At 44.3% G+C, this 509,936-nt stretch overlaps 6 protein-coding genes, 3 long non-coding RNA genes, 1 other non-coding gene and 2 pseudogenes across 73 annotated transcripts; 8 read left to right on the forward strand and 4 right to left on the reverse strand.

Annotated features, from left to right (window-relative positions):
- Positions 1-3,892: 3,892 nt before the first annotated feature.
- Positions 3,893-6,577, reverse strand: Ccrl2 (chemokine (C-C motif) receptor-like 2). 3 transcript variants are annotated; one of them, NM_001302376.1, is made up of 3 exons: positions 6,440-6,577; positions 5,825-5,941; positions 3,893-5,498 (listed from the first exon to the last, which is right to left on the reverse strand). In NM_001302376.1, the coding sequence occupies exon 3, from the start codon at positions 5,485-5,487 to the stop codon at positions 4,405-4,407; it is 1,083 nt and encodes a 360-aa protein (NP_001289305.1). In that variant the 5' UTR covers positions 5,488-5,498; positions 5,825-5,941; positions 6,440-6,577; the 3' UTR covers positions 3,893-4,404. The 3 variants fall into 3 exon arrangements, with proteins under 3 accessions (NP_001289305.1, NP_001289306.1, NP_059494.2); NM_001302377.1 differs by lacking the exon at positions 6,440-6,577 and adding an exon at positions 6,264-6,303; NM_017466.5 differs by lacking the exon at positions 6,440-6,577 and having other exon boundaries at positions 5,825-6,329.
- On the reverse strand, positions 20,208-20,616 carry Rp31-ps19 (ribosomal protein L31, pseudogene 19; annotated as a pseudogene).
- On the forward strand, positions 24,453-24,515 carry Gm26409. Its single transcript, XR_003948444.1, has one exon. It is a non-coding gene; the product is annotated as a U7 small nuclear RNA (small nuclear RNA).
- Positions 24,516-66,604: 42,089 nt separating this feature from the next.
- Positions 66,605-174,727, forward strand: Lrrfip2 (leucine rich repeat (in FLII) interacting protein 2). Of its 43 annotated transcripts, none has more exons than XM_011243000.3 (30): positions 66,605-67,448; positions 68,699-68,770; positions 90,249-90,391; positions 110,362-110,448; positions 111,907-111,960; positions 116,108-116,164; positions 116,259-116,303; positions 119,315-119,383; positions 122,140-122,181; positions 124,836-124,901; positions 126,301-126,375; positions 128,106-128,156; positions 128,236-128,280; positions 128,932-128,979; positions 129,275-129,331; positions 131,878-131,955; positions 133,249-133,338; positions 137,821-137,865; positions 139,227-139,343; positions 142,106-142,177; positions 148,724-148,894; positions 154,814-154,906; positions 156,856-156,948; positions 162,872-162,973; positions 163,200-163,332; positions 164,988-165,037; positions 168,741-168,861; positions 171,217-171,296; positions 172,325-172,429; positions 173,009-174,726. In XM_011243000.3, exons 3-30 carry the CDS (start codon positions 90,302-90,304, stop codon positions 173,117-173,119), a joined length of 2,247 nt encoding a protein of 748 aa, XP_011241302.1. In that variant the 5' UTR covers positions 66,605-67,448; positions 68,699-68,770; positions 90,249-90,301; the 3' UTR covers positions 173,120-174,726. The 43 variants fall into 43 exon arrangements, with proteins under 43 accessions (XP_011241302.1, XP_011241303.1, XP_011241306.1 ...); XM_011243001.3 differs by having other exon boundaries at positions 131,878-131,946; XM_011243004.3 differs by lacking the exon at positions 142,106-142,177.
- LOC115487194 lies at positions 165,044-168,680 on the forward strand. The gene is made up of 2 exons (XR_003948252.1): positions 165,044-165,172; positions 165,227-168,680. It is a non-coding gene; the product is annotated as an uncharacterized LOC115487194 (long non-coding RNA).
- A 2,559-nt stretch (positions 174,728-177,286) lies between the features above and the next one.
- On the reverse strand, positions 177,287-220,845 carry Mlh1 (mutL homolog 1). 10 transcript variants are annotated; one of them, XM_006511948.3, is made up of 20 exons: positions 220,468-220,655; positions 217,277-217,362; positions 213,926-214,024; positions 210,538-210,611; positions 207,548-207,620; positions 206,459-206,550; positions 205,942-206,072; positions 205,152-205,194; positions 204,687-204,775; positions 201,923-202,035; positions 198,279-198,372; positions 196,309-196,462; positions 190,284-190,666; positions 188,782-188,930; positions 184,966-185,074; positions 182,382-182,445; positions 179,960-180,124; positions 179,302-179,394; positions 178,899-179,012; positions 177,298-177,685 (listed from the first exon to the last, which is right to left on the reverse strand). In XM_006511948.3, exons 10-20 carry the CDS (start codon positions 201,987-201,989, stop codon positions 177,518-177,520), a joined length of 1,560 nt encoding a protein of 519 aa, XP_006512011.1. In that variant the 5' UTR covers positions 201,990-202,035; positions 204,687-204,775; positions 205,152-205,194; positions 205,942-206,072; positions 206,459-206,550; positions 207,548-207,620; positions 210,538-210,611; positions 213,926-214,024; positions 217,277-217,362; positions 220,468-220,655; the 3' UTR covers positions 177,298-177,517. The 10 variants fall into 10 exon arrangements, 6 of the variants coding, with proteins under 6 accessions (NP_001311451.1, NP_081086.2, XP_006512011.1 ...); XM_030244079.1 differs by lacking the exon at positions 205,942-206,072 and adding an exon at positions 216,799-217,004 and having other exon boundaries at positions 217,277-217,367; positions 220,468-220,605; XM_011242935.2 differs by lacking the exon at positions 205,942-206,072 and adding an exon at positions 216,799-217,004 and having other exon boundaries at positions 220,468-220,555.
- Gm51692 lies at positions 183,216-184,970 on the forward strand. The gene is made up of 3 exons (XR_003948253.1): positions 183,216-183,253; positions 184,080-184,176; positions 184,876-184,970. It is a non-coding gene; the product is annotated as a predicted gene, 51692 (long non-coding RNA).
- A 58-nt stretch (positions 220,846-220,903) lies between the features above and the next one.
- Positions 220,904-228,152, forward strand: Epm2aip1 (EPM2A (laforin) interacting protein 1). Its single transcript, NM_175266.4, has one exon. The coding sequence runs from the start codon at positions 221,020-221,022 to the stop codon at positions 222,838-222,840; it is 1,821 nt and encodes a 606-aa protein (NP_780475.1). The 5' UTR covers positions 220,904-221,019; the 3' UTR covers positions 222,841-228,152.
- Positions 228,153-260,341: 32,189 nt separating this feature from the next.
- Trank1 (tetratricopeptide repeat and ankyrin repeat containing 1) lies at positions 260,342-344,834 on the forward strand. Of its 11 annotated transcripts, none has more exons than XM_006512160.4 (23): positions 260,342-261,310; positions 282,757-282,883; positions 292,154-292,304; positions 293,889-293,915; positions 294,454-294,572; positions 296,525-296,611; positions 296,847-296,985; positions 298,335-298,466; positions 301,133-301,303; positions 311,317-311,571; positions 313,004-313,180; positions 313,734-316,607; positions 322,005-322,204; positions 322,467-322,604; positions 326,837-326,980; positions 327,869-328,025; positions 332,133-332,221; positions 335,430-335,533; positions 335,631-335,763; positions 338,217-338,362; positions 339,006-342,055; positions 342,817-342,915; positions 343,317-344,834. In XM_006512160.4, the coding sequence occupies exons 1-23, from the start codon at positions 260,901-260,903 to the stop codon at positions 343,415-343,417; spliced, it is 9,030 nt and encodes a 3,009-aa protein (XP_006512223.1). In that variant the 5' UTR covers positions 260,342-260,900; the 3' UTR covers positions 343,418-344,834. The 11 variants fall into 11 exon arrangements, 8 of the variants coding, with proteins under 8 accessions (XP_006512223.1, XP_017168921.1, XP_006512224.1 ...); XM_017313432.2 differs by having other exon boundaries at positions 296,850-296,985; XM_006512161.4 differs by having other exon boundaries at positions 296,528-296,611.
- A 5,868-nt stretch (positions 344,835-350,702) lies between these two features.
- Gm51693 lies at positions 350,703-355,501 on the forward strand. The gene is made up of 2 exons (XR_003948254.1): positions 350,703-351,480; positions 351,593-355,501. It is a non-coding gene; the product is annotated as a predicted gene, 51693 (long non-coding RNA).
- A 32,638-nt stretch (positions 355,502-388,139) lies between these two features.
- On the forward strand, positions 388,140-438,670 carry Dclk3 (doublecortin-like kinase 3). The gene is made up of 5 exons (NM_172928.5): positions 388,140-388,411; positions 416,537-418,374; positions 431,677-431,809; positions 433,976-434,143; positions 437,584-438,670. Exons 1-5 carry the CDS (start codon positions 388,324-388,326, stop codon positions 437,727-437,729), a joined length of 2,373 nt encoding a protein of 790 aa, NP_766516.2. The 5' UTR covers positions 388,140-388,323; the 3' UTR covers positions 437,730-438,670.
- On the reverse strand, positions 482,720-483,567 carry Gm6167 (predicted gene 6167; annotated as a pseudogene).

Raw genomic sequence — 509,936 nt, forward strand, 5'->3', positions numbered from 1 at the left:
TTGACATGCTCAACCCAAAACCTCATATGAGGACCCACAAAGACAAAAAAGGACATTTGTTCTCTTTGTTCTTCCCAACCAACGTGGCCACATTAAACAATTCTCTCTCTCTCTCTCTCTCTCTCTCTCTCTCTCTCTCTCTCTCTCCCTCTCTCTCTCTCTTTCTCTCTCTCTCCTGCTTTTGACCATTACTTGTTTGTTTAATTGACTTTTTGTTAGGGGTTTATCAGGGCCCAGGCTCTGATCCAAATAAATCTGAGAACACCGTGACCACCCCCACCCAAGTCTATATTTGGGTCCTGGCATGAGGTTCAAGTTTGAATAGAGGGCAAGAGCTCTGTATAACTGAGAGACCTAGCCAAGGTGCGGTCCCATGTGGAACATTGTCTCCAGTCTAGTCTGTCCTGAAAGGTGGTCTAACAAGTGCTCAGAACTGTGTGAAATCTCTTCCCAGAAGACAAGATGCCCACCCAGCTCCCCTTCTCTATCATGAGATTCCTGGGGAAAATCCAACTCCTTTCGTTGTTTCAATAGTCTGATATCTGAGGGCTAGAGAACCATATCTTCATCCCTGCTGGGATGTCTACACCCTTTCCTGAGAATGTGTGGTCCCTTTCCTAGGCAGTGTGGTCTAGAGAGCTGGAAGGGTGGATTTCAGTGCCCAGACACAAGATCTGTCTTTGTATGGCTGCCATGGTAAGACTGAAGGCTGATGGCTGGCCCAAGCCTCAGCCTCACCTACCACAATATTCTACAGTGACAGGCCTTCTCACAGACAAGACCAATCAAAAGTTTCTTCCACTGGCAAATAACTTGCAAGCAAAAGAGAAGCACTATATTTTTAACTACACTAGTCATTTTTCTGTTTGTTAGTTTTTTTTAATTATAGTATTTGTGGGAAATAGAAAAGCTAGTGCTATTTTTAATTTTGTTACAGTTTTATTAGTGTGTGTACCCAAGCATAAATATAGAAGTCAGAGGACGGCTTGGAGTTGGCTCTCTCCTTCCACTCTGTGGATCCAGGGGCCCAAATAGGGTCACCAGCCCGACGGTAAGCACCCTCACCTTCTGAGCCATCTCACTTGGCCTCAAGTTTGTTTATGCTTAAGGAACAGTCTACTTAGTCTAACGCAGAAGAAAGGCCTTGCAGATTCGGGTTTTGAGTACATCATACCATACCCACTCTTGATTCTCAGCATCTCTCTTCCTTACAGCTCCCATTAGGATTTCCAGATCTTTCCACTTTCTGAACTTTCATTCTGGAAATTCTGACAAGGCCGTCCTTTGAGTTCATCCCTATCGCTAAGTATCAGGGAGCGATGTGATCCCCTCGGAGACTTCTGTTTGACATGGAACAGAAGTGGTTGGAGAGGAAAGACCTTAAGTCTGTGATGAGATGATAGTCCTGAAATCCCCGACCCTCTTGCATGCCTGCTGAGACACTCTCTTCCTGAGTCTGTCTGTCTGTCTGTCTTGCAACTGTGCTCCTTGTAGTGTGCTGTCCCTACTCTCCTCCTTAGTCAGTGGTAGAGATGGGAGGTCTTCCCTTGTGCTTCGCGGAAACTCTGAGTATCTGATGGAAACCTGAGCAGCAGAGGACCCCAGGCTGTCTCAGAGACAGCCTGCACTAAGACATCAGAGGGCCCCCAGAGGCTTTTAAAGGCAGCCATACTGGAGTACAGTTGATGCAGAATAGACGACAGTGTTAGTGCAAACACTTCCATCCAGATAATGAACACGTCCACCAGCCTCCTCATTGTCCTTGTGCCTTTTCTAATGAATCCCATATGCTTCCTATCTAAGCATCCGAAATAACCACAGCTTCAGCCACCAAGGATTAGATTGTGCTTTCTAAAATTTTATCCAAATAAAAACAAAACTTAACACATTGGAAATTGGAATATATAACTGAGCAGAAGCCATCTTCTGCTCCGCCTTTTAAGACTTCATGCATAAAGCCACATGATTCCGCAGTCTACGGCTCTTTCTCCATTCATCTGTTGAGGAACCGGTGGATCAACGGCAGCTTACAGCCGTATAAATACAGCTTCCGTGAAAGTCTGTGAATAAGTGTGTGCAGGGTTGTTTCCTACTTCAATTTTCTTTGGTACGCATTTAGAAGTGGAATGACTGGTAACTATATATTTAGCTTTTAAAGAAACTTTCATCTTGGGGCGATAGTGGCACATGCCTTTGATCCCAGCACTCAGGAGGCAAAGGCAGGCATATCTCTGAATTCAAAGTCAGCCTGGTCTAGAGAGTGAGTTCCAGGACAGCCAGGGCTAACAGAGAAACTCTGTCTTGAAAAACAAAGAAAAAAATCTCTTTCTGAACTGGTTGTGTCATTTTATATTCCCACCAGCAATACACAAGAATTCCAATTTTAGTTTCTTGGAGACATTTAAAATGTGTGTGTGTGTGTGCATGAGTGTGTATGCATATGTGTATGTATGCATGTGTGCACATGTGTGTGAGTGTGTGCATGTGTGCACATATCTGTGTGCTTTCGTGTGTGTATGTGTGTTTGTGTGTATGTGTGCATGTGTGTGCATGTGTTTGCATGAGTGTGTGTGCATGCATGTATGTGCATGTGTGTGTGTATGAATGTGTGCATATCTGTGTGTGTTTGTGTGTGCTTGTGTGTGCATGTATATGTGTGTACATATGCATGTGTGTGTATGTTTCCACACAAGCAAAAGCACATGTGTGGAAGTCAGAGGACAACTTTCAAAGCCAGTTCTCTCCTCCCACCTTCATGTAGGTTCTGGGTACTGACTCAGCTCACCAGGCTTACACAACAAAGGTCGCCACACGCTGAGCCACCTCGCTGCCTGGCCTTCATTTCTTTTCCTTCTGCTATGATGGTGACTGACATTAACCTATGCCATGGGAGAACCCTTTGCCCTGGGATCCTTGGGAGGATGCTCTAGTTACACTCTTTGCCTCCCCATCTTGCCCAACTTAGTAGCCTCATTGTAGCTGTAAAAGAAGATCTGTGGCCACAAGCCCTCGGCCCCGGTGGAGTGAGGAGTCCAGCTCTGAACACTAACACAGGAAGAGGGGACACTCATAGATCTCTGTACTCTGAGACCTGTATCCCTGGGCAAAGAGCTGGCCTATCTGCTGACCGGCAGGTGCCCCCTCCACCCCCAGTGTAACTCAGCTTCTAAAGGAAGTGGGAACTTATTTGTAGTCGAAGGCTAACAAGGCCTGAGGGATGTGTTATATTTCAAAGGTCACAGCGCTCCTTCACTCCAACATTTCTAAATAGACTTTTACATCTGCTCTTGTTAACTTTCCTAAGACACAGAGCCTTCATAATACAGACTCTGAAACCTCGGAGGACTCAAGGGCTGGAAGAATCAGACAAACCTGAGTATAGTGAGTAGTCAAGAGAGCCCAGCAGGTTCCACCAGACCTTGCCATTGGCTTGCACCGCTACCACGCAGCCAGCACCTCTCAGGGCCTGCAGGAACATGAGCCAACACTTGCTTCTAACTTAGAATTTGGTCAATTTGGGCTTAGGGTTTTTTTTTTTTTTTTTAAAGACAGGGTCTAATGGATCCAGGTGACCTTGAACTAACTCTACAGCCAAGAATGACCTTGAACTTCTCATCTTTCTGTGTCCACCTCTTGAGTTGAGCTGATATTGAGATGGGCATCACCAGGTGTTAGCACTCAGGAAACAGAGGCAGGCACATCTCTGAGTTCAAGGCTAGCCTCGACTACAAAGAGAGTTCTTGGACAGCCAGGGCTACACAGAGAAACCCTGCCTCCCAAAACAAAACAAAATGGGCATGATCATACTAGGTAGATGCCATGCTATAGATCAAAGCTGGGCTTGGGGGGCTAATGTTCTACCAACAAAACTATAATCCCAACCTTCAAGATGTGCTTTAAAAATATATATATTTATTGCATGTATTTTGATGAACAACAACAACAACAAAAAAAAAAGAATTGAGGTTGGGGGAAGTCAGGTTATACTTGCATTTGTGAGATGCCTCCTGCCTCCGCCTCCTAGAGTGCTGGGATGACAGACATGCCACCACTGCTAGCTGACAGTTACTGAAAGGCTGGCACGCTTGGATAACTCACAGACTCTGGGGCCAGTGATCTCTGAGTTTACACATCAGTTTTGCCACTTTATAGTTATGTAACTTTGGACAACTACCGAGCTTCAGTTTATGGAATGCACACCGCCCACGCCCACACTGCGGACAAACGCTAAAGAGGAAGAGTGGAATTCACCTTTATAAATAACTTAACCGTGTGCCAGAGACAAATTCAACGCTTAGTAGTAAATGTTCATTAACCAGCCCCCTTTCCTCTTATATTCTATTTTTATACAAACATATAAAAATGGCATAAAACAATGTGAAGAGACAAGGTTGAGTGTTTATATTATATTATATCCTGCCTTTGATGCAAATTGCTGTACAGTTCAATGGGCCTGCCATGACCTTCCCTTGGAGGCGCTTGCTGATAGCCTCCACTACTTTGATAGGGGATATCATTGCACCGTGGGAACAGGCTGCGAAGGTATCTCATAAAGGCCTTCCGGTCAAGAAGCAAATAGAGCAGCGGGTTGACGCAGCAGTGGGTGGTCGCTACCAGCTGTGTGACCTGAACACTTGCGTCCAGGTGGTAGCTGCTCTTCTCATCCTGCAGGGACAAGTGTTCCTGGAAAGCAGACAGGAAAAGCACAGTGTTGTAAGGCGCCCACATCAAAAGGAACACGCCCGTTATGACAAGAGCCGGCTTGTGGAGGTCGTACTGTCTCTCCCTGAAGCTCTGCCTTCTCCTCAGTTGCCTGCAGCAGATTATAAAAACCAGCAGAGGAAAAGCAAGTACCAAGATGATCATTTTTGACGTCAGAACGTACTTCCAGAGCGGCGCTTCGATTGGCAAGAAGTGAGGTTTGCCAAAGGCACACTTGTGTTTCTGTCTTTCCATCCGAGGCTCATAAAACACAGACTCGGGCAAAGAGAGCGCAGTAGCCATGGCCCATGCCAGGATGCACGCAACAATACCACAAGACACTGTCGTGAAGATGGAGGCCAGTCGCCCTTGGGAAAACACCCTGTATCCTTGCACAAGGAGGAGGATGTTGGAAAACACCTCGCTGTATAAGCCCGAGGAGTGGAGTCCGACAAGAACTTTACAGGTCCCATTGCCAGGGCTTTCCCCGTGTGCTGCAGTATGGGCCCAGAACGGCAGGGGAAGCAGGAAACACAGGTTTGAAAGTGCCAGGTTTAGGAAGTAGATGTTCCCCAGATTCTTGAGTCCTTTGTATTTCACCAAGATAAACACCGCCAGCACGTTGTCCAAGAGACCCACCGCAAACACCGCGCAGCAGAACTGCAGCACCTGCTGGGGGGAGAGGAACTCGGGGGCCGGAACTTGGTCCGGCCCACTGTTGTCCAGGTAGTCGTCTAAGATTAGGACATCATATTCATCGTCCGGGGCCACTGTGTAGTTATCCATCGGAGGCTGTCCTGTGGGGAAACCAGAGGTCATGATTCCCCTCCATCCGACAGCCAAAGACTGAAAGTAACTATGCCCCCACCCCCCACCCCAGCGTGGGCGGCCGTACTCAAATCTCCTCATTAAGCACCCAGGGACCACGCTGCTAATGTGACAGAAACTGCCTGGTACAGAAAGAGTCAGGGACGTTAAAGCCACTTAAGTTCTTTGGTTGAAACGAGACTCTACGTGGGAGATAGGATCTAAGAAAACAAAGAGTTAAAAACAACCAGAGACTGGCTTAAGCTTCAGAAGTTGGTGCCCGCCTACTTCCCAGATGTTTAAAACAGTTTCTTACCTTGCTCACCGGACAAAACAGCGTCGTTTGAGGCAGGTTGCTTGATATTTTTTCTCTCAAGGGATATAAACAGATGTTTGCAAAAGTGAAACTGCGCTGGTCAAGCACGAGGACAAGCTGGCGAGATAAAGATAACCGTTTGACTGAGTTCCCAAGGGTGGGGAAGGGTGCAGCCCCATGATCTACCATCCAGGGGGCTGTGGGAACAGTGGGGTCAGAGAAACACCACTTCCTTCTGAACAGACTGGTCATGACCCGGAGAAGCCAGAGAAGGCACTGTTTATTCCTCTGAGGCTCTCCCGTCCAGACACAGCTTTCACGGGCCAGCTGGAATCAAGTTCTGAAAGCCTCTCTCAGGAGCTTCTGTCAGCCGCAGAGAAATTGAGAAGTTGTTTTCATCTCTCCCTCTCCCGGTATCCCAAGTTTGACTTCTCTGTACCTCTTAGCCAGCTGTCCTCCAGGCTGCCTCGGATAAGGACACTAACCCACGCCTGCTTCCAGTGATAATCAGAGTGTGATGTCAGAAGCCGAGACGCACCACCCCACCCCCTGGCTTCTGACATAAGTTCCCTGAGTAGATAACAGTTTCCAGAGTACAAACGTGTCCATACTCACCAGAGAACATGGAAGCAAGTGGTATCAGTCGGGAAGGAGGTTGGGGACAGAGCTGGACAGAAAAGGAGCGCTGCTAAATGCAAGTCTGGTGTGAGCATTCCTACGTCAGAAAGCAAAGAGTGTTGCAAGCAGCTGGAAGGAAGCAGTTGATGCTGGGACACTTGATGTAGCTGACCCCGCTCAGGGGAAGCCCCGGGGGAAAGTCCTGTGTGAGGACGTGTGGGACACGGTCAGGTGGACTGTGAGGAGGGGAGACTTGGTTTCCAATGGAGAATGGGGATGAAGAAAGGAATTGGACAGTTGCCTGGTCTTGGAGTGGAAGGGAGTGGGCGGGAGGAGAAGGATGCTGGTTAAAGATGGGTATTTCAAGAAGAAGAAGAAGAACTTCAAAGAGTTGGGGGGGAGGGGCGGGAAGCATGTGTAAACTGCCCTCAGGCCCACGACTCTGTGTAGCTATGGCTGACCTAATCTGGGGACTAGGTGATGTCTGTGATTTAGGCACATCCTTTGCATTATCAGCATGTGAAACGGAAAGTGTAACTATAAAAACAGAAATAGGTAATGAAGAGACCAATAAGAAAACAGAAAGAAAAGAGCCCAGATAAACATGAGTGAACATTAAGCCCCGAGCATCCTGGAAGCTAGGACAGAAAATGAAACTCACCCTGGAGCAGGGAGAACCCAGAACGGAGGCACTTCCTAATAAGGTCTCTCCTCCCCCAGTAGGGGGTATCTATGCATGAGTGGGAATCTCCAGGTCCCAGGATGCCCTGTCTACCCGTGGACATGGCTACAGTCCAGGGTCCCCTGAGCTGTCAGCCTCCTGAGATCTCTCCCTTCTGCAGCTAGATGTCCCGGAGCCACACCATGACACCTGGCCTGTGAGTAAGGGAAGTGGTTCATAGTTCAGTCCTAGACAGGAGGCAGACTCACAAGCATTCACAGTGCTCATTAGATGCGTAAGGGGTGGAGGTGGTAGTCGGTCCCCTATATGCTTTCTGTGCTTTGTGTTACACCCTGATGGTAAACTAAAATCTCTCCAGGAAAAGGACAGGTCTGTAAATTCAAGATCGCTCCGACTTCTCTCGTCGTGTGGCCCTAACTTCCAGTATTGCTTGATTTTGGTCTGATTCCCAGCATTTGCCTGTCCACATTCAGGCCATAGGATTATTTTTTTTCCAAATTAGCATACAAAAGAAAGTATTTCATTATGGCATATTCATGCATATGTGCCACTATTCGTTGTTCTTATTCATCCCTAACCCTTTCCCTGCCCCTTCTTGTTGGTCATCTTTCTACCCCATGACTGTTTCTCCTTCTGCTTTCATGTCACATGTATCCCATCATAACTTTTCTCTTGTTCTTTGCCTAAGATCCCTTCCTCCCCCATCATGGCCTCCTTTCTCATCTTATCAGTCTCTCTCTCTCTCTCTCTCTCTCTCTCTCTCCCTCTCTCTCTGAGACACACACATATATACTCACACACATGCACACACATATATACATGTGCACACATATGCATGCACACACATGTGCACATACATGTGCATTCACATGTACATACACATGTGTGCATACACACGCACAGATACACATTTAGGTCTAGATTCCACCTAAAAGAGAAAATAGGCAATATGTGTCCTTCTGGGTTTGGCTTACTTCACTTTACATCATGATTTTCAGTTTCAGTTTCCTGCACATGTAATAGTTTTGATTTTCCTTTACTGCTGAAAGTACCTCTGAGGTCTGACATCATAGAGTTGCTTGAGCATCTATGCAGGAGTGGTGCAGCCGGGTTTCATGGGAGTTCTGTTTTTAGTTTTGTTGTTGTTGTTTGTCCATTTTTGAGGAACTTCCACTCTGATGTTCATTTCTATTTTTTAACTTTTTGCCACTATTGGGGATTGAGCCTAGAACCACATGCACACTGGTCAAGTGATCTGTCCCTGAGTGACCGTTGTCACACTGATTTCCGTCATGGCTAGACCAGCGTACATTACCACTAGGAGTAAAAGGTTCCTCTTTCCTCACATCCTCACCCGTCTTCGTTGTTTTCTTTAAGGCTATGGGAAAGAAGAAAGTACACCTCTGACCCAGAGGTCTGCGGGAAGCTTTGTCATCTGTGAGCACACGGAGCACTGTCTTATCAGCTTTCCATCAGAGTGACACGGTATTTGAGGCAATTAACTTTTAAAAGGAGAACAAGCCTCTCCCGAAAGCCTCAGTCTGTGGTCACTCAGCCCTTTGCCTCTGGGATTGTGATGAGGCAGTGCACTGTGTGGGAGCTCATGGCTCAGAAAGCTATTCCCTTAATGTTAGCTGTGAAGTGAAGGGGGGGGGGCTGGGATCCTAATATTCCCTTCAAGTACAATCTCCAGTCACCCCAATTCCTTCTGCTACCACACTTCTACCTTTTAACGGTCCTATTACCTCTCAAAGTACCCAGACTGAGGACTTTTTGCACACGAGTCTTGAGGTGGCCTTTACTGAAACCACAGCATTTATCCTTGTAAAAGCCAAGTGCCTTCTATAGCTGATTTGAGGCTCACAAGCCTTAGCGTTGAAGGTCTGAGTTCCTCCTAGTCATTGTAACTCAACCTGCTATCGGTCTGAGATGCCATCCCATGTACTTTCCTACATGTGATCACTCATTCACTCAACAAACATTTCTATGGTACCTAGCATGTGCCCATCCCTACACTAGATGAAGGACAGAAAACCAGTGAGTGAAAGAGGCAAAAATCCTGACCCTCGGAGAGTTCCTAGTCAACAGATTAAAAACAAAATAGATTGTAGTGGCTATTCCTGGTTGTAAACTTGACTATATCTGGAGTGAAATACAGTCCAGAATTGGAAGGCTCACCTGTGATCCTAATCTGGAGGCTGGGAGATACAAGTTTCTAACCATGAGCATCTTGAGGCATAGTGGTCATGAATCCCAGAAGATTAAGACAGGGAACTCTCTGAGTTCAAGGTCATCTGGGACAAAGCAAGTCCCGGACCAGGCATGGTGGCACACACCTGTAATCTGAGCCACACCTTCTGTTGGAAAACTACATAAGGACATTGGAAGAAAGAAGATTCGCTCTCTTTTCTTAGCCTGCTTGCCTCGTGGGACTGAGCAATTACTAGATCCTTGGGCTTCCGTCCACAGCTGCTGCTGTCCATTGTTGGGGAGTTGGACATCAACAAGTTCCCTTACTATATAGAGTCTACCCATAAGTTCGATGACTCTAGAGAGCCCTGACTAATACATAGATCAAGTGCATTGATAGTTGGTAGTCAAGGGGTCTTCAGGGCAAAGTAAACGGAGGAAGACTAGAATGGTTAGGAGATTCATAGTGAGAGACAGCCAAGGTGAGGATGGGCAGGGAAGCTGCAAAGGACTGGTCCCATAAACAACACTCATTGTGTTATGTTTCCTGTTACAATGTTCTTACTGCAGAGGAAGCAATGTTTTCACCAAAGATGCAGAGATACTCCTCCCAGTCTATTGACTGTCTCTTCAAACATGTATTATATGTTTATATACGTAATATACATTACATATTTATATATAGCATATATTTATATGTTCATGTTTATTTACATGTTATTATCAATGTATTATAATATTTATTAAGTGTCAACCATTTATTTTCTATTAATTATTTAACTAATTATTAATTGCTATGAGATTTATGTATCAATACTTTAATTATATGTTATTAATAATATAAACTATAATTAATTACATAAATCTATAATTAATACATAACCACTAAAGTTAACTATTTAGTTGATTTAATTAATAAAGTATGGATTGCTTTATTAATAATTTATTATTAATTATTAATATAATTGACAATATAATATTAATTATATGTATGTGATTGTGTACTATATTAATTTTAGATATAGTTACATGTAAATAATATAATAATATATGATATAATTATTTAAAAATATATTTATATACATAAAGGTCTCCCACTGTGAAACCCTGTCTGACCTGGAACTTGCTTGCTAGATGAACCAGGCTGGCCCTGAATTCACAGAGACCTGCCTGCCTCTGCTTATGATGGGATTGAAGATATGTGCCACCATTCCTGGCTTAACTCAGTTTAAAAAGCAAAGGATACAGTGTGCCAGCCACCTTCGGAGAAGGACCCTGGACATCTTCCAAGTCTCCTTTTTTGGATGTTCCATGTTAGCCTGGAGGCGATGGCTGCTCCCTGCACTGCCTTTCCTGTGTTCTGTGTCTCTCTCCTTGCTCTAGTCATAGCCCATCCTCTGGGATGGTAATTTTTATATACAATGTCTCTTGCTCCAGTAGCTGCTGTGGTTTCTGACTGACACTTTGTATTCAGTTTGATGACAGGATGGAGGATACTAGGGAGATGATGCCAGAGGGTCTCAGTTTTCAGGGACTTTTTTTTTTTAGATTTATTTATTATTATTCATTAGTACACTGTAGCTGTCTTCAGATGCACCAGAAGAGGGTGTCAGATCTCATTATGGGTGGTTGTGAGTCACCATGTGGTTGCTGGGATTTGAACTCAGGACCTTCGAAAGAGCAGTCGGTGCTCTTAACCACTGAGCCATCTCGCCAGCCCGGGACTTATCTTGAAATTGAGAAATAGGCATTAGTTTCTTAAGAATACTGTAATTTGCCAGGCGTGGTGGCACACGCCTTTAATCCCAGCACTCAGGAGGTAGAGGCAGGCAGATTTCTGAGTTCGAGGCCAGCCTGGTCTACAAAGTGAGTTCCAGGACAGCCAGGGCTACACAGAGAAACCCTGTCTCAAAAAACAAAACAAAAAAAGAATACTGTAATTTAATATATTCCTTTCAAATATCTATTTTCTCATATTTATCAATCTATCATTATCTATATTATCTTATCTATATTATCTATTACCTACACATCTTTTAGATATTAATCATTCATCTATCTATCACCTATCTATGTAACTATATTTTTCTCTCTACTTAGCTATTCATTACTATGCAGCACACTGGAAGAGCAAACAGTCATGATTTGTCATTTTCAGGGTCATTTCTTTGTGCCCCAGAGATGGGACAAGATAAGGGAAGGCATTGAAAGTCGAGGTGGCTCGTGGCATTTTGTCTATTGTCACTTTCTGTGAAAAAGAGCACTGAAATCAAGAGTCAGTCTCCGGATTGGATTCCTAGGAACCAGAGCTTTGAGAGGCAGAAGTGTGCACAGAAAACTTGCGGTGCAAGGCCTCCCAGCAGACCTCTCTGTAAGGGATAGAATTAGGCAGCACCGGGAAGAAGAGGCAATGGCTACAACGTGGTGACCCTCAGCTGGTCCTACATGAGGCGTGGAGCTGGGATGGCTCTTAAGAGCTACCCTGGACTTTGGTGACCAGACCAGGTTCCTGACATTCCCCATTGTCTTCAGTTGTCCCCTGGGAGATGGCACTGTCCGGAGGACAGACTGAGGGAACCAGGCACAATGATCCTGTAGAAGGGCATCTGGGAAGACACCACGGCATCCTCTGTGACCTTGAGGGTCTCCAGGCTTTCTAAAAATTGTGTTTACCCAAGATGACAAGAAATGGAAATGAAGATTTCCAAACCCAGAATGTCGTAAGTCCAGGGAACCCACGCCAGGGCACAAGCACATTAAAAGAAGAAGTCATGTGTCTTGTGAGGCCCCGCTGCTCATGTTGCCCCTGATCATTGGGTTCGCTGCTGTCATCAAGTGCAAAGAAAGGTCAGAGAGAAACTGAGAAGCCCTCCTAACCCCTCCCCTCCATCTCCCCCTTCTTAGTCCCTAGGAATTTAGTCACTCTCCAGTTTTCACAGGGCTGGGCTGGGTGGGTCAGACACAGGCCCAATATTAACCATATCTCACATGAATAAGAAATTATCAAAAGCAATATAGGGATCAGGGGAGATGGCTTAGTCAGTTCCCAGATCTCATGTCAAAAAGATAAAGGCATCATAGCCCAAACAGATAGATCCCTGGTTCTCCCTGCCCAGCCAACCAAGCTGAAACAAGAAATTCTGGGTCAATCCTGTCTCAAAAAGTGAGGAAAGTGTCTTGAGGAACTACACACAGGATTGACCTCTGACTTCCACTTGTACTGACAAACCTGTAAAAAATGCATACAGGGACATGCACGCACAAAAGCATTTGCAGTTAAAATATTTCTTTAGGAGCTGGGAATATAGTTTAGTGACAAAGTACTTGTCTAGAATGCATGAGGCTAAAGATTCTATTCCCAGCAAAATACACACACACACACACACACAGAGAGAGAGAGAGGGAGAGGGAGAGGGAGAGGGAGAGGGAGAGGGAGAGGGAGAGGGAGAGGGAGAGGGAGAGGGAGAGGGAGAGGGAGAGGGAGAGGGAGAGAGAGAGAGAGAGAGAGAGAGAGAGAGAGAATCCGTTTAATAGAATGTGACCCATTTAGTTATGTAGGGCAAGGGTTCAGTGGAGCCTTCTCTGCAGCTTGGGTGGCTGTCTTGGGTCCTGCCCAGGCCCCTGTGAGCCAAGCTGGGCACTGTGAAGATCTTGCTTTCTTCTTGTCAGCCTCTTCCAGGGTCAGGCCCAGAAGCTCCCCAGAGGCTATACTGCCTCTCTGGTCCCAGGACCAACAGCTTCAAAGGACTCGATTTGAGCCAGCTCCAAACTGCCCAGAATTCACAACCTGTGTTCTCCATCTTGTCTCAAATGACTCAGCCACAACCTCTAGGAAGAATGTTGGGAAGGGGCTCTTATCCCAGGGAGCCAAGACCTCCAAGCCACAAGGTTGGTCCCGGGCCTTCCCGGGAGCGCTGGACTTGGGGACTGACGTGGTACTTTAGGGGAAAAAGGAAAATCTTCAGGTCAGGATCAAGCAAGGACAAACCAGGCAGGGGTCAAGAGGTCAGCCTTTCTGACTGCATCCTGTTTTGTCTACTTTTATCTTATTTCACATCTCAGCAGCACTTGACACTGCTGGCGCTTCTGACTCCTCCTGGAATCTCTCCTCCATGTAGTGTGTGTGTGTGTGTGTGTGTGTGTGTGTGTGCGCGCGCGTTGTCGAGTATTCATATGGAGGCCAGAGGACAACCTTGGGTGATGATCTTTGCAAGCTGTCACCTTTTTCTTTTTGAGACATGGTTTCTCATTGGCCTAGAGCTTGTCACGTGGGCTAGGCTGGCTGGCCATTAAGCCCCAACTTCCCAGCACTGAGATTATAAGCGTTTGCCAAAAACACGACTGGGTTCTGGGGATCAAACTCAAGTCCTCGTGTGTGCAAGACGAGCACTTTACCCACTGGGCTCCATCTTCAGCCTCTTTCCTTGTTCTTTTGCTACCTACCTGCATGGCTCTGGGTTCTGTGTGCATCATTTTTTCTACTGCTACTGGTGCCTACTGCCAGGTGTAGACCGATATTCTGACGAACTTACTACCAGCTTCCCCCGGTATTGCCTGCATGTCTCTCAGGACTCCTAACTCAGTCAGTGTTGAAAGTTGAAGCCCTTGTCCTGTACCTTAAAATCAGTGTTCTTCATTTCACGAGGTTGGGAGCCCAGCCTTGGCCTCCCACCTTTCCTTAAGTCCACACCCAGGTAGTTATTTGTGCTCTGGAAGCAGCACTGCCCACACCTCCATCTCGACCTCTGTCTTCAACTTGCCTATGCCAACACAGACCTCAGACACAGTGCCAAACTGTGTTAGGACCTCTTCCTACCCTACAAGTGTCCAAGGCCCTGTCACCTATCCTCTGCATCCCAGCCTTCAGTCCCAGCTTCTACTTTCTTTCCACGCAAGAAGCCACTAGGGGCCAGTGACAAGGCCCAGTGGGTAAAGGTGTCTGCCATTAAGGCTGATGGCTGGAGTTTGACCCCAGGATTCAGTGAGTGGGAAGAAAGAACTGACTCCTGAAGGTTGTCCTCTGACCCCACACGTGGGCCATGGCAAGGGCACAAACACCCCCAAATCAGTACTTTAAATTGCAATAAACAAAAAGAGGCCACTCACCATTCCCTGAAGTTGCCATCTCCACACACTGCTGTTTTCCTGTGGGAATGGAAGTTTCTAGAAAGATGCTATACCTTCAAAGAAACATTCTGTAAGACCTACTTAACTGGTTGGAACTTCAATAATTATGGAGAGTTTAGAGTGTTGCAGGCCCAGAGCCTAATGAAAATTTACCTTGAACTAACTAGCTCCCTAAATAGATATTCCTTGTCTACTTCAGGGAAGATCCTGACATTCTGTGAGTAACAGAACAAAAGCCTTTGGAATGTATCAATTTAACGAAACCACTACTTCCACCAACCACAAGGCTAAGGATCATCAGATAGTACCTGAGGCCTATAGCTGAGTTTTCATTGCTTTTCTCGTAATCCACCAATGTGCTTAAAGGTGCTTGATCTATAATTTTCTTTATTCTGTTACTATAAAAACTTCATGAGGACTGGAGAGATGGCTCAGTGGTTAAGAGCACTGGCTGCTCTTCCAGAGGACCCTGGTTCAAGTCCCAGATTCCACATGGTAGCTCACAACTAACTGTAACTCCGGTTCCAGAGGATCCAACACTCTCACACAGACATATATGATGCACTTAATGTACACAAGTGTACACTTTAAAAAGCCAAAAACTGATCCAAAACACCAACAAAACCCAAAACCATCATGAAATACTCCCACGTTGGAATGTGGAATGTGAGATGTATTAATTACTGTTCTGCTGCTGTGATAAAACCTCATGTCCAAGGCAACTTAAAAAAGGAAGAGTTTATCTTGGCTCCTAGTTCCAGGCAGATGAGTCTATTACTGGCAGGGAGCCATAGCAGGTGCAGCACCAGGAGCAGGAAGGTAGAGATCACGTCTTCAACCACAAACATGAAAAAGAAGGAGAGAGTAGAAGTGAATCAAGGCTGTCTTCTCTCAAAGCCAGCTCCTAGTAATTTTCTCTCAGCATGGCTGCATCTCCCAATCTCCTTGAACAGCATCACTACTGGGACCAAGTGTTCAGGTGCCTGGACCTAGGGGACATTACCACTAGATGGGGTAACCTGTGCTAAACTGGCTTGCTTCTCCCCGCAGGGTGCCTGAGCCCGTTGCACAGCAGACTGGACTGGAGGGAGAGAAGCTTAGCCAGGCTGGGTGGATTAGGCAGGGTCTTGGTCTTCATGAATACAGTAGAAATAACCTTCCCCAGGGACGGTTTTCAGTGAAACAGTTCTCTTTATTGAGGATGGGGGGAGGATGACAAGGGCTGTACCAACCTTGGGGAATGGGTAGGGTTTTCTGGGTGAATGTACATCATTGGCTGGTGCCGGGGTGCTGGGGATGCTTCGTTTGTAGGAAGAGGTATTCCAGGTGCTTGCTGGGCATGTCCTTTTTTTTTTTTTTTGATGTAAAAGCATGAGGTAGTTTAATGACAGAGCTCCAGGCCGACACGTATCTCCCGCAGGAGACAGAGGTGTTGACCACATGGTGGAGCCAAAATGGAGGAGCTCTGGTTCGAAACATATCTCACACAGGAGACAGTGGTTTCGACCCCGAGGCTTGGAAGCTAGGGACTTTTATAGAAAAGGGGTGGGGCTGGGGGAGGAATTGGCGCGGTTTCACATGATTGGTCCATTTAAACATCAACAGACTGTCAGAAGGACGGGAGATAGGGAGGCACTAGGACAGTCAGGACATGTGACAACGGGCCTGCCCAGGCATGTCCTGGCCTGTTCTGCTATGTTCTCAGCCCCAGGTTTCAAAGCTCACAAACAACTCTTTGGGCTATTTGACATAAATTACATGAATCACATGGGCATGTCCTTATAAGGAGAGAGGATGTTTAACCTGTTGCCTGGCCACCAGGCTATGTGACTATGTCAAGGGGGCCAGAGGTGGGGGTCATAAGGCTACGTGTACGCTGGGACATGCAGGTCCAGAGCAGGGAGGAAGCAGTCGCAGGATGAGGTTTCAGAGGTTGGGACATATCTCAACCTCCTCACTCTTTCTCCCAGTCACACACAGCCTTCTGGCCCCACAAACCTGAGCCTGTGTTCCCAGGCCATGGTCACTCATATTTGACGCTAGAATAAACTACTTTTATCCACATTGAGCTGAGAGTTGAGTTTTTATGTCAACACTACGTACCATTCCCAATGAAACTCCCTGTAATTTCTGTAGTGAGAGAGACCACACCCCTCAGACAATAATCTGAAATAGACTAGTACTAAGGTGATCTAAGGACACATCGGCTCTTAGAGGACAGATGACACTTGGCTTTTAGGTCCACTCTTGTCACTGATGAGGCCTGAGAGAGAGAGAGAGAGGCATTCTGACCCCCCTGGTGGGGCTCATGGTGGCGTGAAGCTGTCAGTAGATACACATTGCTGGGGTGACACACATGTATAGTTGAGAACAGTGTTTGGAGAGTTTAAGTACCCTGGGGCCATACAAAGAATCTGAAATATCCCTCGAGTCTGGAGTCAGCTGCAAAAACCTGAACCAGTTCACCTTCATGAAACTAATGAGTTGAAGTCACTATAGTAAGGTTCCCAATCATGGCCATGTAGACATCCTGTGTTGAATAAATTCTTACTACAAAATGTGATAGTTAATTTTAATCTTCGACTTGTTGATTAGATTAAGAGAGAGAGGCACCTGGTAGATTAATCAATCACACATTGGAAAGCATTTCAAGAGGGTTAACAAAAAGGGGGCACCCCGGCTGTAGGCAGTACCATCCCCTAGCTACTGTCCTTGATAGAATAAAAGGGTAAAAAGCAGAAAAGCAACCAAGTCAGGGATGCTTTCTCTCTCTGCTCTCTGGCTACCGTTGTGTAAGCCACCCTGATTGACCTCCTCATCCTGGCTTCTGAAACCATCAACTGAGATGTTTCCTCCCGTAAGTTGTTTTGCTGAGGTATTTTGTTAGAGTGACTGGAAGCTCCAGAGATTTCTATGTACACTACAGAGTGTTGAATTGTATCTCTGGCCTTCACCTACAAGTTGCCACCCCCCCCCACCCCCCGTGACAACCAAAATATCCCCAGATATGACTGGATGTCCCACTGGGCCATTATCATCTCCTCGTGGAGAACTGCTATGTTAGAAACTGTGGGTTCAATTGAACATGCTTGCGAGGATAAAGGGGATCCTCTGTTTCTGAAGCAAAGAACAAGGAGTGGGTTGTATGAGTCAGAGTTTTGTTTGTGTTGATAATACCATGAGATGTCAGAAGAACCATTCTTGGGTTCGAGTTCTCTGTGAGACAGATCTGTTCCCTAAAGGCTGAAGTGTCGTTATGTTTTGGCAGAGCTAGTCTGAGCTATAAAAAAAAGCTGATTTGGTAAGCTCAGCACTGTGTGTGTGTGTGTGTTTGTGTGTGTGTGTGTGTGTGTGTGTGTGTGTGCTTGCATACACACACAGGAACTTGTGACTTGTTACTGTCAAACGCAGACATAGTTGCTTTTCAATATGTCTTTCCTGAATGGATAATTTTGAAAGCAAATCCCTAACAATACTGCATAGAAGAAGAAAGGCTAAACCTAGATGTCATTGGCACAAGAGTGAGCTTGATTTATTTAAAAGAACTTTGGTTTCTGCTAAACTGTGGGGGTGGCCGCCTCTGCATAAGTGGGGGGAGGGGGGGCTGTGAAGCTCCAAAAGCAACTCCTGCAGGACTTAGTTGAAGACTGCCCGAGAGACCAAAGATTGCTGATGCAGACAATGCCAACCAATTGGGAACTGCTGCTTGGAAGATATGGGACCAATGGGATGTGGGTGGAGAGTATGAAGGGCTAACCCTCCACCCCCATGAATTATTAAACAAGCTTTCCACAGCATTCATATGAGCTTGCTGCAGCGTTCTCACCTGCTCCTGGTGTCTGTGCCATTGATTCCATGCCACCTCATCTCCAACCCCCAAGGACAAGTAGGGTCTGGCATCAGGCGGTTCAGGGCACAGGCATCATCTGCAGCCCAGCATGGGGCTTGAACCCTGAGCCCAAATCTAAGAGTCTAATCTAAGGCATAGAAGAAATTGCTGAACAAAGGCCATCATCCCCTCTCTCCTTTGGGCAACACAGCAAATACATTAACGAAAAGGAGTAAGGAACTTTTGAGTTAATCTTTGTCAGGAGTCTCAGGGAGAAATGGCTTTTCTGCTCCCACTGACTCAGAACAGCACACAAAGCACAAATCGTGTATCATTCTGTATCCACGTGCTGTTCCCAACACACTGGGGCCTGGGTTCCTTTAACACCTTCCTGGTTTTAGTGCATGCTCTTAGACCTGGTACAGAGATGGGGGGGTGGGGAGAGGAAGGAGCAGGAGGAGGAGGAGGAAGAGGAGAGGGGGAGGGGGAGGGAGAGGGAGAGGGAGAGGGAGAGGGAGAGGGAGAGGGAGAGGGAGAGGGAGAGGGAGAGGGAGAGGGAGAGGGAGAGGGAGAGGGAGAAGGAGAAGGAGAAGGAGAAGGAGAAGGAGAAGAAGAAGAAGAAGAAGAAGAAGAAGAAGAAGAAGAAGAAGAAGAAGAAGAAGAAAGGCCAAAAGAAAGCCAGAGAGAACATCTGTGACATTGATCCAATTCCACAGTAGCTGTCTCACAGCTCAGCCATCAAATGGTCACAAGGCCAGATGTCCTGAATTTGCAACCTAAGGTCTGAGAGGCTTATTGTTCTTAGATTCTGTTGTTCATTTAGCTTAATTGGGTAACCAGCCCAGAGCCTCCAGGTCTCAATGTCCCTTGTAAAGGGTCATTTAAGAAAAAGGGTCAATATCCCCAGCACGCTTGCCTGGACTGCTTAAACCAGTGTGGACCATAGCTTCGTGATGCCTTACCTTTCAGCATTTCCCCTTGTGCAATGCTCCCACACAGATGAAGGATGGTCACGTCTGAAAAGGATGCCATTAGGATCTCTGAAAGTGAGAGTCCAGGTCTACTCTGCAAAGCCATGATGCAATCATAAGCTTTCCATTCCAAGCTAAAAAGATAAATAAAATACAGCAATTTAAAAAGTGTAGCTTCTGAATACATTGCGGAGGGGACCCCCCCCCCCCATGAAGGAATCATGTGGCCGGAAGAGGGGTACCACACAAGGCTGTGTTTCAGAACACTACAAGAGGGCATACTCTTCAAAGACACACAGACGGAGACTGAGGCTGGTGAAAGCAAAGAAATCCATCTGATACGAGCCAGAGCTGGTTCATAAAACCTATTGGTTCTAAGAAAACATTTGTTTACCTTGATTTTTATGTGTACAGATGTTTTTTGCCTGTCTGTACATAGTGCACCAGATGCACGCAGTACCCGTAGAGGCCAGAAGAGGGCATCTTGCCCCTGGTATTGGAGTCACAGAGTTGTGAGCCTCTGTGTGCATGCTAGGAACAGAAGAACCCCACCCAGATTCTCTGAAGGGTCACAGGTGCTCTTAATCAATGCTCCATCTCTCCAGCCCTAGGGTTCATTTTCCTCCCCCTGCCCCCAACTCTAGCCCTCCCGCACATGGTATTGGGTTTGCTCAGCTCAGCCAGCAGGTTACACTTGCCAGAAACACAGGAAGTCCTCCACTTCCCTCCAGACTGGGGAACGAGGAACAGGCTGGCTGTGGATGCACCAGCTTCTGCAAAGAGATGACAAGAGACACCTTTTCTAACTTCAGTGATCAGGGAGTTCCTGGGTAGCCTGAAATCAGCCATCGTGGGAATATTTATACATCAGAGACTGGCAACTGTAACGAGCTGGGATTCTTCATCCTCCGCACAAACTGATATGGCTGCGTTTTAATTTTTTTTAATTTTTTATTTTTATTTTTTGCAGTTCTGCAACTTTATTTGACATGAGCAGGTTAGTTCTCATCCACATTGACCGTCTGTAGATTTTTGAACGCGGTAACAGGCACATAAGTTACCAATGTGCAGAGCTTGTTTGGTGAATCTTAATCCTCGTTACGTTTTCTGGACAAACGTACTCAGATGTGATATGGAACATTCCTATTTCCTTGGCCCAGATGGCTTTATTGAGCCTGGTGTCAATGCGCACATCTGGAGTCCCCATTTCCTTCATGGCAAACTTCCGAATTTCTTCGAGTGCCGGAGTAGCATGCTTCCGGAAGCCCACTCCATGGATGCGCTTGTGAATGTTGATGGTGTATTCTCGGGTCACTGCCTCGTTGATGGCAGAACGGCACTTCTTCTCGCCACCCTTCTCTTTGGGAGCCAATCTGCGGGGCCCACGTTGGAAAGGAAGGACGCGAGGGATTGTCCTGACGTGGCTGTGAAACCACAACCAGCACACCGCTGGGCATCGTAACCATTTAGTAGCACCAACTGGGAAACTGAGGTCTGGGTTTCGCTACGGTGGGGATTATCATTTATCGTCTCCAAGCCTCCTGCTGAACTGTGAGGCTCCTTATGAGCTACACAGAGGTAGGGTAAGGAGGTTCCTTTAAGAGCTGACTAGGTCTTCACTCTCCAGAATGGATTCACTGAAGCCAGGCACCATGGGATGCATCTGTAACACTAGCACTTGTGAGTCTGAGGGTGAAAATTTTGGAGTTTGAGGCCAGCCCGGGCTACACAGCAAGTTCAAGGCTGTCCTAGGCTTAAAAAAAAAAAAAAGTTATTCTGCCATTAGTGGATTTGTGAGCTAATGAATTATCTTAAGAGTGTGTGTACACCTTAAGAAGCACTTGAGCTAGGTCACCTGCATACTCTGCATTAATTTTTTTCAAGCATGTCCCCACACCATTTCATTTCCATTTTTTTTTTTTTTTTTGTTACGCTCTTCGTCTCAAATCTGACTCCGATAAGCCACATAAAACGTATTGCCCTCAACTTCTTGCCAACTACACTTCCTTTGCAACGAGTAATAAACTCACTCAACAGACACACACTCGGGGCATTCCACCGGGGTGATTATGTTGTCCCAAGAGCCTAGGAACAGGAAAAGCAGAGGTGGAGAAAATAAATCCACATTTATGGTAGAAGGCAGACAGTGGAATCAACCTGCCACCTGGTGGCTGACTGGTCTCTCAGAGAACTGTTCTCAGAGGAATGGACATATTACCCACTTGGCATTGGACGCTCCTGACTTCCTGCCTTGGTCTTGGGGAGTCCGAGTTGGTAAGCTTCTACACAGCCTCTGTAATGCAGCCATTATGGGCCTCTCTGCTCACAAGTCCATCAGGCAGACGCTGGGCGGCTGGGGAATGAGGCTGACTGGTAGCTGTGAGTGACATTTTGTACTGAGTGTTGAGACCACCTCTGTAGGAGACGTTCTTTGCCTGCATAAGTGAACATTCACAGGGAGACAATAGTCTTCTCTTCCCGCTCCTTGAGGTCCAGCCCCCTGCTGTCATGAAACCCTGCTGCTAAGGTCGAAGTCTGACGTTACTGGAAAGCCCTGAGCTTGATGCACAATGGCAAACTCCCCTGTGTCACTGGGGTTTCCTCCTCGCTACCTGAGGAACATCTCAGCCTGAGATTCCTGGAGCGCCTCCCTGTGTTAATGAGGCATCTCAATACCTTATGATCTTTGACCACCCTGGTTATTCTCACCCGCTTCCCCCAAACTACATAACCTTTAGTTCATCCTGAATAAAGTATATACAAGCCCTCGCCGGATGGAGGTGTGTATACAAGCTAAGATTGTCTCAGAGAACTATTTCATTGAGGATCATTGGAGAAGGCCTTCACCTAAGAGAACCGTGACACTAAGATCCTAGGAGAAGTAGCCCCCTCTACCCCACTCCCAGCTGGACTGGATTCCTACAGACCTCCACCTGTTCCCAACTCTGCTGCATCCTTCCAGCCTGATGGGCAGCCATGTCTAGACACTCTGAGAGGGAAGAAGCAGAGGATGTTGAACCACACCCTGCCCCCTTCATTGTTATTCATTTTCAGATCCTGATCCCTGATCATCCAGAAAAAAACGAGTCTCTGGGGATTTAAGTTTCCCGCCAGCTCTTGATGTAGATAGATCAAGCTGCAGTGAAATCCACTCACCCGGCTTCTGCCCCAGGACAAGCTGGCTTTCATCGCTGTCCCACAGAGTCACCCTGAGTGGAATTAGCTGTGGCAGTAGAGCTGGTTACTTCCATTGTATGGAGCAGACTCATCAGTTAAGCCATATCAAGTGTTTTCTTCCTTAGCCAACTGGCCCAGGGGGATTTGGAGATAGATAGGACAAAATACAGTGTAAACATGTATAAAATTCACAGAGTAGATTTTAAATAATTTTTAATGTCACATGTTGAAATCTAATCTTAATGTGATGGTGTAGGAAATTGGAACCTTTGGAGGCAATCATGGTGCCTTGGAAATGGTATTAGCACCCTTACAAAAGCTGGAGAGCTGCTGTGTGCCTTTCATCATACAAGGCCCCAGCCAGGAAAAAACTGTCTATGAACTAAGAAGAGGACCCTCATCACAGAGACATTCTGCTGGGACTTTGGTCTTGGACTTTAATCTTCAGAACTGTGAGAAATAAGCTTATGTTTCCCACAGGCCACTGAATTTATGGGGCTTTGTTGTAGAAGACCAGGAGCCTAAGATGTGGACTCTGTGGCAAGCCATGCCTAAGTTCTAAATGAACAGAATCACTTAGTATATGTCTCATAGGAAGAATACAAAGAATCAATAGGAAAAGACCTAATATATCATCCCTGGAGATATATATATATATATATATATATATATATATGTCACTGATAAAATGCCACTACCAAAAGGAACTTAAGAAAAGCTTCCATTTGGTTTGTGTCTACAGAGGGAGAGAGTCCTCTTGTTGGCATAGCAACAACAAGAACAGGAAGCTAGATGATCACATTTTCAACCTCACACAGGATACAAAGAGAGCAAGAATAGGAAGTGGGACAGAGCTATAAAATCTCAAGGCTTTTCCCAGTGATCCACTTCTTCCAGCAAGGCAGCATCTCCTGAAGTTTCCATAACCTCCCCCAAACAGTGTTCAAATAATATATTGATGTAATTATACAAATATGTGATATATATTTATATTAGACTGTAATAAGTATATAATATATTATATATATAAATTGCCAGGTTTGGCATAGCCATGGAAGGGACAGTATGACTCAGTTTCCACCTCTGAGCAGAGTCAGTAGGACATGGGTCTCCACAAGTGCGGACAGTTGCTGTAGGCATAAGGCTTCTTTGCATAATAATGTACATATTTTCCATGTTCCTGGGAACATTCTCCCTGCCAGGGCTAATGACTCCAGGATAATTAGAAAAAGTACAAGTCCAGAAAGCAAGAATGTGTCTAATGTTCCTCAGCAAAATGGTAATGCTGTGACCTTCAGGACAGTCCTTAAGGCTGTGGGAAAGCACTCTGAAAACATGAGTTCAAGAATATATAAATAAGGTTTCTCAACTATTCAAAACATAAAGATGCAATATGAATTATATGAGAAGCTTCATGGAACTGCACTAATGAGTCAGTAAAGGAACAGGGAAAGAACAAGGCTCATGGTGCAAGTAATACAGGAGCACCAGGCAGTGAGGGAGTGGTGAGCTCAGGGTAGGATCCCACCCAGAGAAGCTTATTGTTTGTGTTTACAAAGGCAGGCAGACTTCTGAGTTCAAGTCAGCCTGGCACAGGGCAAATGTAGGTCCAGGCATGGTGGGAGTGGTGATCTCAGGATGTAGTTCCACCCAGATATGCTTATTGTTTGTATTTACAAAGGCAGTCAGACTTCTGCAATCAAGGTCTGTCTACAGAACAAGTTCCAGGATAGCCAAGCTTAGGCAGTGAAAGAGTTGGAAAACAGAAAGCTAACTTTCTCACATATAAATAGTCTCTATGTCTAGATTTGACAACCAACAGTGCTGTGTCCAGCAAACAAACCGCCTAGGACTTGCTATGTTACCAATGCACTTGCTGTATTTTTCTAAGAATCAAGGGGCTAAGATCATAAAATGCTGATTCATGTGATAATAAGAAGAGAATGGGAGTAAATGGTTGAATTGATATGCAAATAAAAGATATTTGGTGATAAAAGACTGGCCTTTGGTCTGCAAGAGGTGAGCTATCTAGAGAACTAACACAGAACTTTTAGAATCTTGTCTAGAAGATTTTCTGAATTTGGTCAGAAAACCCATGAGCTGTCAAGAGAGCTATCTTGAGCAGAACACAGAGCTTGCACCCCATCACTGACATTGACATTATATACACACACACACACATATATATATATAATATTATATACAAATATATTTAGATAGAGCATGATGTATATATAATATATTCTTATACATAAGGAAAGTAAACTATTGCATGGAAACCTGTTGAGAAGACAGGAGGGGTGGCTCAGCAGTTCAGAGGAGGAGCTCTTGTTGTTGAGGATTTAAGTTTGTTTCCCAACACCTATACACATGTCAGGCAGCTAGCTCTCTGCTGCCTGTAACTTCAGCTCCAGGGAGACCTGAATTCTCTGCTCTACAGGGACACCTGCACTCTGTAACACACACACACACACACACACACGCACGCACGCACGCACGCACGCACGCACGCGCAAGTAAATAAAAATAAATCTTTAAAATTTATTATGGGAACAACTTTTGTAATTCATAGAGAGAGTTCAGAAAATTTCTATAAACGATAAACAGGCTGGGAATTAATGAACTAAGTACATGTCTCACAAGTTGGACAACAGCAGTCAAGTAATTGCAAAGAGATTTGGAAAGCAGAGGTCAGAGAAGTGTGATGGTTCAAGGAATAGATATCAAATATTTTCAAATACAAGTAGATGATAATACAAACAGAAGGGAGTCTTTTCTTCTATGATTAAAGTTGAAAATGATTTGGTGAAGCTGTGAAGAATTCAATCAAAGAAGAAGACACAAATCACTCGTGTCATGAATCAAAATGTTTCTGACGTTTTTGCAGACATAAAATATCTAAAAATGGATCATGAGTCTGTTTCAAGAGTTGTGCAAATAATTTGATAGGAAATGAGAAAGGTCTTAGAAATGTCTAATGAAACATTAGATTTAAGAGGAAACAGAGGGTCTGGGGCCTCAAGGGGTCTTTCATAGATGAGGACCTGGGTTTCCTCCCTGGAGTAGCATGAGAAAGAAGTGGGGGGAGGGGAAGAAAGGGGAGAGGAGGGGGTGAGGAAAATTATTGATTTATCAAAAGACATAAACTTGGTAGGAAAAAATCTTCTCACAGAGATAACTGGTTCCTGGAGGTTTGCTGGTGCGAAATCCCAAGCCTGCACAGATTCTCCAGAGAACACATGACACTTTGGTATATGGATTCTCACACAATGACCTTTATGAAACTCAACAAGGGAATCATGAAGGAAAAAATGATTACAGTTCCAGTTCGCTCAGAACCACAGAAGCAAGCACTCTGGATGTTAACACAGTAGAGTCAGCTCTTGTGCTGCATCGTGGATAATGGACAGGGATAGCTTGTACACCCCTAGAACTGAAGACTGGCTTTTATCACTATCCTGATTCCTAGTCTTTTCCTTCATGGTGAGAACAATTAAGATCTGTCCTCTAAGCTGAGCGTGGTGGCACACACCTTTAACCATAATACTCAGGAGGCAGAGGCAGGTGAGTCTCTGTGAGTTTGAAGCCATCTGGTCTACAGAGCAAGTTCCAAGACAGTCAGAGCTACATAATGAGACCCTCTCCAGAAAAGAGAAGAGAAGAGAAGAGAAGGGAAGAGGAGAGGAGAGGAGAGGAGAGGAGAGGAGAGGAGAGGAGAGGAGAGGAGAGGAGAGGAGAGGAGAGGAGAGAAGAGAAGAGAAGAGAAGAGAAGAGAAGAGAAGAGAAGAGAAGAGAAGAGAAGAGAAGAGAAGAGAAGAGAAGAGAAGAGAAGAGAATCAGGGGCCTGGAGAAATGGCTCAGTGGTTAAGAGCTCCGACTACTCTTCCAGAGGTCCTGATTTCAATTCCCAGTAACCACATGGCAGCTCACAGCCATCTGTGATAGGATCTGATGCCTTCTTCTGGTGTGTCTGAAGACAGCTACAATGTACTCATATGAATAAGATAACTAAATCTTGAGAGAGAGAAAGAGAGAGAGAGTAAAAGAAAAGAAACAAATATCTCTTCTCTTAGCAAATTTCAAGTACATGATATAGTGTGATCAGCTTTAGTTAACAAGCTCCAGGTGAGTTCACACCATGTTGGTGAAGTGTTTATGAGCCTGTGGAGGTTTGGATGGGATGCCCCCATAGGCTAGGGCATTTTGACATTGGTTCCCTGTTGGTGGCTGTTTGGGGAAGGTCATTGGGAAGTATAGCCTTGCTAGAGTAAGTACTGGGGTGAGAATCGGAGAGTTCATAGACCAGCCCCACTTTTAGTTTGCCTTGTGTTTGTTTTTGAAGATGCGATCCAGTGATCCATCAGCTTCCTACTCCTACTCATGGGAACACTGAAGTTGTGTTTTAAGTTTAAATTACTGTGCTTAGGAGGTCTATAAACAAAAATGCCTCTAACCTGTAAGCCCCACTTACTGAAGGACAGATAACTTCCTGGAATACTGGGGGCTATTGAGCACGTAAGATAGCAAGCCACGTGTTTTCACTTCTGTAACAAAAGTTGGTTGCTGAAGCTGCAGAGGACGTGCTTGATCACGCTCGCCCCCTCCTGGATGAAGACAGGAAGTACATGACCTTATGGATTTTTGTCTTTATAAGCACCAGACTAACATAATATGTGGCCACTCTCTGGTGATTTGCCAGTGTCCATTGTCCTGTCCAGTATTTAATAAAACTTGCTTCAAATTTGCCTCAAAAATTGTGGTAGTGGTCTTATTCTTGCCTGGTGGGGTTAACACTACAGTATCTGCTGGTTGCTGCCATACCTCTCTGCCATGATAGAGTCTTGTCCCTCTGGGACTGTAAGCTAAAATAAACTTTCTTCTATTAGTTTCTTTGGCTCATGGTGTTTACTGCAGCAATGGAAAAGTAGGAGATTTAGTTCATCTAGCTAGTTCTTGTAAACAGAGAGTAACAGTGTGTGCCCCTGTGATTCCATTTTTGAAATAAATCATACAATTGTAAACTATGCATTTTAATCCTAAAACATTTCCTATCGGTCTTGCTACCCCCATAGTGTAGGTATATTCTGAATGTCCTAGGATAACCAGTTGATAGGGCATCTTAAGTCCTGCCTCCTGTCTCAAACGTCACTCTGTGAGCTGAGACGTTCACATCTGAGAGCCACTGAAATGTTGTCAGGTTGATATCTAGGATCCTACAAGACAGGACAGCTTGAGTGCTGTTGCATAGGCATTTTCAGATTGAACTTCTGAGCGTCGTTCCAAACTTCAAGGAGACTCATTCAATTTTGCTCAACCCACTCTCTCGTGTTTTATTCATTCCCCTATAATACAGTTTCTTTATTCATCTTCCTGTGAATCAAGATGATCACAGTAATGAAGCCCAGGCTGTCAGGGTTGGGAGCAAATGCCCTTACACTGGTACTCATGTGTGTGTGTGTATGTGTGTGTGTGTATGAGAGGGGGGTGGGCACAAGTATTCCAGCTGGCTTTGAACTCACTCTGTAGCCAAGAACGACCTGGAACTTTGATTCTCCTACCTCTACCTCCCAGGTGCTAGAAACACAGGTGTGCACCCATCATGGCTGCTTGTGGTGCTGAGGGTAGGACCCAAGGCTTTCTGCCTGCTAGGTAACCATTCTATCACGTGAGCTGCATCCCATCTAGCTTTCTTCACATTCCCACGCACATCCTTGACGGAGACTTTTCCGATTCATAACGGCTCGTGGAGGCTCTCCATATTGTGTTCCTCTCACATATTTTAGGTCATTACTTACTTTAGGGTTAGTTATAATTTGAAATATTTTCATTTCTACCCTCGATGATTAGTGATCAGGTTTAGAACTATGTTCAAACTTCAAGAAGCCCCTGTTAAAAATTCTAAGGGATTCCTCTGTAAGGTCTTTTGCCTTGAAGTTGTAGGAGAAGGGCCTTTTCCTTCTGGGATGTTGGTGGACTAGGAAGGTCAGCTGGGTGCCTTCTCTGCCTCTCTGAGCTAGCAGGCTTTCAACCACCGCATCTGGCTCCTGAGTCTTCATTGGTAAAATCAAATGGTTGCAATTTAAAAACAACAACAACAACAACAACAGTTTCACATGGTGCCAAGAGCAGAAGTACAAGATATCTTCAAAGCAGGGTCCTTTCCTCTTCTGGAACCTCAGCTTATGTCGCTGTGAGGGAAGAGAGCTGAATCAGGAGCAGAGAGGAGCCGTGGGCATCTAGTCTGCTGGGATGAGGAGTGTGAAGTTGTGTGGGACAGAGGAAGAGGCATCGTCACGGCCGGTGTGCAGGGCTGTCGGTGCAGACGATGCCCTGGAATTCTGAGACTTGGTGCATCTGGGCTCAGCTCGTTCCTGGGGTGGAGCCCTCATTTGGATTCTGTATGAAGTTTTGTGTGAGAAAACTCTGATAATTAAGGTCGAAGACCACCGTGACTGGATAGATAGCCTTTGGGCTGGGCACAACATTTGATGCCCTAAGCCCTCAGCCCGTCCTGGATGTTCCTACCCTCCGTCCTCCAGAACGTTATAAGCCTTGAATCACCCTAAGTAAAGTTGATCTGCCTCCTGATAGCTGGTCTCCATGTGGTCATTCACCGTATACACTCACGGGGCTTCCTAACCCCTGCTTGTCATCTCTGCTCCCACTGTCCATTGTCTGTTTCAGCCAACAATCCATGAGAGGGAGAGACATACACAGATGTCGAATCATCAGCCTGGAAATAGTTGACCCATATTTGTCCTCCCCATCCAAGAAACAACAGGATGAAGGAACAATACCAGGAGAAGACAAAAACACCTCCTTAAAATGTTGTGTATGTGAGTGTACAGCACAATATAGGAGGAACTTTCTAGATTCTGAAGACCAATATCAAGCTCTGACCCTCCCTGCCCTCTGGGATCATCGGCTGATATTGATCCATGAGGGCAAAAGGATCAGGGGTGACAGCCATGGAGTTCAGAAGCCCCATCAGTATGAACGAAAATGATGACTCGCCAGGATCAGCTTGGGGGAGACAGATCAACTTTTCTTGGGATGAATCAAGGATTATGTAGTTTGGGGGAAGGAGGTAGGAATATCCAGGGTGGGAAAAGGTCATTGGCTGAAAGCCAAGACACTGGGATGCCTCATTAGCATATGGGGAGATATGCTCTAGGGAGGTGTGGTAAGGTATAGGGGAAGGGGGTGTCTCAGTGGGCCCGTGCCAAGGCATCCCTTCCCTCCAAGGGACCAGCCACACAGCGGTATAGTATAAAATAGAATTTATTCAGGGCATGGAGAGGGGAGTTAAGAGGGTAGTAGAGGCAGAGAGAGGCAGAGAGAGAAAGTAGAGAAGTAGAGGAGTAGAGGCCGGCCATGAGCACGTGGAGAGAGAGGAGGAAGGGAAGAGGGAGCAAGAGACAGCAAGAGGGCAAGAGCAAGAGAGCAGCCCCTAATAGTGGGTCAGGCCTACCTGACTGTTGCCAGGTAACTGTGGGGTGGAGTTTAGGCCGGATGCTAACAGGCAGGCTTCCCTTCCTCTTTTTATGAAGGGAAGAAAGGAGCTGAGGGGGCTAAATGTTTAAACCCACACTAGAGGAAACCCCTCCCAAGCAGGGTTGAGGGAACATCTCCGGAGCTGAGGGAACTCAGAGCTTAGAGTAGGCCTTGTTCTCACTTCCTCGTGTACTTGAGCCGTGATGCACAGTGGCTCTGCTTCTACGTGAGCATCTGCGGAAACCAGCCTTGACCTCAGGGTGGAACACTGAGAACTGCTATGTGCTAGGTTTATGGCAGCTTGACACAAGCTAGGGCCATCGGGGAGGAAGGAGCCCCCGGTGAGGAAATGCCTCCATGAGGTCCAGCTGTAAGGCATCTTCTCAATTAGTGATCAATAGGAGAGGGCCCAGCTCATGGTGGGTGGGACCATCCCTGGGCTGGTGGTCTTGAGTTCTATAAGAAAGCAGGCTGAGCAAGCCATGGGAAGTGTCTTATTCAGGGGTTCTATTCCTGCACAAAACATCATGACCAAAAAGCAAGTTGGAGAAGAAAGGGTTTATTTAGCTTACACTTCCACATTGCTGTTCATCACCAAAGGATGTCAGAACTGGAACACAAACAGGTCAGGAAGCAGGAGCTGGTGCAGAGGCCGTGGAAGGATGTGACTTACTGGCTTGCTTCCCTTGGCTTGCTCAGCTTGCTTTCTTATAGAACCCAGGACTACCAGCCTAGGGATGGCACCACTCACAAGGGGCCCTCCTCCCGTGATCACTAATTGAGAAAATGCCTTACAGCTGGATCTCGTGGAGGCATTTCCTGAAGGGGAACTCCTTCCTCTGTGATAACTCCAGCTGTGTCAAGTTGCCACAGAACTAGCCAGTACAGGAAGCAAGCCAGGAAACAGCACCCTTCCATAGTCTCTTTATCAGTTCTTGCCTCTGGGTTCCTGCCCTGTTTGAGTTCCTGTCCTGACTTCTTCCAATGATGGACTATGATCTGGAAGTGTAAGCCAAATAAATATTCTCCCCCCTAACTGGCTCTTTGGTCTTGGTGTTTTGCTTCAGCAATAGAAACCCTAACTAAGTCACCCAAGGAGGTCACGTGGCTAGACTTGGAGAAGCACATAATTACGGACTTCTGAGGGCTGGCTACTGACGTCATAGGCCAAGAGCACTGGGGATATGTCTGTGAACTGTGGGTACCAGGAGATAGTCAGTACTGCTGCTGGCCGCAGCACAGGACAGTGCTTGTCTGTCTGCAAGACAGAAAGACTAAGCAGGGTGACATTGAGGCAGCTCTAGCGCATGGCTGTGGAAAGATGGAAAAGCAAGCTCTAAGAATCCATTGGGCCCAGGTGAACCTGAGCACCAGGCAACAAAGCATCAGCCAGCAAACATCAGCCAGCTGTCCTCGTTCCCTCCCCGAGGCTAAGGGCAGTAAAGGAAGAATGAGGCCAGGCTGTGGCCATGATGCTTCTAAGAACACTAGGCTGGCTTCCCAAGACCTCTCTTATCTGCTGCCCTGCCTCAGAGAAGGAAGGGGGCTTAATGTGCCTGCCTCGCCTCAGCCCTTACTGACTTGCCTGGACTCTAGACACTTCTGCGTGTCTGGACAGCAAGCCTCAGCTGAGGGGTGAAAATTACTTTATTTTTAGAGTCAGATTACACAGAGTTATTGTCAGAGGTCAGGAAGTGGTGCCAGCTCAGAAATGCCCCCATTTTCCCTTTGGGGTACTCCCAGCGGTTCACACTGATATCTCAGGACTTCCCCTGCCCTTGTTAGGGGATGATGAAGTTGGGTCCTTTCCTCAAGCCCTCCTAAGTCCCTCAGTGAGGATGGGCTTGTGTCCTGTCACCAAGTGTTCACAAAAGAGTGGAAATAAACACCATGATCATTTACTGACATTTCTTCAGGAGGAGGTTGTCGGAGTCCCTGTTCTGTTGCTGTGAAGACTCAAGACTCAAGACTGCCATGACTCAGGCAGAAGCGTTTAATTGGAGGTTTGCTTATAGCTTCTGAGGGTGAGTCTGACCGTCATGACACACATGTCAGCACACAGGCACGCATGGCAATGGAGCAGCAGAGCTTATATATTTTGTTAGCAAGATGGAGGCAGAGAGAGAGCAAGAGAGCGAGAGCATGAGGCTGGACCTGGTGTGGCTTTTGAAACCTCAGTCTATCCCAGTGACATACATCTTCCAAGAAGGCCACACCTCCTAATCCTTCTAAATAGTTCACCAACTGGGTACCAAACATTCAAATATATGAGCCTATGGGGGGCCTTTCTCATCAAACCACCACAGAGGTCTTTTCATACTGAGAGACAGTTGAAGGGAGCTAGCAAACAGCCATAGTGCATGGCAGAGTAACCAGAAAGAAGAGTGGACCTTAGTCTAAAGATGGCAGTTTTGTTCTTAGGTTTCTTCTTCTTCTTCTTCTTCTTCTTCTTCTTCTTCTTCTTCTTCTTCTTCTTCTTCTCCTCCTCCTCCTCCTCCTCCTCTTCCTCCTCTTCCTCCTCCTCCTCCTTCTCCTTCTCCTCCTCCTCCTTCTTTCTCCTCCTCCTCCTTGCCCTCCTCTTCCCCCTCCTTCATCATCCTCCCCCTCCTTCCTCCTCCTCCCCCCTCCCCCTCCTTCCTCCTCCTTCTTCCTCCTTCCTCCTCCTCCTCTCCTCTTCCTCCTTCTCCTCTCCTCTTCCTCCTCCATCTTCTCCCTTCTTCTCCTCCTCCCCCTTCCCTTCTTCCTCCTCTTCCCCCTTCCCCTCCTTCTCCTCCTTCCTTCTTCCTCTTCCCCCTTCCACTTCTTTTCCCTCCTCTACATCCTCCTTCTTCAAAATTCAAGTGAAGTCTTACTTGTGTGACATATACAAATTTTCATCTTGTCAACAGAGTATCTGTTGACAGATCATCATTTTTACTGGAAATACTTCACTTCCCTTATTTTATTTTTCCATGTCCTTGGTAGCAAAAATTTAATCTGGTTGCACCACTTGACTTGTGTTTGAGTCTAAGTTTATGGCATGGTAATAATAGCATGAACTCTTCAGATGCTCTGCTTTAAAACAGCAGCCCATGGGTCTAGGAAGATGGATCAGACAGGAAAGTGTTCACTGTTCAAACATGAGGACCTGAGTTTGGGGTCCCAGAACCCATGTGAGAAGCTGGGCATAGCAGTAGTTCCAGCACTGGGGGGCCTGCTGGCTGGCTCTGTCAAACCAAATAAGTGAGACCCAGATTCAGGGAAAGGCACTTTCTCAAAAACTAAGGTTGGAGGGGCAGGGGCTGGAGAGAGGGCTCCGTTGTTGTTAACAGGGCCTGCTGCTCTTCCTAAGGGCCAGAGTTCAGCTCACAGCACTCACATCCAATGAAGTCACAGTTGCCTGTATCTCCAGCTCCAGGGGACTTAGTGCTGTTTTCTGGCTTCCATGGGTTACACACACACACGCACATGCACGCACACACACACACACACACACACACACACACGCACGCACATACAGGCACACACAGGCACACACACACTTAAAGTAAAATGAACCTTGTAAAAGAATGAAATTGAGGCCAGCCAGATGGTTCAGCAGGTAAGGGTGTCCTAAGTTTGATCCCTGGTACCCACACAATAAATGGAGAGAACAAATTCCCAGATGTTGTCTTCTGACCTCCGCATGTTCACCTACACAAATGGTTAAATACTAAAAAAAAAAAAAAAAAAAAAAAAGAGAGGTAAAAGAGGAAGATAGTGCATGCATATATACAAATACATATATATCATCTCACACGCTAGTATATAATAAGAGAGACAGAGAGAGAGAGAAAAGAGACGGGGGGGGGTGGGGGAGACAAACACTATCCCACCAAACTCAGACATTGGATTGAGTCTGGGCAACGTGAACCGAGAAATGGAAACTATTTTAATCCATATATCTGAAGAGTTCAGGGCATAACAAAAGCTTTTCCAGAAGTGTGTTTATATGTTTTATTATCAGAAACAAAATGAGAGATTTTATAAAATTTGCAACAAAATTGTTCCAAGGTATAATAAGACACAAATAAAACTGTAAAGTCTATTACTGAGGGAGGTTGGTACCCATGGAGGGGGAAGCTCTTTTCTGAGGAGAGGAGAGGAGAGGAGAGGAGAGGAGAGGAGAGGAGAGGAAAAGGAGAATGGGGGAGGGTGGGACTGGATGGGGGGCTTCAATTAAGATGTAAAGTGAATTTAAAAAATTTTGGGGAGCTGGAGAGATGGCTCAGCAGCTAAGAACACTGACTGATCTTCCAGAGGTCCTGAGTTCAATTCCCACCATCTGATGGTAATGGGATCTGATGCCCTTTTCTGGTGTGTCTGAAGATAATGACAGTGTACTCACATACCATAAATAAACCTTTAAAATTTTTTTTTCTTTAAAATGAAACGTGTATTGCTTTAGGACTGCGGGATGGCTAAGCAGATAAGAGTTTTTGTCAGCTGACTTTGCAATCCTGAAAACCTGAGTTCTAAGGCAGAGATCAGCCCAGCTTCCTGAAGAGGCTCAGATCACCTGAGCTACTGGGAAAAGACATTCTCCAACCTGCTGAGCTGCCTGCGGGCTGTGCAGTGAGTTGCAGGTTCCCAGCTTCGGTGAGCTGACATGGTGAGCTGACACCCATGCTGGGTGGACTTTGGTGATGCAGCTGTCTTTCAGTCAGTTTTGCTCCTGTGAGTGACCCTTCACCCACATTCCTTTCCTGTAAGTGATCTCAAGAAAGCTCACTCACCAGGTTAGACTTCAATGATGCCCGTAACTCTGTTTTTTAGTTCCCTATCTGGGGTGAGTAGACACTTGTTCATGCCTCCGAAGGAATAGTGACACACAACAGGTAAATTCTCAGGAAATCACTTAGAGAAACTTATTAGCATAGAGATTTCAGAATGGCTGATTCAAGGCTGGGCCCTAAGAGATAGCAGTTGGAAGAGGGGGGCGGTTTTTAATCATTCCTCATTTACTCTGCCTGAGAATGCTCGAGAAATGCTGTGCAACTGCAAACTTGATTTGCCTCCAGTCCTTTCATCCCCGCAGAAGGTGTGCAGTGGCCATGTCTCTTTGCACCCAACAAACTCAGAGAAGTTACGGAGAGTGCCCATCACTTGTACTTCACGAATGTTATAAAAATGGTTTTCAGCTCCACTTGCTGAGCCCACGGTTGTTAGATCCTGTTCATAAAAAAGAAATGAGCATGATAAGGGCTTGCTTCCTGCTGAGTAAGGCACCGAAAAAGAATCTGTGACGATGTGAATACAAACTTTATGGAAAATTGCAACTCACCATTTTTTTTTTTAATGCAGCAAAAGACGGCAGGGAAGATTCTGGCATCTGGAAAGGAGCCTTCTGGACTTGAAGTAGAGTCGATACACTCACTCTTCCCATCAACTCACATCAGCCACGAGTACTAGAAAGGCAGGCGCAGGCAGGCGCAGACATTACATCATCAGCTTGTTGCTGGAGAAACCAAACAGCGATGGGTTGTGGGTTTTGTTTTTTTGTTTTTTTTTTAATTGACCTGACTCATCTGATCCACATGACAGCTGCCAGCTTAACTTCTTCAATGAGCTTGAAAAACATCTCAAGTCAGTAAGTAAGCAAATTACAGTTCCATCTTAGTGGGTCCAGAATTAGTTACTTTGTGTATGTATATGTTTGTGGGGGTACCCATATGGGGGCACATGTATGCAAATGTGTATGAACACTTCAGGCGTTGTTCCTCAGGAAGCTGTACCGCCCTCATTGAAATGGGGTTTCTTGTTAACCTGGAGCTCAGCAAGTAGGCTAGTAGCTGTCCACCCAGTCCTAGGAATCATCCTATCTCTACTCAGGTTCTGGGAATATAAAAATACACCATCACTCCTATCTATATCTATATCTATATCTATATCTACATCTACATCTACATCTACATCTACATCTACATCTACATCTACATCTACATCTACATCTACATCTACATCTATCTGTATGTATTTGTTTTCCTTGCTTGTATGTGTATGGCCTACATTCCTGCAGTGCCTGAGAAGGCATTGGATCCCCTGGAACTGGAGTTACAGGTGATTACAAGCTGCTGTGTGGGTACGGAGAAGTGTACCCAGGTCCACTGCAAGAGCATCGAGTGCCAGCTGTCTTCTTAACCTCACTTCTGGCTTTTTTATGTGGGTGTGGGGGAATCAAATTCAAGTTTATAAGGCAAGCACTTCACTGACCGAGCTATCTCCCCAGACACCCAAATAGATGTTTCTGTTTTCATCTTCATTCTGATGTTTCTGTTTCAGTTTTCTCTTTTGTTAAGGGAAACCAAGGCTGGAACAAATTACCTCACAGGTTGGAAGAAGACCAACACAGAAACTACCTTGCAGGATGAGAGTTCTGTTTATAATTGAAACAGTTTGCTTGGTGCTAAAATCTAGCTAAGAGATAAGTCGGAGTGTCCTGTGTGAAGTCCCTGATAATTAAGGTCTCTATTTGCAATCAAGAGTAAGTTCCTGGTCAGATGCAGCCTGCTTGTCACCCCCACTCACTGATGTGTATCTATGCCTTTGTAACTGCTTGTAACCCCATTCACTTGATACATATCCTTGCCTTTGTTCTTCCTCTTTCATTGTATCCATTTAACAATGAATAATTGGCAACCCTCTCACCCCCTGTGAACACCTTATCTCCCCTATAAAAAGAACTTCAAGAAGCTAGGGGCGGCTGCTCCCCCCCCCCTCATTTAGGGAGACAGCCAGCTGGCCAGCCTAGAATGCATTCAAATACAGCTTGCTTTAATTTCGACAATTGTGGAGTTGAGAATCCCAGGATTAACAGTTATTCTGCACTCTGGGTCACCTCTTTAATATGTTGCTGGAGTCTAAGTCCTTGCTTCAGAAACTGTATTTGAAGAAAACAGTTGAGATGAAAAGAAAGGTCTTTCCTCCTCCTCCTCCTCCTCCTCCTCCTCCTCCTCCTTTTCTTAGTTTTATTCTGAGACAGACCAGGTAGCTCAGGTTGGCCTCAAACTTATGAAATAGCCAAGGATAACCTTGAATTTCTGGTCCTCGTGCCTTGACTTTGAAAGTGCTGGGATTACAAGTGTGCTCTACTTTGCTGTGAGATCTCAAGAAAAAGCTGAAATAGTCGTGCCATGACCTGGAGAGAAGGTTTTCATTGTAGATAAGAGAGAACAGATATCTGAAAGAGTCCAGATAAAAGAGAGAAAGAAAAACACTGGACACGGCCAGTGTGGAGATTCAGACCTAGGACAAATAGCTGAGGTCATATTTAACATACCAAAGCAGACCTGGCTTCCAAGTTCTCCCAGCATGCCTCAGTCCCTACCTGTTGCAGGGTATAGCTGGTATACTCCCCAGCTGGGCTTCCCCTCCCCCAGAATCTTTTTCCTATATAATCCAGACATTTTGTTCTCTCTCTGACATCGTGTTTTCTCTCTCTCTCTCTCTCTCTCTCTCTCTCTCTCTCTCTCTCTCTCTCGCTCGCTCCCCCCCACCCCCCGTGACTTCCCTGGCTTTGTTCCTTGGAACCAGTGAACTTACCCAAGAGTACTTCCCCCCCCCCAAAAAAAAAAAAACCTTGCCTTTATATCCTGAAATTTTGCTTAAACTGAATTAGCTCACGACGGAGAATAAGTTAATCATCTGGTGCTGTAACTCCGGGGGCGGGGGGGGGGGGGGGATTAAGTTCAAAGACATTTGACCTGAGGCTTCCCCACTCCCCACTGTGTGGCTCCAGGCTATAGGCAGGATGCTGCACCGGTTGAGCCTTCTGGTTCTGGCAAAGCCTGGGAGAGTGGGTGCCACCAGACCTAAAACCAAAAACTTTATCCAAATTGGTGTGAATCCCAACATCCAGGGCTGGAGAAGTGGGAATGGCAGAGAACAGCAAGAAAGAAAGAGATGAGAGAGCAGGGTGGAGAGGTGGGGGAGGGGTTGCAGGGGGAGAGGGAGAATGGAGAACAAATGGGTGTCTGGGGGGAAGGGAGCCTGTGAACTGCATGGGCCTGAGAGTGAATGTAATGGAGGAGGAGATGTTCTCGGATGTGACCTGGATATTTGCCTGCGCTTTGAGGTGTGTATCTAGCACGTATGAAGAGGAGCTGAAGGAGCCTGGAGGCCAGGATGGGCTTTGACATGCAATAACAGGTATATGACAACGGAGAGCCATCTGTCCCTTCTGCCAGAGGCAAGGGAAATGACTCCTTTGGGAGACAGGAACTGGCTCACAAGTTCCTGGAGGAATGCTGGCTTTTATCCAATTGCTCGAAATCCTATAGTCCTGCTTGAGCTGAGCCATGACTGTCATTTCTGGACATATGCTCATCCTGAGTGTTGTGTTTTATAAAAAAGAAAAAGAAGCCAGGGATATGTTTGGTAGAGGCTTGGTATGGTAGAGGCCTCGGCGGGGCCCATGCTGACAGCCACACAATGAGTATAGTAGAGAATAGAGTTTATTTAGGGCATGGGAGGGGGCAGTAGGAACGAGAGAGAGAGAGAGAGAGAGAGAGAGAGAGAGAGAGAGAGAGAGAGAGAGAGAATAGAGTAGAGGTCAGCCATGAACACATGGAGAGAGAGAGGGGAATGGGGAGAGAAGGGACAGAGGGGGAAGAGGGGAAGAGGGGAAGAGAGCAAGAGAAGAGTCACGCCCCACTGGCTGCTGCCAGGTAACTGTAGGGCGGGGCCTGGAAGAAATGCTAATACTGAGATGTACCAGAACCTAGCACTTTGTATGAGCTTGGGAAGCAGACAACCACCTTAGCTGCATCCCAGCACGCTGCGTTAACAATTCCCAGGAGACTGTGTGCAGAGTACACACAGCACAACCAACATCGTTGGAAAGTGACTTGAGGTCAAGCACCCAGTTTGAGGTCAAGAATGGATCAGGAATGTTCCCTATGTATCAGAGGAAGCGAATTCCATATCCACTGCTCTTCAGCTCTGGGTCCTCCGCTTGGTTTCTTACTGCCTTAGTTACTCTGTGAGGATGCCATGCAGGTGGTCCCCACCTACTGAGTCTGGCAGATAAGAGAAGACTGTCATTCTTAAAGTTCTATGGTTCTTTCTAGGGACAGAAAAAAAAAGTCTCCTTCAGGGTCTAGAGTTGATGCATGCAATTGGTTTCTACAGTTCTGGAGTCTGTGGGTCTTCCAAGAGGTTGAGGGTGTTAGCTGTGGAATGGCTAGGTGATCCCACACCTCACGACATGTGCTGAAAATTGCTGCTTACCAAAGAGCTGGTGTCAGTTCAAAGGAAACTCCAGTTCCCCAAACTTTGAAAGGCAATCAAGCTAATCAGAAATGAGCTCAACCTGGACTAGGATGATTTCAGGTGGTCAGATAAAAGCCAGCAGTCCTCGGGAACTTGTGAAACTGGTTCCCATCTCTTAAAGGAATACTTTTACTTAGCTCTTGGCCAAAGGGACCTCTGGCTCTCCGTGGTATCCATTAACATATCAAAGCCCATGTGCCCTCTGGGCTCCCTCAATATCACAAGCACCTGTTAGACATTTCAAAATTAAGGCTAGCATCCTTGCCCTTCTCTCCTCCCCTGACTCCCTCCAGCTCATTAACTGCTCCCTCCTCTTTATAAACCTGTTACCTGTTATTGATTGATTGATTGATACATTGCTGTTTTGCCAGCATGTAGGAGGGCGTCAGATCCCCTGGAACCAGAGTTACAGACACTTGTGAGCTGCTATGTGGGTGCTGGGATTGAATCCTGGTCCTCTGGAGCAGTCAGTGCTATTCTTGATATACTCTCTCTGCTTTTTTTTTTTTTTTTTTTTTTTCGAGACAGGGTTTCTCTGTATAGCCCTGGCTGTCCTGGAACTCACTCTGTAGACCAGGCTGGCCTCGAACTCAGAAATCCACCTGCCTCTGTCTCCCAAGTGCTGGGATTAAAGGCATGCGCCACCACTGCCCTGCTCTCTGCTCTTTTCCTGCGTCTCGCATGATGTTTTTTCTATTATCTCTCCCTTGCTATTCTTACAGATGGTGATAAACCAGTCTGCTGGCTATGTTCAGACTACTTCTTTCTCTCTCTGCTCTGGTCTCTTCCAGATGCCCTGGTTGTTTTCCTCTCATATCTACAACAAACTCCTTCCCCTTAATCCTACTGTGGAGTGGTCATTGTCAATTTATACAGTTGGTGGGTCACACACATCTCTGTGGACACATGAAGTGATTTTTTAGATTGTTCTCCGTATTTCTGTTGGAAATAGTTAACAGAATCAAGAGACTAGTCAACAGAAAGTGGTTTTTAATATGCAATTCTGCAGAAAGGGCTGCCAGCTTAAAGAAACACTGAAAATGGCGAATGTACCGATTTGGCCCAAGACAGTGGTTTTAAGTATCCACTCCAACTCCACTGTGAGAAATGTTTGTCCTCCCCCTGCCCCTGCCCCTGCCCCAGCCTGGGACTTATCTCCTTCTCAAATTCCCCATCCTATTGATTTGGGACAAAGCCTTTATCTAATAAATCATTTAGTACTTGAGACTGTATCATTCTCTGATCATGGGCTTAGTCCTATAATAGACTCCTTTAACTTTCCAATTCTCATACTTCTGAGACTAGCAGGGACAGCCACCAGCCTGGGGGCTGCGGGGAGAGGGTACCTAGTGCCTCCTCCTTGCTTGTGCCTCTTACTAATGCTAAACATGCCCCATCCAGAAAATGTACTATAGCAATTCATTTCTTACATTTCCTAATTATGACCTGCCTTTCGTTGTTACCCTTTGAGGGAGAATTCGCCAATCCTGGACAAGGCCGGGGGGAAGCAGTGTTTGGTTCTTCTGGTGATGGAGGCTGGGGTAGAGAAGGCTTTGCTGGAGCACCTCAGTCAGGGTTGGGGAGTATGATGTCGCCCATCCATGCCTGGGAGCACAGCAGCTAACAGAAAGAAAGGAAAAGCACTCTGCTGCCTGCCTCCCTGAGGTATGACTGGAAATGATGCTGTAGCCAAGTCCCTGGGAGCCTCTGGGAGCCTGAGTGAGGACAATATCAGATAGTCCCTCTTCCTGGCTGGCCAAGGCCATCTCAGGGCTACAGTGCTCCCATCCCTGAGGTTTTGTATCAGGGTTTCTGCATCAGGATTCTAGGCTTTCAATTCACCCCAGACTTACTATTTCTTTGGAAGTGTGGCTGACTCTGAGCCCTGACCTTAGGCCTGCTCCTGACCACTTTCTGTCCCTCTGTTCTGAAGGGACAGAGCAGAGAGCTCCTTGCTGTGTAATAAGAGACGGGAGTCAAATGAACTACACAACAAACCACCCCGTGACTACAGACAGGAACACTGAAAGTCACCACAGAGAGACTGCCGTTCAGTCTCCAGAGGACAGTGCAAGCATGTGTGAGCCCCAGTCAGCAGCACGAGAATGGAAGCCATCTTGCTCTTGGTGCCGCAGAATCATTTCTGCTGATGAAACACTTGTCTCGGGAGCAGTTGTCTATTACATTTATTTATTATCATAGGGAGGGGGCTGTCATGTGAGTCTCAGTTTGCTTGTGGAGCTTAGAGGACAACCCGCAGATGTCAGTTCTCTTCTTCCATCCTATGGGGCCTGGACTTGAACCCTCATCGTCAAGTCTGGCAGTAAGTGCTTTTACCCACTGAGCCATCTTGCCCGCCCCTGGGAGCAATTTTTATGAGGGAAACATCTTGAGATTTAGATTAGCCTAAATCGAGTCTGAAGTTAGGCTCTTACTCCTAAGAAGGGTGGGTGGGATTAAATGGTCCCATCGGAATTCAGGTCCGGGCTTTTTGTGTTCCGGGCTGACACTGCGATGGGATACAAACCTTTTCTGGGCACCCATCCAGACATGCTATGGGTGTTGACATAACATTCTTGAGATGGGCTGTATCTTCTTACTTAGCAAGGCGACCCCTTCCTCTCACCAAAGACTGGCTCACTAGAAAACAAAAGACAGAAGCCTTACATTCAAATGGGCCAACGCAGTGGTACCATTCATGCCCCGAGGGATCTGCCTGTGGCTGGCCTCTGTCCCAGACAATCTCCTCACTTAGTTCTGCGCCTGCGCTGTCCTGCTCGCTTGACGCCTTGTCTCAGCCGCTGGATGCTGGAATCAGAGCATTAAAAGAAAGATCAGGAGCTTCGTTATTTAGGGAAGAAAAGGGATTTGAATGAAGCACAAGAAGCAGGTGCCTTGTAACAATGTTTTAAACAGAATTTAAAAGCCAGGAAAAAAAGGAGGGTAAACTAAGCAGAACTTGGCTTAGTATCAGAAGGAAGTTTCTAATAATCGGAGTTGTACACCATAGATAATATGATCTTACAAGTAACTGGTTACTTGGTGCCACACCTAATTCTTGCAGTAAGGATGCAAACCTACACTAGTTATTCACTTAACCAAAGGCAACACTGTACCTGTTGTTTCTCCAGCTGGCCACAAGGTGGCGGCAGCAGAGAAGTCCCAGGCAGGTAACCAACGAGAAACCTGGTTCCAAAGCTTACTCCGATCTTTAGTTGTCATAATAGGTGCTGTGTTTACTAACACAAATCTTTATAGGTTTTCAATCATCAAACCTACTGAAAAGTAAAAATAAATAAATAAATCACCAAAAAGCATATTTTTTTACTAGTAAAAAGGGAGGGATCGGAGGAGGTGGTTCAGTTGGTAAAGCTCTTTCAAGGCAAGCATAGGATGTGTGTTTGGAACCCCAGACTCCACACGCAGCTCAGCTGAGTGCAGAGGTGTGTGCCTGTGATTCCAGCCCTGGAGATGTGGAGACAGAAGGGACTGTGACATCTGAGAAACAAAAGGCCCATGTCATGGCTGTCAGCGCTGCCGCATTCCTGACCACAGAAGTTGAGAGGTTACACTTTTTGTTTTGAGCTATTAAGTTTTGGGGTACTTTGTTACACAGCGACAGTCTATGAAGCGCCCCAAAATACCAGCCTCCCTGGCCATATTTACACTCCATTTACTACACTCATGTCAAAGCCGCTTGCCCTGGCCCTTTCTACCCAGAATCTTCTGCCCAGATAGCCCGTGCTTGAATATCTTCTCTTCAAGTTGTTTCTTTTCTTCCACCAAATGGGACCCGGGGATGGGACTCAGGTTTTCAGCTTGGTGACAAACACTTCTCCCCTCTGAGCCATCTCACCAACCCCGACACTTCTGAATCTCATTTCCCATTCCCTGGTAACTTTCTTTCCCTGGTAACTTTCTTATAACTGACCAGAGCAAACAGGGGTCCTAAAAAAATTCAACTCCCAACAACCACATGAAGGCTCTCAACCATCTGTACAGCTACAGTGTACTCATATACATAAAATAAATAAATAAATCATTTTTTAAAAAAAGACTCCTCAGTTGAGAAAATGCATCCATATCACTGGTCTGTAGGCCAGTGTATGAGGCAATTTCTTGATTCATGATTGATGTTGGGAGGGGCCAGCCCACTCTAGGTGGTGGCATCCCTGGGAAGGTGGCCCTAAATTGTATTTAAAAAGCAAGATAAGGCAGCCGGGAGGAGCAAGCCAGCCAGAGAGCATTTCTCCATGGTTTCTGCTTCAATATCTGTCTTGAGTTCCTGCCTTGATTTCCCTCAGTGAGGGACTGTGTGACCTCAGATATGTCAGCCAAATAAACTCTCTCTTCTCCCAGTTGCTTTTGGTCATGGTGTTTATATCAGCAATAGAAAGGAAGCTAAGACAATCTCTTAGGCTGGTTCTACATACATTCTAAGAGTTTCCCTCAAATTCTCCTGTGCCTGGAGTGAGCGTTTCCCTAGTCCCTGAACACCGAAGTTTCCTTCAGATGCCATACGGCCTGAAGGTGACCAGGTAGCCCAGGGTACTGCTGAACATGAAGGAAAACATCCCGGATTTGAGACAGGGGAAGTAAAAGTGGGGTGACTGGCCACTTCCTGGTTCTGTAATCCTGGGCAAGTCACCCCTCCTAATTGTGGTTCCATTTCCTGTAGTGAAATTAATGTTTACCTCGCCTACCCTGCAGGAATGCGGTGGAAAGCAAGACCTTCCTTAAAACCTCATACCTCAGTGACCTAGGACAAGACTGACTTGCTGTGTTGTGACACCCCCAAGTCTGTGTCCACATTTGTCAACTGGGAGTGAAATATCTGCCACAGGGATGATATGTTCTAGAGGCCATAAGAGCTCCTAGAAGAAGGAAAAAAAATATGTGAGAATGTTCCAGAAGGGTGAACTGTATCCACAGAGGTGAAGGAGTGGGGCATGAAGGCTAAAGGCTGGGAAACCCAGACTTTGAGAGACTCAGTCACTTCCGGAAGCCCTAGCAGACCCTCTGTAGCCTGGGATTTTAACTCCTGGACCAGCAGGTTTTCATCACCCTGTCATCTTCTCTGTACCTCTTTTTTTAACTGACTCCTTCTCCACTCTCCCCATCCTCCATCCCCTCTCCCCACGCCTGCCAGAAGCAATTAGGCATGAAGAGCTACACTTCAGTGTCCCAATCATAATTTTTAAGGACTCTCTTCAATAGCTTCCTGTCTTGACTGTTTGTTTTGGGAAGAGGGAGAGGTTGTTATAGAAACCTTCTATGCCTCTCATTCTCAACTGTGAATCTGCAGTCATCTATACCTCTACAAAAAACGCTTTGCTGCCCATAACAGCTAGCCAGCAGCAGCATGGACCTCAGTATGGTCCCCAGTGGCAGCATGGACCATACTTACCTCTTTTTTAGATGTGTGCCTGTATGTGTGTGTATGTGTGCCTGTGTGTATTCATGTGTATGCCTGTGTTTGTGTGTGCTTGTGTGTGTGTGTGTTCATGTGTGTGCATGTGAATACAGAGGCCAGAGACAACTTTGGGCATGGTTCATCAGGTGCCACTCCCTGTCCCACCTTTTTTGAGACAAGGTCTCTCAATGGCCTGGAATTCATCAAGTAAGCTAGGCTGGCAGGCTGGCCAGCAAGTCCTGCCTCTGACTGCCCAGCGCTGAGATTACAAGGGAACACTGTCATGCCTGGCTTTTTAGAAATGTGGGTTTGGGGGATGTAAGTCAGGCCCACAAGCTTGTGTGGCGAGCACTTTATTACACAAGCCTGTCATCAGTCACACGCTGACTTCCTGAGAGTGATGAGTGGAGTCACATGATCAGGTCCATTTCCTCAGCTCCTTGGGACGCTCATGGGCTATCCCAAGCATGGCACCTGCATCCAGTTCCCAAGGATCCCATTGGGACCGGAGGCCACCTCAGGCTCCTGTGCCGGCTCTGCCACTCCCGGGGTGCCCTACCTCTTCCTAGCTCTTCGATTCAGACCACCATCTCCCTCTTAACAATGGCAGGAGTTTAGGCCTCTAATCTTCACTTGTAGAGTTTAACTGGCTTTGTTTGAGGTTTATTAGAGTGTAATTGTAGGCTAGGCCCTGGGGGCACTTCTGAACCTTTGTGTCTTGGTTGTGCCCGCAGGTGCATACAGGGCTGGTCTGTGGCTTTGAATCTGCAGTTTAGTGGGTTAAAAGCCCTAACCCTAACCTGATAATTGGTAAATAATTGTTTGGGCTGAAATGCTACAGTCTGATGGAAATAATAACAGTAACTATCCTTCATTGTTTATTGGGTGCTGGTCACTATGTTAAGTGGAGTCAGGGACAACTACATAAGGGCAAGGAAGTTGATCAGATTCAGGCAGTGACGTAGCCAAGTTAAACATAAGAAAACTAAGCAGACTCTCTATCCTCTGAAATCACTGCGTTCTCAAATCCTCCTCCGCCACGCCTCTTTCGGGTTCTCAGTTCCTCACTGTAGGTGCATCCTGCCCCCCAGCATGGGCGGTGGTAGAACTTCCCTTGGGCGAAACAACAGAAGACGGTGGTAGAATCACCACTAGGAGCAAGAGTTCATCCGGCTTGAACGATGTCACCCTTCCTCTAAGATCCACTATCCAGTGATTTGACTTTTTTATTTTTTAACTTCCAAGATAGGACTTCTCTGTGTAGCCTTGGCTATTCTGTTCCAATAACCAGACTGGCCTCGAACCACCTGCCTCTGCCTCCTGCCTCCTGAGTGCTGAGGTTAAAGGTGTGTGTCACCACCACCTGGCCCGTGATCTGACTTTTGAACACCTCTCCTGACTTGCCCACAACCTGCCCTTCTGCTCTCCTGACATGTATGCAAATGGATCACACACGTGCACGTGTGCATGCAAATAGATACAGCCAAATGGTGAAGAAAAACACATTTTTAGAGAGAGGAGAGCACACAGAGGTACTACAGGCTTGGAAACAGAAAGATTGAAGAGGATGACATCCAGAGGAAGGAATGTTGCTCTCCCAGCCTCCAAGGTGGGGCGTGAGGGTGGGGTGTGGGGGTGTTGGGCTTGGGAGTGGGGGTGGGGGTTGGGGATCAGGAAGGCCACAGGGAAATATGGCCCTGGGTATCAAATTAACAACCCAGCTTTGCAAGGATTAGAAGCTGGGATGTTCCCAGCAGCACTTGCAGGGACGGAGGCTGTCCATGTCAGGATTCGATTGATGCTAGCCCAGTACAGCAGTGGATCTCATTTCCAAAGTCTCGGTAGGTCAGGCCTGTATTACACATCACATTAGTTAAGGTTACATGGCTTTCAGGCACAATATACAGACTTGGGCCAACTCAAATAAAAGGAAAGAGGTAAAAAGAAAGGATGATTATTAGAAAGCTCCCAGGGTCTTTTATAAAACGAGTGGGATAGGTGAACAACCACAGGTCAGGAAGGAAACCACGAGTTGTTGGTCACATTGTCATCAGTGTGATGCTGCTTTCCACGTGCCGGGGCTCTTTGGCTCTGGGACAGGGCGTTCTTAAGGAGCCTGTGACTTAGCTCAGCTTCCCAGGAGCAGAGAGAGTCTGGTGCAGGTGATTAAGAGTGATCTCAAGGGCAAGTCGAGAGGGAGCAAGGGAAATGGGCTGGAGCTGGAGACAGCCATGCAAGCCTAGCCCCATCATGTTCATCTGTGAGATCTGCAGGGAGTGGCTGGACAAGAGTTACTGCCCAGCACAGAGGAACAAAACAAAGAAAGCTGTGCCTCACATCCACCTCACAGCCACTGGCTGGGGGCTGCCACAGTGCGGGGGGGCATCTTTTCAAGCATTTGGAGACATGGTAATTTGGTAGAAGGGGCAGTCATGGCTCTTATCAGCCACTATTCACAGTAGCAGCTGAAATCCTGGGCTCCATCCCTAACCCTACCCCAACACGCAAAGTCTTCTGGAGTTTTCATTCGGAGTTCACCAATGTGTAGGTAATTTGGAGAAACTGAAATTTTTTTATTTTATTTATCCTTCCAGATCTAATGTTTATTGATGCTTTAAAAAAAAAAATGCTACCAGTAAGCTGGGGAGATAGTTCAGTCAGTAACATGCTTGTCACGCAAGAATGAAGACCTAAGTGTGATTCCCCAGATCCCATGTTGAAGAAAGTGAAAAGGAAGAGGAGGAAGAGGAGAAAGAGGAGAAAGAGGAGGAGGAGGAAGAGAAGGGGGAGGAAGAAGAGGAGGAGGAGAAAGATGAGGGGAAGGTAGAGGAGGAGGAGGAAGAGGAAAAAGAAGAAGAGGAGTAGGGGGAGGAGAAGGAGGAGGAGGAGGAGGAAGAAGAGGAAGAGGAGCAGGAAGAGAAGAAGAAGAAGACCAGTATGGTGTCATGAGATCCAGTGCTGGCTCAGGGGACACAGGTGGATGCCTGAGGCTCGCTGGCCAGCTAACTTATACTACCTGGTGAGTTCCGGGCCAGAAAGAGAAGTTACCTTACAAAAACTGTGGCTGAAACCTGAGGAACAGCACCAAAGGTTGTCCTTGGGCTTTTCACATGCACGCATACATGTACATATGTACCTATAGACACCTACACACAAATAGCAGACATGGAGGTACCTATCTATAATACTGCATGCTGTCCTATTATTCAGGAAGTTGAGGCAGGAGGAGCATGAGTTCAAGGCCAGCCTGGAATACATAATGAGGCCACATCACAACAAAACCAACCCCAGGGTGCTGGAGAGATGGCCCAGCACTTATCACCACTTACTGCTTTTGCAGAGACCCAGGTTCTGTTCCACAGCAATAGCAGGGTGGCTCACAATCACCTGCCACTCCAGTGCTAGGGGGTCTGACAGCCTCTTCTGGTCTCCAGGATCATGGTGTCTTTTGCTCCTGTATCCATGTGATGCACACAAGTGCACATTAATAAAAATAGATAAATACAGCTTTTCCTTTAAAATCCCTCAATAAATAAGTTAATTAAAAAGTTACCATTTTAGGCATTCCATTTTCCTTTTGTTGTTACACTGCTGGGATGAAAATGGAGATTGACATTTGCACTGCTATTTATCACGTGTTATGGAACATCTTTTTCTTTATTCTATTCTTTGCAGTGCTTGGAATCAAACCCAGGGTCCTCATGAATGCCAGGCAAGGCCATTACCATTGAGCCACACTCTCACTCCTTTTCTTTTGATTAAAAAGTTAAAATGTCAAAAGGATTCTTAACGTTACAGGCCATACAAAATAGACGGTGGCCGATTGCCCCGTGGGCCAAGTGTACTGACTCCTGACTCCTGCTCTCATCTACCGTTGTACTCTACTGAACAGAAGAAACACTGGCTTTTAATATTGAGCTAAGACAACGGGGAATGCTCACGGAGAATAGATGAACACTGTCTCCTAGACTGATGAGCTGGCATTCAAAGATATGACCACAAAACATTGCCCTAACACACGTTTCTTGCTTTTCTGTTTCTAAAGATGTGTTTGTCTTTATGTGTGTGTGCCTTTGAGGGTTTTATGTGCACTGCTTGCCTGCAGATGCTGGTGACGGTCAGGAGGGGTCAGATCCCTTGGAACTGGAGTTCTAAGAGGCTGTTGGCTGCCTGATGTGGGTGCTAGGAACACTGGTCCTCCTGGAGAACAGTAATCACTTTAACAGCTGAGCTAGCTCTTTAGCTGCATGGACACGATCATCTTCTCCTCCTCTCCCTCTTCCTCCCCTTCCTCCTTTTCCTCTTCTTTCCTGGAATTCACTTTGTACACCTGGCTGGCCTCAGACTCAGAGATTCACTTGCTGCTGCCTCCTAAGTGTTGAGATTAAAAGTGTGGAACACACTGCCTGGCTTTTTTTTTTCTTTTTTTTAGACATGGTTTTCTTTTTTTTTTTTTTTTTTTTTTTTTTTTTTTTGTTTGTTTGTTTGTTTGTTTCATTTTTTTTTTTTTTTTTTTTTTTGTTTTTTTTTTTCCATTTTTTATTAGGTATTTCGCTCATTTACATTTGCAATGCTATACCAAAAGTCCCCCATAGCCACCCACCCCCTCTCCCCTACCCACCCACTCCCCTTTTATGGCCCTGGCGTTCCCCTTAGACATGGTTTTCTTATTCCTTAGATTCCTATGTAACATAGGAGAATGCAGAATGACCTTATAGTCTAAAGTTCTCGGTAGTTGTGTCTTGGCTATCTAAATTTATAATATGCTAATTGAACATTTATTGTTAATGAGCAATTAAAAGAAGGGGCTTTTCAATGTTACTTAGCCACAGTAATGAGGATCTCTTGCATTTGTATAGCATTTGATAGTTCACAAAATTATAGTTCCACGCATCATCTCTTAGGATCCTCACGCAAGGCCTGGAGATAGGCACACAAGGCCTTACTATTCTAATTGAAAGAAGAGAACTTCCCAAGATTACACAAGGGACAAGGGAGCAGTGTGAGGAGTAGCCAGGCCACACCTGTCAATCACAGAGTTAGGAGCAGTGGGAGGAGTGCTCAGGCCACACCTGTCAATCACAGAGTTAGGAGCAGTGGGAGGAGTGCTCAGGCCATACCTGTCAATCACAGAGTTAAGTTCATTGGATACAGTCAAGCAATTCAAGTACTGGGCAGTGAGTGAATCCAATCCTCCAATGAAGATTGCACCGTCTCTCACAGGATGTCTCTGATTGCCACCTCAAGCTCTATGGGCCCAGCTCTGGGAACCCAGACTTTCCTCTTCCCTCCCCTTTCCTCCATATGTATGAAATCGGAGTGATCTCAACCATAGCTGAGTGCCTTGTGTGACAATAGCTGCTGTAGGAGCTGGGGGCCTGGTGCCACTGCTGAGTTCAGAATGTTTCAGCGCTATGCCCTTGAGAAGCAATGCCCTTATCAACGTTCGTTGCTGCCCACGGGCTTTGTACATGGTGTCCTCCTATCTAGTAAAGCATGATCTAATAACTGTGGCCTGGCTCAGCCCAGGCTCCAGCCACCATTGCCTCGATGGCTTGCTTAGTGACATGCAGGCCATCCACAGGACGTGACTTGGATTAAACTCGGTGGCGGACACTGTGCATCTCTCTTCTCCGAGGTTCTGCAGAAAAAAGGAAGGTACCCTTCCTTAGTATTGGGCACTTAGACACAGGAGCCCAATGTCATTAAGCTCAGGGACTTGGTGAGTCCAAGTTGCTGAAATAAAATACGAAAGACTGGGTGGTTTTTCAACAAAAGAAATGTATTTCTCACATTCTGGAGGCAGTTGACAGTGATGTACTAGCAGATGTAGGGTCGGGATTGGACCCATGTCTCACTCTGATTTCACAGAGTAGAAAGCTGATAGCTCTCTCTTAGGTCTTTGCCACCCACCATGACCTAGTCACATCTCAAAGTCTCCATGACTAAATGCTATCTCTTTGGCGACAGGATTTCAAATTCTGAGTTTTAAGTAGGCACAGATAATCAGACCACAACATAATTAGGATTATTTTTCCTTAAAAATGAATTCACCTATGAAATGGAAATCTGCAGCTGCAGGAGGCAGGGGGAGGGGAGGCAGGGGGAGGGGGAGAATCTGAGGGAAGTTCCAGAGGCCGGAGATAGGGGAGGCTCCCAGGAGTCAGTGCCACCATGACCTTAGCTGAGATGCCTAAGAGTGGGGACATGGAACCTGAAGAAGCCACCTGTTATAGTCAGGCAGGACCCTAGGTGGAGGGATAAGGACACTAACCCACCCACAAAACAAACTTTCAATTCAAAATTTGTCCCATCTGAAAGAAATGCAGGGATGGAGAAGAGACTGAAGGACAGGTCAACCAGCAACCGGCCCAATTCTGAACCCATTTCATGGGTAAGCACCGATCCCTGACACTACTGCTGATACCCTGCTGTGCTTCCAGACAGGAGCCTAGCTTAATTGTCCTCTGGGAGGCTCTACCCAACAGCTGACTGAAACAGTTGCAGATACCCACAGCCAAACATTAGACAGAAGTTAGGGACTCTTACAGAAGAGCTATGGGGAGGATCGAAGGCCCTGAAAGGGATGGGAACTCCACAGGAAGACCAACAGGGTCAACTAACCTGGACTCCTGGGAGCTCTCAGAGTCTGAGCCACCAACCAAAGGGCATACAGGAGCTGGAAAGAGGCCCCAGGCACATATGTAACAGACAGGTAGCTCAGTCTTCATGGGTGCCGTGTCTGGCCTCAGTAGGCGAGGATGCACTGAACCTGGCAGAGACTTGATGTGCCAGGGTGGGGGATAGCCAAGGGGGGCCCAACCTCTCAGAGGAGAAGGGGAGGCGGTGAGGGGAAGGCGGTTGGGGGAAGGAAGTGGGGAAAGGGATTTTGTGAGGGAGAAAACAGGACAGGGATCAGTGTTTGGGATGTAAACAAACAAACAAATCCACCTGACTAGAGATAGGGTACAGGAATACTTAGAAAAAGCAAAAATTAAGATAATTGGTAGCCTCACTTTTTTTTTTTTTTTTTTGGTTTTTCAAGACAGGGTTTCTCTTTGTAGCCCTGGCTGTCCTGGAACTCACTCTGTAAACCAGGCTGGCCTCAAACTCAGAAATCTGCCTGCCTCTGCCTCCCAAGTGCTGGGATTAAAGGCATGTGCCATCACTGCCCGGCGGTAGCCTCACTTCTTAAATATTTTATTTTTAATTATGTATATGAGTGTATGCACATCTTTGTGCATATGAGCACAGCACCGGTGGGGACCAAGGAGGGTGTTGGATCCCCTGAAGCTGGAGTTACAGGTAGTTGTGAGCCCCTCCCCGCACAGGTGTTAGAGGTCAAACTGGAGTCCTCTCCTAGAGCAGTTCATGGTCTTAACTAACAGCTGATGGCCCAGGCTCCAGAAACTCCGTTGATTAAGATTAGCATTCAAGTGTCCTTTACTCGGAGACGATCTCAGTGTGTAACAGTAAACAGGACTGAGATATGGAGAGCACACTGTTCAGTAGACATTCAAACACATAGTGAGATATCCCGTCATCCCTCCTATAACAGAAAACGGAATAGCAACACCCCATGGGTTTCATTATTAAGTGCCCAAACCCAGTTTCTACAATTCTGAACGGGACCACCGAGTGGAGGCTCACTTCAGCATGCTTGCTAACAAAGCCCACAGCGGGCCCAGCACCACATGACGTGACTCTAGAAACCGTTCGTTTGCTTGGGCCTGACAACATGCTCATCTTTCTCATGGATGGCAAGCGCTTCTTGGAAGGCAGGAGCAGATGGGGAAGCCATCTCCACGTCTCTTCACACCAAAGTGGTGCATGCTCCACGGCAAATTCGTTGATTTTGAACTTTTCTCTAATTTGAACACTTCTCAGACAGGTATATTGGACACAGAGCAGGTCTCCTGACTCTTTTCTCTCCCCTTTCCATGTCCCTCCCCTCCCATTTGTGTGCCCTTTGCTCCCTAGATAACTGCACTTCTGTCTTCATTTTATATATGCATGATTTCATGGAACTACATAAAACTCAGGAACCACAAATAAGAGAAAAGATAAGATACCTGGTGTTCTGGGGCTGGCTTAACTGCGTAACTACAACCTCCATCCACCTGCAACTATTTTCCTTCAAGCAACACAACTTTGCTCTTCTTTATGGCCACAAAGAATCCCACTATGGATATGAACCCCATTTTCTGCATCCATTCCTCTGTTGCTGAGCATACTGGTTAGTGGTGTCTGCAGAAGATTTTAAATGAAATGTTACCCGTGTTCTATGAAGCGGGCCACACACCACACCGCACGGAGGAAATGACTTCTTAGAATAGAGAGGAGACAGTGAAGCTAGAGAGGAAGACAATCCTTCCGTAGATGCATTTCCAGGACTCCGCACTGGGTAAATGTCCTTCCAGCTGATTCACTTTCTGCTTTGGTGGTGGTTTCCCAGGCCTCTCAGTCAGCAGCCACCCTGTCCCCAGGGCACCGAAGGAAGGCAAATGAATACTTTCCTGCAAACTGACAATAGGGCAGAGTCATAAAGACAAGAAGCAACCTGCAAGGCCAGGTGGGAGGGTTTTGGAAAGTGAAGTGCTGAAATACTGACCCTTCCAGATAGTTAACTTTTATAGTCATGCCTTAATATTTACTTTTTTTGTGTGATTCAAAGTAGTGACAACGGATTCTGTAACGGCCTGATGATTAAGTGTGGGACACAAAATTGGGACACATTCAAGTGCCTATTCAAACCACAATATTCTTCTTGAAGACAGACTAGCTTTGAGTTTAACATCATCTTCCTCAGCCTCTCTGGGGTTGATTATAAATGTGCCACCACACCCCAGGCTTAAAGAAGCCCAGGTTTTGGCGTAACTGGTATAGCAGGCATTGTTTCTAGCCATTCACAACCATTTTCTGTTTCCTTTTTTGACTTTTCCAGACAGGGTTTCTTTGTGTCTCCTCAAACTAACTTTGTATAGCAGGCTGGTCTCAAACTCACAGAGATTCTGCCTGCCTCGGCCTCCCTGAGATTAAAGGCATGCACTACCATTTTCTTACCTGGGAGGCAGCGCCTCACCTTTTTCTTACTTGGTGACAGTCCCTTGTCTTTCCTTCTGTGAAACCACGTCTAGCTTGTATTCCATGCACTTTTGGGTGAGCCAGAGGTGAAACATACGGCTCAGATTTATCTACTCACAGACAGAACTTTTCCAGCTAGAGTAAGTCCCTAAAGAGTGGTCCTTGACCAGTGGGGTGGGGTGGCATACCAGACATTTACACTATGTTTCATAACAGTAGCAAAAGTTGTGAAGTAACAGTGAAGTGATTTTATTGTTGGGGGTCACTATAACATGAGGAACCATTAAGGGGTCACAGCATTAGGAAGGTTGAGAACCACTGTCCTAAGGAACAGGAAAGTAATACACACCAGTTTGGTGACTCTAGGGCTCTTGGGAAAACCTTCCTCTTGTTGGTCCCAGAGTGAAGTTATTGAGAGCATTCTTGGTGCCTCCGGATGTCTGAGTATAAAGCAAATGTTATGAAGCATTGGCATTTTTTCTTGTTCTCACAGACAACTCTTTTACCTGACCTGAAATGACCACAAGTTGCAATAGATTGAAATTTTTCTCTCTGCCCTTTTTTGCCAGGGCACTTCGATGTGTCTAAGTTAAATATTAAGTGATCATCATAGACTCAAGGTCACACTGGGCTACACGGTGAGACCAGGCTAGACAGCAATAGTTGACTCTCTCTCTCTCTCTCTCTCTCTCTCTCTCTTCCTCTCTCTCTCTCTCTCTCTCTCTCTCTCTCTCTATATATATATATATATATATATATATATATATATATATGAATAAGAAGAAACAAAACGCCTGTTACATATTTTACTTTATGAACATTGTAAGTATATCATAGGGATATAGAGTTATGGTGTGTAGAAAATAGACCTTTTCTCAAAAAAACATATAATGTTGGAAAGACAAAACCAGTATTTAAAAGGGGCAGGAATTGGGGGCTGGAGCGATGGCTCGGCAGTTAGGAGCACTGGCTGTTTTTTCAGAGGACTTGGGTTTAACTCCCAGTACCCTCCTGGCTACTCACAGCTATCATAACTAGAGTTCCAGGGGATCCAGTGACCTCTTCTGACTTCCATGGGCACCAGGCGCACACACATGGTGTTTAGACACACATAGGCAAAATGCTCATATACAAAAAGTAATTCTAAAACAAATATTTTATATATGTATATATATACATATACATATACATATACATAAAAGAATAGTTGAGCATAGTCTTGTATCCCTTTAGTTCTAGCATTCAAGAGGCAGAAGTAGGTGGGTCTCTGTGAGTTTGAAGCCACTTTGGTTTACATAGAAAATTCCAAGCTAACCAGGGATACATAGTGAGACCTGTCTCAAACAAAACAAAACAAAACAAAACAAAACAAAACAAAATGACAAAATTAAAATATAAACCCTTTTGAAAACAAGTGAACTGGAGATAGTAATTATATTAGTGTATATAAAAGATGTGAATGAATATAAAGTAATTCATACTATCTACAAACACAACCACCCTACACCAAAGGATAAGAGGCCTTAACCATGAATATTTCCACTTAGTCCTCATGGTACTGCCTGTAGTCCTAATATGTAGGTAGATGCATAAATTTGTATTTCCTACCTAGGTATTTCATGACTTAATGACTTGCATATTGTAGACTTGACATTTCTGCTCAGATGTCTGCCAGGTAACTGGAGTGCATAAAATCTGGGAAGATTGATTCTCTACATCTTTCAGACCTTCTCTGACTTCCAAACTTCCGGTTGATAGCAACTGCAATCCTTTCAGTTGTTCAAGGTCAAGCCCTAAGTGTTCTCTATTGCCCTCTGTCTCACACTGGGAATCAATGTTCCAAGCAAATCTTGCTGTCTCTCTATTTAAAATCTCTTTAGAGTGAAACTACCTCTTCCTAACTCTGCCGAGATCTGAATTACTAGGATAGCCTAACTGGTCTTCCTTCTCTTGTTCTTGCTGCCCAAAGACTATTTATAGCATATCAGCTAAAACAGTCCTCCCGGTGGATGTGACCAGAGACAAGACTCTTCAACAGTAGCATTTGTATGAGAAAGAGTCACAAGGTCCAGACTTAGGGGACGAGCAGAATAACTCGGGGTCCATTTCCATGATGGACTGTTATGATTCATTCAATGCTTTAAAGACTATTTACTGACATGGCGAAAACAGCATGTTAAGTGAACCCTAAACATTAAGCCAGTAAGCGCCAGATCCTTCTCCAGGGACATCACCTGTAAGTGAAATGATGTAATTCAAATTGGTGTATTCCTCTCTCTCTCCAGAATGTTCTCTGCTCCAAGTCACCCTTCCATGTTTCCCGACTGAGTTCCTTCTCAGCTGCTCTTATCAATTCTTGCTACCCCACCTCTCTTTTGTGGCCAGGTTTTCCTGAAGGCAGACACTACTCTGCCTGTTGGTGCTTGGGGTGTATAGAATCACATTTATACTGACTTGGAGAAGAATTCTTCCACCCCAACTACTTCCTTCTTTGCTTCTCCAGCCAACTCTCTCAGGACATCCAGTTGCCTTTCTCCCAAAGCCTCCCTTCTGCTTTGTACAAGATGAACACAGTCACTTGGGAAAAAAAAATCCATTCATTATTGTGTGTGTATGATGTGCGTGTGGGCATCAGCATGCCGAACATGAGAGCAGAGGTCAAAGGATGTGAGTTCTAGGCAACAAACTCAGGTGATGAGGCGTGTAAGGTGCCCTCTGAGCCATCTTGCAAACTCCTGATCCCTTCCCACTTTTTTTTGAAACAGCATCTTGAGGCTGGCCTCATACTCATGACCCTCTTTCCTTAGTCTCCTAAGTTAAAGTGCTGCAATTATAAGTGTGTACTCTACACCTGGCCTCTTAGGTACTGTTAAGCCCTGACACTCTGTATTAGGTAAGGAACCACATATTTTTTTTGCCATTGTGACGGCGCCACACCTATTAATACCTGCTGGGCTGTAAAGTTGCTTTGTAAGGTTGATTATAGGACAGCAAGTCTCACTGAAAACGAACCCACCTCCCCTCCCCAAACTCCCCATCTTTCCTCCTTCCCAGAATAGCCACTTTCTATTCAGGAACAGAGTAAGAACATCACAGTCACTTTGAAGTGTATTTAGGGGCTGGAACCAGGGTCAGTTTTCTGCAACCCACATGGTAGTTAGCTCACAACCATCTGTAACTCCAGTTTCAAGAAATCTGACCTCTGAGGGTATCAAGAACACCTGAGGTGTACATCCATACAGGTAGGTAAAAGATGCAAAAAAAAAAATACATCTAAATGTGTATTAAACAGAAATGGTGGTATTTTAGCCATTTTAGGAGAGATCCTATTTTATGGCCATGTTTCTATTGCCTTTGTGCTTGGTATATGATGGGTTACAGTTAAGATAAGTCATGACATGAAGTTTTATTGCTTATTTATAAGTAGACGTGCAGAAAGGGCCATTACTTTTGCAGTTAGGCACCCACATGAAATTGATACCGAAACAGCTCCTTATCAGCCTTTCCTCACTTTGGAGACTAAGGAAACTACTTTACACTTCCTCGTTTATTCTTAGGACTGAAGGTGAGCTGCCCCTTCTGGAAGAATCTGTACAGAGCCAGAATTACTCAACAGTGAGATTCTTCATCAAAAGGTGATGGCATTTTCATTTTAATAGTTAGGGCTTGTCCTAGTTTTGTGTCTGTTGCTGTAATAAAGACTACAACACAAAGCATCTTGGGGAGGAAGAAGTTTATTTCATCTTACACTTCTAGGAAACAGTCCATCACTGAGTTATGTCAAGGCAGGAACCTGGAGGTAGGACCTGAAGCAGAAGCCATGAGGGTGTTGCTTGTTTCTTATGCCTTGCTCAGTCTGCTTTCTTATACAGCCCAGGACCACCTGCCCAGGAGTGGCACCATCCACAGCGAGCTGACTCTCCTACCCAAATCATTCGCCAAGAAAATGTTCCGCAGATTTGCCTATTGAAATTCTGATGGAGGCATTTTCTTAATATTCCCAATTCTCAGATATGTCTGAATTTATGTGGTGATTTGAATAAGAATGGCCCCCAAGTTTACATATATTTGAATGATTGGACTGCTGCTGCTGGTGGAAGTGTTTGGGAAGAATCAGGAGGTGTGGGCCTGTTGGGGCAGATATATTAACTGTGGGCTGGCTTTGAGATTTCCAAAGCCCATGTTATTTCCAGCTAGCTATCTGCCTCTTGCTCGTGGATCTGATGTGAGTTCTCAGCTGTTTCAGGCCATGGACTCACCCTCAGAAACTGTAATCCCGTTAGATGCTTTCTTCTAGAAGTTGATTTGGTCCTGGGCGTTTGTCACAGCAGTGGGAAAGTAAGTAAGGCAGCTTGCACCAAGTTGACAAAAACTAACCAAGCAGAGTTTAATTTTAACTTCAGCTAAATGAAGCCTCTCCGTTTAATTCAACACTAACCTCTAAAATTATTCGTAGTCAGATGTATTAAAACACACACACAGGCTTCTAGATGAGTTTACTGGGGAGAAGGACTTGAAACAGAAGTAAAAAATTATCTTACAAATGAGTAATTTCCAACTTTGTTGTCTGGCAAAATTGATTTATTTACAGACTCACTCCTTTTTAGTCCAGGCTGGCCTAACTTTCAGCAATCTTTCCTCAGCTCTTCAAGTGATAGGTTTCGGGAGTGAGTTGGTGTGGTGGTCTGAAGGGGAATGCGCCATGTAGACTTATGCATTTGAGTATATGGTCGCCGTTTGGTGGTGATGTTTAGGTATGCTTAGAAAGAAGTAGCTGGATATAAAATTAACTCAAGCAAGTCAATGGCCTTTCTGTACACAAAGGATAAACAGGCTGTGAAAGAAATTAGGGAAACAACACCCTTCTCAATGGTCACAAATAATATAAAATACCTTGGCGTGATTCTAACTAAGGAAGTGAAAGATCTGTATGATAAAAACTTCAAATCTCTGAAGAAAGAAATTAAAGATGATCTCAGAAGATGGAAAGATCTCCCATGCTCATGGATTGGCAGGATCAACATTGTAAAAATGGCTATCTTGCCAAAAGCAATCTACAGATTCAATGCAATCCCCATCAAAATTCCAACTCAATTCTTCAACGAATTAGAAAGGGCAATCGGCAGATTCATCTGGAATAACAAAAAACCGAGGATAGCAAAAACTCTTCTCAAGGATAAAAGAACCTCTGGTGGAATCACCATGCCGGACCTAAAACTGTACTACATAGCAATTGTGATCAAAACTGCATGGTACTGGTATAGTGACAGACAAGTAGACCAATGGAACAGAATTGAAGACCCAGAGATGAATCCACACACCTATGGTCACTTGATCTTTGACAAGGGAGCTAAAACCATCCAGTGGAAAAAAAACAGCATTTTCAACAAATGGTGCTGACACAACTGGCGGTTATCATGTAGAAGAATGCGAATTGATCCATTTCTATCTCCTTGTACTAAGGTCAAATCTAAGTGGATTAAGGAACTCCACATAAAACCAGAGACACTGAAACTTATAGAGGAGAAAGTAGGGAAAAGCCTCGAAGATATGGGTACAGGGGAAAAATTCCTGAATAGAACAGCAATGGCTTGTGCTGTAAGATCAAGAATCGATAAATGGGACCTCATAAAATTGCAAAGCTTCTGCAAAGCAAAAGACACCGTCAATAAGACAAAAAGGCCACCAACAGATTGGGAAAGGATCTTTACCTATCCCAAATCGGATAGGGGACTGATATCCAATATATATAAAGAACTCAAGAAGGTGGACTCCAGAAAATCAAATAACCCCATTAAAAAATGGGGCTCAGAGCTGAACAAAGAATTCTCACCTGAGGAATACCGAATGGCAGAGAAGCACCTGAAAAAATGTTCAACATCCTTAATCATCAGGGAAATGCAAATCAAAACAACACTGAGATTCCACTTCACTCCAGTCAGAATGGCTAAGATCAAAAACTCAGGTGACAGCAGATGCTGGCGAGGATGTGGAGAAAGGGGAACACTCCTCCATTGTTGGTGGGATTGCAAGCTTGTACAACCACTCTGGAAATCAGTCTGGCGGTTCCTCAGAAAATTGGACATAGTACTACCGGAGGATCCCGCAATACCTCTCCTGGGCTGTAGGAAGCCGCCCTCACATTCGCCGTTGCAAGATGGCGCTGACATCCTGTGTTCTAAGTGGTAAACAAATAATCTGCGCATGTGCCAAGGGTAGTTCCCTACCCCATGTGCTCTGCCTTCCCCGTGACGACAACTCGGCCGATGGGCTGCAGCCAATCAGGGAGTGGCACGTCCTAGGCGGAGGATAATTCTCCTTAAAAGGGACGGGGTTTCGCCATTCTCTCTCTTGCTCTGGCTCTTGCTTCTTGCTCCTGAAGATGTAAGCAGTAAAGCTCTTGCTTTTGCTCTTGCACTCTTGCGCTCTTGCGCTCTGGCTCCTAAAGATGTAAGCAATAGAGCTCTTGCTCTCTTGCACTCTTGCTCCTGAAGATGTAAGCAATAAAGTTTTGCCGCAGAAGATTCCGGTTTGTTGCGTTCTTCCTGGCCGGTCGCGAGAACGCATGTAAGACTGGGCATATATCCAGAAGATGTCCCAACCGGTAAGAAGGACACATGCTCCACTATGTTCATAGCAGCCTTGTTTATAATAGCCAGAAGCTGGAAAGAACCCAGATGCCCCTCAACAGAGGAATGGATACAGAAAATGTGGTACATTTACACAATGGAATACTACTCAGCTATTAAAAAAAATGAATTTATGAAATTCCTAGGCAAATGGATGGACCTGGAGGGTATCATCCTGAGTGAGGTAACCCAATCACAAAGGAACTCGCACAATATGTACTCACTGATAAGTGGATATTAGCCCAGAAACTTAGGATACCCAAGATGTAAGATACAACTTGTCAAACGCATGAAATTCAAGAAGAACGAAGACCAAAATGTGGACACTTTACCCTTTCTTAGAAATGGGAACAAAACACCCATGGAAGGAGTTACAGAGACAAAATTTGGAGCTGTGACGAAAGGATGGACCATCTAGTGATTGCCATATGCAGGGATCCATCCCATAATCAGCTTCCAAATGCTGACACCATTGCATACACTAGCAAGATTTTGCTGAAAGGACCCAGATATAGCTCTCTCTTGTGAGACTATGCCGGGGCCTAGCAAACACAGAAGTGGATGATCACAGTCAGCTATTGGATGGGTCACACGGCCCCCAATGGAGGAGCTAGAGAAATTACCCAAGGAGCTAAAGGGAACTGCAACCCTATAGGTGGAACAACAATATGAACTAACCAGTACCCCGGAGCTCTTGTCTCTAGCTGCATATGTATCAAAAGATGGCCTAGTCGGCCATCACTGCAAAGAGAGGCCCATTGGACTTGCAAACTTTATATACCCCAGTACAGGGGAACGCCAGGGCCAAAAAGGGGGAGTGGGTGGGTAGGGGATTGGGGGGGTGGGTATGGGAGACTTTGGGATAGCATTGAAAATGTAAACGAGGAAAATACCTAATTAAAAAAAAAAAAAAAAGAAGGTACAGTCTGGTGAGGCTATGCCAGTGCCTGGCAAACACAGGAGTGGATGCTCACAGTCATCTATCGGATGGAAGATGCACTATGGGTAGGTAAGATGATACCAGTGAGGAACACTGGGCCAGTCACTCACCCCCCCCCCGCCCCCGCACTCCGTCACCAAAACCCCCAAGACAAACATTAGACTTACAATGTGGCAGCCCATGTTTTTTCTTGTGTATGTGAGTCATGTCTATTGTATTCATGTATGTGTGGGTGCTCGCCACTGTACTCGCTGAGAGGGTCTCTCAGTTGCACTCGAAGTCCGTGGACAGGACTTGGCTGGTTGGTCGGCTCGCTCCAGAGATCCTGTCTCTGCTTTCTAACACTAGGATTATAAATGAACGCCGCACTTGCCTGCCACTTATGTGAATCCTGGGCACACGAATTCTGGTCTTCATGCCACAGCAAGTGCTTTAGTTTTCGAACCATCTCCCTAGTCCAGACAGCTCATTAAAAAAAAAAAAAACTTTTTATTATTTGAAAATTTCATACATGTATATAATGTATTGTGATCTTACCAACCCCCACCCACTACCTTCCTCTACCTTCCCCTGGAGACCTTAAAATCCATTTTTCTCTCAACTTCATGACCTCTTTTAAAATTATTATTAATAGTTGTCTTAGTTAGGGTTTTGCTGCTGTGAACAGACATCATGACCAAGGCAAGTCTTATAAAAAACATTTAATTGGGGCTGGCTTACAGGTTCAGAGGTTCAGTCCATTATCATCAAGGTGGGAGCATGGCAGTATCCAGGCAGGCATGGCGCAGGAGGAGCTGAGAGTTCTATGCATTCATCCAAAGGCTGCTAATGGAAGACTGACTTCCAGGCAACTAGGGTGAGGATCTTATACCCACACCCACAGTGACACACCCATTCCAACCAGGTCACACCTATTCCAACACACCTTCAGATGGTGCCACTCCCTGGTCCAAGGATATAAAAACCATCACATTCCACTCCCTGGTCCCCATAGACTTGTTCAAAAACATGAGTCTATGGGGGCCATACTTAAACATAGCATAATGCAAAATGCATTTAGTCCAACTTTCAAAGTCCTCACAGTCTATAGCAGTCGCAACAATGTTAAAAGTCCAAAGTTCAAGGTCTCTTCTGAGATTTATTCAACTTAATTAACTGTAATCCCCAAAGCAAGGCAGGAAACCAGCTGGGCAAACTCCAAACTCTGCATCTCCATGGCTGATGTCAAAGCAGTCTTCAGATCTTCATTCCTTTTCATATTTGTTGACTGAAACAAACTGCTTTCTCCTGGTCTAGTTCCACTCCCTGTTAGCAGCTTTCCTCAGCATGTATCCCATGGCTCTGGTATCTTTAACATCTTTGAGTCTCCAAGGCAATTTCAATGTTACAGCTTCTTGTTTCAGTGTCTGGGATTCAACTTGATCTTTTGGACTCTTTCTAAGGGCTGGCATCACTTCTCCAGCTCTGCCCTCTGTAGCAATCTAAGCTCAGGTTGATCCTCTCCACTACGGCTGCTGTTCTTGGTGATCATCCCATGGTACTGACATCTCCAATACACTGGGGTGTTCCACTCCAACTAGGCTTCACCAATAGCCTCTCATAGGCTCTCTTCAGGGTGCCAAGCCTCAAATCCTTTGCATGACCCCTTCAGTCCTGGGCCATCAACTACAGCTGAGGCTTCACCTTCTCCAATGGCCTTCCCTGGCCTCTCACAGTGCTAAGCCTCAGCTTCTCTCCATGATCCCTTCATTCCTTCACAAGCAGTACCACCTGAGTGACTCTTACACATTACCAAGTCCAGCCGCAGCATGAGGTACAACCTTGGGTATCTCTGGAACACAGCTTCTTTGTGCTCCCAGAAAACAATTTCCAGAAGATTTCACCCCAGTGATGCTGGTCTCTTCTTAATCACTGCTAATTCCTTAGCTCCAGCTAACCAGCATCAATTTTTTCCAGTAGTTCCTGCCATTCTTATCTCTAGAGCCAGAGCCACATGGCTGAAGCTGCCGAGTTCTGCTGCTTACAGGAACTAGAACATGATCCCCTTGTACTATTACATTATCACTAGCTTTATGTTTTCTAAATCCTTCACTGCCTAAGTTTGGCTATCCTGGTTCTTGCTCTGTAGATTGACCTTGAATGCAGAGATCAGCATGCCTGTCTCATGGGATTAAAGGTGTGTACCACCATGCCTGGATCTAATTTTAACTGGGTAGGATCTTGCCCCAAAGTCCCACTCCCTTAATCTGTTATCTCCTAGAACACAAGATTTTGCTCCATTTCCCTTCCTAGTACCTCTTTAATACTCGAACCATATATTTTATATTTTTTCCTTTCTAAGCTTACTATGCTTGTTCAAACTTCTCTTCATAAGATTTAACCAGAGAACAAAGTCTCTGCTGGGCTTTTTGAAACTTCCTTTGTCAATGCAATTAATCTGAGTCTCTTCACCTTAGCCTCAGGCAGACATTTCAGACAAGGGCAAAAAGTAGCCAGTCTTCACCAAAATACCACAAAAACAGTCGTTATGTCACATTCTGAAATTCTTCTCCTTTGAAATCTCTTGGGCCAGGTCAACACAATTCAAATTACTCCCAGCAACAAAGTCTTCCATATTCCTTCTAGGATGACCAATTAAGCCCCATTTAAAGCATTCCACTGCTTTCCAAATCCAAAGTCCCAAAATCCACATTCTTTCAAATAAAAGCATGGTCAGACCTATCACAGCAATACTCCACCCCACTTCTGGTACCAGCTTCTGTCTTAGGGTTTTGCTCCTGTGAACAGACACCATGACCAAGACAAGTCTTTTTTTTTTTAAGATTTATTTATTTATTTATTATATGTAAGTACACTGTAGCTGTCTTCAGACACTCCAGAAGACGGAGTCAGATCTTGTTATAGATGGTTGTGAGCCACCACGTGGTTGCTGGGATTTGAACTCCCGACCTTCGGAAGAACAGTTGGGTGCTCTTACCCACTGAGCCATCTCACCAGCGGCAAGTCTTATTGAAAAAAAAAACATTTAATTGGGGCTGGCTTACAGGTTCAGAGGTTCAGACCATTATCAAGGTGGGAACATGGCAGTATCCAGGCAGGCATGGCGCAGGAGGAGCTGAGAGTTCTATGTATTCATCCAAAGGCTGCTAGTGGAAGACTGACTTCCAGGCAACTAAGGTGAGGATCTTATACCCACACCCACAGTGACACACCCATTCCAACCAGGTCACACCTATTCCAACACACCTTCAGATGGTGCCACTCCCTGGTCCAAGGATATAAAAACCATCACAATAGTCTTGACCAATTATTATTTTTAAGATTATTTTTTTTTTTTTGTTTTTTGTTTTTCAAGACAGGGTTTCTCTGTGTAGCCCTGGCTGTCCTGGAACTCACTCTATAGGCCGGGCTGGCCTCGAACTCAGAAATCCGCCTGCCTGTGCCTCCTAAGTGCTGGGATTAAAGGTATGCACCACCACGCCTGGCTTTTTTAAATCATTTTTAGTTATGTATATATGTGTATATGTGTATATATGTATATGTCCGTGTGAATTGTATACAAGTAACACAGACGAGGACAGAAATGGGAGATTTCCCTGGAGCTGGAGTTACAGAGTTGTGAGGCACTCAACGTTGGTGCTGGGAGTCAAACTTGGGTCCTTGGAAAGAGCAGTGTGTCCTTAACCACTGACCCATCTGTTCAGCCCCTGAGTCTAGTTGTTGTTGGCCACATGTATGTGGGTGTGAGGCCACCCACTGGGGTTCAACCACATCCACAAAGAAAGTGACTTTCATTTCTTCAGCAGCTCTCAACTCTCCATAGCTCCCGAGTTATGGCTGGCGCCTCAGGAGTCCCTTTGCCAGCCATGCTGAAATTTTGACTGACTTGCTCACACAACTCCTAGTAGTTTATTTTTAATGTCTGAACTAATGATGTTTCCAGATATGTGTTTCAAATAAAGGAACATTGTCCAGCTTTTGCCAAGATAGTTCCATCTAAAAATATGAAAAGACAAGAGAAACATGAAAAACACATTATTGTCATTAATATCAGAGACATTCATGTTAAAAATATATCCACTTTCACAGATTCTGGTAGTTGAAATAAAAAATACAATATCTGATGCAGGCAAGTAAAATCAGCAATGAATATTTGTTATTAAAAAAGGAAGCACTTTATTTCTTGGCATTATCTAAGAAAACTATGAAAGATTTGCTGTGGAAAGAATAAATATGTATGGATCCAGCCATCACACTTTCCAAAAAGTATAAACATTTGCAAAATTTTCCTTCATCTATTAATATATCTGTGGAGCAGCCAGCCCACACAGACCTGGGGCATTCACATGTCAGAATATTCCATAAAGATCTGGGAACAGATATTTTTGGCAGAAAGAGAGACTTAATGTGCCGAGAACGACTGCCTACCACGTAATTCAGGGTTACAGCCTGAGTCAGGGACTCCTCGCTGTGACAAAGAGTGTCAGTCTACAACATTCTTTCGAATCGTTTATTATAGACTCTTTCAACAAGAGGAGTCGTTTTTGTTTTCAGTTGCCAAATAGGTGGCAAAATATGAAGGAGAAGTAACAGCGAACTTCTAAAGCTGCTTCACAACACTAGTGTTAACGCCTATTTTTACAATGAAAGAGAGCTAGGTGTGGTGGCGCTTGCCTGTGACCCCAGCACTGGAGTGGCTGCTAGCTTTGCCGACCTGGTAAATTCCAGGTCTATGTGAGATTTAATAATGTCTTTAAAAAACCAAGGAGCATGACTCCAGGGAAATACCACCCAAAGTTGCTGTCTGTGAGCCAATTGTAGACAGACAGACAGACACACAGTTTCTCTCAGCACACTTTTCTCTGTGTGCTGAACCTCCAGGATTGATTGATCCCACAGTGGCAGCCCCGTGAACATGAAAGGTTAATCAAGCCTTTGATATCTCAGTGGATACGGGCAGCTCTGAAAGTCCTTTTAGAAGCCATCAGACAAAATCCAAACATGTCATCCGTGGGCTTATTCGTGGGCTTCTGAAATCTGCAGTTTTTGCAGATGGGAGGTCGTGCCTAAGACCATTTTGTGCCCTTTCCCCCAGATACCTGCTCGGCTATCACTTCCTGCCAGAGGTCTTCTCTCACCATCTTCTCCAGCCAGAGGCCTCACCCTCAAAATGTTCTCATCATTGCTTGCCGCTGAGTTCACGACAATCTGTCATTACCTTGTTTATCTGATCAAGTTCATCTACTCAATTAGAAGGCAAGTTTCCCCGAGAGCATGATCAGGGCTTCCGGTGCCTGGAACTTTGAACGTGAGGGCCTTCCCCAGATACTTTTGGGATTGAAGAACATGCCTACGATTTGGGTCTGTGTGTTTGTGTGTGTGCGCGCGTGTGTGTGATGTGTACAGGTCTCACTGTGATAATTCAAACTCCTTTGCCCTGCCACAGGTTCCAGGGTACCCGGGACAACAGGTGTATAGCATCATACCTGATTTTATGCTGGGAATGGCACCCAAGGTTACAGATATGCTAAGTAAGCACCCTATTACCTGCGCTACAGCCTCAGGTGGAAATCTCTTTAAAAACAGGTATTTTCATTTCGTTCAGCCACACCCACCCTCCACATCCTTTCCCACAGACTGCGCGCCAGGTGCCTCACTCACCCAAAACCTCCCACCAGACCGCTTTGAGGCCACCTGGCTAAGTACGGTTACGAAACGCTCAGATACCAACGCTCGGGACCAGGCCCGGCTTGAGCCAGTGCGTGTCGAGCGTGTCTCCCTCCCCGTCACCCGCGAGCCCTGCGCTCCGCGGTCCAGCCAGTAGCCTCCGAGCCGCGCGCGTCCGCTACCCCGCCGCCTGCCACAAGTACTTCCGGGTGAGCGGGTCGCCGGCCGGTGGCCCCGCCCCTCTGCCCCGCCACCGCCGCAGCTGCAGCCGCTGCTCGGGCTGCGGCTCGTCCCGGGTCGCGTTCGCTGTGTCGGCCGCGGGGCGAAGGGCGCGCTCAGTGTGACTCCACGACCGGCCGCGGCGCGAGGAGCCCTTCTTTTTGTCTCCCTGCGGCCCGCGGGGTGGACGGTGCGGGGGGGTGCAGAGTGTGGCCGGCGCTCTCCTCTCCCGGCTCCCGGGCGGCCGCTCCGGCCCTTCCGGGCGGCGCCGCAGCCTCATCCCGCGCCACACGCAGGTAAGGGCAGGCGGCGGACCCGGCTGTCTCCAGGCGCTGCCCAGTGGCGGCTCCGGGCTGGGGTCGCCCGGCGGGTCCCCTGCTCCCGCTTCGCCCGCCCCCCGCGGGGGAAGAAGGGGTTACGCCCCTTGGACCGGGCATCACTTGGGACAGCTGGGTGCTCCAGCTCCCGTTGCTCCCGGCGCCACACTCCCGCAGACTCTGTCCTCAGTCTGTCCCGGGAGGGGCCGCCCCGGGAACGGTGTCAGGCCGGTGGAGGGCGTAGCTTTTTGAGTGAGATTCCCCCCTCTCCTGCTTCCTTCTTGATCTGAACTGAAGCGCGCGGGCTTACCAGGCTCAGGGCAGGACGGTCAGGGTTAATGCTTGACTAACAGCGGGCGTTATTTACACCCACATTGTGGAGTTTCATAGCTCCAGTCAGGCCTGGTTTCCCTTTGCTGTGGATATCCAGCAGGAAGCAAGGGACATAAGAGAACCCAGAGGAGAAAAGTTCAAGCGTTTGCTTTGTGTATTATGTTCCCCACCTCGAGACATACAAATATAACGTAGAAACGTGGCTAAAGGGTATCCCAAACTTTCAGTATTTGTAGCCCCTTTTGCTTTTCCCATTTAGTGACTCAGCATTTTTGCCACGGTTTTTCTACAGTAGCTTGATTGACTGAAAACTCTGTAAGGATAACAGTGACTGCTATTCGTGTTGTGTTATCGCAGCGAGAAGAGGTGCAGTCAGGGTATCGACAGATACATTCTTAATCAGTGTTGGACTTTTTCTCCCCAGTAGGTGTGAAAAGCTGCAATTGCTGAAGAATGTGTGTTGCAGTAAGAGTTAGTTGGCCAAGTTTACCGTAGCTTCAATGTCTTGCAGAGTTAGCCCCGATTAACCAACATCATGCTCTGTTTAACAACTACAGGGATCCTATGACCTCGTATTTAATACACTCATGCCGAGTAAGAACTTCGGAAAGTGTGATTCACGTCGGAAGTGAGGTCACACTCTGACTCGTAGATCGGGATCTTCCCATTGAAATAGAGGAAAGCCAGACCTTTTCTGCCCGTTTAATTAGATAATTGTACTCTTTTTTTTTATAGCGAGTGATGTATAATGTTTGGTTCTGTTTGTTGCTGGGTGGTGATTGTCATGCACTATGGCATGGAAATCAAACGTTAAAATTTGTATAATGTTTTGTTTTGTAATACTTTGTTGGACTGCTGTGATTTTTAAGTCCCCCCCCCCTTTTTTTTTTTACCAGATGTGGGAAGACAAATGAAGGGATTTAGAAGCCAAGTAAATGTCATTGGGAAGGAGAGCTACCACCACTGAGGTAGGAAATAGTACTGTGTACTATATAAAATAGCTTTTTGAGTGGGAAGCTGCAGCACTTTGCCATCCTATCCTTAAAGATGCTGAATGAGACTATATTAACTTCTGTTCTGGAAGGAATTGTGTTGAAGTTTTGGTGTATTTTTAGAATTGACTAATTTCAAACTTGAAGTAACTTTTTAGTGCTGCAATGTCATTTGATCATTTTAGTCTTTCAAAATGAGATGCAAAAAAACTTTGGATCCCAGAGTTCTTTATAGGGACAACCTTGCTTTCTTTCCAGTTTTTTTTTCTTTTCTTTTCTTTGTAGAGTCCTGATTATTTTACCTTGATTGACAGTTTAGAAGTCCTATTGACTAGTTGGAAGATAATACCAAATGTATTGGTGTTAACTTAAGACAGACGTCCCTTTGATTCTTTGACTAACTTTTTGGCATCTTTCTCCCTTTGGATATCGATACTTAAATTCAGAGTGTTCTCCAATGTTGCTTTTTATTTCTGTCCAGCTGATAGGATGATGATTCTGTTCTTGTTAACAGAGATTCCCTTTTGGAAAATCCCCTGTGAAAACCTTCATTGGAGATAGTCTTGACGCACAAATACGTCAGGGAAATCTTCTTAGGTTAGGATTTAAGCATCTTCAGAATGAAGGGAAAAGAGATAGGAAGCATATTTGGCAACACAAAACCAATTTGTCGTTGTTGTTGTTGTTGTTGTTGCTAACTTAGGACAGAAAAGTGATTTCTTGCAAAGATCTCTGTGAATCTTACCCTGCTCCTTGTATGAAAAGGGACAGATTTGGTGACGTGATGGTGGGGTGGGGATGATTGTCCTTCTGACGTGGTGGGAGCTCTGTTGAGGATTAGCTAAAAGGCAGTAAAATTCTTCTGTCCTTATTCAAGGACTGCTGTCTGCTGTGCCGACTAAACAATCCCGTTGGCAGCTTTTCTCTTAGGCAGTTGCTTTCCCTCTGGAGAGTCTGAGTGGTGGACGTGATCCTTACCTGGGAAGCCATACTCCTTAGCCCTTATGTTTGCAAATAAACACTAGACTCTGACCCCTATTCAAAGCCCAGCTTTTAAAACTTCAGCAGGAAAGGAATTGAGCAGAGTTTACCTTATGAGTAAAATGTCTTTGTCCCTTTCCCCATTCTTTCCCTTTAAAGCTAATAGAAGACAAGACTGTCTTGGAAACGGAGTGCTTGGCATTGCACTTTAACCTTTCAAGCTTTCTGGTCAGCGGAAAGTTAGTCTAGACTTAAAGCAGTTACACACTAGGCTAAACTTATACATTGTAAAGCTGGGCTTATCCTGTGAGAATGCCAGTTCTTGGACAGTCACTGAGGCTCGATATCTGGGTATGGTCTTCTTTTAGTCTAGGGGTTGGAAAAGAAATAGGTAAATAGACACTTGGGAAGAAATGACATCCATAGACAGAGAGCTCAGTGGCGTTTGTGCCACTTTTAAAGATTTGTAAAACACGTAAAAGCAATGGTCATACGAGGAAAAGCCCTTTCCTTTCTGCACAAGCTTCTTACCGTCCCATAACCCTACTCCCCGGGCCAGGCCACCATAGTTAATGGTTTTCATGTATTTCCCTCCTCCTGCTCTCAGTAGCATGTACAGTTGCATGTGTTTACAGGTGCCTTTTACCCGTGATGCATCTGAGATATGTTTCTGTATTAGCATCCACTCCAGTCTCATTTTAAAAAGACTGGATTTATTCATTTTCCATACTTTTACTAATTCCATGTTAGTAAACATTAGGTCATTATTAGTCTTTTGTATACAGCGCTATAAGAAAGACTTTTAAGCAAGTGCTTGACCATTTATAGTTCCATCTGTGGAGTACAGCTCTGGTGTATGACTGTGAAGTTGGCACTTAGATTATGAACATGAAAAATTTGTTTTATATTAGACTTTATTTTATAGTAGAAGGTAATGTTTTCTCAGGCACAGGAGGAGGAAGAATTAAAAAATTTTATGTTCTTTACCCATCACTTCCTTTTAAAAAGCATTGTGAACTAGGTGACTCCATGTCACTGCCTGTTGTCAACACCTGGGGGTTTAAGCCAGGGGACAGAGTGTGAGGCTACTGTGGTCTATACAGCATGTAGTGAGGCTGTGTCTCAAATCAAATTGCAACTGTGTTTTATAAGTTGATTTAAGACATTTTGCAGTGTTAATGATTGCATTGGTAAATGTCAATGCTGTAGTTGAAGACTGGCGCTGACAGACATAAACCACTGGCATTCGGTAAGATGGCCGCAGCTGTAGGTTTGTCTCAGAGTTTAAATTTTCTGTTAATTAAAAACTTATATAGCTGGGTGTGGTGGCACACACCTTTAATTCAGCACTTGGGAGGCAAAGGCAGATCTCTGTGAATTCAGGGCCAGCCTGGTCCATATAGCCACTTCTAGGCCTATTAGGGTTACATACAAAAACAAACAAAAAACAAAAACAAAAACAAACGAAACCACCACCATCAACAAAAATAATAAGAAACAACTTGTATATAGCTTTCATTTTTGCCCTGCTAAAGTTAACTGATATTAGTCAGAAGAGAAAGAAATGGCCCAGAGTTTCTTCTTTATCATCCATATCCTACTTTAAGTAGAGTGAATGATAGAACCCGAGAGCCAGAAACCCTTTTGCAATCCAGAGCACTGTTGGTGGAGTCCTTTGTCAAAGCAGGAAGTAGGTATATAGATTTAGACTTTATTCTGCAAAGAGTTAGTAAGCAGAATAAGGGAGGTTTAGAATTTAATGTGAAGTTCTGTAGGTGACTCATGACCAGGGGGACATTCAGGAGCCTTTGTCCTTTTGAAATGAGACAGAGAGGCTCAAGTGTGGTGAAGCTGGAGCTCATGAGTGGCAGTTTCCCTGGATGCTGTCCAGGGTCTATTTTGAGGCCCTGTCAAAACTTGCCTGACGGATCTACCGCATAACCGTAATCTGGCCTGGCCCTGCTACAAGTCAGGAAGGCCTGTGGTTTAGGGAAAGTGGCAACTGCAGAGGGAGTTCTGAGGGAGGGAAGCCTTCAGAAGACGATACTGAGGGAGGGGCTGAGAATCTGCTGAGCACACTTATCCTAGCACCCAGGTGTTCTCGGCTTTAGCATCCAGGTTTTTGTTTTCTGTTATTTATTTATTTTTGGAAAGAGTTTGATTGCAGAGAACTAAAGAGGAATTTTTAGGATAATGTGTATGAGAAGGAACATAGGATTGTCCCAGCTTAATGTGTCATAGTCTGATTCTGGGAGCATTTGACAAGAATCAGTTACAATGATTGTCTTACACACACACACACACACACACACACACACACAATGCTATGGATTCAGGGAGGACACATCCCAAGTTGAAATTGTCTAACTCAGAGTCTTTCACACTTTCCACTGCTATCTTGGAGTAACGACTGTTTTACAGGAGAGTTTGGAATTCACACAGCTAGATTATCTTCTTACTCTGTTTCTCCCATGAAAGAGTTATGAAATCATATATTTTATTAAATTTTCTTCATTTTATTTTGCATGCATGTGGGTGTGGGTATGTAAGTTAGAGAACAAGTTGAAAGACTTGGGTCTCCTACCATCTGGCTCCAGAAAGATCAAATTCTGGTTGTGAAACTTAGGGCAAGCAAGTGAGCCTTCTGTCCCTGAAGTTGTACCTTTAAACTCTTGCTTTTTAGCAGACTACATAGCTGTCTCTTTGTGCTGTGTAGTGAATGGAAGCGTTGGTGTTCTCTATGTTTAGTGAGCACTTAGGTTTAAAGTTCTCTAGGTGATCTCACTTCTTTGACTAGAAAGCTGTTGAACAACTTACTGTTACACCCTCTGACCAAGGTTCATGTCCTGGCTCACTGCTGAGCTGTTGTTCCACAGTCAAGGGTTTCTGAAGGATTCAGCTTGTAGCTGTACTTTATAGGTGTGAGCCTATACATGGTTGCTGGTCTTTTGTGTTACACGAGGTTATCACTTCAGGCTGTTTACTTCTGGGGTCATTAACATTTCATGGTGATGTCTTTAGGATTCAGTGTAAGAAGTGAGCAATGGTTTTTTTTCTTCTGTTATTTGGTTTATTCCTATTATCTCTTCCTATTCTCGGGTTTTCCTCCCTAGAACAATAAAACAAAACAAAACAAGAGAACTTTGGGTGAACTGAGGATGGTCAAGAGTTGGGAGAAACCTTTTAGTGCCTGTCAGTGTGTTTTATTTCCTGACAAGTGAGCTGCTTCATGCCCCTGCAACATTGTGACAGGACCACAAGCTCATGCTTCCATTGTTCTTATTTGGGACCTTGTATATGTCTTAAGGCTTCTTCATAGGAGCATCACGTTTTAAGCTAGTTGTGATGTAGTGGATGCATTTATTGCCTTTGAAAACACTGAGTTTTTAGGCTGTTTTCTTAAGGCAGTTAGTTATTCTTTCTGTAGTCCCCACTTTCACACAGAAACATTTTAACAGCTAGGAATTAAAGTCTACTGTCTACAGACAGTAAGATGTTAAGATACTTATTTTCCTGTTAAACAGTTTAACCATGCTTAATAAAAATTGAATAAATTTAGCAAACACACGTTTTTACTTAAAAAAAAATTAAGTAATCCAGCTAAGTGATTCAGTAGTTGTAGGATTAAAGATAAATATTTCAGTTTCAAATAAGCCCCTCCCCCCGCAACTCCGTGTTATGGATAATGCTTTATTCCTGTGTCTTGCCAAATGCACCTAGTTTTATTTTTTTGGTTATGGTAAAACTTAAATAGCATTGCCATATTGACATTTTCCATTCTTTTCATTGTGGAAGACATATGTAATGTAAGTCTCCTCTACCTCTTTCTTTGCGTGCTGGGGATTGGGTCCAGGGCCTCGCACATATTACATAAACCCTCTGCCTCTGATGTCCACCCTAAGCCCTTGAACCGTGTGTAATTGTGCAATTCTGTGCCATTACAGTGCATTGAGAGTGTGGTGCAGCTGCCCAAGCATCCGTCTCCAGGAGGTTTTCATCAGCCTAACCTCCCCATCAGACTGTAATGCTCACTTCCTTTAGCCCTTGAAAGCCACTTGGCTACTTTGTCTCCATGATTTAAGTACTCTACTCTAGGTACAGCACATATTTGTGGGGTTATCTGCCCTCTGTGTTTGGCTTATTTTATGTAGCTCAAAGCCATCAAAGACACTCCTGTTGTAGCATGTATGTTTGACTTCTGTTGAAGGTGTCCTACCTTTTGGTTATTGTGAATAATGCTGCCAAGGACATGGGTATATGCCTATGCATTCAAATCCCAGTTGGTTATTTTGTGCACGTAACCAGGAAGGGAATGCCAAGGACATGGGTATATGCCTATGCATCCAAATCCCAGTTGGTTATTTTGTGCACGTAACCAGGAAGGGAATGCCAAGGACATGGGTATATGCCTATGCATCCAAATCCCAGTTGGTTATTTTGTGCACGTAACCAGGAAGGGAAGTGCTGAGTCCTGCAGATTTCATGCCTGAATCTTTGAGACTCCCATGCTGTTCTCCATGGTGCCTCGCTGTTTCAGTCTCACCCAAGCGTGCACGCGAGTGCTGCCTACCAACCCTTGTTATTTTCTCTGTTCTTTAATTTTTTTTTTTTTTTTTTTTTTTTTTTGCTGCTCATGAAAGCCATCTTACTGAGTTTGTGAAGACTATCTCCTTGTGATTTTGATTTGTATTTTCTTAATTACTGATAATGTTGAGTACCTTTTTGTGCATTTATTAGCCACTTCTGTCATTGTGGAACACACCAGCCTTATCGTTGCCTCTCTAGCGCTGAGATTAAAGATGTGTGCCACCTACCTGACCCATTTCTTAATTTAAAATTATTTTATTTTATGTGTATGGGTGTTTTGCCTCATGTATGTCTGTGCGCCATGCCCATGCAGTACTCTTGGAGGGAGGCCACGTGACATCAGATCCCCTTGCAGCTGAGTTAAAGGTGATTGCTGTTAGCTTCCTGTGGGTGCTGACAGTCAAACTTATGTTCTCTGGAAGAGCAGCCAGTATTCTTCACTGCTAATTGTAGCTCTAGCTTCATGTCTTTTAAATCATTGGTTATATTACCACATGCGGGCGCGCGCGCGCGCACACACACACACACACACACACACACACGCACGCACGCACGCACGCACGCACGCACGCACGCACACACACGTGCACAGTGTGAGGTTCTGTATCTAGGTGTGTGTACATATGCCCACAGCATTCATATGGAGGTTAGAGACAGCTTTGTGGAGATTCTTTCCTCCCGTGTTTACATGGGTTTGAGGGATCAAGCTCAGGTCGTCATCAGGCTTGGTGGCAGATACTTTCTCATCTGCTGAGCCATCTTATTGGTCCTAATTTGTTTTTGTTACTGAGTTTTAGTTTTTATATATCATAGATAGCAACTCTATTTACAAGTGTTTTCTTCATTAGATTGCCTTTTTTTCTATTTATAGTGGGCTTTGATGCACAAAATTTAAATTTGGTGAAGTCTAGTTTGCCTATTATTACCTTTAATTTTTGTCAAATTTGACAAGACCTGGTTGTCAAGTCCTGTCATGAAGATTTTCCCGTATGTTTTCTTTGAAAAGACTTATAGATCATATACTTATATATACTTACAGATCATATACTGATATATATTTATAGATTATATATACTTACAGATCATATACTTAGGTTTTGATGCACCATGTGTTAACTTTTGATGTTTTGTGATGAGCTTAGCCTTTCACACCTAAGCCGTCTCAAACCCATGAGTTAACTTTTATATATTATGTAATCTAAAGGGTCTAACTTTATTCAGTCATGAGTTTGTCAGTACCACTATTTATTGGAAAGATGATCCATTCTCTTTTGGATGGTTTTGGCACCTCTGTTGACAATCGTTTGACCATACATGTGGGAATTTATATATGAGCCATTTAACTGATCTATGGATCTGCTTTATGCTTGTAACATACCATTTTAATTACTATAGTTTTCTAGTAAAATTTTAGACCAAGAAGGATTGAGGGGAAAGGGTTTATTTGGCCTAAAATTCGAGATCACAGTTCATTATTGTGGGGAAGTCAAGGCAGAAACTTACAGCCCACATTCTACCTATGGTTAGAGTAGGGAAATGAGTGTATCCGTGCTGCTGAGCTGCTTGGTTGATAGCTTGCTTCACACTAGTAGAGTTCAGGGCCCACCCAGGCAGTGAACTGGGTCAGATAATCTCCTCACAGACACACCACAGGCCAACCTGAGCTAGGCAGTTCTTAGTTAAGACTGTTTTCCCTGGTGTGCCAGGTTGTCAGTTAAAATGAACAGCACACTGGGCTTTTATTAGGATTACACTGAATTTGTGGATTGTTTTGACCACTTTTACAGTGTTAATAGTGCGGCTGTCTTTCGATTTGTGAACATGGATGGTGTCTTTTGATTAACTTATGTTTTCCCTAATTTCTTTTACAGTATTTGCAATGTATATCTTTTGCTTCCTTGGTTAAGTTTATTCCTAAGTATTTTATTCTTTTTAATGCTATCATCAATGAAATTGCTTTTTGAGTTTTCCTTTTAGATTGTTGGTATATAGAAGCAAATTCTCTCTCGCCCCCCTCTCTCTCCCTCTCTCTCTCCTTCCCTCCTTCCTTCCCTCTCCCTCTCTCCCTCTCTTCCCCTTTCTCTCTCCCTCCCTCTCCCTTTCTCTCCCTCTCATCTTCTTTCCCTCTCTCTCTCTTCCTCTATCTCTTCTCTTCCTTTCCCCTTCCTCCCCTCCCTTCCATCTCCAAGGTATGTCCCTACCATGTGTCTGCATTAGTTTTTATATTTTCTAACTTTGCATAGGTTTTGTTGTTGTTTGAGAGATTTAAAGGTTGGAACTACTGTGTGTAATTATACAAATTTAGGAGCTTAAGACAGCATGTCTGTTATTGCCCTTGTTTCTGTGTGACAGGAGTCTGAGACTGGTTGAGCTGGGTCCTCTGTGGTGTGTTGAGTGAGGCCGAACAGAAGGTGTTGACCCAGCTGAGTCTCACCTGGAGACTTAACTGGGGGAAAAATCCACTTCCAAATCATGTAGGTTGCCACAAGAATTGGTTTTCTGTGATTTAGCACTGAGGCTTCTTTAACTGCAGATCACTTTACTCCTGAAGACTGCTGTCCCCTAGCTCCTGGGGCAGCCTGCAGTTGTTTGTAGTTCTTGTATTTCATCAAGCCACCACAGGCATCTGTGCAGCAGTCACCTAGCACCACAGTCTTATGTAACGTAACACAGTCACAGGAGCGCCGTCCTGTGACCTCTGCGTTCTCTGTGGGTCAGAAGTAAATCTTAGGTCCCACCCATAGGCCTCCTGTGGCAGTGATACTTACACAGTGGTGTGGGTACTAGCAAAGAGCTTCAGGGCAGGGGGCCATCTAAGAATTTGTTATAGCTGGTTACAAAATGACACATTGTATAGACCTTCTTTGTTTAAAGAAATGTATGTTTTTAAATGTTACTGTCTTCAGAAGTACAGATGGTTTAATTGTTATTTTGTAATATGCTTTTAAATGTTACTGTCTTCAGAATTATGGTTGGTTTAATTGTTATTTTGTTATTGTCTCCCCCCTCCCAACCCCTGTCTGGGTCTGACTATAATTCATGCTGTCTTAAATTTACTATATAGCTCATGCTGGCCTCTAACCAATGGTGAGCCTCTTCAGCCTCCCATGTGCTGGGAATGTGGTATGAATTATTCCTAGCTTTCATTTCTTGTTTACCTCCTACTTCACCTCCTTGTAGCATTCCAATTTTGGAGTCAACAATTGATGATTTCATTATAATAAGATATTGTTTATTACTAAGCTGCATATTATATTTTTATTAAAAATTGCATAATTTTCTGTTTATATATTGCTTCCACCCATATGTTTCAGCAGTTTTTCATTTTTTCCAGATTTTCTTGTATTTATCAGCATGTAACATAAGTAGTAGCTAGTTTAAGGAATATGGAAAAATATAAAACAAAATGATTAAAGAATAAAGTAAGCATCAGTATTCTCATTTCTAAGCTAAGAAATTATTTATGACAGATATCTGGGATGGTCCCTCGGGACTTCTTTTCCTGGCACCTACTGTCCTCCACCTGGTCACAGTCACATTTTACACATCAGTGGCGCCCCAACTCCTGAAGTTTCCTTCACTCTTGTATGTATTCATTCCTACCCAATGTGCTGTTTAATTTTGAAAACCTGGAAACCTGTTTGAGTGTTTCAGAACAGTTTAATTGCTTTTGTGGTGCTGGAGACTGAACACAGGGCTTTTTGCATGTCTGGCAAGTGTCCTACCACTGTGTGATATCCATGACTCGGGTTGACCACTTTAACAGTCTCTAAGTCTTAATACAGCCAACCCTTTTTTTCCTCCTTCTCACATTTACATCCTTGTCTGCCGTAAGCTGGAAACCCGTCAGAAATGTAATCTGTTCCATAAGCACCCAGAGTTTAGCTCTAGGATTCTTATCCCTTAGGGCCGTGGAGGGCTGCGCTGGTGCTTTGCATCTGGCTGGCACATGCCAGGAGAAAGAGAGGGGTTGTGGTAGATTTCAGAACATTTGATGGCAGGCCTGGACCTTGTTTGCTCTTGCCCACATCACATTGTCAAGAATGCAATGAAATGACCGTGCTTACTCCACGGGTGAGAACATAACATAACTCTGGGTCCAGGCAGAAAAGGGAAACAGCTTGGTGAATGGGAACCAGTCTTGGCCCTGGTGTGTCTTTTTTGAGCGGCATATTGTTTGGTGTTGGAAAACCGAGTGGCAGTGGAAGGAAAGTCAGGCTCTGGAGAGGAAAATTGCAAGTCTTCCTTGAGCCCTTGGTGGGTGGGTTTTTGGGAAAACTTGCTAATGAGTTCTGAGAAACACGTAGCTCATCATAATCAAGTCATTTATTGTAGCTGAAATGTTTACAAGGGATTGGTAAATATCTGGAAGACGTGGTTAGGGAAGCAGACTACTTGTATGTTTTTGCCTCTGAGCGCACCATGATCTGTTCTCAGGCATGGATAGAAGTTAACCACCCTGTTGGGAAGTAGATGAGCTCTTCCAGGCATCAGAGAAGGGACCACAGGAAAACTCAAGGTGGGCTCAAGGTGGACTAAACAACTTAGGAAAACCTGGATTGAATTTAGGTTAAAGGGACATCCCAAAGACTGTAGTAACCACAGTGATCCTCTGTTAGTTTTTTTGCATTATATGGCTTCAGTTTTTTTCCTGGAATATCAGTCATCCCACTGAGGACTAGATTTATTTCTTATATGCTCAGGTCTTTTGCCCTTTTTGATTAGATAAACATTTTAATAGCTTACTGAAAAAAGGGGTAAAATAGGTGAGTGCAGTTTTGAGCCCTTATGTATCTGGAATGTCTTTCATAGTCAAAGTTGAGAAGAGTGTGGCTTGATTGGGCTACAGGTCACTTGTAGGTTATCTGTGATTTTTGCTTCATGAGTTTATCTTGCTTCTATAACTCCTTCTAGAAGTCTGAAGGTGTTCTGTTAGCTTTTATATAACTGCCTTTCCTAGTCTCAGAGGCCTGCTGCTGTCTCATTTCCCCTGTTTAAATTCACTGTGATAGCTTGCTGTGGTACTCCCGATGTGAGTCAGCACTGGTGTTGAGCTGGCCTTTCAGTCTGGGAGCTGTCCTCAGCCTCCTCATGGCCTCTCTCATCCGGTCAGAACTCTCCTCAGTTTCTCCAGGGTTAGCATTTCAGACCCTACTCCCTGTGCTTATTTAAATTTGACTCTTTATTTTCTGTCTTTTTTTTTCTTCTTCTGTGAGATTCCTGAACTTCATTTGCCAAATTGTCTAAGAAATTGTTATAATTAATTAATTATTTTGGGACTGGGTTTCTCTGTAGTCCTGACTGTCCCCAAACTCATTTTGTAGACCATACTGGCCTTGAACTCACTGAGATCTACCTGCCTCTGCATCCTGAGTGGTGGGACAAAAGGCATGCACTACCACCATCAATCCATCCATCCATCCATCCATCCATCCATCCATCCATCCTTCCTTCCTTCCTTTCTTTCTTTCTTTCTTTCTTTCTTTCTTTCTTTCTTTCTTTCTTTCTTTCTTTCTTTCTTTCGGGGTGGGGGGTTTCGAGACAGGGTTTCTCTGTGTAGCCCTGGCTGTCCTGGAACTCACTTTGTAGACCAGGTTGGCCTTGAACTCAGAAATCTGCCTGCCTCTGCCTCCCAAGTGCTGGGACTAGAGGTGTGCGCCACCACGCCTGGCTTCTTTATTTCTTTATTGAGGTAAAATATACATATCACAGCATATACCCATTTAAAGCAATAGTCTTCGCAATGGTTCTTAATGCATTTACAGAGCTGTCTAGCCAGTACCACCACTGTCTGACCCCAGAGCCTTTTCATTACCTCCAGAAGAAGCACTGCCTTCCCTTCCCTCCCTCTAGGCTGGGAAGCAGGGTCTGCCTTCTGTCTTTGTGTGTCACCTCTAATGGACACGCTACAGAGATATCTACAATATGTAATCTTTGTTTCTGGCTTGGCTGTGGATAGAGTCTTGGAGGTCTAACTGCATATTATATAGAGACTTTAAAAGTAATGTTGATTTGGGGGGGGCGTGGCCCTTATGCGTGCCACTTAGAGATGCTACACAGTTCTGTAGAAGACACACTGCTTATTTCTTTTTGGAGTCAATTTTACAGGTCCTTATGCTGAAGCAGTCACTGTTGGCTATCCTCAGTTAACCTTTCTCCACTTAGCTTTATGCATCTTAGCTATTTAATTTAAATTATGGCTTCCAACTGGCCACCCGTGCCTCAAAACTTAGGATTTATTGGAGTTTAAGGAAGTAAATGAGTAATTGTGGTTACTCTTTATGTCTAACTGGAACTAACTGAAGTCTTCCATTTTTCCTTACATTTATTTATGTGCTTGCTTGTTGTACTCTTGTGTCTGATGTAGGTATGTAGAGGAGTTGCTTCTCTCTATCGTGTGGGTCTTGGGGTTGACCTCAGGTCACCATGTTTGGTAGCAAGTTCCTACCCACTGAGCCATCACTCTGCTCCATAGCCTTTTATTTTGAAGGCATTGACATCAGCGATTTATGTTTAAAATTATGATCATATGTGTATATATTAAACTTTGAGTATGAAGTTGAAAAAATCAAACTAATTGAAGTAAGGATCTCCACAGCCCCTCTTGTGCTCTAGGTCAAGACCCAAGGTCTCCAGCCCTGCGCCACACCGCCCTCCAGCCGTCCTTCTACCCAGCTACTCTAGTCCATTGTGGGAAGTAGACCTTTAGGCTCTAAGTTTCTTATGATAACTGGCACACAGAGCCAGCTTTCGGTGAGGTTATAGTTCCCATTTGTTCATTCCACATTTACTGTGCCTCCCGCAGTGTCTAGGCTGTGTGATGACACAGAAGCGTGGAGGAGGGGCCTGGGTAGGTAGCTCGGCCAAAGTGTGCTTACCTAGATATGCAAGGCACCACAACCAGTTACAACTGTGAACAAGGTACAGAATTTTCAGCCAGCAGTTCTTATAGACCAGATGCCCCTGTATTCAGTTTATTGTTATAGTTTCAAAGTTGGTTATTATAAGTTTATTGTTGCTTTTTGTATGTGTATTACGTGTGTGGTGTTCGTGTGTGTGTGTACGTGTATGTCGAGGTTAGAGAGTGAAACAGTCAGGTGTCCCCAGTTGTTCTCTATGTATCAAGGCACTGTCTGTCTGGGTGTCTGGGGCCTGCTGCTGACTTGTCTAGCTAGCCAGCTTGCCCCAGCTTGCCTTTTACATGGCTGCTGGCAGTCCAGACTCCTGTCCTCACACTTCTACAGCAAGGACTGGTTTCTAAGCTATCTCCCAGCTCAGGTTCATGCTTTTCAGCTAGGAAGTAGTGCGGTTACGTTTTTTAAAAATATTTTTTATTATTGCATATTTTCCTCAATTACATTTAGAATGCTATCCCAAAAGTCCCCCGTACCCTCCCCACCACTTTCCTACCCACCCATTCCCATTTTTTGGCCCTGGCGTTCCCCTGTACTGGGGCATATAAAGTTTGCGCGTCCAATGGGCCTCTCTTTCCAGTGATGGCCGACTAGGTCATCTTTTGATACATATGCAGCTAGAGTCAAGAGCTCTGGGGTACTGGTTAGTTCATAATGTTGTTGCACCTACAGGGTTGCAGATCTCTTTAGCTCATTGGATACTTTCTCTAGCTCTTCCACTGGGGGCCCTGTGCTCCATCCAATAGCTGACTGTGAGCATCTACTTATGTGTTTGCTAGGCCCCGCCCTAGTCTCACAAGAGACAGCTATATCAGGGTCCTTTCAGCCAACGCTTGCTAGTGTATGCAATGGTGTCATTGTTTGGAGGCTAATTATGGGATGGATCTCTGGATATGGCAGTCTCTAGATGGTCCATCCTTTTGTCTCAGCTCCAAACTTTGTCTCTGTAACTCCTTCCATGGGTGATTGTTTCCAATTCTAAGAAGGGGCAAAGTGTCCACACTTCAGTCTTTGTTCTTCTTCAGTTTCATGTGTTTTGCAAATTGTATCTTATATCTCGGGTATACTAAGTTTCTGGGCTAATATCCACTTATCAGTGAGTACATATCATTTGAATTCTTTTGTGATTGTGTTACCTCACTCAGGATGATGCCCTCCAGGTCCATCCATTTGCCTAGGAATTTCATAAATTCATTCTTTTTAATAGCTGAGTAGTACTCCATTGTATAAATGTACCACATTTCCTCTGTTGAGGGGCATCTGGGTTCTTTCCAGCTTCTGGCTATTATAAATAAGGCTGCTATGAACATAGTGGAGCATGTGTCCTTCTTACCGGTTGGGACATCTTCTGGATATATGCCCAGGAGAGGTATTGCGGGATCCTCCAGTAGTACTATGTCCAATTTTCTGAGGAACCACCAGACTGATTTCCAGAGTGGTTGTACAAGCTTGCAATCCCACCAACAATGGAGGAGTGTTCCTCTTTCTCCACATCCTCGCCAGCATCTGCTATCACCTGAATTTTTGAACTTAGCCATTCTGACTGGTGTGAGATGGAATCTCAGGGTTGTTTTGATTTGCATTTCTGTGATGATTAAGGATGCTGAGCATTTTTTCAGGTGCTTCTCAGCCATTTGGTATTCCATGGAAAGCCAACATTCACGTGGAAACTGAACAACACTCTTCTCAATGATACCTTGGTCAAGGAAGGAATAAAGAAAGAAATTAAAGACTTTTTAGAGTTTAATGAAAATGAAGCCACAACATACCCAAACCTATGGGACACAATGAAAGCATTTCTAAGAGGGAAACTCATAGCTCTGAGTGCCTCCAAAAAGAAACTAGAGAGAGCACACACTAGCAGCTTGAGAACACATCTAAATGCTCTTGAAAAAAAGGAAGAAAATTCACCCAAGAGGAATAGACGGCAGGAAATAATCAAATTCAAGGGCGAAATCAACCAAGTGGAAACAAGAAGAACTATTCAAAGAATTAACCAAAGGAGGAGTTGGTTCTTTGAGAAAATCAACAAGATAAACCCTTAGATAGACTCACTAGAGGGCACAGGGACAGCATCCTAATTAACAAAATCAGAAATGAAAAGGGAGTCATAACAACAGATCCTGAAGAAATCCAAAACACCATCAGATCCTTCTACAAAAGGCTATACTCAACAAAACTGGAAAACCTGGACGAAATGGACAAATTTCTAGACAGATACCAGGTACCAAAGTTAAATCAGGATCAAGTTAACGATCTAAACAGTCCCATATCCCCTAAAGAAATAGAAGCAGTCATTAATAGTCTACCAGCCAAAAAAAGCCCAGGACCAGATGGGTTTAGTGCAGAGTTCTATCAGACCTTCAAAGAAGATCTAATTCCAGTTCTGCACAAACTATTCCACAAAATAGAAGTAGAAGGTACTCTACCCAACTCCTTCTATGAAGCCACAATTACTCTGATACCTAAACCACAGAAAGATCCAACAAAATAGAGAACTTCAGACCAATTTCCCTTATGAATATCGATGCAAAAATACTCAATAAAATTCTCGCTAACCAAATCCAAGAACACATTAAAGCAATCATCCATCCTGACCAAGTAGGTTTTATCCCAGGGATGCAGGGATGGTTCAATATACGGAAATCCATCAATGTAATCCAGTATATAAACAAACTCAAAAGACAAAAACCACATGATCATCTCGTTAGATGCTGAGAAAGCATTTGACAAGATCCAACACCCATTCATGATAAAAGTCTTGGAAAGATCAGGAATTCAAGGCCCATACCTAAACAGGATAAAAGCAATCTACAACAAACCAGTAGCCAACATCAAAGTAAACGGTGAGAAGCTGGAAGCAATCCCACTGAAATCAGGGACTAGACAAGGCTGCCCACTCTCTCCCTACCTCGTCAGCATTGTACTGAAGGCCTAGGCAGAGCGGTTACGTTTCAAGGTGATGCTTTAGTCAGACGAATTTAAAACTTAAAGGTGGAAGTATGAATGTTTTGTCTTGTGCATAGTTTTATAAGTGCATAGTTTGACACATTTGCTGGCTTGGTTTATATGCCATTTTTCATCTTTTCTACCGATTAGGCATATTACATTTGCCTTTTCTTGTTTCCCTTGAGTTTTCCAAAACTGCCATTTATTACATGATGTTGATCAGTGTGACGTTACGCTATTAGCCTTAGCTTGCGCCATTTTCTGTTTTGTTTTATTATAGATTAAAAAGAAATTGGGGCAATCATGTTTATTCATGTAATTTTGATTTTTAAAATTTACTTATGTGTTTTGTTTTGTCTTATGTATGAGTGCTCTGTCTGCATACACACCTACATGCTGGAAGAGAACACCAGGTCATGAGCCACCTTGTGGTTGCTGGGAATTGAACTCAGGACCTCTGGAAGAAAGCCAGTGTTCTTAACTGTGGAGCCATCTTACCAGCCCCTATTTTTTGGTGTCATTCTTGTTGCCACAGCCCTGCCTCAGCCTCCCGAGTGTTGGGAGAATAGCTGTGTGCCAGCACACCACGCATATGCTGTGTTGGAAAATGTACAGCTTCTCACCTAGCCCCCCGTGGCTCTAGTACAGATGGGCTTCAGAGCGTTTCCTTGGCACCTTCTCCTTGATTCTGACTTCACAACTTTTTTTTTGTTATTGGTGATAACATAATTTTTTGTCACATGTAACAATTTATAGAAATGTTCTTATCTGTTTGAGCTTCTAAATGCTACTTGTGACATAGAAATGCATTTAATAAAGAAATGCAAAACCTGCACACTGAAAACATGATGTCTCATGGCAAAATAAGGAGGACGAAATAACTGCAAGAATCCTATGACTTTGAGACTGGGGCTTAATGTTGCTAAGGCAGTCCCCAAAGTGAGTCATAGAGTCCTTGTAATTGCCATTTTAATTCAGGGTGCATTTTTCTTTGTCATTTATTTATTAAAAAAAAAAAAAGACAAACTTCCTAAAATTTACATGGAAGTGCACAGGATTCTCAGACCAAAAATCTTAAAGGAACAAGATAAAAGTTGGATGACTCACTTTTCCAACTTTAACAATTATACAAAGCCATGTATGGCTTCAAAGTAATGAAGATGGTGTACAATATAAAGAAAAGTATATAGATTGATGGAATAAAACCAAGTTAACCCTCGCGTCACCATGTGCCTGTACTTTGATAGCCAGGAGACTAGAAATTCTGTTTACTTCTATAATTAGTGTGGATGGGCAGTGTGTGGGCATGCTAGGCGAAGGTGTGAGGTAAGAGAGCAATGCTTGGGACTGGGCTTTTCCCCTTGCGCCTTTACATGAGTTGGGACTTGAACACGTGTTGTCCAGCTTGCTTGGCAAGCACTTAAACCCATGAACTCATCCTGGTTTACCACCTGATGTCTCATAAGGGCGGCAGGATAAGTTCCTAGAGAAAGAGTAGTATTTTCAGCAAATAGTGCCAGGACAAGTAGATGTTCACATGTAAAAGAATAAAATTGGATCCCTGCCTCATCCGTATTCAAAGTTAACTTCATGAATCATAGAAGCAGGAGTTAATATTCTGGCCTTGGGATAGGCAATAGTTTTTTATGTACAAAACTAAAAGAAGCGACAAAAGAAAAAGAAATAGTGCTTCCTTAAAAATAACTTTTTTCTTTTTATGTGTATGCGTGTGTTGCCTGCATGTATATCTGGGTACCACGTGTAAACAGTGTGCACAAAGGCCAGAAGAGGTCATCTGATCTTCTGGGCCTGGAGTTACAGAAGTTTATGAGTCATCATGTGAGTCCTGGGTATTGAACCTGGGTCCTCTAGAAGAGTAGCCAGTGCTGTTGCTTGCTGAGCCATCTTTCCAGCTCGTACTTCTTCCCTTCTTAGTAGAACAGCATTTAAGGTGAGTGGATGGAGGCACTGAAGAGATGGCTCATCAGTTAAGAGTGTGTGCTGCTGCTGCTGTTGCAGAGGACCTAGGTTTGTCTCAATGCTCTCACATCAGGAGGTTCCCTACCTCTTATAAGTCCAGTTATGGAGATCAGAGAGTCTCTGGCCTCCACAGGCATGTGTACTCATGCGTATGGAGCATATGCACTTATGTATACGTACAGACATACTTATGTATACACACACAGAGATAAAAATAATCTTGAGAAAGGTGGATAGACAGATAGTAGGAAAAAAATGCCTTGCAAATTCTTGGTAGGTTTTTCTTTTTTTTTGTTTTGAGTTGGGGGGTCTCACTATGTAGTTCTGGCTGGTTTGGAACTTGCAATGTAGACCAGGCTGTCCTCAAACTCAGTTTGCCTGCTTCTGCTTCCCGAGTGCTGGGATTAAAGGAGTGCCTTAAAAGTAGCAGGTGTTTTTAAATTATAGAACAAGTAAAGCTATGTGACATTTTGTAAAAAGCCTTTAATTTCAAATCTCCATATTAATTGTATAAAAATAAACTATATTATGTATTTCTCTCTTGTTTTTTGCTTTCAGTGATGTTCTTTGTTACCTGGTTAAATGGTTCACTTTCACTTATTTGTAACTTATTATTGTTGTTGATGTGTGTGTGGTAATGCACACGTGTGTGTGTGTGTGTGTGTGTGTGTGTGTGTGTGTGTGGTGCCAGGGGAGGATGCCTGGTGCCTGCTCTCACTCTCCACCTTCTTCCTCTGAAGCACCGTCTCTTGTTGAGCCAGCCAGCAAACCCCAGGCATCTTCCTATTGTCACCTCCTGTAGTGCTGAAGTCACAGGCACAAAGCCATACCAGTCATTTTTAACAGGGATGCTAGGGATTTGAACTCAGGTCTTCATGCTTGCACACTAAACGCTCTGACCCCATGAGTTGTCTTCCCAGACCTTTTCTTGTTTTCATTTATTTCAACTTTAAGTCTCTGTCTTTAACACTATAATTTTCCCCACCGTTTCATCCTCGCAGGCATAGAAAAAGGGTCATGTGACGACACTAGAACGTAGTTTTCTATCAGGTTGCAGAGAATGCATTTCTTGGTAAAAGTGCGTCAGGCTTGGGTTCTCTACATTTGATAACCAATTATTATAGGAACCGCCATTCTGTTCATTTGTAGAACAGCATGCTGGCAAGGAAGGAAATGCAACCATGGGCGTGCCATCTTGTGAGGAGAGGAAGTGGACAGATTATCTGTGTGTTGGTATGGACAGTAGTGTATGTTCAGACCACAAGACTTTAAAAGGCATTTTTATAGCTCTTAGGCTAACCCTGTGGCGTGTAAGCATTATGCTTCATACAGTATGAGCCTATCGAAACCATTCGGTGCTCATTCTCTTTAGAGAGTGAGGTTCTGTTTGGTTTCCTCTTGGTCTTATTCTGCGACATCTCAGGCATTGGCTCGTATACTTTCTTTATTCTTTGGAGACAGACTCTCACTCTGTACCCAGAGCACCTGAACTTGAAGTCTAGCATGCTAGCAGGCCCAGCTACATTTTAAAATGTTTTGTACCTTTTTTCAGTTTCTTGATGTGCTTTTTATTTCTGTGTGTTTTGCATATGATTTACTCATTTTATGTATTAATCTCATTTTGGTATTAGTAGGATTGATGTCTTGAAACAGTTCCTTTTAGTCCTCTGTCTCCCCTGACCTCTCTTCTAATTCAGGGAATTGATCATTCTTTCCTTTGCCAATTGTTTTTTTGTTTTTTTTTTTCCTTTAAAGTTAATATGTAACTATTTGTTTGAGATTACCTTTACTTTTTTCCTTTTCAAGTCAAATGTTTAAAAAAGTATAATTCCTAATTCCCATGCCTTTTGTTGACTTAGTTGTTCATGTTTCTCAACCATTATTTTTCCCCAAATATACTATGAAAAAGTTTTAAACTATACAGAAAAGTTGCAATAGTTGATAGCTGTAACTGAGTGCAGTGAACCTGGTGTCTGACTCCCTTGCTCAGTCTTTGTTGTTGCATACATTAGTAGCAGATGCTGTTGCATGCATTAGTAGCAGATGCTTGTACATTCAAACACTACCATTTTAGCTTGCACATCATTAACTGAGTTTCAAATTTGTATAGCAATCTTTTTTTTTCTTTTGGGGCAAAATTTACTTAGAAAAAAAATGCAGAGATTTTCAGTGTGCTGTTGAATGATTTCTTTAGCTCTATTTTTGTGTAGAGTAGCTGCCTTCTCTAAGGAGACTGAAAACTGTAAAGCCCCAAACCATCCCCACACTCATGTATTCCTCTACATCCTCAGGAGGCTTCAAATGTGCATCATAAAGTGCTCTACAGATTCCATTCCCCTTTTCATTGTACAAATGCTTTTCACACAAAAAAAATGATAATAGTCAAAAGTATTTTAATTTTTTACAGCTCATTCCTTGAGTCTTAACTTTAACTTGACTACTGCTCTTACCTGCATGTACTGTGTGCTCTTACCTAAGGCTGTCTTTGTTTGGCTAGAGCCTAAAACTGTGGCCAACACAGCGACCGTATTCTCATAGCCTCAGGTGCTCAAGAGGAAGGGTAGCCTGGTGAGGACCCATCTGCAGAGGCAGAAAGAAAAGGGGCCTGGACACACTGCTCATTCAGCTTGTCCTTGCCTTATCTAGCATGCAGCCCCGGGCTCAGCCTTAGGACCATAGACAGCACAGTCTAAGTTGTAAATAAAGATGTGCAATGGCCTTTGTCAGTTTTATAAGTTACACAAGTGAAGAGGTAATCAAAGATATTTAAAGATTTCTGGAATGTTTAATAGTTTATTAAATGCCTGTGTTAATTGTGACTCATTTGAGCCTTAATGGAGAAAGATTGGAGACCTCTAGGACAACTACTCTGTACTTAGAAATAATTTATCAGCTGTTTCTTTCAGACCGGAAAATGTGTTTGCTTATATTCAAATGTGATAGATAAATTTGCTATAGTGAAGAGATAGGTCATCCTCAGTCCTAATTTTTTGGTTTTATTTCCTGGGAAAGGGTCTCACTGTGTGGCCCTGAGTGGCCTGGAACTCACAGAGGATTCATTTGCCTTTGCCTCTCTAGTGCCTTGATTAAAGGAGGGGCCACTAGGCCCAGCAGCTGCTTTTGTTGACAAATTTAAGCCAGTTTGGGACTAGAGAGCTGTCTCAGCACTTAAGAACTCTTTCTGCTCTTTCTGAAGACCCAGGGTTCGGTTCCCACACCTACATGGCGGTTCACAACAGTCTGTAACTAGTTCTGGGAAATCAATGTCCTCTTCTGTCCTCCTTGGTAGTAGGCATACATGTGGCGGTTCACGGAATACATTCAGGCAATTATTCACATCTTCTTAGAAAAGAAAAGAAAAGAAAAGTAAGGCAGCTCAAGGTAATAAGTCAGAGAAGACAGGAGTGGCATGGACTGTGCTGGGAAAACACTTCTGGTGTGGTGGTGCTGCTTAATTGTCCTGAATCAAGTGAACTGGAGTACATGAAAGTCACTTGTATTTTTAACATACTCTGTTCTAAGGGGGAAAGCTAACTTGGACGATCTTGGTGTGTCATATTGTAATGGAATGTCTCAAGTTTCTTTTGTTAAAATTAGGAGAAATATGTTAAATGAGCTGTTTCTCAGCAGTGCATCCAGAAGAAGGGGTTGTATGTAGCATGGCATGCGTTCTGCATGAAGTAATGCACTCACACAGTCTGAAACTTATGAAACATCTTTCTTGACTGGAAATAGATTTTAGAAAAAGCCATATTAATTTTACACTGTTAGGTATAATTACATTTTGATTGAAGTTTTCTGAGCTAAGATAATATTTTCATAGGTTGTTGTGAATAGCTTAGTGGTGTTAGTAAGTTGGTAATTGATTTAAATTTAAATATTCTAAAATGCACTGAAGTAATTTGGTAGTGTGAAAAGGAATCCTTTCACTGATTTCTTGGAGAAGAAATAGAATTGCAATGTTACAGTTGAATGTTTAAATAAGCCTTATGATTACACAATGAAAACATCCTAACTTACTGTTTTTTTTTTTTTAATTTCAGTGCTGAACAGTAAACTCATTTTTCAGAGTTAAAAAATTATTTAAAAAAACAAGATGGGGACTCCTGGTTCTGGAAGGAAAAGAACGCCGGTAAAAGATCGATTTTCTGCAGAAGATGAAGCTTTGAGTAACATCGCCAGAGAGGTGTGTGCTGAGGTGTACAAATGATGCTCATGGGTGCTGGGAGGCAGACATGGGCTTGTCAGCTAGCTGTGGGGCGTTTGCTAGGAACATGCCTGCTGTTCACATCATACGACTGTCCTAGTAAGATGTACTTAGACTTGTATCCCTTCTGATTTGATTTTCTGAGAATTCATCTGAAATTCATTTTTCACTAGTTATGTGCTTTGTGTATGCTTAGAATTTTGGAGGTCTGAGAACTGCACTATAGCTCACTAAGCTTTGTAGCTCTCAGAACTGCTGGGTAAATGTTGACAGAAATTGCCCTTAAGGGATTTACAATCCTAGATTGCTTTTTTGAAACATTGTAGTAGATATTTGTCTGTCTGTCTGTCTATCATCCATCTGTCTGTCCATCCATCCATCCATTGTTGTTTTTGAGAGAGGGTCTCAGGAAGCCCAGGCTGGCCTTGAGCTCCCTATACAGCCAAGGATGCCTTCTGATCCTCCTATCTCACCTCCTGTCGGTGGGATTACAAGCCTGTGTAACCCTATGTGGCTTATGCGATGCTGGAGCTGAATCCCAGGGCTTGGTGCATCAACTGTGAAGCTAGATCCTGGGCAAGCTCAGCAGCAACTACGCGGGATCCTGGGCAGGGCTGGGACTTTCATATCGAATCCTTCAGATACTAACAGCTTCTAGGGAGTTTTTGTTTCAGTTTGTTGATAACTTAGGGGAAAGGAGGGGCAATAGGAGGGAAGATTCGATGCTTTTCGAATCTCAATCGAATCTCTGCAGCATCTCCTGTGTATGGATGTTTAGGAGAGCTCTCAGCTGGGATGCCTTTCTGAGGCTCTACCTGTGTTTCAGATTCTGAGTGTAGCTGCAGATTTGCACTTAGCTTTTGAGTGATAAATAATAACATTTTAATTGTGATTTTATCTATAGGAATTATCAGCATAGGCAAATCCATAGAAGTTGATGGATTGTGACACCAGAGCTAGGAGCATTAGGGAGGGACTGCTCAGGTTACATGGGCTTCTTCGTTGGGATGATAATGGATTATACTAAAAACACTGCATTATATACTCTGCAAGGGTGAACTTTTAGCATATCTATCTGTCTATCTATTGAGAGAACTTTTTCTGTCAGGAAAGATGGCAGTGATATATCCCTTTGCAATTTTAATTTAAACTTTTTTGTTGTTGGTATTTAAAAGCTTCTTCCTCATGTGGCCTAGCCTGGCCTCGGAATCCCTATGTAGACTTTGAACTTCTGATTCTCCTGACTTTATGCTGTCCCCACTCTCATCGTAAACAGAGTTGTATCACCACACCCTTTTAAGAAGGATTTTTTATCGTGTGTCTATGTGTATAGACATGGAGGCCAGGGGTGGATATGGAGGGTCTTCTTTAATTGCTTTTTATATTTGAGTGTGTGTGTGTGTGTGTGTGTGTGTGTGTGTGTGTGTACTCGTGCCACAGCGTGCTGGTGGAGGTCAGGTGACAGCTTTCAGAAGTCATTTCTTTCCTTCTCCCATGGGTTCCAGGCTCACACTGCCATCACCAGGCTTGCCCATCAGAGCTTTTGCCCTCTGCACCCCGTCGCTCTTGTGCCATATGTTCTTGAGACAGGCTCTCTCTCTGGAGCTGGAGCTGGCAGTTTAGCTGGTCAGGCGGTTGGCAAGCCCAGGCTCCTCATGCCTCTGCACTTACTCAGTGCTGGGATTATAGGCATGCACAGCTTTTTAATATGAATTCTGTGTGATTGAACTCCGGTCTTCATGCTTGGTTTGCAAGCATTTTAGTGTAGAAGTCAAATTTTGTGGAATAGTATTTGAAGCAACATTAACTAAAACTGAGTAGGACAGTGTTGAAATAAAGAAAAGTTATCTAAAAACTTTATACAATTACTTTATAGTAGAAACCAGATATTTTTAGCTAAAAAAGATATTTTAAAAAATGAAAAAAGTCCTTTATAGTGACCTTAAGTATTTATACAAGACACATACTTTTAGATAGAAATTAAAATTACCAGAGTGTTTCACAATTGGAGGTGGACGTGGGGAGGGTTCAGTGGTCACTGCCCTTGTCTCACAAGCCTGACAGGTGCAGGTCCCTGAGACTATAGAGCCAAATGTGGTCACACACATCTGTAATCCTCTCATTATTGCGGTGAGATGGAAGGAGGCAGTAGGAGAATTGCCTGGGAGCTTGAGGGCCACCTAGCCTGAAGTACATAATAGGGCAGAATGAGAGACCCTGCTTCAACAAGGCTAAAAGCAGAACCTCTCTTGTGGTTTGAATATGCTTAGCCCAGGGAGTGGCACTACTAGGAGGTGTGACCTTGTTGGAGGAAGTGTGTCACTGTAGGGGTAGGCTTTGAGACCCTTCTCTTAACCACATAGGAGCCAGTATTCTGCTAGCAGCTTTCAGATGAAGATGTAGAACTCTCAGCTCTTCCCTGTACCATGACTGCCTGGTTACTGCCATGCTCCCACCTTGATGATAATGGACTGAACCTCTGAACCTGTAAGCCAGCTCCAATTAAATGTTGTCCTTATAAGAGTTGCCTTGGTCATGGTGTCTGTTCACAGCAGTAAAACCCTAACTAAGACAACTTTCAAAATTGTCCACTGAACCCTACACATGTGCCTTAGAAAACACACACACACACACACACACACACACACTTTAAAAAAATTTTTGGAGCATGTACTTTAAAAAAAAACAATTAAGGAGTAATCTGAGAAGTTGAAACCTTTAGAAAGGATGCAGATAGCCTTTTTTTTCTATAGATATGTTTATTATCATTTTTTGAGGATCTCAGATATGCATTTAATAGATTTTGCTCATCTCTATCCTTCATTACACCCAACTACCCCCACCCAATCTCCCTCCCAAGTTCATGTCATTTTTCTTTTTCTTTTTTTTTTTCTTAAATACTCCACTAAGTCCAGTTAGGGCTGCCTGTGAGTACATGGGTGTGGGTGCATCTGCTGGAACATGGGCAGTCTACAGGGGTCACACCCTTGGATAAACTGATTCTCTCTTTCCCAGGAGCTGTCAGTTGCCAGTAGCTTTTTAGGTAGGGATGGGGCCTCATGAGAACCTCCCCGTCCATGCTGAAATGTTGACTGGCTTGATCTTGTGTAAGTCTTGCGTAGGCAGCCACAACTGCTGTGAGTTCCTGAGTGGCAAGGACCCTATCATGTCTAGAAGACACGGTTTTAGAGCTGTCTTCCTCTGGCTCTTAACAGTCTTATTTTCTTTTAGGCAATCTAAATTCTTTTTAGTGGCTGAGTAATAAGTCCATTGTGTGTATATTCTTTTTGTTCCTAAGTTCATCTGTTGACTAGACTTTATTGGATGGCCATTTATTGCCTAAGGAGGTAATAGCCATTTAGACATCTAGGAGAACCAGAAGTTTGTGGCTCTTGATTATAGATTAACAGCCTGAGGAAAAGGTATGGAGATGCGGTTTGGGCTTAGGTAAAAAGACATATTCTAGCAGTGCTTTTTGGAGTGGATCCTTATGAGCTGGGCAGAGCTGATGGGAATACTGCTGCTCTGAGTAATTGATTTATTTTTAGTTCACAGTAAATAGAAGATTAGAAAAACTTTTGGCAAGTACAAAAGGTTTCTTAAAATGTGGATTACCAGAGCTGGAGAGATGGCTCAGTGGCTAGGAACACTGGCTGCTCTTCCAGAGGTCCTGAGTTCAGTTCCCAGCAACCACAGGTGGCTCACAACCATCTGTAATGGGATCCAATGTCCTCTTTTGCTGTGCCTGAAGGCAGTGACAGTGTACTCATATATATAAACTAATCTTTTAAAAAATGTGGATTATCATAGTCTGCAGGAATTATGAGTACTAACTCCAGCTTTCACCTAAGGGCATAGTTACTTTTTAAAACAAATATGAACTTCGGTTTTTTGTTTTTATTTGCTTTTTGATACAGGGTCTCTCTATATAACTCTGGCTGTTCTGGAACTTACTCTGTAGGCCAGGCTGGCCTCAAACTAACAGATCCACCTGCCTCTACCTCTGCCTCCCTACTGCTGCGATTAAAGGCATCTGGTACCACCTAGCTTGTGTTTTATTTAATTTTTTTTGAAGTATAATTTTCTCTCTCCCTTCCTTCCTTCCTTTTAAATCTATTTTTGAGACTTGATCTCCTTTTGTGTTGTGCTGACTGGCTGGGAGCTCACTGTGTAGACATGGTTAACCACACCCGGTAAAGTGAACTTTTAATATTCAGTCAGCACACATTAATTAAAGATCTATTATGTATGGACACTGCTACATTTAGAGGGTGTATATAGTTCTACCATAGAGCTCAGATTCAAAAGGGGAAATAGGCACTGAAGGCCACATAATGGATTCTTCCTCAAAGTTCAGATACTTAGCAGTTCCTTTTTGTCTTGAAAACTGGTTATCTGTGTCTGCTATAGTCACTGGGATTCTTAGAATCAAGGAAATATGTAATGTGTGTATTTATAACTGTTAAGTGCTTTGAGAGAACAGTAAACAGTTTCATTAAAGAGTGTGCCACAAGGGACATGCTTGAGGGCCTTGGGAAGGCTTCCTTGGAGGAAGTGGCCTTTCACCTGAGGTTTGTAGGATGAGGGCTATTCCTCAAGGGAGAGGGAGTTGTCAGAGAACTTTTTGTAAGCTTGTGAGTTTGAAGGGGGGGTGCATAGACCCCAAGGACTAACAGCGGCAGCTAAGGTTTGTTCAGCTTTGACTGTTATACACTGTCTCAGTGCTTTAACGAACAGCCCTAGGCTCTTTAATGCATTACCACTTCATCAGTTCTGTGTATAAGCAGCAGGTAACCTTGCCAAGTCCATAATGCTTGGAAGGGTGAGGTGAGAGCTGGAATCCCCATAGTTCCTGACCTCTTAGAGGTGTGGATGCTATCATCGAGGGCCTCTAGTTACTTCAGGTGATATCTGAGACAGGAGAAGAAAGAGGAATTAACCAACTCAAGCTAGTAGTTTGCAGATAGGGGCTAGTTTTGTTCTCTGGGATGTTTGGCAATGTCTGTGGACATGTGTGCCTGCCACAGTGAAGGGCGGCAATGGGGAAGGTGCCCGGGCAATGTGGGCAGAGGCTGAGGATGTTGCTAAACTTGCAGTGCACAGCAAAAGCATGCTTAGCAGGGATGCGGCTGAGAGCCCTGATGATAGACTCTCATGCATTATGTTTTGGAGCATTAGTCTGTACTAAGAACAGTGGGGAAATAGTGAAGGTTTTGTGTAGGAGTGGAATGATCAGAAGGATGGCTTATTATGGGCTGGAGATGGTATCAGAGAAGAGGCATCAGTGGTTTCACGGAGGTGAGTCAGGAGCCACAGGGGTGGGGTGGGTGGAATGGGGAGGGAAGTAGTTGGTGCTTTGAGTGGCTATGGATAGGTGGCGGAGACAGGACCCGGGAGAATACATCTGGATAGATGGTAGGGAGAGTCAGAATTGGGGAGGGGGAAGGCATGGTTGCGTGTTGGCATGTGCTGTATTTCAGGTGGCTGTGAGACAGCCACATGGAAACTTCACAGGGAGGCTTGAGAACACAGACTGCAAGCTCATAGGTGAGAGGTGGCCTTAGCAGACTCTCAATCCTTGTATCTAGTTGGCACATTGGGGTAATTGAACTCAGTGTGATCACCATCATCTAGGGCGAGGGGAAGGTGACTTCTCTTTAACTGAGTTGTAAGGAGTTCCAGGTCAAGTTAGAGTTTTATCTTTGACACCTTTTTTTTTGCTTTATGTATTTGATTTATATTATTCTGTACAAGTTGAGTTTGTCAGAGAAAATAATTCCATGAGTTAGGGTTCTTCCTCTTTGTAATTTTAGTGTTCTCAGTGTTGATTCACAAAATTCATAAATTATTATGAAATAGCAATTTCTTATTTTACTTAGGAGAAGTCAATGTCTTTCCATTTCTACACAGTTAAAAACAATCAAATGTCCTCCTTTCTGATTACTGACTTTACTAGCACGTCGTCTGAAAGAGCTGGTCTAAGTTGTACCTTTACCCAGAATTCTTTCAGGTGTCTTACAGTATGCATTGAGCCAGTCTGTTTCTCCCTTATCCTCAGCAGAGGAGAAAAGGGAGAGAGAGATGGAGCTGAAGCACTCTTTTTGTCACCAGGCTACCCACTGCTGCTTGTCACTTCCTGCCTGCTTGTTACTCCCTTCTGGAAGACCAGTGTTGCTCTCAGAACTTCACTGTCCCTTGATTTGTTGCTGTCTGGAATCAAAGGAGCATGATTATGCTAAAGGGTTCATTTTGTCTAGGTGTGACAGATCCTTCAAGCCCAGCTGTTGCTGGTATGGCCCCCGCCCAGCCCCCCAGCACGTCTATAGTACTCAGAGCCTCCTTTGGGTAGATTGCATCATTGCAGACCCTACGTTTTGCTTTTCTTGGGCTATTTATTAGTTTGTAATCAGATCTCAGTAATTAATCTTCTTAACCTTTGATTTCCTTTTTTATTTGGTAAGATTGTTTTTGCTGTCAAAGGTCTCTGCGTAAAAAAGAAGATAGAGTTTTTGACAATTATGAAAAGAAGAGTTACATTTTCTAGATTTTATTGTTTCAGTTTTATCTAATACATATTAATGCCTATGTTCAGAAAATTTTAAATATTTGTTCCTAAGTACCAAAGCTTTTTTTGTTGTTGTTGTTTTTTCGAGCCAAAGCTTTTTTTTTTTTTTTTTTTTTTTAAATTGTTAAACACTATACATTTCAAGGTCTAATTAAGAAAAAGGACACCTCACATTTTGGATTGAAGTGAAGTTGCTAGGAACATGGAGTAATAACTCTTATTTGTTAATTTGGAAACCATGGCAACACAATAAATATTATGCCTCTTAATTTGTTCTTCAGTGTTCTTTTGGCCCGAGTGCCATGGAAGAATAAACAAAATTAACAGTAAATGCTGAGCACGCACTACCTGAGTTAGTCATTTTTCTTGATGGTTTCACTCTTTTTTTTTTTTTTTTAGACACAATATGACTATAGAGCCCTGTCTGACCTCAAATTTATGATCCTCCTAACTCAAGCTCCCAAGTGCTGGTATTATAGGTTCCTGCCTTCACATACCTAGTGAGTGAGAAAAGATTTACTGCAGCTCAGTAGCCCCAAACTCATAGTGCCTTGTGCCTCAGTTCCCAGATTTTGTATTTTGAATCCCAAGTGTCTGCAGGTACAAGGGTGTGAAACAGGTAGTGGGATGTGGAGAAATGAACTGCCGGGCTAGTAGCTCATGGCCTATTATATGAATATATCACACTGTGTACATTGGGGGAGTTGGAATTGACTTTGAACTCTTTGGGACCACAATTAGATTAGGCCTCCAGGGCAGTTTCCCTAGTCACCACGGGAAGTGTCTGGGGTCTGGAGGAGGGGAGAGCTGGGGAGAAAGTTGCTGTTTGCATCTCTGGAGATGAAGAGAGCCTGGAGCAAGCTGTGGCTGAGGGAAGGGAGAATGGCAAAGTGTGGAGACTTGTGGGAGCTGAGGAGGTGGGCTCAGGGACTGTGCTGTGGAGGGAGGCTAGGAAAAGGGAAAGAGCCTTATGGGCCTTCACCACTTCATCTTCTGAGTTGAGGGACAGTGATAGAAGCTAAAAACAAGAAGAGAGACCTTAAAGTAAAGATTCTATGTTTAATTAGGGATTTATTGAGTCTGAAGTTCTTGTGGGACAGGACCCATTTCTAATAGCCCATTAGATCAGCTGGGTGGGAGAGGAGCCTGTCGTGGACATAAAGATTTGCTGACTTATCAACTGAAGGTAGTATCACCCAGGAGAGAAGATAGAATGCAGAGACAGAAGATTAAGCCTGGAAACTCCAGTTCTGTTAAAACTTTAAGGATCTACAAAAGAAATGTGTGTCCACACAGGATTCAGAAGAGGGATATTAGAAAGCACAGGGAAGACCAGAAGGTGCTAGTGCTACAGGACACCGGCAGTTTTCAGGAGGAATGAGGGGTTAGTGATTTCAGCTGCCGAGAGAAGTGAGATAAGAACTTAGGAATTCCACTGGGTTTGGTAGTTAGAGGTCATTAGTGACCTCTGACTGAGTAGTTTCAGTTCAGTGATTTGGCCAGAAGCCAGACTGTAGTCATTTGAACCAAGTGTGAAGTGAGGAGGGAGCTATGTGAGAACTGGGCTGCCAAGAGAGACTGTAGATCTGTGCTGGGTGCGGATTCCTTACTCAATTTTTTAAGATGGGACAGAACTTGTTCCCAATTTTGATGAGCCAATAGAAGAAGAAGCTAAGATAGGAAAGAAAGACAGGGTAGCTGGGACAGGGTCCCGGCTGGTGAGTCTTAATGGCAGTTTGGAGGGATGTGTTTGAGGGTGATGGGCTTGGGGCATTCTGACCTCAAACAGGAAGGACAGCTCTTCAGTGGGACTTGAGATGAAGGAAAAAGGACAGCATAGAGCCTGGGACGTCTGACTTGGGCAGGAAGATGTGGAGGGAATGCCTCCTTCAGGTCACAAGCTGTATTTTCTACTTCAAGCTCATCTTTAGACACATTTGAAAGATTCCTTCTGTGGTGGGAAAAGCATTGGAGCAAGTGGAGAAATACCTCATGTAGGAAGGAGAAGAAATGTGATATTGCAGAACTTTCTCCATTGACAGTGGATATCATTTCCATTGTATTTCTTAGAAATGCTCTCCTTGCTGTTTATTTAAAACAGTCTGTATTAGTATGACAGTTTTCAGTGGTGCCTACTTTGTTTCTGAAGGCCTCTGTGGTTCATAGAGTATATATGTCCTAAAAACAAAACAAAAGCACCTATTTGTGGTTCAGTAGGTTCTCTTCATAACTTGATGGACCTACCCCAACTTATAGAATGTATTTATGTCTTGGTTAACTCTATTGCCTCTGAAGTGTTAGGTACCAGATTCAGACTATCGTGAAGTAAGCATACCTTTGTTTCATACCAGAAAAGTAGTCTCAAGTGAGATGTGATATTCGGATTTTATCAAAGTAAACAGTGAACACTGCCCAGCTGATGAAGCAGCCCCTCCTTCCTTGTCTATCCAGTGAGCAGAGTTCTAAGAGGCTTGAAGGCCTCAGGTGGGCCTCTGATTGGAGTGCTGCAGGAACCTACAGCAAATTTAACCTGGTCATTGTGCCTGCTAAACTGAAGCAGTTACAGAATCTGAATTTAAAATGCAGAAAGCTTGTGGATGTTTTTGGGTATTGGACACCACAAGGTCTATCAAGACTGTCTATGTTTTAACTTTGAGAAGTTTTACTGTGCTTGTTCCTGGGGACTTCCGTAGGGTGACCTAATAGCATATAGCGGGAAGTCTCAAAGAAGGGAGAAAGTGCAGTTAGAATTAGGAAGCTTTGTAGTGCTCTAGGTGAAAGTGGTAAGAGCTGTTGGGAAGAGGAGGGATCTGCTGGAAGGAATCGAGGATGGATTTAGGAGGTTGGGAGGTCCTGAGGCTTGAGTGGGATGGTGTGGGCTCCCTTGTTGGAGACTAGCGAGGCCAGGCTGCCCACTAGACAAGGGTAGAGTTGTTTTCACTCACTCTGCTCTGCTGCTAGCTCATCCATTAGGTGTTAAGAGATGGAGGCTTTGATTATAGCTGAGCAGTCAGAGTGTGTGGTACTGGATCTGAATCCTCATTGGTTGAGAGCTGAAACTATGATCAAAGATGAGCAGAAAGGTAGGGCAGAGAAAAAGGAGGTTATCTACATCTGGTGTGCAGGAGGGAGTGGCCAAAGAACCAATGGAACAGCCAGGGCAGCTCCACAGAAAAGAGACTTGGAGCTCATTTGAAAACCATGCGAAGCAAAGCTCTGTGGTCTGTCTGAGGAGATTGGCTCAGACTGCATGTATAGACAGGTTGTAGTAGAGTGGGTGAGAGTCTTAGGATGTGGGTCTTGGCTCCAGTGTTTGCAGGTGAGGTGATGTTCTTGACAAGGTATTTGTCCTCTGTACCCAGAGATTGATTTTGTGGATTAGAAGCAATCAGGCATCCAGTCTTGCTAATGAGTCAGTGTACAAATGGCAACAGGCAGAGCAGTGAGATCTCCATTTGCCCACTATCTGCAAAGTGTGGCTTTTTTTTTTTTTTTTTTTGAGGTGGGATCTTGCTATATTGTCTTTGCTAGACTCATATTCCTAGGCTCAAGATTCTCTGGCCTTAGCCTCCAGATCAGCTGGGACTATAGTTATAACCGACTGTGCCAGGTGAAAGTTTGGGTTTTGATTACGAGGAAGTTATTCTGATAATATTGTTTAATTTTAGGTAAGGTTATCCGTTAGCAGACTTACTCCAGTTTGAGTTGGATTCTGATGTATTTTCATAAGCTGATTCCTCAGGCTGTATCCCTGGATCATCATGTTTCAAGGATTACTTAGGGTTTACTTAGTAAACTCAAGTAATTGGTCCAAGAAATGCTATATATTCTGTGCCCCTCTTTGAGATTCCTGATGTTCGTTGTTACTAATATTCTGACTTAAAAAGAAGTTCAACCCAATATTTCCTAACCCTTCTAGGTCATAAAATTTCCGTTCTTCTGTTTATACATTAAACTTTGTGAACTGGAATTTTGCATATTTTTAGTATTTCTCTCTCTCTCTCTCTCTCTCTCTCTCTGTTTGTATGTGTGTGTTTGTGTGTATTTGAGATAGGTTCTCATATAGCCCAGGCTGGCCCCTATGTAGATAAGGATGGCACACTCCTGCCATAGCCTCCTAGGTACCAGGATTACAGATGTTGCCTCCACACCTTGTAACTTGGGTTTTTTTTTTTCTAAATTCACTTTTATTTATTAAGAAAGCTTACCTTATGATATAATCCAGTAGGCTGGCGAGCCGTCTCAGTGGCTAAGAGCATTGAGTACTCTTTCAGAGGATCTGGGTTTGATTCCCAGAACCCACGTGCTGACATACAACTGTCTGCAACTCCGGGCCCAGGCAATCTCACACCTTCTTCTGCTCCTGGTCACTGCATGTGCACGGTGCTCAGGCATACATACAGGCAAAGCACCCATGCACATAAAATAAAGATAAAGATTAAAAAAAGAATATAACTCAGTGACCAACACATGTGCCATTTTAGGATATTGCATTCTTTTAAAATCTGCTTACTGTGATGTACAGTTATCATCTTTTATCAAATTGCAAAGCATTTCATCAGCCCCTGGAGAACTCGCTTCTTAATTAGCAGTCACTCTCTATTTCATCCTTCCCTGGCAACCAGTAGTCTAGTTTCTGTCTATATAGATTTGCTTATTCTTGGTATTTTATAGACATAGAATCTCGTGTCACTTTTCCTATCTGTCTTTTCTCACTCAGCAAAATGTTTTCAAGGCTTATCTATGTTGCAGCCTTTTCTAGTCCATGTTTGTTTTAATGACTGAGTAGTATTCCAGTAGTGGATCCCCCACATTTGTTTATCTACTCACCAGCTGCTGGAATGTTGGTTATCTCTGCATTTTGACTGTTCTGAGCAGAACTGTTGTGAATATTTGTGGGAACACTGCCTTCATCTCCCTTAGGTTCACATCTTTTGGTAAATGCTGGGCTTTATGGCAACTCTGTATTTAACTTCTGGAGAAACTGCTACACTTTCCCAGAGCAGCTGTATACCATTGTACACTGCCAGCAGTTGTGTAGGGTTTGATCTTGCCACATTCTTGCCAGCTCTAATTACTTTCCTTAAAATATAATTTGTTTTGTTAAAACCATTCTAGTAGCTGTGACTGGTGGCTCAGTGGATGTGAGGTCTTTTCCATCTTTTTTCCCCTCTGCTTTCTCATTAACCTTTTTTTTTTTTTTTGGAGTCTTAAAATATGTGACACAGTTTTGGTCAGGTTCTTTCCATTAACAAGCACTGAGTAAAAGCAAACAACAATAATGACTCAAAGCTTCCATATACGTAGAAACGTGTGTCCACACGACATTGTTTCCTCCTGAAGGTTTTTCCATACTCATCTTTTATGAGATACTCTTTTCACTGACTAGGTACCAAGTGTTAGGGATGGTACTTGGCCTGCCCCTGAGCTCCCTGGGCACAGTTGATGGCCTTCCCAGCTCTTGGGCCTTCTTGGTCTCTCTCTAGTTTCTTTCTGGAGGCACTCAGAGCTATGAGTTTTCCTCTTAGGACTGCCTTCATTGTGTCCCATAAGTTTGGGTATGTTGTGGCTTCATTTTCATTAAACTCTAAAAAGTCTTTAATTTCTTTCTTTATTTCATCCTTGATCAAGGAATCATTAAGTAGAGTGTTGTTCAGTTTCCACGTGAATGTTGGCTTTCTATTATTTATGTTGTTATTGAAGTTCAGCCTTAGTCTGTGGTGGTCTGATAGGATGCATGGGACGATTTCAATATTTTTGTATCTGTTGAGGCCTGTTTTGTGACCAATTATATGGTCAGTTTTGGAGGAGGTACCATGTGACACTGAGAAGAAGGTATATCCTTTTGTTTTAGGATAAAATGTTCTGTAGATATCAATTAAATCCATTTGTTTCATAACTTCTGTTAGTGTCCCTATGTCTCTGTTTAGTTTCTATTTCCAGGATCTGTCCATTGGCGAGAGTGGGGTGTTGAAGTCTCCCACTATTATTGTGTGAGGTGCAATGTGTGCTTTGAGCTTTACTAAAGTTTCTTTAATGAATGTGGCTGCCCTTGTATTTGCAGCATAGATATTCAGAATTGAGAGTTCATCTTAGTAGATTTTACCTTTGATGACTATGAAGTACCCCTCCTTGTCTTTTTTGATAACTTTGGGTTGGAAGTCAATTTTATTCGATATTAGAATGGCTACTCCAGCTTGTTCCTTCGGACCATTTGCTTGGAAAATTGTTTTCCAGCCTTTCACTCTGAGGTAGTGTCTGTCCTTTTTCCCTGAGGTGGGTTTCCTGTAAGCAGCAAAATGTTGGGTCCTGTTTGTATAGCCAGCCTATTAGTCTATGTCTTTTTATTGGGGAATTGAGACCATTGGTGTTAAGAGAAATTAAAGAAAATTGTTGCTTCCTGTTATTTTTGTTGTTAAAGTTGGGATTCTGTTCTTGTGGTTGTCTTCTTTTAGGTTTGTTGAAGGATTACTTTCTTGCTTTTTCTAGGGTGTAGTTTCCATCCTTGTGTTGGTGTTTTCCCTTTATTATCCTTTGAAAAGCTCGATTCGTGGAAAGATATTGTGTGAGTTTGGTTTTATATGGAATACTTTGGTTTCTCCATCTATGGTAATTGAGAGTTTTGCTGGGTATAGTAGCCTGGGCTGGCATTTGTGTTATCTTAAGGTCTGCATAATATCTGTCCAGGATCCTCTCGCTTTCATAGTCTCTGGAGAGAAGTCTGGTATAATTCTAATAGGCCTGCCTTTATATGTTACTTGACCTTTTTCCCTTACTGCTTTTAATATTCTCTCTTTATTTAGTGCATTTGTTGTTCTGATTATTATGTGTTGGGAGGAATTTCTTTTCTGGTCCAGTCTATTTGGAGTTCTGTAGGCTTCTTGTATGTTCATGGGCATCTCTTTCTTTAGTTTTGGGAAGTTTTCTTCTATAATTTTGTTGAAGATATTTGCTGGCCCTTTAAGTTGAAAATCTTCATCCTCATCTACTCCTATTATCTGTAGGTTTGGTCTTCTCATTGTGTCCTGGATTTCCTGGATGTTTTGAGTTAGGATCTTTTTGCATTTTGTATTTTCTTTGATTGTTGTGCTGATGTTCTCTATGGAATCTTCTGCACCTGAGATTCTCTCTTCCATCTCTTGTATTTTGTTGCTGATGCTTGCATCTATGGTTCAAGATTTCTTTCCTAGGGTTTCTATCTCCAGTGTTGTCTCACTTTGGGTTTTCTTTATTGTTTCTACTTCCCTTTTTGGGTCTTGGATGGTTTTGTTCAAGTCCATCACCTGTTTGGTTGTGTTTTCCTGTATTTCTTTAAGGACTTCTACCTCTTTAGCAGTGTTCTCCTGTATTTCTTTAAGTGAGTTATTAAAGTCCTTCTTGATGTCCTCTACCAGCATTATGCGATATGATTTTAAATCTGAGTCTTGCTTTTCCGGTGTCTTGGAGTATCCAGGACTGGCTGAGGTGGGAGTGCTGGGTTCTGATGATGGTGAGTGGTCTTGGTTTCTGTTAGTAAGATTCTTACGTTTGCCTTTCGCCCATCTGGTAATTTCTGGAGTTAGTTGTTATTGTTGTCTCTGGTTGGAGCTTTTTCCTCCAGTGATTCTGTTAGAGTCTGTCAGCAGACCTGGGAGACTAGGTCTCTCCTGAGTCTCAGTGGTCAGAGTACTCTCTGCAGGCAAGCTCTCCTCTTGCAGGGATGGTGCACAGATATCTGGCGTTCAGATCTGCCTCCTGGCTGAAGATGAAGGCCTGAAACAGGGCCTGTCCCAGAAGCTGTGTAGCTTCTGTAGCCTGCACTCTCACCTGTGCAAACTAGTCTCTCAGGGATCTAGGACCCAAGACCCAAGATGGCTCCCCCACCTGCCGCCTTCTTGGAATGTCACTCACAAGGTGGCACATAGTCAGAGAAGCAGCTGCTGCTGCTGCTCCCCCTCCCCCTCCCCCTCCCCACTGCTGGGCCAGAGAAGCTTCTTAACAGGCAGTCTTGCTGGGGACCTCACCAGTGATGAGAGCTGCACTGCTTTCAGCTTCCTAGAAGAACAGCAGCGAGTCGTGTCTTCAGCACACGCCCAAGCGTGAGCTCTGTGAGGCTGGTAGGTAGGCGAAGCTGCCCGGATGTAGCCTGGATGGCTCGGGATAGCTGCATTCAGTGACAGGTCTGGGCTCTCTTCTTCTTTTTTGCTGTTATTTGCAGCATTGCCTGGACAAACATGTTTAATGAACAGCTCCCTCAAGAGGAGCGTCACTCAGAGATTTCAACACACTTCAACTGTGACACCGGCTGGAGAAAGGCAGCCACTACACTGCATCTGAGAACTGTAGTTCCCCTCAGTTCACAGGGACCATATCAATACCCTAGTATTGTAAACATTCTGGAAGGGCAGGCACAAAGGCTTGTAGTTCTACAAGCTGGTGGCAGGATTCAGTCTGTGCGTCAAGTGTGTGGTTCTACTGGCATTGCCACCTTGTGAGTGACATTCCATCCTGTGAACAAAGGCATGTTAACACTTGACTTAGACCAGGAATTTGGCACAAATGCTCAATATGAAGGTTGTAGCTCATTTTCTTAGTGTGAATGCTGCCTTACTAAGCAAGAACTTTGTCCCTCTTCTGGCTGCAGGGACCAAAAATTAGTTGTTTGATACAAGGTGTCTAAGTTAGAAGGTATGACAGCTTTAAAAAAAACAAAGAGACAAAGACAGGTTTCTCTGTGTAGCCCTGGCTGCCCTGGAACTCCTTTTGTAGACCAGATTGGCCTCAAACTCAGAAATCTGCCTGTCTCTGCTTTCCATTGCTGGGAGCTTTTTTGAGGGAACACCTTTAAATTTAACAGAATTAGCAGCAACAATTAAGGCAGCAAATGCAGTTCGTGCCGATGCACTTGTCATTGCATTTTATATAAAAGTCTAGGACACTGATGCTAGTCACTTAATCCTTGCCGGTCTCAGATGCTCACTGGAGATGTCGATGGTGATAGCTGCGCATGCTCAGCCTCACTCTATCTTAAGTCCCAGACATATTCAAAGGATCCCCTTGCCCAGCTCAGCTGCCTACTTCATAAGCTTAAACATTTGTTTTCTACATTTTATTTTATATGTCTGAGTGCTTTGCTTGCATATGTCTGATACACCATGTGTGTGTCTGGTGCCCACGGAAGTCAGAAGAGGGCATTAGATGGCCTGGAACTAGAGTTACAGATGGTTGTTAGCCGTCGTGTGGATGCTAGGAACTGAATCCCAGGTCCTCTGCAAGAACAGCAAAGTGCTCCTAATCACTGAGCTCTCTCTAGGGCCATAGTTCACAGAATTTTAAGTGTTTTTTTTTTTTTTCCTACTACATTTGCAGACCAGCTGGCAGTAGGGCTGGACTGGCCTGCATCTGCATGTCCATTAATACTGATACTGGTTGGGTCTCCTTTCTTGTTTTCGTTTAGGGCACTTTCATGATGTTTTTTTTCTGGTACCAAATCCACTTGTGTGTGTGTGTGTGTGTGTGTGTGTGTGTGTGTGTGTGTATGTGTGTGTGTGTGTGTGTGTGTGTGTGTGTGTATGTGTGTGTGTGTGTGTATGTGTGTGTGTGTGTGTGTGTATGTGTGTGTGTGTGTATGTGTGTATGTGTGTGTGTGTGTATGCATGAATGTATGTATGTATGTATGTATGTATGATCGCTCTATGTTGCCTAGTATGCTGTAGGACCTGAACTGCTGTGGTCCTTCTCCCTCAGCCTGCTAAGTAACTGAAACTAACTGAGATTACAAGTTCATCCTACAACACTTAGTGTGGGTTGTTATTGTTCGAGACAGTCTCTACTTAGGCTAAGTTAGCTTGAAACTGGATGTGTAGCCCAGACTGGCTTCAAGTTTTACAGCTCTTCTGCCTCAGCCTCCTTAGTGCTGGGATTACAGGTGCACAGTACGGTTTTAGTTTGTTACGTCCTTCATCAGCCTTCATGTGCCTCATATTTCAAAGCACAACCACCAGCATCTCCGGAGTGCACAGGAGGCTTCTCACCTGAATTCCAGGCCCACAATTTTACATGTTAGTGTTAGGAATGGGAGTCATTTTAGACTAAAATCATAAATGATTTAGGCTTCCAAATATTATTATTTCATGTGTGATCATAGTCTATATGATCACTTTTCAACTTAGCTAAATCTTTTTTGGTGAAATATGCATGATGTTGAGTTTACCATGGTAGCCATTTTGAGTGTGCATTCCTGCACACATTATGTACATTTTGTACATTTCTATTTTGTACCTGTCACCTCAATCCTTCTGCAGAACCTCACTGTCTTTTAGCCCGGAAACTGTCCCTGTTAAACACTGGAGTCTTCACTCCCCTTCCTTCTAGCACTTAGCAACCACCCTTCATTCTGTCTCTACGAATCCCATCTTAGGTGTTTTACGTAAGTATAGCGAGAGAATAGTCATCCATCTGGATTTACCTTGCTTCATTTAGAGTCTTTATAAGATTCATCTGTGTGGTCATATCAAAATGTCCTTCCCTCCTAAAGACGGAGCAATATCTAGTCATAGGGCTTAATGTAATTTGCTTATCCATCCATTTGGGTTGTTGTCACCTTGTGGTTTTTGGGACTGTGACACTGTAAACATTGGTGTATAACTGTCTGTTTGGGTCTTTGCTGTTAAGTGTTTTGTATTTTATCTTTCAGTGGAGTTATTTGTATCAAATGGTCTTTCTGCATTTAGTTTTAATTTAGTTTGAATTCAGTTGTGTTGCGTTTACTTTGTGTGAGAGAGATGGTTAGTAAAGTAAATCTGCATGCGCTTCCCTGTGGGTTGCACCCTGGGTGAACACCCTGCTGTTACTCGCCGCACTCCTGAGTGCTCACTTCAGTGTGGCAATTGCAGAGCACAGGCTTTGTCTGCTGCTTTGGACTCGGCCTTGGCTTCTCAGTCTTAGAGCAGTGTATAGGAAGAAAATCAAGTCAGGTAGTTTTAAAGCCTGTTTCTCTGTGTTAAACGTGTGGCTTAAACACTGTCCCCACAGAGCTAGATGAAGTAACAAAAGGAAGACTGTGTGAGTCTCTCTGAGTGCATGGTTTTTCCTTTGGTCGTTTATCTATAATTTAGGGTGTTAAGTCTCATTTTGGTGTAGATGGTACAGAATTGGCAACAGATCCTGGAGGGAAAGAATTGGTATTTTTGAACTGAATTTCTAACAGAGACTACAAGTAGAAAGCTAAAGTACGTAGAATGAAAATTCTTACTCATTGCCATGGCTATAATATAAAAAGTATTTGAAAAGTTTATTGCTTTGTAGATTTAAATGCATTTGCTATCTACTAAGATGTAACTAAGCCTCGAAGTCTTTTTCTATGACGTAAAACTCTTATGAGAAACAATTGCCAGAATGGGGGTAAATAGGAGTTAGCTGTTAGCTGTGCCCTGCTCGCCCAAACTAACAGGGCAGAGGTTGGTCATCTCACACTGTGCATTCTTAGCTAATTGCTTATGGGATGGACTTTTTAGGCACTGACTGAGTCTGTTCTTATGGATGGGCATAAATACAACATAGAGGGAAGCATCTCCTGTAGCTCAGATTAGACTAAGGATGTGGCCAAGGACACGGGGATCACCATAAAGCAGAGATCAGAGAGATCTGAATGATCCATGTAGCACATCAAACTGTTTATGAATTTCCTTGATATTCTGGCTTTAGTCTGAAATATTCATTTTTTTTTAAAGCAAATGTTGAGGCATTAAAGTTGTGGGGTGCCAAGAGGCATGTGATTCTAAAAGGTTTTATGTGTGTGGGTGTTTTGCCAGCATGTATCTCTTGTCTTCTACTTGTATGCCTAGTACTCAGATGCCAGAAGAGGACATTGCGTTTCCTGGAACTGCAGTTACAGAGAGTTGTGAGCCACCATGTGGGTGTTAAGTAAGAACTGAACTCAGATCCCTGGCAGCCCTGGAACTCATGCTGTAGGCTAGGCTGGCTCCAACTCACAGAGACCTGCCTGCTTCTAGCTTTGGTTTCAATTCTTACAGATTGCTTTTAACATAGTGTGTGTGTGTGTGTGTGTGTGTGTGTGTGTGTGTGTGTGATAACTTGATAATTTTCTCCTTCTGCCATGTACCTGCTGGGCCATATTCCCATACCTCCTCACCCACAAAAGACAAGGTCTCTTTTCATAGCCCTGGCTGGCCTGGAACTCACTCTTTATTATAGGGGCTCCCACAGCAGAGCAAAGTATGACTCTACTAATGTTAATTAGGCCTATGTGTAGAGCACGGTCAGGGAATCAGTTGCAAGAGCAGAGTCGCTGCCACCCACAGCCTTACTCTATGGAGAAGGATGAGTTCTGTGGAGGTGCTTAGATGGAGTCTCTCTGTCAGGTAACCTTCCACAGTGTGGAAGTGCCTCCTGAGGCTACACAGCCATATGCAGTTAGGTCGGAGTCACAGCAGAAAGAGGGAGGGGTTAAGATGTGAGGAGCCTTGTTTCTGCTTTCACCTCTTCCCTCCTGTCCTTGGCGTCCCTCCACTTCTTACTTAAATATAGGCAACGGGAACCAATAGAGGGTTTTAAACACCTGAGTGGTGTCAGAGACATTGTTGTCAATTTTATGGTCTTGTAGAGGATGGATTATAGGGCAGATTCTAGAGAGATGATTTGAAGATGATTGTAGTCCAAGCAGGAGACAGCTGGGTTTTCCTGTTGTGACTCCATTTACATTAAGTATGAGGACAGCAGATTACTAGAGATTAGCAGTTGCTTGGATCTAGTAGGGTACAACAGGGAGTAATTATTCATGTATGTGGGTTTTCTCGTTGAGGTTCTTGAGTTAATAGTACTAAAACCCACCAAATTATATATTCTTCAAAATGTTGAGTTAGTCTGCATCCATGCTGCCCTGAACACACCTGGTCCACTTTAAAAATGGTGCATTACCTTTGATGCTTAAATTATATATTAGTTTAAGAGGGACGGGGACAGATGGTGGCAACAGGGAGGCGGAGACCCTGGAATGAGCAGAGTTCGAGACGTCAGCGGTAACGAGTTTAAATATTGGCAATATTGAAAATCAAATAACAGTGGTTTCTCAAGTTCTTTGGATGATTGAGTTGCTAAGAAAAGAAAGAAAGGAACAGAGCGAGCTTTGGGGATGTAAGTGGTGAGCTGAGCATCAAACATGCTCAAGGCGAGCGGCTGAAGACAATGGTCCTGACACCAAGACTTGAGACCAGAGAGAGGGGAATGGATGGAAGTTGACTGAAGTCAGGCAAGCTTGTTAAAATGATATTTTCTTTTTCCAATATCTTTGGAAGACATGTCCATTGTTCCTGTCCTCACGTCTAGTCTGTAAGTACTTTTCCTTCCTTCCTTCCGTAAAACTGAGATTTATGTTACTTTTCAGGCAGAAGCAAGGCTAGCAGCAAAGCGGGCCGCCAGGGCAGAAGCAAGAGACATCCGCATGCGGGAACTGGAACGACAGCAGAGAGAGGTAACGGAAGCCGCCTTAGCTGGCGTGTATGTGCTGCCTGTGTGCAGTGTATTGGGGAGAGGGAAGGAAATGATGAAGGCGAGATCTCACAGTCTCAGATCTCCATTTCCAGGGCAGGAGCACAGAGAGCTTCTGTGAGACACAAGGCGTTACAGTGAGATAGTGACAGGGAAATCCCCATTCGGACAGACTTTTCCTCAAGGTGCAGTCTCCTCCCCCGAACGTAGCTCTGAGTCTTGCCCTCCTAGGTGAGCAACTGCTTTTTCTTTTTAGATAAAGCAGTTCAGAATGAACACAAAGAGAGGCGGGGGCATTGCAGAGCATATATGCAAAGGATGGGTTGTTGAAAGCACGGGGGCCCAGGGTGGCAAAAGTAATGCCCCTTTATTCTTCACTCCATAATTCCAATTCTCTGCCGTCACAATAATCAACTTAGTAAGTCTGCTCTGGACATTTTCCTGGGTTTTCTTACTTATAATATAAACACCGGTCTGCCTGCATTGCTACTACGTTCACCGTCAATTCTATTTCCACAGAATGGGGGGAGACACCCCCATAATGGATCTTTGCGCTAAATGGGGAAGTTTTGGAATGGAAGATTTTACATGAGATGTGTGCAGGTCCAAGCATAAACATTGCAGTGCACCTCGATCTCCCCAGCTAGCTAGCTGAATCCTCATGCTTACCATTTTGAAGCATGTTTGATAAGGTAGGGAAATGGTCCCCAAACTATAAAATCGGTAGGACACCCCACCTCAAAAGAATAAAACAACCAATGCCTCTATCTGGAGTCAGAAAGGACTGGCTTATCAGTGCCTTGGCTTGATGTGTGGAATTATAATGGGTTTCATTATGTTCTGTAGTTTACAGATTTATATTATGCTTTTGTCTTCAAACAATTGGAAGAAAGTAAAATGGGTAAATGTCAGTTGATCTAACATAGCATACTTGTTAACCTTTCTCTCTGACGTTGACTTGAGTGTGAAAACACTCACAAATGTTTCACTATTGTACTTACAAAGGGAGAAGCACCTGTGGAGTAGTAGAAAGCAATTTATTTTGATGTTATTGGTAGATTTTCTATTGATAAGTTAAAAAAGAAATTTATATATTTGTGTTCTATGTTGATGTAATTTTCTCCCTTAGATACAGCTTCAAATACTGGATGCAGTTGTTGGTTTGGAATGCAATGTTCCAATATATTGTCTTTATACTCTTAAGACTACATGAAGTTATAAATAGAAGAGACAGTTATTAATAGAAATTCGATCTATGCAGAGAACCACGTGTGTGTTTTTTTTTTACTGAACATACTAGCTTATTAATATTTTATATTTTCAAAGTATAGCTTTGAGTCACCTACTATTGTTGTCTAGGGCAAATGTGTGTGAGTAAGACTTTTTTGGAGAATGCAGTGAATTGAAAACCACTCAGCTCATAAAACTTTTGTGTTTATAGCCTTCTCATCATCATTCCTTTGACCGGAAATGGGGAGAGATTCACAAGTGGCTGGTAGGCCAGGATTGCCTGCCCTGCATGCTGTGATAACTGCTGAACTAATCTAACATGGAAGCAAAACGTTGACTAATGGTTTGAGAAGTAGGTGGTGTGTTCTGTGTGGGCCTAAAGGTCGCAGAGTAGCTGTTCTATCTGTAGGGATCAGATGGGTGCTGGAGTCCAGCATTTTCATTTGTGGTCAGTAGCCTCACTTTGACCTCATGAAAGCCCCAGATGAAGAAAGGTTGGGTAAATGAATGCATGCTTTCTTTGAATGGGTTTGCTTTTCATCCCTCAATCCCTGCTTCCTCCTTTCATTCTCCATCTTTAAAAATTAACTCCACAGGCTCTCCATGGGAGATGACCCTCGGTCTTAGCTCGTGTCTTCTGAATTGTGTTCTTATTTCATCTCTTAGCTCTTTGCCAAGCCCTCTACTCCCATTGCAGACTTTTAGCTACACCAGTGAATACCATGAACTGGTAGGATACTAGTTGGCAACCGTGAACTTTTTTCAAGTTCCGATTTCAATGCAGGATTATTAATTTGATATGTGACTAGGCTTGGTGTGGTATATGAAGCCCAATAATATTATGCAAATACTTGAAAGAGTACTTTTTTGTTTGTTTGTTTTTCGAGACAGGGTTTCTCTGTGTAGCCCTGGCTGTCCTAGAACTCACTTTGTAGACCAGGCTGGCCTTGAACTCAGAAATCCACCTGCTTCTGCCTCCCAAGTGCTGGGATTAAAGGCGAGCGCCACCACGCCCGGCTGAAAGAGTACTTTTATGGGAACTGTTGATAGGTATATTAGTCACCAGAGAAGCTTCCCAGAGAGTCTGAGACCATGTCTCAGCTGGTGCTCACACCTCACCTTCCCATACAAGTGGCTCGTAGAGCAGCGTGGTGAGGAGTCTCCAGGCCTGTAGGGGCTTGGCTTGCTGGGATGTAAGTGGGGAGCATTAGAACAGGAAGCTCAGGAGTGAAGGAAGCTACTGTGTCTCAGCACGGTGCTGCTAAGGGGGCACTTGTCACTTTATGTATGGGCTTTTTTTTTTTCAACTTGAAACAGTCTAGATGTACCTGGGAAGAAGGAATCATAACTAAGGAATTTCATCCATCAGATTGGCCTATGGCCATGTCTATGAGGTATTTTCTTAATTACTAACTGATGTAGAAAGGTCCAGCCCACTGTGGGTGGTGCCATCCCTAGGCAGATGGGTTTGGCTGTATAAGAGAAGTAGCTGAGCAAGCCAGAGGAGGCAATACAGTAAGCAGTGTTCCTCAAGGGTCTCTGCTTCAGTTCCTGCCTCTAGGTTCCTACCCTGACTGCCCTCACTGATGAACTGTAACCAGTAAGCCAAATAAAACTTTCTCCCCCTAACTTGGTTTTGGTCAGTATTTTATCAATCATAGCAACAAGAAGCAAACCAGGACAAGAGAGGAACAGGTAGAGGTTTAGTGACCAACACTGGCAGAGTCAGGGTCAGAATGTGAAGAGGAAGGGAGGCCACCGCTGGTGCAGAGGTGAAGCAGGTAAGGGGAGGGCTGTGTCCTCCTGGGTTCCATGCAGTCCTTTGTAGCCAGCTGGCTGTTTCTCATGATTCTGATTTCAAGTCGTCTGCTTCAGTCAGCAACCTTTGTGTGGCTGGAAGAGTAAATGCTGTTTCTAGGGTTTCCTAATCTGCAGCTGAAGGAGCAGCTCCAGTGCCAGTAGTCATATTTGTAGGCAGAGAAGACAGGCTTGTTCTTGGGGCTGTGGTTTTCTCTTACTGAAACCATTTCTCCTTACATTAAGTGAACTTTTAAAAAGTGTGTTTTAATTTGATTAACCCAATTTGAATATAATAAGATAAAGTTCCAGAGAGTTCTGCTTTGAAGTTTTTATACTTTATTAGTTCTTATGAGAAACTCAGTCATCACAGAAAATATCACTGCAGAATCTTTTTCAAATCTGTATTTTACCATTACCAACACTGGCTTTTCATTCACGATTTAAGATTTTAGAATACTGGAGCAGGGAATCTCTGTCCCTGAGCTTTATTTCCAGCCTGCTTTTACTGTTTGAGACAAAGTCTAAGTTGTCCAGGCAGAAGAAGTCTGTTGGTCATGACCTTCCTCGTGTGGGTGCTTAATTTGTCATTCATGAGAGTTGCCAGTCCCCAGCCAGGGAGGAAAGAATTCCCAAAAGTTTGGACTAGATATGTCATTTAAGTCATTGTTATGCTTGGATTGCTCAGCCCTAATAAGGCGACACAGGATTATGACATTGACTATTTCTCATGACTTCTCAAAGAAGGGGAATACTCTGCTTTGTATTTAGAACCTTAGAAGGCAGTTTGCTGTAATCTGTTTCATTGTTACTGGTGCTGTTACTTCAGGAAGAGCCATTGGGTGTTATTGTAGTACTGTAGATCTGACCTGGATGATGAAGAGGGCTGTCCCTCCATGGAAGAAAGGTCCTGAGTTTGTTGTTTCTGTGTAACTGAACCACAACAGAGTGAATGTTGTATTTATGGTTCGGTTGTGTGCCGAGTCTGAGGGTCGAAATGCCGGCCCCAGCTGTGTGCTTCTATAGATTCCTCCTTAGCCTTCTGGGAGATGACTTTCTATCCCAAAGATGAGGGATGTGTTCTGCTTTCATTTGTTTGCTTTAGATACAGGGTCTTAACTATGTAATCCTGGCTGGCCTGGAACCCACTTTGTAGAGCAGGCTCATCTCAGACTCACAGAGATCTGCCTGCTTCTGCCTCCTAAATGCTGGGATTAAAGGAATGGCTAGATGTGTTGTCTAACAGTGCTCGTTTATGGCTGGTGAAAGAGAAGTTTAGAGATTCAGCTTGAATATCAGCTTGGTATCCCAAATGACACCAATGGGCATGTAAAATTAATATCCCTGTTTAACACAAGGGTTTCCAATTAGTTTGGAATCTGTTACCACTTAGCACTCCGTGCTACTCACATGTCTCCAAAACTTGTGATTCACTTACAAAAAGTTTAAATTGGTGATTCATGCCTAGAGATCACAACCCTGTTGGAAATGGGGTCACAAAATCATGTTATCTTTAAACAGAATTTAGGACCTGTTTTATCAATTGTTTACATAGCGAGTGTCAAAAGATGATTTTTTTTTTTTAAAAAACTGTACACAAAAACTGAGACTGAAATGAAGGAGTAAACTGCGACATATTATTTGAATTACTATGTATGTTGCAGTGGATAGCCAGAGATAGCAAGAGATAGCCCCATCTGTTTTTAGTGGCATAATGATCTAGTTGATTACTGTAGGGCACTGTGGCATCGTTTAACTTTAGAAGACAGCATTGCTGTTGAAAGGTGAGCCTACCTAGACTGGTTAGATTTAGTTTTTAGTCATAGTGCAAATTACTTTAACAATTTAGACATTAAAATTCTGAAAAAATGAGAAATTCCCCATGGTTGCAGGTAATCATATTTTGGGTACTTGCTACTTGATACCCATGTCAAGCTGTGCTGCTTTCCTGCTGATGGGCAAGCATGGAAATGTTTAGAATTACACATAATTTAGTCAGTTTCTTTGTAAGCCGTATAAGGCATGACTTAACTCTGCCAACCGTGAAGCAGTTATGTTCTTTCTTCTGACTGGTCTATCACATTGACACACTGGGGTATATTTCCCTAGTTCTTTTGTTTCCCAGTTAGAATAGCTAGAGGAGTAGGGAAAACAAAACAAAGAAACAACCAGAAAGTTTCCTCACAGTGAGCACCAGACTACACACTAAGCATTTATAAAGCCTTCTTCTTAGAATTCAGTTCTGACAAAGCGAACGTTTCTTCTGCCCTGTAAGCCAGCACTTACAGTGAAGAAGTCAACCTCTGTGCCTTCAGTTTTCTACTCCTGTCACGTGTTCTTATCTCCTGTGTTGAGCTCTCAGGGCCACAAGTAAATAACAAGTGTTTGGACATACTCACACCTGCTGAGATAAAACCGCTGCCTGCCATGCTTGTGTCTGCTTTCCACCCAAAGCAGCCAGCCATGCTCCCCACTCAGCTCTGGAACCACATGTCCAGACCTGCTTATCCTCAGAAGATGGTGCTGTGCTTTTGACTGGCTGCTTTTTCTCCTTTGCTGTGACAAACAATTACTTGTTCAGCGATTAATTATTGGTGTACTTTCTTCTTTCCCAGGAAGATTCAGAAAGGGCCAGGTACTCTCACCGGTCTGGTCACCGCCGTCCTTACCTGGTTTGTAGTAACATACAAGCTTGCCCATGGTGCAGTCCCTCATTGGCTTCATTCACTCACAAACCTGTAATATGTTTGCTTTTATTTTTATCAGGGAGTTGAGGATACATTGTCTCTTCGGAGCCTTGGCAGTCACAGGGTTGGTATTCTAAGTTGCTTACACTGAATAGCAAAGCTTTTAACCTTGAGCTTCCTTCAGCATTAGTGATTATCTAAGCAATCTGACAATATCCATTTATACTTCTGCCTTTAACAATAAGCGGGAAATGCTGGCAAGGCTCTTTAGTGGAAAGAGATGCTTTCTCTCAAATTATTGCTAGAAGTGAATCAATTCTAAAATCTTAGCTATTTTTATCTTAACAGAGGTCCCTTCTCAATTTCTACAGAAATATCTTTGATTTTTTAAAAAATATCACAAAATGGTAAGGTTGAGTTTTATAAAATAACATCTGCTTTGTCCTAATTTTTAGTTTTTTTTTCTCTTCTCACATCTTAAACTGGCAATCTATTAAATGAGCAATAGCTTTGGGGCTTGCCTGATTATTTACATTTATAATGATATGAAACTATTGATTTGAAAATTTTTCTTGCCATATGTGTAAGAATTATGCTTTGACATTTTGATTGACACTGTGTAATGTGCCAGCCTTTAGTGTAGATTGCTGTAATTGAGTGTGGTTTGTCACCTAAAGTCCTGTGTGCTGTGCTGCAGCACGGCTTGTCCCTTCTTAGAGAACTGTGCCGTAAGACATGTGTTGTATTTTATGTTATTTATGGTTTTTATCAGTAAAGTCATCTTTCATATTAAGGAGTGTATCTGTTCCAATTCTGTTCTTCTTCCTACTATATATAAAAATGGACTAGTTAAGCTATTCCAACATACCAGGTATTAACACATTCATATTTGTAAACACTTCATTATACTCTAATACATTGTTTTCTTTTGTCAGATGTAATCTATTGTGTTTTTAGAATAACTTTACACACTGGTTTTAAGTCATAACTGCTCTCTTTAGTTACAAATTTTAGAATTGTTTTAGAGTATTTTCAAGTTTTTAAATAAGATTATTAGTGACTTAAATGTGGCATTATAGGTGGTTGGAAAGCTGGCTCAGCAGTTAAAAAGTGCTTGCTGCCTTTGTAGAGGACCTTGGTTCAATTCTTATCATCCACATGACTGCAGCTCACATTTATAACTCCAGATCTAGGGCATCTAATGCCATCTTCTGGCCTCTGCAGGCACCAGGGATACACACTGTACACATACATACACACAGGTAAAACACTTTACAATTTTTTATATGTATGAATTTTTTTTTTTCAAAAAATGAATGCATTTGTTGTATTTCCTACTAGAGGGAGTTTTTCCTTCCTCTTTGAATTACTTTAAAAAGATTCCACTGAAGTCCACCAAAGTTTCAAAGTTGAGAGTCAGGGGCTATAAAGTGTTCCCCTCTTTTTGTAGTTAGTTTCTTTGCTTTTATAATGCTCATAGTGTGAACTTTCACACCTTCCTTATTGAGCTGAGTAAATTTGCATATAAATTTGGGAAAGTTGGATCTTTAAGTTAGACCTAAGTTAGGGAACTTTAAGTCAAACCTCCAAAGTAAAGAAATCTGCAGTTAAACTGGTAAGGAGGAACTATTCGCCTCGAGTGGGTATAAAGCTACAATTTTAATAATAATAATTCTCTCTTCTCTCTTCTCTTCTTCTCCTCCTCCTTCTCTTCTTCCTCCTCCTCCGTCTCCTCCTTCCCCTTCTCTCTCTCTCTCTCTCTCTCTCTCTCTCTCTCTCTCTCTCTCTCTCTCTTTCTTTCTTTCTTTCTTTCATGGTAGCTGCATGTGTTTCCATGGGTAGAGGAAGACTCTTAGTGTTTTTAAAGTTAATCTATGAGGTCTAAAGATGTAACTTCAGTGGTAGAGTTCTCGACTAGCATGTGAGAGGACCTGGGCCCAAGCTCCACCACTGGATCACTGGCAGGAGGAACACTGTGCCTGAACCGAAAAGTTGTAAGGGAGGCTGCACTCTCTAGATATGTGTGCGCATATGCAACATATTTTACATGTATAGATTTCTACAAAATTAAGTCTGAATGCTCTGATAAGATAAATTGCATTTATTTTAAACAGTGTTTTTTGTTTTTGATCCCTCTGGGGATGGAGCCCACTTCCAAGTGCTCCTCCACGGAGGCTGAGCCCCACCCCCAGCCTTTGAGCTCATTCTCCCTGTTTGGTTTTAATTAGATGATACTAGAATTCCAACCATTTGCAGTTTCATGTGTTGTTTTGCTTTGGGGATTGGGTCCAGGGTATCTGGTCGGCCACTTAGTTGTCAGTAGCTCTGGACTATTGGCTGCAGATGACTACCATTCCCACTAATTGGAACATGTCAGACAACATGTGACCTGTGTAAAAAATAAATACTATGGTCTAAAATGGTGACCTAAATATTCTTGTGGTTTACCATGTAATTTAAAGGTTTCATTGTTTCTCTACCTGTTTTTTTTTTTTAAAAAGCTTAAGAGTTATATATTTTAAAAGACTCATAATGTCTACACATTTATTTGGTTTTGAAATGTTAGCAGTACCTGGATGTGGATCAGGTACACTTAATGGTTTTATGCTGCATTCCTGAGACTTTGAACTTTCCATTTGTCCAGTTTCAGAAATCACTCTATTGAAAGGTGCCCCTGACAGAACCTATATGGGTTGAAAATGCTATAGACATAAAGACTAAAGATAATAAGAACAAAAGAAACCTGAGACTGACTTCTGACTTGGGGGAGGGACTAGTACGTCAGAACCTTAGACTGCGAAATAGAGCTGTGTATGCCTGCTTGTTCCTGGGAGCAGACTGCTAATAACGTGGAGTTAATAAGCCAGGTAGATGCTTTACAACACTATAAATGATTGATTATTGTTTTGTGCACAAAATACAAGAAGACAATAGTAGAAATCTCAAATTAGGAAACAGAGTGATCTTGAATCCTAGGACAACCACCGTTCCTCATGGGTGGAGTTTGTACTGTTTAGTTACTGTTTATTTAGTTGTATGTTTCTGGCTTTGAAATAATTGTGAACTCAGTTTTTAAATTATTCTTTAAACTTGTCTTTTGTTATTTTAATACTACACTGTTTAATTTCACTGAAGAGTTCATCGAAGGATATTACTGGAACACACTGGAGCAGAGCCAGTACGCCCAAGAGGAGAGACATGATGGTGTGTAATTCTGAGATGTGTGGCCTTAGATTTTCATGCATATATTGTTGATTTTCAGTATTCTGGACATAGTAACAACAGGAATAGCCTGGTAAGACACGACGAGAGTTTCTGCTTTGTTTCCTTGTATAAACTTTAAAACAAGTTTCTCTTTTACATCTCTCTTTAGTGATAGAATGTTCAGACAGAAGCATCTTAGGGGAGGAGAGGGTTTATGTGGCTCGTATCTCCAGGTCACAGTCCATCAGTGAGAGAGGTCAGGGCAGGAACTCAAGCAGCAGCTTGGAGCAAAACCGTGGAGGAGTGCTGCTTGCTGGTTTGTGTACAGACACATGCTTAGCTGGCTTCTTTATAAACTCATGCTAGGGATGGTGCTGCCTGCCCTGGGCGGGGCTTCCCTCCCACATCCCTCTCCTTCCACCTCTCCCACCCCCTGTGTTCCTACAAGGCCATTGATCTAGGCAGTTTCCAATCAAGCCTTTCCTGTCAGATGACTATGGGCTATGTCAAGTTAACAAACTTTAGGAGAAATAGATTATAATAGCACACATAGAAGTGTTTTATCCAGTCCTTAATATTCCCAATTTTCCTTCTTTTGATAATTTTTAAGTGACATCACTACCAGCTGCCATTTATCAGATAAGGTGTGTGTGTGTGTGTGTGTGTCTGATTTCTCTGCTATATATATTCTGTAAATTTTTTTTTGTTGTTGTTTTTTGTTTTTTGAGACAGGGTTTCTCTGTATAGCCCTGGCTGTCCTGGAGCTCACTTTGTAGACCAGGCTGGCCTCGAACTCAGAAATCCGCCTGCCTCGCCTCCCAAGTGCTGGGATTAAAGGCGTGCGCCACCACGCCTGGCTTATATTCTGTAATTTTTAAAGCTAGCTGAATCCCACGTTATATTTTGAAAAAAGAAAAAATTGGAATAAATACTCTTGCTCCTGCATGTTGAAATACCCTGTCATCTACAGAGACCGTGAGAAGGAAGGCTTACCTTATTGGGGTAGGATAATTTATGTGTAAGAACATGCACTTTAACTGTATGTTTTGGTCATGGATTTTTTTTTCCCTAAAGAAATATTTTAATAGGAAAAATAAATAAATAAAACTTTTATAGAGAAGGGATTTGATTTTCAGAGAAATGTCACATACAACATTTTTAGTTAATTTATATCAGTGGTAAAATTAAGGTTTCTGCCATATATGTTCTAAATGACTATCTAAATAAATGCAAATAGACAGGTTTTGTTATATTTGAACTAGTATTTTAATATCATACTTAAGTTAGATTGTATATTTTTATCTTCTAGACTATTTTAAGCATTATAAAATTGTGATCTCCACCAGAAATATATTTTATTCCTTTACCTAGTCTGTTTATACAGATTTCTAGTTCTCTGTATGTATCATTGAAACATGTCTTAGAAAATTACATATAAAACTTATGTATCTATGTGTATGTATAATATATATGGTTTGTTTGTTTTTGAGATAAAGGCTCACTGAGTGGCTTAGGCTGGCCTTGATCTGGGTTTCCTACAGCCTCAGCCTACTTAGTGGGTGTTGGGATTACAGGTGCGTACCTAGTCTTATGAAATGATATTAACTCTCACAGGATGCATAACATCCTGTGATTTTTTTTTTCTCCTGTATTTCACTTTTTTAAACTGCCAGTTAAACTCACTAAATGGATTTCAAAAGGGAATAAACTTAAATTAGGAAAACATTACTGTGGGTCAAGGTTTTGAATAATACTATGTAATGCCCTAACTCTGTAAATATGGAAAAGATATTTTTACAAAACAGTGTTTTTAAATGCTTTGTGATACATTTTTATCTTTGAGTAAGCTTGTTTAAAAACTTGTGAGAATGCTGAAGAACCATTGTAGGAGACTAGATCCACACAGCTATGTTCCATCCCCTTATAAAGGAGCCTACATGGAAATGTGCGTTTTCTGGTCTTGTTAATTTTCTATGATTTTTGATTCATATCTAATATTACTTGCTTGTCTATTGTGCATACCACATTTTGTTCTGGCCAAGCTTCTCATTCTGTTGAGCATTTTCTCGAAGAAATAAGATTTTAGGGTGTATGTCTCTAGGTAGGCTCAAGGAAGTGCTGCTGCTCTGATTCCAGGATTATTCTTTTGCAAGCTAGATAGATTAGGTAGTGCTCCTCCATGCTTGGCTGTCTGTCAATCGATGGCAAACAGGGTGGCAGCCACAGAGATGAGGAGGAGAGCATCTCTGACCTCACAATGGTTCTCCTTTACTCTTAAGCCTCCCTTGGGCTGTTCTGTTCTGTCATAGTCTAAGATTGAGTCGTCTTACCATTACTACTTCAGAATTTTGTTATTTAAAAGGGAAATAGAGACTGAGGTGTATCTCGGTCATAAAAGTGCTTGCACAGCATGCACAGAGCTCAAGTTAAGGCCCTAGTGACGCCAGGGGTGGGGTTGGGGGTGGGGAGCACAGGCCTTTGGATGGTTAGGATGCCATCTGTCTCAAACTCCAGAGAAGTTAGGGCTATGGGTACACATAACTGCTGGCATAAAACAAAGTTTTAATTATACAGACAGTTCAGCAACAATGTCTACTGAAAAAGTAAAGGTTATATCCAAATATAAGAGCTTTTTTATTGAATAATCTTTTGCTTTTGAAGTAGGACTGCTTTGGTTTTAATAATGACAAGGTTGCTTTTTCTCTTATGTTCCCGACTGGTGATACAACAAACTTTCCTTCTTCTCTGAACTGAAGTATGATACCATCAAGGACAGACCATCAAGAGTTTCGTCATTAGTATGTAGCGCATGGCTTTGTGTTAAGTGTGAGGGTTCACTTTCTAAACATCAGTTGTTGCTAATCATCGATTATGACTAACTTTCATGGTTTTGTTATGATTTTTTTGTTTTTGTTTTGTTTTGTTATGATCTTTTGGGGGAAGATGTATATAAACAAAAACAACAACAACAAAAAACCCATTGTTTTTGAAATTGTGGCATAGTCTGTTATTGGAATAATAGCTTCTCCCAGAGACTTCAGGATCAGGGCTGAGAGAATCTCCCAGTGGTAAAGTGCTTTTTTTTTTCTTTCATCATTGCAAGGCTGTAGGTTTGCTTCCCAATAGTACAAACCAAACCAAACCAAACTAAAACCGCCTCAAAATGATTGGAATATTTAATGTAAGAGTCAGGATCCCTGACTGTTACTAAGGTCTGTTGTAGTTCCGTCTGTTTTTGAGAGAAGAGCTGGCACCCCTGTGCTTACTTGCTGCACAGGAAGCCTGGTTTGCTTATTTTTTAACTTCATGTTTATTTATTTTGCCTGTGTATGTGTGTCACATGGCATATATGTGGAGGTCAGAGGACAACTTGTTGAAGCTGGTTCTCTGAACTCAGTTCACCTAGCATCAGGCTTGACCGCAAGCATCTTTACTCTCTGAGCCATCTCTCCAGCCCCTTTGACAGTGCTTTCATGCACCCTGAGCTGTAACAATACAGACCTGTACTTGATTTTGTGTCATAAGCTGGCAAGTTACTAAATACAACATCCAGTGGTGATGAGTGGCAGCTGAAGATGACCAAACGTTTTGGCTTGACATGTTGAATTAGCTAAGGAAGTCATTAACTGGCTTGTTTTCTTTGAGCCACTATTATGTTGGCAGACTGTCCAAGTTTATGGACTACCTAGTTTGCACTTAGAATGCTCATAGTGAAGTATAAAGAACATTCACAATAAGAAAATGCGTTTCTCACCTGGAAGGTCTATCTTTACCCTGTATCTCATGTGACCTCAGCCTGGATCAGCAGTATGACATTTATCTCAATGTCACAAAAGCAAACATTTCTACCCAGATCGGCACAAAGGACTCTGATGTCTTCACCGACCTGTCAGTATAGTCCTGACCCAGACGGGCCATTTGACCAGAGGCTGAGAGTCCTGACTGTTCAGTCATGTGGACAGGTCGAATTACTTGGTGTCTGCCTTGACAGAATCAACTTCAAACCTCAAACCAACTAGGAAGTTGACAGTGGCTGCAGTGATGATCCAGCAGCGTTAGCCACAGAGGCCTTTTAGAAACTGCTGCCTTTTGTAACAGGTTTATGGGTTTCTTTACTTGTAAGATAAGTAAGCATATAGCATCATTTTTAAGTTGTGTATGTTGGAGGTGGTAGTTATGTGTTATCAATCTTTGCATCTCTGGATGTACTGTTTACATGAATACCAGCTACTCCTTTTTCTAAGGAAAATTACATTGTGGTGTGACGGGTTAAAAGTTTAAGCAATTTAAAATATATAATTCTATGATGTGATACAAAGTTGATCTTATTAGCAAAATTCATACTTTGGTTTGATCACATGTAGAAATCTTATAAATGATAGTAATATATGATATGAATTTATATTGAGTGAGATCAATGATGATTTTTCAAAGACCATACACTGATCTTGGAAAATGTGAACACTGTAACTGGTGGAAATAAAGTATATAGAGTGCTCCTTCCAAAAAAGAAAAGAAAATGCGTTTCTCCTATCATTGAGGCTCTGACTCTATGTGAAGTAGTTTTCCTAGGACATCCAGTTACACTTTGCTATTTTTAAGGACTTACAGTGGCACAGTCTTACTACATAGGTTGTGATTATTGTCTGCTGGCTGTCTGTTAGTAACAGGACTGTCCTTTGTCCCCCTGGGAAAAGTGAATATATATATGTACACACACATCATCTTTTCAAAGTACTTTGTGTAAGCTTCAGAACCTACATTTTCGGCATTTCTCTTCTAAGGAGCGTATGCCATGAATGTACTAACTTGGGCTAAGACACTGTCTGAGGGCTGGAGAGCCGGCTCAAGGGTTAAGAGTGCTTACTGTTCTTCAGAGGACCTGAGCTCGGTTCTCAGCATCCATGTTGGCTCACAACCATCTGTAACCCAGTTCCTGGGATCCATGCCCTCTTTGGCGTGTGCACACATATGGCATATACACACAAATAAATGCACATAAACTAAATCCAAAAGAAGAATGCTGTCTTGAGCAGTGCCTATGTGAACTTTTAGTTTATCTACTGCATAGCTTTTGCTTTTGATAAGATGGCTAAAGGAGGTGGACTTTCACCACTTACAGCTTTCTCAGGGCAAGGAAGTGGGGAGAGACTCAAGAAAGGTGCAGTGAAGGTCCCCACAGACATCCTCTGACTCTGTCCTAATAGGATTCCTTTAGCTGCCCAGACACCAGGTTAGACAGTGGTGGGCACAAGGAGAGGTCAGAGAGAGTGATGTGCCTGAGGCCGCACTCCCCAGCCTTCCCTTCAGTGAGTCCACTACTAACAAACAAGAAGTAGATTGCATGTGCACGACTCTATCACATGTGCTTTTGCTGTTATTTTATGATGAGTTTCATTCTTAAAATTTCACTATGTGATCTCTAAAATTAACTTTCAATATTTATTTCCAGAATCATTCTTACAGTCACACCCATGGGACGAAGAAGCGATCCTCTAGTTCTTATAAAGATCCACTGGTTAGTTCTATTTCAGAAGTTTGAGCTAGTTGTGGTATTGTGGATAGCACCAAATTACAAGTAGGTTTCCTTCTCAGAGTTTGTTTTTAGGAACCTGGAATATACTTACTGGTAGAAACAGTGAAGTGTGTAGTAGACCCTTTCACCTATGTGATTACACTGCGGAAGGAATGGGCTTTCCATTTCAGTCACTTACCAAACATTTCTGTAGAGAACAAACGCTACAGAATTGGGGTGCTCGGAACACCTCTTTCTCCTTAGTGTGCTGTTGGCAGAAATGCAGTCTAGCTCCCTGCCAGTTCTGGGATCCCATGGGAGCCTTGGGAGGATGTAGCAGGAAGGGAAGAGGGAGAAAGAATGTAGCTGAAAACAGATTATAGAGACCTTGGAGTACAGGGGCACCGGCACCTTTGTGGCCAGCTGAGCTGAGGTGCCTGGTTTAGGAGTGTCAATGATGGCAGAAGACAGGGCCAAGAGAGTGCGGGTGGGGTAGAGGCAGTGTCAGCAGTAGAGAAGGGAGGTTCTAGGCAGTGAGAAGGGAGGTTCTAGGCAGTAGAGAAGGGAGGTTCTAGGCAGTAGAGAAGGGAGGTTCTAGGAAGTGAGAAGGGAGGTTCTAGGCAGTGAGAAGGGAGGTTCTAGGCAGTAGAGAAGGGAGGTTCTAGGCAGTAGAGAAGGGAGGTTCTAGGCAGTAGAGAAGGGAGGTTCTAGGAAGTGAGAAGGGAGGTTCTAGGCAGTAGAGAAGGGAGGTTCTAGGCAGTAGAGAAGGGAGGTTCTAGGCAGTAGAGAAGGGAGGTTCTAGGCAGTGAGAAGGGAGGTTCTAGGCAGTAGAGAAGGGAGGTTCTAGGCAGTAGAGAAGGGAGGTTCTAGGCAGTAGAGAAGGGAGGTTCTAGGCAGTAGAGAAGGGAGGTTCTAGGAAGTGAGAAGGGAGGTTCTAGGCAGTAGAGAAGGGAGGTTCTAGGCAGGGATGCCATACATGAGCTTAACTTCTACCTAGAAGGAGATTTGGGAAGGGATTTCTCTAACCCAATAATTTATAAAAGTGGTAATTAGACAGTAGCCTTAGGTTTTTCAGAATCATTCTTAAATATAGAGTGAGAGTAACTCCATTATTTGCATTTCATTTTTATTTGAGGGTTTATTGTCTGGTCTTTAAAGTAATAATAATTAGCAGAGTCTTTGTTTGAAGTAGCTGCCCTTTAATGCCCATCTTTTCTAAGAAATTGTAAACCATTGCTGCTTGTTCTTTCTTTGCTGTGAGCCGTTGCTCTAAAGGCCTTGCTCTGGAGAAGAAGGAACCTGCACAGTATCAGATCTTGCCTGTGTGTTCAAAGTTTGTCTTGGTTGTGGTTGTATCAAAAACATGTAACCTAAGAAAACTGTTCAATTTTGCTTTTTGCAGAGTGGCCTCTACTTTGACCAGAGAAACTATAGCAGTCTTAGACATAGCAAACCTGCCTCTACCTACTATTTACGGGTTTGTCTAAAGATTTTTGTTCTCGTGTATCTTAATACATCTCTAACCCCCCATTTTGCATTTTTACTATTTGTAACTAATCTATGGATGGTTTGGATATACCAGTTTTGGTAATTGATTCATATAATCCTTCTTGAGTATGTCTTCGGAGAGAACTGTTAAATTGCCATGCTTGTAATGAAATTTTCAAACACAAAAAGATTTTGTGTAGTGAACATCACATTCTTACTACTTAGGTCATATATTTATTTCCTTAGTCACAGCAATATTTGCCTGTTATCTTATCTATCATTCTGTTTTTTGTTTGTTTTGGTTTTTTTAGGCAGAGTATCACTATATATGTAGCTCAGGCTCAAACTCAAGAGTCCTCTGCCTCAGCCTCCCAGTAGTTGGCGTTACGGTGGGATCACTATGGCCAGCTTCTAGCTAGGCTTTGATCCATTGCAGAGTAAGCCTTAGACATCAGTACACTCACTACTAGCTACACTTTTTAAAAATTTACATCTGAAAATATAAGCTACATATAGGATGAGACGGATGTTATTGTTTGTTAGAATATTAATATAATATTAGAATCTTGGTTTTCTTTTTTGTCTGTTTTATGTTTTTGCTTTTTTTTTTTTTTTAATTTGATTTTGAGACATGGTGTGTCTCTGTAGTTAAGGCTGGACATCCTACCTCAGCTACCCACATCACCACAGTCAGTTAGAAACTTTTCTTTTTTGACATTTAACTTTTTTTTTTTTTAATGTTTTTTCAAGACAGAGTTTCTTGATGTAGCACTGGCTGTCCTGGAACTCACTCTGTAGAGCAAGGTGACCTTGAATCAGAGATCTGCCTCTCAAGTGCTGGGATTAAAGGCTGTGCTAAAACCGCCTGGCATTTTGTGGTATCTAGCACATTAAAACTATTGAGGAATGGGAGCAAATCTATGTGATAGAATAACTTATTCGCACATGCAAGGCTCTGGATTCAATTTTGAGCACCGAAAATGCTATCAACTTAAAACCTTACTCTATACACAGTTTTTTCCCCCACTATTCTTGTTTGTCTAGGTTTAGGGGAAAAGAAATGAAAATTGTGTCTTAAGGGACAACAGGGAAAGAGATGTAATTTCTTTATAAAAAGTGCTTTTAGTGAGTGAACTCAGCTGGTGAGTGCAGCTTCTCTGGTTAACTAGTATTCTGTGTCCATGTATGTTTGGAAAGACAGGCTTTCAGATCTGTTTGAAAAATGTAGTGATAGCAGTAACTGAGGGCTCGTTTACTTGAGTTCTTTATAACATGGCCATGCCCACTGAGAGTCTCTCAATAAAGCATTGACAGTGCCTCAGGAGCTACTGGTGACAGTTCTGAGGCCACCATTTGATACACTCCCAGTGCCGGGGCCCCCTTTTCTTCAGTATACTCCTGGGTCCTTGTCTCCCACCCTGCCAATAATTTTATAATACCAAAAGGTTGTAGACATATTGATTAACAACACTTAGAAGTGATTTTCTTTCTTACCTTTAACAGTTAGCATTCAAAAACTTTTTAGTGACTTTTTTCTTATTTCCTTTGTTTTTACACTACTTTAGTTGCTTGGGCCTGACTAATGAGTTATGGAATCAAAAATCATAAGCTTAAAGTCTTCTGCTTGCATGATGGGGAGTGACTTCTCCTGCTGATTTTGTTTTGTTTTGTTCTGTTTTGTTTTGTTTTTGCTTATTCCTGTTGTTCTGCCTCTTACAGTCTTCTTCCCTGTGCAGTGAGCCGATGGGGACACCCAAGAGTCAGAGCAGGGTCAGTACTCTCCGAGGACGCAGTGCTGTCACAGATCCACTCGCCTTCTTTAGGTTTAATTAGTGCACTGTTTTCATAGGCCTCCCCTACTGTAACTTCTGGTCTGCTGAGGAGTACCAGTCTGGTTTGTATTTCCTCCTTCCAGTGTGTGCTCTGCAATAGGGCCACTGTTAGGTGCTGAGTTGTGTGGCCTTCCTGCCATATGCCCTGCAGTGTACGCTGCTTTGTGCTTTTTTTGTGTTTTGGATATAAAACTTAGGGCATGAAAAATAATCCTGTTTTTCGCCAATGTAGAAGTGGATGACTTTTGGTAGCTTATAGTTAAAATCTGTTTCCTGTAAGGAGATGGACTCACCTGGGTCCTGCTACACTCTCATACTTTTCTTTGGTTAAGGCTATGACCCTCAGCTATGGCAGTCAATAATCTATTAAGCAAGCTGAATTAAAAGTATAACCAATAGCTTTGTGTGACATGCCAGTTGCTGGTGCTTCTAGCCGTTTGTTTTGTGGCCACTTCCAGACTGGAACCCCAGGAGTGCTTATACCAGTTTGCTTCCTCATGTTATAACGTGAGGGTAAAAGAAAATACTGCAGTGTTTTTTCTAACCAAGTATATTGATGAAGTTATAATGAAACTGGTACAGTGAATTGTGTATGTAAGAGAATATAACACTATCCCTTACATATTTTTGAATTATGAAGTTCCAAAATAATAAAGATATTTTCAAACCAACTCCAGTGCTAAGCAGATAAGTAATATTCCTTTGTCCTTTAGGCATCTCTGTATGATGGCGGATTATATAACCCTTATGGTTCTCGAACTGTAAGTCTAAATGGGGAAGGAGGGAGGGGAAGGGTACAGGATGACCCATTCATTCAGCCAGTTGTGATAAGGGGGCGACTCGAAGTTATGAGGTAGCATATGAGGGGAGCCTATAGAGAAACTCTTTGGGGCGTTTCCTCCCCATTTAAGGATGGGTGTGAGGTGGGGGTGTCAGACCAAAGAAAAGCAGCTATTTTCACCGTGGGCATCAAGAGTTGAGTAGGGTCACTGTACTCCCAGCAGAGAAACTGAGCTAGCCGTTGTTGTAAATCCTTTCTTCTTGGAAACTTTATAGCCGTCCGAATACAGTTACTACTCATCCAGGGCAAGTTCCTCCAGAAGCAGTCCTGTGGTGAGCTAATGTCTGCATGCTTTAGGGATGTTGTAGTTGCTCTGCACTCACACTTTGGGATGGAGTGATGTGTTTCACCATCTTGTGCATGGATTATGTGCTCCTAAGGCCATACAAATCAAGTACTAACATGTGCTACCTGACTGTTCCTGCGTGAACCCAAGTACTTGCTTGACTGAGTCTGGCACTGAGGCCATTGAATCGCCTTAAAATTTTTGTATTGCCATTCATGAAAGTTACTTTGTCTTTCAAGTACTGATACTCCTGGTGGGTGTGCTGCTCTTTCTGGAACGTTAAAGTTTATTTTGTAGTTTATGGGTGAGTAATGTTAGTAAATCCAGAGTAACATGGGACTTGTCCGTTCACATGCACACTTTCAGAGGTGTTTTGGACATGTATGTATGCTTTTCATTTTGACCACAAATGGCTTCCTCTCCAGTATGTGTTATTCCTCTGTTTCTTAAAGTATCCTGTGTCAGTGCATTCAGATTTATAGCATCCTTTTTTTGACATTATTATTCTTAACAATAAGTTATGCCCCTTTTCAATTATCACTTTGAGATAGTTATATATTATCAAATCTTTTTAATGTCAGTGTGCTATCCCACAAAGGTATAGATATTATTTTAAAAATCATTTTAGTATTGATGGTCATTTAGGTGGTCAGACATTATCTGTGTGTACACATGAACTGTGCATTCATATACAGAGGTCAGAGGTCAGTGTCAGGTGTCTTTGTCAGATACTCCCCTCTACCTTCCTTGTTTAAAGAGTCTCACTGAACCTGGAGATCACTGTTTTGGCTAGACTGGCTGGGTAGTGAGCCCAAGAGCCATTGTCCCCAGTGCACACACTTCTACCCTGGCTTTGACATGGATGCTAGGAGTCCAGATTAAGGCCACCATGCTTGCAGAGCAGACACTTTGCCCTTTGATGAACACACATTCTCTCTTTGCCTCTGTCTCTTTCTCTTCCTTGTACATGCACACATGTGCACAAACAGAGTGTTTGTATACTTATACATGTATCAGGAAATAATAGGAATTTAAGAGCATATGCATTGCTTAAAAATATTTACTTTTGATTTATGTGTATAAATGTTTTGCCTACATATCTCTGTGTGCACCATGTGCATGCCTGTGCACTTGGAAGCTAGAAGAGGATATTATATCCTCTGGAGCTGTACTCAAAGGAGACTGAGCTACCATGTGGCTGTGGGAATCAAACCCTGGCCCTTGCAAGAACAGCAAGTGATCCTAACTGCTGAGCCAACTTTCCAGCCCTGTACTCCCTGAGGTGTGGTCTTTCTGTGTGGCTCTGGATGGTCTTGTAGACTACACAGCCTCAAACTCAGAGGTCCACTGGCCTCTGCCTCCCCAGTGCTGGGGTTAAAAGTGTGGGCCACCATGCTCAGAGCATATGTGTTTTAATATTGCTATCTATGCCCATATATTGACAACCAAAAAGACTATACTAATTTACATTCCTAAAGCAAATGATTTCTTTAGGTATATTGTATTGTTATCCTTACAGATTATCCCAAATTGGAGAAATTATTAATTATTAATAATCATTAAGATTACTTTATAGCAGGTAAAATATGAGTTTTCTGGGCTTTCTTTTATGTTTATGTTTGTAGTTATGGCCATGAGTTGCAGCTCTCAGAGATACCATTCCTGTACATAATAAAAACTAACGTGTGTGTGTGTGTGTGTGTGTGTATGTGTGTGCGTGTGTGCTTGCTTAGGGATAAAGGCTCTTTCACAAAAGATGGACATTACCTTTTAACCCACTGTATACTCAAATTCTACTTGGCAGTTTTCAGACCTGGTGACATTTTTAATATGCCAAACACAGTAGCCTTCCTGCAAAAGATTTTAATGGCACACTTTCAAAAACAAATTAGTGTAGATCCTTGTTCTTGTGAGCTGGCTAGATTCTATTTCATTTGCAATTTGGGTTTAGAATTTCTACCGTAGTGATGCCAGAATGGCATCTTAATGACATCAGAATGGAGATAGGCTACTTACTTGTACCAAAGATGAGTTCTGCCAATGCAGTGGGAAGAACACGGCCCTGTAAAGGGGGTAACAGTACCAGCACTGCTAGCTGCATAGGAATGAGAGCCAGGAAATGAGTCACCGCCTCAGAGCTCTGCTGGTAGGAACCTCTGTGACATATGTTACTTCATATTAAAACATCATTTTTTTCCTTTCCTAAATTGAAATCTTAAGTGTATTTATTGACTTCTCAAGGATCACACAGATCTTCAAGTCTTCCCTAGCTAGTTCTGTCTGGTTTACTCACACTCTCACCATCGTTAAACTTAAATAAGAGCTGGCGTTTAACACAATTCGCAGTGCTTTGGGGAAGCATCTTGGTTCTTAAAGATAGTTCATTATGCCCTGTAGCAGCTTATCTCCTTAATGCTGCACCACGGCTCCTGCCAATTGCAGTGCTAATGGACAGTGGCCTCCTGAACTGTTCCCATGTGTTTACAGTCTGTGAGACCCAGAGAGAAACTGAATCTGTTTTACTTTTTGTAGCCCATCGATGATGATACCGCAAGCATTGTGTCTTCTGATCGTGCCAGTCGTGGGCGAAGGGAGAGTGTGGTGAGCATGGTCTGTGTGCAAACAAACATAGCTTTTACATGACAACAGTGTATGATTCTGTGAAATTTGCTGCAAAGTAAAATATGCATTTGACAAGGAGAGCATTTTCCTTTCAGCTTCTGTGAACAGCTTGCTTTGTAAAGTGGTCTTGAGAATGAGTCATAGATTCACGTGTTTTATGTACAAATCCTTTATTGAAAAACTTTCATTCTATTTTTCGTTTCCTTATGCATACCTATTTATCTGTTTATTTTCCAAAACGAGTCTCTCAAATGAGAGTCATACTCGTACCATTATATGGTACTTATAACAGAATCCAGGGTGTGGCCACCTGCTGCTGCCTGTATGTTGAGCCAGTGCCTGTCCATATCTTAAGACTGTGACCTTTGTTATCTGTTGATGGCAAGATTTTAAAACATCAGTTCAGAGGTTTACCTAACCAATCACTGTAGATGCTGTAATAGCTTCATGTGTCTCAAAACAGACAGACAGACAGACAGACAGGCAGGCAGACAGACAGAATAACTGGTGAGTGGTGACAGGCACTTGATAGGTGTTAATGGAGTGAGTGCCTGTTATACCCGGGGCACTGTGTTAAGTGCTTGGAGTAACATGCCAAATCAAGGAGAACAGATCTCTGAGCTTGTCTCCTATTAAAGACATAGAGATAAACTAGCGAAGGAGGAGCACAGATGGAAGACAGCTCACAGTGTGAGCAGAAGGCAGGTGCATGTGATGGAGCACCTTAGGGCGGATATGTGAGAGTGACCGTGGAAGAGTCTTCAGAGACAGTGACAGCTCATGCAAGAGGCTCAGCTGTTAGAAGAGCAAGAGAAGGGACTTTCCAGGCCAGTCTTCATTATTTTGTCCAACAATTCCTGATGTAATGACATGTGAAAAAGGAATTGTGGAAATTGAGCATTGCCAGGGTTGATAGCTATAATGAGTTATAATATTGTAAACTATGGTAGAGGTCTGATAATAGCCTGGAACACTGCCCTCCCCGGTTGAAGGTTCCCAGGGCCTTCAGCGTGCAAGGTTTGCTTGTCATGAACTCAGGCAGAGAATGGTCTCTGTACCACAGAATTGCCCTTGACGCTGCAGAAGGCTTGTTTTAGGAGTTGTGACTTCACTTAGGTATCTCTTCTTTTTTGCTTTTTGAAATAAGTTAATTGTAAAAGTTTTCTCATTTCACGATACTTCATCAAACATCATATTAAAACAAGCGCACACTTTCCTGGTTTTAGCTAGTGTTCTTCTCCCTTTCTGACTTTAAAGTGTTTCATTTTCTCTAACTGAAAGGTTTCTGCTGCTGATTACTTTAGTCGCTCCAATCGTAGGGGAAGCGTTGTCTCTGAGGTGGATGATGCCGGCATCTCAGACTTGACTAGCGTGAGTGTACTGCATGGGTTGTGTTGTTGCAGGCATGTGACTAACAGCTTCTATAGTAGTTGTGTTGTGTTGTTTTGTTTTTTCGAGACGGGGTTTCTCTGTATCGCCCTGGTTGTCCTGGAACTCACTCTGTAGACCAGGCTGGCCTCGAACTCAGAAATCCTCCTGCCTCTGCCTCCCGAGTGCTGGGATTAAAGGCATGTGCCACCACGCCCAGCTCTATAGTAGTTATTTTTAAAGTTAGGAATTGAATTAACTCCTTAGACATTTACTTGTGCATATAACATGAAATATAAGTATTTTGGAATGTTTGTTAAAATGTGCTTAAAAATACTTTCCTCTTACCCTGTGGCATCCCCCCACAGCTCCTAAGCATTTTTGGTGAGTCCCAGTATCCATGCTTATTGTGTTTGGGATATTTTTCACTATTCTTTTTTCTGAATTATTCCAGAGCCAATCCATTTACACCATGTCATTTCCTACACTTGATCTTAGCCAAAAGGCCGAGAAGCGATCCATGTCATTTCCTAATTATCTGTGTGGCATGCATCCCTAACAGACCATTCATCCCTAAGGAAATGCGTGCTTTCCTAACACCCCTCATGCCCAGCCCATGTTAAGACGCTTCTGGCTCACTTTTGCCCCCTTCTTGGTTTTGATAAAGCAATAAAGTGATAGTTAGACTTTAAAAGCTGAATAATAAAATGTTTCTTAGTAAAATGCCACTGATTTTCTGTTTTAAAATGGACTCTGGTGTTGCTCTATGGCACCCTTCCTAGTGGTTCCCAGCTGTGGGACTGCATAGAGGCAGAGAGAGTATCCATGGCAACACTGGGTACATAGCGGTTAGGTACATTGTGACCTGTCTTCTGAGCTCATCTCTCCAGGGCCCCAGCCCCAGCCCCAGCCCCCACTCCCGGCCGGCACCACACCGACAAGCCCTGTTCTGATTGCCCAGCCCTGTGGAGGGGGTGAGAGGTGGCAGTTGTTCTGGAAATGCAAAGATTGGGTTTTGTTAGCACTTCACATATGGTATGAAGTAGCTATTCCTGAACTATTTTAATCCTAAAAATAATTTCAATTATTTTAATTGCAGTCCTAATTATTCCACATTCCTAGTTCTTAAATCTGGCTGTACAGCAGTCTCATCTTGCTGTGGATTGAACCAAGGATTTTGCCCACATATGAAGTTTCTCAGTTATTCTCTGAGATGTTGTCCATTTTATTAACCTGCTTGGTAGCCTCTTTTTCATTTTAAGATTTTAATTTATTTTGTGTATGTGTGTTGGTGTGACATTGGCATGGAGCACGTGTGTGGGTCAGAGGACAGCTCACAGGAGTTGTTCTCCTTTCATGTAGTCCTGTGGAGTGAACTCAGGTCATGATGCTCAGTGGTGAGTGCCTACCTGGTGAGCGAGCTGTGCCAGTGGTCCACTGGCTCCTGCTTTTCCCCTATAAATATGATTGTATTTACTCTATGTACCTGCTCTCTCCATAGCTTCATTTCTGCCAATCTCACTATTTATGATACCTGAATTAGTGGTTCTATCCCCATATATTCAGTTCTTGGCAATTTGCTTTAGTGATTATGTAGAAATGAAGAGCTTTACAATTTGTCTCTTCCTGACTATTTTAATTAAATAACTCTTTAATATAAGCAAAAGATTGTCTAGTACAGGGCTTTCTAAGTATTCTTGTTATTTTACAGACTGAGGGCCATTGCATTCTGCATTTTCAGTGCCTATAAAACACAGTTACTTCTGCCTTTTGATGGTGTCCTCTAAACAAGCAGCTCTCTCTAAGAGCATCTGCTTCCGTTCACCTCACTGAAGCAGATGAAAGGGGATTCATATCGGTCCATTCTTCACTGGCCCCAGGTCTGCCTTTGAAAGATGCTTTCCAGCTGCTGTGTGTGGGCACACTGTACGGAAAAGGTGCCAGCCAGTTCTGCAAGACTACAGGGTTCATATGTTGTAACCTCTTGTCTTGTTCTGTGGGTCAGGCTAGAATAAAGGAAAATAAAAAGAGTAAAATGTGCTGACTTATTCATTGCATCTGCTTTTGAAGGCAACCCTTTGCCAGGATTATTTCAGGAAATTATTAAAGTCATTGTTTACTTCCCTTCTATGGTTATGGAATCAGATCCACTTTGTGTTTTTTTTATGTTTTACATTTAAACAACTTTTAGATAACCTTATTTTTAGGTTGAGTATTCTTAGTAGAAAAACTTAAAAAAATCCATTTTGTTCTAAAATATAAAGGTTGTTAAATATTAACATGTTCTATAAGCTGGGTTGCAATCAGTTCAGTTACACTAAAATAATATATAAAATTAACTTTTAACAGTTATATATAAAGTATGAAATACAGGTGTATTCTATGTTTAGATTTGGGTACCATCTCTCCAAGAGATAAAATTATTTCCACAATTGAAAAATAAATCCTAAATTTGAAACACTTTTTTTCCCAAAGTATTTCAAATGAAGGACATTTATTAGAAGTTAATGGGTAATTGTGACTCAGTGAATACATTTAACAAACCACACTGTAAGCATTTTATTTATTTTTATACCTTGAGCATGATTAAATTTTATTGCATTTAAAACCCATGTCAGAGTTTGGCAGGTCCTTTCAGCCTTCACTGTAAACACTGCTTGTCATTGCAGCCCCCTTTCATAGACAGCGTGAGCCTCGGAAGGGAGCCTGACAGAGTCTCTGGCTGAGCCACTGCAGCCAAGCATGGCTGCTGTGCTGGCTTAACGATTCCTCAGGTTTGGCTGATGATCAGTTTGGGTTGCGACACTGAGTTTGTCAGAATACAGTGAGCACTATAGTCAGTGTTGTGGTGCTCCAGTGATGCAGCCTCTGCGTGCACGATATTCCACAGTGATGCAGCCTCTGAGATGTAGGCTATTCCACAGTGATGCTCTGGTAAAAGTAGGTAAGTTTGGGGGTCATGTTTATAAGAAAGGTAATATGAAGAAGGATTTCAGATGGACTAGACTTTTAATTTTGAATATTTCTTTTCTCGTTAACCTATTAGCAGAAATGAGTTAGAAAAATAAGGCAGTTTATAAAGATACCCTTCTTGACTTTGAGTGATATTAGCCATTGTTCATTGCTTTTCACCAGAGCAGATTGAGAGGGAATTTCTTCATGTAGAGCAGACACTGGTAATATTGAGAGTCCAGCTGTCATCACTTGCTTATTGTATGACACTTGATGTTATTTTTAAATAAATCTAAATAAATTAAAATGATTTCCTTTTGAAAATAGTACAGCAAGAAAGGGCCCAAAAAAATACAACATCAAGCCCCAGCATTTGCATCACTGACAGAGTACTATCTGAGTAAAAGGTCTTTGTCAAACATGACAACTGGGTAATAAAAAACAAGTTAAAACCTTTCAAATGCGAGGACATCGGAGTCAAGTCATTGAGTAAAGGCGAACAGAATGCTGTTTTAGTCATCAGCTGGAGAAAGTTTCCAAGTCCCTACCTAGCTGGGCTGAGAAGGTTGACCTCATAGTTCAGGGCTAGGGATATTTTAGTTTTGTTTAAAGTTGATGTTACCTTTTCACTGTGGTTAATAGTATATGCAAACAAATGTGTATGCTGTAGTTCATGAAACACATTCAGATCCTCTGAGTTTTTTTCCCTTAGCTAAGTTAGAATTTTGGAGTAGGTCTATAAGGAACTTCCCTTTTGCAGCAGGTCTGGGAGGCCAGAGACAGGTTAGTCTGACAGGCATGTCACATGTTGAGGTGACCTGCCACTGTGAAGCTATTAAAACAAGAAAGTCTTGTGAGGACAGGTGGGTGTAGTGTTTCTGAGTCCTTACACACTAGCTGCTGGTAGTAGACACAAGGCTTGCATGACAGCGATCAGACAAGCAGATGAGTGTAATAGTGTGGGAATCAGACATTCTATTAAGGAAAGAGAAGTGGGGGGAAAGGAGCTAGAGAATGTGGCTGTGACATTGATGTTAAGATTTTGAGAGACTTGGGTTGATTGTCCTTTGTAGAGCAGGGCTTGGTGTGGAGAAAGGCCAATTTTTCTACCCTTGTATTCTTTGAGTTTGCTGTATAAAAAGAAAAAGTTTTAATAACCCTTTTGTCATTAAATAGTTTTATGCATTATTCTGTATCTTAATAATGTTTACATTTTGTGTTGACGTTTGCAGTGTTCACAATGAGGTTTGTATGTAGTTTTCTCTAATGTATTTTAAATACCATGAAAAAAATCTGTCTAAACAATCTAAAATTTTGAATCTATGCTGCTTGATTTTTGCTGATCTTCTTTAGGATGTGGACTAAAAGTTCTTGATGCTTTGTCATAGCTTTTATTCTAGTTTTAATGTGTTTACTTTGGATCCACACATCACTGAACTTAGAATGCGCCATTGAGTTTGTTCCTCTCCCCGCAAAACAAGTCAACAATGCTGAGCGTCTTCTTGATTTTTATCTCTCTCTTTTTTTTTCTAGTTGGATGAAAAATCTGACAAACAGTATGCTGAAAACTACACAAGAGTGAGTATAAAATTCTTGATGGATGGAGCTCTCAAGGTCAGCCCCGTGCTTCCTGCGACTCCTTCACTCTGTTCAGCACAATTGGCTGACAGAGTGGTTCTTCCCTTCGTCTATTTCCTGTCCTTGACCCCTCGAAATTCCTGCAGCCTTAGATCATGTGAAAGTCCTACATGGAGAGAAGAGTGCGTTTATTTCACTGGACGTCATCCTAAAGCTCTTGGCTATTGCTTTGGTTTGCAGTCTCTGAAAACTGACATTGCGAAGCCATTAAACACAAAAACCAAGTGTCCAGGAATGGACCAACTAACTCATACTTTTGATTTTTCTTCTTATAGCTAAATCGCTTCTATAAGGAAACTAGGATAGCTTCCTTGTGGAGGAGTGCCTCTGCAGTAAAGGTTCTTTTTCCTAAACATTTTTTGTTGGTTGTTCTTTTGTTTTGTTTTTTTGAGACAGGATTTCTCTGTTAGGAACTTGCTCTGTTGACCAGGCTGGCCTCAAATTCACCGAGATCAGCCCGCCTCTGCCTCTCAAGTGCTGGGATTAGTCATATGTCACCACCATCCAGCTTTAAAACATATTTTTAGGAAGTTTTAGGAAAATGTTGTGTTAAATTTTATAATGCAAAGCAGAATTATAAGTCTATGTGATTTTAATTTTTTTCAGCCACACTCTAGAGAAACAATCCATTTAAATAATATTCAACTCAACAGTCAACCAATATATTTCAATATAGCATCAACATAAATCCTTTGTTTTGTGATATTTGAGTTAGGGTCTTTGTATGTAGCCTGGGCTGACCTTGCCCCCAACCTCAGCCTATTGCTGGCCTTAGAGTGTTGCAGCAGCCAATGACACTCCACCAACATGACTGGTGCATTTTGTCCACAGTTTTTTCTGCAGAAAGCCTTCAAAGTCTGGTGCACATTTTCTACTTACATCTCACTGGAATCAGCCACATTTCAAGTGCTTTCACAGGGCTCTCCACAAGTCTTCTGGTTTTCTGCTGTTTATTAGTCAACAGTGTGGCTTTGGGAAGAGCAGTCTAAATGCATAGCAGTGTATGATGTTCTTGCTCTTAGCCAAAAATAGTTCATCTTTCTTAGCAAAGGTGAGATGCTTCAGCAGGTTAGGAACCAAGACAGGAAGTACTAATAAGACATTAGTTCTGAAACGGCTGTTAGCCTGACAGCTCTCCCGTGTTTGAGACCAGCATGGGTTGCACTTGGTCCCTATTGACTGCATTATTAGAATGTTCATCCAAGGCTCTTTATCGCGCCACTGCTCTGCCCCTTGCTTCATGTTCACAGCAAACATTTGAAGACACAGCTCACAAGTGCCATTTCTTTTTCCTTTTTCAGCCTTCATCTCGAAATTCTGCCTCGGCTACAACGCCTCTAAGTGGGAACTCATCCAGACGGGGTAGTGGGGACACCAGCAGCTTAATAGACCCAGACACCTCACTGAGTGAACTGCGGGTAAGCAGTCTGTCTGCCTTTGCAAAGCAGCTTTGGTTTTTGGTAGTCCATGGAGCTTTTAACATTTCATGTGACTTACGAGGAACAAAGTAGGGTTTCTGTCCAGTTCATGGGCATCAGAGCTCAGAAACCTGGATGTTTCAGAGCTGAGAGGAGTGGATTAGATTATTCTTTCTTCAGTTCTCTCTTCTGAAGGTTTGGTGCCATTGCAATGGGTTCTGCTAGTGCCAAACAGTTATGTGATCTATATGAAAGTTTTCTTTTAAGAATGACCTTGCCATGTTTTGAGTGGAAAATATTTGGATTTACAAAGAGCAGCAGATTATGGAGAAGGAATTTTTAGCCTTTTGAGCCATTGTCATATTAGATACTTGAATACAGGTTCTCAGTATTTCATAGTAATAAAAGTATAATATTTGGATAACAGAAATACTTGAGCTAGTAGGAAGTTTACTTAATCCATCAGTTGAGTCTCCATATTTATTAACCCTTTTATTTCAAAGATGAGAATGTACTAAACGATTATTTTTGAATGTCTTATTTGCTGAATCTGTTATCTGAAGAGTGGATCAAGACTTGTGAGAACAGTTACATTCATTTGCTCACTCGCTCACTCTCACTCAGTCACTCGCTCCCTCGCTCGCTCACTCAGCCACAGTTTTTGAACACTTGGCAGTGGGCCTGTAGACGGCCAGTTGTAACCTGGTCTTCAGGAGATCACTGTCTTTTGAAAGGACAGACTGATGTGCGTCAGTTGAAGCAGCTAATAGTAAGCAGTGGCATGAAGAGCAGGGTAATTAGTTTAGAAAGGCATCGTAAAGACCAGGAAAAGAGAGCAAAGGCTTTTCAGAGAAGCAAGCGCCAAGCTAAGACTGAAGGAAGAATAAAAGTGAATAAAGCATAGAAGGTGGAAGAGTCTCTCTTGAATGAGTTCAGAGAACTTTAAGGTCATTGGTACAGGATACTTGCCAGAGGATAAGGAAGAAGGATTTGCTGGTGAAAGAAAGCAGGAGGAGAGTGGGGGGAGAGGGGTGAGGCAGTATGTAGGTGGGGGTACAAATCACAACTCCTGTATTGCATAGGAGAGCAGTATGATTTGAATTACATTCTTTTTAAGATATTTATTTATTTATTTAATAATTATGAGTGTGACACACCAGAAGAGGGCATAGATGATTGTGAGCCACCATGTGGTTGCTGGGGATTGAACTCAGGACCTCTGGAGGAGCAGTTGGTGCTCTCAACCACTTAGCCATCTCTCCAGTCCCTGGTTTGCATTCTTAAAAATAACTCTTAACTCTAGCCACAGTCCTGAGGGAGAGTATCACCCAGGGCTTGACCGGGGAGGATGAAGTGGACAGATGATGACTTTCAGGGGGAGAAAATGTAAGATTGGCCCTGAAGTTACTTTGTAATACTAAGATTAGGGAGGGTGGGCAGTAAGTCAAGAGATGGGAATATCAGATAGCTGCCTTTTTTCCTTCCGTTTTCTTTTTTGTAAAGGTGAGGTTGCTTGTATTTCTCTGAGTTGGCATGAGCAGGTGGAGCCAGCTACCTGGAGGCTGTGCCTGTGGCCATGCCTTCCGACTGCCCAGTAGCAGAAGAGGTTGGTTGTGTACTGGGGCAGGTGCCTGGTTTGTGAAATTGCAAGACAGCAGAGAACGAGGAGTTCTAGAACAGTAGCAGGGAGGAGAGTTGACCAGGCCAGTGGAGTCCTTTGAGCTGTTACTACTGGCCAGGCGTATATGTTGAAGACACAGAGTTTGCAAAAGGAAAAGGCTTGTCTTTAGGGGCTTTATTCTCATAGGACAGAAGGACACTGAGACAAGCTATTCCAGCCTTGGACTTAGGCAGCTCCTGTATAGTTTTTGGCATTTGTGTAGTTTTTTTTTCCCTTGAAATAATAGCCTCTGAGAAAGAGGTGGTTTTAGGTCCTAGTACCTGACTTCTGATGGGCTGGCCCCCTAGCAAAGCGGTTGTTGAATGAATCAATGAGTACAAGACTAGCACACCTATCCGAAGGGAATGAGATAGGCAGGGAAAGCACAGAGCAAGATGTTCTCCAACCATCCATTCTGTGCCACTGCTGCACTCAAGCCCCCCTTGACGTTACATGATGTGGTTGGACACAAAACATTATATTTTCCTTTTAAAAATTGGCCCATTTAAGAACTTTTCTGGAAACCTTTGGAGCAGATGTTCTTGTCACCACTTAGATGTGTCCTCAGGACAGAATCTCTCATTGAAAAGTGTCCTCAGTGCACATAACCTGCCTCTCTTTCTCCCAGTTAATGTGCTTAGTACCTGTGTTATTTAAAAGTGACCGAGTATGTTGAGTATGAACTGGATTATACTGGATTATGGTTTTTGAAACTTATGCATAAAGAGTAAAATTTGCTTCCAATAAATTTACTATGTAATTTATTAGTTGCAAATGAAGCATTGTACTAAAATATTTATGATTTATAAAATTTAAAAATGTTAGAATTAATATACATCTTAAAATATATATTTATATTCTGGCTTCTGTTTTCTAATGCCATCTTAAAAAAATTCAGTGCCAAGAAAGTACTGATACTAGACAATTTCTCCAGTTCTGCTGTCATCAGAAGAATTTGCCTCTTGCGGTGGTTTGAAAGTGTTGAATGTTTGTATTTTTATATTTAATTTCTCTAGTTTTAGATGAACTAAGTTGTGTCTTCATGTGATTCTTCTGAGTTTTGAGCTATATTTGTGCGATGGTTCCTTCCTGTGTCCTGCAGGACATCTATGACCTGAAGGACCAGATTCATGATGTAGAAGGGCGGTACATGCAGGGCCTTAAGGAACTGAAGGTACAGGGCTCCTGCTGCAGCCCATGCATGCTCTGTTGCAGAAGTGTTGGTGATGGTGGTCCCACTGCTCATAGCTTTACTAACAGTGTTTGTCCTTCAAGCATGTGCTTAACCTGCCAAGCACAGTCGAGGGAAGCTTGCAGTCCGCTGATGTTCCAATGTTACTGTGGGTTGGGGGAAGGTATTCTGAGCAGAGGATAATGTAGCTTGTACTTTTTTGTTGTTTTGAGACAGGGACTCTATGTAGCCCAGTCTGGTCTTAAGCTTATGGTCATCCTGTTTTGGCCTGGAGCCAACACACTCAGCTCCTTACAATTTTTACTACTTGTCAAATATTTAGTTGTCTCTTGGGTCTTAGTCATACAACATGAGACAAACACTTACAAATATTCTAAAGATATTTCTATTAAGGACTGGACCTTGAAATTCTTCCCAGCACAATGAAAACATTGCCTGATTCTGTCACCAAGTCCATTCTGGTTAAAGTGGAAGGAGGAAGCATTGTTCTGCCCCTTTGAGAAGAAGGGGCCTGAAGCATGCATACTGATTCTTTTCTTGCCTGTATGTAAGTTAAGAAGGATGACATGTGCTCAGTATCTTAATGGATTTGGATCTGGCAAGATGTCTCAGTGGGTAAAGTAGCTTGCCGCCAGGCCTGATGTCCTGAGTTTGATCCCTGAAACACATGGTAGAAGTGACCTGACACCTGCAGGCTGCCCTCTGCCCTCCACCTGTGTTCTGAAATTATTGTACTGGCATCTTGTGAATTGAGAATTTATTGATAAATCTGACTTGTTAATTATAAGCTTCTAGAGTTTTGTTTGTACCGGGTGGCTGGGTGGTGTGGCGGCTGACCGCAGGGTGGACAGTGGTTGTATGGAGCCGGCGTGGCTGCAAAAGGAACTTGGAAGCTCTGGCCCCCGCCAGAGAGTTGGTGGGTAGAGTAGCTGGATGGAGCATGGGAACTTGGCAGTTCGTATTTAATACTTCTGGAAACAACTAGGGGGGGTGAGGTGGGAGTGTAGGGGAGGGATATGCTGAGTTACCTTTTTCTGTGTGGCATGTGCTAAGTTAAAAATGTTAAGCGATCTAATCTTAAAAAAAATAATAATTTGGAGGCCAAGTTGTATAACTTTTATCTATTCCCAACAAGGATGTCTATACTTGCCTCTGTAAATGTGTCAGGGAGACATTTGGTTGGAAATAGCATCTGATTATGCCCACGCCCTCCATGTTTCAGTATTAAGTTCAAACTGGATATGATGAAGAAACTAAAGTGGTTTTTGTTTGTTTGTTTGTTTTTTAAGTCAGACACCAGCAAGTATCTGTAAGAGTGAATGCAAGGCATTCCAAAAGGTAACTTAGCACATGCCACACAGAAAAAGGTAACTCAGCATATCCCTCCCCTACACTCCCACCTCACCCCCCCTAGTTGTTTCCAGAAGTATTAAATACGAACTGCCAAGTTCCCATGCTCCATCCAGCTACTCTACCCACCAACTCTCTGGCGGGGGCCAGAGCTTCCAAGTTCCTTTTGCAGCCACGCCGGCTCCATACAACCACTGTCCACCCTGCGGTCAGCCGCCACACCACCCAGCCACCCGGTACAAGCAAAACTCTAGAAGCTTATAATTAACAAGTCAGATTTATCAATAAATTCTCAATTCACAAGATGCCAGTACAATAATTTCAGAACCAATTGATAATGATAAAACCTGCCCACCTAGATTAGACAAATTATCCCAATTAGTCTATCCTTTACGATATCATATCTACCTGTGGCTATTTAAAGCCACACTGTAGATTTCAGAAATTTCCTCTTGCAAGTTGAGAGGCACAGGACCTTCTTCCTGTCCACCTCCATCTTGGCTTCTTCTTTCTCCTGACATGCTCTCTGTCTCTGCAACTCTTAGCTCCGCCTCCCTTTCCCCTGTCCAGTCACAGGCCTCCTGCTGCACTATTTAATATTATTAATATTTTATATTATTTTAATGTAATTGGACAGGGAAAATCCTGCCACAAGTAGTTGTTAGGTTTGTGAGGCTGCATGTCTTAGTTGTTCATCAGTATATGCAGGAACCCCAAGGAGTTGGCTGTAATGCCAGTGAAGGACTGAACCTGCCAGGAAGACTGAGGGCAAGCAGGCAAGCACAAAGCGTCTACTTTCAGTGACCTTTATGGAGGCTGCCACTAGAAGGTGTGGGCCAGACTTAAGATGGGTCTTCCAACCTTAAATGATCCAATCAAGAAAAACAAACCCCTTACAGGTGTACCCAGATGCTTGGGTTTTAGTTAATTCCAGATGTAGTCATGTTGATAATCAAAACAGCCCTCATGTGTGTGTTTGTGTGTTTGTGTGTATACACATACATCCTCATGCTTATAACCCCAGCACTTGGGATGTGGAGGTAGGAGGATCAGTAATTTAAGGCCAGCATTGTCTCAAATACAAACAAACTGAGGTCAAGGGGGAGGGAGAGAAAGGAGAGAAGAGAGAGAGAAGAGAGGGGAAAGGAACACTTTTGGACCAGGTTCAGTGGCACACACTGGAAACCCCAGGTACTGAAACAGGAAGATGACTTGGGCCTGTGAGCCCAAAACCAATCTGAGCAACACAGAACACCTGTCTCAAATAACAAACAAACAAACAAACAACTTTGGGTAAGCAAGACAGAAAAAACACTGATGCTTATAAAAGTTTAGATTTCAGAAATTTCCTCTTGGAAGTTGAAAGGCACAGCTGGGTACTTCCCTTAGGCAACCAGAAGCTTTGCACCATAGCTGTTTCTAGCTTCCGTAAGCAACCAGCGTGCCTAACAAAATCTTCATTTAGCCAGACCAAACCCAGCTCTGAGAAATGAAGACATAGTTGAGGCTTCACGTCCCCGAAGGCCCAGCCCAAACTAGGCAGCTTTCATTCTTCCAGTCTCTGAAAGTTCATATTGCTTTTACTAGGACTTGAGATTTTGGTGGCATGCAGTTAAGATGACTCCGTTCCTTAGCATGTGCTGGGAACTACCTCAGCCTTTACATAGGTTTGTTGTGTTTACTTGAGTAGGAGTTGAGATGTTGAGGACAAGAGCAAAGTGTCTGTCATTGCATAAATTGTCTGACATAAATGCTTGCTTCAGTCTTGTGTTTTAATTTTGTTTATGATTTCCTAGTCGGAGTAAGTCATCTCTTCAATTCCAGAAAGAACTGTTGAGCAGACTAGGAGAAGGAATCTTATCAGCTACAAACTGATCAGTATGTTAAGTGTCCATTTTATACTGTGAACTAAGACTAAAATAATGAAGATACTGAATTCAAGTACTAGTAGAGGATTTGGCATCAGTTATGAATGCTTATTTGAGGAATATCTAGGCATAGTCAAAGCTTAAACATTTACACTGTAGCTGCAAAATGTGCTGTATACCAAAATCACCTGGAGTTGCTTAAAATATAAATTGCTAGTCTCTACCTCCAGTTTGGGAATCAGTGGATCTGGGAGAGGGTTGAAAATTTGTGTTTTCATAAAACTGACTCGAAATGACTATCACTATGCTAGTAAGATTAGAATATTTTTCCACCTTGGCACTTTAAAGTCTTTCTTTAAATTATATTTTATTTATGTTTATATACGTGGGTGGTTTCCCACAGAGGCCAAAAGACATCAGCTTTCTTAGAGCTGGAGATACAGATAGTTGTGAGCCGTCTGTAGTAGGTGCCACAAATCAAACTTGGATCCTTTGGAAGAAGTGCAAGTGCTCTTAACCACTGAGCCATCCCTTCAGCCCCACTTTAAAGTCTGTTGTATGCTTTTTACAGGAAGTTATGTTGCACAGAATTTAAATGGACTTGCATTGTGTATTTTGTCCATGTGTCTTAGTTCTGAGCTTCCTTGGATTCTGTTAAACATGGAATCACACCCTAAAATGATGAGAATTTTTTTTCTCTTAGCCTCTTGGATGAAATTTGGTATTATATGAATAGATATCATTGAATTGGGATCTTCCTATAGTTGAAATTTTAAAATAGGCTTTTAGTTAAATGTTTTCAATGCTATTTTGAATCATACCTGTATTTAGTTCTGGTTTGTGAAGCAATGCTAGTTAGAGCATTGGGTATCTGAGGAACTGCCAACTGTTTGCAGAGTAGGCACTTAACTTACGTCAGCAGTGTAAGGGGCCCAGGTTTACCACACCCTCCCTAACCCTTCTTTGAGGAGAGAAGGGCTGGCTAGGGATTGAGGTGTGTGGGGGGGTCTCTTCTACTGAGCATTTGCCCTCAGTCCTATGCCTTGGTTATGGGTTCTTGCTATCTTAGTAGGTGGGACGCTGGGCCACATTTTGTGGTTTGGTGTGCAATCCCTAGTGAGGAGCGCTGCTGAGCTTGTACACTTTGGAGATCCATCTTAAACCCTCTTTGGGCACTGCCTACTCATGCAGTCATCATTTTGAGTTTTGAGCCTGTTGTTGACTCTGTAGGTCTGGGCTGAAGCCAGTTATCAGAACTGTGAATTGCCATTTGCTGAGTAAAGTTTTTTTAATAAAGGTCTCCTTTTTCTCTTTGGCTGATAGTGTTTTTGATGTAAGTTTTAAGAAGTCATTACCCACCCACAGCCATAAAGGCTTACTTCTGTATTTCCTTAGTTTTGATGTTGTTTGCTTTGCATTTAGGGGGTTGGCTCATCTTGAGCTAACCTTTGTGAGTGTTGTTGGCATCCGTCTTCGTTTTTTAAACAGTGAGTTGTTCCAGTACCATTCATTCTTTCCCCTTTGGATTGTGCGGACACCGTTGTTGAAAAACTGGTTATAAATGTAAGGGCTCTCACTGACTTATTTGTTTACTACTTCATTAGGTCCTCATACTTCTACCTCCCTCCCAACCTTTATTCCACCCTAATCCCTTCCAACCCCTCAACACTTTGTAGGAGAGAAAGAAGCTTGAGGGAGGAGGAGGAGGGCATAGACCTCTTTAGACTACTTCCTGTCCAGTAAGGGTGTTGACTTCCTAGGGGCAAGTCCAGTCTTCACTGTCAGAATGTCCAGCAGTCCTGCAGTAGTGAACAGAGCCACAGGATGAACCAGCAGCCGGGGGGGAGGGGGGGGGCAGCAGCTGCCACAGACCCTCTGGGGTTCTGAATTTGTATCCTCTCCAGAGTCCCCAGAATTAAACTATGTTGCTGACAAAAACCGTGCCTCTCCTAGAGCTCGAGACAGTTATAGCCAGTGGCTGTGGACAAACTGAAGCAGCTCCATAGCCCACATCTGGGGTTAAAACACAAATATAGTAGTCACAGAACTGGGTTTTAAGGAAACCAGAATTCTCACACTTCTGGAGTTCTGTAGCTATCTTTGGCTACATTGTGGGTTGTTCTTTCTTCTGCCCTTTTCAGCCCTTAACACTAGATAAAGGAGAAAAAAAGAGAGTTGAAAGGAAAGAGGAAGACGTTATCATTAGACTATTTTCTGCTGATTAAGGGTCTCAGGATATCTACTTTTTTTCCTTATTTTTTGTTCACAACTACTTAAAAAACCTCAAATACAGCAACCAACCAACAACCCACACTGCCTTTTGGGGCCCTAGCATTTATATACCTTCTGAAAAGTCCCCAGAATTCCAAATGTCACATGATTGTAGAAACCATTTGCAGCTGGCAAAAATCATGCCCCTGCTAGAGCAGGAGGCAAATCATAGTCAGCTGCTATGGACAGTCTGAAGTAGTCACATATCCCATACCTGGGATTAAAAAGTAAACATATTCTTATTATATTCCTGTGCTTTTAAAAGAAACCAAAATTCCAGAATTCTCACTACCGAGTCCTAAGCCTTTTTTACTGATTTTGGTTTGTTAGACATTTGTATTATTATTATTTTTTTAAAAAATCTCAAAAAATAGTTGCTTTTCTAAATGAGTTTTTCTTTTTATCTCTTAATAAGTCAAAGGCAATTGCAATTATCAAGTTACTTATTGTTTTAAAATATCTATACAATATCTTAGGTAAAAGCTTTGTGAAATTTCAGGCACTGTGCAATAGCTCTTCAGTGATTTTTGTATTTATTTAACAATGACCCAAAAATGGATAATTGCTAGGAAGAGTGTCCAACCCATTTAGATTAGCATTATGCACACTGAGGAAATACTGAAAACAGAAACCCAGAAGTGGCAAAATTCAGATTAGTGTGTTGTTGTATAGACAGAGGCTGAGCTCTCTCAAACTACTGCATTTTGAACACCAGACATTTGCCTGTTAAAAACTACAAGAGAAACTTTTGAAAATATTATTTGTTGTACATTTTCTGTTTCTTAAAAACAAATGTTTTCTGCACACTTTTTCTTCGCTGCTTGATGTTGTGTTCTTGGTATGCAAAAGAGACCACTTCTCAGAGAGGCATTAGTGTCGTCTCATCTGTGTTACATGTGCACGTTACTGAACGAGGAGTGCCTAGCCTGCTTGCATTGTGTGGAATGCTTCCGTGTGTATGCCAGGCCACACTGCTGTGTGTCTCCCATGGGCAGCCACCATGTCATAGATGTCAAGCTGATGTTTTTTTGTTATTTAGGAGTCTTTGTCTGAAGTAGAAGAGAAATACAAGAAAGCCATGGTGTCCAATGCACAACTAGACAATGAGAAGAACAATCTGATCTACCAGGTGGACACCCTCAAGGATGTCATTGAAGAGCAGGAGGAGCAGATGGCAGAGTTTTATAGAGAGAACGAAGAGAAGTCAAAGGTATCCACTCATCTCGTACATCACTGTCTTGGGGGGAGGGGAGGAAAATCAAAGCCCGCTGTTTAAAGGAGATATGGGGCTGGTGGGAAGCTGCAGTCAGAACTGAGTGGTCTGAGAAGTCAGCCAGTGCCCTATGGATTTTTTTTTTTCTTCAGAGCTGAGGACCAAAACCCAGGGCCTTGGCACTTGCTAGGCAAGTGCTCTACCACTGAGCTAAATCCCCAATCCCACCTATGAGTTTTTTAAAAATAATTTTTGAAGGAAAAACTTCTATACTTTTTTGGGTTTTTAAAAACTAGATAATGAACTTTTTTTTTTTTTGGTTTTTTGAGACAGGGTTTCTCTGTATAGCCCTGGCTGTCCTGGAACTTACTCTGTAGACCAGGCTGGCCTCAAACTCAGAAATCCACCTATTTCTGCCTCCCAAGTGCTGGGATTAAAGGTGTGTACCACCACTGCTTGGCTAAATATTTATTCTTTTAACTGTGAAAATGACATTGAGTTGCCCCTTGTCTCCATTGTGAACAGAATGACACAACTTGGAAGCTTCAGTGAGATAGGCCTTTTTTTTTTTTTTCTTCTGTGAGCTTCTTATCACTTCAAGAGACTCCACTTTCCAAATAACCAGTTACTTAGAAGCAGCAGTTTAAAGATGTGAGTCAGACATTGACAGGTGTTTTCTTGAGAAGTCACAGCTGAAGAATAAAGGCCACTGGTCAAAGTGACATATCTGCCCTCAGACAGCAGCAGCAGAGACTCTGGGTTGTATTAAAAGTTTATTGGACCTGGACATTTTAATGTTAGTTTCTAAGTAGAGAATAATTGGATATTATTGCTAGAAATTAGTTACTGCTACATTGCCAATAGAGAAATAAAAAGAAAACCGTAGGAAATTGGTGTTGATGAGTTGTTGGAAGCACATCTGAATTGCACATAATAAAGGGAGGTGGCTAGTTGTATAGCATTTGATAAACTCCCATGGTCATGGCGTTATAATACTTTAATAGAAACCAGCTCATCTGACATTTAAAAAACATGTTATTAAGGGATGGCTTGGTGGCTAAGCACACTTGCTGTTCTTCAAGGGGACCCAGGTTTAGTTACCAGCACCCACATCAGGTCGCTCACAACTGCTTGTAACACCAGTTTCACAGGATCTGACCCATGCTTCTGGCCTCTGCAGGTTCTGGCATACACATGATCCATATGCATGTATGTAGATATTCACAGAGACACATCAAATAAAAACAAGTCTTTAAAGTGCATATGGATTTTAAACATAGAAGAAGACTGTAGAGAATCTAATGAGTCTCAGCTCCCCCTTGTTACCATTAACCCATAGTTAGCCCAGCCCTGGCCTTTTCTACTCTGTATTTAGAACAAAGTCTAGGCATCTAATCTTAATAATTAATCTGGATAGACTGCATGTTCTCCCTTTAAAAAATATATTACAAAAACATTTCAGGGACTAGAGATGGTTGAGAAAATAAAGCACTTGTCATAAAAACTTAAGGACAAGATTTTGGATCCTCAGTGCCCATGTAAATACCAGGGCATGGCAGAGACTGGATGCCTGGAGTAAGCTAGGGAGTCAACACAAACCACTGAGCTCTGGGTTCAACAAGAGACTCTGCCTTAATATGAAAGGTGAGACTTAAGCCTCAGCCACTACACTTGAATATCTGACACCCACAGACATGCATGCACACACATGCTCATACAAAAGACCAGTTCATGCTTGAAAAATTAATATCAATTCCTATATATTAAAATTTTAGTAGTTTCAAAGTGCCATAGGCTTTTTCATTTTTATGCTTAGAAAGCAATCAGAAGCTAGCCATGGTTGTGCACATAATCCTAGCACTTGAGAAGCTGAGGCAAAAGGATGATGGATTTATAGCCAAGATTACACTGAGACCCTTTCTCAAAACAAAACAGAAACAAGCTGGTAGGGTGGCACACATCTTTAATCCCAGTATGGAGGAATTAGAGTCAAGAGGATGTTCTTTGAGTCTGAGGCCAGCATAGTGTGGTAGTAAATTCTGGGCCAACCAGGACTGTCCAGTGAGACTGCCCTGCAATCTTGTATCATCCCTACCCCACCCCAGTCAACCCTCTCCCAGCCACACCCTCCCAGAATCCAGGTGAGCCCCACACCTTGGAATTAGTTGCTGTGTTGAAACTCTTAGCTATTGGTTCCCTTTCCACCTCTCCCCAGTACAGTTTAGATTTGAGGAAACTTGATTGCCTGTCCTATAAGCTTGCCTTTCTTAAATGCTTTTTTTTTTCATTCCCACAGTGTCTTTTGGGGGTGGTGGTGGGGGCGGCGCAGGGTGGTCCCTGTCCTCTTTAGTTCCTGTGAACAGGATGTCAGGTATAGAGATGTCATTAAATGTAACTGGAGCCCTTTTTTTGCAAGCCTGCTTCAGAAGTGGCATGGTCCTTTTTACAGAGCCCAGGTAGCTGGCTGTTTAGAGCGTAGATCCAGTTCCAAGGAATCTGATACCCCCTCCTGGCTTTCACGGTTACCAGGCAAGAAATTGATGCACAGTCATACATGCAAGCAAACACCCATACATACGAAAACATGAAAAAAATGATTCAATTCATATATAACTTCCTAAAAGCTATGATTCAGTGGAGTTTAGTATATTCACATAAAGGTGCATCTGTCACACTCACAAAGATATTGACATTCTCTCAAGTAGAATCTGAATCTTCTTTAGTCATCGTCTTCCTGTGTCTGATCCTCTGGCCCCAAGTAACTACTGATCTTCTTTGTGTTTCTGTATTTCCTCATTCTAGACTCTGATATCAACAGAATCATAAAAGGAACCATTTTATGATTGTCGTCTTATACTTAGTGTAGTAATCCCGAGTCAGCCATGTTGTGGCATTCATATAAGTGCTTCATTTCTTTCTGTGACATGTTAACATTCCATCTTTAGGGTAGCTACATGCGTTGGGGGATCCAGCAGCATTAATTGATATTTGGGTTGTTTTTCCCTTTGGCCTTTCGTGAGAAATGCTGACACGAACACCTCTGTAGTTTTTGTTGGGACATTGCTTCCCTTTGTCTGATTGCTTGGGAGTGGGATTGTTGGGTAGCCTGGCAACTGCACAGACCCTGAGAGAGCAGCGGACTTTGGGAGTAGTGTCGGCATTTCAGCTGAGGTGCTGCTGGCTGTTCTTAACCAGATCCTCTCTGCTGTTTGCCAGTGTTTGCCCTTTCCTGGCTGGCCATCTAGAGGATGGAGCTCTGATTTGCATTTCTCTGATAAAGCTACTGGTTTTGAATATCTTTTCATGGACTTTTGGTTTCTTTTTGGAAATTGCTCATTTTTCAGTTTTTATTACTGTTGGAAGACTATCTTTCAGATAAAGGTTACATAACAGATAAATGACTTTAGAGCTCTCTTCTCGAAGCTTTAGATTTCTTTTTATCCTCCTTATCCTTTGTGGCCTTTCTATCTTTTATCATGTCCATACTTAGGATCTTAATTTTTTATTACCTAGATGAAACAATTTGCATAGTTTTGAAAGTCAAGATAAGCCGGGCGTCTCAAGATAAGCTGGGCGTGATGGCTCACGCCTTTAATCCCAGCACTCGGGAGGCAGAGGCAGGCGGATTTCTGAGTTTGAGGCCAGCCTGGTCTACAAAGTGAGTTCCAGGACAGCCAGGGCTACACAGAGAAACCCTGTCTCGAAAAACAAAAACAAAAACAAAAACAAAAAAGAAAGTCAAGATAAAGACTCCTTTGCTTGTGTAGTTTCAAAATAAGGAGTTATACATTCACAGTGACCTATCATCCTTTATGAAGTCTTTATAAATTTTGTTCCTTTTGATGCTCAGATTTCCCCACTACTGGCTCTTGTGAGCTCCTTTTCTGCAGATTCCCAGGTACTTTGGCGAGTTCCATGCTTTCTGACAGATGAGCATGCTCTGGCCTTATCTTTAGCATCCTTTGTCAAAGGAGAGCCTCCATGTTCTCCCGCAGGCCTGGGGCTGCTCTTGATGCTCAGTCAGCCACTTCATGGCCCTTCACTCAGAATGTGTATGTGGGCTCTTGCTTGTTTGTCTGACAAAATGCACTATGTTGTGATGGTTCATGTTCATATGCATGACTGTAGGGATTATATCCAGTCCCTGATGGTCTCCATCTCCTCTGCCCTAATTTTTACTGCTGTACTCCACGTCACTCAGAAAAGCAAGGTCACAGTAACACTGGTGTAGTTATAGGAAGCAGCCACAGTGCTTGACTTTGCCTTTAGTTTGGGACAGTAGGCTATGCATAGCCAAAATGCTGTTTTTTAAAAGTTACTTGAAATAGATTTAAAACAAATTTTTTTATTATGGCAAAAACATACCACAATAAAGTTACCATTTTAGCCATTTTAAAGGGTGTAGTTCAGAAGCATTTTCTATACTGTTCTATGTGAAATCTGTATGTTTTAATTTTGCAAAAGTAAATTCTAAACAAATTAAGTTACTAGAGACATTTGGGCCTTTCTCTAGTCCAGGCTACCATTCTGCCTTCATCAGTACATGTCCTGACTCACAACACGCAGCCTGGAGCTCCTTCGTTCACAAGGCCTGATGAACACTGTCCCCATCTGTGCCACATTTTACCCCATCAAGTATTTATTTGCCTAGATGTGGGCTTTTTTTTACCTGGAGCTACACTTTAAGTTGAACTCTGACCCGTGTAAAGATAGGTAGATCTGAAGTCAAACAAAGGACATGAATTTAAATTTTATCTTTTTCATCCTGGTTTTCCTCTTTTTTTTCAGGGGAATTCTTTTTATTTTATTTCTATTTTTTTAAAAATGTCTTTCATTTTGTTTTGTGTATGTCTGTGCACCATATGTATGCCTGGCGCCTGTGTGGGTCAGAAGAAGGAATTAGATCTTCTGGAACTACACTTAGAGATGGCTGTGAGCCACCATGTGGGTGCTTGGGAACAAAACTCAGGTTCTCTGCAAGAGCAACAAGTTAGTTCTCTTCCCTGCTGAGCAACCTCTCTAGCCCTGGGGAAGTCTTCTTACGTTTAGTGATCGGTCTTTCCTTTTATAAGCCAAGAAGATATGCTAGCCAATTTTGATTAAAAAGAGAGCTGCAACATTTGAGATGGATGGAAACACGTCCGTTTGTGCTCCTCCCTTAGAGAACAGCAGCCCTCAGTGAGTGCTGCTCTGCTTGCAGCACACAAAGCTTGGCTGATTTCTCTGCTGCAGTTACTCCCTTGTGCCCATTCCTGGTGTTTGCAGTGTTTCTGTCCAGAAGTCATCCTGCAAACCGTGTGTGCTGACTCACAGAGCGACTGTTTCTCTTCCTTTGAGCATGTGTGGTGTGGGAGCTGTTCCCTTCTTGTTTCCTGGACTTTAGCCTGGTTTTCCTTTTTCTCGGTGGGGTTTTGTTGTTGTCACTGTTGTTATTTTAGGAGTTCTCCAGATGGGAAAAGCATAATAAATCTTTGACTCTGAACATAAAGGACGATTTCTTGGGTAGATTGTTATTCTTATCTTTACTCTGTGGTAGCTTTTGCTATTCTAACAATTTTAACTATTCTCTTGCTCCACTTGCCCGTCTTGTTTTGGATTTTGGAGCCCTCGACCTCACAGTCACTCATTTAAAACCTCTCCACTCTGCTTTCTGTTTTGGTGCCTTTCTCCCTTCCTCACGCAAGATGGAGAATTCATGTTTGACACTTCTCATGCAGGTCGGCCGTCTAGGTAGGTATGATTCTGGAAGTCACATGGGACCTCTGTGTTAAATTACACATGCTCAGCTTGTGTCTGTCCCATGACCTCGGTAACGACAGCAGTCACACCTGATCTCCTGACCTCTATGTTAAATTACTCATGTTCAGCTTTGTGTCTATCCCATGACCTCTACCAACTGCCTTTTCTTAATAACAGGAGTTAGAAAGGCAGAAACACATGTGCAGCGTGCTGCAGCATAAGATGGATGAACTCAAAGAAGGCCTTCGGCAGAGGGACGAGCTCATCGAGGTATGTGCTTCAACTGTGGAAATGCTCCGTTTTGAAAAAGGAGTTGGCTAGGATGGTGGTGTGTTTGTTGGAAGACTGTTCAAGTCCTATAAAGCAGTGTTCTCAGCTTTCCTAACGTGACTCTTTCATTCCTTATGTGGCCTGGTGACCTCCAACCATGAAATAATTTCTGATGCTACTTCATAACTATAATTTTGCTACTGTTATGACTTGTAATATTATTATCTGTGTTTTCTGGTAGTCTTAGGTGACCTGTGAACAGGTTGTTTGACCACTAAAGGGACCATGACATACATGTTGAGAACTGCTGTTATGAAGTTTACTTGTGTCAACTTGGCTCTCTCAAAATATTTTGAGAGCCGGGTGTGGTGACACACGCCTTTAATCCCAGCACTCGGGAGGCAGAGGCAGGCGGATTTCTGAGTTCGAGGCCAGCCCGGTCTACAGAGTGAGTTCCAGGACAGCCAGGACTATACAGAGAAACCCTGTCTCAAAAATTTTTTGAAAATAACATATAAAGTCAAGCATAAAAAATGAATGTTTAACAACTCTATAAAATTCTCTCCTTTAATACTAGGAGTTTTGGCCAATGTCTTTTATTCGTAAGCACTTTTTCCTGAAGATATCCTAGGAAGTTGGAAAGGGATATATTATATAGACCATGGATTCTCTGGGTCCTAGTGCATGCTCTGCTATAGGACGAGATTCTTGAGTGAGAATTCTAACCTTCACTCAGGTGGATACACTTGAGGTAGCTGAAGAAAAGGAGGAAGTTGTATAGATCTTTCTTTAGACTCCAGGGCTTCAGGGCTTCAGCTCTCCGCTGTGGAGGAATTCAGCCACACTGAGGCAGCATCCCTTTGCAATGGAGGGTAGGCCGCAGCACGTGGGTAGGCATTCATCCACTGCCGTCCCTGCTGTGCTCAAGTGTTTTGGTTTTAGGAAGAATTCCATGTGAAGATAGTAAGGCTTGATTTTTGTCATTTGTCACCAGTTTCTTGGATAATAAGCCCAGGGTGCTGGATGCAGATTTGGAAGCCTTAGTCTTTGTATGTTTTCAGTTTCTATTTTTTGGAAGTCAGTATCTATTGAAACCCGAGTTTCACATGTAATGCCTTTAGGTCTCAAGAACTAAGATCTGCATAATCAAGTGGAGAGTGTGGGAGTAGGGGCAGTGTTGCTGGTCATTGCAAGACAGTCTCTCACAGACGTGCCTACAGACTGACCTGATAAAAGACGATTATACGCACCTGAGACTTCTCCCCCAGGGGATTCTAGGCCACGTTAGTGCTAACTAGGAGGACATCATTACTCACCAGAAGACTTGATTGAGCACAGCTAAGTGTTAAAATCATATCTTTCTAAAAACTAATTTTTTATGTTTTATGATATTCTTGATATTTTAGTTTTTGCCAACAGAAATCAAAATGATCAAGCTGAGTTATATCTGTCTTCTTTAGTTCTGCTTCACCACGTAACATTCAAAGATACAGTTTCCTCTCTGGTAAAGGATTATTTGTTCATAAGCAAACACAAGTTTCCTTCTGTAATATAAGCGGGCTCCCTGTTTGGGTAGAAGGGCAGTCATCACAGGATGAATATTCGAGAGTGTGTGCGTAGGAGTGAAGGCCGGATGGCTGCCATCGAGCTGTGCTTGGAACGGTTATTCTGATGCCTTTTTTGACATTTGTCCTGCCCTCCGTTCTTGTGGTGCTGGGGATCAAACTCAGGGCCTGTACACACACAGCGCATGCTTGGCTGCATCCTGTCTTCCCTTGCTGACTGCTGCAGGCCAGCCAGGAGACAGTGGCTGTCACCTTTCCCTTTCCTGTGGATCCTAGACTTCCCCTCCTCCCTGTTAGAATTCCCCCACCTCCTTCTGTTTTCCTTCTTCTAACTCCCTTGCCTTCTTCTTTCTGCTTTTATTATTTTCCATCCCTCTTCTTCAGGAGAATCAGCGCCTCCAGCAGAAAGTAGACACCATGACAAAAGAGGTGTTTGACCTCCAAGAGACCCTGCTCTGGAAAGATAAAGCACTTGGGGTATGAGAGGAGGTGGGGCTTTGGAGAAGCTCGTTCCTGAGGGATAGACCAAGAGAATTTAACTCAGACGTGGCCAAAAAGCCACCCTTCTACCTGTTTAGTCAGTATGGATAAGCAGAAGACAGAGAATAACTTCTTTAGGAAACATGGTAGTGTGCCTAGAGAGAACTTCTCTTTCCAGACTCCATGCTTGCGAAGCTCACAAATGGAAACCTTTAAAAGAAGTGGTCTTCATTCCCCATATAATAAGGATTCTTACCCCACAGCAACCACAGGCATCTGATGCAAATTTCGTGGGTTGTTAGATATGCTTACATTAGATATGCTTACATTATAAAATATGAATTGAAAAAGAAGATGGCGTGGAGGGAGAATGTTAGCTTATAGATTGTTGGTGAATAAAATAGGAAGGGATTACAATTCAGTTTAATTATGGAAATGGATAGGAATGTAAGGTCATAGAGCTGCCAAACTGTGATACCACCTCTAATTATAGCCCTGCAGGCCCAATAGGGCCTGGTAAGGAAAACTTCCTCATTGCTGTTTTGTATAGTGCTATGGGTACACACCACGCATGCTGCAGAACAGCAAAAATTAGTCACATACCTAGTTCTGTAGGGTAGACATTTAAAGAACGGAAGATACTTTTATATAATTTTTTGGAGCTTAAGTTACCAAGTCTCCAAAATTCCATCAAAACCTAAAAAATCTTCCCAAGGAACATTGCGATTGTGAATTACTTTATTTATAAATGTTTTTCCTTGGGAAAGTGAAATGATGTGTGGGGTGGGTGCGCAGAGTAGGGAGAGTGAGGTGATGTGGGGTGGGTGCGCAGAGTAGGGAGAGTGAGGTGATGTGGGTGGGTGCGCAGAGTAGGGCGAGTGAAGTGATGTGAGTGGGTGCGCAGAGTAGGGAGAGTAAGGTGATATGTGGGTGCACAGAGTATAGGGAGAGTGAGGTGATGTGTGGGTGCGCAGAGTAGGGAGAGTGAGGTGATGTGGGGTGGGTGCGCAGAGTAGGGCGAGTGAAGTGATGTGAGTGGGTGCGCAGAGTAGGGAGAGTAAGGTGATGTGAGTGGGTGCGCAGAGTAGGGAGAGTGAGGTGATGTGGGGTGGGTGCACAGAGTAGGGAGAGTGAGGTGATGTGGGGTGGGTGCGCAGAGTAGGGAGAGTGAGGTGATGTGGGGTGGGTGCGCAGAGTAGGGAGAGTGAGGTGATGTGTGGGTGCACAGAGTAGAGAGAGTAAGGTGATGTGTGGGTGCACAGAGTATAGGGAGAGTGAGGTGATGTGGGGTGGGTGCGCAGAGTAGGGAGAGTGAGGTGATGTGGGGTGGGTGCACAGAGTAGGGAGAGTGAGGTGATGTGGGGTGGGTGCACAGAGTAGGGCGAGTGAGGTGATGTGAGTGGGTGCACAGAGTAGGGAGAGTAAGGTGATGTGTGGGTGCGCATAGTAGGGCGAGTGAAGTGATGTGAGTGGGTGCGCAGAGTAGGGAGAGTAAGGTGATGTGTGGGTGCAGAGTCTAGGGAGAGTGAGGTGATGTAGGTGGGTGCGCAGAAGGCAGTTGGTAGAGAAAAAGTTCAAAATGCACACACTGTTCAGGATGGCCATCTCATGGGTCAGGAGGCCCAGGGCTTCTCATTTGTATGATTTTCTTAGTATTTTAAACTGATTATCTTGGAACAGAAGCTGACTGGCTAGAGTAAAACTACATGCCCCATAAAATAGCTCACTGAAACAGACCTTGTTTTCCTACTAAAAAGACATGCCAACACTGGCTGCAGCAGCACATGCCTTTGACCCGAGCACTTGGAGGAAGAAGCAGGCAGGTGGATCTCATGAATTCAAGGCTAGCCTGGTCTATAGAGCAAGTTCTACACCAGCCAGGCTACACAATATGACCTCTCTCAAAAAGAAAAAAAGAAGAAAAGAAAGAAATGTACATGTGGATGGTTAAGATAGACATCACTTTGCTTTTAATTGTCTGAGGATTTATTGAAATTGTCTATAAGATATAGTGTAGTTAACTTTTAATAAGTAAACTTGAGTAGCTCAGGGTTACGTAAAGTGCTTGTTGAGCACGATCGTGATGCCTTGGTGTTCATCTCCAGAACCCACCTGAAGGTGGAAGGAGAGAAGACTCCAAAGTGCTCCTCTGACCTCTGTTGTGTGTGTGCCAACTCACACCACACACACACACACACACACACACACACACACACACTGATAAATGCTCTGTTGAAAAAGTAAATCTTTTTATACTGAGGAAAGTTAGGATTCATGTTCAAGTGTAAGAAATGATACCAAGATATCCCTGTGTTCCCTTTGCTCACAAATGTCACATCTTGCAGAGCTGTAGTACAGTGTCACAGCCAGGCCATGCCTGGTGCAGTGAAGAACATAGAGCCACCTCCATTTGTCCTTTTTATAGACACCCATCTACCACTGCCCTCCAGTCCTGAGAGCCACTCTGTAATTTTGCCATTTTAAGAATGTTGTATAAATAGAAACCTATGGTGTGTAACATTTTTGGGCATAGATTTTTTTTTCCATTCAGCATAACTCAGAAAGTTCATCCAGTTGTAAGAGAGATTTATCCCCACCATAGCTTTTCTTTACATTGCGCCTATTACAAATAATGATTTGCCATCCTAACCATTGGACACATCAGTGCACACTGTCCCTGTCCTCTCCAGCTTACAGTCTGGACCCAGAATGCCTCACCCCTGCCAGCCACTGCTCCACCCTGTCCGAGTTAACTCCGCAGGCTCCTCATTGAGGTGCGGTCATAGAGCACTTGCCTGTTTATGGCTACTTGATTTCAGCAGCATAAGATCCTAAGCTTCATCAGCAAGGCACTGCAGTATGTGTGAGATCTAATGAATCTCAGTCTCTCTCTCTCTCTCTCTCTCTCTCTCTCTCCCTCTCCCTCTCCCTCTCCCTCTCCCTCTCCCTCTCCCTCTCCCTCTCCCTCTCCCTCTCCCTCTCTCCCTCTCCCTCTCCCTCCCTCCTTCCATCCCTCCCCTTTATGTGTATGTGTGTATGTGATCTTACTATGTAGTTCAGGCTGACTTTCCCATTTCCTTCTCAGTGCTGGGGCTCCAGGCATCCTTCACCCACACTCAGCAAATGTTCTTACTTTTTTAAACTGAATGGGATTTCCCTCATCTTTGTATCAGATTTATCTGTTGATGACCCCTGGGCAGCAGCGTCCATCTCTACCTGCTGTGGACATGTAGTGCAGACGTCTCTTTGTGCTCTGTTTTCAGTGATGCTGGGTCTATCCCAAAGCCACTTAGTAATGCTGTTTAATGTTTTTGAGGACCAGCCATTCTGTAGTCCACATTCCCCAGAGCAGTGAGCAAGGGTGCATGGTCTCCATTTCTTCACCAGCACTTGGTGCTTTTCTGTCTGGAGCTGTTACGTCATCTGCTTTTACTCTTTGCTCTTTCCAGTCCCAGGGATAGAACCCAGGCACGCACTCCTGACAGGAGAATGCCCTACTACCGAGCTTTTTTTTTTTTTTTGAGACAGAGTCTGTGTGGACCAGGCTGAATGCACACGTCCAGCTTCCTTTTTATTTGCTTCAGCTCCCAGAGCACCGCTCATCTCTAGCTTCATTTCCAAGACTACAATCTAATGACTTAGTCAGGAAGCAGCCTTCTCTCCCTCCTTTCTCTGGTGATACCAGTCCTCTCAGCACAGGCCTGCACGTCTCACAGGTTCTCACCTAGACTCGAGTAGTGCACATAAAAGGCCTCTGAGCTCTTGGCAAACCCAACCACAGATAATTCTCATTTTCAATAACTGCAGTTATTTAACTGGTTGCATAGTATACAGCCTGCTCTACATCTCTGTTAGGCTCTTTGTTGCTAAAATTAAATGTTAGATCTTTGACAAAGAATTATTTAGATCTCTGCAAAGATGAACTCTGTACTTTGATCTCTTGGCAGAGGCAATTGCTGCCTGCAGGCCCAGGGCGGTGGTTATGCGGTCAGGCAATACAGAGAATCTCAGATCTAGGATAAATAAATACATTTGACCCAATTATAAGGTATTTCAGTAGCTTTCAAGTTTTGTGGTGAAGTGAACAAATATACAGGATATATTTTATTTTCCTAACTGTAATTATGGGAAGAGGAAATTTTAAAATCTAAAAGTAAAACAAAACCCAGTACCATAATTTTGGAAGGAGGTACAAAAGCCACGTACTGGTGTTTGTTGGAATTCTTGAGATTGGTCTATTCCTGAGGTTTTGTATGCAGTGGGGTTATTGAGAAGCACTTTGTTAAAGTGACCCCCTCCTCGGCTACATGTCATGATTACAGCACAACTGCATGCTGTGCTTTTGTAACACACATCTAACCTGTGGTGAGTGACTGCTGTGCCTACAACACCCAGCTAACCCACAGGGTTCAGACAGGAAGTGTCCTGGGCTTGTTCTAAGGTGTCATTTGTTGTTAAGGGCATTGACAACAGCAGCAAATGTTTAAGGCTTCAGAATCTAGAGTCTCACATCACTTTACAGATAACTGCAGATAGAGCAGATGTGTGACTTTCCACCATTTTGGGGAAGAAGTTAGAGACTGACGGTACAGTGTGAAAAGTAAGGAAGGGCTTGTCTAAGGGGCATTTCCCCAGCATCATGTGGGATGAGCGTGAAAGAAGAGAATGCAGCCTCTCTAGGCTGTGCTGTAAAGCCACACGACAGGGCTTTAGAGCCAGAGGGAACTGCATTCGTCTTCTCCCTTGCTGGCTACTTTGGGCAGGGAGATGAGTGGTGCAGGGCAGAGGGCGAGCATCTCCATGAGGTCATCTATCCACTGCTACAGTCAGTGCTATGCAGTACTGGTACTCACAGGTAGCACCATGAGGGCTTTGTATAAATCACCCAGTCAGGGCCAGGCATGTTGATGGACACATGCCTGTTTTCCCACTGTGGGTATACATTGGAGGCCCAGGACTACATAGCAAGTTCAAGTCCAGCCTAGGCAACATGAGAGCTTCTGTTAAGCAACAAGAACCACCAGGAAACACTTTTTAGTCACCAAATAACCAAGCAGTTGACCACTTTTGACCTGGTGATGAGATAAAACATTAAATGCATGAAAAATATGCAGTAGAAGAACCAGTGCTCCCGCCAGGCTGCTGTGCTCCCTGCTTTCTCATCCTGGGTGTTAGAGTGTGGGTCCAGAGCCACCCACCTTTTCCAAACTCTGTAACTTGCCAAGTACAAGCAATCCTCCAAGGCTAGCATGTCTCTGAGGTGGGTGCTGCTGTTAGGCCTTCCGTTTGTCAGATAGCTGTGTTGGATGACTATTTCAGGGCCCCAAGGCTAGATTTGAAACCCCTGACCTCTTACTCAGCTGGGCTAGTGTTCACTTTGTGTTTATTTTGTTATTTTTTTCTCATTTTCTCATTGTATCAGAAAAACAAACGAATTATACTCGTGTATAATTAACATAAGCAGGTTGTGGAGATTCAGGTGATGTCTGAGTACTTTGCTCTAACACTGGGGAACAAGCAGCCAGTATTTAAAATAATTTATCCAGACTCGCTTTTCTTCCCAAACTAATTTCATCTTAAAACATTAAGCATATTCTTAACAAAACTACTCTTGTTTAACATGAAATGAAATGTGTGTTTTTTGTTGTTTGCCAAATGAAAACATACTGAGGAAGTAAGGCAGGAAATTTTTGTGTGTAAAGATGGTCTTCATGTGACAAGCATGTCTTGCCAAGTTCCTGCATGAGCCTGCTTCTGTTTAAACTCTCCCCAGCTGTGCACGCGGGCTGTCCCCACTGCCTGGTCACCGCCCCCAGGCTTCTAACCTCCTGCTGTAGGCCTTCCTGCTTATCGGATCAGTCACCTTTCTCTTGCTCTTTTTCTATGCTGTTCTTGCCCTTGCTACCCTGCCTAAAACCAGGCCCTAGAGAAACAGAAAGAACACATTGCCTGCCTCAGGAATGAGCGAGATGTGCTCAGAGAGGAGCTGGCTGACCTGCGGCAGACAGTGACGACAGCAGAGGTATGTCAGCCTGGGCCTTCTGCCCCTCCTCCTGCCTTACTTCTTTTCTGACCATAAACAACAGCCTAGATATGATGATTGAGCCGTTTCCTCCACAGAGGTATATCACATAACTAATTTCTCATTAGCTTTTACCCATGGCAAACATTGTTACAGAGATGCCATAATAGAACTTAGTTTCTGTGTGGATTATCATTTGTAATACTAAGTTTTTCCTTCTCCACAGAAACATGGCTTAGTTATAATCCCAGACAGCACTCCCAATGGTGATGTCCATCATGAGCCTGTGGTTGGAGCCATTACTGCTGTGTCTCAGGAAGCTGCTCAGGTCTTGGAGTCAGCAGGAGAAGGGCCACTAGGTGAGACACTACTTGCTATTTAGGCTTGGATTGGTGTCGGGCTTCCAGCTGGGGTCAGGGTAGGTGCAGAGAAGGAATCTGGGTGCATTGCCCTTAGGCATTCTTGATTCTGGGAAACCAGCAGTGGAGTCTTCATGAGGGGAGCACTGCAGCTTTATACACCTCTCCTTTTACTTAAAATAGACTTTGTGCAGAGTCCAGTGTGCCCATCCTGCAGGCAGCTCAGGGCTGGTGGACTTCCCAGCATATGCTTAGCCTCTTCCTGGCCCACATGGATTTAGAGTCTAAGCTTATCCTAGGACTTTGCCACCACTTTTCATAACGAGAGATTGATGATGGAACAGACCGTACTGAGTGAAGTGTGACTTCCAGAGCAGGGCTCGAGAGTAACCCTGGAGAGTGGGATGACAGCTTCTCTCCAGGAAGCCACAAAGGGGTCCAGCTCAAATGTTGCCCTATAATAAATCTTACACTAGGGGAAGAAAAACAGCACAAATAGATACGGTGTCATCAGTTTACATGTAATTTTTTTCTCCTTTACCTGGGTGAGCAGAGGAGAGACCCTGCAGGCATGTTCACCTCTGATATTTAACACGATGATGTCATTTGTAAGCCCACACTTAGAAACCACTCAAGTTCAAACCAAACCAAACCAAAAACCTCTTAAGTCAGTTTACTGTTTTGTTGTTGTTCCCATTTATGCCGTTCATAGCCTGATACTGTAGAGAACTGAAGACCACAATGGGCTGGCCCTTGTGGGTCCCTCCACCTTTGGGAACTGGAACTCACCCAGCCAGCCTTATTCATTATGGGTTTATCGGCCAGCTGTGAACCGCTGCTTTAACTGAACTAGCGGTGTTGCCTCCGCATGTGGGGTCTGTTCCCGCCCAAGGAGCAGCTGCCCTGGGCATCTCCCCAGGCTGGAGCCCATGCTCTGTATGCTTGATCCCCTTGTGTGCCTCAGTAAGTTAGCCGTGGGTTTAAACTTCACTTCAAGCCACTCTGAGTTTTCTGATCCATAAAGCTTTGTTTCGCCTTGAGGGCTAGAGTGCCTCACCCACCTGCTCCCACTTAGCCATTAGCCCACTGGTACCTTACTCCACACTCCTGGGTCCCACTCTTGAGTCACAGTGTGGCAGACATGGTAATTCCATAACTGAGAACCTAGGGAGTTTGTTTTTCATGTCTGAACTCCCGCTTATAAGTTGTGGCTGCCTTACCCAAAGCTTTCACCAAGTGTTATCAATTTCCATCTCTCCTTCATTCCCAGGCTGTCTTGCTAAAACAAATGGAGGAAGGGAACCCTAACCCGATGATTAAAAGACGCTCCACAAATTCACACCCCCAAATTAAAAAAAAAAAGAGTGGGAGACTCTAAAGACAACTGGGAAAAGCTTGTACATTTTTGCAGCAGCAGCAGCAGCAGCAACAACAACAGCAACACCTGGTTTCCTCTGTACCCCAGTTTGTCTCTAGGCAGAGAAAGTCAGTGCTCTGGGAACAGATACTTTATTTGATAGTATGAATAAAAGTATTCTTTCTATTGCAGTGAAAGCCTTTGTATCTTTTCCTGTTCAGATTGTAAATAGTGTAATTTATTAGATGTTGGCACCTTTACAAGTTCAGTTTACAGCCTTCCTTCCCACTTGTTCCAGATGTGAGGCTACGAAAGCTTGCTGGAGAAAAGGACGAGCTCTTGTCACAGGTAAGATGGCTACTCATCCTGTCACAGGTAAGACAGCTACTCATCCTGTCACAGGTAAGACAGCTACTCATCCTGTCACAGGTAAGACAGCTACTCATCCTGTCACAGGTTAGACAGCTACTCATCCTGTCACAGGTAAGACAGCTACTCATCCTGTCACAGGTTAGACAGCTACTCATCCTGTCACAGGTAAGACGGCTACTCATTTGAATCTATTAGTTTATCTCAGATAGGCGATACAGTGCTAATAAATTAGAATGTTCATTAGAAGTTAGAAATAGCTGGATGTAGTAGTGGTACATGTCTTTACTCTCAGCACTCAGAAGGCAGAGGCTGGTGGGTCTCTGTGTGTTCAAGGGTAGCCTGGTCTACATAGTGAGTTCCAGGACATAGAGAAACCCTGTCTTGAAAACAAACACAAAAAACTGAAAGAAAAATTTAGAAATATATTTCTAACTTTGGTACTCAAGTGACATTTAAAGGAAGAAAAGCTAATTTATGTTTTGTGTCTCAAAAAAGAATGTATAGGATACATACAAAGCTTGCTGCCCCACCCTTCCACCTTCAGCCTGACCATCTCCACCCTCTTTTAGCTGTCCCTCAGTATGAGTCACTGACTGGATGATGCTGTTCCTTAAAGGACCATCTGTTGACATTGCTCTGTGGAAGACAAACCTCTGCCACACATGTGCAACTTCCTGTTCCTGTAGCCTCTTAAAGGCCAGTCTGTTTCCATTTGCAGGACTTTGAATGTTGGCTACACAGGAAGCCACCCTAATTCAATCTAGCTTTTCTTTTTTGTGTGCCATAAGCCTATTTTCTTGTGCTTATCACAAAGTTAGCTTGTGTTTTGAACAGTAGTTTAAGCCCACTCAGGGTTTTTTTCTGACACATACCAGGGTACCATCTTGAGCCTCTGACTTAACCCATCCTGGACTATAGAGACTTCTTCACTCCTGAAGTGCCAGCCCTTCAGGCCTAGAGAGACTGTCTGTGCTGTGGATGGGTGCTTCTGTCTTCCCACCTTCCTCTTTCCTTCACTCTTTTGTTAGTATGTATTCCAGTAGTTTCCTGAGAAAGACCAGGTGTGCTATTAAAAAAAATTCCCATAACCTCAAAGGCATATGAAAGTGTCATTTTCCTTAAGTGTTTTCCTAGGCCTATTTCTTCATTGTCCTGTCTTTGAGTATAGTTGTTCAAAATTGTGAAGGCATAGGCCTATGAGATGGCTCAGCAAGTTAAGTGCATGTTGTGCAAGCCATACCTGAGTTCAGTCCCTAAAATTCACATAAGATAGAAGGTGAGAGTTGACTTCACAAAGATGTTTTCTGTCCTTTGTGTGTGTGTATACACATTTTGAGATTTGATCTCTCATAGGTCATGTTTCTGCCTTCCCCTTCTTTCCTTTTCTCTTTCTCTCTAGTATCTTGAAATTTCACAGTTAATGTGTTCAGAAGTTTTCAAGCATCATAATAGCCCTTGTAGATTCTAGAAACTCGTAGTTCTGAGTTGAAAAACTTGAGTGGTTTTACTCTTCTCCTGACTCGGATCCAGTCAGTAAGGGAATGGCGAGTGATACTCTGTGGTTTGATAAATCACGCGTGGCGTGTGGGAAATCTAGGTGAGCAGATTGCTGTGGGTTCATCTGAAATATCCAGGCCCTGGACGGCCTTAGTAGGAAGAGGTCAAATAGAATTTAGAAGCTGTATTATATCTGAAAAGTTTTTGTGAACACATTTATTATGTGTTTCTCTAGCTGTATTCAACTGTATGATACAGCCATGTAGTCAAGAAAGAGTTAGACTTCACCAGGGCAAAGGATGTAGTGGATATATAAGACCATGATGGTCATGTTGAACCTAGAAGTTAAGCTGGATGACCAGTGTTGAGGGGACCTCTAAGTAGAGATTAGGTATAGTTGAAAGAAGATAGATCAATGACTGGAAGTGAATATGGCTGAGGATGTTAGGGCTAGGGTTTTAGAGAGAATGAATTGGGAGATGAGCATTCATAGGATGTGGAACTAAATAATCTAGGGAGTATGGCTATCTAATGAAGTCAGTTATATGGCCAAAGGAAAAAGAGGTAGATGGCAGGATCCTTGAAGGGCACGTGTTCAGAAATTGAGGTACCTTATGGAAGCATGCCACTACTCTGGATGTACACTGAAATGCCAAAGACTTAAGATAGGGGTATTTTGGGAGTGCAAGTCAGGAGCTAACATGACAGGCACAGCACCTCAGTATAAATATGAGGTAATTAGATATTCGTTTGAACCGATGAGATTAAGAACAGAGACTTCAGGGAGTAAGTCTAGGCTAGTTCAGCAACAGCAAGGAAAGCCTGAGAGCACTATTGCATTTCTAGGCTGAGGTAGGAGGCTGTGAAGACATAAGTAGCAGCACTTAGTGGGGCTACAGGAATGGCAGGACTCTGTGAGAGTACCCAGGTGCAAGGTGTACTCTGGGACAAGGCTGTGACAGGAGCATCGGCTGGTAGCAGGCTGATGCTTCCAGATGCATTGGAGAAGTTTGTGGGGTGAAGTTAGGCATGGCCAGGGCCTTTGGGGGACAAGTGCTGAAGAGGAGGGATGCCTCTTTGTAGGTGTGATAGAAATGATGGGATAATAACCAAGTTCTCTCGAAGCAATCCCATGGTGCAGAGGGCAGAGGTGCCTAGGAGGTATGCAGTCCTCGAGTCTGAAATCAGCACTTGCCCTTCCCATTGGGCAGTGGCAAAACTAGTGTTTAGCCTCCTCTTGATCCCTGGCAGCAGAGTTGAGGTCACTGGGGAAACCAGCCACTATGGATATATATTTTTGTATGTTTAAAGGTATCTAAAAAACTAAAAAAGTCCTAACTGCCCATGAAAAATTTCACTTTAATGAGACTAGGACAAAACTACTCAAAAGATGTACTTTTGTGCAAACACACACAAGTAATAAAGAATAGAAGTCTTTATTAGGACACCTAGTTTCTGAGGCTCATTTTCTGTTTATATCAAATGCCTAGGACCATTTGTCTCATAGGCAAAATAGTGCTCAAGTGGTTTGTATGCTTTGCTAATTAAAGTAAGACGGATCTGCTTTGTTTATGATATGGCCACTAGACTTCATCTAAGAGAATTGGGGTTAGGAGATGGTCTTATAGCACTTGGTGTGCAGCATATGGCCTGGATTTGAATTCCAAGTTGTAGCCATCATAGCATGTTCAGTAATCCCAGGGAAGTGGACACAGAAGGTTTGCTGGAGCTTGGTGGCTAGCCAGCCTAGCTAAATTGATTAGCTCCAGGTTTAGTGAGAGATCCTAATCTCAAAATAACATGTACAACAATTGAGAAAGACATCTGATGTAGACCTCTCGCCTCCGTGTATGCAAACATACATACATCCACACATGCAAACTCAAGACACTTATCTTCCATCCCGGCCTGGTAATACAGATCTAAAATCCTAACTACTTGGGAGGCTGAGGAAAGAGAATCCCAAGTTCAGGGTCTTCCTGGGCTGCAGAGTGAATGCAAAGCCAGCCGGAGCAACTTAGTGAGAGCCTATTTCAAAGTAAAACAGGGCTATGGCTACAACTCCATGTTAGTTTTTGCTTAGCATGCCTGAGGCCCTGGGCTTCACCCTATTATCACCAAAGAAAGAGATAAAGAAACAGACAGACACAGATCTCTCTGGTGACTTTTACTTCCATTCCAGATTAGAAAACTGAAGCTCCAGTTAGAGGAAGAACGGCAGAAGTGTTCCAGGAATGATGGCATGTCCGGGGACCTGGCAGGACTGCAGAACGGCTCAGACTTGCAGTTCATCGAGATGCAGAGTAGGTACCAGGGGACAGGCCAGACTGCTGGGATGCAGCATGTATCCCTGGAATAGAGTTGGATATGGGCTGCTGGACCGCAGGGGAGTTGTTCTAGTCATCTAGGAGCTAAATATGTCCCAGGGATGGCTTGGGCCAGTCACTGCTTGCATATGATCTCTGCCCTTCTGTGTGGGACTTCCACTTAAGCTTTTGCTTTAGAATTCATCTTGGAAAGCTAAAGATTTAAGATCCGCTTATATAAATGTTGAGCTGTTTCTCAAATTTCCTAGTTTTTAACAAAAATTCATCATTACATGAGATTAAAAACAAAGCTACAAAATAATATAGTTTGTTTACCCAAGTTATGCTTCCTTTTCCTTTCTATATTTAACTCCATATCATTGATTTGAGACAGGTCTTTTTACATAGTCCTAACTGGCCTAAAATCACTATGTAGATCAGGTTGGACTAGAATTCAGAAATCTGCCTGCCTTTACCTCTCAAGTGCTGGGATTAAAGGTGTTTGCCACCATGTTTGGCCCATATTTTTATATGCATTGAAGTTTTACCTGCTGTGTGTCTGTGCGAGGGTGCCAGATCCTTTCGGATTGGAGTAACAGACAATTGTGAGCTGCCACCTGGGTGTTGGGACTTGAACCAGGGTCCTCTGGAAGAGCATCTCTCCAGCCCACTCTTAAGTGTCTCCTATAATCACACTAAATCCCATAGTAGAGTTGTCCTAGCATCCATTTTTATTATAGTTACCCTATTGATAGTGATACGTAACTTACAATAGGGGCCTTTAGTTTTCTAATTTGTAGTGGCTTTTCTGATAATGGACTTTAAAACTGTGGCTAAGAATTGGACTTAGGCCGAATGAAGGAATCTAATAGTTTGAAACTTATTAGTAATAACTACTGTGGCTAGTATCACTTCCTCTTTCAGACCTCAGGTCCCTCATTCTCCTTAATGAGTAGTTTGCGTAGTGGGACAGGAATGTGACAGAATGTAGGAAGGCTAGTTATGAAGCTGGATGCTGAGCCTGACCAGTGCAGTGGATGCTGGCAGTCCCAGACGGCACAAGTAGGTTTGGGAAGATTGCTAAAGCAGCAAATTCAAAAGAAACCAAGTTGAAATGGAACATGCTAGCGTTTATAATTGCTTCCTCAAACCAAGTAGCTGTTATTGGTGGGCTTTGCAGGTGAAAGTTAAATGACCTGAGACACTGCCTGGAAGCCAGGACTGGCTGCTGAAGAGGAAATGAGTAGCTGCTGGCTCTAAACTGCAGCTTGGCCTGTAGAATGAGTAGAGTTTCAAAACCATACTCACATGAAATGAATAGAGTTGTACACAGGAAGGAATCAGTGTTTGAGAGTGATAAAGAAGCTGTACATTTTGATGAGTTATTGGAGATATGAATGTAAAAACAGAACTATAACTTCCATTGTAGCGCTCATGATGGAGTGTTCCCTGTCTCTCTGTACTCCCAGAGGTAGCCTTGGTGATAGCTACTTTATCTGTTTTTTTTAGATAGTCTAATTGTACAGCCAGGCTGGCCTCAAACTCATGGTCCTCTTGTTTTGGCCTCCCAGTGCTGGGATTTGAGATTATAGGTAGGTGCTATCTCTTGTGGTTCCTGTTGCTTTAAGGTCATAGCAACTGCCCAACAGCAAAACTGCTTGCACTGAACACCGCATGGCAGGCCTACTATTGTTCATGTGGAAATAGAGGGCAGTTCTTGGGATGTTTGAATTATTTCTTTTGGTGGGTTAGATATGATTTATGTTCCATAGACTTTGCAACTATATAATTATGGAGATGAGTGCATCTTATTGAGGCTGGTGAAGACTTGAGTCAGAGTGTGTAGGAGAGCAGAAACACTGCCCGGGAGCTGCAAGGTATAGGGCTGCTTTTAAAGAGGCAAGGAGCCCAGAGGCTGCAGGGGGCATTGTTACCCTGTGAGCTTTCTTTCTCAAAGGTCTGTTTACAAGAGCAGTGGTTTTCAGTCTTCCTAATGCTGCAATATTAATACAGTTCCTCATGTTGTGGTAACTCCTCAACTGTAAAATTATTTCATTGCTATTTCTTAACTGTAACTTTGTTCCTGTTATGAATTGTAATGTAAATATCTGATATGCAGAATATCTGATGTGACCTCCCCAAAGGGGTCAGATGCATAGGTTGAGAACTGCTGGTCTAGAGGAAAAGTCGGACTTTGCTTCTGACTCTTGGTCTTCAGAATACTGCAGAGCACAAGTATAGGAGCTTCTTGTAGTACATAGCATCCAGACCCTGAACTGCATGTCCTCTGTATGCTTCTTCACAGCTTCATCTCTGGAGACAAGTATAATTCATTATTATCTTCTGTTTTAGGAGATGCCAATAGACAAATTAGTGAATACAAATTCAAGCTTTCGAAAGCAGAACAAGACATAGCTACCTTGGAACAAAGTGTAAGTAGTTTTGTGATGTACCAAATGGTTTAAATGCCACTAAATGTGACCAAATGCCTCTCAGCCGCTTACATCCAAGTGGCTAGACCTTTGAGTTTCTGTGGGTGGCCTAGGTAGCTAGATCTTTTCAAAAGCTCTGTGTTATAGTTGAAAAACCCAGAGAACACCTGGTGGGGTAATCCAGCTTTGCATTTGCTCTAAAGACAAAGGACTGAGCCAGCAAGATGGTATAGCACAGACATTTGGCTGCTAAATCTAAAAGGCCTGGGTTTGATCCCTAAGACACACATGGCAGGAGACAACTGGTTCCCATATGACTCTTCTTATCCTGTCCTAGTTAGGCTTTGTATTGCTGTGTTGAAACACCATGACCAAATGCAACTTGTGAGTGAAGGGTGGGTTCATACAGCTCGGCATCAAAAGTAGTGAAGGCAGAAACTCAAGCAGGGAAGGAACCTGGAGGCAGGAACTAATGCAGATGCCATGGAGGCGTGGTGCTTACTGGCTTCCTCCTTAAGGCTTTCACAGTCTGCTTTCTTAGACCTTAGGACCACCAGCCCAGGGATGGCAACACCCAATCGGCTGGGCCCTCCCTCATCAATCATTAGTTAAAAAAATATACTACAGACTTGCCCACAGTCCAGTCTTATGGAAGCACTTTCTTAATTGAAGTTCCCTCCTCTTCAAGTTGACACAAAACAAGCATAGACCTCTTGTGTGCTCACAGTAAATATATGTATTGATTTAAAAAACAAAACAAAAAAAAAAAACCACAGTACTTTGCAGCTGTCATTGTTTTTTGTAGATATTTCTATAGAGCATTTAAAAATAGCTCCTGTTAAGAAAAAGAAAATTGTTTCATATACATTTTATAAGCTGAAAGATTTAACATGGGAAATCGGCCCTAGAGTGAATGACTGCAACTGTCCTTCTCCTCGGGATCCGTGGCTGCCCAGTGACACTGCACTTCCATCTTGGCTGCTGGGCAGTGGTGGCAAACTCTAAAGGCCTGTGTGCTGCATTTACAGATCAGCCGGCTTGAGGGGCAGGTGCTGAGGTACAAAACTGCTGCTGAGAATGCAGAGAAAATTGAAGATGAGCTGAAAGCAGAAAGGAGGAAGCTACAGCGAGAGGTACTGTGCTAACATGCTTCTTGGAGAACACATTGCTAAAGACAAACACTGTGGAAATATTTCACTATTTAAGAAATCTGACTTTTGTCAAGTACAGTGGTGCATCCCTTTAATTTCAGCAGTCAGGATGCAGAAGAGCGGGCCTATCTCTGTTAGTTTAAGGGCAGTTTGGTCTACATAATAAGTTCCAGGCCAGCCATGGCTACATAATGAGATCCTTGTTTCAAGTAACCAAACCCCAGAAGACCTGGTAAACACTGCGCGGGGCCGCTTACCCTTCCTGTGGGCCTTGCGCCTGCACAGTGGCTGCCACTGACTTTGTAAAGTAGCAAATAAAAATGTATTTTTAGGTTTTGCTTCAGATGACATCAGGTTTTGCAGCTTTTACACATTGTGTATTGTGGTCTAAATAATTTTCAGCACCATTGCTTAGGCCTCTAGCTAGCTAGAGGAAGGTGGCAGCTGTTTGGGGACTCCATACATGGCCATCACTATTAGTTGACCCCCGTTTCCCAGAAGTGGAAAGGGTTGCTGGGCTTTCTTCTGACCACATAAAGTGACTGTGCCCTTTGTCTCCAGCTACGGACGGCACAGGACAAGATAGAGGAGATGGAGATGACCAACAGCCACCTGGCTAAGCGGCTAGAGAAGATGAAAGCCAACAGGACAGCCCTTCTAGCCCAGCAGTAGGAGGCGGCCCTTCTACCTGGGTGCTGCTGAGGACCTTGCCGGGAGATGCTGACTCTTTTGTACATTGACACAAGCCCCTTCAAGTACTGTTTTGAGTCTTGTCATTAAACAGCCACCTTTGTATTTTATAATTTATGAGAATGAAGCAGGTTTAATCGTTAATGGATTTGGATTTTGTTTGTAGTTCACTTCTACAGTGAGAACTAGTCTGTGCTGTCTTTATTTTCAACATTCTAGAATCACGTTTTCTCACCATCTTCTTCCTGCCGCCTCGCTGACAGAGGCACTGGGTGGCCTTGCTGTGGGTTCTGGAGGATGGCCATTCTGAGCACTGAGACACTTGCTGGAGACCTCAAAAACCCAAGTGCCTTCTCCAAAGTGTGATGCAGGCTTCAGAGACCAATGGCCAAGGTTCCTCCTCTTCTTACCAGAGTGTTTACATTTCAGTGAGGATGTGTTCAGCAGTGGGGAGTCTGTTTCACTCAAATTTATGTTTGGAGGAAAAACCTTTTTTTTTTTTTGAGGGTAAGATATTTAAATTATATAAAAGTTTTAGAAAACAATATGGGGAGTGTATATTAAACTTTGCTACATGGGGCAGAGCAAGTCCAAGCCTGTACTCCAAAGACTAGGCTCCTCAGTCTTCACACCCACTGTGCTGTTCCGTGCGTTTTCATCTGCTGCTTACCTGTGAATGAAGCCTCAGACAAGCTCAAGGGAGGAGGGAGGGACAGTGCAGGCAGGCAGGGAATCCGCCTGAATCTACCTACTAAAACACACCTTTCTGCCATCCACGATTGGCTGAGGGCAGTCGATGTTAAAGAAGCCTTTAGGACAAGTCATGGCTACCATGTACAGTCTTGCTCTTCTTTTCTCAAGATGAGATACTCTGGGATACAGAACTTTCTTCTAGTTTTTTGAGAGAAAGGATCGATGTAGCCCGGCTGGCCTCCACCTCACAATCATCCTCATTGGGCCTCTTTGAGTGCTGGGATTCCAGGCAGGTACTTTCATACCTGGTTCCAGAATATAAAGTCCTTAAGAACTTTCATCTTTAAAGAGCCCAGTTCAAGATACCCCTGCCCCTGCTGTAACCACTTTATAGGGTTTGTGATTCTCATTTGTCAGAATCAAGGTGGTTTCATGGGAATGATTACTATAGCTCAAAGTGTTTACAGAAACTATATTGAGGAAAAAATCTAATGAATCAAAGCCTCTTAATAAATCTAGCCTTGGAACTAGATAATAAAATTAACTCAAAAGTGAATGATAATTGTCCCTTTTTTAGAGTCACTAGCCCTTCACTTTAAGGATATGGAAACTACATCCTGAGCTGAGAAGATCCTGTGCATCTTCTAATAGAAGCAACAATTGTATGGGCAGGAATGCAGATCTCTTATCGTTTCTCAGCTACAATCTGGTCATCCAGCTCTTCACACCTAGAAGGCACCTCTTCCTTTCCACTGACGTCACTCAGCCTGAATTCCTCCTGGGCTCCTGAACCTTCCCTCTGAGGAGCCCCTGCTTGGCCCTAGCCCTTGTTTTAGTCTATTCAATTGAAATGGCTCTATTTCTTCATTAAGATAAATTGTTTTCTTTTAACCTTCTTCATTGCATCCTGTGGTCTGTATTCTACTTTAAAATTCTGGGCATTTGTCCTTGGGCTGACTGTTGTATTTCTGCTGAGGAAGGCTGATATTAAGGTAGCTTGTTTGGGCACTGAATAATGAATATTTTTATTACTGGTTTTAGAGAAAAAGCCCTGGCTAACTCCAGTGGACTAGATTTGACCACCCACCCCAGCAAGTCACCACAGTTTGATAGCGAAGGAAAAGAATCATTTCATATGGCCATGTTGGGAGGAAGAGACAAAAAGGTCCCAGAAATCCAAACTAATTTTCCAAGTTTTAATGGTTCAAAAGAAGTAACAAAGGGGACAGCTGAGGTAGATATTACTGACGAAGCAATTCATCTTGGACGGGCCAGTGATCTGACAGGTAATTAAAGTTCAGGTCCTATGAAAGGCTCTGGAGAAGTGGTTGCTGACATCTCTTGATAGTTTCCATGGCATACTTAGTTCCCCTCTCCAAGTGTAGCCTCACCACTGTTGGAAGTGTGTCATTCTGAGGGGTAAGCTGTCCTAGGAGTGTTATCTACGAGTAGCTTTGGTCCTTTGTCATAAAGATAGTTCTCACCACTTCTGTACTCCTCAATTCCAAAGTTTCTCTGAAACAGAATGACTCAGGAGGGTAAAAAAGATATCCAGAGAAGGGCAAAGTAGTTGCTGAGGCCGCTGACTTTTTTTTGCTTCCCCAGGATCTTCCAAACAAGAACCCCTAGAAACATGTTTACAGCCATGAAGTGGGCTAACTTACCTCTTACCAGTTCAAAGATCGGGCAAGGGTGGTTTAAGTTTTGTCCCTAGTAATTAATTAGTTTTGATTACTGGTAGTGAGGGAGTCTCACTGAAGTCAACACTCTTTTTCTCATTGTTGACCAAACACCTTACACGTAACATAGGCCTGGATAGATTTCTTTTGACTCACAATTTAAGAGTAAAGTCCATTATAAATGACAGAAGGTGTGGCAGAGCTCATGGGCAATACTTGGCAGATGGTTTTTCGAGTAGAAAACCCTTTACTTAGCATGCTGGTCACACTTTTCAAGTGAATTTGCATATCTACATGCTGAAGCTTTGGTGAGAGGAATCTTGACCTTCAAGTCACCTTTGCCATTGCCCAGTACATTAAGGTCCCTCTCTGAGTCTTTGTCTACACTCTCCTTTTCTGCAGCTTTAAATGTGTTCATCCTCCTTGTTTTTTTCTCACCAGACTGAATATTTTTTATCTTCAATTCTGAATTGTCACTATCAACCTCAATAAGCACAGTGACAACCATGTCACACCCAAAGGTTAAGCAGTTTTGAAACTGCCTCTGCCAAACAACTTACCATCAGCCTTACTCAAGGTCATGAAAAGACAGAGCCTGGCCTTTGCCAGCTCCTATTCCCGTCCTTGTTCTCAACCCGCATGAGCCATGCCCTAATGGGCTGTATTTCTCCTAACCCCCCACCAGAATCAAGTTCTGTTTACAATATTCCAAAGCTCCCCGAGCCTCAACTCCAAACTTCTACATCCCTCTTGTAGACCTGTTTCAAAGCCTTTATGCTACATGGCAAGTTTATCTGAGCAACAACCCTGGCTGGCTGCACCAGTGACAAGGGTGTCACTTTTAGGCAGGGTTCGCTACAGAATCAGAATTCATGGGATGCATAAAAGGGATTAATGGAGTAGGGGCGAGGCAGTTCAAGGATGTCTGCTTGCAAGCTGGAAAGGTAGAAAACTTGGTAGCTGTTCAGTCCACAAGGCCAGATGCCTTAGTTGGTCCAATCTGGCATCAGTAGTCTAGAAGATCACTGCATGGAGCCTTGGTACCTGATCTACCTTGGAGGGCAAAGATGTCTGATGGCAGCATCAGGGTAGTACAGGCAGGTGTGTGCTTTTTTCCTGCAATCTTCTCATACCCAGACTATTGGAAGTGGTTCCTGCTGCCAAGTGTAGGATAAGCCTTCCCCAATCAGTTATCTGCTCTGGAAACAGTCATAGACACGCCCAAGCATCTTTCCTAGATACTCTAAATCCAATCAACTGACAAGACTGACTTACGTGCTCTAGACTTCTTTTTTTGAGGCAGATTCTCACTATGTAGTCTCAATTTGCTTGGAATTCACTCTGTAGCCCTGGCTGGCCTCGAGCACATAGATCTACCTGTCTCTGCCTCCCAAGTGCTGGAGTCAAGACATGCACAGTGCCCAACCTTGGGATTTGTTTTGCAAAACTAGAGTTAAGAAAGTTTTAAGATGGATTTAATTAAGCCTGAACCTTGAGGGATGAGATGCAGGAAACCTAAGACATGGACACGGGCTTCTCAAAAATGCTATTCCAGGGATTCTTTTAAAGGAATCTGAACTGACGAAGCTTGGTGTCAGACAGCAGCTTTCCAGACCACCACCATCAGAACATGATTTGGGGAAACTTGAAGAGCTTTTTTAAGAGTGTGTGTAGAAATGCCTCCTCAGTGCCCAGAGGCTTTCAAACTTCTTTTTGACATCATCAACTCTACCCAGTATTTACTAGTTGAAAATCATTTTAGAAAGTTTTCCAATGTGCGGTTATATAAAAAAAAAAAATCACACCAATACACGTGAGTTTATTTGCAGCCAATCCACAGGTGAAGTACATTAAGTTGCAGCACCAATACTGGGATACAGAACAAGAATAGTGAGCACTGGAAACCCTGGAGCTTGGAAACCAAGTGTCCTATTCTGTGGCTTCCAGATTAGTACCATACACTTCGCCTTGGATGGTCATGCAGTCTCTACGGTGGCTATGATTGTATTTAACACCGCTCAAAGACTTTGTATAGATCTGGCAGGTTGGCAAGCTGCAGGACATTGCCATCTTCTGTGAAATGCTTCGGAGGTAGGAGGTGTGAGCGGAAGGCTTTATAGATAATGTGCTCCACAGTCCACTTCCAGGGCTTTGACGTGGAGCCAGGCATGTCACTCTGGAAAATATATGACACACCACTTATCTCCCCACATAATGACAAGACAGGCACTGCGCCTGGAAAGGTCTCAGTGGTGAGTGTGGGTGAGCTGTGCAAGGCTTACAAAGCAGCCTCTGCAGGAGGCTTGAGATCCCACAGGGCTGAGCAGAGGAAACAAGGCTTGTAAGGAAGCAAAGGAAGCAATTATTTAAGGGAGCATGGCCTATGGGAGAGATCTTTATCTCCTCTTCCTAACATTTCTGAGACTGGCTCCTGGATCATAGCTCCCACCATATCTGGGGTGTCTGACCCCATGGAGGGTAAACTTGCCTCACCATTGCTCAGTGTAAGCCTTGGATGCCTCACAAACAAAATGTTGTTTCCCAACCCTCTGGTTCCCATCAAATAAGCTCGACCCTTTCTGTGCTTCATCTTCCCCACCTGGGGCCTCAGCCTGGAACCAGGGCTAATTTCTGTTCACCACTGTATGCACTGAAAACCCTGAGCACACCAACTGTCCTGGTCAGTCAACAGACTTCACCATCACTAAGGTGTATGCATTTAGCAGCTCCTGACTCTTAGAAAGTCCTGAGTCTCTCCCTCCTTCTGAAATGTGAGTGAGCAATCCCATCTGACTGAAAACAGTGACAACAGGAGAAGCCAGGCTCTGTATCAGGCTGGCCTATGAGAGGGATGGTAGCCACATGAGAGGGGTGGTAGACACTGTCTTCCTAGTCAGAAGGCAGAAGTCAGATGCAAAGCAGGGAGAAGCTGAGGTAGACTGAGGGCTGGCCTAGCATCTGAAGACTTGGGGCTAAGCGCTAACACTGATACCTACAGAGCTGCTGGCTTAGAACACTCTGGCCTAACAGCTCCTTTTCATTCTGATATCATACGCACCACTGTGTATCTGACAGGTTCTCAGATCATTCTGGAAGTCTATGTTCTAGTCCAGCAGAAAGAATATTCATGAATAAAAGCTGACCACTGTAAAAAGTTGAGTGTGCTGGTATACGCTATAATCTCAGCACTTAGGAGGCTGAAGCAGGAGTTCAAAGCCAACATTAACCATATGCAAATTCCTGGGCTTACAAAGAAAAGTTGAGGGCTGTTGTTTGAACTTTGTCAATATAAAGTGAGCCGATAGGATTTTAGACATGATTTAAGTCCCATACCCTAAAGTCATGAGACCTGCCCCAGTCCTGGACGCCAGTGTACATTACCACAGTACCTGCTGGCCTGAGAGGGTCGACTCCTCCAGTATATACTGCTTCCGAATGGAGTAAAACATAGCACATTCTTTACTGAGACTTTCAAAACACTCCTTTTCTTCATCCCAATTCACCTGCTCAGAAGGCAACACAAGGCAAGCATTCAGTTCAGTCAGGGCTTTAACAGTTCATCTCTGAACAGGTCACAGACTTGACAGTTCAGAAGGGACGTGGCTTTTCTGGCACTAAGACCTGGCTGGGAAGTATTGTTGGGATGACTAGGGGGATGGGTTGATGGGGGCCTCAGCTGTGGGTTTTTTCTTTTTAATCTTTTCCATTCCAAATGAAGGAATTCTCCCTCTAATACACACGCACGTGCATACACACACACACACAGCTTATTTAGCATCTGCTGCTGTGTACCTCAGTGGCCAGTCGAAGAATGAAGATAGGCAGTCCCTCCAAAGGTGGCACATAGCTGTCAATCAGAAGAGGTAATCCAATCAGGTTCCCTTCCTGCTTGTGGGGAGAAGGCCAAGAAAGGTGGGTAAGAAAGAATGGCACTATGGCTGATAGGTTTCATGTCTCTGGTGCTTCTCCAAGCCTTGGCGTGCAGGTTGCAGGATGGACCCCGTGAGCTGACAGCGTTTAAAAAGAGCCTGTGGTTGAGAACTCTTTCTTCTGGATCTGCTTGCAAATGTCAGGACAGGAAGCCCCAAAGAACAGGGGAAAGGAAGAAATGGAGCGAGTGTTGAGAGTTCATTTACTCTGTGGCCTGCAGCGACTGGGCTTCAGCTTTCCCTCGTGGAAGAGTCCTTTGAGAGGGAACAGCAGGAATAGTATGGCTGTAGTATCTCCAGTGCAAATGAGAAATGGAGGAAATACCATGTATGATAGATACATGCTGCTTCTGAGGGGAGGCCAGCCTTTTTGTCCCAACCTAGGGACTTGACTCTTATCTGAAAAATAACTCCAAACGACCCCACCCAATTTAAAGATAACTCAAAGACATCCAGATGGCCCCACCCACCTTATTAATTTAAATAAAGTAGCTCAAAGGCATTCAGATGGCTACACTCGCCTCATCGATCTCCACAGAGAAATAGTCTGCAAGCATCTCCGCTTTCTTCTTCAGAAACTCAACAATGTACTCTGCAAGCCCTTCCTTCGGGCCGTCGTCCTCTGTCCAGCCACTTTCAGGACTGTCTAAGGCCAGCATGGCCAGGTCGAAGAGTGGCGCTGGTTCCTGGGAAGCAGCAAGAACGCAGGGATCAGGCGGGAAGCTTGAGCCTGTCTCAGCAAGCTCAGTTCAGACACAGAGCATCACTAGAGACGGAACGGCCACTCATCAGTGCTGGTTTCAATAGCCCTATTCTTAACAGTAGGGCAAGTAGACAGAAAGTCATTATGGTGACAATTGAGTTAAGTACCACAATGAGTGTGATATATGTGACATTTATAAACAGTCATTGCAAGAATATAATTTTTTTCAGATGACAACATAAGCTGACCAAACTCATGCTTTAGGCCTTGAAAAAAGCCTCAGTAAGTGTAAGCATACTCATGTATGTCTTTCAACTAAGCTAGAATTAAAGTAGAAATCAGTTATAGGTTTCTGGAAAATCTCCAAGGGACTTGCTCCCAAATGATGGAGATCTAAATACAAACAGCCTTGCCTACTCAGAAAGCTCCAGGTCCTAGAGAGACATTCTGTCTCAAAAACAAAACAATGTCAAAAAACAAGATGAGGTGATGGTCCCTGGGGAACAATGCCTGACACTGTCCTCTGGCCTCCACACAGGAACAATATCTAACACTATCCTCTGGCCTCCACACAGGAACAACGCCTGACACTGTCCATACATGAACAAAAGAGACAACCTGAAAAGCTTTCACAGCAAGATCTTGAATCTCAATAAAAATTTCCTATCATGAAACCTTCACGCTCAGACTGTTCTAAACAATGAGTAAATAATATCAACCCTACAAAACTTTTTCAGAAAAATGGTAAAGGAGAGCTTACAATTCCTCTGAGCGCCACTTCATTTTCTACTAAAACGACACATACAATACAAAACGACAAAATGACAGTAACACTCATGAACACAGACACAAAACATAAATACAACGTTAGGAAATGAAATCTGCTAACACGTAACTAAGCAGGGTTCACACCAGGAGTGCAAGATTGGCTTAACTAACCATAGAAACTAGTCAATATATTTTACCATATTAATAGTCAAAAAATTTAAAATCCTATCTTAAAAGGAAGAAAAATCATTTGAAAAAATTTCAGTGTCTATTACTAAATTAAAAAGAAAAAAGAAGATAATTTCCCCAACTTCGTAAGGGCATCCACAAAAATTCACTCCCAGCTACTGGCATACTCAACAACAAAAAGTATGATCCATTCCCTCAAGATCAGAGCAAGAGAAGAGTTTCCATTCTTGCCACTTTAGTTAGCCCCGGACTGCAAGCCTTCAAGACAAAGGGCGGGCATCCAAATTAGGTGTGAAGAGGGACAACTGCCTTCATCTCAGTATTATAACCACTTATGTAGAAAAACAGACTCTACAAAGGCTCTATCCAAAGTAGCAGTTTTGCTTAACTTTTTGGCTAGTGCATTTATAATCTGCAATAAACATCAGGAATTGAAACTGTTAAGTTGCCATGCATGGCACTTATAAAAAAGTGAAACACTAATAAAACAACTTTTCTCAAAAGTGATCTACAGATGAAATACAATCCTAATCAAACTCCCAAAAGGCTGAATTAAAATCAGGCGCCAAAACCATTTGGAACAGATGGGCTAAAACTGTTAGAGGTTCAGAGTAAAGTCCCATGGCAGAGTGTATGCCTACTACCATGCCACAAAATAAAGAAAAGCAAACACATACCCCATCCCTGTTCTGGCACAGTTTTATAGAATATTTCTACCTTTAATTTCAAGTAAATATATAGTAACTTCTATAATAAGCATTTATTTAAGCTGGCTATAAAAGTAACTATTCACCTGGAAAGATTCAACCACAAAAACCTCACTGCAAATAATATGGTACAGATATTCCTAACAAACCTTGGGAAGTTAACATTTTGCTAAATAGGATATCACTTTATAGCTCATATTCTGAGAAATGACCAGGTGCAGTTTCAAAAGTGAGGAGGGGGCTGGAGAGATGGCTCAGCAGTTAAGAGCACTGACTGCTCTTCCAGAGGTCCTGAGTTCAAATCCCAGCAACCACATGGTGGCTCACAGCCATCTGTAATGAGATCTGATATCCTCTTCTGATGTGTCTGAAGACAGCTACAGTGTACTTACATATAAATAAGTCTTTGGGCAAGCGAGGCCAGAGCGAGCGGGGCTGGAGCGAGAAGAGGTTCTGAATTCAATTCCCAGCAACCACACGACGGCTCACAGCCGTCTGTACAGCTACAGTGTACTCATACACATAAAATAAATAAATAAATCTTTAAAAAGAAAAGTGAGGAGGAAAGAAACTTACCGATAACCTCAGAACACCAAAGTTGGCAAAATCATAAATGAGTATCTGGTAGAACAGCTCTTCACTGAAAATGAGAAAAATGAATGTGTGATTGAAGCCGAGCAGCAAGGGCAGAATAGGACAAAGCTGCTGCTGCCTGGCTAAGGAGGTCCTCTCTATGCAAAGGACTGGGATTCCCAGTGTTGACTCCTGCCAGGACCCTGCAGCCATCTCTCCTGGACAAGTTCAATTACTAAGTCTGCTCATCTCCTCACTAGGGCTGTAAACGGTTTCAGACACTGGCAATGAATTTTATGACACTGTTTGTTTACTGTTCCCCAGTTAGCGAAGAGCACTAGAGATCACCTTTGACAATTCACCATTCAACACCATAGGGTGGAGTGTTTGCCTCGCATATGAAGGCCTAGGTTCTACCCTTAGCACCACAGAAAGTGTGTAGGTGAAAACGTTTATGGAGTACAGAAAGGGCAGTGTTTTCCTGAATCATCAGAAACGAACCCTAAGGCAGAATTATCCTGTACTGCTGGAGGGTGTGGGAGGTAGGAGAAAAGGTCTTGCTATGTAGCCTGATCTGGAACTTACAATCACTCTTTACCTACACTTGACAAGTGCTGGATTGCAGGTATTTGCCCCATGTCATGGTTTAAATATGCTTGGCCAAGGGAGTGGTACTATTAGGAGGTGTGGCCCTGTTGGAGTAGGTGTGTCACTGTGGACATGGGCTTTAAGACCCTCACCTAGCTGACTGGAAGTCAGTCTTCCACTAGCAGCCTTCAGATGAAGATGCAGAGCTCTCAGCTCCTCCTGCACCATGCCTGCCTGGAAGCTGCCATGCTCCTGCCTTGATGATAATGGACCGAACCTCTGAACCTGTAAGCCAGCCCCAATTAAATATTCTCCTTATAATGTTGCCTTGGTCATGGTGTCTGTTCACAGCAGTAAAACCCTAACTAAGACACCCCACGTCTGGAAGTGTATTGATATTTGAATTAGCATGTTGTACTGGCTGACAATAATCCAAGAACAGCTATTAAGTAGGTATACTGAATTACTAATTAAAACCACATGTTCTTCCTCATATGCAAATCCTAACCTATAGTATAAATATGTAAACATGTGGGTACAGTTTAACATGTAGAAAGAATAGGAAGGCTAGTTATTAGGGGATGAGAAAGGACTAAACACAGGTAAATGACACTAGCCATGAAAGTTCACTGTTTTCTAGTTCCAATACTATTGTCGTATGAGATTTGCTATACTAAATCATTTTGGATTTCAAATTAGGGATGTCATGTCTGTAAGAAGTTGCAGTCTGGGTTCTAGCTTGACTGCTACTGTGAGATCCACCGAAGCTGCACACAGGTAAGCTGTAGAGACATGCAAGCCACACACTCACGAGTGCTAGAAAAGCCAAAGCAGGGAGAAGAGAGTTCCCAACAACCCAGCTCACGCACACTGTTGTGACTGGGGTGCAACTGACAGAGCAAGGCTGTAAGGGCAGAACTAGCTGTGGCTGAGCTCTCTGCTCCTGGTCCGCTGAGGTCAGGAACCCAGCTGACTCATGCTCCGGCCATGGCAGCCAGGAGGCGCTCTCATCACATCACCTTTCCTACAACCACAGACCGCTTCTCCTCAAAAATGGAGCCTAGATAAGCCTATCTTCCTGTAATTTGCTTCTCGCCATATATTTGGTCGTAGGAATGAGAAAAGAAGCTAATAAACTGAACGAGCAATGGGACTCAGCACTATGACCCAAAGGCCCCCAACTTGAGAAATCACCGCGATTCTGGAGCAGGTACCATGCCAGTAGTGGGCTTTAGGATGGGGGCTGCTTCTAGACTAGAGATGGCAAATAAATTTTTCATGAATAAGTAAGTTCATGTACCATGTCCATGCAGTGTACAGTGTCTGTTCTATTTAGAAGACCAAGAAGTACCTTAAGGTCACAGAAAGACTTAGAAGTCCCAGAGTAGATAAACAATGCGCAGTGGACACGAGGCGGCAGCATCCTCCCACAGACATCATCTATTTGAGGGTATACTTACTACAAGCTCTAGCTGCAATAGATCTAAAGTCCCGGGAAACAATTAAGATGTCCCCAGGCTTAAACAGGGTAAATGGCACTACTGGGCTTGCCCTTCCTTTGTAGTGTAATACCTGACTTTGGTGGCTGCATTCCCATGCCAGGGATAGGCACGGGCTTCCTTCTACTGCCTCTCGGCAACTCTGCTGCACACATGGACACCAGATCTCTAACAGCACGGAGCCCTCAACACCTGGTCTTTAGTTAACGTTTACTGAGTGCTGAGCTAAGAGTTGGGCTTCTCAAGTTATTTATCCCTACAAAATCCCAATCAAATTGAGTCTTACTAACCTATGTATAGGATACATTAAATAGAGAATAGAAAAGAAATTTCCCATCATGTAAATGGGAAACGGTCAACCCTGGATTTGAACTCATAGCTGGACTCTCAAGGCTATATATCCTTTCCAGCCACTTCACCTGCTCCTCCACCCTCCTGCACTGGTGCCTATCCCCAGAGATGGCTCTTGTGGTGGCTGTGCTGCTCTCACAGAGATGTACCTGAGCTTGGTAGTGTTGAGGAGGTAGAGCTTGGTCTGGTGCTGTGCCAAGGCCCACTGAGGATTCACACAGCCCACAAAGGAATGGTTACGGAGCATCTCCCGGAGAGCTAGAAACAAACAAAACCACGTAAGTAATGGAACCGTAGTAAAGACCTCTTCATACCTCCAGTCCCACACAAGTAACGTTGCATTAACTAGGCTCCTGTTGAAAGAAACCAAATATGGGATAAAACAATCCACCTCCTAAGATGCAAAAAGGCGAATGATTTATATAATCTGACGAGAAACCAGACTTACAGAGTCAACTAACCTAGGACATGGGGGCTCACAGAGCTTGGGCCACTAACCAGGAAGCATGCAGAAGCTGGACTTAGACCCCTCTAGACCCTTGTGGCAAATGTACAACTTGTTCTTCCTGTGGGTCCCCTAACAAGTCAGGCAGGGGCTGTCTCTGTCTCTGCTCCCTGCCAATGAATCCCTTTCCCTATCTTGAACACCTTATTGGGCCTCAGTGGGAGAAGATGTGCCTCGTCCCGCTGGGACTGGAAGTTCTCGGGTGGGGTTGCATCCAAGGGGACAGTGCAATGGAGGAAGGGATTTATAAGGTGGGACTGGGAAGAGAGGAGGGAGGGGAGCTGTGATGGGGACGTAAACTGAATAAAATAAATATATATATACTAAAAGGCTAAGGGTCAAAATAAAGGCAGAGAGGGAAGCCAGAGATGTGGCGAGAGGCAGCTTTGCTGAGAGTGAAAGGCTTCTGCAGAGCTGGGCAGAATAAACCCATGTCTATTCCACCACTTGATGTCTTTGTGCTAACAGTAAAGGAAGGAAAGAAGAGCTTGACACCCTGGGTGTATAGCCATCAGCTGATCTTTGAATGGTTTAAAGGCGGGTTACCTGATAACCCTATTGGAGATTTTGGGTTAAATTAATAGCAGGCTCCAAGTAATTCCCCAAAATAAAGTATTAGTAAGTAGCAGCTATGTGTGTGTGTGTGTGGTGTTAGTGTATGTGTATATTATTATAAAAGAGAAACAGGGATCCAAGTTTCAGAGTCCAGAAACAAGCACAGACGACCTGCAGATTGTAGACAGAGCATGGACAGAGCGCTGAGGATCTCAGTGACTTTTGAGCAGGTCATGACTGCAAATGTAAGCAGAACTCAGAAGAACTGGGTAGGACTTCTTAACACAGAGAACTGACTGCTGCTGAAACAAAGGCAGGTAACACACTAGACAATATCAGTGGCCCAAAGAAATGCTCACAATTCAGCCTAGAAAGGCAAAGAGAAGCCTCGAGGACAAAAGAACACTTAAATGAACTCAGAAAAGAGGGCTGACCATGAGTATGAAATATATGATTCACGGCTGAATTTTTAACAGTAGAAATCATAAGAATACTACCTTCAATACCCAAGAAAAACCATTATCAACATGGAGTTCCAAACAGAAGTGAATTTGGAGGCTGGAGAGATGGCTCAGCACTTAAAAGCACTGACTGCTCTTCCAAAGGTCCTGAGTTCAAATTCCACCAACAACATGGTGGCTCACAACCATCCATAATGAGATCTGATGCCCTCTTCTGGTGTGTATCTGAAGATAGCTACAGTGTACTTACCTATAACAATAAATAAATCTTAAAAAAAAAAAAAAAAAAAAGAAGTGATTTTGAGGAAACAGAACTCAACCTGTCACTGCTGTCGCTGATATGTTTGTGAGTTTTCACAGCTGTGTAAGTTCTGTAACGGTGTCTCATACAGAGGCTTGCTGTCTTCATCCATGGAATAAGCATCAGCAATCCCTCTCCCTTTCTACTGGAAACTCCATGTCTTTACAGGATGTTCTATGTAGGTGGAAATGACTATTTCTAATGCTGGAGAACATCAAATAATCTTGACTAATGACCCACTGGAGGAGAAAGAGCAGTGGAATCACTTGAAATGAGGCCAGAGTTTCCAAGAGGAACACTCATGGCCTTCTCTCTATCCATCTCCAGCTACTGGGGGGTGGGGGCACTCAGCCAGCAGGAAAGCAGACTCCATGTCTGCTGGTCCAGCACAGGCCCTTGTTCACAGGACTTGAAGGACTGCATATCACCCCACCTGCAACACTCCTCTAGCCTCAGTTTCTCCTATGTGATTTCCTCCATTATGCAAAGACCAAAATACACAAAATCCTTTTTTTATATCAAAGCTAAGCTTTACACCCTGCTTAAAATCGAGACTGTGGGTCTTGACATACTCTCCGCACCAACAAAGAAAGCTCAGCTAAGGAGGAGTCCTGCTAAATAGATCAGACAGCACCCTGCCTTCTTCTAGTATTTAAAATTGCTTTAAGAGCTCCCAGCTTGGAAAGCAATACAAGAAAAGAACAACCACAGCACATTTCATGGAAATAAAACTCAGAAGCCAACTGGCACTGTGTACAGTGGGTAGAAGCCCAGTCACAGGAAGATGCTGTGCATGACATGTAGCAATGCCAGAGTGACAGAGGGGTCGGTGGAGGAGGCTCAGACAGACAGACAGACCTGGAGCAATTTATGAAACAAAGTTCAGGCCTTCCCATGTGACTGATGGTGACTGAGAGAGGAAATGAAGAGGCAGATGTAGAGCAGCTTTTGGAGAAGGTTCAGGGTTAGAGGGCACAGTGCCACGTTGCTTCTGAGCTCTACAGCCTTTTCAAAAATTAATCCAGGAGGTAGGTGTGCTGGCGGAGCCCTGCAATCCCAGCTCTAGAAGGTGGGAGCAGAGCTGAGAACCCAGGCTAATGTTGGCTACCCTGAGCTAACAGTGAGACCCTGTCTCAAACAAGATGATTACGATCCAGATGGTCATAATATATAATCTATGAAAATATTGAAATTGACTTATTCTCATTCTTCCCCTCTCCCGTGTGTGTGTGGTCATGTATATGCCATAGGACACATGCAAATTAGAGGACAACTTTCAAGAGTTTGTTTTCTCTTTCTTCTGTGTGGGTCCCAAGGATCAAACTCAGGTGATCAAGCCTGTGGTGGCTTTTACCCACGCTGCAGCCTCTGGGTGTACTCCTGACAGATGAAACCAGAAAGAGCATGGCTAGATGACAGACTCAAGCAGAGCTGCCACCTGGAGCCTGCACACTACCCTACACTTGGAACATTAGTGCCCCGTAAGGTGTGGCCAGTGTCCTTACACACCTGCTTACCCCCTGACCCCATCCTCTGAACAGCATTCAGCTAATTTCCTAGTAACAGGACTAGGATGAAGTCTGGCACCCAACTATTCTCAAAAGCTATTTCTAAGGATGACAGGGACTTATCAGCCTTCAGGATATAAAAATATCCCATGCTTTTAACAAGTGTCTTATTAGTTACTTCTAATCAGTCTGGTGATCTTGTAGGATAAATACTACTACTTTCTGAGGCAAAGAACAGCTCAGTTACAGTGTGAGGTCACACAGCGGCAGTGGAGTCCAGGATCTGAACTGAGCCAGCGGCAGGACCTGTCCACCCCCAGCTAACCACACCCCCATCTGGAAGGATAAGGACTTTGCTGCTCATTCACAATGCTGCTTTTAGCAATAACAGAAACAAAGCAGAACTTTCTGCAATGACCATTATAGTCGACCCTTCCATTAATAGAAATACCAGTTAATTCTGCTTAAAATAAATAGATTATTTCCCCCCTTCTCTTCCTGTAGAGAATAGTCCTCTGGGTAAGGGAAAATAGCTTGCCCGTGCAGCATGAGGCCGTGCCCACTTGACAACCTGAGTGCTTTCTGCATTTGCAAAGCCCTCACTCACTGCCATGCAGATCTCAGCACTTACGTACTCTCATGGCACCGCTCACTAATCTCTTCCTGGAGACTCAAGACGCTGGTGAGGTTAATGATCCTCCTCCTGGGGTAGCAAGCAGCTGTCATTTCCTTCCCGGAAGCATTTTCCACCATTTCCACATCAGAGTCCTCCCGATGTCTCTTTCTGCAATGAAGAGAAGAACTGACAGGTTGTTATTCTTGCATTTTATTTAGAACCCAGCTAAATACTCTGGAGAAAGGAGCAGCTTCTCCCTGCTGTGGCTGCATCTACACAGCTGTGCCATGGTAGACCAGCCGCTGTCCTGTGTCACATTACTTGTCTGACAACGCTCAGATCTCAAGGCCTTTGAGCAAGTAAACTGACCTTGTCCAGACTCAGTCATGCTTCCTGTCATGATGATCATGGACTAATCCTCTGAATTATGTGGAAGCCCTTAAATGCTTTCTTTTATAAGTTGCCTTGGTCATGCTGTTTCTTTGTATCAATAGAAAAGTAACTAAGACAAAAGACTTTGGGAAAGGTGACACCTGAGCTGAGACATGAATGACAAGAGTCCAGCATCTCCTAGGCTGAGAAACACCCAGGGAAGTAAAAGGATGGAAGCTCAGCCAACCAGACCAGCCACGAGTCACTTGGCTATCGTATTGTAGTGAGATGCAGGCTATCATCAGTGTGCAGTGGGAAGCCTTGGGAAGGCTTCAGGATAAGCAATACATCCCTATTATTGCTTTAAAGTGTTTGACTGCTCTGTGATAAATAGCACTTAATTCCCCTAATGATGAACAAGAGAAATATTCCCTGGCAGGGTAAGAAAATTAAATAAGATAGTACATATTAAGTACCCATGCTTAAAAATACCTGCATCATTTTATTCTATGGGAAAACTTGCTTGGATGCTGTCTTGCTTACACAGTAAAGGAATGATCAACTGGAGTTGAGTAGTATGTCTAAGTACAATGTTCACTTCAGTACCAGATTTCCCGATAGCACCTCTACGAGAACATGCACGCCAGGCAAGTGATTTTAAATTGAGCACCAGGGTCAATACCAGCTCATGACATGAATGAAGCCTAGCCACCTCCCGAGTCTCCCAGAGACTCAGACTGCGAACTTGTAGAGCATGCAGTAGAAATGTTCAAGGTTAAATGACAGCCTCTTGACTCCAGCTCCTCACGACTCTTTCCCCACAAACTTGAGGGAACCCTGTAAACCAGGGTGCTTCTGGAGGACCAGCGGTAGCTGTGGCAGGATGGAAGTGCCATTTTAGGCTCCTCTCTTCAGTCATCTCTGATGGCAAGGCTTTATTAAAAACAGAAGCTACATCTCTGTGCCTGCTGATGTATTAACTAAAATATAAAACTGTAGACATTTAAGGACTCTCACAGGAAATCACGTGAGCCACTGTCAAATGCAGACAGTAAACAAGGCCACCACACTGCCAGTAGAGTAGAAGGAGCAACTGATTTGTGGAGAACCTGTTGGAAGAGTTTTAGTGAGGAACACAGGAGGCCATACCTGGAGCTTCCTGGACTGGAAGTGGGTGCCGCCTTCTGGGCTGCGTCTGAAGTCTCCATTAGTGATTCCCTCTCCAAGTTCTCACTCTCAGCAGCTGCTTCAGCGGGGGCTGGGAGAGCAAGCATCTCCTCGTCCTCCCGCGTGGCCCTTTCAGGAGATCCCTCCGTCCTGGCCCCTCGGACAGGGGCAGGGTCCTGGGGCTGGCTGGGCCCAAGGCTGCTTACAGGCTGCAGAAAGGCGTCAAGCTTCTGCTCCCGGGAGTCCGTACGGACCATCTGGTAAGCGTAGACCTTGTCGCCACTTCCACTAGTGGATGAGGAAGCCACCCCTGTCGTGGGTCTAGCTGCCTCCCCAGAAGGCCCAGCAAGTCCTGGAAGCAAGGTCTGTTTCAAGAGAGAAAAGAGTAAAAAAGGCCAGGTTTTAGCACATAAATGTCCAGATCCCAAAACAGAACAGCAGTGGACAAAGATGTCAGAGTCAGATGGAGTTACATCACAGTAGAACATTCTTAAGTATAACATTCAAGAATTAAGCAAAGTTCTTATAATCTTAAAATTAGATTAATTTTTTTACTATAAAAAGATTCTATTTTATTTTTTGTGGTAAAACACACACAGCAGAAAACACATCATTTTAAGCAATTTTAAAGCTAGGATTCCATGGCAGTGAGTGCACTCACAGAGCTGTGACTCTATCTCCAGAACTTTTTACCCTCAAAACTCACACTTAACTTCCCATTCCCTCTCACCTCAGGCCCTGGAAACTATCATTCTGCTGCCTTTTAAAATTTGCTGGGGGACTGACCCACGACTCTCATGAGCACTCTACCACTGACCTCTAGCCTCAGAATTCTACGTCTAAATATACTTCCTTTCTTCAGTCTGTCCACTGGAGCCTGAAAGTCAGTGACTACCCAGAAACCGTGAAAACCCAGGTCCCAGATACTGGATACTGCTTACCAAATACCAATTCCTGACACGAACTAGAGCACCTTTGAGAAACAGCCAATCCAGCAGGGGCTGGAAAAGAAGCACAAGGCCGCCCACAACATCTTGCATTGCCAGACACAAGAAATCATGAAGTCTAATGGTACTGGGTCCAAAAAGATGAAGGGACACCGAAAAAGGACTTCAACTGGACAAGAAAATGGGAAAAAGGCAAATGTCTACAAGTGATTAACATGGTTGCTTTGTTAATTGCTCTGACTCAATTAATACAGGACAATTCTTAAGCAAATGGATGGAACAAGAAAATATCATCCTGAGAGAGGTAACCTAATCATAAATGCACTCCCTGATAAGTGGATATTAGCCCAAAAGCTCGGAATATCCAAAATACAATTCACAGACCACATGAAGCTCAAGAAGAAGGAAGACCAAAGTGTGGATGTTTCAGCCCTTCTTAGAAGAGGGAAGAAAATACTCACAGGAAGAAATATGGAGACAAAATGTGGAGCAGAGACTGAAGGAAAGGCCATCCAGAGACTGCTCCACTTGGGGATCCATCCCATATACAGTCACCAAACCCAAACACTATTGCAGATACCAAGAAGTGCTTGTTGACAGGAGCCTGATATAGCTGTCTCCTGAGAGGCTCTGCCAGAGTCAAATACAGAGGCAGATGCTCACAGCCAACCATTGGACTGAGTACAGGGTCCCCAACAGAGGAGTTAGAGAAAGTACTGAAGGAGCTGAAGGGGTTTGCAACCCCATAGGAAGAACAACAATATCAACCAACCAGACCCCTTAGAGCTCTCAGGGACTAAATCACTAACCAAAGATTACACATGGAAGGACCCATGGCTCCAGCTGCATATGTAGGCCTTGCTGGGCATCAATGTGAGGACAGGCCCTTGGGCCTGTAAAGGCTCGATGCCCCAGTGTAGGAGACTGCCAGGGTGGGGAAGTGAGAGTGGGTGGATGGGTGGGGAAACACCCTCATAGAAGCAGGGGTAGGAGGGATGGGATAAAGGGGTTTCTGGAGGGGAAACTGGGAAAGGGGATAACATTTGAAATGTAAATAAAGAAAATATCCAATAAAAGAAAAGAAAATAAAGAGAAAAAATATATATGTAAATAAATAAATAAATACAGGACAAGATGATAAAGTTTAGTCTTACAACCTAAAGCAATAACTGATTATAGTATTGGGGACACTTGTAAGGTATATCCTGGAGGGCAACCTTAACATAAGAGAACCAGGCAGTCACCAAAGGAGCTACCCCTTAACACAGAAAGTCATTGTGAGCCTCCTGTTGGATGCACTAGGAAGTATAGGGCCCTGCCTTCCCAGAACCATGCCCAGGCCTGTTCCACAGATGCTTGCCTCGTGTAAGCGGCAGCATGATAGGATTCCTGCCCCTGGAACAAGCCAGCAGGGTGTGGGCCTCCTCCACCAGTGCTGATGGTTGCTGACTGTATAATTATGTACATGTTTTCACATTCCTCTGAGGAACGTCCTCCCTAGTAACACTAAAGACTCCATGATAATCAGAGACAACATGAGTCCAGGAGGCGAAAGTGCGGCTAATACCTCAGCAAAACCGGAAATGCTATGACCTCCAGGACAGCCCTTAAGGCTGTGGAAAAGAACTCTAAAAACATGAATTCCAAAATGTATAATTTCTCAATTATGCAAAAATATAAGGATGCGATATGAATTGAATTGTATAAGGGGCTTCACAGTTCTGAAGGAACACAGGCAGCTACCTATACCGTGAACCACCCTGCCATTTACAAAGACAGGCAGATCCCTGAGTTCAAAGTCAGCCTGGGACAGATTGAACTTAAGTTCAGGCAGAGTCAGAATGGTAATTCCAGGGTGGGACCCCACCCAGCTAGCAAGCCTTCTGTGTATAACAGAGGAAGGCAGATCTCTGAATTATTTTGCAATGCTAAAAAAAGGGGGGGAAAGTGCAAGATGTCTCCCAAGAATCAAAGGGCTGGATCAGGGATGCTGATTCATAGGATAATCAAACGGGAACCCGGAGTAACCGACTCGATTGATACAGAAGATAAAAGACTGGGCAAGGGATGAGCTATCCAGAGAAAATTTATAATAGCAAGAGAGACCTCCTTAGAGAACTGTCTCAAGCAGAAAATAGAGAGAAAACTTACTGGAGATCTTCGGGGAAAGCAGAACAGAGGCTGCCAGCTTGGCCCTCTGATTTGACTTGGAGTCCTTTGTTTTTCCCGCTCCCAGACACCCCTTCTCTCAGAACCTCTCTCCAACGAGAAGCCGGTCCTTGGCAGTTCACAATTTTGCTACAACTTCTACACCGAGAAGGACATTTGAGAGACCCAGAAGACTCCACTGCACTTGCCAAGACCACTGTGGTCAAGGATGTCACGCTTGCTTCCTAACAGGCAGGCAATATGTTCACCACTCTCCTGACGCTTCGGTGTCCGTAACTTAAACACAGGGAGAGAATGAGAGCTTGACTGCAGGTTCTCGAAGGGAGCACTACTTGCATACCCTTGACCTAGACCTGTCCTCCCCTAGGTCCTCCTCTGTTCAGGAAGGAGCATGTAGCTTTCTGAAAGATGCACATGGGTCAGTGAGGAACAGGATACCTGCTTACCTAGCTAGATCAGCTGGTGATCAATGGGGTGACAGATGTCACAAGCAGATTGCTCTCACATCCCATAGGGATAGAATAACAGGGATAAAGCCCAAGAGGGGATGATGTTGACGCAGACAACCTGGCTTTCAGCCTTGTGTGCTCCTGCTGTGGATAGGGACTTACCACTCACATTTAAGTTTCACTGTGTGCTCTTTCTCACCACCACCCCCAGCTGTTTCTCACAAGAAAGCCTTGACTTCATCCCATAACCCACAGCAGAAGCAAGACCGGCATTTGCCTCCTCCCTACAAAAGGAGTAGGATGGACACAAAAGGCTGAACCCAACAAAGAACATCGTCAGATAAATTACTGGGGTAAAATGGATGGGAGCGACAAGGGGACAGTCATCTGGCAAACTGACTGTGGGTTGTGATTCAGGGAAGTTCTGAGCCAGATCAATGATGATATGAATGCAGTCAACAGCACTGAACTGTGTATATGATGAAAATGCTTCAGATGCTACACTCTATGTTACGGCTTTTTTTTAACCATAGTTTATAATATCAAACATCAACTCTTGGACTAGAGTATGAGAATTTATAGCCACTGGCAGTGAAAAAAACTAAGGTATAATAACTTGGATTTTTTTTTTTGAAGGATCAAACTAGAATGAACAAAATTTATAAGAAAAGAAATCTAGGCAAAAATAATGTTTATGTGTTTGAATATAGTTATGCCCTTAGATTTCCAACTCAAAGCAATATAGAGGATCAGAGAGAATTAAATAACACTACAAAGAAACAGCCAATCAATCTAAATGTACATTATGCTTCAAGAAACACAGAGACGCCAACGAGAACAGCAATTTAAAAAAAGATGCTGAGGCTGGCAAGATGGCTCGGTGGGTGGGTGAAAATGCTGGTCGCCAAATCTTGACAACTCGAGTTAATCCCTGGAAGTCACCACTAGGAGACACCTGACTCATCAAAGTTACCTTCTGATATCCGCATGCTTGCCACAGTGCATGTGTGTCCCACCCTCCATTTGCTCACACACAAATAGTTGAAAGGAGGAGGCTTTACTTAATTCAAAGGGACTTAAGAGACTTCAGGAAGGGAGGCCTGGTGGTGTACACCTAGAATCACAGGCAGAGGTAGAAAGGCAGAGAGGCAGAAAGGCAGAGGCAGAGGCAGAGGCAGAGAGGCAGAGGCAGAGATGCAGAGGCAGAGAGGCAGAGAGGCAGAGAGGCAGAGGCAGAGAGAGGCAGAGAGGCAGAGGCAGAGAGAGGCAGAGGCAGAGAGGCAGAGGCAGAGAGAGGCAGAGGCAGAGAGAGGCAGAGAGGCAGGGGCAGAGGCATCAGAAGTTTAAGGCTCCTCAGCTATATGCAAATTCAAGGGCAGCCTAGGCTATGAAACTTGTTTCCCCCAAAATAAAAATAAACACAGACAGAGAACCAACTTAAGAGATTTAAAAAATGTAACAAGCAAATATTATGACCTGAACTTCTCTGGATGCAGATTTGAACACACCTACTGTTAAACAGACTCTCAGGATAATTAAGATATTTGAATAAGATTAGATAGTAAATGTTGTTATTGCTATTAATTTTATTGTCTGTCATATTTATATTATGGTTATATAAGAAACTTTTTAGATGTATAATGAAGTACTAAGGAAGAAATCAATGTCTAAGATGTCTTTAAGATACACTTTTTTCTCAGTGAGAGGAGAGGCCCTTGGTCTTGCAAAGATTATATGCCCCAGTACAGGGGAAGCAGGAAGGTTGGTGAGCAAGGCGGGGGTGGGGGTGTGGGTGTGGGGGGGTGTGGGGGTGTGGGGGGGTGTAATAGGGAACTTTCGGTATAGCATTTGAAATATAAATGAAGAAAATACCTAATTAAAAAAAATACACTTTTTTCTTCCCTAAGTAAGACAAGAATATATAAAACCAGTAGGGCAAAATGCTGATGTTATTAAAGCTGGGCAGCAGGTATATGTACTAATTTTATCTGTGCTTAGAAAATGCATACAAATTAAAACAAAGTATCCGCTCTATTCAAACACCTTCCCGGGAAGAGGTAGGAGCACCTGCTGTGCAAGCCTGAGGACCGGGTTCAAATGCCTAGCACTCAAGTGAGGCCTGGCCTGGCCATAGTGAGAGCATCATTTCAGTGAAAATCCATCTCAAGGCAGTAAGGAGACAGACCAAATTCAATACCCTGCTCTGGCCACTGCATACAAGTGTATGGATGCATGACCTGTGCACATGTGCATGGAACACACAGACATAGACACAGAGACACACTCAAATATATAAATCCCAGAGAAAGTGTTACTGAAAGAAACTATCAAAGAAATATGAAGACAATTCAAGGTTATAACAAAAATTCTAAGTTTTCCTGATGCGGAACACATTTCAAAGCAGAGCAGGCTCAGAAAGACGGTGGAGGCAGGTGCCCTCACCTGGGTGAAATACATCCTGGAGGAATTGGAGCCCAGCAGCTTGCTCTCAATGTGCTGCTGCACACGCTGCAGAATGCTCTCCTCGTGCAGAAAGTGAACTTCGTGCTTGGTGGGGTGTACATTGACGTCCACGTTCTGAGGGCTGATTTCCAAACTAGCATGAAGAGAGAAAGGCCACAAGAGATGGAAAAAAATCTACATGTGGTGACATGTGGCGACTAGACAACATGGAAAAGGCCGAATCACCATGGCCTCACACCTCAAGATTAAGTCAGAGAGATTGCATGCTATCTCTGGTACTCAGGAGCTGTGTTGCTTTTGGGGACTTGTATCACTGTCCTTGGCCTTAGTGTCATTTATATACTGGACACAGCAGGTCTCCTAACTCCAGAGTTACAGTGGGAATTAAGTTTATGCAAGGCATCTTGTGTGTGCATGTGTGCGTTTGTGTGTGTGTTAGTTACTGCATGTCAGCTGGCAGCAGAAGTGCTGGATTATGTGACCTCAGGCAAGTAGCCAACGTCGCTGAATGTTTTCTTAGCACTAAAGACAGGGTAACTATCAAACTGTCCCTTCCCTCACTTTTCAGACAATGCAGGACTCTCTAGTCAACTCAGAGCTCTTACCCTGCTTTGCATTATGAAGCTCTGTCAGTAGAGGGCACTACAGGGACAACAGGAGGGGTCTTCTTGCACACAGAGCTCAGCAGCAGTTTCTTCTTACAGGCAGTACACCCCACAGCAACTCCCTAGTGCTGAGGACTGCCTCATGCACTCTCCCAGGTGCAGCAAGCCACAGGCACATTCTCTCATCAGGACCTTATCTCAGCAACAGGGTGGTGGAGACCAGAATGGCAAGAGGCTCTATTAATATCTCAGCCCTGGGGAGGGGCTGCTCTCTGCATCTGTTGTTCCTGTCACTGATCTCTCACTATTTAAACCTCTGGTACTTGACTTCAGTATTAATTTCTTCATTAAACTTTCCTTGTTCTCTATCTCCTATTTAGATCCTGCCTGGTACAGAACAAGCTGATGACATTACAGATTTATTACCCAGCAAGGAGACACATGATGGAGCCAACTGTACATTAAATATAAAAACTACTCTCGCCCATGGCCATAATATGTCTGCTCTCATCTAAAAACCATTTTTAACATAATTTTTAACTTTTTCTCTCATTTCAGTGAGAACAGAACAAAGAAAACTTTCTTTTTTTTGAGACAGGGTCTTGTTACACTGGCCTAGAAACTTAAAATTGTCCAAAACACCGGGCTCATAGGAGTGTTCCAGAGGCTCAGCTGAGAATTAACTTTCCAACATAGCTTCTGCCAGAAGGCTAAGGTTTCAAACTTGAAAGATTTCAGTATGTACTGGACCCTTGTGCAGCTGTGTTGCAGAGAACGGTCATTCTTCATGCTGATTTTTAGAGAGGCTTTTTCAGACAAGCAAAAGATATAAAGACTGTGTGGGGTTTGGTCTAGATCAGGCAAGCCCTCAAATATGTGTGATGATGAAGCATGGCTGCTATAGTACTTAAGGAAGCCACTGGCATCTGCCAAGCTAAGGCAAGAACCTACAAGAAGGCAGGCAGGCAAAGGCAGTTACCACAGGCCCGCCAACCAGAACTCATGTAATGAGGAAAGAAAACCCGATTCTAGAAATGTGTCTTCTGACTTCCACACGTGTTCCTTGTGTCCTGTGTCCTCTCTTGCTCCTTCTCTCTTTCTCTTACTCCCCTATCTCTAAATCAAATAAACAAAGAAAAAGAATCTTTTAAAATGTTGAAGAGTCCTCACTGGGCAGGATGCTGTTTCTTGACCCAAGTAGAAGGAAGCACAGAGTCTCTGAATGAGTGAGAATGGTGCCATTTTCCTGTGGAGGGACAGGGCATCCTTTCAGAGCAGTGACAAGGCCCCACCCTGGCTGACAACCTCTTTCACAGAGCCCCGACAGATCTGATGCTACATTACCTGAGGTACAGGAATGGGTGTGTGTTTTTGGGCAAGTATGCTGCATATACAGTTTCAATGGCTTTTCTCAAGGCAGCTGATTCTACCAGACGGTCTGAAAAATCAAAAGGAGAGTTAACCAGATCACACTTGTCCTCAGATGAGGTCACAGCTGCATCCTCACACATGGCCATAAAGTCACCCCTGGAGTGGCAACCTTATCAGATGCCCAGGAACAAAAGCCCCCTTTATCTGTCACCACTTCCCAGCATCTCACTACAGGCTTGGGGTGTCCACTTCTGCCTGCTCACTTGCCTTCCTCCCATCAGCCCATGTTCGTTACGTTAGCTTTGCTGTCATTGACCTTCAGCAGCTCTCAGACATTTCAATCCACAAAGACACAATCCATGATTCGCACATGCCAAATGCTGAGAGAAACCACAGCGATGGATAAACTAACTCCAGCCCAAGTGTCCAGCCCTACACAGGGATGTGTGTGATCCACAGCTAGGTGAGAGAACACTAACTTTGTTCGCAGAGGGTTCAATACTAAATGACAAAGGCTAAGAACAAACTCCCCAGCATCTCAGGCAGTACAAACAGCTCAATGCATGGTTAAGGTGATTTAAGACCTAGGCTTAGAGGGTATAAAGAAAGGCTAGAAGTTAAGACAAAAGACAAAGGAAGATCTATTATCAGAAGAGTCTTTCTCCTGAGATAGACTTTAAAGAATAGCTTAATGAACTGGCAGCCAAGAATATGCCACATCTTTGTATTTCTAGCAAGAGTGATAATTTTATCAGTGATGAGACTATTATTTTTTGAGTGATCCCCACATCCACAGCCCCTTTAACAATATCACACTGTGCTCTATAACTCCTGTCCTGACCACACAGGCCTGGTGGTGTACCTAACAAGACAGATGAAGCAAATCTGCTGAGGTCTCTGGATGTGAGGCAAGCTTTCACAATGACGGTTGTCACTGTCCTTAGGTGAGCATATACAGGACAGATTAGGAAGCTGGCCTTTTTTGCCATTATGAACAAATTAGCCAGCATTAGCACATACTATGGTTTATGAACCCAGCAGAAATATGAGCAGGCCAGTCAAATGATACTTAGTTGACTTTTGCTTGTCTACTCTATAATCAACATGTACGATATAAAGCAGTTATTCTTTTTTAAAAAGTCTTAAGTAGCCGGGTGTGGTGGCACACGCCTTTAATCCCAGCACTCGGGAGGCAGAGAGGCAGAGAGGCAGAGGCAGGCAGATTTCTGAGTTCGAGGCCAGCCTGGTCTACAAAGTGAGTTCCAGGACAGCCAGGGCTACACAGAGAAACCCTGTCTCGAAAAAAACAAAAAACAAACAAAAGTCTTAAGTATACTTATTTTGGGGGGAGGTACAAGGACATGTGGAGGACATCTTGCAGGAGTCAGTTCTAAGATGTGGTCCTGGGACAGAGCTCAGGTCATCAGGCTGACAAGAGCCTTTGCCTGTTGAGACTTTACACTGTCTCCTAAAGCTGTTATTCTCACGCTTAGAACAAAACTAATGAAAACCTTGTTCCTAAGCCTGACATGTGACAAGCCTTATTATTTATTAGGCTTACGACTTCTTAATATAGTAGGAAATATGCCTGCTAGTATAAACGGTATTAGGAGTTTGATGCCAGCCTGGTTCCAGGGCTGTTATACAGAGAAACCCTGCCTCAAAAATCCAAATCCAAACCAAACCAAACCAAAAATATCAGCCTATCCATAACTCGAGGGGCAGGGAGGCGGCTCAGCAGCTGAGCACTTGGTGCTGCTCTTCCACAGGACCCAAGTTTGGTTTCCAGAACTCACACCAGGTAGCTCACAATCACCTGCAACTCCTGCTCTAAGGGATCCAACACTCTTCTAGTCTCTGCAGGCACTGCACTCACACTTAAATAAAAATAAATAAAAGAGATTTTGTTTAAAGATGTGTAATTTAAGAGATTTATAGCCACTTACTGCTAAAAAGGAAGAAAATATACAATTTCCAATAGCAAACAAAGAAGATAGCAACTTGAGTTATGATGACAGCTTTACAATAAAGGTAAAGGGCCTGCAACACACTACAGAGACTGTACATCCATTCCACTGCCTCACCATTCACAACAGCAAGGACACACCACAGAGACTGTACATTCATTCCACTGCCTCACCATTCACAGCAGCAAGGACACAGAAGCAGCCTGCATGCTAAGACCAGATAAATGGATAACGGAAATGTGGTCCATAAACACGACAGAATTTTATTAAGTCATAAAGGAAAATCATCCAGTTTGCAGAAAAATAAATGGAACTTGAAGTGATATTAAGAGAGGTAACCTGACCTAGGAAGACAGATGTGGCATAGGACAGAATACTGGGACATGGAAATGGAAGGGGAATTCCGAGGCAGGGCCTGGGTCAGTCTCATAACACATGGTGGTTCACAACCATCCTTAACTCTAGTTCCAGGGGAATCATCCACTTCTTGCCTCCAAGAGCATCAGGCACACACATGGTGAATAAACATACAGAGAGGCAAAACATTCACACACATAAAATAAACTTACCTTACAAGCCTATATCTGTCATAAGGTGTACTATCCCTGTTCATTCTCTCAGGACTCATCTTAAATCTATTCAACAGATTCTTAGTAAACTCCAATTTTGTTCCAAAAAAAAAAAAGGACTTTGAAGATAAGAATATTGAAAGTCAAATGTGTGGAAAGATGTTTCTCGTGTCTGAAAGTACCCTGAGCTCTGACTACTGGGGCAGGGCAGTACTGTGACTCTAGCACCATCAAACCCTTGCAATATACTATTAAGCTACACGAATCTGAAAGTCAAATAGTGCTCACTTAATAAAAATCATGTAAATAACACATCACCAGAGAGATAAGAACTGGGAGATAATTTCAAGCTAATTTAATTTCCTCCTTGATTTCTAGAATTATCCTTAGCATCATAAATTTCATTCTTTGAAAGAAAAATTCTCAAGGTTCTTAGGATTCAGCTTTTTAGTGACAATGCCTGTGGTGGTTTGAATATGCTTGGCCCCAGGAATAGCACTATTAGGAGGTGTGGCCTTGTTGGAGTAGGTGTGGCCTTATTAGAAGTGTGTCACTGTGGGGGTGGTCAATGACACCCCTCCCCCTAACCACGTGGGAGTCAGACTTCTCTTAGTGGGCCTTCAGATGAAGATGTGGCACTCTCAGCTCCTCCTGCATCCTGCCTGCCTAGATGCTGCCATGCTCCTGCCTTGATGATAAAGGACTGAACCTCTAAACTTGTAAGTCAGCCTTAATTAAACGTTATCCTTAGAAGAGTAGCCTTGATCATGGTGTCCATTCACAGCAGTAAAGCCCTAAGGCAATGCTTATACTAAAGTGTTGATTTTCTGCTGTACAATGTAGAACAGCAGCACAACCTAGAGGTAGACTAAGGTCTGTGAAGCCACACAGAGGAAGGCAATCAATCTGGCCTACACTGCTCAAGGTAAAGGCGAGTGTGACAGCCAGCAACACAGACAAGATAAAAATGACAGATGCTTCCTAATCAGGCCCGACTGTGACATGCAGTCTCCCCGTGCGTGATTGCCCTGGGAGGTTCCATCCAGCTCTCTGTGTAGACATTTGGTTCTTTCTCACTTACGGTTGATGAAGAGTAGGAAAATGCACTTCTTCACTGAATAGTTTGCATTCGATATATAGCCATTCATTTTGAAAGCTAGGGTTTTATCCTCACACCCAACTTCTATCAGTTCTCTGTTTAAAAAAGAGAAAATTTGAGACTTTTGAAAGCAAAAAAAAAAAAAAATCTTACATGTCAAAAAAAAATCACAACAGTAAAAAACAGGATTCTTTCTCATAAACCATCTTTACCCCACAAAAAAACAACCAAAAAAAAAACTGAGACTAGGTTTAGCTGAGGTCCTATAAGTATTCTCAACATCTGTCTATCCATCTATCCAACTACCTACCCTTCTCTATCCAGCCACCTACTCAGTGTTTTCAAGTACTTGTGCTGAGTGCCGGGCACTACTCCACGCTCCCAGTCCTTACTTTGCTTAAATATTTTGTTATCATAACTAAGTCCCAAAGTTTTAAGCCTCAAAACTCATCTCTGCTGACCTGAAACCTTACTCTACTGATTATCGCCATAACGGATTCCTAAGAGTGTTTACTACTGAGAACAGGTAAACAAGAGCCGGTCTCTCTGAGAAGCCACACTCATTTCTTCCGAAGGTTTCAGAATAGCCTACTGGCAGCCAGCTAACTCCCAGGGGTCTCCACATTCTTTACTCTCTCCAGAGATCTGCCTTCAGGCCGCGTTATTGTTCTTTTGAGGCATCAGCATAACTTGCTAATGGATGGTTTCCTTCTGACTAGAGTCACTGCAGGCTTCGCTACTGCATCCCTACTGTGGGACAGCACTCACCAGATATTACTACTGCATCCCTACTGTGGTACAGCACTCACTAGATTTTACTACTGCATCCCTACTGTGGTACAGCACTCACCAGATTTTACTACTGCATCCCTACTGTGGTACAGCACTCACCAGATTTTACTACTGCATCCCTACTGTGTGGTACAGCACTCACTAGATTTCACTACTGCATCCCTACTGTGGTACAGCACTCACCAGATTCTACTACTGCATCCCTACTGTGGTACAGCACTCACCAGATTTTACTACTGCATCCCTACTGTGGTACAGCACTCACCAGATTTTACTACTGCATCCCTACTGTGGTACAGCACTCACTAGATTTTACTACTGCATCCCTACTGTGTGGTACAGCACTCACTAGATTTCACTACTGCATCCCTACTGTGGTACAGCACTCACTAGACTTTACTACTGCATCCCTACTGTGGTACAGCACTCACTAGATTTTACTACTGCATCCCTACTGTGGTACAGCACTCACCAGATTTTACTACTGCATCCCTACTGTGGTACAGCACTCACTAGATTTTACTACTACATCCCTACTGTGTGGTACAGCACTCACTAGATTTTACTACTGCATCCCTACTGTGGTACAGCACTCACCAGATTCTACTACTGCATCCCTACTGTGTGGTACAGCACTCACCAGATTTTACTACTGCATCCCTACTGTGGTACAGCACTCACTAGATTTTACTACTGCATCCCTACTGTGGTACAGCACTCACCAGATTTTACTACTGCATCCCTACTGTGGTACAGCACCCACTAGATTTTACTACTACATCCCTACTGTGTGGTACAGCACTCACTAGATTTCACTACTGCATCCCTACTGTGGTACAGCACTCACTAGATTTCACTACTGCATTCCTACTGTGGTACAGCACTCACTAGACTTTACTGCATAGACAGAGGCTGTTTTTCCTGCAGTCGGCCCTGAGCCCATGGGTGGAGAGTGCAGTCTGCAGGGTTGCACAGCCTGCAGGGTTGCACATACTCAATGACATACACAAACTGTTTCTTCTCCAATGTCCCAGGAGGCCAGACTGGAAGCCTGCTTCTGGAAATGCTCTCTAGGGACGGGGTCTAACCTCTTACACACCATGGGACTCCATGGCAACTAGTACTCAGTCTTAAAATCTTGTCAAAAGCTCTTAAAAGCCATCCTGTAGAAAAGAGAGCTCTTCCTTTGCTCTAGGAATACAGTTTGTATAATTACCTCATTTACATTTAATTAGAAAGAAAAGTGTGATAACAAACAAACTACTTGTTCCCTTGGTTTGACTCAAAGAATGAACAGTCTGTCCTTGGAAGAGAGTTCCAGTATTAGGACAATTGCCGATGCTTTTGAAACTTTGGGGATAGGGAAGGCAGACCCACTGGCTCCCCAGGAAGAATCTCAATCTTGCCACCTAGGATCTGTCCTAGCAAGGCACTGGGGTGAAAGTGCTGGGCTTTACCAACAAGGAGAGCTCTAGAGGGACTCAGCAGAGAAGCAAACTCTCCTCGTGGGCCTTCTCTGAAAATGAAGGGCTGCTAGTGCCTGCAAAGGCAGCCTTTAGGAACAGAAAATTCCATCCAGCCTTTCATCTCTAGCACCAGACACAAATGTGAAATAGAATGGCAATTGATCAATGCCAGAGTGACGAGTAAGTTAAATCCTCCCAATAACAATGAAGAAAAGGGAATAGAAACATCCCAGGGTAACAGAACTCCAAACGTGGAAGAGAACAAGCCGCTTTACAGCCACAGCATCCAGGTGACAAAGCACTCAGGGAACACTGACTACGTGAAGCAGCGACGCTATCAACTACCATGAAGCACAGGAACAAGCCTGATAGCTGACGACACGACACTACTCTGCAGCATTTACTGTCAACAAGTTTCAAATAAAAACTGGGGTGACAATCAAGGGAAGGAACACAAAAGATTCTGTCCTGTGTGATTACTGACATACCGACTAACCGCATTTCCAAAGATGGAGCGAATGTTGTCCACGGTTGTGGCATTGGGCAGTGTTCTGACATCAGATACTGTCTCACCTTGCTGAAAAACAACAGACAACACTGTGACTTGACACATGAAAGCCCCAAGAATGTTTTTTTAAAAAAATAACCTACTTTCCTTTCTTAATACTAAATTGTCCTTCAAAAATCATAAGTTAGGGACTGCAGCCATGGCTCCGCCATTAAGAACACTGGCTGCTACTCTTACAGAGGTTCCCAGTTTGTTTCCCAGAACCCACATGGCGCTCACAACCATTGTAAATCCAGTTCCAGGTCATCTGATGGCCTCTTCTGATCTCTGTGGCACCAGGCATGTACATGGTACACAGACATAAATGCAGGCAAAAGTTTACACACATAAAACAAAAATGGATATATCTTAAAAAAAAAACAACAAAAAAAAAAACATGACTTACTTTTTTAACTGAGAAACTAATGCCTGAATTGTGTATTGAATACCTGGAAAAGAAAAAGTAAAAGCTAAGCGGAGGGTATCCAAACACACAATAAATTCAGCGAACTACTTTTAATTAAATAAGTTGGTAGATTTATAAGGAAAGAGTGATTTAAGCAAAGGTATGTACAAACCAAGATACCTTGATATAATCTATATTACCAACAAGGAAACAAAGCAGCAGAGAGCAGAGACTCGTGGAGATTACACCTCCCAGTGTGACTAAGTCACAGGAAACCCCAAGCAAGGGTTACTGCTGCGGATGGGATCTCGGCTAATATGAGCCTGCAGGTTACGTTCATGGTGACAGACCTAGGCTGCCACCAGGCCATCCTTAACACCTGTGCACTTGATTCCCTCAGCACACCTTCCCCATCACTGCTCTTTTCATGGTGCTGGTCTTCTCCAGCCTCTCAGCATCTCCACAGCCCTTTGCAAGCTGACTTTGTCGCTCCTCTATTCACTAGCTCCATGAACTAAAGAACGGTTTAGTGAACTGTATTTATTAATACCAATTTTCTACCTTAGCGCACTTACAACCAAAACAGCCACTGAGAATATCTTTGATGCTAATTTATACAATTTTACTAGGGGGGTGGGGTGAGGAGAATATAGGGGACTGAATACATAAACCTGTTCCTGTATGGTAAGATATATTTTAGAAATACCCACACAAAAAACTATTCTGACTAAGATGTGTAGTTCAAGTCCCACTACAGCCATGGTTAGCAATGGACGATATTTCTCTGTACCTGATTCTGCCTTTGCTTGAATTCCCTTCTCCTGCTTAAATGGATCAGACTTCCAAGTCACTTTGGGAAACTTCTTTTATCCCATCCCTTCCAGGCATACTAAGACTGCCAGCCAGCAAGTCTCCCCAGAGCTGTGGGCACAAAACCATGGATCCTGGTAATGCTCTACTGTCCAGGAGAGGACTCTAAAGCCAGGCAGAAGAAAACAACAGAAGGACCCCCAGTCACCCTGGCTTACCGCACCTACCCGGTGAGCAACAGTGATTTTTTTCTTTAGGCTCAAGGTATCTAAGGTTAGCTTGCTTCATCTGCTGGCAAAGAACCCGGCAAAGGAGACCAACTGTGCCCCTTGCAAGATGAGTCAAGACTCAGGCCTGAAGAGCGACCTGGGACCAGAACAGCACATAGGCCAGGCTGGCTGTGTGCACCTAGCTTTCAATACTCTCTATTTACAAGCACCAGGGCACATTCCTTGAAAGACAGAGTTAAGGACCCACTCCCAAATTTGAGATGGTACCTGCCAACAACTTCCAAAATTTTTCCGTACTCTTCACTTGGATTTTTTAAAGCTTTCCTCCTTGTGATTATGTTGTAAAAAAGGTCTTCCACCTGAAGAAAGAGCCAGTGTCTTGTAAATTCATGGATATAAGTTGAAAGCATCGCACAGTCTACCAAAGTGTACGGAGCACCGGGACCTTTCCCACAGACTGTCCGTTCTAAGTGCTGACTTGGGGAGGGGAAGAAATGAAGCAGCAGCCCCACAGTCACTGACGTCTCACACGGAGGGCTGGCTGCACGGCAGGCTGCTTGCTAAAACTATGAGGACATTTTAAATTGCTGTCTTGCTCAAGAGAGTAGACAATTTTGTAAGATATGAATGTAACTCTGCAAACAATTATTCTATTACACAGAATCACTTTTCAAACTCAGGACAATCATAACACTCTGGAGATAATTTTGAGTTCTCAATAATCACACTTTGCATGCAGCTAAGGCTCCCTCTGGCCAACACTGTGAAGCACAGGTTTGTTCTGCCTCCTGCCTGCCTATCACACCAGGACTTGGAGAGGTCCGTGGAAAGCCTTCGAGATGTGCTACAGCTGGGGTCAGGGGTAAAGGACCAGACATGAAGCACCGTGAGGTGCCTGATGGAATCTCCGGCTGGAAAGACACTGGGATGCTCTGATGAGGCCGCATGATGGGCTTCCTCTGGACTAACAACACTGGCACGACCCACCCATGACCCTCTGGGGCAGATGGCTAGGCATTCTTTGTTCTACTGGAGACATTAGAAAACTACAATTCTGAGCTGTTAAGTGACTTGCCCATGGACACACAAGCGCTGAAGTACCAGACTGGGACTCCGACATGTCTTCTGGAGTCAACCGTAACTTTTTTCCCACTGATTTCTACCATCCCAGCCCCCTATAGACAAGAAGGTGGGCAGGCCGCCATGCCATAAAACCCAATGATCATTTATCTTGGGACTTCTATTAAAAGTCAAAATTTCTTTGATTTTTATACTAGAAACTCAGAGCGCATCTCAGTTTTACTTCAGCATCCTAAGCTGTTTGTCAGCAGTTTTACCCCCGTGTCCCATCCTCACCGTGATCAGGGTGCCCTGGTTGCCTGCACAGGGTTTAGGAGGGGCTTGCAGCTTTCCATCTGAGTAACTTGCTCTAGTCAGAAAACAGAAGATTATTAGTATCTAACAAGATGCTTATCCAAAGCATAAAAATAAAAGTCACAGTACAGGCCTAGTGGCCTATGTCTGCAACCCCAACATTATAAATGCTTTACAAGTTCCTAAGCTGCAGAAAACATAAATACATTAATATGTCACATTTTAAAAAGGACAAACTTGCCGGGCAGTGGTGGCACACGCCTTTAATCCCAGCACTTGGGAGGCAGAGGCAGGCGGATTTCTGAGTTCGAGGCCAGCCTGGTCTACAGAGTGAGTTCCAGGACAGCCAGGGCTACACAGAGAAACCCTGTCTCAGAAAACCAAAAAAAAAAAAAAAAAGAAAAGGGGGGACACACTTCATTATTTAAAAAAAGCTTGCAAGTAATAAGCTAAAAACATCATACACCAAAAATTAACCAGGCCCAAAGTCAATACAACTCAATGAACTAGGCATTGAGAAATTAATCTGTGGGGCTTCACATTAAATTTTACATCTTCAGTATGGAATATATTTTATGCACTTATCCATGAGAGAACCAGTAAAACAATGAACTTTCTAGTCTCTTTCATAATTGTGTCTGTTACCAGGATTCTGTCCATATTTCCACACTTCAAAAATGAAAATTATATCAATCATACATTATAACACAGCCATATTATATACTGTTAATTAGATTTTATTTTAAAGCCCTATTACAACAAATCTTGCCTGAGCTATTAAATTCTGAGTTACTAACCAACAGCTTTGCCATTGCTTAAGGTAGCTATAAATTCCACCACCATTTGCCTGCTAAGGTCCTGGTAATAAAGAAAGGCCTTAGCCAGCAGCAGTAGGGTAACCTGTAACCCCAGCCTTAGCCAGCAGCAGTGGGGTAAACTGTAACCCCAGCCTTAGCCAGAAGCAGTAGGGTAACCTGTAACCCCAGCCTTAGCCAGCAGCAGTAGGGTAACCTGTAACCCCAGCTCTCTGGAGGCAAAAGGAGGAACTCATTGCAAGTTCCAGGCAGCCAGAGCTTTCTGTCTCAAAAACAAAACAAAGCTCAATATCCCACGGAAAAATAGCTCCTGATCAGCCCCAGGGACAGTCTTTTATTCAATGTAGATTAATGTGTTAAGGGATCTAGTAAGACCCTTTAGCCTGGGTAGGTGACTGTGGAGGTGGTAGCATCAGTGAAAAGAACAAAACTCATCCAAGCTTTAAAGAGAAATAGTTTCAGGTGAATAGAAAAAATCCTCGTAAGTCAGAGAGCAAGGAGCTTTGGAACACGCGGCACTTTGGTAATATGTGGAGAGAAGGGCTGAAAAGTGTGTCAGGACATTTGGAAGTGTCTTAGTGTTACTATTATTGTAACAAAACACCAGGACCAAAGCAATTTGGGGAGAAGCGGGCTTATTTGGCTTATACTTCCACACCAAGTCGGGACAGGATCTCAAGCAGGATGGAAACCTGGAGGCAGGAGCTGATGCTGAGGCCATGGAGGGCGCTGCTCCCATGCTTGCTCAGCTTGCTTTCTTATAGAACCCAGCCAGGGATGGCGCCACCCACAATGGGCTGGGCACCTCACCCATTAATCACTGATTAAGAAAATGTCTTACAGCCAGATCTTAGGGAAGCATTTTTTAAATTAAGGTTCCCTCTTCTTAAATGATTTTAGCATGTCATAAAACTATCCAGCACAGGAAGGCATCGGGTGACAAGATGAAACAAACCTTTGAATTTTATCCTGCCACAGAAGGGAGTCAGTCACTAGAAGCCCCAGGTGTGGCATAACAAAAAACAAAAACAAAAACAACCAAAAAACCCAACAAAACACAGATGTCTTGAAACAGGACTCCCAGCTCAGGCTACCTACAAAACACTTAACTCACAATTGTCCCTCTGGTTTTTACTCAATCAGACCACCCAGAATTCACACCCCAAATCAAGACCCCTAACCCAGCACTGCTCACTCTGAAGCACTCTCTCTTCTGTTACAGCACACATTAGTCTTCAGGAGACTGAGGGCACAGAATTGTCCTGATTTAATTTACAGACAACCTGCAGGCTTTTCTTTCTTTCTGCATTCATTAGGGATGACTAAAGGTTTCAGCCAGTGCAAGCCAGTGCTTACAGAAACAAAAGCATGACTGTGATTTCTTGAATCCCATGTTTGTTCTGTCTCAGGACCATTTCCAAGCCTCTGGAAACTGCCAGCACAACACCAGGCAGCAGCTATTTCCTGGAAAGCAAGCCAGCTCACACAGGCCCAAGGAGAAGAGTGCCAGAAGCTCGGGAGCCAGCACACCAGCCAGAGACCTGTAATCAGCCCAAAGTGCTGCCCCTCACCAAAGGGCAAAGGGCAGAAATAACATGAGCAACTACTGTGTGCTTAAAATCCTAAGTGCAATGGATACCTTCCTGGGTACTTGTAATGTGTTACAACTCATCTTTTAGGAAGCCATCCAGTGGGGCTGGAGATGGCTCAGCTGTTAAAAGCACTGGCTATTCTTCCAGCAGATCATTCCAGCAGATCAAAGAGGCCAAAGAGAGAAGGAACAGGAAATGAGAATATCTCATTACCTAGAAACTTCCAGAGAACCTGTATTCTATTCCCAGGACCTACATGTTGTGCTCACAGTTTGCAATCATATGTAACTCCTGTCCCAGTAGAGCCCATACCTTCTTCAGGCCTCTCAGGGTACCAGCCATACACATGGTACACAGACGTGAATGCAGTCAAAATAGCCATACACATAAAATATGCTAATTTAAATCTTAAAAAGAAGCCATGAGGTAAGAGAGTTCCACCTCATGATCATCCCTGTGGATGAGTATTTTATCCATAGGAATGGAAGGAAAATCAGTATCCTAGCGGGGGTCAAGGGGAGTAACACATATGTTTAGGGTGGACACAGAAGTCATTATCACATACCTGTACGCACATTTCCCATCAGCTGTTTTGGTTGTAATAGTGACATGGGCCACATGGCTTATGCTTGCCAATGCCTAGGGAGGAAGGGAACCAGATGAAAGAAAACTTCACTGTTGCTTCATCAAGGCAAAGGTTATCGAACTTGCCTCTTCCAACCTATATTAACGTGGCAACAATGAGCAATCTGATGCTGTTTAAGAAAGAGATAAAATCTAATCCACAAGGTAATCATTAGAATAAGGGAAAGCATATGTTAAAAGGAGTCACACCAAACTTCCTCTGTTGACAGTAACTGTATAGTTCATGCTGCTACCACAGGGACTGTGCCGGGCAGTTTTCATTACCATAGCACACGAGATGATCAACTTATAGTCAACAGGCTTCTATTAGCTCGTGGTTTTAGATGACCCACTTAATGATCAATAGTTGCTGATGCTTTTGGTCCTGTGTTGAAGAAACTCATTGTGGTGTGAAGTTCATGGAGACCAAAGCCACTCACACTTCACATTCAGAGGCCAAAGAGAACAAGAAGGGGTTCACTGTTCCCTTAAAGGGCACATCTTATAACCTGGATACCATCTACTAGGTCCTACACTTATCTTAAATAATTTTCTAATAACAACCAACCATGGACGAAGCTTTCAGTGCATGGGCCTCTAGAGAGTATTACAGACTTAAAGGGTAATATATTCTCAGTGATATATCTGCCAAGGAATTAAAAAATGTGCCTTCAGAAAAAAACAACGGGATCTCTCAAAACAGCTTCATAGAAACAATTATATTTTTTAAAATATGAATTTAAAATTGCTCCAGGGTCTGTGCAACATCATCTGAACACCAGAGGCAGCTTCAGCTCACTGAATGAAGCATGGCTCTGCCCGGGTGGCTGAGGCAAGAGGATCACTGGAACCTTGGAGTTTGAGATCAGCAGAGCAGCTCAGTCCCATCTCAAAAACACAGGAACTAGAAAGGAGCATGCTTCAGACTCAGAGATTACTTGGTCAGAGCCGCACTTTCCTGGCTCATATAATCTATCCTTCTCTCTTTCTCTTTGTAGCCAGGCTGGACTCGCTATGTAGATCTGGCTGGTTTCAAACTTTAGATCCTCCTGTCTCAGCCTCTCAAGTACTGGGATCATAGGCATATACCATTGCATCTAGCTTGGCTTTTATAATTTTCAACATTTAAGAAAGTGGGTATGGTAGTGCAGACCCTTACTCCCAGTAGTTTGGAGGTAAAGGCAGGAATATCAGGAGCTTAAGACCAGCCTCAGCTATATACGGAGTTCAAGATTAACCAGGGCTGCGGAAGACCTGGTTTAGACCATAAAATATATTTAAAATATGTAAATGATTTTTGAGACCTGTATAAGGTAAGAGCTGCTCACAGGAGACAATGCTATGTATTTGTAGGAAGAAGTGGGCCAATATACACAACATAGCAGGGAGCCCTGCTGCTTCAGAAGGAGCCTTGTCAAGTAGACAGGAGCAGACTCTGGGACACAGTACCTACAGTCACTCCTCCACTCTGTCACTGTCTAGTGTGCCCAGATCAGGTTTCTTACACATCTTCATGTGAATCAGAGATGGTAGCTCTATGCTGTGGGGATTGGAAGGAAGCGCTACTTCACAAAAGGAACATCACTGGCACAAAGATGTTCCTCAGTGTAAACCTCCTCCTGACCCCAGTGAACAGTACCTCCTGAAGACAGACTAGGGATGCAGCTAGGATAAAACTGCCTTCCTACAACCTGACCAGAGGCAGTTTCAAAGCAAGCCTTTCAGAGACTATCTACTGGGAACAATTTTGAGGTTACTGTAAGCCGGAGGGCACTTGAGACTCTACTGGGTTGGCCTATACTACCTAAATTATAGAGAACGGCTCACAGCTTGGGGAGTATGGAAGTCAACCTTGTGAAGGAAAAAGTGGGAGAGAGCAAAGAGCCACAGGCTCTTGCAACTCCTCACAGAGTCCTGATCTGCTGTACACGGCATTACATGTAAGATGGCTCCTGGTACACCCAGGCCAGGGCGGTAGCCGCTTCCCATCTTCACAGAAGTCCTCACAGGTGACCACACTCCCCAAACTCCTTCTGAGTTACCTCATTAGGTAGGGCTTTCACTGGAGTACTTGTGACAGTGTGGTGAGATATGACTGACCAAGGATTTAGGGGCTTGGGATTGGCTCAAACATTGTATATAACCTTATGGGCAGGGCAATAAACTCAGATCTGCACGCTGGTCTCCAGGATCAGATTTCCTGAGATTCATCAAGTGACTCTGTCACCTCTCACCTCCCACCCTTGGCCCTATCCCCACATCAGCTGCCTTTTAATTAAATAAAACCTATGCCTGTCATTGTTCTATTGCTGCAGAAATACCATAGTATCTCTTATAAAAGAAAGCATTTAACTAGGGGCTCGCTTACAGTTTCAGAGGGTCATTAGTCCATTATCATCATAGCTGGGAACATGACAGCAGACAGGCAAGCAAGCTGCGAGAGAAATATAGAGTTCCATCCATCTCATCCATGGGCGGAGAAGAGTCTGGGCACAGGCTTCACACCCTTCGAGCCTCTTCTAGTTCACAGGTCCATGTTCCTTCTCTGCTCTTTATTCCTGTGGCTTACCAGCTGACAGCCTATTATATCTATTGTATGTATTCTATTTTCTAATTCCAGTGCAGCTTACAGTTATCATTCCTGCGTGTCCCCTATATTTTTAATATACTGATAAGCAGATAAAAATGTTGATCAGATTCACATTTGGTTTTCTGATAAAACTTCATAGGCGTCTTAGGTTGGGGTTTTACTGCTGTGAACAGACATCATGACCAAGGCAAGTCTTATAAAGGCAACATTTAATTGGGGTTGGCTTACAGGTTCAGAGGTCTAGTCCATTACCATCATAGCAAGAAGCAGGGCAATGTCCAGGCAGGCAGGGTGCAGGAGATGAGAGTTCTACATCTTGTGCAAACAGGAGAAAACTGTCTTCCAGGCAGCTAGTAGCACCTGAAAGCCCACCCCTACAGTGACACACTTCCTCCAACACACTTACTCTAGCAAGACCACACCTCCTAAGACTGCCACTCCCTGGGCCAACCATATTCAAACCACCACAGTAGTCCATTATCATCATAGATAGGAACATGACAGCAGGCAGGCAAGCATGTTAGGGACTTTAATAAAAAGGCACATGATATCCAGTGCCACTGTAGATAAAATAGTATATTAAGTATTTTTCAGAATTTCTCAGTCACGGAAAGCTAAATTTGTTCAAATTTGCATGTGGTGAACAAGTACAAAGTATTGAATTGCATTTGCCTCTGTTGAGAAATGAGAACATTATCACAGGAGGGCATTGCTAAACATTTCTGTAAATCTAACTTACCTCACCACGAAAGCCATAGGTAGAAATACTGGCTAAATCCTCAAAAGTCTGCAGTTTACTCGTAGTGAACCTCTCACACACAATATCCAGATCTTCCTTCTGCAGGATGAAGGGGGAGGGGAGTAAATAAATAATTATGTCTTTGCTTTCTTAAATCTGGATCTTCATCTTATCGTTTTAATCTGAGAAGAAATTCTCAGGAGGTCTAAATTAGTACCAACTTCCTTATTGGCAAACAAAATACCCCCGACCTAGATTTTCACTTTACTGGGTGGCTCCTCCTCAGTGTCCTGTGCAGCAAGCGCCCACTTCTGGCCCTACCTCCTAGCAGCAGGACTCCATGCTTAGACCTCTTCTCTACCTGGCCTCACTCACTCCTGTCTTCCTTGGCCCTTCCCTCCCCATCCTTTTTCGAGACACTCTCATTGCATAGTCTAGGATGCTTCAATCTAATTCTCCTACCTTTCCTTTCAAGTGCTGGAATTGCATGCATGTGACATCATACCCTAATTTCATTGTTTTTTTTTTTTAAGATTTATTTATTTATTTATTTATTATATGTAAGTATACTGTAGCTGTCTTCAGACACCCTGGCAGAGGGCATCAGATCTCATGACAGATGGTTGTGAGCCACCATGTGGTTGCTGGGATTTGAACTCAGGACCTTTGGAAGAGCAGTCAGTGCTCTTAACCCTTGAGCCATCTCTCCAGCCCCATTGTCTTTCTTTTTAAGTTAAAAAAAAACCCCAAACTTTATTTTCAGTCTACAGGAAGGAAACCTTTACTATCTTACAAGTAGTAAAAAATACTTGTAACAGAATTTTCATTTGAGCTGCCTGTAGTGGCACACATTTGAAATTCTAGCACTTTGTAGATAGAAATAGGAGGAACTTAGCTCCAAGTGCAATCAAGGTTAGTCTAGCCCACAAGAGACCCTGCCTCAAAAGCCATAAACCAGGGCTGGAGAAATGCCTCAGTGTGAGAAGCGCACTTTCTGCTTCCAGAGGACCACATCAGGTGATTCCGCTCCAGGAAACCCAATGCCTCTACAGGCACTACCACTCACAGGCACAAATACCTAAACATACTACACACACACACCTTTACTCATCCACAGACACCCTACACAAACACACACACACACACACACACACACACACACACACACACACACTCTCTTACCTAGAGACAGAATCTTAAAAAAAAAAACTTTTACATTTTAACCACTTATAAGTGTATATAGTTCAGTACATTTACATTATTTAAATTTATGTAACAAGTTAAAAAATACACAACCATCCATGTCCAGAGCTTCGTTAATTTTCTTAAACTGAATCTCAGTACCTGTTTAACAATAACTTCCCATTCTCCCCTTTCCTGCAGTTTGTGGCAATCACCACTCCAGACTATCTCTTGAGTCTGACTCCTTGAGAAACCTCATATAATAGGAATTGTTCAACCCTTTTATTTGTTGTGACTGATTAATTTCATTGATATAAATTCTTCCAAGTTTACCCATGTTGAGCCATGTCAGCATTTCATGCCCGCCTAAGGCTGGATGCGTTCTATGTTGTGTGGGATGGATTACATCTGCTCATCCATTCATCTGCTGATGTACACGAGTTGCCTTCCCTTGGGCCTCTGCCCCTGCTGCCACTTATCTACATGTGCACAGTAGAAACAGCGACTAGAATTCTGAGGAACATCACATCACCTTCCGTAACTGCTACACTACTTTACATCCCACCAACAGCGCACGGAGATGATTTCTCTACCTTCTAACAATCCATAGGATTTTATGCTTCTTTGATAGTGGTCATGTTGATAATTGTGAAATGGTGTCTCATCACAGCTTGGATCTGCATTTCTGTAATAGCTACATTCGAGCATCTTTTCGTGAATCTTATGGCTTCTCATATATCAAAATGCAAAGTTTGAAATTTTGATCTGCAAACCTATAAATTATTCATAGTCTCTCTCCCTTCTCTCCCTCTCAATCTCTCCCCCTCTCCCCCTTTCTCTCTCTTCCCCTTTCTCTCTCTCCCTCTCTCTCCCCCACCTCTCACTCTGTCTCACACATGCACACCCCCCCCCACCCCTTTAAAGGGCACTTTATGTTGAACATGCCCCATATGAATTGCTTGTTCTCCCTTCAAACCTCTCTTTCACCATCTTGTCCGTTATGCTAGACAGCAACTCTCAGTCAGTCAGTCCTCTTATACCCTACACCAGCAGATTCTGAGAAGTTTGTCCTTAGAGGGAACTCAGGAATCTCAGTGCTCCTTATATCTCAAATACATCAAACTGGCCCAAGGCACTGTCATCTCACTCCTGGGTTCCTACAAGAGTCTTCTTCCTAACTGTCTCTATGCTGTCCTTCAGCAACTCGTTTGCAAAGGTCATTTTAACATTTTTAATTTTAGTTTTATGTGTATGTGTGTGTCTGACTGGATGAGTACCATACACATGACGTGCCCTCAGAGGCCATTTGAGCCCTTGAAACTGGAGTTCTAGTTGTCGTCAGACACTTGCTATGGGTACTGAGAACAGAACATGGCTCCTCCCCAAGTGCAGTAAGTGCTCTTATCCACTGAGCTATCTCTCCAGGCCCACTCAAAGGCTTTAAATAAAACTCACCACCATATCATGTACTGTTTTGCTTACAATCACTGAGTTATATCCCACCACAGTGGCCAAAAATACCACCCGTTTTACTACGCCCAGAACGTTTTCTCGTAGGCCTTCATGTCTTACTACCCTGGTCTTGTTCAACATGCTGTAGATACACTGGCTTCCCTGCTGGCCCATCAAGTTCAAGCATGCTCCTACTTCATGATTTTGTCCTTATTATTCTTTTTGCCTAAGACACTCACCCTTTTAACACTTTTATAACCTGCTCCTTGATGTCCTTTCGTTTTCTCCATAAGTTTTGCACCCATATTAAAGCCCTCCTGAATGACCAATAAATGGACGTCACATCCTCTGCCACTCTCTGGTCTGGTCTTCCTCCCAGCTTCTGTTTTCTGTACAGTACTTCATGGCACCTGGCATACTATTCATTTTTTCCTGATTCCCACTACTATGACAGAAAACACTTATCAGAAAACAAAGGATATGACAGAAAACACTTATCAGAAAACAAAGGATTTTTGTCCATTTTGTTCGCTACCATATCCCTTGAACAGTGTTCAATATACATAGAAATTTAATACTAATCATTGGGAAGTGTTCAAGCCTTTGATCTAAAATACCTTCTGAAAAAGACTAGTCTCCAGGCTGGGAAGAGATCCTGCACTTTGCTAGAGGTTTGACATGAAGCACATAAAACTGGCTCCCCCAGGCCTCGCTTACCCTGATTCCAGTGCCATTGTCTTGGATCTGAATTAGCTTCAGGCCACCTTCCTTAACAACCACTTGAATATTTGTAGATTTTGCATCTAAACTGGCAAATCAGAGAAAAAAATTTGGTCAGTTGCAACTACTCTGATGCACATATTGTAATATCAACCACTCTGATGCACATACTGTGATATCAACCACTGTGATGCACATACTGTAATATCAACCACTGTGATGCACATACTGTGATATCAACCACTGTGATGCACATACTGTGATATCAACCACTGTGATGCACATACTGTGATATCAACCACTGTGATGCACATACTGTGATATCAACCACTGTGATGCACATACTGTGATATCAACCACTGTGATGCACATACTGTGATATCAACCACTGTGATGCACATACTGTGATATCAACCACTGTGATGCACATACTGTGATATCAACCACTGTGATGCACATACTGTGATATCAACCACTGTGATGCACATACTGTGATATCAACCACTGTGATGCACATACTGTGATATCAACCACTGTGATGCACATACTGTGATATCAACCACTGTGATGCACATACTGTGATATCAACCACTGTGATGCACATACTGTGATATCAACCACTCTGATGCACATACTGTGATATCAACCACTGTGATGCACATACTGTGATATCAACCACTGTGATGCACATACTGTGATATCAACCACTGTGATGCACATACTGTGATATCAACCACTCTGATGCACATACTGTGATATCAACCACTCTGATGCACATACTGTGATATCAACCACTGTGATGCACATACTGTGATATCAACCACTGTGATGCACATACTGTGATATCAACCACTGTGATGCACATACTGTAATATCAACCACTGTGATGCACATACTGTGATATCAACCACTGTGATGCACATACTGTGATATCAACCACTGTGATGCACATACTGTGATATCAACCACTCTGATGAACATACTGTGATATCAACCACTCTGATGCACATACTGTAATATCATCTACTCTGATGCACATATTGTAATATCAACTACTCTGATGCATATACTGTAACATCAAATTTCAAACAAACACAGTGTTTGACTTGCATGCTTTCTCTGTCTTACAAGCTCAATGTGGGTACTGTATGAATGTACACCCTGCGTAAGTGGCAAGGACAGAGCACATTTCTGTCCCTGTAGGGCAGTCCTTTCAGCACAAGTGTCTCTTACTCTCATTTCAACTACGTTTACTGTTATAACAACTCTAATCAGTCTCTGGTTTCTAAGTGACTCTAATAAACATCATTTAAAAATGCAGTTTTCCTCAACACATTCATGATGAAGCAAAGAAAAACTGCCATGCAGAAATTTCTTTAAGAGACTTAAGGAGCTGGAACCTGGAGAGATGGCTTAGCCATTAAGAGTCCTGGCTGCTCTTCCAGAGTTCATTCCTAGCATCCACATGGTAGCTGTAGCTCCAGCTACAGAGGACCTGACTCCCTCTCTGGTCTCTGAGAGCAATCGATGTACATGGTGCAGAGACATACATGCAGGTAAAACATCCCCACAAATAAAATGAAAATTTAAAATGAAAGAAGATGCTAATAGGGACTACAAAATGTCTGAGTGGGCGAAAGCACCTGGCACCAACCAAGGACCTGAGTTCAATCCCTGGGACCCACATGATGGAAGGAGAGAATCAAAGTTGTCCTCTGACCTTCACAAGTGTGTTGTACACACAATCCCTATCACACAAATAAGTAAACAAAATAAACTAAATTAAAAAGAGGAAAATATCTTTAAAAGAATGAAACTCTTGTATTTTCAGAGCAGCCTATGCTCATAGAATATCTACCACAGGAAACAAATTTGACCTGGGGCTACATGAAAAATGGAAGCTTTCAACTCCTCTCAGGAAAATGCCTTTTTTAAAAACAAGAAGCCAGTAAGTTACTTAAGTAATAAACTTTTCTTAGCACCTCTGTATCAAAAACCTCGACTTAAATATTTAAGTAGGATCTGTGCATAATCTCTGCTTGCATGCGTTGCTATGCTACTTTTAAGCTTAGTTTTTTATTGTAGGTGATTCAGGCATAGTACAATTAAGTGAACAAGTTCTCCAGGTCATCCTAACACAGTAAAAGCAAAACCTATCCTAGGGCAGCCTATTGACACCAAATCAAATGTCCGAGGGCTCCCTGCTCCTTCCTCTGGTTATCTCTTCAGTTTCCTTTCCTCCCTGTGGCAGTGGTTCTCAACCTTCTTAAAACTGGGACCCATTGTTACATTGTGGTGACTCTTAACTATAAAATTATTTTGTTGCTACTTCATAACTGCAATTTTGCTATTGCTCTGAATTGTAATGTAAATATCAGAATTTCACGATGGTCTTAGGTGACTCCTGCATAAAGGTCTTTGGACCCCAAAGAGGGCCTGAGGTCATTTATCTCAGTGTCATCGTTCTGAATGCTTTGTCTTTTCAGTGCACTTCTGAACATTTGTCTTCTTTGGCTTTCACAACCATCAACTGATATTAACACAAAGTCCTTATGTACACAGTGTCCTTTTTGAACTTATTTGGTGGTGTGTCTACTTTGGGGTATACTATTCACTGTGCCTATTAAAGGTTAAACAGTACACGTTTAACTTCTCCCCTCCACAACCTGACGGGTCTAAGTCTCAGATGCAGGTCTAAGTCTCAGACTAGGGTCACTCACTAATTTGACAAGAGGAGAGTCAGAAAAAAAGCCCCATGTCCTGATACGTCTGAATAAAACTCAGAAGAAACTGTGCCTTGGATGTGTAGGGATTATTCCGGGAATGAATGATAAACCTAAAATGGCACACTCTGAAGACTGTTTCTCTTCCACCCTTACACATTCACACATCGTCAGCCGCGCATCTTCGTTGTATGTAACGTGGCGGCGAGCCGCATACTCCAGGAAGATACCATTAAACCAATACCACGCGTGCTTCCCCTACTTGCGACCCAAACAGGTCTCGCGCAAGTCGTGAGGACCTTCGGCCGTGTGCATAATGGGAAACCAGCCTGGCACGCGCAGGGTCCCTGTGCCCGATGCCCCCACGGTCCCCGTGCTCGGTGCCCCGCACGGTGGCCGACTGCAGCAGGTGGGTCGGCCCGCCCCGGCTCTCAGTCGGGGAACTCGGCTCCGCTCCCTCCGTACCAGTTTTCTATCATCTCTTTGATAGCATTGGCCGGCCGCTGAATGACTTCCCCCGCCGCTATGCGGTTCACTACCGTCTCGTCCAGACGCCGAATAACTCCTGCTACAAACGCCATATTGGCGCCCGAGTTCCCAGTCAGCCAATCACTCGAGCTCCTCACGCTCAAGTTCTTCCTTCAGCTTCGGCCGACTGCAGTCCTGCGCCGTCTTCCCAGCGGCAAGTGCTGATTGGGCAGCATGAATGCCAGTCAAGCGCTTTTACACGTCAGTTCCTGGGATCTCTGTCCCGCTCTAAACAGCGGCCCGACACCAGGCTAGAAGGCAACGCGCTTGCGCGTCAAAGTTCACGGTCCGCTCTTCCTATTGGCTCATTTCTGAGAGCTGAGGGAATACGAAATCTCCAGCCAATAGGAACGGAGGTGCCCTGGCGGAGGCTGGTGCACCCCTGCTCGGGTGATCTGGCGCAGAACCCAGGGGGTGCTTGGCGTTCGTCGGGCTCCTCCCCGTTTGCTGCGGCCTCAGAGCTCGGCGTTCTCCTGTGGCCTCCGCAGAATGTGGATGACGCCCAAGAGGATTAGGATGGAAGTCGACGAGGCTCTGGTGTTCCGGCCCGAGTGGACCCAGCGATACCTGGTGGTGGAGCCTGCGGAGGGTGACGGGGCCCTGTGCCTGGTGTGTCGCCGCCTGGTCGCCTCTACTCGGGAACGCGACGTGAGGCGCCACTACGAGGCCGAGCACGAATTCTACGAGCGGTTTGTAGGGGACGAGGAACGCGCGGCCCTGGTCGAGCGTCTGCGGCAGGGTGACATGTCTTTGGCCGCCGTGCTCACTCCGGAGGAGAGAGCGACCCGGGCAGGCCTCGGCCTCTGCCGCTTCTTGGCCTTGAAGGGTCGCGGCTGGGGTGAGGGTGACTTCGTACACCAGTGCATGGAGGTGTTGCTGAGAGAGGTGCTGCCGGATCACGTCGGCGTCCTGGAAGGCATTGACTTGTCTCCAGAGATCACACGGCAGAGGATTCTGAGCATTGACAGCAACCTCCGCAGCCAGCTGTTTAACCGAGCCAGGGACTTTAAGGCCTATTCCCTTGCTTTGGATGACCAGGCTTTTGTGGCCTATGAGAACTACCTGCTGGTCTTCATCCGTGGCGTCGGCCGCGACCTGGAGGTGCAAGAAGATCTTCTGACGATTATCAACCTGACTCATCACTTCAGTGTTGGGGCTCTCATGTCGGCAATTCTGGAAGCCCTGCAGACAGCAGGGCTCAGCTTACAGCGAATGGTTGGACTGACCACGACCCACACTTTAAGGATGATCGGCGAGAACTCCGGACTGGTCTCCTACATGAGAGAGAAGGCCGTGAGTCCCAACTGTTGGAACGTAATCCACTATTCGGGATTTCTTCACTTGGAACTGTTGAGTTCTTATGATGTTGATATTAATCAGATCATAAATACCATATCTGAATGGGTAGTTATGATTAAGACCAGAGGTGTTAGGCGACCGGAGTTTCAGCCTCTACTAACTGAGTCTGAGTCAGAGCATGGTGAAAGAGTTAACGGACGGTGTTTGAACAACTGGCTGAGAAGAGGCAAAACGTTAAAACTAATATTTTCACTAAGAAAAGAAATCGAGGCGTTCTTGGTCTCAGTGGGGGCAACAACAGTTCATTTCTCAGACAAGCAGTGGCTTTGTGATTTTGGTTTCTTGGTAGATATTATGGACTATCTTCGAGAGATCAGTGAAGAACTGCAGATCAGTAAAGTCTTTGCTGCTGCTGCCTTTGAACGCATCTGCACCTTTGAGGGTAAGCTGAGTTCACTTCAGAGACATATGGAGGAAGTAAATCTAACAGACTTTCCTGCCTTCAGTATAATCGTTGATGAACTTAAACAGCAGTTTAAGGAAGATCAAAAAATATTTGATCCTGACAGGTATCAAATGGTGATCTCCCGCCTACAGAAAGATTTTGAGAGACATTTTAAGGACCTCAGGTTCATTAAAAAGGACTTAGAACTTTTCTCAAATCCATTTAGCTTTAAACCGGAATATGCGCCTATTTCTGTAAGAGTGGAGCTAACAAAACTTCAGGCCAACACTGACCTGTGGAATGAGTACAGAGTCAAAGACTTGGGACAGTTTTATGCAGGACTGTCTGGTGAAGCTTACCCAATTATCAAAGGGGTTGCCTATAAGGTGGCATCCTTATTTGATAGTAACCAGATCTGTGATAAGGCTTTTGCATATTTAACTCGAAACCAGCACACATTGAGCCAGCCACTGACGGATGAGCATCTCCAAGCACTGTTTCGAGTTGCCACAACTGAAATGGATCCTCGTTGGGATGATCTTGTGAGAGAAAGAAATGATTCGTAAGCCGTTGTGGTCCAAGAAGTTGATTTGAAAAGGGAAAATTAATTTGATTTTTCTTTCACATTTCCTCATTTGGATGGTTGGAAAGCATTGAACTTACTACAGATGTTCAAATTGATAAGCATTGAAATCTTTCTGACAAGTTGCCTTTCTCCATCTCATTTGGCAACATGGGACTGACTGAAGCATAAGAATACCACCTTTAAAAAACTTAGTTTAATGGAAAAGTCATTGTTCTTTCCTTTTATTATTACTGATTTTCAACAAATTTAGTATTGATATTGTCAGTTGAACTAGAAGTCTGGTTTTAAAATGGTTTAAAGATATATGCCAAAAGTTTCAGCTCTTATTTTGACACAGTGGAAAGTGTGACACGTGGTTTGAAATGACCAACTCCTTAAAAGTGTATTTGAGCCAGTTTACAGAAACTCACATATCAAATTAAGTTTCTGAAAAGGAATAGCATAAACACAGTGGAGGTATTTTATCTAGATAACAGAATTTAAGATTATTTTTTAAAGCATATTTCTAAGTAAATACAATCCCCCCATCCCCACCTACCCAGTTGATGGTGACATTACGGATGGAGGAAGTAATCAATTTGGTGTTGGAGCAGCAAGAATTATTTTAAATTCCTGATTTAGGAGTTTCTTACTATCAGGAGTTAAGAATAACCAATTATTGGTGGTTTGCTCCTTATTTTTTCACAGCTGGAGCAATTTTTTCAGCTCATCTATCAAAGGACCATGGTAAGTATGGAATCTTGATCACTGCCAGTCAGTAATTTTTTTTTCCCTGCTCTAGACAGAACTTTGGCCCTATCCAAACAGTAAAGGGGAAAGACTTTTACACTTCAAGATCAGGAGTTCTGAAGGTTTTAGCTCGTTTGTCTTATCTGCATGGGTATTCATGTTTTATAAGGAAACCATGCTTAAGGGAGACACTTTATTTTGAAGTGATGAGTCAGATTTTGTTAGGTGTAGGAAATGGATTTATTCTAGAATTTAGAACTGTCTCGCACATTGAGTAGTTAAGACAGTGCACAAGTAAAAATATTTAAATCTCAAGAAGCAACCTTATCCACAGACTGTAATAATTCCTATTTCTGGAGACATTGGTTTTGTGCTATGATGTTATCAGACTTTCTAACTGTGGAGAAGACAATCTTAAGGTAAAGCTCAACCTGAAGCCTGATCTAAAAGCAGCACTGATTTGTAACTCCTCCTCGTGCAGTTTACAAGCTGATGTGCTCCGTTCTGTCTTAAATACGGCAGCACACTGTCGTGTTGCACATTCGAGGAACCTTATTACAACCAAGCGTTTGGAAGGAACTGATGCTTAAGCCACACGAGTCTAAGAGCCAAAGTTAGATCAGTGGTTCTAAACCAAAGGTAGAAGCCCTTCCTTCCAGAGAGTGCTGGAAAGGGTTAGGGCACCTTTGTAGTCCTGGAGGGTTGTGCTGGCAGGTAAGCCAAGAAGAGCTCTCCTTCCTATGGTGGTCAGACAGCCTGATGCCATGAAGAGTCATCCATTACTCCCAAAGTGCCAGCACCTCCCCCTCCCCCACCAAGCATACATCATCTTACTTCAAAGGACAGGAAACAATCTCCAGCGGAAGCTGATGGTGTATACTTGATAGGGAAGCCTAGTTCCAGCAGTTCAGAGGAGAAAAGCTAGTGTCAGATTGACATTTTCCTTATCAAAGAATGAGCTTAAGTACCTGGAAAATGAGTCTACTGGTAGTTTCCCAGGAGCTTTGTGGATTACCTTTCACAATAAATACGTAAAATACTTTTATTATTTGAGAGAATGATTGGAAGTCCTGAAAGCTGCTTCTACTTTCTATTTTAGTCCCCTAAATATTAATATCTTGTGCATTCTATCAAGTTCTTGTGTTTTGCTTAAGGTGATAATAAAGCTAGTTTGCATCATGTAACCACTGTGTGAATATGGGGGAGATATAAATAAGCTAAGGGATTTTTTTAAATTAATCCTTAGCAAGTTTGCTGTAACTAGTCTTATTTTTTGTTTTTTTCTTCGTTTAAGGCAGTGGTTCTTAACCTTCCTAGTGCTGCGACCCTTTAATATAGTTCCTCATGTTGTGGTAACCCCCAGCCATAAAATTATTTCTTTGCTATTTCATAACTGTAATTTTGCTACTGTTATGAATTGTAAATATCCAATATGCAGGATAGATATCTGATATTCGACCCCCCAGAGGGGCGAGACTCATGGGTTGAGAACTTCTGGTTTAAGGTGTTTTGCTGTTTTTTGTATTTCTGGAAGTAACTCTAGCTGCATGGCAGTTTTTTCTTTCCTTTTTCCGTTTTAAATATATAGTTGTTACTGGTCCTGTGGTATCAGTGAATATAGTTCAAATAAGTGCCATTTAAAGCAACAACAATTCTGTGTCCTTAACTGTCCTTTCCCATTTCTCTCATTCCCACTAGTTCAAATATTTGCTTGCCCAGGCTCCCATATTGCCCATCAGATCACTCAAGTTCAGTGTGTTTTGTCAGTATTTTTGCCTTCTTGAAATCATTGTAGCATTGCAGAGACACCAACTCCAGTAATTGTAGTCACCTCTTCCTTAAGTATGTCTGTCTGGTTGTTTTGTTTGCTGTTCTGTTTTGTTTTCTTTTAAGACTCCCTTACCTCATATTCCTACATTACTTCCTTAGTTGATCTCTTTCTATGACTTTAGTTATCACCTGTATGCAGATACTTCCAAATTTTTGTCTCCTGAGATTTCCCTGTAAATCATAGTTGCTAATATTGCTAACTCTTTGCTCTTTCACATCTTGGCTCTTTCTCCCAGACCTGCTCTTCCTCTCACTTTCCCTTCAGCAGATGGCTTTACAGTCAGATCACTCATACCACTCCCCTGCCTTCATTGCTATCAAGGTAGATAGAAGACAAACTTCTGTTCATCTTGCAGAACTTGGCTTACATATCATCTAAGAAGCTTCAGGGGTATCCTCTAGGCCAGGTACCCAACTACACGTGCTGAACACCCTGTCCTTTCTACTTAGCATCTCTTACTGTGCGTTGGTCATTGCTAGACTGGACCAGAGGGACGTTTAATCCATTGTTTCATCTCTAGTGCCTGGCATTTGAACAAATGCTTGGGCAAATAAATACTTGTGTGGTTTTTTTTGTTTTTTATGAAACCTTCACAGTCTTTTTTGACCGTCACGGACATTTTGCCTGTTCTCTGAATAGTTCTTAGCCATGTATTGCAAATTAAGAAATGAAATTCACCTTACTTGCGACTAGTAATCTCATTGTTGTGTTTCTTGAATTTAGTGCAGTGCTTAGCATGTGGTTCAAATATTATGTGAATGTTGTTAAGAAAACAGACTGTAATTTACCCTAGTAAACTAGTAGTAATGTCAAGATTCAAACCTAGGTGTACTCAAAAATCAGCTCTCTAGTGTTAAGTCCATAATACAGAGCCTTTATTTTGTTTTAATTTCCAAAGGAACCTACATATAGAGGGAAAACATTGGATAACTGCTTAGATTGAACTGAGTTCAGTAATCTAAAAATCACCTTCAGTATTGGAGAAAGACAAGACTGCAAAAAGTTAATGTCCATTTTTCCTTTTGTAGGCATCAACCCTAGGAGAAAGTGGCATGCTATTTAGTACTTACTTTCCTTTACAGATGATTTCTGGCTCTCCTGGAACTTAAAAGTAAGTAAACTTGTTTCTGAGAAAGATGTCTTAGTCAGCCCTTCTGACTACAAGATCTTCAGCTCATTTAAAAAAAAAAAAAATGTGGAATTCCCACATCATCTCCCAGAGAGAAAACCCCCAGATGACATCCAGTTAACATGGACTTTTAGATTTGCTGTATTTTCTTGCTTTCTTGTTTCATGCTTCTGAATTTCATTTCTAGGTAAATGAGACATTTCAGTCTTAAGTTGGAAAGCCAGATGCTTATTAGTCTCTTTCATTAAGCCATTTTGCTCAACTTAAGAGATAAACTAGTATCATTCTCTTAGTTGGACTTACAGTTTTAGGAAGTCACACTAATTAGTTCACTCTGAGGTCTTGGTAGTAGGTACAACAGTCATCCAGAGATTTGATCCTGTTGCAAAACTAGGTTTTTGTCAACCTTCAGGTTAAGGGTTTCTCATTTTTATCTCGTATTTAAAAAGTTGTTTCATCCTACAGTGTAAGAACGTTATAAATACTCTATCATTTCTGCCTTGAAACTGACCAAATACTGAATTCATGTATACTTTGTCTAAAGCAGCCAATGGCCACCACAAAGTATTTTTTTTTCTTCTTTAATAAAGGGTAGATGTCCCATCTCCCAGCTCATCTCAAGGGGCACCTCTCTAGAACATAACTTGTCCCTGTGTCGTTATTTTGTTCTATCTTCCAGTAGCGTCTCCCTGATGCCTCCCAAATAATCACTAAGCAAACTGTTTAGTGTTTTAGTTCTGCATCAGGATTGCTGAAGTTGCCGGAAGCAGACAAAAGTTTAGTTGTTTGTGACAGGTTGTCTGAGCTGTCAGACTCCAACCCCTACAGGCCAAGTCTGTCCTGGCCCATCCTTCTCTGAGGAAATTATTACAGGAGTTAGAGCCGTGTCTGTCTAGGAACTGTCATGGCTGCTCCCCTCTACAGTTGCAGACTTGAGTAGTTGTGACACTGTGTGCAACACAAGCTAAAATACTTTTTGGAAAAGTTCACTGTTTCCTGCTTTAAATTGTCCCTACCTACCCTGGGGACTAAGCAGATATACTCAATAGGAGTCGACAGCCCACTCTGGGCAAAGAGAAAAGAAAGTTTGGCTCTGTAAGCCCATAGCCACACCAGATCTCAAGTGCAAATTCCTCCATACAGGTGGGAGGAAGGTGAACTATTTGGAAGATAACACTACTGGTCCTAGTTACATCACTCTAAATATGTCTTTGCTTTTTCATTGAGATAAAAGTTTACAAATATTCAGTGTCCACTTCTTTTTATATTCACCTGTGAATGCACCTCTCAGATCAAGGTAGGAAATATTTCTGTTACTCCAGTAGGTGCCCTTTGCCTCTCACAGATAGAGAACTGCTGGTCTGACTTGTATTGCCTGTCAGTTAGTTTTGCCTGTTTTAAATGTATATCAAGAGGAATTAAATACACTGTTGTATCCTCTGTTCTCTGTGTCTGCTATAGTAGTCCATGTTGTGGAGTGTAACACCTCATTTTTCACTTCTGTGTCACAGTCCATTCATTGTACAAGTTGATCCATTCAATGTTGATGAATATTTGGATTGTTTCCAGTTTATGATCATTATGAATAAAATTGCTGTTAAAAGCCTTGTGTTTGTCTTTCAGTGACCATGTGTTACCCTTCCTTCTGGTGTATTCCTTGGCAGATAACCTTGCTTCGGTTATTTACTTTATATGGGTTATTTTCCACAAAGCAACCAGACTGAGCTCTACTTCACAGTCTCTCAGATAACACCACTTTCCTACTCAAAAACTTCCAGTGGTTTGGCTGTCAGATTAAAAGCTGAAGTCTGTCCGTTCCTACGTCTTTACTCACACATGCCTTCTTGGTGTCTCTTCTAACATCTTTTGTTTTTAGCTCCTTACTCTACTCCGTACTGAATGCTGTGCTTCTAAATTTGGGGGTTAAATGCTTTGTAATTTGAGTGGTTATTTGTTTGGAGGCTTTGAGCTTGGTTTGGTTTCTGTCTTCAGGCCAGGGAATGAGTGCAGGGCCTTAAGCATGCGAGACTTGCCCTGCCGCTGCACGGAAGCTCCATGGTTTTTAACATACACTGTAACACTGGGTTAGGATGTGTTAACTATCCCACTGAGCACTAATGCTTAACTTTTAAAGGTATGTAGAAATGAAAACAAAACCCACCTTGATTTCAGAAATGCTTAAGTCCTTATATTACAGTTCTATAGATTATGATTAGAGTTTGTCAATGGGATTATTTTACTACCAATAGTTCTTGTCCATGGGGGCTAGGCGGGTGCTGGAAACTAGGGCAGAGGAGGTAAAAAGGCAGTGGAATAAGGAAGTATTTGTGTTAAGGCAAAAATAGCCCCAGCATAAGGACCTCTTTAAATGTAGTATGAACTACACTATAACTATATAACTAGTGCTTATACATGTTAGTTACTGGCGAAGGCTCAGCAGGTAAGAGATGGTACTGCTCCTTCAAAGGACCCAGCACTCACATCAGGTGGCTCACATTTACCTGTAATTAGCTCCAAGGGGTCTGAAACTCTTTCGTCTTCCAATGTCATCCTCATATATAGACATACATATTTTTTTTAAATTTTAAACTATACTTCTTTTTAAGATAACTTTATTGTGTAACTGAAGTGTTTGAAATTTGACATGTTTAAAGAATTAAATTTAGTATTGACAAACATCAGGGCACAAGACATGAAAAAATAAGAAATATTCTTTTTTTTTTCCCCGGTTTTTTTGAGACAGGGTTTCTCTGTGTAGCTCTGGCTGTCCTGGAACTCACTCTGTAGACCAGGCTGGCCTCAAACTCAGAAATCCACCTGCCTCTGCCTCCCAAGTGCTGGGATTAAAGCATGAGCCACCACCGCCCGGCCAGAAATACTCTTTTTTTATTTTTTTATTTATTAGGTATTTTCTTCATTTACATTTCCAATGCTATCCCAAAAGTCCCCCATACCCCCCCCCCACACACACACACACTCCCACTTCTCTTGGCCCTGGCGTTACCCTGTACTGAGGCATATAAAGTTTGCAAGACCAATGGGCCTCTCTTTCCACTGATGGCCGACTAGGTCATCTTCTGATACATATGCAGCTAGAGACACGAGCTCCGGGGGGTACTGGTTAGTTCATATTGTTGTTCCACCTATAGGGTTGCAGACCCCTTTAGCTCTTTGGGTACTTTCTCTAGCTCCTCCATTGGGGGCCCTGTGATCCATCCAATAGCTGACTGTGAGCATCCACTTCTGTGTTTGCTAGGCCCCGGCATAGCCTCACAAGAGACAGCTATATCTGGGTCCTTTCAGCAAAATCTTGCTAGTGTATGTAGAGGTGTCAGCGTTTGGAGGCTGATTATGGCATAGCTAAGATCAAAAATTCAGGTGACAGCAGATGCTGGCGAGGATGTGGAGAAAGAGGAACACTCCTCCATTGTTGGTGGGATTACAAGCTTGTATAACCACTCTGGAAATCAGTCTGGCGGTTCCTTAGAAAATTGGACATAGTACTACCGGAGGATCCTGCAATACCTCTTCTGGGCATATATCCAAAAGATGTTCCAACTGGTAAGAAGGACACATGCTCCACTATGTTCATAGCAGCCTTATTTATAATAGCCAGAAGCTGGAAAGAACCCAGATGCCCCTCAACAGAGGAATGGATACAAAAAAATGTGGTACATTTACACAATGGAATACTACTCAGCTATTAAAAAGAATGAATTTATGAAATTCCTGGGCAAAAGGATGGACCTGGAGGGCATCATCCTGAGTGAGGTAACCCAATCACAAAAGAACTCACATGATATGTACTCACTGATAAGTGGATATTAGCCCAGAAACTTAGAATACCCAAGATACAAGATACAATTTGCAAAACACATGAAACTCAAGAAAAAGGAAGACCAAAGTGTGGACACTTTGCCCCTTCTTAGAATTGGGAACAAAACACCCATGGAAGGAGTTATAGAAATATTCTTAGTACTTTTAGTGTCAAGTAATAAGGAAGGTGTAAGAGAAGAATAAGGCAATGCCATCGTTCAGATTTACATGGAATGACCGTTGACTGGCAACAAGCTTCTCCTGGTTTATAGTAGGCTGTCTTTGCCCCCATGTCGTGCAGTATAAAAGCTGTTTTTCCTCTTGTCCCCAAACTCTCAGAATAAGGACTGTGAGACTCAAAATATATTTACAAACACCCTAGCCATGAGCTTTGGCTTATTCTCTGACTAGCTCCTAAAATTAATGTCCCAATTATTCTGATCTAAGTTCTGCCATGTGGCAGGTTACCTCTGCTCAGGTTCCATGTGTCCTTCTTTGGTTCCCAGGGCCCATGTCCTCCTGTGCTTTGCTCTATCCCAGAATCCTTTCTGCCTACCAAGTGTCTATTCTACCCTTTCTTATAGGCTATAGGATTTTTATTGACAAGAGAAGCATCCATACAGTACACATGATAGTCTCCCTATAGTGAGGAGCCTTTTCTTGTCTGTACTAACCAAACCCATTTCCTTGCAGCACTGTCAATGTTGAGGGTTAGGATTCCAATGTAAGAATTTACTGAGGTTGGAACTGATAAAGTACTTGTCATGAAAGCATAAGGACCTATCTAAATTTAGAACCCCAGTTGCCACATAAAAAGCCAGGTGGTGTGCACATGCATAGCATGTACATAGAATTTAGCAGGGGCATTTTGTATATGGCTAGAACCACCATTGACTCTTCAGGCTAGCCAACCTTCATTAGCCTCCTTGTCTTCCGTAACCACCCTTCTCTAATGCCAATGGCTGATCTCAGGTACTAACTCCATTTATTAGGCAGTGACTTGTGCTCATTCAGTCTTCCCTCTGACCAGCCACATGCTTGGAATATGGTGAATAGTGGTTATGAAGGGGTCTGTACTGTTTCCTCTTAAAAACAAACAAAAACCAAACCAAGCCTATAGAATGGGAACTGATTAAATGAAGACGTGAGGAAGTTAAACTCAGTCTACCGAGTTTAACTACTAGAGGTGAGCACTGATGTTTCATCAGTAGAAGCAAAATAAATTTCTTGTCCATAGGTCTGACCCCATTCACACATCTGCTTTATTCCCTCTGTATACTGACTTTAGCTGCTGCTTTTTGGTAGACCACAATTGACACTAGGGAGACATTTCCCTTAAGGAGTCTGTCGTATAAAGCTGTAACCTCAGGTCTGTGGTTAGGAGAGTAGAAGAGGGAGACTTTGTGGGAGGCATATCACATTGAGGCATATCATACTGGCCACTTTCAAAGATGGCCTGCCTTAGTGAACCCTATGAAGCCAAACCTGGCAACTTGAGTCTAGTCCCCAGGATCCATGTGGTAGAGGCAGAGAGCTATCAAAAAATATATAATGTATTTAAAAAACACAAGAGAAACCATGATGACCCCAAAAGATAAAATGACTGCCACTGAAAGAGCAGTTAAAAAAAAGAAAAGAAAAGAAAATCAGACTAAGCAGTGCACCTCTTTAATCCCAGGGCTTGGGAAGCAGAGGCAGAGGCAGAGAGGCAGAGAGGCAGAGAGAGAGGCAGAGAGGCAGAGAGGCAGAGAGGCAGAGAGGCAGAGAGGGAGAGAGGGAGAGAGGGAGAGGCGGAGAGGCAGAGGCAGAGGCAGAGGCAGAGGCAGAGGCAGAGGCAGAGGCAGAGGCAGAGGCAGAGGCAGAGAGGCAGAGAGGCAGAGAGGCAGAGAGGCAGAGAGGCAGAGAGGCAGAGGCAGAGGCAGAGGCAGAGGCAGAGGCAGAGGCAGAGGCAGAGGCAGAGGCAAGCCTGGTCTACAGAGGGAGCTCCAGGACAGCCAAAACTACAGAAACCTTGTCTGAAAATACACAAAACAAAACAAAACAAAAACAAGAAGGGAAAAGGAAGAAAGAATAGAAGGGAAGAAAGGAAGGAAGGAAGGAAGGAAGGAAGGAAGGAAGGAAGGAAGGAAGGAGAGAGACAGAGAGAGAGAGAGAGAGAGAGAGAGAGAGAGAGAGAGAGAGAGAGAGAGAGAGAGAACAGTTTGTGAGCTGTGAAGATGGCTCAGTAAGTATAAAGACCTGAGACTTAGAATGCCATACAAGCCTGAGGGCCAGAGGTTACATCCTGTGATGCATAGTTGCATGTCAACTTGACACAGGGTAGAATCATCTGAGAGGAGGGAACCTCAAGTAAATGCCTTCATAAGATGAGGCTGTGGGGGAGGCCAGCCCAGTGTGGTGGTGTCATCCTGGGTTCTATAAGAAAGGAGGCTGAACACAAGCCATGAGGAGCAAGGCAGCGAGCAGCATCCCTCCATGGCCTCTGCATCAGCTCCCACCTCCATGTTCCAGCCCTGCTTGAGTTCCTGGCCTGACTTCCTTCAGTGTGATGTGGACGTGTAAGCCAAATAACCCTTTCCTCCCCCAGTCTCTTTGGTTATGGTGTTTTATCTTAGCAATAATAACCATAACTAAGATTCCTAGTATCTACATAAATGTCAGGTGGATGTGGTCACCTATCCATAATCCTAGTGCACAAGAGGTGAAGACACAATCCTCTGAGAAAGTTCACTAGCTAGACAGGCTGAAGCAGGAGAGTACTTGAAGAATACACTTCTCATCAACCTCTGGCTTACACATGAACCGTGCACATGCACGGGCCTACATGGACCACATGGGGACAAAGTCACATACAGCTTCAGTCTCCTCTAGGAATAAAAAAAAAAGAACCTGTTAACTGAAATATGAAAACTACAGTCTGGGTGGTGTCGGGGCAAGCCTTTAATCTCAGGAGGCAGAGGCAGGTGGATCTCTGTGAATTTGAGGCCAGCTTGGTCTACAGGGTGAGTTCCGGGACAGCCAGGGAAACAGAAAAAGCCTGTCTCCAAACAACAACAACAATACTGAGACCTTTCTTTGCTGCTCCTTCAACATGGGTGAATAACCCTTGTCCATCTCTGGAAGACGCCATCAGACCAGGCTTAGTGACATAGCCCACAGAATGTCTTCCAAACACCATCCTTAACTGGCAGTTTGAGTAGGTCTGTGTCCCTGCTCTTAGCTGCTATAGAGGAGACACACCCTTCCCTATTTGCTACCAAGAGTTACTAATGGTTAAAGTTTGAGGGCAAACACCTGGGGAGTTATCTCTTGGGGACCTTTGGAAATTCCATAATGGAGGGACTGGAGGGATGATTCAGGGGTTAAGAGGATGGGAGTTTGGTTAATTCAGGGATTAGGAGGATGGGAGTTCAATTCCCCACACCCATGCTGGGTGGCTTACAACCTCAGGGGACCAATGTCGTCCTCATCTGGCCCCTGAAGGTACACAAATACATATGTGGCAGACACCTACACACACACACACACACACACACACACACACACTTTGTATTAAATTTGTGTGTTTTCTATCCCACCTTAGATCATTTAGTTCCCAAATAAAAGGTACAAAGCCTTACTATTTATAATAAGCCTTACAGCACTAGAGCTGGGCAGATACCAACCCTCCATGCTATTTTGTCTACTTCTCTGTTAATAACCCCGAGATATCATTTGCTATGTTCTGCCCCGGGCTGCTCCTACTCCATCAGGCCAGCCCTCATGGCTATGTGCTCACGATCTACCTACCCCACAGCGACTACCCCATGGTGACTTCTTCCTCCTCTTCCTTTCTTCTCTCCTCAGGGTCCCTGCTTGAAACCCTGGGCCTGGAAAGTTCATTCCACCCCTTTCTTCACCCAGCCCAGGGTGTAAGCATCTTTATTAACCAATCAGGGATAACTTGGGGCGGGGGCAGGGTCCAGGTTTACACAACAAAGGCTGATATATGTGAGGATCTCCTTGTCTTAGAACAATCAGATCTTGGGGTACAGAATTTAGCATTTGAATACATAGCAGCACCAGACCAACACACACACACACACACACACACACACACACACACACACACACACACACACAGAGAGAGAGAGAGAGAGAGAGAGAGAGAGAGAGAGAGAGAGAGAGAGAGAATCTTTAAAACAAATCAAGTTTACATTAAATAGAACACATGCTGTTTTAAAAATGAGGGCTGAGGAGATTGGCTTGGTGAGTAAGATGGGTAAGATTGCAGACCTGAGTTGGGAACCCCACTGTATGTGTGAAGCTGGATGTATGGGGAATGGTATTTATCAACACCGAGGTATGACATTTACTAAGCTGCTGCTGCACTTCTCATGAGCATATTTGTCACAGATGAGGAGGAGCGGGTCGCTGCTAAGTATTATGACCTCTTAGATGACCTCTTAGCCAGTGTCAGGGGACTTGGCTTCCTATGGCTTGACAGCACTGCACGGGAGCAAGAGATAGATCAGAAAGGTGCCTGGTGAGCAGGAAGCTTTGCTGTTGCTTTTGGTAGCAGATCTGGTTTCCCAGGCAACCAGGGTCCACTTAATGAATGGCTGCAGGCAGCCGACATGAACCTATCCATAGCAACAGGACATAAGAAAGGAAGTCCTCAGCAAACAATATTTCATTTTGGCCTGGGCACACAAGACTCTGGGTGATTAAAAGATTCAGAATGCTGAAAGATAAGAAGAGCCTGCGTGTCCTTGTTCTGTCCTTCATGCACCCTAATGACAGCCACTCACTGCACAGTTTCTTCATTATTTTTCAAATTTCGGTTTCACATGTATATCTGTATATTGTGAATTATATTTTCATTTTTAAAATGGGTTGTGTTTTGCCTTTACATTTATTAGAGTTATTTACTGTGTGGGGGTGTGCACATGTAGGGGCCAGAGGACGACTTGTGAACTTTCTGTCCTTGCATCATGTGGATGCCAGGGATCAAACTCAGGTGGTCAGGCTCCGCAGCAAGCACCTTTAGCCCCTGAGCCACCCCGCCAGCCTGCTAAGCCTTTCCCTGTTTTAATCATTAAGCATCCATTTCTTCCTTTTTCGCCACAGACTTATTTTTGTAGTCGTGCCGTTGGTTTTCCTCTCTATTGGTTACTTCTACAGCATTAAATTTTATTCTGAAATGACCTAATTTTTATTCTATTCTAGCCATTTTTACCAGCGTGACTCCCCCCCTCCATCTGCCTTTTAGTTTCTGTGAATTCTGATTTAAAATTTTTTAATTAATTTTTATGGGTCTGGCTGGGTATTTTGCCTGTATGTATGTTTGGGATCCATGTATGTGTGTGGTGCTCCCAGAGGCCAGAAGAGGGCACTGGGTCCCTGTTCCAAGATACTTGGTCACATTGTGAACCCCAAGATTGTGTTATTTACTAAATTTAGCTGTTTCTAGTCATGGTGTTGAGATGCCAAATCTTTTAGGTTCAGACTCCATTTTAGAGCACCTGACCTAAATTTGAACTCAGGTAAACTAACAGGCCGGTACCTAGCATCAGTCTCCAAGTTGCCCCCCAACAAAACCCGAGCTTAGCTCCAGTCTCTAGACTAATTCCCAACAAGACCAGCATCTCCAGGTTATTCCCCTAACAAACCTGCACCCTGGTTACAAACCCACCTCCTGCCTAACGACCACCAATGCAGAGGGGAGCAGAAGTTAAGTTTATGATGTGACCCCCAGCACCAGCCAATTATGTTAAAGGCCACAGGAGCTTTCCAATTAGATGCTTGCACATTTACCTCCTGGTTGCTGCGTACTATAAAGCCTTGCCTCATGGATACTCGGGGCTCCCCCACCACCAAAGCCGTCCTGTGTGATGGTGGTGTGTTGGGGGTGTCCCGAGCTAGCACAAATAAAATAAAGACCGTGTTGTAGGTTGTATCAGATTGGTTCCTGTCTACTCTTTGGGGGCTACTAACATTTCCCTGGCACTACAGCGTGGCTCAGCCCTCAGCACACAGCTTTAATCCCTCTGGCAGAAATACAGATCTGCCCTTCGTTCACATCTCTAACCCCAAACAATGAAGGTCAAGTTAGTTTGTAGAAGGAAGCACCCGTTTGTAAGTGATGTTTAATTGAGGGGCAAAGTGATGAATCAGTGAATGATTTGACAGAATAGGATGTGCCCAAGTCTCATAAGAAAGAGGAAAGGGAAGCTACTTAAGGGGCAGTGCAGAGAAAGAGAGAGAGAGAGAGAGAGAGAGAGAGAGAGAGAGAGAGAGAGAGAGAGAGAGAGAGAGAGAGAGGAGGCAGTCTTACTGGGATGGTTGTACAGAGACAGGTTGAAAAGAGAGAACAAGCTAGACACAGGTGGAGACAGAAGGAGCCAGGGGATTAGAACAGATTGCTAGAGTTAGTTTGAGGCCAAGCAGAGCAAAACATGAGAGAGAGGGAAAGAGGGAGAGGGAAAGAGGGAGAGGGAAAGAGGGAGAGGGAGAGAGAAAAGAGAAGCCAGATCAAATCAGTCAACTTGTAGAGGAGTTCGAGCCAGAACAGCTGAGTTGAATCAGGCAGTGAAGGTTCAGAACGAATGAGAAAGGGCGAGTTTATTCAGCAGCAAGTCTCAAACTGAAAACATTCTAGCCTAGGTTAGATTATTCCAGGCTAGAAGCTTCCGGGACTAAGCCAAAGTTAGCAGGTAAGGCAGTAAGCCTCGGAGATGACAATTTAGTCAGGCGAATAAAGTTACTTTTCTAGATCCTCTGGAAGTATAGCTCCAGGTGGTTGTAAGCTGCCATGTGTGGGTGCTGGGAATCAAACCTGGAACCTTCGGAAGAGCAGCCAGTGCTTTTCAACTGCTGAGCCATCTCTCCAGTACAAACACATCTTAATAGACTGTTATAATTAAACACCTACATGGCCAATGTCCAGGCCATGAAATGCATTTTATATCAAAACTTTAAAAGCCCATGTCAAGTCTCTTCACCCCCCTCCCCCTAACACACATTCACACCTCTGCTGCTGTGGTAATGATTTCTTGGTGGGTTGTTGTTAGGGGAAGGGAGTTAGTAATTTCTCCGACATTTGCCCTGTTACCATATTTAAATAAAAACGCTGTGACAGTTATTCCTGAGTCTGTCCCTTAATGTGACGTTGTCTTCTAGAAATGGAGGTCCCCAGTCCAAATTCATAATATACATGCCACTTCTTGACATTCTTAGGCATCTAGCTGTGTGCTAATGTGACAGACGAAACATTGTGATTCTTAGTTCTATGGTGTTTAGTTTATGAGTCTGCTAATTTTGGTTTCAAGCCGTACTTATTCTCAACTTCCTGTCTCTGCATTTTTAAACTTCATCTCCTCTGCTTGCTATCAGGGACTCTTCTGTAAAATAGAGATGTTCCTGCCACTGCCTCCAGAGAGCTGGGATTAAAGGTATTTGCTATCACTCTCAGCCTAAACTTTACAGATTTATTTATTTATTTATTTATTTATTTGTGTGTGTGTGTGCGGCACATTTGTGTTATAGCATGTGTGTGGATGTCAGAGAACGACTTCCTGGAGTCAAGTCTCTTCTTTCTACAGTATGACTTTTGGGGATTCAGCCCCATTCCTCAGCCGTGGCAACAAGCACCTTTACCTGCAGAGCCATCTTACTGGCCCTTAGTTTTTGTTTACATCCCACCCCCCCCCCCTCCCCGTTTCCTGAGAGGTCATTTTGTTATTGTTCCTTTGTCATTCAGGTACATGTTTTCCTCAGATTTGCTGGGTCTCTTCTGTCTAATAGTGAGGAACTAGCAAGTTTAACTGAGATGGCTTTGTCCACGAAAGGCTAATTGGCTGGTCTTAATTAGCAAAAATGTAGGGAAGGAACTGAAAGTCACAAAGGGAAGCTTTTACTCTAGGCTCCTGAAATCTTTCTAGCTGTTATATTGTTACTAGGACAGGACAACTTCCTTTACCATCTCTGTCAGGAGCCAGCATGTCCTCCTTTAAGCTAATTTGATTTGGCTTCTCTATTACCAAAAATCTAAAGGAATTGGTTAAGTAACCTCCCCATACCTCTTTCCGTATTATTATATAATGTTCAGCAATTCCATATGACAAATGCAATGTAGAAGGTCCTGGGATGAATGTGTGCTTGTGCGTGCCTGCGCGTGTGCGTGTGTGTATTATGTTATTAAATGAGGCTTTCCAGACCTAGCAACTTATAAGGAAGTAAGTGTGCTGGCTAGTTTTATATCAAGCTAGAGTTATCTGAAAGGACAGAACCTCAGTTGAGAAAATGCCTCTATAAGATCTTGCTGTATTTTCTTAATTAGTGACTAATGGGGGAGGGACTAAACAAGTCATGAGGAACACGCCAGCAAGCAGCACCCCTCCCCCCAACTCTGCATCAGCTCCTGCCTCCAACTTCCTGCTCGGATTGAGTTCCCGCCCTGACTTTCCTCCGTGAAAGTGTACCTGGAAGTCTATGCTGAAATAAACCCTTTCCTCCCCAAATTGCTTTGTTCATGGTGTTTCATCACAGCAATAGTAACCCTAACTAGGACAGTAAGGAAGAAACAGATAAGGATTAAGCAGAGGAGAGGATCCTGGTTGGTGGGGTGATAGCTGGCCATTTGCTTGATCACCACTCCTGTAAAAAGAACTCTGGAAAATACACAAATGACATCACGGGTCTACAGGCCTGTTGAGAGGTCGAGCCCTTTGCGCCCTCTGGTGGTAAAGCTTTCCGCCGGGGCGCTGCAGTATGCGCTCCCGCCACACGGGGGCAGCAGACTACGCTCTGGGTCCTCTGGGCCGCAGTCGCTCCCCAAGGCACCTGAAAACACAAAACTTTCTCAGGTGAGTCAGCTCTGAATGAGACATGGCACAGCGCCAGCAGCGTGTTCTTGTTCTCATCACCCCACACTCTAGTCGCTTCTCCACCAGAGCACGCGCACCCCTTTCCCTCTGCCCTGTTCGCCTGTCCTTTCCCTTACAATCCCACCTTCAGTGCGCCCAGCTAATCGGAGCCATCTCAGGCGTTCTGTCCTTGGACATTTGACATCATGATTCCTAATTTCCCCATGAGAATCAGTTTCTCAGTTTAATGTAAATTCCTTTCATGTAATATGCCCGCTGAATATTATTTCGCCCTACACTTGATTCAGCGTGTGTGTGTGTGTGTGTGTGTGTGTGTGTGTGTGTGTGTATTTGATATGTCATGCATACTACTCTAGAATTACTGCTAGTAGTTTTGTGACGTTCATAACCATTACTGATGCACTGTTTTTTATTCATTCTGCAGCATCGTGCCAGCTAAGTGCTACGGAGCTGGGAACATAAATACCTAAAGCTTTGGGGAGCTCTGCACCTCACCAAAGCAAACCGTGAAAAGCTGCCTATGCAACAGTGTGAGCGAAGCAAAGAAGCAGAGGCTGCCTGGGCCATAGCAGGTTACCATGGAGACAGGGACACTGGGAATTTGCAAGACCGAAGAGGGTAGGAATTGGAAGTTTGCAAAAATCACAGCTCAGGGGCCTAAGCGATGACACAGCGGTTTAGAGTACTAGAAGCACCTGCAGAGGACGTAGGTTCAATTCCCAGCATCCACATGGCAGCTCACCATCTGTAACTCCAGGGCTAGGAGATCCAAAGACCTCTTCTGACATCCATGGACATAGGGTACGAAAGCGGTGCATATCCATCCATCCAGGCAAAGTACTCATGGCACATAAAAATGTATACATCCCAAAAGGTAACAGTCTACAAAATCCCATACACTCCTCTAACTGCAGAGGGGAGTCAGTGAGATCAGAATGGATTGCTTCAGTTTAGCCAGTAGGTCTGGTGTAGGTGTTTGTTTAGTGTTATTACTGCTAATCACCTTGTTGACCTATCTGGCTGGTCTGTGGCTAGGTCTCACTTAGTGGACACTGCATGAAAATTTTGAATTAGTTAAATAGGAATGTCTTAGTCAGTGTTTCTATTCCTGCACAAACATCACGACCAAGAAGCAAGTTGGGGAGGAAAGGGTTTATTCAGCTTACACTTCCACACTGCTGTTCATCACCAGAGGAAGTCAGGATAGGAACTCAAGCAGGTCAGGAAGCAGGAGCTGATGCAGAGGCCATGGAGGGATGTTCCTTACTGGCTTACCTCCCCTGGCTTGCTCAGCCTGCTTTCTTATAGAACCCAGAACTACCAGCCCAGGGATAGCACCACCCATAAGGGGCTCCCCTCTTTGATCACTAATTGAGAAAATGCCTTACAGCTGGATCTCATGGAGGCATTTCCTGAAGGGAGACTCCTTCCTCTGTGATAACTCCAGCTTGTGTCAAGTTGACACACAAAACTAGCCAGTACAGGGAACTTCCAGGTAATACAATTAAGTTTTCTAGAACTGTATCCAAAAACATCAAAAGCGTTATTTATTTATTTATTTATTTATTTATTTATTTATTTATGTGACGCTTACAATAGCTCTGTCTGTTGTAGGCTTCACCTCTGGGAAGTACTCACCTCAGCTGTACTCACGATAGCTGTCTGACTACTGTGGGCAGTCGGATTTCTGACTTATGTGTTGTACACACTTGAGGGCTCCAGTTACAGGAGTTGGCTTGATCTGTGAGGAACCACAGGCTAAGGGGGTGCTTAGTCATTATGGTACCTGCTACAGAGAGGAGGGGCTATTTGGGCTGCCTTGCTGTGTAAAACACAACGGTCAGAACAAGTAGGGGAAGAAAGGATGTATTCAGTCCAGTCACCAATTCAATAAATACTCCACCGATTTGCCTAGAGCCAGATCTTACCGGGGAGCATTTTTACAATTGAGGTTCCCTCCTTTAAGATGACGTTAGCTTGTGTCAAGTTGATGGAAAACTATCCAGCATGGGACCTAAGTTCATATTCCCAGCACCCACAATAAAAGCTGGCCAAAGTGGTCCATGTCTGGAAGCCCAGCACCGAGGATGGGAAAGGAGGCGGTGACAGGCAAAGTTCGGAAGCTCACTGTCCAGCTAGATCACCAAACTGGCGATCTCAAGGGCTGGTGAGAGACCCTCTCTCAACAGAAAAGGTGATTAAAGAAGACACCTGAAGCCAGACGATGATGGTGGGTGTCTTTAATACTCGTACTCGGGAGGCAGAGGCAGGCAGATCTCCTTGAGTTCGAGGCCAGCCTGGTCTACAGAGTGAGTTCCAGGACAGCCAGGGCTACACAGAGAAACCCTGTCTCGAAAAAACAAAAAGACACCAGATGCAGAGCCACTGACTTGTACCCACACATGCACACGTGTACCATGCTTGCACACACACACACACACACACACACACACACACATCCTGGTTGTCAGGAAGAAGAAGCCTCAGGAGCTGGAGCAGCTGCTGAGGGCCAGTGAGCTAGGACACACCACGGGAGGATGCACTAATTGATGAGGCTGCTGAGGATGCTCAAGCATGGCCGGGGCCTCTTGGCCGTAGTCCTGGTTCACGAGAGCGAGAGTGCAGGCTACCTGCAAGGCGAGCGTGGAATGGTGACCCAGACCCAGAAACCATAGCTGTCCCCTTTGTCTCCCTGTCCTTACTCCTGCCCCATAGACTAAAGGATGCAGGTGTGTGGACACTCCAGTTGCGTGTGGTTCAAGTTCTGTCCACAGCTCCCAAGGCCCTGACAAACAGATATCCCCTTTGCTACCCTTTAGCTGATGGCATCACATTGATGCCTCATCTGTTTTAGAAGGACAAACCTGAGATCCCAAGTCGGCTAAGTTCTTACAGAGATGGTAGAGTTCCCTTGTTAAAACAAGTAGGAGGTTCTTAGTACAGAGAGAATGGTCTACAGCAACAGCTCTCAGCCTTCCTAACACGGCAACCCTTTAATACAGTCCCTCATGCTGTGGTGACCTCCAACCATAACATTATTTTTGTTGCTACTTCATAATTGTAATTTTGCTGCTGTTATGAGTCATAATGCAAACATCTGACGTGTGGGTATCTAATATGCGACCCATAAAGCGGTTGTGACCCTCAGGTTGAAAACTGCTGGTCTAGGAAGAGAGTGAAGACTTGGACTCTGAGTGTCACAGTTCCCAGGGGTCATGGAGAGGCATGCTCAGAAGAGAGTCAGAGCCCTGGAATCTCCACAATCCAAGGCCAGGGCTTAGGTGTTGGTGGACACAGGAACACAGACTCACTACTGCAATCAAGGATATCTGCCTTAATTTGCTAGGTCAGTTGCACCAAAAGAATTTAAAAAATCCATGGCTTAAAAGGGCAGAAATGTATTTCTTCATAGCTCTGGAGGTCAAAAGTCGAAAAGCAAGATGCCAGTGAGTTTGGTGTCTCCCAGGGGCTCTGTGATGAGCCTCCTTCCTGATTCCTGCTAAGGGTGTCGTAAGTCTTTGACACCTCTTTCTTTACATAGCATTCTCCTCATATGTCTTGTGACTTCATGTGGCCATCTTTCTATAAGGACACAGGCCAGATTAAATTAGAAACATACCCTTGTACAGCGGGATTAATTCTGTAGTAACAATACCATCATAAATGCATAACAATGTAGCAATAGGTTATATATGTGTGAGTGTATATATACACATGTATACATATATATATATACATACAAATACTTATATACATATATGTATACACATACACATATATATTTGTATATATATTTCCTTAAGATTACAGAGGGGCTGGTGAGATGGCTAAGCAGATGAGGGGCTTGTTGCCAAGGCTGGCCACTTCACAAGTTCTCTCCCTGGAACCTACATGGTGAAAGGACAGTGCTGACTCCCAGAGCTGTTCTCTGTCCTCCATACAGGAACTGCTGCACACATGTACCCATGCACTTCCACATGCACAAAATAAATACATCTAAAAACACACTAGGTTGCGAAGAAACCTAACAAACCAAAAAATTATAATGGAGCTGAAAAGTCTAACTAGTGGCATGGTTGTCATTATGATGTAATGGCGTGGCTTAGCAGGTAAAAGTGCCACTCTGATGGCCAGAGTTCACTCTCTAGAACCCCCTTGGTGGAGTTCCTTTGTCCTCCACAGGTGCACATGTGAACACACACCCACACACTCACATACATACATACACACTAAATTAATCAATAAGTCACCTGCTGGGTGTGGTGGTGCACGTCTTTAATACCAGAACTGGAAAGGGAGAAGGCAGAGGTAGACAGATTTCTATGAGTTCAAGGCCAGCCTGGTCTACATAGCATGTTCTGAGACAGCCAGGACTACATAGCAAGACCTTGTCTAAACAAACAAATCAACCAACCAACCAACCAACCAACCACCCACCAGTATAGGGTAACCATGCTACAATCCACAGACCCAAAGAAACTAAGTAATAAGGAAGGTCCAAGGGAGGATACATGGATCTCACTCAGAAGGGGAAATAAAATAGACACTGGAGGTAGATAGATAGAGAGTACTGGATGAGAGGAGGGGCGGTGAGGAGGGAAATGGGGATGGGGATCAGGTGTGGGGAGGGTGGAGGGGCCTGGAAGTGAAACTGGCAATCTATGGGGGGCATCTATGGGACTAACTGGAGACCAGGGATGGAAGAGGCTCCAGAGAGTCTATGGGTATGATGTAACTGAAACTCCTACCAGCCAGGGATATGGAGACTGAAGTGGCCACTTCCTGTAGCCAGGAGGGACTTCCAGTAAAGGGAGGGGAGACATCAACCCACCCACAAAACCTTCAACCCAAAATTTGCACTGGGATAAAGATAAAGCAGGGATACCGAGGGAAAGGCCAACCAATGACCGGCCCAGCACGAGACCCCTCCCAGGTGAGAGCCAACCAATGACCTGCCCAACATGAGACCCCTCCCAGGTGAGAGCCAACCAATGACCGGCCCAACACGAGACCCCTCCCAGGTGAGAGCCAACCAATGAACGGCCCAACATGAGACCCCTCCCAGGTGAGAGTCAAACTTTGATACTAGGAAGGATACTCTGCTGTGCTTGCAGACAGGAGCCCAGCATCACTGTCTCCTGAGAGGCTTCATGGAGCAGCTGACTGAAACAGATGCAGAGACTCACAGACAACCATGAGGTGGGGAGGGGAGGAGTCTTGTGGAAGAGTGGGGGGATAGAACTGAGTCAGCTGGAGGGTTCCATGACACCACAAAAGGACCTACAGAGTCATCTAACCTGGCCTACGGGGATCACAGAGACTGAGCCACCAACCAAAGAGCATGCAGGGACTGGACCCAGCCTCCCAACACATTTGAGGAAGTTATGCAGCTTGAACTTCATGTGGGTTCCCTAACAACTGGACTTGGACTCTGTTGCCTGCTGTTGGATCCCTTTTCCCTAACGGGACTGCCTGGTTGGGCCACAGTGGGAAAGGATGTACTTAATCCTGTTGGGACTGGATATACCCAAGGGGAGGTTCCTCTTTGAGAAGAAGGGGAGGGGTAATGGAGGGAGGGATTTGTGAGGGTGGGACTGGGAGGAGAGGAGGGTGGGGGAGGGGCTGGGATTGGGATGTAAAGTGAATAAACTAATAAAAAACAAACAAAATAAAAAATCCCCCAACATAAAAACAAACAAACAAACAAACAAACAAACAAAATCAAACAACCTCCCCCAAACCAACCAACCAAAAAATCAACTGCAAAAGAACATAAAGTCAGATGGTTGTTCAATGTTGGCATAAACAGGTCTCCTCTCTCTGTGGTGATTATGAGACTGCTCATTTATTTATGATAGTCTACTTTTTGACATTAATTGAGAGTATAATTATACTTTTTTTTTTAAAGAAAGGTTATAGCTAGGTGTGGGTGGTACACACCTTCAATCCCAGCACTCAGAGAGCCGAGACAGGAGGGTCTCTGTGAGGTCTAGGCCAGCCAGGGCTGCATAGTGAGACCTTGTCTCAAGAAGAAAAAAAAAGAAGTCTTTACTGTGAAATAATACACCATATTATGTTGGCAGTCGCCTCATACATCTTGTGTATCAAGAATCTCTTGTTTATAATATCATATAGACGCACTGTGGATGTATATACACATACATTATCATAGATACCATGGGTACCTATTTTTATATATTATATTTTAGTTTTGTAGTAGGCTTTACCATCTAGGCTTGTGTAAATATTCACTAGGATGTTTAAACACAGTGGAAATTACCATATAGCGCATTTTTCAGAATCTATCCCCAGCGCTAGGCGACTCGTGGCTGTGTTTCCAAACATGGTCATATTCTGAAGTGCTGAGGTAAGCACTTCAGCAATTCTTCACCGAGGGACACAATCAACCTGATAGGGGATAGGGAGGGCAGCAAAGGACACTATTACATTTTCATTACAAAGATGCCTTTGTAGCCTGCCTCTTAGAAGGTGTCAGAAAGAACACCCTGAATGGTTTGTTTGTGCAGAGTTAACACCCCCCAGTCCCTTGGTCCAGACGTCCCTGGAGGAGGACAAAGTTGATACCAGCAGAAATGAACCTGATTCAGAGTTCTAGGCATCCCCGAAGCCAAAAGCCACAGAACAAAGGGTGATTATGAAGATGCAATCCAAACAGCGCACACCTCAAAGGCAAAGGGGCAAGACTCAAGTCCAGAATGGCTGACTGCCTTTGTGTCTCCCCAGCCTATGCAATCTGCTCACTGGAGATGGGACAGACATAAGACAGAAGCTCTAGGGTATCGGTCTGCAGTCTGTTGCTGCTGTCTGGGTCAAGGACATGGTCAAGAGTCAGTTCCTGGGCTGGAGAGGTGGGCTCAGTGGTTAAGAGTGCTTACTGAGGTCATGGAGGGCACCAGTTTAATTCCTAGCACAAACCTTGGATGTGGCACACACCCATGGGAAAAACCAGCTTCAGGGGACACACCACCTTTGGCCTTCAGAACACTGTTACATGTATACTCATGTGTGCCCTGCCCCCAATGCCCCCCCCCAACATTTAAAAATATAATAAATCTTTTAATTATTAGTTCATTTGTTTGTTTTTCAAACAGCTTCTCTGTGTAGCCCTGGCTGTCCTGGAACTCAGTCTGTAGGCCAGACTGGCCTTGAACTCAGAGATCCTCTTGCTTCTGCTTCCCAAGTGCTGAAAGTAAAGGCGTGTGCCAATCACTGCCCAAGCTATAGATCTTTGCATTAAAAAATGAAAAAAGACCGGAGAGATGGGTGAGCAGTTAAGGTCTCTTGTTCTTGCAGGGAATCCGGGTGTGGTTCTTAGCACACACAGGGTAGTTTACAAACATCTGTAACTACAGTTACAGGGGGTCAGGTCTTCTGGCCTACACAGGCAGCAGGCAGGCATGTGGTGCACTTACATACATGTAGGCAAAACACTCATACACATAGCATAAAAAAATAAGTAAATCTTTAAAAACTATGTTTAAAAATGAAGAAAAAAAAAAGAACAGTTGAGTCTTGTCTCTGTTTATTTCTCTGTGACAGGTAACGAGACTAAATTCCAGCTTCATAGATTTTGTTTGTTTGAGTCAAGGTCTTGCTCCATAGCACTGGTTAACTTAGAACTTACTCTATAGAGCAGGCTGCCCTTGAACTCACAGAGATCCACCTTCCTCTGCCTCCAGAGTGCTGTATTAAAGGCGTGCACCACCAGCTATGTTCATGTTCATGTTCTTTACGACCGCTCTGACTGCCTCCAGTACAGTAATGACTTGGCTTGGAGGCTCGAAAGGCTGTCTAACACTCCACTGGGGGTTCCATGGAGAAGATCCATGCAGCCACTGGGGGTTCCATGGAGGAGACCCACGTAGCTACTGGGGGTTCCATGGAGAAGATCCATGCAGCCACTGGGGGTTCCATGGTGGAGACCCACGCAGCCACTGGGGGTTCCATGGAGGAGACCCACGCAGCCACTGGGGGGTTCCATGTGGAGACCACCAGGTGATGCCACCTGGAGGCTTTTGATCCCCGACTTCAGCTCCTTCTACGGGCTTCACAGAGCATACTGCCTTGGATCTCTGGGTTTTATGGTTCAGTTCCTGGACTAAGGCTTGTCTGGCCTTTGATTTAACAGCACTTTCTATTGCTTTCTGCTTCCCAGGTTATGGCCTGATGGCCTCTGACTTAAAGAAACCTCTGCTCCTTTGCATCTGGTTTATTTCAGAGTGTCATCTTTAGAATCGGACACAGCCCCTCTTCCTGGTGGCAGCCTCGTATGTGAAGCATGATCTGTCAAAATGGCCTGATGATGCTTGTGACCCTATGAAAAAGAAGCAGCTGTTGGTGTGTGCACTCTGTCTGTGCTTCCCTGTCCTTCTCTGTCTGTCTGCTCTCTTCCTCTTAGTTTCTCTGTCTTCCTCTCTCTACCTCTGTTTTTGTCTCTGTCTCTCTCTGTGTCTCTGTCTCTCTTTCTAGTTCTTAGTAGAGCAAATGTTTTTCATGTCCTGACTGCAAAGACAAGGCTAACATAAAGATTTCTGGCACTCTGAGTACTTTCCCTCCCCGCTGCTTCCTTGAGCGTACAAGCTACTCTGCTGTCCAAGGTCATTGAAAGCTTTGTTGTCTTGCCAGCTCTTGCTGGACCATAGAATGTGTAACTCTCTGACTTTTGTGAAGAAAAGAAAAATATATGAAAAAAAAATCTTCAAAAGCCAACCCCATATTGCTGGGCATGGTGCATGCCTTTAATCTCAGCAATCTAGAGGCTCATCACTGTGAGTTCAAGGCCAGCCTGGTCTTCAGGGTGAGTTCCAGGACAGCCAGAGCTACACAGAGAAACCCTGTCTGGAAAAACCAACCAACTAAACAAACAAAAATCAACCCTATATATGTGTGCATACCAACATAAGCTTCTCTCTCTCTCTCTCTCTCTCTCTCTCTCTCTCTCTCTCTCTCTCTCTCTCACACACACATATGTATATATGTAAAATGTATGTTCTTCTGTGTAGTAATGCTAACTGTACTGGGTCTTTTATTTGTATTTATGCCTTTAATATTACATGTTTTTAGAATACAGTACTGAGAAGATACTTTACCAAGTAGGCACCGTAGTTAGCCTTCTTCAGGCCTGTGTTCACGTACTCCAAATTGTTTTACATTTATTTTCTTTAAGCAAAAACAACTAGCCACACCCTAACACTGTCCACACCGAGACATGGCTCCTAGTAAACACAAGGCATCAGAGAGGGGCTGATCACTATGTCCATCTGAGGATGGCCGCTCCTTCTCCATTGCTTCCCCTTGAGTGTTTGCTCCCATTAGCTTTGTTTTGTGCTCTCCTGGTAGAGTTGGATGGGTGCTGTTTGCTGACACTCTGCAGAGGAGCAGCTTTCCACAGAAACCTGAGCCATGTTATCCTTCCTTCCTTCCTTCCTTCCTTCCTTCCTTCCTTCCTTCCTTCCTTCCTTCCTTCCTCCCTCCCTCCCTCCCTCCCTCCCTCCCTCTCTCTCTCTCTCTTCCTTTCTTTCTTTCTTTCTTTTTTGGATACACTTGAATACAACTTACAACTTACAGGACACACACACACACACACACACACACACACACACACACGAGACAGAGAGAGAGAGAGAGAGAGAGAGAGAGAGAGAGAGAGAGAGAGAGAGAAATGAGACCAGCTAGGACAGATCTCATCCTGGCCCTGGCAATGAAGGACAATTAGGATCAAACAGATGGTTAATCGGCGATATCTGCAAAGTACGTTGTTCAGAGACCAGTGGGCATAGTGTCAGGTTTGGAGTCAAGACCCAGTGGATTTGAATGTGCCTGCCTGTTGCCCTGACACTTGGGAAGCTAAAGTGAGAGGGTCTCACACTTGAGGCCAGCCTGGTGTTTATCTCGTAGCCAGCGACACGACACGAGTGGAGTCATTTGTGCCAGCCCGTCCGGAGGCAGAATGGTTTACCTGACACTAATACTGCCTAACCTTGGCTCCTACTTTTATTCTATTTAAGACATTTGTTTCAGACACAGACATAACATAATTTGGGTATTTTTTTCTCCATGCCCTGGCATACAGACCGTGTGCAAGATGATTCTTTCAACGGTGAAAGTCACAGTGACAACCTCCCCAGGTGCTCAGTGACAGGATCCCATGCTTCACAGGGTACACACCTTTTGAGAACTAATCTTGACACATTTGTACTCCACATCGCAGAGCATTATGGATAACTTTGTGCTCACTAGCTTAGCCCAGGTCAGCACATTTCCACTGCTAATGAGTCCTTTGTTCTGAGCTAACCTCCCTCCAAGGTTAGATGTCCCAGGAGGAGTACAAGGGAGATACCAGCAGGAACTAATTTGATTCAATGTTTCAGGACAGAGCTGGAGCCCAGACATCCCCAGGGTAAGGAAAGAGTGGAAGGGATGATGAGAAAAACACAGATATCCACATCTCAAAAACAGGGCTGCCCACTTGACCACAGGGGCAAACTGAAGACCAGAGTTGACACTGCCTTTGTGGCCCCCATTCTCCCTGGATAATTAATTCATTTCCTGGCTTGAGAATCAATGTGACACCAGGGTACAAAGCCACTCTAGGATCGCCAGCTCTCTGGATAAAGTACAGTTTTAAGATCCAATTCTTGGACCGGAGAGATGGCTCACTGGGTAAAGCACTTGTTGCTCAAACAAGAGGAGTTGAGTCCAGATTCCTAGAACCCCCAACAAAAAGCTGGCATGTTGGTGAGGCCATAGTTCCAGTACCAGGAGGCAGAAACAGGAGGGTTCCTGGACCTTTCTGGCTAGCTGGTCTTTCTAAGTTCCAGACTTACAGAGAGACCTTGTCCGAAAATAAGATGGCAAATAAGAGTGCAATACCAATACCACGTTCTGGCTTCCAAGTGTTTATGTGTGCCTGCATCTCTCTCTCTCTCTCTCTCTCTCTCTCTCTCTCTCTCTCTCTCTCTCTCTCACACACACACACACACACACACACACAGAAAAGATTTAATTCTGTCCCTGCTTTTATTAGCTTCTGTAAGTGACTGGCAGTATGAACCGAATCTGATTTCAAACCTACAGCACAGTCTCTGTCAGGCCACAAAACAAGAAGGACTCAGAGTCACAGAAATACCCTTCCACCCAGGCCTTCTGCAGACTGGAAACCAAAGGTTCCCCCAGCATAGCCTGGTCATCTCTGACTCTTGCTAACAGCCAAGAGTCCACTAGCCACCTCCTTCTCTACCCCCGTGGCTTCAGCCTAGCTAACTCTGACTGTGACAGCTCTGCAGCTGCCCTCCCTCTTTATTTTCATTGTCTGTTCCCTGTATCAACTTCCCTGGTTCTTTATTCTCATGCCCAGTTTAGATGCCAGGCAGGTAGTTTAGTTTAGTTTAGCACATCACCACAGTGTCTGCTGGGACAGCTTTCATACTAGTGTGAAACAAGGAGAATTGGCTAGTCTGTATTTTGGCTGCCCTGAGCTAAGTGTGTGCCCATCCCAGCATATGTAGTTATGTCCAGGGTTGGGTTACCACGACACAAATCAAGTCTAGTTATCTTGGAAGACACACCTCCGTGTAGTATATTGGCAGGAAGCTAAGGAAGGATAATCTACTGTTCCTTCTAAGACAAGCTTTCCTAACTATGGGTACCACTGACATCTGGAGCTGGATAGTTGCTGACTGTGGATAACTGACCCGAGCCTTGTAGGGTGTTTAACAGCAGCTCTAGCCTCTACCCAGCAGGTACCAGTAACAACCATCCACTCTCCTGCAAAACTGAAGCAATAAACAGTGTCTCCAGACTTTGCCGAATGTCCACTGTCATAAAGATATGTGAGGCCCCGAGTTTCTCCCATTCTAGTGCGGGCAGTAAGTAGCAGAAGGAGTATGAAGGGTACTGATATGTCTGTCTGTGAGGGATGGCTCAAAGGCTTGTTAAGCTTTGGACGTGACATGTAGACTCTATCACTGAGAGATGGTAGATGGTATCATTGAGAGATGATTGGATGAGTGGCATTTGACCTCGTCAGTGAATCAGTCTACTGATGGGTACATTGTTTGATGGTATTATTGGGAAGTGGGGCTGGTGGAATCAAGTAGGCCAATGGAGCATGCTCTAGACGATATACCCTGTCTCTGGCATCTTCCTGACTCACTCTCTGCTCCCTGCCTTCCATGAGGGGAACAACTTGTTCTCCCTGCTCTTTTGCTCTGATGCTCTGCCTCACTGTTGCCTGGAAACAGCGGAGGCAGCTGAATGCAGACTGAGGCATCGGCAGCTGCGAGGGAGCGTATACCTTTGCCCTGTAAATTGTTCCTCCCGGGTGACAAAAAAAAAAAAAAAATCAGACTAAAGCCGACAGAGAGGGGAAGCTGCTGCTGTAGGGCACTCATGCTTCAGTTTCCTATAGATAACTTTAATTATTCAAAATGAGGAATTTGGGGCAGTAATAGTCTCTCTGTGTCACGTGTGGCCGTTACCTGCAGTGGCTGGTTCACTTGTTTATCTTATGTGAACGTGTTTGAGAATGTGGAATCTCTGTGCTGTTATAGATACATTTCTGAAAAAGCCATTCCTGATACGTTGAGAATCAGCTGCCAAAGGACAGTGGGCTGAAAAGACTGAAGCCCAAGGTAGATGGGGGTTTTAATGAGAGCAGTGTAGCAAGGCGGGAAGGTTTCAGCATGCTGAAGGGGAGGGAGGCCTAACTTAGGTAGTGGTAGACTGTGGCCAGCAAGAATGTACTTGGCTCTGTTAACATGGGGTCTGGAGAGATGGCTTTGGGGAGGACCTGGGTTCAATTCCCAGCACCCACATGGTGTCTATCTACTACCATTAAATTCTAGTTCCACAGCATCCAATGACTTCTTCTGGCCTCCACAGCTACCAGACATGCATGTTGTGCACAGACATATATTCAGGCAAAACATCTGTATACATGTAATAAAAGCCATCACTTGGTCTAGTGGCCATTGTGGTTGGTATAGCTCAATTATTACTTGTTTTCATTGTTTCTGACAATGTTTTTGACCTACATATATTCCTAAGATCATCTGCCTATCTTCAGTCCTCCAAGGTTATTACATAAGTCATTAAATGCTTTTAAGTGAGAGGGGCTTTCTATATTTAACCATTCATAAATGAAAAATCGAAGGATGTATGGTCAAGATGTGGTCACAAGACATTATGTAGTAAGAGGCGAGTCCCAGGCTCAGGATGGAGGCCTGTGGTCCTGGCTTAGTCATTTTAGTGCACTTCCAAATTAATATTTTGTGTGTGTGTGTGTGTGTGTGTGTGTGTGTGTGTGTGTGCATGTGTGTGTTTCTGAATGTGGGTTACATGTGTGTGTGTATGTGTTTGGGTGTTCAAGTGCATGTATATGCCAGTGGAGAGCAGAGGTTGACACTGGACATCTTCCTGTCCACCTTATTTTTTGGGACAGGGTTTCTCACTGAGCCTGGTACTTGCCAATTTGGGTAGACTGGGTGGTCAGTGAGTTCCAGTGACTTGGCTATCTCTGCTTCCTTGGCACTGGGATTTATAAGTATGCCTTGTCATGCCCAACTGGGGATTTAAAATCAAGACAGTATGCTTGAATGGCCAGTACCTTACCGACTGGGCCATCTCCAAAGACCCAACCTGTTCAGTCAGTCTACTGTGAGTGGGCTGTAGAACAAGGCTGAGCACAGGCAGAGAGAAAGAGCTCTGGAGAAACAGTGTCTCTTCTGTGGTCTAGAGGATTTTCCTGTTTCAGGATTCAGGGCCTCTGCCCTGCCTCTGCACAGTGCGAGCAGAGCCCTCTACCCAACAGGACCCTCTGCTCTGAGCAGAAGGAGACAACCACCTGCTGGTAGAGGATCTGACTTTCAGGGTTCTGTTGTTGTCCTCCCAAACATTGTCTCCAGTCTTCCACAAAACTCTTACAGTTTGATAGCTACAGCCATCACCATTCTGTCATCTCTCCAATAACGTTTCGAGCTTCTCAGCCGTGTGAGTAACATGGGCAGCTGCCCCGATGAGTCAATCCTTGTTTTTGTCTCTGCAATCTAAGGCCCAAAGAGAGATGCTTGATGTCACAGTGCAGAAGCTTAAGCTGGGCTCAGGCGTAGGTGTGTGCGGTGGGCAGGAGGGATGTGACAGAGCACACTTCAGCAAAGACAGATCTTTCAACCACTGAAAAAGAAATGGGGCACAATAAAGGAATGAACATAGATATTGGCACCTTTCCCTCTTCATGCCCCATTAGAATTATATAAAGGCATCTTTTAATTATGTGTGTATTTACGTGCATGTATATGTATGTGCAGTATGTGTGCATGCATTTTCATGTGTGTGCCCGTGGGTGTGGAGGCCAGAAATCAGTCTTGGGCATGGCCTTCTCAAAAGCCTCTCATCTTATTTTATGCATCTTAGATTCTTACTGGGACCTGGGGCTCATAATGAGGCTAGGCCAGTGAGCTTTAGGAATCCACTTGTCTGGAATTACAAACGTATCTCATCATGCCGGGCTTTGTACGTGGGTGTTGGGGCTTGAATTGAGGTCCTCAGGCACAGTACTTTATCAACTGAGATATCTTCCTAGCTCCCCTGCTCCTTCCCACTCCTTTTTTTTTTTTTTTTTTTTTTTTTTTTTGAGACAGGGTCTCAGAAAGTCAGGCAGATGTCAAACCCACTTAAATTCCCTAGCTTCCTGCCTCTGCCTCCTAAGTGCTGGGATTGTAGGTGGACACCACCATTGCTAGTTAGAATTTTTTCACATGCATGGGCTATGCATGTATGTGTTATATGTGTGCATGAGCATGAGTGTGTGTGCATGGGTGTTTGCACGTGTGTGCATGTACACAGGGAGGATTGCTCTGCACCTTGTATATTGAGGCAGTCTCTCACCGAATCTGGAGCTCATCAGTGAAGCTAGTCTAAAAAGCAAGACTGCTCTAAGGATGCTGTCTATCTTCACTGGCTCTGGGCTTCCAGCCAGGCCACCACTTTTGCTCTGCACTGGTGGATGCTGGGGATCTGCACTCTGGCTCACTCTCGCACACTGAGTGTTTTACCTCTCTGACCCCTCCTATTTTTTTCAGCCCCTAGTAAAGGAATTCCTAAGGATATCCAGAGAGGGAGACTGAGATGGCAATAGCAGCAAGGTCCGTGTTTTAGAAAGCTGTTACAGGAAAGAGAGAATGGCAGTTGGCAAGCAGACAGCAGGGAGGTTTGGGGGCTAGGGCTAGCTCATTTTACATAACAGACTCATACAGGGCTGAAGAATCACAGGCACCAGACATTCCTGATTGCCCATTATCTTTAAACCCATCATTTTAAAAACAACAACAATAACAAGTCAACAAAACCTCTTTTCTTTGAGTGTGTGTGTGGTGAGCATGCATGTAGAGGGAAGAGGTCGATCTTGGGTGTTGGGGTGATGTTCTTCAGGTCCCATCCCCTTTAACATCGGGGTCTCCCACTGGTCTGCAAATTACAGCCCAGGTAAGGTTGACAGGCCGGTGAGCCTCAGGTATCTGTGTGTCTCTGTCCCCAGTTTTGAGATTATCTGTGTACACCCCCATGCTGGGTTTTTAAAATGTGGGTTCTGGGCACTGAATCCAGACCTTATGTGTACACAGCAAGCACTCTATGGATGGAATGGTTTCTGTAGGCATAAAATATTTTCATTATGGAAATAATTAAGAAAAGTAACTGGAAGTGAAAAGTGATGTTTCCTGACCCTCAGCAGATGTCTGAAAATGCAGGTATTCTGAAAACCACCCATGCACAGATTTAATGGGTTTTCCATCTTCACTCCTGCACTTGTTTAGCACACACAGTGGTTGTAACACTGGTGGTTGGAGATGTGACTACAGCAATAGCATGGATTTTCTTTTTCTTCTTCTCAACTGCAAGCACAGAAAATGGTTCTGTCAATTTTAACAACTCTGACATTTCTTTCTCTCTCTCTCATCTTAGGTGAAGGATTTATTTAGCTCTTCATTTAAAGGGAACATTTTATGGCTTTGCTTTGAAGGCCCTCCCTGTGTGCTTTGGGCTATGATTAAGGGTAATGAGGGCTACTTGAGCACAGGCTCTGAGGGCCTTGAGAGTCGGTCTGATAACCAGGAAGGACGAGTAGAGAGTACAGTGTGGACAAAGAGATGATTCATGCGCGGGCTGGATGGAACAGGATGGTCCAAGATTTCATCATGCTGAACGGTGCCCAATTTTAAACTTACAAAGTTTAGCTCTGAAATTTTCCATTTAACATTTTTATGGTTGGTTGTGGGTGACTGATTTCAGTGGCAGGCCCAATTGTGGCTAAGTCGAAGGAGCCTATTAGCCAATGACACCAACGGCACAGTCGTTACCCAGTTCTGACCCTTACCTGCATCAGCTGACATTGTCTCATCGATTCTGATTCAGTCTTGTCATTTTAAACGTTTGTTCATCGGGGAGTACATGTGGCAGTGGTCAGAGGACAGCTTGGTTGTCTCTTTCCAACACGTGGGATAAGGACAGAATTCGTGTTGTCTGATTTGTCAGCAGCTGCCTCATTTGCCGAGCCACCTCAAAGACCCTCTCAAGTATTTTAAATAAAATACTCTGTAATTCCTTCCATGGGTGTTTTGTTCCCAATTCTAAGAAGGGGCACAGTGTCCACACTTTGGTCTTCATTCTTATTGAGTTTCATGCGTTTAGCAAATTGTATCTTATATCTTGGGTATCCTAAGTTTTGGGCTAATATACACTTATCAGTGAGTACATATTGTGTGAGATCCTTTGTGATTGGGTTACCTCACTCAGGATGATGCCCTCCAGGTCCATCCATTTGGCTAGGAATTTCATAAATTCATTCTTTTTAATAGCTGAGTAGTACTCCATTGTGTAAATGCACCACATTTTCTGTATCCATTCCTCTGTTGAGGGGCATCTGGATTCTTTCCAGCTTCTGGCTATTATAAATAAGGCTGCTATGAACATAGTGGAACATGTGTACTCAAGAAGAATGAAGACCAAAGTGTGAACACTGTGCCCCTTCTTAGAATTGGGAACAAAACACCCATGGAAGGAATTACAGAGACAAAGTTTGGAGCTGTGACGAAACGATGGACCATCTAGAGACTGCCATATCCAGGGATCCACCCCATAATCAGCTTCCAAATGCTGACACCATTGCATACACTAGCAAGCGTTTGCTGAAAGGACCCTGATACAGCTGTCTCTTGTGAGACTATGCCGGGGCCTAGCAAACACAGAAGTGGATGCTCACAGTCAGCTATTGGATGGATCACAGGGCTCCCAATGGAGGAGCTAGAGAAAGTACCCAAGGAGCTAAAGATATCTGCAACCCTATAGGTGGAACAACATTATGAACTAACCAGTACCCTGGAGCTCTGGACTCAAGCTGCATATGTATCAAAAGATGGCCTAGTCGGCCATCACTGGAAAGAGAGGCCCATTGGACACACAAACTTTATATGCCCCAGTACAGGGGAACGCCAGGGCCAAAAAAAAAAAAAAAATGGGAATGGGTGGGTAGGGGAGTGGGTGGGAAGGTATGGGGGACTTTTGGGATAGCATTGGAAATGTAATTGAGGAAAATACGTAATAAAAAATATTAAAAAAATAAAATAAAATACTTGACACAGTGTAACTACCATTTCATTGCTTTTAAAGAAAAAGGCATATTTATGACAGAAAAACTTCTTTAAAATATCACGAGAGGGGCAGGAGAGGTGGCTCAGCAGCTAAGAGCTCACATGTCAGGAGGTTCATACTCAACTGTAACTTCAGCTCTAAGAGGATCTGATGCCTCCGGCCTCCATGGGTACCTGAACACATACACAGACACAATTAAAAATGATAAAAACAAATCTTTTAATTTAATAAAAACAGTCACCATAATGGATTATATTATATAACCCAAGTAACAATAATTCCTTAATATTTAAAAAGAAAAATCACCGTTTTCAGTTACTTTGACTGTCTTAAGATTTGCTTTTACAATCAGTTTGTTAGAATCAAGACTCCAGTTTAATGTGAGGCGGTTTGTTACATATGCCGTTTAACTGTCTTATGCTCTATTTTTCCCTCTCCTTTCTCTCCACATCTGTTTCCCTCCCTCTGTGGGAATGGGTTCTCTCCTCCCATCCTGTGTTTACCAGGGATTGAACTTAGAACATCAGGCTTGGCTGCAAGCACCTTTATCTATTGAGCCATCTCACTTGTCTCCTGGTTGATGTTTTTTTTTTTTTTAACTTGAGAGAGAGTGAGAAATATCATTTTATGTTTCATGGACTTTCTCAGCAATCTGATAGATTCTTGCTGAGGATAATTTTGCCCAATGTGTGATGTAAAATGTTGGGGTTACAGAGAAAATTAGTTATAATCCTCAAACCATTACTTTTCAATATAACAATCGTCTCTTTTTAGATTTCATTTTACTTTAGGAATGAGGTTTGTTTGACCAGGCTGGTCTTAAACTTGTCAGCTCATGTGACCCTCATGCCTCTGCCTCTTAGCAGCTTGTGTTCATGAGTAGTTTAAGCAATAGGTAACTGTCGTGCTATGCTACCCACGTGACTATAGTTAAGTTATAGTTATCTCTGTTGGTTTTCACCATTTGGAAATACTTGTAGAAACTAAAGTGGACCTTCTCAGTTATGGCAAAAGCTTGCATGGTTCCAAAGTTAAAATGATATTAAATAAGGTGTTAGTAAGGGAGCCTTGCTTGCCTCTGTCCTCAATACTCCACTACTCTTTAAAAGTAGCCATGCACGACAGACAGACAGACAGACAGACAGACAGACAGACAGACAGACAAATATCCAGTTCTTTATCTTGGTCTAAAAGTAGCATCCAGGGGATGCTGAGATGGCTTAGTGGTTAAAAATGTGTACCACTCTTGCAGAGGGCTGGGGTTTGGCTCCAAGCACCCCTGTTGATTAGCTTACAATCCACCCAGCTGTAACTCCAGCTACAGGGACCTGATGCTCCTCTCTTCTGGTTTCTGCAAACATCTACACTCAAGTGCACATACCCACCTCCTATTAAAAAAAGCACAGTAACAAATGATACCATTCAAAAGTGGCATGCTATACAGTCCCACCTAAAGTTTTGCCACTTAATCTTCCCTGGCTGCAAGCCTATAGGGTTGCACAGAGACGCCCTTCACTCCTGAGTCTAGCTTCATAGCTCCACAACGTACAAATATATGTTTATCCACTGTGTTCTCTAGTGATGGACATCTGCTCCCTAGTCGTCCTCATGGGCAACAGATATGGTAGAGAGGACACAGGAAGCATAATGAAACAAAGCACTCAAGTATAAAGAAGATCCTGAGAACAGAGTACGCTGGAGGAGAAAGGACGGACAGCTGTTTCTTTTTTGTTTGTTTGTTTGTTTGTTTGCTGTCCTGGAACTCACTCTGTAGACCAGGCTGGCCTCGAACTCAGAAATCCGCCTGCCTCTGCCTCCCAAGTGCTGGGATTAAAGGCGTGCGCCACCACACTTGGCTGGACAGCTGTTTCTAAAGGGAGGTAAGGAAAGCTATGCAATCATAAGAAGAAAATGGAATGCTAGCACAGTAATGCTCACTGTATAAAGAGTTCTTGGAAAACTGAAAGTCTGATAGAAGAAAGATGAATTGGAAAATCAAGTTGAGGACACTGCTTATAAACTAGAGTAGAGACAGGCAGATCTCTATGAGTTCAAGGTCAGCCTGATATAATCACACACACACACACACACACACACACACACACACACACACACACACACTGGCCTAGGCTACATAGTGAGACCCTGCCTCACACAGACAGACAGACAAGAGAAGAAAAAAATAAAAATGTCAGCCACGACGATGATTTGGAAATTAAGGAACTATGTCACAAAGGCAATTCTGGAAGTCCAATATCTGAATGATAGGGCTATCCAAGAAGAAAAAATACTGAAAATGGAGAAGAAACAAGTTAATTGGGGAACTTGACAGCTAAGAATGAAATAATACACCCAGCAGCCAGTGGACTGGACTGGACAACTGGGCCAGCATCTCTGCCAAGCACTGTGCAGCTTCAAAACATCAAGAGAAAAGGAAATTTCTTTAGGTTTCCAGAATAAAGGAAAACAAACAATAAAAGAGGTCAATAACAGAATGTTTCTAGCAGTTTCAACAATTCTCAAAGCTACAAGTCACTGGAGTGAATGATTTCTGAGCCTGAATTTTATACCCAGATAAACTAGAATACCAAATATAAAGGTCTTTTGGTACGCAGCCTCAAAGTATTTACCAGATAGGGATAGTGTATGAAACTGGGAAGAAGTATTCCAAGTAGCAACCAAACACGTTTACAGACATGAACAGAGCAATTAAATAAGCATGGAAAGACTCAAAGGGTTGTTAGATAGGAGGGCAGCAGGGGATTGCTTTTTTTTTTTTTTAACAGCACCAACACCTCATTTTGATAATAGTTGAAGTGATTTTGAAAAGCAAGATCTACTTATGTGATGATTTTGAAGAGTATAGTCCACATTAGAGGTCAATGCTATGGAAATGGACAGAAAAGCACAGATGCACATTTTATTCTTGTACTGCCTCCACAATCTCTTGCCTTATTCTGACATAAGAAACCCACTAGCCTTACTCTGACGTAGGAAACCCACTAGGCCTTTTGGAAGTGGAAATGATGAGGCTGTGGTGGTGGTGGTGGTGCTGTTGCTGGTGGTGTACCAAACATGTTAGAGCTGAGAAGGTTTTATAAAATCTCTTTAAAATGAAAGGTCTAGCAATGTCTCATGACAGCAAGCCTTTCAAATTCTACTACTTGATACAATGTCTTGGAAAGCTTTAAAAATTGCACCCTGGAGATATATGCCATAAGAAATCAGAAGCAAAGGCATCCACCAGCGTTTTAAAAATCCCACCAGGGTGGGGGTATGACTGGAGTTCAAGCGTTTGTGGGAGCACTGTGTCCGGGACCCTAGGCTAACACTGAGGAGCCTAAAGGCTCAGCCCTAGGCAGTGGGGTGCCACCCAAGGGTTTTGAGGGGGAATGGCGCCTCACATTTGTGTGTGTGCGTGAGTGCGTGTGTGGTGGCATGGGGGTCGAATTGAGAGAAGGCCAGAAGGAGGCTGCTGGTCAGGGCTGACTGGTTCCGACTCCCCTGGAGGAGCTGGGAAGGACCGCGGTGTTCCTGGCCTCGTCCCTCCGCCTCCCCCGGCCGGCTCCTGTCTTCCGCTGTTCGACGCGCCCTGGGCTCTGGCCCAGGAGGCCCATGAGCCACCAGGAGGCAGCGTGCCAGCGGCCGCGCCCTCTGATTGGGTCCCGGGCCCCTGGAGGGTGGGAACGTGACTCCTGTCCCCTCAGTCGCGAGGACCACCCGGCGGGGGGCGAGCACGCATCCCGGCTCAGGAGAGCTTCGGAGCCACCTCGCCTCACCCTCACGACTTCGCGGCCCTTCTGCCAGGCGCCTGGACGGTTCCCGCCCGCGTGACAGGAACTCGGCAAATGACGGAGGCGACGAGCGTCGCGCTGCTCGGAGCTTCGCTGCCCGGTCTGCTCCCGACCTCCAGGAACGGCGCGTCGGGCGCGCGGTGAGTGCGACGTCGGCGTCTGAGGGGACGACCCGAGGGGAGCGCGCCGCCGCGAGCTCGCCGAGCCATGGCTTCCACGACCGCGGGCCGCCGCTGGCCTCCGAGGAGACGCAGCTCGAGACGGGGCCCCACGCCGCGGTCCCGCGCGCCCGGCGCGAAGCTTTCGGCCCCGGAGGCCGGGCCGCCACGCCGCGGGCCTCTCCCGCGCGGCGGTGCGGGACGCGACACTCTCCTCGGAGCAAAGGCGACACCTTCGTCTCCCGCCGCGAGGCGATACGTGACGGCTCTCGGGCCCCCGCAGCCGCGTGGGAGCACGGACTCGGCCTGCGCGGCGCTCCCGCAGCCGGTCCCGCACGAGCCGCGGGAAGCAGCTTTCCGCCTGGCCCCGGCCTCGGAACGCGGGGCCTCGGTGTCACCTGCGCGCATCCCGAGGCGGCGGCGGCGAGTCCCGGCCATGTGGGACCCGCGCGCGGCAAGGTGCGTAGCTGGCGGGGGTTGGGGGGGGGGCGTCTGGGGCTTTGCGGGCCCCGAGTCCCCGAGGCCCCGCGGGGTTGTCTGCCCTCCCCCCTTCTCCCTCCCTCGACCGCGGCCTGGCGCGGGAAGGCGCGCGGGGCGACACGGCCCGGGCGGGCAGCGGTGCCCGGCGGAGCTTTCCCTGCGGGGACCCCCACCCCCATCCTCCCCCACCCCCCGGAGGGGCCTCCGGGCCACACCGCGGCGGACGCGCCTCGCCGCACAGCTTGGCTCGAGGTGTGCGGAGCCGCGCGGGGATGACGGCGCGGCATCGGCGGGGAGCGCGGGGCGCGGGCTGCCCCCTGGAGGGGGAGGCCTCGGTCCTCCATCCCTGCGGCCTCCGCGGCCCACCCTCCGCCGCCGACCCGAGTCGCGGGGCGGTTTGCTCAGGAGCGCGGGTTCAGCCTGCTGCTCGGCCCGGCTCAGCCCGGTTCGTCCTCGGGCCCCCAACCCCCGCACTCTTGCACTCGCGGGCTCTGCGCACTTGTAACCCGCCGCGGAGGGCTCGCGGGCCCCGCTGGGGGGGACTCTGCTCTCTGCTGGGGGCGTTTCACCGAGGCAGGCAAGAGAGAGGCTGCCTGGGGATAGTTCTTAGGGAGATGTGCAACTTGGAAAAAAAGAAAAAGCAAAATTTAGAAAGGAGGGCAAGGGAGTCCGTGAGCTCTGCAGCCTGGGGACCCGCTTCAGCTCAGTTAGCACTGTCGCAATCACTGCATCTTTAGCTAGAGAGGATGAGTGGAAAGCCAGAGGCTCTGCGGTCCCTTACACCCGGATTTATCCCCAGCTACCCAGTGTTCAGCTTTTCCCGTGCAAGGCACCTTTTTGATTTTGAGGAAAGGCTATTACACTGCTGGCATCTACAACCTCTTTGGTGCTTTCTAGAAAGTACCTTCTTGTAGAGGGAGCAGGAATATTTAAAACTGTTTTTCTATCGGGGCTCTTTTGTAGGATTGCAGGGCGAATTCCGTCCCCCCCCCTTTTTGTATCTTAAAAAAATTGTTTAAGAAAATCTCTACAAAATAAAGGGTTTCACGATGACATGACTATTACTGTACTTTGTACTTGCCTCCCCCTTGGTTGTCTCTGCTCCCTTCAAACTGTCCCCCGTGTTTCACATCATTCATAGGTACAGAAATCTAGATTCTACATATGAGAAAATAGTTCATTTCAGTATTTCATGAAATTTTAGTGTACACAGTGGGCGGGCTTAAGAGTGTTTCATACAAATACGTCATTGTGTTTTGCTCATACCTCCCCCCTCCCTCTCACCAAAATGCCTGCTTGCTCGCTCTCTTCTCCCTCCCTCCCTTCTCCCCCCCCCCGTGTGTGTGTGTGTGTGTGTGTGTGTGTGTGTGTGTGTGAGAGAGAGAGAGAGAGAGAGAGAGAGAGAGAGAGAGAGAGAGAGAGAAGGGGGAAATTTTAGATTGTACATGTGAGAGGAAACAAGATTTGCCTTTCTGAGTCTGGCTAATTTTATTTTACTTGATGATTCCCAAGTTCTACATTCAAATCATGCAGTTTGATTCTTTATGCATGAGTAATTGTGTATATATGCCACAGTTTCTTTATTTTCCTCTTGATGAGTGTGGAGGCTGATTCTACATCTTGAACACTGAATACTGCAGCAATGAGTATGAATGTGCGAGTCTCTCTGGTTCTCTGGCTTTGGCTCCTTCAGGTCGGTGCCATCGAGTATCTGGTTCATGAGGTAGTTCTCCCGTTAGTCTTTTTGAGAGACGTCTGCACTGATTGCTGCAATGGCTGTACCACCAGTGTACAGGGGCACTGCTAGCACATTAAGGGTCCCTCTAACCCCACCCATAGCCTTTCCAGTTCTTGTCAAGTATTTTCCTGAAGATACATATTCTGGCTGGAGGGAAATGGGATATCAATGTAGTTTTAATTTGCATTTTCCTGTTGTCTAAGAATGTTGAACGCATTAAACACATTTATCGGCCATTTGTAATTCTGGAGTTTTGGGAGCTAGAGAGTAACCTAGTAGTTACTAGTAGCTAGGGAGTAGATACTAGTAGCTAGGTTACTCCCACTAGGTTACTCCCACTTCCTGCTCTAGCAGAGGACCTGGGGTGGTTCCCCTGTCTCACCTGGTGGTTCACAATGTCCCTAATTCCACTTTCTGGGATTCTGGCGCCCTCTCCTGGCCTTCTTGGGCACTGATCACACATGCGTTTCAATTTCCTGCAATCCTAGTTGTCAGTGAGTGCAATTATATCCTTAGATGTTGGAGCCCTTTTCAGAGAGTCCTTGCCTTTCAGAGTGTCGGGGCTTATGGTAACCTGTGACTGATCTATTTTGAATTGATTTTTTTCTTTTTCAGACTGAGAGAAGGAGGTCTAGTTTCATGGATCTACATGTGAATACACAGTTCCACATGTGAATACACAGTTCCCCCAGCGTCATTTGTGCAACTTTTGTTCCCAAAGTACATTTTGACATGTTTTCCAGGAACTAGGTTCCTACAGCTGTGTGTGTTGGTTGATGAGTGCCCTGATCTAGTCAGTTGGTCTGTGTGTCTGTTTCTGGGCCAGTACCATATTGTTTTGTTACAATGGCTCTGTAATATATTTTAGGTCCAGGTATTGTGATGATATTATGCCACTGTTTATTCTGCTAACAGTTGCTCTGGCTATTCAGGGTCTTTTGTGCTTCCATATAAACCTGTGGATTTTTCTCTGTGAAGTATGTTGGGGCTTTGGTTAGGATTGCACTGAACCTGTGGGCTGTTTTCAGTATTATTCACTGTTCCTTCGATCTATGGTCATGGGAGGCCTCTCCATCTTCTAGTATTTTCTTCAGGGTTTTGAGGTTTTCATTATAAAGGTCTTTTACCTCCTTGGTTAAGTTTATTCTTAAGTGTTTTATTTTATAGTTTTGAAGCATTGTGGATGGATTTACCTCCATCCCCCAACCCAGTTTCTTTCTTTGCAAGTTCACTATTGTTATGTAGAAAAGCTACTACATTTGTATGTTGATTTTTGTATCCTACATTGCTGAGAATATTTATCAGGTATGAGTTTTCAGGCATAGTTTTTTAAAGTATAAGATAATGTTGCTTACAAACAGGATATTATGATTCTTTTTTTCCCCCATTTGTAATCTCTCTCTCTCTCTCTCTCTCTCTCTGTCTCTCTCTCTCTCCTTATCACTCTAGTTAAGGCTTTGGATACTATGTTGAATGCAAGCAGACAGAATGGACAACCTATTATTCCAGATTTTAGAGAAGTGATTCTCAATTTCCCCTCACTTAGAACAATATTATAATAGCTTTTATGATATGCAATGTCCATTCTTACTCTTTAGGGCTTTTTAAAAACCAAAATGGATATTGAATTTTATCTAAGCTGTTTTCTGCATTGGTTGAGGCAATCATAGGATTTCCAGTGTTAAGTTTGTGTGCTTTTTTTTTTAAAGATTTATTTAATGTATGTGAGCACTCTGTCACTGCCTTCAGACACACCAGAAGAAGACATCAGATCCCATTACAGATGGTTGTGAGCCACCATGTGTGGTTGCTGGGAATTGAACTCAGGACCTCTGAAAGAGCACTCAGTGCTTTTAACCACTGAGCCATCTCTCCACCCTCTTCTGTTGGGTATGTTGAACTGTCTTTGCATTTCTGGGGTGAAACCAACTTGGTTATCATCATCATCATCATCATCATCTTCTTCTTCTTCTTCTTCTTCTTCTTCTTCTTCTTCTTCTTCTTCTTCTTCTTCTTCTTCTTCTTCTTCTTTCTTTTTTGGTTTTTCGAGACAGACAGGGTTTCTCTGTGTAGCCCTGGCTGTCCTGGAACTCACACTATAGACCAGGCTGGCCTCGACCTCAGAAATTCACCTGCCTCTGCCTCCCAAGTGCTGGGATTAAAGGCATATGCCACCACCGCCCGGCTTGGTTATCTTCTTAATTTATTGGTTCAGTTTGCAAATGTTTTATTGAGAAAGTATGAATCTATGTCAGGGAAATTTGTGCCTAGTTTTCTTTGGGTCTTTATCTACTTTTGGAATCAGAGTAATACCAGTTTCATAGAATGAGTTTGGGAGTGTTGCTTCCCTACACATTTAGGGAGCAGTTTGAGGAGCATTGGTGTGTTTGTTAGCTACCCCCACGGCCCTTTTTTTTGAGACTTGGCTTCTCTGTATAGTACTAGCTGCCCTGGAACTAGCTCTGTAGACCAGTCTGGCCTCAAACTCACAGGGATCCACCTGCCTCTGCCTCCCAAGTGATGAGATCAAAGTTGTGAGTCACCACCACCCAGGTGGTATATTAGCCTTTAAACATTTGGGAAAATTCAGTAGTAAATATGTTCAGTCTTGGATTTTTCTTTGTTGACAGACTCTTAATTAGTTGCTATTTGAATCTCAGTGAACATTATAGATCTTTTTACAATTGCTTATATCTCCTTCATTTTGTCTTGGTAAGGAATCTTTCTGTCCCCAGGAATTTATTTTGTATAAATTTTCAAGTCTTTTGGAGCTGAAAAGTTTAAAGCATTCCCTAATGATCCTTTGGATTTCATTGGTATCTACTATAATATACCCTCTTTAAACTCTTAATTTTATTAATTTGATCTCTTATTTTTTTATGTCTGTTAGTATTTGTCTTATGAATTGGAAGTCCCAATATTTGGGGCTTGCTATGTATACATTGTTCTGTCATCTTGATGGATTGTTTCCTCTTTATGCTATGGCCTTCTTTATCTCTTTGACTGATTTTGGCTTGCAGTCTACTTTATTTGAAATCAGAATATTCACACTAGCTTATTCATTGCCTCTATTTACTTAGTACATTGAATGTGCTGTGAGTTCTTGAACATTGTGGTTATGGTTATATATATTTTTTCTCTGTCTGAACACTGCATTATCTAGACTTTGTCTTCAACTTCTGATATTCTTCCATCTGCTTACTTTAGTCTCTTGGTGACTCTTTTTACTTGGCTGGAATTTCATTTCTAACATATCCTTTGTTAAAGATTTAGTTTTATTTAATTTTATGTGTACAAGTATTTTGTCTGCATGTATGCATGTGCATCATGCATGTGCCTGGTGCCCACGAAGGTCATCGGCTCCCCTTGAACTGGAGTTACAGTTAGCTGTGAGCCACCATATCGATGCTGGGAATAGAACCTGGGCCCTCGGCAAGAACAGCGGATGCTCTTAACCACTGAGCAATCTCCAGCCCCACATTTTTGACATTTCTATATTTTTTTAAAATCTCAATTTCATTGCTGGGCTTCCCATGCTTGCTGTTTTCTCTTCCTTGTTACTGATTTTGTCACATATGAACTGGGCCTGTCCTTTGCTGTCTGTTTTCTGCAGGGTACTATACTGCTGGAGCCCTGTGAGGCTTGCCTCTTTCTGCTGTGTTCCCCTCAGCTTACCCACCCTTCTCAGATGTCGTATCTCTATCTCTGTGATTTCTCCTGCTTTTCTACTCTGTCTTTGGAGTAGGGCATGTTCTTTGTTAACTGGACTTCTCATGTACATGTCACGTGAGTCAGTCCTAATCTCTCATCTTACCCTCAGGTATCTAGGTTGGGTTCTTGAGTCTAAGTATCTTTTGTAGGTCCTTAAGTCCTCTAGAAGATGGAGTGAGTGTATGTGACATGCCCACGCAGAACCGGATTTCACTACCACAGGCCAATGGGATTCTGTCTTCCTTTTAAGAAAACAAAACAAAACAAAACAAAACAACAATGAAAGGCCTCTGCACAGAGCCACATCCACCAAGTTGTATGCATGGAATCAAGAGCTTCATTATAGTCATTTTCTTTTTTCAATGATGCTTATATTTGAATTTTTAAAAAGCTGGTCACCTTCACTCTCAGGACCACAGTCATCTCGTGAGGCAAGCATCACCACATGGTTATGGGTGCATCTGGGACCAGACACCTGTCTCTTAACTTCCTGACCTACAACAGACAGGCCTTGCTGCCGTGGAATTCTTAGCTTCTCTTTGCTGGTTAGTTCTTTTTTCCTGTGCTTGCTATCAAAGACCCATTTCTGTGCCCTATTGTTATTTTATCTTTGTTTGTTGGGATGAAATTCACCTTAGCTGTGAAAACAGAGCCTGCGGTGTTCTCTCTGAGGGCAGTAGAGAGATTCTGAGAGCACTCAAGAGCTGAAATGGGGCTTGAAAGTTGGCTTCTTATTTTTTCTCCTCTTTTCTCAGTATTTATTTGATAGTTTTGAAGCATGTATATGTGAATATAATTTTCTAACACAATGCTATATTATGAACTATATTACAATGCTGTATAATGAACTATATCATATGTAAAAATTATTTTTATAGTTTATGTGTATATATGCACTTTTATACTATATATATTTAAATTAAGACTGTTTTTTTTTTACTGGCCATTGTTTTTAATAAGAGTGGGGAACCAGATCCCCTTTGCTTTTCCAGATGGGGAAGTGGAGCTGAAAGTCAGCGCCTTAGCCTCAGAAAGACCGGCTTTCCAGCAGGCCTCCTTAAGAGTTCAGAGTACTATAGAAAACATCACATGCAAGAGTGATGATCTCACACACACACACACACACACACACACACACGCACACGCACACGCACACGCACACGCACACGCACACGCACTCTTAGCAAAGAAAATACTTAAGATACAACCAGAGATCAACAGTGGAGGCAAAGCTGGGGAAACTGTTGAATATAAGGGAGCACTGAGCTAGACAAGCCAGTGCTTCTGTTACACGGAAACCAAGAATGGTATTCTCTTTATGGGAATGGCACTGACCATCTTCCTTGACCAGACATTTTTCTTGATTTCAAAGCACATAAAATGAATATGACCCTGTTTCCTTCTTTTGTTAAAAACCTAGAAGGGTAAATGGCCTTTACCTGTGAGCTCCATCCTTTCCTACTTAGCTAAACTCCATGTACCTGGTGAGCTGGTGGGGCCGTGCATCGTTTGTGCTCAAGGCAAATCCGAGTTTAGCAGCATCAGCTTTTGAAAGTCAAGTACCATTTATGTAGACTCAGCACTGGGTCTTCTCGTCCTTGACGGCAGCACTAAAAGTGGACAGATTTCTAGCCTGAGAAACAAGGACGACAGTTGGGAGAAAACAAGGCCAAGGGTGCACACACAACACAGCAAACTGGGAGCATCACCTGGCTGTCTTGACTCCTTGTGCTAAGCCTGTTCAGCAGCTTGTGTCTAATCAGGGGTGAGCTCCTCCTTCATGTGCAAGGGTGCTTCCAGGGCCCTCTCCTTTGTAAACTGTGGCTCGTGTGCCACGGGCAGAGGATAGCCTGCTAGAGTTGGTTCTCTCTTTCCACCATGTGGCTGGGGCTTGGGGATCAAACGCAGGTGCCAGGCTTGGCGGCAAGTGTCTTTACCCACTGAGCCATCTCACTGGCCCCAGGAAGTGATCATATCCTGCACTTTATTTAAAGAGCCAGTAGTCTGAGAAGACAGTGGATCACTGTCCCAAAGGTTTGTCTACCACCTCATCTTTAGCCAGCAGATTATCGAGGGAAAGAAAACAAAGGCTTCCAACCATTCCAAAGTTAGTCCTACCCCTCGGATCAGGTCTCTGGCCATGTTTCTGAGATTTTATGTTCTTGCATTATTCTCTCTGTGTAGCAGGGGGAGGATTTGCGTGGATTACATCTAGAGTGAAAGTTACTTCAGAACAAACCATTAGCATGTATGGCTAATACATGTATACATAGCATTAGTATGTATGTTGGGCTACAAGTGGATTCTTTCCCATAGAGTATAGTGCAAACATAATATTATAGACTGTGAAGTAAGCCTGCCACTTGGTCAACCTTGGACAGCTCCTCTGTCCATCAGCACCACCCCTGCCAGAGGGGAAGGGCATACTTATTGCCCTTATTCCAGAGCCCGTTTAAACCTGCGCACACTGACCAGGTACTAACTGTGGCTCCTGGACTTTCTCTCCAATATATTCCTTTTTACTTGCTTTAAATTTCTGTTTGACTTTTTTGTTTTAAGTCGGGTCTGGTCCTCAGAGATACTTGATGGCTCTGGTTTGGACTAATAAGGCTGTTCATTGAGAAGCTTTGCTGCTGCTGAGAGAACGTGTTTCACACTGGGCATACCTGTGAAGATAGGTGAGTGGGGGTGTGAGCAAGCACTCAGATGATAGCTCCTCAGTCCTCCTAGGAAGAAAAGTGAGGAGTCAGTTTTGAGCTGTATCTGGATAGAGGAAGAGAAATTCAAGCAGGTAGGATGAGAGGCACCAGGAAGGAAGATTCTAGATCAAAGGACCAGATAGTTATTAAGAGTATTGGTCAATGTAAGGGTTTACACTAGAACATCAATAATAATAGTTTATCTTATGCCAGGCTGTGTGTCAACTATGGGCTCTGGAAACCAGCAATGTGTGTCTCTGGGTGTGTGGATGAACTTTCTGTGTGTCTTAAATAGGTATGGATGCACACTTTTGTGTTTCGTTGGATTGGTTTTTTGAGGATCGACATTTAACTTTGAAGTTCATTATGTTTTTCTAGTCATTGTCACCCTGTGTATACCGTGTACACCAAGGGATCTTGAGCACAGATTTTGGCTTTAGATTTGAGCTTGTGCCTTTCAAGGAGGATTTCTTCCTGTATGAGCCTGTTTCCTGATCTCTCAAACTGGAATGACTGTATGACTCCTTTATTGATTTTTTTCAGTCATATTCCCCTGGAAATGGCTGAGAAGGGCTTAGCACGGGACTGTCAGGTAAGACATATGCAGCACACTTCTGGTGTCATGGAGCTTCCCTGGATACTCTCATAAAAGCAGTGAGCAGAGCAAATGCCAGACTGGGGTGCATGCAGAGGCTGTGTGGGCTGCAGAAAGTGGAGTCCAGCCATCACGTACTAAGCCATTTCTGTGACTCAGTGATATATTTAGCAAGGTGGTAGGGACACTCACTTCCTAAAGCAGCAATGATGAGTTACCACAAACTGAGGGACTAGACAGACGCTTAGTCCCTTGCACTTCAGAACATGCTCCCCACGGCTCCCCTCCTCCTCCATGAAGACCACCACTTTGACTTATTTCTTTACTTTACGTTAAACTACGTATATATGCGTATGTCTGTGTGTGGCTATGTGTACATTAGTGCAGTGCCTATGTAAGTCAGGAGAGTGTGTCAGAGCCCCTGGAGCTGGAGTTACAGGCAGTTGTGAGCATCCCAATGTGGGTACTCAGAAGTGAACGCAGGTCCTCTGAAAGAGCAGGACGAACTTTTAACCATAGTTCAGGCTCTGCAGCTCCATTTTATTATTTCTTAAATGTACTTATGGACACACACACACACACACACACACACACACACACACACACCTTGCACTTGTTCTCCAAGTTGCTCTACAAATTGCCTTCTAGTTTGCTTTATTCACTTTAGTGGCATATTTTGACAGCTTTTACACTTTATATAGATGCACCTCTTATTTTTAAATAGCAGTATTGTTCTGCTCTAAGATGCACTGCACTTTACATAATTTTCTCTGTAGAACTTTTGCATTTGAATGGCTTTTACAGAGTATCATACAGTGAACAAAGCATATTTGAAGAACAATTTCCCAACAACTGAAAGCTGTGTTCCAAGATTGAACATCAAATGTTTGTGACAGATTTTATCTGGCCATCAGTGTAGATGAGTGTGATGGCCATACTCTTGCTGACCTTAGTGCTGGTAGCTGCTCCATTGTCCCTTGATGGGCAGGAGCTGGGCTTTCCATGGTCCTGTCTGTCACTTTCCTTATGGTTTTTGCTTTTAGTGCCACTAGAGTCCCCTTCTCAAAAAACTTGTTTTTGATGCATTAAACCTTTTTTGAATTCTGGTAATTCAGGGACTCGTAAGATATAAACAAGCTATGAAGACCAGTCTTCCTCTCCTCCCTCCCTCCCTCCCTCCCTCCCTCCCTCCCTCCCTCCCTCCCTCCCTCCCTCCCTCCCTCCCTCTCTCCAGAAAGGCTAAGTAATTGTACTTTTGATGGTCCTTTCTAGATCTTAAAGATATTTTAATTAATTAGTTAGCTTTGTGCTAAGTGTGTGTGTGCACATGTGCATGCGTATGTCGAGGCCAGAGTTGACAGTGGGTGTGTTCTCTAACCACTGTCTCATTGGACCTGCTGCTCGGTGTACAGCTGACTTTCTAGCCAGAGAGCTCCAAGGATCTGCCTATGTCCAGCTCCCCTGTGCTAGGATTACAGATGCTGTGCTGCTATGCCCAGTTCTTTTATGGAAGTGCCTGGAACAGGAACTTAATTTGTCATGCCTGTGTTGTAAGCACTCTAATGACCGAGCCAGAATTTATGTATATATAAACAAATGCATATTTATATTCTTTTTCAGCATTTGCCTACTTATTTATATGTTATTTATTTTATCAGTAAAGGGAGCATACTGATCAAAGTATTCTGCACCTGCTCTCTTCAAATATATTTTGAAAATGATCCTATATCAGCACATGGACATCATCTAAAGCATTTTTGTAAAAAAATATTGCATAGTATGTTGTTGTGATGGGGTGTGATGGCTAATGTTAATTGTCAACTTGACAGAATCTAAGACATAGGAGATGGGCTTCTGGGTGTGCCTGTGGGGGGATTATTTTGTTGCTTAAATAGAGGTTGGAAGACTTGTCCGTTGTGGGTGGCACCATTCCCCTGGGTGAGATCATGGCCTGTGTAAATGGAGAAACAGAACTGGGTAGCAGTATGCAGTTATATCCTCTGTTACATCATTGTGGTGCCATGTGACCAATGTGACCAGCTGAGTCCAGTTCCTGCTGCCTTCATTCCCGTCATGACAGACTATGTAACATGAACGTGAGCTAAAAGAAACCCCTTCTCCTTAAGTAGCATTTGCCGGCTCCTGCTCTTTAGATTTTAAACAAAGTCCTTGATGGGCATTGCGGTAGGTCCCAGATTAAAGCTGTATATATGCATCACTTAGCTAACAGCATATTTCTCCCTAGAACATTGAAGACAGTTCAAATGTGTATTTACATCTTCTCAATGCTTCTCTAAAGAGGGCACCACTGATGTAGCAAAGGGTACTAACTGAAGTGCACTGATTGAATGAACTTGAGAAAATATGTATACCTATGTGACTAGCCCCCTTCCACTAGAAAGCTTACTCAGTTCTTTTTCTAAACTTACTTTGTTGGCAGGATCTATTTGTTCCTTATGGCCCATAAACCTAAGCTTCCATGTTCTTTCATCTGGAAGCTGATTTCTTTACTATATTTTTAAAAATTGAAAAAAAATATATGTGTATGACTTCTGGTCTGTATGCATGTCTATGTCTAGTGCCATGGAGTCCAGAGCAGGGCATCAGGTTTCCCTGGGATCTGGAGTTACAGATGGTTGTGAGGTGCCATGTGGGTTCTGGGAACTGAATCTGGGTTCTCTGCAAGAGCAGTCGGTACTCTTAGCCAGTGAACCATCTCCCCTGCCCCCGGGAACCTATTTCCCATGATTCTCCACTTTCAAGGCCTGCCATAGCGGGCCAGACTTCTTAGGCTTGAAGTTTGCTGCCGTCTCTCTCCTGCCCTGTGGTTTCTCTACTCCAGTTGCTATGGAGATTTGCTTTTTCAGATCCTGTGGCTAGAGAAGGTCCATCCACATCAACACTGTAATATTCCTTTCTTAAGAAATACAAAACAGACCTATGAAGTTTCTTTGGCTGTACGATATATTCACAGTGCTGGTCTGGGGATTAGGTGTGGATATTTTTGGACCATCCATTATTTGCCTTACCACAGAGTGTGAAGGGGAAATGTCTTTCCTAGGTTCTACCAAGTCATGATTCATTTCTTTTCAGTTTATTTAAAAGCCACCTTTATCTACAGGGAGCTATTTAATGTCATATATTTATTTCTGGATATTCTGTGCTGTTTAATTCACATGCTTACTCTTTTACATGTTAGGACAACTCCAAAAAAATGTAGGCAAGTTTCTATAAATACATTTTAAAATGCTAAAACATATTTTACCTTAATATTTCTTCTATTAAAAATATCTTGGTTGCTCTGGCTTATTTATCTCTTAATGAATCTGAGAGACATTTTATTACTTCATTTATCTATCTTGTCTTGCAAAAGTTGAAAAAAAGTCAGATTTGGGGCTGACAAGATGACTCTGCAGGTAAGGGCAGTGTCAAGTTTGGTCACCTGAGTTTGACCCTTAGAAGCACATAGTGAAGGAGAGAACCAAGTCATAAATTGTCCTCTGACCTCTGTGTGTGTGTGAGGCACAGGACTCCCCTTTCCCTGCTCCTACCATAGATAAATAAATGTAATTACCATTTTAAATCAAACTTTGTTAAAATACATTCATTAATGAAGGAAAATCTGTCATTTTATAATCATCAATTTCCCCAGACAGAAATGCAGGGTATTTTTAAAAGACAAGATTGATAGGTGAGTAAAGTTTATTTTACTTTTTCTATAAGTTAGTCTTGCAAACTCAGATGTTCGTGGATATTTCAAAAGCATTCTCTTTAAAAGCTCCTATAGGAATTACATGTGGATCTTTACTAAATTCAGTATTTTGTTATTCTATTTTTTTCTTTCTTTCGAAATCCATCTCCTCAGGTTGGCTAGGTGCAAGTTATTTTAGTCCTGTGTTAATTTCAGCTTGTAAACACCAAGGCACACAGTGATGTCCAGTGAATTCACCTCCCAGGGCTTCTGCTGCTGCTTTTCTCACACAGTGAGCTGTTCCATTTGTTATCTGGAATTTAATAAAAAGTGGATTTTGAACTACTGTTTAGTCAAGGGACAAGAGTGAGTCAGGCTGAGTTGAGTCATGTCCCAATCTGAGCGTCAGGGGAAATTACCAGCTAAAAACTGACTGCATTGAAAATTCTGCACATCGACAAGCCAAGTCTGAAACAAACCAATACAATGTTAGGCTTTTCCCCATCCCTTTTGCAAGCAAGCAAGCAAGCAAGCAAGCAAGCAAGCAAACACCTAAACTGGTTCATGAAATCATGTGAGAACATTTTCTTCATGTTTGCTTTACAGTGTCAGCAGTGGTTTTATTGAATTGCATTTTGGTTTTGCCAGTTGTTGCTCATCTTTTAAAGGGAATTAGGTAGAAAGAAACTTGGTAGTTTGGAGAAGCTGTGGAGTAACAAACACATTTCTAGTTGTAATGCTCTGTGTACAAAGAGGGCATGCTATATTTATACATAAAGAGATGTGGGTAGGTTTCTCAGCATAATTTTTGACACCCTACATTTTATTCCAAAATATGGTTCGGGCAGTTGTTTCAAGAGAACTTAGCCTACACTCATGGGTATTACTTCATCTACATTGAGGCATGATCGGAATAGAAAGAAGCATGATGTTCATGGTGGCAGTATGACAGTTCAGAGAGCACGGGAATATCTGGCCCTGTGTGTTCTTCATACATTGGCTGTACAGGGGTTTAGAGACTAGATTTTCCACCAAGTAAACAGTATTTCAATGTTGCATCTGGGTGGGGGGTAGCTCTACCCAGCACTGCACTCCCCAGTAGGACTGTTTGCTATGATGGAAATAGGTTGGAACACTCTTCTAAAGCAGTAGTGCCACTAGCCATGCAGCCTTGAGCCAGCTGAGATGTTGTTAGAGTGACTGGACAATGGGAGCTTTGTGCTGGAGAGATGGCCCAGACATTAAGAGTGCTTGCTGCTCTGGCAGAGGACCTGGGTTGGATTCCAGCACCCACATGGCAGCTCACATCTGTAATTCCAGCTCCAGGGAATCCAACACTCTTTTCTGATCTCGGGCACTAGGCACATACACAAAGCCAGCGAACAATCTCTGCACCAGGCACATACATACACGAAGGCAAACACTCATATAAAAAAATACATCTTTAAAAAAAGAATGGGTGCTTTAATTGTACTTTATCCAATTTGAATTATATTGTCAGTATCTATATCTGGTTAGTGGTGCCATATTGTACGAGCTGTGCTTAGGACAGCATAGTATCTAGTAGTTAGGTAGAATGGTAGTAGTCAGCAGAGGAATTCTGCTGTTAACGTTAAGAAATAGCTTGGCTATCAGGACACTGGCTCATTTGGAGACACTTTGCTGTTGGAAACTTATAGCTCCCGTCAAGCTCCTCTCTGAAAAGCTACCATTCAGACACTGAATGGTACTGACCCTCCCCTCCCCTCTGCGATTCCTAGTTCTCACCAGTGAGACACAGGAAGTCTCCTTGAGGGACTTTGGGAAATTTTTACTTATTTATAAATGTTGAGTGACAACAGAGAGCCAGGTAGCTCTTCTCATCCCCTTCTTTCTGCCTTTAGGGAAATGCCTAGAGTTTCAGCGACCATCTTCATCCTCAAGAGGACAAGTGTGATGGCATACACAAAGCCAGTGTGTTTAGGATGGTGTCATAGAAAGAGAAGGTGGTGTGCTCTTCCTGCCCTGCTTCTGATTATGAGAGAAAATTACCCCTCCTGATTCAAACACCCATCATGTATTCTGGGAGCCAGATGCATCCTAACTGCTGCACATTCATAAATATAAGTCCAGAACTTCTACAAGTCTTGGATCAATGCCTCCTGCCCACAGTCCTGTCATTCTCTGGGCTCTTCCTTTGAGGTATATATTTTTTTAGTGCAGAAGCACATTTGGGGCCATGCATCTATTTAACTCAGTATTTAGGCTTATATCCTTACTTCCACATTATCTGAAGTAGCAGACAACTCCTCTTTGGAAACTTAGAAAAGCCATTTTAAAAAGATCCAGCTTCAGGGCTGGGGAGACGGCTTACAAGGTGCAGTGCTTGCACTGCAAGCATCAGACCCACCCAGAACCCATCTAAACATCCAGCCCCAGTGCTGGTGTTTGTGATCCTAGTCCCAGGGAGGCCAAGATGAATGGATCCATGGGACTTGCTGGCCAGCCAGGCTAGCTGAAGTTGTAAGACCCAGGCCAATAAGAGACCATGTCTCAATAAAATAAAGTAAAATAAAATAAACAAAGTGGACAGACTCTGAGGAATAACACCCAAGACTGTCCTCTGATACATACATGAATAGACACCTATGCTTGTGCACATGAACATGTGTACACCTTACCCCTCTTCCCCACAAATCCCCATGGTCTCAGAGTCCTTCAAAACAGCCTTTTAGGTGTCAGGGCTCTATACTCAGTGCTGAACCAGTCTCTGGTGGGGAGATACAATTTGCTCCTCAGACCCTTGGCAATTAGAGTGGAGCTAGCTTCACTTAATGTAGAGGGGCTTGGCAATGGAAGTAAATAGCAGAAGCAAAACTGGGCTCCACTAAGCAGGAGTAGCTACTTTAAAGAGCACGTGAACGGCTCATTTCAGCCAAATGGACGGAGTGTTAGCTTCCTACGTTCTACACATTGTTATTGAGCACCAGCTTTCACGTTTCACATTCCATAAAAGTTTAATCTACTTTTAGGTTTTAATTTTAAAATCATATGCTGTCATCATGTTAACTAACAAAGCAGAATATGAGATCTCCCAAGGCATTTATTAGAAATAAGTGTCTTTAGAAAATTTATTTTCTGAGCTGTCTAATGGCTTGTGTGAATGACAGGTGTTAAGTGCCTGTGCAGACTACACTCTTCTCTGTTTAGTAGTGATAATGTTTGCTGACAAAAATAACTAACACAGGGCAGATAAACTGTCATCTAGTAATTGCTTATTTAAAACAACACAAAGGCATGTTCTTACCTAAAAAAATCCAACAATAGTAACAACAACAACACCCAACATAGCCCAGTGGTTGGGTCAGTTATAAACTTTAAAAGAGGAGATTCATATGGCCAACATACTCAGGAAAAGACTCACAGTATCAGGCATCAGAAAAATGCAGTTTTACACTACAAGATACCACCTTGGGTTAAATTAAAAAGACTGATAATACCTAGCATCAAAATTTTGTTGACAATTTATGTTTCTAATATTTGCCTATTGAGTATAGATTGAGTCAACTTGGAAAACAGGCAGTATTTATGAAAACTAGACAGTGCATTTAATGCCGCCCCCCGCATGACCCAGTGAGTCTACTTCCTGGAAGGCCCTCACAAAGTCAGACTTATCTATTGAAAGACACATACAAAAAAAAATCTATAAAAACTTAATAGGTATCTCATATTTCCTGGTGGTGTGTATTATCTGGTGAAAAATACACCTATTGTATAATGTGCTCATTTTAATGATCAAGGAAGGTACTGTAAGCCCTAGTATGTTTTAGCTGCTGTCTTGGTCAGTGGGGCAGGACCCCACTGCTCAGAAACAATTAGTACCTTTCTGCCCTCTCTTTCCTGAGGTTCATGTCCTTCAGCACTACCAGAGATGAGGGAGGCTTGCTATCCTGTCAGCCTCTGGGTATCTTGATATACCATAGTGTACAAAAAGAAATAAATACCTTTTAAATAGAAATATACTTCAAGAAAATATTCTTTTACTCTGTACTAGTATTTTCTCCGAACATGTGTTTTATTACTATATTTTTGCAACCCCCCAAAACCAAAAATTGAATGCAAAATAAATGGAGTATAGTGGCATATTCTATAATCTACATTCAGAAGGTGGAGGCTAGGAGGATCTACAGTTGAAGGAGCTAAGTTACAAAGCAAGAGCCTGTCTCAAAATACCAAGGCTGGAGCTGCAAGCTCAGTGCTAGAGTGTTTGTTTAGCCTGCTAGTACCCTGAGTTTGATCACTAGCACTGTGAAGCAAACCCACACACCACAGCTACATACACAATATACATATACATATACACACATATACACCACACCTACATACACATGTATACATATACATACACACACATACACACCACACCTACATACACACATATACATACACACACATACGCATTACTCCCCCCCCCCCCCCATTTACCATCTTACCTTTTAATTTTGAGACATGATCTCACTGCACTCATCTTGTCAAGCTGACCCAGGGAATGTTTTCATTTGTAAATCTGAACCTCCATTTCCCCAACACAACTCTCCATTTTTCCTTTCCCCTATTCCAGGCAACCTCATTTTACTTTCTGTGTCCATGAAATTGACTTCAAAATGAGTAAGAAACCTTTTGAGAAACTGGTCTGAGGTCCCAGTCCCTGCTGTAGTAGCCCCAGGACAAACCTTATTCCAGCTTCTTTCCCTTTGACGTGATACCTGGAGATAATCAGGGTTTGGAGCAGGACTGTCTTCAGCATTTGCCCACAAAGCACCTAGAGCTCCCTGTAGGTTTCTGTGAGAGCATTCCTATCTGCTGTTGTACGGGACTGTCATCGTACCGAAGAAACATTTGTGCTTGGGTTCAGCTATATCCTCACACTCCATTTAGTGACATTTATGGTGGGATTATCAAGGTCATACATTGTAAAGTATTGAGAATTGAGGGAAAAAACTCGAGGAAAACTCAAGTCCTACTTAATCTCAGTGGTGTGACAAAATGGTAATTTTGTCATATTTTCAACACATTAGCCATTGAAAATTTAATTTGGGATCATATGACCTCATGTATCCTGTATTTTTCCTTTATTAACTACTCTGTCATTAAATGTCCTGTTGTATGATTTTTCAAATGGCTAATATATAGCATTCTGTTCCATGGGTAACAAGTTACGAACTATGAAATATTTAGGATTATTTCCATTTTTCACTGTGGTGAACATTCATGAGGCGATTTCCCCTGTAAACAGTTCCCTCAAATTTGAAATAACTTTTGTTATTGTGTAACCTATTTGTGTAACCCTATTGTGTAACCTAGCCTGGCCTCCAGCTCAATCTCCTGCATTAGCATCTAGAATGCTGGCTGATAACAACCAAGCGGGTTGGCCTTGGCCAGCAGTAGAAAGGTATTTGTGAAGTACAGGCATTGACCCTCTGTCGGGTGGTGTGGGGGTTTTCATGTTCAAGCTCTCTGGTAACATTTCTTGGGCAAATGGCTGTCAGTATTTGGAATAGAAATATATCCATTTGCTCCCTAAATCAGTTCTTGATATTTTCTCATGTCTTCCTTAGTCGCTTCTGTATAAATGCACAGAGTGAGAAATGTGGGTGGAGTTTTGTGCTCTGATTTGTATGAGAGCCACAGGCCTCATTTTCATAACGTTCTATCTAAGGACTAGGTGGGGTCAGGAAATCTCATTCTTAGCCAGCTCCCGTGTGCCTAAATTAAGCCATCATACCTGCTTGGTGCTGCTCCTTCCTCCAACTTCTGACAAGACTTGAAATGATAACGGACGGTAACATGAAATATTATATATCCAGGGATTGATTTGGCTGACAAGAAAGTCCACAGACTTGATGTCTCCAGAGATCATGGCATGGGTGGATGCCTGTCTGCATTCTTGTCGTTATCCAATACTTTCTCCACTGCTTTGCCTTCATTATTGCCATAATGGAAGGGGCTTCTCTTTTGAACCTTGCTTTCCCCCGTCTCCTTGCTAGTTGCTTCTTAAGGCTTTCTCAGGCCTCTCCTCTCCTGTCTTGGCTCAACATAATTGGAGTCCCTGTCATGTAGCCAGGCTGTCAGACCGTTTCCTTCAATCTTTGAGACAAACACGAGATGTTGATATGTATGTACTCTTTCTGTGTCTGGTGTTCAAATGCTTTTCCACAGCTATTTAAATGATCTTATACATGCTACATCATAGAGTGGCAACAGCAGAAGAGACTGTGATTGGAAAGAGGAAGGGATATGAGCAACTTCTGGGCTAACGCTTCCAGGCTTGTTTTATAGAGTTTGAGGAAGAAGGGTCTGGAAAGGCTGTGCCCCCATTTCCTAACCATGTACACATGAGGTCTTTAGCACTACAGTGCCTTTCTGTGTCGGCGTGTGATGAGGTAAAGAAGGACTGCCAACTGAGTTTTCCTTGTCCTAATCTGCATAGAATCTAGGTCAGAAATTTGGAGTTGGTCAGATCTGGGGTAAAAAAGTGGACAACGTCACCCACAGATCCTTGGGCAAGTAACTTGAATGTCCTTGAGTTGTTTTCTTATGTGAACATTTGGAACAATACCTCCTTGTGGGCTGTGGTGGCACCTGCCAGGTCTATACTCACCTGTGCTTGGAAGTAGTTCCTAGGTGGTCACTAACACTGAACAAATGGAATGTTCTTGTCACAAGGAAAATGAAAAGGACAGGTCTTCTCAGACGTCTCTCTGTGGCAGGAGATGTGACAGGGTGTGCCCTTTCAAGATGGGTGGAGTTAGAATAAATAAACTGCTTCTGTGGACGCCACAAAACAAGCTTGAGAGTGATCATGCCCCACAGAAGCTGGTAGCTAGCAGGGGAGCCAGCCTTCCACTTTCTACCGGGAAGACCTAATTGTTGATGTTCATCTGTTGAAAGTGTCTGGCACCCAGGTTCTTAAGACTATGAACTTCTCTTTGGTCATCTGAAAGTGTAATGAAGCCTTCCAGGTTTTCCTGCACTTACATACATTGTGGGTAAAGCTTTTCTGGCCTTTGTTTTCTCTTTTGACTAAACAAGGCCTTTGTTTTACATTCTCTCCACATTTCTTATCACCTGGTTTCTGTTTTCTTCCTCATACCAGTTCCTATTTGTCATCCTTAGTACAGAAAGTCAAGGAGTGTGATTGGAACAGGGAACTGGAAAATGAAACCCAACAGAACTTACCTTCTCATCCAGTTAAAGGATGCGAGTTCCTGGGGTGGCTAGACCCCAAAGCTCCTGGGGTGGCTGGACCCCAAACCTCTTCATTGTCATTGCTGTCATCTTGTTGATTGTTTCTGCCATTCACCCCTGGCCACAGGCATACCACAGGCTCTCTAAGGCTCACTGGACTTTCCTTGACTCTTCAGTTTTGGAAGACCTGTTTTCAAACATAGTAGTATTATGTGACAGGTTTAGAGGTTATTGGGAATGCTACAGAACCCTTATCTCTATAGGTTATAACTATCAATATAGTCTGAATTATCACTCAAAACTGAGAAAATTAATTATGAATGTATTAAAATATTGGGGGACTAACAAGGGGAAGGAAAGGAACCAAGCAGAGTAAGACAGAGGGGTGCAGGGGAGGGCAGTGGGAAGGAGAAGAACAAATGAGAGCAACTAGTGACACATACATAGGTAGTATATGAAATCTATAACTTGATAAGATCATCTAAATATTAATTGCAAAAGTTCATTTCTCATGGAAATAAAGATTAGAGTAGCAATAATAGATGAATGAAGGTATAAAAAATAATTGTATCTATTAAAATAAATAACCATGTAAAAAATTTGCTTTTGGAAATCTTGCTTGGTTCTGAATTAACTTTATGATACTAAAAGCACATGGTGACCAGCATAATTGCTATATTAATTTCCTGTGACATATTACTACACACTAGTGTTTTAAGACTACAGATGTATTCTCTTATGGTTCTGGAGCCCAGAGGTCTGGGGTTAGTAGGGCTGCTGCTTTCCTGGGTGGAGGGAGACGGGAGAGCTCTGAGAGGAAGCAATGTGTTTCTCCTACAGGTAGGAGTCATTGTGCAGTGGAGGTTTCCCTCTTCCAAAGCCTTTTCCATTTCGTGAGTGATATTCTAGGATTGGCTTTTCTTCCCCTTTGTCTTTGCTAACTCTCTGCTGCTGACCTCCCCGTGCCTCCTGTGTGTTTCTGGGCTGTATCCTTTCACTTGAGAAGATGGTTGTGCAGTTAATGAAGGCAGACATGCAGAAGGTTGACAATGGGAAAGGTAACAGAGATGGCTTTTGCTGTTCTTTGTTGTTGTTGTTGTTTTATAAGAAATGGATATATATGCCTAGTGACTTGTTTTCACACTTTTAAAATGAAAAGGAAGCCCCAAGTCTTGTTTTCTCCCTCTGTGTGTCTAACATTCCAGTGGCACTTGTCTTCCCTTTGACCCACACAATGGGTACAATACCCTGGAGTTCCCTGCTTATAGAGCCTGCCTCCAAGCCTGCAGAGCCCATTTCTACAGCCAGCTTCCAGGAGACTGTAATCATGGATCCTGAGAGGATATGGTGTGTATGTGGAATGGGCCATGCCACATCTGCATTTTTTGAAGCCTTGGCAGGAATGCCATCCCATCCCCATCTTCATGCCATCATCAGCTTTACGTTTTCTCCAGTGTAATTTTACATTTCCTCTCTACAAATATAAAAATATTTGTATTGATTGGTGTGGGATGGAATTAAGATGTCGAAACCATTTGTCAATTTAAAAAGTGTGAGCAGAATATTTGGGAGCAAGAAGCAGGTTTGTACATTGTAAAGGGCCCCGTCCTTTTAGGGGGTTAAGAGGACAGATTTTATATGCATATCAGAGATTTCCTGCTAACCGCTCTGCCTGGTGACAGCGGTCAGTTCCAGAGTCAGGCCCTTGAGGACTGTGCCTTTGCAGAATGATGGCTTTATTGGTGGCTGGTTTGTTCTTCACAGGACTCCTCCTCGGGAACTGGCTATGCTGCTGTGCAACAAATCCAATGCATTTTACAACCTCGGGAAATGGAACGAGGCTTTTCTTGCTGCCAAGGAGTGTCTCCAATGGGACCCAACCTATGTGAAGGTATGGGAGGGTGGCTGCTTCCCTCTTCCTCCTCTTGATTTGATTGCTTTTTTTTTTCCTCCTTGTCAAAGTGGATATTCTAGAAATGCTTCCCCTTGAACGCACTTGCTCTTCTGAGGTCCATGGGCTGGGGGAGCCTTCCCTCCAGAGGAGCTAAGAGCAGGATAGTGAGTGTTGACACATGCTGCTGGGAGAGTGGGGCCTGACTGCCTGGTAGCTGGAGCTCAGTGAGAGGCGGGAGGAGCTCACTTAGACCTGAAGTAGTTAGACACAGATGCTTCATCTGCAGGTGGTCTTTGCTATCAGCAAACTTTATTTTTAGCAAAGCTTTCAGATGGCAGTTCAGTAGAAATCAAACCCTTTTAGGGGAACAGGGAAGTTTGGAGCCCAGAAAGACCCTGTAAGGCTGTAAACAAAGGTCAGTAAATGGTGTGTGTGTGTGTGTGTGTGTGTGTGTGTGTGTGTGTGTGTGTGTTTCTTTAGACCTGCCTGGGACTCACTATATACTAGATTAGCCTTGACCTCAGAGAGATCAAGATGCCTGTCTCTGCCTCCTGGGTGCTGGGATTAAAGGCGTGCACCACCACTCTTCCTGGTCTGGCAAGCACTGCTGCTTTTTCATCTGAAACGTCCTGAATGCCCACCCTGTAAGGCATTGGTGTTTCAGGACACACAAAAGGAGTGAGAGACATCGTCTCAGACCTTGAGTGTGTCATACTCAGACTAAGAGAAGAATAACATGGAAGTACCGAGACAGTGAAGTGTTAAATTAGTGATCTGGGTAATGGAGAAAGACTCTCCCATAAAGTGGGAAAACACTGGACATCAGCTTTTCTGTCACATGCTCTGATGTGCACCAGATTCTAGCTCTCAGCTCATGGTCCTAGGGCTGCAAGACTAAGGAGAGACTGAACAAAATTGTTGGCAGCAGAACACAAGGAGAAGAGGCGGGGAGGCTGGAGCTACAAATGACTCAAATACTGGGAGAGAGGCTTGACTATTTAGAATTATATGTAGGCACTGACCCTTATACATGCTAGGGATGCACTCCTCTACCGACCTACATTCCTTAGAAGGTGGATACTGTACAAGTCACTGAGCTTGAAAATTGCAAGGACACTTCTGAGAATTCTTCTCAAGGGCATGCCAGGGTTGGGAGTAGTTGGCCCACATGCAGTCCTGCTGTTCTGCCTGTGGTCTCAGCATCTGACTAATGCTCCCAGTTTTCCTGTGAGCTTATCCACCCAGTCCTGATGGCACAGCAACCGCAGCCACTCCTCCAGCTTCCCTGGAGCTCCCAGGTGTCTCCCCCTCCACCCTCACTGTTCTCTGTAGCAGAGAAAAAGGCTAAGTCCTTTCAGTTCAGTGGCTGGAGCCCAGGGGAAGTAAACTGAGGAAACAAGAGTACATTTTAGTCCTTGATTTTTTTTTTAAATGAGGATTTTCTATAAGATTCTAATGAAGGGGACAAGCCTGGAAGTTTATGTCTTCTCCTCTCTCTCTCTCTCTCTCTCTCTCTCTCTCTCTCTCTCTCTCTCTCTCTCATCTCACTTTGCTTTTCAAGCCCTGGCTGTTCTGGAACACACACAGATCTGCCTGCTTCTGCCTCCACTGGGGTTAAGGGTTAAGCGTGTGCACTGCCACCGCCCAGCATAGTTTATGACATTTTTAAAACAGTAGTGAAGTACAAGGGAAGGGAACCTTAGGTTGTAGGGCCTGCAACTTGTATGCGGAAACAAATAGAAAGAGCTGTTTCAGGAAGAAGGGTTGTGCGTGCTCCCCTCAGGGCTGATGATGCTCCAAAAGTTCCTTCTCATGAGGGCGTTTATGGTATTGACCTCCCAGGAGATCCTGCGTGCAGTGAGTTGGAGAAGGAAGGCTTTTTGTTCTGCCTCTTTTGATTCACAAATGCCTTCCTCTTAAGGTAATCTTTATGCCAAGGCAGCCTGCTTTGGGATAGTATATTCCCATACTCTTCTCCCTGAAGAATAAAAGATGGGATTTTTAGACCTGAGGAAAAAAAAATCAATGGAAAGTTCTGTGCTTGGAGAAACAAACAAACAAATAAACAACACAGTACAAATGTAGTTTTCCCTCTTTTTTCAAGTTGTTACCTGAGCTTTTTAGATGTGCAGAGAAAGGTTAGTTCAGATCAATAGATACTGAGAAATCCAAGGTTGAGTTGGATTTCTAAATGCTTGATTTTGCGTGAACCCAGGTTGTGAATATTTCTGTTAACTCTGACAGCAGTCTTGGTGTGTCCCTGCCACTGCAGGTGACTAAAACTGGGGAAGGCAGTGCCCTCTTACTCTTATGAGAAGTCCTGCACACACACATATGTATGTTATATGTATATATATATATTATACACACACATACAACCAGACCATTCTGCCTCTTAAATATTGCTTATTATATATTTTGTTTGTGTGTATGTGTGTGTGTGTGTGTGTGTGTGTGTGTGTGTGTGTGTGTGTTGGAGGTGTGATTGTGCCTTAACTTGTGGGAGTTGGTTCTCTCCTTCTTCTTGTGGGTCTTGGACCTGAGTCCGGGTCATCAGGCTTGGCAGTGAGTGCCTTTGCTCCCTTAGCTGTCTTGTTGGCTCATCTCCCTCTTAGTTGTAATTTTCTTCTCTTTAGGAAAGACACAGTTTTTGCCTCTTGTTCCTGTAGTTTATAATAGAGAGCTCAGTAGTACTTAGTGTTTGTCAGTGCAGAGTTTTCTTACATACCAGTGAGCATTGTGTTTACTTTGAGTAAAAGGAACAAGAAATAACTTCTGTGCTTACACAGAAATCTCACTCTTTTTCTGAACACCAGTCTTAGGACACTTCTCATGCTTCTGCTGTCCAGACGGTGATTAGCACCAGGGACAGTAAGCAGCCTGCTTCCCTTCCTCTCTGTCACACTCAGTGTTACAGAGGTTTTACAGTTGAACATGATTACATACTTTTTTTTAAGTTTATGAGTATTCCTTGATTTGGGGATGGGCTTGCATGCCTAGTTTATTTGGTGTGACCGACCCAGGGCTACATGTGTACCCTGGATAGTGGAAGGGTTTCTTCTTAGGGTTAAGTTTCATTGGCTGGAGTTTAAAGTGATTACATACTTTCTTAACAGGTAAGATGCATCGTATATTGTGATGCACACAGTATATTGTGGGAAGCCTGTGCCTAGTGCTTGTTAGAAGCTCTCCTTGGGACTGGGGACTCAGTGGGGAAAGTGCTTGCTCAGCCAGCATAGAGAACTCAGTGTGGAATTCTCTGCCCACATGCTTGTAACCCCAGCACTGGTTGGAGGGAGAGCTACGTGGATCCTGAGGGCTGGCTGGCTAGCTGCAAGATTTTGCTGAAAGGACTCAGATATGGCTGTCTCTTGTGAGACTATGCCGGGGCCTAGCAAACACAGAAGTGGATGCTCACAGTCAGCTATTGGATGGATCACAGGGCCCCCAATGGAGGAGCTAGAGAAAGTACCCAAGGAGCTAAAGGGAACTGCAACCCTATAGGTGGAACAACAATATGAACTAACCAATACCCCCCCTCCCCCGAGCTCGTGTCTCTAGCTGCATATGAATGAGAAGATGGCCTAGTCGGCCATCAGTGGAAAGAGAGGCCCATTGGTTGTGCAAACTTTATATGCCCCAGTACAGGGGAACAAAGGCCATCAATGGAAAGAGAGGCCCATTGGTTGTGCAAACTTTATATGCCAGGGCCAAAAAGTGGGAGTGGGTAGGTAGGGGAATGGGTGGGGGAGTATGTGGGGGACTTTGGGATAGCATTGGAAATGTAAATGAAATAAATACCCAATTAAAAAAAAATAAAAAAAAGAAAGCTCAGCAGACTTGTAGCTTGGTCTCCATGTGGGTCCCTTGACAACTTGAACAGAGGCTCTTCCTAAAGCTGTAGCTTGACTGTGGAATCCATTCCCCAACACAGCTGCCTTCTCTGTCCTCAGTGAGAGAAGAAATGCCGAGCCTCCCAGAGACTTGATGTGCTTGGAGGAAACCTATGGGGCTCCCCAACCTCTCAGAAGAGAATGGGAAGGGGGTGGGAGGAGGGTCTCAGTGAGAGGGGACTGGGAGGGGCGGTGCTTGGTATGTTAATTAATTTATTAATTTTTAAAAAGCTTGTGGCTCAGCAACAGACCTTGTCATTAGATGATTGGTTTTTTAAAAATATTTTTATTAGGTATTTTCCTCATTTTCATTTTCAATGCTATCCCAAAAGTCCCCCATACCCTCCCCCAACTCCCTTACCCACCCACTCCCACTTTTTGGCCCTGGCATTCCCCTGTGCTGGGGCATATAAAGTTTGCAAGTCCAATGGGCCTCTCTTTCCACTGATGGCCAACTAGGCCATCTTTTGATACATATGCAGCTAGAGTCAAGAGCTCCGGGTACTGGTTAGTTCATGGTAGTACAGCTTTAGGTCAGGCATGGTGATTCTACCAGAGGTTCTTTTATCCTTGAGAAGAGTTTTTGCTATCCTAGGTTTTTTGTTATTCCAGATGAATCTGCTGATTGCCCTTTCTAATTCGTTGAAGAATTGAGTTGGAATTTTGATGGGGATTGCATTGTAGATTGCTTTTGGCAAGATAGCCATTTTTACTATATTGATCCTGCCAATCCATGAGCATGGGAGATCTTTCCATCTTCTGAGGTCTTCTTTAATTTCTTTCTTCAGAGAATTGAAGTTCTTATCATACAGATCTTTCACTTCCTTAGTTAGAGTCACACCAAGGTATTTTATATTATTTGTGACTATTGAGAAGGGTGTTGTTTCCCTAATTTCTTTCTCAGCCTGTTTATCCTTTGTGTACAGAAAGGCCATTGACTTGTTTGAGTTAATTTTATATCCAGCTACTTCATTGAAGCTGTTTATCAGGCTTAGGAGTTCTCTGGTGGAATTTTTAGGGTCACTTATATATACCCTCATATCATCTGCAAAAAGTGATATTTTGACTTCTTCCTTTCCAATTTGTATCCCCTTGATCTCCTTTTGTTGTCTAATTGCTCTGACTAGGACTTCAAGTACAATGTTGAGTAGGTAGGGAGAGAGTGGACAGCCTTGTCTAGTCCCTGATTTTAGTGGGATTGCTTCCAGCTTCTCACCGTTTACTTTGATGTTGGCTACTGGTTTGCTGTAGATTGCTTTTATTATGGTTAGGTATGGGCCTTGAATTCCTGATCTTTCCAAGACTTTTATCATAAATGGGTGTTGGATTTTGTCAAATGTTTTCTCCGCATCTAACGAGATGATCATGTGGTTTTTGTCTTTGAGTTTGTTTATATACTGGATTACGTTGATGGATTTCCGTATATTGAACCATCCCTGCATCCCTGGGATGAAACCTACTTGGTCAGGATGGATGATTGTTTTGATGTGTCCTTGGATTCGGTTAGCGAGAACTTTATTGAGGATTTTTGCATCGATATTCATAAGGGAAATTGGTCTGAAGTTCTCTATCTTTGTTGGGTCTTTTTGTGGTTTAGGTATAAGAATAATTGTGGCTTCATAGAAAGAGTTGGGTAGAATACCTTCTGCTTCTATTTTGTGGAATAGTTTGTGAAGAACTGGGATTAGATATTCTTTGAAGGTCTGATAGAACTCTGCACTAAACCCATCTGGTCCTGGGTTATTTTTGGTTGGGAGACTATTAATGACTGCTTCTATTTCTTTAGGGGATATAGGACTGTTTAGATCATTAACCTGATCTTGATTTAACTTTGGTACCTGGTATCTGTCTAGAAACTTGTCCATTTCATCCAGGTTCTCCAGTTTTGTTGAGTATAGCCTTTTGTAGAAGGATCTGATGGTGTTTTGGATTTCTTCAGGATCTGTTGTTATGTCTCCCTTTTCATTTCTAATTTTGTTAATTAGGATGCTTTCCCTGTGCCCTCTAGTGAGTCTGGCTAAGGGTTTATCTATCTTGTTGATTTTCTCAAAGAACCAGCTCCTCAATTGGTTGATTCTTTGAATAGTTCTTGTTTCCACTTGGTTGATTTCGCCCCTGAGTTTGATTATTTCCTGCCGTCTATTCCTCTTGGGTGAATTTGCTTCCTTTTGTTCTAGAGCTTTTAGGTGTGTTGTCAAGCTGCTAATGTGTGCTCTCTCTAGTTTCTTTTTTGAGGCACTCAGAGCTATGAGTTTCCCTCTTAGAAATGCTTTCATTGTGTCCCATAAGTTTGGATATGTTGTGGCTTCATTTTCATTAAACTCCAAAAAGCCCTTGATTTCTTTCTTAATTCCTTCCTTGACCAAGGTATCATTGAGAAGAGTGTTGTTCAGTTTCCACGTGAATGTTGGATTTCTATTATTTATTTTGTTATTGAAGATCAGCCTTAGTCCATGGTGATCTGATAGGATGCATGGGACAATTTCAATATTTTTGTATATGTTGAGGCTTGTTTTGTGACCAATTATGTGGTCAATTTTGGAGAAGGTACCATGAGGTGCTGAGAAGAAGGTATATCCTTTTGTCTTAGGATAAAATGTTCTGTAGATATCTGTTAGATCCATTTGTTTCATAACTTCTGTTAGTTTCACTGTGTCCCTGTTTAGTTTCTGTTTCCATGATCTGTCCATTGGTGAAAGTGGTGTGTTGAAGTCTCCCACTATTATTGTGTGAGGTGCAATGTGTGCTTTGAGCTTTACTAAAGTTTCTTTAATGAATGTGGCTGCCCTTGTATTTGGAGCATAGATATTCAGAATTGAGAGTTCCTCTTGGAGGATTTTACCTTTGATGAGTATGAAGTGCCCCTCCTTGTCTTTTTTGATGACTTTGGGTTGGAGGTTGATTTTATTAGATATTAGAGTGGCTACTCCAGTTTTATTAGATATTAGAATGGCTACTCCAGCTTGTTTCTTCATACCATTTGCTTGGAAAATTGTTTTCCAGCCTTTCATTCTGAGGTCGTGTCTATCTTTTTCTCTGAGATGAGTTTCCTGTAAGCAGCAAAAAGTTGGGTCCTGTTTGTGTAGCCAGTCTGTTAGTCTATGTCTTTGTATTGGGGAGTTGAGTCCATTGATATTAAGAGATACTAAGGAAAAGTAATTGTTGCTTCCTTTTATTTTTGTTGTTAGAGTTGGCATTCTGTTCTTGTGCCTGTCTTCTTTTAGGTTTGTTGAGGGATTACCTTTTTGCTTTTTCTAGGATGTGGTTTCCGTCCTTGTATTGTTTTTTTTTTTTCCTGTTGTTATCCTTTGAAGGACTGGATTCATGGAAAGATCCTGTGTGAATTTGGTTTTGTTGTGGAATACTTTGGTTTCTCTATCTATGGTAATTGAAAGTTTGGCTGGGTATAGTAACTGGGCTGGAATTTGTGTTCTCTTAGTGTCTGTATAACATCTGTCCAGGCTCTTCTGGCTTTCATAGTCTCTGGTGAAAAATCTGGTGTAATTCTGATAGGCTTGCCTTTATATGTTACTTGACCTTTTTCCCTTACTGCTTTTAGTATTCTGTCTTTATTTAGTGCATTTGTTGTTCTGATTATTATGTGTCGGAAGGAATTCCTTTTCTGGTCCAGTCTATTTGGAGTTCTGTAGGCTTCTTGTATGTTCATGGGCATCTCTTTCTTTAGGTTTGGGAAGTTTTCTTCTATGATTTTATTGAAGATATTTGCTGGTCCTTTGAGTTGAAAATCTTCATTCTCATCTACTCCTATTATTCGTAGGTTTGGTCTTCTCATTGTGTCCTGGATTTCCTGGATGTTTTGAGTTAGGATCTTTTTGCATTTTGCATTTTCTTTGATTGTTGTGCCGATGTTCTCTATGGAATCTTCTGCACCTGAGATTCTCTCTTCCATCTCTTGTATTCTGTTGCTGATGCTCGCATCTATGGTTCCAGATTTCTTTCCTAGGGTTTCTATCTCTAGCGTTGCCTCACTTTGGGTTTTCTTTATTGTGTCTACTTCCCTTTTTAGGTCTTGGATGGTTTTATTCAATTTCATCACCTGTTTGGTTGTGTTTTCCTGCAATTCTTTAAGGGATTTTTGCACTTCCTCTTTAATGTCTTCTACCTGTTTAGCAGTGTTCTGTATTTCTTTAAGCGAGTTATTAAAGTCCTTCTTGATGTCCTCTACCATCATCATGAGATAAGCTTTTAAATCCGGGTCTAGCTTTTTGGGTGTGTTGGGGTGCCCTGGACTAGGTGAAGTGGGAGTGCTGGGTTCTGATGATGGTGAGTGGTCTAGGTTTCTGTTAGTAAGATTCTTTCGCCATCTGGTAATCTCTGGAGTTAGTTGTTATAGTTGTCTCTGTTTAGAGATTGTTCTTCTGGTGATTCTGTTACCCTCTATCAGCAGACCTGGGAGACTAGCTCTCTCCTCTGAGTTTCAGTGGTCAGAGCACTCTCTGCAGGGAAGCTCTCCTCTTACAGGGAAGGTGCACAGATATCTGGCATTTGGACCTCCCTCCTGGCCGAAGATGAAGGCCCAAAACAGGACCTTTCCCAGAAGCTGTGTTGCTTTGGCCTGTCACAGAAGCTGTTAGGTTCTGTAGTGCACACTCTCACCTGTGCAGACTACTTTCGGCAGAGTCCCAGAACCAAGATGGCCCCCGCTGATCCTGAGGCAAAAGCCTCCCGGGCTGGGCGGACACCTGTCCTCTGGCCGGGAAGGTGGTCAGATGTCTGGAGCTCGAAAAGGGCGCTGCCTCAGAAGCTCTGTGGCTCCCGCCTGTCCCAGAAGCTGTCAGCTTCTGTGTGCACACTCTCACCTGTGCAGACTACTTTCGGTGGAGTCCCGGAACCAAGATCCAGATGATTGGTTAAATGAGGTCAGAAAAGTATGTCCAAGGAGAGAGCCAAGGTCAGAATTTTGTTGAGAATAAAATGTAAATTTGTTAAACTATAAAAAGAGGTCATGGTAAGTTCTAAATGAATGAATTTATGAGTAATTGAAATGTTATGTTATGTTTTCATAAAAATATTTTTAAACAAAAAAAAAAAGCAAGATGGAGGGCTAGAGAGATGGCTCAGCAGTAAAGAACACTGACTGTTCTTCCAGAGGTCATGAGTTCAATCCCAGCAACCACATGGTGGCTCATGTACATGCATGCACAAACACACACACACACACACACACACACACACCCCTACACACACAAGCACCCATGGGGCAGTGAGACTCTGCACACAGTGAGACTCTTTGCACACAATGAGACTCTTTGCACACAGTGAGACTTCTGGAGTTGGATTGCTGTTTGCTTTTCTTTCCAGCAGCAGGGTAGAGGTGCTGGGAATATCTCAGCTGTCCTTTGTCCTTTTCCAGGGATACTACCGAGCTGGTTATTCCTTGCTGCATTTGCTCCAGCCTTATGAAGCTGCTCGGATGTTTTTTGAGGGTCTACGACTTTTGCAGAGAAGCCCAGACCAACTGCAGGTTCCTGATTTTCTTGTTGGGATCTTCACAACGATGAGCAGTAAGTCAAACTGAAGAAAAATACTTTAAGTCCTTGTTATTTACCCCAAAAGCCTATGAGAAAATTACTCCAGAGTGTTCTTTTGGGGCTAATGTATTCAGATGGAATGAGACTGGTCTTATGGAAAACATTTTGGAAGCTTCAATGTCTTGTGCCTTTGTAAAACCAGCAAAGTCCTATTATTCTCATGACTTAAAGCATTTGGAGTCATGTTTTATAACCTGTAAGTTTTCCTTATCACTGGTTAGAGATTTGCTTCTTATACTGCATGCCCTGGATGATTTTGTTCTTTCAAGTATTTTTCTCTAACCTGCTAAAAGTCATTCTTTTTTGTCTTAAAAAATTATTATTCTTAGTGTGTGTATATTTTCTCTCTTAAGTTTTCCAATTGTTTAGCAAGCCATCTCATTGACCCTTGTTTGCTATGAAAATAAGCTAGAGGGCTGAGGGAGGGTCCTTTGACAGCTGACAATGTATGCTTGGCAACTTAGCTGCAAAACCCCTTGCCCAAGGATCAAAGGCCTTACATACTCATCCCATGAGGGCTCAGAGGGGACCTTGTGTCTTACACTTCTTGCTGGAGGTGGTGCAGTTTACTGCCCTGACAGTAACCTTGCCTTCAGGTAGTGCGTCTATCAGATTTAAATTGCACTGACTTAACGTGTGCCACTCATGTATATTGTTCCAGGGAAAACAGCTTCTACTTTAAGGCCCACTCCTATTTCAGAGGATATAAAAAGTGACAGATACTTTAGATCACTGAGAAATGATCTTGGCTTTGAAAAGTAGGGAAACCACTGTTGCCAGCAATTGAGCTGCTCTTCACTTAGCTGTTCCTACTGCAACCATGCTCACACAACTTTTGTGGTCTGTGCTAGAGCCTTACAGACTCTGGCATGTTTGGTACAGAGAAGGATTAGTATTCAGGAAGAATGGAAAAGGGTGAGAGGTGTAGGCACAGCTGTGCCCTCCAGACAGAGAGGTGGAGAGTCTCCAGGCAGGGCACAGCTTCCTTCCTGAGAGTTGGTTCCCAGTGTCCAAGGTGGCCTGTTTCCCTCCTAATGTAATGGCCTGGTAGTTCCCAGTGCTTCCTCAGAGTCTCTGTGCACCTGTGTGAGTGCATGTGTGTGTGCACGCGCACCTTAGGGCCAGAGTTTGACAGTAGTTATCTTTCACATCTGCTGTCCACTGGCCTCTCACTGATCCAGAATGTATACTGCATGTGAGGTGCCTTGAGTGGACAGAAGAAGGTGTTGGATCTCCAAGGGCTGCAGTTATAGGTGGTTGTGAGCCACCACATGTGGGGATATGGCTGCTGAGAACAAAACTCCAGCTCCTCTGGAACACGGGGTTGTGCTCTTAACCTCTGTGCCATCTCTCCAGACTGCAACAAGACTCCTTTAGGGCATGATTTTCTCCCCAAGTACTCCTTTCTTTTGGAGAGTGAAGTAGACCTATGGCACAGTTCCTAAAATTTTAAAAGCAAATTAATGAAGTTTTACATTCTTTCATACTCTATCTCTATTTAATTTAATTATTTTATTTTATTTCATTTCATTTATTTCTTTTTACTTATCTACTTAGGTATTGGAATGTCTGACCCTGGAGGAGGTGCCGTGTTGTTCTGCTACTTAACTCTGCCTTCAACATCCCCATTTGTGTGTCTGAGAGCTGTGGTCTGGAGGACAAGGAGCCACAGTCGTTGACAGGCCCCTTGTGTTAGAAGGCGTTTTTGCCAGGAATTCTCTGCTTGCCATTCCAGGGTCAGGTTTTCATGTGTCATAGTCTCCACTGTTAAATAAACAACAGTATCTGTCACCAGAGTGAGTGCTGTAACCCATTTGGGATTCTACTTAAATAGTATTTCCTCGGTGGTTTACTTGAGAGAATAAATAGAAGCTTCTATCACTGGGCTCTGCAGGTAGAAAGCTAAGTGACGGTTAGCTTACATTATGGCATCTGACTCTTAGGGGACTGATTGTGTGGAGAAACTTAAGATAGTTGTCAGTCATAATACATTTCTACTTCGTTGGGAGTTTTCCTCCTGAGAGATTTAACTTATCATTTAACTCTGTGTGGTCTTCACTGGGGAGTCGTTCTTCAGGCTTCCCTCACTTGAAAGTTTCTAAGCTATGGAATTTTCTTTCAGGTGACTCCATTGTTTTGCAGAGTTTCTTGCCCTGCTTTGATCATATTTTCACTACTGGATTTTCAACAGAAGTGTGGCAATATGTAATACAGAAGTTGGCCAAAAAAGGATTATGGCATGTGAGTACAGGAGGTGACTCTCTTCCTAGGAAAACACACACTGTATTACATTCTTTCTTTCTTTGACACCAAGGAAATGTAATGTAGTATTTGTTTATCTTGATATCAGAATAACTTCTTAAAAACATTTCTTTAGCTGGGCAGTGGTGTTGCATGCCTTTAATCCCAGGACTTGGGAAGCAGAGGAAGGCAGATTTCTGAGTTTGAGGACAACTAGGGCTACACAGAAAAGCCTTGTCTTGGAAAAACAAAAAACAAAAAACAACCAAAAAAACCCCATTTATTTATTTATTTATTTATTTATTTATTTATTCTTTGAGTGTGGGTGTGTGCACATGCATACCTCATGCATTTGTGCTTTTGTGTGTGTATGTGTGTGTGTTGTATACAGTATATGTGATGTGTACTTCTTTGTGTGTGCATATGTGCATGCAGATGTATGTGCACATGTGCATACTTTTACTTACTTATTTATTTATTTATTAAATTTATTTACATTTCAAGTGTCATCCCTTTACCCAGTTTTCCCTCTTGGAAACCCCCTTTCCCATCCTTCCTCCCCCTGCTTCTATGAGAGTGCTCCTCCACCCACCCAGGTGGGGATTCATCCCATGTGCATACTTTTGTATGGAGGCCTGAAGGTGATGTTGAGTATCTTCCTCGATCACTCTCCACCTTATTTTGTTGAACAGGATCTGTCACTGAACCTGGAGCCCATCATTCAGATAGGCTGGTTGGCCAGTGAGCTTCAGGGATTGACCTGTCTCCTCTTGCCTCAGCTGGAGTTATAGATACCTGTTTCTGTGCCTCAATTTTTATGTGGATGCTGGGTATCTGAGCTCAGACCCTGATTCTTGCCCGACATGCACTTTATCAAGGGAGTCGTCTTTACAACTAAGGGTTTCTGTGTAGTTGTAAGAGATTGCTAACAGCTAACTGAGATCAGGGGTGTCCTGGAGGCTTTCCCTCCATTTCCTACTCAGACTGATTGTCATTTGTGTGTAAGTTACAGCATATAGAGTTAATTTTTTAGGGTTTTGCTGAGAATTTAAAAAGAATTGTTAAGGGAACCTAGTGATGATTGTAGTATGTGCTGGAGTTTTACATGTGCTAAGCACTGAATGAGCAAGTTTTCCTTCTTTTTTAATGTCTATGGTGTTTGCCTGCATGCATGTCAGTGCACTACATACTTATCTGCTACCCAGGGCTTAGTAGAGCATGTCAGAGTGTTCGATCCTTGGAACTGGAGTTACAAATAGTTATAAGGTGCCATGTGGGTGCTGGAAATTGAACCCTGGTCCTCTGGAAGAGCAACCAGTGCTTTTAACCATTGAGCCATCTCTTCAACTGTTGAGTAAAAGAGTTTTATAATAATAAGTTCAAGGGGGCAGGCCCAACATCCTAGCTGTAGTGAGACATCTTATAAAAGCCAGTCCAGCAGTCAGGACTGTAAACGCCCTAGATGCATTATCTAGGGCTAATCACAAACAGGGCCTGTGGAAGGTGGACATTAACAGTGAATCAGACTGAAAGGACCTACTAGCAAACTATGACTTTAGTCTCAGTTCCTGGGTTCCTAGTCCATTGGTGATGACATAAATGAGGAAGGGAGACTAGAGTTGTGACTCTAGGTATGGTCATGTACAGCCTGGAACTTTAAGTCTGAGTGACATCAGACTGCCCTCATCCCATCTCATGCTGCTTGATATTAGAGAATATTGTCCCTAGCAGGTTGTGAAGGGAAGTGGAAAGAACTTTGCTCACAGGCAGCCAGCAAGATAACTAGACAGAGAGACTGATTATCATGGCTCAGGCTAACAAACTTGTAGTAGCTTAAAAAGTAGATGAAGCCTGTGTTTTGATTGTTGTTAGCTCATACAATATCCTTTCTGTTCTAATAACTCATGTGGGTAATATTACTGTGCCAACCCTTTCTTGTTCTTCCTTATAAGCAGTCATTTCTACTGTTGTCAGCAAAGAAAGACAGGCTGCCAAGCAACATTCATGTCTCTGAGTTGTCACTACAAAGTCTTTTTGAGGTAAGGGGGTGATTCTAGGAATGTGACTTTATAGGAGGGAGGCCATGTCACTTGTGTTTAGGACTTCCCAACAGCTGCTTTATTGTAGATGTGCCATTCATTCTATTCTCGGGCAGAGTATAATTAATTCATGTGTTACTGGTTCAAAAATTTGTGGATGGTGGAGCTCAAGTTTAGTATCAATGTAGTAACTTCCATGAGTCTGTTAGTATATGTTGTTTTTTTTTTTCCCCAGAAGTATGTCTTCATTGGGTTTTATGAGAAACTGGAACAAGTGCCCAAGTTGGTTCAGTGGCTCGTCTCCATCGGTGCAAACATTGAAACCATAGGGCCCAACCCTCTCCATGCCCTTATGCGGCTCTGCATCCAAGCAAGTGAGTGCTCTCCCCTTCACACACCCACCTAGCTCAGAGCAGAGTTGAGCTGCTTGAAGGCAGACTAGCCAAGCGATTCAGGGCTTCAGCATATACACAACATCTTTATTTCTCCTGGCACCTAGCAGTTTCCAGAGATTCAGCTTACAAAGATATTGTATTTTTTAGAGTCTAGATAGAAGGGTAAGAATCCCTGTCCCAGATAGGGATTGGGACAGAGTAACTGTTGAGACAAAGGCAGCTTGCATGGTTCTGTCCCTCAACATGTTTTTCTTCTTGCCTTCAACTGTGTTTTGGGACTGAGCTGGGGGATCCTTGAGAAGAACATGGGCTGACACTGATACAGTTGGGTATATTGTCAAGGGCTGCATACACTCTCCCTCTCTCCTTCCCTTAGCATAGAAAGAAAAACTGTTACATGCTAGGCAAGCTGCCTGCCAGTGAGCTGCTCTCACCCTCATGCCCCTTTCTAATTTTGACATGTTTGGCTAGTTTCTTTGTCTGACTTTGAATTCATGTAATTCAGGCAGGCCTTGGATTTGTGTTCCACTTGCATTGGCCTTCAAACACCAGGGACTATAGGCATGTGCCACTAGACCTAACAGGGCCGTCATTTTTATGAAATAGACTCTTTAAAGCTTCATCATTTGGTTTTAAAAAGTTAAATATTTGAGTCTATCATTAACACACATACACTTATACCACACCAGACAGAACCTTGGGTTTTCTTGTTAGGTGTTAAGTTTGACATCTGCCTGAACCAGAGCCAAGAGAACTGTTTAGGTCTTTTAGGCTCTGTTATCTTCCCAGAGGGAATTGGGGTGGCCAGGACCTGGAGCTTAGTTTTTCCATCTTTTATTTCTGCTCCACCATTATACATTCCATACACTCGGGATTTTATACATGATACTGTCCTTCCTCTTATGCAGAGATTGGAGGATAAACATTAAAGGAAAGCCTGACTAAAAGCAGTATAATCCTGAACTCCATTTTCAAATGAAGATTAGAAAATGCCTTGTGTCCTGAAGGTCAAGACCCTGTCCTGTTGAGCACAGCTGGAGCCAGGTGCAGCTGAGGGCACAGGCTTAGCTCTTCCCTTGCCTTGCCTGCTGACTTGTTCACCCCTTTCTTCTGAGTTTCTCTCACTCAGTGAATCACAAGGGCAAGAATCCCTGTCAAGCTTCTAGGGGTCCTGACCTAAGATGATCATGAAATGCATACTCTCTTCTCCCCTTCTGGTGGAGAGTAGAAATGTGTGCTATAGGACTTTGATCCCTTAGGGGGCATACAGTTGATTTTCTTTGCTGATTTTATATAGAAAGTAATAATTGCAACTTATTTCTGCCTAGGGGAAAGTCAGCTTTTCCGGTGGGTAATGGATCAAAAGCCTGAGTGGAAAGAACACATCAACCACAGAGACGATGCTGGCTGCACTGTCCTGCATGTCGCTGCTGCCCACTTCCCAGGGTACACCAGCAGGCGTGAGTACTGTTGGCCAGTGACTGCAGACATCAGAAAACCCACACATGGCAGGCTCAGAGGACCAAACTTTCCCTTGAATTACATATGTTTGGGGGAACAGGCTCTAAGCAGGAAGGAGATGGGTGAAAGGAGAGCTACTGGCTCCTGTGCTCGGTGGACTTTAAGTGGTTTCTGGGGGGTTTAATGATTCAAGAACATAGGCTTTTGACTATACTCCTCCCTGCCCCATAGTCACCTTTACCATATGCTACAAAATGACTTTATTTATTTATTTATTTATTTATTTATTGCCAAATTTGTGTAGGCTGCCTGAGATAAACTGTAAACCAGGCAAATGACATGGTCTTCATGGTCCTTAGAACCTAACATGGGAATTACAGCCTGCCACACATGGTGCTATATTGGTCACACATAAGAGACATGGGCACAGCTGGAGAGAAGTTGGCCTTTTTAGACACTGAAGGAGGAAAGCTGGTCACTCCCATAGAGCTTTTTGATGACACTCACTTCCCCCAAACTCAGAACTATCAGTATTTGCTTTCTGTTGCTTATACAAGAACTTTTATTTTTCATCACGTGTGGTGGAACATACATTTAATCCTAGCACAGGGGAGCCAGAGTCAGGTGGATCTTTTGAATTTGAGGCCGGTCTGCTCTGCATCAAGACTGTCTCAAAGCAAACACAGGGCATTTCCCTCACAATTTCAGTGGTAATGAAGCCTCAGACAGTGGAGTGGAGGTGACGGGAGTGGTGGCGCTTTCCTAGTGAGGTGGTCACCTGAGCAGACTTGTGATCCAGGCTGGCCAAGAATCTGACAGCAAGCCACACTGGAAATAGGAACGTTTTTATTTAATTATTTTAAACAAACAAACAAACACCATGTGTGTATGTATGTGTGTGTATGTATGTATATATATGCATATATGTGTGTGTGTGTATATGTATACAATTAGAAATTATATATATATATTATTTATATATATATAATTTCTAATTGTTATTTGTGTGTGTGTATGTATAGAAGACAACTTTTGGAAGTTGATTCTATTTCTTCCACCATGGTTGAGCTAAGGTTGTCCGCCTTAGTGGCAAGTGCCTTTACCTGCTGAGTCATCTTGCTGGCTCACGCAACGCTTTTGAAAACAAGCACTGCTTAGTTTTCATGGTCCATTTGATAGCCTACAGATGGGAGGCTTTTGCCTCCTTCTTTTGTAAGCTATAATAATTGTGTGAGTGTCCTGTGCTGTGTAATGAAGTACCATCAATGTGACTTACAATGACACTCCCTCTGACACTCATTTCTAAGTTCACAGTTCTGTAGGTCAGCAATATGGCATGATGTAATTGGCTTTTCTGCTGATTTTTGGAAAGGCTGAATTCAAAGTGTTGGCTTTGGCTGTGTCTGGAATCCTAGGTCTGCTTTCAGGCATATATGGTGGAGCAGAATCTAAGATACTAGGCTAGGGTTTACTTCCTTTCTGAATTTCTACCAGAAGTTGCTCTGAGCTTCTACGTAGTCGCTCTGTGGCATCTGGTACCTTCAAAACCAGCAGAGAAGAACTTTCCGAGCATCTAGTCCCTCACATCTTTGTTTCTTTGATGATTGGTTTTCTTCTCTGATCTCCAGAACCTTGGCACTTGACATTCATATAACTAGGTCAGGCCCAACTGGATAATCTTAAGGTTAGCTGACTGGGACTTGCAGAGTCTCATTACAACAGCATCTAGATTAATATATGATGGAGTATACGGACATCATGGGTCAGGAATCTTAGGGCTTAGAATTGTGCTACTACAGCAAGAGTTTAAGTGACTAGGAAGTATAAGTTTTTATTTATTATTATTATTATTATTATTATTATTATTATTATTATTATTGTATAGTGAGGGAGGCAGCTGTGAGTACAGAGATGGTGGAGGATAGCACAGTGAGCGCTGATAGTTGTCATAGAGACGCCTTATCAGACAGTAAGCGCTAGTAAGTAGTACACAGGGGAGCGGAAGGTTAGCATTGATTTAACTCTGTACCTGTGTAAGTCCTGTGCACCCCAGGGACATAGCTGTTCCATTCTGAAAATAGTCAGCTCTATGATCACTGAGACACGCTGATGCTTGCCAGATAGGTACATCCGAGCACAAACGGAGCTGACAGCTGGGAGGTTGGGTCAGGGGAATGTAACAATGACAGCAACACAACCCTAATGCTAAAGCAATTGCTCCCTTTTCATTCTGTCACCAGACAGGTGTGTGTGTGTGTGTGTGTGTGTGCATATGTTCATATTTATTTTTATATTTCATAAATCTATGTATTTTTTCTGGAACAATATTCTGCTTCCTCTCCAGGGGATAAAGAAATCTGAAGTCACAGCTTGCTCTTATCCTTACAGCTGTAACTGTTGCCTAGTAACCAGATTCCCCCTCTCTTTGCTTGTTGCCAAGGAGAGGGGAGAAAGGTAGAGAGGAGCGCACTTCTGAACCTCTTAAGAGCTATTGTCCTTCCCACTCCACACTAGGACTCCTTGCTTTGGGGGAGTTGGGTGGACTGCACAAGGCTGTCAGTTTAGGCTGCTTCAGTAAGAGGGACCCCAGTCCTCTGAGCACTCATGGGGACTTCTCCTTATAGAAGGAGACATGAGCATCATTTCTCAATTTGGTCTGCCCTAGGACAAACTGAAGATGTGCAGATGCTGCTGAGCTTTGGAGCAGACCCTACTCTGCTAGACGGACATGCTCGGACTGTTGTGGATGTTCTGAAGAGGAACAAGAACTTCAGAGCGATTGACAAAATCAACAGTCACCTGGAAAAGCTGGCATCCAGTTCTAAGGGCCTATCAGGTACAGCTCCAATGAATTTACTTGTTGTGGGGAGGTGTTGGGAACCTGGTTCTGTGATATTAGATGTAAATTGATTTATCTTTTCTTCTGATGTGTAGGTGGAAGTGAAATTTTCCCCCTCCAGTGATCAGAAAATGTGTTTGTGTTTTTGTAAAGACAGAAAGAGATAACTCTTATAGAGAGCATCTATAAGAACATTTCTACATTTGAATAGTATGGTGACCCCCACCTCCACCATGCATGCACATGGGAAAATCATATAGAATAGGAGGCAACCAAAATTAAGCCTACTTCTCAGAAACAGTTGCTGCTGACAATTCAAAATATACTTACATCTCTATTTTTTGACTGTGATTTGGGGAGACGGCTGTGTAAGATGGAGTGGAAGGTTGTACCAGTGCCACTGCTGGGCTTGTATGGTAATGCCATTTGTACCATTTGTCTTCTATCCTTAATTCTTTAAATGTTTCCTGCTTCATCTATGGGTTGATTCTAAAATCAGAAACCAGTGGGTGGCATTTTTATGGTATTGTGGTTGTTTTAAATATTACTCTTCCTACCATGAGCCTCAAGGCCGGGCCCATAGCAATGAATCAGCAGCAGCCCTGTGACCTTTCTTTCTAAGCAGGGCTGCTTAACAGAAGTGGGTGGACTGTGCTCCTTACAGCGCCGGGACTCATGCATGGCCCTTATACTTCCTGTTACCTAGAGATTTCTTTCTTGGTTTGCAAGAATTCCTACACAAGTTAAGTTTTTTAGGGAGGAAGCATGAATGGTAAAGTTATGGAGTGTTTGAAACTGTCTTTCTCTTCATATTGATTACTAATTTGGATATAGTTATCCCGTTTTATTGACAGCAGCTTGCCCTTGCCCTGCCCTGTCTTGTCGCCAGCCCTGTGATTAGCCATCAGGAACCCGCCTTCATTTAGTGGCAGCCTTTTCTGGTATATTTGTGAATCCATTGTATCTTTAGATTTATACAATATTCTATAAAATTGTGTGACAACTAAGAAAAAAATATTTAATTTCCTTCTAGCCTCTGTTGCCACTGATCAAAACTCTGATGTTAGTCGTTTTGTTTCCTCTTCTAGAACATTCTGTGGCCTTGAGTTCTGAAATTTCCTTGGAATATATATCAGGATGGAGGTCTTTATTTATTCTTCTGTGACACTTGCTAGTTTGTTTCCATCTAATATGCCTTTCCTAGCTCAGGGAAAATATTTCCTATCATTTTATCTGCCCCCCCCAACCTTTTTCTACTACTGAGTCATTGGCTAAATTTGCCAGTTGTAGTTTATCTACTTCCCTCTCACATGCATATACTTAATTTTTTCAGCTTTTCCTGTTATAATCCCCATTGCTTACTGCTACAATTTAAGATTTGGAAAACCATGATTTTAATTTCTAAGAATTCTTTCTTGTTTTGATTATTTTTTTTTCTTGAGAAATTTTATTTGATGTGTATGACTGTTTTACATGCATGCATATCATTGCACCTCGGCGTGCCTGCTGCTCTCAGAGGCCAGAAGAGAGTATTAGATCCACAGAAACCAGAGCTACACATGGTTGTGAGCTGCCTTGTGGGTGCTGGGATTGAGCCCAGGTTCTCTAGCAGGGCAGCCAGTGCTTTTAGAAGCTGAACCTTCTCTCCAGCATGCTTCTTACTGTAGTGGATCTTTGTTCTCATCTACCTCATCTTGGGTTACATTCGAGGATATCTCCCCCACCCGGGATGATTTCTGTTCCTTTTGAGATTTTGCTCTTCTTTTTCCTGCTTCTCCCTGATGCTATTGTTTTCTCTTAACTATCTCCCCATTCTTCTGCCACTTATGTTTGTAAATGGAAGACTAGATGAAATGGTTACTGTTTGTATCCCCAAGGTATTTAAATTCCTCAGAAAGACCCATCCTCTCCCTTGTACGGGTAAATGAAGGCCACCTTGGGAGACAGTCTGATGTCATCTCAGGATTTTGGAATTGGCAGAGTTTAATGAGGTTTTTGAAAGATTTATTTATTATTTTGTTTTATGGGTGTGAGTGTTTTACCTACAGGGGTGTAAGTGCACCATGTATATGTAGTACCCCAAGAGTCTAGACAAGGGTGTCAGATCCCCTTGAACTGGAGTTACAGGTGACTGTGAGCTGATGTGTTGGAGATGGGAATCAAACCTGGGTACTCTTGGAGAACATTAAGTATTTTTAACCCCCTGGCCTAGCTCTTCAGCTTCCATAAGGCAATTTTTTTTGTTGTTGTTGGGGAGATTGTTTTAACTTTTACTTACTAATTTAAAGTCCCTTCTGTTGTGTTCTTGAGGTCATGATAATAAGAAGAGGGAAACATTTGTGGCATCTCAATCCTCCCTCCTTCCCATGGATGCCCACCCTTCAGACTGTGATAGACCAGGTTTTTTTTAAATGTATTCATGTTTTAAGAAATTGAGATTTTTCTCCCTCTGTAGGGCAGTGTAATTAACCAACAATTGTGACATGCTTTCTGATAGCTTGTTTATATAATCTCAGTTTCAGAATGGCCTTCACAATTTTAGAAATCTAAAGTAACAAAAGAGGTTGCTTTGCCTATGAATTTTGAAGTTTTAGGAAAACTTAAAAGAACTGTTAGTAGATTGAAGTGGCTGACATGTTTACAAAATATTATTAATTCTTGTCTTAATTCTTAGAATAGCTCAAATATAGTTTTTTAATGGAGCCTTTTAACATCATCTAACCCTAAAAGCATTTTATCTGATTCAGGCTTTATTTATTTTTCGTGATGCTGGGGTTGGAACCCAGAGCCTTATCCTTGCTAAGTAGTGCTCTACCTCTGAGCCATACCCTAACTCTGAGACAGCCTTCCTCCTGCTCTTCTCTGACATTAATTAAGTAGCTGGTTTTGGAACCAAGAGACTAGGCTCAGTGGACTCTATGCTTGTCTTCATTGTGCTCATCAGGGTGAAGTTGTACTCACTGGCAGGAAAGCATGCAGAAGAGGAATGCAGAGTATTCCAGGACTGCTAGCCGTCTCCCCAGGGAGCCTGGTAGCAGTGCTTGCAGTCCGATGCAGAGTCTAGTTCTCAGTTGGTCCCAGCTCTCACTGGACCCAGCTCTCAGTACTGATTGTGCAGAAGTGGTATTTCTTGCTATGATGAAATAGTGAAAGAACGACAATAGAGAAACGCAGAATTAAAAGTGAAAATATAAAAGGATCTAATCAAGCAAGAAAAGAAGTTAGTGGCAGGAAGGGATTGTAAATTGAGTTCTCCTGTATTTATCAAAGTGTCCTACAAGTTTGTCCTTGAATGCAATTCTGAGTAGGATGGCGTACCACACGGTCCCTTTGAAGGTATATAGCTGCCTGGAGTTGCCTACATCTATTTTGTTTTTAAGATTTTTCCCGTTGTACAATTTAAAAAACTATAACGAGAACGGAATAGTTTTTTATTTAAAATCAGCTCCATGTAATGTGATGTCTGAGGAGATGGACTGTTCTGTGTCTCTAGTCTCATGATAGCCATTAGTCACATATGGCTATTAATGTATATGGTTTATGTATTTATATAGGTAAACTAATGGTCACTGTATCTGACTACTTTTAAATTTTAGCCCTTCAAGAGGCCTTTATATCCAAACAGTAGTTGAGAAGATGAAGAAGCCAAGGAAAAGGGTGTTGGGGTACTGGCGTGAAGATGAATCTAACTTTGCTTGTGTGGGCTCTACCTCCACATTGTCATCAACTGAGAGGACAAGTAAAAGTACTAGTTTGTGGAGAATCCGCCCTGTGGGCTCATGAATCCATCTTGATCAGTCTGCTGTGTGATCCGATGAGTTTTTACACATGTGGTCCTGAGCTCAGCACTGATCCGATGAGTTTTTACACGTGTGGTCCTGAGCTTAGCACTGATCCGATGGACAGGGCTTGTTGGTTTTGCACCGGGAAGAATGAACACGCGTACAGAACAGGACTGACAGCGCTTTCTCCATTTACTGTTTCTGTACGTTGTGGACACCATTCACTGCTGGTGGGACTGATCTCTCTGGATAGTGTGGTCTTTGGCATCAAGTGAGAAACACATGATTTTGCTGAATATTTCTACTGTTCTCAAGACCGATACTTCTCAATGTTTATATGCACATATGTGCATGCAAATTTCGGTTTGGGAAGTTAAGAGGGACACTAGATTCGGCATTTCTCACCTCTCACCAGGGAATGCCATTTTGAGCAATAAAGCTTTAATCTTGGTCAATCAAGATTGTAAAATTGTCTTTGACAGCTCTTGATGGTCACCACCAGATGGCATCATGTCCATGTGCTCTGGTTGCTGCTGCTAGGCCTTTTCTTAGGACCAGGAGCCTTTATCTGCTGCTGCCTGTGGTCTCATACCCACCCTAGGCTTTGCCTAATGAGCTCCGGGTCCAGCTCTGAAGGGGAGCTGGCTGTTTTTTGCCAGGAGACTGCCCCTTGTCAGTGAGTGCAGCCTCAGGCTGTGGTTCTAGGATGTCAGATATGTTTCCTCTTTTTTTGTAAACTAGTATTTTAAAGAAAATTCATGAAATGTAGAAAGCAAATACTAATTTCCCATGGATTCGCCTACCAGGAAAACTTGATGTGTCTGGGAACTGGTCATTTAGTCTTTTATTCTATGTGTAGGTATTGGTTTTCTTTTTCTTTTATAAATTGGTACTGATATGTTAGCTTGAGTAAACTGTGTGTAATAAAACTTATTAGTTTTGTCTTTTATACCTTGAGTGTAGACTTTGGGTAAAACTGAAGTCTCTTTTTTAAATGATTTGTGTCTATTTTTGACAAATTCTGAGCTCGATTGCAATTTCAGAAGTTCTTTTTAATTTTGATTTCAAATATTTTTATTTTTATTTACTAAATATGATCACTGTAGAAAATTTGCAAAAATGGAATTTTGTGTACCAACACCAATGTGTTGTTAATTATTCTTTGGTATATTTTCATTTTGCCTTTCTTGCTTATGTTTAAGCCAATAGTCATCTTTTTAAAAAAAATCTTTGATTACAGCATACAAACAATTTTGTTTTCTGATGTTTCTTTTGTTTCATACTAAGCTTATGGAACTTTTGAAAAAAAGGAACAGAAATTTTACGTAATAAAAAAACACCTGCAGCCTTCATTCAGGGACACCATTTGTCACATTTAGAATGGCCCTTCTAAACCTCTGTGTTGTTTATAACATTTTATGACCCCTGCCTCACAAGCTGAAGGTTTTCCAGTCTGCAGCTGCCTTCTTAACTAGTCTATATCCTGCAATCATGGCTTGGCTTGTTTTTTTTTTTTTTTTTTTCCTGTTAATTTTTCTGTGACTTTTATGCTAACCTAATTTTCCTGTGGGAAGAATGATCTTTCTGAAAGGCTTTTTAAAGGCACTGCGCAGGGAGAAGTGGCAAACTCCCGTCAGCCTGGTAGGAAACTGTTGGTTTCGGTGTAGTTGTAGGCTCAAAGGATAAACAAAAGGAAAGAAATTAGGTTCAGAGGCCTCTATCTCTCTCCCCTCTATCCTTCCTTCTCTCCTATCCAGGTGTGTGGAGAAGGCATAGCAGATAATATAACTCTGCCTGGACTTCCTCTGGTCTCTTAAGCATTCTGTGCGCCCCTGACATTGATGGGCCTTCACTTTGACTTTGGGCTCATGAAAGCTGTTTTGCTCATGTGCCTTAAAGTTTTTGTAGTGCTATCAATAAAAGCTGGTGCTGAAATAATTTTTATATGCTGCAGTCATTTGTCTCTTCTGTAGATACTGGCTGAGGTTTAGGCTATTGTAAAATTGAATGCTTCTTTTTTTTTCTTTCTGAGCAAATCAGGAAACTATCCTAAAAGAACTTTAGATGGTAAACCTTAGATAATTATGGAAGGTTTTAGGGTCTAAACAGTTAAAGTTTAGCATTTAAAAACTTGGGGTATGTGTTGGGTTTTATAAAAAGATAAGGAGAGAGAATATGTTTGGTGGATGTGTAGTCAGGTGTGGGGGATGGGGGTGCCTCTGTGGGCCCATTCTGAGGCATAGAGTAGAGTCTATTAAGGGCATGGGGAGGGGAGTTGAGAGGGTAGGGGAGAGAGAGAGAGAGAGAGAGAGAGAGAGAGAGAGAGAGAGAGCGCCATGAGCATGTGGAGAGAGAGGGGGGAGGGGGAATAGGGAGGGGGTGGACAGAGCAAAGAGCAAGAAAGCAAGAGAGAGAGAGGAGGGGGCAAGCAGCAAGTCAGGCACACCTGGCTGTTGCCAGGTAACTGTGGGGCGGAGCCTGGACAAAATGTCCCCGTTTTGATTTAATTAAAAAAGAAAAATTAGAAAGAGGTGATGGTGGAGCAGGAATATGGTCCTTGTGATCTTTAGCTGCTTCCCGCTGACTTTGGGGTGACATGTCTCTAGGACACCTAGGAAAATGGAGATGGGGTGTTGGTTCAGTCTTCGGAGAGTTGGCTGTTTCCTTGCTGTCCAGGGTCTGTGGAACCATCTGTGGAGAGATCAGAAGGAGCAGGTTCAGTAGAAGTGTCTGTGAGAGAAGATTGGAGCATGTGGGGGTTGCTTCTCTGGAGCTGTCCTGGATTGTAGTAAATGCCTGGACACACACACACACACACACACACACACACACACTATAGGTAGAGAATAAAGTACATTTGGGAGAAAGAAATTTTTTCTTAGGTGTACATTTCACCCTGTCCCCCTCTCCCTTTGCCCCATCTAGGAGCCAACTGCATGATGTCACCAGCCCATCTTCCCTCACTAAAATGTTCGTCCCCAGTAGCTGTTAGGGTGAGTCTAGGTAAGATGGGTTATATATAAGGTGAGCCAAGTTTTATATATTAATGGACCATGGATGAGTGGCACCCCAGCCTCTAGGATGGGACCACCTCCTTTGAGGTCTTAGATTTTGGGTAATCACATCGAGGGAGTCTTTGGGCTTAAGCATGGACTGGCTGTCCGCGTGTAACTTACTAGTAGCTGGCCTTTGCTACTTTGTCGGTTCTTCTTTTTCCCATCCTTTATTCTGGTTTCACCCCCTATCACTAGATAGGAGAGAAGGAAGGATAGAGGGGAGAGAGAGATAGAGGCCTCTGAACCTAATTTCTTTCCTTTTGTTTATCCTTTGAGCACAACTACTAACAAACCTCAACCACCCCCAAACTCAGAACAACCAACAACCATCAACCCCGCCTATTGCTGCTCTAGCATTTATAATACCCTCCAAAAAGGTCCCAGAATTCCACATGGCACACAGTCACAGAAACTATCTGTAGCTGGAAAATCAGTGCCTCTGCTGGAGCACTGGGCAGATCATGGCTGCTTCAGCTAGTTCAAACCAGTCCCAAATCCCACACCTGGATTACAACAAAACCACTGTTGTATAATATTTCTGTGTTTTTAAAAGAAATCAAAATTCCAGAATTCTCAAAAATGTCACTACACTTAACGTTGTACAAGTAAAACTTAAATTATTGGAGTCTGGCAACAACTCTTCCAAAGGCTATAGGTGAGAATGCTACTTCTTGAAAGCCCTTTGCATTTCATCATCTGTGGCCCAGGCCTCCTTACTTCTCTGAGGGCTGTGTGTGCTGCTGTGCTCCCTCTGGCTAGCTCCACCCCTCCCCCCAACTCAAATTGGCTTAAGTTGTTTTTAAAAATATTTTGACTTATATGCTAGAAATGTCCCAATTGGCTTCATTGTCACCTGGATCCATTTTCTTCTATCTTCAACCCAGCCCGTCCTCTGGCCAGCTTTCATCTTAGACTTAGTGGAACCAGATCCAGGCCTCTGACCCCTGACTTATCAGCATATGTGGATCTGTGTACCCACATCCCTCTCGAAACCATTTGAACATCCTGCGCCCCAGACTTCATTTTTGATCTTACCAGCTGAACCAGTAACTGGCCAGGATGGCAGTCTTGACTGACTCAGGCCTAACTCCTCCACCTCTGCAGGGAGTGTGCTGCTACCAGAAGACACGAGCAGATTCTGATGGTCAGAACTGCTGGGGTCTATTTTAAAAGTTTGCCTTTATACTTTGTTCATGAGAGCAGGAGAGCTAGCCCTGCCCCCAGCCTTCTTCAGGCTCTGCTCCTTGCCTAGGCAGCACAGTAGAGCTGGCCATGGATGTGGGGGTTGCAGGTGAGCCAGCCCCAAGGTCATGATGACATGAGTGTGATCGAGGTGCACGTTGTGAGTTCACACACACACACACACACACACACACACACAAACACACACACCAGTAAAAAGTTTTAAAAAATCTTTAAAAGCAAGCAAACAAACAAACAAGGACCAGGAGTATAGCTCAGTGGTAGTGGCTACCTATATGTACCTATATGTACCCTTTGTTCTATCTCTAGTACTAAAAAAGAAGAGAGGGATTGAGGGAGGGGTGCAGGGAAAGAGGGAATGAATTAAAATCAACTGGCATTCTTTATTCTTTGCAATATTAAAATTACAATTTTTTTTCTTGGACAAATGGTGTACCTGGAGGATATCATCCTTAGTGAGGTAACCCAATCACAGAAGAAGTCATTAGATATGTACTCACTGATAAGTGGATATTAGCCCAGAAACATAGAACACCCAAGATACAATTTGCAAAACACAAGAAAATCAAGAAGAGGGAAGACCAATGGGTGGATACTTCATTCCTCCTTAGAATAGGGAGCAAAATACCCATTAAAGGAGTTACAGAGACAAAGTTTGGAGGTAAGACGAAAGGATGGACTATTCAGAGACTACCCCACCAGGGGATCCATCCCATAATCAGCCACCAAACCCAGACACTATTGCATATGCCAGAAAGATTTTGCTGAAGGGACCCTGTTATAGCTGTCTCATATGAGGCTATGCCAGTGCTGGCAAATACAGAAGTGGATGCTCACAGTCATCTATAAGATGGAACACAGGCCCCCCAGTGGAGAAGCTAGAGAAAGTACTCAAAGAGCTGAAGGGGTCTGCAACCCTATAGGTGGAACAACAATATGAACTAACCAGTACCTGCAGAGCTCGTGTCTCTAGCTGCATATGTAACAGAAGATGGCCTAGTCGGCCGTCACTGGGAAGAGAGGCCCCTTGGTATTGCAAACTTTATATGCCCCAGTACAGGGGAACATCAGGGCCAAGAAGTGGGAGTGGGTGGGTAGGGAGCAGGGCAGGGGGAGGGTATAGAGAACTTTCGGGATAGCATTTGAAATGTATATAAAGAAAATATCTAATAAAAATAAATTTAAAAAATTACAATTTTTCATCAGCTAGGGGACACACATGTAGAGGTCACAGGACAACTTGTAGGAGTCATTCCTTCTGCCATGTAGGTCCTGGGATCACACTCAAATCATAGGGTTTGGTGACAAGTGCCTTTCCTCACTGAGTCGTTTTGCCAGTTCCATCTATATAATAAATTTATATAGTAAATTTGACAGTCTTCTTAGTGAGGAAGCATATTTAATTTTTTTCTAACCTTAAGACTCACCAGTATCATGAAAGGGGATAGTCATCAGCTCTGTGTACTCATCAAGGATCAGATGGAAACACTCACGTCCCATGACAGTTAGGGACTGAAGACTAAGGACGGCACTGCTGTCTCATCTCTAACACCTCTTGGATTTCCAGCTCTTCTATCATACTTCCCTGTAATTCAGTGTTTATGAATAGAGTATACTCTCAATGTTATGAAAAATTGAAGGCAGACCCTTCCTAACTCAAGTATTTGTCCTGAACCAAGCATTCTGTCTTCACAAACATGGTAACTCTGGACTCTGTCTTCTTCACTGGGTGCTTTTAGTCTTGATCCTAGAGCTCCTTAGTCAGTGCCTATTTTGATGTTCCTTCATGGCTAAGTAACTTGTCCAAAGTAATCCATTATACCTTCATAGAACTTACACAGTACTTCAAAACTTATAAACTTGACTTATAAACTACTTTAATTATGTGTACATATAGAATTGTAGCTGGGTGAGGAAGAGAAATCATATGAACCATTTTTGGAGTATAGTTTATTTTTATTTTTGAAAGAAATTCCTGCTGGCCTGGTTTGTGACGTTAACCGAGACTGTGCCACCACCTTCATCAAATTCTTACTGGAAAGACAGAAGTGGCCTGAAGTGCTTCTGCTGCTCACCCGCAAAGTCAGCGGGCAGCCTCAGCTCAGAAATGGCGTCATCAAGGATTGTGACCTCTCGGACCTGGACATCTGTACTGTCATTCCCCATCTCAGCTCCTGGGACCAGAGGAAGACCCAGCTTCTGAGCCGCCTGATTGACAGTGGAGGTGAGTGTGCTCTGTGACTTGTCTGGACAGTCTCAACTACAGGCCAGCTGTCCCTCCTTTAAAGAAACCAGCACATTTTACATCTTTTTCTCCCCGTGAAACAGTGAAGGGTTCAAGTGAGTTGGTGTGAGGGATGCTGTATCCTTGTGAATCCCAGCTAGTCCTTTCCTAGTTTTCTCGTGTGTGGGGAGCATCATGTGTGTGGAGGGTCCTTGGCCTTTGCTCCTCCCAGTGGTCAGTTCTATTTGGCTTTTGGCTAAGCCGTTTTTTCTACCCTGGATGCATCACGTGGACCTTTGTCCACTCTTGGGGCATTCTTTCCTAGTCAGTAAACTGGGATTTTATGATGCTTGTTTATAGAGAAATAGCCAAGTAGTTCATGGGTGGAAACATTGGCTGCTCTAGTGAGAGGATCCATTGGTTAGCTGTGTGTCTGGAATGTGCAGGACATTGCGCTAGATGGGATTTAATTAAAAAAGAAATCAGAAATACCAGCCTCTTCCTACCTGTATTCCCCACATGACCACTCTTGTCCTATCAGATGTGTGGCCTTGAGCAGGTTGTCACACCCTTACCCACTTATAAAATGGGAATCACTTCAGTCTATATTTCTTAGAGCTGCTTTATACATTAAATGAGCTTGTGTGTGCAGGCTTTTGGAAGAGGACCTTAGCTGTGTGGTTTTCTTCTTTGTGTTGTAGTCCTTCACAGAGAGTAGTAGCACCCTGGTCCCTGGCTTCCCAACTGCTGCACTCAGCACAGAGCCTCTCGGCATTGACTCCACTCACAGGGAGATGGAGTGCCTTTTACAAGTGATTTCTTTAGGCCCCTTCCTTGTGTGTGCTGCTCTCTCAGAAGTGACTGCTGTGACGGAATTCCTGTTTTATTCTTTGGTTTAGCTAACACTCACAGATCATCTCCAGCATCAGGTGCTAGTACAGCAGGGCTGCAGATTTACAGGATTGGGCTGCCTCCGGGTAGAGGTTATGGAGGCTGCAGTGCAAAGGGAGTATGGACTGAGCTCAAAAGAAGGTGAGGCGGTGAGTGGAGTGGAGGTGTGTCAGGGAGGGGAGAAGCAAAGATTCGGAAGTGTTCTGAGGTCCTGATTCCTGACTATGTCAGGCAGACGGTGTTAGGAGCGTTAAGATTTCCATTGTTCTTGTTCCCTGTCCTCACTCCACGGTAGGAAGTGTGGTCCTGTGGTAGGACTAGAGGAAGGACAGGAGCAGCGGGAGGAGCCTGCCTAGAGAACATCATCCTTGAGAAGCAGGGGTTCCCTGAGGGCCTGGGGAGCCGTACTGCTCAGAAAGGTGGGGAACATCTTGGAAGTCAGATGGGCACCTTGCTCTTTTTCATTGGTAGCAAGTCTGCCTCCTTCCGGGGTCCTGATGCTCTCTTTTCTGCCTCTTTCTCCCATTCTACTCCCTTCCAGCACTGCCTGAGGGTCTCCAAGACAGCCAGGACAGGCCGCTGCTCATGTGCCTGAGACACGAGGACTTTGACTTAGCTTTTCTTCTCTTGACCAAGGGTGCAGACCCCCGCAGTGTTTCTCTCGTGGAAGGTGACACTCCTTTGCATGCAGCACTACACATCTTTCTGGACATTAACGGTAAGCCTCTTTTTTAAGCAGTCTGTTTCTGCAGGAGGAAGCTGGATATCAGAACTGATTACTTGTTCTCTTATCTGGGAAAAAATCTGAAAACGACCGTTTCCTGAGCAGATCTAGTGACATTGTATATCTGTGAGTGATCAGATTACAGTGGGGGATGGGGAGGGAGTTAAGTAGCTTACCAATACTTTCCATGGATTTTTAGCAGTTTGAACCCTGACTTAGAGGATCTTGCTATAATATCATCAGGTACTTTTAGGAGGTTCCATCGATTGCTGGGCTAGCAATTATTTGTGGACAGGGCTATCTTGTGCATGGCCTCTGCTTATTGGTTGCCAATATACCCTCCTGATTGTCACAACTAAACTGCCTCCACATGGGCATATTTCCCATGGGGCAGATTACCTTGGTTGAGAACATCGTCATTTAATGTGCATCATCACGTCTTTGGAGAAAGAAGGTCAGTGTTGTATGATGCCTCAGATTGTTGTATGAGTCCTGTCCCCTGAGAAGGATGGCTTTGTACTCACAGGATTCTGTTTATGTCTTTCAGCTGACATTGGCTTTAACTTCCTGAGCCACCTGTTGGACTTATTCTTGTCCAACCCTACCGAATTTTACTACCTTAATCCTAACGTCCAAGACAGCAATGGGAACACATTGATGCATCTCCTTTTCCAGAAGGGCATGCTGAAGCGCACGAAGAAGCTCATAGATCTGCTGGTGAAGTTTGACATCAACTTCAACCTGAAGAACAAAGCAGGCAAAGGTGTTAGACACCGGATTAAGAAGAACGATGCTCTGCTTTTGGCTTGGAACAAAGCGCTGACAGAGAGCAGGCGGAAGAACCGCCAAGACCCAGCTGCCCACCTGGGGAGGCTCTCCAGATCTTCTGCCCCTGGCCATACATCTCAGCTCAAGTCCCAGACGTCCTTCAAGTCTTTGCCATGTGGTACTGCTGACACAACCCTTTCTAAGGGGCTCACAGAGAGTCTCCCTGATGTCCAGGTGAGCAGGCAGGAACCTGAAGCCGTCAGGACACGTTCTTTGAGGGACCGCCTTGTACAGGACATCACAGTTCTGATCCAGCAGGTGGAGCTGGGTATGCCTCTCCCCGAGGACTCTCCTCAGCGAGACTCTCCCAAGGTAGCAGCTGGCACAGAAGGAAAGAAAGACAAACTCCAGAGAACTCAGAGGATGGGGAGCTCTGGCTGCAGCGGAAACAACCCTGTTGCCTCCGAGGCTGGGGATGGCGCTCAGGCAGGTCCAGGGGCTTCACAACTTGTTCCAGTTGGTAACAGATTGGGAGTAGCCAGTGATAATCAGGAGAACTGGACCATGCAGGAGATTCAAGCCTGTCTGCAAGACTTTGATAACATGACCTGGGAGATTGAGTGTACTTCAGAAATGCTGAAGAAGCTGTCCAGTAAGGTTATGACCAAAGTTATAAAGAAGAAAATAATCCTTGCCATCCAGCAGTTGGGAAATGGTGAGTGGACCCAGGGCCTGCAGAAGAGGCTGAAACACTCAAAAGGGAATATCCAGCTCTTTGAAGCAAAGCTGGACAAAGGTGCCAGGATGCTGTGGGAGCTTGCCATCGACTTCTCTGCTCGGTGCAGTGAGAACTCTGAGAAAATTATAGGTACGGAGCGGAACACCTACTCCCTGGAAAAATCAGGGCGGGTCTATACAGAAATCATCCGCATCTGGGACATTGTCTTAGATCACTGCAAGCTGTCAGATTCCATCATGGCTATCTGTAGTGCCTACACCCGGGGCCTGTCCTGTGTCCTTCGAAAGAAGCTGAAGGGTATCAACAAAGGACAGGTATCAGCTAACATGAAAATCCAAAAGCGGATACCCCGCTGCTATGTGGAAGACACAGAGGCCGAGAAGAGCTTAGAGCAGGTAGATCCTGAGTACTTTCCTCCAGCCAGTGCTGTGGAGACAGAGTACAGCATCATGAAGTTCCACAGCTTCAGTACCAACATGGCCTTAAACATTCTCAATGATATGACAGCAACGGTGGAGTATCCATTCCGAGTGGGCGAGCTTGAGTACGCCGTGATTGACCTCAACCCTAAGCCCCTAGAGCCCATCATCCTCATTGGACGGAGCGGCACTGGAAAAACAACCTGTTGCTTGTACAGGCTTTGGAAGAAATTCCATGTTTACTGGGAGAAGGCTGAGCAGGCAGGAAGCCCATTGCTGTCCAAACAGATCTTGCCAAAGAGAAGGTTGGAAGTAGAACCAGGAAAAGAGGGTCCAGGTCGAGAGGAAGAAGAACATGAGGAAGAGGAGGGTTCCATCAAAGTGGAAACGGTGGATGGTATAGATGAGGAGCAAGAGAGTGAAGCCTGTGCAGGAGGAGCCACAGTGGAGCCAGCAGGGGACAGCCAAGGAGCAGAGGGATGTGTGCCGGACCACCCACACCAGCTGGAGCATCTACATCAGATCTTTGTGACGAAGAACCATGTCCTGTGCCAGGAGGTGCAAAGAAATTTTATTGAGCTCTCCAAGTCCACCAAGGCCACCAGTCACTATAAACCACTGGATCCCAATGTCCACAAACTCCAGGACCTGAGGGATGAAAACTTCCCTCTGTTTGTGACTTCTAAACAGCTTCTCCTCCTGCTCGATGCCTCTCTGCCAAAACCTTTTTTTCTGAGAAACGAAGATGGAAGCTTAAAAAGAACCATTGTAGGATGGTCCACACAGGAAGAGTTTAGCATCCCCAGCTGGGAAGAGGATGATGAAGAGGTTGAGGCAGATGGGAACTACAATGAGGAGGAGAAAGCTACAGAAACACAAACAGGGGACAGTGATCCCCGGGTGTATGTGACATTTGAGGTGTTCACCAATGAGATATGGCCCAAAATGATCAAAGGGAGAAGTTCCTACAACCCAGCACTGATTTGGAAAGAGATAAAATCATTCCTGAAGGGTTCTTTTGAGGCTCTTAGTTGTCCCCATGGGAGACTGACTGAAGAAGCCTATAAGAAATTAGGGAGGAAACGATCCCCCAATTTTAAGGAAGATCGGAGTGAGATCTACAGCCTCTTCTGCCTGTATCAACAGATCAGGTCCCAGAAAGGGTATTTTGATGAAGAGGACGTCCTGTACAACCTGTCCTGGAGGCTGTCGAAGCTCAGGGTGCTCCCCTGGTCCATCCATGAGCTTTATGGTGATGAGATTCAGGACTTCACCCAAGCAGAGCTGGCACTGCTGATGAAATGCATCAATGACCCCAACGCCATGTTCCTTACTGGAGACACTGCCCAAAGCATAATGAAAGGCGTGGCTTTCCGTTTCAGTGACCTGCTCTCTCTGTTCCACTATGCCAGCAGAAGCACAGTAGACAAGCAATGTGCTGTTCGAAAGCCCAAGAGGATCCATCAGCTGTACCAGAATTACAGATCTCACTCAGGTACCTCGGGCCTTAGGGGAGGGGCTGGAGCATTGGTCTTGAGCTAAGTCTGTATCAGAAGAAAGAGCTAGTGGTTTGAAATTTGTTAGTTGATAATGCTCCCGAGCAAGAGAACTTAGGATTTTTGCCAGCACTCATCTGTAAATAGATCACTGAAGATGTAGTGATAGAAATGAATCTTAAATGACTGTGTATTCATGATGTAATGGACATTTCAGGAGAGCATTTAAAGTGCGATGTAAGCCCTTGCTCACTAACACTCCTTTGTAGTAGCACCAGTCATCTGGCCAGAGATCATTTGCTCTAATGTGATAGAAATTGTTGATGACAAGAAGCATGTTTACAGTAGTAGGGAGTGACAGCAGGCAGGCAGGCAGGAGCCACAGCAGGTGGCACTGTGGACGTGCACAGAAGTCCTGCTGGCATTAAGTGGTAGGACCTTTAACTCTAAAAATGTTACAGCTCTAGTGTAGGCCTGGGAAGTCAATTTTTTTCTTTTTCTTTTTCTTTTTAATTTGAAATTTAAGTAAATTTAAATATAAGTATATCACTTAGCCTTGATTATGCTCCCCAAGTCTCCCATCTGCCCCTTCTCTCAAATTCATGGCCTCTTTTTCTTTAATGATTATTGTTATACACACACACACACACACACACACACACACACACACACACTCTACTCAATCTGTTTAGTGTTTGTCATGGGGTAGCCCCAGCAGTTGACAGGTTCCTGGTGAGGGAGGAGTCAGGCATGGTGATCAAGGGAGTCTTGCAGCTCTGACTGACTAGCAATCAGGCTGCTTCTTTATTTATGGAGATTTTTACAGAACAAAGATAGACTCATGATTCTTCAAAAAGTACAGATTATATCACTTTGTCTCTGGACATGTGCTTGATTATTCATTACATGTTTGGGTTTATGAACAAAGCAAACATATTTATTATATGACAGCCTGCTTTTAGGCTGACAGTATTTGCAGCTTGAAAGTATTCCAGACAAATAGAAAATATTTGGTCTTTTTATGGATAGCAAAAACTGATACCTAATTCCTTTTTCTTATATCCTTTTATCATCCACTCTATTAAGTAGGAAAAGTTATTTTAGTCAATATGTCTTATTTACTGAGTTCTAGTCCTCCAGGGGCAAACTCTGTGTGAGTGCCTATCTTTAAACTACATTTTTAGAAAGCCCTAAGCATATTCTAAAAAGAGGCCTTTGATGTATTACCAATTCTCCTGACCAGTTGGAGTTTGTCAACTATTTCTAAGTTTACTCTGTTTCAATTATACTGTTTGAGTTTGATCAGGGATGGATATCCCAAGATTACTGATGTCGTGTCCTCATAAAGAAATTCCTAGTGTTTTTGCCAGATAAAGTTATTTCCCTAAAGGGAGAAGGAATAGGAAGCTTAGGGCTTTCCTAAGTAGACTCCGATGTAATTTTCTTGGGAAAAGACATAAAATGAACCATAATGCAGAAAGTCCCTAAGAATGGAACAAGAGTGGAACACACAGAGACTAAAACCTAAAAGCGAGAGACAGAATGACAGAGATCACAGCATTTGGCTCAGCGCTGCTGCAACTGTGTCAGACAGCTGTGCTGGCTTCAGGATTTTTGCCATTTCCGGTTGAGATAGCTGTTCCAAATATTGTTTGTGTGTGTATGTTTTCAGGACTGATCAGTAGGTTTTAGATAACCAAATAGTGGGTTTATCCCTGAGAAAGGCTAACTCCCCTCTCTCTGCACTCCAGCAATAGTGTTGGGCTCCACTTCCCCCTTCCGTAGTAGCATGCTTGCTGGTGTTAACACTGTTCAGGGAACAAGGCTGAAAGTCAGGAATGTTTTATCCTTGGCAGCTTTAGGTGGGTTCAGGTACCGAGACTCCTTACCTCTTGACAGTGGCTAATGTTATAACTCCCAGGCCTGAAGTCTCGGAAGCCATTGGCCCTAAAAGCTTGACAGCTCTTTGGAATCCTAAGCCACCTGGGCCTGCAGTGTCTCTTTGGCTCTTTAATGGCCTTTCTCCTTCTGCAACCTCAGTTCTCTCCATCTATCTGATTACTCCATCCCACTTGCCCCTGTCCTGACTGCTCTGCTGAACTCAGGGCCTCTTCTTCATTGGCCAGCTGCTTGTCATCTGCTCAACTGCCTCTACTGTTATAGCCTCTCTCCTGCTATTGCCCTCATGGCACAGGGCTGCCTCAATTGACTGACTGCTTCTTTCTTCATTACCAGTCCAGTCTGATGCAAAGCAAAGGAGAAAAGGCCTTTTATTGTGCCTAATATTGTGACACCATGGAAGGGAAGCTGCTTAGGAGGATGTCTCTCAACTACTTGAGCCAAGCAGCCTGCTTATTGGCCAGAAAAGGGGTGCTTGCACCAATCACAGCACACTTTGAATGCAAACAAAGGTTGGCTCTGTAGTGCCAGAATTATTCTTCCTCTGGAGTAGGTGGAAATGGTTGCAGGGACATCTAGAGGTTATTGAACCTTGTTGTAGCAAAGTCCCCTAGAAACTGTTTGAAAGAGTTCTGATTGACTGAAGCTATGTCTCCAGGAATTGGGGCAGTTGGCTGCCATCATTGTATAGTTTTCTCAAGGCATTCATGGAATTCAAAATGGCTGGTTCTGGTAATTCTGCTGGCTGTTTGACAGTCCTTTTAATTAAGATGGCCAGGGCAGCAAGAGAGAGACCAGCAGCTGCCAATTAGGGAATCAAACTGCCTGCCTCCCAACTTCCTTGCTTATTTAGAAGACATTAAAAAATTTATTAATGCTGACTGTGGTGGTACACATTTTTAATTCCAGCACTCTGTAGCCAGAGGCAGGCAGATCTCCTTGAGTTCAAGGCTAGCCTGATTAACATAAGTTCCAGGTTAGCCAGAGCTACATAGTGAGATCCTGTCTCAACAAGAAAAGCAAACAGAGAAAGAAACAAACAAAAAAACCTTACCATTAACTCTAATAATGACTAGAATAGCATTTTAATGATGCTTAACACTTGCCCAGTGCCACCAGGAAAAGATGAGTCCACTTTATCAGCTTAAAATAAGTAATGTTTGGTTAATAATTCATCAGTCCTTAAAATAGTTTTTTTTTTCTCAAAGAAGCCAATTGGGAGATAATATACACTTGAACACTTTCTCTTTTCCTTTTGCATTTTTCATGTGCTGTGTATGTGTGTAGGCATATCTACAAGTGTATTGGTACACATGTGTGGGTGTGTAGATAGGTATACATGCATGTGTGTGTAGAAGACCAAGGCTGAAGTTGGGAGTGAGTCTCCCTTGATCCTTCTCCAACTTAATCATTAAGGCAGCCATCCTTTATTGTTTTCTTCCTGTCACTTATCTTTCTGTTTCTATGGTGTTGTCTGTTATAGACATCTCTTGTGACTTGAAAGGTACAACGAGTGCATATTTTACTTAATTTTGTATGATTTATTTTACTTAATCTTTTCAAGATTTATCAAAGATATATCCAAATATAGTGTGTGTGTGTGTGTGTGTGTGTGTGTGTGTGTGTGTGTGTGTGTGTGTTTCCTTTTCATGGTTGGCCTGTCTTATTCCTTATGTATGGTAATATCAAAAATTACTTACCTAGTTTCCTGGAGAATATTTAAGTGAATTCCAGTTGTTCAGCAAAGTACTTTTATGCCCCTCTTGGGCTCCTCCATCAGTGTAAATTTTTGGCCATTGCTAGTTCTTAACTAACAGAAAATGACAGTGGCAACAGATTTTCTTAGGAACAGCAGTTGATAATTATGTTCATTATTACTATATATTGGAAATTTGTAAGAATTAAAGAATTAGGTAATACATTTTATCTTCACTATTTGATAATAGTTGTGACAACACATGCAGTTTTTCAGTGCTCTGCCTTAATCTACTTGGTGTTAGGCAATGACAGATGGCTTCTAAGGGAATTAGAGAGACCCAAGAAGATAGGTATCCAGTGTACTTGAGATCCCATCACTTAGAGGGGGTTAGTTATTTCTCAGGCGGTGGAATCCATTAGTAACATCTCCATGGTTTTGTCTGGCCCATTGGGTTCTTGTAATGGTTTTATGGAGTGATTGTTATGAGGGTGACTATTGTATCTCAGACTTTAGTCAGGATTACTTTACAGCACTGATAAGAAATGAGACCTGATTGGGGAAAGGAAAAAAAAAACTTTTTGAAAAGTCTGTTCTCTAGTTCTGACAATTTCCCTTTGTACAGTCCTATTTCAGCTGTGTAAACCTGGAGAATTAGGATGATAGAGGCCTTGGTTGTCTCCAGTTAACAATTCCTCATGCTCTTACCATGGAAATGTTGCTTCTAGTGCTGTGGGGACCAATGGGAGGAAACAGTGATTCTTGATTTCCTATCATATTCTTACCATATTTATATAGACATTCTAGTACCTTTAGTTGTAGTGACATGTCTGCCTTGAGTTATTTAGCAGTGATCTTTCTGTTATCATCAGAAGTTGAAATTGAGGGCCCATAAACCCTCTTGGTTCAGTAACACATTTCTGCCTTTATCTACTACACCCAGAGTGATAAGAAGTTATAACTCGGGGCTACAATAACATGAATAAATTAATCAATGAAAAAAAAAAGAAGTTATAACTCATTGTTAACTGAGTGGGAACTGTATATAAGCTTGAAATAAAGTGTACTGTCAGGGTAGCCGGTTAGTTCAGTCGGTAGAGCATGGGACTCTTAATCACAGAGTCCTGGAGTCATGCCCCATGTTGGGTGCCATCTGTTGCATGTAATTGTAATAAACCATGCTAGTTCTGGCTAGGCTCTGGGACTAGCAGCTGTCTGCCTGCTAGCTAATGCTTTTCCCACAATGTTAAGAGTGCCTTCCCAACTATGCTCTGAGAACAGCCAGTGACCATCCCAGTTTCACTCAGCTCCCACACTAGCTCTCCCAGTGTCTGCTTGCCATTTGCCCAGTGCCACAATGGCTGCCTTACCCAGCTCTCTTTGGCCCAGTGGAAGGAAAACACTAGAGACTTTTATATTTTAAAACTGACCAGATAACTCAAAGGTTAGGTGAAGAATATCCTGCCCCATCCTTCTTGGTAACTGCAGAGGCTACAAATGATTGGTGCCCCAAGAAACCTATAGCTTTCTCTCCACTTCACTGTCTGGTCTGGCTCCCAATCCTCTCTGTCCCCCTCTTCGTGTCCTGCCTGGAAATTCTTCCTTATCTTTCGCCTAGTGATTGGCTTCTGTCATCTTTATTTAGCCAATCAACAATTTGGGAAACTCCCCTTACACCAGTGGTGTATACTGGCTCCCCCATAAACAAACAAACAAACAAACAAACAAACAAACTAAACTAAATAATCAAAACCTCAGCCATGCTGTGCAGTATCTGACAGGTGCTTTCTGTTTCATCCAGGAATCCTCAATCTTGCATCTGGAGTAGTGGATTTACTTCAGTTCTATTTCCCAGAATCCTTTGATCGCCTTCCAAGAGATTCTGGACTCTTTGATGGTCCCAAGCCAACTCTCTTGGATTCTTGTAGTGTAAGTGACTTGGCAATCTTGCTGCGAGGGAACAAAAGAAAAACTCAGCCCATCGAATTTGGTGCCCACCAGGTAAGCTTCTTGGGACTGTGCATTCTGAAATAAGTCAATTTGAAGTCTTAGTCATAAAGAAGAAGAAGGTGAGTTAATATGCTCTTAATACAGAATGAGTCTGTGCTTGAGAGAGGCCATTGACTATCTCCCCAGTCCGAGATGACCAAGTCAATCCTGGCCAGTTCTCTTTAGAGCCATTACTTGTTTTACAGGGAAACACCAAACTTCCCTTTATTTGTCTTTGTAGAATCTGATATTATGTGGGTTTGTTCTATTTTAGGTGATTCTTGTTGCCAATGAAAAGGCTAAGGAGAAAATCCCAGAGGAGCTGGGGTTAGCTCTCGTGCTAACTGTTTATGAGGCCAAAGGGCTGGAGTTTGACGATGTCCTCCTTTACAACTTCTTTACTGACTCTGAGGTACGTGCGCCACACTGGGTTCTCCTCACACAGTGCAGGTCTGTGCCTGAGTGGGGCTTCTGCTCTGAGGCCAAGAGTTTGGTACAGGTGCCTGTGTCTGTTGTAGAGCATCTTGCCCTTAGGGTGAGGTTTAGGAGTCGATGGGGTGGGGGTCGAGAATAGCTCTGAGCTGCTACGGGTTACTTTTCCATGTACATATCCCTGGCTCTCTTATATTCATGTTTTCTGAATGACCAGTACTCAAGGCCAGATTTTATTAGCTGCTGTTATCATGGGCTCCCAGGGGTGTCTAAGTTGGAACAAGTTCTAAGGAGAGCCATACATGAGGGCCAGGTTAGCAATGTCCACCCTATAAGGGCAGAATTGGGCAAAGTCAGGTGAAAGACAACTCCAGGAAGAGAGCGAGGCTTGTTCCGGCCTGCTGGATCAGGTAATGTGGGTGACAAGAACACTCACCCTGTCCCCAGCTCCCTTTGGCATGCTTCACTACCACAGCTTCACACATGTAGACCACAGTAGTCAGAGTCCCTGGATTCATCCCCGGTGACTTCTGTGCCAGCCATTGCCTTAGTGTGGTTCCTGAGTCCTTGCCAATTTTTTTTCTTCTTCTCTTTTAAATTTCTAAATTACTGTTGGGTGACCCACTAAGTCAAGACCATTGTCCTGTGGCTTCTAGCTACTGTTTTCTTTTCACTAACATTGTCTTTGGTGGGGACTCAGGCTGACTGCTATGGGTCTTCTTTGTGCTACAGCTTGCTGTGTTTTGGTCCCTGTTGCAGATTTTTCTGTTAAAAGCTTGGAGAGGCTGTTTTATACCTAAATTAGAGAACCTTTTAGCTTTGATACCTTAAAATTTACCACTGATATGACTCTTGAAATAGAATCCTTACTTATGTTTTTAAATCATTCTTTGATGCCATATTTGACTTAATAGTATTTATGTCTGGTACTGCAAAGATGGCCTTACCATTTAGAAGGGAATTTTTTTGAATATAGTGTCTCATCTCTCCAATGTTCTGAGGCCCTAAGGAACCTTGTTATCTTTGTTCTGTAGATAAAGCCAGAGGTTACTGGGTTAAGTAAATTGTCCATAGTTAAAATACTCATAGCAGAATCTGAAGAAATGCTTTGGGCACTAAGTATTTTTCCTTTGTCCTCCCTTCCCTCTCACCTTTGAATTGGCTTCCAGAACTTCCCACAATGAATAAATACATCATTGCCATTTCTTATGTACAGCCCCATCCTGGTAGGTTTGTTAATAAAAGCAGATGCATGCTCATTAACCCTGCTACCATTTTCATCTCTGAGGTCTAACTTTTTTTTCCTAATAACACATCCACTGGTCATGGTTGGACTGAGGCTCTCCTGAAAGAGAAAGGGGTAAGACTTTGTTGTTCCTGTCCTTTATTAAGTGCCATCTGTATGCACATGCCAGTGATAAAGTCAAAGGTCAAAGATTTAAGGATCTATGTGGGGGAGCTTTGCTTTTGAAAGAAAAAAATCAGTGACTCTTTCCACCTAACTCTGGGAATGGCACAGGCTCCTCCCTGTCCTCCCACTGATGACTCAGACTTTGTGAAATTCAGAAATACACAAAAGCAACAAACACCTAAACAGAATCTTTTGATAATATTTGCTTTATTTTGTATACATAAGGAGACCTCTAATAAATATTTTTAACAGTGTTTACTGGTGTAATGCAATTGTGTGTTCCCTGGTGCAAAGTATGCCCCCAATTCATCCTTTACAATCTCCAGACCAGAAAAAATGCTACAAGAAAAGGAAAGGAAATGCATTAGGGGGGAAAAAGAGAGGGAAGGCAGATCAGACTTCCCCACCCTCTGTGGTCTGGAATTTAGATTTTCTCTAGAGGTGACTGGATGAAAGTTTCTGAACAGTGATCAATGTTTGACATGAGGGATGGTGGAGATTGTCTGTCTTTGTGCCTGTTACTGTCCCAGGCAGCACTGCCTTGGAACACCTGGCATTTGGGCTTGGGTGGACATTTGGACCTGGGCGTGCATGGGCATGGGTGGTCGCTGTTTGTGTTCTTCTCTCTAGATTTATTTTGCCTGTTGATTCACATAATTACCAGGTTGTCAGAGTTGGGAGGCCAACCAAGGAGTGGCCACATCAGACCCTCATAGGATGTTTCTTCATCTTAGTGGAGATGGAGTAACTTTCTCAGATAACCCTAAACCATGCTTGGGAATTTAGAAGGGCAATTGCTCTTTACACCCTGTCCTGGGGGCATTCATTCTTTCACACTCATATAGGAGAGGGATGGGGGTGGTGGTGTCAGGAACCTTGAAACCCATAGACTTTGTGGGAGACTTGCTGTGGATCCAAGCTTTTTACTTGGAAGAAGCAGCTCCTTTTGGCCCCAAATGCTGCAGGTCTGTTATCCTTGCTCCAGACACACAACCTCTTCTTGTGTTCATTTTGAAATAATGATTTAAAAGAATGTTTATTTCCTGGAAATAGGTAACCACAAACCCAATGAGCAGGTTTGTTTCTCTTCCAGCAGTTTTAAAATGCGTCTGGCTTCTTTGGCCCCTTTGCCAGCCTCCCCCTTTTTGCCTCTTTGCCTGCCAAGAGAGTCCTCTTGAATGTCGTGTTTTTACCTGCTTTCCTTGCTAAATAGCTTTACAAAGAGGATGTTATGAGTATATCCTAAAGAATTTTTCTAAACCTTTCAACTACTCAAATGATTTCACCTATGTTGACATCACTTTTTAGAGTATGACAATGAACCCTATAGTTGATTTTTTTTTATAGTAACACAACCAGCCATGTTTAGTAGACAATGCTTTAGCCATTTCACTTCGCTTCATCACGTAGTTAGAATAATTTAAAGCAAACACCTCTCAGCTCTAGCCACTTCATGGTTTGAGCATCCTTGAGCACTACAAAGATGCCAAGTTACATCCCTTTATAAAAAGTAAAGGATGGAGAATGAAGTGGCTACAATGATACAGAAGATACAGTGATGTGTAAAATCCGAGACTCCTGGGAGTTTCATATTTTAAGTACCACATGTAACCCGGGCAGTTCAGCCTTGCTAGGGTCAGAAACCATTTCTGAGGCCTGCTGACCAACTCCAGCCCACTGGCTGTTTCCCATATCTTGGTATTAAGAATGGATTTTACATTTTTGAATGGTTAGAAAAAACTCAAAGAAGAATAATATTTCTTGGCACATGGAAGTTATATGAAACTCGATTTACTTTGACCAATAACTTTATTGGAATACAGCATGTCCATTCATTCACCTGCTACCTGTGGTTGCTTTAGTACTATGGCAGATTGACCAGTGAGAGACATGTAACATGCATATCTGATCCTTTGCAGTGGCTCTCAACCTCCCTAATGCTGTGACCCTTTAATATAATTCTTCATGTTGTGGTGACCCCCAGCCGTAAAACTATTTTTATTGTTACTCCATAACTATATTTTTGCTACTGTTGTGAATCTTAATGTAAATATCTATGTCTTTTGATGGTTTTAGGTGCCCCCTACCAAAGGGGTTGTGATTCACAGTTTGAGAGCCACTGCTTAGAGGAACAATTGCCATCCCTTAGTCATAAAACCACCTTATCTCTGGGGCTTTGGGTAAAGGAAGGAAGGAGTTAAAAGCAAGTATACCCTCAACATTGGTTATCTTCTTTTCTTTACCAACACATTTGAGTTGTTCTGTTATACACTACTAAGAACATTGTGTTCAAGGTCAGATAGTAAGTAGAAAATTTAGATATTAATATGTCTTGTCTACCTTATATCATGTTAGCATACAGTATCTGATTTTTCCACCCATTTTTAGTTGACTAGTTTAGATAATTCTGCTGCCTGTGTCTAAAATGTTGTCCCTATGTGGCATTTCTTAACTACATTATGAAAAGGAATATAGTTCCCTCTGTCCATACTGTTTGTTGACATTCTTTGAATTACCATAACACCCTAGGGCCCTTAGCATTTTTGCCCATATTGGGTACCTATATCTGGTTTCTAGACCCTCTGATCTAAGTGTTGGAGTATTTTTATGGTAGCTTCTTTGACCTGTGCCTATGTAACCTTATCTCCTCCCACCTAATCTGAGGACATGGGATGTCTCCCTCTATGCAGTGTGTGTTGAAGGCTCCACACCTCTGGGTGGGGCTCAGTTCTCCAAGAAGCTTGGGAGGCCCTTCAAAAGCAAATTCTGTTGTTCTTCAACTTGTTTTTGTTGTTGTTCAGGCTTACAAGGAATGGAAGATCATTTCCTCGTTCACACCGTCATCTGACTCCAGAGAGGAAAAGTGGCCATTGGTTGACGTTCCCTTGGAGAGATCAAGTCCCTCTCAGGCGCGGTCCCTTATGGTGAACCCAGAGATGTACAAGGTGAATACGTGCATTTGTCCACACAGTGATTTAGTGTGGAAAGAGCAAATAAGGCTTGAAGGGAAGTTGAGATGGAAAATGGAGTTTCCTTGCAGCTGGCTGCCTTCCATTATATCAGCAGTGGGAGTGGAGAAGGGGAGGTGGTGCTGGCTGCCTCCTCCCTCTCTGCAGAGCGCTGGACCATGCAGGTGAAAGTGCCTTCAGTCATTTAGTTCCTTTGGAGTTAAACGTTATTTAGGAAATTTGATGAAATCACAGAATGTTTTTGAACTAGTTTAGTAGTAATGACAGCTGTTATACAAGGTATGAGTGTCTTAATTTTAAAGATCAAATGACAGCAATCGTGAGGTCCTGGTGTCCTCCTCCAAGATTTACAGTAATTCTTTAAAACTTAATTTAATAAAAGTGTTTCTTTTATGATTTATTCATGTGTGTGTGGGTTCCTGTGGAGGCTGGAGGAGGGTGCTGGGTCTGCTGGAGCTGCATTAGAGCCATCCAGGAGCCACCTGCTGGGGACTTACGTGACATCTTCTACACGAGCAGCTAGAGCTCTTAACTGCAGAATCAAGGCTCCAGTCTCTAAAACCTACTTTCTTTTTGTGGGCCAGTGAGGAGGCTCAGTGGGCAAAATGCCAGGCAAACCTGGCTACCCGAGTTCAGTTCCTGGGGAATGCAAGGAGAAGGAGAGATCTTACTCAACAAAGTTGTCTTGTGACCTATACATATGTGCCAACACGTGTACATACAACACACATACAAATAGTAAAGTAAGTTAAAAATTAGCTTAGTTTTTGTGTTTTTTCCCAAACAAGAGTAAGCCCCTTACAGCATAGTCATACTGTCAATTGGCACACAGCTCATCATCTGTGCCCTCAACCTTCTTGTTAGCTCCTCAATGGAGAGCTGAAGCAACTCTACACTGCCATCACTCGGGCTCGGGTCAACCTTTGGATCTTTGACGAAAACCTAGAGAAACGAGCTCCTGCTTTCAAATATTTCATTAGGAGAGACTTTGTCCAAGTTGTAAAGACAGATGAAAATAAAGGTAAGACCTCATTAAAATATTCTCGCTGTCAGAGGAAAGGTGTGCTCCCTACTGTTCTGATGGTCGTGGAGAAAGGGCACAGGGTTTGATGTGTGTGTTTTATAGTGCAGAAGAGTGAACCTGGGCCCTAAGCCAGTGCTCTGCCACTGCTCTGTGCTTCCAGCCTGGGCTTTAGAGTTTCATTTTGTTTAATAGCATCCCTTCCATGACTTTCTCAGAAAAACAAAACACTTTAACTTATTTATGTCAAAGCATCTAGGAAAGAGTGTTTGAGATGCATTTGGGGAAAGTCTGTTATTTGTCCTTTAAAAGTGAGTGTTTGGATAAGAGTTGCCTAGGCTATCGTAGTATAATACAAGTTGCTATAAGCTTTGGGGTAGCTTGATTTAGATTGCTTATCAAAATAGAGATCACATAGCTCTAGTTGTAATGACAAGAAAATGAAAGTGGCTTAAGTGTCCATCCAGTATGGGAAAGGCCAAAATACCATGTACTCATTAAAAAGACTAAGATAGATTTCTAATATAGAAGGGTCTAATTTTAAAGAACTTTATATTAATACAAATATAAAAACTATGTATGTCTGTCAGCATGTAGCATAATAGAACACTTGCATGTATGTTTGTATGTGTGTATGCATATGAAATCTGTTTGAGTACCTATAACTGTTAAACCAAACTCATTTCTCACACCAGTAAGTACATTAAGAATTATGTTTGTGAGTCTCTTAGTTACTGTTCTCTGAAGAGACACCAAGGGAGTTTCTCTAGGTTTATGTCATATAATGCACATACAAACAGTAAGTTAAAAATTAGCTTGGCTTTTGTATTTTTCCCAAACCAGAGTGAACCCCTTAAACATATTCATACTGTCAATTGGGCACATCTGTGTCCTCAGCCTTCTTGTTAGTTCCTCAGTGGAGAGCTGAAGCAACTCTACACTGCCATCAGGCGGGCTTGCTTACAGTTTTAAAGGGCCAGTCAGTGGTCATCATGGTGGGAAGCAGACAGGCATAGTGTAGTGTAGTAACTGAGAGGTTTACATTCTGATCCACAAGGAGACAGCAACAGGCAGATGGGGACACTGGGCCTAGCATGGGCTTTGGAAAACCTCAAAGCCCATTCCCACACCTCTCCAATGAGGTCATATCTTTTCCAACAAGATCACACCTAAGCCCCTGCAGACACTCCACTAACTGGGGATCAAGCATTCAAGCACATGAGCTGGTAGAGGACATTCTCATTCAAACCCCCACAGCAAGAGTTCAGACAATCCAGTGTCCAGTGTCTGACTCTCAGAGCACACGGGCCAAGGATTCAGAGAGCAAGGGAGTTATTTATATCTAGTCAACTGGCTACGAGTAGTAGAGAGCCGCATGGCGAGAGGGTCTGGAGACAGAAAATGCAAAAAGACATGTTTGCATGGCTGCTACTCTGACGCTGACTTTACATTGCTTGCTTTTGTATAGATCTTGTGGCTGTGAATTGGTTGAGTACATGTGGACATCATTTCCTTCTCTATTAGTATTAGAGGGGTTTACAAAATTATCATATATTATTATTATCGTAATTTACAAAGACTAGCTAATAAAACAATGAAGTTCTCTGAGTAAGATAACCTTGAAGGGAAAAAAATCTTCCCTTTATGGAGAAGAAATCTGTCTTTCTTGAGAGCTAGTTAATGAGTTTGTTCCTCTAGACTATGCTTAATTTCTCTAAGGGCTGGGGAAGAAGCAGGGAGGCTTGCTTGTCTATTTCTGGTTATTGCTGATAGGTCAAATGGGGACTGAGATCCAACATTCTGTTCCTAGAACACAACAATTGTTTAAAAAAAAAGGTGAGAAAAGTTGAAGGTTTAAAATGTAAAAAAAACCCCATCTTCTCAAGGATCCTGCCATCTGAACTTGCCCTTGTTCAGGTCTGACTTTCTCAACATGGGCTTTTCCCTGCTCACTAAAAGGAAAAGGGGTAGTTTGGTGTAGCATATAAATTTCAATTTATTCCGTAACCCATATTCCTTTTAATTCCCAGATATGTTTTGGTACCACTGGAAGATATGATTAAGATAGGTAGTTTATTTACAACGTTAAATATTCAAGAATGACAGTTTCTTTTGTATGGCGACAGTAGGAGCACAGGAGCAAGGTCTTAATAACAAGCTATGGCTGTGCACAGTAAACTCTTCCAGAGCATCTGTCTCTCCAGGACAGTGAGCGAGAGCTGAGTGTGGTGATGATACATTTCGGCTTGGTGTGGAGTTTTACTGTGAGAATAAAATCCACCCAGAACAGAGAGCCAACATTTGTGGCTGCAAAGCCCTTGCTGTGTTATGTTCCAGAAGACTATTGGAAGGAAGCAGGGACGGAGCAGGCTGTGCAGCTCTGCCTGGGTTTGCCCCTTCTGAGCACGGTTGCCTGGCTTCCCTAGTTGGTACCTTTTAGTCTAGGCATCTCTGCTCCCATTATCTTTGATCTGGCTTGCTGTCTTTGTCTTGGCATTCACCATATCTCTGGTACTTCGTGAGCTGTGCATTGCTGCTCATTGCTGGTGACATTCTGAGGGCCATGGATGGAGAGAGCTGGTGCAGTTACAGGAAGGTTTGTATGGAACAGGAGGACAAACAGATGGTTACAGTAGTGTGTGCCCACCCTCAGGAATGTGTTAGATTGTCTACAGCTATGAGGACAATATCGGCAGCTAAAGCAAAAAATGGGTTTTGTTCAGCTTGGAATTTTTAAGCTTCACATTGGTACACACAGCTGATATACTTCAGTAGAAACTATATTTTGAATTTTTGTCTTTTCTTCAGCTAGCAATAAGTGAGTGCAAGGCTGGTCAGTGGCAGTGAGCCATAGCTGCCGGGCATACACACACACACACACACACACACACACACACACACACACGACAGTGAATGGCCAGAACCCCACAGTGTGCTAGTGTGCTAAGCCAAGCACTCTTCAATTTATGGTATTTCCAGTTTAGTATGGGGTTTATTGAGATGTAACTCCAACAGAATCCAAATATCATATACATTGTAAGATCCTGTTACCTTGAATCTGGGAGCTTGCTAAAAACTAGTTAGCTGTCTCTTGTGAGGCTATGCTGGGGCCTAGCAAACACAGAACTGGAGGCTCACAGTTAGCTATTGGATGGATCACAGGGCCCCCAATGGAGGAGCTAGAGAAAGCACCCAAGGAGCTAAAGGGATCTGTAACCCTATAGGTGGAACAACAATATGAACTAACCAGTACGCCCAGAGCTCATGTCTCTAGCTGCATATGTATCAGAAGATGGCCTAGTTGGCCATCACTGGAAAGAGAGGCCCATTGGTCGTGCAAACTTTATATGCCTCAGTACAGGGGGATGCCAGGGCCAAGAAGTGGGAGTGGGTGGTAGGGGGGTGGGGGGGAGGGTATGGGGGACTTTTGGGATAACATTGGAAATGTAAATGAAGAAAATACCTAATTAAAAAAAAGAACTGGTTGGCTTTGAATTTTCAAGGAGGAATTAATAATCACTGTCTTCTACTTCATAGCTACAGACAAGGAAAGTAGACCAGAATTTAAAAGGCAAATTATGTCCTTTTCTCACTTCTACCTCCTCCTTATGAAACCTACACTGGCCCATTTTGGTGCTAAAACACATGTTGATGAGGTCTAGACTGTAAGCATGAGCGCCAAAAGAAGTCACTTTCTCACATCTCTAGTGGATACAAGGCGTGGTCAAGGAGTGGGCTGGGTTAGTTCCTTCTGAGGCCACTCTTGGGCTTCCAGACAAGCAACACCTTCTCACTGTGTCCTCACATGGACTTTGCTCTGTGTGGTGCGTGCGTGTGCGTGCGTGTGTGTATATGTGTGTGTGTGTGTGTGTGTGTGTGTGTGTGTGTGTGTGTGTATCCTTATCTCTTCCAAGGATACCAGTGAGATTGAATTAAGGATCACTCTAAAGGTTTCATCAAATAGCTCTTGTCTCCAAATAAAGTCTTGTTTTGCAGCAGTAGAGATAAAGAATTCAATGAATATGGGAGGATACAGTTTAGGTCAACCAGGTATAAGTCAATGCCTACTGCCTGGAGAAACAAACTGGCTTTTCACTTTCATTGCAGACTTTGATGATAGCATGTTTGTTAAGACCTCAACTCCTTATGAATGGATCATACAAGGAGACTATTATGCCAAGCACCAGTGCTGGAAGGTAAGGAGCCGGGCCAGACACCAAGGGTGAGGGATGTCTGTGGTCCTTGGCAGAGCTCATGGGAAGGTTTCCCACTATCACACTGGTGACTATGACACAGTGAGGATGGCAGTGATTCTGTCACTTCTTCTGAGTTTGTCCTGACAGGAGAAGAGCTCCCTGCACCCTTCCCTCGCCAGTCAGTGCAGACATGGGCAGTTCTTCGTTTTAGCTAATTGCTGGACACACTCATAGGTAGGTAGAGTATCAAGGCCTGTCCCCTGCCAAGGATCTCTCCTATTTTTATTTCCTTGATTGATTTTTGCAGCTCAACAAAACCATCAGAGGCCCAATCTTATTTTATTTCTTCCCTTTTCTGTGCAGCCTGTTAGAGTGTCCCCTTGTATCTGTAAGTGGCTGCTTCAGCACCATCCCACACGGGAATGAAGGCAGGCACTTACTTCTTTAGGATCTCTCTTTAGATCATCTTTCTCCTGGTTGGTACTAGGTCACATGCCCCCATCTCTGCAAAGTCATCTGAGAGTACAGTCCTGCCTGACAGCTTCAGCCCTTTATGTAGAGTAGATCTTTCCATCTGGCAAGAAAGGAAGGAGGATTCTGTGGGTAGCAACACCACCACAAACAGATCCCTAAGAGATCACACCTCCTGGAACTGACTGCCTGGGCACCTGGTCACCTGGGTGACTGGGTACGCATGTCTACAGCTGAAAGCAGCTGGGCTGGGTTTAACAGATGGCTTTCTTGACTTCTGTGCCCCATATGTGATATCCAGCTTCTTAAGTGTCACAGAAAGATGCCCACGGTTTTGCTTCTATGACTAATAGACACTGTGAGTCAGTGGTTTCTTTCTCTGTGGGGCTTATTCTGTTGCCTAGCAACCCTCATTATTTGATTCTATAAAGTTAGGCCTGAGTGAAGGAACTAGGCAGTGGTAAAGAGCCTGGAACTGCAATTCAGAACTGATTAAAGCCATGCCATGAGATGTCTGCGGTCTCACATACCTGGGAGACAGCTCTTCAAGTTTCCTTAGCCTTGATTCCTAGAAGAATTTTGTCTGTGGTGATGACAGGGGAAATGGTTTACATGCACAGAAAAGAACACATATCTGGGTTTCTCAGTCATCTGTTGCTGCATAACAAAGACCTCCTATCTGAACTGAAATCACAAGAAATTTGTGCTGTTCCCAGTTCTAAGGGCTGGCAGTTTGAATCAGCTGAATAGCTTCTGGGCTCACCTGGAGAATTCATATGTCCACACTCAGCTTCCATTCAGTTGTGTTGTTCTGTTTCTAGTGATTGGCTGGTTATGGGGGCCAGGATGGGGGGGGGGAAAGGGCGGTCACTGGATTCTTGGAAAACTTGTCCCTGATCCTTGAGCAGGTCAGTCTGGGCTAGTTCATATGATACCAGGGTTCAAAGAAGTATGCCAGTCCCTGGAGGCCTTTTCTTAGAATTAGCCCCGTGCCCCTTTTGCTGAATTCTCATTGGACACAATAAACTGATAAGTCACAGCCTGTACTGAAGGACCAGGAGACAGGCAGATTTATGACTGCAGGAGTAGAAGCAGCAAAGGTATAGCAAAGGCCTGTGGGAGGCAGAGGCAGAGGCGGGAGCATGAGAGCGGGGGCATGAGGGGAAGCAACAGAGCCACGCTGTTATAGATTTGCTCTGTGTGAAGAGTCATTTTCAAACTATGTAATATTTAGCCCTAGAAATTGATAGATAGAAGTATGGAACATTTGGCTGCTGTAAAAGCAAAATCTTTTTAGGCAGGGTGGAGGGAGGCAGCAGGGAGGGAGCTGCAAGGCAGCTGGGCAGCAGCAGCTGCAATGTGAAGCCTCACCTTTCGTTCCTTTCAGAGCATCGTTGATGTTACCCATATGTGTTGTCCATGGGATTCCAATTATTTATCCCTTAAAAAATACCTTTTGAATGTTTGAATCTAAAATTTTTTTAGGGGAGCCGGCACAGATGAGAATGTTATAAAAAGCCTTCTCCTCGCCTGACTTTATTTTGACCCCGCTAAAGGACTTCAGGACTCAGGTGGCTTATTGAGTTTTTGGCTGCATGTCAATGAATGTGTCAGAACCACCATGCAAGATCATTCATCCAACAAATACTTGTTGAGCTATGGGCCAGACGTTCTATTTAGACCCTAAGAATATGATGGCGAGCAACAGTGGACTATAGACAAGTGCACAATTCAGTATTGCAGGTGTCACAGAAGAGAACAAGCTTTTCCCAGAGCCACCTGTTCTGGACACGGGAGGTCAGGGAAGCCTTCTTTCAGAAAGGGGGTCTTGAGACTGTTAGAATAAATGAAGTGAATTAGGCAGAGAAAGGAAGTGGGAGCCTTTCAGTTAGAACAGTGCATGCAAAGGTCCTAGCTGGGAAGGAGGGTGGTACAGGTCCCAGCCCGTGGGCCTGGAAGGACAGGAGCACAGAGCATGAGTGGGAGAGGTCATTCTGTCTGAGTCACCAGAAAGCACCACTCAGTGCCTCCTGCATCAACACCACGACCTACTGCCAGGGACAGTGGGAGCCCACTGCTTCTCTAGCTCCTGCTTTGAGACAGTGCGAGCACTCCTGATTCAGAAGAGCCGCTTTCTGCTGGCCAGGATTTGAATTATGCTTGGAGTCCCTTTGACACCCTTTTGCACATCTCATAGTCAGAGGTTTGTGAACACAGATCTGCATGCTCCAAGGATCTGAATATGCTCTGATTGTTATCTCTACTGTATTTTTATAACACCATGTCTACACTGCTGTCTACTAGCACACAGGTGCCACTGTAGTTAGCAATTATGTCAAAGCCCAGAATAGCCACTGGGGGACTTTGGACCCATTGCTCCATGGCTCTGACTGAAGTTGCTACTACATACAATGAGGAGGGTACATCCCCTGCGTGTGGCTATTGGAAGATTAAACAAAGTTGGTGTTGTGGTGACCTATAGATACATGTTGTATTCACCTTTTCATGGTTACTGGCTATTTCCTAATGAAACCTTTGGGTTGAGTTAGCTGGTCCCACAGCTGGGCTCTGTCTTTGGAGATGTCTCTCTTTAAATTACCTGCACCTTCCTGCTTTCCCTGTCAGATTGGGCTGGGCCAGGCACAGAGCTCTGTTCATAGGAACACAATGCATGTGTTAATTCTTGTTCTATTAACTCTGCTACATTGCTGGGAATCAAACCTTTGACCTGTTCTAGGTGGCAGCTAAGTGTTACCAGAAAGGAGATGCATTAGAGAAGGAGAAGCTGGCCCTGGCCCACTACACTGCCCTGAATATGAAATCCAAGAAATTCAGCCCCAAGTAAGTGTCTCAGGATCGGTTCAGATGCTCTCTGACGAGAGCAGCAGGTTGAATATACTAGCCACATTTCATGACAATGCTGGTTTCTTTTCCCCAGGGAGAAGGAGCTGCAGTATTTGGAACTGGCTAAGACTTACTTGGAGTGCAATGAACCAAAGCTATCTCTTAAGTGTTTGAGCTACGCTAAGGAGTTCCAGCTCTCTGCCCAGTTGTGTGAGAGGCTGGGAAAGGTATGGCCCCACCCAAGGGCACTGCTTGAAGAACAGGGCTTCATCTGGGCAAATGGGGGTGGTGCTCAGCCTCTGCATGTGGCAGGAAGGAGAGACTGGTCTTGTGATCTGTGATTGTTCTTTTTCCACTTGCTCATGAGAGAGGGAGTGCGTGTGTGTATTCATCCACATCTGTGTTATTATTCAAGGCCTGAAGTCAGTCACAGGGAGGCCAAGTTGCAGACCCAAACCAGATGGATGTTAGGATATTTTTGCTTTCTTTTTCCATATTTTCATAGTCTGTAGTCAGCTTGAGTAAATAGCCTGGTGTTTACAGGAAGTTTTTGTGTATGTGTGTGTGTGTGTGTTCATAGTAATCATCTAGATCATCGCTGTCTAATCCAGCAGCCATGTGCAACTCCTTGATATAAAATTAGTTAAGAGGAAATAAAGTTAAAAGTTTGACCCCAGTGTCACCAGTCATGTGTGAATGCTCATCATTACAAAATGGAATCATTAGGTGGGCAGTGGTGGCGCACACCTTTAATCCCAGCACTTGGGAGACAGAGGCAGGCGGATTTCTGAGTTCAAGGCCAGCCAGGTCTACAGAGTGAGTTTCAGGACAGCCAGGACTACACAGAGAAACCCTGTCTCAAACCCCCCACACCCCCTAAAAAAGAGAAAAAAAAAACAAGCAAAAAACCAAAAATGGTATTATTGCTCAGAGCTCTGTTGGGCAGAGCCTCTAGTCTGGACATAGCTTCTCAGAGTTTGGCAAGCTGGCAGTGGGCCACAAGCTGGCAGTGGAATGATTGTTTGTGGCAGGGTTAAAACAGGAGAAAAAAATAAGTTAGAGATTGTTCACAGCTGCATCACACTGCTGTGACTCCAAGTGGCAGTCATAGTCTCAGCAGTTTCTCTGCTTCTTTTTCCATTGGTGTATGTGTATGTGTGTTTGTGTGCACCCAAAGCTGATGCTGGGAATCATCTTCCATTCCTCTTTCACCTTTACTCACTGAGGCAAGGCCAGCGAATCAAACCCAGAGCTCACCGGTATGGCCAGTCTTGCCAGCTAGCTTGCTTTGGGGGATTCCCCTGTCTTCACTTTCAAGCCACTCCTCTCTGGCTGCCACATACAACACTGGTGTAGCTTGACTCAGTCTTGCTGGAGACATTTGTGATGTGTCGCTATGAGTGGCCTGCTGCCCTGGGGTCTTGGGATACAGTTACCTCATTTTACCAGGTATGAATGATCACCTTCCTGTTCATAATGGCCATGCCACTATTCGTGTAAAGATTCTGCGTTCCCTGTGTCCTTGGCAGTGTTTAACAGATCCTAACCTTTTCAAGCTCATAGATGTTGCTTGCTCACTGGGGATCTAATTTGTACTCTGACTGTCACTGAAGCTGGGCAGCTTCATGTCAGCTGGTCACATCCCCACCTTAAATGACAGATGGAGCCTGCCTTTTCAAAATTATGCAGTTTACAAAGTCTTTACTTTGTAGCTACAAGGATTCCTTTTATGTTCTAGACTTACAATTCTTATACGGCAGCTTCTAGGCAGATGTGGCTACTTAAGATTAGTTACAATTAAATAAAATTTAAAATTCAGTTTTTAGGTTACAGTACCCCATATATCAGCGTTGCTATTCAGATTTAGCTAGTGGCCGGCAGATCGGCTCTCACAATAGTGAAAAGCATCTGCTCTCACAGAGTTGTTGGACAGTCCTACAGTTCTTGTCTCCCTTGCCTCCTCCCTCTCCTCCCTCTTTTCCTTCATTTCCAATGCCAGGAATCGAACCCAGGGCCTCACACAAATTTTAAGCAAGTGCTCTATCACTGAGCTTCATTCAAAGTCCTTAAAACGGTTTTTTCCTTAGCTTTATTTCATGAGACCTTTGAACAGCTTTGAAGTCATAAAATTCATTAGCTTTTCCCCTAAGATTTTTATCTTTAGGTTTTGTTGGAAACATTTCTACTTACACAGAAATCTCCATACATTTTTCCTCAATAATTTTCATATCTAAACCTTTAAGCTTTTTCATTTTTGTTTTTTTATGTTTATGAGTGTTTTGGCTGCATGTATGTATGTTTACTGCATTTACTGAGAAGGCCGGAAAAGGATATTGGATTCCCTGGGACTGGAAGTAAAGATGGTTGTGAACTGCCATGTAGGTGCTGGGAATTGAATTTGCAAGACAAGTAAGGGCTGTAAACTGCTGAGCCATCTCTCTAGCTCCTGTCTTTACATCTGTAGTCCACCTGTACCTTATCTTTGTATAAGATATGGCGTTGGGATTTAGCTTGTTCCTTTATTTTAAACGGAATTTGTTTTTATATTATCTATACTACAGTCACTCTAACTGGATTCTAAGAAATAGACATATAATCATGTTTATTGTTTATGTATTACCATTTTAAAGATTAAAGAAATTAGAATACTTTAAATAAAAGTAACATTTTCCTGTTCTAGATAAGAGACGCGGCCTATTTCTATAAGCGAAGCCAGTGCTTCCAAGATGCTTTCAGATGCTTTGAGCAGATTCAGGAATTTGATCTTGCCCTCAGAATGTACTGCCAAGAGGAGCTTTTTGAGGAAGCTGCTATTGCAGTGGAAAAGTAGGTGGTTTTATTCTCTTGCATCTGCCTGCCTTCTTCTCCCTCCTCCAGGGGATGGCTTGCCATGGTAGTTACTCTGCTGATCCTGAAGTGGCCTGACCACGTCGTCCTCTCTCCGTCGAGAGGATGCTTCAGTGCAGTCTCAGAGCTCCTTGAGAGTGACTCTGCCTCTCAGCCTCTTAAGCTCTGACCATCATCACAGAGATGGCTGTAGATGAAGGATGTGTCCCGGTGTGTTTTAATAGGATATACTGACTCTAGTCAGTGGAGTGAAAGGACCCCTGAGAGCTTTATCTGTTATCTGCGTAACATGATTCCAATCACATACATACCTAGCAAAAGAGAAGAACTGTAAGCCAGATAAAAACAAAGACTGCTGCAGCCACCAGTGTGTCCCTTTTCAAGATCACAGTCATGTTTGCCAAAGCTCAGTGCCCAAAGTATTGTTATGTTTTGACTTTTCAGTATGCATAAATTTTGCCTGGACAATGAAGCATTACAGAAATGTCTGAGTGGCAGACAGGTTTAGGTCTTTTCGCCACTATTGCTCATGGAGGTCTTATTTAAAGAGCTTTGTATTGGTTTGGGGGACTTTCCTACTTTGGTGACAGCAGGTTGTCATGTGTGCTCTCTGTCTTTACAGGTATGAAGAAATGCTGAAGAACAAGACCTTTCCCATTCCCAAGCTCTCCTATTCTGCCAGTCAGTTTTACCTGGAAGCTGCTGCAAAGTACCTGAGTGCAAATAAGAGCAAGGAAATGATGGCCGTCCTCTCCAAGCTCGACGTAGAGGACCAGCTGGTGTTCCTTAAGTCACGGAAATGCCTAGCAGAAGCGGCAGAATTGCTCAACAGGGAGGGCCGGAGGGAAGAGGCTGCCCTATTGATGAAGCAACATGGCTGCCTTCTGGAGGCTGCCAGGCTCACTGCCAACAAGGATTTTCAGGCCTCATGCCTCCTGGGGGTTGCCCGCTTCAATGTGGCCAGAGATTCTGACATAGAACACACAAAGGTTATTCTGAGAGAAGCACTCGATCTCTGCTATCAAACCAGCCAGCTGGCTGGCATCGCAGAGGCCCAGTTCCTGCTAGGGATTATCCTGAGAGACTTTCAGAAGCTTAGAGATGCCTTCATCAAGTTTGACATGCTCAACCACTCAGCTGGAATGGTAGAAGCTCTCTATGAAGCAGCCAGCCTGTGTGAGTCTGAGCATCAGAAGGTCCTGGCGCTGGCTCCTGGGGGCTTGGAAGTCCTTCTCAATCTGGTCAGGGCCCTTAAAAACGTGACCAACAATGCTGAGAAGGAAATGGTCAAATCTTGCTTTGAGTTCTTTGGAATTTTTCAGGTGGATGCCAAATATTGCCAGATAGCCCAGAATGACCCAGGGCCCATATTAAGAATAATTTTAGACCTGGATTTGACCTTGAGTGAGAAGAAAACAAAGGATCATTTCTTAATAGTGACTGACCAGGTGAAACTAGCCCTGAATAAGCACCTTTTGGGCAGACTGTGTCAGATCACACAGATCCTGCTCGGGAAGGCCTACCCAGGAATCTGCATGAGATTTATTGTGGGTTTGAAATGTGAGGATGAGCAGTGTGAAGATTTCCACAGGCCCCTCAGGCGCTGTGAGGCCAAGTGCATGGTTCAGTCAAAAATGCACCTGGTTGCAATCAACGGGTTGCTTCTGGAGGCCAAGAAAGTGTTCCCTAATGTCTTAGCTGAAGATCTTGAAGAAATGGATTATATTTTGTCTCCAGATACATATGGCCTTTGCAAATCGTTCCTAAACCTCCTCTTCCCCAGGCATTTCCACCAGAGAGTGCTGTCAGAAAACCCCATGGCCTGTAAAGACATCCTCAAGCCAAATTACAAGTCCTTTCGCTCCTTCCGGTGTGCCTTGAAAGAGTACATCCATGACCTGTTTCAGAAAGAGAGTGCACACAGCCGCAGGGAGTCCACAGACCTGTGGCTGAGTGCCATGCAGGCCTTCCTTCTGTCCTCCAGCTACCCAGAGGACTTTGAGAAGCTGCTCCGCCAGGAGGAGGACAGTTACAACCGGGAGCTGAAAGTGCTCGAGTCTGACAGAGAGGACAGAGGCAGGGGTCGAGGCAGCAGAGTGAGAGGCATAGAAGGGAAGTTTGGCATGTTGGTGCCCAACAGGGAGGATGAGAACGTGGAGAAGTCCTACCTGTGCTTCATCCGGCTGCTGGAGAGTTCCATGGACCAGCTCTATGTTCGCAGGAACCCTGGAGACTACAAGAGGCTCTTCTTCCGCTTCATGAATGTTCTCATCAAGAGGTGCAAAGCGCCGCTGGTCCCCAGCATTATCAATACAGTGGTGCTGCTGGAGCTGCAGTTTGTGCACTGTGGGGTGGTACTGACCCGCCTCTGGAAGAATGCTGTCCTGTGCCTCCCCAAGAGCTACATCGCACTCCTGCACTTCTGGGAGTTTCTGTACGGCAAGAAGGACCGGGAATCTGGGGAGGTGTTCTCCATCATCCAAGAGTACAAGCCAAAGGATGTGACCAGAGCTATCCGGGACTTCCGGTTCCACCTGTCCTACCTTGTCAAGGTGCTGTGTGGCTACGAGAATATGAACTTCAACGTCCTGCTTGACTCCTTCAGCGAAATAGACTATGTGATATCGGGGGAGGCAGAGCGGACACTGGTGCTGTGCTTGGTGATGCTGGTGAATGCTGAGGAAGTCCTGCAGCCTTTCTGCAAGCCGCTTCTCTTCCGCCACTTCCGGGAGATCCAGACAAGGCTGCAGCTGATGAGCATGGATTGGCCGGGCCAGGTGCCCAAGAGGCTGCTGAAGGTGGTGCAGCGGGTGCTGGTGGCAGCCAGTGTGAAGTCTGTGGCTGAGGCGCTGCAGGACCTGCTCTTCGAGCGAGACGAGGAGTACCTGGTGGATTGCCACTGGCGGTGGGACAGTGTGCATACCAAAGGCACTGTGGTCCGTGGCCTCTGCCATGAGGAGGTCAGACTGAACCGCCTGCTCTGTACGGGCCCCATGGACCAGTTTGCTGACTCAGAGTGGGATTTTGGTGAAGATGAGACTCATGAATTAGATGAGTTGGCCCAGGAAGACCGAGATAATTTTCTGGCTGCCATCCTTTCCCAGAAGCAGCGAAAGGCCTTGATCCAGCGCAAGCTGCGCAGAGTCTGCCTAGTGGTGTCTCTGTGCATCCGCTGGAGGAGGTGGGTCCAGACAGAGCACAGCAGAGAGGATAGGGAGGTCAGACCTGGGAACTTCAAAAGGGCCGATGTAGACAGGACCCAGTGCGACCTGTGTGGAGTAAAGTTTACCCGCAGCCCCGAAAGCTACTTTAGTCCTGGCAAAGCATTTGAGGGAACAGCCACAGAGGCTGTGCTGATTTCCAGGGCTGAACTGGAGGGGAGGGAGTGCCGAGAGAGAATCAGTGAGTCTTATGAGCAGCACATTCGCCTGGAAGGCCACCGGAGGCAGCAAGCAGCCTACCAGAAGTACTTGGATTTTTTCCATGAAAAGGTAGACCCCATCATCGAAGAAGGCAAAGTGGTGGTGCAGGGCATTGAGCAGAGCGTCTGGATCCGTAGTCACCTGGGCTCCAAGGAGCAGAGCCACATGCTGCAGAGGAAGGTGCAGGAGCACATCAGGAGGGTTTCAGATCTGGTGGAGGAGCTCTACAGGCGGAAGGCCTGGGCTGAAGGTGAGAGTCCGAGGGGGACTGGTTCAGGCACTGGTGAGCTTGTACCTAAGATGCTCAGTTACAACTGACTTAGGTAGGGTAGGATGTTAGTCGTAGCAGAAAGACAAGAAAAGGCTGTTCGCAGATCCCAGCAATATCTCATTGTTGAGACTATCGCCAGTTAAATATTTGTGATTATTGTAAGTGATGATGGTTTCTCTGGGTGCTACAGATGAGAAACTAGTTTGTTAGCTAATGCTATTGAGAAGATACAGGCAGAAATTTTAAAGTTGTGAGAAAACTCTTTGAGGTGCCTTTTTGTTATTCATTCAGTGATTCCTTGAGCACCGACAAGATGCTGAGCCCTAAGGTAGGAACTAAGAGTATATAGATCTCTTCTTAGGATGGCCCCTGACTCACTTTAGTGGTGAGTGCTCTCATCAGCTCTTATAATCAAGTTTTCTCCTTGCTTCTTTATTGGCTGTTTCTTACCAGCATTGTAAACTAAGCATAACGTTAACAATATTACACTGAAAACATTCTGTAATCCAGACGCTTTCCCAGGTTCAGGCTTGATGATCTTTTGAATAGAAGTTTCCAGAAAGCTTTGCTTTTGGCAATTGGCAGACCCACAGCTGTGGCACTGGGCTATCATTTAAAGTACCTTGTGCTTGTGGTGGCAGAAGGCAGCTTTGGGCTGTCGTGATCTTGGCCTAGTGCTTGATGCTCTAGTGCCTGAAGCCATTTCTTTGCTTAGAGCATTTGTTGTTTGGTTTCTGTAGCAGAGGAGGTGATGACTCAGCAGGTCAAAATTCTGACCCTGTCAGTCAAGAACGCACAGGAGTGGCTGAAGAAGACAGAGCTCCGCTTAAAAGATGAAGGTAAGGCCTGATCTCCTAGGACAGGTGATGCCTTGGCTCCTGTGATTCTTAGTACTTCTGGGTTCCAGCTGAGTATCAGGTGGATTTACCAATGATGTCAGGAGTATCTGCCAGACTGTTAGTGATAGAGTTTCTCTGTCAGATGGAGGCCAGTATTACAGGCTTGTGCTAGTTGCTTATGAATTATCGTAGATGTTCAGTCATTGTGCAGACTTAGCACAGCAACTCCCAAGGACAGTACTCAAGAGAAAGTTCCATTCCCTACCACCCTGGCAGAAAGCTTCATTTCTTTAACTTAAAACAATGATTCCAGAGAAATCAGGTTTAACAGGATGTTAAACTTTGGTAGAAGAGGAAACTGCCTTTTTCACTTGGGTTTCGATGTTTTGCTTCCTAACTAGGTACTGTTCAGGAGGAAGAGTATGAAAATGAAGTGGAAGACTTTGGTGAGCTCCGCCCTAGAAGGCGTGCCCAGAAATGTGGGAAGCAGAGAAAGCACTAATGTGTTTTCACACATCTGTTGCCTCCCAGACCTTCAGACCATTCCATCCTCTGTTAAACTTCTGAATGCTGGCTGGTGCAGAAGAGAAATATAATGTGAATTAGTGTTAAAAAGGGACAGCCACCTTTGCTGTCCGTTGTCACTATCGCCCAGTTAGAGGTGGCATAGGGTCAGAGTGCTCCTCTTGCAAGGATCTCTAGTTTTCCAAGTTGAGGTCTAACAGCAACACTGCTCCCCAGACACCACACATGTCCAGTTAGGTGGGAGGTAGTTGAAAGGAGTGCTGGGACTTCTCTGCCCCAAGCCAGGCTCCTGGGCTCATAACCACTGTAGCAGGGGAGTAGGCATTTAAGATTGGCAGCTTGGAGTGCCCCTGCTCCAGGTTAGAAAATCCCTCTGTGGATCCCACATCTCTTGGCACACTGCTGTAAAACAGCAAGCAGAGCCAAGGCTGTCTGTGCCCAAAGTACACCTTGCCATAAGCGACCCCTGAGTCCAGGCTCTCCCTTTTGGTTGTCTGAGTGGCTACTGTGGTATATTTTCCTGTTGTCTCTGGCGACTTTTCTGCCTTCTTTTCTTTTCTTTTCTTTTCTTTTCTTTTCTTTTCTTTTCTTTTCTTTAATTTCCTTTCCTTTCTTTTTCTTTTTCTTTCTTTCTTTCTTTCTTTCTTTCTTTTTTTTTCTTTTGTGATCATTCCCAGCTACTTGTGCAAGCCAGGGTTAGACTACCTCAGAATGTAGTCAAGCATCCACCCAGCAGCCTTTGGACATCTTTCCATTTTTCCATTCAATGAACATTTGAAGGTATTTCCTGCACACTCCAAAGTGGTCTTGCCTTTGCCTTGGCTATTGTGTAGATGATAGGAGAAGCACCTTGCCTATGCCTTGCACATCTGTGTTTCCTGGTTTTCCCTGGCACATTTCACACCTATGCTCAGGTTGGCAGCTTGAATTTCTGCTCACTGGGCTCTTCAGCTGGTGTACAATGGACAGAGGAACTTCTAATGATAGTTCTGTGGATCACTGCCATGTGGCCTGTAGGCCCTGCCAGGGGGCTGCATGAGGCCTGCATTCCCCCCCACCCACTGCCAGCCACTGTCAGCCTGGCCTCGTCTGGGAAGCCTCCCTGCCTCTCTGATGGTCACTGCCTGCCCTTTCCCCACTCAGCCCAGGTTCACGCCGGTCTCTGGGGCTTTGCCTCCCACAGAACCAGCTTTTCTTCCATGTTGCTGCTGCTTTTGCTGCTCACCATTACCCCCCACTGTCTTTCTAAAGACGGGTTTCCACGACAAGTTTTGTAATTTTTATTGTTATGTTTCTCACTTTTATTCCAGATTTTTTTTTTATAAACTTGCCAGAAAATCCAATCAGATATTGCTGTATTATCTTGTTTTTATAAAGTTATAGCATCTCTCTTACCTGTTGTCTTTTTGTTTATTTAAAATTTCCACTGAGAGCAAGTATGGGCTGGTGCTATTGGCTCTTTCTGGGCTGCTCGCTGATGCTGTCTTCTTGTGCCCACTAAGGTTAAGAAATTCAAGGTCAGAAACGCAGCTGAGTGCAGGCACTTGTGCTTAGGGGTGTGCGGAGGGCCAGCCTTTTCAGTCTGCTGCTGCTATACAGTAGGTTTGGGCTGCATGGACTTTGTCAACGCTGTGTACCAGGACTTCCCCCTAGCAATGAGCATGGCCGTAGGAGGTGGGAGACCTAGATCAGATTCCGTTCCTGCCCATAGTGAGAATCATCTGAGATGAGCTAGATCTGCTCAACCCTGCGTTCAGGTGCCCCACCTTCCTCAGCCTCCGGACCTGATAGAGACCTAGTCCCAGGAGAAAGCAGCGGAGATAGAGAGGCATCGTGTACGGGGTGGCAGCAGCATTTGCGTACTGCATTTGGGGTTCAGTTGCCTCTTTGAGAAATTGACAAAAGACCCCTTTCTACTTGACGAAGTTGGACTGTATACAGTGAGGTTTGGATACCTTCAAGTCTCGGTGCTGTGAGGCAGGAGGACATCTGAGCTGGAGAATGCCAAGTGTCCTACCCTGGACTTTAGGGTTATGGTTTCAGCACTGGGACAGACAATCCCACGGCTTTCTCTACTTGCAGCTTCTGGTAATACCTGATGCCCTTCCTCAGTAGTCCTCCTCCACAGCCTTCGAAGTTCTGAGAAGAGAGTGGAAGTCAGCAGGAGAGTCAGAAATGCCAACAGTGAACTGAGCTCAAGAGCCTAGTCCTGTGGCAAGAGCTTGGCTGTTCCAGGCCTGCTTGGAAGAACAGGCTGTGGGTGTATATAAAGGTCACAAGTCCATTGTGGGGTCCAAAGAAACCACATGGAGGGCCCAAGGATTCAGCATTCCACAGTGGTCATGCTGATGATATACTTTGCAAAGGCAAGCCAAGCCCAGCCTGTAACAGAAAAGGCAGGTAGAACAAAATTAGGGCTACCAGGAGCAAGTCACTCAGGCTGTACCCAGCTCTTCAGCAAGGACAGAAGGTGCCCTTCCCAAGCCACTGGGCAACCGTTTCCCAAGAGGGATCTTATAGTTCAATGTGAGCCCCAGGTTTGCTAGCACCCTGGTCTACAGTGACTGCTGCATGGGCCAGCTCACTGTGTAACAGCCTATGACGCACTTGCTATCAGTAGCATACAGAGAACATTCGCCTACATAGGTCCTGATTGTCACCAGGTCCCCCACTAGTGGCCAGAGTGCATCAGCTATTAATGTCTCCAGTGTGACAGTAAGCTTTCCTGGGCCACTGTAGTCGTTGCTGTTGGGTAGGCACATGGACTAGGGCCCATGAAAGGGATGAGACTGGAGGTAGATAGGATTTACACTCCAACCTCACCCAGAAAGGGCCTTCAAGCCAAACAGCAGGGTTGCTCCTGTGGCCTAGGGAACTGGTCCTAGCTTCACACTTTCACAATCTTAAGCAAGCCACTTCTGTATTTTACATAATTCTTCTGTGAAGCATTCCATTTTTATTTTTAAAATGGCTTTGGCTATGAGCTTCCTGTGTTTCCAGCTGATAACACCAAGTCTTATAATTCTGGAATTAATGGCCTAATAATAGGGTACTCATGTGCATCTTCCTTGTGCATGAAATGTCTCTTTTAGTTGATTTGACTCAGATTCAATTCTGTGCCCTGTTCTCCTTGTGGAAATTCAACACAAGTCATTATCGAGAAGCCCCTGCTGACCTGAAGTTTCTCTCTCAGGATTGGGAGGCTTCTGTGATATGGGAGGCACAGTATGTACCATCAGTCACATACAAGATAATAGTATGTCACATCTGCCTTTGACACACGTCTGAGTGGCACAGTCTGAGACAATAGGTGACTGTCCTCTTTTTGGAGCTGAGCATGTGTGAGGCTGGGAGCCCTGGGGCGTGTCTTCCAGTGTCTGTGGCTGAACCATCTTGTCCCACCCTTCAGGCTTTTTTCATACCCGCAGCATTGTTCTGAACATGAGCACAGGTCTCCTCTGGCCACAACACACCCTGGCACCCTCTTTGCCCCTGAATAGAGGACTAGCTGTTTCCCTGGGGTAGAGGAGTAAGAATAGAATATGCACAGATTGACAGACGAATAGAGTTGAGGGCCAAATAGAGCTCCAAGGATGGTCAGTCTCCTCCCTCATTCTATCTCTGAATGTGTGAACTACTTGGCTCACCTGAAGATGGAATCTATTCCCCCTCACCTAGGATTTAATTTCAGCCAAGACAACAGTGGCAACAGTGTGCCAACACTACACTTGCTTGTAAAGGCCTAACAGCTTAGGGGTAACTCAGCTACCAACCACAGGAAGGCTCAATTTCCTGAGACCCATGCTGTGATGGACCCAGGCTAGTGTGAGAAGAGCCTTGTAGGACCCCAGTGGAGTCCCACACGCCTTCACGTGAGTCAGTCTGGTATCTACTGAGAGCAGCTGGGTCAGTGCCTTTGGCTGATTTGAATAGAGAAGAACCAGCTCAGACTTGCCCCAGTGCCCACAGCCAAATCATAGAACTAGTCAGTCCTGCTTAAATCACCCAGTTTAGGGTAGTTTGTTATACAGAAATAGGGAATGGAAGTGAAGGCCTGTTGCATGTCAGATAGTGTGAGGAACATTATTCTTCCAACTCCAAACCTTAGAGTCACTCAAATCCAGAGTGACACCTGCTCTTTTATCTGTAAAGTAAGGAATGCCTGAAGCCAAGGCAGAAGGTTGGCAGAACAGAGCTCCCAACTGGAGCCTATATGCTCAGCCTGCTGTTAAATGAAATGTTTTACCTGCACCTTCCTGGCCTGGTGGAGACAGCGAGATCTTAGGGCTTAAGACCCCAGGACTGAGGGTACCTAAAACTCTCCCCTGGATTCAAGCGTTTAACGTTCATTATCTTGGCTATCGGCAACTAGCTGGCTCTGCAGGCTGAGACTCAGTTGCCGGGCATTTGAAATATGAGTGAAGCCCTCTGACCATGTCACTGGGCCTTCTCACTCAGTTCTGGAGATCTGTTTCCTCAGGGCCACCGACAGCCAATGTAAGGCTAACATTTGTGGAAACTTGGTAATAGTGCAGAAGGAGGCTGGCTATGGTAATGTACACCTATAATCTCAGCCCTTGAGAGCCGCAGGCAGGATGATCTACATAGTAAGCTCCAGTCCAGCCAGGATTACACAGACTGGAACTGGCTTTAGCCTGATTTTGTCACTATAAATCTACCTCAGAGATTATGCCTCTGGAACAAAACTCTGGGTGGGTGGTATCTGATGCCACCTCCCACTCTGAAACCCCTATTCCCATCAACACAAAGATTAAGAATTCGTCGATAACTTTGACTACATGCTACAGGTCTTTGACAATGAGACTGTGGATTCTCATGTATGACTACCCACTCACTCACCTTCCCCGGGGAAAATGTTTTTCCTCACTCGGGTGGAGGGAGAAGCCATCCGTTAGCAAGATACCTGAGGCATTGTGTGTGTGTGTGTGTGTGTGTGTGTGTGTGTGTGTGTCTGCGCGCACTAGCACATGTGTTCTCACGTGTGCCAGCAAGTGTGTGGAGGACAATGTTGGGTGTCTATACCATTCACCTCATTTAAAACATGGCTATTCTTGTGTGCCGCATACTGCAGGCTAGCTAGCCCTCAAGTTTCCAGGGATTCTCCTTTGCCGCCTAGCTTCTCATAGGAGCCCCAAGATTACAAGTGTATGTGCTACTGTTCCCAGACTTTTCTGTGGGTTTTAGAGATCAGAACACAGGTCCTAGACACACGATGTACCCTCTCAGCTGTCTCCCCAACCCTACTGAGCATCCCGTAGATGAGCTGTTTAGAAGCACACCTCTGGGTCCTGGAGAATTCTAGCTCTGTTCAGAGTTCTGCTCTCTGCTTAGGAGATGCACACTCATGACCTGATTATGTGCTGGGACTTGGGCTGCAACAGAGGAGCAGGTCACAGGCACCACAGTATCTGGAGTGACACCGAAGATTAAAATGTGGTTTCCTATACTGGCTGTGAAAACCCAGACAAGTCATTTCAACTTTCTGAGACCAGATGGGAATTTATAAAATAGAAGTAGTGACCCGGCTTCTAGCTTGGTTGTAAATGTCTTTCTCTTCCTGCCCACCCTCTTCAAATGAAGCAAGAATCTGAAATGATTGCAAGTAGGGATTTGTCTCCAGTGCAAGGGGGGGGGGCTAATCATAAGTAAGGAAGAGAAAGCTGAATTAGCTTTTGTGTGCCCCCGGTTCAGAGGGGAACATTTGCAAGATGGCTTTGTTACCAAGGGCCCATCCTTCTTTTAGAGCCAGAGACTATTTTTAACTTAAGTTTCAGAGATTCTACAGGCCAGCTGTTTCAGGAAAATATGTAGGTCAGTCTGTGATTTTTGGGAGTCATCATTTTTTATGGCTGGGGAGTGGGAAGGGGGAAGAGAACACAAATAATTCTGGAGTTTCTGGAGGCGTCCATGGAGCTTTCTACCCACTCTGCAGAAAGCCACCACCCAGATGCACTTTCAGGAGGCTCTGCGTAGGGCCTGGCGGATAAATAGTCTCTGTTACACGTAAGGAGGATGTGTAGGTTTCTAGTCTGTTTCCCCTTCCCTGGCCATTGCCAAGCCATGATGGGAAGAGACTGAGTGGACCCAAGTCAGGAGCTTGTGAGAGGAACCGCCCTGTCACCCTCTTCATGAGAACGAAGACTTTGACAGTGTCTACTAAAATAAACAAGGACTTACTTTCAGATCCAGCACTCTTTTTTTCTTTGCAAGAAATTCATTTATGTATGTGTATGTGTGTGTGTGTGTGATTTCATCTGCACATAAATACATGTGTGTGTGTGTGTATTTGTGTATGTGTGTGCATGTGTGTATAGGCCACACTGAAGTCTCAGCTCTCATTTCTCAGGAGCCATCCACCTTGTCGTTTTGAGACAGGGTCTCTCACCTCTACCTGAAGCTCACAGATTTCCTGATTGAGCTAGGCTGGACAGCCGTGGAGCCCCAGGAATACACCGTCTCTGCCTGCTTGTTGCCGAGATTACAAATGTGCACCATTCCCAACTTTAATTTCATATAAGTTCTAGGAATCAAACTCTGACTTTGAGACAAGCACTTTACTGACTGAATCATCTCTCCAGCTCAAAATACAATTGTGACTGTGGCAAAGTTCATATAACCCTGAGATTTACCATCTTGTTTTTAAGTGTGCAGTTTAGTAATGCTGAGTACATTTATATTGTCATATAATCCACCTGTAGAACTTTCACAAACCCATAGCTGGAGTCACCCATTGTCACCAGCTCCTGTCTTCCCATCTTCCCAGCTCCTGGAAGCCTACTCTAGCTGCTTCATACAAGTAGGACCCTGCACTGTCTATGTGAAGGGCCAGCTGACTCCATTTTTTTCTTCCTTCTCCTGGTTAAACACAATGTCAGAATTGCTTTATTTCTATATTGTTCCCATTGGTGTTTTTCTCTAATCATGTCCCAAGCTAAAGCTCAACGTTTTTTAAAACTTGTTCTTCTATAACCTTGTGATTTATACACCATAAATTGTTTCTATTGTTCCATGGTATATTCTGGGAACTGTCTGACTATAAACTCATATCATAATCATAAAAATAACTGCAAAATTCTGCTTTTTGTAATCACCTGCTTGCTTGCTATATAAAAAGGTTTCCTTGGTTTCAGTCTTGGCCACTTCTCTCTCCTACTTATAGGAGACGACAAGTTTGTTTGTCCTGGCTGTAGAATATTTATTTATTTATTTATTTATTTATTTATTTATTTTACTTTGTAACATCTCAGTGTTAGCTTCTGTGTTTGACCCTGTAGCAGCCTATTTTTGCTTATCTCACTTGATTTAGCATCTTTGTGGTTTATACACGTTGTAATAGGTGTCAGGATATCTCCCTTTTCAGGTTAAATTCTGTACCATGTAAGTAATTATCAGCTTCATTATCAGGGATTTATATTAGAGAAACATTTCTACAGGTGATGGAGGGATGTTTGCTACAGGGCCATCTTGGAGAACGCAAAGTTTGGATCACCTTTGATAAGGCTACAGGTGTGTTGAAGATCAGTCATTCACTAAAATGTGAGCTGCAGAGGAAGCTTGGTGGTTTGATCCGCTTTGGCCAAAAGTAAGCAAAACTGCTGTCCAGAACTGTTGATGGCATTGACCTTGAGAATGCTATACCAGGTGAAGCTTATAAAATTGATTGTATTATATTTGTCTGTAAAGCAATGGAAATGTTTCTGGAGGTTGAACTGGAGAGGTCAAAGAAAGGAGATGTTTGTTGTTCCAAGAGATTGTCAGAAGACGATTCCCTCTGGTGCTTACAAAGAGTCACTTGGGTGCTAGCACAGCCCCCAGAAAGGGGGTTATCATGTGCTCCGTGGTATTGACAAGCTAAAAGGAAGATCAGCTCTTTGGGACACCTTTGGGGATCCATGGAGAACTGGTCTCTCAGCCAACTGACCCAATTGGCATGCATCTTTAGCCTCTGGTGATTAAGGAGTCTCACCACTAATGTTTTCTGGACAAATTCTGTTCACCCCCAGATCGTCTTATGACCAGGTAATCTTGGCTTTCTCTTTTCTACCTTCCTGCTTGAAAGCTTCCTTGCCGTGGGGTCTCACAACTCCTCCTCACAATGCCCCCTTCCTGTTCCTCTTCCTCCTTTTCCTAGGTTTGCCTCAGAAACAACAACTGCCACTTATGGGCAGAGTCGTTCATGCTGGCTTGCACAGTCTCTTCCCAGTGACTATCACAAGCTCAGGAGGGAAGCCGCTGCTGCACCCACTGTACAGGTGCAGGTGGGGCCCAGAGAACCCTTCAAACCCGATGCTCAGCATTCCGTCTCCAGCCACTCCATGTAACTCTGGATCACGTGGATGCAGGGTGGAGATGTTCGTGAAGTTAAGCCAACCTTTCCTCCGTTTTCCATGCCACTGCCAGACCAGTGTCTTCCTGTCTTCAGTCTCCTTGGAGCAACGTCAGCATATTTCCAGTTCTCTCTTTCTCTCTCTCTCTCTCTGTGTGTGTGTGTGTGTCTGTATGTGTGTTAGTATGCACACATGCACATAGGTGTTTGATAAGGCTAGCATAGGATGTAGGATTCCTGGGACCCAGAGTTACAGGCAATTATGAGACACCTGACCTGGGAAATAGGAACCAAACATGAGTGTTCTGGAAGTACCATGCTCTTAACCACAGCCATTTCTCAGGCTCCTCTGGCTTTTTTTATGCTGTTCTTGCAGGTGCTAATGGGAGTGGAAGGACCTGTTTTCTCATGGACTCTACCCTGGAGCTCTGGTTACCTGTTCAGGTGCAGGATGAGCCCTTTACAGAGTCCATTTCTTTTTTTCTGTAGGAGAGCTCTGAGGTAAGCCCAGTGATGGATTCTGTCATCTAATATAGTCTAATATAACAGCATTGGGCACCTCCAAGGAATGGAAAGCATCACTCACTTGCGAAATCAGGTGACTTCACTAGGGGACATGGAACTATATGAGTCAGAGCTGGGCAAAACAGACTTCCTGGGGCTAAATGATGTCAGAAGATGCCAGTATAGAAGGCAGGATACGGTCTGTCATTCTGAGACTTTGTGGTCTTAAGGCCAAATATCAGGGTCCTTTCAGCCCAACGTGATGCCCTTGATCTGTTGTTCAGGCTCATCGGCACTCTGCTCTGAAGAACTCAGGTTAGCCAGTGCTCCAAGGCGACCTGCGCTTGCAACAGCTGTGCTTTCCCAGAATTCTAGTATTACTTCCATCAAGAGCTTTCCAAGGGGCTGGGAATGTAGCTCAGTTGGCAGAGCGCTGGACTGGCATATATGAAGCCCTGGGTTTGACCTCCAGTGCTGCATAAGACCAGATGTAGTAGTGCATGCTTGTAACCCCAGCGCTTGGGAGATAGAGGCAGGAGGATACGTTCAAGGTTATCCTCAGCTACACAGTGAATTAGACGTCACATTGACTAAGACTTTGTCCCCAAATAGACATTTCCAGGTTGACATTTTCAAAAAGGATTACTTATTTTTGGTGCGTGCATGTGTTGTTGCATGTCAGTTCATGCACTCCGTGAGTCCCTGGTGTCCACAGAGGCCAGAAGAAGGTATCAGACTCTTTGAGGTTACTGGAGTTACAGATGGTTGTAAGCCACCACATGGCATCTGGGAACTGAATCCAGGGCTTCTGGAAGAGCAGGCGGTGGTCTTAAACCACTGAGGCATCTCTCCAGCCACCCCCAACCCAACACGTAAACATTTTAAAGCAAAGTTAAGTCCTTTTAGAATATAAGTAGATCCTATTTAAACTGACAGGACACATGCACTGGAGGAGGCAGAACATAGCTCCTAGGCAAAGCTATAGAGTAGGTACAATACTTGTAGTCTGTCTGTCTGTCTGTCTGTCTGTCTCTGTGTTTCTGTACATGTATGCAGGGAACTGGGGCACACAGGAGGAAAGGGTGCATATGAGTGAATTTCTTGCCCATTCCTTTCCTTCTTTGCACTACTTTCAAAGTTTAAAAAATATGTATGCAGGCTGCCTGAGGGTGTCCAGATGGAACTAAAGCCACTGTAGCTAAGTCCAAACAAACCAGAGTCTGGGAATGTTTCTGAGACGCAGCCCTTGGCCAAGGAACGAACTCTGTTTCGTCTACCCTCGCTACTGGGGATATTTTAAAAAGAGAAGTGGGAGCATGCAACATGAAGGGATGGAAAAATTCGTTCGTCATCTTTGTGCTGACAGGAGTGGGTGTGTGTTGGAGGGTCATGCAGGCAGAGGGACATTCTGCTCATTGTTGGGTGGGATGTCTGTCCTTGGCTTAAGGGGAAGGATAGGGGCCTTCCTGCTCCGGCAGTTGCCCTAGTATCAGTAACCAGGGCCTCATTTAGCAAGTGTTGGGGTAAAGCAACTTCTCCCTTGTTGCCGCCCAGCTACAGACTGCCCTAAGTTACTCCATATTGTATCAAACTTTGCTCTCAGGCTGTGCCTTGCCTTGAGAGACTCCCTCTTACAAGCAGTATTTGACTCCATTTTGAATCTATATAAAGAGGTAGGGTGACTCTGCACCTCAGTGGCCATAAAAACAGCTCTATGTGACACACGCACAGTGTCAATGTCCAGCTCCAGCAGGATGGGTGGAGTCCGTGAAGATTGAGGAATCTGACCGCTGTTGTCTTTTTAATAAATGGCTTGAATAGCTCAAGCCATCGTTATTCACATAAGCTCTCAAGCATTCGAGCACCAGCAGTTTCAATTCTTTCCTCTTGAATCATTTCCTAGGAGTCATTAATGTTTAGCCATTTTGTTTCTCTTCCTCTTTTCCCACTCCTGTGTCGTCATTAATTGGCCTTTACCGCATATCTAAGCATCAGTGTACCTTGACTTCATATCTGAGCATGAACTTTCTATTGTAAGCCAAGTGATTCTATCTAGCCAGGCACACCTTCTTCGTACTGTACTTAGGCTGGCGACAGACATGTGGTTACAGAAATGGAAGACCAACCTCTGTGGTCAGTCTTCATCAATACGATGCTTTCATATATTTGTGGTCATCAGAAAGTATGATACCCTACATAGAACAATATTTTCCAGGTGCAAGTCTAATTTCTATGGCCCACATATCATTTTAGTGAGAGCAGTAGTTGTGGTCCTATTCTTTATACATTCTCAAAAGGGTAATGATTTAATACCTAACTCTTAACTGTTGGGAACAAGCTTCTATTCTTTCTGGCAGTCTCTGCTTGCTCTTTTACCTCCAAGGGATAGGAGATTTAGATTCCTGTGTTGATGTTTTTGACACTGGAGTGATGTCTGACTTTTTACATCCTTTATTTCTTCCTTATATGTCCTATCAGTTCTAATGTCATCTTTTAAGGAGCTATCTCCTAAGTTCTCAACAATCATCTCTTGTTTAGAACAGTTAAGTAAGCAAGAATCATTAATCTCAGCGAGTTCCTCTCGCTTACTCAAGATGACCGTAGAAGCAGTCAGGGCTGTCAGGGAGAACCAATTTCTGTTTTTTGAGGGAAAAAAAACAAAAACAAAAACAACCCCCCCCCAAAAAAAACTCCTGGTTCATCATAAATTCAGCCATAACCATGACTAACAAAGTGAAACTAAAAATTACCACAAGAGAAAACACAGCAAAAGCCAAGAGAGCCTGGAGCATGTGTGCCCCCTAGGATCGGTGTGGGCTCTGCAATATTGTTCCCACAGGTCCTGGCCAAGTAGACAGGGCTCTCCACCAGCCTCGCATTAAGGAGCTCCGTTTGCAAAACACTCATTGCAAAACACTCATGCGCCGTTTGTAGAGATTACCGCCTGGCTTTTCTACCACCACAAGGCACAGGGTGATAGATCGCCTACTTCTGAAAGTAAATGGGTGCCACTCTGTACATTTGTTAAGGTAGATTGATTGGTTATCCGCACATGGGCATATTAAAATTATACCAGAAAAATCAATTCCAAGAAGTCAGCAGGCACATCAGACGAAGGAACAGGTACAACGTGCTCCCCTGAACCCTTTAAGGAGAGACCACCACCACATGCCTGGTGTGTGTGTGTGTGTGTGTGTGTGTGTGTGTGTGTGAAGGAAACAACAGGCAGAGAACTCTCAACTCTCCTAGAGATTTCAGTCCGATGTTGTACTGCTGTTGATAATGACAGTCCTGTTCTGCATCTCCACCCAATCCTTAAGTTTGCCTCAACTCTGACCAAGCAGCCTGACTCGGTCTTGGAGGAGTGTCAGTGTGTCTTGGAAGTGGAAAGTTACCTGAGGGCGAAACTTGGAAGAAGTCCCCCTGGACACGTTAAAGTCTCATCATCTGCTAAGACTCGAGAAGTCCAACACAGAGGCTGGAGAGACGTCTCAGTGGTTGAGAGCACTTGTGGGAATACTGGGGTTCAGTTCTTAGCACCCACACGTGGCTCATAGCTCCCCATAACTTTAGTCCTAGAGGTTCTGATGTCCTCTTCTGGCTTCTGTGGGCAATGCACAAGTGCTATGTAAGCATGCCTGTGGGCAAAACCACTCCTAAACTAAAACAAAATAAATATATTTAAAGATAAAAATGTCAGTTTTAAAGAGAAAGAATCTCAACACAGCTTTAAGAATGCCTGCTGAAACCCTTTCTTCATCGCTAACTCTAAACTTAAGATTTTCTGGAGTTTCATCTCTTGTTGCACTACATAGACATGTCCCCAGTCCTTCCTGCAAACTTAGTTTTATCTCAGGTTATAATTCTATCCAAGATTTGCTTATACCATCACTTATGAGAGAGGTGTGTGTATGTGTGGGACTCTTAACACCATATGAGAGTCTGAGGCATGACTTGAGAACCACCAAGATGGCTCAAATGGCTTAGCCTAAGGACACCGAGATGCAATTCTTCTTTGATAAGTACACACACACACACACACACACACACACACACACACACACACACACACGTGTTTGCAATATTTTTTCCCTAAGTGTCTTTGTACTTTTAGTAAACTCCCACCCTGTTTTGAATGCCTTGCCTGAAATACTTTTTCTATGCTATGGCCAAACATCTAGTTTTCCCTGATTTGAGGTTCTGAGTTGAGGGAACTCCCAAGGCTTCTGTGGCTACAGAGCAGTATCTGACCGCCAACACCCCCCCCCCCACTTTCACCATCCCTGGCCCTGTTGAAGTCCCCATCCACCCACAGCATCCATCCTGCCTGCCCTTTAATGCTCCCTCGCTGGGCACCCGACTCCAAGAGGTATTTCCCAATCCCCAGGGGTAAATTCACCTCTTTCTGCCCTGGGGATGATGCTTTGCCGCCTCAGCCTCAGAGCCTCCAGGCCTCTGTTGTAGGATTTTGGGGCAGAAGATAGGATAGGGAACTGGAGTCTGGCTTGCTTCTTCCTGCCCTGAACTATCTAAAATAGCAGTAGCTCTGAATTTGCAGCCACATAAGTGGAAATTAAATCAAATGGACAACTTTGATTCCCTTTTGCATTATGCAGAACTTAAGTGTTCTGGAGACATGCGTCTGGTGGTCACATGCCAGACAACGAAGGTACAAAGTAGAGAGAACTCCCCCCCCCCCCTTACTGCTGGAGTCCTCATGGTCAGCTCCCGACTGTCTGACCCTACATTAAGCTCTAAGCTGGCTCATAACGAATATTTGTTGATGTATAGTTTCAGAAGGAGTAAGAGATCCTGAGGACATTTGTTCAATGAAAGCCTCAGGGTCCTTGGACCTGCTCCAAAGACTTCCAAAGGGAAGTTACAGCTGGCCCTAAGGGGCAGTGGCAGGGTGGAAACGAGGAAGGGCCAGGAGCCAAGCATCTGATGTTCATCATGTCTGCACGTTTGACAGAAGGCTGGGGGTTGAACAGTCACTATTTGAGATTTGAGACACATTTTCTCCTCTAGATGAGACACATTTTCGTTCACAGTTTCACACGGGATCAGAGCCAAGAGTGTGCACTTGAGTGAGAGCATCGGAGATTGTCATAATGTCTGAGGATTGCTGTTTCATTTATTCCTTATTTCTCTCTGCTCCCTTGCCCTGCCCAGCCAAACGGCATGGTTCCTGGGAGACCAGGACACCCTGGGCCGAGGTGACACGGATGCATATGGAGGGTACTCTACTGAGATAACGAGAAGAGGCCAATCAAGAGGAAAGAGCTGGGCTCCAGGTCGTTCCCCACCCGAGTCTGGGAAATCTTCAGCCATGTGTCAACCTGAACTTCAAATAGAGGCAGCTCAAGCAAACTGGTTTCCTGGGAAATCCAGGCTCCGGGTCCTCGTCTGTGTGTGGGAGGCGCTAAGCTGTGTCAGGCTCAAACCAAGAAGCACATCACGTCCCTTTCAAGATCTGCTGCCATCTCTATAAATGCTTCAGGGAATTAATATCACAAGATGGTTTTTAGGACTCCATGATATACCATTATGCATGCCATTCGCCACAGTTTTCTTATATATCCAGCAACTGGTAGACAGATGTTTTTATATATATATTGTGTGTGTGTGTGTTATGGTGAGTGTGGCAGTGGACATGAGTGTGCCAATGCTTGTGACACACTGATGTCATTTCCTATGACCCAGAAGCAGGATTGCTAGATCACACTGTAGTTTTTTAATTCTTTGAGGAACCTCATTGCTACTCATCACGGCACTGTCAACGACTAGAATTTTCTGGACCACTCAGATGACTTCAAGGACTGTTTTACTTCTGATTTGTAGGATATAAAAGTTGTGAGGGTGGTGAGCCAACCCTTGTTGGTGTCTGGGCTGTTTGTAGAGCCACAAAAAGGCCAAGGTATAAGTCACATTTTTAGCAGACTTTTGGCCTCAAAGTGAGTTACTAGGAGAAAAACTGCTCTGGTCTTGGCTACCCTGTTTTCTCTAAGATCTTTCCAAATGTTCCCTAACACACTGGCTCTCTTTTGCTCTAACGTGTTCATATGAGCAGCCAGCAGAGCTAGACTGGCCTCTCTGCACAGGGACTCAAGGTTGGTGTCACATGACATGAGACCCAACATTTGTGGGAGCTGGAGTTCCGTCTCAATGGGCAAAGTGACTATCATGCCTGAGCTCAACTCCTTACAAGCCATGTAAAGTGGGGTGTGGTAGTGTGCACCTGTAATGGCACTTTCCTATAGGAAGATAGGAGGTGGAGACCAGAGAACTCCCAGAAGCTCGAGGGCCAGCTAGCCTGGCATATGCAATGGTGAACAAGAGACTATGTCTTAAGCAAAGTCCTTTGATGTCCCTTGGCACTCATGGCACAAATGTATCATGCCCTACCCCCCAACTAGAAAAAACTAAAATTTCTCAGAAAAGGAGAGAAAGAATTGTTGGCCCTGACCCAGGCAGCCAGTAAAACACCCTGCATTGGACAGTGAAGAGCTAAGGACATGACTGACCGATTGCAGGTTGGAGCAGATGCTTTGAATGCTATTGTTCTCTATCAAGCACCGGTCTCTACCAAAGCCAAGGAGAGGCACCTCAGACCACAAGAACTGAACAGGCAGAGTTCAGAACTGTGCCATCCCTGGAGACATGGAACGACAAGGGTTTGTCAGCCAGTTCCAGCAGGAGATGAGCAGGAACAGGAGAGACACAGTGATTTCAGCCAGTGCTAACTACTGCTGCTCCTGACACTGTTGAGACCCACAGAGGTTTCAGTGGCTGGGGGTGGGGGCGGGGGTGGGGTCGGTCTGTTGGTGGCCTCTCTCTAGTGTGCACAAAACCCTGGATGTTATCAGCAGGTGCTCACAGTAGGTGTTATCACAGCGCCTTGGCCTTCGGAAGGTGGAAGAGGGCAGTTCCGTAGTCCAAGGCCATCCTTGGCTACATTGTGAGGTTTTATTTTTTGCTTGCTCTGTGTTCTGGTGTGAGGACCACTGAGGCAGCCTGGTACCATGATTTGTCTTTTCTCTCCTTCAAGATCCTAAGACATGAGACCATCCCTGGGAGAGGGCTCTCCTACTTGCCCACCTAGGTTGGAAGCTGTTTATCAGGTTTGCCTGTGCCTTGGCTGTGTTGCCTGGCAACCAGGTTCAGATGGTAACAACAGTCTGCTGACAGGACAGAGGACTCTACATCTGCTTGTCTCTTCTAGGGAGCTCTATCCTTCACCTGGAGAGTGACTACTGTGAGACCAGTTGGGAGAGAAACTCTTCCAAGCACCTCTGTCATGCTTTCGGCTCCTTTGCTTTTGCTTATTAATTTTTATTTAATTTGTGTGTGCTTGGTGTGTGTGTGTGTGTGTGTGTGTGTGTGTGTATGTGTGTGTGTGCACCTGTGTGAGGGTGGACGTATATGTATGTGTGCTTGTGGAGGACAAACATTGACACCAATTATCTTTTAATTTTTCCATTAGTTAAATTATTTGTTCACTTTAAATCCCGATCACACCCCCTCTTCCTTCCAGTCTCCTGTCACACAGCTTCTCCCCCACCCCTGCTTCCCCTTCTCCTCTGAGAAGAGGGACACCCTCATCCTGGATACCAACCCACTCTGGAATATCAAGTTACTGAAGGACTGGGCAATCTGGCACATTGAGGCCAGATGAGGCAGCCCAGTTAGGGGAACAGGACCCATAGGCAGGCAACAAAGTTAGGGACAGCCCCAGCTCCAGCTGTTGGGAGACCCACATGAAGACCATACTGCAAATCTGCTACATATGTGTGGGGACCCATGGTCCAGCCCATGCTAGCTCTTTGGTTGGTGGTTCAGTCTCTATGAGCCCCTGAGGATCCAGGTTGGTTCACTCTGTTGGTCTTCCTGTGGAGTTTCTATCCCCTCCTAGTCCCTCAATCCTTCTCCCAACTCTTCCACAAGAATCCTTGAGCTCCATCTAATGTTTAGCTGTCGGTCTCTGCAGCTGGTTTGGTCACTGCTGAGTGGAGCCTCTCAGAGGACAGTTATGCTAGGCTGGAGCTGGTGAGAGAGGGCTAGGAGGGGTGAATGTAAATCCGAGGGATGAATCTCTAGGGCATGCCAGAGACCTGGGATGGGGGAGGCTCCAGGGAGTCTATGGTGGTGACTCTAGCTGAGACTCCTAGCAGTGGGGGAATAAGGAGCCTGATGTAGCCAACTCCTGTAGCCTGGCAGGACTCCCAGTGGAGGGAGGAATAAGGACACTAATCCCATAAAACCTTTGACCCCAAATTTGCCCTGCCTACAAGAAATGCAGAGACAAAGATGGAGCAGAGACTGAGGAAATGGCCAACTAATAACCGGCCCAACTTGATACCCATCCCATGGGCAAGCACCAATCCCTTTTAGTGATACTCTGTTATGCTGACTGATATAGCTAGCATAATTGTCTTCTTTTTTTGAGATAGGGTCATCACTGAATCTGGAGCTCATTGGTTGGCGAGACTGGCTGGCCAGCGAGCTATGCAGATCGGATCCCATGTGTCTAGGTTACAGATGCCCACTGCTTTCTATGTGAATACTGGGCATCTTAAGTCAGGTCTTTATGCTTGTCCAGCTGAGGCATCTCTCCAGCCCCTTCTTGTGGAGTTGAGACAGGCCTTCCTATGCAGGGCTGGATAGTCTCATTTCATAGCCCACGATGACCTCAAACGGCAATTATCTCCCACTGGGATCCTGAGTCCTGGGGTTACAGGCATAGGCTACCATGCCAACCTTTGCTTCTGTCCTCATTGTCTGCTTTCTCTCACGGGAACGCAGCTTCCCAAAGAGTCAGATGTCTAAGCTCACCTCTGCATCCTCAGCTCAGATGGGTTTTCCTCTTTACCAAATATCAGTGGTGGTGGCCGTGGGAGCATAGTGGAAATGTCAAAACTCAGAAGGACAGCTCCAAGTTAGGAGTTCATGCTGGCTAGTGCACAGTGTACCTTAAACACATTAAGCTTTCGATTTTTAAAAATTAAAGAGACTAATTTTTTTTTTGTGTGTGTAAGTGTGTGTATGTGTGTGCACACAGGCACACAGAGGCTTACTCACATGTGATGACTGTGTTTGGGTGCCCACCGAGGTCAGAAAAGGACAAACGATCCATTGGAGCTGGAGTTGCAGGCTGTGGTCAGCTGTCTGACTAGTTACTGGGAACTGAACTAAGAACCTTTGCAAGAGCAGTGTGCATTCATAACTGCTGAGCCGTATCTTCGGCTCCTCTAACTTGTTACTTTCATATGAGAGCTCACTGTTTTACATTGCTTGTCTCTTACTCAAAAGTCTCTAGTTCATCTCCTTTTCCTTCTTCCACATCCCACACACTGAGTCCCTGCAGCATTTTGGGGAGCGTGTGCAGAACACGCGGGTCTGGAAAAGCCCGTTGGAGACGTGCACATTTGGTAACGGCTGTGTTTTGTTGTTGCCATAGCAACTGTTTATGAGCCGGCACAGATAAATCCCCAGAGTATTGCTTTGTCACTTTCGGAAGATGGATTCTTAGCCTAACACCTATATGTTCTCCTTGGGCAAGGGAAGGAAATGTGGAGTTTGCTTTATTGAGAATTGAACAATGCCTGCTGGCTTCTGTAACGAAGACAGCAGAGACGGAGTGCCTGACGGCAAGCAGAAAATCATTTCAATATATAAATATATAAATATCGCGAGAGCATATTCAGTCTGTAACCCCTGGAGAGAGATCTCTAAAGGAAGCATCCTTGCAGTGGTCAAAAAGGAGTGATATTCTAGGCGGACATATTAGATTTCATTTAGCATCAATGGTCCCTTAGGTCAGATAACATGTAGAACACATTTGAAACTGCAGTTATGAATATTTCATGTCACGCCCTTTCTGAGTCTTTGATTTCTTTTTGTATCTTGCCTCCTTTGGGAAGATCACCTTTTATCCAATGGAACGCTAGCTCCGAGCACTTGTCTGTGCCCAGGAAACAGGCCTTGGTTTTCACCATCCTACCCTGGAGATGAAAGGGTTTGGGAGTCAAGGGGAAACTGCGGTGGACTGACCTTTTGGGCAAAAGATTTCTTAGAAGCGTTGTTGCCACCATTGAACAAACAGAGAGGCAGCAGCACCGGGGGCGGAAGGGCTCGCTGGAGAGTTCAGGGTCACTAAGCAGAGTGCTGGGGGTGGACGTGGTGCCCTTTCTTAGAGGTCTCAAAGGAAAAGGGGGGGTCTCATGAAGTCAGGATGGCTCTGATTCCCTGGAGACAGAAAGGGAAGGGAAGGGTGGTGTCTGTCTAAAATGTGTAACTCTGAGGATGTGGGGGAATTGAGGAGGGATACATCCACTTGGCACACACCCATTATACAGATGAGTGCTGCTCCCCGTAGCTCTCTGGTGTCCTGGAGTCTTGAAAACTGCGTGTAGGAGGGACAGCAGTGGCCACCTCTATATAAACTCTGGGGGCTGCGCAGCCGCAAAGGCATCTCCTGCAGGAGGACCTAATTGAAGACTGCCGAAGAGACCAAGGATTGCTGATGCAGACAATGTCAGCCAATTGGGAACTGCTGTTTAGAAGAGATGCTTTCTTGGGACCAATGGGGCGCCGGTGGAGGGTATTAAAGGAGCTTGCAGCAGTGCTCAAAGGAGCTTGCTGCTATGTTTGCCACCTGTTCTCAGAGTCTGTGCCGTTGATTCTGCACCATCTCATCTCCAACCCCCAAGGGCAGGAAGGGTTGGCAGCGAATCATCCAGGGCCCAGCTGAGGTCCAAAAACTTCACTGTGGAAGTGAGAATGACACTTACATAGGCCTGGAGTCTGGGCATCTGGGTAGTTGGTTAGGAGGGTAGAGATTCACAGACAGGTTCTTGGCAGGAGGCCTGCCATTTCCTTTACAGGAGCAAAAAGAGGCAGCTGGGGGCAGCGGACAGTCTGGTTTGTATTCTCAGTAGGAGTATGTTTATCTGTTCACCTGTATAGCTTCTGCACACAGCATTGGTGTAGCTGGGTATGAGGACATGTGCCTGTAAACTCATTAGAACAGCAGGGAGTTTAAGGCCAGCTTCATCTACACAGCAGCTTTAAGGAATGGTGCTACCCACAGTGGGCTGGGCCCTCTGACATTACCTAGCAAGGATGACATGGCTGGCAGGATGCCCACAGAGTAATCTCAGAAAAGCAATGAACTCTCTTCAGGTATGTTTAGGTTTGTGTCAAGTCGACAAAAACTGTGAGGGACGCTACTGCAAACTAGTTTGTGGTGTTCAGCAACATGGCTGAACACCGTGAGACCTATAGATCAGCCCAGGCAATAGTGTCTTAGTTAGGGATTCCATTGCTGTGAAGAGAGACCATAACCATGGCAAATCTTGTAAAGAAAAACATTTAATAGGGGCTGGCTTACAGTTTCAGAGGTTTAGTTCGTTATCATCATAGCGGGAAGCATGGTGGCATGCAGGCAGGCGTGGTGCTGGAGAGGTAGCTGAGAGTTCTACAACTAGATTCCCTAGGTAGAAGAAAGTGAATGCTACACTGGGAATGGTTTGAGCATCTGAGACCTCAAAGTCCCTCATTCCCATGACATACTCCCTCCATCAAGGCCACACTTCCTAATAATGGCACTCCTTAAGGGACTATGGGACCATCTTTACTTACAACAGATGGGGATTATTTGGAGCAGGGAGATAGTTGAGTGGATACACAGATCTGCTTTCACAGTGGGGATTATTTGAAGGGCCACCGAGATGGCTCAGCATTATGTAAAGGTGCTTGGTACTAATGACCTGAGTTCTCTAGGACTGACATGGTAGAGGGAAGAAAACCAACTTCCATAAGCTGTCCTCTCATCTCCATAGACATGGCTGTGCTCGTATACATGCAAACACGCACACGCACACACACACACACACACACACAATAAATGTTTAAAAAAGTTAACTACCTCCAAATGCCAATAGTATTAAGGCTGATTATCTTAGTTAGGGTTTCGTTGCTGTGAACAGACACCATGACCAAGGCAACTCTTATAAGGACAACATATAATTGGAGCTGGCTTACAGGTTCAGAGGTTCAGTCCATTATCATCAAGGAGGGAACATGGCAGCATCTAGGCAGGCACGGTGCAAGAGGAGCTGAGAGTTCTACATCTACATCTGCTGTTAGCGGAATACTGATTTCCAGGAAGCTAGGGTGAGGGTCTTAAAGCCCACACCCACAGAGACACACATACTCCAACAAGGCTACATGCCCCTACCTGTACCAAGCATAAATAAACCATAACACTAATAAACTTTTCTTTTTAAATGTAAAAGCATACATTTGGATGGCTTTGGACAGCAGGAGGAGGTGAAATAAAGACTTGCTAACTCCATGTGTATTGTGTGTATTAGTTGCCTGGGGACATATCAGTGGCTTTTGGCGTTACTGTCTGTGGTAGGTTGGGCTCATTTTGAGAAGCAGCTAAGCCTGCAGTGTGTTCATTAAGAAGAACCCTTGGGATCAATACTGATGGGAGGGAGAGGAAGGAAGCAGAAGTGGGCCAAAGCAGAAAAGTTGAGCTGCACAGAAAATGAACGAGGGCCTTCAATGACCTGCTGGGGAATGCTAGAGCCCCAAAGATGCCTGATAGCTTTGGGCGAGAATGGCCAGGTTTGCTCAGTAAGTGGGCCAGTAAAGTGTGAGCTGTCCTGGGACGTCTGTGTAGCAGAGAGTCTTCCCCTACTTAGGGCTGATGGCTCAGGATGGTCCTCTGCTGGGTCCAGGACCAGAGCTTCCCTCTACTGCAGCCTGCCACAGAGGGCTTCCCTTTTGGGTTTGGCAGCATGAGGCAGCAGGTGGGGACATCAGCGTTAGAGACTTCTGTCAGATAGCAAATAGGGAAGAATGAAGAAACAGGAGAAGCGAGTGAGCGGAGAAGGTAGCTCATCGGCGCACACTGCTGGGGTAAGGCCAAATGTCCGCCAGGTGAGCCTGCCCGTGCTTCTCCCTCCAGCTTCTGTTCTGTGTTTTTCCACAAGTGTGTGTGAGAGTATATGTGTGAGTGCATGTGCACATGTTTTTGTGAGTGTGTGTGCACATGTGTTTGCACGAATGTGTGTGTTTGCACATGTGCTTGTGTGAATGTGTGTACATGTGTTTGTGTGAGTGTGTGTGCACATGTGTATTCATGAATGTATGTGAGTGTGTGTTTGCACATGTGCTTGTGTGAATGTGTGTGCACATGCGTATGTGTGAGTGTGTGTGTACATGTGTATATGTGAATGTGTGCAAGTGTTTGTACACATATGCGAGTATGCATGCTGTCTGATGATATAGGTCTGTTTGAGTTGAGTCAGAAATGCAGGGTGGTTCAAGGCAAGATAAATAAGATTCAGCATGGCCACAGTAAAGGATTCTGGAAGCACTCAGCTTAGAGGAAGACGGTCCCAACCACACTCCAACTACAACTGGGAGGGGTCGAGATGAGTGATCATAGTTATCACGGCAAGGGATGGAGAAGAAGTGGCTGTTTACATTCTCTTCTCCCCTCTTTAGGTGAGCAGGACTATTTTTACCAGGGGAATTGTCTGCATCCACTCACATATATAACCAAGACCCTGTCTGTGTAAAACTGGGACTGTTGTATACAGAAACAGTTAGTCTTAGATTCAAGGGGAAAACATGGAAACTGTTGAGTTACATTCACTATCTAATTTAGGATGGCAAGAGATTAAAATCCATGATGCTACAACCTAGGGGACAGAAAAGAGGGAACTGTGTAGGACTATAAAATAGATATCCAAATTGGAAGGACTTTAGATGACACCATCCATGACACCTTTTATTTCCTCCTCCCTAGTCTGGAACACACACACACACACACACACACACACACACACACACACACACACACACGAGAGAGAGAGAGAGAGACAGAGAGAGACAGAGAGAGACAGAGAGAGACAGAGAGACAGAGACAGAGAGAGACAGAGACAGAGAGAGAGACAGAGACAGAGAGACAGAGACAGAGAGACAGAGAGAGAGACAGAGAGACAGAGACAGAGAGACAGAGAGAGAGACAGAGAGAGAGAGAAGAGGGAGAGAGGGAGAGAGAGAGGGAGAGAAGAGGGAGAGAGGGAGAGAGAGAGGGAGAGAAGAGGGAGAGAAGAGGGAGAGAAGAGGGAGAGAGGGAGAGAGGCGGGAGAGGGAGAGGGGAGGGAGACGGAGACGGAGACAGAGAAAGACAGAGAGAGCACACCAAGAACTGAGGCTAGAGAATCAAGTGCTGAATCAGAATTGGGCACCACTGTGCCAGGTTGAGTGACAGTTATTAGTTGCTACTGTTGAGCAGATTGTGTTTCACCACTGACAGTGGGATTCAGTGTTCTGACTTCTTTTTGCTAATGTATTGTGCTGTTTACTACATGGAACCATGAGCTTTAAATACATTGCAAGTTCTGGAAACTTCCACTGTTCTTTTCTTCCTTCCATGTATATAATGTGTCCTAGAGAATGGACCAATCACATTTTTATCCTGGATCCCAGAATGCAGAAGACTCTACTGCTGATTCAATTAGAGAAGAAGGCCAAGCCTGGCTGTCACCATAATGCCTTTCAAATTCTAGTCTGCCTCTTGACAAGAGGTTTAGGTGGTATAGAGGCAGGGAGAAAGGGGTCCCCATGCTCAGGAGTGGTCATTGTGGTCAAGGAAAATGCTATGGTCAGGGTTGATATGTAAGATTAAATGTAGTGAAAGAAAATTGTTGATCCATATGGGGAAGAAACACCAAGAAAAAAATCTCTGCTGGGTTCTCGGCCTCAGTATCATTTCATCTTTCCAAACTGATGTTTCCTGCCCAGGAAAGATTTCATCCCTTAATACTAAAGCCACACCCCTGTTATCCTCATTTGTGGGTGCCTATGCCATCGCTGCAGTTTTTATCTAATCTCTTGCTTTCTGAGGATGGTTGCCTGAGCATGCTGACCTGTTCTGTCTTTCTGTTCTCAATGCATGTTCTGCAATGCACGTTTCTGTTCACATCGAAGCCATCCATAATACACGCTTTGGCATGGTATGAAGTTTCCCCTGGGGGAGAGTCAGAGCCCAAAGAGGACTTATGCCAAGTTTTAATTTTGAAACATGTGTGATTCTATGCAGGAGGTATCTTCTCCCCTCTGTGGTGCCCTGGAATGTCCCCCGACTTCCACACACCCCTGTCGCTCTTCTCCTTCCTGTAACTGTACTCTAGAAAAGGATTAGGGTTATTTCTCTCATGAGACGAAGGCATCAAAGAAGTGTTTATTGAACCAGTGTTCCAAGGTGGGCTACACTCTAGGAATTCATGTTGCTGTAGATGCAGGGAGCATGTGAGCAGAGTTTCCCATCTATTTTGCTCACTGGTGACTCCAGATCAGTGTAAGTTGAACTACATTCTTGCCAGTGAGACTTTAAAGGCTCAACGTGGAGTAGGTGTGAGGAGTTTGAGGTAGGGGAACAGAATTTCTGATAAAGCCCACTTAAACAAAGATTCACAGGCAGGCCCCTACAGGCTCCTTAAAGAAAGATGGGTGAGTAGTCACTGTTGTCTCCCAAGTGCTGAGTTGATGCTGGCATCACTCACTGAGTCAGGGGACATGAGAGAAGGAGCACATTGGATTTGGGATGCTTCTGTGGTATCTAGATGGGAGTTCTATGGGCAGCAGGTTGATCAGTGGGTATCCATCTTGGGGAAGGGATGGCATGAAGGGATAGGCACAGAAAAATATCTGAAGAGCATGAGCAAAAGGGAGAACTACCCTACACCCCCCCCCCCCCCCGGAGCCATGGTACTAAAGCAAGGAGTCAGAGTCTTGGAAAGAGGGAAGAATGACCGGAAAGGCAAATACTGTACATGTCAAGGGTATGAGGCAGGAGAAAGACAGGGAAGTTACAGTGACAAGTTGTGGAAAGGCCCCCCCCCCTTTTTTTTTTACAAAAGGCATTTTGTCAATGACAATAAATAAGTTCTCCTTCGGGCCAGATGACACAAAGGTATCTAGGGATACCTCAGTCAAGAATATCAAGGACTGTAGGTAGATTGTACCTACAGAGGGCCCAATCATGTGTAACTGTTTCTAAATCTAAATAATACCATAACTCACAAATCTACCTACAACTTGTTGGAGAAAAATTCTCTGGTCTTTAAGCCTTGTAGCAAATTACATTCTCTTGACAACTTAACAATTCTTTTAGATGACACAGGATTTAATCTCTCTCTCTCTCTCTCTCTCTCTCTCTCTCTCACACACACACACACACACACACACACACACACAGAGATCAGTCACTCCATTGTAAAGACATCTGGTGTGACTTGTCCCTGATGAATCCACCTCTATTCTCTGAGGTGTGATGTCTTCCTTCCTAAAGCACACCACTTAAAAAAATTCCATCTCTTCTTCATATTAACTCATTTTGAAATTCTTTTCTTTAAAAATTAAGTGTAGGTATCTATGCTTGGTTGTATGTGCATCATGTGTGCAAAGGTGTCTCCAAGGGCCAGAAGAAGGAATGGGATCCCCTGAAGTTAGAAATAGTTGTAAGGTATTGGGCACAGCTGGAAACAGAACTGGGTCCCCTGCAAGAACAGCAGACAGTCACTCTTCACTACTGAGCCATCTCTGCAGTCCCCTGAAATTCCTTTCATTGTTCTAGTCCTGAATCATGGCCTTGCGTTAGTAACATCTCTGTAAAGAATCCCTCTGATTATTGCTAGTGTGAGGTTGGGTCACTGTCCTCATGATCCTCACCAACCCACTGCTGACAGATATGGCCATATCCTTCTGGTGGTGGGAGAGTGGCCAGTGTCCATACAATAGAACACTATAATCATGATCCTCATGCTAACAAAGAATAGTCTGGAGACCTGAAGAGGATACAGGAAGTATTCTAAAGAAGCTGCCTGTACTCTTCCATGCTGAGAGTGGAGACAATGGAGGCAGCCTGGGGCCCAGTGACCTTACTCCTTAGGAAAAGACCCATTAGGGTTGGAGAGATGGCTCAGTGGTTAAGAGTTCTGACTGTTCCTCTAGAGGTCCTGAGTTCAATTCCCAGCAACCACATGGTGGCTTATTATCATCTGTAGTGGGATCTGATGCCCTCTTCGGTTGTGTCTGAAGACAGCAAATAAATCTTGGGGGAAAAATTCTTTTTTTTTTTTTAAAGGAAAAGAGCCATCAAACTATCTCAAATCTAAATTTATACACCATCTGGCCTTTGTCTCATGGTTTTCTTCTCATTTTAGAAATATATTTTAGAGAGAGTGTGTGTATCTGTCTGTCTGCCTGTCTGCCTGTCTGTCTGTCTGTTTGTCTATCTGTGCCTGTGTCTGTGTCTGTATATATACACCATGTGTATGAAGGTGCATGAAGAGACCAGAAGAAGGTGTCAAATTTCCTGGAACTTCAGTTACAGGTGCGTATGAACCACCTGGTGTGTGTGCTTTGAACCAAACTAGGATTCTTTGCAAGAACAGCAAGCTTTTAGCCACTGAGTCTCTCTCTAGCCATGTCTCATGGTTTTCTATAAATTTTAGCTACCACACGCATGTTAGAGGGCTCCTGTCCTTTGAACACTAGAAATAAGTTCATTTTTAAAAAACAATTTCTATTCCATAATTTTGTTTTGGAATATGGGGAAACTGAGGCAGCAGGTGTGGACCTAAGTGCCCAGTAAAATATAAAGTTCATCTATGGCAATGATTTCCACTGGGCACAACATTTGGAGGGTCCTTGGAGGCCTTCAGTGGAACGGAATTAGCAGAATAGCAGAGCTACAAGTCTGTGGGCTGACAAAGGGAAAGGTGAGTTGAGAGGGTGGCCTGGATAGAGTAGATAAGTTATCTCAAAGGAAACAACTAGTTATCCTCAGGCACCTGGGTAAGTTAGGGTTTTGATAGGATCAACTCCTCCTCCACCCCAAGTTTCTGGGATATGGGTCTCGATGAAACATTAAGGCCTGTGAGGTGGGCTTCCATAGAGTGGGAAAGAGTTTGGTGTCCACATCACCTGAGGACTTGTTAGGGAGGCTGAATGTCATCCGAGTCCTGGTGACTTGGTCACAGGGCAGTTAGCCTTCTCCATAGGCTCACAGCATGGTGTTTTCTCCTCCACCAGAGGCCTGAGCCAACCGAGCCAGAGTCTATAGACTGATGATTCCCCAATTGAAGTCTGAACTAAATCCTTTCTCCCTTCGGTTGTTTATGTCAGTTATTTGCTCACGGTGACAAGGAAAATAACAACTATAGTGATTTGTCAGCTTCCTGAAGTCAGTCCCTCTCACCTTAAAGCCAGCTGAAAAGCATGAGGTGTCCCTAGCTCTGGGGTGAGGTCAAGATATCAAGGCCACACTCCTTTGAGACACTTGCTTCAATAACACTGCTTATAAATGAGCATGGACAAGGAGTCAGGGTCATGTGGTTCACACACACATATGTATATATACATAATATATATGATATATATGTACACACACACACATGAGAGATGGTTCAGTGGCTAAAAGTCCTTGCTGTTCTTTTAGAGGAGAAAGAATATATATATGCATATATATATACACACATATATATGCATATATATGCATATATATGTATATATATATATGAACCCCACATAAACATTGTCTCATAGAATGCTCCTTCAGTGAACCCTAAGATCAGCTTTGTAATGAGGACCTTCCTACTCCACTTGATAAGGAGGAGACAGAACCTGGGAAGCTATCAAACACCTTCAAGACCTCTGGTCAGTGAGCACATTTGACAAACGCCAGCTCAGGGCTGACTGGGAGCTCTGCTCATCTCTTCAAGCCATATGGACAAGTGTAATAGGCGGGTTTCCTTGGAAGCTGGTGCTGAGGCAGAATGTGAGGAACAAGCAAGCTGTTCAGCAGGAATCAAAATCCACTGAAGGAAAGGGGGAAGAAGAGAAATGCCCAGGTGTCTTGTGGGCCAGGCAGGGTGTTCTGGAGGGAGACTACCTGAGGCTGGTCTCAGGCACACTGAATGCCAGGCCTCCATGCTCTCTTTCCTTGGTCCTTGGCTCTGTAGCTGAGGTAGCTCTTGAGGAGACTTATGGTGGAGTTTCCTTGGCATGGGTCTGGGCGGTTGATCCTTCTGCTTGAAGTACCGAGACTTGAGACTTCTTGATGTAAGTCCATCCCCTCCATAGCAAGGAGTAGTACTAAGCTTCAAGCAGCGGGCAGAGGGGAGCACAGGGTATGGTAGCAGCTCTCTATCTCTGGTGGAGCCATCAGCTGGGGGAGGACCAAGGGTGAGTGGGCTCTTAATGGAGCTTGGGGAGTGAGAAACCTGTGGGAAGGGAAAACATGTGGGGAACCTAAAAGGGCAGGCATGGATTGGGTGAAGTAAAGGCTCCAGTTGGAAGGTTTGGGCTGTCCAGACCCTGAGCTGGGGGCGGAGCCTTCAGGATGCAGCTCTGTTAAAGCCACTTGCAGAATGACTTCTTTTCTGTGTAAGTTGTTTATGAGAGCACTTGGTGGAGGGATGAACAAATGCGAAAGAGCATCCGGGGAGAGAGAATCAACTGCACAAAGGCCCCAAGGCGTGGAGGAGCTGGGGGAAGCCTTGGAATGTGGCCAGAGTAAGAACATTCCAATGAACAAGGACCGAGGAGAAGCCCTGAGAGCTACAGAGCTGGCCAAGTTGTGTAAGGGCTAGGGACCATGAGAAAGCTTGCATACCATCCTAGAAGCAGGGAAAGCCATTTGGGGGAGGAGGCAGAGGACAGCCCTGGAGGGAAGGCTCAGGAGTACCAATCAAGGTTCTCTTAAACAAAGGATACAAACAAGAGTTTTGCTGCTTGCGTTTCTCTGGATTCTGCAAAGAGAAGAGGAGTTCGAGATGAGCTGGACCAAATGAGCATCTCACTGTTCTGGGCCAGTAGGCCAGGGCTTGGCAATGTTTCCCTACAAAGGGCTCACAGTGAACACTTTGAGATTGGTGGGCAGTGTGATCTCTGCTGCTGTTAGGGCACGAAAGTAGCCACAGACAGTTTTTCAAAGAACAGACATAGTCTGAATACCAATAAAACTTTATTTACAAGGACAAGCAGCAAATAGGATTGGTCTGTGGTTTATATTTTGTCAGCCACCAAGGTTTGAAGGCTGACAGAACATTGGGCATGAGGACACAGGGGAAGGGTGCATGGGGGCTTGACAAGGGGTTAGTTCTAGGCCACTGTGGCTTTCGATAAGGATGTGGACACGTGCTGGGTGATTTAATTCCAATACTTGGTAAAATTTAACCATAAAAGAGTAAAGTGGCCCTAAGATAACTATACAGCTTGCTGAATTTTCCTAAACCATATTTCTGTAATAACTAGCATCTTCACATGAAACCGGAGTACGACCAGAAGGAGGTCTCTCTTTGCACCCTTGCTCTGAGAATAAGCACTATTGTGGTTTCTAGAACATTCATGTTCTTGGTTGCTTTGTACTTCATATAAATGCATGCATGCAGTGTGCACTTGGATACCTGACTCCTTTCACACTGGTGTTGAAAGGCATCAGAATGCTGGTGATTGTCTCTTCTTCAGTCCTATTGGGTAAGAATGCAGTTGTTTTAACAATTCTAACATGGCTACCATAGACTGTTCTGTTCTGAGCAATCATGAACATTTCTACTTCTTTTGGACACACACACTTTGATGGTATAATTGCAGGGTCACAGGATGGCTATATGTTCAGGTTTGTTAGATATAATTTTGTGAGGCTGGGGATGGCTTGGTTGTCTAAGTTCTTTCTGCACAATTGTGGGGAACTGTGTTCAGATCCCGAGCATCCATGTGAAAGGTTAGGTTCAGGGGCATCCACCTGGAATTCCAGCTCTGAGGAGGTGGATACAGCGGGCTCCCTGGGGCTTGCTAGCCAGTCAGTCTAGTGAACTCTTCCCTCAGTGAGAGACCCTTTCTTAAAAAAATAAGGTGGAGAGCAGTTGAAGAAGCTACTCGGTGATCTCCGGCTTCCACATGCATACATGTGTACCACCATCTTATTAGGGTTCCCATTGCTGTGAGGAGACACCATGACCAAGGCAATTTTTATAAAGGACAATATTTAATTGGGGCTGGCTTACAGGATCAGAGGTTCCGTCCATTATCATCAAGGCAGAAGCATGGCAGCATCCAGGCAGATGTGGAGCTGGAGGAGTGGAAAGTTCCACATCTTGATCCAGAAGCAGACAGGATAAAACTGCGTTTCGAATGACTAGGAGGAGGGTCTTGATGCCCACTCCTACAGTGACACACTTCCTCCAACAAGGCCACACCTCCTAATAGTGCCACTCTCTGGGTCAAGAATATTCAAATCACCACACACACCGTACAAGTGGACATACATGAGCATGTACACACACACACACACACACACACACACACACATACACATTTGGAAAGAGATAATAGAACATGCTGCCTCCTCACCGCCAAGGTGTGAGGGTTGCCAGTTCTACACTAGCTCTCTATACTATTTTGTGTATTTAAGATGCTACCAGCCATTTTTAAATGAATCTTCTCTATGTAGCTTCTGGATGCATGAAAGCCTTGTGCATACAAACAGTTTTCTAGGATCTTGCCTCCATCCTCACTCACATAACCCTACCCAAGCTTCAGGGCTTAGCTGTCTTCCTCTGACTGTGCCACAGAGGCCCTAGGTCCTGTGTAGTGACTCAAGTGGAGAGGGACAATAGCGGACTTCCTGGCAAAGCCCTGCTCCTGGGCTAGGATATAAGTAGCTCTTACTTTTGTTCATATTGTTTCTTTTAAAGATAAGCTCTAACTTTTCCTTACAAGGAAAAAAGCCCGCTCTTCCTTGGGACAACAAACTTACCATGTCTGCCAACCAGGGAAGGTGTAGCTTGGAGGCCTTCTACCTCCTTCACCAGGATGACACGACATATACATCATCAGTTCTTGCTCATATGCTCCCATTCAGAGTGGAGGCTGGACTGGAGACTGAAGCACAGTAGCTAGATCCAGAGGTTCTTTCCTTGAGTATCTTCCCTGGAGGGAGTTCCTCGCAGTGCTGCCTTGGTAACCCACAGGCTGCGTTGCCCTGGTAACCCACAGCTCCTAACCCCCATGGGGCTTCCTTGGGTTCAGGGGGACTGGGCAGGAAGCAACATCCTTGGGAGCCTTATTAACTATTCTTCAGAATGTCGCTGGGTCACGAGTCCCATGACTCAGGTCCCACAGGAGTTGTTGGGGGGGTCTATTAACATCAGCTTTATGTCTCGGGACACATTTTTTTTCCACTGAGCCATTTTGTGTGTGTGTGAGCCATTTTGTGTGTGTGTGTGTGTGTGTGTGTGTGTGTGTGTGTGTGTGTGTGTGTGAACAATTCCCTTGACACTCTGACATCTGTCTCAAATGCCCTCCATGGAGAACAAGTTCTCTGGGAAATGGAAAGTGTGTCACATGCTCTCATCATTCTGCTCTTAGGCTTTCCCTTAGAATTTTCTGACCTCCGAATTTTATCTGATGATGATTGTTCGGAATCTAGCCCACACCCTCCTGTATCCCTCAGCAGAGGGCTGAAGATATGTCGTTTGAGGTCTCAAATCCCCATTTAACAGCCCATAGCCATTGTACTAACTACTCTGTTTATTGCTGTGACCAAATACTTGACCGAAACTTCTTAAACGAGGAAAAGTTTATATTTTGCTTGCAGTTGGAGGGGATCTAGTCTCTCATGGCAGAGAAGACATAGCAAGTGGCAGGGAGGCATCTGCTCACATCACGTCTCTCAGCAGAAAGATGGATGCTGTCTGTCGCTCAGCGAGCCTCTCTCTTTTGAAGAAGTTTTGAGCCTACCCCATGAAACAGCACTACTCATACTTAGGTTTGGATCTTCCCACTAGAAAATCCTTCACAGACACCCTGGAGGTGTGTTTCCATGGTGATTCTAGTCAAGCTGACAATGAAGATGAACCATCACAGCGTGGTGACATGTGGTTTGAACAAGAACTGCTCCCCACTGCCTCATACATCTGAACTCTTGGTCCTCAGTTGGTGCTTTAAGAAAGTTAATGATGTTTTATTTTATTTTATTATTTTTTTGAGGCAGGGTTTCTCTGTGTAGCCCTGGTTGTCATGGAACTCACTCTGCACACCAAGCTGGCTTCAAACTCACAGAGATCCATCTGCCTTTGTCTCCTGAGTTGCTGCAATTAAAGGTGTGCACCACCACTGCCTGGCCAGGGTACTGAATCTTTTTGTTGTTTGTTTGTTTGTTTTGGTTATTGAATCTTAATGGAAGAAGTAATCACTGAGGAGCATCATTTGAGATTCTGTGCCTTCCTGCCACACCCTTCTCTCTCTCTCTCTCTCTCTCTCTCTCTCTCTCTCTCTCTCTCTCTCTCTCTCTCTCTCTCCTTTCTGTGTACAGATACAATGTTACTGCTCTGTTTCCTGCCTGCTGGGCGAGCCCCATGCTCCTGCCTACCTCACAATGACAGACTGTATCACTCCTGACCTGTAAGTCCAAATAAACCCTTTCTTCCTTAATTTGTTTTTCCTCAGAATGTCCTAGCATAACAATGGAAAAGTAGCTAAGACACGACTTTAGGCAAGAGGAAAAAAAAGATGAGGAGTCATAACACAGAGTGCATGGTCTTCATCCTTAGATAAAGCTGAGCCCGAATGTCCAGCTGCGTTGTGCTGGCTAAGGTTCTTAGACAAGAGGTCTCCTGTCTACATGGACTAAAAGTTGTCTCTCTCACCTCCATTGTTTTCCCAGGTCAATGTGCTCACCATACAGCTTAACAGCAGGAATTCAGTAAGCATCGTTTTGCATCAAAGAGTATCTTCCTAGGACAGAGTCTCTTAGGCAATTATTAAGGAATACTTAAGTTTTATAGAAACTTAAAGCTAAGTACTTCTCAGGCATGGTGGCCCTGTGAGGCAGTTCCATGAGTACCCATCTTGTGGGTACCCACCATCGCCGCTGAGCATGCGCGCCAAAGAGGCCTCATCTCTGTCCCTGTTTGTTCTTACTACGTCTTATGGTTCTGATAGTGCCTGCAGGTCACTGTTTCTCCATTTGCCATTTTGTTAGTCGCTTTCCAAATTCTTTGTTTTAGCCTTTACTTGTTACATAAGAAAGGGCTAGACTCAAACTCATAGAGATCTGCCTGCTTCCTAGGATTCAAGGTGTGCTCTGGCTCAGCCAGCAATTGTTTCTTTTTAAGGTAAGTTTTTGTTATTCTTGATATGTGTGTATATACATCCTGCACACTATACATTCACCTCCCTGATGGGTGTGCTCGCAGCTCCTTCCTTTAGGTGATAAAGTCTTAGTCTTCCCCCCTGAAGCCCAGCTGTTATGACAGAATGTGGTGGGAAGTATGTTTGTTACTTTAATGCCTGTGTTTCCAAATTGTGTGCACATTGCCAGCTGTTCTCTCTGGACACTGCCAGTCACTTTGTGCCAACCCTGATAAACCCGATAAAGGATTAGAGACTCCATGGAGCAGAGACAAGCCTGCCAGACAGAACCCTCCTGGACCAGACAGCACCTAGCCACTCTATCCAGCAAGAGCACTGAGGGAGCCCACCTGAGCCTATGTTAACCACATCATGAAGGCTAAATAAGGGGCTGTGATTTTGTGACGTTGGGTTTTGGAGTTAGTGTCTTGTGGGTGCTGTGTTATTATGGTGTATGTGTGTTATGTATGCACGTATGTATGTACGTGTGCCTGTGTGTGAGCATATGTGTGCATGAATGTGTGTGCATGTGAAGGCCAGAAGCTGATACCCCGTGTCTCCTTTGATCTCCTTTGATCACCCCTATCTGATGTATTGAAGCAGCGTATCTCACTTGCTAGCCAGCTGGCTCCAGGGACTCTCTGATTCTGCTCCTCTCCTACTGGAATCACAGGTGGGTTGCCATGACTACGAGGCTCTCACATGGGTTCTGGAGATCCAAACCTTGCTCCTCAGGCTTGTGCAACAAAAACTTTACCTATTGAGCATCTCTTCATACCTTTTTAAATTTTATTTTATTTTATTTTATTTTTTAGAAAACAATTTCTAAGGTTATTTTCTGTGCATGAGTATTTTGTCTGCAAGTATATCTGTGTACCACATGCTTACGGTGTATATGATGGCCAGCAGAGGGCATCAGTTCCCCTGGACCTGGAGTTACAGGTGAAATTATAGGTGATTGTGATCGGCCTTATGGGTGTTAGAGACTGAATCCGAGTCCTTTGCAGGACCAGTTGGTGCTCCTAACCACTGATCCATCTAGTCACCCCTTGATTTCATTTCTGAGACAGGGTCTCACGTAACACAGGCTACCCTTGAATTCACTATGTAGCTGAGGGGTTCTTAAATTTCTGATCTTCCAGCGTTAGCCTCCTAACATTCTGGGATTTGACAAGTAGGCCACCATGCCTATTTGGGGTTGGTTATTACACAGCAAAAGCTAACTAGAATGCTCCCAGCCTTTAACACCATAGTACAGTGAAAATCAACCCCTAGGTCCATTTCCCAACTTCGTTACTAGTTATATGATCTTCAGCTAGTTCATCCTTCTGGTGGATAAGACAATTTCCGCACATAGCTTAGCACACACTAGACAATCTGCATACAGCTAGCAACACAGCCTAGCCCATTTTAGATGCTCAACAATTGAGTCTCTGTCTCAGAGCCAAGGTGACACCGTCTGAAAGTTCAAGGTGTGGGAGGCACCATTGTTCTGGAAGCCAGTCTTGTCACTGATTGCATGACACGAATTCTCTTTTGTAAGATAAAACATTCTTTAACCATTAGCTCCACCTCATTACCAGCAATTTCCATGTTTAAGTTTTTTTTTTTTTCCTTAAAGACTGAGATAAATAGCACCTGTCCCTGCAGGACACTTGAGTGACGATACCCATGTGCTTCATTTCATGTCTTCATCTCCAGTGGTCCGGAGCGCCAAGCCTTGCACATATGACATTGCAACACAAATCCTGCCCTGTTCCTCTAAGCAGAAGTCACGCTGACAAAAGCCAAGGAATTACATAATTATCAGTGTTGCTTGCTAGATAATTGTTCTTTTTAAATGCTTTACTCAAAATAGTTTTTCTTTCTTTATTCTTCTTCTTCTTCCTTTAAAAAAAAAAAGTCTACATTTGCTACCGTCTCTGACTTAAGGGTAATTTGAATTTTCTTTCTTTCTTGGCATAACTTTTCTTGGTGCTAAAATGCTGCAAGAAACAGCATTACCATGGGTGAATAGAGGAAGCTGGAGGCTTGTAAGGAACTGGCCTGGACTGTGTTCTCTGACACTGCAGAGGTTCTTTTGTTTATCTGCGTCTGGCATTCTCTGTCTGCACTCAGTGTCAGTGGGATGCTCTCAACACTCACCCCACAGTTGCAAAATTCTTGAAATTTCAAACCAGGAATTCCTATGCAGGACAAAGACATGGACTCAGAAAAACCACAAAATGCTTGTCATTGCTGACTGACATCCTTTGAGGATGGAAATGTGTTGCCATTTCTTTTAAAAACCCACTTGTTCAGCAATTTGGTTTAAAAAAATTTTTGATCACTTGTGGGAGTTTTGGACCCTCAAATTTATACCCTTCATTAAAAATATTAATCATGAAATTTAAGTATTACAGTGTATGATGCTAAAGAAAATTTAAACACTGATAACAACAGTAGCTTCAGACGTGGAGCAGGAGAGACGGGTCCTGGCTTCTCTTTCAGCTTCCTCCCATTCCCTACAATGCTCATTACTACTAAGTCACAATTCTGGGCCTTCAGGAGGCCAGCAGGTATTGGGTAGCTCAGTTATTTGGTTTGGATACTGGCACCACAGTCCTCCATGGAAAGTATGGAGCCGCCTCTTTCTGAAGACCACACAGAATGGGTTGAAGATCACATGGTCTCAGGCCCCAGATGGGTGGGTGTCAGCACTGATCAATGACACTTGTTTGTTAGAATTATGTCTTCTTATTACTACTTTTTAGTTATTAAAGATGCACACAGAAAAACAATACCCACGAGACTGGTTGAAACCACAGGCAGACCCTGGAGGCGTCTTCATCTCTGTACTTAGGTAACCGTACCTCTAACGAACTGTGTCTGGCTCTGGGAAAAGCAGTTATTCTTATTGCCTGTTTCTCCTTGTATCACCCTGGGAAAGGAGACATTAGCTGCCACAAGTTGATCAACTTCATGATTTTTGTGGGTCCCTCAGGTATGGTACAGTGACCACAGGGCACATTGATTCTGACTTCTGACTGTTGTCTGCCAACATGACTCCATATAAATTAGCTTGTAGGAGAAGGCCCTTAGCAGGGTGAGGATATTCTCATTGTCTAGGCCTGTGGCTGGTGTACTATCAGCGTTGTCCCCAGTGTCCATCCATCCTCCGTCTGTTCCCCATCTTCTCCATGCCATTTATTTTCCTGGAGTATGACAGCCACTTAAGCATGGCTCCTTCCTTCACGTGTCATGTGGCAAGATCTGGGTCATACTTTACAGGACCTCATCCATATATTAGTACAAGTAATTTTAATTTCACACACACACACACACACACACACACACCACACATACATACACATACATGTGCGTGTGCGCATGAGAGAGAGAGAGAGAGAGAGAGAGAGAGAGAGAGAGAGAGAGAGAGAGAGAGCCTGAGCCTCACTGCTGGATACAGGGTGAAGATCACTATTTTTGTGTTATAGCAATAAAAACAAAAGTGGCTTTCCTTTAAAATTATTTTTATGTTGTTTTATTTGATATTGTTATTTAGTATATAAACATGGGCTAGATGCTTCTAGATGGTGGTAAGATCTAGGTAAATAAGCAACACCCTCAAAAATGGCTTTCAAAATCACCGCTCAGTATTGATATATGAATGGTCATGGGAAAGTAAAATATAGTCCCAAGTCCCTATCATCGGGAATAGATTCTTGGCAAGATTTTGGGTACCACAGGCTCCTGTCACCCTTCTGAAACTTAGTCTGCACATCTCACAACAAAGGCTATACCTAAAGTTGAGCATCATCCCTAAAAACAAAACAAAACAAAACAAAACAAAACAAAATACCAGCTAGATTTAAGCCTGAAAATGCTGGGCTACTACAATAAACACGTGTCATCCCACTGAGTCGCCACACCTGTCCTCAAGGGGTGAAGAGAGTATAAACAAATGAACGCCAGTCCTACTTCCCACAATAAGGCACCCATGCACACACAAATACATGTACAAGATACTTATATCTAATTCACCATTATCTGTGAGGTACCCCGACCTGCAAACGCTAGAAATCCAAGCTCTCTTAACACGTTTATCCAGGATTCAGTTATCCTTTGGTAAACTCTCATGTTCATCTCAAAAAGATAGAAAGATCACCCCTGATACGTGTGCTGCACTCAAATACAAAGAGAGAGACCAGCCTTCCCTGCCTGTCATGTCGCTTCCGAGGTTTGCTGTGTTGGTCTGGGACCTGAAAACTGCCTAGACCCTGAAGCCTAGCATGGCCTGCTGCTAGTTTTGTCTTTTTTTTTTTTTTTTAAATATGCTTGTTTTTTCATTTTGGTGGTGATGATGGTGGTGACAGTGATGGTGGCGTTGGTGGTCGTGGTGGTGTGTATGCGTCTATGATGTGATGTGCATGTGTGTATGAGGTATATATGGTTCTGTGTGGTCACATCACCGAGTGTGTGAAGAAAACAGAGGGTAATTTTCAGGAATGGGTTCTTAGCTTGCACCGTGGCTTTTATGCAGGGCAGGGTTTCTCTTGTTTCTGCCATCTGTGTATTCCAGGCTAGCTGGCCCAAGAACTTCTAGGTGATTCTCCTGTCTCGTGGTAGGAGCATTGGGATTATAGATGTGTGCCACAGCACCCATCTTTTTGTGTGTGTTCAGAGAATCTGAACTCGGATCTTCAGGCTTGTGCAGCGAGCCCTTTTGCCCAATGGCCCTTTACTCCAATCCTGTTCACTTTTGAGACAATCTCACTATGTAGCCCAGGATGTCCTCCATCTCTCCCTCCTCCTGGCTCAGTCTCCTCCTATCTGGAATTACAGCGATAGTTTACAAATCGGATGTTCTCCTCTTTCTGTGTAATCTGGAGCAATATTTTGCCCAATGTTTTCAAGGGTGGACGCTCACTCTGTGAACTTGATAAGGCATCTGAGTTTTCTAGTGGCAGCTCTGGTTACTTAAGGCAAGGTTTTTTATGCTATGTGAAGTCAAGAAAATGGATTATAAACATTGGCAACTCAAATATTCTCCACATACACTGTGAAGGAAAATTATACTAAGCAAAATAGTTGTGGCCATGCACAGAGACGATGCCAGGAACTCTGTGTGGTTTCATCCGCACAGATGTTACTGTTTTATTTATGCTTCTGTCTTTATCTTTTTTATTTATTTATTTTTTAAAGGAAACAGTAGACTCACAAGGGAAGATGTAAAAACCTGGCAATGTCAGCTCAAAATACTGCTTTCACTTCAAACGTAACAAATGATAATTTATTCTGAGCCAAAGATGAATGGCTAGGATCTGGGAACAAAGTTTCAGGGTGTCCCAAATAATGTGTGCCAATGGGGTAAATAGTTAACTTGAAATTAGTATAGTCATATAACAAAAGTCATAAGTCAAGGCATTTTCAGATGCCATCTAATGACTTTCTTAACTTTTGGGTTGGTGGAAGCTATGGTTTGTGGAGGTTATGCACGCCAATAGTTTTTTACCTGATAACAAGAAGCACGCTGGGGCAGACACACAGGTGGACAATGCACGACTACTAAAGGGGATGAAGATAGCCCACAACAATTTGGTTCTGGATCTGGCAATATTCCAAAGCCCCACAGCCACGAAGCTCTCTCTCGTTGTTTGGGCTTGCAGAATCTTGAGCACCAGTGTGATTTTCTTCTGGGAACATCAGCACATAGCAGTCAACTCACCAGACCTGACTCTGTCTCAAAACCCTGTGGCCAAATGGCAGGAAATGACGTGTTCTTTTCATCCTTTCAAAGTGAGACACAGTGACAGAGCCTTAGGAATGGGGCCCCCAGAATAAACCACATGTTTCAATATAAAATTGGCAAATTAATAATTAATGGCTAGGAAAAAATACCCATTTCAGAAATAGCAACCTTTCTGAGACCAGGAAGAGAATCATGAAAGAGCAGGCACATCAGCCATGGCAATGTCATGTCCGGAGAAAGACTGTATGTGTGTGTGTGTGTGTGTGTGTGTATGTGTGTGTGTGTGTGTGTGTGTGTGAGAGAGAGAGAGAGAGAGAGAGAGAGAGAGAGAGAGAGAGAGTGACTTAAATGCTTCTTATTCAAATGTGAGGGCAGGAGTTCATTTCTTCAAAACTGGTAGGTGTGGTGGTCCCACTATAATCTGAGGGCTTGAGATCGAGAGACAGGAGGTCCTTTTGGCAAGCTGGCTAGCTAGATCAGTCAAATTGGCAGGATGCAGTTTAGTTAGAGAACCTGCCTCAGTAAGTCAAGTGGATTCTACCAGTGAGCCAAATGGACAGTGATTAACTTCCAGTCTCTACTGCATGCATACACATGCACACACGCACACACACACACACACACACACACACCACTCATATACCACACACATTCAAAGAAGAGGAAGAAGAGGAAGAGGAGGAAAAGGGGAAAGGAGGAGGAAGAGGAAGAGGAGTAGGAAGGAGCAGGAGGAGGAGGAGAAGAAGAAGGAGGAGGAGGAGGAAGAGGAGGAGGAGGCAGCAAACATTCATCTGTGTCCAGAAAAAGTGACAACGTATTTCAGATGTGTTCATTAATTCCTACTACATGCAGCTGACTTACCAACCAAATGAGAAGAGAGATTACAGGTACTCACTCAAATTCCATGTTTTCTCCAATGTAGGGTAGCAGTTGATTTCTTTGTCTTTGAAATCTTTCAGTGCAGTGGACTTTGGTCAATTTGATCAATTTTGATGAGTCTTCAAACCAGACAGACTACCTTGCTAACTACAAGATAGGTAGGAAGCAATAGCTGGTGGGATTACCAGTGGCCCAGTCAGCTGTCATCCCCAGGGACAGATCCAAGTGGCCCTGATATTGTCACTCTTCTTCCCACCCTCTTTTACATCCCTCTATTGGCAGTGCGGGCCAGAACAATTTATGGCCGATGGCGTGAGCCTGAACCCTGGCCTGGCAGAGGTGACGCTTAAGCAAAGGTTTCTCAGAAACAGGTGGGCAGGATAGGAAAAGAGATGGAAGTCAGGGAAAAGCAGGGGGTGTGCTCTCCCTGGGGCCTTGAGTACCCACAGTCAGTGTCGTGTCCAGAGGTCAGAGGTCGAAGAGTCTTGCAAGCCATCCTAAAATGGCTTTAAATTTGGACTCTTATGAGTCACTAGAGGCTCTTAAGTGGGAGATTGTGCAACAGTGTAGGTCAGTAAGGAGATTTCCTTAGCTCTGCTAAAGCCAATGACCTGGGGGAAGGCTGAAGTGGAGAGATGCAGAGATGTCAAGGATCTGACTGAGAACGTTCAGAAAGCTTGAGCAGGGCCAACTGAGTGAGTGGGGCAGAGGAAGGGACAGCAGAGCGCTTGGTGATGGCGTTGGACTTGACATTAATTCATAGGTTTATGGCCTGGATGAGTTAAATATGATCAAGGATAAAAGACAGGCAGGGGTGGGGACAGCTTTCTGGATATACTGTAGAAGGCTCCTGTGGGATGTCATTCAAGATGGGAATGAAAATCAAGGGCTTAGATAAGATCATCCAAGAAGAGTATGCCAAAGACAGTAAGAAATCCCCCAATAGTCGTAAGATTTAAGGGGCACCAGAGAATAGCAAGCATGTTTGCTTATTTATTTGTTGTTGTTCAAACATTTTTTCTACTTTTACTTTATGTGTATGCATGTGCATGGTGCCCAAGGAGACAAAATAGGGTGTTAAGGACAGTTGTAAGCTGTCATGGGGTACTGGGAACATAATCTGGCTCCTTTGCAAGAGTAGAAAAGGCTGAACCATCTCCCTAGTCCCTGGTTTTTGTTTTTGTTTTTGTTTGTACTTTATTTTTGGTCAGCGTCTCCTATAAACTCAGTCTGGCCCCAGGCTTATAGAAATCTATGCGTTGTTAAGAAGGATAGGATTAAAACGGACAGGTTCCAGGACGTCAGACCAGAAGAAAATTTAATGAACAAGAGGAGACTGGTCATATCAGCAGGGTGAAGGAAAAAACGGATAGAAATGGTTTTCTGAGACATCCCATAGAGACAGTTCGGGGCAGTAGATCCAAGCTAGTCTAAAGAGGACAGAAGGCAGTGGGTATGTACAGGAGAAGTAGTCTCTTGGGCTGGTGACTAGCTGCAGATGTAGCTGGGGTAGAGTATTTATTTAGCTTGCATGCAGGCAGCCCTGGGTTTTAGGCTCACTGCCACATTCATTGAGCTATATCTCTAGTCCTCTGTTCCATGTAGTACATGCCTGTGTTCCAGACACTTGGGAGGTGGAGGCAAGAGGATAAGAGGGCCAAAGCCATCTGCTGTTACGTGGGAAGTTTGAGGCCAGACTGGGATACATGAGATCTTGTTTCAAAAAGAGAAATGATAATGAATGGGGGGGGGGGCAGGCAGATGACAGACAGAGACAGACAGACAGACAGACAGACAGACAGAGACAGATTTCAAGTTTCGCTGGGGAGATGAGGATGATGGTAGTGGTTTCGGGGAGGAGACATCTAAGAATATTCTGTCAATCTGATGAGGAGACCAAGTGCCCACTGCAGGCTCATTAAACAAGTGAGCTCTGTCACGGGAGAGTCCCCATTTTCTCACTTTCTGAAGCTCCCATTGGGAGTCTCTCCCCACCTCCATGTAATTCTGGGAACAGAGAGTTTTTTTCTTAGAGGTTCCATGATCTCCACCAAAATCTCTCTTCTAAGTTACCCTTAAACACACAGTGGCATCCCAGTCAGGGTAGTCTTCCAGGAAACATCTCCAAGCCCCTCCTCAACAAAGATAATTAGAATACATATGCTGGGTGGGGGTCTTCTTTCTCTGGAGAAGGCAGATCCTGAGACACGCCACGGTGAGGAGTGTTTCTGGGTAAGGCCTTGCTGCTTTTGAAAGACTTGCAAGTAGAGAGACCCAGTGTTGAATTGAGAACCCTTTTGATCACTCTCTCATACTATTTATTGGGGCAGAGTCTCTTGAACCCAGAACTTAGCTGGACAATATGGCCGGTTATGTAATCTAGCTTCCCCTGAAGATCCCCCAATCTCTGCCTCTGAAACTGGGAGGGTGAGTTGTGATTCCAGCCTGGTACTGAAGTAGGATCTGGAGATCCAAACTCTAGCGCCCAGCCCTGTGTGGCCAGTGTTCTAACCACTGAGTGGCCCCCCTCAACCCCTACTCCAGCCCCCTAAGAGATTTCCTTAGACATCCTTAAACGCCTTTGACTCTTCTGCTTAACTGGAGCTATGAGTGAGCTTACTTCCTGGAGACCAAAGTAGCCCTATGCCTTGGACAGGCTCCATGGCCACTGTTGCACTCCCTTGAGCTATGCCAAATTATCTTTAGTTCAGTGGCTTACTGTGAGCATGGAGTTCCTTCTTAGACCTCTATTTTGCATTTAAATGACTGCCTAGATCTGTATTCAATGTTTGTTTGTTTGTTTGTTTGTTTGTTTTGTGTGTGTGTGAAAAATATTTTACTTTGAAGAACTGGCAAAAATATCATTTCTTAGGTAATAGGACTGTAGCAGCTTAGATATACAAGGAAGCATTCTCTTTTAAAAAGGGAAATATACTATTGGCGTAGCTTTGCACTGTCATGTGGGACCCCAACCTCTATTTTATTGGTCTATAATATTTTGGGCTTGTCTTAAAATTTTAAGGCAACCATTTAATCCAAGAAGGCTCCAGTATTGTGGGACACCATATTAGCTAGCTTTTGCTGCAATAATCTTGAGGGACACAATAGCTCAGAACGTAATTGTTTGTAACTATGGGCATTTATCTCTGTCACTTCTAGGTCTCCAGTCCTATGGAGTAGCTCTAAAATCAGGTCAAATGTTAGCTGTAGGTTGATGCTGAGGCCTGATTCATGTTTCTCCATGTTCTCCTTGGCCAGGAGGAGCAGATCCTAGGGAGTGAGTCCAGGAGGATACACATCCAATAGCACCCCATTGGTCATTTAAGAAAGATGGCCACAATGACAGACATGATGCAGAGAAATACTGTGGTTTGAAGGGACAAAGGGTGTGGTTGTGATTTGGATCTTGGATCTTCCCCAGAAGCCTAGGGGTTGAAGGCCTACTCTCTAGCCTGTGGTGGCAGGCCATTTGGGTATGCCAATTAGTGGGAGGAAGTTAGGTCACTGGCATCACACCCTTGAAGTGATACCGGGGCCCCAGCACTTTCTTGTCTTTGCTTCTTGGCCGTCAAGATCTAATAAATAAATCTCTTCCTTCTTGTGTTCTTGTCATGACATGCTGCACCACCACCAGGGCCAAGCAAGCATGAATTGAAACCTCTGAGACTATGATCCAAACAAATATTTCTTCCATTTAAAGCATGAACTCAGGGAGCTAGGGAGATGGCTTAGTGCTTAAGAGTACTCCCTTGTGTTGGAGAGGACTTGAATTTGGTTCTCAGACCCACAAGAGATGGCTCACAAGTTGGTTGTTATAACTCAGGCTCCAGGGGCTTGGACATCCTCTGCAAAAATCTGTGGGCACCTACACCAATGTGCACCTCCCAACACATACTTGTGCACATAATTTAAAATAATAAAAAATAATTTAAAAAATTGGCTACTGGTTAGCTTATGTGTTTTGTCACAGTAATGAGACTATCTAATACAGGTAGGTGGTCTAAGTCTATTAAAAGATGGAACGAGAAATTACTCCTGTAATCTAACATACTATAGATACCATATTTGAATGCCAGGTGAGGCAGGAGGTGGAACGGGACCACGGAAAGCATCTATGAGCCTCAAAACCATTTTGAGAGTCTCACACAAAGCTTCCCAGTTATATTTCACTGGCCAAGACCTTTTCTTATTGGTTAGTTTTGGCACCAGGGCAGCTGGGAAATGCAGTCTTTATTGAGGGTTGCAATGTCTTCAGCTAAAATTGGTGTTCTGTTAATAAGGTGGGGGGGTTGTGAATATGTGAACAGTTAGTTTTCCCCACAGCATGCAGCAACGTGTGGGATAAATGCACTGTGGTGTGTTGTCTTGAGCTGAGAGCTCAAGACCCCTACTGCCGAGTGTGTTAAGCCAAACTACAGGGAAACGATGGTTATCCACCATCAGGTGTTGCTTGACTTCTGCCACACAAGGCAGGAGACTCAGCATCTGATCCCTAAAGCTCCGTCTATTTGACTCTCTTCCCCTCCTGGGTTGGAACCACTGTGTCCTAACTTTGATTCTGGGTGCAAAAAGAACGTTTTGGTGGCGTACCTACAGTTTGGCCTCTGTGCTGCAGGGAGAGGCAGGGTTGCTGGGGTTCCAGACCTCCTTGACTTGGGAGTCACCCACTGAGAGCACTGTAGAGCCTCAAGTCAAAACCAGTCCCCTAGTCCCTTAGCTGGAACAGCCTTGGCAGAGGGAATAGGGAAGGAAGGAGGGAAGGAAGGAGAGAGAAAGGAGGTAGGAAGGAGATATATGAGAGAGAGAGATATGAGAGAGAGAGATATGAGAGAGAGAGAGAGAGAGAGAGAGAGAGAGAGAGAGAGAGAGAGAGAGAAGAGATCCTGTGGGGTACTGGCTGTCCAGCTAGCTCTCCTGGAGCGCCCTGCTTGCTCAAGTTCACTGCCAACTCCACCGCCCCCGGGTGGCCTAGGGCGAGGCGGGGCGAGGCGGGGAGGGGCGGGGCGGGGCGGCGGCGGCAGCGCGGTTGTCAAGCTCGCGCTGAGGAGACTGTCCTTGCGCCGTGGCTGCCGCCAGCAGCAACCTAAAGGAAGAGGAGACCTGGATCGCTCTGTGCAGCGAGTAGTCCCGGCGCCTTCCTGCGCCCGCTTGGCCGCCGTCGGGCCACGTCCAAGAGCTGCCACCTGCAGCCAGGCCGCCAACCATGCCAGCCGCGCCGGTCCTGCGCCCGCCGCCGCCGCCAGCGACCCCCGCCCCGCCGGCACCCAGTCGCCCTGCGCCTCCCATTCCGGGTAAGTGCCCTCGGTGACTGTCGGGAACCCCACTCTGAGCGATGGGGCAGCAGAGGCAGACCCTACGGGGATGCACTGTGCAGGCATGTGTGCAGGCTTGCGATTTGAGTTCATGTGTGCTCTGCGTGAGTCTGTTGTGTGCATGTGTGTACTTGTGCAACCCCTCTACACAACGGGAAACTTGCTAGGGGGTGACACCAGCTTGAGCGGTTCCCCTCTGGGCAATCAGAACGCCATTCCTGGAAAAACATACTGGGCAGGTGCAGGAGGCTGCAGGAAGAGTCACCACAGAGGGAGCTGTCGTTGATTAATCTTCATGGGGGAGGCACTAGTCACCCAGAGACGTCCCTCATTCCATCCTTTTCTGAAAGAACCTCTGTTTTGAAGCTCTAGAGCTACCTCCTTGTCAAAGGTCATCCAAGAGTTGTGGAGAGGTTTACTGAACCCTGCTTTCCAGAGCGCTGTTTCTAGCCAGAGAGTCACAGAAGAACAAAGGGGGGTTAGAAAGAAACAGTACAGGCAGAGTGTTTGGGAATTAGCAGGCTAGATCAGAGCGGGAGAAATAGAACCATCAATTCATTTCAAATATAGCCCCACGTTTTCACTCCTTTCCACGTCTGGCTCTGGGGGCGAGGTGTGGTGGAGAAAGGATGAGGCAGCTCCCGGGCCGGGCAGAGGCGTCTGGGGACACCTTCCCAGAGTATGTGCCTGCTGGGAGTGGGGCTGAGAAGCTGTGGAGGGAATTAGGTTGTTACTTGCTCCATATAGTGAGTCATTTCTCTGCCTCACTCCTTCTGAGTCCAGACCATTCTCTGTCCTCTACTTGATGGTTGATAGCCGTCCAGTGGGAGCTAGGTCCCACTCTCAACCGCTCTTATAACATATGCTGGCATTAAGGAGACTGTTTTGGGGCCTGCAGAGGGGGGTCTGTTGGCTTTTACAGGGGTGATCTACTGGGGCTAGTGTTGGGCTAAGGATCACAGAGAAGCGAGGTTCCCAGAGCTCTAGGTAGGGACACGTTATTCCTGGGGGGGGGGGGGAGAAAGCAGAGCCCCAGGGAGGAAACAGGGCTGTGGAGTGCTGGTTTGTCTACTCCCAACTTCAGCAAAGCAAGTTCTCTGTGATAGTATTGTTAGCGCGATGCCACGGGAGGAAGGGCAAAGGGAGGCAGCTGTGATTTCTGAGTTATACTTACTGACCAGCTCTCTCTCCACAGTCCTATTGTGGCACATTAGAGCCCCGAGTACTTGGCTCTGAGCTGTAAGTCACCCCCTACCTCCACTGGAGGCTGACCTTTGCGCTGCTCAGCTGTTACATGTTCAGAGCAAGGACTGGCTGTAAGTGCACATCTCTCTGGGGCAGCCCCTGACTGACAACTAATGGGTCTTGAGGAGAACATTAGTTAGCTCACCTCCTAGGCTCCTCACTAGGACACTGAGTGAGGCGTGATGTTCTTTGTTTATCATTAAGTTTCTTTGTCATTACATGGTTAACTCCCAAGGATCTTTGAGGGTCTTGCTTCCCTCACTCGGCTTGCTTTTGGGTCTTAGCTGGCTTCTGCAGTTCTCAACCACTCTTTCCTGTGAACAACAATGAATACACTCACTCCCTGTCATAGGGATTCCTCCTTGGGGTCTGATTCTGAGAAACAACAGCAAAACCAACCAACCAACCAACCAACCAACCAACCAACCAACTAACCAGCCAACCAACCAACCAACCAACCAAGGAAACAAACCACAGAACATGGAATCATTTCCCTCCTATTCTAGTTTGCTCTTCTTTGCTGTCATAAACACCATGGCCAGAAGCAGCTTGGGAAGGAAAGGGTCTATTTTAGCTTATAGGTTACAGTCCGCTATGACAGGGAATCAGGACAGGAACTCAGGGCAAGAACCTGTGGACAAGCAGAAGCAGGGGTCACAGAGGAATGCTGCTTAGTGGTTTGTCCCTATGTCTTGGTCTTATATAACCCAGGCTGACTTGTCCAGAGGTGGCACTGCCCACAATGAGCTGGGCCCTCCCACGTTAATCATTAATCAAGAAAATGCCCACAGACTTACTATTAGTCTTATGGAGGCATTTTCTCAATTGAAGGCCCCTTTTCCCAAATGACCCTGGTTTGTGTCAACTTGACCAAAATAACTAACCAGCACATGTCCCCCCTCCCTCCTTCCCTCCCTCCCTGATTTCTTTCCATGTTTGTTTTTGGGAGGAGGCTCTCATGTGAACTAGGCTGACTTTGAACTATATATGTACCGGAGGCTGGCCTTGAACTCATGATCCTTCTGCCTCCACTTCTCGAGTGCTGGGATTACAGATATGTGCCACCATGTCTGAGAGCCTTCTCACTCTTAGTGTGCTTCCTCCTCCCACTGTTCCTTACCAGCAGCATTGGTAGCAGCAGCAGTGGAAAGCCTGCTTCTTCTAGGTCGCCTTTAGGTGAATTCACAGTGCCTCATCTTGGCTCATGGTCTTGGTGCCCAGACCCAGGACTGGCAAACCTCAGCACCATGGCCTCATCAGTGTGCCTTTGGCACAGTGCTCAGAGTTCTGGGTGGGACAGCCCTTGGACTTGGTGCTCAGAGAAGCAAAAATAAAGTGGAGAGTTGTTCTGTTGTCCCAAGCTCTTATATCTCTGTGTGTGCATATGCATGCTTGTGTTTGTATGTGTGTGTATGCATACATGTATGTGTGTATGTGCATGCATGTGCCTGTGTGTGTGTGCATGTATATGTGGGTGAATGTGTATGCATGTTTGTATGTGTATGTATCTATGTATGTGTCCATGTGTGTGTGTCTATGTGTATATGCCTGTGTGTATGTATGAATGCATATGCATGTTTGTGTTTGTGTGTATACATCTGTGTATGTATGTGTGCCTGTGTGTGGGTCTATGTGTGTGCTTGTGTGTGTATGTGTGGTATGCATCTATCTATGTGTGTATATGCATGTGTGTGTGCCTGTGTGTACATGTATATGTATGTGTATGTGTGTTTGTGTGTGTGTGTGTAAAATCTTTCCATTGCCCAGTTCAGGGGAAATTTTTCCTTTCATGTTTCCCATAATGTTTCAGGCAAAAATAGTTTGCTTTTCTCGTTTATAAGAGCCTTAGTGTCTTCCTAAATGCAGCAAAAGAAAGGTGCCTTGTGAACCTCCTACTCACAGGCTGCAGTGGTGCCTCGCCAGGGTGAGTGACCTAGTGTCCTCCAGCTTGGTCTTGGAACCCCTTAGGGGCCTTTTCCACAGCAGGTCTCTGTAGCTGAGAGGGCCGCTTTCCTCGGAGGCCTTTGGTTGGTAGGAGTTCCCCTATTGGGGTCCAGAGGCTTGCTCTATCTGTTTGTGCCCAGGTTTCCCCATCTTCTCAGGTTGCTGCCTGTTAACATCTAAATTCGTTCCATCTTGTGGCAGGCCCTTCTAAAAGTATCTGTGGGGGAGTAATTTGAAAGAGATGTTTCCATGCACTGCCAGGTGGTGTAGGTCAGAAGTGGGAAATCCAGGAGGGTGGAGTAAGAGGACGAAGGCATCTGTCCTGGGAACTGGGGAGGGGCTTTAGGTTCCAATCCTAGGTGTGTGAGGCCTCCCAGAGACCCCAGGCAAGACTTTGAACTTCCCTGGGAATCCTAGAGTCTTCACCTTCCTTTCCTTAATGATAGCCATTCACCTGACCTCATATTGTTTGATGATTAAAGGGGAAATATTTTCATGAACTCATCAAATAGTTATTGAGCAAGCTTATAAAGTGCTTACCTTGGGATGAGAGGCCATCTCCTGGGAACAGCGGCATGTGTGGAGACACCATCGTGTGGGTAGTAAGAGAGAAGAGAGATTAATTCCGGGTCAGTGGAACACGAAGGGTCAAGAAGTCTCTAAAGAACCTGCATTACTCTCAAAAGCTAAGTATTATCAGACGTTTGCGCATGGCGGGTCCCAGTCTGTATGGCTATGGAGTGAGGGCTTTGGAGCCTTTTAGACCTGTCTGGAAATCCTGGCTCTGAAACTTCAAAGTCACATGATCCTGTGACCCGCCCACTCTGAGCTTGTTTCCTTTATTGCTAAGATGGGTATGTTCCAGCTGTTCTGAGGAGACAGTGATGTACAACTCTTACCAGATGCTACAATGGAAGACAATTGAGGTTACCAACATGGTTAGGCAGAAGAGATTCTTTGACTGTACCAAACTTTTAAATAGCTTTGGGTAATTTAACCATCTGGTGAAATAGGTAAAAATGGAGACGTGGATTCAGGATGTCTTGGAACTCAAGATTCCTCTTTTCTTACTGGCACCTACATTCTTGGAGGTGTTTCTTGTTTGGGGACCACACTTTGAATGCAAGGTCCTTAGTCATTTCTTCCCAGGGACATTCTGAACCCTCATGGAGGCTGAGCAGTGTGTGGGACGACAGTAGGCCAACTCAGGACGCTGGGAAGGATCTGGCTAGGACCTGAGCTGAAGACAGCCAAGGGATGCTGTTATTAGAATGTTGTCTTTGGTGGGTGTTGGATCTAATCCAGCTGCTTTCAGATGTCCTAGAATCAGCCCTCCTGAGTCAGTTCCTTCCCACCAAATGGCCTCTCTCATTCTGGCCTTGCGGATTCAGGAACACACAGGTTATTGGTCCTATCACAGTGTGGTGGGCCTGGGATGATCTGATGTTGACATGGATAATTCTAACCTAGGGACAAAAGCTGATGGGCAATGAGGGTGCACACTGAGATTCTAGGTCACTCCAGTCAGAACGTTTGTCTTCCAGAAAACAAATAACAGATGTTGGTGGGGGTGGGGGACAACCTTTATGCACTGTAGATGGGATTATAAATCAGTCAAGCACTCTGGAAATCAATATGGAAGGACTTAAAAACAAACAACCATGAAAATACCACAAGCACGTGATCCACTTATACTGCTCATAAATATGTAACCAAAGTCAATAATCAAAATCAGTACATAGTAGAAATATAATATTGAATGCCTGTGTTTATTGTAGTGCTATTCACAATAATTAGGGTATGGGATCTGCAAGTCCATCAAGGGTGAACAGATAATGGAAACAGGGTGTGTCTACAAATGTGTCTATAATATGTCTATAGTGAATTCAACACAAAGAAAGATGAAACGGAAACAAATTAAACTGGGCATTATCATGCTCAGCAAAATAAGTCAAGGAGAGAGAGGGAGGGAGAGGAAGGGAGGGAGAGGAAGGGAGGGAGGGAGGGTGGGAAAGGGAGAGAGAGAGTATACTGGGTTGGTATGATGGCTCAGTGAAGGTACTTTACACCAAGTCTGATAACCTGAGTCCAAATCCTAAAACCCTCACAACTGAAGGAGAGAACCAATTCACACACGTGTACACACACAAATAAACAGAGTAATAATCTTTTCAAAACAGACAAATAATTTATGTTTTATTTCATCCATGGAATTCTTCCTCTCTCTATTTATTAAATAATCACTTCTTTTTATTTTATGTGTATGGGTGTTTCTCTTATATGTATGACTGTGTCCTCTATGCCTGATGCAGTGGAAACCAGAAGAGGACATTAGCTCTCCTGGTGCTGGAGCTACAGATGGCTGTGAGCTGGTGACTGGATGCTAGCAATTGAACCCAGGCCCTCTGTAAGAGCTGCCAGTATCCTTAACCGCTGAACCACCCCTCCAGCCTCTGCAACTTATACTTTTAAAAGAGTCATGAAGGTAGAAGGGAAGGTATTTGGAAAGAGGAAGTAGACTAGTAAGGAACAAGAGATGGCAATGGGGAGGGGGTTAAATATAATCATTACATTACCTACACACATGGCAGCATCACAACAAAACCCACTCTTCTGCATAATTGGTATGTGCTGATTGCAAAGAGAGAGGGTTAGGAAATAGAGGACAACTTCCTGGTGCGATTGGATCTGAACCAGCTTCTCGGAGCTGAGTTACAGTGGCCAGGGAGGTGGAGGAGAAAGCAAATGGAAAGTGGTATTGTAGGATAAGAGAACTGCACATTTAATGGGAGGGTGCGGTGGAACAGTGTGGAGTGTCTTCATTGAGCTGGGAGTCACCTGGAAGATGGAGTGTGGGGAGAAGGGCTTGGTAGGAATAGAGCTCTGCCTATGCAGCGGTATTAGGAAGGATGGGCTGAGCTGTGCTGAAGTTTTCTTAAAAGCTTAGGTAAGAAAGGCACAACTCTCTCACACTCTCTGCCTCTCACAGGCCCAGCGGGGAGAGTTTCTCCAGCTTACCACCAGGAACACATGTGTGGCTGTGGAGTCACCAGTGTTGACAGAGCATGAGAGTCCTGCCCTCTGGCTCCTGTGCAGTAGATGTATTGGTGGCTATGTCCATAGCCTATTCGCCAGAAGTACAATGAGTCAGTGGCTTATGAATTGCTCAGCTCCTGGAGTTTGCAGCCCCATAGGAAGAACAACAATATCAACCACCCAGACCCACTATAGCTCCCAGGGACTAAACCACCAACCAAATAGTACACATGGAGGGACCCATGGCTCCAGCCGCATATGTAGCAGAGGATGGCCTTGTGGACATCAATGGGAGGAGAGGCCCTTGGTCCTGTGAAGGCTGCATGCCTCAGTGTAGGGGAATGCCACAAATGGGAAGTGGGAGTGGGTGGGTGGGTAGATAGGGGAACACCCTCATAGAAGCAAAAATTAAAAACAAACAAACAAACAAACAAACAAATAAAAGAATTGCTCAGCTCCTTCCACATTTGTCTGAGGCTAGATTGTCTCCAATGAGAGCAACCCACTGATCCCTTTAAAGGAAGAAACAAAATGATTTGATTTCCTAGTGTGGCTTAAATTGTTATCATTATAATGCGGCTCACACTCATGGTGGTGCTCAATAGTTCTTGATACTTAGTGCTATTCTGTGACTATAAACCCAACTCAAACATCTAAGGACACCATCACTGTAGCTATAAATTGAATAAGTTCAGGACCCGGGTTTAATCTGATGGGCACTATTTTTGTTGAAACAGCCTCTGGTTCTGTCTCTGAAAGCTCCTTGCAGGCCCTTATGAGTGTGGTGTGCTGTGTGTCCTGCCCACGGCCTATGTGATGACTCAATTCTCTCTTCAGTTCAATCTCTCCACATTACCATTCTTCTTTGTTAATTTTTTTCCTACTAGATAACTATTTTAGTGACTTTTGTGGGAGAAGGCTCAGTTGTAAAGTACTTGCCAAACAGGCAAAAGGAACTGAGTTCAATTTTCAGCACCTATCTTCATAAAATTAAACAAAATTGGGAGAGGTGGTGCACACCCGTGACCCCAGAGTTGGGGAGGCAGGGCCAGGGGAGGCCAGACAGGCTAGCCTAAAAGGCAAGCTCTGGATTCAGTGAAATAGTGATTGAGAAAGATTGAGTACATGGGTGGGTAGGGGAGTGGGGGTGGGTGGGTATGGGAGACTTTTGGTATAGCATTGGAACTGTAAATGAGCTAAATACCTAATAAAAAATGGAAAAAAAGAAATACAAATAATAATAATAATAATAATAATAATAATAATAATAAAAATCTATGAAACTTAATTGATCAAACTCAAGGAGATGAAGAGTCAGACAGTCTCTCCTGGCATGAGAACTTGAAGTTTTCCGCTGCCTTGGATAGCAATCCTGCTGCTTAGCTCACTAAGCCACCCCCTCTGGCTATGTGATTATATACAGCAATTTACCATCAGTGAAAGAAAATAAACGCTCTCTGTATTGCTCTCCCCCCAAGCCCCACCTCTCAACTGCAGTAACAAAACTGAATATACCATTTCAACACACATCAGGCTGGGCCTCATCAAATTCTCATGAAGCAAGACCAAAATTAATTTCTATTACCGGAAAATAGGTGAACTGCTGGTTCCCCATAAAGACAAGGAATATAATGATTTTACAATGTTCTGACTAAAAGAAATTTATCTTCCTATGTTGGCACAACATCCTTTCAATATTTGTCTGTAAATGAATGGCAATCGCTTGTAATCCATAGTAGATAGAAGGCGAAATAAATGGTAAAAGGGGGGGGGGGGAAAGAAAGATTGAGTACTGACCCCTGACCTCCACGGGCATGTGCAAACAAGAGCACACATACATAAATACACATGCACATAAGTAAAAATTAAAACTAATATTTTCTCTTGGAAATTGGAGGCAGGGGGATCTCTGTGAGTTCAAAGCCAGGCCATGGTACATAATGAGTCCCAGGAAAGTCAGATCTACATAGAGGGATCATGTCTCAAATACACACAACACACACACACACACACACACACACACACACACACACACACACACACACATGCACACACACATACAAACACATTTCCTTAAGCAAATTACATTGATAATTCAAGAATACATATGGGGGAAATATATATGGCAAAACCTGACCAGAGAACAGTCACGCGAATGATTCATAATATTTTTTAAAGGACATAGTGAAAATCAAAGCACAAAGTTAGGGCAGTGTTTGAGGACCTGTGGTTCCCTAGAGTAAGTCAGGCTTTCCTGGGAATCACTACAACTCTAAGCTAAACTCTCAGCTCTGTGGTTGAGAGACATTGCTTTGCCAAGGGTTGGTAGGAGCAGGAAGCAAGGCTGAAGAGACCAAGCTGGGGTATGTCTGCAATAGGATGAGGTTGGATGTGATGGGGTGGGTGCTGAGGTCGGATGTGATGAGCAGGAGTGGTGAGTAGGTGCTGAAGCAGTTGTTATGGGAACGGGGAGGAAGAGGCACCACATTTAGGAGACTGTCTGGTGCTACATCAACAGGACTCGGAGACTTACTGCATGTGGGGATTGATGGAAAGGCTTTGATTGGGGTGGTTGGTGCTGCTGCTGCCGGAGATGAGAACCACAGGTTTCCATGGTGATGATACAGGACTTTAATGAGGACCACAGGTATCCATGGAGAGGATACAGGACTCAAATTGAGGATGAGAACCACAGGTACCCAACAGCATTTACCATCTATCTTCTCTGACATGAAATTTCTGAAACCAGCCATTGAAATCCTTGTGCATCTTGTATCTGTTCTTTTCTGGATGGATCTGGTCGGTCGAGTTATTATCCTGTCTTTTGTGTCTGCTGCTTCTGACTTGTTGGGTCTGAAACACTTTGTCTAATTAGGACTACATTTTTTCTTTTTGTCTCCTACATTTTTAAGGAAAGTGAAAAAGAGTTGAGAAAATTATGGATGGTTTTGACATAGAAGCTGTCATATTGCTGTGAGATTCATTATCCGACTTCAACTTTAAGAGCCCAGTAAACTTTCCACTCAGTTTCTTAAGGCAGAGAGGCTTAAAATACTTGTGGGGAGTGGCAGATGGAAACTCTACACACTGAGGAAGGGAAAAGAAAGGACAGGAAACATAGAGATAAAATGTCATAAAACAAACCTGTGTATGACTTCTAGAGAAAAGTCTTATGGTAACTGAAATGTTCAGTATGAAATATTCGGGCTGGTGAGGTAGGTGGCTCAGTGGGTAAACGCACTTGCCAATGGCATCTGCCTGGTGAAAGGACAGAACCAACTCCAGCAAGGTGTCCTCTGACTACCACACATGTGCTAGCATGCGCATGTGCGCACGCACACAAACACACACACACACAAACACTGAGAGAGAGAATAAATTAAAAAATAAAAAAAGGAAAATGTTTTTAAACATCGTTCTGTGTTTTCTTTCTCTATAATGGCTAACCTAAAATACCAGCTAAAGGAAGCACCATGCACCAGCATGCCCAAGTGCATTTTTCTTTCCTCTTTTCACCAGGGTTGGACTTTCAGCCTCATTGACTTGGGGAGGAGAATCAAAGCAGAATTGCTGAACCTCCCAGGAAAGAGCGGAGCTCTTTCCTCTGCTTCTGCTGGGATTGGTGCTAGGGAATCTTGTGATTGGGCCAGGCTGTTTAGCTGAAAGTGAGCTCTGTCTGGCTTGAGTGAGGGAATGTGTCAAAAGGAAAAGAAAAAAACCAGGAAGCAAGTATATGGGGAAACACCCAATATCACCCTCTGGCTTCCACATGAGCATGTATGCATATGCATACACATGCACATGCACACAACAGACAGACGACAGACAGACACACATACCCCCCCCCACACACACACACAGAAGTCCTGAGATCAAGTGCATACCTGCCTCTTCCCCAGACTGCACACTCCTTAAGAACAGGATCCTTGCACCTTATGTAGCCCACCTCCATCATGGCACCTCTCCAAGGGAGCAGACCCCACAGGCACTGCCCCTGTAGGAAGCATCTTTGGGCTTCAAGTTCAAGGTTGACAGGGTTTTAGGAGTGGCTGTGGAGATGGCTTAGGTGAAGCTGGTAGAGAGTCTGTGTTTGTGTGTGTGTGTGTGTGTGTGTGTGTGTGTGTGTGTGTGTGTGTGTGTGTGTGTGTGTGTGCTGGCTTCAGGTGTGTGCAACTAGAGCCCTCTGGAGCTTCAGTTTCTGTGTGGCAGAGACAGTTGGGTCTTGCCAGATACCCAAGATGTCCTTTCTCAGCTGACACCATGGTTCCTGTCCAGGTCCCTAATCACACCACCTCTCCTGTCTTTTGTTTACCATCTTGACCCTGTTAGAGGGCTTTCTCTGGTTGCAGGGGCATAGCTTGTCCATGTTTGGTGAAGGTCAGAGGAGCTGAGCAGTTTAGAGTATTGAAGCGGCACTCAGCTGCCAAGAGGAAACAGATAGGCATCAGTGTTCCTCTCCTCTAGGCAGGACAGCCATGAGTAGGGCGCATGTCTGCACTTTCCAGAGATTCTCAGCAGATTAAGCCAAATCGATTTAGATCCTTGGGTGGGGATACTGTGTGTCATCTCTTATGCAAGGCAGCTAAGGGTCAGGCACTACCTCCACTCTGCTCTGTTGCTCTGGCCATCTTGGGGACCGAGTTCCTCAGATGGAGGAGCTGATATGGAAGAAGCTTCGTGATCACCCAGGGACTCATTAGAGCAAAAGCCTACTGTGGTGACCCGTTGGGTTCTGGACATTTATTATCCTAGGCAGTAGCTTGTCTGGCTGAACATCAGGCTGATCCCCTAAGGATTCTGGGGATCTATGACCCACACTTTCACTTTTTACTTTATTTTCATGTTTGATCTATTCATTTAATTTTTTGGAGACATGATCTCATGTATTGCAGACTGGCTGCCCACCAGCTAATAAAGCTAAGGGTGACTTTGAACTTCTGATCCTCCTCATGAATGCTGGGGATACAGGAGGGTGCCACTCCCCACCCCCCACCCCCCGCCTGTGCTTTGGATGCTCCAGGCAAACATCTCTGAACTGAATTATATCCCCATCCTTGGCCACTCCTCATCTTTAAAGTGCTCTTGGGTGGGGGGGCTAATATTAAAGTAAATGTGAATGATTTTCTGTGTTGCCTGTAATTCCTCCAGAAGACATTTTGGTGTTATTCACAGAATGAAAATTCAGATTCACTCTACTTCCAAATCATTATTAGCCCATTGTCCTAATATTGAATTAAGAACGACTCCAGCTTGCCTGCTTGGGATGCAATCATCTTTGATTCTATGTTAAATTATAGTATGAAGTGGCGGTTAGTTGGAGGTGGTAGTTTTGTGATTTCCTTGAGTCTCTGAAGCAGAACCGTTTTGATCATCTCGCTGCAGTGAGATATGAGAATCTGCATTACAGATTCTTAGACTGTGCGTGTCAACCCACACAGGGTTGTGTAACTGGATGGGGGGAGGGGCGGGTCACGAAAAACAGTTGGCAACAGAAAGGTTTCTGAACATACAACGAAAAATTAATTCAAACGCAAACAGGTGACAAACCTGAGGTGTTTCTGGCCGTGTCTGTGGCTGTTTCCTAATGGAATGTCACGGCAGGGTTGGCTCCTAATACAAACCATGTGCACTTTGCCCTTCGCATGCTGCCGTGACCTTTAACCTCAACACACCTTGAGTAAAACACTGTGGCTCTGATTCAAGGCTATTATGCTTTATGAACTGTAGTGCTTTTTTTTTTAATATTAAGGTTTTTCTGCTCTTATGAAAGCACACAATTCAATTACAAAAACCTAAAGGCTTTTTAATTTTTTCATGTTGCTGTTACTCAACATCAAGTATAAAATTAGTAATATTTGTAATGTTTTGGAATGATTCACTTTAAGAACGGTTTAAGTTGCTGGCTCCAGTATCATAAAGAATAATTCAATGAAATTTGACTTGGGATTGGGACAGAATTTCTTTTTTTTTTTTTTTTTTTTTTTTGGTTTTTCGAGACAGGGTTTCTCTGTATAGCCCTGGCTGTCCTGGAGCTCACTTTGTAGACCAGGCTGGCCTCGAACTCAGAAATCCGCCTGCCTCTGCCTCCCGAGTGCTGGGATTAAAGGCGTGCGCCACTAACAGTTTCTGAAATGACCCCCAAATATAGTGTTGCCATTTTTCTATGTATTTATGCAAAATAGCATCCTGGGTATTGATGATTATAAAATCAGAACATCTGTCAACTGTTTTTTTGTTTTTGTTTTTGTTTTTTGTTTTTTTTCGAGACAGGGTTTCTCCGTATAGTCCTGGTTGTCTTGGAACGCACTTTGTAGACCAGGCTGGCCTCGAACTCAGAAATCCATTTGTCTCTGCCTCCCAAGTGCTGGGATTAAAGGCATGCACCGCCACCACCTGGCACATCTGTCAACTCTTGAGAGACACTGGGGATGCCTGTGTCCTACAGAATCAATGCTGGTAGCAGGATTCTTGTGACTGGGCTAGAGAGATGGCTTGGTTGGTAGAATGCTTGCTGTGTAAGTCTGAGGACCCGAGTTTGGTTCCCTGGCAGCCATGAAAGAAGCTGTGTGTGCACATGTTGGTAATCTCAGCTCTGGGGGGGGGGGATGCTCACAGAAGGAGCCCAGGAGGGTGGGGGGCTCCCTGGCCAGCCATTTTAGCTGAAACTGAGCTCCAGCTTTGGTAAGTGACAGTCTCAAAAAGAAAATAAGAGGGAAAAGACTTGAGGAAAATACCTGATGCCAACCTCTGGCTTCCACATCTACACAGATATGCCTTCTCACCACATGAACGTGTGTGCACATAAATATACACACATGTATGCACATGCACACATGCACACACACACACACACACACACACACACACACACACACACTGTGATCAAGGGCACACCTGCCTTCTGAGAGACTGTTTACTCCCTGAAGATTGGCACCTTGTCCCTCATCTAGATTCTCCATTTGTGGAACATGTTCCAAGAAGCAGTTCCCACTGGCATGTGCCACAGGAAGAGTGGAAGAAGTTTAAGAAACCCGTGTTCTACTAGCCTCTCTCCTTGTTCTCCCTGGAAACTTACATTAATTAGTGTTAAATAGCCTCACACCTACCAGTTACAATGGGGAAGAACTAGGAGCTGTTTAGAGCAGCCTTGACTTCTTATGGTATTACCATCTGCAGTGGATGGCCTTTCTTGTGACTCTAGACTGGTGAACAGTGGGCCCGAGGATCTGCCTTCGTCTGTCTCCCCAAGTGCTGGGGTTACAAGAGGTACCACTGTGCCCAGCTTCTTACATCGGAGCTGGGAATCGAACTCAGGTCCTCAGACTTGTGCAGAAAGCATTTTGCCAATCAAGCTAGCCTCTTCTCACAGCGGTGTACTGTTCCTTACATTGATCAGATACTAAGAATTTTTAAATGTTGAAAAAAAAATCCCAGCTTATTGAAGTTTCTGAAGGAAAGCTGGTACGTGTATAAACTTTCCAAAATACATTAAAATTAATGTATAAGAAAAGTGTTATTAAATATTTTTACCTTATATCTGACTGTTTTTAGATTGAATTTTGTAGTAAAAACATATAATAAAATGATTTCGTGAGCTCGAGTTGTTTTTCCAGGTAGTTCAGAATCAATAAATAGGTGTGTCCTAGAATTAAAGTGAATCTGTAGAGGAGAGAGGGAGCGAGGAGACCGCAGAGGATCTGAACATCACAGGGTCCTGTTCTCACAGCCAGGCAGAGTTATAGGTGCCGTGAAGACAAAGAGCTTGGATCCAGCATTCCATTTCTCTTTGAAACATCACCTCTCACACATATAAAATCCGTCAGTGTCTGGTCAGAGAGAGACTCCGGTAGTGCACACATCAAAGGTTTCTTGAAGACAATTGACAGTTGCCAGTAATAGCATTGCCAGTGTAACAGCAGATGATGCCAGGGGTAGCCGCCCCCTCACTGATGCTAAAGAACGGGCCCGGCAGGCCAGACCGGTTAACATGAAAGCGAGCGTCAGGACCCCATACTCCAAGTTGTGTTCTTAACCTGTGCGCATGTTGAGAAAACCAAAATGACAGGTTACACTTTAAAAATAAAAAGGAATCCGAAAGAAGTTGGTGTACACGCATCAGCTCCCTCTATATTTTGGGACCTTGGGGTCACCTGAAGCCCCAGGATTGTAGAGTCTCAGACTTAAGAGAAAGTTTCTGTTTGTGGGTGGAAGTGTGCTGTGTATTGGGTATGGAAGCTCTTTTGTGCGCTTCTTTGAGTGTTGCTTTAAGTTAGATGTCTGGTGATTTGATTGTTTTATGCATGGATTAGACAGCTGAAGACATTTTCCTGCTCTTGAAGAGGGTGTTTTATAGACAGACACATTGACACCATGAAAGGAAGACATTTGCCACACTCACAAGGAGAGAGTCTGGTAACTAGTTGACAGTCCCAGGATCCTATGTCCCCAGGCCTCTATGTAGGTTACTTCCTGTTTTCTAAACCATTTGGTCTGTTACAAAGCCCAAACTCCATGGCTGCCGGGTTCTCTGTTTAGTTATTTTTGCTTCCTTTGTGGCCAGTGCCGAGCAGTGAAGGATGCCGGTGCATAGAAGCAGACTGAGCCTTCTCTCCTAAGCCCCAGAGTGCTGTCTTGGACAGTGTGTGGGTTTTCAAATGCTCCTAAGGAGTTTGGTAACAATTAGGGAGAAAAAGAAGGCTCAGCTGGTAAAGTGCTTGCCGTGCCGGAGGCTCTGAGTTTGGCTCTCCAGTTCCCATCTAAGAAGTCACATATAACACCAGCTCTTAGTCACTGTGCTGGGCTGGGGAGAAGGACAGGAGGAACTCTGGGACCTGCTGGCCAGCTAGTCTCACCAGTGAGTTCTAGGCACAGTAAGAGATGCTGTCCCTAAAAATAAGATGAAGGGGCTGCTGAGAAGGCTTGTCCTGAAGAGATACTTCCATCTTGGGCCTGGTGACCTGAATTTGATTCCCCAGAACCCACATAAAAGTGAAAGAGAGGGTCAACTTCACAACATTTTCTGACCTCCATACTCACACCATGGTATGAGAGTACACTTGTGCATGCACAAACATACACAAAAACACACATACACACACGTGCTTGTGCACACACTACTACTACTACTACTACTACTACTACTACCAAATAACGAAGTGGAGGATGATAAAGGAAGACATTGGTTCTCACACACTCACACACACATGCATACACACACAGTAATAATAACAAATAACAAAGTGGAGGATGATTAAGGAAGACACTGGATCTCACACACCCAGACACCGACACACACACACACACACACACACACACACACACACACACACACCCCACACACATATCATGAGTGATGGACTTTTACTTGGAAGGATGGAATAGAACATTAAATATCTGTTCATTTTATATGGAAAAAAAGGAAAGCTTTGCATTTGCCTTATGTAACTGTCAGAAACTTGGCCTTTCTGGTGTACAAATTGTCTCCATCTGGATGTTGGCATTGAATTTCTTTAACCTAAAATTAGTTACCTTCCTCTATAACCCAGCCGATAATAGGCATATTCTTCCTTCCTTTTGTATTTTTTTCATAAATGTTTTTCACTCTTCCCTTAATCTTGCCAGTATCTGTTTTAGTGTAATCGCTTTAAAATCAGGAACTAAAGCAATCACCAATGATCACTGTGAACGAACCACTCATTTCATTCACATGTGTTTATTGAGATTCTACTACGTGCCACCATGTTAGACACGGTGACATCATAGTAGCTGTGGTATTAGAGATGGAGGGCCTTGGACAGAGGTCAAAGCATATCATTAATTCCTCTATTGGGACTGTACAGAGGGGTGGTACTGAGATAGCAGATTGGGTCCTCAGCAGATGAGTCAGAGTAGGACACGGGGTCTGTAGCAGGCGTGAGCAAAGCGTGAGCAAAGGAAAGGTATATGGGAGAAGCCCCCGAACAGCACACCAGTGAGGTCTGGAGAATCATCCACTTGTGTGTTTATAAACTTGTCTCTAGAGGGGCACATATGGAGAACTCCAGTGCATGCCTGGCACCTTGGAATGTTCACTTGGGGCAGCTGTCTGTCTGTCTGTCAGTCATCTATGGTCAAGCCTGGTGTAACTATAGAGCAGGGGTGGGACCCATGAGGTGAATGGAGCAAGTTCAGGCAGCAGAAGATAATCCACGGGAGAACTGGGCATGGAGGGGTCCCCAGGGCCAAGACAGCAAGAGCAGTGGTTAGAGGCCACCCAGTCGCCTGCTGGGTCTGAGGGGCACTGGCACCAGCCAGAGGTATGTTGTGTTGGGCCTGCAGGAAGCTGACTAGAGAGCTTTAGATAGCACGTGGGGCAGAATAGCGGGGCATGAAGGCCCACACCTGTAGAAGTGACTTTTACTCTCCTGTAGTAATTGTTGTCTTGGAGGTCTCCTGTCTCAGTCAGCTAACCTAGGACTAGTCCCGGAAGCTTCTAGCCTTCCTACAATCTTATCTAGGCCTAGAATGTTTTCAGCCTCTGAGACTTGTTGCTGAATAGGCTCACCTTCCTCCCCCAGCCCCCTTTTTTTTCTTTCTGAGCTCTGGCGGGCTGGTTCAGTTCAGTTGTTCTGGCTCAAAACTTCTCTCCCCACTGACTGATTCAACCTGGCTTCTCTCTCACTGCCTCTCCTGAAGTGCTCTGCTTGGCCTCATGATTACTTTGGCAATTTGCTCTAATCTTCTGGCTCCTTCTCATTCTCTGACTTGTTCCATCTTCACCTGTGTCTAGCTTGCTCTCCAGTCTGTCTCTGTAAAACTCTCCTGGTAAAACTGCCTCTTCATCTCTCTGCACTGCCCCTCAATTAGCTTCCCTTTCCTCTCTCTTCTTGTGAGAGTTGGGCATAGCCTATTCTGTCAAATTATTCTCTGATTCATCGCTTTGTCTGCCACTCAATTAGCCATCACTTTCAAACATGGGTGCTTCCTTCTACAAACTAACTTGACCTTCCTTGTTTGGAATTAAAGGTGCGTCCTAAGGACTGAGCCACACCACAACTAGAAACAGATATTTTCAGTAAATAACACAACTTCAGGGTTCACAGTGTGATCAAATATCCTACAATACACATCTTTAACTGTAGCACTTGGGAGGCAGAGGCAGAAAGATCTCTCTGAGTTTGAGTCCAATCTGGTGTACATAGCAAGCTGCAGGATAGCCAGGACTACACAGAGAGACCCTGCCTCAAAAGAAGGAGAAGGGGGAAGAAGAGGAAGAAAGGAGGGAAGGAAGGGAGAGCAGTGACACAAGAAGAGAAAATCCTATGTCTATGGGTGGCGTGCTCGCCCAGCACGTGACAGGTTGTTTTCCTCAATACCACTTACAGCTTCTCTCACGTAAAGCCATTTGCTGCCAGCCTACCTCGGCCATGGCTACAGCTTGATATGCCTGGAGTCTTCCCAAGCAAATCCATTTATTTAGTAGACTCCACTGCTGCAAGCCATGCTTCTGCAAGGAAACAGTATTGTTTTGCCTCCCCACCCAAAATTTTTCTTACTCTTCACTCCCCAGGGAAGCCAGGAGCTGCCAGGGGCAACTGGAGGTTCTGAGGTCATCTGTGTTTGATGCCCTCAGAAAGCGGAGTGGGCTTTGTGAGGAGTTGTTCTTGCAGGGAAGCCAGCCTGCCTCAGTTGCACTGTAGTCACAGTGTGGTGAGTGTTTCCTGCACACAGCAGAACTTATGGCTGGCACCTTGCTACCATATTTACAGGGTGTGGGAGGCACCACCGAGGGAGGATGCTGGACTCAGCCAGCAACTGTGATGATATCCTGGCCTCTGCTTCTCTGAGTGGGTACTGGGATGGTTCCCAGAACTTCGAGGACACGTGTGGTGGCTTTCCAACCACACCTTTCCTACTTTTAGAAGAAAACCAAACCCAGTTTGAGTCCCGAGATGGAAGAAGTGGTTACACCTTAATCTGCTCTATGCCAATATTCTTCTTTGTTTGTTCGCTTTAGAGAGTTTGTTTTTTAGATCACGCTGTCTGCAGGGACTTCGGGGGAAGCTCACCTGTTTAATATGAGCTCTGGGAACACAGTGTGACTGTACTTCACCCAGTGGGCTGCCAGCTGGCTTTACAACTAGGGCAAAGCTGTCTTGCTAGGCGTTGATGCCCACTGCTGGGCCTGGAGTCTGTACTGTTTTCTCTGCAGACCCTCAAAGTTTGCTTTATGTTGTGGTTACAAAGGACAAGCCAAATGTGCCAGTGCTTTTGTGCCAAAGAGCTCAGGATCCAGGAAAAATCGTTTTCATGCCTACTGCTGACCTGTGTGGTAATTGCTGAGTGTTCATTGTCTGTATAGATAGTTGTATATTTATTAAGGGTTGCTTGCCTATCGGTAGGTGTTTTCATATACAGATATTTGTATTCAGACAGCCTTAGCACTTGGCACAGTCCTCCTGAGATTGGATCTGTGACTTTACTTTTGTTTACAAAGGATTTCTGTTTCAATGCAAGCTGTTCTTGAGAGGTTTTAGCGGAAAGTCAAGTAGATCACAGCATCAGCCAGGATGTTGATGAATATTTATGAGAAGCGTCTTGTCAGTTAGGTGCACCGAAGACTCAGATAACAGCACAGTGAAGTCAGACAATATTTGTTGTCCATGGAATGAATGCATTTCATTTATATTAGTTATGGGCACAAAATCATTAAAAATATTTCTCTGTTACTTATCTTATATAGTCAACCCCACTATGTCCCATATTCATTTCTCATGAATATGAATAATTTAAAAATTATTATATTTTAAATATATTATAAATAAAAATATTTATTTTTAATTAATGTGTGTATGTGTTTATGTGTGTGTACATGTATGTGTGTATGTGTGTGTATATGTGTGTGTATGTGTGTATGTGTGTGTATGTGTATGTATGTGTGTGTCTGTGTGTGTTTGTGTGTATGTGTGTGTATGTGTGTGAGCACATGAGTGTAAGCCTCTGTAGGTGAAGAAGAGGGCACTGGATCCCCTGGAGCTGGAGTTAACTTTGTTTGTGAGCAGCAGATTGGACCTGAACTCTGGCCCTTTCCAAGTCTATCAAGTGTTCTTAACCACTAAGCCAGCTTTCCATCCCCCTAAAGCTGTGTATTTCTGAACTACCTTTCTTAACATCACTTTAATTGCTCACTATTTAGTTATTTGAGGCTCACAGAAGTGGTCTTACTAAGAAATCAATATTACTTAAAACTTAGAATTACTTTTTTTGGGAGGGGGGAACAAGGTTTTGAACTTAGAAAGTCAGAATGGCTTTCAACTCCTGGCAATCCTCCTGCCCCGATCTCGCCTGTGTATTGTGACTACAGGTGCACACCACCACACTCAACTCTTAAAAATGACCATCTAAGGAATCTGCAGGCTGTATCACTCTTCTGTCTTTTACAGTAGCAGATGAGGAACTCTCACCTGTTCAGATACACATACGACAAATGGGAAATCCTAGCTGCAAAGTCTGAAAGAGGGTTCACGTGTCCTCACATTTATCTAACTCCACCCAAACAGAACAGTGGAGATACAGAAATGAGCAAAGGAAGACATGTGAGTTTGGTCTTAAAACCTGTGATGCTGTGGATGGACTCAGGCATGCTAGGCAGGTGCTCACTGTGGAGCCAATGACCCTGTAACCCACAGCCCAGCCCTGGGAGTCTGCCTTCCTCCTGCTCTCTCTAGCCTCACCTATAGGGAACACATTTGTTACCTTTCTTTTCTTTTCTTTTCTTTTCTTTTCTTTTCTTTTTTCTTTCTTTTTTTTTTTTTTTTTTTTTTTTTTTTGGTTTTTCGAGACAGAGTTTCTCTGTGAAGCCCTGGCTGTCCTGGAACTCACTTTGTAGACCAGGCTGGCCTCGAACTCAGAAATCCGCCTGTCTCTGCTTCCCGAGTGCTGGGTGATGTCATAAAACATCGGACAGGGAGCAACTTTAGGAAGCAAACGTTTGAGTTGGCTCACAGCTTGAGCAGATACCATCCATCGTGGCAGAGAAGGCCTGGGGGCAATGACCCCTTGACTGCAGGAGCTCGTGGCAGCCTCTTGCTTACATCTCAGCAGAACAGGAAGCAGAAAGGGGTGGAGGCAGGGCCTCTCAGAGATCTACTTCCTCCAGTGGGGTCCACCCCCCCACCCCCAGAGGTTTCCCAAACAGAATCTGGCTTAAACAGAATCTGTGTTTAAACAAATTGTTTAAAGAATCCATGGTGCATGTCTGTCTTGCCTTTAAACCCTACGGAGGAAGTGTGTTAAAGCTCCTTTTGGCTTGGTGTGTTTGAAGTGCTCTATGGCACTGGCCAGTGGGCTGGAGAATCTGGAGTCACTAGATGGGACAAGTCTTAGCATGTGGGTGGCTGGAGGGGTAGGCAGAAGGCAGGGTGAGGGCTTCCAACAAGACCCCCATCAAAGAGACCCCCTTATCTAGCACTCAGCACAAGGCAAGGCTGCCAGAGAACTTCCTCTGCCAGCGTTGGGTTTAACAATTCAGGTCAGGAGAGACAGTAGTTGGGCCTGGAAACTGCACCCTTCTGTGATTTCACTGAGTAGGTGGCAGAGCCTTGGGGATGCAGTCGTGGGCGAACTGGGAGGAAACATTAAACCCAGGGGCAGGAAGGAAAGGCCAGCAGTCCCCAGGGAGAGCTGCTGGAGGCTCAAAACAGGCCAGCCTCCTCAAGTGTCCTAGAGAGAGACCTCCTGAGGGCAGGGTAGATTGTCAGGAAATGCTGACAGGTCTGTTCAAGAAAAGAGTTCAGGCCACTTCGGAACCAATGAGAGAGAAGAGGGGCTGGGGAGTACGTGCCAGGCAGTGGCTGGAATGCCCATCGGGAGGCAAGGGAGCCAGAGAAAAGCATCACCATTACAGTCAGTTCTGGGAGTGAGTGGGGCCATGTTAATATTAATGCTCAGTGCACTGGGTCCCAGCTGCCCTACAGCTCACACAGGCCCTCCACCTACAACTGCAGTCCACAGGGCATTGGGTCGCTTAGGTTTAATGTGGCTCCTCCTCTTCCCCCAGTTGCTATGCAACCTCTGTCCCCTCCTCCCTCTGTTGTCCTCTGGCTGTCTCCATCTCCTCAGAGGCTTCAGCTGAGCCTGAACAGGGCAGCAGGCAGGGTGGTTCTTCCTGATCAGGCCTATACCCGGTCACCTGGGGCCCAGAGGTCACTCAGGCTTTGGGAACGTAGCCCCTTCCCCCTTCCCTTCTCCCGGTAGCTCAGAGGTTCTTGAACCAACTCTCTAGGACTTGTGAACAGGGTCAAGCGAGCGACCGCCGAGATGCTTTCTCTCTCTTTCTTTCTTTCTTCCTTCCTTTCTTTCTTTCTTTCTTTCTTTCTTTCTTTCTTTCTTTCTTTCTTTCTTTCTTTCTTTCTTTCGTTCATTCGTTTTTTTTGAGACAGGATTTCTCTGTGTAGTCCTGGCTGTCCTGGCACTCACTTTGCAGACCAGGCTGGCCTTGAACTCAGAAATCCACCTGCTTCTGCCTCCCAGTATGAGTACACAGTAGCTGTCTTCAGACACACCAGAAGAGGGCATCAGATCCTATTACAGATGGTTGTGAGCCACCATGTGGTTGCTGGGAATTGAACTCAGGACCTCTGGAAGAGCAGTTCAGTGCTCTTAACCACTGAGCCATCTCTCTAGCCCTGTTCCCTTTTCTTCCTTTGAGTCAGGGTCTCAAGCTGTCTGTAAACTTGCTATGTGCTGGAGGATACCACCAAGTTTTGCATTCTCCAGTCTCCATTTCTCAAATGCTGGTTTTACAGATGTGCACCCCCCCCTTCACTCAGCTTATGCTGTGCTGGGGTAGAACCCAGGGCTTCATGAATGCTAGGGAGGCAGGCACTCTTCCAGCTTAGCGACACCCCAGTTTCTGTTCGCTCTTCAGGCATTCAGCTGGCTATCTCCTCCCAGGATCTCAGGAGGCTGTGTGCAGTAACGCCTTCCCTGGTAATCCCTTAGCCCTCTTGCTCTTCTGGTAACTGGTGCCAATAGAGGTGTACACTCAGGTCTGTGCCTGCTTGTTGTTCCCCGTGGAAGGGAATCACACGCGTCCCTCATCACTGTTAGGGTACCATGTTTTTGTTCCTCATTATAAAACTAGACACTTGCAGACAAGCCACACTCCCAGGAGACCCTGGGTTTGAGTTTGTCCTTGCTTCTCAGAGTGTGTGACAGGGATCGGTAACATCGATTATGAGAAATGCAAATCACGGGGCCCAACCCCCAGAAGACTGACTGGACACCTGTGTGTGTTTAACAAACTTTATGAGATTCCTGTGAACTCTGATATTCAGGAAGGCCTGCACTACAGAATGCAGCAAATTGGAAATTAACCAGCAAGCTGCTGGCTTAACCATTAACATAGTCACTCAAGGAGGCAGTGGGTACAACCGGGGAGAGTTCAGAGCCTGCTTGTCAGTCTTTTGTTGTTGTTTAGGGTTGGTTCTTCTTCCCCCTCCCATTCCCCCCCTTTCCCTCTCCCCTTGCTGTCTTGGTGGTGACTCTAGCTGAGACTCCTAGCAGTGGGTGGTATGGATCCTGAAGTGGCCACTTCTTGCAGCCAGGCAGGACATCCAGTGCAGGGACAAGTGCAGCACCCCACCTCCAAAACCGTCAACCCCAAATGTATCATACCTGTAAGATGTGCAGGGACAAAGATGGAACAGAGAGATCCTGTCCTTAGAGAAGGTCCCCAGGAACACTGGAGGCAATACAGGGGTCGCATTAGTTCTACCACGGCTGTTCTGAGCAGCTTAGGAACAGGCTAAGGACTGGCAGGTGTCACTCTCAGGGACAGTGAGGTGCTTCTGTGCCTGGAGGCATCTAGGGAACCAGTAACCAGATCAGCAGATAAAACCAATGCAAAACAGAGGCACTTCTAAGATAAGAGCAGAAAAACAAATTTAATCTCCCTCAGGGTGGCTCAGTCAATGTCATGATATAAAGACTTGGTAAAGACTGAGGTGGTAGACTGAGTTGTCACCAGTGATGAGAACATAAAGCAACAGGGCACTCTGGCTTCCTTTCTTGTCAGTGGTTCCACCTTCCATGATGGGAACTCCGGCTGGGCTTCCAAGGTACAGAACGGCAGCATCTCTGCCATGTTCCCAGATTTTAATTCATTTAGAAAACTCTCCTTGGGATGTTTGCATTACCAGAAGGGGACTGCACAGATGTTTCTCTGGTCTCATAGCCACAAGTGAGCAGAATGTGTTTGTTCCCAAATGGCGCCTGGAAAACGCCCAGAACAAACGACTCAGTCAAAAGGGAAATTTCTCCCAGTCTTGCTCCCCCGCCCCCCCCCCCCCCCCCCGGCCTCTTAAGTGAATAGTCTCAGTATCAAGTCTGGAGGCAACTGCGATTAATCCGGGGGACTCGCCAGGAACAGAGAGGCTGATAACACAGAAAATAGTTCAGGGGGGAATTTCCCTGCTAGGGAGAGCGAGTTAATGATGCTGTGTTAGATGTGGTAATTTAAAAATTTTTATGTATTTATTTTCTATCGGATGTTACAGGATATTTTTAAGATTCCAATTCTCATTTTTTCCCCACATAGTCTTTAAAGGCGTCAGAAACAATCAGGCATTGCTTGTTCCCTGTAGCAACTGGTTGTAACTCTCTTCTTAATAAAAAAAAATTAAAATTTTGTGTGTATGGTTGTCTTGCTTGCATGTATGAATGAGACACTGTGGCTGTTTGGCAGTGTCTAACTTTTCTTTCTATTGCCATGATACACACCATGACCAAAAGCAACTTGGGGAGGAGAGGGCTTCTTTGGCTTACCTACCCTGAATCACGGTCCATCTTTGAGGGAAATCAGGTCAGAAGTTCAAACAAGAGCAGAGGCAGGGACCATGGAAGAACGCTGTTGATTGGCTTGCTCCCCGGCTCACTATCAGCCCTTTTTCTTACACATCCCAGGCCCTTCCGCAAGGGATGGCACCTTCCACAGTGGGCCTGGGCCTTCCCACATTAGTCAACAATCAAGAGAATGCCAGCAGATGTGCCTATGGGCCAATCTGATGGAGGCATTTCCTCAGTGGACTTTTCTCTTCCGAAATGACAAAGTGACTGACAGGCAGAGAAACAGAAACTCAGAAGGATCCTGGATGTCCCTGAATACACTCAGATAATGAGACTAAGGATTTAATGGCGGCCTTCTGATTCTACATTCAATGTTTCAGCTGCAAGGTGAAGTTCTCTCAAATGGACCACTCTTGCTTGGTTGTCCGTTACACGCTTTCCTTGGTGGTTTTCCCTGTGGAAGACAAATGTCTGTGATCACGTTTGCCCTCCTGTTTCAGCCCATTCAGTGGTTCTGTCAGTGATGATACCTGGCGCACAAAACAGCGACGTTGTTGTTTGTGGCAAAACGTGTGCAGCTGTTGATCTTGATTATCAACTTAACAGGGTCTAGAATCACCTAGGAGTCAAAGCTATGAGTGTGTTCTGGAAGAAGTTTCCAGGTCAGGATCACTGGGATGGACGGATCAATGTAACCGTGGGTGGAACCATTCTGTGGGCTGCAGTGCTGGGCTGAACAAAAAGAGCACATTGAAACACCAGCCTTTCATCTCTCTCTGTTTTCTGATGATGGATGGAAAGTAACCAGCTTCCTCACCCTCCTGCTTCTGTGACTTTCCCCACCATAGTGGGCTGTATTCCTTGAACCCCAATAAACCTTTCCTCTCTTGAGTTGATTCTGTCAAGTGTCTTGTCACAGTTATAAGAAAAGCAACAAACACAGTAACTAACACAGCTGCATTTTTCCTGGGGCTCCCTCATTCCTTGATGTACTTAGAACTCTGTAGGGCCATTGTTGCTAGGACTGTAGGGGGCTGAGTTCTCTGTCTTCTTTCAGACGATGGAGCTTCCAGTCAATGATCTGGGTGTCTAGGTAGTGCACTGAACATAAAAGATGCTCTGTGGTGGAAACGGAACTGTTCTGTCTGTACCTTCTTCCACTTGACTGTGTCCTGGGTTGTCTCCTCAGTATATTCAGTATATTCAGAGATGACAGTACCATCAGCTTGTTCTCCTTACTTCCAGGGTTCCATGAAAGCTTTGGGCAGAGTCTTCTGCAAATGTCTCAGTAGAGCATCCTGACTCTTCTTCCCTCCAGGCTTGGGTACCTTGGGGTCAAGCTGCCCATCAGAAGATCCATACCATGGCCTTTCAATGTCTGTGCTTGTGAGGTTGCAGGTCCCACTATGGCTCACATCTCCCTAGGTTGCTCTCCAGTGTGGAGGGCATCCAGTGTTGGTCCTCTTTCATGAGCACTGCTCTATACCACCCTGATGCACCATCTAAGACCTCTCTCTGGGGTCTTCCCAAGCCTCCTTCCATGATAAGTATCCATTGCCACCAATGCGTTTGTTGTTTCTTTGCTGTCAGGACTCTTCTCTCCTCTTACTTGCATTAGAGGATGCTTCTCTTCCAAAACCCATAGCTTAGGAATTTAGCTTCTCATGGCTGCCACAGAGCTTGCTATTATCCCACTTCCTGCTCTCCCCCAAGAGTTTCATCCCTTGGTTTCACACTGTCATGGAGAGATTGACCATTTCTCTAAATAACTGAAATTTCTGCTCCATCCTGGGTTTTTCACTTATTTGTAGTAACCTTAGGACCACATGGACAATCTTTCTAACTCCATGGCTGGGTCCTGGGCCCTTAGTAGGGGACTCAACCCCACTTAGTGCTGAAGGCTCAACTTAACTCCTGTCCTTCAGTCATTCTGGATGCTCTTTCTTCTGATATTTGCATCTGATCCATCTCTTTCTTGACTTTTCTTGGGGGTGGTCTCTGGCCTCAGCCAGTATTTGATCCTTTAGGCTATCCTTTCTCTACCTCACTTGGGAAAGTTCCTGTCTGAGATATTGGCTGAGATATAGTCGTCGGTTCCTATTCTTTGACTTTGCAACCAAGGGTTTGATAAGTCTTAATCAAGGTCCTACCGTATATGAGGACCTTTAGTTTCTTTTACTCTTTACTCGTCCTTCACACACATGTGTGCATTTCATGGCCACTTTCCCTCATAACCTTCCTCAGCTCCATGATACAGGCAGTGTTCGTGCTGCCTACGACTGGGGCAGAGTGATTGCGAGAAGATATAACAGATGTCCATAACTAAATCCCTTGACTGTAACTGTGATTATCAAGCTCCTAAAGTCACGGCTTGTGGGAAGCTCAGCGCTAGCTGAGCTTTGTCATCTGATCGACAGTGTGCCTAGATAGAAATTGTCTCAGAACAGATTGCATGTTATAATTAAAAAACAAAACACATTCTGTGTGGCCATGAGGGCCAAGCTGTCCATCCCAGCACAAGTGGGGTCTCTGCTGTGGTTGATTCAAATACAAAGTGATTTCAAGGTAATCACTTTGAAATTTTAAACAATATAGTTACTTAAAAATATTTTTGCCTTTAAAAAATATTTGTGTGTGTGTGTGTGTCCAGTACCTACAGAGGTTAGAAGAAGTCACTGGACCCCCTGGAGCTGGAGTCACAGGTGGCTGTGAACTGCTTGGCACTGATGTTGGTCCTCTGCAAGACCAGTTTGTGCTCTTAACCACTAGAACATTTCTCCTGCCCCATGCTTATGGACTTTTAAAACTAATATTATTATTTTACTTTATGTGTATAGGTGTTTTACTGCATGTAAATATGTGTACCGTGTGTATGTATGTGTGTGTGTGCGCGCACGTACGTGCCTGATGCTGGAGGGGCTACAAGCTTGTGTAACCATACCTAGTTCTCTCTCTCTCTCTCTCTCTCTCTCTCTCTCTCTCTCTCTCTCTCTCTCTCTTTCTTCTTTTTGGTGCTGAGATAGAATCCAGGGCTTTCTTTGTACATTGTAACTCTTAAACACACATTGTAACACAGAGATGAACGTTATTTTAGATATGGAGATAAAAATCTTCTAGAGATGAGGTTTCTCTACTTGGATTAAAATCCTCAAGATCTTTACACCAATCATTTATGCACGCTTTCAATTAGAGCTTTAGCACCTCCCCCTCTCCCACATTGGCCTCGCAGTGTTTCTGACCCAGGCAAAGCTGTGCATGTAGACTTGTACCGTAACTGAATGGAATAATAACACAGAAGCCAATACTAAGATTATAGGGTAAGTATTTTGTTAAATGAACTATGAACACGTTCCTATTTACTCTACAAAACTGGGAGGGAAACGTTACCTTCCTATTGTTGTAGGAAAAAAAAAAAAAGAGGAAGCACAAAAAGTTGCCTGAGTCTATAGAAATAGTTCAGTGTCACTCCAGGATGGAAGTCCTGGGCTGCCTCAATTGCTACCATCATGCCATCTCCTCATCCAGCTTTCCTTGTAGGAGATGAAAATCTAGCTGTGCAAAAAGATGAGAAGGATCAGAGACCCCCAAAGTTCTGAAATGTTAACTTCATGTTGCATCTGAGGCAGACAGTTTGGGGCTTTAACTTGTGTTCAGTGGGCCAGGCCCTGACTCTAGATTTCCCAGGTGTGGCTTGGCTCAGGGGAGGCCTCTCGAAAAGAGCCACCTCTGCCTTCTGTTGGTTCCATTCTGGGCTCCTACAGAGGAGACTGAATCTAAGACATAAAGCTTAAAGGCTCTGTCATTTCACATACTTAAACAGTGACCAGAGAATATCTATCTATCATCTATCTACCTATCTATATCTACCTATCATCTTGTTTGTTTGTTTGTTTGCTTATTGTGGCTAGGAAATGAAACCCCTGTCTTTTGGTGTGCTGGCTAGCTGTTCTGTGACCGAGTTACACTTCCAGTGCCTCCTTCAGTCAACCCAGACGTCCAAAGGATTCTCTAAACCCACGTTGACTAACCTCCTTTGTGTTTTTCCTGTTGCAGGCCACCGAGGCCCATGTGACCATTCTCTGAAATGCTTAAGCTCGAAGATCTCTGAGAGAAAGCTGCCAGGCCCCTGGTTACCTGCGGGACGAGGACCTCTGGAGAAGCCAGTTCTGGGGCCACGTGGTGCCGTCATGCCGCTGTTCAGCCCTCAGAGCAGCCTCCACTCAGTCCGCGCAGAGCACAGCCCACTGAAGCCCAGGGTGGTGACGGTGGTGAAGCTGGGTGGGCAGCCCCTCCGTAAGGCCACCCTGCTCCTCAACCGGCGCTCAGTGCAGACCTTTGAGCAGCTCCTATCAGACATCTCCGAAGCCTTGGGCTTCCCACGCTGGAAGAACGACCGTGTGCGGAAGCTGTTCACCCTCAAGGGCAGGGAGGTGAAGAGTGTGTCTGACTTCTTCCGGGAGGGTGATGCTTTCATAGCTATGGGCAAAGAGCCGCTGACATTGAAGAGTATCCAGTTGGCCATGGAGGAGCTGTATCCTAAGAACCGGGCTCTTGCCCTGGCCCCTCACAGTAGAGTCCCCTCCCCAAGGCTGAGAAGCAGACTTCCCAGCAAGCTTCTGAAAGGAAGTCACCGCTGTGGGGAGGCAGGAAGCTATAGCGCGGAAATGGAGAGTAAGGCAGTCTCTAGGCATCAGGGCAAGACTTCCACAGTGCTGGCCCCAGAAGACAAGGCGAGGGCCCAGAAGTGGGTAAGAGGGAAACAGGAGTCAGAACCTGGTGGCCCGCCTTCACCCGGGGCAGCCACTCAGGAGGAGACTCATGCAAGTGGAGAGAAACATCTGGGGGTGGAGATCGAAAAGACCTCCGGGGAGATTGTCAGATGTGAGAAGTGTAAGAGAGAAAGAGAGCTGCAGTTGGGCCTGCAGAGGGAGCCGTGCCCGCTGGGAACCAGTGAGCTGGACCTGGGGAGAGCTCAGAAGAGGGATTCCGAGAAGTTGGTGAGGACCAAGAGCTGCAGGAGGCCTTCTGAGGCAAAATCTACAGATGGAGAGGAAGGGTGGAAGGGTGACAGCCATCGGGGCAGTCCCAGGGACCCCCCTCAGGAACTGAGGAGGCCCAACAGCAACTCAGACAAGAAAGAGATCAGAGGCTCAGAAAGTCAGGACAGTCATCCTCAGGGGGCACCCAAGGCCCAGAAGGACCTCGTGGAAGGGCCACCAGCTGTAGAGGAGGGGCCGATAGACATGAGGAGAGAGGACCGGCACACATGCAGGAGCAAGCATGCCGCCTGGCTCCGGAGAGAGCAGCAGGCCGAACCCCCACAGCTCCCCAGAACCCGAGGGGAGGAGAAGCAAGCAGAGCACGAGAAGAAGCCAGGCGGCTTAGGAGAGAGGAGGGCGCCAGAGAAGGAGTCTAAGAGGAAGCTAGAAGAGAAGAGGCCAGAACGACCCAGTGGCCGGAAGCCGAGGCCCAAGGGCATCATCTCAGCGGATGTGGAGAAGCACTATGACATAGGTGGGGTCATTGGGGATGGCAACTTTGCCACCGTGAAGGAATGCAGGCACCGAGAGACCAAGCAGGCTTACGCCATGAAGATGATTGACAAGTCCCAGCTGAAGGGTAAGGAGGACATTGTCGACAGTGAGATTTTAATCATCCAGAGTCTCTCTCATCCCAACATTGTGAAACTGCACGAGGTCTACGAGACGGAGGCGGAGATCTACCTGATCATGGAGTATGTGCAGGGAGGGGACCTTTTTGATGCCATCGTTGAAAATGTGAAGTTTCCAGAGCCCGAGGCTGCAGTTATGATCACAGACTTGTGTAAGGCCCTCGTCCACATGCACGACAAGAATATCGTCCACCGGGACGTGAAACCAGAAAACCTCCTGGTAAGTCTGGAGTTTTGCTGTTGCAAGAGGGTGGGTGGGGGGTGGTCTATGAAAAGGTAGAATGGGATGAATATCAACTGCTTCTCAGTGTGCGCTGGCTAGTTTTGTATGTCAACTTGACACAAGCTGGAGTTATTACAGAGAAAGGAGCTTCAGTTGGGGAAATGCCTCTATGAGATCCAGCTGTAAGGCATTTTCTCAATGAGTGATCAAGAGTGGGAGGGCCCCTTGTGGGTGGTGCCATCCCTGGGCTGGTAGTCCTGGGTTCTATAAGAAAGCAAGCTGAGCAAGCCAGGGGAAGCAAGCCAGTAAGCAGCACCCTCCATGGCTTCTGCATCAGCTCCTGCCTCTAAGTTCCTGCTCTGTGGGAGTTCCTGTCTTGACCTCCTTTGGAGATGAACAGCAGTGTAGAAGTATAAGCTGAATAAACCCTTTCCTCCTCAGCTTGCTTCTTGGCCATGATGTTGTGTGCAGGAATAGGAACCCTGACAAAGACACACTGTGTTAACCTTTATGTTCAAGAATATTCCCTTACACTACTTTAACATGCTTATTTCAGTGCTTAAAATTTTGGTTATAGTTCCTAAATTGCTGAATAAATCTGTTTTGATTGTTACAGAAATATGAACCTTTTGAAATAAAATAAGGCAGAAAACATTTCCTCTTCCCTAGGAGATACATGTTTGCTTTGATGGCAACCATGTGACTTAATTTATTGAACGTTTACATATCCTCTGCCATAGACTGTGAGCATCTACTGGTGGCGGCTTCTCCCTCGAGTTTTGCATCGACCATCTGACCCTCCCTGTGTCCTCTTTGCGGACAATGCTATGGCAAGGAGTTCCCAGCTTGCAGAGCTGGCGAGACATGTGTGTGGATCATAGGAGGCTGGTGGGGAAGTGTCTTGGATTCTGTTGCTGTGAGGAAATACCGTGATAAAAAGCAAATGGGAGAGAAAACTGTTTTATTTGGCTTACACTTCCACATCTCTGTTCATTGAAAGAAATCAGGACAGGCACTCAGACAGTGCAGGAACCTGGAGGCAGGAGATGATGCAGAGGCCACACAGGGGTGCTGCTTACCGGCTTACTTCTCTTAGCTTGCTCAGCTTGCTTTCTAATAGAACCCAAGACCAGGATGGCACCACCCACAATGGGCTGGCCCTTCCCCATCAATCACTGATTAAGTAAATACCCTATAGGCTTGCCTACAGTCTGATCTTATGGAGGTGAGGTGTCCCTCCTTTCAGATGACTTTAGTTGTGTCAAGTTGACATAAAACTAGTTAGCACAGGAAGGCAGGTCCCCCAAATTTGCTTCCTGGTTTTCTTGGTTTCTTTCTTTTGATTAAGGCCTTAACTTTTCTGGACCTTAGTGTTGAACGACTTTCCCTAGATAAACAGGAGCAAAATTCAATGCAGTCTAGACAGGGCACAGGTGCCAGATAAAGAAATGATGCCAACCAGGTTTAGCTTCGTGAACCAATGGTTTTATTAGAGTTACTTAGGGGAGTGTGGATAATGCAAGGCAGCTGCATCACTGTTCACCCCTGCAAGGATGCTGGGGATCCACCCAAGCTGCATCCCTGGGACTGTCTGCCCCACCTGCAGGCAGCTTCACAGGAGAGTCTCTTCTGCGACAGCAGGAGTTTGCTGTCTTTACTTAACCTTGGGGGAAGGAACCTCACGAGCCTGATAAGTTTCTAAGCATCATGAGTCCTAAGAGCCTTCCTCGTTGACCTCTCGAAGAATGAAGGCTTTGCTTAGAAGCAAATAGCCATATAACATGTAGTTTTCTGACTTTTTATTCTATTTAAACATTTTTATTGGTGCTGGGGAGATGGGTCAGTGATTAAAGGTGCTTGCTGCTAGAAGACTTGAGCTGAGCACCCGGCATCCGTGGTTGGCGTCTCACAACTGCCTATCACTGTAGCTCCAGAGCATCCAACATTCCTTTTCTAACATCCCCGGGCATCTGAACACATGCACACGTGTACACAGAGACAATGCACTCAGACATCTGAACACATGTACACATGCACACACAGATAATACACTCACATATGCACATGATTAAACAACCAAATACATCCTTAGCTGATGGGGTGTGTGTGTGTGTGTGTGTGTGTGTGAGAGAGAGAGAGAGAGAGAGAGAGAGAGAGAGAGACAGAGAGACAGAGAGACAGAGAGACAGAGAGAGACAGAGAAAGACAGAGAGAGAGGTGAGCATGGAGCATGCATGCAATGGCACCATGTATAGAGATCAGAGGACAGCTTTGTGGAATCAGTTCTCCCTTTCCACCTTCACTTGGTTTCTAGGGATGAAGCTAAGGTGTCTAGGTCAATCTGGCCAGGATCTTTACCCAGTGGGCCATCTCTTTGGCCTTAACTTCCTGATCTAATGAGAATAGAACACTAACAGTAGTGCCGTGGATGGCTAGGCTACAGTAGACATGAGAACAAACAGCAGCTCCCTGACATACAGAAGCCAGCATGTTAGTCCCTGCTTGGTTTTGGCACGCTCCTGCTCAACATAAAAATGTCACAGGATGCCTGCCTGCTTCCCGTAGGGCCACTGTGTCTTGGGTGGATCAAGGAAAAAAAAAAAAAAAAAGAAGCAGCCTCTTTGTAATAATGTCAGGATGCATTGTTTAAGTTGTGAATGTGGTCACATGTCCCCATGACAGCTGTCAGAGAGTGTGACCTCCTTCTCCTGCCTACACATGGGAACAAGACACCCCAATGAGTCAGTCAGATGTGGTGCTATGTGCCTGTAGCCCAGCACTTGGGAGGTAGAGGCAGGGGGATCAGGGCATGAAGATCACCCTTGGCTTTCTCCAATGCTGGAGCAACCTGGTCTTCTAAAGACCCTGTCTCAACAGGGGCACCACGGAACTATTCCTACCTCTCCACCTGCCCAACCCAAAGCATCATCAAACTGTCCCCAATTCAGTCTTCCAAATCTGCCAATCTGCTGAGAGTTTTGAGTGCTTTTCGAGTTAGACAAAGACCCCAGCTGAGTGTACAATCTCTTATTGCAGTGAGTAAGGAACCCAACCTGTCTTGTAAGTACATTCCTGGGAGTCTTGGTCACAGCAACAAATCTCACACTGTCACCATCTGGCATTTCTGTCCCGTTTTCTTCTTCATAGCTGTGATTGCCACCTGACACATTCCGATCACCACCTGGCACATTCTATTTCTTATTTTTAAGGAAAATTATTGGGGGGCTAGAGAGATGGCTCTGTGTTTAAGGGTACTGGTGTTCTTTCAGAGGACTTGGGTTTGATTCCAACATGGTGGCTTCCAACCGTCTGTAACTTCAATTCCAGGGGTTCCAATGTCCTCTCCTCGCCTCCTTGGGCACCAGGCATCTACGTGGTATACAGATAAACATGCAGGCAAAATACCCATGCGCATAAGCAAATGAATTATTTTAAAATGAATCACAGCTTTATTTCTGTGTTGTGTGTTGAGGGATGCAGGTGGCAGGTAGCCATGAGCTGCCTCCTTCCCAGGGGGACAACTTGGAGGATCGGTTCTCTCTTTCTGCCCTATGGGTCCTGAAGAAGGCACTCAGGTGGTTAGGCTTAGTGGCAGGCATTCTTTTACCCAAGCCGTTTTATCAGCTGTGATGAAACGTGATCAAAAGCAAACTAGGAAGGAGGGGGCTTATTTGGCTTACAAATCCTGGGTGGGAGTCCACGGAAGGAGCCAAGGTGAGAGGGAACTCCAGGCAGGAGCCTGGAGGCCATAACTGAAACAAAGACCACGGAGGGGTGCTGCTTCCTGGCTTGTTCTCCTAGGGTTTCTCAGCCTGCTTTCTCATACAACACAGAACTACGTGCCCAGAAGTGGCTCCTCTCACAGTGGCCTAGGCCCTTGTACTTTAGTCATTAATCAAGAAAATGCCCTATAGATTTGCCCATGGGCAACCCAATGGTGACATTTTCTCAGTTGAGATTCTTTTCCCAAATAACTCTAGTTTTTTCTCTCTCTCTCTTTTTTTTTTGTCAAGTCAACAAACCTGACTGTCATGATGTGTCCATGCAAGTCAGAGGATAACTTTCCAGAGTTGGTTTTCTCCTTCCATCTTGTTGGAGTCTTTCTTGTTACTGCTTCTGTGCCCTACAAGGCAGCTGCTCCTGGAGTTGCCAGATACTCCCCTACCCTGCTGCAGTAGTGCTGGGTAGTAGTAGTGCATGTGGAAACATGTCTGGATTTTTATATTATTTCCAGAGATTTCACTCACATCATTAAGCTCGCACAGGCCTTTTTACCCACGAAGTCATCTTCCGTGGCTCTACATTTCCTTCCATTTCTTCCTTCTCTCCCCATAAAGACAGGTCCATGAAAGCAGGCACGATTTTATTCAGACTCTACCACGGAACCGAGAACGGTTTTGCTACACGGAGGACAGTTAACAGACATGCGTTGGATGCCATCGCTCACTGCTGTCTGGGAAACAGCAAACACTCCATTGCTTGCTGATATCATTGAGATCAGCAAATTGAAAGGACCGTGGTGCCCTGGCATTTATCATGAAGGGCCACTCAGAGCCTAGTTTGCCTCAGACGAAGCAATAGCGAATGAGACAGTTATGCCAATAAGCCACATTTTTTTTTTCTGGACAGGGAAAAGGGGCCAGGAACTTAGTGTGCTCCCTTTAATTCTCCAGGCTGCAGAGCTGTGTCTGTGACCTGCCCCCACGAGTGAGCCGGCTGCAGGCAGACTGAGTCAAGCTCATTTTCTGGTGAAATGAGGTTTATGTTGTCCATTAACTCAGGTCCTCCTGTTTTTGCCAACTTTAATAGAATTGCAAGAATAATTTGGCTGTCTGCCTGCATGGTCTGAATTAGCCTCCGATAACTCTCTCGGTGGAAACTGAATTTTTATATTCGCTGGTGTTCTTGTCCCTTCTCTATTGCTTTTAAAAAAACCTTTATTATTATCAAAAATTTTTTTGGCTAATATATTCACTGACGTATCCCAGACTTGCCTCAAGCTTGTTGCGTAGCCCGAGGATGACCCTGAACATCTGATCATCTCGCCTCTATCTCGCTTGTGCTGGGGTTACAGGCGTGTGCCACACCTGGTGTATGGGAATGAAGGCAGGATTCCAGCGTGCTAGGCATGCATGCTGCAAACTGAGTTACAGGCCCCATTATTCAGTCTTTTTGTTGTTTCTGTCTTCTGGGTCTGAATGGAGGCATTTTTCCCACTTGATGACCAGACTCTCAACAGAGTCTTTGTTCTTTCCTTTGCTGTTTTTCCTGAACCCTTTAAGCAGGAGCGATTCTTCTGAGAGCTCTGGGTAGGTCCTGTGAGCTGGGCCGAATAAGATAGTCCACCAGTTACCCACGCCCACAGTTTTCACATGCAAGATTAGGGGTACCTAGGGACTAGTTTTACTTGGGGACAGTTGGTTTACCTTGTATTTTCTGACCAGGACAAGATCCTGGGATCTGTCTGTGGCTCAGCTTGTTCTCACAGTGCGAGGGATGGACCAGGCAGCAGTGTGTCACTGGAGAGTGAGCTCCGTGGCTGGTTGAGAATGGGAAGTTGCTCTGGGAAGTAGAAACTGTAATGGTGATGTGTTCGGTGTAGACAAATATCTCTGAGAGGTTAAGCAGACGCAGATCTTTGTAGAATTAAATATCACAGCTGAGATCTTTGAGTGCTTTAAGGCAGTGGTGTGTGTGTGTGTGGGGAGAGAAAGAGAGAGAGAGAGAGAGAGAGAGAGAGAGAGAGAGAGAGAGAGAAAGGGTGATGGCAAACTACAGATTAGCTGTAATTTTTCTTTTTAACAGTTTTCATCATTCACATTTACATGCATGCATACAACATATTAGGAGCAGATTCATCTCCTACAAGCATCTTGTCCCCTCCTGATGCTGCTCACTCTATTTTTCCCAACTAGTCTCTCTCCCTGCCATATTTATATATTTTCTATATGTGTGTGTACTTGTATGTGTGTACAAGTCTTGTGTGGGTGAATAGCTATAGTATTTTCAGCTCAACACACAATCTGTTCATGGCTACCAGACCAGTTGGCATTTAGAACTTTTTTTGATTTTGATAAAAAAAAAAAAAGGTCAGTTTTATTCTCTCCAAATAAACTTTGGTTGGCATCAGGACCTCTGAAACCTGTGACATCACATCGGCGGGACCCACAGACCTTTTCCCAAGGCAACAGCCACCATATTCCCAGAATCCACTTGGCTCACCTCCCACCTTTACCAGTGTTACATCATTACCCATACACAAAGAAAGCTCCCTCCCACCTTTTTCTCTCTCTTCTCCACTTCTCTTTCCGCTGCCATCTTCCTTGCCCCCCTCTCTCCCAATAAACCTCTTACATGTGGAACTGTTTTGGCCTGGTGTGCAGACTCAAGCTGCTATTCTAACACATCAAATTTTATGCATGTACAAGTATATATATGTGTGTGCGTGTACATGTGTACATGTACAGCTTCAAAAACAGCAGGAAGCTGTGTGTGAGCCATCTTTTGTGTATGAGGTAATGCCTTGCTCTTCCTGGGTGATCTGTCGGTGATCACTTGTTGAAACAGGTGTCTATCACACTCATGAAACACGTTTGTCCTTTTTCAGCCTAAGTCAGTTTGGCATATCATGTCTAGAGTCTAAACATTATCCAGTGCCAGGCTTTTGGTTTTCTTCAGACAAAGATGAGGCTTCTGCTGGACTTGACAACTTCTGTTGTCTGGGCTTAGATAGATACCATTTCCGAGCTTGTTGATAGAGAATAATTATGTTGCAAATGTGTTTGGTTTTTCCAAGATTCAGTATTCACCACTGTTGCCATGGTGACCAGCATCCATCAGTTGGTGTTCTTCACTTACCTACATGTGCTGTCAAATCAACGCTTCCTTTCTTTAAGAGATGGCTGCTGGCTCTCTATTAGACCTATCTTTGCTAAGCCTGGGGGATGCTTATTTTAACACCAACTTCTGACGGAGCAACGGATTATAAGTACAGCTGCTTTTTACAGACATTTTCTGTGCACACTGAAAGCTCTTAATGAATGTAGCTGCTTCTCATGATGTTTTAATCAACAGAAATATTTACATCTGATAATTAGGCCCCGGAGTAATGTTTCAGGCCTCCTGTATGGCAAGTTCATCTGGTCGCACTGATCTCATTTCCTGATATTAGGATTCTTCTACCCTTAGGGTTATTTAGACTCCTGAGATCTTACAAAGAAAGTTTTAATTATGAGACTTTCCAGCTTGCAGAAATATCCATGTTAATTGCTTCTTCTGCCTGTATGTGGTCCCCTGGAGGGAATGGGATTGTGTTGACTGAATCCCAGGGAAGGAGGGAGGAAGCCACAGGAGCCTGAGAAGAGGTGGTAATTAGACCAGCTCACCCAGGACGGGGAGTGTACAGGCCAGGTATCCTCAGCCAAGACATCTGTGTGAGCGGGCGGTGATGGAAGGGACGTTAGGCTCTAGCAGAGTCCTTCCAGAATCATCTCCTCCAGTGGGGCGGGGGGAAGAGTTGAGTCTTCTTCAGGGGAGGAGCTGAGAGGAGTGAGATGGGCTGGCGACCAGTTGTTCCTCTTCCTCACATGTGGAGTGCTGCCTTTCCTGGGTCTTGTCACTGTTCCCAGGTACTACAGCTCTGAGTGCTTGGAGTAGCAGAAATGGAGGTGGCATTGTAGGGACAGGTCACAGCTTGGGTGAAGACAAAGGCAGATCCTTTCTTGTTGGTTCCAGGATGAAGTAGGTTTGTCTGGCCATCTCACTACTGAATATGGCTGGAACTGCACACTGGTAAGTATGTGTTCTTGAGGGTGATAAGGAAAGCCTCGGGCAAGAAGGACCCACAGGGTGAGAAGGACACACACATCTCTTGCCCATTCTTCATCTGACATAAACGTCTTCCACCATTTTGTTGACCTTAATTCTCCATGTCCTTTTCCCCTCTCCCTTCTGCTACGATATACAAGTCGGTCTCAGTGGTAGCAATTCTCCGTGATCCACAGGCATTTCTTCTACCAGCTCTTACTCTCTCTCCTAAGCTAGAAGCTAGGCATGCACTCTTGTTTTCTTATTAATGCCCCAGGCATTAACAATTTTAAACATTGGTAATAACCACGGCGGCGCCTCTCATCAGGCCAGACTTCATGAAATTAAGGAACACAGATTTCAGCAATAACATGGAGTCACAAGAGACAGAGTTAGATGAAACAGGGCTTTAGTCCAGGTCATTTTGTTAGCGAATGCTAGCGATATCTTGTGGCCACCTTCCTAGGAGAATGTGTTCTCGGAAGCCCTTTGAAGATTGGAGATTGAATTTCTCAAGATTCTTTGAGTTGGAAAAAGCAGCTAAGTAGAGCTCTTCTGTGAGTTTCTGAGATCTTAGCTCTCCCTAGGCTCGGTTGTTTCTGGAAGAGCCTGATTCATCTTCTGCAAGGCCTGTCGGTTGGGGGTGATGTAAGATCAGGGGAGGAAGCTGGGGCTGGGGCTGAGGTAAACTCCCTGTTGTGTTTTGGCATCCAGCTGAAGTGAATAGGGTCAGGTGATCCTCCCTGTGGATGGGTTGGGATGGTGGGCAAGGAGAGAGGACTCTGGTGTCCTGACCTACAGCTAGTTAGTGTGCAACTCGTCTTTTTGATGGAGGAAGAAGACTCCAGGGTAATTATTGCAGCGTGAGCTTGACTGAGTTCAGGGGATCAGGGATGGTGAAAATATGCATGTAGTAGATACGGGTATCTGTTTCAAGATTCATAGTGCATGTGTGTGTGTGAAGGAGATCACAAAATTGAAGTTGCTGAAGGGGTGTGTAGAAATGGACTGTGTGTTTTTTAAGTGGGGAGGATTGGCTGTGTGGTGATGGAGCCAGTCTACAGGCTGGGGAGCTGACTCCCAGAGAGAGCAGCAGGGCGACTGAGCTGGAAGCCGCTGTTCCTCATCTCCTTTGATTCTCATCTTCCTTCTCCAGTGACACAACGGTGATGTGAAGTACAGAGAAATATGAAGCTATCAGATTCAATTTAGGAGACAAGGCTGTCTGACTGTCCTCCTTCAGCAGGCTGCCCTCAGCTAAAAACACAAGTGGCCTAGAGGCTGCTGTGCTCTGGCCTGCATGGCTCCCTGGCGTGGCCATTTTCAGACACCCTTTGTTTTTGTTGATCTTCCTTTCCCACACCCCTCCCCAGGACCCCCATCCTCCTCTTGCTGGTCCCCCTCCTCCTGGGTATTTTATTATTTTCTTTATCTCCTGCCTCTTGCTCCCCACCCCAGGAAGCCTCTTTTCCTCCTCTGGTATGACCTGTACTCACCCTCTCTACACACAAATATAAATATGAAAGTCTAGGATCTGTGTTGGAGAAAACATGTGGCATTTATTTTTCTGAGTCTAGGTTGCTTTGTCTAATGTAATAATACCCAATTCTGTTTATTTTTTTTCTACCAACGTCATGATCCCATTCTTCCTATGGCTGCATAAAGTATCGCTGTGTATTGAGCCACATTTTCATTCTTCTTTTTTTGGGTGATGGACACCTAGGCTGGTTCCATTTCCTGGCTACTGTGAACAGCGTGATGGTCAGGGGATGACGGTGCCTTTCATGTTCCAGTGTCAATTAGTGTGGGGCACTGGCATTTTGATATGGCGTGGCTTCTAAGATCACTTCAGTCCTTGTTAGTTGGAAATGTGCTTTGGAGGGAAACGGCCTAAAGAACCTTGAAGATTCAAGCAGGAATTTAGCAGAGATAAACAAGCCTCTTCCAAGCCTAATGTTGAAGGGTGCCTGGTTGCTGGTCTGTACTCTGCTGCCCCCTTCTGCTTAGAGATTAAATGTACATTTTAGATTTTATTTATTAAGGCATGTTTGCTTGTTTTTTTGGAGATAGGGTCTTCATTGCTGTACAGTGGAAAGTGGCCTGGAATTCTCTACCTTCCTGAGTGCTAGGCTTACAGGCATGCACCTCATAACTGACTGCATAACCGTGCTTAAATTGATAAACTGTGGAAGGGCAGAGTGGAGGCCAACTGATGACAACATAAAGATCTCTCTTGAGGGACACGCATGTAACTCAGTTGATAGAGTACTGGATGCATGAAGCCCTGGGTTTGATCCCTAGCACTGTGTTAACTAAGCATGGTGGTGCACACCTATAATCCGAGAACTTGGGATCTGGAAGTGGGAGGATCAGGTGTTCAAGGTCATCCTGAGCTAACTGGTTTGTTCTACATGATACCCTAACTCAAAAAAAATTTTTTTTCTTGAGATTTTGGGGCACATGTGGAGTTATCCAATCCTTCCATCACTAATGCAGACCACCTGGATTCCAAGCAGGACACTCTGGTGTGGCTGGAAAGGGGAGCATAGACAGACAGACCAGTCAGTCATTCATTCTGTGTGCAGCCATCACTTAATAGACTGTCTGTCAGAGCCCTGGATCAGCCCAGCAAGAACATGGCTTAGAACAGCAGGGTTTGATAAACTTGGAGACGTGGGTTGGGGGTAAGCGGATTCACAGGCAAGTAGATCCAGGGCAGGATGGCTTCCAAACCCAGGAAAGCCAGAAAAGCTTCTTGAGACATAGACATTGAAGTGGACATTTAATGGGGCCTTTGGCTGCTTGGCCAGATGAGAGTCCTGAGTGTTCCCTATCTCCACAGTCGAAACCAAGCCACATAAAGGACTTGCCAGGAGTCCTGGGATCATAGCTTAGAGAATTCAGAAAGCCAGTTTGGGGTTGGGGTGAGGTGGGCGGTTCACGGTCCTTGCTTCCCATCTTTGGAAAGGATGCATTCCTATTTACTGTCATCCCAGAGGGGATACTGAGAAAGCAGATAGGGATGGACTTATGGGTCATCAGGAATGGATATGTGATGAACTGGTGTCTGGTGGAGAGAAGTGTTAGACAAGTTTCCTGTTCGGGTGGAGGTCTGACTTGAAGGTAAGACAGGTATTAAGGTGAAGCAATATATTAAGGTGCCAAAACACTCACACATGGCATAGCCTTAAGTGGAATGAAGCTGTTTACATAGTGAAGCCAGCAACAGCCTCGAGAAGAGCTGAGGAGACAGGTCATTGGGTAAAAGTGCTTGCTGTGAAGGCAAGAGAACCTGAGTTCAAATCCCTGGCACCCACGTAAATGCTGGCCATGACTGTGCACGTATAATTGATGTGTTGGAGAACAGAGACAAGTGGGTACCAGGAACTTGCTGGCCAGCCAGTCTAGCTGAAACTAAGTTCAATGAGGGATCTGTCTTATTAAATAAGATGGAGGGGTGGGGCAGCCAATGTCCTCATCCTTGCATGGATACCTGTATCTACACACTACATACCTGTATCTACACACTACATACCTGTATCTACACAGGTACATACCTGTATCTACACAGGTACATGCCTGATGTATTGCCTCTCACAAAAATAAATAGATAAACACAGAAGAAAACAATAATAGACAATGCTGAGACTAGTAAAGAAACCATAACAGTAGAACCGGAGTCTTTAACACACCAGTCCTTCCCAGCAATGGGCGGTGTTCCAGGTGGGAAAAGCTGAACTCTGAAGAGACAAGAACATGATATTATGTTTTAGACAGGCTCATAGAGTCATTTAAAACTGATGTGCTGTTTTGAAGGCATATACAGGACACCAAACACAATACAATCTTAAATCAAAGCTTGAGTTTCTGGGGTAGGCTTTGGAATTGTGGGTTTCCAATTACTTTTTTTGATAGAAGTACCCATTTTATTTTGATGTATTGAATTGGCCAGATACTTTTGATTCTGATCATTTGGCTAGAAATATTTGCAAATATTTTTGTGGGGAACATTTTTTCTCAACAATTCTGTAGTCATATGATGGATGGAGACAGTCCATCTGGCAGTTCCATATGGAATTGCCAACACTATTTTGTGTTCCTTTCCTTCCCAACTAGACTTTCTAGCCCAAATTATTCCATTGTCTCTTTCAGGCTGCATCTGCCTCTGTGCGCAGAGTGAGCAGAACTCGGCTTTGGGTCCGAAACTATGGTTTGTTCTTGGCCAGGTTAACTTAGGAGCCAGTGATGTGAAGAGGCTTGGAAGGGGGCTGCAGGACACCCTGACTGGGATTAGGACACCCTGACTGGGATTAGGACACCCTGACTGGGATTCCCAGGTTCTCTAGCATGGAAATGGATCCGGGATACACAGATAGTGGTAGAAACAGAGAGAGTTTATTAAGGAAGAAAAGCACTTTATAGAATGGAAATGAGCTGGAGTTAGGTAAGGGTCAGAAGCCCAGTGGTTCCCGGATGGGCAGGCAGGGATGTGTGCACCACATTCCATGCTTTCTTGGGTTTTTCAGCCTTCCCCTTTGTCATTGTTTCTGCTCATATACCAGTCTTGACCTGGACTCAGCAATTAAGATACATGCAGCTTGTGGAGACGTCAGCTATGGGGTCGGGGGAGGCAGGGGCAGGGGCAGGAACCTCATGTGTGACACTATGATGTCATCAGGATCTCCCTCAAGCTGCATGCATCTTGAACTTGGAGCAAGACGGTACTGGGTTTGACCCTCATCATTTGCTCTATGTGGAGTGTAACGTACATTTGTTTATCTGTAGTGGGGTGGGAGCATGTGCCGCCATCCTATGTGGAGGTTAGAGTCAGGTTCTCTCTCTTCCCACCCTATGGGTTCTATACCCACTGAGCCATCTCACTGTCCCTCTAGACCACTGCTTGTTCTTAGTTTATGTTCAGAGTATCAGGACTCCTTGTTAGAACACAGCGGTGTCTGGTGGAAATGGTTTCCATCTGCACTGTCCAGCACGGTACTCAACTCACAGGTTGCTCTTGGACAAACACATGTGCCCAGTGCAGCTGAGAAACTGAGCTTTAATCAATGAATTCTTAATATCACATTTGATAACACACGAAGCTGAACTGGATTGTGCAGTGAACCTGACTCTGGTCCTTTGGTTGAAAATGTCAGCAGCTACTTTGACTTGGTTGCACACACACACTACTGTCTCAGTGTCCCTGGTTGCACACACACACACACACACACACACACACACACACACACACACACACACAACTGTCTCAGTGTCCCTGGTTGCACACACACACACACACACACACACACACACACACACACACTACTGTCTCAGTGTCCTAGGGTTCACATACAGACTATGGTCTCAGTGGTACAGGTTACACACACACACACACACACACACACACACACACACACACACACACACTACTGCCTCAGTGTTCCTTCTTTATTTCCATCGCAGTTTTAATGCTTTGGACCTTCTGATCCCTTCTAGGTTCAGCGAAATGAAGACAAGTCTATCACCTTGAAGCTGGCTGATTTTGGCTTGGCCAAATATGTGGTGAGGCCTATATTTACTGTGTGTGGGACGCCAACATATGTAGCTCCTGAAATTCTTTCTGAGAAAGGTAAGTGTTACCCTTTGCTCTTTGGTACTTAAGCTTTGCAATTGACAAATGCCTTACTGATTCCAGCAAGGAACTGTTACAAAATCTCAGAGAGCTGAAACTCAGGCTTGATAAATATTTATTTATTTATTTATTTATTTATTTATTTATTTATTTATTTAAATTGTGTGCATGCATGCATCTCTCTGGGTATGTGCATGCATCTTTCTCTCTCTGTCTCCATCTTCATCTCTGTCTCCCTCTCTCCCCCCTCCCCCAGTGTGTGTGTGTGTGTGTGTGTGTGTGTGTGTATGTGTGTGTATGTGTGTGTAGGCAGGACAATGATGAAAAATAGAAAAGGGGGAGAAATCTACTCAACGAAGGCCATTTGTACCCAGATCTAACACTATGGGAGAAAATGGAAACATTTCTTATGCTAAAAGTTTAAAAATTCCTTGGTGAACTTCCCTTCAAAGGCAAAAGAGATCTCATTTCAGACTCCACAAATATCCATTCTTCATTTGTATAGATTCCAATGAACTACTTTGGCAATATAAACAGGAAATATATGGAAGATAACTTGCTGTGGCATTATGAAGTGAATTTACCCGTTAGCTGAGACAGAGATTCTGGGTGGCTTGAAAGCTTGGTCATGGGTAGGAGGCAGGGTAGTTCCCAGGAGCTGTGAGGAGGAGACAGAGCTTGTGTGAGGTTTCAGTGGAGACTTGAGAAGTCTTACTGCCTTTAGAGTCAGTGGGTTGGGTAGGCGGAGCCTAGACTTATCCCAAACAGGAAGTGTTTAGATTTTGAATGACAGGTGTCTGAGAACAGTGGAAGACATAGGACATTGTAATGCAAGCAAAGATGAATTAGATAAGAGACAAAGCAAATTAGTGTGAGTGTGTGGGGAAAGCACACTGGCTAAAATGGGGTGTTGGGAAAAAGTTCTCTGAGGAAATGAGGTGGGAGGAGTTAAATTTTCATCACACTGATCAAGAGACATCAGTACAGACCCACACTGTTGTCCTGACGGCAAGGAAGGGATGACCTGGATCAATGTATCATATTGGGATTCTTCTATCCGATGGCTAAACTGGTGAGTGGGTGGCTCTGTTGTGACATCAGAGCAGGGACAGTTAAGCTCTGATTCAGGGAAGTCACAGGTAGGAGGGAAGGCAGTCAGGAGAGAGCTGGGCTGCATGGAAGATGGGACTGGATTAGGGATGCACACATTCCACAGGCAAAGGGAAAATCTTAAGAGGGGCCGGGGCAGAAGAATCTGTCCCTCAAGAATCAACAGTCCTTGAGAATTGAACTCTCATCACTGAGCTGTCCCCAAAGGGGCCATCAGGAACTTTATTCGATTTAGGCTCTTACTGACTTGTGTCTTGATAAACCTGCTCAAAGGCTTAGTAATGAACTTCTCATGTCCATTTAAAGCTGCCTGTTGTGTTCACTCCTAACGGTGAGCAGTCAGAAAGTTCTTGAAAATGTGTATATGCCTGTGTAGGGAGGTACATAGGTGATGTACATAGAAAACTCAACTGGACGTCACTGGTCCAGTTCCATCCTGTTCCTGTGGTGAATACCATGAGCAAAAGCCACTTAGGTAAAGAAAAGGTTTATTTTGTCTTGCATTCCAGGTCACAGTCAGTCACTTATGGAAGCCTGGGTGGGCATGCAAGGCAGGAACCTGGAGGCAGTCTGCTTGCTACTCCAGCCAGAGAACTCACTCACAACCAAGGAATTCTGCAGAACCCAAGGAAGAATGATGCTTGACAGCTTGCTCATGGACTCATGTTTAACTAGTTTTCTTATTCATGTCAAGCCTAAGGATGGTACTGTCCATAGAAGGCTTGGCTATTTTATCCACATCAATTAATAATCAAGACAGTTCTCTACAGATATTGCTCATAGGCTCACATTCAACTGGGACTCTCTCCTTAGGGGATTCTAGGCTATGTCAAGTTGACAATTATAGCTAACTAGGACAATTACATTGTATAACTCATCTCTAAAGAGTTACATTATAATCAGTTACCGTATTTGTTACTTTTATTTATTTGCAACAAAACACCTGACCAAAGCAACTTAAGGGAGGAAGGATCTTTTGCTTTTGCTGTTGTTGCACAGTTCAAGAGAAGAGAGTTTATCACCTTTGACCTGCCTGTCTCTGTGTTCCTGAAGGTTACGGCCTGGAGGTGGACATGTGGGCGGCAGGTGTGATCCTATACATCCTCTTGTGTGGCTTCCCCCCTTTCCGAAGTCCTGAGAGGGACCAAGACGAGCTCTTCAACATCATCCAAGTGGGCCAGTTTGAGTTCCTCTCTCCTTACTGGGACAACATTTCTGATGGTGAGATTACTCCCTGTAATCAGAAGGAAGGCTATGGGCCTCTTCCCACTCCTTTAAAGAGTGGTCTGGAGAGGTATTTGGAGGGTGTGGGTGAAGTTTGATTGGTACTCAACGGTCCTTACGCATAGATGAGAGACTGGGAGGAGTCTCTGTTTAGATGTGGTCTTCCAGTCTGGGATGCTCTAGGGGTTCAGAAGGGATGTGTTATGTTACCTTTTTCTGGGAGAGATATTGTCCTGAGCATGCTATGCCAGTAACATAGTTAAACCCGTGTCTCCTCCCACCATGGCAGAACTTATTAAGTAAAAATAAATTTACAAAGCAATCTTAACGGTAGCAATTTGCCAGATTGGTAATTGGGCCAAGGTTATGACACAGGTTCTTTTTATTCGAATCTTAATTACTAATATTAACTCTCATATCACATATCACAGGGTAAACACACACACACACACACACACACACACACACACACACACACTGAATAGATACACAGGATTAAAGGGGGTTGCAGCAGAATTTCATGAAGTTTCAGAAGTAGGAAGATAGGAATGTAAGTGGAATCTGTATTGATAAGCTAAGGAACCCAAGGAGCCAATGCCAGTCAGGCTGCCGTGACTCATGGGCTTTGAGAGTGAAGTTGTGGTGTTGAGTTTAGATAAGAGGTTGAAGCACAGGATTGGGTCTGTGGCGAGAGCTGGTGGATGGATACATGGCAGGTCCAGACAGGCAAATAGGAGGATGGGCAGGTAGGCAGTACCAGCAGTGCGGACAGGGCTGAACTGAACCCCAGGGACAGCTAGGAGCACTCTCCCTGTTGGCCCTTGAAGCACATTCCAGGTATCTGATGACAGGTTGGTGGGGACTCTTGCCATTGGGCACTGTGGTCCAAATTAGGGTGTTGCACCCTTTCTCAGGCTGGTGTGTTTATGTCCTTGGGCCTTGTTTTCTTGATATGATCTCAATACTCTCATGTGACCCAATGGTCTCAGTTCACTCCAATTTATTTCAAAGTGGCACATTTTCTACTGGAAATAAGTAACAGGCCTGCGCCTCATGACTGGTGCTGGGCAGATGGTCCCAATGAAGTGTTCACCTAGGTGTACAGCCTTCCTCTATCCTCAAATTGGAGTCAAAATCTACTTATAAAATGGAATCTCTCAGGGCAAGGCACAGTCTGAAAAAGCCATTGGTTTCATTAATACGGAGCGCCATGCGGCCTGGTTTCAATAGACACGACCAAATGTCTATCTACTCCAGATCTACCCATAGACAGACCAAAGCAACAATTCCATAAAAGAGGGGCTTGGGGGGGACCAGTGAGTTTATTGAATTTACTTAAATAGTATGGGGGAAGGGTAACTTTCGGGAACAAGGGTGACCCCAACCTGGTTGCATCACTGAATAGTCCTACCCCATCATGGGTGATGGGTGAGCTTGTGGAAGATGCATTACGGAATCAGCCTTTCTGTCAGCTTTCTTTTTCTGTATACTCTAGCCCCTCCCAAGATCACTTGTAGTTGGGGGCAGGGTGAAGGAAGTAATGGCTGGACTCCCAACCCTGGTTCCTTCTGCTAGAAGACATCAGTAGCTACCGCCACCGGCTGAACCAGCTACCCAAGGATTGTTCTGCTCGGTTGGTTGCAATGGTTACTAGACTAAAGTGATTTGCACTTCAAACTGGCCATTGGATGATTAGGTTAAAAAAGCCTTATTGTAACAGGATGGTGCAGAATCTGTCCTGCTTGAACCAGGCAGGACAGGAGAAGTCTATAGCTTCTGGATGCTAGACATTGCTGGAAGGGCATATGGGAGGGGTTGGCGGGTGTGGGAATGGCTTGTAACTGAATTAGAGGCGCCTTTCAATAAGGGAGGAAAGCTGGGTGTTTTCGTCTGTGTACCATGAGTCAGGAGGGAAAGGCTGCAGAGTGGGTTGGGAGGGCAGAGGGTGTTCTTTTGTCTGCGTACCCACTACTCTGCCGAACAGTTAGGTTTGGGGGAGGGGAGAGAAGTGAATGTCAAGAGAGAATGAAGTCAAGTTGAAGCATGACACAGTGGAGATCTGAAGCAAGGGGCTCCAAGGCCCACCAGACAAAGACGGTCTCTGCATTTAAAGGTTTCTGGGGAGGGGAAACAGAGGCTGGAGAGAAGGGGGTTCCCTAAGCTGTGTGACTGCTTTCAGGTTGCCTTTGATTCCCAGGCAGGGGGGAGGGGGCTAGGCTTTTAGTGAAAGGGCAGGAAGGCTTGCAGCTGCTGCCGGTCTCTTTGCAGCAGCTGGATGTGGCCTTGTCAACCTTACACTGCAGTGGGGCAGGGCCAGACCTGGAGGCCTTTCCCTGTGGCACCTGTGGAGTAAGGGTGGGTGAGGGGTGGAAGGTGGGATCTGCCTTCTAATGCCCGATCCATCTCTCGAGGATCAGCATGGACTTGAGCAGGAGGTGGAATTCATTTGATTTCATGTTGATGACTGCTTAGGCTTCTTTACACATCGCTCAGTTTCGTTAGTACTGAAATAGCATATTTATTAGCTTAGAAAAGGGGACATCTTTCATTTAAAAGTTTGTTAGTTTGTTGCAAAACTTTAGAATACGGAGAGGCGGTGCTCATTCTCTGTCTCCTTGGCCTGGGTGTGTGGATGTTAGAAGTGCTGTTCTGCACGGCTGTGCTCCTGAGCCCCGGTCACACACAGCCATTCTAACTGTGACTTATTTCAGAATCAATAGAGTAAGGTATTACTACTCAGCACCACTAGCCAGATTTCTCTTCTTCCTTCTCCTTGTCTTTCTTTTCCATTTCCTCTCCCCTTTCCTTCCCTCTATCATTTTCTCCTTTTTCCTCCCCCTTTTCTTTTCCCTGCAGCCTTTCATTCCCCTTTCCTCTTCTACCTCTTCTTTTCTTCCTCTCTCCCATCCACTGTTGTTTCCTTCCTCTTTCTCTTCTTCTTCCTCTTTCTTTGTCCTTTTCTCCTTTTCTTCTTTCTTCCCACCTTTTTCTTCCTTTCCTTTCTTTTCTGTTTTCCTCTCTCCCTCCTCCTCCTCCTCCTCCTTCTTCTTCCTCTCTCTCTCTCTCTCTCTCTCTCTCTCTCTCTCTCTCTCTCTCTCTCTCTCTCTCTCTCTCTCAGACTGGACCTCACTCTGTAACCCAGGCCATCTGGGAGCTCACTATGTAGCTGTAGCTCACCTACACTAGCCTCAGCCTCAAGTAATCCTGCTTTAATTTATCCTGATTGCTAATGCACAGTGGTCATGAGGGGCTGGAATAGGTCTGGGAATTTTCTGCCTTCTGTCAGGTTGCCCTGGACAAGGAAAGCTTATTAGTCCTTCCCATCCCCACAGTGCTAATGTGGATGTGTGGGCTCCTACCTCATGCGTTGGAAGGAGGGAACTCTTCAGAGCTACCCTCATTCACCACGCTTTCTCCAATTTCTCCCCTTTCTACAGCTGCCAAAGATCTGGTGAGAAATTTGCTGGAGGTGGACCCTAAGAAGCGGTACACGGCCGAACAGGTCCTACAGCATCCCTGGATTGAGATGGTTGGGCATACCAACACAGGGAACTCACAGAAGGAGGAGTCCCCCAACAGTTAGGGTCACTTCCAGAGTCAGCACAAGAAGGTTGCAGAGCAGATGCCATAATCCTGCCTGGGACATCTGTCCAGCCTGGTCTCCTTGAGGACAGAGAAGAGAGGGGACGTCTAGTCTACAAGCAAGGCTGTGCAAGACCCTTCTCCACAGAATTAGGGAAGGAGAAGAGCCACCTGGCATATTTTAAAGAGTGTTTGAAAGCAATGTTCTAATGTTGAATGATGTATGATATTTTTAGATTTGTATATCTGAAGTCTTTAATACCTTTTGGGTAAGAATTGCTATGAATGAGGAATTTTGATAATAATGACAGATTCTGTTTTCTCCTTGTATTCACATCCATGGTAGGCTACAGGAGTGTGCTTCACATCGCTCAAGCTCCCCCACACAATGAATGAGGTGATTCCTGGCTTTTTTAAAAATCTCAATAAAACACAATGAATAACAGAAAGATCTGCCTTGTTCAATGGTGGGGAGAGCTGGGGAAGTAGTTCAACACAGCTGTGTTTTAACCTTTGACAAAGAGACCAATACATATGGTTCTATGAACTGAAATTCCTTGAAAAAAAACCCAACATTTAAAAAAAATAATCTGCAGGTTGACTGATTAGAACTTCATGATTATGGAGAATTGGAATGTAAAGATTGAGAGTCAAAAATTACCTTGGGTTATCTTCCATCCCCTTAATAGCCATGTACCACCAAACTGTATGTCCAACCTAACAGATAAAACTGTTGGAACGTATTAACTCAGCTGAGCACTAGCTTCTACTAACCCAAAGCTAAGATGTGATAGCACCTAAAGCCTGCAGAAGAGACATCTCCGCTTTGCTGTAAGCTGCCTGCCTGACCACACCACCAGTATATGTAGTAAATTCATTGATCTGAGACTTTGTTTTATCTGACGATAATAATAATAATAATAAAATCATGTAACCATTTCTAGGATGGGGTGTGTCATTTAGGACAACGTGAATGAGAGCTGCCAAGTTATGGTCACTCATGTAATTTCACTCACACTAATTTCTGTTTGGTACAAAAGCTGTGCTTTGTGTTGACAGTTCTCATACTACTTTACAGATGGAGAAATTAGGGCATAGGATGGCCCGATCTGCCCATCCTTAGTTTACAGTGGAGGTGGACCTCAGTGTTGAGTGACCCCGCACCCCTGTTCTTGTCCCTAGCTTCTATTCTTGCTGTATTAATTTTACTGGGGACTTAAAGAAGCATTGATTGCCCACTAGGTAGCGAGGGAAGGGGATTTGAGGGAGGAGAAACAAGGAATTACTATCCCATTACCAGAAAGGCGTGAGCTCTCCATGAAGGGCTTATGATAGTTCTAATACGCATCCTTCTTGTGTCTTATGGAGAGGACCAGGCTGTGCCCTGTGATGTGGGGAGATGCTCTCTTGTAGCATGTTGTGTGTATTCCTGTGTGTGTGCAGGTGCATCTGCATGCAGAAGCCTGAGGACACCCTTAGATGCTGCTCCTTAAGTATATCCATCTCGAGTTTTGAGACCCTGGCCTGGAAGTCACCAAATAGCCTAGACTGGCTAGCCAGTGATCCCTAGATATATAGCCACATGTCATACTTTCCAGCACTGAAATGACAAATGCACTATCATGCTTAGCTTTAACATGGGTTCTGGGCATTGAACTCAGGACCCCATGCTTGTAAGGTAAGAGCTTTACAGACTGAGCCACCATCTCAGGTCACCTGCAGGAATTACATTGAACTCTGGTGAAAAGAGCCATGGTCAAAAGACTTGAGAAATCGTAACAGAAGTATTTCAGACATCTTGCTTTCATGTTTCTGCTCCCCATGGGTGGGTCTTAGTTCTTTACTTTCCAGCTGTGGCCCCTGGCTGCTCCTCACGTGTACTCTTGAAGAAGCAGAAGCAAAAACATTTGAAACAAAACAGAACTAGAAGAGCCTCTCTTTCCCCAAAGACATCAGTGAATCTAATTCTATTCTTAGCAAATGCCCAAAGCCAAACCTTCAGACTCAAGAGGGCGATTCCTTTTGCCGTGCACCTCACTTCAAAGCTCCCCCAAGCGGGAATCATCATTAGGAGACCATCCAAGGCTCAGCAGAGCCGCAGAGCGATTCTGCCTGGATCAAACGGCTTCAGCTCTGCACCTGCCAGGCGGCCACTTTGAACTGCTTCTCCTGGCTCTCACAGTCGTACAAGCACTGCTCAAGGGCTGACCATTTGTCTCTCCTCAGCTTGGCTGTCCCTTTGGAAAGGAAGGGGCCTATTTACTTCTTGGAAGCTGACCCACATCTCCTGGCTTTATCCCTTTTCTTTTTCCTTTTCTCCTCTCCCCTCCCTTCTCCTCTTCTCCCTTCCTTCTTTCTTCCCCTTCCTCCCCCTCTGCTTCCTTCCTTCCTTCCCCTCTCCTCTCCTCCCCTCTTACCATCTTCCTCCCTCCCCTTCCTCTCCTCCCTTTTCTTTCTCTCCTGTTTCCTTTCCTTTCCCCTACTGTCTCCTCCCCTCCACCCCCTTCTCTCTCTTTCTTCTCCCCTTCCTTGTCTTCCGCTGTTCCTCTTTCAGTGTATCTGTCTCTGTCTTTTTTCCTTTCTTTTAGAGACTGGGTCCTTCTCTGTAGCCCAGTCTGGCTTGGAACCCACTATATAACCCAGGCTGGCATCACAATAACCTTGCTGTCTCAGTCTCTGAGGGCTGGCTTACAGGCAGTAGGCCCTCTCTTGGCCAGAGCAGGAGCAGCAGCTGTGTTCTTGGGCACACATCTCCACATGCTTACTTCTCAAGCACGTGCCTGACCCAGCCCCAGGCATGCTACTTCTCTCTGGGAATCACGGCTTTTGACCGAGGTTCAGATGGGCATCCTCACCCCTCCCTTTCCCACTGCAGGACAGCTGACTTGGCAGCCCATAGGGTGTGACCCAGAATGAAGAACAGGTGCCATGGTGACACTTAGGTGCTGGGAGCCTCCCAGCCTGGAGCAGGTTGAATGAGACAGAGTCGGACTCAGGTGTGGCTTTAAAGACTGATGGTCTCAGATGTTCTAGCTCTCTAATTATACTAAATGCTTGTTGATGGCTTCTGAAAGGTCCTAAAAACTTTCCTGCTTTTTCTGAGGGGTAAAAGCACTGACTTAGGAGATTAACACCTGTAGCTTAATGTGGGGGAGGGCAGGAGAAATAAGTAAAGTCGCCTTTGTTCTATCTCTGCAGGAACTGTACAGCTCTAACTTCCAGTCTGCTAGGTGAAGTCACGCAAAGAAAAAGGGGTGCATTGGAAAGTGGTTTTAGCTTTTATTTCTAAGTTCTAAAAAGTTTCCTATGAAAGCTCTAAAAGAAAAAGAGGGAAAGGGGCTTCTAAGAAAAAGGGGACTAACAGAATCTAAAAAAGTGGGACAAGGAGAATTCTAAAGAAAGGGGGATAAAGAGAATGCTCTCCTCGCTTTGTCCTCAGCACCTACACATCTTTCAGAATACATGACCACATGGTAAAAAGTTCATCACAATCCACACATACATTCAAATCATAAACTGAATAAGAACTTTCAAACAGAGAATGTTTGCATGCATATCCACCAGGAGTAAGTTTCTGGCTAAACATTCACCACCTGTCACAGCTCCACAGGTTCAAGGAGAGTTAAAAGCCATAACTAAGTTATTGGTGAAGTTTTGTATGGATAAACCCAGTCAATATTTTATCTTCTGTCCTAGCACCTATAATAGTTAGCTTCTTTTTTTAATGACCTTTGGTTAATGAATTTTACAGCCTCTTGAAATATACTCTAAGTTGCAGAATGCCTGCTTACTATCTCAGAAGCAATTAACTCGTGACACTAAAGACTGGCAGAGTTCTCATTGCAGTTTTGACTGTCAGAAAGGATTTAATAGGAGTGTTAGTAAAAGAGCTTAATAATTACCATAAATTTAGGAATTCTTGTAGGAGCATCATTAAGGGTTAAGAAACCATCTATTTGCCTATATAGCATCACTGCAAGGCAGTACTTCTTTGTAGATTTTCAGAGATCTGCTCAAAAGGGTGAGTTAATGCCTAGTGATTATTATATATGTTTAATAATAACATGAAAAGCTTATTAATAGCAGGAATCTTTCCTAAAATGAATTTCTCTTGGGTCTTGTCTATCAGAGCTATGTTGTAGCTATTAATCCAAGGCAGACCCATCTCAGGAAGATCACCTGCTAGTTATTAGCTTGTTGGTTCCTGACACTTAGGGGTAGACATAGGAACACCAGTCACTTCCTGCCCACTACAAAATCCCATCTCTCTCCCCTGCTGGAGGTGTCTGGCTTATATGATCTGCTGTCACCACCAGACATAGCTGGCTGAACTGGAGGTGGACATTTGGCACATCCAGCCAGGCAAACATTATTCCCCAGAATTTGGGAACAGATCCTAGTCTCTCAGCTCTGTGGAAACCACACAAGCATGGGGAACCTGGAGCTGGTGGATCAGGGACAACCATGTTACTGTCTCAACAAACAAGCAAAAAACAAAACAAAACAAAACAAAACAAAACCAGAAAAAACCCAACCCAAACCAAACCAAACCAGGCCAATAACAACAACACTCATCCAACCAACCAACCAATTCGAGCCTGTGGTAGATTGTACAGTTTAATATCTGCATCTCTACTGGCCTTCCTATCCTTTGCTGTTTCTGAGAGATTATGCTTTCCTGCCTTAAGGAAGTCATATGATTTGCCTTAGCCAATGGGATTCAAGCACTTAAGTCTATGCCCAGAGGGATTAGACTTAATTGCCCATTTAGCTTGGTCCAAGAGCTTCTGCCACCTACCACAAAAAGAGCATGTCCTGGGAATTTCTGGTTCAAAGAAGACAGACCCTTAGAAGGGACCAGAAGCTGGCCTGTACACAGGAACAAAGCGGCCCTATCTGACCTTCAGAACTACCAAGGAGAACAACAGATGGATGTAATTATGAGCCGTGGGAACATGGGGGCTGTGAGACACCGTAATCAGCCCTAACCGGACTCATGGTGAGTCCCTTTAGAGGTAGAACATTCTAGTAAGCCATTTATAATGATTAATGTTGATCGCCAATTAACAGAATCTAGAACATCTGGTGATGGGCCTCTGGGCATTTTGTGGGTGGATTATCTTGATTACACTGAGGTGGGAAGACATGCTCACTGTGGGCAGCACAGCTTCCTGGGTTGGGACCTTGGGATATAAAGATGGGGAAGGAAGCTCAAGCAGCGGCCATCCTCTCTGTCCTGACTGCGTGTGGGGTGAGCATGTGCTCTGAGTTCCTGCTGCTTTGACTTTCCTGCCATGATGGCCTGGGTCTTGAGTTGAGAGCCAAATGAACCCATTTCTCCTGTCAGTTTCTTTTTATCAGGGTATTTTATGACAGCAACAGGAAAAGGAACCAAGAAATTTCTCCATATGAACTTTATCCATTTACCCATCCATCCACACCAAATAAATGTGTGTGTGTGTGTGTGTGTATGAGAGAAATAGAGAGAGAGGAGGGAGAGACAGAGAGAGAGACACAGAAAGAGACACAGAGAGAGAGAGACATAGACACACACAGAGACACAGAGATGGACACAGAAACACACAGACAAAGAGAGGGGGGAGAAACAGAGAGCAATGCACACAGAAATAGAAAGAGACAGAGAGAAAGAGAATGTTGTATGGTTTCTGGAGAGACACAAACAGATACAACACCAATGGCAAACTAGAGAAGTGATTCTGCCTCAATCTAGCTTGGTGATCAGTTAGTTGATTAGGGTTATTTCCAGGAGTATGGATGAAGAGTTACTTACAAGAGCATGTGTGTCTCAAAGGTGGCTGCATGGCTGAAGAACCCACTGTAGCATAAGGGATAACTCTGGGAAGCTGCATCACCGGAGTTCCCTGCTCAAGTTGCAGGCAGCTCTCCCGGAGTCCACCTCCTCATCCCTCCCTCTGTTGCTTACCACGTGTATACACAATCTTACATTTTAGATAGCATGTACCTGAGTCTTGTAACTTTAGTAACTTTCCTAGCTGTGGAAGTTTAGTTTTAAGTCTTTTGAACCTCTCTCCCTCCATTCCTCCGTCTCTCCCCCTCCTTCCCTCTCTCCTTATCTCCCCCTCCTTCCCTTTAAGGGGAATGTTTCAATTCAGAGGAAATAGCTACACAGTAGTCAGAGAGACAGAGACACAGTTACACATAGAAGCAGAAAAACAGGAAAACAAACTAGAAAGAATGAAACCATTTTATACACTGTAAGTTAAATATTACAGACAACAGGAGGTGCACCTTTTTGTCTTTTCTTCTCTTCCTTCCTTTCTTCCTTTCTTTCTTTCTTTCTTTCTTTCTTTCTTTCTTTCTTTCTTTCTTTTTCTTTCTTCCTTTCCTTTCCTTTCCTTTCCTTTCCTTTCCTTTCCTTTCCTTTCCTTTCCTTTCCTTTCCTTTCCTTTCCTTTCCTTTCCTTTCCTTTCCTTTCCTTTCCTTTCCTTTCCTTTCCTTTCCTTTCCTTTCCTTTCCTTTCCTTTCCTTTCCTTTCCTTTCCTTTCCTTTCCTTTCCTTTCCTTTCCTTTCCTTTCCTTTCCTTTCCTTTCCTTTCCTTTCCTTTCCTTTCCTTTCCTTTCCTTTCCTTTCCTTTCCTTTCCTTTCCTTTCCTTTCCTTTCCTCCTCCTCCTCCTCCTCCTCCTCCTCCTCCTCCTCTCTCTCTCTCTTTCTCTCTCTCTCTCTCTCTCTCTTTTTCAACACAGGGTTTCTTGAAACCCTGATGGGACACACTCGCTCCATTTCTATGACCAGTGTGAAGCATGTAGCTGAATTCTTGGGCCTCTGTTGATGTGAATGCCTCCGAAGACATTAGCTGACCTCTGGCAGAATTTCCCAGTATCCCCTAAAATGCAAAATAAACCCTACGTTGGAATCCAATTTTCTCTATAATCAGTTTGATACTTGGTGTGTATTTGTGTTAACATTTTTTTTTGATTATTTAAACAACAAACACCCTCAAATCATTTAAAAATCTTACAGAGAACTTGATTATGTTGATGAAGGACAAACTGGACTTTCCACATTTGAGCAGCAGGTGGCGCTCCTGGCATTTGGAATCGCACTGACGCAGCGGCTGAGCTCGATGGTGGAGGATGCAGTTTGCTGCTGGTGCATTGCAGTGGGCAGGAGGTGGTGATGCATTTTATTAACTTCCTGTTTTGCTTGAGACAAGGTCTTGTTACATAGCCATGTTGGTGTCAAACTTGTAATTCTCCAGCCTCAGCCACCTCAGTATTGGAGTAATTGGTGTGTACCCCACTGGAGTATTGGGTCATCCACACTCATTCCAGGCAGGAGGCCGGGCTACTGTTGAGCCTTTGGACTATGTTCTGTATTTGTTCTTTTAAGAGTGAAAAGTAGTTCTCAGTCTCTATTTTATACGAACCCGGGATCATTCTGTTTCCAGGGATAGGTAGCTGCTGAGACTGCCCCATTGTCCACCCTTAGGGCACCTCAGGATCTGGTGAGGCCAGGTGCCCTGGCATTTGGGTTCCTGGGTCCCTAGCTCTTTTTGCCCTGTTACTACCTAAGGTCTTAGGACCTCCACATGTCTCACTGCCTGATGCCTGAGAGCCTTAGAGATGCTCCTGAGAGCAGTGACTCTGCCTGGCACTGTCGCTCAGCAGCCCCTCCCCCAGCTCTGGGACATCAGTATCTCCTCATTGCTAAGGCAGGAAAAGGACAAACTTTGACCCCCAAGTTGGTTCTTCATCTTTTTTTTTGCCAAACATCCTAAAGGCCAAGGAACCCAAAGAGCTCCTATAGGAACCCAAGGAGACAAAGGCAACCGGGAGCAGAGAAAGCTAGAGGCTTACAACGAGCCTCCCAGCTGTGGGTCTGCAGAGCCTACTGACCTGCTTTGCCTGCTCTGAAGTGGGCAAAGTAGACTACACTAAAGCAGACTCCAGAGCACTTTCCAGAACAGTGTGCCTGTCTTGTCTGCCAGGATTACCCTGGTTAGGATTGTACATTATCATGGCTATTGTGAACACCGCTAGCTGGAGATACTAGTGCCCTATCCTTAACTAAGTAAAGAATCTCTGTGGACATCCTAATAAGAATCTGAAGTGTGTGTGTGTGTTTGTGTGTGCCTCTGTGTGTGTGTGTGTGTGTGTGTGTGTGTGTGTGTGTGTACAGGTGAGTGTGGAGCCAGAGGATAGCCTCAGGTCCTGTCTACTTTGTCATTTGAGACAAGGCCTCTCAATTGACCCGGGGTCCCATAGGCTGGCCAGCTAATGGGCCCCAGGATCCACCTGCTCTTACCTCTTCAGTGATGAGATACAAGTACACACCACCACGTGCAGCTCCTTAGAAGGGGTTCTTGGCTTGAGTTCAGATCTGAATGCTTGCATGGTGAGCATTTTATTGCCCCGGAGTTCAGACTTAATCTACCTTAGCCAAGAAGCTGAGTAAATTACTTTATTTGAAGTTAAACTAGGGTTTTTTGAGTTTTCCCTTACTACCAGGGCCGGTGACATCTTGACAAATGAGCAAGGGTGAACAGGTAAGTGTTCCTGATAGACTTCAGGCTGGGCAGCCTGGCAGCTCACTAAATAGCCACCAGGTGGCGCTGCATACAGCACTGCAGGCCACCTTTCCCGTGTGAGTCGCTGAGCCGTGGCTGGCCTTGGAAGTAGCATTGCTTGGATCAGGAAGGGTAGAGTTTTGCTTGTGCACAACAATGCCTTGCTGCTCATGCTCCTGACCTTGTACCCTAGGGACTGTAGCTATTATTGGTTTCTGATGAATGCTTTTCTGACAATCTGGCTTAGCATCTTTCTCATTTTCTGCCTTGCTGGGTTTAATGTCTCAAATCGGGATATTTCTGTCTGACAGATAAGGGCTGTATCATCAGAACAAGATGTTCTTGCTTGTGGTGATAAAAAGCCTCTACAGCGCTCGGCCCTGGCATAGCCTGATTCCATCCCAGGGCAGGGTGAAAGCCAGGGTGGCTGGACCAGGGGCCAGGGTGGGCAGTGCTGGAGTCAGAGGTGAAGAGGACTTCAGAGGAGGGGCTGTCACGAGAAAAGGCTTACAGTTGGAAGGATGATTAAGGTTGGAGAGGGGCTGCAGAAGGAGCTTAGGAACAGAAGTTCACAGAAAAGTACAAGCATGCTATTTGCATTTTAAAAATGTCTGCTTTGCCATAGACACTGAGCAAGCCAGAGAGACGTGTTCTCAAAGTTAAGATGGATCTGTCAAATTGCTTCTTGGAAACACATTTTCTGGGTTCAGTAGGGCACAAGTTTGGGTTGCATTTGCTATTGGGGATTCTTTGGCAGGGTGGTAGGCGGGTGATGTGGAGTCAGCTGTAAGCTACGGCCACACCCGAGGGCTGCCACACCTGAGGGCTTTGAGTCCTTTGGGTTTATTTGTGCTTATTCTCTGAGAGAGGGAGGGAAAGGAGAGAGGGCGTGAGATAGAAATTGAGATAGATAAATAGAAAAAGAAGGTTGGGCTTGGACATCAACCCGAGAGCATCAGTCTTTCTCTCCTTCTTTCCTCTTGTACTTTTTTCTTTTCTCTTCCATCTCTTCTCTCTCCCTTCTTCCCTCCCCACTGCTCGCTCTTTCTCTCACCCACAGCCCCAATTCTTGGGTCGGGAAAAGATTAGATCAGGCTAACTTAGAACTGGCCAGCATGAAGGAAGAGATAAGATCTTGAGATTGAACTGCTCATATTGTACATTTTTTTCCCCTAATAGCAGCTGCTGACAGACAAGAGACCCGTGTACCGCTGCAACCTTTAAAAATAGCTAAGGGTCAGCCAACATTTTAAGATTAGAAAACTAAAATGAGCTAGACATATCCAAAACATCGATTCTATTGATCACAACCCTAGAGCTGTGTTTCCACATGCTGAAAAATTGTTAGCGAATCATTGTATGATGAAAATATGTTTTTATTCCTGCATATGGCAGTACCTTAGAAATGTTGAGATTTTGTGTTGGAGAGATGGCTCCAAGATCACGGACTGCTCTTCTAGAAGGCCCAGGTTCAATTCTCAGTACCGGCATGATGGCTCACAACCATGTGTAACTTCCATTCCAGGGGATCTGACACCATCTTCTGGCCTCCTCACACACTGGACATATACAATGCATAGACATATAGATAGGCCAAGCACACAGACACATTCAATAAATATACAAATTAAAAAAATCTAAACATTTAGATTTGGAGGTTGTGTTTATGTGTGGTCTAAGGTGTCATAGTTTGAGAGCTTGAAATATTTACTTTCTAAAGAATTTTTTTCACATTTAAAATTGTATTGCTTTATTGTGTATGTGTAATGTACATGTATAGACACGTGTATGCCACAACACATATAAAAGCCAGGGAACAACTTTTTGTGAGCCAGTTTTGTCCTTTTCTCATGGGACCTGATTAAGGAAGACCTTCCCTGACATTGACCTCTGACCTCCACACACAGATGTGCACATCTGCCCTCACGTGTGCAGGAGCATGTACATACAGACAGATTTATTGAGCTCATGCATTGACAGGACATGTAGATACATGGATTAATCTCTGAATGTGTTATGGCCAGCGATTAGCTGATCAAAGTGGGGCATGGCTGGGTGGTCCAGCCTTGGCTGCAGTGACTGAGGAAACTCTCACTGAGACCAAGGCTCTCTTGGGTAGGATCTGCATCCTCCACGGGCCAGCAGTCTCTGCTGGGACACCTCGGTCACTGCAGTATTTAGCGACAGAAGTAAGGCCCCAATGCAAACCTGTATCTCCAGCCTCGCCCTTGGTGGTCAAAGCGAGTTTACAGCTGGCCTCAAAGCCACGGAGCAAGGAATATATTCCACACTCGGGGAAGTTCAAAGACGGGGCAAACAGTATGGACAGATGGAGATATAGGAAATTGGTTCCCAAAATGCAATAGTGCATATGAATGAAATTACGCATTAATCAGAAAATGGCTCTTTGATGTTACTGTTAGCTTGACACTCACACCTAAAGTCATTTTTTTTACCATCTTCTAGAACCTTCCTTGCTGCTATCTTCCAAAAGTATCCTGAAACCTCCACCTCCTAGGCAGATACATCTTATGCATGCCCAGCTTGCTCCAGGTAGCCAGCCCTCCCTACATTTTGTATTCTTCAACCTTACCCTTGCTTCACCACTAAATTACAAGTTCTGCTTCCTCTGAGATGCCCCGACTTGGTACCAGCTTCTTTCTCAGAACAGCAGTTCTGTTCTGAACTTGCGTTATTGGTCATCTCTTGGGATTGCTGGTCTTATCTACAGCTGAGAAGTCTCTATGAGTCTGGGGCAGTGCTGAACCCACTATCTGGCTCAGCAGCTGGCTCACCAGGCAATGCTCAGCAAATGCTCTTTGTCCTGATGCTGGGAGCAAAGGGAAAGTGGCTCTCGTGGAGCATCGAAGCCAGGGCTCCTGCCTCGGTCATCACAAACACAGCCTGCCCTGTCATTGTCATCCTCCTGGTCATGTTTGGACCTCGCTGAGGAGCAAGTCGCTGGAGGCTCCCAAGTCCCACCCCACAGTCCTGCTACTCACGTCGCTCATTACGCTGTTCGATATCTGATGCCTAGCCACATTGATCTGCGTCTTTTTGCTTTACCCGGAGCTGATTAAAAGGCAAGAGAATTGGCTTGTATTAGCTGATAATGAAGTCTGTGTTTATGAGTCAGGAGTCTGCTTGCTTGGAGCATCTGTCCTGCCCTGGCTTTCTTTCAGCGTGGTTTCACCTGTTGTCCCCACTCCTGGAGAGCTTCCAGGTGCCTGGAAGAAGTCACAGCTCTGTTCTATCCCAGCTTTACACAGGACTTCCTTAGAGTCAGGACCCGAGAGCTGCCTCATCACCCTGGTAAGGGTCACAGTGGCGGTGACCCTTAGCTTTTATAAAAAATTTAAATGGGGGAATATGCTGTGTCTAAGGTGGGTGTCACACCCTTGCACCGACTACAAGCAGGCTTTGATAGCAGAACACTTCAGGCACACTCCCATCAGAAAGAACAGTGAGTGTCCCCCATACCTCCTAGACCCGATGGCTGGTAACATCTTCCGTTTCTTGTCGTATTGTTCCCCCACCTTTTACTTTGTTGGGCGATTTTAATTTTTATTGTTATTTTCTCTTCTCTAATTTTGTCATGTGTGTGTGTATGTGTGGGTATATTTATGCGTCTACATGTATGTTTCTGCATGTGTGTGGATGCATGACAATGTAAGCACATGTGTGAATATGTCCACCTGCATGTGAGGCTTCAGACTGATGTCTGGATTTATCCTCCACTACTTTTCCGACTTAGTCATTGAAGCAAGGCCTCTCAATCAAACCCGGAGCTCACTGAGATGACTAGCCTTGCTAGCTAGCTTGCTCTGGGGAGCCCCGTCTTTGCCTGTTGAGGCTGGAATTAGACATTTACAGAGCTGAGCTCTGGTCCCTGATGTTTGCGTGGCAAGCATTTAATTTCGAAACCATCTCCCCAGCTGCTGGGTAATTTTTAAACAAATCACAGATGTCAGACTGTTTCATTCTCGAATACTCAGGCAGTTGACAAATGTCCTTCTGCCTGATATTCGTCCGTAGATCTCTGAGGTTGATAACATTCTCTGGTTTCTCCTCAGTATATTGAGCATCTAATCATGATTTTTTTGTTTTGTTTTGTTTTGTTTTGCCACATTGTTCCTTTGCTTCTCCAGGGACATTGCAAACAAGAGACATGAGGTTTGTTGAGCCTTGTCCCCACGTTTAGTTAATAACTATTGTAACATGTCATGAGGCATATGACGAAGTGTGTCAACAAATCAACAATCACGGAGCCTGTCACCACACTGATACATGGTGTGGGCCCAGAAGGTGGGACTTGGGGAATGACCAAGATTAGGTGAGGTTGCATCTCAACCTCTTTAACGTTGGCTTCAGGTTGTGAAGGGAACATCTGGCCCACGTGTGAAACTGTAACACCAGAGCCGAAGGACCTACCACAGGACAGAGATGAGTCCACGAGACCCTGAGTGAGTCACAGGGCTCTCAGTGTGCCCACTTGGCAGATAGCGGGCTGCTGAAGGCATCTTGGCATCTGATGGCCTTTCTTTTATTAGTGACATGCTTCTGAACTCAGTAGCATTGTAGGAATTCTCAGAAGAGCTTCTGGATAGACTGGAGTTCCCTCTGAGCTCTCAAATGGGGAAGTTTGAGACTTCTGTCCTTCTTCCATGTTCTCCGTAAGATTTCCTCTGGAAAAAAAAAGTTCACTACCAAGAGTTAGTCTACAGAGCACCTCTTCCTGTTTCTGCATAGTCCCTGAAATGGTCTGTAGCTACAGATAATCCAAAGACCTCTTTCTGCTATAAGACAAGGTGAGAGTTAGGGCTTAACACATTCCTTTAAGAACTAGCAAAATGGCTCAGTGGGTAGAGCATTTGCTGCCAGACATGATGACTTGAGTTCAAACCTCAGGACTCTAATGATAGAAGGAGGAGGGAACCGACTTCTATAAATTGTCTTCTGACCTCCACATACCTGCCATAGCATGCATCTATGCAATACAATTATAATAAAATAAAAATATAATGAAAACCACATTCTTTCTTGTTTCCCAAATCATGAAAGCACATCTGGAAAAGAAGAGAAAAAAATATGCTTCTGTAAGAAAATTTTCATTATTATTATTATTATTTTTTAAGCACTGAGAGATTATCAATGTGACAGAAGGTACTTCTGACCTTATCAAGTTTCAGTTTCTGCATCTTTGAAATGATGATCGTCTTGGTACCCAGATAACCAGAGTTTGTAAGGCATCATATCCTTTGAGCCCATCTGCCATAGCATGGCTATGATGGACAGTTTCCTGCCTTTCCTCAGAGCACCACTCTGAGCATTGTCCCTCTGCTCTGCTGTCCCTAGAGTCCTTTGAATCTGCATGGCCTCATGTAGGCACACTCCTAAGGAGTAGAGGGATTAAAACCAAGGACAGCTCGCAGGTGACAGATCCACGAGGGTCCACTCTGCATCTTCCGCTGTTTGGGTGCACCTATGCAGCTCTTCCTCAGTGGTTCAGAGACACAGCTATGGAGTAGCTCATAGTCTGTGAAGGCCCTGAAGTGCTCTCAGAAAGGGAGGGCCTTTTCCTAGGCTATAATAGAATAAAATACCCTGCGTGTGTCAGGAGCCTCAGGATGGACGGTCAGACGGTATCTCTCCCTTTGCCTCCTCTGTGGGCCAGCTGAGGCAGGAGGTTGGAGAAAGACAGGGTAGCTGTAGAAGCCTAGGTGATCACAGGTTTTCTTTTCATTCTTTTTTTATGTCTGTCTGTCTGTCTGTCTGTCTGTCTGTCTGTCTGTCTGTCTGTCTGAATAGTGTCCATGTAGTCCAGGCTGGTCTTGAACTCACTATCCAGCTAAGGAAGGCTTGACCTCCAATCATAATCTAACCATAATCCCAGTAGTGGGAGTACTATTTATCAACATACTTCTGCAGTGCTGAGGATGGGTCTAGGACTTTGGGCATGCCAGACTAGTCCCCTACCGTTTCAACTACATCCCCAGCACATTTTTAGAAAAACAAATTGTGATATTTTGGCATTGTGCATGTCTCTGTACCATATGAGTGTCTGTCGCTCAAGGAGGGCCTTGGATCCCCTGGGACTGGAGGAACAGACAGGTGTAGCCACCATGTGGGTGCTGAGAATTGAACTCAGGCCCTTTGCAAGAGCAGCCCACCAGTGCTTATAACTTCTGAGCCATCTCTCCAGGCCCCCTAGTGAAGGGTTTTAAAATGTATTACTATTATTACTTTTACTGGGACAGCTCATTTTATATACCCAATAGGCTGAGCAGGGTCTCTTTATCTTGCGAATGATCTGCTGGGAACTCTAATTTTCTTTGGGAGTTTACGAGAGTCCGAGGCCAGGACCCCTTGATCACCACTAGAGTCCTCGTCTGCGGTTTGCTCCATCAGCACCTGCCCATTTTCTTGGGGTCAGTGTTTCAGAGAGGCCCACCTTAACCTGCCACGTGTGTCTGTGGCCAGCTCTAACAGTGCCTGCTCCTGCATCCTGCTGGACCTCCGGCTATGTCCTCTGTCTTGCAGATTCTGCATTCTGGCTGCATCTCACAATGCAAGTAGCACTTTCCTCCTGGCTCCTATGATACAGACTGGATATGAAGTGATGGATGAACAAGAAAGCTCAGTTTGTGGAACAGACCCTGGTCCTGGAGCTAACACAGACCTCGCTCCACCCATTCACAGCTCAGACCCTCTTAGGTGAGCTTGCCAGGCGACGGAGTGCACACTAATGCAAATTAGGCCAAGTTAAAGAGGGGATGGGGCGAAGATATAGACAGATGAAGAGCTGCACCAAGGAATAAATAGTGAGATGTTCAGGGACAGAAGTCAAGAGAAGCTATGGCTTCCACTTCCCAGGATAGACCAGAGGTGAGAGTGGCCAAGAGCTATGCCTGCTGGAGGGTGGCTGTCTCTGCTCAACTGTGACCTTGGGTAGCATTGAGGGAGGGAATAAACATATGCCTTCCTTCCTTTCCTCCCCCCCCCCCCCACCTTTAGTTTAACACTAGTAACTTAAATTGCCAGCCCCAAGCAGAAGCCACGGGCCAAACTGTTCCACATAGGTCCATCTGCAGCCCAGAGCAGGGCAGAGAAGGGTGGCCAAGAGCTGGAGAGCGGCAAGTGAGAGTTCGCAGGACAGATAGCTTATGAGCACGGTAAAGATATAAAAATCCGATGGGCGATGAGGATTAATAGACACGATGTGGTGGGCAGAAGACATGGCATTAGTCTTGGACAGTAGCCAGGTAGAAGAGCCGTACAGGTGAGCTGCTGACAGAGCCCAGTAGGTGCTTACTACCGAGGCAGGGCCCAGAGTTCAGTTCCCAGAGCCCGGGTGGTAGAAGGAGACAACTGACTCATGAAAATGGACCTCTGACCTCCACATGTATGCTATGATGCCTGGGTGTGTGTGTACACCCATTTATTCACACACACACATACACACACACACACACACACACACACACACACACACAAACAACCGAATACAGAATTTAAAATAAAATTTTATGTATGGTGAATGATGTTAATAAAATAAATAAAAACGTATTAGTGTTCCTCTATACTGAGCTTTCCTCAAGTTGATTATCTGAGGGGGAATATTACATCGTGATGTACAGTATCCCTACCCTGTATCTTATAGAAAGGATTTAGAGATTTAATTAATACAATAATTTCAGTCCTTCTGATAAAAATGTTTTAGTTCAAATAAATACCTGGTATTCTGTTTTCTACGGAAAGAAAAACTGATATATCTACAGGTAAATAGTATGTGAATCTAATATTTTTAGGATTGTACCTGACTTCCATCACAAAGGAATGGGTATATCTATATCTATATACACACATATATAATTATATATATTAATATAATAATGTATTACAATATGTATAATATAATATATTATAATTAAAAATACATACACACACATATATAAAGTTCTGGAATCTCACTGCTATTTTAACTTACATTTTGTTGATGGCGTGGGGGAGTCGTTTGTGGCTGCACTGTTTTTCTGAGCACAAAGTCAGTATTTGTCCTGAGTGTCCAGCCAGTGCTTTGTCCTATTATAAATCCACCTATTGGCATTCCTGGTGAGTGTCCTGCCTGTGCTCAGCGACAGTCTTTATCAGATATGGCTCTTGCAAATATTTCCTCCCCAGTGGCTTGTTCTTCACTCTCTTGACAGCATCTTTCAAACAGCAGGAAACTCCAAGTCTGGTGTGTCAATGTTTCTTTCATAGATTCGCTTTGGCATATCTAGAAGTCATCTGGAACCCCAAGGTCATCTAGATTTTTCTCCTGAGTTATGATCTAAGAGATTTTAATACTTTCTCTTTTGGAACAGGGTCTCATGTATCCTGGTCTAGCCTTGAACTTGTATGTAGCTCAGGATGGGATTGTCTGACTCATTCTCCTGTCTCCACCTCTGGAGTGCTGCGGTTTCAGCCATTCGCTACCATGCCAGGATTATGTGGGACTGGGAAGAGAACCCAGGACTTGCCCCATGGAGGCCAACACTCTGCCGACTGAGCCAGCATTCACAGCCCTCTTCTGGAGTTCTGGTGTTTTTCTCTCTAGGTTAGAGTATAGGATCCACTCTCACCCTCTTCCGTGAAGGCTGTCAGGTTTATGTCTACGATCTCCATATTGTCGCATGGGAATATCCATAGTAGCATGAGTTAGGAGACTATCACCTTTTTCCTTCCTCAAACACTGTATGACTGCATGATATGTCTGTTTCTGGGCTCTATGTTTGTGCAATTGATCCATTTGTTTTTCACCAATAGCTCATGACCTTGATGACCATGGCTTTATAGAAGGTTTTGAATTTGGGTAATGTCAGCCTTTCTTCAGAACTGTGGCTGCTATTCTAAATTTTTGACCTCTGAGTATAAACTTTACAATAAATTTGCCAGTGTTCACAGAGTTGTGCTCACCATGCTCCAGCTGGCCAGAGTCCCTTTGTAATGTAAATGGCGTCTGTCTATAGCAATTGTCTCTGAGCTAACACCTTCTATCTTGGAGGGAAGCTCAGTGAGGCACAGGGTGTTCTGAATGGAGGTGAAACATTCCACCCTGCAGAGAAGCTCATTAAACCCAGGAACAAAACAGCTCAAGCGCTCCAGGAAGTCCCTGAAACTGACCACATACCCTACCTGTGACTTCCCCAATCATGTATATGCCATTATTAGGACTGCTGGGAGACGCAGTCTCAGTAAAATTCAGCCTTGTAGAAGAGGCAGAGACCAGCCAAGTTTACTCTCCAAATTCTTGTGCTGCCTGCAGGCTGTGCAGCGAGCTCCAGGTTCCCAGCTTTTGTGAGCTGTCACCCACGCTGGGGTGGGCTTCAGTGATCCAGCTGTCTTTATGTCATTTCTGTTCCTGTAAGAAACCCTCTCCACATCTGTAAGTCACCCCAGTGAAACTTACTGGTTCAACAATTCAGACCCTTGCAGAATCCTTACTCTGGTCTGTTGCTGCTTCCCTCTTTGGGATGAATAGATATTTATTTCTAGCAACCCAGGAACAGTGTCACAGAAGAGTATTATATTTTGAATTCCAAGTTTCACTCGTCCATTGCGGGCATACTGAAGAGCGATTGCCTTCTGTATACTAATTTTGTATTCGGAAGCCTTGACATAATTGCTAAGTGGTTCTATGAATTTTTACTTTTTTTTTTTAATCTTAAAAAACCTAACTTTTAGGTTCCATGGTTTTATCCACATGTTTTTTTCTTTTCTCTATTTACTATATGCATCCCCCAGTCTTTATTAACCCTTTTAACCCTTTTAACTCTGGGATTAGCTTTTCTCCTTCTTTGGTTCCATGAGGTATTTAAACTAGTTTAATGAATTTGTAAAAAAATAAAAAAGTATGTATGTATGTATGTATCCATGTATCCATGTATGTATGCATGATGCATGCATGCATGTATGTATGTATGTGTGTATGTGGAGGCATTTCTCACTATGGACTTCCCTCCTAGGTCTGCTTCTTACTGCCTCCCGCCGTGGCTTTGTTTTCCTGTGCATCCAGACACTTTCTCTCCTGATTACTTCGGGCTCAGGGAACATCCTATTTAATTTCTATCTATTTGCAAGTTTTCTGGCTTTCCTACCGCTTTAACTTATATTTCACTTTTTAAAAATTTACTGAAATTTCCATGTGTGTATGTGTGCCATGTGTGTAGGTGCCCCTGGAGGCCAGAAGAGGGCACCAGATCACCAAGAACTGGAGTTACAGCTGGTTGTGAGCCATCATGTGTGGGTGCTGAGAACAGAACCCAGGCCCTCTATGAGAGCAGTAGGTAATTATGCTTGCCACTGAGCCACACCCCCTCCTCCTGCCCTAGTTTTCTTTATCGTGGACAGATAAGATGGTTAAACCTGTTATGGCTTGTTTTGCACTCTAACACTTGATTGGAGACCTGTATTTGAGAAGACTGTGCCTTCTGCGGCTGTTGGAGGGAATGTTCGGTCTGTTAGCCTCATGTGGTCTATGGTGCTGTTTACATTTTCTGTTTTCTGGTTATCTTCTTCCTAATTTTTTCTACTCATTAGTCAAAGTGTTGGGGTGTTGAAATTTGTTACCATCAAGATGTTACTGTCTCTGTCTTCAATTCTGTATTTTTTTTTCTTTAAGTATTTGGTATGCTGTGCTATTTGGCACACTCATTTATAATCATTATCTTTTTTTTGTTGAAAGGCTATACATTGCCATTCTTACCTCTCTCTTTTGAGGTAGCCATTCTTACCTCTCTCTTTTTGTGTCTTTTCTCACATGACTGTGGTCACCCTCACTTTCCTGTGGGTCCTATTGCATGGGATGAAGGTGTCACATCTTCCACTTTTAACCTACGTGTGCCTTTACATTTAGAGTGAGTCTCTTAAACCGAGAGTCATGACTCAAGGTGGAAGTGAAAAACTGAAGGCAGACAATTTGGCAACAGGCAAAGGTTTCTTAAATTTCAACAGCTAAGTCTCACTTCAAAATCCAATGTGTAGTGAGTCAGAGATGTTTCAGTAATACTCACCTGTGTGAGATCATGCCACTTCACTGGAGCCTTGGTTCTGAACATACAACAGGAACCCTGTGCGCTTTGTGTACCCACATGCTGCATGCACAATGCCAACGCAAGTGGTCTGAAATATGTTGGCTCAGTTTTGAGACCATTGTATATTATCAGTTGCTGTGATTTTACTGCACACACAAAATTTTCTGCCCTTACAGAAACACAATGACTGTAGAAAACAGAGATTTTTAGTATTTTCACACTCTCAATCCTTGGCATTGACCAATGTAGTATACATTTTAATTGTAATTTGTTGGAATATTTTATTTCTTTAAATTGCTGTTTGAGAATGCTGGAGAGATGGCTTAGTGGTTAAGAGTACTGACCTGAGTTTGATTCCCAGCACCCACATAGTTGTTTACAACCATCTGTAACACTAGTTCCAAGGAGTCCAGTACCATCTTCTGACCTCCATGGATAATAGGGGCATAGATGGTACACACACAGACATATATGCAAGCAAAACATCCATCACATAAAATAAAGACAAATGAATCAAAAATGTAAATAACCACTGTTTGAATTTTGATTTAGGATTAGAACAGAATTTTCAACAGTTTCTGAAATCGCTTTAACCATTATTTAAACATAATTCTGCCATTGTATACTATGTATGTAAAACAGAATCTTCAATACTGACACCTATAGAATCAAAATGCCAGTCAACTCTGAAAATGTTGCAAATTCTGTGTCTTACAGTATCAAACACTCATCAAAGATCTGATTCTTTATGTAAAAATAAGCAATTTGTCTCCGTTGCAAATTTGCTTTTGTCTTTACTAACTGGTAAATTTACATGTATTTCACATAATCTTTTAAAATATACTTCTTTATAATTTTCTTATTATTGGGTATTGGATTTATAGCTAGGTTTTGTTTTTGTTTTTGTTTTGTTTTTTGAGATATATCTCACATTTGTGGCAAAGGCTGGTCCTGTGGTCCTGGTCTGGAATGGGTTGTGTGTGTGGATGTCTTAGTGGATGTTTCTGTTGCTGGGATAAAACACCACATGATAATAAGCAAAACTTGGGACAGAAAGGATTTGTTTCATATTATGCTTCCAGGGAACAGTTTACCACTGAAGGAAATCAAGACAGGAACTCAAGACAGGATCATGAGAGACCACAGAGGAACCCTGCTTACTGGCTTGTTCCTCATGGCTCACTTAGTCTGCTTTCTTACACATCCAGGGCCACCTGCTCAGGGGTCCCACCTTGTGGGACTGGCCCTCCCACATCAATCACTAATCAAGAAAACACAGTGTAGGTTTGCCTATGGGCAATCTGAGGCCTTCTCTAATTTAAGATAACTCTAGCTTGTGCCAAGTTGACAGTAAAGCCAGGCATCACAGTAGTCAATGCTGACTTTGAACTTACAGAGATCCTCCTGCTGCCACCTTCCAAGAGCTGGCCCCATGCCTGGCAAATACAGAAGTGGATGCTCACAGTCATCTATAAGATGGAACACAGGGGCCGCAATGGAGAAGCTAGAGAAAGCACTCAAGGAGCTGAAGGGATCTGCAACCCTATAGGTGGAACAACAATATGAACTAACCAGTACCCTCAGAGCTTGTATCTCTAGCTGCATTTGTAGCAAAAGATGGCCTAGTCAGCCATCACTGGGAAGAGGGGCCCCTTGGTATTGCAAACTTTATATGCCCCAGTACAGGGGAAAGCCAGGGCCAAGAAGCAGGAGTGGGTAGGTAGGGGAGCAGGGTGGAGGGAGGGTATAGGGAACTTTTGGGATAGCATTTGAAATGTATATAAAGAAAATATCTAATAAAAAAAATAACCCCCCCCCCAACAAAGAATGAGCCGCTATAGGCTCACATATTTGAATGCTTAATCACCAGGGAGTGAACTGTTTGATATGATTTGAAAGATTAGGGAGTATGTCCTTGTTGGAGTAGGTGTGGCCCTGATTGAGGACAGTGTGTCACTGATGATGGACTCTGAGGTTTCAAAAGCCCCTGCCAGGCCCAGGCACTCACTCTCAGTCTGCGTTTGTAGATGAGGATGTATATCTCAGTGACTTTTCCGACACCATACCTTCCTGTGTGTCATTGTGCTCTCTTTCATGAAGATAATGGACTAAACCTCTGAAACTATAAACAAGCAAGACCTCGGTAAAATGCTTTCTAAAAAGAATTGGCCCCAGGCATGAGTCACTGTGACTGGCTAGGAAAAATCTCGTAATAATTTATTTTAAATTGTACAAATACCTACTTCTACGACATACACAACCTACTATGTACTATGCCTCACATCTCTTCCCTCCCATTCATGGCACTGATTCCCGAAACTACTTCTTTTGTATTTTGTGTGCGTGCTCTAATTAGTGTATTTTCCGTTGTGTACAGGAGTGCCTGAGTCTGAAGACCTTATGAAGAAAGGAGAATGTCGGGGACGTTGGCTCAGCTCTGGTGAAGATATGCTCTCACATGGTGACATCACATGAGCATGAATAAGAACATTCATGAATAAGACCATGAATAAGAATGTTTATCCATTTTCAGGAAAATTAACAAAGCAGGTCCAGAGATTTCCCATGTGTCCCGCATTAAGTTTTCCGACCATCATGCATTGGGCACTGAGGGGAGTCAAACCCAACTGCGAGCCCAGCCCCTCAGCTTACTGTTACTTCTCAATCTATCATGGCCCTGGGCATTGGAAAGGAGAGCAGCTGGAACTCAGAGGGCCTGAGCTGCAAGGGTCCTTTATCATCCCACACTGAGCCTGTGGCAACAAGCTGCTCACACTCTAATAGATTAAGAAGACTAGAAAAAGCGAGGCAGTGTTTAATACACCCCTGTGCAGAACGGGATTTCAGCATGGAGAAAAGTCAAAGACTGCTTTTTTTTTTTTTTTTTTTTTTTTTTAAGGTCCCGGCTCTTCAGTAATTCCTGCCCTCTTTTTCAGCAAGCAGGCACTGCAGAGAATTACACTCTCCTGACTGTTCTAGTTAACCTGCTTCCCAAGTTCCTCATCTTGTTCAGGAGATGAAACCTTATGTAACAAATAGACTGGGTCTGAGACTACTCCCCTTTCGGATCCGAGGCTCAAATAGTAGATGGCCTGCAACTTTCCAACTCTCAGAGACTTGAGACAAATGGGTTTCAGACACCAGGGAGGGGAGACAGGGACTTGGAGCCTCCCGTTCACGGGTCACTCTTTGGGAGGTGTCTTAGTTAGGGTTTTACTGCTGTGAACAGACACCATGACCAAGTCAAGTCTTATAAAAAACAACATGTAATTGGGGCTGGCTTACAGGTTCAGAGGTTCAGTCCATTACCATCAAGGTGGGAGCATGGCAGTATCCAGGCAGGCATGGCACAGGAGGAGCTGAGAGTTCTATGTCTTCATCCAAAGGCTGCTAGTGGAAGACTGACTTCCAGGCAACTAGGGTGAGGATCTTATACCCACACCTACAGTGACACACCCATTCCAATCAGGTCACACCTATTCCAACAAGGCCACACCTTCAGATGGTGCCACTCCCTGGTCCAAGGATATACAAACCATCACAGGAGGTAAGAGCATAGCACACTGAAATGGGCCATATTGATTATGTCTTACAGTCACTCCTACGCAGCCTTCCCATCTGCATCTCCCATTGAGAGAGGATGCATTTCCCCGAGAGTCATCATAAATTTCCACGATGTCACTGGTTATTTTCATATTGATTTTTGTATGCTGAGAATAGAGGCACACTATTGACCAGTTCTCGAAGCTGAAGTCTGTGTCTCAAGGCGCCGGACATGTGATTTCATTTCCATCAGGAGTGAGGGGAGACCTTCAAGTTTCTCTCTTTCTTGCCCCCCCACCTCTTCTTTCTCACATATAGACAAGACCTCGGATTAGGTGGCAGAGCTGGCCATGCCTTCCACTTCTGCCTTTGCCCAGCTAGCTACCGTCTTTGCCATGTTGCTGCTCGGGGATCCCCACAGTTACAGATATTTCAGGTTTTCTGTATGGTTAAGGCCTACTCTAATGAACAGATATGATGCTGTCCCAGCACACTTACAGTGCAAAGGATGGCTACAATCTTTCGCACAGGACATCATGGGGCACCTTAAGACTTTAAGAACTCACAAGTCACAGCCAAACTCCACCAGTAAGCAATTCTCAAAAGACAGTTGAACTGTTTGCTCACAGATAACCACGAATCTCCGGTGTTTCCTGCAGAGATTAGTGATGTCACATTATTAAAGACAACGTGAACGGTTATCAAGCCCAGCCAGACATCTTTGTTTTACATTTATGACTGTGCATATTGGGAATGAATAGTTACAAACTGGTGGTTGTAGAATTCACCCTCAGAGCATCACCTCCAGCCCTCACATCTTCATCAGGTCAGCTGTGTCTGCTTGCATGCAGCCATCAGATGCATAGCTGTTAACTGTGCAAGTTCTCTCGGAGAAGGAATGGGTAGAAAGGGCTACTGCACCCTCATCTGAGAATTGAGCTGCCCTTCCCAGCCATCTGTACGCAATTCTGCCCTAATTACATTTGGCATTGGGTGTGTGTGTGTCTCAGGACTTGGTAGAATACACAGGCTGAGAGAGATGATTGATGGGCTCCACCCATTGTGGCTACGGGGAAGTCATCTTATTGCTGGGTGAAGATTTCCCAGGGCTTTAGGTTCACCGATACTTTCTTGTTGGTTCCCTAGGGTGAACTTTGGTGGAATCCTACTTTGTTCATTGGTGGGCCTTATGGGGAAGGGTAGATAGTACTCAAGTCTCCACAGAAGGAATTTTTCTAACACTGATGAGTACAGACAAGACTAGTGTAGGATTGAGAGGCCTTTAGCAAATGGGACTTTCAGGATTGAAACTAAGGAGTTCTCAGGCAAGCCAGGTAGGTGACAGGATGAGGCTAGACCTCACTGCCCACTGTCTCACAGTTTTGTCTAGACTCTGACCCGCTGAGTGGTGGGCTTCTGGGCTCAACCTCACTCTCTTGTGAACAATAGGAAGACTCAAATCTCTTCCTGATTTTCTGTGATCTGAATACAGGGAAACCGTTGTACGAGAGGATTTCAGATTCATTTCCAGCATACTCAGGCTGGCAAAGAGAAATTAGCTGGTTCATTTCACTTCCTTCAGCTTCCGCTTTTGCCACACCTCCTCCCCTGCTGTGGGGGCTGGAGGTGGCTCTGAGGGGCTGGACTTTCTCACCTCTGCTCTCTGGGCAGGAAGTTTCCCCCATTGTGTCCTCCTCTTGGCTGAGTGGTTGGTTGACTTTTAAATCTATTTAGGACACTGCAGATGTGAGATGTCAGATGTGCAGGCTTCCTGGTGAGAAGAGATGAGCCAGGCAATGTTTAGAAAAGCCGAACTGTAATCGAGTCTATGTGCCATGGTACACTGCAGCTCTTAGAAGTTCAAATATAAACATAACATGTGGCAGTGACACAGATTTCTGCTAGCATTTTATGACTGGGTAGCTTTATTGAAGGAAATTGAGATCGAAGGCCATTATTATTATTAATTGTATAAGCACGTGTGGTGCACACACACACACGTTCACAAGTGTGTATGTGCCTGTCCATCTGTCCTTCTGTTCATCCATCTGTCTGTCTATCCATCCATCTACGCCTGTGGAGTGAGAGGTTCATGCTAGGTGTTTTCATTGTTTTTCACTTTGTTTACTAGGCTGGGTCTTTTGCTGAACCTGAGACATGCAGAATCAGCTGGTTTAGTCAGTCCTGGAGACCTCCTGCTTCCACATCATGAGCACTGGGGTTACAGGTGGGCCACAAGATGGCCTGGCCTTGATGTAGGTGCTGAAGATCTGGGCTCCAGGCTTCATGCTTTTGCAGTAAGAACTTCATCCACTGAAGCATCTACCGAGCCCCTAGTACCATTATTTGAGACAAGGTTCCATGTAGCAGAGGCTAGCCTCACATTCACTGTGTAGTTGAGGCTGACCTTGAATTCCCAATTCTCCTGCCTTTGTCTCCCGAGTGCTGGGATTACAGGCATGAGCCATCATTTCTAGCTGTTCAAGAACTATTAGAATGAAAGTTTTGGAAGATTATTCACTTTTAAAAAAATTTTAATATTATTAAATACTATCTCTAAGTGTGTGTGTGTGAGTGTGTGTGTGAGTGTGTGTGAGTGTGTGTGTGTGTGAGTGTGTGAGTGTGTGTGTGTGAGTGTGTGTGTGTGAGTGTGTGTGTGAGTGTGTGTGAGTGTGTGTGTGAGTGTGTGTGTGTATGTGTGTGTGAGTGTGTGTGTGAGTGTGTGTGTGCGAGTGTGTGTGTGCGAGTGTGTGTGTGTGAGTGTGTGTGTATGTGTGTGTGAGTGTGTGTGTGTGAGTGTGTGTGTATGTGTGTGTGTGAGTGTGTGTGTGTGTGTGTGTGTTTGCACCGTATACTCGAATGTGCACACTGAGTGCAAGTGGTTAGGATGTTTGAGGAATCCGATTCCTGTGGAGCTGGAGCTACAGGCTACCCGACAGGCCTTCCTGGAACCAAACTTGGCTCCTCTGGAAGAGCAGCCTACACCCTTAGCCACTGAGCCATCTGTCCAGCTCCAGGATCTCTCTATCTGGCAGACAAATAACCCTGTCTCCATAGAAAGGTTGACCCAGCTACAGCTGTCTTCTCGGTGAGCTAGCGACCTCCCTACGGTAGGTGATGTGTTTGGCACGGCTCCTCCCTTGCGCTGCCACTCTAAAGTGCCGGCCCTCAGTAGCATGCTTGCTGTGGCGTAGAGGCTTCATCTGTCACCGTTAGCTGGCGACACGAGTGGGTTTTAAATTCTCTGTGATGGGAGGAGTGCATGGCTTTTCATCCTTCCCAGGGAATAACTTCACAAAACTGTTTCTTTCAGAAGAATATTTTCATAGCTAGTTGAATTCATTATCCCTGTGGCAGCAGTTCAAGGTATTACTTTCAAGATGCCCCCCTTCTCCCTGCCATTCACTGCCCGGCTTCCAAGACAGTGGGCTTACATTTGGCAGCCTGTTCTCTGGCTTGTACACATCTGACTTTCTCTCTTGGTGGTAAGCATATTTCTGGAGCTGGTGTGTGGGTTCTGAGTGTAAGCTGACAAGATGTTAATGCCCTATGCTATTCAAATGCAAATTTTATGCACAGAGTCAGCCTTTATTTATTCATTTATTTATTTAGCTATTATTTATTTATGCTCTCTTTGGCTCCAGGAGAGTTTACTGTTCTTTTTTTGAAGCTTTCAGTCTCTCTCTAAAAGTTCAATATTTGTGACTCTAAGATCAGATGAGGTTCAGGTGATAGCTAAGTCTAAAGTGTTGGGGGTGTGTCACGAGGACCTGAGTTCAGATCAGTACCCAGGATCAAAGCTAGACACTGTGGCTTGCAATTACAGCACTGGGTAGGTAGGGACAGGTGGACTTTGGGATTTGCTGGTCAGCCAGCCTGTCCAATCAGTGAGCACCAGGTCCCAGGCAGAGACCATGTTCAAGGTGTGCGTAGCTCCTGAGGAATGGCACTGAGGTTGACCTCTGACCTCCACGTGCACCTATGCACACACTTACATATACATGAGCCCACACAGACACAGATACACACATACAAGCATACAGATACAGACATATACACACAGACACACATATACAGGCATACAGGCACACAGACATACACACACAGACACATAGACACAAACACACACACACACATAGACACAGACACACACACAGACACAGATAAACAGACACAGACATGCACACACAGACACACACAGACACATAGACACAGACACACAGACACACACACACAGACACACACACAGATACACACACACACACAGACAAACAGACATACACACACAGACACACATACCCCCCTTAATCAGACATCTTCATTAAATGAATCAAGGCAAGCTCCGTGAGTGAAAACTCAATACCTAGTCACTCTGCTATGAGGAAAAGTAGGTTTCTTGGAAAACTTTCCTTTATCATGTATTCTTTGTGTGACTATCCTCACCTGAAATCCAAGACAGGTGTATCAATTTTCTATTGCTGTTTAAGAAGTGTCCACAAGCTTAGAAGTTTAACATGATTTCATAACTCCCACTGCCCATGATCTCAAAGGTGAGGGTTTTTTTTTTTTCCCCTCTAGGTGCTTTGATGAGGAATCTATTTCCAAGGTCATCTGGCCCAGGGACTGGCACTCTTTGGAGGTGTGACCTTGTTGGAGTAGGTGTGGCCTTGTTGGAGGAAGTATGTCACTTCCCCAACTGTGGGGGTGGACAATGAGACCCTCCTCCTTACCACATGGGAACCAGTCTTCTCCTAGCTGCCTTTGAAACAAGAGGTGGAATTCTCAGCTCCTCCAGCCCCACATCTGCCTGGATGCTTCCATGCTCCCACCTTGATGATAATGGTCTGAACCTCTGAACCTGTAAGCCAGCCCCAATTAAATGTTGTCCTTTATAAGACTTGCCGGTCATGGTATTGTTCACAGCAGTAAAATCCTAAGACAAGGACTGAGGATAAAGGATGCTGTTTCCTCCTGAGTGTGACCATTGCTGCTACTGCCATGTGCTTTCATTGCACTTAAGTGTCTTTGGTCTTCCAATGTGGACCCAATGCCACCTGCACTCCAGGAACATCAGGTCTGCAGCACCATATTGGGTCTGCTGAGGTGTCCAGTCTCAGTGCACAGATAACCCTTGCTGGACCACCCAGCTCCTACTGTGCAAGGAAACCCAATTGATTCTCTCTCTCTCTCTCTCTCTCTCTCTCTCTCTCTCTCTCTCTCTCTGTGTGTGTGTGTGTGTGTGTAATGTGTGTTCTGTACAGAAACCTGCCTGCTACACAAGTCTTCTAGAAGGATGTGTGTCTTTGCAGAATGATGACTTCTGCCAACTGCAGTGGTGACAGTGGTTGAGTGTGACATCTGCTTTCTCTTTGTTTTGAAAAGAAGATCTGAGCACAGAAGTTATCCATATAGAATATACCATGAGTAGAAGTGTTTAATTTTAGAAGACGGGCAGGCTATGTTTCCCCCTTCCCAACCCCCACTAAAAAATAGGATGATGCAAAGAGAAAAAGGAAAATGCTAAAAAGGTGAATGCCCTCAGATGTTAGATTCCTCCATGTGTTAGCCACATACTTCTGTTGCCATCAAGTGGGCTCACCCCTGAAACTGCAGTCTCAGTAGGCTGAGGTAAGGGGATTGCTATGAGTTCAAGGCTAGTTGGACTGTACAGTTAGAGCTTGTCTCAAAAAAAGAAAGAGAGAAAGAAAAAAAAAAGCCAGGCAACCAACCCACCAACCAACCAACCAACAAGAAATAATGCATATCCACTTCATGTTCCATGTGCCACACTCTCTGAGCAGAGAAGATTGGATTTTGGTCTTTTAGCTCTGAGTGTATGCTGTATGGGTGCAGTGCCTGCAGAGACCAGAAAGGGGTATCAGCCCTTTGAGCTGGAGTCATAGCCAGTTAAGAACTGTCCAATATGGGTGCTAGGAACTGAACTCAGGTCCTCTGGAAGAGCAGCAAGTGCTTTTAACCACTGAGCCATCTCTCCAGCCTCAGGGTGGCACTGTTTTTTAAGCTCTTGGGTTTCTTACCCCTTGATAGCCGCCAGCCATTTTGTTTTACTTGCTTTTCTGTTGGATGAGACCCTGAAGTCAGAGGATGGAATGAAGGAAAGTGACTTTCCTGTAGCTATCTGTCAGATTACCAGAGTTCATGGCACCCACAGACTCAGATAGAGAGATTCCTGCACTCCATGCTTCTGCGGACTGGGCCAGGGTTTCTTTTCACTGTGCGCATTAGTCTCCTGGCAAATACCCACTGTCTGCTGGCAGTTCAGTTGGCTTGGCTTTAGCCATTAATACCATGCAAGCTTTCCTCTTCTAAGCTGTTTGCCTGACTGAGAATCACCAGCCTTATCCTCTCATCTATGGTTCGAATCTTTCTAGGCTTGGGAACACCAGTTTTATACAGAAACAAGCTTTGGTTCCCAAGAGTTAAATTGCAACTGGCACATTTTGTGGTTTTTGTTCAACGTAGGTCTTTTAAAGCCCATCTATGAAGAAAGAGATCCAATTAGACTAGATTTTGCTACATTCTGGGTGAAAATGAGTGGCTTTCAAAATTAATGTATTATTTCAGTTGATAAATGAGGTCAGGATATTTGGAAAGAAAGGAACTTATTGACTGATTAGATGTGAAGATTGACTGCCATTGCAGTTAGGGAACAGGAAATCACCTGCCAAGATTTACCTGATGTTTCAGTTTTGACGGTAATGGAAAAGTACTTTATCTCCCAATACTGCTTAGCACAGATGTGTTCAAAATCACATCTTCCCATTCCTTCCTGAGTGTATTGTCTAAACAAAGTATTCACAGAAATGAGAATTTCAGGTGCAACTGAGAGTGCAACTGATAGTCACTACATAGATTTTGGTAAAGTCTCCCCTGTCCTAGAGATGCCCTAGGATCTAGAAACCAAAAATGTGAATGAAGTGACTGTAGTAAACTCTTTAGGAGATATACACATACAATTTCCTATTCTTTTAGTGAAATTGAAAGAAGATGGAATTAAGAAAGCAGTCACTTTCGCTTGATCCCCGATTTCTAAGTTAATCTGGAGAATACTGTAGATAGATGCAAGGCGTATGATACTAATTTGAAGTCATTGCACCAGGTCTGGGCATGTGGCTCACTTGGTGAAGGACTTTCCTGTCATACATAAAGTCTTGGTTTTCATCCCCAGCACTGTATAAACTGGGTGTGGTGGTACACTTCTGTAAGCTCAAGGCCAGCCAGGGCTACATTAGATCTTGTCTCAGGGAGAGAGGTGTGGTTAGGGAGGCAGTCACACAATGGACTTCTATAATGCTGGCATTATGGTAGGATGAAGTAGCTCTACCTACAGCCACCTGGAGATATAAGGAATTACTGTTCTCTTATTCCTCCGTGGAAGTGTTCCAGATCCACCAGATGTGCCTGGGGACTTGATCAGGGAGGACCCAGGCAGCACCAGCACGCACACTCTTATCCTGCAGATGTGGTCCTTATCTGACCAACATTCTATGAAGAGCTTACTGAGAACATAGAAGCTCTGGAGGGCTTTCTTCCTGGCTGGCACTCAAGCAGGATATTTCTTGGATACAGGGAGGTCCACACCTTATCAAGAGCAATGACAGACTCTGGGGGTTCAAATCCAGCCTCATGGTCAATGGGCAATGCCCAGAATTCTTATGAACTTGTTTAACTTGTAGTCATGGTGTGCAATACAGAGAATGATGACCAAGCATTGTCATTCCCAAGGCGTTTACCACGATGCAACTCAGTGGATTACAGAGTTGGCAAGCTGTAATTTAAAAGCAATGAGAGAAGAAATTATAAAAGAATTCTTCTTAGGGGGCAATTCTCAGAGCTTGTTGAGACGGGAAGGATGTGTTTAATCAACCCAGATATTCTTACAGATCACACCCTAGGAGTTACTCGCTGTTCTTGACAACCATCACAGACTCACATTCCTTGGGCTCTTAGCATTTTCTCATGGATTGGGAAGCAGAGCGAGTGATGCGGATTTTCCTTGTGGCTGATTACAAACTTGTTATTTCAGAGAGTCAATAGATGTGGCATAGTTATTATTACTATTGTTGCAATTTTAGGATAAGAGAACTCTGACTTTGAGTCGCATGACCTTGCCCTCACCTTGGAAAATTGCTACAGCTGCCTTTTATCAGATACACGGAGAGCTGTAATTTGGCCTCTGAAGATAGTCTCTGTGAGACTACTCCAGACTGGGTCTTGCTGTCACTTTTCACAGTAGAATGTAGCCCTCATTGAATCTGACCACACTAACCCCTATGTTAGTGGGTTGTAAAGTACGACAGCTTGCTTTCTTTCCTTTTTTTTAAAAAAACATTTATCCATTTATTTAATGCATATGGGTACACTGTAGCTGTACAGATGGTGAGCCTTCATGTGGTTGTTGGGACTTGAACTCAGGACCTCTGCTCACTCCAGCCCAAAGATTTATTTATTGTTATATGACAGTGTCAGTCAGCTGCTTATCATGGTTGTGTGGGTTACAAACACTCTTGTCTAATACCTTATAGATTTGAAGCTCCTGGTTTTCAGAAGGACAGGGCGTGCTTTGTTCTGTGAAGTTTCAGTGACTCCTCTAACTCTCACAGGCATTGCTATCTGCAGAACCATTTGATCTCTGTGGTGCTCTGGGTTTTAGCATCACAGCTGCCATGGTTTGGATCTAAAGCGCTCCCCTTAGAGCCCATGTCTTGAAGGTTTGGTCCCCAACTAACTGCTCTGTGGTTTGTGCAAACTATAAATGATGAGGTTTGGTTGGAGGAGGTCACAGGGAGCTCGCTTTGAAGAGTGTATCTTGTGCTCGTTATCTACCTATCTGACTCCTGGCTGCTCTGGAGTGATCACCTTTGCTCCCACCATGCCCATTCTACAGATTGTTCTGCCTCAGTGATGTTCTACAGCGATGGGGCCAGTTGGTCACAGAATCCCTTGAAACCTTGACCCACACCAGTCTTTCCTAGTTGATGCTGATGGCCTCACATGTTCCATCACAGCACCAGGTAACTTGGGTAACAGAAGCACAAGGTAAGTGTATTAGAAACACAGTTTGTGAATAGCAGTAATTCAGACATAGGGGTGGCTCTGCAGTTCTATTCTAAGTTTCCAGTCTGAATTATCATTTATCTGTACAGTAGATGTTTGAGTGGGTAGTTGGCCTGAGATGAATGTTGTCCAGGGACCTGCAGATGATGTTTCGGGAGCCTTAGTGTATCCTTAGCATCTGGATACTCTCCTTTCCAGCACAAGTGGCTTGTTTAAACTTCACTGATTCTCCCAAGAATAGGGATGTCTGGGCAATTTGTATTCTTGAGAACAGAACCACTTCCCTGTTATTATCACAAAATTACTAATAATGCAGAACTGGATCTGATGATAAGAATGCTCACAGTGGCTCTGTTTATGACAATAACATAAACCCGTGTTTATGTATAATTGTTGAGATAAAAATCTCTTCATAGTTCATGCAACAGCCACCCTACCTCCCCAGCCTTTCAATGTCATCCTGGAGAGCAACATCAGGCCTTTAAAAATCTCTCAAAGGCATCTTGAATGGCCTTGAAAATGATGGTCATGAGAAGACCCAGGAAGGAAAGGAATACATAGCTGTAAAATGTTAATAATAATAATAATAATAATAATAATAATAACAATAATAATTTCCAACACAATAGGAACCATTTTTTTTTTTTTTTTTTTTTTTTTTTTTTGGTTTTTGGAGACAGGGTTTCTCTGTATAGCCCTGGCTGTTCCTGGAACTCACTTTGTAGACCAGGCTAGCCTCGAACTCAGAAATCTGCCTGCCTCGGCCTCCCAAGTGCTGGGATTAAAGGCATGTACCACCACTGCCCGGCAGGAACCATCTTGAACAAGGGCAACCAGCCACAGTGGTGTGCTTCTCCAATGTTCCCACTTATAAGTGAGGAAAGTGCATGTGTGCTTCTAGGTGACAGTGGAGTGATCTGAGGAAGGGGTCTAGACCTGTGGTAATAATTTTGGTCTGAATTAAACCAATCCTAGGGTTTCATATTAGAAATTAATGTATATTATATATTCTCCCTAATAATTTATCCTTTAGTTGAATATTTATGAAGTTCAAAGTTATTACTATTAAATAAAATCGATGGCTCAAAATGATCCCTGTACTGTGGGCTCTAAGGAGACCGTGGGCTTCTGCCGAGCTATCCAGTACTCCAGTTTACAGCTTAAAGTTGAGTGTATTTTCTACTTTATTAAGCAGTCCTTGCGTTATGACTTATAAGTAGTACCTCGGATAATCCCTGAGAGAGTGCCAGCCCCTCTCTGAGAGGTTGGAGTGCTAGCTCTGTAGCTCATGGGGAGCAAAGAGGAGCCCCAGATGGATGAGGAGAAGGAAGGAGTGGCTGCTCTCAGGAGACGCTTGGGGGTAGCATGAAGCACCTGGGTTCCGGTGAGGGGAGATCTGCTCAGCTCGGTCCCGGCAAGAACATGGCCAACCCCACTGTAATCAGGCTTGGTTAGAGGCTATTCTGGGAGAGGAAGTTGTGCAGCCCAGATAAAACACGGGGGCTGATTGGTCACTCTAGCTGTAGCCATAGATGGGCGGAGCAGAAACAAGGCCTAATTTGGTGACATGGAGGCTGTCTTCTAGCGGGAGGAAGGCAGCCCATCATTTGGGTCCAGGGCAGAATTTCTCTCTTGGTGCCAGACACCACACTGGAACACTTAGGAGAGCTGGGCAGAGGAGACTGTGTGGATAGGCTGGTACTTAGTGGAGGAGTAGGTTCACACTCATCTCTTGTTTAAAAAAAATCAGAAATTCTTAACCTTCAGTGAAGAGCTTGGAAGACAGCCTCCCAACATGATTGACATGGAGCCCTTAGCTGTTTTGTGTAATTATTAAAAACAACCCATGCTATCGCCGGCTACTGTCTGGCTGCAGTGGTTTCCCTTCCTCCATGGCTACCTAACTTGCGGCTGTCTACCTAACTTCCTCGGTTTGATTGCCGCTGGGAAAACTGTTGTTTTCCCAGTCATCCAACCTCAGCAGCCAGCTGCTGCCAAACCACTCAGCACCCCCAAATTTCTGTGTCTAGCTGGGGTTACACTCTCACCAACCCACGCTCCGCTGAGGCTGGCTACCTTTTCCCTGGAGCTCAGTTGAGTCGCGTCAAAATGGAAAACGCCAGACAATCTTAGTTTAGAATCAATCAACAGATAACACGATCACTGGGCGAGGAATCTATCCTCCTAAACAAATTAACTATTCTATGTTAGAAATCTTCGGCTGGCAGATTCTGGTGGATTCTGCCACCAGATCTAACAGTGCCCGGTCCACATTTTACCTGCTTTCGCTGCCCTCGCAGTCTAAATCGAAGTGCCTTCCTCCTGTGTTCCCTCTTCCTCTCTCAGACCCGGAAGGCCCGCCTCCTCCTCGCCCAGTGATTGGCTTCTTGTCATCTTTATTATCCAATCAATTAGGGGAGAATTTTGCTACTATTCGCTGTCCTTGAACTTTTCTAGTTTTAGGATGGTGGCAGGACTGGGCCTGTGCCAGATTCTGGAGGCAAGGAGTCCTGTAGCCAGCAGAAAGGAGAAGAAAGGAAAGGATGGCAAAGACATAGCCGGAGGCAGAGAAGACAGAGGGAGACTCCAGCGAAGAGACAATGAAAAGAGTTACCCAGAAGTGGCTGTGTTTCAGGCAGATGTGTGGCACTGTACAGTGAGAAGCTGGCCTAACATTCAGTGCTGGTTCAACAAGATGATGCAAGGCAAGGTTTGGTTAAGAATAAAATTATTCAGGCATGGATAAGAGTCATTCGCTCAGGATCATCTTGAAGAGGCCAAGAGGGATGCGTGATTTCACACAGTTTCATAATTCATTACGGTGACCTGGTCTTCCAAGAGATGTGGGTGATTGTTATATGTTAAAACTCATGATACAGGATGCCACGAGCGTTCTGGACTGTGCTTTAAATTGTAATGTGCATATTTAAAACAGAAATATAAATATGGTATAAAAGTGTTCTATTCTGCCTCTAAATATCCTTGACATTTTTACTTAATTAAAAATAGGGGCTGGGATATAGCTCACTTGCTTAGCATGCATGAAGCTCTGGGTTTGATCCCAGCACCACATAAAACTGGGTGTAGTATGTAGAGAAAATCCCTTGTGTTCTGTATGGATGCGGCAGCTGTCAATTAAAGCTGATTGGCCTATAGCTGAGGCAGGAAATAGAAGGTGGGACATCTGCTAGGCAGTATGGATTCTGGGAAAGGGGTAGGTGGGGGAGGAGTCGGCCCGCAGAGAGGGGAGGGCAGTTGTACATAGCTAAGGACCAGGTAACTAACCATGTGGCAAAACTCAGATCAGAATAAATGGGATGTTAATTTATGAGATGGTTGGAGAACAGCCAAAACTTATGGCCAAGATGTTTGTTTATATATTTGATGTTGTTTCTGGAGCTTGGGGCAGGGAAGAAAACATGCATTTTGCAGTAGTGGTGCATGCCTGAAATCCCAGCATGGAGGAAGAGAAAGGATCAGAAGTTTGTCGTTTGCAGTTGCATAGAGAGTTCATGGCTAGCCTGGGATAAATGAGACCTTGTTGGAAAGACAAAAAAGGCAGGTGAAGTGGTAATTTTGAAGGTTCCTATTATGCACCAAACATATTCTGCTGGGTGTGCTTGCAGGCTTGTTTAGTACTTTCCACCATCCCTTTAGTCTTGGCAATGAGTTGAAATGACTTCTGTTCACTACCACCACCACCACCACCACCACCACCACCATCATCACCACTATCTCCATCATGATCACCTCCATTATAACCACCACCATCACCACCACCATCATCACCACCATTACCACCACCACCATCATCACCACCACCACTGTTATTACTGCCATAATTAACTGGTTTGACCTTCTGCTGGTAACACAGTTGTTGTGAGTTCATGTGTGCGACAGCCATGCCATGACCAGAGGACAGCATTTCACAGCACATCTTGCAGCTCTCCAATTCTTGTGATGTTCCCTGAGCCGTAGGGGAAGAAGTTGATGTAGATGTCCCATTAGCAGCTGAGTATCCATAGCCACTCATTCTTAGCACACTGAATCTCACTGAGGCTGAGAGCAGCACAAATCTATGGGTAAAGAAATAATATTCAGAACGCAGCTCAACAACACAACCATTCAGAAAAACACCAAAAGGGTTCTGCTTGGGTATATGACTTAATTGGGTGTCATATTTCTGATACGCTTAATTGTTTTTCCTGTTTCCATTACAGAGCCAGGGAACTAGCCTGACCACAAGAAACAGGGGCTTAGAAAGAGTTAAGGGAGAGGCCTCCTTACTCCTGGTGTCTGCTCCCAATAAATATAAATGGCACATAATATTTTATCAGTTTAATTTACCTTATGAAGTGGTAGCCTATTTTTTGAAATTCAGGGTCAAGACAGCTCTGTGATCTGGGTTTCTAGATCCTGGGCAGTAGCTGAGAGACCTCCCTAAATTTTGGTGAGACTCCTCTTATCCAGGGAGTATCATCCATTTTGGGGGACCATCTTTGTGTTGGATGAGAGTAGAAATCAGCATTTTGTAGTATTTCTCATCTCTCAGTCTCCTGTCCTGACTTTCATTTACTGGCCGAGTTACAGACAAAAACACTCTTGTTCTGGATATGGGAGGGGAGTGGTGGGGTGGAACTCGAATTCCGTGGAATCCGTAGCATTCTTTTGAATGTGGAGCACGTTTAAGGGATGCTGGGCAGCAAATGGGCTTGTCCACAGAAATTCTGTATCCTTGTACAACAGTCCCAAAGGCTGCTGTGAAAGGGTCCCATCACCTCTCCAGTCTGGTTTCCTGCTGGGAATCTTGTATCTATTTAAACCCAACTCTTATCAATCACTCTGCCCACGCTCCCGAATTCTTCTGATGTGCCTCCTGACTCTGCTTCCTAGTCCTTTTGACACTGAGCCTCTCTCTCTCTGGATGCTGACAAGCATCTGCTGATGGACTGGACCATAGCATTGTGAACCTGTGTGCAGGGAGCAATAGTGGGGAGCATCCTGGTGTGCCTCCCGTTTCCCGGGCATAGAGTTTGGGACCCACTCGTGGGGGGGACAAGGAGGACTTGAACATCGCAGATGGAGACAGGTGGACACCATTCTCTGCTAAGGCAAGAACAAGAATGTTTTCATATCCCCACCCCCTTTTTAATACAAGTCATTGGTTTAAAACAATTTCTGAGCCCAGTGGGGGCCCCAGTTTCTTGGCTTTGCTAACATCCCGAGGGGTAGGAGCACCATGAATTGACTCTACACATTCATTTAGCGGCTGGGTTTTCATACTGTGCCTGGGTTCTCAGTGGGATTGGCTTTAGTGTTAATAGTTAGGAACTGAAGGGAATCTTTAGGACTCATTTCCACTTCTCTTAGAAGAGCAGAGTTTATTCCTGTGGTTCCATCTTTTGTTTGCTGATGAAAGCGCAATATGTTCATGCTAATTGGATTTGTCTGTTTGGGAGTGTTTTCTGCTATCAAATGAATGCAAAAACCAACAACTATTATTTACAAGAGCTTCGAGCAGAAATATACTCCTCATGAATGAATATAAAGTTAATTTTGTTTGGAAACAGCAGAATTTTAATAGGAAAGACACAAATGTCTGTCAGCTCTTTGCCATCTGCATAGTGAAAGACCCCACCATCAGGCTTAGCAAGCTAGCTGCAGTAACGCCATTTTGCAAGGCATGAAAAAGTACCAGAGCTGAGTTCTCAAAAGTTACAAGAAAGTTCAGTTAAAGATTAACAGTTAAAGATTAAGGCTGAATAATACTGGGACAGGGGCCAAATATCGGTGGTCAAGCACCTGGGCCCCGGCTCAGGGCCAAGAACAGATGGCTCTCAGACGTCAGTGTTAGCAGAACTAGCTTCACTGATTTAAAAAAAATAGAGGTGCACAGTGCTCTGGCCACTCCTTGAACCTGTGTGTCTGCCAATGTTCTGACCAGGTGTGTGCCCATTGTTAAACCTTCATTAGACCCTTTCCTCGTACCCCTCCCATACCCATTTCTTGAAAATAGACATTGTTTAGAACTAAAAAGTCCCACCTCAGTTTCCCCAAATGACCGAGAAATACCCCAAGCCTTATTCGAACTAACCAACCAGCTCGCTTCTCGCTTCTGTAACCGCGCTTTTTGCTCCCCAGCCCCAGCCCTATAAAAAGGGTAAAAACTCCACACTCGGCGCGCCAGTCCTCCGATAGACTGCGTCGCCCGGGTACCCGTGTTCTCAATAAAGCCTCTTGCTGTTTGCATCCGAATCGTGGTCTCGCTGGTCCTTGAGAGGGTCTCCTCAGATTGATTGACTACCCACGTCGGGGGTCTTTCAATAGTTTCACAGGCATAAAGCACTCTAGTGTGTTGCTCCGAGCGTGGAGTTCTTAGGGTTTCAAGTGAGTCTCTACTGTCTAAAAGAGACAAATGTCTGTTTACTTGGGCTTTTTTGCAGAAACAAAGGGTTGGAAGACCAATCAGGCAGGAGGCCAGCACTACTCCAGATGTGGTCTGAGAATTGTAGTCTGGCAGCTGTGTGACTCACCCTGGAGGAGCTAGAAGACTTTAGAAATGGACTGAACCCTGAAAATTGCTACCACCACAGCCGTGCCCAACACATGACTTGTGGTTTTTGTTCTTGGGGGGAGGGTAATAGATGGTTCTAGATGGTTCTAGATGGTTCTAGATGGTTCTGGTAGCCAAGCTGCATGGCGAATCATGTGAGGTAAAAAAAAACATTAGAGCTTAAAAGCAGATGTCTTGGGCTCCTCAAAAGGGAGATGTTGTCTTCAAATTCTTCCAATATGTTTACTGTGACTACACCCAGAAGTCATTTAGATGTGTACCATATCCCCTGTGAGTAGCTGCAATCTAATTCAGGTTTCAGATGCATTTAGCACACTAAAAGCTTTATTATATTTTTTATTATTATTTTTGACCAAGTCTGGAAGGATGACTGCAAAAATGTAAGGCTTGATAGATTGGCCTTCCCCAAGTGGTCTGCAGACTTTTTAAAATGGTTCTGCCTTTTTGTCCCATATTCCGTGGCACAGGCATGCGTAGAGGCATTCATACAACTCTGGGATGCTCTTCCAGTGTTGCCCCAGCCCCCACCACCCTCCCTTTCTCTTCCTTCTGGTTCCTGGTAATCCCTCTGTTCCCTTAGATGCATCTGCTCCTGTTTTCTTATTAAGTATACATATGATTTTGTGTTTCCATCAAAAATCCAGAAACCACAAAAGTGACAAATCACTTAGTATTTGTCTTTCTGGGACAGATTTTTTTCTTTTTTCTTGGATATTATCTTTATTTACATTTCAAACGTTATCCCCTTCCCCTGTTCCCCCCCCTGGAAACCCCTTTATCCCATTTTCCCTCCCCCTGCTTCTGTGAGGGTGTTCCTTCACTCAACCACCCACTCCCACCTCCCCGCCCTCTATTCCCCTACACTGGGGTATCTATGGAGCTTTCATAGGACCAAGGACCTTTCCTGCTATTGATGCCTGACAAGGCCATCCTCTGCTACATATGCAGCTGGAGCCATGTGTACTCCTTTGTTGATGGCTCAGTCCCTGGGAGCTCTGGGGGATTTAATTCACTTCATATGACTATCTCCATTTCCTTTGTTCTTCTGAGTAGGTAAATGTTACAGTAAACCTAAATATGCCCCAGCAATGAAAACACAACATAGTTAATATGAATACATGCCATGTGCCTAGATTGGGCAGATCTACCACTACACTACCATCTTCCACATCTATGAGACCCCTTAGAACTTGCTGTTTCTTCAGGCCATGTACTTCTGCTCCGCTTCTCTTCTTTCTCCTCTGCGTCTTCTCTCTCTTCCATTTTCTCCTTCTTCTTTCTCTCAACCTTCTGCTCCACCTCCCCTTTATCTGCCCAATCATCAGCTCTCCTTTATTTTACAAATTAAGGTAGGAGTAGGTTTACAGGAAATCACCTGAATCCTGACTCTTTCCTTGTTCGCAGCCCCTCCTGGGAGAAGAGAATTAACATCAAATATAATTAGCCCCAAGGCTATCCACACCAGGTCGAGGAGATTAGGCTCAGTAGCTGAGGTCATGCTCTGTTCTTGCAGAGGACTAGAATTTGGTTCCCAACACTCATGTCCAGCAGCCGACAGCTACCTATAACTCTGGCTCCAGGGATCCATCACCAAGTACTGTATTTGTGTGCACATATACATATATAGACACATATATATACATAATAAAAAATAAAATTTCAGAACCATTCGGTTTTATGTGTATGAATTTGTATTATATATGTATGTTATGTTTCCTTTACCAATTTCTGAGTCACTGGGCAGGTTTGGCTCTGTAACTTAGTTTTCTGTGACTTGGGCTGCTATAAACATTGATGTGAAAGTGTCTTTCTTGCTAGTTGAGCTAGCATCCTTTGGGAATCTATCTTAGTTCTCAGTACTAAGAAGAACTATAGACCATACACAAACCTACAGAGATAGACAGGACACTGTTGAGTGATGAGTGGGCCATCAAGTCAATTAGAAAGGAAAATTTTAAGTTCCTAGAACTGAATGGGAACAGAGCATACCCTGTGTGTGTGGTGGTGGTGAAGGATGTAAATGTTGTCTGGGGTTCTCGATGAGACTTCACCTCAGGATCTTCAGCTCTAATTTCTTCACCACAGTGGGTCTGACTCTTGGTTGTGGGGCTTAGCTGTCCCAGCAGCTCAAGTCAGCTGCCCACATCCCTAGCTGCTTCATCAGAACTGACCACAGGGCTGCTTTCTAACACAAGCTGAACACAGGTGCTTCGAGGGACTAACAGCACACTGTCCTTGGTTGTGTGCTTCAAGTTCTATTTTCACGGACAGTGCCAGGCACCCATCACAAGGCACTCTTGGCAGTTGATTTCCCAGTATGCACTTGGATAAAGTAGTTGATGTGTTCGGCATATTTGGCTCATTTGCCTTGACGGTGCAGATAGCTGAATGGAGTTAACAATTGTGTCCACCTGTGGCTTTTTGGGTAGCTGTTGGGTGCAGGATAGGAAAATGTGCCTGGAATGGAAGTTGATCTATCCTCCTTTAAACCCGGCTTTTCTAGTTCTTCCCCCTTTTCATATAGAAAAATACAAAAAATTCCAAGTTCAATGCTGGAGTGGGCAGCCTACAGGCTTGCTTTCCACCAGCAGGCAGCCTGGAGGCCATTGCGTGCGCTTGCCTTGCATCCCCCAAGCAGACCTTCTCTCACACAGAGTGAGCATCCTGCTCTAATTTCTGTGGTGAAACGGAAACGAGGGTTCTTCCAAATTGCACAGATATAGCAGAATTTTAGCAAACCGGACGTGTAAAGCATCTTTATCCCAAAGCCACAGCCCCGGAGCTCCCGTATCTTCTCTGACGGAAATCTCTTGTATTTTAATTGCTGGATCAGTCAGGCCCTATCTGCTCATTCTTTACCCAGAGAAAGTCCTGCTTTGTCTGGCCAGTGGTCACTTGTTGCTTTTATTTTGTTTTTGACTCTCATGTTTTATTTTTAAGGTATTTCTTCTTTCTGTGGAGTCCTCGGTCCTAAAAGGGACATTTGTACCACACCCATTCCTCCTGAGACTCAGGGATCACCGTTGGGGAGGGGATGGACAGATTGTGACAGAGGTAGTATCCGACTGCTGCAAAGTAGCAGGTTTTTTTTTTCCTCCCCCCAAGCTGTTTTTAGGCTTTATTCTTTCGAGCTGAGTTTTGAGTATAGACAAGCTAGGCATACATTCTACCACTGAGGTACAGCTCCAACCACAGCAAATATTTTGGGAATTTAAACTCCATGCCATCTCAAAGTCATAATGTTGAAACAAAGCATCACAGTAGATATTTATGTGCGACAGATAAAGATGGATAATTATATTTTAAATGCTATGAAATGTTGATTTTATTATTAAGTGTCAGAAGAGGAGTACTCTGTAGGAAGAATGAGGTGGTCTGTGTAAAGAGCTTAGCAAAAGTTGGGTAGCAGTATCTATGGGCATTCTGGCATTCTTCCTAATAAAAGTTAAGGTTTGGAGGAAGGAAACGAAAGAGATAAGTGTGTGATCACATTATAATTTCAAAATAAAAAAAAATAACAAAGAAGATTGCAACATAATTTATTTAGGAATTAAAAAGAACTTTCAAAAAATTAAATAGAAACTTATTGTCAATTTTTCTGCTATGAAAATGTTTTGTACTTTTTCCCTTCAATTTTATGCTACATGTGAGAATTGTTCAATGTACTAGGTTGGCTTGAAACTTTTGGTCTGATGAATGCAAACATTTCTTTCTTTTTTTTTTCTCATCTCACAGATTACTTATGGGGACTCATATCCAATATATATAAAGAACTCAAGAAGATGGACTCCAGAAAATCAAATAGCCCTATAAAAAATGGGGTACAGATCTAAACAAAGAATTCTCAACTGAGGATACTGAATGGCTGAGAAACACCTGAAAAAATGTTCGACATTCTTAATCATCAGGGAAATGCAAATCAGAAAAACCCTGAGATTCCACCTCACACCAGTCAGAATGGCTAAGATCAAAAATTCAGGTGACAGCAGATGCTGGCGAGGATGTGGAGAAAGAGGAACACTCCTCCATTGTTGGTGGGACTGCAAGCTGGTACAACCACTCTGGAAATCAGTCTGGTGGTTCCTCAGAAAATTGGACATAGTATTACCAGAAGACCCAGCAATACCTCTCCTGGGCATATACCCAGATGATGTTCCAACTGGTAATAAGGACACATGCTCCACTATGTTCATAGAAGCCTTATTTATAATAGCCAGAAGCTGGAAAGAACCCAGAGGTCCCTCAACAGAGGAATGGATACAGAATATGTGGCACATTTACACAATGGAGTACTACTCAGCAATTAAAAACAATGAATTCATGAAACTCCTAGGCAAATGGATGGATCTGGAGGGCATCATCCTGAGTGAGGTAACCCAATCACAAAAGAACACACATGATATGCACTCACTGATAAGTGGATATTAACCCAGAAACTTAGACTACCCAAGATACAATTTGCAAAACACATGAAACTCAAGAAGAAGGAAGACCAAAGGGTGGATACTTCGTTCCTTCCTAGAATGGGGAACAAAATACCCATGAAAGGAGTTACAGAGACAAAGTTCGGAGCTGAGACAGAAGAAAGGACCATCCAGAGATTGCCCCACCCGGGGATCCATCCCATAAACAACCACCAAACACAGACACTATTGCATATGCCAGCAAGATTTTGCTGACAGGACCCTGATATAGCTATCTCTTGTGAGGCTATGCCAGTGCCTGGCAAATACAGAAGTGGATACTCACACTCATCTGTTTTTTTTTTTTTTTTTGTTGTTGTTTTGTTTTTTTCAAAATGGAAAGGCTGTTGCACATACGAACTGACAGCAGCTGCGACTGCATGCACCAGACCTGCACAAGATTGAGCCAGCCAGAATCCTAGCACAGGTCGGGGAGGGGATCATGAAGAGCCACTTCTCTGCCTGGGGAGCTACTGGAGATCGGTGACTACTTGGGGAGGGAGAGCTTCCCCCCCCCCCCCCCTGCTTTGGACACAGCCGCTGCTACGCGCCTATGATTTAGTGGATGTCCTGCACCTGCATACACACTGGTGGTACTATAAGGACTCGATTTTTTTTTTTTTAAGAGCACTTGAAGTCACGAGAGGAAGGTGGTTGTGGTGATATGGGAGGAGTTGGAAGGTCAGGTGTAGAGGGTTGGATTTGAACGAAACACCTTATATCCATGTATAAAATTCTCAAACAATAAAATAATTCTATGTAAAGACATTTACTCTTTGACAGTTTTTACTCATGTGTGTAATACAGATAGATTTGATCATGTATACCTCATTGCTCTCACACATCTTCCTCACACCCTAGCTGAATCCTTTTCTTTATTGTTGCTAAATTCATGTGTTCAAGTTCCCCCCATAGATATTACTCATTAAAATATTTGTTGATAAACATCTCCTTTTTCCTAGACTAGAACTGGCTGTGAAGAAGGTAGGACTCTCACTCATTATGGGTGTAACAGACCTCAAGGAGAGGTTATGGCTGCTGTCCTTGCCCACTCTCCCTCTTAGCAGCAATGTGGGGCTTGTGTGCTCGAAAACTCTTTCACACACAGACATTGTTCAGAAACCCACAGCTTCCCCCAGCCTGTGATCTGGTGTAACCATTCTTTTCCTTAATGGCTTCCTACATCTCATTCTCTTGTGATTTCTTGTGTATTGAACAAACAAGAGGAGAGGGCCCTGCTCGCGCTTTGAGGAAGCTGAAAGGCTTGTCACACCCATAGACAGGTGTTCATTTTGTCCTGCTACATAAGTCAGATGGACCATGTAACTTAAGCAGAAAGGGCCAGGGATTGATTCATAGAGGGTCTTATTGAAAACTGGCTAGAACTACAGAGCAGGGCCAAGCCTTTGTCCTACAAAGTACAGTAGACTAAGGTGAACACTAACCGGCTGCCAAAGATGAAACCAGCCAGTCAGGTGTCAAGCCAGAGCAAGGATGGATCTGGAGATCAGGACCTGGGTCTGCAGGTGTGCATCAAAGCTGGGAGAGGAACAGAGGGTAAGAGCCCAGTATATTTGCCTTTTATGCTCCAGCTCTGACAATGGTCTTAAGAAGATGTTTCCCCCGACTTCCAACTTCAGATTCAAATCGCAGTGCACTCAGTATCACTTTCTTCTCTATAGGATTAGCTGCGGGGTTTCTTTTTTTTTTAATTTTGTAATTATATTTGTGTACAGAAAACTTAGTGTACATTTAACCCAGTGTAGTGGCGAGTTCTTTAGCTTTTGCCCTTTCCAGCTTGGCAGTGCAAGCCACAGACTTAGGACCCAGGACGTTGCCTCTCCATTGGCGACGGATCTCGTCATATCTGTCATTATAATTGGTCCTAATAGCTTCCACCAGCTTAGCCAGAGCGCCCTTGTCTTCCAAGTTAACCTGGGTGAAGGCAACAGTGGTGCATGCCTTCCTGTGAACCAGGCACCCCAGCCTGGCCTTTCCCTTGATGATGCAGTAGGGCACCCCCATCTTTTGACACAGGGCAGGCTGGAAAACCACCTGCTCAATGGGGGTCTACGTCATGGGCAATCACCACCAGCTGAGCCTTCTTGTTCTTCACCAAGGTGGAGACTGTACTGACTCCTGCTCAGAGGATAGGTGCTGTTCCCTTTGCCAGCAGCTTTCTTCTCAGCACAGGACAGTAGCCTTTGCTTCTTCTCTTGCTTTGTCTCTGGCCTGTACTTGTGGGCAAGCTTAAGCAGCTGAATAGCTGTTTGCCTGTTCAGGGCCTGGGTAAACTGGTTAATGGCAGGAGGTATTCTGAACAGCTTACAGAGGATGGCTCTTTGCCTCTGCAGTCTGATGTAGCAGGGTCATTTGAGGAAGCGTGTTAGATCTCTTTTGGACTGATGTCCTGCCCAATGCCGAAGTTCTTGGGCCTTTTCTCAAACAAAGGATTGACCACCTTTTTGACCTCCTGTTTCTTGATGATGGCGGGGACTGGAGCCACCTTCTTGCCCTTGGCCTTCTTTCCTTTGGGCATCTTGCTCGGCTGGTGGAGAGAGTCAGGTGAGGGGTTTCTGACAAGGTGCTTATACCAGCTACTATCCACCGCACAGGGAGAGCTTAGTGTAATTCTGGAGGCAGGGAGGGAAGTTGTGTTGAAATTAGACTTTGCATTTTGTTAGGACCACAGTAAAACACAGGACCCAGGGAGTTATAAAACACATATATCGTGAAACAGTTCAGTTAGTGTTAAAATGTCAAGTTAAAATGTTAAGTCAGCAGATGGCTTGCTCTTCTTCCTGGTTCAGGGACAAAATTTCATAATGAGTATTGAGAGATTGATAGCTCTGCAACACCTCTGTTTTATTTCTTCATCTGGAGATGTGAGGCAGGTCTTTAAGTCAACTTTATAAGTATTTATCTGCATTTACTTGCTCTTCAGCCCCCTTCCCTGGATGTTTGACAGTGTAATAGCTCTGGGCTGGGGCCCTGGTATGACGTCATCCTGGCTCCTCTTCTCTTAGCTATCAAACTGTCAGGTGACATATTTGCTAATGGTTTTGTGAGAGAAGGAACTAGAAAGCATATTTGCTTTCCATAGTCACCGAGAGCCTGTTTTCTGGGTATGCTGATATGGGTCTTTGCTTAGATACATCTGTTCTGTGCTGAAATTGCCAAGTCACCCACCGGGAAAGTCAAGTCTGGATGGGACACTCAGAAGGCTTACTTACTGTTGTTTAGACTTAATCAGGAGAGAGCACGGCAGTGACAGAGCACCTTATCTCTGACAGAGGCAGAGCAGGGCAGGGCAGCTCAACAAATTAGGAGCGATTCAGGAACAACAAGGACCACTGGCCTTATTGGGTACTCTTTTTATTTATTCCTGACAAATGTGATTTATGGGGCCCTGCTCCTTTGTCCTATTAAAGAACGGAGCTATTGGCCTCATGTCCCGACACCATAATTTTGTTTTAAACCATTCTGTCGATTCCTATGCATTTTCTGGCTACAATCTGTGCACTTCTTTGTCTGTTCCATAAATCATTATAGATAAGCAAATCCCTCTTTTAACCTTTCTGGAAAGATAATGTGACCAGTACTTTCTGAACACATTCCTGTGAGAATTGCAGTGGGGAGATAAATGTAGTCTGTCTTGACGGCACACTATCACACAATGGCATGATTTATGGACGGGAGGCGGGGCTTGTTCACTGGAGCTTACCTAAGACTTTTCAAAGTGTGTGTGTGTGTGTGCGCACATGTGCACGCACAAGCACATGTTTGAAGAACCATGCTTCACTCCCAGGCACTCTAACACGCCCAGGATCATAGGATCAGAGGTGACTAGGATACAACATCTACCCCAACACCAGAAGTAAGTGGGACCAGTGGGACCCAGGCACCCAGGAACTCCGCCAGACCAGTTGCACAGGTTCCTTCCAGTCTGAGCTGGTGCCCTGAGTGTGAACTGCACAGCCTGTCCCACAACACCCACAGGAAGCTCTACTCCCAGGTGCTCTAACACACCCAGGATCACAGGATCATAGGTTCTCTGAGCAGACCTTCGGTGCTAACTCCATAGCCAGTCCCACAACACACAGAAGAAACTCCACTCCCAGGCATTCTAACATGCCCAGGATCCCAGGATTCCAGGATTCCAGGAGCTTGGTCACACCAGGATCTCAGGGTTCCAGAGACAGCATGACTCCCAGGAGCTTGGACACACCTAGTATCTCAGGATCACAGGATCTCAGAATCACAGGATCCCAGACAGCTGAATTCTGAGGAGTTCTGACACAACCATGATTACAGGAAGGACAGGCTCCAGTCAGATATAGTGAGGGCAGGTAGCACTAGAGATAATCAGATGGCAGGAGGCAAGTGTAAGAACATAAACAACAGAAACCAAGGTTACTTGGCATCATTAGAATTCTCCCACCATAGAAAGTCCTGGATACACCATCACACTGAAAAAGCAAGATTCAGATCTAAAATCACTTCTCATGATGATAATAGAGGACTTTAAGAAGGAAATAAATAACTCCCTGATGGGAATACAGGAGAACACAGGTAAACGGCTAGAAGCCCTTAAAGAGGAAACACAAAAATCCTTTAAAGAATTACAGGAAAACACAAACAGGCGAAGGATGTGAACAAAACCATCCAAGATCTAAAAATGGAAATAGAAAAAATAAAGAAATCACAAAGGGAGACAGACAGCCCTGGAGTTAGAAAACCTAGGAAAGAGATCTGGAGTCATAGTTGCAAGCATCACCAACAGAATGCAAGAATGGAAGATGGAAGAGAGAATCTCAGGTGCAGAAGATACCATAGAAAACATTGACATAACAGTCAAAGAAAATGCAAAAGCAAAAAGCTCCTAACCCAAAACAGCCAGGAAATCCAGGACACAATGAGAAAACCATACCTAAGGATAATAGATATAGAAGAGAGTGAAGAATTTTAACTTAAAGGGCCAATACATATCTTTAACAAAATTATAGAAGAAAACTTCCCTAACCTAAAGGAAGAGATGCCCATGAACATACAAGAAGCCTACAGAACTCCAAATAGATTGAACCAGAAAAGGAATCTCTCCTATCACATAATAATCAAAACACCAAATGCACTAAATAAAGATAGAATATTAAAAACAGTAAGGGAAAAAGTCAAGTAACATATAAAGGCACACCTATCAGAACAACACCAGACTTCTCACCAGAGACTATGAAAGCTAGAAGATCCTGGACAGATGTTATGCAGACCCTAAGAGAACACAATGCCAGCCCAGGGTACTATACCCAGCAAAACTCTCAATTACCATACATGAAGAAACCAAGATATTCCATTACAAAACCAAATATACACAAGTCTTTGCATAAATCCAGCCCTACAAAGGATAATAGATGGAAAACACCAACACAAGGAGGGAAACTACACCCTAGAAAAAGCAAGAAAGTAATCTTTCAACAAACCCAAAAGAAGATAGCCACACAAACATAATTCCACTTGTAACAACAACAACAAAATAACAAAAAGTGACAATCACTTTTCCTTAATATCTCTTAACATCAATGGACTCAATTCCCCAATAAAAATACATAGATTAAGAGACTGGCTACATAAAAAGGACCCAGCATTATGCTGCATACAAGAAATCTACCTCAGTGACAAAGACAGACACTACCTCTAGAGAGTAGAGTGTTCTCTAGAGTAAAAGGTTGGAAAACGTTTTTTTTTTTTCAAGCAAATGGTCCCAAGAAACAAGCTAGAGTAGCCATTCTAATATTGAATAAAATCAACTTTTAGCCAAAAGTTATCAAAAAAGATAAGGGCACTTCATACTGGTCCAAGGAAAAATCTACTAAGATGAACTCGCAATTTTGAACATCTATGTTCCAAATGCAAGGGCATCCACATTCATAAGAGAAACTTTACTAAAGCTCAAAGCACATATCACACCACACACAATAATAGTGGGAGACTGCAACACCCCACACTCAGCAATGGACAGATCATGGAAACAGAAACTAAAGAGAGAAACAGTGAAACTAAATGAAGCTATGAACCAAACTCATAGCTCTAAGTGCCTCTAAAAAGAAACTAGAGAGAGCTTACACTAGCAGCTTGACAGCACACCTGAAAGCTCTAGAACAACAAGAAGCAAATATACCAGAGGAGTGGAGGGCAGGAAATAATAAAACTCAGGGCTGAAATCAACCAAGTAGGAACAAAAAGAACTATACAAAGAATCAACAAAACCAGGAGCTGGTTCCTTGAGAAAAATCAACAAAACAGATAATTACCTTAGCCAGATTAACCAGAGGAAACAGAGACAGTATCCAAATTAATAAAACCAGAAATGAAAAAGGAGACATAACAATGAAATATATCTTAAAATAATTATTCTGTTTGTTGAATATTAACAGTTGAATATATTAAAATCATGTTCTACAAACATCTTGGAAATATTATTGATAATTTTTCTCACTGTGCTTGAAATTAGCATTTCCTTAATGTTTAACTTCAAAGAGTTTTTGCTATTTTGAAAATTTTAAAACAAACTTACTGATAAAATAATTTCTCTCCTAGAACACTGATAATCTTTTTTAAGTCAACTGATTGTTAGGCAATGTACACAGATATATAATGCATTTTAAATAATCTCCAGCATCCTGCGCCTTTAAGAAGCTCGGCAGGCATGTGTGTGGTAGCGCTCACGTCCTGGACTAGACAGTAACTGACATCACTGAGATGATGTCACTTGGATGAGCCTGCACTGGTGCATGCTTTGCCCTTGTGACTGCATCTGCATCACTGTTGTGTGTGAGCCTCCGACAGCATCTCAGGGAACACACTCTGGCACCGGGTCTGCTTTTTGGTTATATAAGGCCAAAGCAGCTGGAACACTTGGAGACTGCATCTAGACGCTGTCTTAGAGGCCTCCTAGCCTCTTTCTGGACAGAACAGAAGTGTAGGGTTTACTGTGGTTCTTGGTGGTTTTGCTGACCTATTCCTTTCCACTTAAGGCTGAATGCTACAAAAGCAGAGTTTGCATTGTGTTTGCCAGCCCTGCCTAAGAATGCAAACAAAACTCATGCTTACAGTTCCCCCTATAAGTGGTCTTGTCCCTAAAGGGGCACAGCATGTGTGCAAATGCCTTCCCAACAACAATTCTCCGTAATTGGGCACGCAAGGGATATGTGTTCACAAATGTATGCTTGTCTTTAATCACCATTGATTACATGGCATGTCCTGTCCTACCCTCTCAAAATGAGAATTCTCTATATACCAAGGCTTCTTAATTGGATATAGGCTCCCATGGGGTAGAATTTTGTTCCATAGAATTGTCTAATTGGAGCTTGGGTGGAAACAGAGGAGGAAGAAAAAAAATGGTAGGGACACCAAGTTCTGAATAAAAAAATCTTGAAAGGAAATCTAAGTGTGGGTTGTTGGACCCTGCGGTTCTCCCAAACACACCTGGGGAGAAGAGAAGGAAACAGTGACCACCCCTCCCCCAATGGGGTGGGAGCTTCCAAAACCATAAACAGCAGCATCTGGTGTTTCTTGAGCCTGGCTTGGTGAATATAAATTTCAAAAGGGCTGAACAGAGGCAAGAGAGGAACGTATGGATGGAATGGTCCCTAATAGCCCAGCTCCACCATCCATGCTGGGGATAGAAGTGAACAAGCCTTGTGAGTATCTGAGGCTGGCTTAGCTAGGGATTCTATTGCTCTGATAAAACACCATGACTCAAAGGCAACTTGAGGAGGAAAGAGTTTGTTTCCATTTACAACTCATAGGTCACAACTTATGAGGGAAAGGCTGGGCAGAAACTGAAGGCAGAAACCTGGAGGAAGGAACTGAAGACACCATGAAGGAGTGCTGCTTCCTGGTTTGCTACTCATGGCTTGCTCAGTTTGCCTTCTTATATACCCTAGGACCACTTGCCTAGGGATGGCACAGCCCTCAGTGGGCTGGGCCAACTCTCATCAACATTAATCAAGAAAATGCCCTACATAAAGACTTGCCTAAAGGCAATCTGATGGAGGCATTTTCTCACCTGAAGGTTCCTCTGCCTAGATATGTCTAGATTTGTGCCAACTTGACATAACCAATCATAACAATTGACCTCTTGTCAACTTGAGGCAAACCTATCACTAGTAAACCACAACCATTTCTTTCTTGTTTATCCCCATGATCTTATATCAATAGCAATGCCTCAACATGAAACACATTCCAATGTTTACAAGTTCTAGTCCTTGGGCAGGCACCAAACCATGACTCTATTACTGATGCCATGTTGTGCTTACAGACAGGAACCTAGCATGGCTGTCCTCTGAGAGGCTCTAGCAGATGCTGACTGAGACAGATGCAGATACTTACAGCCAACCATTGACTGAGGTCAGGGAACCCTATGGAAGAGTTAGGGGAAGGACTGAAGGAGCGGAAGGGGATGGCAACCCCATAGGAAGAATAGTATCAACTAATCTGGACCCTTGGGAACTCCAAGAGACTAAGCCACCAACCAAAGAGCATACATGGACTGGTCTGTGGCCTCTGGCATATATGTAGCAGAGGACTCTCTTGTCTGGTTTCAGTGGGAGAGGACACACCTAACATTCTAACATTGCTCTCTTGTTCTGTCTCCTTTAGACAGAACTGTCTACAAAGCTCTACACCCCTTCTCTAGTTGGTGTGAAAGTGGATGTCTTTTCAGTTTATATTTGCGTGTTTGCTGTTTGCTTTGGTATCATATAGATACATCCAATTTAGCTGTTTGAGCTTGGGTAATAAAGGATCAATGGGTAGGAAACTAAGTCTTAGAAAATATGTCACTGGAGTAAAGTATCATTAAGGAAGCTGCACACACAAAGAGACAAACACTGCAGTAGAGGATTCCTCCATCTTCCCCTCCAACCAAGATGCAAGGCTCTGGTCCCTGGTTCTCAGAGACAAGGGCTGTGCGATCCCATAGCCTAGCGTGTCTGGCAGCAAAAATCAACGCTGTTCTACTGCTTGCTGGTGTTCCCTCCTTGCTCTGCTTTTCAGAATTGGGGATTGGAAGTTGGTTTCCAACAGAGAGGTTTTCCCAACGGTTCTTTCAGGGTTCTGGGGAGGCACTGGAAGAAGTTTTGTCTGGTACTGGTGTGTGTCTGCAGAGTTTAGCCAGATGAAAGTCAGGCCCCACAAAGACAGCATTTCCCAGTGGACTGTGCGGTGTACACGGTGAAGGCCTGCTTACATCCCTAGTATCTATCCAGTACACCACCTTCCTATTTCCTGAGAATCCTACCCGCTAATGTTTCATAACCACAATCTTTCTGCAGAAGTGATTTTGGGCTGAGGAAAGGCACCTGGCCTGCAGAACAGTGGGGGCATAGGATAGCACCCCCAGATCTTAAAATGGATGCCTCTTGAGAGAGCAGCTTCATTATAACAAGGAGGCTCAGTTGTCTCGTTTATATTTCTCTGATGATTACTTTGAGTGAGATTCTCTTGCTGATAATCCTTGCTGTTCCGGGGACATTTCTTTCCCTGTATTGAGGGCTTTCTGTCTTCCTGGGACTTGGCCTTAGGCTGTGGCTCCAGGGTTAGCTCTGCTTTACCCTGATTTTTTATCTGCAAGGATAATTTAGGCCTGAGATGGAAGGTGGTGTTTCATAGGGACAAAGCAATGCACCATGATAATTTCTCTGTAGCATCTACTCTCCTGGCTGGGTAGGAGCTCTAACTGTTGAGCTACTTCATGTGCAATATACTTTGAATAAATGGTTTTGTTTGGTTCAGGGTTTTTGAGGTCTGTAGGTTTCTGATAATCTTACTTACGGGATTTAAAGGGGCCAGTTTTCCTTCTGTGTGTCTTTACAGATGTATAAACTTTCCTTCTGTCTCTGAGTTCTTGTCACTGTCCCAGATCTACTGGATCAATTGCCTCTGACATATGCCTGCTCTAACTACCTCTTGAGTGTTTGAAGCTCTCATCTAGTCTCCCTTTTATTTGCTGTTCATTCTCCCAGCATCTTATGAAGTCCAACTGTTCTGTTAGTAGATGAATTCACATCATTTGAATTCCTATGGTACTAGCTTCACCCATCTCTGCTCTGACTGCTTATGGCCACAACCTCTATGGTTCCAAGAAGATATTAAAAGGAGATGATCCAGGATCACTGGGGGAAAAAAAAGGGTTATAGACTGAATGTTTTGAGTCCCCCAATTTATATGCTAAAGCTTAATCCTCTTCAAGCTAACACTTAGAGGTGGGGCTTCAGGGGGTGTCTGTGTTTACTTCATGAGCCCTTTTGATAAGATGAATGCTTAGCAAAGAGCTGGACACTGTGTGCTTTGTGAAGCCTTCAGTGAAGAAGGAGCTATGTACAAGTCAGTAAACAGCTCTCCCAGATACCGGATCTGCAGTTACCTCACCCTGGATACCACAGACTCTGGATTTAAGCACCAAATGTCATATAGAAAGGGGAACCCGTAGTTACAGATTTGTGTCTGGAAGAATAGGTGACTGACCATGGGACATGGAGAGGCAGAGGGCATTCTCAGCTAGATCTGTAGTCTAAGGATGCTGACTGTGAGGACCACATGAGCTACATGGGGAGGAGGGTCTCCCATGAGCATCAGTGTCTAGAGTGGGCTGTGCTTGGCAAAATGGCTTGGCACCCTATGGATGGCTGCTTGGTACTCCTGCCTTGTGTTTCAGGTGTTATGGGGGCATTGTTAACCTTTTGTAGATTTCACACTCACTGAGCAAGCCGCATCTTGTGCTTAAGCCACAGAACTTAGTTTCTGGCACATAGAAAGCATTCATCATAATGAACAATTAATGACTTGTCTAGACAAAAAAGACCTACTGGCTCTGAAGGCCTCATTGCTCACTTGGAGCTTCTCCAAAGTGCTTAACCTACAACCGGGCAGAAAGACGTGATTAGAAGAATTGCAGTCTCTAATGTGGCCTCATGACTAGAGCCGAAAGGAAGCAGGTGATGTGTCAACTGACCCAGAAGCTAAAGGCGGATCCACTTGCCAGGGGAATTTATGTTTCTTAAAATTTTCCATTACAAACAACGAGTTGCAAGAGAAAACCACCAATTAAAGTGGACTGTAAGCTTAAATTGGATCTCTTCATGGAAAAACCAATTATGATTATGTTTTTATTAGATACATGCCTGCAAGTACGCAGAACTCACTGAATTTGGAAACCTATTTTTTCCCCTCATTAAATGTAAATTATTTGTGAGTGAAGACCAAGAGAATATATTCTAAACCTAAACTCATTAAGTACCTAGGGACAAGGGTCAACACATGAACAGGCCATCTTCCTTTTACGTCCAAACACAGATGGCCTGCAAGGACTGAGCGCAGAGGGCAGCCTAGCCATAAGAGAAAGGGGGAAGAAATTTTTATTTTCTGCAGGATAATTCTTGAGACAGTGCTCTCCTAGGACAAAGAAAGGGTGGGAATTTTATTCTGGAAAGCTATATGTAGTCATGTAAAATGGCATAGGGTTCAGGATAGGAAGTGTGGTTTGAATAAGAATGTGTCCAGAGGCTCATATATTTAAATGCTGACTCATGACAGGGTGGCACTACTTTAGAAGGATTAGGAGGTGTGGCTTTGCTGGGAGAAGTTGTCATTGGGTGTGGGCTTTGAGGTTTCAAAAGTCCAAGCTAGGCCTAGTGTCTCTCTTTTCCTGCTTCCTGTAGATCTGGATGTAGAACTCTGGGCTCCCTTTCTAGCACCATGTCTGCCTGCTTGCTACCATGCTCCCTGCCATGATGACAGTGGACTCAATCTCTGAAACTATAAACAAGGTCCAGTTAAATGCTTTTTTTGTTTAGAAATAAGATTTTCCTTGGTCATGGTGTTTCTTCCCAGCAACAGAACACTGACTAAGACAGGGAGGGTGGCACATATAACTTAAAATGTATGCTACTGGCACATTTCTTGGATTATTGTTTGAGAAGGAAAGATGGGTGCCTGCAAGTCCTCCGGGCCCATAGATTGATCATCAAGATGAGGGTAGGAAGACTCCTGTGTTCAGATGTGTTGTGTCATTCATATATTTATAGAAGATACCGGGCACACTTCAGTTGCATTACAGACAGTCTATAGGAGATTTCTGGCTACACTCAGGAATAAGCACAAGATACATTCTGAGAGAACTTAACCTTCTAATGAGGTTGTACAACAAAAGAAAAGGGCGCTTCAAAGGTCATTTAATACAGGAATCTGTCCCCTTCCTCCTAGGTTTCTTACCTCTTGTCTTAGGTTTTTACTGCTGTGAACAGACACCATGACCAAGGCAATTCTTATAAGGACAAAATTTAATTGGGGCTGGCTTACAGGTTCAGAGATTCAGTCCGTTATCATCAAGGTAGGAGCATGGCAGCATCCAGGCTGTCATGGTGCAGGAGGAGCTGAGAGTTCTACATCTTCATCTGAAGGCAGCTAGGAGAAGACTGGCTTCCAGGCAGCTAGGTTGAGGGTAGTAAAGCCCATGTCCACAGTGACACACCTACTCCAACAAGGCCACACCTCTTAATAGTGCTACTCCCTGGACCAAACATACAAGCCATCACACTTCTCCTAACTGCTAATGTTACCTTCTAGGGGGCTTAATGAGGCTCATTTTCTCTACCAGTTAAAGAGTTACAAGGCAGGGAAAGTCTCAAACACAGCAGGCAGTAATTTAGAGTGTATGTATAACATACACGAGAACCTGTCTGTGATGCCAAGTGTCCCCCAAAAGTTAAAAATCAACCCAAAATACACTCCATGCCACAAATTATATAAGAACAGTTCCTTTTCATCACAAAAATGTAAAAAATCCAGAAAATAGTAAAAATGACAGAGCCTGTCTATAGCACATTCCAGAAACCGGTCATGACAATTCACATAGGCACAGTTGGCAATGGTGACTTGTTCTATATCCTCACCATTAGCATCTGGTGTGGTGGCCAGGCTCACTGGATGCAAAGGGATACAAGGGATGCTCCACAGAGCTCTCAGCTCACTCAGTATTTTCTTCCCTCCTTCAGTGGCAGCTCTTTATAAAGTGTGTGTGTGTCGGTCTGTCCATCAGTCTGTCCATCCATCCATCCATTTGTCAGTCTGTCTGTCTGTGTGCACGAGTGCAGGTGCTCCTGGGGGCCAGAGGAGGGTGTTTGAGTTATAGGAGCTTGAGCTGTAGGCACTGGAATCAACAGCGATCCTCTTTGGTGCAGTATATGCTCTTAACCACTCCTCCCCACAGTTCATCACCCTTCACCAAGGCTGCTGACCTTGATGTCATGGCAGGGAGGGGAGTTTGGCTTTTCTCCATCATCTTCCACTTGGGAGGTTTCTTCACACCATTTTTGATTTGTGTCTTGAAGTCACCTTAGACTTCTCTTCCTATCTTGCACACTTCCTTTCTTCTGGTCCTGTCATCCTGTGTTGTGCCTGTTAACAAGAGTAACTGGGGTGGTCTGTGGTGTACTGGGAGGCGGGCATTGACAACAGGGTGATAAATGATGACTGGCTAAGCCAGGGTAGAAGAGGGATCATTGAAGGTGGGTGAGTGATTCCAAACCAGACATTGACTCCTTGGTTGCTCACATGTAAGAGGAAAAAGAATAATGGCAAGAACTGTGAGGAAGAGGATGTCAGAGAAAAGGTATCTGAAATCCGAAAAGGGCTACAGGAAGCAAGCAGAGTGTGGCAGGCTTTGCAGGAGCATAGGATTTGAAAAGCGAAGCAGCCATCATGGGGAAATGGGAAGAGATGTGCAGAGGAACTGAGGTCTGGGTGAAAACCGTGAATCCTGTAGAATACAACAGGAGGGGCAGTGCCCTTAGAAGCTCAGATAAACTTGTCTATAACTTTTCTATGACATCAAAATTCTCTTCACCTTGGCGCTTGACACAAAGATTGAAGTGGAAATCCGAATATGGTTTAATGACGGGCAACTACAATTCCTGTTATCAGGAAGTGTTGATAGAGAATAGGGTCTGAGGCAGAGCCTCACTTGAACAAATTGCAGACGGTCCCTTCTATCCGGGGCAAATTGCAGGCAATCTTTTTTGGTTGAATATTACAAAAAGAATTGTTCCTTTCTTCTACTGAGCATTCTTACTCATGCACTGGGTAATTTAGAGAGTAATTTTTACATCTCTAGGAATGTAACGAGAGAGGTGACTCGGTGGTTGCTGTTCTCCCAGAGTCCCTGAGTTTAGTTCCCAGGACCCATGTCAGTCAGCTCACAACTTCCTGTAGCTCAGCTCCAGAGAGTCTCATAGCTCCAGAGAGTCCCACAGCTCTAGAGAGTTCCAGGCTCAGTGGTCACTCCTGAGCCTGCACACACACATCTTAAAAAGAGAATACAAAGTAATGTCAAAAGAGTTTGATTATATTTTCTAAAAAAATCAGAGGAGTTTTAAATGTGAGTTTCTTGAGGTGTGTGTGTGTGTGTGTGTGTGTGTGTGTGTGTGTGTGTGTGTGTATGATTTTTGTTTTAAAGATCAGATTTGGGAGCCAAGCACATAGCTTAGTTGTCAAGTACCCGCATGACTTTGATTCTCAGCATGGGGTGGTGGCAAGGAAACACATCTAAAAGATCAGGCTTTGAAAATTATTTATTTATGAATATATTTATTGGATTATATCTATACAGTATACAAATATATTTACGTGTACTGTATCTATATTGATAGTTTGGATTTTTTTCTAGATGTTTCTTGACTCTCACATGTGACATCATAGATACAGCACCACTGAGAGAGTCACCCATGAGCACACCCATCATGTAACGCTCTCTTTGTTTATTCAGATTTCTTTCTATTGTTCCAGCTCTTCTTTTTTTATGCTCCGTTTCTTCACTCTTCTTTTTATTTTTAATTTTTAAATTAAGTTAGTTATTATTAATTCTTACTTATTCACTTTACATCATGCTCACTGCCCCCCCCATTACTCCCTCCCCAAATCCTTCTTCTCATCCCTCCTCCACTTCTCTGCGTGGGTGGGGGGCCCCTGGGTACTTCCAGCCCCCAGCACATCAGGTTTCTTTCTCAGTCTCTCTCAGTGTTCACACACACTATTTATTAGAAGAGACAGGCCACTGTATCCTATAGCAGAGATGCTCCGCATCGCATCATCTCATTATGTCCCAGTGGACCCATTCCCTTTGCCCCACATCTCGGCTGTTTCTAATTTTATGCCATTTGAAGCAGCAATATGCCGTTATAAACAGCACTGAGCAAAAGCTATTTTCCACTCATAAGATTCAAAAATAGAGTTCCTGGATTCCCAAGCCACTTGGTTTTAGAGGAACAAGTTTATTTGTTTACTTGTTTCACTCTTGGTTCTCCTGTGCCGGACACTTCAGAAGTTGTCAGCAGAGTCTCCCAAGTCTGTTGAGTTGAAAAGCTATGTTTTATTTCTGGGTCTGTTCTGAACATTACAGTTCTCAGTGCATTTGCTTATGCTCCTGTTCGTAGGTATGTAAGCAGGGTGCAGGACTCCGCCTTATTCTTGGAACATTGCAGTCTCTCATTCCCCGGAGACCTAATCAAAGGCCGATCCCTGAGTCAGTGCCATTGGCTTCTCAGCAGGAGAAGTCACCAGGAACTGGCAGGACGTTCATAAAGATAGGGCATGCTCCTGTCTTTTCTTGTATCTAATTTTTAAAAATTTTGTATGTGTGTATGTGTGTGTATGTATGTGTGATGTGTGTGTGTATGTGTGCATGATGTGTGTGTTTGTGTGTGTGTGATGTGTGTGTATGCATGCATGATGTGTGTGTTTGTGTGTGTATATGTGTGTGGTGTGCATGTGTGTGTGATGTGTGTGTTTGTGAGTGTATGTGTGATGTATGTGTGTATAAGTGTGTGAGCATGTGTGATATGTGTGTGATGTGTGTGTGATGTGTGTGTGTCTGTGTGCTCTGGAACTGAGCTCAGGCACCTTTGCCCATTGAATCATCTCGCTTGTCATGTTTTTGTTTTTTGGAGAAAGGGTCTCACAGATCCCAAACTGACCTTGATCGATCCCTTAGTCAAGGGTGCCTTTGAATTCTGAGCCTCCTGCCCCACTTCGGGAGTGCTGGGCTTGCAGGTGTGTGGGACTGAACCTGGTTTTGTGCAGGGTCCTGCCTCAGCTATCTTCTCATAGGAAAGCAGACGTAATCACACAGGGCTTGCAAGACAGAGACAAGGCAGGCATGGGAAGACAGGGGAGAGCTAAACAAACACACACACACACACACACACACACACACACACACACACACGCGCGCATGAGCACACACAAACATATTAAGCACTCTACCTTATGAGCTACATCCTCAGCTCTCTGTTTTCTCAGCTCTTCGTTTTCTCCTCCTACCCCCGTTTCTTTGTCTTGTTTTGGTTTTAGAGATAGCGTCCCCAAGCTCACCATGCAGCCATGGGCGATGAAGAAGCCTGATCCACAGCACCGCATCCAAACAGTCCATGCATCTTCTGTGCCAAGTTTCAATGATCTTGGCACTCCCTTCCTAGGTCACCACTTCTACTAAGTTTGTAGGTTCTGAAAGTAGATTTATTATCCACAGGGCGTCTGGCTTCTTGGCTCTAGGGTCTGTCAACTGTCTGTCAGCTCCACAATGGAGCCATTTTTCTCTGAACAGCTGACCCCACCAGCAATCCTGCTGTGGCTTTTGTGGTTTCTTTTCTCTAGAAGACCCATGTTTTGTTTCTCCCTCATATATTTGGTTTATGACCTGGACACCTTTCTCTTTATAAAAGCTGTAAAGATTTTATAAATGACCAATCATCTTGATCATTTGTTTAGGGAAGTTTATTTCCATCTTGAAGATGTCACTTGGCTCTGACCTTGCTCCTTTGATATGTTTGTGTGTGCTCATGCGTGTGTGTGTGTGTGTGTGTGTGTGTGTTTGTTTGTTTGTTTAGCTCTCCCCTGTCTTCCCATGCCTGCCTTGTCTCTGTCTTGCAAGCCCTGTGTGATTATGTCTGCTTTCCTATGAGAGGATAGCTGAGGCAGAAACCTGGATGCTCCCAGTGGGAGATGGCAGAGTCTGGCTTTGCAGAAGAGGCTGAGAGCAGTGCCCTAAAGAAATGGGTGTGTCAGGCTGGAGAGATGGCTCAGTGCATAAAGTGCTCTGAGTGTGGTGCTAGTGTGGGATCTGAGTTGGGATTCCCAGAATCCTCTGTAGCATTCATCTGTAATCCTAGGTCTCCAAAGAAGAGATGGAAGGCAGAGACTGGAGAATCCATAGCAGGCCTCAGGCCAGGCAGTTTAACATAAACAAAGGTCACCTGAGTTTCTCATCTGTCATCCACATGCATACGCTGACACACACGGTCCTGTTTGGTTCTCCTTCCTCCCTCTACCTCCCTCTTACACACACACACACACACACACACACACACACACACACACACACACACACATATATATATATATATATATATAGAGAGAGAGAGAGAGAGAGAGAGAGAGAAATACAGTATTTTTAAAAGGTAATTCAGCACTCCAATAGCCAGGCAGGTCGGCTGGGTGGGGTGTGAGGACAGTGGGAACTCCTGAGGGTCAGAGGGGGTCCTGCATGTTTTACCTGTAAGCTCAGCTCAGTGCTCACATGCAGAGCTGAGTCACATTTATGTGTGCAGAAGCTAATGGTGAGAGGTACACGGGACTGAGGGACACACAGCGCCAGCTCCTAGGTGCCATGTACCTCTCCCAATTTTCAGAGCACTGAGAGAATGGGAGCTGCGTCCTTTCTGCAATTCAATTCCCACATGAGCTTTCTCTGTGAGCTAACCAGACCCGGAGCCAGGAAATCTCGAGATACTGTTCCAGGTTAGGTCCTCATGGGCCAGGCCTGCAAAGCCATAGCATGTTAGACACTGATTGTGTAGTGTCTGATAATAAATGTCACCTACTGTCATGGTCATATTAGGAGGAGAAAGAGGTGGAAAGTTTTGGTCTGAGGAAAGCAGGAACAGAGAGGTGGCAGTGCCCAGAGTCTGATGAGGTGTGGGCTCAAGGGCTGCTCTGAAACCTTTTACTGCAAAAATTTATTTTAGGTTTTAGTTGTGGTATGTGTATGTATGTGTGTGTGGTGTGAGTGTTGTGTGTGGTGTGTATGGTATGTAAGTGGTGTATGTGTGTGCGTGTGTGTGTTGTGGTGTGAGTGGTGTGTGTGTGTTGTTTGTAATATGGGAGGTATGTGTGTGTGTGGTGTGTGTGTGTGGTGTGGTGTGGTGTGGTGTGGTGTGGTGTGGTGTGGTGTGGTGTGTATGTGTGTGTGTGTAAATGAACCTATGTGTAGATGCCTGAGGTGGCCAGAAAAGGGCATCAGATGCCCTGGAGTTGGAGTTATAGGGGTTGTGAAGTTGTGATTCAGCTGCTATGGGTCTTGGGAGCTGATCCTCTGAAACGCAGCCAAGGTCTCCGCCTAGTCCCTGCACCTCCCACAGTCTTTCACACCATGTGAAGCTGACAGGCTGGTCAGGCTCTTCTTCAAATGCGGATGAAAGGTCTCTGCCCCTGCCAGGGCACAGAGCTATTTCTCAGCCTCTCTTTGCGCCCTGCTCCCTGGCACAGGTTTGTGGTGGCCGTGGGGACTTGACCGCAGGCAGGAAGTGTGTAGGCTCGTATTGGATTCCATATTGCACGGTGTTATGAACCGATCTCGTTGACGCTGATGCTTTCTCCAATTAAGGCAACCTCTGTCTCAGCACCTCCCCCCACCCCCATATCCCATAACCTGCACAGCCGTGTTAGGCAAATACTGGAACTAGTAGGTATTGTCCCCAAGAACCCCATCTGTGCCTCTGGGGATCCCTGCATACGCTATCTGTGCCCCTGTGAACCCCTGGCCTTCATATGAACCACGCGTGCGCACGTAAGGAGGGGCGCCTCGGCAGCAATTCTGAAGCATTTCGCCATGCCTCAGTTTATTTGCGTGGAAGATAAGGCTGTCAGCCACCTTCCCCAAAAGGATATTCTGAGCTTTCACATAGAAGGCTTGACATTTATTAACCAGGGTCATATGAGAGTCCTGATTTAATCTCTGAAAAAAAAAATGCTTTGAGAGTCGCAGACATAGGGACCATATAAGCATAAAGAATTTTGCCCATAGCCCCTGAGGGAGGCGGCGACCAGTCGATAGGGGCGTGGGCTAAGTCTTGGTTCCTCTGCTTTACCCTCAGGTTCCAGAGCAGTGAAGGGGAGAGTCAGAGGCGACCAGTGCACTCTTTCTGGTTTGCAAGAAACATTAACCATTCGCATTCTAAATGGATGATGAAAATTCTGAAACATGAAAAGACAGAAGCCTCGTGGTCAAAAGCTATGAGACAAGTAGCTTCCTAGTAGGAAGATAATATTCTGGAAGAACAACAGGAAAACTTGACAAGATTAGTATAAACACATTGCACACGGTACTGGTTGATATAAGGATATTTTCATATGGGCATATGATGAACTCTGAGGATACCACCTCCCATGTCTTCCCTCGCCTCCCTTTCTTTCCCTTTCTCTGCCTGTTAGCCTAATTCACATCCATAGGCTACTTCAACCTTCGTGTCATATGTTGGTGCATGAACTCACGTATCTATACATCTATGATCCACAAAGGAGAGAAAATGTACTGTTTGTCTTCCCGAGTTCGACTTAATATGACAACCTGCAGTTACAGTTCCGACCACTGGGAGGCGCTGCTGCAGCAAACACGGATGTGAGAGTGTCTCTTTGGGGTGTTGACTACAGTTCTCTGGATGATACCCAGTGTTACTAAAATGATAAAATAATCTTTCACGGACTATGTCATTTACAGGTGTTGTATTTTAGAATACATGTCTAGATTAATAGTGGATCTAGACTTACCCAGGAGCAAATACTGTTGTCACTGTTCTTGTATTCATCACACACACTATGCTTTTTGGAAGGATGGAGGGAAGGCAATCAGAGCTGAATTCCCGTGAAGGGAAGAAGGCCAGAGACCTTCCATGGTGGAAGCCGCAAGGAGCTGACGCAATAGGGATAGTGAAGAGAAACCGGAAGCACTGTCAGTCGCTCTCATGTGAGGAACGTTTTGAGGTTCTGTGCCTGCTTCCCATTTTTCATTTAAAAAGATTTATTTTTCATTATGTGTTTGTGTGTGGGAATGTGCACACCAGTGCTGGTCACTGTGGAGCCAGAGACAATGGATCGATCTCTTAGGAGCTGGAGTCACAGGAGGTTGTGAATACCCTGACACGGGTTCTAGGAACCAAACTCTGGTCCCTGAAAGAGTGGGGATCACTCTTACTTGCTGAGCATCACAACAAGCCCCCCCCCCCGCCCTTTTATTTCTGAGAGTGAAACTCACTAAGAATTTCTGATTGTTTCTTTTCTAGCCTGTCAGTTTGGGGTTTTCCAAAAGTAATCTATTTTCTATAGCTATCAGTTTTCAAATCGGAAACCCAATAGAAGTCATGTGTGCACGTCCACGTGTTCACATGTATGCATGCACGAAGTCCAGAGAACACCTAGAAACAATTCCATGTCCAGCACGAAAGGATGAGTTTAGGGAGCCAATAGATACGGCTCCACTCACACTGACTGGTCCTCGAGCGGGGAAAGTGCTGAGAATCTTAGAATCAGGTTTAGGAGGCTGACATGGTTTCACTTGGGAGATGACGTCCTGGGTGGCTTCCCATGGTGCCCTCACCAGGGACCGTAAAGCTCATGCCACAGACAGGGGTCTGTTTTCTGCAACTGCCAGGACTAGGGACTAGAGGTATAAACCCTTAGGGCTTCTCCTATCATCATTCCGAGTAAAAGCTCTTGGTTTGTAACTAAAAATTGTATTTACATAATTTATATTCAATAATTCATTAATCATAATTATTAATTATAATGTATTAAAATTCATGAGGTTTTTTTACAGAGGGGAAGAGTTCTCAAAGGCCCCCCCCCCCCCCCGGGCTTACTGAGCTCTTTGATCTGCTGAGGACAGGAGGAAGAATTTCTGGAAGAAGATGGGTTCCTTGGGGGCTGGTAGGGGGAGGGTTAGGGAGAGCAGAGGGGAGCAGGGAGGAAGGCTCAGGGAAATGGTGGACAGCCCAGCTAAGATTCCCCCTGGACTTCTCTGTTGACCTCATCGGGTCAATTCTTCTAAGCCCAGCACATGATTTATAGGGTGGATTTCTTGTAAACAATGTTGAAGTGACAGAATTTTGCCTCTAGCCCGAGTCAGAAACAGCTTTCAAGGTCATAGGCTCAGTGAGGCAAATCAGAACATAGTCTTTGGATCTTTCTAGAAATTGTGACAAAGGTTTTTATACTTGTTTGTATAAAGAACTTGAAACTCCCAAATATCTTTCTCTGGATTTTCAAAGAACAAAGAGACCCAGGCTGGCTGGTACTTCTGCTTTGGATACATATTCATTTTGATGGAAAATGTTACGGTTTGTTGAACACTTCCTCTCTCTAGAGAGGATTGTGCTGGGTATAAGGAAAAAAGAGTCAACTATCTTACACACAAATGTGTATTCCTGAAACTATGACAAAGGTCAGTTCTTTCTCGTACATTGCTCATAATCTAGTGACAGAGGGACTAGCAACATCAGAATTTATGAAGCAGGGCAAGATAGGACATCCTACCTTGGCAGAGCATAGACAGTCAAGAAATGATAATGGATCATCATGGGTAAATGGTTCAGGAGGAGACAACTTCATGCCCTCATGCACAGTAATTATCAAAAGCCAGAACCTATACCGAGATCTTCATATCTGACACCCCGTACCAACCCTTGGGTCTTGCTGATTTATAGTTGAGGAAATGACCTGCGAATTTATACAACCACGCTGAGCACAGGAATCCCATCGGCCACCACCTTAGGGCCACCTGTTAGGGCACTGGGTTTTTATTTGCTGTTTCTAATGGGGTACCAGCATAAGAAGTCTCGGGGTTAATTTCAGGCACAGACTTACTCTCTCTACTTTACTTGGACACCACCCACAACTTGAGATTAAGGGTTCCTGACATGCAAACAATTCCTATTCCCCAATTCCCCTTCTTACCCCACCTCTACCTGGGAGTGGTGGAGACCAGAGAGATACACTAAAGGGTCTTGGGAGCTGGTCTGCCAGTCAGTGTTATTAGATCTTTACTCCAATGAATCTTTAACATCTTTTGCTGACCTGACGCTGACTGCCAGGGATGCAGTCCCTGCCAAGGACAGACAGAATCACTCCTCTGGTTCAATTCTTGAACTTGATCTTTATTTTGAGGGCTTTGTTGACTCTCTAGCCCTGTTAGAGTTCATGGTCACCTAGTATCACAGCCTGGATGTGCTAAGAGCAGGGAGGCAGCTAGTAGTAGCAGCTGGGGTGTTTATGATGATGTTAAAACTCCATACAGGCCGAACCTCCTCCTCCCTCAGAGGCAATCAAACCTCACTGTTGCCCTCGGGGGACTGTGAGGTTGTTGATGGTGTCAGTCAGTCACAGCTGGCAGAGGGATGCTGTATAAGAAGGCCCATAAGAACACTGGCTGAAAGGGAGAGCCCCAAGATTCCTTTGGGCACCTTTGCTTCCACTCTTTACTGCTTTCAGCAAGAGAACAAGGGCAACCGTGTGGAAGTTAGTACCAATGAGGTGATAGAGGCTAGTAGATCCACTCTGTCCGGGTTCTGCACTCTCAGGGCTGGGACTTGGGTCAGAGCCTCTAACGAGGACACCCAGTTCGGAGCTAGGCTGTCTTCTATAGCCCTGGTGTGTTCCTGGAGGGTTTTGAGTAGGGCAACTCTGTTCCTCTTCCTGTTTTGTGATAAAACCCAGACAAAAGAGAGTGTGAGTGAAAAGAGTTATTGGGGTTCATAGCTCATAGGATGTAGTCCATCACTGTGGGGGAAGTCCTAGCGACAGGAGCTGGAGGCAGCTGGTCACATGGCATCTACAGAGAAGAAGCAGGGACTGATGGATGCTGCTCTTCAGCTTGCGTTCTCCATCTTACTCATCCCAGGACCCCAACCTAGGGGATAGTGCTGCCCAGTTCCAGTGGATCTTCACACCTCAATTAATCTAGTTGAGACTTGAGATCCGGTCAAAATGATAATTACTGTAACCACCACAGCAGGGATGGGATCGAAATGAAACTTTGAAAGCCTAATTCTGGCTTTCATGGTATATCTAGGGAGCAACCAGAACCAAAAAAGGCTTTGTCATGGTGGGGCTTCTGTGATCCCACAGTGCTCACAGGATCTGCTGAGCTTTGCTGCATCACCATGAGCCTCTTGCTGTTGCCCTATATGGCTATAGAAGCAGCCACATAGATACTCCCCCCTCCAACTCCCCTGCAATAGCTTCCAGTATGTAGTTTCTTGTTTCTGAGAGCAAGAGATTCTCTTCTGGCTCAGCTGTCCTAATACCAACTGTATTTTTATCCCAATCCCATTTAGAATCTGGATAGACTATTGATTTCATCCACATTTCACGATGATCCATAAACCTTTTCCTACTTTAATCACTTCAAACATTCTTCTTTATTTCCCACAATCCTCTCTTAGTGAGACATCCTTTTCCTCCTATGCTGGTTATTCATCACTGCATAACTTAGGCTGCTCTTCCTTGAGCTACAAATAGAAAGCATATTTGAGAAAGATTTTGAGATGGGTGAGTGGCCCCATCCCTCAACCAGGGGCCATGCTTAACCTTTGGATATGGTCTTTACAGATTCTCTCTCCCCTTTGTTGGGTATTTTGGCTAATGTCATCTCTGTTGGGTCCTGGGAGCCTCTTGCTTTCCTGGCATCTGGGACTTTCTGGTGGCTATCCCCAGTTCCCCATCCCCCATCGCTACACACCTCTGTTCAATTTCCTGACCCTGTGTACATCTCTCCTGTCTCCTCCCACACCTGATCATGCCCTCTTTTTCCCTCCCCCTCCCCTCTCTCTCCCAAGTCCCTCCTTCCCTCTACCTCCCAGAGGTGGCTGATTCTTCCAATAGTATCAGAACCATCAGTTTTATAGCTATATTTCTGGTGCCCTGAGACTTCCAAAAGTCTCAGAATCACACAGTCTTATAGCCTGCAGACTGAGTTCCAGCCCTAGCTCCGGATCTATACTGCCTCACTGTATTGAGTTTCATGGTTCTGTTATCATATCTGTAAGAGTCATAAGCTCATTTCTTCATATTAAACTTTGTAAACTTCAAATCAGAGATAATTCAACACACTTTGAGGGGTGAAATCAATAAAGAAGAGACACTCCTGAAGTGGGAAGAACAATTTTCCCATGCTAGGGGCAAGATGCTTTGAATTTAGGACCATCCTACAACTGGAAGGCTTTCAGGAATTCTGTTGTGGATATGATAACACTCTGTCCATCCTCACCACATGGCTGCAATTTTTAAAACAAACTTTGTTCTATTGGTTATGAAAGAACTTTGCATTTGTTTCAATTTGTATGACACACACATATACATACATACATACATACATATGTTTCAATTTGTATGATACACACAAATATACATACATACATACATATATATAGTTATATATAATACATATTAAAGTTATTTATTTCTTAGTTTATATGCGTGAGTGGTTTCAGGCACTTGTCACACTCCCCCTTATCTGTGAAGTCTAGTGAGACCGAAGAACTTCACGTGTTGGGAAATTAACATGGACTTGCAAAGCTGCCACATTTCTTGTCATCTAAAATCATGCAGATCCTCATCCTAGCAGAGCCAGCAAAAGCTCTTGCCTGCCAGTGCAAGCCACCTGACACTTTCCACTGTGGGAATAAGCAATTCTTATTATAATTTGTCTGAATATTTATTAATCACATCATCAACATAGTATCGTCATGTTTTTGCCTTTTGGTTTTTGCTGTGATAGACTGTCACAGACTGGGTTACTGTAACAAGAATACATTTAGTGCATTTCCTCTCAGAGGCTCAGTATCAAGCCATGTGTCAGGGCCTTTGTGCTGGACTGTTTCATGCTGAGGCATGACAGCCCTGAGCACACGAGAGGCACTATCTGCAGTAACTACAATTCCATGAAAGTGGAGGCCTCAGGCCCCAGACACTTCCTGTGAAGCCCCGCTTCAGGCTAGATGCATAGCTCAATGGTGGAGCCCAATATGCTCAGACCTTGGATTTAATACCCAGCACCCGAAACTAAACCAAACCAGATGCCAACTAAGCCTCATATCCAGCACTGCTTCATCAGGGATCATGGTTCAATAGCCAGCATATGAACTCTTTCCTGTAGAGAATATTTACTTAGGAGAGGACCAAAGCAATTGGTTGTGAGAGCATAGGAGGGGCTGATGCTGCCCCCTCCTCCAGGCTGCTCTTTGCTAGGGACTGGTGCTCCCCATGAGGGATTTTTTTATTAATGCCCATTGTTACCTAATCTTTGTTCATAGTCTTTGACAGACACATAGGCAAAAAATAAAATACAGGCAATCTGAATTTTTAAAGGTTTTATTTAGTAGATATGTAGCCAAATCAACACATTGCAACTAGACCCATCTCCCCAAGATCCACTGGACACTTATAAACATTGATCAGCTATAAGAACACAAAAACAAATTAATCAAAGCAGAAGCCATCCAGGAACTGCTTTCAAGCAACTATATACAATGTGTGTGTGTGTTGCACACACACACACACACACACACACACACACACACACACACACACACATCTTTTTAAATCAAAGAGAAAAATCAAAATTTAAATCACAGCATTCAGAAAGAAGTGAAAATAGAAGCAGCTATTTAACATAGTCAAAGCTGGAATCAGGAAATGACCAAGAATCTTAGACGACAATTTTACTTTGAGAAAAATGATTGAAACATGTTAATTTCGGTAGATTGGCAGGAGAAGATAAAAATGTGTCCACTCGCTGAAAAAGATAAGATCAGTGGACTCCAGAATGTGAGTAATGTCCATAGAAGAATTTGTCATTCCTTCCAACCCCACTCCCCCATCATCTCCTCCTCCCCTTCCTCCTCCTCCTGCCTCCTGCCCCCTCAACAGGATCTCTCATTGTAGCCCAGGCTGGCCTGGAACTCATCTATGTTGCCCTGTTGAGCCTTCTGAGTCGGCCACCCTCATGGGGGATTACAGACATGTGTCACCATGCCAGGCGTCACTGGAACAACTCTAAAGTCGGCTCACCTTACTCTTGGCTCACCTTACTCTTGGAGGTAGCTCCTGCATTTTTCCAGGCTCTATTTTGAGGAATCTGGATGTTCTGACACACACAAAGACATCAGAGATACTAACTGGCTGTTTAAACTTAATAACACCGTATTAAAAGCTATGTACACATCTTCATTGTAAAGAGATCTATTAAAATAAATGGCTATGGTCTCACGGACACTTTAAGACACAGTTAGGTTTTCATTACCTACAGGAAGACTGCAGGCTATTTAAAACTCCTTGTGGGAAGCAAAGAAGAAACCATATTCCCAGGATCAAAATCACCAGGTGTACAAAACACACAGCAGGGTGATGACTAAGAAAAGTCTCAGGGAAAGGTGTGCGATGTCATTTATTAGTTTGGATTTTCGGTCCGAGTTATTTTTAGGAGATTTTGTTTGTGGTGAGCCTTGGAGTCCACCTGCTCACTTAGCTGGATCCTTTCTGAGCATGACTGAGTTTCCTTGTGTTCTTACACAGGCGCCAGCCTACTCCCAGGCGCTCAGCACCCATTCAAGCTATCAGAGCCTTCTACTCAGGAGCACATAGGTCTTCACTCAGTCCAGAGCAGACAGTTGTCTGCTTTCTTCCATTCTAGTGTCGCCTAACTCAGTGACCTGTAGGAAGAGTCAGGTGTTAGGGACCTCCAGGTAGCCTAGGAGTTACCAAACAAATTAAAGGCACCAAGAAATCCTGAGTCTAAAGGCAACACTAAGTATGGGCAAGCTTGTGCCAGAACACACGGCTGCTTCTGCCTGGGCCAGGCTCTACTTTCAGTGGGTCTGTTTGCTCTCTAGCGCTCTTCTGCTTAGAGAACAGCATCCAGACTGGCTTTTGTGCCTCAAGAGTTTTGATTTTTGCTATGTGTATGATTTTTTTTTCACTGATTTTAAGCTTTGTGCTTTAATAGTACAGAAGACTAACTCCACTAAGCTCCTCCTACCAGGTTTTATAAAATCTATTGTTTCAAATATGGAATCCAGATGTTGAGTTCTTCATTATCAGAGAATGGGTTCTCTGTCTGTCTCTGTCTCTGTCTCTGTCTCTCTCTCTCTGTCTCTCTCTCTCTCTGTATGTGTGTACTTGTAATATAGTTGGAATGGAAAATGATGTGTGAATCAACTTTGTCATCATGCGGACCAGACATCACAGCCCCATTGTCTACATCAAGGGTGAAACCAAAGTCTGGCTAGCAGTGATGGTGGTGGGGGAAGAGAAATTCTGTTCTCCACCTACAGAATGTCCAGTCAGTTCTTCACCTTAAATTTGCCATCACAGACCCATGTTCTAGAGTGAAGCGCAGGGCACAGTTGCCCTGATGTAGAGTTAGCTCTATCTATGCCTTCCTCTGCAGGACAGGACACAGATAGTAAGGATTCACAGCGTGCCTCCACACTATGAAGCATGTCCCAAGCTTATCGTATCTCCTTCACAGTGATGCTTTGTTCTCTCTTCCCCTTCCTTATACAGGATGGTCTCTGAAGGGTCTCACTTCCTCTCCAGTCCAGCTGCTTCTCAGGTCTTGGACTCTCAAGTCAATACTAAGTAGGCCAGGGCCTTCCTGGGAACCTGTCAAGACTGGTAGACCAGACCAGGCAGTGGTGACACACGCCTTTAATCCCAACACTTGGGAGGCAGAGGCAGGCAGATTTCTGAGTTCAAGGCCAGCCTGGTCTACAGAGTGAGTTTCAGGACAGCCAGGGCTACACAGAGAAACCCTGTCAAAAACCCAACCAACAACATCATCATCATCATCATCATCATCATCATCAACAACAACAACAACAACAACAGAAAAGACTGGTAGGCCATGCCCTCCTTGTTCTTGTCAAGCAGCAGAAGACAGGAATGGCCATGGCTTCCAAAATCCTCCTCCTTCTCTTACTCTGTCTGTCTGTCTGTACATATGTACGAGAGTCATCCATGACAGTCTATGCAGAGCATGTGTAGAACATCTTGCTTTTCCTCTTCTGTTTGAAAGGCTCTAGATCTCTGGAGAATACTATACACCTGCATGGGGGCTTAGCAGCCCACTGATAGCTCATGACAGCAAAGATTGTGTGTCTCAGTGTACAAACTGGATACCTGTCTTCTCGGGTTGCAGTTGCAGAAGTCTCCTGTCCTGCTCACCTGCTGCTGAATAGCACGTTAAGACACTACACTTAAAAATACCGTATATACTTAGATCGATCATAGATTTGTGACCCAAGTCGTGGTCAGCAGGGATAGTTCCTTGTTGCCCTGGCAACCACTGAAGTTGGGGCTCCAGATGCTTAATCTCCTGTCCTGTCCTGTCCTGTCCTGTCCTGTCTAGTGGCCTCAGGCATAAGCCCTCCTCACCTGCTGTCCCAAGATCCTAGCAGTACATTCTCTGATAGGTCAAGGCAGAGAAGCTGGGAGTTTTGTGAGCCAGCCTTATGTGTCAGTCACTGTCTTTTTTGTTATATTTCACTGACCACGTAAGACTAACTCTGATTCAGTGTGGGGAAAGGCTCCACAAAGACAAGACTATCAGGAGGCAAAGACCAATGGGGAGACCTCTTGGGAGGCTGGACACCATATTGTCGCCCTTCTACTCTACTAGAGAAGGCAGACTGGTTTTAAAAAACGCAAATGAGGTACCCTTGTACCAAAAGCCTGCGGTGGACACGAGGCCAACCAGAAGAGAACAGGATGCATGCGTTTTACATTCTGTCCAGTCCCAGGGTTGTCTTAATTAAATGGAAAACTG

Source organism: Mus musculus, chromosome 9, assembly GCF_000001635.26.
Source record: "Mus musculus strain C57BL/6J chromosome 9, GRCm38.p6 C57BL/6J".
NCBI lineage: Eukaryota > Metazoa > Chordata > Mammalia > Rodentia > Muridae > Mus > Mus musculus.

Excerpts from the sequence above, each read along its gene's own strand:
- Epm2aip1 (NM_175266.4), top strand. The coding sequence starts at position 221,020 with ATGTGGATGACGCCCAAGAGGATTAGGATGGAAGTCGACGAGGCTCTG.
- Dclk3 (NM_172928.5), top strand. The coding sequence starts at position 388,324 with ATGCCAGCCGCGCCGGTCCTGCGCCCGCCGCCGCCGCCAGCGACCCCC. Across the intron at positions 388,412-416,536 it reads CCCTGCGCCTCCCATTCCGG|GCCACCGAGGCCCATGTGAC; the intron begins GTAAGTGCCCTC and ends TTCCTGTTGCAG. Across the intron at positions 418,375-431,676 it reads TGAAACCAGAAAACCTCCTG|GTTCAGCGAAATGAAGACAA; the intron begins GTAAGTCTGGAG and ends GATCCCTTCTAG.
- Mlh1 (NM_026810.2), bottom strand. The coding sequence starts at position 220,583 with ATGGCGTTTGTAGCAGGAGTTATTCGGCGTCTGGACGAGACGGTAGTG. Across the intron at positions 206,551-207,547 it reads ACCAGGGCACCCTGATCACG|GTGGAAGACCTTTTTTACAA; the intron begins GTGAGGATGGGA and ends CTCTTTCTTCAG. Across the intron at positions 182,446-184,965 it reads CTCAACACTACCAAGCTCAG|TGAAGAGCTGTTCTACCAGA; the intron begins GTACATCTCTGT and ends TCTCATTTTCAG.
- Lrrfip2 (XM_011243000.3), top strand. The coding sequence starts at position 90,302 with ATGGGGACTCCTGGTTCTGGAAGGAAAAGAACGCCGGTAAAAGATCGA. Across the intron at positions 139,344-142,105 it reads CCTCACTGAGTGAACTGCGG|GACATCTATGACCTGAAGGA; the intron begins GTAAGCAGTCTG and ends TGTGTCCTGCAG. Across the intron at positions 156,949-162,871 it reads GGAAAGATAAAGCACTTGGG|GCCCTAGAGAAACAGAAAGA; the intron begins GTATGAGAGGAG and ends GCCTAAAACCAG.
- Trank1 (XM_006512160.4), top strand. The coding sequence starts at position 260,901 with ATGGCTTCCACGACCGCGGGCCGCCGCTGGCCTCCGAGGAGACGCAGC. Across the intron at positions 298,467-301,132 it reads CCCAGGGTACACCAGCAGGC|GACAAACTGAAGATGTGCAG; the intron begins GTGAGTACTGTT and ends GGTCTGCCCTAG. Across the intron at positions 322,205-322,466 it reads TCGAATTTGGTGCCCACCAG|GTGATTCTTGTTGCCAATGA; the intron begins GTAAGCTTCTTG and ends GTTCTATTTTAG.
- Ccrl2 (NM_001302376.1), bottom strand. The coding sequence starts at position 5,487 with ATGGATAACTACACAGTGGCCCCGGACGATGAATATGATGTCCTAATC.